General features: G+C 40.5%; 2 protein-coding genes and 1 long non-coding RNA gene across 9 annotated transcripts; 2 read left to right on the top strand and 1 right to left on the bottom strand.

Annotated features, from left to right (window-relative positions):
• The first annotated feature begins 270 nt into the window (after nt 1-270).
• CHST9 (carbohydrate sulfotransferase 9) lies at nt 271-240086 on the top strand. Of its 3 annotated transcripts, XM_027068685.2 has the most exons (6): nt 271-520; nt 41579-41789; nt 108552-108590; nt 135128-135169; nt 213042-213079; nt 238906-240086. In XM_027068685.2, the coding sequence occupies exons 2-6, from the start codon at nt 41669-41671 to the stop codon at nt 239995-239997; spliced, it is 1332 nt and encodes a 443-aa protein (XP_026924486.1). In that variant the 5' UTR covers nt 271-520; nt 41579-41668; the 3' UTR covers nt 239998-240086. The 3 variants fall into 3 exon arrangements, with proteins under 3 accessions (XP_026924486.1, XP_026924487.1, XP_026924488.1); XM_027068686.2 differs by lacking the exon at nt 108552-108590; XM_027068687.2 differs by lacking the exon at nt 135128-135169.
• LOC113602223 (uncharacterized) lies at nt 233567-284021 on the bottom strand. Of its 4 annotated transcripts, none has more exons than XR_008291825.1 (6): nt 283871-284021; nt 244562-244653; nt 244083-244147; nt 238861-241593; nt 237840-237915; nt 233567-234305 (listed from the first exon to the last, which is right to left on the bottom strand). It is a non-coding gene; the product is annotated as an uncharacterized LOC113602223 (long non-coding RNA). The 4 variants fall into 4 exon arrangements; XR_008291824.1 differs by lacking the exon at nt 233567-234305 and having other exon boundaries at nt 235656-237915; nt 238861-239282; nt 241475-241593; XR_008291823.1 differs by lacking the exon at nt 233567-234305 and having other exon boundaries at nt 235656-237915.
• Nucleotides 284022-291544: 7523 nt separating this feature from the next.
• Nucleotides 291545-305597, top strand: AQP4 (aquaporin 4). 2 transcript variants are annotated; one of them, XM_015082392.3, is made up of 5 exons: nt 291545-291697; nt 294804-295218; nt 296130-296294; nt 296593-296673; nt 300854-305597. In XM_015082392.3, exons 1-5 carry the CDS (start codon nt 291666-291668, stop codon nt 301130-301132), a joined length of 972 nt encoding a protein of 323 aa, XP_014937878.1. In that variant the 5' UTR covers nt 291545-291665; the 3' UTR covers nt 301133-305597. The 2 variants fall into 2 exon arrangements, with proteins under 2 accessions (XP_014937878.1, XP_026924484.1); XM_027068683.2 differs by lacking the exon at nt 291545-291697 and adding an exon at nt 292601-292753.
• The last annotated feature ends 158596 nt before the right edge of the window (nt 305598-464193 follow it).

The raw sequence follows: 464193 nt of genomic DNA, 5'->3' as shown, positions 1-464193 counted from the left end.
GGGAAAGGAATCCGAGACGGGGCAGAGGTGAAGAGGGGAAGGTGAATTAGGAAAGGGCGAGGATAATTACTTCCCAGACCAAGACCGCATGGCACTCGAGCCTCGACCGGGCCGGGGTCGGGAGGGAGGGCGAGGGGCCGGCGGAGGAAAAGCCGGAAAGTCGGGGAAGAGAGGGCGACCGAGGCCGAGCGGCGGGCGGCGCGGCGGGCGGCGCGCGGCTGGGGAGATAAAGGCGGGAGGCGGAGTCGCCGGGGCGGGCGGGGGCGCGGCGGCCGCGGCGGCAACGGAGCGCGAGCGGCAGCGGGCTCGAGCGGAGGCGGCGCCGCAGCCAGCCGGGCGGACGGGCGAGGGCGAGCGCCGGGCCCCGCGCCGCCCCTGCTCCCCGCGCGCCGCGTCCGCCCCTGCGCACCCGACGGCCCGCGGCGGGGAGGAGTCCTCCGAGTTTGCCCCGGAGCGCGGGGAAGTTTCCCGCGAAGCTGCGCTCCTGGAGGAGCGGGACCGGCCGGCGGGTGCTCGCGAGGTGAGCGCACCGGGTTGGGGCCGGGGATGGGGTGGGCGGTGGGGGCCGGGGTCGCGGGGAGCGCTTAGCACCCGAGGTAGAGGGGTCTGCGTGGGCGGGGAAGCGCATCCTCACCTTTTCAGGTACTTCACCTCTGTTGGATGAGGGAGGCATCTTTCTTTGCCTTTGTACCCCTTCTCCCCCTCGCTCCGCACCCAATGTGTGAACCCACTTCCGTTCACTTTACTGGACCTGCTTGGAGGGGCGGGGTGGCCGGGAGGTGGAGGGGACAGGAGGACTTTGAGAAGGGCGCCGGAGGAGGACGGGCGCCCGAACTTTACCTGTGCTGGACTCCTGGGTTCGGCGGGGCGCCCCGGGCTCCGGGATGCCCGGTGCCAGCCCCCACTTGGCGCAAGCAGAGGCTGGAAGGAGGACACCCAGGGCACGGTATTGAGTTTCTGATGCCGGTTTATCCGGTCCTCCAGCGTGTTTGGCAGAAAGATGAGCATCTCTGCAGCGATGCCTCTTTTGCATCGGCCTCACGCTCCAAGACTTTGCTCAAAGCTCTTGAGAAGGCTGCGGGCAGTGCGGGAGGGAAGTTAGGAGAATCAGAGCCCGGGTCGTTCGGGCTCCAGCAAAGGGGTTGGTTGGGAGGGGTGGCGTGGGGGGGATGAAGTGGGTTGGGGAAGAGTAGGACCGGCGTGATTGTTGTGTTGCTGCTGCCGTTACTTTCCTACGGTCACGGTTACCCGCTCGCTCTTCTGCCCCGTTTGAACATCCTGTCTGCCAGCACTTTCTGTTAGAGAGCTAAAAGGTGTTCTGTCTGATGACTGTCAGGAGTTACTTCCAAGTAAGTTCACAGGTGCAAAGCCTGAACGGCTGCTCCTCCTGGCTCCTCTGCCTGCGGTTTACCCCCCAGTTCCCTCCCACCAGCAAACTGTTCCCGAATCTTCCAGGGTTTTGAAAGGGATGGCAAGTACATGATGTAGTTTGTGTTTGTGTGACTTTTTCCCCACTATGTTATCAGAACCAAATCAAAACACTGGAGATGTTTAATGGGACTCCGCTTCAGTAGTTTTGATAGTAATTAAGAGTATTGTTCACAGTGTTTATTTTTCTTCGCTCTAACTCCAAACATTGCATTAATCTCTCTGTGTACAGTTCTGTCTGTCACTGTTTCACTGGGTTTAACGGACAAAGGCTTCTTGTGGACTCACATACACTCACCAAAATACAATGTGACAATATCCAATATTTATCTGTCTTCCTGATTCAGTGGTCTGGCACCTGCCAATTCCAGTACATAATCATAACACCATATGCCTGTCTACACTATGCCTGTTATCCTTCTTCATGGGCAAGACTACCCTGGACTACCCAATTTTGTTGTTGCTTAAGGGGGTTTTAAGGGCTTCGGTCAAAGGGAATCAAATACACAGAACAAAATTAGAATTCTAGCCAATGCATTCAGAAGGAATACAATCCTGGACACTTATAGTTGACCAGTTATTGAAGAAAAATGAAAATCCTCTCGTCACACAGACAACATTTTGATTGAATATAGTCAATGAGAAATGGCACACATTGCATGCTCTGAGAAAGCAGGAAGGATTTTCCTCTTGCCTCATTTGAGTTTTATCTCCTTTATTATAGTAGCATCCTCTAGAAAATGAACACCTTGCAGATAGATGTTGGTATGTACTGACTAAACACCATATTTTTTAATACAGAGGCTTGGTGACAGTCCAAATACATAAATGTTTTAAATCATTACCAACCATCTGTTCTCTCCCACTTACTTAAAACGCAATGTTTTATTTTCACAGGTATCAAAACATACATCCTCATTTCATACATTTCCATGAATATCCTGAAATCTGCCATGGTATCTGATGTTGACCCAAGTTTGGCGACTGCCGTGTTTGGCTTGTTATACTACAAACTCCTCTCCTTTTATTTTCAATGAAAGAAGAAATCAAAAAAGTTTTAAAGCCTTTGGCCAAAGCTGGTGTGTCTACTCCAGTGAAACCTGATTGTCCCCCCACTCCCACCTTTTTGTTACCAAAGAGAAGCTGAGAATTAGTACAGCTGCGAGCTCCTCCTGATGACATTCTTTCCCTTTCTTGCTGGTCACAAGGGTAGCATTTGGTGCTCTGAAGCAGTGCATTAAACAGCCCCGTGACTCCAAAAATTTAGTGTGTTTCCAGAAGGATAAAACATCTTCCCAGGAAGAATTTACAAAACGGGAGCTTAATATTCCAAACCCCAAATTAAGTAGACCTAGGATATACACATTGTTTCCCACATAGATCGGGGTTTAGGTGTCGCCTAGCATATCAATAACATGTCTCTGTAAGTAGCCTTTATATTTGTGTTTGGGAACCTGGATGGGTTTGTATGTAACCAGGGGGTAGATTCGCACCCCTCATCTTGTTTATGTCATCAGTGGAACAATATTTGGGGTTTTGAGTCCTGCCCCCCAAGTCCAAGAAGCCTTTCACGTTTAGGGATGTTTGCTGTAGCTACACCTGGAACGTTAGGATGTTTTTAGCACTCGAAATTAAGTTGCGTAATAAATATGTTGTTCCTTTGATGCAGGCAGAATGTTGGGAAATTCTTTTTATTCAAATGTAGGTGTAGTGTTCTAAAGCACTTTCATATTTTTAAGGAAAAAAATATTGGCAATCTTTCCCACACTTTGCAAATACTTTATATGTACTAGAAGAACATCAAGAACCAAAGAAACGTGAGGTTTCTACCTTCTAACCTGCTACACTGCTCTATACTGCTTTTGCCTTGAAAGCATAAGATTCTCCTTACTTATTACCAGGATAGCACTGAAGGGAATGAACCCAAACTATATAGATAATTTTGAAAGTTAAGTTGCCTTTAAAAATATGGTTTAATTTAAACCCTTGTAAATACATAAGGATGTGTTAGATCTTACTTTTCTGAATACTAAAAATGAATTATTGAGGGGAAATAGTTTCACTATGTATAGTAAGCACCCTGAATTATTCATGTTAATGAGAAGAATAGAGGCAAAGATAATCCAAAATCATGGTTATTTAAAAAGTCATTTGTTTTTGTCTTTGGAACGTATTACATGTTTGGTTTAAAAAAGAGTTTCATTGTTATTGTGGGCAAGTTGCCTTTCTAATTATTTTGTTTCATTTAGGTTAATTTTTAAATGAGTTTATAAACCTCAAACACCAAAAACGATTTAAAGGGAGGTGGCAGGCTGCCCAGAAATGAGCCGGGTGATAGAAATAAGCAAACCTGGCCTGGCAGCTTCACGGTAGAATACATGTAATTCACAGAAACATGATCAAGACTTGACTGTATACCTATCTAATGAATATGTTTTAAGAATTAGACATGTCTCTGGGAAAAATAAAAGTCATTCAATCAAAATTGGAGAAATTCAGTCCCACTTTACATGTAAGCTAGGTGATTAATATTTTTTTTTTAAATGATAGTGGGGTACTCCAGAAATCCCAACAGGAATATTCTGGTTTACTAAGCTGAATCTGTAAGCATGAAGTTTTACTAAAGCATACACATATGTATGTGTTAAGGTGATAGTCCTATGCCTTACATAGGTACTTTCTAAAGGAGAAACACCACCAGAATAAGGTGTTTGGCCCATTTGATCTCTGTTCCTATGCTCCAAATCAAAGTACATTTCATTGAAGAGAAGCTCTCAAGTATCTATTGTTACCGAGGACCTGGTTAGATAAAATAGTTGAAGTTCAGCAAGACTGGCAATTTAACAGATTTCTATTGTGTTTTTCAAAAGCTCTAGGGTAAAATTGGTTGTGGATGAAATAGTTACTTGAACAAGAAGTTGATTCACACCATACCACTGGCTGTTAAACACCTTGTTTATAGTCAGTGTTTAGTTGTATATAGATTTTGTTGCGTTGTTAGTTCTGTGGACTGTTAGAAAACCTCTGTGGGGAAGGTTAGAGCTGCTAAAAATATATGATTGGAAAAGCAGAGAAGATCATTTTGATTTCAAGAATTCAAAGCAAAACTAAAACTGTAACTTTTACCGCAGTGAGCAGAATGGCAATAAAGTAGGTGTCCCCCCTCAGAGTGGTGACTATGTTCTCATAATACATGTGCTCACTACTGAAAGTGTAGGGGTACTTCGTTTTTGAGGAAACATTTTTTATTTTCTATAGGATGTGACATTTTTTTAAAGACTTGAGTCTTTAGACTGAATATTTTAAAAGAAATATTGTGGTTGGAAATATAATTGAGACCCACAGGATATATTTTATATACATTTGTTAAAGGCATCAGTTTCTTCTGATCAGTTGCCTAACTCTTAGAATCAAAATTATGCATTTTGTTATAGAGCTGGAAAGGACCTTTAAAGTAATTGATTCCAATGCCCTCATTTTACAGTTAAGGAAATAGGGACCCACGGTGATCACTGTGAGCAGCTAAAGGTCACACTGGTAGTTAGTGGCAGAGCAGAAACTAGAAACCTGATCTCCTGACTCATTCAGCTCCCATGTAGTAAGTTGGGTAGTTAGGGGAGTTAACTCTTTCTGGCCATCAGAGTATCAGCTCCACACGATAGTCATGAAATGAAATGGTACAGAGGTAGAAGCAGAAGGCTTGTGACTTTTTTATCTTCTATCATCCACTGAGTGCTCACTGTGGACCAAACCGTGGTTCTCAACCCTCTTAGTCTCTTTTTTAACAGCAAACATTTTGTGAAATGTATGTAATCCTGAAATGTATGTAATTCATCAATAGTTTAGTTACCAAATATATCTGTAATGAAAAGGAGCAGTAAACTAAAATTAATTTGTGATTTGCAACTCTACTAATGTCTGAGGATGTCTTCACTGCAGCATATATTAAAGTAGCAGAAGCTTGCATGTATATGTAACGAATAAATTTAGATTGAAGACAAATAAAACATTCTATACAAGAAGTATAAGAAGGTGAAAGAACAGGATAGACTGAAAGTATGTTGGGATAATTACAAACCAGACTTATTTGTATGTGATAAAGGATATAATGGGAATCGTTCCAGGGAAAATATGCCAAGTCAAATTATAGACTGTCAGGATGGAGAAAATGTGGAAGTGTGATATTCTGCAAATGAGAGAATAAATACTATTAATATACTTGCACCAAAATTCCTAACCTATTTTATGGAATAGTTGCATCCTATTACTAGTGTGAACTCTACTTCAAGGGATTCTGCAGGTTACCCACCATATCATCAATAATAACAGGTAAAACATTTCTAAAATGAAAATTATTGATTTATGCTGATATTGCCTCTTTAAGGTTATTTTCTATTACTATCGTGGTCTATCAATTCTGGAGTTAGGAGACAGACTACGTGGAATGATTAAATTACTTGCCGCAGCAACTTTAATTGTCACTCTCTGGGTTTTCAGTGGAAATTCGTATAAAATGTTTAATTATGATTATGTACCATATTCTATAGGCTGGTATTCACTATAGGTTTAGTTCAGTGGGACATTGCATGTCGTGTGGGCTATTTGGGGAAATCCTTCGTTAACTAGCATTGCTTCTCCTCACTGAAAGCTGACCATACTCTCCTGTCCCAGTAACTGTGACAAACCAGAGTGTACCCATCCCTTCCCAAAATATTCTCTAGTGGCGTTCTCACCCTGAGGAGATCCATAGGACTAGATAAACAGGATTTTTACGATGGCATGGATTATTCTTCATGCCTTTACTCATCTATCTTTATTTTCTTTACATGGAACTGTCCTGCTGATCCACTGACCTTCAAACTCAAGCTCATGTTTTGATGTTTTTCTGTCACTGTTACCTTTATAAGAGTTTACTTCTTCTGGTCCTCCCTTCTCTTAGAAATCTCTCTTTGGTGGGTGGCTATGAGTGTTGACAAACTAATACGCAAGCTGACTAGTATTTTAGTGTTCCTAGGCCTGAACCTTGTTTAAATGCAGGTCTCCAAAAAGCATTGAAGGCTTTCATACAGACAGAGACCATATACACACTCACATGTGTGTATGTATATGTATATATGTACATGTCATATGTACATACATATATGTATACACATGTAATTTCAGGCCCTGAGAAAACAGAAAAGGAGGTATTTGGGGAGTTGTATTTTGAATGCCCTTGAAACATCTTTATGCAAACAAAGAACTGCACAGGTCCAATATCGGAAGTTGTACCCTAAAACAGTGCTGTGAAGTATGCTCACAGAAGAGGCCAAAATCTGTTACCACCCCAATAAAGTGTTGTATTAGAATTTTTTTTATGTTGCTTGAAATCAATGTGTCCTGTGCTAGCATATAGGAGTCGGGCCAGGAGAAGTGGTTAGATTGCTGTGGTGTCTGTCCTAGCTGTATGTAGCCTCTGCACTGTTGACACACTAAAAGCACACCGACATGTCTGCTCTCTGCAAAATATAGAGTATTTGCAGAGAAATAAGAAGGTTTTGAAGATTCCCTGTATATGCAACATATGGGACAGCGTGAGACCCTAGAAACAAGGAGGGAATTGAGAGGGGAACTCAAAGTTTTCACTTCTAATATTTGCACTACCAGACCATAGCGTAAGACCCGCTTTTGTGAATTAAGAGTTCTATGAAATGCTGTTCCAGTATTAGCTGCAGTGAGCGTCTTGAACTTACCAAGTTGTAAGTAAGAATTGGTTATTTTCTTAGATTACTTTCCACTCCCATGTCCATCTTAGATGTCTTTTATAACATTGTGTATCTCTTATTTTTAAAGAAAGAAACTTTTTAATGTAGGCTCTTAGCAGTTAACATGAAAGTCATGGTGTGTGTGTGTGTGTGTGTGCGTGTGTGTGTGTGCGCGCGCGTGTGTGTGTGTGTGTGTGTGTGTGTGTGTGAGAGAGAGAGAGAGAGAGAGAGAGAGAGAGAGAGAGAGAGACAGAGAAAGAATAGCCAATTGTTTTCACGCAATCACAAGATTCTCTGCTGGGAAGGGCATTTACCCAGTCATGAGAGATAGCTTTTCCTACAGAGGGGCTGCAGCAGTTGTGCACAACACAATTTAATCTATGATTGTTCTGCTGTATATTGTTCATTCTTACTGGAAGCTTCTTGGTCAATTGAATGGCCCAACGCTCAACCTCAGACTGACCCCTAACTTTATTTGGTCTACTTTTGTTACAATTTCTAATAAGAGTGTAGTGGCGCAGTGGGAATTGAGAGAAGGTGAAATTGAGGGTGTTGAATTGTGGAGGTGATAAGGAAAGTAAGGAGTTTCTTTCATTTGAGCAGCACAAAGATCTGCGTAGGCAGTGAAATTTTATTGGAAATCTGCCTTTTCTTGTTATGCTTTTTACTCTTCTAGGGAATAGAGGCAGAGATTGTGAAAGCAAAGCCCTCCGCCCTCTTTGCACTGTTAACTCCACCATACAACAGAAAAACCTTTTTTTTTTTTCCAGAATAAACAGATCCGACTTCTTCCAGTCACTGGCCTCATTGTACCCCCTTTTACTATTGCACTTCACTACTACCCTAAACTGAGATCTAACACACTAAAGAATGTGGTTAAGAAAAGGAAGAATACATCCAGTCAGTGTAGTGAAAGAAATTTCAGAAGCCTCTGTTAGCAATATGTGAAAATGGGAAAGCGAAATAAGACAATTTTGTCAATTCAAACGAAGAATGTACTATTCGCTTTTCCATTAGTTTCAGAAGCAAGAAGCTCAGAGTTCACTTAGCTTTGTAGTCATTTTTATTGTTTCCTTTATGGTCACAGAGAAAATTAGAGCTGTGACTTATAGGTACACGTTACTTGAAGCAGATACAGTCTGCGAAGATTTAAATGAAGTGATGGCATTGATTATCTACTTTAAAAAAGAAATTCCAAAATTGAAATGCAGGCATGATGTTTTAGGAACATATCTCTAAATAAATTTGATTTTCCCACAGCCTTCTTTGAACAGATTAGAGTGAGGGTAATTTATTCCCCTCCAATTAGTTTTCTCAACGTATTAAAAAAAATGCTTATGTGTGAATGACATTATTGGACTAAAAGCAGGAACCATTAACACTCTTTTACTTTCTAATACTTGCACTCTGTTTTCAATTAGGAACTTTTACCATTAGAGAATGAGACTCCATTACTGGGATGGGGTTGGCAGTCAGCTAGATGCAGTGGGATGGTCTTACTGGTTATTTGTGGCCAGAATCCAAATGTACCGATTGTTAAATATTTTAGGTATTTATCCTATACTTACATTATCACTTCTGTGGTTTGCTAAAAAGTCCAGGAGAGTCATATTTTCAGATTTTGCAGTTCAGAGAGTTATAACAGCATTTAGAATAGAAATGGATTTGCAAATTACCAGACTCCGAAGTAGGAGAGATTGTTTATCTAATACCTTAGAACTTTGGTTCACCTTGAATTTTCCCAACATATCTATACGAACTGCTCTTCAATTAGAATTCCTGGAAATTATTGGCATATATTTTATGCAGAACACTCCTTAAGACATAATTACCTCTCATGAAGTCCCACTAAGTTCCCCACTTGTAGACCCAGCTATGTGTTTGGTATTTCTTCTAATCTTTTTTTTTTTTTTAAATGTTTACGTATTTATTTGAGAGAGACAGTGAATGAACCAGTAGGGGAGGGCAGAGGAAGAGGGAAAGAGAGAACCCCAAGGAGGCTCTGCAGTGACAGCACAGAGCCTGACACAGGGATTGATCTCTCAGGAACTGTGAGATCATGACCTGAGCCAAAATCAAGAGTCGGATGCCTAACTGACTGAGCCACCCACGCACCCCACTTCTTGTCTGTCTTAAAGAAACATCAAGTAAAACATGTCAAAATCAAACTTGTGATCTTTTCCCATCTCATCCCAACAACCTCCAGATTTCCCCAGCTCCCAATCTCCCATTTTATCCCTGACATCCCCTCTCATTTACCTCATATCAAAGCCTTCACCCAGTTGTTAATTTTTACCTCCAAAGTATGTTATAAATTGTACACCTGAAACTAATATAACACCGTATGTCAATTGCATTTCAATAATACATTTTTTTTTAAAGTGTGTTACAAATCTGCCTCAGGCCATCACCCAAGTCCAATCTTTCACCCTCCACTGTGTACAAAACCACAGGGCCTACATCCCTGGTCTCCTGGCATCCAACAATGCTTCCCTGCAGTTCCATCCTCCAGTAACATGCCAGAGAAGCCTTTTCAAAATGCAATTGTAGTTATCACTGTTTTAACTACACATACCACTTCAAATGGGTTAGCATTACTTGGTAAAGCCCAAAGCTGTACACCTGGTTTTTTAAAATCCATCAATGTTGGGCCCCTCCAGTCTCACCTCTTTGATGTCCCCACTCTTTCCCTCTGCTTCTACTGACTGGCTTTCTTCTAGTTGCTTTGACTTGCCGTGCTCCCTCCCATCTCCACACCCATGAACACACGTACCAAAATATTGTCCCCTTAACTCTTAGTTAGTACTTCAAATACCAACCCAAATGTCATTTTCTCAAGTGAACCATCTCTTCGTCCCTAGAGTGAGGCAAATCTCCTTGTAATATAACATATACATGTATATGTTTGTATGCATAAACGTGTCCATATTTATGTATTCCTATCTTTCACCCAGATGGTTGCAAATTCACATTCGTTTGTGTAATTATTTAATCAACCACTAGGGTAGAGTGTGTAGTTTTGACGGTCCTTCTATTCCTAGAAAACACTGCAGTGCCTGGTCATCGTGGCAGTGTAGTAAGTATTTGCTGAAGAAAGGTGGACTGGACATCCCTGTCTTTAACCCCACGTGTATACGTGCGTACAAATACACTATACACAGACACCCGCTCACACCCACCCTCACATTCTGATGAAAACACACAAATAAAAACTTGAAAGCTTTGGGGCGCCTGGGTGGCTCAGTCGGTTAAACGTCCGACTTCAGCTCAGGTCACGATCTCGTGGTTCGTGAGTTCAAGCCCCGCGTTGGGCTCTGTGCTGACAGCTCAGAGCCTGGAGCCTGTTTCAGATTCTGTGTCTCCCTCTCTCTCTGACCCTCCCTCGTTCATGCTCTGTCTCTCTCTGTCTCAAAAATAAATAAACGGTAAAAAAAAAAAAGACTTGAAAGCTTTGAAGCCCCACCTTTTTCTTTCTTTTTGATCGCCCCAAAGATCACTCTCCTCTTTCTTCAATTTCTGGTATTATAATAGTGATTCATTCAGAGGTGGCTTAAGTAGTGCTACATTTTCTTAGAAAGTAAAGAAATTGAATTGCTATTGAATTCCTTACCTCCCCCCTCAAAAAAAAGCTTAAGCAAGCATTACTTTACATTATTTCCTATGACATATGACGTCTCTTGATAATTATAGAAATTTTAAAAGGCTTCATCTTATGGGAGTTTTATTCTGTGCCATTTGTGCATATTTTGGCATTAGACAGTGATCTAAGATTGTATTATGTTGGAGAAAAGAAGAGGAAAACCTTTTGGAGATTACCTGTCCATATGGCCCCTGTATGGAGATAAGCCAGATGAAGGAGAACAAAAATTAAAATGAGAATAAATATTTGGAATTGAAAGAGTAACATAAAAGTCTAGGTTATAAATTAAAAGTAGGTATTTTAGGGCCGCCTGGGTGGCTCAGTCAGTTAAGCGTCCGACTTCAGCTCAGGTCATGATCTTGGGGTCTGTGGGTTCGAGCCCCGTGTCAGGCTCTGTGCTGACAGCTCAGAGCCTGGAGTCTGCTTTGAATTATCTGTCTCCCTCTGCCCCTCCCAACTCTCACTCCGTCTCTGTCTCTTTCAAAAATAAACAAAAACAAAGTATTTTTAAGAATGGTACAGAAGCTTCAAACTATGGCTGAAATAGTTAAGGAAGATACCTACTTACTTGGCACTTGCTATGTTTAGATACTGTTTTAATATTGGTGCCTAAATTCCAGTTGCTGTATTAAAATTGAGTTGAGTTTGTCTCCTTTTTATTTAAAGCCTTCTTGCTTTGACTAGTTGAGGGGAGAAGCTGCCAAGCCTAGAACACTCTGTGCCAGAAAATAAGGAGTCGCTCAGAACTGATGGAGACACATCCGAGGGACTTAAGAGCCAGGTTTAAGGGACTCCCACTTCAAGGCCCAATGTGGGATCATTTGAGCATAAAAACTAATAATGTATGTGATGGATTAGAGCACATCGAATAGGAAACGAAGCACGAGCCCGTAGTGCATGTGTATATACAGACGGTGGTGGTTAGAAGGAAAAGCCCAGATTCACTGAAGAGTACAAGCTAATAATTTAAAAAAATGATGGGATTATAAAGTCACAGTTTTGCAACACTCTAATAAAGAGTCATCAAGGGATTATCCAGAGTGAATGGTTTTGGGGGACATGATATTCATGCTATCTCTAAATGTCATCTCACAGGTTGCTTATTAATTACAAAGTGGGCAAGATACCTTTACAAGAAGAAATCTGGCAGATACCAGCTTTTAACCAAGTGATCACACTTGATGTCGCCACAAGCGGGACGAATTGACATCATGTGATATGACACACATATGAAGTAGGGCACATAATCACCTGAGAAGTTATTCTGCCAAAAATGTTTCACATCATAAGGAAACAATCTGACAACTCCAAACTAGAAGACATTCTTCAATATAATCAACCTGGATACTTCAAAAATGTCAGTGCCACACACAAAGAATCCTACAAAATTGTTCAGGATTAAAGGGGACTGGGAACTAACTGCAAGGTATCCTTCTTGATCAGATTCTGGTTTGGGGATGGGGAGTGGAGCTATACAGGCTACTATTGGGACAGTTGGAGGAATCTGAATATGGGCTGTAGATCATAGAATAGTATCACATCCATGGTAAATTTCCTTAGTATGATGATCATGTTGGGGTTGTGCAGGAGAATGTCTTTTTGGGGAAAGGATATATTTGAAAGCATTTGCAGGTGAAATCTCGCGATCTCTGCAACTTCCTTTGAAGTGGTTCAGCAAAATTGTTTTAAATGTTGGAGAGAGAAGCAAATGTGGCAAATATTAGCAGTTGTTTAATGTAGATAATGATTGTATAGTATTCCCCATGTTATTGGTACTTTTCTGTAGGTTAGATGTTTTTAAAAATAAAAATTGGGTAAAATGCTCTGTCATTTTAAGCCAGCTGTGCAACAGATGAGATCATTATCATGTATGGAAGCGAGCGAGGATGTTTGGAAGTTCTTTAGTCCATTAGTAATGTGTCCTCTCCAAAGTATCTAAATATCTCCATTCAGCATTCCACAACAATCTGTAAGAAAAACTGTCCTTAAGAGAATACGTTTTAGGCAACGTAGGAGACAATCTATCCTGTGGTGTTTGCCTGTAGAACAATGAAACCACTGATGATTTTCACTGCAAGATGCACAACATAACAGAATGCAACATGCAGTGTAAAATAGATCTGGCCAGGGCCCCAGTAAAATTTAGAATCCATTGTGATTCTCAACTGTAGATTGTCTGGAAGGTGGGCAAGCACGGTTAGTGTTCATGTATTAGAAGCAGGTACCTAAAGCCCAGTACCATACAGTTACAACTACCAAAAAATAAAGCTCTCTGCTTAATCAGTAAAGTGAGGGTTGATTCTATATGAGGCGCAAAATAAAAGAAGTTGAATTAAAAATACTTACAAAATTTGTGATAAATTCTCTCTTCAGAAAAAATTCAACTTCAAAATAACTATTTAAAATAGCTATCCTCTCATTAAGGTGTATGGTGGAATATTTGTCCTCAGGTCCCCGTAAGAATACTTTGCATGGTCCTATGATAACAATTAGGGCTGCTTAGGAGATGTACCTTTCACATAACCAGACCAAGTGTAGTGGTGCTTCTTGATATATGACTAAAACCCACAAGAAAACAGGGCTCCTGGGTGGCTCAGTTGGTTGAGCATCTAGTTCTTGATCTCTGCTCAGGTCATGATATCATGGTTCAGGGCATCAAGCCCTGTACGTGGCTCTGTGCTGACAGTGCACAGCCTGCTTACGACTCTCTCTCTCTCTCTCTCTCTCTCTCTCTCTCTCTCTGTGCCCCTCTCCTCCTTGCTCTCTCTCTCTCTCAAAAAATAAATGTTTAAAAAAAAGAACTTCTAGACCTTCTTATATTTTAAGGTACAATAAACCAAAGATACAAATACTGAGTTCTTTCCCCCTTATCTTTTATATGACAGTTTAAAGTTATTATAATTTATAACAAGAAGAGACTAGAATTCCTGAAAAATTTGAAAAAGCAGTCTCTAGATGCTGCTACCATATATGATGTTGAGGCTAAATTTCACTGTGATAGGAACTCCTCACTAGAAAAAAAATATAACTCATCTTCAGCTTATATTTAGACAAAAATGAATAATCAGCTTGAACTTGGCATTGTTTTAATAAGGGGAAGACAATAACAAATCATTGTGGGGAGGGAGTTGGTTCTTTAAAAGTCTTGATTATCTTCAAATAAAGGAAATAATAGATTTTGTACCACCGTCCCTGTATACCCCACCCCAAACTACTTATGTAGCTTATATTTATATCAGTATTAAGACAGTGGATACCTGTACCACTGAAAAGTTTAAGACTTGAGAGAACTGGGTGAAATTGAATTTTGTGATCTTATTAAACTGTTAATATATTTTTATTTCATATTTTTAAAAAATTTCCAAGACCATGAATAACGGAAGTTAAAAGTTGTTAGAATTTATAGCAATAGGGAAAGCGGACTTCCATGTAGAATTTGGCATTAAAAGAGAACAGCTATGCGAACAATTTGTGTAGGTAATTATTAGCTGGAAGCCATTTGTACTCCCCAAGTTTATTGAATATACACATATGATAATAAGACTTTGCACAAATAGAACCTTTTGATAATAAATCCATGTAAAAGATTGTGCCTTGGGGAATAATTCTAGATGTTATAAGTATATTTGAATTCCCTGCACAAGGAATGCAGAACTCTAGACCAAGTATGTAACTATTTTTCATTCATGATGTTTAATAGGTCATTTTACCTAAAGTCTCAGAAAGGATAAGTAAAACAAACAATGGAAAATAGTGTTGTTCTATTTGTACCTACATTCAAAACATAGCAATTACAGAAGAAATAGCAAAAGAGCACTGTGCAGCCTGTCTCCAGAAGGGAACTCAACTACACTCAAAATCATAGTTATCAGAAAGAAAGAAATACCTAATCACTACCTGAGAAGTCTCATTGTCAGCACAAGCTGGAATTACTGATTAACTGGTTTTTGCTTTTGTGGCATCTACTCAGCTGCTTAGAAAAAGCACCTTAGTAGTAAAATAAAATATAGGAGAGGATTCTCTATGAACCCTGTACATTTGTAACACTCGATGCAGCGCCCCCACCCCCCGCACCTTGAGTCAGTTTTACTGTATGTTAACAAAATAAAAATAAGGCGATGGATCCTTCTAAATCCCTTTCCTTGTCTAAGATTTTTGTTATATTTGTACTATTATGTCAAATTTTATATTTTCTTATTTAAATGAAATCACTGCTCAAAACAGTCCTTTCATTACCGTTTCCCTTTCAGAGTTACTTTGATTTATTTTGTGCTTGGCTGGATTTTATTTTCAAGGAATTTATTCCTGGATGGCTCCTATGGATTTGTCCTCCCTGAATTTTTGTTCGCCTGATTATTATCCCCATTCCTCCACCATTATCACCCTGTCCTGTTGTCTGGCACCTAATGTCCCTAGTCCATAGCCATTTTCTCATTTTCCCCCCATTCTTGATGGGAGCTGAGGATGTAGAATTGCAGGAGCTGGTATAGTGGGAAAGTCTGCAGCTCCAGGGTCATATCTAGAATACACTGTCTCACCCAGCTTGTTCCATTTGCTCTCATGTTTAAACATTCAGGCTTCTAATTCTGTGTTGTAATTTAGAAGTTGTGGCCTCCCTTATTTTTTCTCCTACAGTACCCTGAGCTGGGAGATCACTCCGTAGCTAATAAGAAGAGTAGATGGTATGGTATCTTCTCCATCCCTGCATCCCTAGTCATTCGGAGTCTCAGTAGGGAAACATCCACATTCCTTACAGCCTGCTTTGCTCTAAATCTCATTGTCCCAATCTAAGGTTTGATGGACAGTCTTTTGGAACCATGATATTATGTTCAGGAAAATATGCATCCAACTCAAGGTTTGCGAGTTTTCTGTGCCAATTCTCAACCTCTCTGTTTCTCTCCAGATTATTCAGAATTTGGTAGCTATTCTTTACAGTTAATGGCTTGAACTTGTTTAACTGAAATGGAGTTTTTTCTCTCACTATTTTTAGATAGACTTTATTTTTTAAAGCAGTTTCAGGTTGTGTAGAAGGTAGAGATTTCCCATATCTCCCTGCCACACATATCCCAATACACATAGAGCCTTCCCCATTACCTGCTTCCGCCACCAGAGTGGGCATTTCTTACAATTGAGGAACCTACAAGGACACATCGTTATCACCTAAAATCCATAGTCTACATTATGGTTCCCTTTCCATGTTACGTATTCTACAGGTTTGGACAGATTTATAATGACATGCGCCCAGCATTCTATATCACACAGGGTGATTTTACTGCACTAGAAGTCCTGTGTACTCCACCTCTTCATACGTCTTCTCTAACCCCTGCAGCCATTGATCTTTTTGTCTACATACTTTTGCCTTTTCTTCAAGGATGCCACATAGTAGAAATCATATCATGTATAACCTTTACAGACTGACTTCTTTCACCAAGTAATATACACGTAAGTTTCCTTCATGGCTCTCATAGCGTGATAGTTCATTTATTGTCAGCACCAAATGATACTCCATTGTCTGGAAGGACTACCGTTGATCTCTTCACCTACTGAAGGACATCTTGGTCACTTCCAGAGTTGGCAGTTATGAACACAGCTGCTTTAAACATCCATGGGCAAGTTTTTATGTAGACCTAGGTTTTCATTTCTGTTAGGTAAATTCCATGGAGCATGATTACTGGATTCTATGGTAACAGTATGTTTAGTTTTCTAAGAAACTTCCAAACTGCCTTCTGAAGTAACTACCATTTTGCATTCCCAGCAGTAACGTGTGAGAATTCTGTTGGTCCACATTCTCATCAGCAGTTGACGTTGTCAGTATTTTGACCTTTCTGATAGGTGCGTGGTCTGATAGGTGTATCTTATTGTTGTCTTGTTTAATTAAAAAAATTTTTTTAATATAATTTATTGTCAAATTGGCTAACATACAGTGTGACTTTTTTTATTTTTTTTATTAAATTCTTTAACGTTTATTTGAAAGAGACAGAGCGTAAGCAGGGGAGGGGCAGACAGAGAGGGAGACACAGTCTGAAGCAGGCTCCAGGCTCTGAGCTGTCAGCACAGACCCTGATGCTGGCCTCGAACTCAGGAGCCATGAGATCTTGACCTGAGCCAAGTCAGGGAGACTTAACTGAGTCATCCAGGTGCCCCTATTGTTGTCTCAGTTTGCACTTCCCTGATGACCTGGGATATGGAGCATCTTTTGATATGCTTATTTGCCATTGTGTATCTTTGGTGAGGTGTCTGTTAAGTTCTTTGGCCATTTGTTAATTGTTTACTCTCTTATTGCTGAGTTTTAAAAATTCTTTGTGTATTTTAGATAACCATCCTGTATCAGGTAAATCTTTTACAAATATTTTATCCCAGTGTGTGACTTGTGTTTTCATTTTCATGATGATGTTCACAGAGCAAAATTTTTCAATTTTTTTTCAATTTTTTTTTAACGTTTATTTATTTTTGAGACAGAGAGAGACAGACATGAACAGGGGAGGGGCAGAGAGAGAGGGAGACAAAGAATCTGAAACAGGCTCCAGGCTCTGAGCGGTCAGCACAGAGCCCTACGCGGGGCTTGAACTCACAGACCGTGAGATCATGACCTGAGCCGAAGTCGGACGCTCAACCGACCAAGCCACCCAGGTGCCCCCAAATTTTTTAATTTTAATGAAGTCCAGCTTATTAATTCTTTCCTTCATGAATTGTGCCTTTCGTTTTAGATCTAAAAAGTCAACACCATGCCTAAGGTCTACCTACATTTTCTCAAGTTATCTTCAAGGGGTTTTATAATTTTTTTTTTTTTTACATTTAAGTCTGTGATCCATTTTAGGTTAATTTTTGTGAGAGGTGTAAGTTCTATGTCTAGGTTCGTTGTTTTTCCACGTTAATGTCCAGTTATTCCAACATAATTTGTTAAAAAAAAAAAAACCTATCTTTGTTTTATTGAATTTACTCCCTTGTCAAGAACCAGATGACTATATTTAAAGGGGTCTAATATGGGTTTTCTATTCTGTTCCATTGACTTATTTTTCTGTTCTTTCCCCATTATCATGATGTCAATCCTAATAGGCCTATATCCATTAAAGAAATTGAATCAATAGTTAGTAACCTTCCAAAACAGAAAGCACCAGACCCAGATGGGTTCACTGGGTGAATTCTACCAGACACCAAAGGTAGAAATTATACCAATTCTTTACATTTTCTGTCAGAAGACAGAGGTAGGGAATAATCTCTAACTCTGTCTATGAGGTCAGCATTACCCTAATACCAAATGGTATGGATGGATTATTGCAGCTTTACATTAAGTCTTGAAATTGAGTAATGTCCCGGTCTTCCAACTTTGTTCTTCCTCTTAAATATTGTCTTGACTAGTTGAGTCTTTTGCCTGTCATATAAACTTTAGAATCAGCTTGTGGATATCCACAAAGAATTCACTGAGATTTTTGATTGGAATTGCATTGAATCTATAGATCAAGTTGGGAGGAACTGATATCTTGACAATATTGAGTATTCCTATCCATAACATAGAATATCACTACACATATTTAGTGCTGTGATTTCTTTCATCAGAATTTTGTAGTTTTCTTCATACAGATCTTACACATATTTTGTTATATTTATACTGAAGTATTTAATTTGGGGGTGGGGGCAACTGATGCAAATAACATTTTGTTTTTCATTTCAAATTTCACTTGTTCATTGCTGATATGTAGTAAAAGTGATTAACTTTTGTATATTTTGCGTATTAACCTAACCTACAATCTTAATCATTTATTAGTTCCAGGAGGTTTTTTTGTCTTTTTTTTTTCTACATAGATGATGATCATGTCATCTGCAAACAAAGACAGTTTTATGTCTTCCTTACCAACCTGTATGCCTTTTATTTCCTTTTTTAAAATCTTACTGTATTAACCAGGGTTTCCAATATGATGTTGAAAAGCAGTGATGAGAGGAGACATCCTTGCCTTGTTCCTGATCTTAGCAGGAAAGCCTTGAGTTTCTCGTTATTACGTGTAATGTTAGCTGAAGGGTTTTCATAGATATTTTTTATCAAGTTAAGGAAGTTCTCTATCTCTCATTTACTGAGAATTTTTATCATGGAGTTGGAGTTTCTCAAGTGCTTTTTCTGCATCTATTAATACAGTCGTGTGATTTTTCTTTTTTAGCCTGTTGATGTGATGGGTTACATTAATTGATTTTCAAAATGTTAAATCAGCCTTGCAGATGTGGGATAAATTCTACTTGGTCATTGTGTATAATTATTTTTGTACATTGTTGGATTTGATTTGGTAATACTTTGTTAAAAATTTTTGCGTCTATTCTCGTCAGAGATACTGCTCTGTAAATTTTCTTTTCCTGTAATGGCTTTGTTTGGTTTTGGTATTAGGGTAATGCTGACCTCATAGACAGAGTTAAAGATTATTCCCTACCTCTGTCTTCTGACAGAAAATGTAAAGAATTGGTATAATTTCTACCTTTGGTGTCTGGTAGAATTCACCCAGTGAACCCATCTGGGCCTGGTGCTTTCTGTTTTGGAAGGTTACTAACTATTGATTCAATTTCTTTAATGGATATAGGCCTATTAGGATTGACTATTTATTTCTTCTTGTATGAATTTTGGCAGATTGTGTCTTTCAAAGAATTAATCCACTTTGTTTAGGGCATGGAGTTGTTCATAACATTTCTTTATTTGCTTTTAATTTCCACGGGATATATATTGATGTTCTCTCTTTTATTTCTGATATTAGCCATGTTTCCTGTGTCTTTTTTTTCTTAATTAGTCTGGCTAGAAACTTTTTAATTTCATTGATCTTTTCATAGAACCAGCTTGTGGTTTTGTTGATTTTCTCTATTGATTTCCTGTTTTAAATTTCATTGATTTCTGTTCTAATTTTTATTATTTCTTTTCTTTTACTTACTTTGGAATTAATGTACTCTTCTTTTTCTAATTTTCTACGTAGGAACTTAGATGTTTGATTTTGGATAATGTATTCATTCAGTGCTTTAAGTTTCTCTCTAAGTACTTATTTTCTGGCATACCACAAATTTTGATAAGTTGTATTTTTATTTTCATTTAGTTCAAAATATTAGGTTTCTCTTGTGATTTCTTCTTTGACCTACATGTTATTTAGAGATGTGTTGTTTAATCTCAAAGTACTTTGGAATTTCCCAGCCATCTTTCTATTATTGATTTGTGGTTTAATTCCACTGTGATGTGAAAGCAGACAGTCTATGATTTCTATTCTTTTAAAAATTTTAATGCCTGTTTTATGGCTCAGAATGTGGCTTATCTTGGTAAATGTTCCATGTACACTTGAGAAGAATGTGTATTTTGCTATTGTTGAATGAAGTACTATCGCTGTCCATTATATCCAGTTGACTCATGATATTATTGAACTATGCCTTTAATGATTTTTTTTCTGCTGGATCTGCACATTTCTGATAGAAATGTGTGTGTATATATATATATATATATATATATATATATATGTTAAGTGTTGTTATGTCTTATTGGAAAATTGACCTGTTTACTGTTATGTTATGCCCCTCTTTATCTCTGATATCTTTCGTTGCAGTGAAGTCACAAGCAACTTAACTGGATCTTCTGCTCAGAGTATCACAGGGCTATACTCAAGCTCTTGGCTGGGCTGCATTCTCATCTGAAGCCCAATGTCTTCTAAGCTTGTTGAGCTTATTGTCAGAGTTCACTTCTTATAGCCATAGGACTAAGAGCCTCAGTTCCTAAAGGCCACCCCTCTGCATAAGAAGTTCATAGCTAGCTTTTTGCTTCTTCAAAGCCAGTAGGAGAGCATCTCTAGCTCCAGGGAAGTCTTGGACTTCTTTTAAAGGGATCCCCTGCTTAAGTCCTACCTACCCAAGATACTCTCCATTTTATTTTATCTTTTTTGTTGTGTACAACATGATGATTTGATGTACATATACATTGTGAAATGATTATCACAGTCAGGTTAATTATTATATCTATCACCTCACATAGGTACCTTTTCTGTGTATGTATGGTAAGAATGCTTAAGATCTACTCTCTTAGCAATTTTTAAGTACACAATATAGTGTCATTAACTATAGTCACCATGGTATACATTAGATCCCCCAAACTTACTTATCTTATAACTGAGGGCTTTAGCACTTTGAACCCCATTTTCCTAACCCCTCAGCCTCTGGTAACCACTGTTCTGGTCTGTTTCTGCGAGTTCTTTTTTTGTTGTTATTTGGCGTTGTTTTTGTTTGTTTTTTTTTTTAGATTCCCTACAAAAGTGAGACCATATAGTATTTGGCTTTCTCTGTCTGTCTTATTTCACTGAGCATGATGTCCTCCAAGTTCATCTATGTTGTCATAAACAGTGGGATTTCCTTCTTTTTCATGACTGAAGCAATCTCTCTTCTAATTAATTTAAGAGAACTGATTTAGGACATTAATTCTATAAAATAGCTTTACCTTTTTCATATGCTACCCATTAGAAGCAAATTAAGATCTTGTTCACAAATAAGGGGAGGAAATTATACAGGGCTGGGCCTATCGGGATTTCGCTTAGAATTCTGTCTACCACAGAGATCTTGACTTGTATGTTTAACTCCCTACCTATATCCAACATTCTCTACATTGCCCCTTACTTTTACCATTTGTCACAGTTTGCAATCATATGTCCAATTTGTTTTAACTTGTTTTCTTGCCTTTTCCCAGCTTACTTTTATGTCCCAGTACCTAAAGAAGATCTGTCAAATAACATTCTCAAAATACACATGATAAATGACTGAAGTGTTGTTATTGTCATCAGTATGGGCTAGAGTAGTTCCAAGGCTTTATGAGATATGTTGGCCTTGAGCTGTTCATTTATAGGATAGAGCGTCAAAAAAGAAGAAAGTACCAAAATAGATGTTGTAAAGAGAAAAAAACAAACTGATGGATGTATAGATGGGCAGGGAGTGCTCAGGAATCAGTAGACCAGAGAGGGGGCTTTCTGTTGGGGGGGCAGCAGGAAATTAGGTTGCAGAGGTATAGTGACCGCCTTGTAAAGAGTCTAAAAGGCAGATAGAGGTATTTCCACTTTAGTTCAACAACAACAGCAACAAACAACAACAAGCAACAAACAACAAGCCAAAATTTAATGGCTTTTTAAGCAAAGGAAAATCATTTAATAAACAATACTCAGGAGAGACTGATGAAGCAGCATTATTTGTGTTGAATTGAAGAGATTATGTAGAGATAAGTTATCTACACAGGAGTCTTTTTATTCATTTATTCCATACATCTTTATATACCACTCACTATACCTAAGGCACTGTGTTTAGCATGTGGGATACCATGAACAGCATCACTTCAAAGATGAGTCCTAAGGAACAAGCAAGGACCAGCTTGAGATTGGCAGAGGATCTGAAAAAGAAAGGAAAGAATGTTTGTGTGCCCACAGACAAGAATGAATGCAGTTAGTTTTCAAGAATTTAAATAATTTATCCCACCTTAAGAGTAGAGTTTGAGATCAAGGTATGAGTGATAAAACTAAAGAAGTAATCAAAATCTAGATTAGGAAGGGCCTTGTTTGTCAGTATAAGAAATTTGGAACAGTTAAGAAGTATGAGGAATGGTAAAATATGTAATGAAATATCAGATAGACATTTAAAAATGTGAAAGCAGAATAGGCGAGTTATATTAGAACTGGAACATGGGTTAAACTTTTCATCTTTACAGAAATTAGATCATTTCATGGGGGACTGAGCAGAAAAGAGAAAGCAGAACTCCAGGAAGAAAAAAAAGAGAAATGGGTGAGATTGTTAAAGGTTGAACAAGCAATAATCACCATAGGAGCCAGAGATGTGAGACCTTTGAGAATGGTCAACAGATCAATGGAGGAAATGGTCAGGAACATAGAGGACATATTTTGTAATAGCAAGAAAGAAATAACTTGTAGCTATAAAAAGGAGGTTTTCTGTGGTTTTCTGGATGACCAAATAACAGATAATCAGAATATTTCAGTTTTGATGTCCACTTTTGTAAGTTCCTAAGATGTGGGTAAATGTTATAAAAGGATTTCCCTATGTTGGAGAAAATAGGATATTTTCTTAAGACAAATAACCCCTTATATCTTAGTTCGGTTTTTCATTTATTTAGTCAGCTCTGATTTTTGGTAACAAATAAAAAAGTAAATGAGCTCATTTTGAGCAAATTTTAAGAAATCTCATAATTTTGGCATCACTGTATTTGAGGGGTACACTTAAGTTTAGTGGAAAGAATATAATTTGGGGACAGATGAACTTAAATTTGGATTCTGGTTCTGCCAGTTATTAGTCATGTGAGCTTCCGTATTTTGGTATTACTTCCTTGTCTCTAAACAATACCTACATTTTTGAACTTGATATTTTAGTTTTAGGCCTTATTTCTATTGACTTTCTACCACAATGCAAGTCCTTTTTCCTTCCTCATTTTAGCACACACATTGGTCCTTGACCCCCCTATCCTACTATCCTCCCAAATGTAGTGATAGCATTTTGTTTACATATTCAGTGTTTTCTTTATCATGGATGTCTATATGTTATCCACAGTGTAGCCATGCATTTCAATCTCATTTTTTCCTTTCCTACATTTTCTATTTTCCCTAAAGTTAATAGTGTCATGCTCTTTTATTTGCTTCACGTTCTGTTCTTATCACTGATTTGGTCAAACTTCATCATTGTTTAAATTTCCTCTCTAGATGTTCAGACAAATCAGCTAGTCTACCAGTTTTGTCTTCTAAAAAGTTTCTTCCAAACCTCTCTTCTGCTCCATTGTGAACTGCTTACCCTCTACACCTATTACACAGCTTTTATCCTTTTGCTACTAATCAGAAACTTCTCTCATGTCATCTCTCTCCTTTTCTGGACCTACAGTTTTCTGTATCCCATTTCTTCTTATGCCCTTGCTTCATCAGGTCCTCTCCTTTGGAGAGGTGAGTTTTTTTGAGAACTTGCCTGAAAATATTTGTTCTACCCACACCTTTGATGAGGCTTTGATAGAATTTGGCAGCATTTAAGAATTTTAAGTGAAAATGATTTTCTTTGAGAATTTTGAAGACATTCTTGTTCCATTGCCTTATTCTGGATTCCAGTGTTGCCGTCAACAAGCCCGACATCACTGCTATTCTTGATCCCCTGGATGTGATCCATTTGTTTCTCTCTGATAACACTTGGAATCTTTACTTTATTCCTAGTGTTCTGAACTGTCAGCATGATCTCCCTTGATATGTTTATTTCATCATTGTGCCAAGTACTTGAGATCCCTTTAAATCTGCAAATTCATGTCCTTCCATTCCCTGGAATTTTCTTGAATTCTATCGCTAATGATCTATATTGTGTTTTCTCAGTTCTGTCTGGAACTCAAGTTATTCAGATGTTGAATCTCTTAGATTAAGAGATCAAAAAATCTCTTAGATTTTTTTCCTGTCCAGTTTTCCATCTCTTTGTCCTTTTATTCTGCCTTCCAAGAACGCATCCTAACATATCTTGTAGCCTGTAGGTTGGGTTTTCTTTTGGTTATATTTTTTATTTGCAAGAGTTTTGGCTTTTTACCCCCATCTTGTTTTCCCATCTTTTTATTAAATATAGGGTCCTGACCTGCTTTGATGGAACCAATATATTTTCTTATGTCTCTAAGGATATAAAATATAGTTCATTTGAATTTGTTGTTTTGTTGTTTAGTTTTGCTTTGTTTTTCCCCTGTTCTTTGCCTTGATTCTTTTCTGGTTATCCACTACCTCTCTTGCCTTCCTTCTTCTAGGCAACATAGTGCACCTTTCCTAGGTATTATAGCACACAGCATCTTCTTTCTTGTTGGTATCTATGAAAACACTTTGAACTCAACATTTATAGTGTTTTTAGTTATCCCTCTTCTGCATGAATTTCATTTTCTAAAAATTCGTTTTTTTCTCTGTCTTACAATCATCTCCTCTTCCCTTATCTATATCTTTGTACATTTTCCCCCTAGTTTCTTTGCTTTTATTTTAGAAGAGTTTGAAGAGGAAATACATGATGTTCTCTCTGCCCCTATTTAACTAATTCTTGATTAATTAACTGAATTAATTAAAATCAACCAGTGCAATAATAGCAGTAAGAGCATCTGTAATTATTCATAATTTTGTACTATTCTTAAAGTTTTACAATACTTTTTTTTACATGTTTTGTTGTGTTTCCTGCTTTTTTTTATGAAATGCTAATTTTCAGTTATATATAATTCCTGCTTTGCTTTGTTGGCATCATTTCAGGCTTCCCAACGTATCTGTACTTATTTCAATAACTACCTTAGGCAGTCCTTTTGATATTGTAATATGAGCACTATTTTTGTGGTGTGTTCTTTTGAAAATGCCTTAAGAGCCTACTATATGATTTTTGTCAGTAGATATTTTGCAGATTTATTTTCCTTTTTTAAACTAAGATTTGTAGATTAGCACCTCTGCTGTTTTAGTTCATGTTATTTCTCTATTAAACGGTTGCAGGCTAAGCACAGATGGGCTAGAATGTGAAACAAAAGAAGAGAGAGGGAGCACATAGGAGAATTTAATAAATATTTGCATGAGATTGCTTGGAGCTAGCCATGAGTGCTTGGCTTACAAACTACTATCTGTAAGAAACAGATCATATTCCTTTTAGAATATATATGTATTGCTAGTGTTTTATAGACCTTTCTGTTAGCCATAGAATTTTACTATTTTATGGAAGCAGTATTATCCTTTCCATAAGATACATTGTACAAAAGCAACACATCAGGTGCCCGGATAATACATAATGAAGGGGAAAAGAATCAATCATCCAAATAGTTATTGACTGTCTAGCTGATTAATCATTACAGAAATAACTACACAATATATCTAATGTAAGGAAGCAGGATAATCTATAAATATCATACCTTTACAAGGATTTTTTTGGTACTGTGATGAGCAGAAGGGAGGGATTTAGAAATAATGTAATATATAGGTGAAGACATGATATATAAAAGACATTTTATCTAAATGGCAGCTTGTAACAGTAGTATTTATCTGTGTTTTACTGTCTTACCATAAAATACGTACTTGAAAATATACCCAGACAATTTGTTGAATACACAGCAATGCCACACTATTGTCTGAATGATTTATTACAAAAGTTTGTTGTGCTAGAAGTAGTCTTAACTATTTGACATTAGTTAAGTACAAATATTGCTATTTTACTGTACAAAGTAACATTTCAAAACCAGTTTAATCTATTCCGTGTTATACTGTAGCTAGCATACAAATTGGGAACTACTGCCTACTCAGAAAAATAACTAAAGATCAAAATGCCTTCCTAATGTTGTTACCTCTTTTTTTTCTTTTAATTTTTTTTAACATTTATTTAGTTTTGAAAGACAGAGACATAGCACTAGTAGGGGAGGGGCAGAGAGAGAGAGAGGGAGACACAGAATCTGAAGCAGGTTCCAGGCTCTGAGTTGTCCGCACAGAGCCTGACGCGGGGCTTGAACCCACAAACCATGAGATCATGACCTGAACTGAAGCTGGACACTTAACTGACTGAGCCACCCAGGCGCCCCATGTTCTGTTATCTCTTAAAATATGCCAGGTTTGGTTTCCTTTCTGCCTTTTTTTTTTTTTGAGGTCTTTTGGAAGTAGATATATCACCATGAAACTTGTAAAATTCTCTCTTTTCTCCCCCCCCCCCTTTTTTCTCTCTCTCCTGCATTACTCTATTTTTGGATTATACTACTTGTCCAGTTTGGTGATCCATGAAACTCACCAGATTATGTATTTCCCATATACATTGGACTATCTCCCTGAGAAGCAACTCCATTAGTCAACATGAAGAACTCAGGTCTTGCTATCATTAAAACAGAAAACAAATATTTAAATTAGCATATATGGCTTATTTACATAATACTCAAAGTACTTTGTTATTTACGGGTGCTGTTCATTATTATTCAAGGGCATATGAATGACATTTGTGTGTGTAACAACTGTCCTCCCTACCATGCACTAAAATCCATACACTTGTTCTCTTCTGACACTTCAGACTAATGGTTGGAATAGTAAATTTCCATCTTGCAATTCCTCTCCTCAAAATCCTTTGGTCCTTTTTGATCTTCTCTCAGTAATTTCCACATTGATCAAATCATCTTTTCTGGTCTCCTGATTGCCATTTTGGGGGAGAACCATATTTCATAGTTAATGATTATTCCTACTATTTCTTAAATATTTACTTACGAATATTTATTAAATATTTATTATTTATTATTATTTAATAGTGTTCTTTCTTGGCTTTGTGATTGCATGTTCTTTATGACATGTCTTATTTCACAATCCTTTCCTCTGAAATTTTTTGGAAGGTCTTTCTATTCTCCTTTTATTTGGACTGAAGGAAACCCCTGAGGCTCTAACCTATAACCTGTTTTATTTATACAAGTTTAGCTATTATTTTTATGGTACAAATCCTCATAACACTATCCATGCATCCAATCATGCTCAGGTTATTGTATCTATTGTATCTACTTCTGAGCTCTGCATTTAAAGAAAAGCATTAACATGGGGCGCCTGGGTGGCGCAGTCGGTTAAGCGACCGACTTCAGCCAGGTCACGATCTCGCGGTCCATGAGTTCGAGCCCCGCGTCAGGCTCTGGGCTGATGGCTCGGAGCCTGGAGCCTGTATCCGATTCTGTGTCTCCCTCTTTCTCTGCCCCTCCCCCGTTCATGCTCTGTCTCTCTCTGTCCCAAAAATAAATAAACGTTGAAAAAAAAATTTTTAAAGAAAAGCATTAACAAACTCAGATGTGTCTGCAGGAGGATGATTAAATTGATTGAAAGCTCCTAAACCCTGTCCTGTAAGGAATGGCTGAAGGAATTGTGTATATTTATTGTTTATCCCAGAGTAAAAAAGATTAAGGGCAGACAGGATAATTGTTTTCAATAATTGGAAACTCTGTCATGTAAAGGAGAACAGATTTGTTATGAGTTGTTCTAGAAGGCTCTACTAGAACGAACTTGTGTTAAGTTATGAGGAGATAGGTTCAAATATTCTCTGATGAATATCAGAGATTAAACCTTCTTCATTTTGGCTTTGCCTACAGTATCTGGCACAGGGCCTTAGCTGTATTTGGACCGAATGGATGTTTATTGATTGGATTGAATTGGCTTGAATTGAAAGAATAAACCTGTCTAACAGCAAAAACAGACTGCCTTTTTTTTAAATTAATTTTATTTTTTTAATTTACATCCAAATTAGTTAGCATATAGTGCAACAATGATTTCAGGAGTAGATACAGACTGCCTCTTAAAGTAAAAATACCCACTCTTTCAACAAATACTTATTGATTAACTATAGCACAAGTGTCCCTGTGCTGGGCATATGTAAAATGTGAAGATATTAACAGCTTAACATTGCAGAATGTGTCTATGGGCCAAGCGTTCTTCTAAATATTTTTCACGTATTAACTTATTTCACAGCAACCACACATGGTGGGTATTTTTATTATCTCCAGTTTAGATGTGAGGAAAATGAGGCACACAAAGGTTACATGATAAGCCATGTCACAGAACTGGGAAATCTTCAAGCTGTGATTTGCACCCAGGCATTCAGGCTCCAAAATCTTCATATTTAACTACGACATAGTACATAGTAGCATAGTAATGTATGTATTTGTATGTTATCAAAGTAACTACATATTTAACTTACGCTACAGTAAAATGCCTCCAGTAATGACAGACAAGAGGATGTTCACAAACAAAAAGACAGAGGAGTTTTGGATTGGAATGTAATCTAGTCCAATCTCTGCCTAAGGATTTCCAAATTGAATGATCTTCCCAGAGTGCAAGCCTGATCACTCCACTCCCTTCAACCCTGTCCTTGGCTCTCCCATGTCCACAGGACAGATCTGATCACCCTCTGTGATGTGTCTCCACCTGTACCTCTCACCTCATCTTACTGAACCCTGCATCAGACCCTGTGGTTATGTAGGCCTGTCCTGCAGATTTCTTGTCTGGGAAAATAACAGAGTTATTACGAGAATTAAATTAAATAGTCAATATAAAATGCTTAGAAAGTGCCTGGAATGTACTAACTGCTCAGAAAATGTTCATATTTCCATTTCCATTTATTTCTGAGTATGCTGCAAAAAATGCTACACTCCACATATGGCTGATTGCTTAGTTCTCTTATTGTACTCAGACTTGCCTTGTAGTAGATTGAAAAATAAAAGGAAATTTATGGGTTCTCCTAATTTACAAATTCAGAGGCGGAGTGAGTACAGTCAAGGTCCTGTTGGAACTTTTCAGTTCTCTCAGCTTTGCCTTCCTTTCTGTGGCCTTGTTTTTCACACTGGCTTCTGTCAGGGCAGAGGCTGCCAGCAGCCGTGTGAACTATGAGCTTCCTTATTCACATTCATGGGGAGAGAAAATATCACTTCCCATGACCATCCAACCAAAGCTCTAGGCTTTGCTCTGATTGGATCATCTGTGAAACAATCGCTGTGGGCACGGAAAGCCGGGTCACCTGATGTAGTGGGTTGAATGGTGATCCCCCCAAAGATATGTCTATGTCCTAACTCCCTGAATCTGTGACCTTATCTGGAAAAAGGTCTTTGCTGATATAATTAAATTAAGGGTCTCAAGATCAACTCATATTGGATTGTCTGCATGGACCCTAAATCCAATGACAAGTATCCTTATAGATCACACAGAGGAGAAGGCCATGGGACACTGGAAACAGAGTGGAGCCACCAGAAGCCAGGAAGGATTCTCCCAGAGAGCCTCCAGGGGAAGTAGGGCCCTGACTACACATTGACTTTGGACTTCCAGCCTCCAGAAATGTGACAGAATAAATTCCTGTTGTTTTAAGCCACCAAGTTTGTAGTCATTTGCTATGGCAGCCACAGGAAACGAAGGTTCTGACCGGGAACATAGGATTAATTTCCTGTTAGGATTACACTATTTTGGGTTCATTGCTGGAGCTGGAGGTGAGGACTGTCTGTTCCAAAACTGTGTGGCTTCCAGACAGAGAAACAGAATGGATAGCAGGGAGGCACTACAGTATCCACTTGAATATTCTTCCATTCCACTACTTACTTGTAACCTGCCCATTTCTGTTGGTTGCACCACAACTGATCCCAGTTGTGGACTGAAAGCCATCTGTGAGGCAGCACTTCTTAGGTTACGTTATTAACTACTATAATAACTAACACTCACTCATTTTATTGGACTTGCTAACTCCTTCACCTTATCTGATATAATCCCTTGCCGCCAATGACTGCTTCAAATCACCTCCAATGTGACCACTCAAATTGCCGTTTTCTTTACCACCATGGCCAAATCCCAGGACTCCGGAAAACTTTCCCAGGCCTTCCTCTATCCTCATAGGTCCCTTTAATAAAACAGAATTTGGCTGTGTATGTGTTACTTAATGTGATCCTGATGACTCCCGACTGGCATGTAAATATATGCTACAAGTTCCTATGACGTAAACAAATATAATATTTCTGTGTCATCTGTATGTAACACTTTAGAATGGGGCGCAAGTAAAAGTGGGAGAGAGGAGATGAACAATTGATTTAACAATAGCCTCTGTAAGTGGCTTCTCCCCTCTCTTTTTAAAAAAAAATTTTTTTTAATGTTTATTTATTTTGGAGACAGAGACAGAGGAATGGGGGAGGGGCAGAAAGAGAGGGAGACACGGAATCTGAAGCAGGCTCCAGGCTCTGAGCTGTCAGCACAGAGCCCGACGCAGGCTTGAACCCACGGACTGCAGGATCATGACCTGAGCCGAAATCGGACGCTTAACCGACTGAGCCACCCAGGTGCCCCTGGTTTCCCCCCTCTCTAATACAAATGTTTGTATTAAGTATATGTATGCAAGGGCTTTTGCTTTTAGTCTCATATAGTCTCTAAAGATAGATTTTTGTTGCCTAAAAACAAACAAACAAGTCTACACTGGACACTAGGATATATAATCTGAGTTTAAAACTTTTTCTTCTAAAACAAAGAATTATAAGGGCAAAGCTTTGTCTTCTTAAAAACTTTAATCATAATTAAATTTTCATTACAACAGCTAAAAGTAGAAGGTACCTGTTAAATTATACAGGAAATCAAAGTAACAAAATTCATAAGGCAGCACCTATAAATTAGTGTCTAGTAAAGGAATCTGTTTTTGTGTTCCGTGTGACAAAACAGAACAAAAAACTTGAACAATTGAGCTATTACAGAAATAGAACAAGACACACTATACTTGAGAAACCATGCAAAAGATATTTGAAAAAATCAGTATTATTCTACCTATTCATAGCAATTTCACAAACTGTCTTCTTTTAAAAGGTACTGTAGTAGTTGTCATTGCCCTATAACAGATTTTAGCAAATTTAGTGGTTTAAACAGCACAATATATGATCCTGCAGTTCTGTGTGTAGTGTGACACAGACTAATATCAAGGTGCCGGTCGGTAGGTCCACGTTGCTTTCTGCCGTTTCCAGGTGGGATCCATTTTCTTTCTTGTCTTTGTGAGGCCACCTGCATTCCTGGTTCACTTCCTCCATTTCCACCATCTCCAAAGCTACCAAAGGCTGGTTGAGTTCTCTCATCACATCACTCTGACCTCCTCTGCTGCTCCCCTCTTACACTTATAAGGACCCCTGTGGTTACATTGGCCCCACCCAGCTAATCCAGAATAATCTCCCTAAATAAATCGGATGATTAGCAAAACCTTCATTTCATCTGCAGCCCTAATTCCCCAGTGCCATGCAAGGTAACATATTCACAGTCTTCAATGATGAGGAGGTGTCTCTTTGGGGGAGGGGGCATTATTCTTCTGCCTTTAGCATGCACTGTTGTTAAGTTCCTGGTCTTGATAAATTGTTCTCTGGTTACATAAGATGTTATCGTTGGAGGAAGCTGGGTAAAGGGTACACAGGGACTCTACTATTTTTTGCAACATTAATGTGACTCTAAAATTATTTCAAAATGATAAGTTTAAAAAATGTTTAAGGATTGAGTGAAAATATATAGAAATTGCTTATAGAATTTCAGAAATTGCACAGTAATAAAATGGATTAAAAGAGTTGTTTAACTTCTAAAATAGTAAATACATTAAGTAATAAATGTAAATAAAGGTCACCTTTCTCATTCATTTCATAGTAATTCAGTCAAGATTGATGGTTTTATGGTTGTTAACCATGAAAAAGGGTCTTTGCTGATGTATTTTACAATGACTACATAAGATGGGTACTATCTACATTTTCTCCCTTTAAATAAAATATTGTCCATAATTGGCTAAATATCATTAGACTAAATACCACAATTTAATTTCACTATGGTTGATAAAGATAATATATTTTTAAAAATTTATATGCCCATAATAGCTATCACTTAAAAACCTAATTTCCTTAAACCAGATTACCAAAATGCTTTATAATTACACACTGTTTTTACACTTTTCCAAAAGATCATCGCATATTCTGTTTTATTTAATATTTTCTAAAGCTATCAGATATATAGGGCATATTTCATTGTCCCATTTTTGCAGATAAAATTAAGTCTGAAAAGTTTGCATGGGGATTTCTGGTCAAGAGAAGAAAGTATGTTTATGTTTTGGTATTCCTAGTCTGCTCCCCAAAAAGGCCAATGGAAGATCACATTGAAGAAGAAGAAGAAGAAGAAGAAGAAGAAGAAGAAGAAGAAGAAGAAGAAGATAAAACCAGACTCAATCAGGAACAGAAGTAAACAAGCAAAACCGGTGAAGTAGGCAGAAATTATGAGTCTGTTAGGCTTTGGATGTGGAAGCTGCTGGCCTATCTGGGAGTTTAAATCCTGTGTGGGAACTGGTAGTTAGGCTTATTGACTGGAATACAACTGCCCCACTATCACCCTAGATCAAAAACTCCAAGCCCACAGTAGTGAACCTTATCTCTGGATAGGAGCCCAAAGTACAATTTGGAGGCTACTGATAAGTAAGGAATGGCAAACAGACAAAAGATGGAGAAAAAGAGAAAAAGGAAAATAAGAATTTAAAAACTATTCCATCCAAAATGAGCTTACTCATAAGAATTCCAAGATCATGGGGGTGCCTGGGTGTCAGTTAAGGGTCCAACTTCGGCTCAGGTCATGATCTCACATCAACAGGGTTCAAGCCCACATTGGGCTCTGGACTGACAGCTCAAAGCCTGCAGCCTGCTTCAAATTCTCCATCTCCCTCTCTCTCTGCCCCTCCCCCACTCCCATTCTGTCTGTCAGTCTCTGTGTCTGTCTCTCTCACCCGCTCTCTAAAATAAATAAACATTAAAAAAATTTAATTCCAAGATCATGAATAAATCTAATGCTAAGAGATTTACAAGCAAAATTACAAGCAAAATTTAGTTTTTATTGTGCAATCTGACAAAAACTTTCAAATACATGTAAATAGTCAAAGAGTAAAGGATAGTTTCTAGTTAAAGTGTATAGAACTCTCTGGTATGTGTGATTTAGCCAATACCACTAAGCAGTTCTCCATGAACACTGACCAGGTATCACATAAATTTAACTCAATTCTAACACTGTCTACCTGGAGATAGCGTCAGATCCCACAGGTTAAGGGCTCAGTTCTACAAGACCTTTTCACCCTACCGCCCCACACCCACCCATCCTCCACCTCCCCATCCCCCCTACTCCCACACCTTGGGCTTCAGATGCCAGTCACAAGCCCAGATTGTTACTTATACCTCTGACCAACTAGCTATAGATTGGAGGATCCCACAACCCTCTCCTCAGGTTCCATTAATTTGCTAGAGAAGCTCACTGGACTCAGAGAAACATTTTACTTACTGGATTACTGGTTTATTATAAAAGAATTGATAAAGGATAGAGATGAATAGCCAGACATCAGGCAAAGGTCAGGAACTTTTGTCCCCACAGAACTGAAGTGTGTCACATTCTTGTGGATGCATTCCGGTTCATCAACCTGAAAGCTCTCTGAACCGTGTTGTTTTGGGTTTTATGGTGCCTTCTAATATTACATAGGCACAATTAATTAGATCGTTGGCCACTGGTAATTAATTCAACACTAACACCTCACCTGTCTCCACAAGTCAGGGGTTCGGACTGAAAGTTCCAGGTCTCTGTCAAGGTTGGTTCCCTTGGCAACCTGCACCCACCTTTGGGCTCTGCAAAAGTCAGCTTATTAACATAACAAAAGACACCTTTATCACTTATCCCTGAGGAAAAGTCCGGGTTTTAGGAGCTCTGTGTGAGAAACAGAGAGGAAGACCAAATATATATTTTCTATTATAAATAACAACATCCCAAACATGAAAAGCAGAGAATAATTGTAACCAAACTCAGGGGGTTCACCACTTGGCGTGCACCAAGTTGAACACAACCCAAGGAAGTGTTGAAAGCAAAGAACTTTTTTATTACTTGTTACAAGTAAGGAGATGGGAGAGTTTTCTCAAAGCACTGTCTCCCCATGGGGTTAGTACAAGATGATTTTATTCAGTGTATTAGGGAATGGAGGGAGCTTACATAAACACTTCAGTTCAGTTGCGATCACCTAGCGCACGTCCCCATGCTAACGCCTACATCCTATGTTCAAAAATGATAGAAAACTTGCCCCATTGGAGGAGAGCTTAATATTATAAAGAGCTAAAAGTAACATCAGGACAACTCAGGGGGATTTCAGCTCCAATATAGCTAAAACTGGCTCATTTAAGAGCTATAGGATGAGACATACCTAGCAAGGGACTATCAGGTGAAACACCAAGTTGGGCATCTCCTTGGCTGGAACTGTTGGTTCTGCAAAACAAAACACATTCTTTCCCTGCCTTTGTCCCTTCTCCTCTCTTCTGCCAATAGCTTTCAGCCCTCTGATTTGCATAGCTTCCTGTTGCATCCTAGCTAAAAAAATGAAACAAGAACAAATGGATATGGAAAAGGGGAAATTAGGATACTGTGAAAGTCTACAGTGTTGGGAAGAATACAATAGGCAGAATACATACTAGCATAGACAAAAATAGATTGGTAAATTAGAGAAGGAGCTCAGAAAAATTAACCCATATTACAGTTTAGAAAGAAAAAGAATGGTTCTTAGTTTCCAGAGTGCTGAGGGAGAAAATCATTTTTAACCTCAATTCATATTTAACCATACCATCATTCCAGAATGAGGACAAAAATAAGATAATTTTATACATACAAAATCTAAGATAATGTAACTCTCAGATATCCACTAGCAGAAATATTTAAGGCTGTAGTTCAATAAGAAAGAAAGTGAACTAAGAAGGTATAGCCCTCAAAAATCAACACTAAACACAGAAATTGATAAAATACCAGCAACTTCAGTCACTTAATAATAAATATTGCTTTTAAATAATTGGATTTAAATAGAAAATCTCACACATAATCAGGGTGAGGAAATAATTCGGTGTCTATTTAAAGCATGCTGAAGTTCCTGTAAAAGCTATAAACTTTATTAGAAACATTCATACCTAAGAAAGTTTTATTTTTTAACTGCTTAGCTAACAGTAATAAAAATCTGTGGATTCAAAGAAATCAGAAAGGAGCAGAGAACATTAGGTAACTTTAGGAAAACTATAAGTCTAACACAAGGAGGAGAAAAAAACATTTAAAAAAGGTATAAAATCAATTTAAATTACAAAATATTTAGAAGTGAATGACAACAAAACTACTACACCTAAAGGTGTAGTTTGTAGTTGTAGAGGAAATTCGTGGCCGTATATAAATGTATTTTATGAAACAGAAGAGCTAAAATACATGAACTGATTTTCAACTAAAAGACTGAAAAAAACCCCAGATATCCCTAAGGAAAAGAAATAGAATAAAGAAAGATAGGAGAAGAAATCAGTGAAATGGAGAACAAGAACAAAAAAAGAGGGGGAAGACAGGAATTACAATATACTTTTAAATAAAACAGACAATTCTCTAGCAAGAATGATCAAAGCAAAAGGGCATAAATACATAACATTAAGAATGGAAAGGCGGCTATACCTAGAGCTATGAAAGATCTGTAAAATAATAAGAAAATCTCATGAACAGCTTTATACTGATATACTTGGAAACCAAAAGGACATGATAATTGTGGAGGCAATATAATTTCCTAATGCTGACTAAAAAAGGTAGAATGAGGAATGAGTAAGCAAATAACCATTAACAGAATTAAATCAATAATCATATTCATTTTCCATCCCTCTAAGATAGGCCCAGATGTTTGCACAAAAGTATGACATTGGGCCAATAGAACAGAATAGTGTCTAGAAGCAGTAACAGACACATATACAAATTTGAAATGTAATAAAATCAGCATTAAAAATCAGTCGTGCGGGGCACCTGGGTGGCTCAGTGGGTTAAGCATCCAACTTGGGCTCAGGTTATGATCTCGCAGGTTTGTAAGTTCAAGCCCTGCGTGGGGCTCTGTGCTGACCGCTCAGAGCCTGGAGCCTGTTTTGGATTCTGTGTCTTCCTCTCTCTCTGCCGCTCCCCCGCTCACACTCTCTGCCTCTGTCTCTTTCTCACAAATAAACAGTAAATTTTTTTTTTAATCCGTAGTGAAATGACAACCTACTCAATTAATGGAGTTGGACAAATGTTGTTGATATAGAATGGATACCTTACAACATACACAAAATAAATTCCAGGTGGATTCAAGTATTCAATGCAAAGCAGAACTTTAAAACTTTTGAAAGGAAATATAGAAGAATAATTTTAATATTTGAAGATAAGAAATACTATCTTGGAAAATTCATAGAGAACACAAACTTGGTGTCTCCCATTTCTACCATGCTTTGTGATTGCAAAGCTCCCCATAATGTGGTACATAACAGGTCTCCCTTTTTGGGTTTGGGGGGGCTTGGTTAGGTTCCATTATGAATGAAGTCATGCAGTATTTGTCCTTCTCTGTCTGGCTTATTTCACTTAGCATAATGCCCTCAGGTTTCCTCCATGTTGTCCTAAATAGCGGGATCTCCTCAGGCTTTCAGTTGGGTCTGCCAAATGAGAGTCACTGACAAGGTAAGGGCAGGAAGAAATTGAGGATGGGTTAGTAATTCTTCTGGTTCCCTTAAAACCCCCTATAGCATGTTGTCTGTGTCCCTGTGCAATACGTGACAGCTCTTATCAGCCATCTCTCTCCTTCCAGCCCTGCTCCAGGGTCCAAAAATAGTTCTCTACTTTCTTTCTTCACTTCTAGGAGTGGTTGCTGTTACTCACCCTTAGGAACTACTCTATCCTTTGCTGGTTTCCCAAAACCCTGATTAGTCTTTAGGAATTATCCCATGACTAACCTCCCCACAATTTCATGAGCTTCAGTATATCCTTTCTTTCAAGACTCTAACTGATATATCAAGAAGGAAAGAATGACAAAATTTGATTTAAAACTTTTGCTTAATAAAACAACCACACCACCAGCAAAGGAAAGGAGCGGGGGAGGATAGAAGGAACAATAAGTCACAGACAGGAAGATTTTTGTAATGTCTGTAACTGACAAAGACCTGTCATCCAAACACATAAGGAACTACACATCAATAAGAAAAATGGGGAAGAGGTACAAACAGGAAATTCATAGAGGAGGGAACTAGAATAGGAAAAAAACAAAACAAAACAAAGTAAAAACCCAAGCAATTATAAAGTTTCAGTCCCTACACAACTTGAGAGCCTCGTCACATCTTCTGCTTCCTGGGCACCTGTGGGTGGAGAGATGGCTGGGAGATAGGCACCTGAAGCAATCCAGAGGGCTCAGTCTTCAGGCTCATCAGGGAATGACAGCAATAGGGCAGTTGTGGGGGGGGGGGGGGTTACAGAGGAAGTCACTGAGGGAAGAGGTTCAGGACAAGACCCAGGCTGGGGTGGTATTAATGGAGTTGAATTTCATGGGAGCCCGGGGGGAGATCCAGGCAAAGAAGTGTGGGTGGGGACAGATGACAGTAAACTTTGTTGGGGCAGGTGGTAAATTGAGAAAGGTCATCCCCAATGGTCTCTTATTTGCTCAGAGAATGGGAAAGAGAGAGAGAATGGCAAGGACTGCTGACACCGTGCAAAGGTGGAGGTTGAGGACAGACAATCTCCTGACTCAGCTCTTCTACACCAAATTGCATCATTGTTCCAAACCAGCCTTTCTAAATTTCATGACTCCCTCCTTAAAATCATACACTTCTGCTCAACTGGACAACTTATAATTTCCTTTTAAATAAATTGCCTCCATCTAGTATTAGTATACTCAAGTCCCAAAATGCTTCTGTTGGTAACCAGGGTTATTTAAATTAATTTTTCCCATTTTACTGAGATATACCTGACATACAGCTCTGTGTAAGTTTAAGATGCTCGGCACCTTAAGAATGATAAGACTATACTGGGTAATATTCTTTATCCATTCATCCATCGATGGACGCATAGGTTATTTCCGTGTCTTGGCTATTGTAAATATGGCTGCTGTGAACGTGGGGGTGCAGGTATCTCTCGACATTGTGTTTTCATTTCCTCCAGATAAATACCCAGAAGTCGAATTGTGGGATCATATGGTAGTTCTGTTTTTAATTTTTTGAGGACCCTCCACGCAGTTTTCCATAAGCGACTGCACCAGTTTACAATCCCACCACCAGTAGACAAGTGATCCCTTTTCTCCACGTCCATGTGAGCACTGGTTATCTGTCTTTTTCATGATGGCCATTCTAACAGGCTTGAGGAGATATCCCACTGTGGTTTTGATTTGCATTTCCCTGATGATTACTGATGTTGAACATCTTAAAAATCTTTTAAAGGGTTGGAAAAGAGGTAATGCAGTGAAACAATTATTTGTGTGTATCTTTTATATTCATTTGGGACAAATCAATAGGATTTGCAAATAAAAATAGAAAAAAATTTTTAACAAAGTCACATAATTCCTCTTTCAGGATTCTAGTACAACTTAGACTAAGGATTTCCCAAGTACAACTAGAAAATTAGTTAATTTACCTGTATTTTGTTACTGGAGCTCCACATTGAGTTCAGTGCAACACACACTGTTGAGTACACACTGTTGGGTACCTGTTAGGTTCAAGGTACTGTGTTTATATGACTGGGGAGAGGAAGGAGTTGTATGAAATACAGGAAGCCTTTGACCGTGGAAATGTTGTATAACGCTTGTACATAAAATAGCATTATTCCAAGTAATTTCAATCTCCAGTAGTCTGCACTTTTCCTGCAGGCATAGGGGTAGATGTATGATCTCCAAATAGGTGTGTTTTCCCATCACAACTGACCTTCAGGTTTGCTTAAAGCAATACTGCTGCTCCTCCTGCCTCACCTTTGTTTAATGAGAGCCATTTCCTAATGCCAACGTTGGGTTAATGGACTGAGATGGGAGAAAATCAAACGTATCTCTTCGTTTTACACCAGATTGCCTTTCTGCCTTGTGGCTTTAATCACTCAATCCTACTCACATCTGCCATAATAACAATTATGGGTTTTCTCCTGACTTCTTACCCAGGAGGGTATGTCAGCGTAGAGCAACATCTCCCGAAGAAAGGAAGGGCAAATTCTTCATCTCTTTCCAGCATCGTAGGTAATAATTTTCCTCTGCAAACCCTCAAGGACTACTTCTTTTGGCTTTCTCATCTACTATTCCCACAGGTTCGTGGCTCTGTTCTGATTTATGCGTTTTTCGTCTCTCCTCTTTCTTCTGAGATAAGTTTTAATTATGTAGACAGATTGTAAAAGTCTCTTTCTTCTTGTAAACAGCTATTTCTCGGTTAGTACTAGATTTTGTTTAACTGGTTTCCTCCTACCCGACTCTTCTCATGCACCCAGGAATTATGTGTGTTCATTGTTTAACTGCAGCATCAAGACAAGAGAAAGCTGGCTTCTCTTGGTTGCTTTCCTTGAGGGATTCAGTCTTGGAACACCTCAAATTGCAAATCTCCCTCGGGAACTGTTCTTTGTTGCATGTTTGGAAAGCCCGTAAGATTTTAGTTTAGAACCTGTATAAGAGCGAGGTACCACCCGTCATATATAGCTGTATGATGATACTCTCAGTTCTACGTATTTAAAAGCTTACCCTACTATCAAAATCAAGAAAGTGCTTGAAATACTCAAAAGCCCTCATGAAAATATTAGTAGTTGCCCCTTCCTCAGGGGATTCAAGACCAGTGGATTCTAGAAAGCTCCTCAGGTAATGCTGGCAACCAGCGCTCTTACTCTGGCCCCTTCTGGGTAATAATTAAAATATATAGAGGGGCGCCTGGGTGGCTCAGTCGGTTAAGTGTCCGACTTCGGCTCAGGTCATGATCTCACGATTCATGAGTTCAAGCCCCGCGTCGGGCTCTGTGCTGACAGCTCAGAGCCTGGAGCCTGTTTCCGATTCTGTGTCTCCCTCTCTCTCTCTGACCCTCCCCAGTTCATGCTCTGTCTCTCTCTGTCTCTAAAATAAATAAACGTTAAAATAAAATAAAATATAAAGAAAAAATGTATTTATAAAACAACTTCTTGTTGTTGTTCTGCATAAACATTTTTAACTATTTGTTGGATTTCTTTTTTCTAATCAGGGGATCCCTCTACCACATTTCCTTATAATACAGATCTCATAGGTTACCTTTGAAGCCCACCATTTATGTGAAAACTGGTTTTGCCAAGAACAGCTCAATATTATCTTTTAACCAGCCAACAATTTTCCACAGCAGGCTTTTAACTTTTACCTTGCATCTCACCAAACACCTCTTCGAAAAGGCCAAATCGATATTCTCCCAGGAGTTTTTGAGGCATACTTGGAGAAAAAAGAGAGAGAACTTTTAGACACAGCAGTGTGTGTGATGTCCTCACAGTAAAGAAACATTCAGCTCATCCAAAGAGGGGGTGTGGTCTGTAGCCAAGGAAAAGGGCCATGGTCTTTGGCCAGTGCTAGATACAAAGCCGTGACCTTGACCTCATTAGCTGGACTGTGGAACTCACCAGGCAGGCTGCTGCTTATTTGCGTGGCAGTTCATGGGCAGCAGACCTTCTTACCTTGACTTTCGGTGAGAGTACCTAAGCATCCCGATATTGATGCAAGAGCGTATGTGTGTTTGTATTTGTCCAAAAGGAGAGTCTGCATTTTCGTTAGATTCTCAAACGTGGATGCAACTTACAAAAAGTAAAATGTTAAGATTACACTAAATGAGATTGTTGTAAAACAAAGTCATTTCAACATTTCTTTAAATAAAGTAACTTTTCATTGTGGAGGTGGATTTCTGTAATCTGAGGTACACATCTGTACTCCGTGTTATTGTGCGAGAAGCCTTTTAACTTTGACCTTTTAATATTTATCCTTTTAGGCGTTTGAGGGATTTTTAATGTACCCTTTCAGTTGGAGAAATCTATTACTTTTACATGAAAGGGAAATGATAGATTGAACCCTCCATTTTTGAACTTTATGTATTTTTCAGACATGAAGTGATTTTTTCCCCTTTTTTTCTATGAACGTGTTTTTCAAAACTCCTTCAACAGTCTATCCTGATAGGTCTTCTTTCCCCTCACAGTCATCTTCAGGTCACTGGAACCTGCTTTACTCTACAATAGAGGGTGGCTTAAGCCTGTCTATACTGCCCCTAATTAAATGTGAAAGTGTTACTTATTAACTGTAGGATACGGTGAATTCCTTAGATTCTTTAGCTACAATAAAGCTTTATTATAGAAAATTGCCATTTTTAGGGACATGCTCCTACCATCTCTTCTGTCTTCTGAGTGTTATGGTTCACGTGAGCCCTCACCGTCACTGACATGCTGCATACTTATGCTGTGTTTGGGAAGATATGTCATCAGTAAGGTACAATGTGGATTTTTAATAATTCTAGGTTACTTCATGGAATGAGCACCTAATAGAACAAGAAAGGATCAAAACTCTATCGAAAAACAAATCATGTGGTCTTCAGAAATGAGGAGAAATGCAGCCATCTGAAATGGTCATGAACCCCAAACAAGTCTTCCTCTCGGTGCTGATATTTGGGGTAGCAGGGCTACTCCTGTTCATGTATTTGCAAGTCTGGATTGAAGAGCAACATACAGGTAACACATCAACCCTTTTCCCCTATTTTAATTATAATGGCCATTTTCAATTAAATAAGCTGTGATGTCTACAGAACTATATAGAAGGTCACCTTATTTCCAGCAACAGCAAAAATTAGACACAAATTAAAATCCCCAGCTCCTAAAAGAAAGGATAATTATGCAATTCTGGTGGGCATTTGCTCCGGGGCTTGGGATAACACTTGGAGTTTTTGTTACCTCAGTAGGGAGCAGCATGGCCTTTTAGCCCAGTAAGGACTGCTTGTGAAAAATTTGCCTGCTCAAATGTGTAGGGGTGCCTGGGTAGCTCAGTCGGTTAAGCATCTGACTCTTGATTTTGGCTCAGGTCGTGATCTCACTGGTTCGTGGGTTCAAGCCCTGCGTCGGGCTCTGCACTGATGGTATGGAGCCTGCTTGGGATTCTCTTTCTCCCTCTCTCTCTGCCCCTCCCCCGTTTGCTCTCTCTGTCTCTCTTTCAAAATAAATAAACTTAATAAAAAAATGTTTAAGTGTGTAGCATGGGTCCTACCTTTGGTGTGTCCGCTAAGCATTGGGCACAAACGCAATGAGCTAAATATACAGCTAAATAACTCTTCTAAAATTCCTTCTTATTTTTTGTGTCAGTACTCAAAATGGCACATAAATTCTTTAATATCTTTACTATAAGGCAGGAGTTTACAAACCCTCTCTGTAAAAGATGGCATAGAAAATATTTTAGGCTTTGTAGACCCTGCCATTTCTTTCAAAACTACTCAACCATGCCAGTATGTCACATGAGCAACCCTACGTTACATGAACACAAATGGACCAGGCTGTGTTCCAATAAAACTTTGTTTACAAAAACAGGGATTGGGCTGGATTTGGTCCACAAGTAGTAGTTTGCCAATCCCTGCCAAACTGGTACTTTTATCATCCAGTTTGCCATTGCCACACATTGGGAACACCTCAATCACTGTTAAAATGAATTATGTTTATGATGATTGACTTAGAACATTACAGAAATATATACATATATATATTATAAAATTCAGTTGTCTTCCGTAAGTATAAATACACATGGCTTATGATTGTTATGGAAAATAAAGTAAAAGCAGAACAATTTCTTAATTGTGTCTAATTGTGGCCTATTTTTAAATCATTCTAGATATAAAGCCCTTAAGAATCTACTCTGAAAGAGAATTCAATACTGAGTCACAAACATGATACTTTTTAAAGTTGTTTCCATTTCTAAATCCCCTTCCTTGGATTATTGTCTTATACATTTTGAATTAATTTATATAGTAACTCTTGTGAAAAGAATTTGCATGTAATTATTTTCTAGAGAATATGTAACATTGTCAAAACTTATTCTTTTTTTTTTTTAATGCTTATTTATTTTTGAGTGAGAGACAGAACGTGAACAGGGGAGGGGCAGAGAGAGGAGATACAGAATCCGAAGCAGGCTCCAGGCTGTGAGCTGTCAACACAGAGCCCAATGCTGAGCTCGAACACATGAACTGTGAGATCATAACCTGAGTCAAAGTTGGATGCTTAACTGACTAAGCCGCCCAGGTGCCCCTGTCAAAACTTATACTTAATTTCCATTATAAGTTACATGAACTGTAATATTTTCTAAGCTTTCGATATTACTATAATAATTTATCATAACTTATAATATTTCATGAAACCATCTTGATAAAATATAGAGGCTATTTTCTCCTGCAGTATAGATTTTCTAAGCCCTTGGTAGGTGTTTGTTGAATGAATGATAAAAAGATGAATAAATAGACTGAAAACTCATTGCAGACTACACATTAGAACACAGCAAAGGAGTAAGAGTCAGAGATCTTATTTTTCATATTTTTATGATCTAATTTCATAGTCTCATAACAAATTTCATGAGGAAAGTATTGCAACAAGGCTCCAATCCATATAAGAAAATGTATTCATATATATAAACCATGGGAGAAATGTTATAGTTAGAAACTACGTGATTTCTGAAGAAACCGGTCATATAATAATACCTTACAAATATACTGAAGTTTACAAAATGGGCCATAGGCATCAATAGCCACCATTTACTGAAAGCTTATTAAGTGCCAAGTGATTACATGTATCTTCTCTAATCCTAATGGAATCTTCCTAGGTGTGATATTGTAAGTTTATAAGTGAGGAAACTGAGGCTCGGGTAGATAAGGAACTTATCCCAGACCTCACATGTGCAGATCTAGGCATAGAGGCATTTGTGCCTCTCCAAAGTCTATGCCCTTCCCCAACACATTGCATCTGTGTGGGGTGGTGAAAACGTGAGTATTGTTACCCCCTAGTGTACAGACAGGGTAACTGAGACCCAGAAACTAAGTGGCTTGCCCAAAGGTGCAAAGGCTAAGAGTTTCCAAAGTAAGATCCATGTCGAGACTTTCCTGCTTCTTATGTTCCCTAAAAGAACCTCCTAACCAAAAAGGTGGATAAGATAAACACGTAATAAATAATATCCTATCAGTCCAGTTGTTTTTAAATCCATGACTTGTAAACCAAGCTATTCACAAGGTCGATTCTTAGTTGAATTTATAATTTCTCCAAGCTGGGAAATTATTTTGCCCAGTTAAGATGGGCTTATACTATAATAAATCATAATAAATAACATTTATTCTCTTAAATGTTATTTGTAATTTGCTAGTACTTTCCCTGATTCTCTATATGTCTTAAATGCATTGTGTAATATTCCACAACCTACTCAGGACAGGGAGTATAAATGCTCGAACCAGGATTTTTTAGATAACTATCTTACTGAAGAAAAGTTTTCTTCTTTTTCAATAAGAAACAACTTCCATCTGGAGTTTTGCCTTTAACCAGGCTAGTGCCCTGGGTGGTAATTCTATAGTTTTCCAGATAGACTGGTATCTGTGTATTTTATACATGTTTTAAATAACATCAGGAGCATCAGGCATTTTTAGAAGCAGTTTCTTCTTAAATCAGAAAAATATCTGAACGTGTGCTTTGATGTCAAGTTAAAAATGAGAATTTTGTGTTTTGGACATTTTAGAGCTGTCACTCAAAGGACTGTGGAAGATGAGTTTATTTTGGTTGCTGAAACCTTCTATAGGTAGAGCAGATTTTAAAACTCTGAATGGTTTTGATCTTGTATCCATTTCAGTTGTGTATGAAAACTCTTGGGTTTTTTTCATGCTTCTTATTTGAGTCCTTTAAAATATAATAAGATATGGGATATTTTCTAAGCTTTCCTAGGTTTCCTGGGTTCTTCTGTTAAAATAAAATGCTTTAAAATTACAAAAAATCTTAAATATGCTCTGATATGCTAGTAAAGGTTATGAATAGACAAAATTTCTTTGGAAGTGAAGAGGAAAATGTGTGACAAAGAAAGTGAATCTATCCAATTATACAACAGAGAGTTCTGTAATAACACCCATTTTTCAATAGCACACCAATTAAGTTATGCATTTCTTTATGCTAATATGGATGTGCTATTATGAATTTTATTTTATAATTTCTTCCCTGGTTGTTAAGAGTACAAATTTGATATTTAGAAGAATATTGAAAATCTCAGATCTACTTGTTAGCTGTGTGACCCTGGGCAAATAACTCTATGACACAATCTCCTCATCTGTGAAATGGGGATAATAATATTTTCCATGTAGGGTGGCAGGGAGGATTAAAGGAGACTTAGTATGGTGCCTGGCAAGTAGTAGTGAACGATGAATGTGAACTGTTGTTATTATTCTGGAAATGATACAGAGCACCTGCAGACCAGCTTTTTCAGAGTTATCACGATTAAGACTCAGCCGCAATTCAGTAAAACAATCTTAAGCTTGTGCCTTGCCTGATTAAGAAAAAAAAAAAAAAAGCTCAATTCCAACTCCAGTTAAAATAGTTAGGAGAGTCTCACTGGCACAAAGCTGGCATGTTTCACAGCAGAGGAATTGGAAGGATGATCAGGTTGAATGCAGAGAGGAGAGTCAGTGTCCAGGAGGATCTCTGGTCTACGCAGGGTGCCTCCAAGGTCAGGGTATCCATTCATGCAATAGCGTTTTTGTAAGATTTAACAATTGACCGTGCCAAACTGGTGAATACTGAGATATAGTAGGGAACCAGCTATAATCCCTGTTCTCAAGGAGACTATAGTGTCACAGACTGTAAGGGAGAAAATGGTCTTGAGTTCAGGCCAAGGTGCTGGCACACAAGGACAGTCCATTGTGACAGAAGAGAGACAGGCCCTCCATTATGAGGCACAATAATGAGTTGGGACCAGAAGAAAGAGCCCAATCAATTGTCAGTGATGGAATGGCTGATCTGATGGAAGTGATGGGGGGGTGGGATAGGATTAGCAGGCATAGAGGACCAGAGCAGAGCAGAATGCAGAATGGATATATCTACAGAAAAGATGTGTTGATGAGGGCCAGTTCAGGATAAATCACAAGAATGGATCATTTTTTCCCCAGCTACTGCTGAAATTTACAATTTGATGCCCTCCTCCTCTAGGTACAATGTTAGTGCTAAATAGAACAAATACCAAAAGGTGTGGTACATAATTGTTTTATATGTATGTGCAATAAGACCTAGTTAGGACCCTGTCATATCAGAGTCAGAATCTCAGCTTTAGAAAAGAATTTATTGTTTAAACACCATAAATTGGTTACATCACTCTCCTGTTTAAAATATTTTAGTTATAGCTCATTCTTTTCCACAAAGTCTTCTCCCTGGGACCCACAATGCTGTGTGCGGTGTAACCTCTGTCTGCCTCCACTGGCTCACCCTCCCTTCCCTCAAGGCACTTCTGGGCTCCACCAGGAAGTCATCTTCCAGAAAACCAAACCCCTTGCTGACTCAGCGCTCTCACCATGAAAGAAGCTGGGATGCTCTTCTCCAGCTCTCACCTGTCCTGGCTTAGTTCACATGTCACCTGCTTCATCAAAGCAGCCAATCAGCCAAACAGCCCCAGAGCTAATCAGTCAGACCCCCATCTTCTTGATTTCCACCAGAGAAATGATCATAATCAGCAGTTGCCTCATCTTATTATTTGTTCACTTGTTCATTTTACAAGCTCAGTGAAAACAGAGACCCTGCCTGTCTCACTCACCTCGGTGTCCCCGTTCCACGGCATGGAACTTGTGTGGTAGGCGTTCCATAGTAGAGTCATCTGGGTGGATACATAACCCTTCTTTTGGCTTTTCAACATCCAGCCAAATGACTGCATGGATTGCATTTGAACACTTCTGGGGACAAAGAATCCACTACTCTTCAAGGCATCCACTCAACTTTATAGCCACCTCCTTAGAAAGTTCCATATGTTAAGCCAGAACTTGCATCCTTAACTTAGGCTTACGCATCCTAGCGGTATCCCTGGCACTGGATGAGGCTCACTCTTCTTCCATCGCATGGCCAGATCATTTTCACAGCAAAGGAAGCCCCAACTTTTTTAACCATTTCATAAAAGATGATCCGGGTCCCTCTCCTCTGAATCATTAACACTTCTTATGCCTTTTAAAATATGATGTATTGTATACTTATATGAAACCTGTGTTAGAAATCTACATCTCTGGGCCACCTGGGTGGCCCAGTCAGTTAAGCATCTGACTTCAGCCCAGGTCATGATCTCTCCATGTACGTGAGTTCGAGCCCCACTTCGGGCTCTGTGCTGACAGTTCAGAGCCTGGAGCCTGCTTTGGATTCTGTCTCCCTCTCGCTCTGCCCCTCCCCTGCTCACACTATGTCTCTCTTTCTCAAAATAAATAAACATTAAAGAAAAAAGAAATACACATTTCTAATAAAATCCCCTATCAAGTGGTAAAGTAAAACACACATAATTTAAATATGCAAAATAGTGAAAAATCACACAGATTCCCCCAAATAGCTTATGTTATTTCTTTTCTTGAGATTTTCCAGAATCAAATTTAGTTTCATCTATGCCAAACTAAAAATGTTCCCTGGATTTATCCGACACTGTAAATATCTACCTAAACAATTTCTGAGCATTTTTATTCAGGACCATTACTTTTTTTTTAAATAAATCAATTTATTTAAACAGGAAAACAAAAAACAAAGACAGTTCACTCTTTTCTCCCCCACCCCCTGCCCTACCTGTGGCAACTACCAATCTATTCTCTGTATCTGTGAGCTTCGGGGTTTGTTTGTTTGTTAGATTCCACATGTAAGAGAGATCATGCAGTATTAGCCTGTCTCTGTCTGACTTATTTCATGTGCTTAGTGTCTTCAAAGTCCGTCCATATTGCAAATGGCAAGATTTCATTCTTTTTTATTGTTGAGTAATATTGTTTATTCATTCATCAATGGACACTTAGGTTATTTCCATATCTTGCCTATTGTAAATAATGCTGCAGTGGACATGGGGATACATGTATCTTTTTGAACAGTGTTTTCTTTCTCTTTGGATAAACACTCAGAAGTAGAATTGCTGGATCATATGGTAGTTCTGTTTTTTATTTTTTGAGGAACCTCCATACTGTTTTCTATAGTGGCTGCACCAATTTATATTCCCACCAATAGTGAACAAGGGTTCCCTTTCCTCCCTATGCTTGCCAACTCTTGTTATTTCTAGATTTTTTGATAATAGCCATTCCAACAAGTATGAGATGATATCTCACTGTGGTTTTGATTGTATTTCCCTGATGATGAGTGATGTTGAGTATCTTTTCATGTGTCTGCAAGCCACCTGTATATATTCTTTGGAAAAATGTCTATTCAGATCTTCCCATTTTTTAATCGGATTGTTTGCTTTTTGTTATCGAGTTGTTTGGGTTCTTTGTTTATTTTGGATGTTAGTCTTTTATCAGATATGTATATGATTTGAAAATATTTTCTCCTATTCAGTAGGTTGCCTTTTCATGTGGTTGATAGTTTCCTTCACTGTACAGAAGCTTTTAAGTTTGTAGTCCCACTTGTCTATTTCCCTTTGTTACTTTTGCTTTTGGTGTTAGATATAGGAAATCATCCAAGACTTATGACAAGGAGCTCACCACCCTATGTTTCCTTGTAGTTTTATGGGATCAGGTCTCATATTTAGTTAGGTCTTTAATCCCTTTTGACTTGATCTTTGTGTTTGGTGTAAGGTAGTGGTCCAATTTCATTCTTTTGCAAATAGCTGCAAATTCTTGCCCCCTTTGTTGTAAATTAATTGACCATGTAAGTGTGGGTTTATTTCTGGGCTCTATATTCTGTTCGATTGACCAATGTGTCCATCTGTTTTTATGCCTATACTACACTTTTTAAATTACTTTAGCTTTGTAATATAGTTTGAAATCAGGGAGCATGATGCCTTCAGCTTTTCTTTTCCTTTCTTCTCTTTTTTCTTTTCTTTTCTTTTTTCCAAAAGTTTATTTGTTTATTTTGAGAGAAAAAGAGACAGTGCAAGTGGGGGAGGGGCAGAGAGAGAGAGAGAGAGAGAGAGAGAATCCCAAGCAGGCTCTGCACTATCAATGCAGAGCCCAATGTGCAGTTCGAACCCAGGAACTGTGAGACCATGACCTGAGCCAAAACCAAGAGTCAGACACTTAACTGACTGAGCCACCCAGGCATCCTTGCTTTTCTTTTTCAAGGTGACTTTGGTAAGACCAATAATTTGTTGGCTATTTATTGATAGTATTTTTACATGTTTTCTTTAAACAGAAACTTCTTTGACTTTTCTTTCCTACTTTTAAGTAGACACTGTTTCCTGATTCCTTCTTTCTGATTTTCATGGAATGGTGATACTGAATTTAGTTTAGGGTTCAACATTAGCACCTAAGCTAAGAATTCTCATAGTTAACGTATGAATTACCATAGCTGGCATAGAAAAGAAAGAATGATATAGCCGTAATCCCACCTTCTCAAAACCCACTCTCACCAACCCAGGCCCTGTAGGACTGATACACAACATACTTAGCCTGAAAAGTATGTTTTTTGGTCAGTGATGTCAACTTCCTGCAGGTCAGCATTCTATTCAAATCTTACACGCTGTTATCAAAGGCAGCATACCCAAAACAAAGAGGTACTTTTAATATTTTCTTCTGCTAATTCACAATAAACATCATTAGGCCTAGGTTATATTTTAACCCTCATAGGTGTGTATGAAAGTGAAACATAGTGGCTGCAAGCTTCTGATTTCAGGCAAAGTAAAGCCACCTTACTGCTTTTTCCTCAAACAATTGCTTCAGGACCTCATAAGCAAACCGGCCTCATGCTTTGGTATTTCTAAGGAGATTTCATCTTGCTTTTTTTTCAAACTAAGTATATTTTGTGGCATATAAAGTTTTGCAACTAGACTGGATTGACATAAATCTTTTCTCTTGAGCCTCTCTGATGAGAAAGTATATTCTTTCCCTCCAAAATCAAGCTGTTTGTCCTGATTGTGATGTTGCTTTATTGAAATTCTATTTTCTCCCAGGGGATTTTTGTATACCAGAACTGGAGCAAAGCCACTTACAACATGGAAGGACTTTATGCTTACAATTGTTCCCATACTCAGGAAAATAAAAATTGCTTTCCTTTAAAAAAATCACTCATTTGAGTTACTTCCTCCAAGTTTGATGAGCCTGGCAGCCATTTTTTTTAATCAAATGAGCACATGCTGTCTCTGCTCACCTCTGGATGCCAGTGTATCCTGTCTTTCATGTGATTTTTGTCCACCTCAGGACCTTTGAGTTAGCTGTTCTCTGTTCCTGAAATGCATTTTTCTTGGTCGTTTCCGTTGCTGGCTTTCCTTATCTTTCAGGGTACAGTTTAAATATCACCTTCCCTCAACATCCTGTGTAAAGTACATCTTTTCTGATGGTTTCTCTCCTAGCATCTGTTTTATTATTTCCTAAAATTTTACTTCATGGCACTTATGATCTGTAATCATTTTTTATGTTTATTTATATATGGTCTACCTCTCCCAATATAATTTAAGCTTCCCAAGGGCAGGGAACCTATATATTGGTCACCAGTGTATCTCCACCCCCTCCTCCACCCCGTACCCCCAACTTCCAGGTCCCGACTCCAGTCCTCACTTCACTATGTACCCCCAGTGCCCTCTAAATTCAGTGTTTATTCTTATTCACCTGGCCACCTCTAACTTCCTTCTCCCAGTGGACTTTGTCTGGCCTTTCTGCCCCAACCTCTGAGTCTTCTGTATTCCTGGGGGCTGTCACCTGCTTTTGTCTTATACTCCAGAAGCCACACTGCTAGAAATGAAGGAGACATGGATGTCAAAGTTGCTTAAAATTTTCTGAAATTGAAGAACATTCAGTGGCCAAGCTTTGCTACAGTATCAGTCCATTCAACATAGATTTTTAAAACTCTAGTAATTCATTGAATACATTTGTTTCCAAGTATGTTTTAAGCACACATAAACAATAATGCTATTGCTTTAGCTATTGCTTTATCTCAGCACTCATCCTTCTTCGGGGTGCGGCCCCTGCCTCCATTTCTTTTGGGTGCTCCTTTTCCTCTGCTACACTATCCAAATTGTAGCAGAAACCGCCATATTACAATGGAAGGCTTCGTTTGGTCTGTTGGCCAACGCTAGGCCCATCTTTCATAGTACACCACACATTGTGGTAGCAGCAAATTGCCAGTCCAAGGAATCAGTGGCCAGTGCAGGCTTGGCCATTGATTCCCTTTCTTGGGATTTTGGTTTCCAATACCAGGAAAATGGGCTCAAGTGCCTAACCATGTGGCACAAGACTCAGAAGTGTATGTGGCTGTTTCCTACCACATGAGCCAGAGGAGCTGAAGTTACTTGGCCAGGGAGGGAGAGAAGAAAAGCAGTCAGGAGGAGAAGAGCAGAGTCATGGACAAGTTCAGCAAGTGTTTGGGTTCCTGGACCTTCTTCTCTCAAGATTCAACACTGCTGCTTCCTGGTGTGTTTCCGGTGGTCTGTAAGGGCAGAAAACTTTTCCCTTCTTCCTTTCTCGGTTCTTTGGCTGGCCTAATAATTAAATTGACATAAGATTAACAGGAGACAAAAAATTGAATTTCATATGTGCTGGAGCCCCATAAAAATATGAGACTCAAAGAAATGACCAAAGAAGGCAGCTTTTATAACTTTTAGACAAACAATAAATTTGTGAAGAATGGACAAGACGCAGAGGTAGTAAATTGTTAAAGATGTAACAAGGTTTGTACAGTCTTTTCAGCATGAAATTCTCTGTCTCTGGTGGTAAGGATGCCTTCCACCCTCCTGGTACAGGAAGAGTACCTTTCACGCGGGAGATTTATTTCCTGCTTTCAGGGAAACAATGGAGGGTCCTTCTTGAACTACCTGTTTGTGTCTTTTTTTTTTTTTAATTGAAGTATAGCTGATATGCAATGTCGTATTAGCCCCAGGTGTACAACGTAGTGATTCGACAATTCTGTAGCACCAGCTGTTTATTAAGTAAGTTTAATTCAAAATAATATACCAAAGTGACATCCTCGAATCCCTAGAGGTCCCAGTGGAGTTTCTGTCACCTGTAGCTCAAACAGTTCTAACAAATGCTGTCTGGCTTTTGTATATTCATCTTCTTTCCCACCCTCAGTATGTAGCCATCTTTCTCAAAGCAGGATTACTGGAGCTTCAAGGAGCCTCATGAAGGACCCCATTAGCTTTACTCACCTCTCGGAGAAGGGCAAAGGGGCGGATAGTGCAAAACAATGCTCCTTCACACTTTTTGATTCATTTATACCATGGATCGCAAGAGCTGCCTTGTTCACTCCGTGCTCTAGCATCCGGCATTGTGCCTGGCCCTTAGTACATGCTTAGGATGCCAGCAAGTCCTTGCCTAATGAGTCAACCTGCATCGAAAGCTAAGCTCAACCACACTTAGAAGGCAAGTGGGGCTGGTAGTTAACTCTGGACTTTTCAGAAGTTACGCTGTTTGGTTTAGCGGGGATTTTCTCCAGTGATGTCCTGAAATGTCTTCCTTGAGGTTAGGAAGGTGTTACTTGGAGAGGCTTATTTTTCCTTTTGGCTGTGGTTTGTTTTTAACAAAAGCGGGATCATCATTTAGCAGACATGTTGTAAGTAAAGTAAAAAATTGAGTGAGGAATTGCAGAAGATAAGACCTTTTAAGGTCCCTTATAATGTTAAGTTCCCTGGGGCTATCATGTGTCTGAAGAAGAGACCAACGAATAAACAAAGCCAGTCTCAGGAGCTGTCCATTTTGGGGGTAGTATTTTGTAGTGGAAAGCACAAAGCTCTCACTACTCACTTCTGGCCTGTTTTGTGTTTTTTAAACAAGTTGATTAATCTCTCCAGATTCTGGTTTATTTTCTTCTCTGATTTCCGCACCTTGTTCCTTGCTGTCCTCGGTTAACCACCATCCCAAAGTTGATGCTTATCCCGGCATTCCTGTACATGTCTCTATAATTTTAACACACGTGTATTCCTTTTTTCATATTTTTAGTCTTCTATAAAAGGTGTCTATCTGTATATACTCTTGCACAACTTGGTTCTTCATTCAACATTAGGTTTTTGAGATTTATTTCTATTGATATATTGCAACTGTAATTCATGAACCCAACTACTGTATAATATTTCATCATGTGAATATGTTGCGGTTGATTTATCCATTCCCCAGTTGGTGTGCATAAAAGCTGTTTCTAATTTTTTGCTGTCACACAACTTCCTACTAAGAGCATTCTTGTGTAATATCTTTGCTCACATGTTTAGAGTTTTCTATAAGAGCTTACACTGCATGTTCTCCAAAATAATATCAGCTTCAAGATTCTGTGATTCCATGTCGTATCTTCTCTTCTGCTCACACAAATCAAAATTAGGACTTTTAGAATACCGCAAATGTTAAATGATAAATCTTAGTAAAAAACGGATACAGAAATATTTATTTGGATACACGGATTTCCGTTCAGAATTGTGGATGGAAGGATACAAATATAGTGCACAGAACCTGCTCTCACAATGCTTCTTGCTTATTGGTATGCCAACAGGGTAGTTAACAGTTCATTGAGAATCGATTAAAATAATTACTAGGTCATTAGTGTGGACTTTGAGTATAAGTGTAAAGACCTCACTCACTAAATAATTCATGATGATAGGCAAGTTAACTCCTGCTCATATTGATTTGGTATGTAATACCATCAAGTCCAAAATTTCTAATTTTCCTAATAAAAATAAACTCTTTAAGCTTTCAAAGCATCACCCAATCCCAGCCTCCTCCTTTTATAAAGGAGCAACGAAGAGGCTTAAAGTTGCACAACCAGTAATAACAACACTGGCACTAAAACATGACTCCTGATAACTGAGTATTTTCCACAAAATATTCTTCCCCTTTCCCTTCTGGTTTTTCCTCTTGCCTTTTCCTGGAGATCCAAGAGGACTGGGGTGCTTTTCAATCACTGGTTTGTTTCCTGAAGTGTCTTGAACATAGCCATTCCAAAACCCAGCTGAGAAGTGTAGCAACCAGATGCATCACTGGGAGCAAGGATATAGTTTCTGTTTTCCAATTGAAAAATCTGCCTGCACAGACAAGACCTTGAGTGTGGTAACAGTCCCAGACTTCAAAAGAAAGTTCACCAGTGTAGAACCACTGTCTTTGGAAATAATGTATGCTACGTTTCTTTTCAAACTTAGCTTTCAAGAATAAAGCAATCAACTGAGAGAGGTTTGGTGGAAAACTTCCTGGTACCCAGTTCATCACAGGTTAAAGAGGTACAAAAGGTAAAAAGGAAACATAGATTGTTTCTAAATAAAAGAACCTTAGGGGTACCTGGTTGCTTAAGCATCCGACTTTTGATTTTGGCTCAGGTCATGATGTCACAGTTTATGGGTTCAAGACCTACATTGTAGTCCACACTGACAGCATGGAGTATGCTTGGGATTCTCTCTCTCTCCCTCTCTTTCTGCACCCCAACCCCTGCTTGTGCACATGCACTCATTCTCTTTCAAAACAAAGGAACTTAAAAAAAAAAGAATTTTAGTTTTCATTAAGTGTTCTTTCTTGTTTCCCCGAGTCACAGATTACCAAAAGTTATATTGAATTTTATATACGAGATTGAAAGTAAGTATGTTTGTGCTACTCAAACAGTATTGATCACTTGTCTCCCTTTTACTTTTCTCTAGCTTTTAGCTCCAGCTCTTGCAAAGTGAGTCAGCCTAGGTTGTAAACATTTGCTTTCATTTCCCCAACTGGAAGCCCACTGAAGGTCAGGACCACAGTACCTGGAACATAGGCAGTCCCAATTAAAACTTCAATGGAAAGAATTGGGAGAGAGATTCCAGAGACAGAGAGCAACTGATGGTTTATGCAGGATTCCCAACGTATCAATCTTTGGTGTCATCATAACCTTCTAAATCTGTTTGTGAACTTCACAACTCTAGATATTTTCTTTTACCTCTTCTGAAGAATTAAACAACTTTCGAGTGACTGACTATTCGTACAAAACAGCCACATATACATATATAGGAATATATGTATAACCCCCAAATCATTTAATTAATGATTATCGTATTAATGGAGCTGTATATTCCAAATAGAATAGCTGTATTCACTAACCAGTCCCCCCAGATTTTCTAGGCTCAAAGTGTTGGGGAAAAATGTACTTTTCATGGAGTCATGCAATGAATTTGGAATATTCTTGTGGGAGTGTTTTGTGCAGCTCATGAAGAAGCCTCATCACCTGTTCACAAAACGTGGTGTCGTTCCTCAAGATCAGTCTGACTGTCTGTTTTTATCTCTGGCAACTATAGACAGTGGTAGAAAGTTACATGAGACAGATTGGTACAGGATAAACGGGTGGCTGGGCTCTTAATGTTGCCTGACAATCCTGTCTGTGTTCCCTATTCAGCTTTATCCTCTCCTGTTTTCCAGAGAGACAGTTTCTTTTTCTTTTCTTTTCTTTTTTTTAAAATTTTTAATGTTTATGTATTTTTCAGAGAGAGAGCAGGAGAAAGGCAGAGAGAGAGGGAGACACGGAATCCAAAGCAGGCTCCAGGCTCTGAGCTGTCAGCACAGAGCCTAACACGGGGCTCGAACTCACAACCAGTGAGATCATGACCTGAGCTGAGACAGGTGCCCCTCAGAGACAGTTTCTAAAATGCTACTTTCTCCTCAGCCCTCCAACCACACCATCTCCCTGAAGTCTCTCTGCAGAGCACCGCTCCTCCCACTTCACAGAAAAAAGATAGCATCAAAGAAAACTCTCAGAGCTTCCTACTAACAGTTGTAGCAGCAGAAGTAGACTCATCTACTTCCACCCCGTCTTTGGCTCATCTCTCAACTTCTACTTCCTCCTCCTTTTCCTCTATCCTCCCACCCCTCCTCCTCCTCATTGCCTTACTCATGTTCTGTCTCCCAAGACGTGTACTTCTTCGCTGATCTTGCCCGTCCTCTATATATTCTCTTCTCCTGGGTCTTTGTCTCTTTCTCTGTCACTTCCTTGTATCTGCATTTCTACGTGGTTCAATCTCACTGGTTTAAAATAACACCTGTCAACCACAGCTTCCCACTTCCCCCAATCTACCTCCTCACCTTTAACTTCTTTTTTTGTCTTTAATGTTTATTTTTGAGATGGGGGGAGGGGCAGAGACCGGAGAGAGAATCCCAAGCAGACTCCATGCTGCCAGCACAGAGCAGTCGCAGGGCTCAAACTCACAAACCATGAGGTCATGAGCTGAAATCAAGAGTTGGACGCATAACCGACTGAGCCACCCAGGTGCCTGTCACCTTTAACTTTTAAAAAGAATTTTGTATAATCACCACTTGATTACTTTCTCCTCTTCTTCCCTTCACTTACTGCAGTCTGGCCCCATCAACCACTGGTCCTTATAATCTGCCTGCCATAACATCCACTGAGTCCTTCCCCATCTTCCACTCGGCTCTCTAGCATTAGATACCAGTGACCTTCAAATGTCACCTTCCTTTGATGTCCATGGACAGACTCTTCTAGTTTTCCTGCTCTTCTCTGGCTGCATTCTCAGTTCCCTCTTCACACTACTTTGTTTTCTTTTACCATCCCTTGGATGTTGATGTTCCCTACCCTTGGCCCCTTTCCTCCTCACTGTACATGCATTTCTGGTATAATTCCATCCATAGCCGGATTCCTCACAGTTCCCATAGTGCCATCTGCTTCCTAGGCGTCTGTACTTGAGTGACCCCCAGATCCCTTGAATTCAGTAAGTACAAAGCTGAACTCATCATGTTCTCCAATGTGTGTCTCATTTGACCATTGAGGCAGTTGCCCCATCTAAAGACCTTGTTGCCATTTATGATATCTCCATTTCCCTTGTTCCTCCCCCCGGATGAAAGCTCTTCTTGGCCCCAGAATGGCTCTTGGGACAAACCCAAATTTCATAATTTGGCCGTCAAGGCTCTTCATGGTATGTCCTCTATTTAACTCTCTAGGCTCATTTCTGCATATGTTGCACTTATTCTCCAGCTGTATTAAATTCCTTCCACTTCCTTGAAGTGGCCATCAGGTCTGTCACACCTAGGCCTCTACAGGTGCCTCTGGAAGCATTTCGCATGTCTCAGATGGTTAAGTTTTTCTTCCCATGTGCACCCTGTACTTTCCCATGAAACCACTCATGATGGTGAACCTGGGGTGTTAGTATCAAGCTCACCGCCTTCAAACCCTAGGCTATAAGATGTACGAGGGTGGCAGTAGCAGCCCATTTCACCGTTGCTTCCCCTGTGCCTAGCGTGTGCTTCCTCTGGCCATGGTAGGTAGGATTTTGCTAACTCGATGTGAAAATGTTGAGTTAGGGATTTTAGAAAAGAAATACCAGTATATGTATGCATATATGTCAGCATCTCATTGCCTACCCAGGAAAATGACGTTTTCCGTCAGTGTCTATGAGAATCCACCATATGATTTCATGGAAGCAAAAACACATGATTGTTCTCTGTCATGGTGACATGCTTCTGCAAAACCTTATCATGCATTATTTTAGTGATAAGGTAGTTAAATCTTAGTATAGTTTAACGTTAGGGCTTTTTTATAATATAAAAATTTAATTTATAGGTTATTAAACTTCTGTTCTTTTACTCTGTGCCCTCACTTCTCTCATTTTCTCAATTTTACCCTTCTGAAATTTCTTTGTTTTCCAGAACATTCAACTTGGGTAGCCCGTCTGTGTGACCCACAGTACAAAATTATTAGCTCCAGTGTTAGTGATTTTTAAAAACCAATAAAGAAGAATGTGGGAGCAGAGTTGACATCAGGGACAGTGAACGCTCTCATATCTGGAAGCTTCCCATTTGTCTGGACCCCATCTCGGAGAAAGCACAAAATGTATCCTGCACAGATGCCATTTTCCTTGCTTCAGATGACATTTCACTGTTAGGTGGGTGGCTGCTGGCTACGTAGTTAGTTAAGAATCTTGACAGAGAGAGAATTTTCCTCATTAATTTTTCAGAAATTGAGAAGGCCAGAACCCGGCATCAGAAGTGGCTCAGTTGTATTCAGAGAGGAAGCAACACGGAGGCAAAATGTCCAGCTGTCCACGCCTTGGCCGTGCACTGTGGAAATGCCTAAGTGTACTCTTAATGAAAACATCACAATGATAAATGTAGAATTCCAGAATACTTATCACATACCATGTAGGTAAATCACAATTAATAGTTGTTTGTGGGTGAATAACAATAGACATAAATATTTATGTATTGCATGCATGGTCCTAGAAACGGCTTTCAAATTATTTTAATAGCCAATTGATCATGAATTATTAGTTCACATAAGTTAGGCTTACACAATTTGGCCTTTCTTGTACTATGAAATATACTTTAAAATACGAATGATTTTTATCATAAGATATTCTGCGTGACCCATCACATAATAATTCGCTAAGAAATAAGTATTTAGTAACACTAAGAAAAATTCTCAGTTTAAAAAATCTTGAGGTACACAAAGCCGAAGAATATCTAGTAGTAGGAGAAAAGAATAGCAGCCAGCTTTCACACACTCAATAAACCAATGTAGGTTTTACTAAGCCTTCTTTTAAGTTTGCTCAGGAGAGAGACAAATCCATAAAGCAGTCAGCCTGCTTGTGATCACACTGCCAGAAATACACTGTAAACAATGAAATTGCCTCCGAATTTTGGACTCTGAATTTTATGATTGACATTAAGGGTCAGTGCCTGCATTTTAGAACCATCCCCAGAAGCAACTCAATAATCAGCAGAAATCAGAAGTCCATTCACTGAACAAACCACTGGCAGAAAATTAGGTAGAGACTCCCAGTTTGCTTTGGATCAAAGGTATGTCCGATAACCTAGAGCTAAAGAAAAAGACATAACTGCAACCTGAAATCCCATATTCAAAAAGTGAGGTGCTGTGTTTTGGGAAGAACTATAAAGAGTTATGAGCAATCTAGAATAGATGAGAAAATGGTTATGTAATTAAATGGAAAACTAGTAGTAATGGGAAAATCTAATAGGTTTTAATTCTATTTCTTCTTCTGAAATGTTTTACATATACTTGATTGAGCTTGTAATAGCAGGTGTGCATTTGAAACAAATCTGAACAAGTTCAAATTATACTATGGCAATACCCATTGAAATTTAAATAGCATAAGTCTTTGCAGCAACAGGTAGGGCAGCCTTTCTCCTCTGTATCACTTGCATTTAAATTTCATGGTCTCTGTTTACAATTGGCGAGAGTCAGGTTATCCTTGATGTCTGCCAAGATGCCAAGTTAACTTGGCTGATGTTGGATTCCAGAAGGCAAAGAGCCTTCTTCCCTGAAGCAATTTCTGATTAAGGAGAAAATGAGATCTCAGGTGTATTTTTAGCATCTGGAATTCTTAAATATTCATTTATTCAGTTCTGACTTTGGGGACCCTTTGGGTTCTATTTTTTGTGTGTACAGTGAATAGCACTACCACATGAATCATTCTATTGACTTCAAACAATTGTGTTGCCATTCCTTCCAGAAAGCTCCCTTGTAAGACTCCTATAACTTCATAAAGGCATACATCGCTCCACATTTGTATTCTCTGAATATTCCTGTGAGTCGTTGCTGGCCAAGGGCTGCAGAAAGGAGAGAGGATTTTGAGAGCAGGGCTTGTGACTAGGTGACATGATATTTCACCTGCCTGGCCCAGTGTGAAACGCACAGACCCTAGGTTTACTGTGCTGGTGGTGGCTTGCAAAGAGTAGCCTTGTTGCCTGACTCTGGCTATCTTGTCAGGAACTAACAGACCACGTTCTTGGTGTCAGTGCATAAAAATGGCGTCTTCTATTGCCACAATGCTTATGTCTGCTTCGGAGCAAGCTGCTCACCAGCAGTTCTGAGAACTAATAGGGTGTCCTGGGGAAATGAGTAAATCTTCCCTTGTTTTTGACATTTCTTGCCATTACTTCTTAGCCCTCCCCAGACTTCTCCCTTCTTTTTTGCTGTGTTTCTGTTAGAATTTAACTAAACCCAGGACATGATATTCTGTCTTTGTGGTATTGTGGACTATCTGTTTCTACAAAGGTAATTTCTATTTTAAAAAGCTCACATAATTCCGCAAGACTCTCTAGAGTGCTACTGAATACTGCAGACTTTTACCAGGTGACTGTGCCTTGGGGAAAAGGAAATAATCAGACTTTGGAGGGATTACTGGACACTGGCCCGGAATTAATACCAATTAATACTCTGTCATTGTCAGAGTAGGGGGTTAGGTGATGAATGACATTTTTAGCTCAGGTCTGTGTCACAGTGAGTGGGTCATTCTGAGCCCATCCTGTGGTTATTTCCCTGATTCCAGGATATGTAATTGGAATAGACATACCCAACACATGGCAGAATTTCCATGTTGGGGATTCTGAGAAATAGGTCTCAGGAAAGAACTTTACCCAAAACTGTACGTTATTTCTTTATAGATACGTATTTTAGAGAGGAAAATGGTTATTGATGACTGCCAAGGGAGCTCACACCGAGTAGCTGTGTGGGAGGCCTGAGGCCCACCTCACTGGGCCTCCTAGCCTCAAACATAAGGAAGTTACTCAGTTGTTCAAGTTGCCTTTCAGCTCTAAAGTGCTGATATTTGGATTCACTTACAACTCCTTTCTTTCTGCACTTTTTCCCTTGAGTAGTCAAGCTGGAGACGTATTGGGTTCATATCTATTTCCAAATAACCAAATAAAGCTATTCTATAACCAAATAAAGATGGCCTTGGCACGCCTGCACATTCTCAGTGATCGATTGTGCAATAAACGCTGATACTTTCCTATACTCTTTTGTTTCCATGTGCATCGAATTTGCCTCTTCCCCTTCTTTTTGAAGCCTCTCTTCTTCACCGTGGAGCTCTTGCTGGCTTGACATGAAAAATGTGCATTAGTAAGTCTAATGGATAATTACATCAAGGAGGGAGGGAAATGATCTAAATTTCAAATTCAGAATAATTACCTAAGTCTTAACTATAACTAGCCATAACATAATTACTTTTTCTCTTCAACTGTTTTTTTTTATCGTTCTGCATATACCAGGCTGATTTTTCATTAACTTTTAATGCTGTTTGTAACTGTATTCCAGTTTGCCCTTAGTGTAGCTTTGAATAGGGTTCTGCTCACAATAGAGCACAATACTGTACAGATTTCGTATAAGACAAAGGCTCCTATTGAAATTGTAGGAACAGCATTTTTATTAAGATTGTTTCAGTTAATGGAAGGGATAGGCTCACTCCCATCTGGGTTCATCTCTCAGCAGTAGCAAAATTTCTGAGCAGTTCAGGGTGGCAAATCAATTTTTAAACATTTGGTAGTAAATTTATCTGATTCGCTCATTGAAACATTTGCTCTTCAGTAATTATGACACATGGAGAGCCAAAGCAGTAACGATCCTGCCTGTACCTCTGACTCTGCTTCTGCTCTTACTTCTCTGGGTTGTTAGACAGAGATAATCTTAGGCTCTCTTCCTCAAATGCAACTTCACAGCACTTTGAAATAAGCCATATTGACCATAGACATGTCAGAAGAGCACCCAAAGGTATTGTCTAGAACTGTGGGCTTTTAGTGACAGAAATCCTTCTCCATGGAAGTTAAACCAATAGATAAATAGATAGATGCCTTCAACAAGAGAATTTTAGCATAGCCCAGCCCCTAGGAAGTCCCCAGTGGTTTCAGGAATGGCTGGATCCAGACTTCCAACTTATCTGGACTCTCTCCACATTTGTCTTCCTCACTTGGCTGTGCTTTGCTCTACAGCATGATCGTCAGCAGGCTCCTGCATTTGATGGCAAAGATACTCAGGGGGATTCCAGGCTTTTACCATCCCCACTGATAGCAGTTGCAAGGATGAGACCCTTTCTCCCCTGATGCTCTTATCAGTTACTGAAAATGGCCTCTGATCCATCCTGCTGAGGTCTTCTACTCACCTGTGTACCAGTTTATGTATGAAAATAAGTATTCTGAGTGGCCAACATGTTACAGACCTTCCAGTGTCTCACAGTAAGTGACAATTGACAGCCTCATGCTAGCTAAGGGGCTGGGAAGCGTGAAGGCAGTGCTGCGAAAGAGGGCATGGAGGCAGGTTTTAAAACTCTTGCTGACATCCATGATACCACATTCAACTCTGCAGTGGTGGGGTTGCCCAGCTCTTAAAGGAACTCCCAAAGTGACCTCAGAAAGCACAACCAGAGGTGACTCAGTAGAAGTCTTCCTAACTTTGGGACAATCCTGGTTATCTAAAGTCCCTAGCTTTGGGGACTGTTTCCTTCAGTGGCTGTTTCCTATTCAGACATGTTATGTGAAGTCAGGATTGTTTACCTCTTTTTATAAGGTTTTGGGGTTTATGAAAACGCCATAAGATGGGTACCATTATGATTCTTAATCTATAATGGAAGACACTGAGTTAAAGAGTGGGTAAAACTTGCCCATGGACACACAGCTAGTAGTGCAGTAGGGTTTCCCATCCTTTTCAGATCTCAAGTCAGTGGAGCTTTTCTAAACATGTGGATTGCCTGAATGTCACAATTCAGTAACTGTGGAATTGGTTGGGGGACCTTACAGCTTATAAGATGGCCAAAATCATTCTGATGAGTCTCAAGAGTCTCTGATCTCTAGACAGAGATAGAAGCAGAATAGCAAAGGGCCAGAGGGTTTTACTTATGGGATAAGCAATGGTAAAAAACAAGAAAAAATAGTTTATTTGATATAATTTGTGACACACTGTTGTATCAGGAAAAGAGCATTCTGGGAAGAGGTTGGTAGAAGCATACTCTGCTTTCTCCTTCAATCACTGCTTTCTTTACCTATATCTAAAACTTACTCTTCATATAGGCAACTGTTTTCTCTATCAGCCATAAGGAAAAAAACACATTTTCTCTTTGGCTAACAATCATTCTTACATTATGAAATGGAAAAACCCAGGGTGTTTCTAAATGCTATTTCTTCTGCTTGGAATAGTTTTGCCCATCCCCTCACCTAACTCCTACTTATGCTTCAGTTCTTATGTTCAATATCACCACCTCCAGGAGGCATTCCTTGACTTACCTATTTCTAGTAGGTTCCCTGGATATAATCTCTATTCATACCTTGTACCAGTTATCATAATTTGCAAATGTTAATTTACTTGTGTGACCATTTGATAGTCTAGCACTGGCCTCCCAGTGCTATCAACTAGTGACCATGTGACCATGTTTGAGTATTTAGTGCTATACTCTCAGTGTGCTATACTATGACTGACCCATATTAAATATTTGATAATTCTCTTTTGAATGAATGAACAGGTAGACTCCTTTAAGAAGTCATTGATACCTGAAAAAATCCTTCCGAAGACACCCCCTTAATGGAAATTCTTAAAAAAGAAAGAAGTGAAGAAAGGCTGGGGGAAACTTAGAAAGGGCTTAGAGAACAGGCAACAAAAGCTGATAAGGAGGCAATGATCACCTGCAATCAAAGTGTAGGCATAAGTAAACAGCCTTAAGCTGTGACAGTAGCTAGGGACCCACTGGAAAAGGCCAAGTAATCGGGCCATTTGCTAGAGAAGCAAGAGCTGATTCCAGTAAAGCTGGATATAATGTTCTCAGGAGTATTTTGTTGGTGTTGATTTTTTCACAAAATGTTACAACAGAAAAACACCTATCTAGTAGTCCCTACACTGAGGCCCCAATATCCCACGTGCTCAGAATCCTAGGAGCTTGTGAACTATGTTCAAAATCTCTGAAAGGCCAACAAATGTTCTCTTTCTGTATAATGTGGCTGACTGACTTAACAGAAAACAGAAGTCCGTGCATTTGCTTCCAGTCAGATCAGCTCCATGAGGTTATGAGTGCGCGTAATCGATTAAAACGAGGAAGTGAATATAGTCGGTTTGGTGGTTCAATCATTGAGAAATACTGGGCCCAAGAAGAGATAAAATAAGGTCTGGTGATTTTCTCATGAGGCAGCTCTCACCAGCCCTATACCCAGACTCTAGTTTTTGTTAAGAACTCAGGAAAATATTTAAGTTCTGAAAGATACGGTTTTGGAGATATATATATATATATATATATATATATATATATATATATATAAATGGAAACTGTTAAATCAGAATTAATGCATGATCACATAAATCACATAAGTCCAAATCATAACTCTTAATCAACTTCATTGATTACTGAACAGAAATCGTTAACATTTTCATTATACCTGAAAACTCTGTAATGATTTTGGTGTGGGTAGGGTGGGGATAGAAGGGTCAAGAGGAATATTGGCCATTCTGAGGGATAGTGGACAAGGCGGTGGGAACCTTCTAGAGGAGCCGAGGGCCTCTTCATTGGCTATATGAAGGAAGCCAGCAGAGTGGCCCAGTAGCAGAGATGGTGTTCCAAGACAGCCACAACTGGGGACTGGTGTAGAGAGGTGAGCGTGACCTCAGAGCCTTTAGTGGGCACTGTCGGTGTAGGTCCCCAGAGCCAGCTGCAGATCTATAGGTTGTTGGTATTATTTTGCCTTCTGTTTATTAAATCTCTTTCTAAAGTATCTCGGTGAGTACTCCTACCTGGAAAGAGTTTTTGGTTGTTTTTGGTTTTGTTTTGATGTGTTTTTTGAGAGAGAGTGAGAGAGTGCACAAGCAGGGGAGATGGGAAGAAGCAGAGAGACAGAGACAGAGAAAATCCTCAGCAGGCTCCGTGCTCAGCACAGAGCCCAGCGTGGGGCCTGATCCCACGAGCCTGAGATCACGACCTGAGCTGAAATCCAGAGTCAGACTCTCAACTGACTGAGCCACCTAGGTGCTCCCTGAAAAGAGTTTTTGAGTCTGGCTTTAAAGTATGACCGCCCGGTTCAGATCCCACTCAGTCTGCAGATTACAAACTCCCCGATGTTGAGATCTCTGAGCCCCTGTCTTCTCATTCATAAAATGGACTTTTCATACTTTTTTCCAGGGTTGTTGTACACATATTAAGTAATGTCAGAATCACTTAGCACAAGGCCTAACAGAGAGTAGATAATATTCTTCCTATACTAAATATCCAAGTGATTTTAAAATAGCATACATTTTTCATATATCATTTGGGCATGTTCCTCATCCTTTGTTCATGAAATGTTTGGTGAAAAGTGAAGTCTGATATCTGGGTTAGAAAGGAAGAAAAGCATCTTTATTTATACATAACATGATCTTCAATATTGGAAATCCACAAAAAAAAACTAGAATTTATAAGTGAGTGAGGCAACTTTGTAAGATGCAATCAATATACAAAAATAATTTGCATTCCTGTACATGCAGTGAACAACCTGAAGTGCAATTAAGAATCCCATTTATAGTAACATTAAAAGGAATAAGATATATAATGAGGGATATATTTACTAAAAGAAATGCAAAACTTATACTCTGGCTCCAAACCATTGTATAAAGAACGACTTCAGCAACTTACCTGTCCTGCAGGAGATGTGGGAGAGGTCATATTTGTAGACCTCTAAATCTATTCTACCCCAGATGATTCCTGGGAATCAAACTTGAACTTGAATCAGAATCACTGAAGAGCTTGTTAAAGCACAGGCTGGGGTCCCCATACTAGAGCTTCAGATTTCATAGGTCTTGGGTGGGCCTGAGAATTGGCAGTCCTAACAAATCCCCAGGTGATGCTAATGCTGCTGGCCCATAACTGCACTTTGAGAGCCACTGGTCTAAGGTAACCATTGCCCTAGTTGTTCATGGGTGACAGAATGGGCATATGATTTATATTTAGCCCCCACAACATGAAGGAATACCTGCTGGAAGACAAGTCATACATAATTTGGGAATGAGCAATACACCACCCCCTGTTCCCCATCTTTTTCCTCTGGAACATTCCATTTCTGGATGTGGAGCCTAGAAACAGCAGTGGCCATACTGTGACCATCTGTGACCATGAAGGAACATGCCTCATCATGACTTTACGGCTGACCAGAGCAGGGAACTAGAAGAAGTGTGGCTCCGTGAGGACAAGTGACCCCAATGGTACCCGGCCTCAGGTCTGAGCTTCCAATTATGTGAGAAAACTAAATATCTTTATTGTTTTGGCCAGTTTGAGTTGGAAATTAATGTTTGTTATAGCCCAAGGCATCCTAATTAATACAGAAATGGCAGAGAACCTGAAACCTGTAAGAGAACAGAAAGATTTTAGGTAGAAAAACAAACCCATCACATAAAAAAAAGAAGAAATATTAGACACACAATATCAAACAACAGAAAATAGTAGAACCCTACCAAGTGAGAGAAAGCAATGAGGTGAAGGCCAGTAGCAAATCACCAAAACAAAACTGTTTTTAGGTGGCAGAATTGAAACAACCCAAATCTAAAAGTCAGCTATAAAACTCTAGTGAGGAACTATGCGTTGAACATTTACACTTTTGCAGTAGGATTTATTTTAATGTGTTCAAACCCTGAGGCAAAAGCTCTGTCTTCCTCCATCTGCCTTCCCAGACCAACCTGGTAATAAATTACTCAACTCTGCTTATACCTAAATAAAGAAAATTAGACTTCCCCATTTCTCTGCTCAGCCAGGAGCTTTCCCTCCCGCTAATGGATAAGACACGGAGGCCTAACTTCTCTCAAAGGTGCCAACGGCACAGAGGCCGACAGTCCCGAACCATCCCTGATTATGAAGAGAAACATCAAATCGTCAAACTCACCTAGGTAACCAGGGCACAGCCTTGAGGTTAAAAACAAAAGTTGTCAGAAGCAATTTCAAAATTCACTGGGAGCCACTGTCAGACAAATGAAGTGGCAATGATGAACTGATTCAGATAGAAAGTGATGGAAGTCAAGCAGCTGGCATCAGCACCAATTAGAGTGTGGCACTGGAGGAGCCAGAGAGCACAGACGGCCGCGTGCTCCCTTGGAATAAACAGGCTGCCACAGCTACGGTGAGGCCGAACAATTAGATACAATACAGATCTCAGTTGGATTAGTCAGAGGATGTGCGCACTCTTCAACTGTGGCCGTGTGCCCATTTCTATCCAGGTTCAAGACACCAGATATATCACTCAGCGTTTTGCTCTCTAATCCCAAGGCAAAAACGAGAAACTTCTCAACACAATTTAAAATAACCCAGCTCCTTCAGACTATGAATAAATGCCACTTTCTAGGGTAAAATGGGGACAGCAAATCCCAGCAACCACTAGGCTGTGTCCCATGGGTTTGTAAGAGAAAAAAAAGATAGTGGTGCCTTGATTAAGGACTTATTTAATGAGATACAGCTCCCAGGTGGCCGGAGGCCTTCCCAAGTGTGGGCACGGAGTCTTGACATTGCAGTGTTATCTGCCTTCCCATGCTCTATTTGCTACATAAATCTTGCCGTGTAGTGGGATTTGCTAGAAACACTATTGGCATCTAATTTTGAATACAACTCAAGACTTCTGACCTCCTTGTCCTACAATTATCCCTTACTACCTTGAGAATTATCATGATATTTTGGTATGACCATGAATGCATGATGCCATTGTCCTATGGAGGGAGAACTATAGATAGAAAAGTAGGGTGATCATTATCTAAATGCAAGAAGAATTTTAAAGTTAGTTTAGTTTAAAAATTTCTGCAAAAAATGAAGTCTTTGCCCCCTTAGTTCTGATAAATACCAGAATAGAAAACAAACAAACGAACAAACAAAAAGATTTATATACCCCAATATGAAGTTCATTAAGTATAATATCTTTGTGTTGCATCATATTTACAAGTGACAGTGATTTTTCTGTTTTGGTGGGATAAGACGTAATAATAGGACATCATTTTTTCAATACCTCTCATGCCTACTTGCTCTCCCTTCAACTCCTCCCAAATTACTCCACTATTTCTTGATAAACAGTGAAATAACATGATCTTGAAAAAGAAAAGTATTCTTTGGAACAGAAAAATGCATAGTGCTATTTAGAGGCATTTTTTTCTTTTCATTTTTCCTCTCCCTCCTCTGTCTTCCAATATTTGTAAATATGTAAATGTGCAATCCAAACCCTCAGTCTCTTAGAGGGACTGTCTGTATTTATCATATAAAACCCTCTGTCAAAATGAAACCTCATTTAATGTTATTCACATATAATTTAAATACTTACCCACACTAGGAAAAGCTCATTTGCTTATTTTATAATGTAACTGTTTGCATCATTTAATATTCAGAAGTCATAAAGAACTATGACTTAGCTGATGATAAAAAAAAAAAAAAACGCTGAAACTAGGGAATTCTGAGTCTTAGCAGTCAAACATCATCTGAGTAGAGACATGTACTTGGAAGTAGCTCCAGCCACAACTGTGAGGGAAAATCTAAACAGCCAGGTGAACTGTGATTATAAGAGAATCATACAGGTCTAACAAGGAATAATTGGTGGATTTTGCGGAAAACAAGGAGAGTAGGCTAATAGGGGACTCTAGGAGCAGGGAATAGGTAGGTGTCTAGGTATGGGTAGATGACTGACATCAGGAAATTTCAAAGAGAACTGCTCAGAGTAATGGAAGGCTTCAGTGTCTGAGAACCTGCAGAAATAGGCAGAGGACCAAGAGGTAAATGAGCCCTGAGTCAGTATATGGACCTGAAGTTTGAGCTTACTACAACATAAACAGAAAAGCAATTGGCAGGGAATCTGCACAGTAGGCTTCATTCTTGCCCACAATTGCCCTTCATCCAGCCTTGCATCCACCAAACACAGCACATTTGGAGGAAAAAATATGGCATTAGAGTAGAGCTCTGGAGGTATTTGATCAATTCAAGGCGAGTTTACTGAAATGACAGCAGGAAATCTCTGGCTATCTCTGTGGAGTTTCCTCTATGTTGACAAGACAGCCATCTTTCATTTCCGCCAGTGCTATGAGAAATGGGGGCTCAGGACCATGTACACTCCAGAGCAGTAACAGACACTTGCAGGGAACGTCCAATAAATCCAACATTTTTCAGCCTTTTTACCCCAGCTCAGTACTGAAACCTGCACGTCAGTTATAGGCTTAGGGTACCAGCTACAGTTCCTTTCATGTGTAATTCCAGAGAACGTTTAACTGACCAAGTTGACTCATCAGCAATGAGACTTTAGAAAATGCTCATCATGAGTCTTCTATGCTGTTTATATGTTAAAACTAGGAGACAAGATGGTACCCACACGGATGCTATGTGATGAACTGAAACTGGACGACCACAGCCAAAGAGCTCTGAACAGATCTACTCTTTCTTAGTCTAAGAAAGATACTCCTGCAAAGATTATCTTCTTAAAATAAGTCCCTATCATACCACTGGCTAAAACTCTAGTAACTCTCTGTTGCCTATAGAATTCAAACTCTGTACGCAAGTATTTAATACAATTTGAAGTGTAGTCACAACTTATCTTGCAAAACCCCTTACTATTCCACTTATCAGATACTTCATTCCCCCAGGGATCCTCTGCCTTTCCTTCCCAAATGTCTTTCCTACCCAGGAAACCCTCTTTATCTTTTAATGCCAGCTCTAAGCCATAGCAGCCCCCAACTTTCTGAAATACAAAGCACAGTATTTGTCTTCAAATACACACCCATCTGCTTGTGCACATACGTAAAGTGCACTAGCAAAGTCTTAGGATTATTATTTTCCTTTTGGATTATGAGAAAGATCTAGGTTAATAAAAAGGTCATTATATGGAAATAGGGTATCAAATAGGTAGACAAATTTGTCAACTTCCTTAGATATTTGATAAATGGCCTATTGCAGAATTTACCAAAATTTAAAAAGAATATTTTTGTATTATTGCAGTTTTTTGGCGTAGACCTTGCATGATAAAAGGATGCGTTATGTTATGAAAATAAGCGATGGTTTATTTTAAGCTTTACCCCTACATTTTTCACCGTTAGCTAGTAACTAAACTATAAATTTTAAATGAACTGCCATTCAGAATAACTGAAAATAAATTATTATATATGTAAAATTTAGGGTGCAAGTTTTATTATACAAGTTATAAATGTATTTTCCTAAGGTCATATGCAAAGTCTTAGGGAATAAGAAACTGTTGCTAAGACAGCAATTATAACAAAATGGGAACAAATTGGTTAGGCTAGTAGGCGAATTTATCCAAATCCAATAATAGCACTAACAAAATGAGAGGGCTAGTTTTCAAATGGAGCTAATCATTAAGATGGGAGACTAAGAGGAATGATCCTTAGTTAATGATTCTGTTCAAAGTTTAGGCTCAGCTAATTTTACACTTAGTGCTGGACTATCTCTGTTTCCTCAGAGGCCAACAAAACCAGTTGAAAAACTACATGATTTAACCAACACTTTTGGTGATGATGTCAACCAACTATTAAGAATAATGTCTGACAGTGTTTCCTGGTTGTTGATGCATTGATGAATCTTTCAGAAATCTATTTGAATTTCCATTTTTGAAAGTTGAAATTTTCCTCCAGATATTCAGTTTTTTGTTATTGTTTCACAAGTAAAATAGCCTGCTTCTACTGAAGTAAAATAGAAAATTTACAAAGCGAGTTGGAATGCTAAAATTTGCAGATATATTTTTGATAACTTGTATATTTTCATGTTTTGCACTTTTTCTACATTTGAAAAATGTCTTATCTTTAGCACCTTAAAATCTCATTCTAACTTTAAACTGTCCACCCAGGCTAGCACATGAAATTTGGAAATGCAGATAATTGCCTGCATGAGGGTAGAGGGCTAAAGAACATTTCTGGTGCAAATAATCAGACTTCCAGAAGTTTTGGTAACTGCATGAGTAATTCTACATAGACCCGGTTTTGCATAACATAATATTCAAAAGAGTAGCCAAAGAAATTAAAATAGAACTTCAGTATTGAATTGAAAAACATGAAAGGTGCTAATTCATTGCACGTAATGATACTTCTTAAAAATCCCTTTCCTCACTCCCTCATCCTCCCTTCTCTTCTCTCCTAACTTGTGACTGCTTTCCTTTCTCATAAGCCAAACCTCCCAAACTTTCTCCCTATAAACAACATGCATAACCTCTCTGCCTGTCACCTTCCTTTCGCTTCTTTGTTATGAGGCTCTCCACTTATTCTCAGGGTTCTAAATCACAGAGTCCTCAGACTGGTCTGGCAAAGACAGAACTCTTCTTAGAGACAAAGCAAAGGGAGGAAACTGATTTCTTTCTTTCCTTCTTTTCTTTTCTTATCTTTTTTCTTTTCTTTCTTTCTTTCTTTCTTCTTTCTCTTTCTTTCTTTCTTTCTTGTAGAATGAGTGGTATTAACTCAGGAAAAAAGACCTTGAAAAACCCAAAATTAATAAACTTTGTCTTTGTTATACAAACTTTGGTGATTCAAAAGAAGTGGAAGCCCATGTTTATTTTCAGTCATAAATTATTTTTTTTCTTTAAAACATTCATTTAATTTACTAAGGCATCAAATGATGTCTCCTTTTCAGATATTATGAACAAAGAAAGGAAAAAAAAAAAAAAAGAAAAGAAAGGACCAGGAAGGAAGGAAGGGAAGAAAAGAGGAGAGAGGGGACGTTGAAACTAGAGTTAGTTAAACCTCATTCCCACAAATTACTGGAAGGTGACAGCGTCTATGCTATAAAAGACAAACAATGGCTTCTTTTATTCATTCAAACAGCTGTTTCTTGAGTGCCTGATGTGGGTGAGGCACTGAATAGGTCTCCTGCTTCCTGACATGACATGCTGGGCAAATTTCATGGTTTTTGCTTTTTTTTTTTTTTCTCAAGGAAACAAAGTGAAAGCATGGAAAAAAGATGGATGCCATATTTTAGATAATCTATGGGATAGAATTATTTGTCCTAATATGGTTATTCTGCCCCTTGCCTTGCTTTAGTTTGCAAAATTTGATTTGAAAGATTATGGAAAGTTCATGTCTCGACACCACCATCGATCATTATTTTAAAGTTTAAATAAACTATCAAAATCAACAGCTTAGCCAAACATGCTGCTCATTTTGTAGAGATGAGCCGTCTGAGTGAGTAACCAATATAGTTGCTGAGACTGTCTTAATGGCATATTCCAAGGATCCTCTCTTCTCTGCTGAGTTAATACTTGCCAATAGGATCTCTTGCCTGAACAAAATTTCACGTTAATGGTAGCCTAAGGAGAGGGTCTTTGTGAAGACAGAAAGCAAAAGGAACAACTTTTGACATAAGTTTCTACCCCTGAAAAGCAGGCAGTGAGGCTGGCAGAACACCAAGTTTTGCATCTGTGCATCAGACACACAGTCCCTCACTCACACACCATGAAGAACCATAGCAATGCCCTGTCTACATATCCTAATATATTCAGTACAACTTCTGCAGCCTAAAAGACCACCCTGGAAGGACATGGGATCTTTTTTGTTGGGTAGCCAGTGAGTGCTCTTTCTGGCTCCACGTAGGTATGCAATGCATAGTGGTTGTGATGGGTAGCAAAGTGGTAAGGTAGTAGTTATTAGCTTCTGAAAATATTAATGGTTATTCAAAGTCTGTTAGAAAAATGTAAATACCAGGTTATATTGTTTAAGGAGCATTTCACATAGTATGCGCTCAAAGTTTCTTAAAATAAATTGATTACTCATCCCCTTGCACCAGGTAGTATCAGTAAGTAGTATATCAGTAAGTCCTAGAAATCACATAATATTCAGAGAATTCAGGTCCCTGGCTCCTTTATTCTCCTTACACTAGTATTTATAAACAGCAATTATAAACAGTGAGAGCAAAAGAAAACATTAATTTTGGTGATGTGGTTTGTTGGTATAATTAATTAATTGCTTTGAAGGTGCCTGGGTGCCTTGGTCAGTTAAGCGTCTGCCTCTTGATCTTGGTTCAGGTCATGATCTCATGGTTCCTGAGATCGAGCCCCATGTTGGGCTATGTGCTGATGACACAAGCCTACTTGGGATTCTCTGTCTCCCCCTCTCTCTGTGGTTGTCCTCTGCTTGTGCTTGCTTTCTCAAAGGAAGGAAGGAAGGAAGGAAGGAAGGAAGGAAGGAAGGAAAGAAAGAAAAGAAAGAAAGATTAATTGCCTTAAAGTCTATTAATGGTTAGTAGTTGATGAATTAAAAGAATCTATAATACAGGAGGCCACTTGGCTTGACTCACCAAAGCCATCTATGAACTCCCTCCCATATAAGAAGCCCAAGATTTTTCAACAATTCTTTCGAACTCATCAATGATTGTGCAAGAAGTTGTTAATTGTTAACTGAACAAGATTCTATCTTGTCAAGAAAGAATGCCACATACTTACAGAACAAACTTTTCTGTTTAGGATGGAGGAGAAATGAGAATACCACCTCACATCTTTTTATGGTTGAGAGTAGTCAATTTCCAGTAATTTGTGCCTCTGGACAAAAGTAGACTAAATCCTCAAATAGGGAAAATCACAGCCGTTGTTTCTCAAGCTTTCGTCATCACAACACTTTCATAAATTTTGCCATATCCATATATGATCTGTACTGTAAATGCCTAATACTTTTCCTGAAGTTGATTTAAGAGATGCTTACTTAGATTCACCCTAAACAAATAAGTCTGTAAATTAGTACAAAGATTTTAATATCTCATACCTATTCAAATGAAACTTAGTTATCTGTATATCTCCTAACATTGTCTTGGATACTGAACTTCAGGAAATGGTGACCATACCCCATGGCCTCATACACAGACACAGGTGCACAAGCTACCCTGTTGGAAAAATTCTTCAATTCGTGGAGATGATGCATTAGCTCAGTTACAACTCAGCAGCTCTGCCTTTCAGCAATTTTTGTAAATTCCCCTCATGAAGCCACCTGTGATTTTCAGTGGATTCTGTTTTAATTAATGAATAATCATGACCAGGGCACATGGGTGGCTCAGTCAGTTAAGTGCCAAACTCTTGATTTCTGCTCAGGTCATGGTCTTAACAGTTTCATGGGTTTGAACCCCACATCAGGCTCTGCACTGACAGCGCAGAGCCTGCTTGGGGTCTCTCTCTCCCCCTGTCGCCATCCCTCCCCTGCTTGTACTCTCTCTGTCTCTCTCAAAAATACATACATACATACGACCAACTGTAATCATATCACACCAAGTGTATATTGTGATTTCTAAATACACTGATACCTGATCACTAAATATTTGGAAATTTGGAGCTATTTTGATTTGACATGAAGACTAAGAGTATTTTGTACCCTCAATCTAAAAATATCCATACCTAATATGATTTTGCAATAATACATCGGAATATATAGTTTCTCAGAAAGGTAATTCGAAGCCTTTGCAATCACAGTGAGAACCCTTGGGAATCCTGATAGCACAGATGTCATTTATAATGATTATAATCTATGTGATAGAAGCACAGATATTTAAGAAGAGGGTGTTTAAAGCCAGAAAAATCACTTATGTTTTGCCTCTGTGGAAATGTCAGCTTCACTCTGTGGAATTCAAAGATAATTCTTCATGTAAAATAAGATAATTTCTTGAATTTTCAGTACAGATTCCCCATTTCTCTGAACAACTTAATTATGTTTTAGCCTGTTCTCCCAAATATTATAACTAAAAATAATGTTTTTGAGTCATAAACCTTGTGGAATGGGTTACATCTTACATAGTGACGTATTTTGGATTTAAAAATAATTTAGAGATTACTGTTTTCTAATTACTTGAAAGCAAAGGAAATCAATTATATTTGGCTTTTCAGGGATTTAGGTGTCTGCATTAATAAATCACCAGAGATTAGGGCATGTAGAACAAGAGTTTATCTATGTCTGGGAACCAAGTTTTCCTATAGTTCTCCTGACAAGTGTGCAAACTATTTTTAAAGGAGGAGAATTAAAGCAAGCGGTGTACTTCAAAGATAAGAAAATATGCCTGACTTGGCTGATAAAGGTTGTTAGCAGCAATCTCCTTGGTACCAACCAATGGGAGACGCTAAAATCAATTAGGATGAGTCCTGGATTATAGCAAGGGTTTGGGTGTATTGGTTGCTTTTAAAACCGTATAATTCAGGGATCTGAATGGCATGTCATGGTTTTTTCCTATTCATTTTATCTGAAATCATTTAAAATCTAAACTTGTGGGAAAGATATTTGAGGCCACCATATTGATTTCCTTATTATGTTATGGTGTCACATTTATTGCCCATAGAAATACCAGGAATTCCACTCATGATGGAACTCTGTTCAACTTATTTTTAGTTAAAAGATTGTTCTGTAGGCATTCATTTGTGCCAGACTTGAGGATCATGAAGAAATTCACAACACAATTGCTTTTGCTTCAGAGTAGCTCTTTTCTCCTAACTGTAAATAGGTAGTACACATTCAAAAACTCCTTCTGCCACTGATTATCCAATGCTTGTTCAATTCCAGGAAAGCAAGATTTGCACATTTCATATATCCCTTAAGTTGTGAATTAATAAATAAACATTATGTTAAAGGGAATCCACCCCCCAAAAAATATTTTATAATGTAAATTAACCTCTACATGTTCACGTAGTGTATAGATTGCAGGTTGTGAAAACAGAAAACCTGCTTTTAGTTTTGCTGTAAAAATTGTACAGATCACTTCATCTTACTGGGGTGCAATGATCTCATCTGCAGAAAGAAGGTGACATGCTTTTTGGAGACAATCTTGGGTTTTAAATCAGAAAACAGAGATGTGAAACCTGTCTTAGACACTTGCTAGCTGTGTGACCTTTGGTAGGCCACCTAATCCCTCTGAGCCTCATTCTCCTTATCTATAAATTTGGAGTTGTAGCTTGGACTTCATCAGATTGCCATGAAAGTTAACTGAAATCTCAAAGTTCCAAGCATCGTATCTGGCCCATAGTATGAACATAAGACTTAATAGACCTCTCCTGCCTATTCCTTTACCTTTAACTTCCTGAATTCCATATCTGGTGTATTTAAAATGAAATGTCATCTATAATTTCCATTGCTAACCTTCCGTTAAATTTACACATTGATACCACCATGAACATAACCCTCCATAAGAAGAGTTGGCGAAGCCTACTTAACAACTGCATGACGGAAACTGAGAACTCAGTCATAGGCATATTGGTGTTGTCACTTTCATGCTATTACGTGGCAGACAAGGCTTCTACATTTTTCTTTTTTTTTTTTAATTTTTTTAATGTTTATTTATTTTTGAGAGAGACAGAGACACAATGCGAGTGGGTTGGGATAGAGAGAGAGGGAGACAAATCTGAAACAGGCTCCAGGCTCTGAGCTGTCAGTACAGAGCCTGACGTGGGGCTCGAACTCACGAGCTGCGAGATCATGACCTGAGCTGAAGTTGGACGCTCAACCGACTGAGCCACCCCGGTGCCCCTTCTACATTTTTTTAATGTCAGTATTTATTATGAATCTTGGCATATAATAAAGGTTTTTATTTGGCATATATATGAGACAAATAAAACCAAGTGAGAGTATTTTCTTTAAGATTTTCTATTTTATTTAATAAACATTCAGTAATTTTTGTCCCCTGCTCCACACCCCCCACAGTGAATGTGATGAGACGTCTTAGTTCTGTCAAGTGGTCTGTTTTTGATGATCATGACCCCTCCAGGTTCACTCTGTCTTCGACAGCAAATAAGGGTTTGCCCCTGTGTATATATAGTTCCCTGAATATATTTGTGACAAGCATACAAATAAAAGTGCAAAAAAATTCGTTTCTGGAACATCTTTCAGTTCTCCCAATATGACAATAAATCCCATTTCATGTGTTGAACCTAAAATCTACATGTTCCAATATAAGCTTCTTTACCTTTGAGTCTGACTTACCATGAAGATAAAGAGTATGGGCATCAGCCTTTTTGCGTGTGAATAGCATTATTTAATCATGTCACACAGCCTCTTTGGTCAAGAAAAACAAAGAAGAGGAAAAGAGAAAAAGAGGAAGAGGCTCTTCATTAACAATTATGTAGAATATTGGTGTAAGGGTTGAAAATAGCATGAAGCTAGAAGCTATGGAAAATTAACCAGACTATTAATTGAAATGCTCTAATGCCAAATGAAATGACAACACCTTATTGCAAACAGTTGAAGAACAGCCCTTCTCATCTCAGTTTACCAGGGACGGCTGGTGCAGCTACCAGCCCATTGTCCTGCGTGTTCCACAGGAGGATTCTAAATCGGTGCCATGTCCATGACCCCCTGCCTGACAGCTCCTTTCTGTAGCGTGTTGCTAAAACTGTGCATCTCAAAGATGGCATTAAATTAACTGGCAACTTGCATAGGTAGCCCCCTTTTACTCCTAAGGGAGGTTTCCCTGCCTATAGGCATTTTTAAGTGTTAATAGCTGGAAATGCAGTACAGATGGTTGTAACTCAGTATATTAGCAACATGGGAAATCGAATGGGTGAGGGGCAAAGGTGTAGATTACGGGTAAATGTAACTGGAATGTAAAGAAGCTATTTCTCAGTAGTCTGTGTCCTTTAGCTGTACTCCGGAGACCTTCCTTTCCAACCTCTCCATTACTAGTATGATTTCCCCCATGGCCATATGTATATTTCTTCTTGCTTTTCTTTACCGTCTTAAACTGTATACACAGTAATATGCAAAATCCTGGGTCTCATGTATTCTGAGATGATGGGGGAATTACCACTATTATAAAGTGGGAGCCTATAATAAAATATTATACTTAAAGCACACGAGTAAGTTGGTAAAGCCTTCCCAAGTTTTTGAAAATGAGAATTTGTCCTTTAAAAAAATGTTTATTTAATTATTTTGAGAGAGAGAGAGTGAGCATAAGCAGGGGAGAAGGGCAGAGAGAGAGAGGGAGAGAGAGAATCCCAAGCATCTCCATGCTGAGCATGGCGCCTGACCTGGGACTCAGTCTCACAAACACAAGATCATGACCTGAGGCCATATCAAGAGTCAGATGCTCAACCGACTGAGCCACCCAGGCGCCTTAAGGATTTGTCCTTTTAAAAAAGTCACAAAGTAGGAGGCAATGGAATTGAAGAGGTGAAGAACCTCTAATGTGATAGTCCTGTAATACCTGAAATTGTAGCGATTTCTCATTAACACGAAGATCACTTCAGGCACTGTCTGGGATCAAGGGTACTGATGGGTTGCCATCAACAGCCAGAGTCTTCTGTCACAAATGCCATTTTCAGGAGACTGGTGTGTACCTTAGATTCCTTGGGAAGATAGATGTTGGTAGAGCAATTTGGTTAGTACTTATTAACTAATAAGATTATTAGGTATTCATGATGTTTGAATCCCAAAAGTCATTGTGGAATAATATCCCTTACAGTTTAGTGGGGTCTTAAGGGTGGGGCAGGTGTGTATGAGGACACAGTCACTATCAGTTATGGTTCTGCACATTTAAATCCACATACATTTGCAAAGCAGGAGCAACTGAGAATATTGAAGTGAAATATGCCTACTACACTTTCCTTATGGAGGAAGACACTCAGTAAATACTAAGAATGAATGATTGGCCAACTTGCCACAGCCTGCTACCAGAAAAACCACCCAAAAGGACAAAGGTACTCAACCAAAGGGCAAAGAAGCTCAATTAGGCAATTTTTCCAGTGTCTCCTGAAAATGACAGATAGTGACAGCAGACACGACAAGACAGAAACAAGCTTCCTGACATCTTTTTGAGGTATTTTTTCCCCTTTTCCGACTAGCTCCATGCTGATATTTCTGATGTCAATAAACATAAATTTTTAGAACAGCCTCTGGGGGAATAGAATAGAGGCCAATCCAAGAAAGCTAACTTTCAGATATCCCAGTAACTGTTCTACAGTTTTATTACTGTGTGATTAGAGCCATACAGTAGAAAGCAGAAAGGGCTCTCACTCTCTTTATAGATTTCCTTTTTTTTTTTTTAAGTTTATTTATTTTTGAGACAGAAAGAACAAGGGCATGAGCAGGGAAGGGGGCAGAGAGAGTGAGAGAGGGAGAATCCCAACCAGGCTCCGCGCTGTCAGCACAAGAGCCCGGAGTGGGGCTCGATCCTACCGACTGTGGGATCATGACCTGAGCTGAAATCAAGAGTCAGACTCAACCAATTGAGCCACCCAGGTGCCCCTATAGACTTACTTTCAAGACAGTGTCACACTTCAGTTCCTGCTTCATGTAAATATCCATAAAATCTGTCTGCTATCCAGGAGTCATTTTTTTAAGAATCTGCTTCCTCTTCCATTTAAACTTGTTAGAGTGTTTAAGACATCAGCTCATTTAAGAGACCCTGCATTTAAGACCCCTCATTTAAGAGTCCTGCAAGAGTATCCTAGTCTCACATTCTAACACCTTCCCTTACTTTGTACGGGTCCCTGTAGAAACTCATTAAAATCTTATTTTATTCATCTGAGTATTTATTAAGACTTTGAATCTTTGAAATTGTATATACTCTTTATCCAATTTTAGGCTTCTTTAGTGCTTACCATCAGGCAATAAGTTAGCCATTATTTTGTGGTTTTTTCTTAAGTAATTACCATCTTTATTAAAAATACAACATTTCAGAATGCAGTTTAGTTAAATATAAAGCCCTCCAGTTTTAGAGGCTGATAGACTGGCCTCAGATCCCAGTTGTGCTACTTAATGGCTCTGAAACTTTGGGTAAATGATTTAATCATTTTAATCCTCAGTTTTCTTGTGTGTTGGAAAATTCTTTTGCTTACTCTTAGAATTCAATGAGATGATACTTGTATCAGCATAAAGAAAGCACTCAATAAAGTATACCATTATTCATAGATTTGGGGAGATAGTTTTAGGGAGTTCTAAGTCAATGTGCTAAAAACCATTTTCCTCCAGCCGATTGGCAAGAGCCGATTCAATTCACCAAATTTTCAAACAAAAATTACTTCAAACTGTTATATAGATATTGAAAACCACATCCAGGATGGATTTGAGCAGCCAGAGGTAGTAGTTGAGGCAGGAGTAGGAGGTGAGTAGACAGAAGAGCAGAGGGGGCTGGGGACCCACGAGAAGACCAGAGGCAGAAGTTCCAGAAGTGCTAGACATCTGAGTTTTGAAACATGCCAAATGGACATTAGCTAAACCCAACTGTGACCAGCCAGTGGGAAGAGAGGGAGAAAGACGTGGTAACGGTAACTCTTGGAAAAAATTGACAAATTGGTCACTTGACAAATTGATTTTTGGTAAATCGGCTTTGTGCAGTCAGTTAGCAAATTAGCCTGCTTCTCTATGAGGCCTATTTTTATAACAAGTAGAGAAAAATTAACATTTTTAATTTTTCTTACAAAAATACATGTTCAGAGGCAATCAAATCATGAGTTATCACATATACATCAACTTCATAATGTAAAAATAAATTTTCACCCCACACAAAGTTTTCATGCGCTCGGATCTTCCTCAGAATGCGCCTTAAACAATTCATGACAAAATAAATTACAGTTGATGCTAAATTTTAATCATGCATAACAAGCTGTTCACAATTCTGGATATGAGGATAAGTGATAAATAGAAAGAACACTGTGTTACTTCTTTCCCAATATCTACCTAAGCAAACTTAATACTGAGCTAAATGAGAGTTGACGATCATACAGACCTATCATTCATCAGAGTAAATTTAACACCTTTTCTTATAGCTATCTTTTCATACTAGTCCTCTATTTCTTTATTTTTTTAATGTTTATTTGAGGGAAAGAGAGTGTAAGCAGGAGAGGAGAGAGAGAGAGGAGAGAGAGAATCCCAAGCAGGCTCTGCACTGTCAGTGCAGAGCCTGATGTGGGACTTGAACTCAAACTGTGAGATCATGACCTCAGTCAAACCAAGAATCAGTCGCTTGACCAACTTAGCCACCCAGGCGCCCCACTAGTCCTCTCTCTCTTTACGGGGCCTTCATTTGGGTTGCAAATAAGCAACACCATATTATTTAATAACCTTTCAGCATTAGAGCCAGCACACCTACTGATGAAGATGATGTTGCCTCACCCTGAAAAATATCCATTTTCTAAAAGATGTGTGAAAATCTCCTGGTTCCTACAGGGATTTAAAGCTAACAAATTGCACACAGCACACAAAGTAAGCATTTAGAGAAAATTTGCTAGAGCTTGAGTGCCCTTTAAACTGGACATATCAAAGCCTAAGTGTGTTCCTCTTACACTGTCATCTTGCTCCCTGAGGCAGAAAGATGCCCAAGGTTGTCTTTTCTGTGTGTATTGACAAAACTTCAAGAAAAAGACAGTGGGAACCAGCTGTGAAAAGCTTTTGAAATTTTTGCCCACAAGTTTTACTTAGAAACTGGCTTGCTTTGAAAAATTAATCCCAGTTCCTGAGTAGTGTAATTCACCCATTAATTTTATTTTTCAGTTTTATTGTCTTTCATAGTATTGAGGCAGGGTAAGTATCACATTGAGAAGGGAAGAATCAGCTAAAAAGGTTAATGGACCAGCTGGATGGTCATTGCCATAGAACATGCTCGGAAAGATGGATGTATGGCTGTGAAGGAGCTTGCATTTGCTTGGGGATGGTAGAAATAACAATCTGCACGTTGTATGTTTTCCACACAGTATTTTCCTTTATGCAAATCAGTGCTAAATCTGAGAATTATATGATAGTAGAACAACTTATTGAAGTTAATAAATTGTAGTTTCTGGCATGTTTAAATATAAAATACAAACACTTTAATGAATTTTTAAAATGCCCATTGTGACATTACTAAAAAAAACATATTTTCATTATCTAAATTATTTCAAATATGTGAATGCCCTTTGTCTTGATTCCCTTGAAATCCTATTTTTTTGTATTTAACAGATTTTGGGGTGTCCACTTTTAAGGTAAACTTGGTCCATCTTCTGTTTAGAGCTACATTTCTAGGCTCTTAACTACCAGTCACCCCCAGTGGGGAGCATTGGGTCAGACTGACTAATAAACAGTGCAGGTGACTTTAGGATTAAATCTCATCTTGGGAGCAACAGTCCTGTTTATATTCTTAATTAAGTTCAGGCTTCTGTCCCTTATTTGAACCTTTGAGAAGTATCATATAGCAGGAAATTTCAGTTGAGCAGCAATCCAATTATGTTCATGCAGACAAAGAATAAACACAGGATGTGCTTTTAGCCCCTGATCCGTGCACAGTGTCTTTCAGCAAGTTGGTAACATTTTTTTTTTCATTCTAGTACCTTAAGCAAACTTAGGAGAAACTGGATATAATATTAAGAAAATAAATACCATCACATCTGAATCTCATTAATTTGTTACTTTATTGATTAGTATACTAAATGTGAAGACACTAAGTGTTTAGCACCTGGGAGACACAACGATGAAGAGATACCGCCCCTACCCTCAAAAAGTGTACCCTCTAGGACAGTGGGAAAGACAAATGCTTATCCTCAAATAACAGTAATGCAAAGTAGATAAACTACTTTGTGCCATCGACAGGCTCAGAAAAGGATGCAATCACTTGCTCTCCTGTGGTCCAGAAACAGTCCTCTGAGAAAATTGCTCTGTCTTTCATCTGATGTTGATTTTATTCTTTAAAAAGCGTGTATTCGGTTGATTCCTTCTGAATACATTCACCAACAACCTGTCCCTGATTCTTTTCTCCTTATTTCTTTTTGACAGTCTTTCCCTTCAAGCCACCCCTATGGCTCATACCATTACTCCTAAAGGAGACTAATTCCAAATGATACCCTGATTTTTCTCCTAAGTTCCACTTCTTTATTTCCTGGTCATCTTAGTCAGTTGTTGTCTTAAACTCTTCAGAGTCATGAAACCAAAAATGGAGTCACGATCACTCTGCACCAAACCTAAAATTCCCCATATAGATGTATTTTTTCTGTTATATCCATGACCATCTTGTTGGTCACCCAGGCTGCAAAGTGGAGCTCCATCCTTCTCTCCAGGCCTTTCTCCACCTTCTTCCCACAACATCACACCATCAGTTAGTTGAAAAAGCCCTCTTTATGCCATCCTCAGGACCCAAAATTGGTCAGGTATCATGCCTTCTCTGCACAGTGCCTGCCCACATTGATTTATTCATATATTTACTAAGTGTCTATTATGTGCAAATCACCAGGTGTTGAGGTGTTGAGGATACAAAAATATTTTTAAAAGCTGGAAGAGTTTTTTAGAAGATAAAAAATTCATTCTAATGAGAGAGGCACAGAATTAAACTATTTTTAAAACGAATGTGACAAGAGTACCATCTCAGCTTAGGGCATCAAGGGACATGTCCCAAAAAAAGTGACTCTTGAATTTTAAAGGATGAGTAGCAGTTAACCAAGCACAAGAGGAAGAAATGGCATTTCCCGATGAGGGACAAACAGGGACAAAGGCATACGTTACTTGTGGATCTATGCAAATAGAGAATTTTCAGTTAGTGACCCATCCCTTTCTTTGAACTTCCATCGGACTTGGAAACTCCTCTGCCTTGTTGAATGATTATTGTAGTATTGGCCAGCTCCTGCCTAGATGACAGAATTTAAGGGCAGAGACCATGTCTCAATTGTCTTTGAACTCACTATAACACTCGGACCAAGTTTGCTCTTGTGGTAGGCTAAATAATGGCCCTAAAGATGCCCAGATGGAAACCCCTAGGACCAATGGATATATTACTTTACCTGTCAGAATAAACTACGGTGATTAAGTTAAGGACCTTGAGATGGGGAGATTATTCTGGACTATCCAGATGGGTCCTGGATAATCACAAGGATCCTCATTAGAGGGAGGCAAGAGGGTCAGAGTCAGAAGAGATATGGGGGCAGAAATAGAAGTCATAGCAATGTGATTTCTGACCATGACGATGAAGGAGGTTTTGTGAGTCAAGGAATGTGAGCAGCTTCTAGAAACCACAAAAGGCCAGGAATGGATTCTCCCTGAGAACTCCCAGAAACAGTGCAACTCTGCCCGCACATTTTAGATCTCAGAACTATAAGATAATAAATTTGTATTGTTTTAAGCCACTGAGTTTGTGATAGTTTGTTACAGAAACAATAGAAAACAAATACAGTATTTAATATTTATAAATATTGTGTAGATTCATGACATGATTTTTAATATTCTATATTAGCATGACAGTAGTAGGAATCATTTTTTTAATTTTTGCAGAGGAATCCAAAATGTAACAACCACTACATTGTGGATAAATTAAAACAAATGGGACATTTTCATCATATAAGTTTTAATCATCAGAAAGGATTAAAAGAGAAAACAGACAAGAAACTCCAGATATTGTGATAAGGCCATTTTCTTCAACTAATGATATTCTTTACTTCGGAATGCAATTCCAAGAAAGTTTTTGGGGTGCTATTATCAGAAAATGCGAATTTTTACTAAAATTCTTACAAAATACCATTCTACATTTCTCTTTAACCAGCATGATAATTTAGAGTACAAAGACACTATTTTGTGTGCGTTGCAAGCCTCTCAGTGTTTTCAAGGAAGAAAACCCACAACCCATTTTGTTAGGTGTTGGTAGACAATGATACTGGACGAAACATGGTGTAGAGTGCACTTTCAGCAGGAGGTGTCTGGGAGATTCCTCAGAGGACACCTACAGGCATCGCCACTAGCAGGTGGTAGAAACGAGTATATAGGAGACCTCAAGCCTATTCAGGGCATTGGTCTAGGAACCGAGCCATCCGGAATTTAATCCTAACCTTAAATGGCCCTTGCTGACGCCAGATTTACAAATACAGTCAATCCTCATTATCCACGGATTCTGGGTTTGCAGATTTGCTTACTAGCTAAAATGTATTTATAACCCCCAAATCAACACTCATGGCACTTTGACACCCATACATAGACGTGCCCAGAGTGACAAAAATATGCATCACCCAATGCATGTGTTCTAACTTGAGATCAGAGAAGACCATGTTCTGCCTTCAGGTTTCAGCTCTTCTACAGAGATGACCAGAGGATGGAGATACTAGGGGCCAGCACGGCGTAGTGCAGGAAGCTTGGCTCTGGGGCCAGTTGAATGAGGTTTGAGTCCCAACTCTGGCACCTGTGATGGAGAAGCTATAAGTAAAGTCACTCAACACTTATGAACCTTATTTTTCTTTTGTAAGGAAAAGTAGAATCTACCAGAATGAATAAAACAATTCATTTAAGATTTAAGATTATAATCTACGTGAGACATATGTACACACACACACACACACACACTTCCCCTAGGAGCAGTGTTCAGCGTTTGCTAATTGAGTATTTGTGGTGACTTTATGGAACATAACTACTACAAATAATGAGAATCGACTGTATTTGTCCATGTGAAATATTTTAAAGACTGGCTAGAGTTGGGATTGCTGGCACTGAGAAGACATTCATAACAAACCTCAGTTTGAAATACTCGGGCTGAGCTCATTATGTGTTAGTGATACAGGCCAGCTATATACTACACTCTAGGACCCTGTTTCTCTCTTGCAGAAACAATAATGTTCAAAATAATGAATCCCTTCTACCATGTCATATTTTTTTTTCTGTCTTTATATGAGCAAGACACTATTTGCTTATTTACTCTGGCAAGTTACAAACTTTCCTACAGTATTATGTTTTAAAAATGTAGATTAAAAATATACAGAATTCATAGAGATGTTACCACTTTATCACTTTTCACTTTCCCCAAAGAAGTTTATTTCTTTGTTGCAGTAAAAATATCCAAACTAAGGCTTTCCCTGCATAACACTTACCTATTATGAAATGGAACTTTTGTTTTCAAGACTCATTCAACAAGGGTTTATTAGGCACTGTGCTATGGAAGATTTAGATATAGCAGTTATTTTTCCTTCTCATCAAAGCATTTATACCATCTGGGAAGGAGGAGTAAGTGAACACACAAAGAAGAATAAGAAAAGTATAGGGTCAAATAGATGCATGTGTGTTGTATGTTGGAATCTATATATTTAGTTACCAACTTAAAGCATTCCAAGAGAATTTGAAGAGTCTGTCAATCAGAATTTTAGCCACTTGGAATTTTCCTTGATTTTCATTTATATTCTAATTAAAATTATAATAACTTCTCTCGCCTCTATCAATATGATTGATTCTAAATATTGGTAAAGAAGAAGAAAAGACACCACTAGCACCAACTGTTAAAAAATTGTTTTAAAGATTCCATACAGAGTCAATAAACTCTAGCTTGGTGGGTTAAATGAACCATGTGAAGCTGTAATTTAAAATTTTATGCACCTTATAAGAACATGGTATAAAACATAGAAGGACTGCCTCCTCTCGTAGAGCGGGAATTCCCTGATCAGTGTTGGCAGCTATGCCACGTATTAAAGCCAGGAGAATCCATTTGCCAAATCACCTCTCTGAAGGGCTAAATGTGTGGTTCAGTGATTGGTTCTCCTCCCCATTCCTCTCCTTTTCCCTCAGTGGGCATATAGTTCTTGTCTCCTTTTCCTGTTGTATGGAGAAATAGGGAACAAGTTTTCTGTACGAGGTTTTCTGTGGGACACCTATTGGCCCGATCATGGGTGGAGGACCGATGCAAATCAAAGCTTGCACAAACGATTCATGTCCTCCATATAATTACATCTGCAAGACATGCTGGAGGGTGGGGAAGAAAAAGTGCCTTGTGTTAACTGCAGACAGGATGTCTGCTCTGGGTTGCTTCTGGTAAAATACAAACAAAAATCTAACAGACTTCAAGCAAGGAGTTGATACAGGGCTGCAGACATAGGGACTGTGCAGGTTCATTCTGAACTTTCTGGAATTTGGCTCTCAGCTGCCACACTGACCCACACCTATCCCAGGGTTCACTTACTGGTAAGGTACTAAAGTGTTCCAAGCATTCTAGAGAGTTCTCCTTTTGCAAATAAATTTGAAATGGAACTTTGGGGGGCTCAAAAAAGTTGAGTCTACCAAAATAAACCAATATTACACACACACACACACTCACACACACATACATACATACATACATTCATTAAAAACAAGTCCCTTTAAATTAAATTAAATTAATTTAAATTAAATAAGACAGTTACTGCTACTGCTTCTGGAAATGTCTCATATCAGAAAGAGCCTTAAATTTCTAATTATGTCATTTAACTAAATTTTTAGGAATTTAATCCTTTTCAAATAGAGCCTATTGTCTTGAAATTGCACATTTAGATAAGAGAATAGAGTCCTTTCACCAGAGTACTTCATGAATGTTGAGAAATCTCAGATTTAATAATTTATCACCTGGATACTGCATGCTTTGAAACTGAGGACATGGTAACAGTGGTAATGACATGGTAAATTATGTTACCATGGCATGAGAGCCTCCAGTGGCTACTCAGGTTTCAGCTCTGTGGACTTCACATCTTTCTCAAGACCTGGGTCAAAGGAGCATGGCATCTGCACATGTGTTAAAATTGTTTGATCTTTTGGAATTCCATAATTTGTTCCCTGGATTCAGGCCTCCATGACGATCTTGTACTTACCATAAGAAACCCCCCCAAAAATGGAAGATCTTTAAATATTTAAGTGTTTAGTAATTAATTTTAGTCATTCTTACTCTGTCATTGAGAAGAATGTTTTCCATCTATAATAGGAGACAAAAGAAATTTGTGCTTGCGGGGGTATGTATATGGAAGCAGCACTTTCATATGTAAGTAATTGATGCCTAGTAAGTGAGATTTTTTTTTTAAATTCTTTAATGTTTATTTTTGAGAGAGGTGGGAGAGGGCCAGACAGAGAGGGAGACACAGAATCTGAAGCAGGCTCCAGGCTCTGAGCTGTCAGCACAGAGCCCAATGCAGGGCTCAAACCTACGAACCGCGAGATCATGACCTGAGCCGAAGTCAGATGCTTAACCAACTGAACCACCCAGGCGCAAGATTTTTAAGTTTTGTTATAAACAAAACATTCCTAGTATTGTCTAATTTTACACGTTATCACAGTCCAGCAATCTATGTTTATGTGAATTTTACTTAAAAAGCATAAGTTAAGTAAATTTGTAATTTCAGACCATTTGGATTCAGATAGAATTTATTTTCCCAACATTGAATCAGAGGCCAGGTGACAATGAGTGATACTTTTAGATAAGACCAGTTGGCAACTCAGAGTTTGTTTTATCTTTCCTTCTTTGATATCCTTCTGGAAATAAGGATTTATTTTCTCGTGTGTGTGTGTGTGTGTGTGTGTGTGTGTGTGTGTGTGTGTTGTCAACGTTGCTTTCATAAAGCAGTGGAAATTTAGTGTGTTTGTTGTCTGGTTGGACAAGTTTATTAACTGAGTGTGACAAACATGAGTCTGCCTGCGGAGCTTCTTGCAACTAATGAAATGTATCAGGAAAACAAAAACAAAAACAAAACAAAACAAAAAACCCACCTCTCATAAGACCTGCAGTATTTGGTAGTCAAGGGCAGTTGCTGCACCAATTTGGGGGGCACTTTCATTTTTATTTGTTAGTGATCTGCAGTCTGTACTTCTAGCTTTTAAAAATTAAAAAAAAAAGAAAAATGTGGTAGGGAAACATTTTCCTTTTTTAAAAAAATTTTTTAAAGTTGATATATTTATTTTGAGAGAGAGAAAGAAAGAGCATGAGTGGGGTAGGGGCAGAGAGAGAGGGAGAGAGAATTCTAGGCAGGCTCCACGCTGACACAGTGCAGAGTCCAATGTGGAGCTCCAGCTCATGAACTGTGAGATCATGACCTGAGCCAAAATCAAAACTCTGATGCTTAATCGACTTGAGCCACCCAGGTGCTCTGAAACATTTTCTTTAAAGCATTATTTTTATCACTCCTATTCAATGACTATGTTATAGCTGTCAAATCTTATATGTTGCTGCTCTCTTATATATAAATGTAAAAAATTCATATGTATATTAGGTATTATAGAGCATATATCATATATATTTATATAATTATATAAATTATGTATTATAGTCATTTTATATGTTATATATTATTATGTTAATATTGTTTAACTTAAATTGGGATTTAATATATATCTTTTATATTGATGTGCTGTCCTCTAACCTCAGCAATATGTTCAAAAACAGAGTGTAATGATGACTGCCTATGCAAAGCTAGGAACAGAATATATTTTTTGTCTGTGTTTTGTCCAAGTAGAATGCCAGCATCAGGACACAAACCACCCAACGCTATTACCAAAGGCAGGCTCATAGCTCTATGTCAGTGTCAGGGTTTGGGGGGCTGGGGACAGGGTCAAGAGGGTGGTCATCATCTCCCAGAGAAAATTCATACTCTGTCAGATTCAGAAAGGATAACATTAGTCGATTCCATTTCGTTCAACTCTACAAACAACACACAAAATCTTTTACACCCCCCAGCTATTTTTTAAATGCTAATTTGTTATAAGTCACTGTCATTAACCTGAAAGCATTTTTATAGTTTTGTCTTTGTTTAAAAACACGTACCAGCCATTAAAGACTCCATTAGTTGCTGAATAGATAGTATACACATGGGTTCAGATAGTTGGGGTAAATAATAAAAAAGAAAATGAAATTAATTGGAGAAAAGATCCTTCATGCTAAGCTGGAAAAATAAAACACAGTTTCCAAAATCACGTATCTCTTGGGAGAAAGTTGCTTCCATGCTTCACAACTTAAGGACGTTAGTCTCATAAACTTTCACACATTCCAAGTCAATGGTAAACAGCTAGGTGTCATATTCAAAAGTGCTAGGATAAAATATGAATATCTGTGTTGTGTTCTTAACTCTGTCACCAAATATGCTACCGAAGGTGAGACAAGAGGTTCTGTGTCACAGTTACAGCTCCGTTTCTCCTTATCAAGGATGAATTATACCTGTACCTCGTCAGAGTTGTGGGCCCAAATAAGATTAGAAAAAAATAAGAAAAGATGAGGTGATAAATGTGAACCCAGAGAAATAGAAAGGGTGATGGACGGCTCTATATACTGGACAAAATAGATTTAGTCATGAAAAGTAAGTAAAATACTGCTTAAAGATATTTTAAATGTCAGAAGCCACAAATAGCTCCCGGGGAGGAAGGCCTCGGGAGGAGCAACGGTGATTGGCTGCAGTGGTGACTGAATACCCAGTAGGCCTGGGAGTGGCCACCTGGCCTCTCAGCATCAGCCCTAGATCATTCCCTGTCCTCCACCCCACCCCCCCAGAACTCACCTCACTAGGCTAGTCCCGCTGCTAATTTACCCTTTCAAGACCACATACTCTGTGACGACGTCACCTCAGTGTCATATAGTTGTTTCCAGCCTGGGCTACGCAGGCTGAGGAGTCTGCTTTCCCACTTTGACCCTGGTCCTGCCCCACCCTGGGCTGGGCACTACCCAGCTACTAACCTAACTTGTTAACCCAGCAATGACATCATTCCCAGGCCGTGGTGGTCTCCAGAGGAGATCATGGAAAATCTGTCAACCAGGTCTGCCCTCAGACTTGTTCTCCATGTCCCTCAAACACTCATGCTCTGGCTCTGCCAAGTCACTAGGACGGCATGTGTCCCCTGCTGGTGGGATTTCTCCAAACTCTGTGAAACACATCGGTGTGAATTCTAGCTCCTTGTCCAGTTAGATGTTTGCCTACAAGCACAAGGTTCCCGTTGCCAGTGATAGGAGGCCCAGGTGCTGTGTTTGACTCATTCACTTGGTGACTTAGGCCAGTGCTTCTCAAACGTCAAGTGTGCATGGAAATTACTTATATCTTGTGAACATGATGATTGGGATTCAGTAGTTCCTGGAGTGTGGCCTGAGATTGTTCGTATCTCATGAGCCCCTGGGTAATGACAGTGCACCAATCCTCCATACTCTGAGTTGCCACCATCTGGGCAGAGTTGGGTTGAACCTGTCAAACAGAAAGAGAGCAGTGAGTGCTCTTCTTATGGAAACCTGCCAGCCTCTAATTCCGTCAGTTGCATTACGTCGGTAGACTGGGCCAGAGTCTTCCACCAAGGCTTGGGCTGGCGCGACAAAGCCCATCAAGTCTGTTGGAAAAAGGGCTGTCCCTCTCTGTTGGGATGGGTTGTGAGACCGCCTGAATCCCGTCACTATGGGTTTAGATCCAAGTGAGGCTGAACATCCGGCCAAGTGGGACTGGCCTACCTGTGAGGCATGGTGTCGAGGCCGAATTTTTGTAACAGGTCACACATGTGAACACCCACGCCTGCCACTTCCACCGGCATCTTATATGTTCTCTTACTGACTTAAACCATTTCATCAGCCATGATAAATATTGCCAAGAAGCTGGTAAATAGAAGCCCTTTGGCATTTAGAAGGTCTGCCTTCGGTCAAGAGCCATTTAAGGATTAAATGACTGGAACTGTATTTCATGAAGAAATTATCCCTGTGACTCTTTATTCCTTTTATTTTCTCCAGATTAATTTCCACAAAATATTTATGCTGTATATAGGATTTTTATCATCTCTTCATTATTATCCCTTGTAGGGACGTGTTTGAGGTTGGCAGAGGGAGGAGCAGGCAGTGAAAGTTGGGGAAGGAAACATTTGCGAGTCTTCTGTGTGTAGAAGAGAAGAAAAATGGATCATTTAAAAAGAGTCCCCAAAGTAATATAATATGCAATGGTTATAACTTGCTGCTTGTTTTCTCACAGATTATAAAAAAAAAGTCTGCTTTGAGTTTCAGTACCCAGACCATGCCATTGCAGTAAAATGATGAAGGGGGCAAAGAGGCTTAATAAACTAAAAACTGGATAGGTATTCCCAGAGTAATCAAATGGCCTGTCAATCTAAATATATTAGATTTAACATCCCCAAACTCACGGTAACTACCCTTTTTAAATTCTACTTTTACAGGGGGTACACAGGGCCCTAGAAAAATGAAGATAGGGAGTAGGGCTAGAAACACTCAAACAATCCACTTCTTCCTAAAAATAGATAAATGGAAAAGAAATACCTTGGGTCCTATCCCCCCCTCCTCTGTTGAAATTTACAAAACAGAGTTCATCGTTGAATGCCCTTGACCTGTGGCAGGAAAGCTTTTTATTTCCTTTTACTTTCTTTCTTTTTAAATTTCTAAAGAGGAGGAAAATGTCAGGCAGTAGTGTGTTGTTATTGCCACAAAATATTATTAAAGCATAACTACCAAACCAGAAAGCATCGCCCTGTAAATTTAATGCAATGTCAGTTTTGATCTAGGTGTTTTGCTCTCTAAAGAGATGCTTAATCTTCTAAACAAAATTGAACTGAATGGATTTCAAAAAAAGTCTGTTGTGGTAACGTGCCAGTACAGATTACCAGCCAAATAACCAACTACACACGTTCCCATAGGTGAACATGTGAATTTGAAACTGAGGCTTAACTATGAAAATATTGATCAGGTAGTGCAATGATCAGTGATAACACTTTACTTTCAAGAAGGCAATTAGAAAATTGGGTCTTACCAGTTAAATTGAATGTTTTAAATGTAAAAAATTCTGTCCTTATAAAATAAATCAGGGGGATCAAGACCAATTGAGATCATACACATGAAACAGAAACCACTATAGAAAATGTAAGACTGTGTTAGAAATAATCATTAGTAAGACTGAAAGATGTTTACCAAACATGGTGATTTCCTGGAAATCATGATATTTACAAAGTTTAATGAGGCCTATTTAGTTGATCTTTTTAGAAATGACTTTAACGATCTTTTTAATAACCAAATAAGTATACATAAGACATCTAAATAATTTGGAATATATCATGAGATATAATTGAGGAAAAAGACTAGATTTACATGAAAATATATGATATACCAACTAGTTAAGGCACTTCACTGCATAATGAATGTAGGAGATATTTGAATAATTTAGCCATACTGGGGAGAGTGTGGTCCTGACAGGTTTAAAGACTCCTATTGATTTTTATTTTATTGTGGCTTGAGAGTCATGAATTAAGATTCAGCATTTATTGGGAATATAATAGTCAACATTTCTTTTTATTTTTGTAATAACTCTAATAGTTTACTGTTGCTCCCATCTTGGACTTGAGGAGATGGAAATACAGAAGTGAAAGCAATTGGCCCAGATCATGTAATTATGGAGGGGAAGAATGAGGATCCATAAGCCCTCCCCCTACTTGGCCATGTTAAGTCCTAACAATTAATGCTTTTTTCTTTTGATTTTGTTTCCCAGATCCAAATCTTCTTCAGTCACCCATTATTTTAAGACTGTGTCCCCATCCTATGTAAAGTCCAATATTTTCTACCCCAGGAGGCTTATAATTTCTTCTGGCCATCATCTACTTCATTTTCTCTTTATGCCAAATTCTTGATCCTACTCCATGTTTTCTTTCCTAGAAGAAAACACTCTCCAGCCTATATCCATTAAAATGTGGTTCATAGGCCACCCTCCCACATTATCGTGCCTAACCGATTTTTATTGGTATGGAGGTGGTTAATAGGATGGGGTTCAGCTCAACACAGAGTTGGAAACAATTTAATATTGAATGTAGTTACTGTGGTTCCGAACATTTGTTGGCCATTTCCTAAAATGGATTTCTTATTGGTTGTACCCTTCCCTAGGTTCCAACTGATCATATACTCATATATTCACTCACTGGGCCCCTCCCTCCCCTTTTAGACTTTTCCCCAATACTTTTTTTCAGGGTCATTTAACCTCTCAAAAAACAAAACAAAACAATTGACGAACAGCTCCCCATTTCCTCTTATTTCATTATACAAAAAAAAGAAAGAAAGAAAAAGAAAAAAAATCCACCTTTCTTTTTCTCCATACTCCCTCAAACTATCCCAGGTGTCTCACTTTTGTAACCACCAGGGAATTTTCTTAAAGAACCGCGTTCCCCCGAGATGCCACTTCCCTAGAAGGCAGATAAGTTGCTACCATTTATTTTGTTTTTAATAGCAAATTTTCTTTCTCGTTACACTAGTATTTTTTAACACATATGTATTTCCACATAGTGGTTATGAAAGATAGCAGAATGACAAACATAAAAATCTAAGATTCTTGATTTTTTAGAAGTAAAAAACAACCACAACAACACCCAAACACTCATGCATTCAGACTGCATGCTGGCTGTGAGGTGTTCTTAACATGCAAACTTCCTCAATATGTGTGTATTTTAATTCCATCATGTGGAATTATACAGCCTTCAAGGTGAAGCATTAAGATGTTTATTGAAGAGTTTTCTATCACTTTAACACAGAAAGAACAGTTCCAGGTAGTGGTTCTTCTTTCTCTCCCTCCACGTTTAGACATTAGAGCCCGAATTTGTATGCACCAAGACTAAACATCTTGCCAGGGGATACACATCCCCGTATGCCCTGCTATGGGGCATGCATGCTTGAAATGTTTGAGATGACAAATAGCCCAGCAGGTCTGGCCCCTCCCCTCCTGCCCCCGAGCTGCTGGCAATCTATTTCAAATTGTGTGTGCATTGTAGGGTGAAGCATGTACCCATGAATGCCAGCCTCACCCCAAGCAGTGTCCTGTTGAATATGGGATTAAATGCAAGTCTCTGGGGGCTAGCTAGAGAATGAAGGTGCCCATCATCACCAGAGGCATGATCAGCATAACAGAAGAGTCCTCTCCGTTCCACAATTCTTTGAAATGTTTATAGTGTCACATGCAATTCTGTCAAATGTTTCTGAAATGGCAAAAAAAATTAAAATATGCACCGACCACCTTTCACCCCACAGGGGCATCATTTGGATGCCAAGAACCAAATCTAGATGTTGAATTATCTTGGGTTGAAGCTAACCTTGCCATTTTGTTTAAAGCCCATTAGTACTTTCTACAAAAGTCCCTGCTCTGAATAGTAGACAACAAGAGTGCTATATGCTTATGTTTATTATGGTGGCGTCTCGATGAGTGGATACTGTTGGAAGCCAGAGATAGCAACCTGACCCCATCATGCTGACTCAGTGAAAATAATGACAAAACTCACAACCTGCATTTGTTTTTCCACTGTAAGGCTTAGCTATTCCAAGTGTGTGATGTGGATTTTGTAACATTATTCTTCACCCTTTGAAATGACTCTTTTCTGTATATATCTATTATCACTTTTCCAGGATTTCCTACCAGCTTCTCAAGAACTGAGAACAACCTGTCTATTAATGTTCAGTCTTGATTTTTTTCAAAATATTTGGCAACATCACAACAGTTAAAAAAGTAGAGATATAGATATAGATATAGATATAGATGTGTGTGTAGATATATACATATCTAGATATAGATATGCCTATAGATATACCTTTGATATATATTATTTATATTTGATATATATATCTCAAATATCTATATCTAGATACCTAGATATATACACATACATACCTTTTGATATATATTATTTATGTTTGCATTGAGATATATATCTGTATATCTATATCTATATCTATATCTATATCTATATCTATATCTATCCTGATATATATATCAAGCAAAGGGGGTATCCCTTAGATATTCCAGGTTCTGGGAGAAATCTCTTAGGTGTCCCTGGGTATATAAGTGGGTCATACACATGTGGAATTGACATCTCCTCCTTCCAGAGTTACCCCAGAAAAGATGAAAAGCAATGCTGTGAAGGTCTCTAACTCTCCTGGCCTCCCCTCCACCACCCTCACTCAGATTTCAGTACAGTAGGTTCAACTGGAGGACAAAAGAACTGAAATTTAAAACAAATATTATAAATATGCAAATCAGCTCATAACTTTTTTTAAAAAATTGTAGCAAATAGTGAATTGGGGAATTTAAAATCAAAGTGACAGATTGGGGCTATCTAAACAGCCAGTTCAGATAATTTTATGTAAAAAAAAAAAAACTTGTATTTTGCACAACAAAGGAAAAAGAATAGAATTGACCCATTTCCAAAAGACTTCAGAGAACATTTTCATGTTATACAAATGAGAATGGATCATCTATATCCTATAATAGCATGAGAGGAGGGAAGGCTAACCCTGACCCATTTTATTTATTTTATGCCAGTATAGTATTTTATTAAGATTTTTTCAACTTTTCAATATACAAATAAATGTAAGAGTGATTCACTTATAAAGAAATTTGACTGAACTTTATTTGTATCTTACCCCTTTAGGTAAGCATTGCTAGGTGTTTTAAGATAGGAAACTGGAAACTGCACAAGTAAAAAGGATAACTTAAATCAATCTGTGTCTGAATTTCATGTGGAAATTAAACCGCCATCACATAAAATCTGAGGGAGCATATGTGGTAAACAATGAGATATTTGAAAGTTCTGGGTTCCAATCCAGGATCGAACACTTCCTGGGTAATCTTGGATGAGGTCACCTCTCTGAGCCTCTGTTGTTTCCTCATTTATCAACTGCGGGTAAAATACCTCCTCCTTCCTTTCCTTGGACTACTGTGAGAATTCGGTGAAGCACCGTATGCGTGCCCATCATTTCTAGACATTCTTATAGCAACTACCCTTGGTGTGTGTGTCGTGACAGATCTGCTGCTATATTTGCTGGGCCTGAGGCAAGAGAACCAGTATGGGCCACCTTTTCTTTCTGCCTGCATCACATCCCTTCCTGCATTGTGAGGAGCTTCATGCACACGCACTGGGACCAGACTGTATACACATCCAAGCCCCAGGCGTTCTTAGAATACCCTGTAAGGCCTCGCTCCAGTGGTGCAGTCTGGTCCGGTATACCCCCCTCTAGAGATCTAGAAAGAAGGCCCATACAGAGCCGGCATGGCCTCAGGGGTGATTGGCCAGAGAATTCTAGTATCCCAAGCACTCAGTGCATGGTCCAGGTAAGACATCGACTCCAAGAGCAAACACCTTGGCCCTCCTCACCCAGGTGGAGGTGATGTGTCTGGAAGAGGGCGAGAGTGGACCTTCTAAATGCAGCCCCTGGCTGGGGAATCGTCTCACCTTCACAATTCCTGGGGACACCTTGAAGGCAATGCTCTTTCCGTCAGGTTTAATTTCTAGTTTATTTAGCATAGCATACTTAGCTAAATAATTATTCAGCATTCCCAGTTTATTTAGCATAGAATAATATTATTTTGAGGTTGGCCTGTGTGGAGGATAGGATGCTTTCAGCTGCAAGTAACTAAAACCTGTAACTTTAAAAAGCGGGTCAGTGTTAAATAACTCATAACAAGAAATCCTGAGGCGGGGAGGGTCCATGGTGCAAAACCTAAGAGCCTCAGTGACATCATCCTGGGGTGTGTTCCCTTATGTCATCCTTGCAGTATGTTGGTTTTTTCCTCACGTTCCAGGCATCTTACCCAGATGGGATATCCACCGAAAGAAAAGGAAACATTTTCTCCCATCTGTCTCTTTTTATCAGCAAGGAAAACCTTTTGATGAAATTCTTCAACAGAATTCATGTCATTGGCCAGAACTGTCAAACAACCATGCAAAGCAAGGGGAACGGGGCCACAATGATGCGTGTACATCAGTCATGTTTCATTGGTGTCTTGCGAGGGGAGGGGAGGGGAGGGGAGGGTACCAGCATGGAATGAGAAGGCAAATGACCACAGGGTAGGCGCTCAGCTGTGTCTGCCACAGCCAATAAAGCTAGAAAGTCACTCCACCGCCTCCGGAATGCCACACTCAGAGGCTTCCAGTGGCTGAAGAGAGTTGGGAGAGCCTTCTCAGTGTCCCCACTCCCCTTCTGTGCTCACCTCCACCCACTCCCTGGGGTGCTCCGCTCCCTGTCTTCCTGGATGAGCCGTATCAGAAGGAGCTCCCCGCGGCACTGTGTCAGGGCCTGGTTTGCTTTTTCTGAGATCAGCGTCTCAGAATAAAAGATTTTGCCAGAAAATAGCTTATTGAGTTAGGTGTTCCGATCTTGATTTCTCTTCCCTCCTGAGGGTCTCCCACTCTCTGTTATTAGATAAAGGCCCACGTCCATTCCCCACGGAAGGCCTCACCCACTGAGCCAGGCTACCGGCTCCTCTGTGGCACTGCCCTTGACTGTGAATTTCTTGTTGACTCTTTACAGTCACACTACAGATGTAAAATGCCTACTTTTCCTCCTGTCAGGTAATAGGCCCTCAACGTTTGCTCTCTTTCTTCTTTCTCCTCTAAGTATCTGAATGTCAGTGGGCCTCTTCTCCTGCACATAAAATGTACTAGATAATCAACAACTTTTCTAGTAAACTCAGGTAGTCAACCCGGTTTACAGAGGATAGTTTTACAAGATTACAAAGAACACTGCAATGCCTGAGAGCAGTAAATCAATACCCACTGATCTAAGCACTTTCCTTATTTTCTTCCTTCAGTCCGTGAAATAAGAGCTTCCCCGCATGTCTAAGGCCCAAACCTTTGATGTGGGTCAATGTGAAGGAAAAAATGAGTATGATGAGGTTTTTTTTAAAGATTAAAATAAAAGGAAAAACTTGGGGCCAGTGGAAATGAAACCCATGCTGACGTCTCAAAGAATAAAATCCAGCTCACCTCTGGCCTCCACCAGCTTTCTCCACGAGCTAATGAGGTGATGATTAAGAGCATGGGAGAGAGAGCAATGAAATGTGGTCATTTCCTCCAGATGAAAAGCTGGGCATGATCGGGTGTCTGTTAGCCAAATAAATTGCTGTTTAAAGTGAAAAAACTCTTGACTTCGCAAGCATAGATTCTGATTGGACTCCTATCATTACCTTCCGTAATGAAATGTTTCCCCTTCTTGCCTTCATACAGAAAATTAACCCTAAATAATATTAATGCTTTTAATTTGATATAGATTCTACTAATTCATCCTTTAAAAGTAAATCCACCTGGGGAAAATAAGGTAATATTTAATTATTTAGCAGAAATTGCTGCTGAATCTTTTCAGTGTTTCAGTTCAGAGGGTTTCTATATAATCCTAACCGTAAGTGATGAAGTTTTTGATGCCTGGATGGAGATTTACATGTTGTTGTTTCACATGGGTACCCCTGTTGATGGTTCACAGGTTCTAAGATGCGAGTTAACTGGCAAGTCTCTACTCTCCTTTTGACTGGTAACCTGGACATAGGGTGATATTGTAATACTCTTAGAAATCCAAGATATGTATTAATCTACATAGATTGTACTCTAACCACACTCCTGATTAGAACAGATTTTATTCTGTTTTTTGAAATGGAATAAGCTGACATGCTAAAATGCTGGGTAACAGAACACATTTATAGTATAGTTGAGGAAACCAGCTTAGGAAAGAAAGAATCTAGCACAGCTGTGAATTCCTGGAGAAAAAAAAAAAAACCCAGTAATGTATACTGGTATATATTGATAGGTATATCAGTAAATGTTCTCAGAAAACAGAAAAAGGAGTTGTTTTTACTATCTATTGCTATGTATGGATGTATGCCAAAACTTAATGATATAAAACAGACATTTATTGTGCTTGCAGCTTTGTGGGTTAGGAATTTGGAAAGGGTTCAGCCAGGCAGTTGGTCCCCAATCCGCATGGCATCTGCTAAGGTGGCTGGAGCTGAAGGAGCCACTTCCAGACGGTTTCATCATTCACATCTGGCACCTGGGTTGCGATGGCAGGAAGAGCTAGCTGCTGGTCTTGTACAGTACAGGCAGCTCTCCTTCCATGTGGCCTCCGTGTGTGGCTAACTTGAGCTTCCTCACAGCATGGTGGTCTCAAGGTAGTCTGACTTACTACATTATGGCCGGCTTCTCCCAGAGCAAGTAATCAAAGACCCAGGAAATGGAAGCCTCTTGATTCTAAACGTCCAAGCCTAAAAACTGGTGTTTCCAGCATATGAAGTTTGTTATACAAGTTACTAAGGCCTGGACAGATTCAACAGGAAGGGAATTCAACTCCACCTCTTAACATACGGTCATGTTTATTCTAGCACAGGATTGAATAAACGTCTTATGAAAAGATTCTTTATTTTACAAAATGATTCATTCCTCTTTCTTTTGCATAATGAACATTCAACAGACATTTAGAATATTATGTCATGTAAAAATACTTATTCACACCTAACTTACTAGAAACATATTACCGTACAATGCAAAGTATAAACATACACATCCCTGCTTTAGTCAGGAGCTGAAGCATACGTTAGTAAAACTAGCCTTCCCATTTTGCAGAGAGATTTAAGACCTGGCAATCACTGGGTATTTTTTCTTCCCCCAATCTGACTTCAACATCTAAAGGTCTTCCAAAAGACTTCTCTGCCAAAAATGACTGCCTCAGAATGAGGTTCTGAATATCAAAAGGTTTGCTCTAAGATTGAATTCACCCGGGCCAACGTGGGGAATCCGAAAGGAACGGCTGCTTGTCACATTAATTATGCGCTTGTCCAGTGGATCTAAGTGGGAAGAAATTCTGGGCTTGACACTGTCCAAGACAACATAAAACTGCTGTTTCTCACACTGGTTTTGCCGTCTCTTTGCAGAGCGGTCAGCCCAGGAAGATCTTGGAGCATTCAGTTCTCCTTAGGTTTTCTACTCGCTGTGACGGATGGCAGACCCCAGGGCTGGGGAGTGCAGATGGAGTGTCAGCCCTGCCAAGGCAGATGGTCAACCTTGGAGGCTTAGCTCTATCTGGAGCGATATCTGAAGGGCCAGCCTCTGTAGCTCAGTACACACTGTCTGGAGCTCACAGCATGCAGCGTGCTCATAATGGCCCTCTCTGCCCGGGCATCCCAGCAGCATTTGAACTGACCAAATAGAAACGGACAGGAGAGCAAGTGGAGTTTATCTAAACCTGCAGGAGGGTGTGAGGACCCACAACCATACAGAGGCTCATCACCGTCGTCTGCTAAGACTGGTGCCATTGCAGCATCAGCATTAATCCAGGCATAAATGACAAAATAAGCCCCACAGCCTTTTCATGCTATTGACCAAACAGAAACTAGGCAGTTTCTGCAGGCTTATGCAGACCACTTTAGACCAGTTGGTCTTTGAACCGGCCCGGTTAGGCTTCTCTGTTCCTGCTCCGGGCTCAGGGCTTACAATCCTCTCAAAGCCCTGTTTGTATGATTTCTTTTGGAGTTGTAGTATCTACCTATCTAACTCAAAGGAACACTGGATCTTGGAAAAGTCAGGTTACTTATTCAAGGTCCTACCATTTGTTGCGAGGAGAAAGTTGTGGCAATGGGGACTTAGGATTTCTAGAAAAGCTCTCCCTTTCTATTTGGAACATATCAGACTGTGGAGAGCTCTATAGCTGCTGCTCACTACAAAATGAGGGTAGGGATTCAAACCACAAACCCCGGATTCTAAGATCATATGAGCCTAGCTCATAACTGCAAAGAGGTTTGCATGTCAACCGTGTGTCATCAAACCCAGCTGCGTTCGGAAAGAGGGCATGGAGGCCAAAGGAAAGGGATTTTCTAAAATGGAAAGCCGCTTCTTTCTTAGAAATTCTAAGGGAAGGCAAGAGGTGACGGTAAAGATATCAAGAATCTCTCAAAGCCCGACCTTTATAATATTTGTGTCAATGTAGCCATTGGCCTTGAGAATATTAAGCATTATCATATGTTACCAGGGACCAGCTGACATGAAATGTTCATAAAGAGGAGCACCCAGCAATACTGTGTGTGGCGGTGTCCTGAGCACTGAGGTGACGGCATTATACACTCGATTGCATAAGATCTACTCAAAATATTTAGGATTATTATTAAACGTATCATTTTGTGTAACCCTCACAATGACCCCGTGAAGTGGGAACTACTCTTACCCTCATTTCCAGACGAATGCAGTGTGATTTCGAGAGATTAAATGATGCGCCCAACATCCCACACTGATTAAGTGGCTGGAGCTGCAGACCTGAGCTCTTCGCCATCTACAGGACTGCCCTAATCACCGAGCCAGTGAGCTCAGAAGAGGTAACAGTTTCTGTGCTCATATTCCAACTGTTCACTGACTGGAGCCTTGTGACTATCACACAAAAATTTCCGAGCCTACTTTCTACACTGGCAAATGGACGTCATGATCTATTCCATGGAGCTATTGCAAAGGTTTACAGTGCCCAACTCATCAAAAGTACTAAATAAATGCTAAACTACTAAAAAAATATACACAAAGTCCGAAGGTCTTTCTGGCATGCTGCTCTTGAAATATTGTGATTAGGTACTTAGCAGTTAAAGTAAGCTATTGAGTCATTCAAACAAATCATTTGACAAATGGGCAATAGCTAGTAAAAAGAATCTGAAATGATTTTAACAAAATAATTAATGCACGCAACCCTCAAAACCTAGGGACTGATTATTATATAGCTTATGGATATCCTAATTTTTATTTCTCCCTACACTTTGACCCAACTATTTTTTTGTCTTCTCATTATTTATTTGCCACTTAGCAGGTAATGATTTGGCAAAATTATTTAACCAAATTTTTACGCAGTTTCCTTACCTGAAATGGGTATATTTGCAAAGCCTTTATACTACGTTGAAAATAAATTGAGTTAATCCATATACGGATAACAATGACAAGTATGTAAACATTGCTTAATAAACATTAGCTACTATTATTAGCGTGATTGTAGTAATGGTACTAGGTTAGTATCCCTTGGAAATGATAATGGAAGTAAAACTCAAATTGTTTCTGCTTTCAGTCAGAATATCAGAGATGGAGAGAGAGAGAGAGAGAGAGAGAGAGAGAGATGTCTTGTATACACACACATACACATATATGAGAGAGAAAGGAAGAGGGGGAGGAGGATGAAGAACAAAAAGAAGCCTATAATGAGAAGTTACTCTACGTTTCATCCCAGAGTCACAGAGCTCATAGGTACCCATGGTCAAGATGAGAAGTCAATGCATTTAACTCTGAAGACCATGTTTCTTTCACTGGATCATGTTGTTCTCCATTAGAAGAAATTGGCTAAGAGAATTTATGTATTCATATTCTCTCTCATTACAATCAGTAAGCAGGAATCTTTGGTATATTAATTACCCAAAAGCACATTCCGAAGAACACTTTTCTCGTAAGTCTTGCGTTAAAATAGCTAAACATGACAGTGGGGCAGTGGTGGTGGCCTGGCTTTTGGGTTGGTTCCGCAAATCAACTAGCACTGTAACCTCATTACCCTGTCTATAATTGGGGCGTTTGAAGTGAGTAAATCTTAAAGCCCCTTCCTCTCTTACACCCCATAAACAAAATTAAAACCTTACCGCCTTCTACTTTTCCTGTTAACTCAAAAGTATAGAAGTACTACAGAGTCTCATTATCCAAAAATATGGCCCGTGGTTTTCCATTAAAATCCACGTGAAACAAAAATGATATTAAAAAATTCATGGGAGTTAGCATTATATTATCTGGTAGGTATATTTCTTTGCTTCGCCCTCACTCCACTTTTTTTTTTAAATAAGTAGCATGTGCACAGTAATTTTCCTTGTCATGATTCTATGCCTTCTTCATAGTGCATTTTGCCAAAGCAACATCGGACATAAATGAACATTCTCAGGTATCCTAGCAACAGGATGTGATTAATCTTACCTCTCAGCGCAGGGCAGATAAAATGTCTGCGAGGGAACGTGAACTCAGAATTGGCTACTGAGAAATTGGTAGTGCAGTGAGGGAGGCTTGATAAGATTCCATGACAGACTTTATTATACAAAGATGGAAGCAGGTAGAAGAAAGAGTATATTTCAGAGACCAGACTATATCTGAGTATAAAACTACATACATATGTATCACATATACATGAATGTAGTGCATGTGTATGTACGTGTGTATGTATGTGCATGTACATACATATACATACATATATGTGCTACACATACATATACATATACACATATACGTGTGTGTGTGTGTGTGTGTGTGTATGCACACACACACAATTTCCTTTCCATTAGAAGTGACCTAAAATACGATTTGTCATACAAACACCCCTCCTCTTTGTTGGTGAGACATCACTGGCTTGTCATTTATGTGCCCATGGTTTTAAAAGATCAGAAACCATCACTGTGACTAGGGTACTGCTTCTGTACTGAGGTACAGAAATGTGCTGTAAATTGATACATATTTAATGTTCCTCCATGAAACAAAATCAACAACGTCAAGTCTAAGAGAGCTTTTAAAAATATCAATGCTCCATTTATATAAATAAGTAGTCGTGGCAGGTGGAATTTTAATGTTCAATTAAACACATTTTCTCAGAAGAAAAGTTTTCCCCAACAAATTCCATTTTTAGGAGATTACTGTCCATTTTTATTCTCACAGGAGGAGTGCCACATCCAGGTTTAAAGAGAAGTAGGGTGCAAACCATACTTTAATGTTTCGTTTTTCAACTAGGATCTGTGATAAAATAAAGCACAGCTAAGGATAAATGCATGTTCATGATTCTGAAAGCCTGTCTGTTATTTTGTCACCCACTTTTCTAATATAGTAGTTTTCTAGGGTGTCAGTTGTAGTGTAAATATCTGATAAAAGTGCTGTTCTGGGTTGTACTTGCACTTGGTGTTGGCAGTACTAAAATTTGCTTCATGTTCTCTAGCATTTTAAGGAGGGCTGGGGCATTTCATAACTCTCTGTGTGTGCTGACTCAATCCCAAGCATTTGTGTCCCCAGCTCTGCTAGGCAGGAGGAGACAGAGAGGGGTAAAGTACACACCCCTTACCCTAACAGAAGCCAGTTAGGGGACACACAACTAATTATGAGCCAAACGTTGGAGTTAGTACTGTGGCAGAGGTATAAATAAAGGATGAACGAGCATAGCAGAGGGCAATTAATTCTGCAGGGAGTGGAGAGTTGGGGTGGTGCAAAGCAGAAGACTTCTCAGAAGGACTGCCATCTGACTCAGCTCTAAAGGATGAACAGAGTTCTGATAGGCAGGACTGACATGTCAGGACATTCCAGGAAGCAGGGACAGCTGGCACAGGGAGTTGGGATGGGAGGTGGGATTCTTGGCATAACTGACCAGTGTTGTGTATGGTGCTTGAGGGATGGTAGAGAAGGTAGGTGGTGGCCAAATCTTCCGGGGTCATCAATTTCACATTAGGGCATGTGGATTTTAATCTTTAGTAGTGATCCAACTCAGTACGGAAAAGCCATCCATAAAATCAATGAAATCAGTTACGGGTGTGTAGAAAATAACCCCAGGAAGAAAGTTAGTGTCATGTTTGTGAACGAGGGCAGTGGCAGTGAGAAAGGAGAGTGTAGATCCAAGGGCCTGTACAGGGAGAATGGAGTGAGGTGAGGATCGTGTTAGGTGTGGACATTGAGTGAAAGGGAGAAGCTGGTGACTCTGAGGCTTCATGTTTGGGGGCCTGAGCAGACTGGAGGACAGCTCCAAACACGAACAGTTCTGCAGGGAAACACAATGATTCAAGTTCAGGATATGTGTTATAGTGCCGTATTAAACACATAGAGATTTCCAGTAGGCCTAAAATCTAGGTAGATTTGGAGCTAGAGATATGGGTGTCAGAATCATCTCTTTCTTTCTTTTTTTTTAATGTTTATTTATTTATTTATTTATTTATTTAGAGAGAAAGAGCACATGAGCAAGAAAGGGGAAGAGAAAGAGCGGGAAAGAGAGAGAGGGAATCCCAAGCAGGCTCCAAGCTGTCAACACAGAGCCCAATGCAGAGCCTGAACCCACAAACCATGAGATCATGACCTGAGCCAAAACCAAGAATCAGATACTTAACCAATTCAGCCACCCAGGCACCCTCAGAACCATCTCTTTGTATAAGGGCACACTGAAAGAATGAGGGGCAAGATAAAGGGACTAAACAAGAAACCTAGAGGGTCATCTCCAGTTAAGCAATATTCTCTGTATCTCTTAATCAACATCATGGTGTCTTAACTAGTTTTTTATTTTTCTAGTTTGCTGTCTGGTGTATATGTAATTAAGAAGAGAAATCTAAATTGATTCCTGTAACAGAACTAATAGCATAATAAAACCAAGAAATAACATTTATATAGCACTCTTCAGTTTACAGAGCCCTTGCATACGACACAGGGGCAGAGGACTATTTAAGGTCTCAGGGAAAAACCATTACAGCAAGGCCTTCCAGCCTCCCTTCTGAAACATTGAACCCCAATATCTTGTGTGAGTTTCCATTTCTTGCTGGCTCTGCATATGGAATTATTTACTCCTCACCACATTCCAGAGAAACAGGATCTGATCCTCATTCTACAGAAAGAAAGTCAGGGAGACTGACTTATTTGCCACCAGTTATATCACTGTTGGTGTAGGGAGTGATAAACTAACCTAGACTTCCATAATAAAATTACTGTATAACAGTTTACCCAAAACATAGCAGCTGACACCAACAATAAACATCTAGCGTGTCATACATTTTCTCTGTCATGACTAACTGGATGGTTCTGGGGCAGGGCCTCCCATGCAACGGCAGTCAAGGGGTCAGCAAGAGCTGCGGCCATCTAAAGGTTTGAATGAGGCTGGTGGACAGACTGCTCATGAGCCTGGGAAGTTGGTGCTGATAGCTGGCAGGAAGCCTCAGTTCCTTGTCACATGAGCCTCTCCATAGGGTTACTTGAATGTCCCCATAACCTATTATCTGGCTCCCCTCAGAGAGAGTGATCCGAGAGAGCAAGATGGAAACCACAATGGTTTTAAGGCCCAACCTTGGAAGTCACATTCCATCATTTCTGCAAAATCCTCTTGATTACACAAGTCAGTCTAAATCAGTGTGGGAGGGCACGACACAAGGACACAGTTACCAGGAGGACCAGAAAGACAGCGGTCTTTGGGAGTATCTTGAGACTGAGTATCACACCATATTATTTATCCCTAATACTCTCATTGTCAACTTTCAGAATTTATGACTCATTCTTCTGCAAATTAAAGACTTTCCAAAGAGATGTTTGTCTCAAAACATTTTATAATTCAGGACTCAAATAACATTTTTTAAATTTGTGAAAATGTTTGAGGCCTCTAGTATAGAACAATTGGTAATCAAATAGTAAACAGTTGCTTGCCTGATAAAAAAAAAAAAAAAACTTAAATGAGGAGGTACCTCCATCACACTTGGTAATGAATGAAGCCTTTAAGTGGACTACTCATGTCATTTATCTGTTTGAATCATTGAAATAAATCGTATCAAACAAGACCTCTGGAAATCACCTAAATGAATAGAATGTGCCATTAATCAAAATGCCAGTTAGATGAATTCTATGCTTTTGGCGGCTGCATGAGAAAAAGGTTATACATTCTCCACCTTATGTTTTAGGATTTTAAAAGACAGGAAAGGCTGGTAGAAAAACTTAGATAAAGTTTACATGCCATTTGCGTGTTTTGCCCACCCTCTCAGTAACTAGCTCCATCTGTGAAATCTTGAAAGGTGACAAGAAAGCGATGGCCAGAGGGTGCCCTCGCTTGCCCATCACAAAACCAAGGCTCTCACCTCCAAGTGTTGTTGCCACACAGCAGTGCCCTGAGCAGAGTTCCTTATCTAAACCTGTAACCATGACGAAGCATCCCCTAGCCCGGGTTTTCTTCTGCTCAGGCTGTTGCCCGAATCTCATTCATTTGTGGGCTGCCAGATTTCATGAACAAGAAGCCATATCCTCAGCCTCGTCTTCCTCACCACCCCCTACTCCTCAGGCTCTCAGAGTGTCTTGTGTTCCCCGCCCCCGCTCTGCTAAACCTGCTCTCTCACAATGAACCCAGAAGATTCCGATGCTGTGGGTGCCCTCCATACTTCCTAAATTTATCTGTGGCGCACGGTTCTGTGCTCTGTTGATCTCCGTGGATCTCTGCTGCTTCTTCTCATGGCCCTACATCTCAAAATAGAAGTAGCAGTTTTGTTCTCTTGGTCGCTATCCTCAGCCTCACCCTCTGCCGCCTGCCTTTCTGTTCCCATTCCCCACCTCAGGTCCAGCTGTCTCCTCAAAATGGACCTTTCCTGCATCCGTAACTTAGATTTTCATCTCTCTCCCAGGCCCCATGTCTCTGTAAGACTTCAAACTCAGTAAGTCTAAAACTGAACCAGTCATCCCCATGCCCCCATCCCATTTTACCATTCCCCCACATTGCATCACCATGCCCAAAGTCACCTAGATAGCCATTCATCTCGACCTTTACTTCTCCCTTGCACTTGACATTTTGTAACTCCCTGGGCCTTCTAAGTCCTGCCCTCCTACCTCCCTCTTCCTGCTGCCATGCTCAGTCCATCATCTCTTGCCTAAGCTCTAAGATAGCCATCTATGCAAAACCATAGTTCCTAAAGCAAGCTTTAAACATGGCACTTGCTCAAATAGCCTTGTCTTGTATAACCCATACTATCTCTTTTAATGATCACCAGTACTTTCCCTGTTTCACATTTCCCAGATCACATGTATCTTTTGAGGCCCAAATCAAATATCACTTTCTCCTTAACTTCGAGGGCACCCCTTTATTTCCTAAACTAATCACTTCATCCTCTCATATCTTTAAACAGTTTGTACCTTTTGGGGCACATCTCATCTCACATTGCATTGTCTGTCCTTTACTCCCCAAATAGGTTGTAAGAGGCCTTGATCTTATTTAACTCGGGTGTTTATCCCCACAGTTTGTGCTATGGGGATTTGATCCTTGTAAGTTTATTGTTGAGTAAATGACTCTAACAAGATTTTTAAAACCCAGCAGCATGTTTTATTTAATGCATCCTCATTTATTGTTGGTTTTCATAAATTGGATTGAGAGCATTTTTCATCCCCTTCAACTATGCCCATGCCCGTCATCTCTAGAAGCATCTTGGACACAGCTGAGGAGTGATTATGTTTGGAAATTGCCATAAACGGGGTTTCCTCTTAGTTACACCTTGTTCTCATGGACCCACTCTGTAACTGACCTGCCACTTCTCATTTCAGGGAGAGTGGAGAAGAAAAGAGAACAAAAAGCAACCTCAGGTAAGATTTGGACTAATTAGCTGCAATTATTTCCTGTTTTTACTTTCAGCTTTTTAAAAAAAAATCTATTTGCAATTGAATATTCTAAAACCCACACTAAAAAAGTAATGGTTTATGGTCCTACAATTGATTGACATTAAATTAATTAAAATAAATTAATACATTTATCTTTTTCACTTTCACATCAATCATGTCCTTCCCATTCTCTCACTGTATTCAAAAGAAAATGAGAGAGAATGTGATTTTTTTCATCATTCCCTTTAAAAGGTGAATCTTATAACCACCAACTTTAAAAATTGGAATTGTAACAGTTGACAACCATTTTATTTGCCCAAATATCTGTGAATCTTAATTATTTGTCTTAAAACCATTTATGGAGGCAATTTTTTCAGGATAGTGTTGACTACTTAACCAAAAAGAATTCTTAAATTTTGGAGGGATTTTAAGAATTATTCCATTCCTAAATTCTAGTGTATATCCAGAAGTGAGTGATGTTTTGACACAGTGCCATTGTGCATAGTAGGGGCCCCTATTTGCACACTGATAAATTTTTAAATTCCAGATTTGTATTACTTGGTTTTTGGCTTAAAGTCATGAAATATGATAAAATTTAATTTATGAAGTAAATCTTTGCAAAAGTGCAATCTTCCAGCGTCCGGTGCCCTAAAATTGCCGGTAATCCTAGGGAATTCTAATTTGGCCTATTTACCTGTGCCCACCACCCTTCCCAAGTGTCTACCAAACCATTATCGTATGATATATGAGTGCTGCCAACGTAAAGACACATATTTCCCAACCACCATTTTCTTTTAGATGCATTTTTTTTTGTCTGGTAACAAGAAAAAATGTATTTGTTTGTTTGTAATGTGTGTGTTCAAACAGTGTAGTCAATAGAAGATAAAAATCTGAATTAATCAAAAATGTATAAACAACCTCAGCCCCTGTCCCTTTTCTCCTTCTCAATCTTAGCATTCATCCTAGACAACTGAGCAATGGACTCCTTGTATGACTACCCTCTTAAATGTTATTGTTTGCATTCTCTTTGTGGATCTTTTAAAGCCTGATCATTAATACCAAAAACAAAAACAAAAAAATGTGAAGGCAAGAAAATGTCTTTTCTCCTCACAGATGTGATTACCTCCATAATTGCTCCTTGGGGGAAGATTATTTATACTGTTTCTAAAATGCTGTTGTTATGATTCTATAGATACTGGCTTAAAGTAACTTTATAGTTTGAGAGAAAGCTAAATTGGCCACAGTGGTAAACCAGATGTCTCTTTAAGTTCCCTTTGTATTCGTGGATTCTAATATTCTGTGTGACCAAAGGTGACACAAAGAGCTAGAGACAAAAGCAGGACAAGAACTCTGGTTCCTTGACTCCTTATTCTTTCCAGTGTCTCATCATCCTGACCTTTCCTTACAAATCAAAGCACCAGTCACTTCAATACCATGTTGAATTTCTAGCTTAATAAAATATTTTCAACAATTGGAAAATCTTTTTAAGGCAACAAGGTCTTCGCAGGGAACACTAGTCACCAGGGTTATGAGGAAACTCCTTTTATTAACAGAACTAATCTACCTCAACTGATGCACAGCTTGTCAGTGTGTCTGATTTTTAGGAGAAAGTGAAAGAAACTTATGAGAAAGTGAAGTCAAAGATACTAAATAGGGGTGCCTGGGTGGCTCAGTCAGTTAAGCGTCTGACTCTTGATACAGGCTCAGGTCATGATCACGCAGTGGTGAGATCCAGCCCTGTGTCAGGCTTGCATTGGGCATGGAGCCTGCTTAAGATTCCCTCTCTCCCTCTCCTTCTGCTTTTCTCTCTCTCTCTCTCTCTCTGTCTCTCTCTCTCTCTTTCTCTCTCTCTCTGTCTCTCTCTCTCTTTCTCTCTCTCCCTGTCTCTCTCTCTTTCAAAAAAAAAAAGTAGTTAATGGACAGAGTTCAAATTATTGGGGAAATTTTCTAGACTCCTCATCATTTCAAAGAACACAAATCCAGTCCTCACAAAATCTATATTTGCCAAGATGGTCTGAGTTTTCAAAATTGAGACCTAACCTTCGCCAATGTAGTCATAAATATCACCATCTTCAGTTTGTGATACTAGTTTGACTATATGTATCTTTAGATATCAAGAATGTCATGGGCATTCCTGCTGCTGACATCCTGCAAGGACTTCTTTGTGTCACTAGTTGTTCATTCTGCTCAGATTCTGCATCCTGCCTGCTGAATTAGACAATGATTCCACATCCTCTTGTTTGTAGCAGGTCCATCTCCTGGCTGTGGGAGATCAGCATTAGTTCCTGGACCCTTTCAGTCTACTCCATTGTGTTGTGCTAGTCGTGATGGAAACCAAAGAATATAGAAAAAGTGTTGTAGACAAAAATGTTACCCATTAAAACAAGGGACTTCCAGGACCCTTACTTTTTGATTGGTTAAGGTTGGTTAATTCTTTAAGGAATCATGGACTAAGATGAAAGTTACAGAGGTAAGTTTTTACTCAGGATAAAAAATAATTTCATAACAAGGAAACTTCACCAGGACTGGAAAGAATGAGACTATGTTAGTAAAACTGTACAGAGGTTGGGCCACCACCAGTAAGGAATGGTAATAAGTAAGAACTTCATGAAGGATTTGGTTAGATCATTGCTAAGGTGCTTTTCAATTTTGCATCTATGATTCTACTCACCATTATTACTTTATTGAAATGACTATGTGTATCTAGATCAACACACACACATACACACACACACACACACACACACACACACACACATAATGGTTCACATTTCATTATATAACCGAATGAATTATGTTCCAAAGCTTAAGCTTAATTAGTTTGAACTGAGTGGCTCAGGAAAACATATAGCCAGTGGGGCTAAGACTATAGAGTGATACTCTCCTGTAGTCAATTTAGCTTCTTTTGGGGAGAAAATTGTTTCACCCTTATTGCAACCCTGACCGTACATTCAAATATGATGTTCTTCTTGAATTGAGCTATTTGGGTTGATAAAGAATATTAAAAATATATGGTAATATAATGATAAGTAAGGAAAATATCAGGAGACAGGTTCCTGATATCATCAATTATCTATTTGCCCATGATTTTTTAATGACCCAATTTCTTTACCAGAAAAATAGAAAAAGATGATCAGCTGTATTCCACAGATTTTATACAAAAACTCAATTTAATTTGAAGAATTTTAACTTATGAAAGGAAAGACCCCTTTTTGGATCAAGGAATTCTTGATATTAAAAAACAACACAACAAAAAATACAAAGAAGAATCCTCACAGAGAAATGTGCTTCATAAGCATGGTTTAGAAGAAATATATTAATTAGAAGGCTTACTAAAGTAGACTATAGAGAAACCATCTGTTAAATATATATTGATCCAGATTTTTCCAAGTAAGAGAACACTTTCAACTCTAGTTAACTGTTAAGTAAAGAATAGTCCTGGTGGGCCAGAGAATGGATTTGTAGGTAGAGATGATAATGAGTATTTTTAAATGAAGTTGCATACTTTTTATTTATGACATTAGATCATCCCTAAAGTTGGAGAGGTTTGTTCATTTTCATTATTTGCGAAAAGTTACCAGTAAGGAAGAACAAGCTTATTTTCTTCTCAACTCAAAAGGTGAAATTTATTAACGAAAATTCGGCAAATGGTGGAACATCTGCTTTGCAAGCTCAGTTCCTTGTTGCTTACTTTGTGACTGTGCTTTTCACTTCTTTGAAATGTCCTAAAACATCAATAGCACCTCAGTTTTTAAGACTTTCAACACACATTTAACATGCACTCATTCAAGATTTTAAAAAATAGTTAAATAAATATGACAGGGATGTCCCCTTTCACCACTATTGTTCAACATAGTGTTGGATGTCCTAGCCTTGGAAATCAGAAAACAAAAAGAAATGAAAGGCATCCAAATCAGCAAGGAAGAAGTCAAATTTTCACTCTTTATAGACAACATGATATTCTATGTGGAAAACCCAAAAGATTCCACCAAAAAACTGCTGTAACAGATACATGAATTCAGCAAATTCTCAGGATATAAGATCAACATACAGAAATCAGTTACATTTTTATATAACAATAATGAAGCAGCAGAAAGAGAAATCAAGGAATTGATCCATTTACAATTGCACAGAAACCATAAAATATCTAGGAATAAACTTAACTAAAGAGGCAAAAGATCTATACTCTGAAACCGATAGAAAACTTATGAAAGAAATTGAAGAAGACACAAAGAAATGGAAAAACATTCCATGCTCATGGATTGGAAGAACAAATATTGTTAAAATGTTGATACAGCCCAAAGCCATCTATACATTCAGTGTAATCCCTATCAAAATAACACCAGCATTCTTCACAGAGCTAAAGCAAACAATTCTAAAATTTGTATGGAACTGCAAAAGACCCTGAATAGCCAAAGCAATCCTGAAAAAGAAAACCAAAGCTGGAGACATCACAATTCTGGACTTCAAGCTATATTACAAAGTTGTAATCATCAAGACAGCACGGTACTTGTACAAAAACAGACACATAGATCAATGGAACAGAATAGAGAACCCAGAAATGGACCCACAAACATATGGCCAACTAATCTCCGACCAAGCAAGAAGGAGTATCCATTGGACAAGAGACAGTCTCTTCAGCAGCAAGTGGTGCTGGGAAAACTGGACAGCGATAGGCAGAAAGATGAACCACTTTCTTACACCATACACAAAAATAAACTCAAAATGGATGAAAGACCAAAATATAAGACAGGAAACCATCAAAATCCTAGAGGAAAAAACAAGGAACAACCTCTTTGTCCTCAGCTGCAGCAACTTCTTACTTGATATGTCTTCAGAGGCAAGGGAAACAAAAGCAAAAATGGACTATTGGTACTTCATCAAGACAAAAACCTTCTGCACAGCAAAAGGAACAATCAACAAAACTAAAAAGCAACTGACAGATGGGGGAAGATATTTGCAAATGACATATCAGATAAATGTTTAGTATCCAACATGTATAAAGAACTTATCAAACTCAACACCCAAAAAACAAATAATCCAGTGAAGAAATGGGCAAAAGATATGAAGAGACAGTTTTCCAAAGAAGACATCCAGATGGCTAAAAGACACATGAAAAGATGCTCAATATCACTCATCATCAGGGAAATACAAATCAAAATTACAATGAGATACCACCTCACACTGGTCAAAATGGCTAAAATTAACAACTCAGGAAACAACAGATATTGATGAGGATGTGGAGAAAGGGGAACACATTTGCCTTGCTGGTGGGAATGCAAACTGGCGCAGCCATTTAATTTCTTTCCTCAAAAAATTAAAAATAGAGGGGTGCCTGGGTGACTCAATCAGTTAAGCATCCGACTTTGACTCAGGTCATGATCTCATGGTTTGTGGATTCATGCCCCACATTGGGCTTTGTGCAGACAGCTCAGAACCTGGAGCCTACTTTGGATTCTGTGTCTCCCTCTCTGCCCGCCCCCACTCACATTCTCTTTCCCTCTCTCTCTCTCTCTCTCTCAAATAAATAAACATTTAAAAACTAAAAATAGAGCTACCCTATGACTCAGCAATTGCACTACCAGGTATTTGTCCAAAAGATACAAAAATGTTGATTCAAAGGGTCACATGCACCCCAATATTTATAGCAGAATTATCAACAATAGCCATATTATGGAAAGAGCCCAAATGTCCATCAACTGACAGATAAAGAAGATGTGGTATATATATACAATGGAATATTACTTGGCAATCAAAAAGAATGAAATCTTGCCATTTGCAACACCATGGATGGAACTAGAATGTATTAGGCTAAGTGAAATAAATCACTCAGAGAAAGGTAAATATCATATGATTTCACTCATCTGTGGAATTTAAGAAACAAAACAGATGAACATAGGAGAAGGGAAAAAAAATAAGATGAAAACAGAGAGGGAGGCAAACCAAAAGAGACTCTTAAATACAGAGAACAAACAGGGTTGCTGGAGGGGAGGTAGGTGGGGGGATGGGCTAAATGGGTGATGGGCATTAAGGAGGGCACTTGTTGGGATAAGCACTGGGTGTTAGATGAAAGTGATGAATCACTAAATTCTACTCCTGAAATCATTATTACACTATATGTTAACTAACTTAGATTTAAATAAAATTTTAAAAAGTAGTTAAATAGGTAACTTAATAAATTTTTCCATCTGTATGATAATAACATGTTCACTTTATTATATGTTACTCTCTTATTAAATGCAGATTTTCAAGTGGATTCACATTTAGCATTTTTTTCTCTATACTATTACTATTTTTGCAGTGGTTTTGCCTTAGTTCCTATACCCTGTCAAAAAACCCTCAAAAATAAGCATGAGAAGACCTAATTTGTTACTGTTTTAATTATTGGTGACCAATATTAAACATTTGAAGTTAATAGGCAAATCCTGTTAGGACAAATACATTTAAATAAGTTATTATTATTTAAAAGCCCATAATTTAAGAATAATGAGAATCATTATTTCAGTTAGGATCAAGCCTGAAAATGTGTATCTTCCTAACTTGTTCATAGTTACAAAATCCCTTCACACTCAATAATCCTGTATTGCATATTTGAAAGTTGCTGACCAAGTAGATCATAAAAGTTCTCATCATAGGAAGAAATAAAAAGATATTGTAACTATGTGTAGTGACAGATATTGAGTAGATTTATTATGGTGATTATTTTACAATGTATATAAATATCAAATCATTATATTGTATACCTGAAACTAATACAATGTTGCACTTCACTTACATCTCAATTAAAAAAAAAAAAAGTTCTTGCCTTGACAAGACATCTCATTTGGTGCCACAAAGCCTCATTTCTTAGTTGATACATTGAGTTTGCTAAACGTTTTTGTGGTCCACATTTTGTGCTTGATATTGTAGATATGATGTTGAATAAGATACAGTGTTTATGTCCTCGATTCATTCACTTTAAGCTGGGGAAGCAAAGTAAGGACAGATGATTATACTACAGTGAAGAGTGCCTGTTAGAGAATTACTGGGTGTCACGAGGGTGTCAAAGAAGGCTTCCGGGAGGAGGAGTGACTGGAGCTTACCAGGTAGAAAAGGGGAAAGGGGTGTCTGTCCAGAGAGACAAAGACAAGAAAAGGCATGGTCTCTTGAGAGTCCAGTCAATGGTTTAATAAGACTGGAGCAGTCATAAGCAGACAAGAGGCAGGACATGTGGCCAAAGAGGTTGGCATGAGCCAAAATCAACAGGGGCCATTATGCAATTCCATGCAGTTGGGACTTATGCAGTAGGTGTTGCACGCCAATGACGTGCAAGGAATTACATGATCTGTTTGCATTTTATAGAAATCCTTCCAGAGGAAGTATGGATTGGAAGGGGAATTCGCTAGGGGCAGGGAAATCAGGTGGTGTGCCATTTTAATTATTTAAGAATGAAAAGATGAATGTTTGAGGGGTCTTTACTAAGACAGCGGCATTAGAGAGGGAGCTAGGGAAACAGAATGAAGATACATTTTACAAAATAGAACTGGCCTGTTCAATTGGATATAGGAGGTAAAGGAGGAGGACTTCTAGGTTTCCAGCCTAAGAAATGAGATGAATAATAGTATATCCTGCTTCAGAAGGAAGGACTGGTTAAGCATGACAAATCATCAAATAAAATAAGCACTGAAAAATGTCCATTGAAGTTGGAGGAACAGTCTGCTGCTCATCACAGAGAAGTGATTTTTCAGGAGCTCTGTAAATGAGATCTGGATAGCAATGGGTTGAATGAGGGAGTTATAAACAACTGAAAACAAACGCGGACTTGTTCTCTTGGAGAGTTTGTCTGTGAAGGGGAAGAATGGGGACACAGAGACGGACAGAGACATAATCACGAAATGAGCAAGTCAGGGAATCGATGTTTACTGAGGACCTGCTATTTCAGGCTCTGGGCTCAGTGCCTTCTATTTTACCCTCAAAATGAACTCCTAAGGCTTGTTTGTGGTTAGCACATTAAAAATTAGGAAACTGAGATGTAGGGAAGTCAAATAACTTGCCTTAAGCCCCCCATTTTAACTGGTGGAGCCAGAAATGGAATCTAGGCAGCAGCTTGCTGGAGTCAGCTGGTGCTATCTGGGAGGTAATTTAGAAAGAATGGTTGTCCACTTTTCTTCCCACTTCAGCATTCAGTGAGGTCATGCACATAGTGTGAGTGGGTCATGGTGGGAATATTTACACCACAGAAAGTGGCAAACGTTACCAACCAGAGTTGGTTGATTTGCTTGCTTGGTTGTTCCCGGAGAGCCAGTTGTTACACACTGACGGTGCACTGCTGGACCCCGCTGCCCTGCATGTGTGATCTGGCCAAGGTCACTTGGGTAGCAAACAGGTAACAAGGGCTGAGACTTGAATCTAGACCTGTCACCCACATCGAGCCCAATACAGGCCCTGGCGCTTTGCTGAAAAGATAAGGGAACTATTCTTTCCCCCATATTCTATCCCCACGTGGCCCAGGTTGGTATAAATGAAGTCTCATATTTATCCATTCTCCAGTTCCAAGGTACCAATTTCCTGCTTCGGCCTCCCAGGCAATCCATCTCTGGTGTGTTTGCTTTTAAAAATAGCTTTCCTGAAGAACTGGCTCTCTGAACTATGTTAATGAATTCTATTTTTAAAAAAATAACCGATTTTCTCTGGGTTTATGGTTTCACAACAATATTTATTATTGAGCAGAATAAAGTGTCTTAGATACGTTTGTCCACCCACGAAGTGGAAGACTTACATACAGGCTGTTCGTTATAAGAAGTGCTGAAGAGGTTATTTTTAAACCAACTTCATTTTCCAGCCAGTCGAATTTATGATACAGAAGGAACAGCACAGCTGTGCCACATGGTTTCGAAAGTACCTTAAATTCCACTGGATAACACTGCATTTCAAAGAGTGTCTTTATGCAAACTGAACAAGTCTGAAATGGTAAGTAGCTAATGGAGGAGGAATCACCATGTCTAACCACATAGGCAAAGTGCAAATGGGAAAAGTGTTACCCGAGATTCTCTCCACATGTTTAATTTGCATGGCTATTATAGCACCCAGGGCAGGGCTTATTTGCACACAGTCAACACTTGAAACACTTGAAACATGGTTTCCTTAAGTGGGGGGACGAAATACTCTCTTTAGGGGCATCACAGTGCCTCCTTTCATGACTGAAAAGGAGTAACTTACCTGGGTTGATTCTTGCACCACATATACGTGTTCCTTTCACTCAGGTGAGGAAATGAAGGATTTGCTAATTTTGTTAGCCAAAAATTACTTCAGGCTTTCATCTGAAATATTCTTGGGGCACCTGGGTGGCTCAGTCAGTTAAGTGTGATTCTTGGTTTCGTGAGATTGAGCCCCACTTTGGGCTCTGCGCTGACAGCACTAAGCCTGTTTGGGACTCTCTCTCTCTTTCTCTCTCTGTCTCTGCCCCTCCCCTGTTCATGCTGTTTCTCTCTCTCAAAAGAAATAAATTAGTGAAAAATGTGTATTCTGTAAAAAAAAAAAAAAAAAAGCCACAAGAAATTCCCAGTTAAAATGGAAAGTAACTCAAATACAAATAGACTTTCAGGAAGTATCTGATAGATCTCATGAAGGCAGTACAGGCCAAAACAGGTCCCCAGAAAGTTCAGTTCATGTTAGTTTCAACGTCCTGTGGAAGTTGCATCAAAGGGCATTCTCTGTGTGTGTATCAGTCGATGTCATAGTAACTACACTTTAATCTGACACGATTTGGGAATGGGGCATTGTGGGTAACTGCATATTTTGATTAGTTAAAAATGGCACTTACGCTAACAAAGGATTAAAAATGCCCACAGAAATAGAATATAGGTGATCCTTAGGCTTTCTTGTGAAAGGAGTCTTAAGTCATGCCTGACTTTCCCACAGAGAAAACAATGAACTTGTATTTCTAACCAAGAACAGATGCCCAACTTTTTTTTTTCATAGAAATGACCACAAACATTTTAATCAACTGTAAATGATCTATTTGTACACTGCGTAACTAGAAACCTTCTAAAGTGAATGTGAGTCATTTGAGCCGAGCAATACGGGAATCAACGATATAAACTGTCCCATTATTTCACTGAAAATTCCCAGATAAGAGGATTGGCAAGGCAGGAGAGCAGCCATGAGACTGTAAGGAAACAAGAAGCCCCTGAAGACTGCTCACCCCAGAAATGAGGCTATGATGTGAGTGGCAGTTGAAGGAACTCTGAAAGGGGCGGAGCCTTAGTTGAAAAAGTAGAAGGTGGGGGGTGGGAATATCAGCATCTAGGGACTCTCAGAAGCTGCTGAGTTACCTGACCAATGAATTCATCTGGAGGGGCTAATGAATGCCCATGAATTAATACAGTACTGATTCCAGATAGCATATTTTTAAGTTTCTTTATTTTGAGAGAGAGAGAGAGAGAGCACTCACATGGGTGGGGGAACGGCAGAGAGAGGGAGAGAAAGAATCCCAAGCAAGCTCCGCACTGTCAGCACAGAGCCCCACGTGGGGCTCGATCTCACAAACTGTGAGATCATGACCTGAGCTGAAATCAAGAGTCAGAGCCTTAACCAATTGAGGCACCCCTCAGAGAGCATATTTAAATTTTGTTCAATGTGATCATTAGTGTCTTGGCTTCCATTTGAACCTTCCCCTCCATTTGTAGGAGAGGATGGTTCTGCCCATGGTCCATGCCTTTGTTTGAACATCTTTCCCTTATTAGAATCCTTTCAGAATGTTTCTGGAATGCTGTCTCTGTTTGCTTGCCTATATTTGCTTATACATCTGCACTCCGCTGTAGTTATTAGCATGACTGTAAATCTCTAATATATTTCTTACTGCACAGAAACCATCTGTATCTCTCAGCCAAATATGGTCCCTTTCTCCTCAGGAATATCCCTGAAATGCAATTCTACCCATGCCTTCTCTGAAAACATACAGCTCTGTGTTTCACTGATACACTGATACAAATAAAACACCACATTCAATTTCATAATAATTTTGTTTGCTTATTTGGGTTATTTTGTTCCTCTCCCTCTTGCCTTCTCATCAGCAATCCAGTAAAAATATAATGCAAACCATACATGTACATTTAAATTTTTGAATAGCCACATTTTAAAAACTAAAAAGAAATAGGTGAGATTAATTTAATAATATGCTATGTAAGCCAGTATAGTAAAAATGTTCTCATTTCAAAATACAATCAACATAAGAATTATAAACAAGATGCTAGAAACGATGCATTCGCCAGACATGTGTATTGCAATAGAGATTAATGGAGTGCGTGACACCATTGTGGCACTGGGGCCCTCCAGAATGAACCTTTATCAGCAACATGCCTAGTCCTGGAATGCCTTTTTGGAGACTGATGTCCTTGCAGGTTCTGTTTGCTTCGTTTCTGAGCTAGGTTTTAATGAAATCGAAAAATGTAGTGAAAACAAAGACAGAAGTTGCTTGTGTGGTTCTGTTTTGTCCCTGGTGCCTCCCACAGGGCCTGGAAGAAGCAGATTCTCAGGAGGTGTCGGTTCAACAAATGAAGGAGCAAGTGGCTTTGTGAAGTCATCAGACACAGAAAATGTCCCTGTGGGTTTCATAAGGAAAGAAGTCCCTAAGAATGATGGGAGGGAATTGCAAAGATAGGACAGGAGAAAACCAGCGAAATGGAAACATACATGAGAAGGGGACGAACACCCTAGACAGCGCCTTTGAGAAAGCACAAAGAATTATCCCCAACCAACCCCGGAGCTGTAAGCATTTCCTTATCCATAAATTAAACTGAAAACCTTATTAATTCTGCATATCAATTTCTGCATCCTAATTCAATTTGGAAGTGAAGTCATTCATTTATTCATTCATTTATGGGAGAGCTATTAAAAGAATATTTATTATTTGCCACTATGTGTCAAGGGCAAAGCACCAAAGTTGTATTTGAGATGGAGAGAAATCTCAAACATATAAAAAATATTCTTTGATTTGATTGTTTAGGGGAAGTAGAGGGTTGGATGGTATTTTCTAAGTTTTTCCTTTAGCTCCGTGACTGATGAATGCTGATTTCCCTGGAATGAGTCTGTTTTCCTGAAGAGATAATGAATATTACCTTTTCAGTGCCACTGTGGCATTTCAACACAGAACAAAAGTCACTCTTTTTTTAATATATAATTCTGTCCTTACTGCACTTGTTGATTTTCAGTATTCTTCTATTATTTTTAAATATGTATGTAAATACAAGGAAAGACTATTATTTGCATACAGAATTTCTTTCCTTACCTACCTATGTGCTAGTGGAGATGGGAGCCAACATTTAGAAGCGATTTGGGGGATTGGACTGAAAAGAGATCGCAGGGTATCATTAACATTTATCTCCCAACCTTTCCCGCAGTCCTTTGTTGCATCTCTTTTCATTGCAATCAAACACATTTATCAATAACTCATCTGCCATTAACATAGGAGCTTCTAAGTTTTGGAAAATAATAGGATATGAATGACAATTTCTCTGTGTCAAGGAATATTCAATATTTGCTTCTCTTGCAAAGTGAACCTAACAAGTGTCCGCGTGCCTTGACCGCATTTGCTGCTAACCAGGCCTTCTCAGCAGTGAACAGTAAGTCATCATTGTGTGCAAGTGGGACAGCTGTGCATTGATTTCCTGGGAATTTGCAGGGCATTTGTGAAAAGTCCAGCTATCGTACTCAGAGTATCCTTAATCAGCATGTTTGCGGCATTGCTTCTGTAAAGTTAAAATAAATGCGCCAGATGCAAAATATGTAACTTGTACTTCATTCATATAAGAACTGTATAGAAGTCATATGTGACTATAGTTGTTATTTTTTTAATTAATTAAATGACAACCTTAAAAATCATCATGTTGGTTGAAAATACCCAACACAGGGCTGTGACTATATAATTTCATATGATTTTTAATTTTTTTATTGAAGTCTAGTGGAGGCACAATGTTACATTGGTCTCAGGTGTACAACATAGAGATTCGACAAGACTCATGTTAAGCTGTGCCCACAACTATAGGTATCATCTGTTACCAGTAATACTGCAGTCCCACTGATTATATTCCCTATGCTGTGCCTTTTATCCCTGATTCCACAACTGAAATATGATGATATTTTTGCTTGTTGAACACACTGGAAGGTTAGCCTCTTTGTTCTTCACTTAACCTGACGCCAGTGTATGGAATATTTTTTTGAAAAGTCAAATGTAAATTTATGACTAGAATTCAGTTTACCTTTCTAGCATTTATTAAGAAAACAAGAAAAAATCATTTTCCGCCTCCACATGAGGAAGAAAACCAAAAGAGAGATAACCAATTGAATATTTTTTAACTCTATAACATAAGTCTTTAAGTAACAACTTACTGACCCAACTGGGTTAGGTCCTGGTTCCACGTTCGAGTACCAGTAATGCCCTATACTAAGTATTCTGATTATAGTCACAGTGTTTGAATTTCCCCGAACTTTTCAGAAAGCATTTCAAGTTGGCAGTAGTCAGAGTCTTTGAGGGATTTTAAAAATCAAACAAACAAAAGCTAAATGGCCTGGAAGATGTACTTCATTACCTCTTGTTTTTAAGTAATATATAAGTGATTGTTGGCAGAAACAGATAAAACAAGCAAATGCCTTGGGTCAGCTTGCATTTTTTATCTTTTCTCTCCAAAGGTCACCACGCTGGGTTCAGTAGGATCTGGGGTAGTGTAACTTGGGCAGTATACTCCGTCCACTAGTAAATTACCAAATGTAACATTGTCACTTGTGAGATAACGTCAAAGGAAAGTCTTTGTTCTGGGTGAAAAATAAAAGATTTGCTTGTAAGATGGCAGATACGATTTAACTTTTAGTTCATATTTGCTGATAAAAATGTAAACACTGAGGCACCTGGGTGGCTCCATCAGTTAAGTGTCCAATTCTTGATTTTGGCTCAGGCAATGATCTCACGCTTTGTAAGATCGAGCCCTGTGTTGGACTCCACATTAACAGCACAGAGCCCGCTTGGGATTCTCTCTCTCCCTCTCTCTCTTCCCCAACCCTGCTCGAATGTGCTCTCTCTCTCTCTCTCTCAAAAAAAAAAAAAACAACATTTTTTAAATTTTTCAAAGAAAGAAATGTAAACACCAAGGCTAAGATGTAACTAATTTAGATTTTCTTTTTGACATTTGACTTTAGAACTTGCACAAGTAGTATATATAATACAGTATAGTTTAGTACTGGAAATGACACCGTAATCAGTACGCTTTAATAAAGGGCCTATGTAAGGGACAAAAACGAATGTGTCCCTGAAGCATGTAGATCTTCTCCAGAGCACTGGAATGGAAAATTTAAAGGTGAAATAGTTCAGGGAGCCTGGGTGGCTGTCAGTTAAGTGTCCCAACTTCGGCTCAGGTTATGATCTCACGGTCCTAAGTTCGAGCCCCACATGGGGCTCTCTGCTGTCAGCACGGAACCTGGTGCCTGCTTCAGATCCTCTGTCCCTGCCCCCCCTCTGTCTGCGCCTCCTCCACTCACACTCTCTCAAAAATAAATAAACATGAAAATAAAATAAAATAAAATAAAATAAAATAAAGGCAAAACAGTTCAGAGCTTCGTAAACCAGCAAAAGCAAAGCAGCTATTTATCAACTTCCCACTCTCCTGCCCCAAGCCCTAGTAAGTTCTAAAGATCAGCTGTGTACTATTGTACCCATCCTAAACAATACTATATTTTACACTTAAAAATTTGTTAAAAGGGTAGACCGATGTTAAGAATTTTTACCGCGGGGTGCCTGGGTGGATCAGTCGGTTAAGCGTCCCACTTCAGCTTAGGTCATGATCTCGCGGTGAGTTCGAGCCCTACGTCGGGCTCTGTGCTGACAGCTCAGAGCCTGGAGCCTGCTTCAGATTCTGTGTCTCCCTCTCTCTTTGCCCTTCCCCTGCTCATGCTCTGTCTCTCTGTCTCAAAAATAAACATTTTTAAAAAATTTTAAAGAAAGAATTCTTACTGCAGTAAAATAAAATTTTAAATTAATTAATTAAATTAAATAGTCAAGTTCTATCTAGCAGGAGGCATTTGTTGACTAACTTTAGGTATGATTGCACTAAAAAAGTGATCAAAATGTCAAAACTGACCATACGAATGTCCAGACCTTTACTCGCGCAATTAGGAGTTTAAAAACTACTGGTCCCACCCAGTAGTTGGGGAGTTTTGAGACCACTTGGCTCCATCTGAAGCAGGGAGAAAAATGATCTTAAGAAATGGAGCTTTTCTATTTTTCTTCATGTTTGAAAATTTTCATAATGTCAGAAGACTAAGTAAAGAAAGCATGGCAACTGTGCCTTTGTTTTTCCTCCTGTCGAAACCCTAAAATGCAGTCTCATCACATTGTATTTCCAGAAGTGGTTTTTCTGTTGGGCAGTCAGATTGCGTCTTTTAGACAGTTCAGGCAAGCAGAGGAAGAAAGGATAAATGAAGTCCAGGCTTCTTCAGCTTTGGGAACTTACCTACAAGGGGGGATTCCTCCTCCTTCTATGTCCTTCAGACCAGCTGATGCTACTTATTGTCACCAACTTGAATCATCTAGTGCCTGTACTTGATCTGCAAAATTACAGATACTCTGATACACCGCCATGATCTATATGCACTTTTGAATTCTGCCCATGGATTCTGCACATTCTTATTTTAAACTTTTTAACTGGGTTTCTAATTATAAATAATCTGCTTCAGTAAGCCCATATTTTTCTTTTTTCACTTGGTCATTATCCAAGAGAAAAGATAAAATTAAATCTTGGGACACCACTTTAGCTAGAGTAGTGAAGGAAGATCTCTCTGAGGAGCTGGTATTTGAACTGAATCATGGATGATGTGAAGGAACCAGTCATGAGCAAATCTGACAGAAGTGGGAATGGCATGTACAGAGGCCCTGAGGCGGGACAAGCTTGCTGGCCTGAGGAAGCCAGAAAGAAAGTCAAAATGGCTGGAGCATAGTGGGTGCGGGTGAATATATAGGCAGTGTCCAGCTTATGTGGAACCGTATAGACCATAGTAAAGAGTTTCCATTTTATAACAATCGCAATAGAAGATCACTGCAGAACTTGATGCAAGGAAATGAGATGGTTTATTTTTTAGTACTCTGACTTGGGAGGGGTTCTAGAGGAAAAAAAAAAAATGAGAGGTAGGGAAAACATTCACAAAGCTGTTAAAGTAAGCCAGGAGAAAAATGAAGTGGTCTAGACTAGAATAGTTTCAGTGAAAATAATGACACGCTATCAGATTTAGGATATATTTTTGAGGTAAAAATGACAGTGAACACTGGTAGATTGGATGTGGGTGAATAGGAGAGAGCTAAGGGATGGCTCTAGGTTTTGGCTTGAGCAAGTTGGTAATCATACTATTAGCTGGGATGTGGCCAAATGTGAGAGGGCCAATTTGGGGACCTGAGGACAAAAGGAGATTTCTCTTTTAGATATGTTAAATGTGAGATCACTGTTACCAACCAAAGCAAAGATGCTTCCTGGATATCTATTGCAGTTATCTAGGTGAGAAATAAGAATGGCCTGAGCTGAGGAAGTGGCAGTAGGGCCGGGGGAGGGTGATGGATTCGAGAACAGGAACATGATTATTAATGGCAAGAAGAGTCCCAAGGCCTCTGAGTCCCAAGTCCCTCGGTTCCTGAGTGGTGCCAGTCCCTGAGAGGGAGCACTAGGGGAGGAGTATGATTGGAAGAGGAGGACTTCCTATTTAAATAGGCATGATTTTAGTGCTTGTAGGAGACCAAAAGCCACATGCACTGAGCGCATTCTTATTTGCGTCTGGAGCTCAAGTAAGAGACGCAGTTTAGAGACTTGGGAGCAGCATTGTAAAGGTACTTGTTATCAATGCCAATAAAGCGGATGAGATTACTCAGAAAGGGCCAGTAGTACAAAAACATAAAGAGACTGAATTTCAGATGAAAAGAAAAGGCTTGATGTGAATCATGGTGGTTAGCAAAACAATCCTAAAAGCACAGAGAAGCGGGGGAATAGTATAAATACCCTTCCAAGTCAGACGCATCATTTCAAGCTCCTCTTCAGCCAGAACTTCAATGAATCAATATTGGACATGAGTGTAAGTCTCACATACAAAGAGCAGAACCTACGACCATAGAACATGACGATAAAGAATATAGAAGTTGAGAGTTTGATTTTGAATTCTTGGGTAAATACATACATACTGTTGGTGGCAATGAAAACTGTTATAGTCACATGGAAGAAGAGTATGGAGGTCCTCAAAAAATTAAAAATGGAACCACTGTATAATCCAGCAAATCCCAGTTCTGGGTATTTATCCAAAAGAATTGAAAATCAGGATCTAGAAGAGATATGTGCACTGCCATGTTCACTGTGGCACTATTCACAATAGCCAAGATGTAGCAACAACTTAAATGTCCTTTGAAAGATGAGTGGATAAAACGGAATACTAGTCAGCCTTGAAAAAGAAGGAAATTCTGTAATATACGGCAACATGGATGAACCTTGAGGACATTATGCTAAGTGAAGTAAGCCGGACCCAAAAAGACAAATACTGCATGATTCCACTTATATGAGGTATCTAAAATAGTCAAAGTCATAGAATCAAAGAGTGGAATTATGGTTACCAGGGGCTAGGGGAAGGGGGAAAACAGGGAGTAACTAATCAATGAGCGTAAAAGTCAAGCAAGATGAATATGCTCTGGAGTCCTGCAGTATAACATTGTATGTATAGGCAACAATAATGTATTGTGCATGTAAAATTTGTTAAGAGGGTAGATCATTGTATCTCCAGATGATATTAAGGTTGAACAATTGTCTTCCAGGCAGTTGAGGTCAGCAGAAGACAAGCCAGAAGTGATAGAATCAGATCCCCATGATGGGGCTGCAAGGAGTGTGCTGGCCATTCAAATTAACAGAGCTCTTCTGGCTCTGAAATCGGCGAACACTCCCTGCCCCACAGCTGCCTCTTTAGAATAATAGGAGGACCTGGGGTACCCGGGTGGCTTAGTTGGTTGAGCACCTGACTCTTGGTTTTGGCTCAGGTCATGATCTCGCGGTTTTTGAATTCGAGCCCCAGGTTGGGTTCTGCACTTATAGCATGGAGCCTGCTTGGGATTCTCTCTCCCTCTCTCTGCTCTTACCTTGCTCGTGAGCTCTCTCAAAAATAAATAAATAAACTTAAAAAAAAGAAGAAGACTGGAAGGTCTGTGCCTGGGAGGAACTCAAGATTATTATTTTTTTTTTTTTTTACAAATGGATTGAATAAAGCCAGGAGCGGGGAGCTTGTTACAAGTCACCCACCTGCTTTTGGGTGAAGTCAATGAGGATGTTGGAAGCAATTCCTGTAACACTCTGATACCATATTTATGGGACTCTTGTAAAAGGAAATGAAACCAATTTCACGCATGCCCTCTGTATGCCTCGTGGCCGAATCTACTTCTGGAGGGAGTGGAGTGTAAAGGTTAAGAGTGCAAGCTGTAGTCTCAGACCGCCAGGGCTGGAGTCCCTGCTCTGTCCCTTAGGAGTCATATGACCTCAGCCTGTCTCAACCTGCTCCCCTTATTTGTCAAGTGGAGATAATAATAGTGTTATCTTATGGAGTTGTAATGAGGATTGAGTGAGATAACGCCCATCAAGCCCTGGGCCTAACATTTAGCTCGTGGTGTGTTCGCAATAAATTTTGGCAATCTTTTTATTGCTCTTGACATTACTTCATATTACTTGCCTCTGTCTTTTAGCATCTAGGGTGGAAACGTTAATAACACACCCAGCGGTTTGTTTTTCTGGCATGTAGTGGGAATAAAACAAATATTTGTTGAGACAGTGACAAAGGAAGGAGGAAGGAAGAAAGTGAGTGAGGGAGAGTTTAGCACTGAAAGATCTTCCTTCATTGTCTGACTCATATTTCTGAGACGTGGAAATGTATAAGGTGTTTTTTCTTTAATTTTTTTTAACGTTTGTTTATTTTTGAGAGAGACAGAGACAGGGTTAGGGGCAGAGAGAGAGGGAGACACAGAATCCGAAACAGGCTCCAGGCTCCAGGCTCCGAGCCGTCAGCAAGAGCCCAATGCGGGGCTCGAACTCACAGAGCTGTGAGATCATGACCTGAGCCGAAGTCAGACGCTCAACCGACTGAGCCACCCAGGCGCCCCATAAGGTGTTTTTATTAATGCTATTACGCATTTTTCTGATCTGTGTAACAGGCAGCCAGCATTTTTCACATAGTAGAGGAGAGAACAAGAAGGAAGGGGCGTGTCTCTGTGTGTTTTAAGTGTGGCAGACAATTTCAGAGGTTTGCCCTTTGTTTTCAGTGCCATGCCGGATTCCTGTACCTCATAGGTTGCTCCTACGGAGTGTCTCTGTGTGTACTAGTCAGAGGCACAGAGAAGACAGAGACCAAGTGCTTTCCTTTAGTGAGCTTGCATGTGGCAGAGTTAGTCGACACAAAAATATTTATGTAACAATGGAAGCATCCACAGATGGTGCGGTATAAGGGTTAAGCGCGTGGACCCTTTGGCCAGACCTCCTGAGTTTGGATCCAGCACTTGGCAACTTTAAACAACTTAACATCATTTTCTTGAAGGGATAGCCATTTGAGATCTCAAACATTTTTGTCAGTTTCTTACAATGTCACAGAAATCTTAATACTTTTCTAATTTGCTTCTTGAAGGAAGCAATACAATATAAATAGGAACACGAATAGGAAAACTACTACATACACAGGAAAAACAAGGTGACTGCATGATAATGAAAACCTATTTATTTATTTACTTATGTTTGCCCCATTTGCTAGAATCTCAAAGTTGAAATGGACTTTGAGACATTTTGTAGATAAGAGAATGAGGGCCCAGGCAGGCTGGGTTCATTGGTTTCCCCAGAGACAGCTGTAGGGTCAGACCTACCCCTTTTCAGGGCTGTTGTCCCTTCAGCGGCTGCTGCTTGGGCTAGCTTTCTCAGCACCTCACTGGACATGATTTATACTTTGTACTTTATTTTATAGAAAGCATGCCATAAAGTGCTGGATCCCTTTGCTCAGGGAGCCCGGCATGGGCGCAGGTGCCCTCAGCAGCCAGCAGAGCACAGAGAGGCTCCAGCTAGAACGCAGCTTCGTGAAAAGGAGCACTCAATACACACAACGGCACCGGATCTTGCCCTCTTTCTCTTTTTCATTTGTATTTCCTTTCAGTTAATTTTGTTAACTAACTAAAAATTAGTTAACTCATTTTGTGATCTTCAGAAAATGAAATAAACGAGGGGCGCCTGGGTGGCTCAGTCAGTTAAGCATCTGACTTCGGCTCAGGTCGTGATCTCCCAGTTCGCGAGTTCGAGCCCCGCATCAGGCTCTGTGCGGACAGCTCGGAGCCTGGAGCCTGCTTCATTCTGTGTCTCCCTCTCTCTGCCCTTCCCCCACTCACACTCTTTCTCTCTTTCTCTGTCTCATAAAAATAAATAAAATGTTGAAAAAAATGTAAACAACAACAAAAAAAGAAAATGAAATAAATGGTTTACTCACATGGTCTTTACATTTGTACCCATGTTAATTAAATAATTAATCTATTATTTATAATAATGCTTGCAAAAGCATATTGAAATGAGATACTGTTTTATTATGAAGGAAGCTTTAAATCTCAACCGCATTTATAGCCAAGTGATTGCAATAATTATTTTTTGAAACCAGATCGTTTAAAAATGAAAAAGCTATTTTTGAAAGTATATAAAACTACTGTCCCATGTATGAACATTTCGCACAATTTAACATAATTTTATTGAAGGGATGCCCATTTGAGATCTTAACCTTTTTTATGAATTCCGTATAAAGTCATAGAAATATTAATGCCTTTCTAATTTGCTTCTTGAAGAAAATAATTTGGAAAATGCCAAGTCAAGAAACATGGAAGGCATTTAATATAAACCGAAATCATTAATACTTAATGGGAAAACATAATAATCCTTTCTGAGGCATTTTAAAACAGCTACTATAAGATCATCCCTTTTGGGATGCCAGGAGGTTCTTCAAAACTGGTGCTTATCGTCTTACTCAAAGAAGGACTTGATGGAGATAGAACCTGTAAAACCCAAGGATTAGAAGGAAGTGGATGGTGAGGCTCAAATGCCTTCAATGTAATTGCTGTTTGTCATCATAGATTTCTACTAAGCTTGCTCCCCTAGCTCCCCATGGGACTGTTGGGTCAGAGGTTCTCCTGTGTTGATTATTGTTTGCCAGAGAGGAAGGATGTCCTTTCAGAGTTGCAAAAACTGAAAATAGTTGGTGGTGTCAGTTGACCAAATGTGTTTGCTGAAACCTCTTTTGTTTTGAACCAGTGAGGCCCAAAGTCAAGAAATACCTGGGTGAACTTAATGAAACCACAATGGCAGGGTTCTCGGTTGCCAATTCCTAAGACTATCTTATCACTTTCTGTCTTCTCTCTTCTTTACCGTGCTTTCTTGATGACCACTTGTGAGCTATCTCAAGCCCCCTTCCTGACTGGTAGCAGTCTCCCCACCCCCTACAGCCTTCTCTATCCTAGGGCTCATGGGACAGAAGGAAAGAATACTGGAAGGATGGACTTGGAGGCAGAATTCTGGAGCCACATCCTTGTTCTATCTCTAGTTTTAGAATCTTGGGCAAGATACCTAAACTTATTGTCTCCTTCTCCTCTCCCTCCCTCTCTCTCTCTCTCTCTCTCTCTCTCTCTATATATATATATATATATATATATATATATATATATCAAAGTAATGCATACACAAAGTATAAAATACAATAGAAGGGTTTTTCTTAAGCTAACCCTTTCTTAAATGATTTGCCTAGTGAAGCAATGCTTTCTCTTCTCTAGATGTAACCTACTGATCGATTCTCAAAGCCAGCATAACATAAGAGCACCACCTATTATCCCTCTAGCTTACCTGTAAACTTTTGACCCCACCTGTGGGGATATATGTGGACCAAGAGCCAGTTGTGTTTGTTCCCAAACCTGCTGTGGGAATTATACTTGTTCATATAATTATTCAATTCAGTTATAAATTATGTAATCCAATGACATATCAGTGCATTAAAAAAATGGCTATTTCTATAAAAATGCTTTGGAAAGATTCAATAATGTGGAGTTATTAAAAGTAAAATGCTGTAGACTAAGATGTGAAAATATAATCGTAAAATATTCGGAAAAAAATTTAAATCTAAAAGGATTACATGCTGGATGTTATTGTGGTTATTATTAATTTAATAATGGTGCATCCAAGTAACTTTAGAAGAAAATAGGAAAGAAAGGAAGGTTAGACCAAATTAATATTTCAAAAGAAAATATTGGAATAAACTTAAAACAATTTTTTTACTGTTTATTTATTTTATTTATTTACTCTAATATTTATTTATTTTTGAAGGAGAGAGAGACACAGTGAGCAGGGGAGGAGCAGAGAGAGAGAGGGAGACACAGAATCTGAAGCAGGCTCCAGGCTCTGAGCTGTCAGCACAGAGCCCAACGCAGGGGCTCAAACTCACAAGCTGTGAGATCGTGACCTGAGCTGAAGTCAGACGCTTAACTGACTGAGCCACCCAGGTGCCTCTGGAATAAACTTTTAAATCCAACAACAGAATATGAGACAGCAAAGGACCTAAACTTCACTTTGATCATTTTTTTAATCAGAATACCAGTATGTAAAATTGACGGTATTGATAATCACATTTCTGAAAAGTTTAGCTGGAAGATGAAAAAAACATTCATTCATGAAATGTAAACCTATTTCAGTTTCAACAACAAATTGCCACATGGTCTTAGGAAACTGTCCAACCTTTTCCTATCTCTGCTATTCTCTCCTAGGTAAGGATGATGATAAACAACATGATTAGTTTCTCACTGTGGCCAGAGGAATTACTTTGAGAGAAGTGCATTGTGGTCTTATTTGTGTTCTCTCACTTGAATGTGAGCTCTGTCTGGCTCAGTGTGCTATTTATGATGCATGGAGCTCTCCAACCCTGAGGAAAAGGATCAGTGAAATGCTATTTTTTTTTTAAATTGATTTCCCATCAAAGCTCTAGACCTACTCACTTAGTGTGGTGCTTATGCCAAGTTTCAACAGGTGAAAAAAAACGTGCTTTACTACCAAAACCAAAAATGACTCAGAAGCCAGTCCTGTTGAGAAGGGAAAGATCCTGTTTCATGGGATTGTCTGTACCACTAAACGAAGCCTTTAATATCGAAATCAATCTTACAACCACAGTATAAGAACCTGTACACCAGATGTGAGGTTTAACCATATTAATTTTAGGGGCTCTGGTCAAAACCCAGTTAATTTCTGTTATGTGAAACAAGCCTGCATGCTGAGATTTAATTCATTTGCACAGAAATGAATATTCGTAGTTATTTAAAATATGGTCATGTAGTGAGGAAGTTAGTCTATGTTGACTGTGTGGACTGAACCCAACATCGTAGGTTACATTAAAAAAAAAAACATAGGAATAGCAATGATTTAGAAGATACAGTCAAAGCCTTTAAGAGCCATACACACCATTACTCTTACTAAGTCGTGAGGGAGGGGACTTTTCTTAATGAGATAATCCATTAACTGAAAAATAAATGGCATTTACTTTCCGTTCTTTTTATCAGAAAAGAGATTTTTACCGGGAAAAGAAATTTTTAAATTTAATTTAATTCAATGGATATTTATACAGGGCACAAAACTAGATTCAGGAAAGGTATAAAGAGGAGTAGGACTGGATCCTCCCTGTGTTCAGCAAATTTACTATAACACGTACAAGACATGCGCTTATCTAACTCATATATTTCAGTTTGTGATGTGTGGAGAGCCAAACAGGACCAGCGAGGAGTATCCAATCCCTGATGGGACTTCATTATTATGCCCTGATGTCAGGTTTCCTGAGACCCTTAGGAAATTGGAGGATGGTAGTTTCCTGGAGCTGGGGAGAGGGGAATTGGGAGTTGGTGTTCGATGGGTATAGAGTTTCCATCATGCAGGATGAACAAGAAAGTTCTAGAGATCGGCTGTACTACATTGTGCTTTAGAGTAAACAATACTGTATTGTACATTTTAAAATGTGTTAAGAGGATAGATCTCATGCTGTCTCTTACCACAATTAATAAAAAAAGGGTAAGAGAAATTGGCAGATGACCTTGCACAGCCTTATATATTTGATTCATCATGGAGATGGGGAAAAGAGTCCGTCATGTTCACATTTTTCAAGGAAACCATTTGATCATTATAAGCCAGAGAGCTTAGGGGCGCCTGGGTGGCTTGGTCGGTTAAGCGTCCGACTTCGGCTCAGGTCATGATCTCGCAGTCCGTGAGTTCGAGCCCCGTGTCGGGCTCTGTGCTAACAGCTCAGAGCCTGGAGCCTGTTTCAGATTCTGTGCCTCCCTCTCTCTGTGACCCTCCCCCGTTCATGCTCTGTCTCGCTCTGTCTCAAAAATAAATAAAAACGTTTAAAAAAATTAAAAAAAAAATAATAAGCCAGAGAGCTTAAAAGCAATACCTGATGACACCAATGCCTCATGCAATCAATAAGCAACTTACCATAGTATCATAAGAGGTAAAAGAGCAGCCACATTTGACTTTTTGAATAGCCATTTTTCCACATCAATTTAATTTCCTCCCATGGTTGTGTGACAGATTATATAAACAATGAAACTGTGCTGAATAAAATCAGTTTTCTATGGAGGAAGATTTGGGGTTCTCGCCTAAACACTGTTCTTATCACCAAGCCGCAAGTGTGTGATCTTAATCATGCTACTGTTACATGGGTGAACAAGTAAATATAGAGTTGCAATTACATCAGAGTGGGTTGAAGCAGTGGATTACATATCAAGTTCCAACCCGTGGGGATCAGTTGTACTGTAGGACCTCTAACTTATTGATGAGCTGTACAGATGACTTACAAATGCCTTCATCCAAAATGCAGAAATCACTAAATCAAGTGGAGTTGATACGTTATACCAGGACACTCATGACAATACAATTCAGAATGCCCTTAGACACATCTTTTAAATCATCTTAGAGGGGAGAATAGCATTTAATTGACATAAGTATAAACTGTACATTTTAGCATAAATAAAATTTAGTGAAAAATTGATTAAAAAGGCAAAAGCCAATAGGACCTTTGTCACAATTAGGATTAGAAAATGAATATTATAAGTGAGTTACACTGATAGCAGGTTATGTAAATGGCACAGGATAGCAGAGTTATCCCTATCATTGCTTAGCTTCACCATTCTTAAGTACTTGTTCAAGTTTTTGACAACATACTTTGAAAGGGATATTTTACAGCATACAGAGAACAAAACATTACATATACAAGTATTTAAAATAGGATATGTATTCACATACAGTTTAGCATGCAATACATTATCTAATATGTAAACATAGTTTAGTATGTAGTAGGTTATAATATATTAAAATTATATATTACATACCATATGTGTTATAGTATACAGTATATAATATGTATTGTATATTATATATTTATAATGCATTATTTAAGGGAAGAATTATAACTGTAATCTAGAAAGCAGAAATCGAAATAGTCATATTATTACCATCTTGCAGTTCCCTGAAATTGTTCCCCGAATGAGTTGAGGCTCTCCTCTCCCTATAGATGACTAAGCCAGAAGGAATTTGCTATGTTACATTTAGCAACTCCATCTGGTAGAAAGAGGTCCTTCTTGATTATCAGGATGAAAAATCATTGGCTCAGGGAAAGCTCGAAGATTTTTTTCTTAGAGCTCTTTACTACAGAATAAACGAACATTAGTTCTGGATGATTTAATATCCATGGGATCACTTCCCTCAAAGAGCCTTTTTTCTTTCATCCTAGATTTTAGTTCGTTTACTCTTCCAAGCTTCACAGATCAAGGTATCCAACAGTGAGCCACAGATACTCCACGCCAGGAGATGTACATGGCATATCTATTCCGAATACCAATTTTATTCAGAGAGATCTGTCCCAAGTAGTCAAAGAATCTAAGCAGAAAATATAATCTTTGTATATAAACAAAGATGTATACAAAGATTCTAAGCAGGAAATATGATTGGTTGCTAACACACTGAAACAAAGAATCCAAGGACACAAAGAATGCAGGGAAATTTTCTTCTCTCCAGTGAACATATTCCTCCTCCAACTACCCCACCAGTCCCCAGTTCTATTTCTCTGATGTGGAGGAAACAGGCACAAGACTCAGTCTTCTCTGTGCAAAGTTTGAAGGCAATGCCCAGTTTCCTGATAAGTGACACTAAGCCTGTCACCTCTTCAGTAGCCCAGAAACACAAGAGTGACATATTGTATTTCATGACCCTTCCTCCCCACACTCCATGATTTTCTTTGCTAGAAATAAAATACTAGAGGCATTGAGGCATCTTTATGTAGAAAGTTTTTAAATATACAGTGTGCCTGGGTGGCTTCGTTGATTGAGCATCCGACTTCGGCACACAGGTCATGCATGATCTCACGGCTTGTGGGTTTGAGCCCTGCATCTGGCTCTGTGGTGACAGCTCAGAATGAATTGCCTTTCTCTTTTCCAGGATGGGAGCCAGTAAATTACCTGCAACCTATACCCAGAATCAGTGAGTAACCTTTCCTTATGTTTGAATCTCGGGTAACTATAGATGAGCAGAGCAATGACAAGAATATCTGAAAACCTTATCATGTCTCTTTTAAACATTTGTTCTTACAGTGATAACTGTCACCAGAAAGCAAAGTCTAGGTGCCATTGTTGGGGTGTATAGTCTTGGAAGGTGGGGTAGAGAAGCGAGTAAACCGTGATCCTTGTCCTTGGGGAATTCACAAAGGAAACCAAAGATTTTGAAGATAGATTTCAGGTATAGCTAGCTTAATGAATAATTAATGTTCATCTCATTTGAAGAAGTTAGCATTTTCCTGTTTTTATTTTTAAAGCATTTAACACTTTCCTGGGACATTGGACTGTATTCCCCAGAAGGGCCTTCCACTATGAATACAGCAAAACCTCATTAATTCAGCTATTGCTCATATAAGAGAAATAGAGGGAACACCTGTAACTTATTTAAAGAGAACAATTGTTTTCATGACTTTTGCATATACAATGGTCTTTAGGCAAAAAGATTCAGCTATAAAGTAAGCATCCATGTCATTAAGTAGATGCCTCCTTAGACTTTATGGGCAGGTTATAGTATTGAAAGTAATAAAACCGCAATGCTTACAATAAATTCTGACTTCCATAATTCAGCGTAGCTTCTCCCTTTTCCTCCCTACCTCCCCAAACTCATTATTCCAATCTAATGAAGTTTGCTGTTATGTTATATGTGAACATAGAATTTATTAATATAAGAAGATCAATTCCTATTATCTTATTGTTTAAACTTAAAAATAAATTTTAAGTTTTTTGGATGCTTATCTGTAACATTGATCACCTGGATGACAGTAATATATTTACTTTTACAAGAAAAATGATATATCAGTCCCTCTCCTTTTCCATGATTTCATACAGCAAGTCATTTTTTTTTTATTTAAAACAATATTTTCACAAAGCAGACAAGACAAATTCCCAGGATAATAGTGGAGATTTAAAATGAGGGGAAAAAACCCTGAAATCAGATCATGCCCTCCTTGGGACATGTTGAAAAATTGGAGTAGTAACTGAATCACTGTTCATCCATCCATTTGTACATCCATGCATTCATCCATTCAACAGTCAAGGGCCATGCTTATTGCTTCCAGGTGTGTAGAGGTAAATAAAGTTCTCTACTTGTCTCTATTGTGCTGACACCCATAAGTTGAAACAGAGGTGGAGACAAACAAGTTTCTCATGTGGTAAGGGATGTGTTTTCCTTGTGAGCAAAGTGCTTTGGGAACACAGAGAATTTACCATTAAATCTGACTGGAGTAACTGGGGAAATAGTCATAGCAGGTACAACATTTGAGCTTATTCTTAAAGGAGAAATAGAATTTCTGCAAGTAGAGAAAAGGACAACATTTCTAATCCATGTGAGCAGAAGTATGGAGATAGGGAAGCACATGGAGTGCGCAGAAAAACAGAGCAGACATAATTAGTTGCAGATTAATGAGGGGTGGGGAACAGTGTATGAGATATACAGGGACATTGCTAAGGAAAATGTGCCCTTACTGGGTGATTAGAAACAGCGGTTGGAGCTTAGAGAAAGACTTGAAAGGTGAAGAAATGGAACAGGATAAAGCCACTCGTGAACAACCGAGAGAGCCTTTAAGAACATAGAATAGATAGAACCAGCTTCTCCCTGAGATAGAGGAAGTAAAAAGAAAAAAAAGATAAATTCCAAGGTGGATATAAAGAAAATGGAGGAAGTTTATATCTGGGAGCCTCCATGTTTTCTACTCTGCCATTAGATAAGCATGGGATATAGAATAGGACACAAGTTTGCATCCCAGCTCAGCTGCTGTGAAAGACATAATGTGGGCAGGTCACATGACCTGTCTACATTTCAATGTTACCTTCTGTAAAACGGAGGCAAAAGAACACTTAATTCCCAGGCTGGAGAACTACATAAAGTATGCGAAAGTACGTTCTAAACTGTAAAGCACTCTACATCGAGAAGCAGCCTGACATAGTGGCCAGAACACACGCTGAGTGACCTTGCTTAGCACTTGTCTATATCGTGGGGGTAACAATATGTAGCTTTTATGGGTTACTGAGATTATTAAACATAAGGTTTGTACAGCCTATGCATATAAAGGCTCTCTATCAATGGGAGCAGCTAGATGGCTATCATCTGAATAGGAGCTTGTCTCCTGGGAAAGAGAAGGAAACTTTCCCACAGAAAATGAAGACAAGAAGGGGACATATAAAAATGTTGTTAGGGGGCGCCTGGGTGGCTCAGCCGGGTAAGTGTCCAACTTCGTTCGGCTCAGGTCATGCTCTCGCAGTTTGTGAGTTTCGGCGCTGCGTCGGGCTCTGTGCTGACAGCTCGGAGCCTGGAGCTTGCCTCGGGTTCTGTCTCCTGTCTCTGCCCCTCCCACACTCATGCTCTGTCTCTCTGTGTCTCTCAATAATAAATAAACATTTAAAAAACTTTAAAAAAATGTTTAGGAGGAATTAAAAGCTCATTCTGAAAACAGGCACACATAGCCATGCCTATGAGCTCCCGACCAGCCAGAATGGATGACTTGGTGGGCTGGAGTTGGGAAGGGTCCAGGTAGGTACTATGCTATTGAGGGAACCACTGAAAATGTTGGTCAGTGCAGATCCCAGAAGCTTGCAGGCCTGCTTCTCCAAGACCTGTACTCCAGCCTCAACACTGAGTTAGCACGGTGCTGCCTTTTCTGTTCAGAGTCCGCAGCCTGTGATCCTAAGGCTCTTGTCATTATCAGGTAACTAGTGAGTTGCCTAACTTGCCCAAGGTCCAATGCTCCCCTTTCCACTAAGCTCCCACCATGGGGCTACTGCTCAGAGATCCTCCAGCCCCTGCCTGCTCCCTCTCCCTTCTCACCTCCCACCCTTGGCTCTCAGTCTCCCCCAGCCTCTGCCCAGCCTCCCTTTCCACTTGAGATTTATTTCTTCCCTAGCATATAAGGCAGTGAAAACCTTTTCCACAACTCTGGAATAAAAAACCTGGAGTTTGAACCAAGTAAAAAGGAGCCAGACTGCATTCCCTTGGTCCCTCACGCCATCAGCACTCATTTGAGACCTCAGTACAGAGCTCACTGGTTCCAACAGGCAGGGCCACGCTTCCTCTCCCACACTTGGAAGTGGGTTATCTCACCGGCCACTAGGATAATGTCCGGCGTCCTCCTAAAATGTTTAGTGAGCCTTGGGGACCCCAGGAGAGAGCTGCCAAAATCTATCATGATAGCTACTAAACTTACCTCAGAGGGAGATTTGAATTGCTAGAGCGTGTCCTCAATTTGCCAAATGGCAGTAATAAAGAAAATATAGGCTGTATTGTGCACATTATTGACTCCTATTTTAATTAATGTAAGACACATTCCTCATTTGGGAACATGGTTGATTCATTCACTTGGTAATTATTCATTAAGGATATACTAAATTCAAGGCACTACTATCCAAGATCTTTAAAGATAATGAATACAAGCATTTTCCATGGATAACATTTGAAACATAAGGAAAATCCTGTCAAATTCAGACAAAACTCCAGGTTTCTGTGAATGTACAACTGCAAAGACTCGTTAGGGACTGGGAAACCCCAGAGCTTTTTCTTCTCTTTTCTCAGGCTTGGTTCTCAGTGTCCACTCTTCTGTGAATGCCAACAGAAAATCACCTCTAAGTATCTTGCTTCCTGAACACTCCTTTCAGGCAGCTGTGGTAACCTATGGACGTGTAGATTATTACAGAACATACTACATCCTCACTCCCCACACGTCCTTCCCTACGTGTCAGGAGCCATGCTAAAGTGCAGCCCGTCTCTGCCTTCCCCAGAGAAGGGAGCACCAGGCAATGCTTCTGCTGACTCAGTGTCAGACTGGGTATTCTCCCACCATACCACAAACATACATCAGCCCTTTCCTGAATGTGCTTTAATTTCCTGGGGGCCTCTACAGCGACCATTTCATTCCTGCCTGGTTTGTCTGCAGTCTTCATTCTAGATCTGCTAGAGGAAGCAACTCAACCCTCATTAAAAACAGACACAGACATTATCTCTCCATTTCATTTCTTTAACCCCACGTAAACCTTCTGTTTCGTTTTGTAATCAATATGTCTTCCGTTACTAGGTTCTGTGTGTATTTTCCTCTTTACCGCTCATCTCTACCCTTTATGTATCTCTGAGTATAGTAAACCTTGGAAGACATTGTTTGGCTTATTTGCCCCCGAGTTGGAAGAACACAAGACTCCTGTCAGTTTCATGGCAAACTCAAACTTAGGAGTGCATGTGCAGCAGTATTTCATTTACATATTTTTCTCATTGTTCTTTAAAAATCCTTTGCTGCATAGTGCAATGATGTTCACTGTGAGACAATCCCGTGAATCCCTGCAAGCGAGAATACAGTCCAGATTGCACCATCACAGACTTGGGGACCTTGATAGAATGTTCAAGGCAGAGTCTAAAACTTGAATCTTCTTACTCTGGATCCTATACTTCCTTCAGCCTCCGTTTATAGATCCTGGGGAGAAAAATGCATTCCTTCTCTTTCATGAGTGGAAGTAATTCAAAATCATCGCTTAAGGTCATTGAACTGAGAAATGTTCCTTGGATTTTCATGAAGAAAATCTTCAGGCAGGGTTTATGTCTGAGCAAAAAGATACACACATTTGAGGGTAATACCTTTTAACATATTGATAGCATACTCTCCCCGGAGCAGAGGGACCACCTTTGTGGAAAAGCTGCTGTGGTGTGTGATTTTAAAGGAAGAGTAGTCCTAGTCCTAGGAGTGCCTGGTCATCACTGAGGCACCCCTGAAGAGAGTCAATCCACAAAAGCCGTGCTCACGCCTCGATTTTTGCATTTTGTGGATGCTTTCTCCTAGACACAGTTCCCAGAAGGGACTATTGTTTATGTGTTCTCCGTGTCCTTGTGCTCACTCAGCTCCAAGGAGAGGAAGCACATCTCCTATTCGTGAGCACTCCAGATTGCAGAGATGTGGCTTCTGTCCTAGTGGGGACTCCAGCCCCACACTGGGCATGGCTCGGGGCATTTTCTGGAGCACACAGTGCTGGTTCCTCTGCACTTAGCTTCGCTGGGGAATGAGGAGAACTGAGAAGAGGTAGTATGGTGCTAGAATCAAGGTTGGATTATTATTAAGGTTAGAGCGTGAAGGGGATAGTTACCCACATTGTGAGTGTCCCTAGCTGGAGGCCCTGCCTTTGTGCACACCCAGGGACACGCTTCCCATCATCAGCCAGAACATTCCTGTCTGTAAACCTAGGATTACAGAAGCTGGTCGGAAGGGATAGTTACGGACTTTTCTACAGCTTTCCTGAGCTTATGTGAGAATTAAGCCTTACAAATCTTATAAGAATTGATGAACATGGTGATATTTTTAAAAATGCAGCGTAAACCTTCAGATTCATGGCCTAACCATCTCAACTGAAAAGCCCTTATGCTTCAGGATTAAAAAAAAAAAAAGTGTCTATGCCAGCCTTACCCACTCTCAGACAGACTCTAGTATTCAAAGAGCTTGCAAATTCTGCACAAACTGACACTGTTATTCCCACATCTCTAAAAATAAACGGTGGAGTTGTTGGGGTCTTTTTTTTGGTAGGAGAAAGATGTACGTTATTGTTCTTGTCTGGAAATAATTAACAAAGAAAAAGTGGCATCCCACAGTTAATTTAGTCGTTCTTTTAAATATTTTCCTGGTACCTGAGTTACACGAACATAGTATTTTAATAAGCTGATCTGCAAGTGTTTTTTTTTCCCCTTCTCATTGAGGTGCAAAGTAATCTAGAGGGTCAAGGTTTCCAATCTTTTTCTCTTGCATTAAAATGATCCGTCATTTCCATTGTGGCTACACCCAAAAGTCAATTTTTGGTCTGGTTAAAGTGCCCTGTAGAATAATTCAGTGGTTAGGAAGATGAAATTCTTCCCAAAGTGTAACTACTCCACTTGCTGGTGTACTGAAGCAATGACATTCATCTTTGAACCGATCCTGATTCAGAGCAGGGGTTTTTTGTAGTTGCTTTTCAGCGTTTTCTTTCCCTTTGAGCAATGTTTTTTATCTTTACGTTTTGAACGTCATAAGAAATAGAGGCTTAATGTAATGAAATGGGACAAATTAATGCTTCCATCATACCTTGTAAACCAAGTATATTAAATTCAGGAGAACAAGAATTTCTAAAATACTTCTCATGGCTAGAAAGTAGAGAAATATTCTGAATGACTTAACATTAGAGATTTGCTTAATAATAGAGTCCATCAATTTTTTGAATTGAGGTACACTTTCTATACAATAAAATGAACAAATCTTAAAATTTCAATCCAATGAGTTTTGACAATTGTTTACACCCTGTATAATGGTCAGAATAAGATATTAAATCTCATACCCTAAAGATTTGCCTCATGGCCCTCTCGAGTCAATTCCAATCCAAGACCCCACCATCTCCCTCTCACCCTCTCATCTCCTGTGTACTCTCCAAGCAACTACTTTCTTATTTCTATCACCGTAGGTTAGTTGGGCCCATTCTTAGACGCATCTGAAAGGAATCGGACAACATACGCTTTGTAAATGCTCCCTTCACTTACCCTAACGTTTCTGAGATTGTTAACATGTATCGGTACTTCATTCCTTTTTTAAAAAATTCTCAATGTTTATTATTGAGAGGCAGAGAGAGACAGAGCATGAGAATGGGAGGGGTAGAGAGAGGGGGAGACACAGAATCTGAGGCAGGCTCGGGTCTCTGAGCTGTCAGCACAGAGCCCAACGCAGGGCTCGAACTCAGAAACTGTGAGATCATGACCTGAGCCAAAGTTGGACGCTCAACCGACTGAGCCACCCAGGTGCCCCTATGCTGATCATCTTTTTATGTACTTTGAACCTTTGTATCTTCTTTGGTGATCTGTCTGTGCAAGTTTTTTCTCATTTTTGCCCAATCACTTGTCTGTTGTTGATGGCAGTTCTTCATATATTCTGGATATACGTCCTTTGTTAGATACATGTATTGTAAATAGTTTCCCAGTTTGTGGTTTACCTGTTTATTTTATTTAAAGTGCCTTTTGGGGAACCTGGCTGGCTGAGTCGGTACAGCATGCGACTCTTGATCTCAGGGTTGTAAGTTCAAGCCCCACATTGGATGTAAACATTACTTGAAAAAATAAAATCTTTAAAAAACATAAATTGGGGCACCTGGGTGGCTCAGTCAGTTAAGCGTCCAACTTCAGCTCAGGTCATGATCTCACAGTTCATGAGTTCAAGCCCCACGTCGGGCTCTGTACTGACAGCTCAGAGCCTGGAGCCTGCTTCCGATTCTGTGTCTCCCTATCTCTGCCCCTTCCCCACTGATGCTCTGTCTTTCTCTCTTTCTCAAAAATAAATAAACATTAAAAAAAATTTCTAAAAACATAAATTACCTTTTGTGAACTTAAATTTTAAAATTTGACAAAGAAAAATAAACTTTTTTCATCTATGGTTAATGCTTTTTAGTGTCCTAAGAAACCTTTATTTACCCTGAAGTTGGGAAGATATTCTGGCTATGACTCCAAAAGTGGTGATAGCAGCTTTTTAAATTGAGAAGAATAATAAGGACAGTTTGCAGGCAGATAAAGAGTCATGTTTATAATGACTGAAACACAGGGCTGTCTCTGCACTTTTATAAGTTTGTGATTACTTGTTAATTTTCAAGTGTCTCCTTGATTTATCCTCTCTTTCTGAGAAACAGAAAGTAAATTTGGGTGTTTCGTGAATTGTCAAGATTGAAGTACTAGGAAAGAAAGCTCAATGTGAAGTTTGAATGCCCTATGTATGATAATGACTTTAGATAATGATCTTTATAGTAGAAGTGATTTTATAGCATTATTCACTGTCCTTGAGCAATGACTTCAATTCCAGGGAGCCAGACCATGCTATTTCTATTTTGTAGCCTCATCTCTGCAGCAAGAGGATGAGAGCAAATTATCAGACTTTCCTAATAATATCATTTGTTGGATCCGTTGATTTAAATACAGTTTTTAATATCTTAAATATACAGGCAATATATATGTGTAAAATTCTCTTCACCTTTACTAAGGTGATGCTCTAACATCACCTAGAGCTAAGGAAAGCTCTGATAATATTTTATTCCTTTGATTAATATTTATTGATCCATACTGGTGCTAGGGACTGGTTATGCCATGGTGAGCAAACAGATCAGGTACTGACCTCTAGGGGCTTACTATCTAAATGAGAGGAGTCAGTCAAGCAGACAAAGGTATCATTTAGATTTTGTTAGATGCTCTGCAGGATATTACAGAACACTATGAAAGAGAGTAACAGGGATGATGTCTTTTAGGGATGCCTGCCTCAGCAGGTGACGTCTAATCAGAGACTTGGGCTGAGAGAGCCATATAACAGATGGAGAAGAGCAGTCGGTGCCGAAGCAGCACAGGTGAAAGCCTTAAACAGTTAAGAGCTGGTGTGATCCAGATGAGGGTCGTAGGGGGTAGTGAGCAGAGGAGAGAGATGACGTAAGGTGAGGTAGGAGAGAAAGCAAGATCGCCGAAGGGTCTTATTCACTATGGTCAAGAGTTAAGTTGACGAAGACTGCCCTACTTTTCAGAACACATTTCTCACAAAATACGTACAGGGCGCTTATAGCTAGAATAAAGGGATATTAATTAATATTTTGTCTTAGAGTCCCTGAAGAGTAGTTCGTATTTATTTATAAGTCATGACTGATAGCACATGTCCTGGGATGACTGGAGTCACTCACTGGTGTTCATTGAACAGAATTGTCAAGACAAGAGCTCCATGGAAGTGTGAAGCAGAAGGGGGTTGCTAACCACGCGGTTTTGGATTTAGAACCCACCTGTAGGACATGAGGTCCCAGTGCATGAACATACTGAAGAAGTAAGAAGAAGGCCAGGAGTCAGATGGTTGGGTTGAGGCAAAGCCTTGAAATAATGTCTAGGATTTAGGATGAGACCATGTGAGGGACAGCAGACCTCATGTACACCAACAATTTATAGATTATTCTCAGGCAGGTGATGTGGACTGAACGGAGAGAAACCAGAAGCAGGAAATTCCACTAAAAAGAGTTTGAAAGAGTTTGTGTAAATTATGAAGGGGGGTAAAGAACAGGAAGACATGAAACCAAGAATCATTGTACAGAAATCTCTACCAATTGGTCAGGTATTTTTTTCAGGTTTGCTGACCTGCTTTGCTGACAATCAATTTTCAAGACCATCCAAGTCTGTTAGGGTATAAGAGCCCCTACATGACTCTCTCTGTGATTCAAAGTTATTTCCAGCCATTAGGAAGTATGGACAAAATATGCTAGTGTGTGTCCTTTCACACAGAGTCTTCAAGAGAGGCAAGGGTGTGGCTGGAAGCTGTCACCACAGCTCTAGGCAAGCAGATGAATGAGCTGGGTGCAGGATCAAAGTCAGAATCCTCTCCCTGCCTCTGTGCCCCCATCAGTAGCCATGTGCCCCATCATTAGCCTTTCCTCTTCTCAGATAAGCAATCCTCTGGCCCTCTCCCAAGGGTGCACGGTGCCTGCATAGACATACAAACAGCTCCCTCTCTGGTGATCAAATAAACTTGGGAAAATAAAAACCATGTTTCCCCATACTGAAGAGACTGGAACCCTTTGAAAGAAAGGTATCAGAATGGCTAAAAACAAATAAAATACCTGCAAACTCAGGATGGTGAGCTTGCAGAAGAGCCAGAATGCAATGGTTACAAAAATGTTTTTCAGGAAAGTCAAAGAATTTCAGTACCTTTTTGTTGTTGCTGTTGTTGAGTGTTGGGGTCTAGTTGGATATCTGCCAATGACAACAAAGCACACGAGTTTTGGCAGAAGCTCACACGGAAGCAAATATTCAAGAACAGTGCATTTCATCGGCGGGAGACAAATGACTGGATGTAAAGATAAAACAATAAGGGATGAAGGACAGAGTCCTTGGTAACACACACAGTGGGAATCGATGGAGAATTTTTTTTTCATGGAAAAAAGGAAGATATTTAAATGGTGAGAACTTAAAAAAGCAAGAAAGAAGAGGATCACAGAAATAAAGGTGAAGAGAATGTCTACAATGTACTGTTAATCATGTTGACTATGATTGAGAAATCTAAGAGATTTAAAATAGTACAAAATTCCCCTGGTCTTTATAATGTGTTTGCAGAAAATATTTTTTAATATGAAATTTATTGTCAAATTGGTTCCCATACAACACCCAGGTATTGAGGAGGACACCTGTTGAGATGAGCACTGGGTGTTGCATGGAAAATATTTTTCAATTAATCACAGTTCAGTTCAATTTTTTTCCCAGAAATGGGCTGTATTTCTTACATAAATCCTCTAGATCGTGATTCACCGTTTTGGAAATCTAGAGGTTAGTCTATGGATGAGGTTGGTGGTTTTGTAATAGAGTAGTTTGAGGGTTATTTTGTAGTACTAAATAGGTTTTTGTTGAATTGGTTGCAAAAACATTAGTTTCAACAGATCTATGATTCTTTAGGTTTCCCATTCATTGTATTAGATATTTTTTTCATACCTCCTAAGGCTAAAGTTGGCTAGTTGATGTCACTGTGGAATTGGAACAGGGGAACATAGAACTAATTTCCTTATTTGACTTTTAAATCAGTTTTTTGTGTGTGTTAACTACAATTGAAATGTTTCGATTATGAATAATGCCAGGAAGAACGGGTACACTCCATTGACTTTAATGAAATGCACATGTTCTTGCCGGCTTGTGAATGATGGCCTGGTAGCAGAGTGCTTGAATCCTACTATTTAATATTGGCTGCACTCACATATTGTATTTATGATACTACTTAACCACAGTCATACTTTTTAAAATTTTACGTACACAGGTGAGCTTAAAATTTTGTTTCATCAACTTTTCCAAGAGAATGACATTACCAAAGGTGTGCTCATAAAAGCAAGAGTCAACAACCAATTTGTTAAATTCATATTAGCTGACATCTACTACATGGCTATTATTTGAAAGGCACCGTGCCAGATTAATTTTCAAAGAATAAACAAATCAACTAGGTAATTAAAACTTTAAAGTTCAATCTTTAGTCTTCAGTGCTAGTGACTATAATAAAATGTATATAATGAGTTAAGTATTAAACAACACTTGCTGCTAATATATACAAAAAAAGAGGAGCAACCAGGGAGATTCTGAATAATGATATTAATTGCACAGTGCCTTGAGTAAAATTCTGCTAATTCTTTTTAAACAGTCTTTTCTTGAGTTCTGTCTTTAGTGATTGTTAGAACAGTGAAATATGCTCCGATTCTTGTAAGTGTATTTAAATTTCATGTCATATATCCACAACTTGAAGCTAAAGCTACGTTTCTTGTGTGACTATTATTTATTACTTTTTAAAATTCTGATATAGTTAACATACAATGTCATGTTAGTTGCAAGTGTACCAGATAATGATTCAACAGTTCTATGCATTACCCAGTGCTCATCACAAGTGGAGTCCTCAATCCCCATCACGTATTTCGCCCACTCCCCCACCCTCCGCCCTCCTGGTAACCATCAGCTTACTCTTAAGAGTCTGTTTCTTGGCCTCTCTCTCTCTCTCGCTCTCACTCTCCTTTGCTTATTTTTGTTTGTTTTTTAAATTCCACATATTAGTGAAGCCATATGATATTTGTTTTTCTCTGGCTGACATATTTGACTTAGCATAATACTCTCTAGCTCTATCCACATTGTTGCAAATGGCAAAATTTTATTCTTTTTTATGAATGAATAATATTCCTTTATATATATATATATATATATATATATATATATATATATATATATACTACATATACCACATCATCTTTATCCATTCATCTATCAATGGACACTTGGACTGCTTCCTTACTTTGGCTAATGTGAGTAATGCTGCAATAAACATAGGAGTGCATGTATTCCTTTTAGTTGGTGTTTTTGTGTTTTGGGGGGGGGGGGCAAATACCCAGTAGTGCAATTACTGGATTGTAAGGTGGTTCTATTTTTAACTTTCTGAGAAACCTCCTTATTGTTTTCTGCATCAGCACCAGTTTGCATTCCCACCAGCAGTGCATAAATGCTCCTTTTTCTCCACATCCCCACCAGCACCTGTTGATTTTTGTGTTTTTGATTTTAGCCATTCTGACAGGTGTGAGGTGATAGCACACTGTAGTTTTTATTTGCATTTCCCCAGTGATGAGTGATGTGGAGCATCTTTTCATGTGTCTTTTGGCCATCTGGATGTCTTTGGAGAAATGTCTGTTCATGTCTTCTGCCCATTTTTTAATTGGATTATTTGATTTTGGTGGTGTTGAGTTGTATATGTTCTTTCTTTTCAAGTTTATTTATTTTGAAAGAAAGAGAGAGAGAGAGAGCATTAAAGCTGGAGAGGGGCAGACAGAGAGGGAGAGAGAGAATCCCAAGCAGGCTCCTTGCTGTCAGTGTAGAGCCCAACACAGGACCTGATCACACAAACCATGAGATCATGACCTGAGCTGAAATCCAGAGTTGGACACCTAACTAACTGAGCCACCCAGGTGCCACCGTGTATGTTCTTTATACATTTTACATTCTAACCCTTTATCAATATGTCACTTGCAAATATCTTCTCCCATTCAGTAGGTTGTCTCTTAGTTTTGTTAATTGTTTCCTTTGCTGTGCAGAAGCTTTTTATTTTGATGCAGTCCCAATAGTTTATTTTTGCTTTTATCTCCATTGCCTCAGGACACATATCTAGAAAAATGTTGCTACGGCCGATATCCCAGACATTACTGCCTATTCTCTTTTCTAGGATTTTTATGGTTTCAGGTCTCACACATTTAGGTCTTTCATCCATTTTAGATTTATTTTTCTGTACGGTGTAAGAAAGTGTTCCAGTTTCTTTTTCTTTGCATGTAGCTGTCCAGTTTTTCCAACAACATTTGTTGAAGAGATTATCTTTTTCCCATTGGATATTATTTCCTGCTCTGTTGAAGATTAATTGACCATATAATCGTAGGTTTGTTTCTGAGTTTTCTATTCTGTTCCGTTGACCTATGTGTCTATTTTTGTGCCAGTACCATACTGTTTTGATCACTACAGCTTTGTAATATAACTTGAAGTATGGAATTGTGATACCTCCAACTTTGTTTTTCTTTTTCAAAACTGCTTGGGCTACTTAGAGTCTTTTGTGGTTCCATATGAATTTTAGGATTGTCCATTCTAGTTCTGTGAAAAATTCTATTGATATTTTGATAAGGATGCATTCAATGTGTAGATTGTTTTGGGTAGTTTAGATATGTTAATAATATTTGTTCTTCCAATCCATGAGCATGGAATGTCTTTCCATTTCTTTGTGTCATCTTCAGTTTCTTTCATCGGCATTTTATAGTTTTCAGAGTACAGGCATTTCACCTTTTTGGTTAGGTTTATTCCTAGGAATTTTATTATTTTGGTGCAATTGTAAATGAGATTGTTTTCTCTCTCTGCTGCCTCATTATTAGGGTATAGAAATGCAACAGATTTATGTACCGGTTTTGTATCCTGTGACTTTACTGAATTCATTTATCAGTTCAAGCAGTTTTTTTGGTGGAATCTTTAGGGTTTTCTATATATAGTATCATGTCATCTGCAAATAGTGAGAGTTTTACTCCTTCCTCACCAGTTTGGATGCCTTTCATTTATTTTTGTTGTCTGATCACTGTGGTTAGGACTTCCAGTACTATGTTGAATAAAAGTGGTGAGAGTAGACATCTTTGTCTTGTTCCTGACCTTAGGGGAAAGTTCTATTTTTCCCCATTGAGTATGACGTTTGCATTGGGTTTTTTATATATGGCCTTTATTATGTTGAGCTATGCTCCCTCTCAACCTACTTTGTTGAGGGCTTTTATCATGAATAGATGTTGTACTTTGTCAAATACTTTTTCTGCATCTATTGAAATGATAGTATGGTTTTTATCCTTTCTCTTATGATGTATAACGTTGAGTGATTTGTGAATATTGAATCACCCTTGCATCCTAGGAATAAATCCCATTTGATGGTGGTGAGTGATTTTTTTTTAATATATTGTTGGATTTGGTTTGCTAGTATTTTGTTGAGGATTTTTGCACATATGTTCGTTAGAAATACGAGCCTGTAGTTCTTTCTTTTGTGTGTGTGTGTGTGTGTGTGTGTGTGTGTCTTTTTCTGATTTTGATATCAGGGTAATACTGGCTTCATAGAATGAATTTAAGAGTTTTTCTTCTTCTTCCTCTTCTTCTTCTTCTTCTTCTTCTTCTTCTTCTTCTTTTTCTTCTTCTTCTTCTTCTCCTTCTCCTCCTCCTCCTCCTCCTTCTTTGTCTTCTCCTAGTTTTTGGAATAGTTTGAGAATAGATATTAACTCTTCTTTGTTTCACAAGAGTTTTTTTGATTCCTTAGTCAGTCTCCTTGCTGGTAATCAGTATGTTCAAATTTTCTATTTCTTCCTGCTTCAGTTTTAGTAGACTATATGTTTCTAGGAATTTAACCATTTCTTCTTGGTTGTCCAATTTGTTAGTATATAGTTTTTCACAATATTCTCTTACAGTTATTTGTATTTCTGTGGTGTTGGTTATTATTTCTCTGCTTTCATTTATAATTTTGTTTATTTGAGTCCATTCTTTTTTTTAATGGGTCTGGCTAGAGGTTTATCAATTTTGTTAATCTTTTCAAAAACTCAGTTTCTGCTTTCATTGATCTGTTCTATTGTTTTTTTAGTTTCTATATCATTTATTTCTGCTTTAATCTTTATTATTTCTTTCCTACTGCTGGTTTTGGGTTTTGTTTGTTGTCCTTTTTCTAGCTCCTTTAGGTGTAAGGTTAAGTTGTTTATTTGAGATTTTTTCTTGCTTCTCAAGGTAAGTCTGTATTGCTATAAACTTCCCTCTTAGAACTACTTTTGCTGTATCTCAGTGGTTTTGAGCAATTGTGTTTTCACTTTCATTTCCTTACATGTACTTTTGGATTTCTTTGATCTCTTGATTGACCCATTCATTGTTTTGTAGCATGTTATTTAACTTCCATGTATTTGTCGTCTTGTCAGGGTTTTTCTTGTGATTGATTTCTAGTCTCATAGCATTGTAATTAGAAAAGATGCATGGTATAACTTCAATCTTTTTTAATTTTTTGAGGCTTGTTTTGTGGCCTGATATGAGGTTCATCTGGAGATTGTTCGATGTGCATTTGAAAAGAGTGTGTATACTGCTGTTTTAGGATGGAGTGTTCTGAAATATCTGTTCAGTCCATCTGGTCCAATGTGTCACTCAAAGCTACTGTTTCCTTGTGATTTTGTGTTTGGATGATCTGTTCATCAATGTAAGTAGGGTGTTAAAGTCCCCTACTATTAATGTATTGTTATTGATTAGTTCCTTTATGTTTGTTATTAACTGTTTTGTGTATTTAGGTACTCCCATGTCAGTGCATAAATATTTATAATTGTTATATCTTCTTGTTAGATTGTCTCTTTATAATTATATAGTGTCCTTCTTTGTCTCTTGTTACAGTCTTTGTTTTAAAGTCTATTTTGTCCAATATATGTATTGCTTTCTTTTGACATCCATTTACACACAGGTGTATTTAGATCTAAAATAAGTCTCTTGTAGGCAGCATATAGGTAGGTCTTGTTTTTTTTTATCCACTCTTCCACCCTTTGTCTTTTGACTGGAGCATGTAATCCATTTATTTATTTATTTATTTATTTATTTATTTATTTAGAAAAAGAGAGAGGGAGTGTGCATACCCCTGTGCACAAGCCAGGAAGGGGCAGAGAGAGGGAGAGAAAGAATCCCAAGCAGGCTCTGTACTGTCAGTGCACAGCCCAACACAGGGCCCGATCTCACAAACCATGAGATCATTACCTGAGCTGAAATCAAGAGTCAGATGCTTAACCAACTGAGCCACCCAGGTACCCTTCAAAGTAATTATTGCTAGATATGTACTTATTGCTATTGTGTTACTTGTTTTTTGGTTATTTTGTAGTTTTTCTCTGATCCTTTTTTCTCTTTCTGTCTTTCATGGTTTGCTGACTTTAGTGATATAGTTGGATTCTTTTCTCTTTACTCTTTGCATATCTAATACTGGTTTTTGACTTGTGATTACCATTAGTTTTGTGTATAACATCTTCTGCATATAGCAGTCTATACTGTTGATAGTTGCTTAAGTGTGAACCCATTCTTTACTCCTCTCCCCCACCATGTTTTAGGTATATGGTGTCATTTGCTTCTATGCAAATGTTACCTAGCAGTATCCATAGGATGACGTGATTTTAGAGTCCTCCTACTCCACCATCTTCCCCAGAAGTCTGTGTGATTATTTTTGCTAACTTTTTTAATGCTAAATGAGCAATCAAAGTCTAAAGATATACTTAACAATTGTTCAGTCAATATTAGAAGGATAAACAAGTTATTCATGAGCATGCTAATATTGTGTGTGAAAGAGCTTTGAAATGAACAGTAGATTCAGCATGTGTAACATGCTCTGAAAATTAGCTGTTGCACAGTCTTGCTAAGTGTTATATGCTGCACAAATTCATGGAATGAGAAATTATGAATACCACCCCAAGTGAAAGAACTGGATTTATAAGCCAGGACTCCACTATTCTAGCTTGATGGGGGTGTATTACAGAGTTTACCTATATACCACAGGGAGAGCCTAACATCTTGCCCACTAGAAAGTTCCATGGGCATATGATCTAATTTAATATACAATTCTTTGATAGATAGCCACTAGCTACAATTTTTAGCCCTATGTCCAAAATGGTTGAGGGTAAATTTTATTGATCATTGCAGATTTTTGTTTTATTTTGGATTCTGAACTTGAAAAATATGCCCTGGACTAGAGTTCTAAGCCCATTACACCCTAGCTGTGTGATTTGTGGAAACTTGCTTTACCTCTGAGATCCAGACCTCTGTTCTGATTTTGTTTGTTTCTTTGTTGTTTCCATTTCCATTTCAAATATTCTGTAAAGTGTAAAGAACTACATAAATTACAATTAACAAATATAAATGTATTTACCTATTTGCTGGTTTGAGGGCTTGGATGCCTCCAGTGGCATCAGAGGTGGGGATAATGTATGTGCCCCATTCCACCAGCATCCTGGAGAAAAGTTGGGCCAAGACACAGCCATATACATGTAGACCTGTGCACCAAGAGAGGGGGAATGCCCCCTTTCTTCTGTCTTGTGGGAATTTGGATCTATAGGCTGCCTCTCCTGATGAGGGAAATGGGCAGCAGAGGCCACAAGTCCAGCACATAGCCTGGCAACCCAGAAAAACCTTCTGAGGCACTCACCAGACAACCTATTTATCTCCCCAAGACTGAAAGTTTGGAAACATTTAAATAAGAGAAATAGAAATAATAGACAGTGATTTCAGCCATTCCAATTAAAATGCATCCCAAGTTTACTTCTTTGTCTTTCTACATGAAGGCTCTCCCTTGTCTGTTTCCACCCCTGCACTATAGTCCACCTTTCTCCCCCTCCCCTGGATGGCTGTTCTCCTCTTCCAGTTGGATTTCCCAACTGTGGCCACCTCCACTTTGCTAACCCCCAGCTTGCCCCTCAGTTATGGGTGTCACACAGAACTGCCCTTGTCATGTTCTTTCTCTGCCTGAGAATGGCCCTCAAAGTTTTCATGATCAGAGCTTGGCTTTTCAAGTTCTATCTGCATCCCATGCCCTCCCTTCCACTCATGCCAGACTTCTTGTGGCTTTGCATTTCCAAATCTATGAAGTTTTCAGCATGTTTATGCTACACCATAAAACACTCTCTGCCGTGTGTGTTCTCCTAGGTAAGACCCAAGTCCTTACCACTTCGGTGGTAGGATTCCATGAAGCTTTCCTGATGATTGCCATCCACAATGGTTTCTCACTTATCTGTAGTAAAGCCATGAAGTGCTGAGCAGTTTGGAATTTAATTGTCCCTCAGTTGTTCAGCCTCCCGGCTTCCTGGATGAGTCAAGAGACTGTATCATGAACGTTGTATGATTGATTCCCTGCCCTTCCCACATCAGATGCCTAATTACCATCTGCTTCTGGATTAATTGCCTGATACATGAGGGAAAGATGGACAACATTTTGGTCTACTTCATATTTTCCCACCATCAGCCTTCCTTCTGAGGCTTTGTGCTTGACTCTGGCTCCATTGCCCTCCCTTGAGCACTATAAGACTTTGGACTCTGGAATCAGATATAATGAGGCTCAAGCCTTGACCTTTTGTAGGTCCTGGGCATGTTGTTTAACCTCTCCAAACCTCCATTCCTCTATAAAATGATAATATATTAAGAGTTGGGGTTTGGGGAGGGAAGGGGAATTGTCTGCTTGTTTGTTTGCTTGTTTGTTTAAATGGATGTGTTGACCATTCTATAATGAACAGAGAGAAGTGTTTAAAGACACAAGTATAAAAAATGTGCTATTCTAGGGACACCTGGATGGCTCAGTCAGTTAGGCATCTGACTCATGATTTTGGCTCAGGTCATGATCTCACGGTTCTTGAGATCGAGCACTACATCAGGCTCTGCCCTGACAGTGTGGAGCCTGCTTGGGATTCTCTCCCTCTCTCTCCCTGCCCCTCCCCTGCTCGCTTTCGCTCTCTCTCTCTCTCTCTCTCTCTCCCTCCCTCACTTGAAAATAAAATAAATATTTTTTTTTAAATGTGCTATCCTATGAGTGCTCCTTGCATGCCATGTTGAGAACACTGCTATTCAGGTGACTGGGTGTGTTGTAGATGTGAAACCCGATGTTCAGGGGAATCACTTTTCTTGTCCACAGCCCTAGAGGTAGAAGGTGTGGAGTTAGGATACAGATTTGAGGCTGTGGGACCCCAAACCTCACACTCCTCCCATTCCACCTTCCCTGTGTCTCTGGAACACAGGATTATACCAACTGATCCTAAGAGAACATCTGTCTTGAATGACCTTTACAATTACTTCAAGTTGTATAACATTCATACACACTCAGTAACGTACATTGTCAAGTGCTCAAGGAGAGAGGGGCTCCTTTTTGCATATGTTGCTAAAATCATAATACTCTGAAAGAGGACAGTTGAAATGAGAAGAAACATTATAGACTTATATCCCTGGGCTAAAGCCAAGGATACTAGGTCCTGCTTTCAGCTGTCAAGTATCATTTATGATCGTAGATAAATTTACTTCATATGAAAAGAAGAAAATTCTGTATCTCCAGACATGTTATAAATGAAATTGATTACTGAATATGATATAATTATATTTAAGTAAAGAACCTAGCAGCCACAGAAATAATCCGTAATCTCTAAGACATAGAACCCCACACAGAAATCTGAGGTTAAAGGGTGATATAAATGAAAACAATAAAAGTATTACCTTGTTATGTTCGCTGGTTTAATTTAAACCCATGCTCTCAGGTTTTGCCTGGGAGGTTTATGGTACTAACTGTGTATTTCTGATGCAACCCAAAGTAAGTTACCATAGATTTGATTCCACCAAAGGCAAAAAGAAAGGAAAAGGAAAACAGAAAGGAGATGAGACAATGCTTTTTCACAATTCAATTGTGAAAGGACTTCAGAAGTTGCATTTCAGAAGGTGTGTTTTTAGAAGTATTTGATGGTAGCCTTTTCAACAGAACCACAGAATAATAAAAGCTTATTTAACTTAATTTTCCACTCCATTACTCCCCAAAGTACAGGACCAAGTGAAGGAATGTCCTCACAGATTGCATACCACATGTCAGAAATTTATTACCATACTCACTGGCATTATTTCACCCATTTCTCTGTAATATTTTAATTCCTAACTGAAGGCAGGGAAATTATACTAAAACTTAGATCTTAGTCTGATGATGCCCTGTCCACCTCCATTAGTGTAAAAATCTGTGCTCATTTGGTTACTAAGAGATCCTGAACAACAAATTCAAATTATCCAGCATACATTAAGCAATCATGCAGGCAGAACACCATGCTCTATAGAGTCTGTGGGCAAAGAAAAAAGTGAACGTGCAAACCCCTCCTCTCCTTCCTGGGAGTCAGTTCTGTGCCCTATCCATAGACCACTGCAGCCACCAATTCACAGAATTGTATCCTCAAGCCATATTCTTAACCATTGTAAGTTTTTCGTCCATAAAATGGAGTGCAGTCCAGGCTGGAGGGGAGATCAAATGGTCTCTCAGATCCTTTTCAACATTAAAGTCTTGAAAGAGAGTCCACAACTGAGTCAGCATTACACATACACATAAATTGTGACAAAATATTAAGTAGAACCGAACACGTTCTCCTTTCTTCTCTTGATGTTTAAAGCAAAAACTTTCCTAAACTACAGAGATATGTTTCTGTCTGTGTGTGAGAGAGGAACAGAGGGAGAAAGTGCTTGCAAGTGATTCCCTTGATTTCCCAGTTGGTGTTTCAGTGTTTTTGACAAAGAAAAAAACAAACAAGCAGAAAGCCTGTCACAACCCTATGCCTCAAGACTGAAGGGCCATTAAAGATCATGGTAGCATAAGAGATACAATTAGAAATACCAATATTATGGAATACTTACTGTGAGCCCAGCACTATGCTGGATGCTGGAGAATGAGAGAGCAAGGAAGGGACCTAGGGGCAGGCATGGATCCAGGGGCACAGGCTGGCGAGAGGCTGAATGAAGGCAAGCCTCCTGGCCTGGCAAGGAATTTATTGAACACCTTTTCTGCAAGTAATTTCCACTTTTTGCAATTAGCTCTTTTCCATTTGAAGAAATTTCTGCTCCCAACATGCTGTTTCAAAGAGGAAAGATTTATTAAGTTGTGGAGAATTACAAAGTATGCACAGAAGTACATTTAAAAGGATTGCTTTTAATACATGTTTAAGAGGGACAAGTAGAAGTGGGGGGGCAATATGTTTTTAGGATTCATATCTGATACTCACATTTCTGAATGTTGTTAAAGGACCCTTCGATCATTCCAAAAATTCATTCCCTAGCTAGATCGTTCTCTGAAATAATCATCTCATACTACCTCTGGTTTGAAATTTCATCCCCCAAACTCCATCTGGCACGCCTCTCCTCCTGAGTGGAGGACATTGCTGCATGTTTCAGGGAGCGTAACAGAAGCCATTCGCTGAGAACCATCTCAAATACCTACACCAAATCCGGAAAGCAGTTTGCTTCTCTTCCCAGCTTCCACCCCTCCCTTTCTGTTCCAGTGAAGGGAGCGGATTAGTGGTGAGTTGTTGCACCTGTGCCCTGGGTCCCATTTATTCCACCCTCCCGTGGACCTCCCTGAATGGGTTACTCACTTTTTCTCCTAGATATTCAACCTCTTCCTCTCTATGGCTTATTTCTGTCGGTATTCACAATGCTCTATTTTCTCCTTTAAAAAAAACAACTTTCTTCCCTGAGCCAAGCATCTCAGAAGAGTTATCTACATAACACCCCACCCATTCGCTTCCTGTTCACACCAATCTGACTTCAGTCGCAACCACTCCACTGGCTTGCTCTTGCTAATGATCTCTGTGTCGTTAAATTCAAAAGACACTTCGTGGTCCATCTGACTTGACCTGTCTTCATCTTATTACTCTTTCCTTCTTGAACCGCCTCCCTCTGACTATTCCTTTTCTATCCCTTTAAGGAGCGGTCTTCTCCCATCTGAATGGTACACAACAGATTCTTAGGGTAGCCCTAGCTCCACTCTACTTTGTGGTCTACACTCTTTCCCCAATGATTTCATCCACCCCTATAGACCAGCCTCTCCTCTCCACATGCTATGTTCAGAACTTCAGAGCCATGTAACCAACTGCCTATGGGTGTGCCATTATTATGCCTCCCTCAAGCCTGCACCTCCTCCAACATTCTCCATCTCAGTAAATGTCACCTAATTGCTCCTGTTGGAAACATGGGACTTATACTTTCCCTCTTCTGTAGCTCACATATTTAGTTATCAAGTCTTCACCATTTTAGCTCCAAAATGTCTGTCATGCTCTCTCTTTCTGTACTTCTCCACCCACCATCATCTCTCACTGGCCATAGAAACAGCTCCCTAACTACTCTCCCCATATCCACTTTGGTTCCTCTCTATTCCACTGCCCTTGTCAGAGCCAGAATGAGTTTTATCAAATGCAGATCTGAATGTGTGACTCCATAGATTGAAAAGTTTCAGGGGAAAATTGAATATTTCTTTCCATGATTGCATGTGCCTTTTCCCCCTTGACCTTTCTCTCTCCCTACTACCTGTTGCCATCACCTGACTCATTCACCTTTCTGTTGTACTGAGCTTCTCTCAGCAGCTTGAACACAGAGGCTCCTGCTGGATTCCCTGAGATTCTCTCCCCACCTCATTCCACCTATCTCCCCCCCAACTCCATGCTTTGTCTTGGGGTTCAGATTAAATATCACTTCCTCCAGAAAATTCTCTAATCTTCCCAACTCCTCCAGACTAGATTTGCTCTCCCTGCTCTTTGCTAACTTAACACCCTTTACTCATTATATCAGTTACCACAATTGTAACTATATACTTATTTGAGTAATTATGTTTGACATCTCTTCCCGATCAGACTATTTTTATTCCTGAACCTCCAGCAACTAGCATATTTCTAGCACATAGTAGGCCTCAAAATTTTCGTTGAATGAATGAATGAACTAGGCAGCGTTTTTTCTTTATCTCTTCTAAAATCTCCTTTCCAATCACTTCAAGTTTATCTTATATAGGTTTCCCATCCTGTAAGGAAACATCTGAGTAAAAACTAGCAAAAGCTTTGGTTCTATTTTGGTCCTAGTCCTAACCTAATTCTCTTTGAGACTGTTTGCCCTCTACTTTTTTCTAAACTACAAAGAGGGACTAAAAGAATAATAAATAATACAAGTGGAATTCAAAACCATTAATACATTGTATTATTCTCACAGTGAATATCAAAGCGTTTTACTTCCATTTGTTTACATTCTCAATGGCGTATATAACTTAGTATCTGGTCTTATAACCAACACTTCTTAGTGGGTGCCCTTCATGAGTTCTGCTGGTCCCTATATTCCTTTTCACAGATGTGGTGCAGGTTGAGAAGTTCATCTTCAATATTACAAATGTGAACTTTGACCTCATTCATCTTCCACTTTTTTCAGTTCTACTTTAAACATGGTTTTAGTTGTAAGTAGCCAAAAGTACATCTCAAAAACCTAGATGCCTCTACCCACAGTTGAATTTTGATTATTTCTGCTTCTGACTCTCCTAGCTTTATGGGATTAGTAACTCCCAAAATAAATAGATGTATAGATGTGTTATCCTGATTTAGATTTTGCAGGAATGATGGGTTTTTTCAAAAGTCCACGCACTTTTATAGGACTGCTTTTACGTTTAATAGGATATGGGCACAAAACCACATAGAAGCAGAGCTGATCATCATAGAACAAAGCAAAACAAAAGGGCCTACATGGAAATAGAACCTAAGCTGTGGCCTCTATAATACTGTGCTTTGAGCAAATGGATTAAACACGAAAATATATACACACAATTGGTAGTGCACAAAGAATCATTCATTCATTCATTTTTTCATCTAAGTATAATTTATGGAATGCCAACTACATGACAAGTATTATGTATTTACTAAATAAAAAATTATATACTTTTCTTTTTTAAACCAGCATCATCTTTGGGGCAAATCAAGTACATGATTAAATCAAAGAAATAGCCAGCTACTGAGGAGTAGTATCTCAAGAAGGTAATGTGAATCTGCCAAGGTTCCATCATCTCTCCAAGGCAAGGTCATGCTTAAAATCAAGAAGCCTGTGCCTTCCTTGTGAGAGGGCACCCACATTAAAAGATGTATTTCCTTCACATATTCTCTGATGCCCAAAGTACTCTTTAGCAAGAGACAGCCATTTCATGACATAATTGAAGGAAATACCTAAGTCCAGAGGTAACATATTGTCAAGGACTCCCATTAGGATGCAAGAAACTAAAATCCGCTTCTCACTGTGACTTTGATACCAAGGTATGGAATGTTTATATTGGACTTGACATTTTAAGATTTAAGAGGTTGAGGTGAACTCCATGGAATAAATGGGAATACACACACACACACACACACGCGCGCGCGCGCGCGCACTCGTATAGACTGGAGTATTGAAAACATTCTGTGCCCTCTCACCTACTTTCAGGCCATGCTTGATATTGTCATGACAAGTCTGCCTACTCAGGAGTCCTGCTTATTCACCAGTGTCTGGTCACCAGCCCTGAAGTTGCTCAGACAACTTGGCTTTGCTGGTCTGACTCAGTCCAGATCAGTGAGATTAAGCTGTTCCGTGAACCTTTGTATGTTGAGCAGAACTAACTTCTAAAATTGCAGCAATCCCAAGAAGACTCAGAAGTAAATCACATAAATTACTTGAATCTGAAAAGGGGGAGAGGGGGTTAACAAATTTTAGTACAAAAGAACAGACCTGCACCTGGAGATGGGAAATAGTTTTTAGAAACAATTGTTACCACTGTTTATGTGACACACTGGGACACTAGGAGGACAGAGAACTACAGATCTTTGGATTTCAACCATAACTGAAATCAAGTGAATGAAAATTAAATGATAAAACAGGCCAAAGAGAATTACAATAAAAATTTATATGGCAGGGGATACTACTTTAAACTCAGTTCACGATCCGTGTATTGCTAGAGGTTTTCAGAACACAGAAAGTACTTACTTGCCCCAAATTCATTGAAATTGAGTTCTGCGAATATAACATACCCTCCCCATGCCTGAGGTGTAAGGTTTAGAGATCTCTGAAAATAGATTCATCAATGAATATTTGATCCTGGCCAAAAAAAATAAGAAAAATTAATAAAGCCTAGAGCAGCTAACCTCATTCTCTCGAGGGCACTGGCTAAAGTCTTTCTATTATTCTGATTACATCAGAGAGAAAATTCCAATTGCACACTGATCCTTTTAACTTCATGCTAATCAGTTTTCCTTTTAACTAGGTCTGTAAATAGGTGACAGAAGTAGGACTAGGGGAGTATAGGGAGTACAAGTGAGGAAAACCAGGAGAATTTGAAGCTAAAAATTCTAAAGCAAGAATTACAAGCAATTTCTCTTATGTAGCTATAGAAATATAAATAAATGTAAGCATAATTGACTGGAGTTCTTAATCAAGATCGGTTACTAACCTTATTTCCATTCCAGAAGTGGCTGAGGAATTCAACACATGTCCATCAATAATAGTGGCTCTGGGGCTGCATATTCTTAAGCATCTTATGCCTCTAAAGGAGCATGGGAGTGTGTATCTGGGAAAATCACTCCCCCCAGAAGATTCCAATACTTCCCCTCCAGAGCTGTCCCTTCCCCCATTTTTCTCCAATTGACGTACCTCTTTGTGCCTTAGTTTCCTCAATAAAATGAGAGTATGTTTAAGAATCTGTAAATGATAAATGGATATAAGAAAAGTTTTAATATCTCCCATTTGCATGTTTTATTCAATTTGTTAAATATGGTACAACACAACTGGATTTGATGGATGTTCTAGTTAAGTTCTTGAACACTTAGGTTCCAAAGAGAATCTAAAAATAGCTTAGATTGGAAGTAAATATTGTCCATAGTCTGTTTAAAGGTCTTGATGACTCTGCTTCAGAGTATTGAGATTGATCCTACCAAATATTTTTAAAAAATTTTTAAGTGTTTATTTATTTTGAGAGACAGAGAAAGCAGAGGAGGGGCAGAGAGAGAGAATCCCAGGCAGGCTTCTTGCTGTCAGCATGGAGCCCGACATGGGACTCAAATTCATGAACCGTGAGATCATGACCTGAGCCGAAACCAAGAGTGGGATGCTTAACCGACTGAGCCACCCAGGTGTCCCCAATTCTATCAAGTATTTTCAAAAAGAGAAGAAAATACACAGAATTGGCTTACATCAAACATTGAACTGCACATCATCCCAGTGATTATCATTTATTAATCCCTAAATATATGCAAGAACAGCCTAACATGTAATATCGTATTTAATCCCCCACAACAGTCTTTTATTATCACTCCCATTTTACAGATATAACATTCACACTTCAAGAAATTATGTAACATACCTCATATCCTATAAAAAGTTACTAAGTCAATATTCAAGCCTAAATTTTATGATTGCAACATTTTGCCTTTTACCTACCATACTAAGTTCCTAGAAATATCAGAAGTGATCAGAAGAAATTATAACTCGGAAAGAATTGTAGAGTGTCATGTCTGTGTCTATGCTATTTTATTGTTTCACGAGATGAATGGAAAGAAACCATGTCAGGATTTGAGTCTTAATACAACTTCACAGAGGAAGAGGGGGATATGACTGATCACATTCCCAAATAGTTTATTTTGTAATGGTACAACTGAAGGAAACTTGCTCTTATAATAGGAGACTATAGATTTCTTCAATAATAAATTAATTTATTGAGAAAAATAGTAACTCACTGTTATAATATCTTATACCTACCCAAGAAACTTTCCTCTTGCCTAATTAAAATAAATTGATAATAAGTTGGATGCTTTGTCCCCGAGATGGCCACATTTGTACTGGGAAAAGGAAACATTTAGAACAAAATTACTTGCAAAAGAGATTTTGAAGTTGGACCTTGTCACTAGGGGGCACTTAGGGATATAAAATCAGCATTGCCAAAAGTGTTTTCTGAACTAAAGCAATGACTGGTATGTGTCTTTTCAAGGGAGGAATAAATACTTGTGTGTATAGACATAAGATTCAGGACGTCTTCTGATCGACTATTTTTAGGTGCCCGGGTGATTGGAGAAGGAGCATTTAAAGTGTGCACAGTACTAGAGTCAGAAGTCCTGTCTTCTCTCTCCTGTACTTCACCACTGGAAGCACAAATGAGATGCTAAGAAGAAAACAATAATAGTAGTAGTAATTAATAATAATAATAGTAATAATAATAATAATAAAGGCAGAAGAGAACAGGGGAGACAAAATCCTTCCTCCTGCCAAGTCCCTTTCTTTGCTTCCTCTGAGCATCTTTCTCACTGTTCTTGTCCCTTCCTGCCTTTTTTCCCTGAGGACATCCGTCCTGCCCCCTCTTTTCCTCAGTTATACGGTCTTTGTTTTTACTGGACTGTCTTTCATTTCATTTCTTCCCACTGTGCCCAGCTCTGTTCTTTCGCTTTATTGTTCTTTGTTGTCTTTAGCTGCGACATTGCGTTCCGGTTTGGGTTTTTATTCCTGTTTTGTAGGGTTTTTTTGGTTTGGGGTTTGTTTGTTTGTTTGTTCCTTTTTCAGACGCTTGCATCACTATATCCTTAAGAAATCGATAAAATGTGTTTCCAAGATCTGCTTTACCTAAACTTGATGGTCATAGCGTGTGATCTGAGGCCAGAGGAAGATAGTTTTTCACACTGATCAAGTAAATGGGGAGAAAAACAAAAGCGCAAAAAACACATTTTTACAGGACACAAACCAGCAGGAAAACCTATTTCGTGGTGTTATATAGAAGACCAAAACCACAGATTAAAAAGAGAAAGGTGCGGTAAGAAAGCTTGCTTTTGTCCACAGGACACTGCAAAACCAGTTTAATTGATGTTCTTTTCAGAATTCATCATTTTTTGGGGTTGTCATGTGAAGAAGTTGTAAACTACGTAAAATCATTAAGTGCTGTATTTAAGGGATATTAGATATCTCAGCAACACCTTACAGCAAAGATGAGAGACCTTCAATCGCCCTACTCCTTAATGTGAAGGGAAAAAAAATCTTCCTATATTATGCACCCTATCTGCAGAAATTACCCTGCAGTTATAATTAAGGAAATAATTGCAAGTACAATTTACCAGGTCCGTGCCCATCATTTCATCCTGTAAATTGAAACACTTCACCCACCGACCTAGATTGTGAGCTTTGGGCTAACCTCCCATGAGTGGTAGATGTAGGTCTTCTTGAATAATGACATGTTAGTCTGGGACTGGGAATCATGAATTTGGTTCCTTGTTCCCCTGACTCACCATGTGGTCAGGAAAGTCTACACATCATCAATTTTTTCTGGTAGGAAAATGATTAGTGTAATTGTTATGCAGATTACTCTAGAGCCTTGATTTCAATAAGCCATTCTTAGCACCCAACTCTGCCCTCAACCTTTAAATAAACTTTTTATTCTCACAAACAACAAATGTTACTTCAGATGTCAGTTTTCTCAAAATTATTATTTCAAAATTATTTTCATGATGAACTATGTTAATTTTTCTATTTATTTAAAGCTAAATCAAATCATGAGACATCTATCCGTTAGTCAACCCGCATGGTTGAGTTACAATAGATAAGTTAATTGTAATTTCAATTTAACTTAAATTAAATTAATTAGCTTGTTTAAAATAAGTTAAATTTCAATTAAATTTCAATTTCATTTCAGAAAGAAATTGGTTTTTCCTTTTTTGCCATTTGACTTCTCCTCCCACCTGACGTTACTGCCCTGAGCTGACTTCATATTTTATATATTTACACAGTCATTAATATTGTATAACTCCCTAACACTTCTCCTAGGAAGACGGAACATTTGCTTTTCTGTGTTCACTGTAATGTGTTGCATTTCTATATCACATCCACTTCTTAGCTTCTAGGAATTCGAAGATGGCCAATGAGTGCAAAGAGCTTCATTTTTGTTGCCTCTCAACAGACTAATGCAGGGTGCTGTGATGTAACACAGTATGTCCAACAACAACGGGATCTAACACTTTATTCAACAGAGCAGTGATTCCATCAGAGGCTGCAAGCTGTCCTAGGAAGAATTTCTGAAAGTTTGTGAGGACAGTTTCTTGTTACAAAAATTGAGGGTCTCTGGCATTTAGTGGATCGAAGCCAATACTGTTAGACATCATTGAATGTGCAAGTCAGTTCTACCCAACGAAGAGCTGCCCCCAGTTGCACGTGGTTTCCTCAAATCCTACTGGACATTCTTGAAGTCATGTTTATAATTAGGTGATCATAGACCCTTACTCTATTTGAGACATAAACAAAGAAATTATTGTTATTTTAAGAGACACCAGATTTTCCGGAAAAGAATTACCCTGTAAACCAAGGGAAAGCTTTTTAAAATTTTGCTCGGAACTTGACCAAGAGAATTCCTTTGAAAAACTATGTCACCAACTGCTGATTTGCTCATTTGGAACACTAATACATAGTGTGTATCAATCTGGGATTATTGCTGATACATTCAGTGTTCTAGGTATTGGTTCAACCCTCTTGCTACTCTTCATTATTCCCTTTTGGTAGTCTTCCCTAGGAAGACTTACGTATTCAAGTTTGTATTGTTTTATTATAAATTATTGCCCTTTGGTTCTTTTTGGTGATAATTAGGACATTTAATTAAATTTTTGAAATTACATGTGCATGTAAGTTTTACCATATGTGCATTTCATTTCAAGATAATTGTATCAGTTAGCTATTGCTGCATAATAAACCACCCCCAAAATTTCATAACATCACCCGACCACCACCCAACTCACCAGCTCTGTGAGTTTATAATTTAGACTGAACTTCCTCATGATTCTGCAGACACGTGCAGAGGTCAGGCGGTAGGCTTTGCCAATATTGACTGGACTTTCTCCCATGTCTAGAGTCTCGGTTGAGACAACTGGACTATCTCACTTTGGCCCATGTGTGTCTCATCCTCCCATAGGCTAGCCCAGACATGGTCATATGGCAGAGGCAAGAGATTTCAGTCGAGCCAGCCTAGACTCAAAACTGTCACATTGTCACTCTTCCTGCATTCCATTGACAAAACAAGTCACAGAAATTTCCAGATTCAAAGGATGGGAAAATAAATTCCATCTTTTGGGAGGGGCTAGTACAGGAAGGGAAGGAAACATTTGCTGCATTGTTTACAAACACCTGGCCACAACATTTGTTATAAAAGGTAGTGTTGGGTCTAACCATAGGTCTAAAAACCACTACAATAGTCAAAGAAGAAGCAGGGAAAGAGAGTATGGTCAAATTTGTACTCAGAAGATCATCTGGCACTCTGTAGCAGGTGGATTGCCGAGAGACATGGGTGGAATAAAGGAAATAGTAAGGCAATTGGAGACTCCCAGTGAGGGATGGACTGAAAAACATGAAGAATGATGCAGGCCTCCAGATAGAGTTCTGCAATTTGTGACCTGCAGAGTGAATGGGAATTAAAAACGCACTTCTTTGTTTCCAAGCTGTGGGCCCTGGCCCCAGGGCTGAATTAGCTCAAAGGAAGGAGCAACTTTTTCTAAGTCTTCCACCCAAAACAAGTACCTTGTCTTTATTTTGTCAGTCCCAAGGGAAATCTTTTTAAAACTGTGTCTTTCCACAGGAAGCAGCATTCTGTAATTGGCACCAAGGTTCTGTAAATGTTTGGCCAGAGACTGGACTGCCATCTCATGATTCCATGCCTTTGCTCACACTTTCTCTTCTGCTTGGAATGACCTTAGCCCCTCGTGTGCCTGGCAAATGTTTTGTTGTCTTTCAGTGTAATACTAGGATTACCTGCTTCTGATTCCATACCACCCCCTACCTTGGTGGAAGAGAATGCATCCCCCCCACCATGTTGTGTTGATGTTTTTACCCAGTACAAAGCTCCATCCTAAGCAGCTCTGGTCTCAAATGGGATCCTGAACAATCCAATTCTGTCCTGTCAAAGCTGCTACTACACTACCACTATGAAATACAATTTTTTAGAAATTTGTGATACTATTTTAGCAATTACATATTGCTAAGTTTGATATGTTTGTGTTTTATCTGCCCCTCTAACGTATTTGCCTACTTCCTTCCACTGGAGCCCAGTGAAGTTTCAGATTTTTTCATAGTACCCAACACAGGGTCAGGCACAGAGCAGGCATTCAGTAAATGTTTTTTTTTTATTTATTTAACTTTATTTTTTTATTTTTTAAAATTTACATCCAAATTAGTTAGTATATAGTGAAGCAATGATTTTAGGAGTAGATTCCTTAGTGCCCCTTACCCATTTAGCCCATCCCCCCCCACAACCCCTCCAGCAACCCTCAGTTTGTTCTCCATATTTATGAGTCTCTTTTGTTTTGTCCCCCTCCCTGTTTTTATATTATTTTTGTTTCCCTTCCCTTATGTTCATCTGTTTTGTCTCTTGAAGCCCTCATATGAGTGAAGTCATGTGATTTTTGTCTTTCTCTGACTAATTTCACTTATCATAATACCCTCCAGTTCCATCACGTAGTTGCAAATGGCAAGATTTCATTCTTTTTGACTGCTGAGTAATACTCCATTGTGTGTGTGTGTGTGTGTGTGTGTGTATATATATATATATATATATATATATATATATACCATATTTTCTTTATCCATTCATCCATCGATGGACATTTGGGCTCTTTCCATACTTTGGCTATTGTTGATAGTGCTGCTATAAACATGGGGGTGCATGTGTCCCTTTGAAACAGCACACCCGTATCCCTTGGGTAAATGCCTAGTAGTGCAATTGCTGGGCCGTAGGGTAGTTCTATTTTTAGTTTTTTGAGAAACCTCCATACTGTTTTCCAGAGTGGCTGCACCAGCTTGCATTCCCACCAACAATGCAAAAGAGATTCTCTTTCTCCTCATCCTTGCCAACATCTGTTGTTGCCTGAGTTGTTAATGTTAGCCATTCTGACAGGTGTAAGGTGGTATCTCATTGTGGTTTTGATTTGTATTTCCCTGATGATGAGTGATGTTGAACATTGTTTCATGTGTCGGTTGGCCATCTGGATGTCTTCTTTGGAGAAGTGTCTATTCATGTCCTTTGCCCATTTCTTCACTGGATTATTTGTTTTTTGGGTGTTGAGTTTGATAAGTTCTTTGTAGATTTTGGATACTAACCCTTTATCTGATATGTCATTTGCAAATATCTTCTCCCATTCTGTCGATTGCCTTTTAGTTTTGCTGATTGTTTCCTTCACTGTGCAGAAGCTTTTTATTTTGATGAGGTCCCAGTAGTTCATTTTTGCTTTTTTTTCCCTTGCCTCTGGAGACGTGTTGAGTAAGAAATTGCTGCAGGCAAGATCAAAGAGGTTTTTGCCTGCTTTCTCCTCGAGGATTTTGATGGCTTCCTCTCTTGCATTTACGTCTTTCATCCGTTTTGAGTTTATTTTTGTGTATGGTGTAAGAAAGTGGTCCAGGTTCATTCTTCTGCATGTCACTGTCTAGTTTTCCCACCACCACTTGATGTAGAGACTGTCTTTATTCCATTGGATATTCTTTCCTGCTTTGTCAAAGATTAGTTGCCCATACATTTGTGGGTCCATTTCTGGCTTCTCTATGCTATTCCATTGATCTGAGTGTCTTTTCTTCTGCCAGTACCATACTGTCTTGATGATTACAGCTTTGTAGTATAGCTTGAAGTCTGGGATTGTGATGCCTCCTGCTTTGGTTTTCCTTTTCAAGATTGCTTTGGCTATTCGGGGTCTTTTCTGGTTCCATACAAATTTTAGGATTATTTGTTCTAGCTCTGTGAAGAATGCCGGTGTTACTTTCATAGGGATTGCATTGAGTATGTAGATTGCTTTGGGTAGTATCAACATTTTAACAATATTTGTTCTTCCTATCCAGGAGCATGGAATCTTTTTCTGTTTCTTTGTGTCTTCTTCAGTTTCTTTCATAAGCTTTCTATAGTTTTCAGTGTATAGATTTTTCACCTCTTTGGTTAGATTTATTCCTAGGTATTCTATGTTTTTTGGTGCAACTGTAAATGGGATTGATTCCTTGATTTCTCTTTCTGTTGCTTCATTGTTGGTGTACAGAAATGCAACCGATTTCTGTGCATTGATTTTATATCCTGCAACTTTGCTGAATTCATGAATCAGTTCTAGAAGTTTTTTGGTGGAATCTTTTGGGTTTTCCATATCGAGTATCATGTCATCTGAGAAGAGTGTAAGTTTGACCTCCTTCTGGCTGATTTGGATGCCTTTTATTTCTTTTTGTTGTCTGATTACAGAGGCTAAGACTTCCAATACTATGTTGAATAACAAGGGCAAGAGTGAACATCCCTGTCTCGTTCCTGACCTTAGGGAGAAAGCTCTCAGTTTTTCCCCATTGAAGATGATGTTAGCATTGGGTCGCTCGTATGTGGCTTTTATCATCCCGAGGTATGATCTTCCTATCCCTACTTTCTTGAGGGTTTTTATCAAGAAACGATGCTATATTTTGTCAAATGCTTTCTCTGCATCTATTGAGAGGATCCTATGTTCCTTGTCCTTTCTTTTATGGATGTGATGAATCATGTTAATTGTTTTGCGGATATTGAACCACCCTACATCCCAAGTATAAATCCCACTTGGTCGTGGTGAATAACTTTTTTAATGTATTGTTGGATCCGGTTGGCTAATATCTTGTTGAGGACTTTTGCATCCATGTTCACCAGGGAAATTGGTCTATACTTCTTTTTAGTGGGTCTTTTTCTGGTTTTGGAATCAAGGTAATGCTGGCTTCATAGAAAGAGTTTGGAAGTTTTCCTTCCATTTCTATTTTTTGGAACAGTTTCAAGAGAATAGGTGTTAACTCTTCCTTAAATGTTTGGTAGAATTCCCCTGGAAAGCCATCTGGCCCTGGACTCTTGTTTTTTGGCAGATTTTTGATTACTAATTCGATTTCCTTCCTGGTTATGGGTCTGTTCAAATTTTCTATTTCTTTCTGTTTCAGTTTTGGTAGTGTATATGTTTCTAGGAATTTGCCCATTTCTTCCAGATTGCCCATTTTGTTGGCATATAATTGCTCATAATATTCTCTTATTATTGTTTTTATTTCTGTTGTGTTGGTTGTGATCTCTCCTCTTTCATTCTTGATTTTACTTATTTGGGTCCTTTCCTTTTTCTTCTTGATCAAACTGGCTAGTGGTTTATCAATTTTGTTAATTCTTTCAAAGAACCAGCCTCTGGTTTCATTGATCTGTTCTAGTGGTTTTTTGGTTTCGATAGCATTAATTTCTGCTCTAATCTTGATTATTTCCTATCTCGGCTGGTTTGGGGTTTTATTTGCTGTTCTTTTTCCAGCTCCTTAAGGCGTAAGGTTAGGTTGTGTATCTGAGATCTTCCTTCTTTAGGAAGGCCTGGATTGCTATATACTTTCCTCTTATGACCGCCTTTGCTGTGTCCCAGAGGTTTTGGGTTGTGGTGCTATCATTTTCATTGACTTTCATACACTATTTAATTTCTTCTTTAACTACTTGGTTAGCCCATTCATGCTTTAGTAGGATGTTCTTCAGTCTCCAAGTATTTGTTACCTTTCCAAATTTTTTCTTGTGGTTGATTTTGAGTTTCATAGCATTGTGATCTGAAAATATTCATGGTATGATCTCGATCTTTTTCTAAGTTCTTTTTTTTTCACATTTATTTATTTTTGAGAGACAGAGTGAGACAAAGTGAGAGTGGGGGAGGGGCAGAGAGAGAGGGAGACACAAGATCGGAAGCAGGCTCCAGACTCTGAGCTGTCAGCACAGAGCCCAACGCGGGGCTCAAACCCACAGACCATGAGATCATGACCTGAGCCGAAGCTGGATGCTCAACCGACTGAGCCACCCAGGCGCCCCTGATCTCGACCTTTTTGTAGTTACTTAGGGCTGATTTGTATCCCAGTATATGGTCTATTCTGGAGAACGTTCCATGTGCACTGGAGAAGAATGTATATTCTGCTGCTTTAGGATGAAATGTTCTGAATATGTCTGTTTAGTCCATCTGGTCCAATGTGTCATTCAAAGCCATTGTTTCCTTGTTGATTTTTTGATGAGATGATCTGTCCATTGCTGTGAGTGGGGTGTTGAAGTCTCCTACTATTATGGTATTACTATCGATGAGTTTCTTGATGTTTGTGATTAATTGATTTATATATTTCGGTACTTTCACATTTGGTGCATAAATGTTTACAATTGTTAGGTCTTGGTCTATAGACCCCTTGATTATGACATAATGCCCTTCTGCATCTCTTGATACAATCTTTATTTTAAAGTCTACATTGTCTGATGTAAGTATGGCTACTCCAGCTTTCTTTTGTTGACCATTAGCATGATAGATGGTTCTCCATCCTCTTGTTTTCAATCTGTAGGTGTCTTTAGGTCTAAAGTGGGTCTCTTGTAAACAGCATATAGATGAGTCTTGGTTTCTTATCCATTCTGTTACTCTATGTCTTTTGATTGGAGCATTGAGTCCATTGACATTTAGAGTGAGTTCAGTAAATGTTTTTTAAATGAATAGATTCTTGTGAAATATAGTTATTACTCTGTTTCCTCCTGTCCTTTTGAGCAGAGAAGAAAAATACTTTACCAAATCAGATATACTTCTAAGTTATGAATCTCTACTGCCAGTATATTTCTTCTGTTTAGAAATCTCAGCTTCTAGTGGATGATGACAGACAACTGAAGCTTGGCATTTAGACTGTCCGCTCATGTGTGATAAGTAACTAACCACAAAACACACACACACAAACACACACACACACACACACACACACACACACATATTCAAAGCATACAAACTGATTGTTTAATTTTCCCAAAATTTAAATCACAATTCTATTTTTCAAAATTTTAAAGAGTATAGTAGAGAAACTCATTATTGAAGAAAATCTTTTGTCTAAAACTGGCTTTTCATATCACGCTCCCTAGTTCTAAGTCACACAGACATCTCTCAGCATTGAGGAGGTAGTTTCTCTGAACCCTACCTCCCAATCAGCCAGAGAAATTCTACTTGTATTTATATGATACATTGGACTTCCACACTGGATTTTGATGGATAAAGGGTTTAATGTTGTTAGATAAACAAATGAATATGTAAAACACTGATGTCAAAAACAAGTCATTTGTCATGAGGGGCAGACTCATATTATCACCTCCTGCATTATCTGTTTTGTACCCTATCCATTCTTCAAAGACCTACTTTATATCTACTCCAATCTACTCCTTCTGCAAAGTCTTACTACTTTCCCCAGTGGATGGGTTGCTGCAGTCTCTGGCGCCTTATGTGATCTGTTCACACACCTTTGTGTCCTTTGGGGACAGTGATTTCCAAAGTGGGGTGCTCATAGTCCAAGAGGTATGCAAGATTATATATTAAGGAAGAAAATATTGGAAGTTCCATTTGTGTGTATTTTTTGTCTTCTTAGTTCTCTATTTTGGTATAGAATACATTGTATAAGATCAAAATATTCCACCACAGTGGTATGTGATAGATATATGATAGATGGTAGAGATAGATAGATAGATAGATAGATAGATAACAAATAAATGGTGGGAGACTTTAGTGCTTCACAATGAAAAAAAGTTTTAAGACCACTTGTCTTGTCTGTTGACTCCTAGGATAGAATTTCTTCATCTTGTATATTCAGATCAAATATCACTTGCCTAATAAGTTAGTTTTGAAAGAACAGGTAAATTATTTTGGATTTTCTACATTTAAGTTTTCTGAAGGCAAAGCACGTCTAAGCTAAAATTTTGAGAAGTCCTTTCATAAGTGAGCACCTTTGTCACCAAATTGTGTCTTGTTTTTCTTGAAAGATGCCACTATGACCAGTTTTTCCTGAAGTGCTGAAGCCCACAGTTCCTCATGTGGAAACTAAGAGCAAAGCAGATGTGGTTAGACAATTGAGAATGCTGGAGTGAGTCCACAGAGCGTGGTTAGCTGTGTACACCACTTTGGAAATGGGGGTGAGAGGTGAGGTTGGGAAAGGGGGTGTCTGTAGTGGGATCTTGCCAGGGATGCGAAGGAGGCAGAAGGTGTCATTCTGAATGCATGCTCCAAATGATCAACAAAGACAGCTTGGATCTCTGCCTTGCTGAGCGTCCTGTCAGTGAGTTAAACGAGCATGCTATCGATCTCATTTTCTGTTTCATTTTGTTATGCTATTCTCTTGTATTTTAACTGATGTCTTTTATAATCTGCCATTAAATAACTAGCTTTGTGGGGCTCAGTTGGTTGAGCATCCAACTCTTGATTTCAATTCCGGTCATGATCCCAGGGTTGTGGGATGGGGCCCTCCCTGCACCTGGCTCCACACTGAGTGTGGAGCCTGCCTACGATTCTCTCTGTCTGTTTCTCTGCCCCTCTCCCCTGCTGTGCTCTCACTCTCTAAAATAAAATAAAATAATATAGTATAAAATAAAATCTAGCTTTGTATCATTACACACTGTTCTTACTCAACATCCCAACATCCAACTAAATTAATTATATCTATTTTGAATTCTTACTTTAATCTTACCAATGGATTTCCCTAAATGTACAGATAACAATAACTAGGCTACTAACTCTGTAACATTTCATAAATTATAACTCTTATAAAATCCCTGAAATGTAGGTCATTTTTATCCCTTTGGTTACAACGTAGGAAGTTAAGGAGAAACATACAACTTTCTCAATAGAGAGAAAATGATATACTACCATGAAATCCTTTAATTTTCTCTAACTTCCAATATTTTCTTTATATAAACTCTTAAAATTTTTGTTCTGTTTAAATTTTAAATTAAATACTGAGTTTGATCTTATAAAACATTTAATCACTTTTGGAAATGCATTTTATGAGACCCAGTAAAGCCAGTTTCAATGATATGAACTAAAAATCTAATATCATGCTTGGAACACAATTTTTGAGAGCACACTGCATCACTGGTGGTATTTACTTTGGAAAATGAATTATTGTGTTATGGGCTAAATCCTGCCAGAATTGATTTTGAAAATCCAAAGTGGAATATTTTGGATACTATAGTTTAATATGAAGTGAACAGGCAAATAGCATTTTATTTTTTTAAAAAGTAATAAAGTGGTTTCAATAAGTTGTTATAGCTCATATTCATTACCTACTCTGTGGCTCCAAACCGTAAATCGGCGGCTATATCTGAAGTGTAAGCAAATACTGTTCTGTATAAATGTGGTATAAGCATTTTCAAAGCTTGTTGCACAATCTCATTATCGTGATCAGTTATTGCTTTTCTTCCCAAGAGAAGGGTTGTCCATCCTAATTTAGCAGTGAAGAACTGATCTTTATTATATTCTCCTGAGTGAAAAGTAGCTCCAGTTCTTTCAGATGGAATGATAACCAGGATGACTTATGGGGGGGGGGGGAGGAAGGAAGGGGGGAGTGGGAGGGGGGGAGTGGGAGGGGGGTGGGCTGCTGAAGGGCCAGAACTGCAAATATCCAGAGCAAAGCCCATTGGTGCCTTGGGCAGTGCACCCCCTTGGGCAAAGAGCATGGCTTCAAAAGTCCTTCCTGTACATTTTCACATGATAACCAGGGATTTCCAGCATTTATAAGACATTCCTTCCATTTGATATGGAAGACTATGACATAATAGTCTCTCTGGATTTCTTTATGCTCCCATTTCCTTATTTTCATCTTTACCGTCTTTATGCTCCTTGTCCATTTGTTAGTTAGTTAGTATTTTTTTTCAATATCTGTTTTATGTCTAAGCCAGTGCCAGATCCCAAGATGGCAGAGACAGGATTTATTCTCTCAGAAGGGAAGACCAGGCAGGCAAGCCAGCAATCGAGACCCAGTGGTGTGGGTGCCACAGTAAAGGTCCAAGCCGAGGGCCATGAGGACACAATGCAGAGAGAGATGAAGTCCAGTCAGGAGGGTCTGGGGGGGCTCCAGAGAGCTCAGCCTTGTGGTGTGCCTTGAAAGAAGGGAAGCTGAGCTCCAGCTCTAACTCAGGCTGTGTCTGGAAGCATCAGCAGGCTCTGCCTGTTGTGGCTGCTGCAGCTGATACTGGTGCTCCCGATGATGACGGCATTAAAAAGTTACAAAGTAACGAGCAGCACAGGATGGGCATTTTAAATAAAAGCAAAGTTTTTCAGTAATTTTCTAATTAAGGTGCATTCTATGGTGTGGAACTGTGTGTTTTGCGGGGGAAATTAATGGCAGGAGGTATGCTGGTTTGGGCCTTGTCTCCCAGGTCTGAAAGACAGTGATGGTAACATAGCACAGCGGTAATGTACTAATATAAAAGGAAAATAATTATCGAAGATTAATTTTGAGTGATATTGTTTGAGTATTAGAATGGCCAGCAGACTACGTGATGGCAGCCATTTTAACCTTTTCCTCATCAAAAGTTTCCAACTCAGTTTGCAGGGACGCGGCCATGGAACAATAGCTATTCCCTAATGACACAAGTCAATGGAACAATCCCTTTACAAGCAGCTTAACTGGAATCTTCCACTGTGCAGAGAGATACCTCTGTTATAAAGTGGTTTCTCCTCCAATTCCATGCCATGGAACCAATTTAAATGACGTGTATAAGAAGAAGCCAAACCCTCACAGACTGTCTAGAAAGATGGATTGAATTGTAATTGTTGTGCCTCATAAGATCATACTCGAACATTTTGGTTTTATGGCTAAAGACTGTGTTACTAGTAATAACACTGTCTCTACTGAGGATTCTGTTCATAGTTATGTTGTGGAGAACTACTTATTTTAGGCAAATTTATTCCATGCTCTGAATGATTGCTCACATTTATTGAGCAATGGCTGTGGGGAAGATAGGGTGGGTGTGGTCCTAAGCACTCTACAATACAACCCTGTCAGGAGAATCTGCTATTGTTCCCTTTTAGAAATGAAAAAGTGAAGCTCACAGAATTAAACAACTTGCCCACTGGCTAGCAAGTGGTAGAACAAAACTGGAACTCAAGTGGTCAGAATTCGGGAACCATACTATGACTCATTATCCTAATATATTTTAAATACTTATAAAAAATACTGTATGTTTTTCTGAAGTTGTGAGATTTGTTTAAAGATACAAAGGATTATTGTTGACAACAGAATAATATACCCTAAATCAACTGATTTTTCTACAATAAACATAAGGTCAAATTAAAGGACGAGGCATAGGGGCACCTGGGTGGTTCAGTTGGTTAAACCTCCACCTTTGGCTCAGGTCATGATCTCACGGTTCATGAGTGCGAGCCCCATGTCGGGCTCTCTGCTGTGCAGAGCCTGCTTCAGATCCTTCGTCTCCTCTCTCTGCCCTTCCTCTGCTCACACCCTCTCTCTCTCTCAAAACTAAATAAACATTTCAAAAAGGACTAGACATAGTTTATATACCTAAATGTACACACAGATATAATATATGACATTAGATTGTATGCACATGTGCACACAGGCATGCATTCACACACACACTGTAGGAAAACAAGAGACTACTGGACAGAAATTTGAGGCTGCCCTTTCACTTGAGTTAAAAACCTTGAGTCTTTCTAAGAAATTTTTTTAAGAAAAATTTTTCTATAAATGTTTATTTATTTTGAGAGAGAGAGAGATCAGGGAGGAGCAGAGGGAGAGAGAGAGAGAGAGAGAGAGAGAGAGAATCCCAAGCAGTCTCCATGCTCAGTACAGAACCCAATGTGCGTCTCGAACTCCTGAACCATGAGATCATGACCTAAGCCGAACCAAGAGTCAGACACTTAACCGACTGAGCCACCCAGGCACCCCAGTCTAGGAAATTATTAAATTGCCCAGTGTCTAACATCCCTTTGGGCAACAATCTCCCTTCTCTCTTTCAGCCTCTAGCCCATGGCGTTTGGTTTCGATCTATGCAGAATGATTGCCACGTTACAGTTAGCCAATAATTATAAAAGCATTGATGTAGAATAGAACTTTCCTCTTCCTTACTCCCTGTGTCCAGAGCCCTCCAATAAAAAGATAGGTTGCTGCCTAAGAGTCACGTTTACAGAGTATAAGTAATAAGAGCATTAGATGCAACATACGAGGGTATAGGAACTGAGTGTGACAAATTGTCTTTTGGAGCTATCACCCAGGCTTGCCCACGGAATCCTACATGGACAGAACAGACTGGTGAGCACCACAGGATGCAGTGCCGCCCAAAGCAGGATGATCCAGAGGTTGGATCAGATCCAGTCTCTGCCAGCAAAGTGTATAAGTAGTGCACAGAGAATCTGCCTCTGTCCCCAAATGGGTATTGCATATTAACCATATAATTTCTTTTTATTAAAACCATTAAAAACAAGGTCTTTGAAAATTCTTGTATTGTTTTAGTTCTCTCTTAAAAGAGAAACTGAAATTTTAACTGAAATAAAGGAAAACACAACCTAAACTAAGTAATTATAGAACTAAGTTAAAAGGAATTAAGATCTATGCTAAAGCACTTCCGTTTAGTAACAGGAAGACAGAGCAAAGCAACTCTCTTTTCAGGTTCCTTGTTGGGTTAAAAAGTGACATAGACGTATCACCTTAGATTATTTTTTTTTAATTTTTTTTAACGTTTATTTATTTTTGAGACAGAGAGAGACAGAGCATGAACGGGGGAGGGTCAGAGAGAGAGGGAGACACAGAATCCAAAACAGGCTCCAGGCTCTGAGCTGTCAGCACAGAGCCTGACGTGGGGCTCGAACTCACAGACCGCGAGATCATGACCCAAGCCAAAGTCGGACGCTCAACCAACTGAGCCACCTGGGCGCCCCTAGATTTTTTTTTTTTAAGTAGATACCACACCCAGCATGGGGCCCAACTTGGGGCTTGAACTTACCACCCTGAGATCAAGACCTGAGCTTGATCCGACCCAAGTCAGATGCTTACCTGACTGAGCCACCCAGGCACCCCAACTCATTGTAGATGTTTAATCTCAATTTAGAGTTGTTAATAAAAATTGTCTGAAATTGATTTTTTAAACACTATTGTTTTATGTGTCAATGAGCTACAGTTTCAGAAAGCTATGTTCGACTGGTATTTATCGGTTGAAATTTTATTGGTTATCTTTTGTTCCATAACAAATTACCACAACACTTAGCAGCTGAAAACTACACTTATTATTTCATAGTTTCTGTGGATCAGGAATCCAGTCACAGCTTAGCTAGAGAATTTTAGCTTGGAGTTTCCCATAGGCTACAGTCATCTTTCGGCTTGTTACTCCCAAGTTCACTCACGTGAACAGGCCTCACAAAATCTGCTTCCAAGCTCTGTCATGTGGGCCTCTCCACAGGACTGCCTCACGACATGGCAACTGGCTTCCCTCAGAAGTGAGCAATCCAAGAGAGAATGCCCGAGATATAAGCCACAGTCCTCTTTAACCTAAAACTAAACATGATATTCCAACACTTCTGCCATATACTATTTTCAAGAAGGGAATCAGTAAATCCAGCCCACATTCAAGGGGAAGAGATTACATAGGACATGAATACCAGAAGGCAGGGATCGTTGAGAGACATTTTATTGGCTGCCTAATATAGCTATGTATCAGAAACTGAAAGAGAAAAGGAATTAAAAGGAAACTGAGAAGAGGTATTGAGAAAATCTCTGTCAACTCTTCCCCCAACGCCCCCCCCCCCACCACAGTAACCATTTGATGGATCATAACGTTTATAAATTGGGATACTTTAGCACTCAGAGAAGTGTAAAAGAAAACAAAACACTTTTTAGCATTATTTTAAATATATGCATTAGTATGTAAATTTTTTCTGAAGTCTAGTGCTATAGATCAAATTATTTCCCCTGCCCCAAATTTATATGTGGAAGTCCTAACATCAAGTACTTCAGCATGTGACTCTATTGGGAGATAGGGTTCTTAAAGAGGTGACTAAGTTAAAATGAGGTCATTAGGGTGGGCTTTAATCCAGTCTAACTGGTGTCCTTATAAGAAGAGAAAATTTAGACACCAAGAGACACCAGATATGCAAAGACATAGAAGAAAGACCCTGTTGAGCTCTCGCTCTCTCTCTCTCTCAAACATAAGTAAATAAACATCTAAAAAATATCCCTCTGAGGAACAGGCACAAGATGGCCATCCACAAGCCAAAAAGAGAGGTGTCTGGGCACTTGGTTGGCCCAATCAGTTAAGCATCTGACTCTTGATTTCAGCTCAGGTCATGATCTCACAGTTCATTAGATCGAACCCCACATCGGGCTCTGTGCTGACAGTAAGGAGCCTGTTTGGGATTCTGTCTCTCCCTCTCTCTCTGCTCCTCCCTTTCTCATGCTCTCTTCTCTCTCTCTCTCTCTCTCTCAAAACAAACATCTCTCTGTGCATTTTAAACTGTCGCTATTCCCATTGACCTCCAAGAGAGCAAAGTAAGTGTTCCCATTTTGTTTTGTTTTAGTTTCCTCTAGACACAGTCTTAGCCCTTCTATTTTTAGGATTGTTTGAAATTTTCCAAAGAATACAGTTAAATCAATTGACTCTGTCTCTCTGTCTTTAGCTTTCCTTCTTTTACTCACTTATCATATTGTTTCCATATTTGCTTTATCTTTACTAAGATAATATTAAGCTGCCTTTACACTGGCTTGGTAGCAATATTTGTGGCTTGATAGGAATCTTGGCACTATGGTAATAACGTAGAAATTCATGGATGAAGAACATTTCTTGGGTTCTTCTGTTGTTTTTTATGGGACAACATTGGCACACACACACTAACACCATTCAGTTTTCACCTTCATTTCTAGACTTAAAAGTTCTGACTTGACCCAAGAGAGTAAAATTTAAAATTTAAACTCCCTTTAGTTTCTATGATGTTCCCATTTCATGCGACAGGCTCCGCTTTAGTGGATACTGCAATTGCCAAAGAGTTTCCAGAATCATTATGCAAATTACAGTCCTTCATTAGTGTGTGAGGGTTCCTTTTGTTTCAAATCCTCACCAACACTTGGCCTTATTTGCTTTTTTGTCAGCCATCCTGGGGAGTATGTGTGGCATACAATTTTCATTTCCCTGGTGACTACTGAATTTGAGCAGCTTTTCATGTTTTGCTTATTTGAGAATCCTCTTTCATGAAATGGCTTTACAAGTTCTTTCTCATTTTTCTGTGTGGTTGACTATCTTAGTAATTTGTAGATGTTCTTTATATGTTCTTTTGTCAGATACATGCATTGCCAATATTTTATCCTTACTAACGGATTTCCTTTTTACTATATTAATGGTGTCGTTGGATAATCAGCATTTCTTTTTTAAAAAAATTTTTTTAATGTTTATTTTTGAGAGAGAGAGAGAAAGACAGAGTGCAAGCAGGGGAGGGGCAGAGAGAGAGGGAGACACAGAATCTGGAGCAGGATCCAGGCTCCAAGCTGTCAGCACAGAGCCCGACGTGGGTCTCGAACTCACAAACCCACGAGATCATGCCCTGAGCTGAAGTCGGATGCTTAACCGACTGACCCACCCAGGTGCCCCATATAATCAGCATTTCTTAATCTTAATGTAACCAAGTTTATCAAAGTTTTTTTATGGTTAGTTCCTTTGTTGTCTTATTGAAGAAAACATCGTTTGCTCCAAGTTCATAAAGATACTACCCAGTGTTTTGTTCTAAAAGTTTTATTGTTTATCCTTCTCACTTAGTTCTACAATCCACCTGGAATGAATTTTTGTTTGTGGTGTGAACTTAAGGGTCAAGACAGGAGTAACCAGTTTCTCGGGCGTGATCAATTGAAAAGACCATCCCTTCTGAGCTAGCATTTTTTGAGCATTGATTATGCTGTAAGCATTGCATTAGTTGATCTTTCATTTCATCTTCACAAAATCCCTATAAAGGTTGGTGTTTCCTCCCTTTATAAATGAGAAAAAATATAATTACACGAGTTAAATTAATTTCCCAAGTGTTCCTGGCTAGTAGGGATGGTGAATCTAGGTTTTGAGCTTAGGTCTTTTGACTTCAAAGCCTTTTTTAAGGTAACCATGAGTCCCAGTGTTATCAAAAGGGATAATTACATTTTGTTAGTAAAAACCAAGAGAGTGAAAGGGTTGGAAACCACTGGGAAGGGTGAAGGTGAAGAAGGGTTGACCCTAGAAAAGAGGACCTTGAATAGTGCCTTGCATATGGCAGGACTCAGTAACAATTTGCTGAATTGCAAGAAGGATACTCTTCAGAATAACTATAGATTTTTGTTATTTATATTCATAGGCCACATACAATTTTTATATACAAAACTTTGTGTGATCTGTTCCTTAACCTGTGTTTGGCAGTGATTTCCAAAGTGTGGTTCCGCAGTCATCAATATCACCTGGAAACTAGTTAGAAATACACACTATTGGGCCCCACCCAAGAGCTATTAAATCAAAAATTCTAAAGGTCAAAACTGGAAAATTGGATCTTAACAGGTTCTTCGGATGCACGAAATGTGAAACGTACAGGTCCAGAGCCTACATTTTGTCCACCCCTCCTATAAGGCTTCCTTTAACCTGCCATGCTTGGTCCTCCCTCCAGATGAGTGCTTACTGAGAGTGTCTCTGCCTGGATCCCCATCACATTCCTTAGCCTGTCTAATACCTTCTCGGGGATCAGTCCCTCCCTATTATTATATATATGCACACGTGTGCATGCATGTACATACACACACACTCATGTCTAGACTCAGTCCCTCAGTCCCTCAGTCCCTCAGTCCCTCTCCTTGCCACGCTACTTTGTCTGTTTATCTATATCTGCCACTAGACCGTGAGGAGCTTAAGGCAAGGGCCTTTGAATTCCTAGAGCAAGGCATATAATAGGTGTTCAATACAATTTTTTGAGTAAATGAATTGTATTCAATTTTATGCTTGAAGGACTTTCATGTTGAAAAGGAATTACATAATTTTTGAGTAAATCAGTACATACTGAAGGACCCTTTTGTGGAAAAGGGATCATAGAACAAGGTGCAATGAATAGAGACTTCAAGGAAGCAAGGAGCACCGAGATACCTGTCACAAGAGGCATTCAAGAAAAGGCTAGAAGATCTCCAAAGACCCTGCAACCCCTTTCCCATTCCCTCTTCTAAATTGTGAGCTCCTTGAGGCCAGTGACAATATCCCATTTACTGTGTGTCCCCAGTCTTACATAGGGGCTGGTTCAGTGCCTAATACACAATGAATTCACCGTAAGTGAATGAATGAATGAATGAATGAATGAATGAGTTACTTAATGGCATACACAGAGTTTTGTTGTTGCTACCATTCTGTTTGCTTGACTGTTCTTTACTGGAGAGACAGCTATAGTTCCAGATCATCCAATTGACTAAGTATGCAATTTTTTAGGAGCACCAGTAAAGCAGAAGGAAAAAAAGTGAGAGTTTAACTTTAATAAACATATCCAGCATTTTGTAATCAGAAATATCTTAAGAAATGAGTTTAACTACAGCATGCATATGTGTTTTGTGTTTTGTGGTTTCTTCCTCTCTTTTTCTTATTTATGTATGGGTAAAGGGACTAGGAGGTGGGGCATCCTAATCTCTTCAGTGTTTAGAGGCTCTAACTCTGGCCCCTGGGCAGAGGCCAGACCATGAAGACCCTGTGGGTCTTGTTTACTCTGTGTAGGAGTTTGTACTTTATCTTGAAGGCAGCTGTAAGCCATTGAATGATGTGAAGGAAGGAAAATAATGTAATAGATTTGCTTTTCTAAAGGTCACTCTGACTACTGTGTGAAGGATTGATTGGGAGGTGGGCAGGGGTGGACGGCGACTGGAACGTAGACGCCCAGTTAAAAGAAATGTTGAGGCTGACGGAGAGAAAGCTGACGAGGACTTGAACCGGGGCCCTGCCAGGGTGGAGCTAAAAAGGGACTGGACTGGGTTCAGCAGATACTCAGTCAAATTGACTCAACCCACTGAATTTGCTGACAAAGATAGGGGGGCTTGTCAGGAATTATTAGAGTTAGCTTTGAATTTAATAGTAATAATTAAATTGTCAGGCCTCCGCTTCTCCCAGATCTGCGAGCTTATGTAAAGGAAGCCTTTGTTAATGACAAAGCGCTGAACACATACGAAGTGGGATAATTACCCACAGAAATCATACCTCCAAAGTCCATGTGCCAGCGGCAAGCACTGAGAGTTTGAAAATGAGTTCGTGTTTATTGGTGATCAACAGCAGGATTGCACATGTACTCCTGAACAATGAACTTACTGTTCATTCTCAAGTGCTCATTACAATGGAAATGAGTAACACTTGAATGATTGATGCCTCTCTGCTCTAAACATGCCACTTAGCAAATACTTGCTGAGCGGAGTATGTCAGGAATTCACATGCTGATTGATGCCAGATATGCGTGGCTATTTTTTGTGAATGGAATGAAGATGAGTACCTCCCGGTGAAGAATGTGCAGTGTATCTGCTCAGCTCATGCGCAAGATTGTGTTTACAAGTTGGCGTTAAGTCGCCTGGTGATACGCATTTAGGTTTTTGGCCCCGTAAAAAGGAACGTTTAAGTGTCTTCTTACCGATATTTTACGTCATGCTTTTTTTTTCCAAAACCAAAAGCCTTTACTTAACATGTGAAATTCAATCTGCAATTAACTCCAGTTTCTCAGCCCACTTCTTAATTTGGGAAACTAGGGGGAAAAATGCAATATTCCAACTCTGCTATGTGGGTATGTGTAAAAACAGGGGGAAAAGGGATCCTCCTGTGGCCTTAATCCATTTCCATCAACATCACAGAATTCTCCTGGCATATTTAAGGATTTTTTTTTTTTAGCTGACAATTGATCAGCATTTTGAAGAAAAACCAAAGAAGGGAAAGGCAGTATCTGTATTCTTTAAGATGACTTCATTTTTACATATGCTTTCTGCACTGCGGTTTAAGCATAGAATATTCAGGTTTCTGTTGTAGCCAATGGGTTGCTATGAAATAATTCCATGGCCTCTTTCACATCACTTTGCTCATTTTCTGCCCTTGGTAAAATATTCATTATTAACTGTTATAAATTATAAAATCTATTTTTTTTCCCAGGAAAAGTCTAGACTTTCTTTTTTAACAGATTTGGAACTGATAGGGCTGCTTGCCTGAGGCAGCACTACCAGTAATTGAATCTGAATGCTGAAGCAGTAACCCTAGGACTCTTTAGAGGAAGGAATCCTTAGTATAAAACAGAGTAAAAGCGGGTTGATGGAAAAGTGGAAATCCGTTGTTGTGAAATTTCCTGATTCCAGCGTGTGAATCATCGAATAACTGAACATTATAGCAGGTGTTGAGCATTAATTCTGTCAAGATTTCGAGAGCAAAGAATTCCACTAATTCTCTGTCTCTGTGTTTGGTAAATAATAATCATCGCCATTAGTTTTCTTCGTGGATCAATTTAAGTACATAGTTGGAATAAACACTAGCTACTTGCAGTCACCACGTATGTCCTGAAAATCTGTTATACTTTTAGGCACTAAGGATTGTAAAATTAGTGAGATTTGCCTCTTGCCTTAAAAGAGCTAATAGTCTTGGGGCGCCTGGGTGGCTTAGTCGGTTAAGTGTTCGGCTTCAGCTCAGGTCATGATCTCGAAGTTCGTGGGTTCGAGCCCCACGTCAGGCTCTGTGCTGACAGCTTGGAGCCTGGAGCCTGTTTCAGATTCTGTGTCTCCCTCTCTTTCTCTGCCCTTCCCCGCTCATGTTCTGTCTCTCTTTCTCTCCAAAGTAAACAAACATTTTTTAAAAAGCGAATAATCTTGTCTGGAAGAAAGAGCAGTAAATATATAGCTGTAATAAGCATCACAAATATATGGTGGAGGGTTATATGGAGATACACTGGAGGCATACTCAAGCTTGCCAGGTGCAAAGTGGTAGGGGAACAGAGAATGCTTCCTGGAGGAGGAAACATCTGTGCTGTCTTAATGGAGTCTTGACCAATGCTGGGATATAGCCTGGAAGTGATACAAGTAGATGCACCTTCCTTAAAAGAAATTGGCCAATGTATGTCAAGAGTTATAAAAAAAAATGTTTAGACCTAGAATTGCCTTTCTCTGAATCTCTAATTTTAAAAAATCTGAAATACAGAAAACAATGATATTTAAGAGTGTTACATAGTTATTCGTAGTAACAATATGGGAACCAGCAATGGAGAGATTTTTTAGGAAATTTTTGAGTGATTTTTGAGTCACTTAAAGGACTGTGGAGTCATGAAAGAACTCGTGAAAGGACTCATGAAAGAATTGATCACAACATTTGGTGGTTTATTCCACAAATATTTATTGAGCAATCTATCTCAGGCACTGATCTAGGCCTGTGTACACGGAGTTAAATAGACACAGTTCCCAGTTGGAGGAATGTATGGTGAAATGGGGAACACAGAGGATTCAGTTAACCTACCAAAAGATGAGACATGGACCCCGATGGTAGCCTAGGCATCTTATTCGAATGCGCCTGAGGCCCATGTGATCATATTAGCAGGAGGACTTGAGTTTTGAATGATAAGAAGGGAGAAATGAGATGGGAACATTTAAATTGTTTTAATTTTATGATGTTATGTGGGAAATAAGAGCAGACTCTAACATTGGATATACAATTTGACCACAGCTACACAAAACCAACCAGCCAAATATATATGAACATACGATATAAGCATATATATAAGGAGAGAGAGGGACAAAAAGAGAAAGAAGACAAAGTATTAACAGGGGGAGTCTGAGGACAGTGGTACTATGGGTAATATTTTTCTTGCTTCTTTTTGGCCTTGTTCAAATATTCTGTTATGAACATATTGCTTTTATTTATTTATTTTTTAATTTATTTACTTATTTTGAGAGAGAGAGTGCAGGTAGAGGAGTGGTAGAGAGCTAGGGAGAAAGAGAGATGGAGAGAGAGAGAATCCCAAGCAGGCTCCACCCTGTCAGTGCAGAGCCTGACTTGGAGCTCAATTTCACAGACCATGAGATCATGACCTAAGCTGATACCAACAGTCAGATGCTCAACCGACTGAGCCATCCAGGCACACCTAACATTGCTTTTATCATGAAAAAAATAAAAAGATGCATGAGGTTGTCAGCAGGAAGGTAAAAGGCGCAAAGTGTTCTCATTTTATAAGGGAACGACGCATGGTCAAACTCACAACAAAACAGGATGGGCACATTTTCCAGGACACAATAGCACAGGACAACATTGTGTTCCCTAATATACCGTCCTGTTCCTAAAACACACACACTGATATAAGATGTGTCACGTAAGTCACCTGGAAAACTCTTCCTGTCTGCTAAAGACATGACTCTTGGATTCATCCCTGTGTAGAGAGCCCACTCTGCCTAGCACTGAGCTAGGCACTAAATCTGTCATTTACTTAGTGCATCAGTGCCTTCCGTGTACATAACACTGTGAAATTTATGAAGCATTTTCACCAAGGTTTTATTTTTATTTTCTCTACAGCCCTGTGAGGTAGGTAGAACAGATATTATTTTTCTCATTTTACAGTTGAAGAAAGTAAGACTTAGATGAAGTTTCTTGCCCCCAGTTACAAGGCTGGAGAGCAACACGGGAACCCAGATTGCTTAGTGAACATAGCGCCTGTTCCTCTGTGTGACAAATACCAAACAGTAGGCAACTCCTCCAAAACTAGCAAAAGCGGACCAACACTGGGAGAGGGCAGATAATAAGGTGGTTTATTCTTAATCTATGCCGGCGCCAGTGTCTAGGAGAGTTCTAGCACGATAGATGTTCTGTAGTTTTTGTTGTGGTTAGGGCAAAGAACAAAAGAATTATTAATACTCTGACTTAATACTTAGTAAACATACAGTTCCTAAGTAAGTCATCCAAAGAGATATTGTCATTTTCCTTTAGGAATCTACTCTGAAGTTCAAAAAAAAAACAAAGGGTATACATATATATATGTATATGTATATGTACATATATGTATATGTATATGTACATATGCATATACGTATACATATACGTATATATATGTATATGCATATGTATGTATATGTATGTATATGTATATGTATATACACATACCACTATCAGGAATAGGGGAAGGAAAGAGGGGTCAGTGAGGAAGAGTGAAAAGTAAAACATGGAGACAAAGAGATTCCTAAATTAAATATAGCAGAATAGTTTGTTATTAATTTCTGTTTTACTCCAAGGAAAACAAGTTGATATTCCACATTACACATCATTTTACACTGGAGGAAGGAAGGATGGGGGAAGATAATGTCTTTGAGAATCATCCAAGCACATCTTATTTCTTATACATGCACACACCTGCTCTTCTCCTACCTGTGTCTAAAAAGGGGACTCATTTAGCATTCACTGATGAACTGGGAGAGCATTTTGGCACTCCTGCTGAGCTCCTGAAATTTTTTTAAAACTGATTAAGGTGGCACATGCAATCACGCCCTAGTGACTTCGGCTATATATGCCCTTTGAAAAATTTCTAAGGGCATGTTGGACATCCTGCATATAAATGTCACCACTTGGAATGAGATTCAGGCTTTTGGCTCATTGCAATGTTCTCTGCTTGGCTTCAGTGTAATATTCTCTCTGATCTGGTGAAAGCAAATGGTTCTTTGTAACTCCCTCCTAAGTAATATTGCATATTCTTTTTCTGCTATACATGTGGTGGTGGGAAACAGCTTAGCAATACACACAGGAACAATTCTGCTGATAGATAAGGATAGAAAATGAAATTGCTATCGTATGACTGACCCTAGACCTTTTAGGTTGTTTTCAAAACTCATCACTGCAACAGTGATTCCCCCCATATTATTTTTGACTAGCGTTGCAGATTTGGCTTTCTTCATATATAGGAGGCATCTTTAAATCCATATACTTTTTTTTTTTTTTTACAAATGACCTTTGGAAATGATTTCCAATAACCACAGCCGACTTGAAGCTCAAGGCTTGGTAGTGAAAGGTCACTCTACATTTAGACTAAATGCAGATAGATTTGTACTCCCTGTAGCAGACTATTGCTTTAGGACCCACTATTGTATTTGACCCAATCTTCTTTCTAACCCAAGCATTTAGACAGCTTCCATATGGGTTTTATTTAAACTTCCTTTTTTTTTTTAACTTCAGTACAAATTAAATAGCTTTATGTATTATATGTAACATATTTTCTTTAGAGATGCACATTTTCCTTAGAAATTTAAGAAAATAGAATGAAGTGTGTGTTTGTTGGACTCCCCATAAGACAATTCTGTGACTTTATATAGGATTCTCCCGGCCCATGCCAGCCCTGCGTCCGTGGTAGGGGCCTGCAGAGTATGCTCTAAGGCACCTGGGGCTCCTCAGATCCCTTGTTTCCCTCTCATTCTTCCCTTCAAATAAGACCATTCCTTTTAAGTTAAGGAGAAGGGGTGGATACAGCCTCTAAACTCAGGCAGCTCTGCATAAACACAGAGTTGCATGGTGGAGAGATAAAAAAAAATGTTTCACCTTCTAAACTCTGGGAGCAATGCTCATTCTTGTGTCCCCAGCTTCTTCCCCTCACAAGGACCTGATGGTTTCCATTCAAGTGCTATGTGGTCTGTTTGTGACCCTGTCACACCACAAAGCCTCTAGAAATGAGTTACAGGGCACTTTTCTTCTTGTCCTACGAGAGTCTGTCCACAGTAAAGAAAGACTTCAACAATATGCAGAAGACTCAAACTTCTCTCCACGTCTGGGCAAGTTCCAGGACGGCTGACTGTCAGAAGACCCTCCCCCTGCCCTTCTGTCCTCACCTCATCCTTACCCAGAAGAAAAGTAAAGTTCCCTCCTATTGCTTGGTTATGTAGGGCCCTGGAAAGGACCCTGGGTGGAGCATCAGGGGACCAGATTCACACTCAAGGCCTGCCATTTGCCAGTTATGTGACTTGGGTCTACATCACTTGTCCTCTATGAGTGACTTTTTGTCTGAACAGAATGAGTTAATAGAATTAATTCCTATAAATTCAGTGAGACAACACCCAGCCTCAACCATGCCCCCTTTTGATAAATGAATGTCTTTATAGCAGATTCCCCAGGAAGAGTCAGATTCCTACAGCTCTGATTCTGATTTCAAAGAAGGTGTTCAGATGAGTCAGTCTGCCCTAAGAATTCACCAGCATAAAATCATTTCTTATATTCAAAAAAACATTTGAAAAAATCTAAGTTGCTTTCAATTATCCCACTTACAGTAGCTCATGTAATCCTCCTGACTAGCGTAGATTTGGGGCACGCTGTTGGAGTCCCTTCAAGTATTCTTGGCACCCTTCTGAGGATTGCCTCAGAGCACTGGGTGCTCTTCTAAGGTGGTGGGGGACAGCCCTTGTTGATTGGCCAACACAGAAGTGTGCGCGAATACAAAAGGCCAACTCTTTTGCCTGGAGGTGGAACAAATTCTGAGATGTAATTTACGCTCTAAAGCACCCCTCCCTCAAAAATCAAGCTGAGTCTGGCACTTCTGAAATCTCCCTTGCTTGGCTCCCTCCTCTTCCACACCCCGCTCCGCCATCCCTTACTTGCTTCTCCTGGGAGCCCGTCCTTACTACATCACTTGCCTGGGTGGCTCAGTCTAAGTGTCTGATGGGCTCAGGTTCTGATCTCGCAGTTCATGAGTTCGAGCCCCGCATCTGGCTCTTTGCTGTCAGCGCAGAGCCTGCTTCTGATCCTCTGTCCACCTGCCCCACTTGTGCTCTCTCTCTCTCAAAAATAAATAAAACCTTAAAAAAAAAAACAGCAGATTTAAATGGCAAAGTTGACAAGGGTTTGTTGGTGTGTTCTCAAAAGACGCATGTCTCAGTATGTCTGCTACTTAACAGCCCCATGGCCTGGAGCAAGTTGCCTGAAACTCAGAGCCTCTCTGTCCTCATTTGTAAAATGAAAATAATAATACCCGCTCTGCCTACTGATGGGTTCTTGGGAGGATAGGACTGTGAAGGTGTTTGAAAGCTGCCAGGGGCGCCTGGGTGGCTCAGTCGGTTGAGCGTCCGACTTCAGCTCAGGTCACGATCTCGTGGTCCATGAGTTCGAGCCCCACGTCGGGCTCTGGGCTGATGGCTCAGAGCCCGGAGCCTGCTTCCGATTCTGTGTCTCCTCTCTCTCTGCCCCTCCCCCGTTCATGCTCTGTCTCTCTCTGTCTCAAAAATAAATAAACGTTAAAAAATAAAAATAAAAAAAAAAAGAAAGCTGCCAAACATAAGGAAACTTAACTTTTTAACTTAATACTAAAATCACAGGTAGGCTTTCAGAGGAAACCAACTCAAAGCCGTTTTAAGGTAGAGAAAACATGGGGCGCCTGGGTGGTTCAGTCAGTTAAGCGTCCAGCTTTGGCTCAGGTCATGATCTCACGGTTCCTGAGTTCAAACCCCACGTCAGGCTCTCTGCTGACAACACGGAGCCTGCTTCAGATTCTCTCTCTCTCTCTCTCTGCCCTCCCCCACTCACGCGTGCTCTCTCTCGCTCTCTCTCTCAAATAAATAAACATTAAAAAAAAAAGATTCAGAAAACATACTTCACACCTTGGTCTCCTCCTACGTTTTTCCCCCCACATTCCTCATGTCACTCTCATCTAAATGTTTGTTCTAAGTAGCCCATCAGTGTGCCAGAGAGTCACAAGAGAAAATAGGAAGTGCAGCTTTCGCCTCTATGTCTTAGCTACTAACCATTCTCGATCTGGTCGGAGAACTTTGCTGTGCCTACTAATGCCTACCAGTGTGTGCTGCCTATATCTAAGCCCTGATTTTCATTTCGTCACTCCCTCATTTCTTTTATTTCAGAATGTATTAGGCTTTAAAACTTCAAGAGGGAAATAGACTTCTCAGGGAGATCTGGGTCATAGATCATAGTTCAAATCTTATACTTCACATTTTGTGATATTGACACAAATTGATGGAACACAACATAACAGAGCCAAAAAAACATGTGGCCCAGATGGTGACTTGACTAGAAACATCTCAATGTGTCTGAAAGATCATGGCATGTGTGCAAAGTTTCTTTCCACAGAGGCCCTACGAGATTCATGATAAGATTTTATTTTTAATAAGGACCTAATTAGAAGGCTCAGCATGACAGAGTTAGGAGACATGAGTAGCCAGTACTGTTTGGTACAAAAAGTATTTGTCAAGCATTTAGGTGCCAGGGATAAAAGGAAGAATAATACATAGCCCCTGGTGGAGGAAACAGATACAAAAACGGATCATTAAAATCGAATATGGTGAGCTCTGAACATGCCCAGAATGATGGCATCCAGTCTGGGGTTCAAAACACACTTCGCCGGGGTGCCTGAGTGGCTCATTCGGTTGAGCGTCGACTTTGGCTCGGGTCGTGATCTCGTGGTTTGTGGGTTCGAGCCCCACATCGGGCTCTGTGCTGACAGCTCAGAGCCTGGAGCCTGCTTTGGGTTCTGTGTCTCCCTCTCTCTCCCCATCCCCTGCTCACACTTTCTCTCTCATTCTCAAAAACAAACAATAAGAAAAAAATTTTTAATAATTTAAAATTTTTTTAAGTTTTTAAAAAATTTTCAAAAAATCACTTTACCATGTAAAATGTCACCTTCTCTAGTTTTTATGAAATACTTGGAAATCTCCTTCAATTCCCATAGGGCCTTTTTTCCACTGATCCAAGTCTTTGCCTCTTTGATTCCAGCTTATCCTTTGGGACTTTTCATTCATTCATTTCTTTGGGCACACACGAGTCAGGTACCTAACACTGCCAGGCGCCATTGTAGAAACTGGGAATCCCACTTAAGACAGATCCAAGCCCAGCCGTTTTGTCAGGGAGTTGACATTCTAGTGGTCAGAGGCAGACAACTAACAGAGAATTTAAACTGTGATGGAATTAATCATTGGAACTACAGATTGTAAACGGAGCCATGAGGGAAGTACACAGGGGGATGGGACCCTGAACAACCAAGCGAGGACCCCTTAAGCCACGCAGTCAGGGAAGGCCTCCTTAGTGTGAGACATTTGAGCTGAGACATGAGAAGGGTGCCCTGGGTGAAGGGAATGCCATCAGCGAGGCTGGAAAGAACTTGAGGGTAATCAAGTGACAGAAAGGAGGCCAGTGTAGTTGAAGTTAGTGAACCGGGTGTCAGAGGTTGAGGCTGGAGGAAGGCAGAGGCCATGGTGGGGGCCGTGGGAAGAAAGCAGATTTCATTCTCAGTGCCATGCAGCGTTTGAAACTAAAACCTCATTTTAAAACATGCACACACCTGAAAGTTAATCTGCAATCAGAGCCCATGGCAAGGAAAAGTGCCATCGGCCTGTGTGAACTGCCATCCGCCCTCTCCTGGAATACTGCACCAGTAGCCCTCTCCTGGAATACTGAACCTTCCAGTGTTCATTACGAAAGAAGATCCTTCTTGAAGTTAAATAAAATATGTCACTTTGCTCATCAAAACTCTGCCATGGCTCTCTGCATCATTCAGAATAAAAGCCAGAATCTTTTCAGTGGCTTCCAAGGCCCCACATGGTCTGGCCTCATCTCCTAGGTCCCTACCCATCCCCATCTGGCCCAGCCACACTAGCTTCCTTGATGTTCGTCAAACCCACACAGATGCTCTCATTGTGGGGTCCCTGCTGCCCCCTCCATCCAGAATCCCCTTTCCTGGGAAGCCTCCACTAACTCCTTCCCTTCCTTCGAGTTCTTACTGAATGGCATTGCTTCAATGGACAACCCGGTATATCCTGCACCCCTGCCTTCATCTCAACTACAGCCCTTTTTCCTCACTCTACCTATTCTTTCTCCATAACTCTTATCATCTTCTAACGTATTCTGTGGTTTACTTAACTTATTGTCCTTGTCCCCTTCTAGAGTCTAGAATAAGCTCCAAAAGGCAGACATCTTTGTGTGTAGCCATGAGAGCCATCCACTGACAATAGTCTCTCCTTCCAAGTCTACTGTGGGTGCCTATTTTCTTGACTATTTGGTGTAGATAGGCTCTGTGCCCTTCCCTGGCCAATAGAAGATGAACAGAAAGGGTATGTGCCATGCCTGGGCAGAGCCTTTCATGGCCAGCACACTCTCTGCCACATCCCCTCCTCCCTCTGACACAACATCCCACACCTTTTAACATGGAGGCTACTCTATTGGGCTGGATCCCCAAGTGAGTGAGTTGAGCAAAATCCCGCTGGCAGCCATTGAAAACCACACAGCATGATCAGGAAGATGAAAGATGAAAGATGGCTTTCATCTTAAGCCACTGTGACCTGGTGATCTTTTCTTACCACATCACCTGACCCGATCTCACTGAGTCTCATTTGTTCACTGATGCTTCCCAGGGACTTAGAACAAAGCCTGGTGTCCGCTATATGCCCAGTAAGTGTTTGCTGAGTGAATTTCTCTGTCCTCGTTCATAAGTTTTTATGTGGCATGTTTTGAATTTAAACATACCGAAGTCAATAGCATCTGGATATAGGGTTCCACTAAGTGTCCTATGACCGACCCCCCACAATAATCAACATTAAGCACCTACTTCAAAATGCCTGGGTGGCTCAGTCGGTTAGGCGTCCTACTCTTGGTTTCAGCTCAGGTCATGATCTCACGGTTCATGGGATGGAGCCCCATGTTGGGATCTGTGCTGACAGCGGGGAGCCTGCTTGAGATTCTCTCTCTCTCTCTCTCTCTCTCTCTCTCTCTCTCTCTCTCTCTCTCTCCCACTCTCCCTTTCTGCCCCTCCACCCCCAAAATAAATAAATAAACTTAAGGGAAAAAAACATTAACCACCTTACTACATGAGCTAAGTCTTTCTTAGAGCCCCAGAGGAACACGCTGCTGCATCTGTCTTAATGTGGTTGGCAGTCTCATTGCAGAAACGCGACAGGACAAAATCCTGTGCGCCACTGTGCAGCAGCCAGTGATACATCACAAGATTGTCTGAGACTTCAGATGTGGGGGCAGCCATTAAGGGTGAGGCTGGTTAGAGACGGGAATGGGAGGCGACCTCAGCTGGACCTTGAGGACTTGGACAGGCAGGGGAGAGCCAGGGGGAGAGTATCACTGCCTAGAAGAGTAGCATCAATCACACCCAAGCAGGAATAGATTTTGAAATATTAGAAGGTAGCATATACCACCCTGGTCAGAGGCCAGAGTGTAGAGCTAGACCAGCTCCATTAAAATCCTGGCTGTGTATGTGCTGGCTCCTTGACTTCAGTCAAGTCAATTAACTTCTCTGCGCCTTGACATCTTCATCTGTAAGATGACAATCACCAAATACTACCTACATCAGAGTGTTGTTGCGAGGGCTAAATGAATTAATAACATGCGGTGTTTAGAACAGCACCTGGCAGAGAGCGAGTGTTGATCTGGAAAGAAGAGTTGAAAATCGCACAGACGTCAGAGTTCGCAGGATCTTGAATCGGAGTTGATGAAACCTAGTGTTTCGTTCTGCAGGCAAAAATATTTTCCACCAGCAGTTCAAAAGCTTTTTTATCAGAAAACTGTAGAAGGTTCATGTTACAGCAGGGCGAGCAGGGGTTGCAAAGTGGAGGCAGAGAGACCGCTCTGCAGGCAGATGCCATCATCTCGTTGTGGGAAGCTGAAAGCTTGAGCTCCAGTAATGGCTCCAGTACAGAAGAGACGGATGTTGAAGATGTCCTCGAGAAAGTGCTGGAGACCAACCGATGGGCAGGCTAGGTAAGAAAAGAAAGAAGCAGAACTGACCCAAAGGCTTCAGGGTCTGGGTGACTTTGAGATCTAATGATAACACTGACCGAAATGATGAAGGCCAGAGGGGAACAGATTTTAAGAGAAAGATAACAAACTATTTTAGACACTGAAGTATCAAGGTCAAGCTATGGAAAAGGAAATCAGATATGAAGCTTAACTAACTTAGAGCTATACTCAGATGTCACTCGGAAACCTTCCCCAAATAGCTGATCTGAGACACCTCCCTCCTCCCTCTCACCAAGTGCCACCACCATAACTTACTTTCTTCATTCCACTTCCTGGCACAACAGTATATTCTATATGTGTTGATTTGCTGATTATTTATCCCCACCCCCCGTCCCGCCCCCCTCTATAATGTAAGCTCAGTAAGAACAGTGTCATTTTTGTCCTTATCCATTGCTCTATCCTGAGTCAAGGACAGCAGCTGGCCTGCAGTCTTTCAAAAACTATCTTGTGGAATAAAACCATTTTAATCTGCAGGCAAGATTGCCACATATATACTACTAACCAGAGGTCCTCTTCTGCCTGCACAGAGCTTCCACCCCTTACATTATTTAGGAATTAATGGAGTGAAGGCAGGGGGAGAGGAATAAAGAAGGAAGATGAGATGGTAAGGCATTAACACACAAAGGTGCACAAATTCAAACAAGAATAGACAAATAGTGAAAAGAGCAGAGAGGAGCCCAGACCCCTTTGCTCAAGCATTGCGCCAAAATGAATTTCAAGCATATCAAAGTTTAAAATAAGAAGTCAAAAATAATAACGTGTGTAAGTACTGTAAGGAAATCAACTTTTTTAAACAGCCATGGATTAAGAAACATCTTCTAAGAACGGCATGAAATGCACGCAGCATAATGGAACATGTAATCAGTTTACTTCCCAAAGAGTAGAGACGTCCATACAAAATGTATTTCCCACCATCCAAGTCAAAGGACAGCAGAGAGTTAAAAATTCTTCAGAATTTGCACATAAATACCTAGTGCCTTTAATGTGCAGTGAGCTATTACAAATAAAAAGTAGCTGTGGGAGACATGGACAACTGTCAGAAAGGCAATCACCAGTGACTGGTAAACGTAAAAACATCAACCTCACTCATAATATTTTTTGGCACTTTTTTCCTCTCATCATTTTTGAATTCCAGTTAAATCCATGAGTTAGCAACGGCAATGATTTCAAAGCTCGAGAATGCTAAAGGCCAGAGGATATAGGAAAAACATACGCTCGTGCCTTGTTAGTGGGGATGTACATTTGTGTAGCCATTTGTACAGTCATTTAACAACCAAAATTTTAATTGTTTTTTAATTTTTTTAACATTTGTTCATTTTTGAGAGACAGACAGAGACAGAGTGCAAGTGGGGGAGGGGCAGAGAGAGAGGGAGACACAGACTCCCAAGCAGGCTGCAGGCTCTGAGCTGTCAGCACAGAGCCCGACGTGGGGCTCGAACCCACAAACCGCGAGATCATGACCCAAGCTGAAGTCGAACGCTTAACCGACGGAGCCACCCGGGCGCCCCTAACAGCCAAAATTTTAAAGTTCTAAGGATTTAACCTACAGACTATACTTGTAGTACATAAAGATAAAAGAAAGTTCATTGACAAATTGGTTGTAATTTAGAAATTTCTAAATGCATACAATAGCTAACTGCTAAAAAAAAAGTGACGGATACTTTTCAGTAGAATACAATGCAATTATTAAAAACAACAGGGTGTAGCTATATAGACTGACAAAGAGAGGTTTAAAATACTGGTTAAATGAAACAAAAAAAGGGGAAGTAGCTAAACACCACATATAGCATGGGCACATTGGTGGTAAAAAGCAAAAGGACAAATCTAAAAGTCCTTGCATGTGCAACAAAAACATTCAGAATGCTGTACAAGAAACCATTAACTATGGCTTCCCGTGGGGAGTAGGACTAGGGAGTCAGGTGAGGCTTTTAATTCTCACTTCTTACTTTCTTAATATTGGAAATTTTTTCACAGAGAATGTGACTACTTTTAGAATTCCGTACGAGAAAGAATAAAGCCCTCAACATTTAGTTTACACTATCCTTTCAACCTGTTCCCCAAAAGAGTGTATCTATAGCATTTGCTTGATTATTCCTGGGATTAAAATTATGTGAATCCTCAGGCTAGCCCACCTAGAACATTAGATTATGTAGCCTTCCAGAATCTTTTAAACTTCTGCAGGAACGTCCATAAATCCTTCGTAGAGAGGAACAATTACAGTCTTGTTTTCTTACCATCAGTGATCACCAAAAAACTAACCAGGGAGAATCTCAAATCCTAAAATAATTCATGGGCCTCCAAATAGCCAACTGCCCTTCACCTGTTTAGTTGATACCAACTCAGGATCCTCTCCAGCATCTCCAAGGGAACCAGGAAATTGATGGGACAGCTGTGAAGACATCCTGCCATAACAGGAAGATCTATGTTTAATTCCTTTGGGAGGCCGGACAGTTAATAAACAACTATATATGTGTATGTGTGTGTGCTCATGCAGGTGCATGCAAGTGGATGTATATGTGGGAGGCAGAGCCAGATTCTAAACCAGTACCGGCATTTTATCAAGGACTCAGTTTAAATCAAGAAATACTGAATACAATATTTCTATTCCCGCCATGTTGTTTCAAAAGAATTTAAGGCAGAGAAATGAAATTCTTTGAATCACCAAAGTACTAGGTCACTCTTCTTTCAATTTAAAATGGATCTATACTTCAGTTTTAGAGTGTAAGACAAGAACATACTTTTTCAAGGCTTTGACTCCCTTTTGCTGGGCCTGATTTTTTCCAAGGGTTTAAAGGAGACTTCTTTAGGAAAACTGAAAGTGTCCTATCGGTTATAGTTTATCTTTGCTTTTTTTTACAGCAGTGGCCATAGAAATCATAGCTTATATAAAGTATTTCAGGGGCACCTGGGTGGCTCAGTCGGTTAAGTGGCCGACTTCGGCTCAGGTCATGATCTCGCGGTCCGTGAGTTCGAGCCCCGCGTCAGGCTCTGTGCTGACTGCTCAGAGCCTGGAGCCTGTTTCAGATTCTGCGTCTCCCTCTCTCCGACCCTCCCCCGTTCATGCTCTGTCTCTCTCTGTCTCAAAAATAAATAAACATTAAAAAAAAAATTTTTTTTTAAAGTATTTCATCTTTTAAGCTTGCCAAAAAAATCCTTACTAGGAATGATTAACAATACTGAATTCTCCTAACTTACACTTCCCACGTTAAATGATCAGTTGGGTCCATCAGCTGGGAATGCTGGAGCCTTCGGAAAGAACAAAACAATTATTTGAAAAGAATAAAAGCAGCATTATGAATAAATTACATACTTTGCTAACAGCCCAAGATAGATCCTATACGGTTGTTCTGTTTTCATTGCCAATCTCATCTCACCGAGTGATAGATTCAGAATTGCAGAGGGTTTTTTCCCACAAGGTTCATTTCTTCAGGATCTTTCCTTGTCCTACTATGGAGATGTTTCCTACCTGAGTCTCTCACTAGGTCTACCAGTCAGCCACAAGCCTCTCTGATGCCTTTGCACATGTTCAGCATCTGATGGTAAGAGCTTGTTGCCATTGACTTTCCAGGTGCTTTGTGTTGTTGCAGGAGGGGAAGAGAAGAGTGAACGCATAGTAAGCTCTTCTAGGCACTTGGCACACATTATTCATTTTGTCTTCGTAGCAACACCCTGAAGTCAATCCCATTATTATCCACATCTCTCCAATTTGCAATCTGCGGCTTAGAGATGTTAAATAACTTGCCTAAGGCTGCCCAGCTAATGAGTGGCGGTGCTCAAACTTGAACTCAGGCCTGTGCGTGCCAAAGCCTATGCTACAGAACAGGGTCAAATTAAAGGGCAAGCCAGATGGCCTGCTGCCCAGGGGTCCTGATCTATAAAAAGCATGGAATGTCACTGGAGTAAATGAATAATATGTTGTCAGTTCACTCAGGTTTCCACACACAACTCTTCACGTAGTTATCAATTGGTTGCACTCCCAGCAAACGGACTGCTCTTGCAAGTGGAAATAACACTCCCTGGGCACCAGTACACGTTTCCTCACACCAGTACGGGTTCATTTTTGTGCAACACAGGGCGAGGTGCACAGTGCAGCTTCTGGCCGTGACCCACCAACCAGGTGACCCTCCTCACCCGAGGCTCAGCGTCCAGTCACAGCTCAGATTTTAAACCCAAATAATGCCTGGCCCAGTGCTATTAGTTGGGAGTGGTTCCTCATATTAAGTTTTACATTGTTTTAATAAGCTTCTCAAGAAGTCGTTTACTTTGGACAAGTAATGAAGGGAAGCAACAGATAACTCTTCAGAACATGAAAAAGGAGGTGTGCCTCTTATTTCCCAGATGAAACCTCCTGCCATCTTGACTCAGCATTACCTCTGACCACTAGACAGGAAGACCTCCCATATTACTTTCCTTGCACATTTGTTGGACCTCCTCTTTCTCATCCTGGTTGCTTTGTGCTCCCTCCTTGTGCAATACCGTGAAATACAGGCTCATTTCCTTTGGCCGTGTTCTAAAAGGGCACCACTCAAAGCCGCTCCTTCTTTAAGACAGGGCTTCCATCATTTCTCACATCACCACACACATAGAAAATGGTGTTACTGGTGTGGAATGCACATACATTTGTGCGGTAAGCAGACAAGGCTGCTGGAGGTGGGAGGGTGAAGGGCCTGGAGACTTGGGATTTGGCGGGGGGGGGGGGGGGGCAGTGCGGGGGTTGGTAACTTAGCACAGCTGTTTCTCTTCACTGTGCCCTCCTGAGAAGCTCTGCCATAAGGAACACTAGATTTTCCATTACTATGATGTGGACCTAGCTTTGATTTTTCTCACTTACAGATTGAGAAAAAGAAAACACATATAAGTGATGTGCACTAAATGGGAAAAAGAAATTTGAAGTTTGAAATGATCGTATTTGTTTCTGGAGGTTAAAAACAAAAAAACTTGAGTGCCTTCTTCCCTTCTCTGTCTGCACTTGCATGAATACGTGATTGTCCTTTGCTGAGGTGCTAACCACAAAACCCTCTCAGCCCCCTGTCTGGGACAGGTGCAAACAGACCAAAACAGACCAAAGCAGAGGCAGCCAGTCCTTTCTAGGCACCGGTCCAGGAACCAGATGGGTGGTTGAGAACAAATGTACATTTTATAGAACCAATATCTTAGGAAGGCAGTTAACTGAAACATACAAGACACGAACTGCCTCTAAGTAAACCTATGAATTTTTGCACTAATTTCTTAGTGGCTAAGTTAAATGTGAGCAGTGGAATAAAGTACATGATATGGATTTAGATTTGTTCTCCAATTTTTTCCTCATATTAAGAAATAATTGACATATATCACTGTCTAGGTTAAAGTCGTACAGCATGATGGTTTGATTTACGTATATTGTGAAAGGTATATGCAATTTATCTGTGAAACCTATATTGCAATAGGTTCAGCTCACATCCATCCTCTCATATGGATACAATAAAAAAAGAAAGAAGAAAAAAATACTTCTCCCGTAATGAGAACTCTTAGGATTTAGTCTTTTAACAGCTTTCCTGCATATCAGACAGCATGTTACCTATAGACATCGTGTTATACGTTACATCATAGTACTTATTAATCTAATAACTGGAAGTTTGTACCTTTTAACCACCTTCCTCCAATCCTCCTGCCCCAACCACCACCACCCCCCTTTGTCTCTGGTAACCACCTATCTGATCTCTTTGTTTATGATTTTTGTTTTTTGTTTTTTGTTTTTTAGATTTACATTTAAGTAAGATCATACAGTACTTGTCTTTCTCTCTTCTCCAATGTTTATAAAACTTTAGAGCTTTATTGAATGTCATCGTACTTGTGTTAGCTACATTAAGATCTCATTTGTGCTTCAATTTTCTTATGCTAAGTGAACTTTATGATGTCTCTTTAAATTTATCTAAAATTTTCTTCTTATAAAACCAGGGTTTGGCTGCCCTGGCTATAAATATTTAGGTTGTGCAGTCATTTCCACTGGCCTTCCTACAATTGTGATAAGCAATACTGTACATAATAAAAGTGGCTACATTTATTGAGCACCTACTGTGTACCAGGCACATTGTGCTAATTATGATACATGCATTATGTCATTCATGAAAGTCAACTCATGAAAGCCTCAAGAGGTAGGTATTATTCTGATAATCCCCATTGTTGAGAAACAAGGTTTAGAGACGCTAAGTAAATTGTCCGAGATCACACAGCTGGTAAATAGAAGAGTTGTGGTACTGAAGCCCATGTTTGTCTGATACCCACGTCTGTGCCGTAATCACTACTTTCTACCATCACAGAATATTCTTTACGTTGCAATAAGTGCATGCATTCAAAGAGACACATAAAGAATTGTTTCACTTATTTTTTTAATGCTCTTTAAAAATCCAAGCTTGAATCTGTGCCGCCCGGCACCCTAGGGCTCCATGAAGTTATTCCGTTTGAACAGCTGGGGGAGCTTGAAGGCAGCTAATCTTTTCATTCTCTGAGTTCTCAGAAATAGACCCAACGGCTTGGTACTAAGCCACCAGCATTAGCTTTTATGACTAGTCCCAGTGATGACTTACCAGGCGCAGACTTCTAGAAGCTTGGAGATACTTCCAGGCCTAACTAAAAGTGTGTGTCTGGAGGAAGACAAGATGTAGAAATAGAGCCAGAGTCTGTGGTGTCCCAGGAGTGGATCTGTGGCAGAGGAGTGAATCTTTTAAGTAATTTATTTGTAAAACGAGAGTTTATCAGATACTTGAAGAGAGGCACCATGAGGCAGCAGAAAGCACAGGGCGTGGAGAGGTACACTGGTTGTGCCATATTGTGGATATTTAAAGTATTTACATGGTTCAAAGCTCACAACTATATTTAAATGAGCCTGGGTGGCTCAGTCAGGTAAGGGTCCGACTTCGGCTCAGGTCATGATCTGGTGATCCGTGAGTTCGAGCCCCTCCTGGAGCCTGCTTCAGGTTCTGTGTCTCCGTCTCTCTCTGCCCCTCCCCTGCTCACACTCTGTCTCTCTTTCTCAAAAATAAATATTTAAAAAAAATGTATTCTCAGAGAGGTCTTATTCCCAAACATATTCTCTTCCACGCAGCCCACTCACACCCTTCCCCATAAGGAACGATTTCCATTAGTCTCTGGTTTGTTCCCTCTACCTTCTTTTACAAACATAACCATACAGATATATACACGTTCTTATGTCACAGAGATCTTCTCTACTGTCTTTTTATAACTAAGTAATTCTATATTGTGTGGATGTACACACAGTTGTTTCTAATGGGTTATTTGTTGTCGTTTTCATTACTTATAAGGGTGTAATGAGCAATCATGTGCACATATTCTTTATATTACAGAGGTGTATCTTCAAGGGCGAATCTAGGAGTAGGAGTCAAAAGGTTGATTCAAGAGGCAACTTATTAGGCATTTTATTAGATGTTGACAGCTCTCCTCCTGAGGGGTTGTCACCGTGCCCCGACTGCCGGCAATGTAAGAGTGACTGGCGGCAACGTAAGAGTGGATCTTTCCTGACTTGTTCATGTCCTTGATACCACACCCTTGTTAAATTTCTTATACCTTCCTGGCCCCTCTCTTTATCTTTCTGAGCACCTTTTCCTCTGATCACACGTAGCCCCATTTCTTCTCATTCTAGACATCTCATCCCTAGATGCCCCATAGTTACTGAAATGATGTACAAATCAGAACAAGTATTATCTTACCTTCTGAAACTGCTCCTTGGATGGCCCCACCATCCAGATAGACACCAAACTTGGAACCTGCTAATTGTCCTGAGTTCTCCCTCTTACTAATCCATCGAGCAGTTGCTTTTACCTCCTGCACATTTCAGGAACGCATCCCTCCTCTACATCTCAACACCACTTGTCCTCCCCCAGGACCTCCTTGCCTCTCCCCAAGAGTCCTGCTATGGTGTTCTCACTTGTCCTCTGCCTCTACCCAGTCCTTCTGAAAATCATCTCAACAGGGTGGCCATGATGAGAGTTTTATAGATTTCAAATTTCTGCCTTGTTTGCAGTCAAGGGCATTGAATTAACTTTCTGTAATCATTGCTGAATAGCTAATTCTTAAAACATACCCAGACTTCAGAAATGCTCTAACGTGTGTGGAAGAAACCTTGGGTAGCAATTTAAAATGAGTAACTCACGGGGGCGCCTGGGTGGCTCAGTTGGTTGAGCGTCCGACTTCAGCTCAGGTCACGATCTTGCGGTCCGTGAGTTCAAGCCCTGCGTCAGGCTCTGGGCTGATGGCCCAGAGCCTGGAGCCTGCTTCCGATTCTGTGTCTCCCTCTCTCTCTGCCCCTCCCCTGTTGATGCTCTGTCTCTCTCTGTCTCAAAAATAAATAAATGTAAAAAAAAATTTTTTAAATGAGTAACTCATGGATTGCTTTCTGAAAGGGACCCTTCACAGGGTCAGTGTTATTACAGAAGAAATATAATGTATCCAGTTATTTCAGAACAGCATCATGCTAGTTTTTATTTAGCAAATATCCTCTAAAAGACAAAAATCTCTATAAGTAGGGAACGTAAACAAAGCCAAGAAGAAGAAATGTTCTAGTTACATGAGATTGTGACTGGTGATTCAAACCACCAAAATATTATTGACCTTAACTTGGTTAACAGAGAATGACAGAATTACAAGACAGTGAGAGGAAGCAAATTAGCATCTTAAGTTCTTATTTATACTGTTTCGTGTTTTAAAGGTAAGGAACATTGTATATACATATAAATATTTTTTTTTTAAGCTTTGAGGGACAGCACGCGCAAGTGGGGAAGGGGAGAGAGAGAGGCAGAAAAAGAATCCCAAGCAGACTCTGCACTGACGGCACGGAGCCTGACGCGGGGCTCAAACCCACGAACCGTGAGATATGACCTGAGCCAAAACCAGGAGTGGGATGCTTAACCAACGGAGCCACCCAGGTGCCCCTGTGAGGAGAATTATATTGATAGCACTCACTATAGTACTCGAGCGGAATTAATATTTTATTTATCTGCATCATAATACTCTAAAGATTTATGTTCTCTGTTCTTTCAAGAAAAAAAATAATGAGATATTTTAAAAGAAAAAATCATATAAAAATTCATGTACAAAATGGTTTAGGGATTTGTGAGTGTGGGTGCCTTGTTCAAATTATGACTTTCATAGTAACAGCCAAACCTAACCAGAGATACATCTTTTCCAAAGGGAAGAAAAATAACAAGAGAAAATTATTCTGTCACCATTGAGAAACAGAATAATCAATGTTTTCCTGCTAAGTGAAAAAAAAAATGGTGAGCTTTAAAACCCAAAAATCTTTTCTTACAAAAAGCAGGAAGCCAGGAATCAATTTTTATTCAAATGAATATTAAATGATTTCCCCCTAATTAATTTAATGATGTAAGTATCTGATTAAAGAAGAATTTGCTATGGTACAACCCTAGATCTTGTTCAGTTTTGTTATTCCTACCCTTTCCTGGGTAGTAAAAAAGGATTCCCACCACAGAATTGATTCATGACACCCTCTCTATGCTATCCTACTGTTCTCCCCATTGCCAACCCCCTCACTCTTGACCCCCACTCCTGGGCTAGGAGGGGTGACTGGATATACTTAGGAACTATGAAGTGTACAACAAACTAACAAATGGCAAAATTCCCCAAACTGCCAAAAAATATAGAAAAAGTAAGGGAAATGAAATAAACGTATAAAAATCATGAGCCTCTCCTCCCCAGTGGTATTGTACAGGATAATATCACATCGGTTGATACTGGGAAAATGGTGCCACATGGAGCCACGTAAGAGCTGCCTGTTTACACCTGGTCTCTGGTGGCTGAACCACAGACCCACCACATGCCACAGCGTGACCCCAGATCATACAGAGGGACCACCGAAGAAAGAGCAGCCTTCACTCTGTCTCTCCACAGAACTGTAACCTACACTACCCAAACAGACTCTCTGGAGGTATGTTTACATCATGTACAGAGAGCTGGGAGATTGACTAACAATTACAGCACATTAACAATCCTTTCAGCTACTTCTAGCCTTAAGTGAGTAAGTGTTGATGTATGGAAAAGAGGTCATTGAAAAAAAGATCCATAAATACTGTCCGTAGTCTCTAACACTCTAAAAGTTAGCTAAGAATAACCAGCTCGGTTCAGTGTTGTCGTTCAGTGTTGCTCTTTTGGAAAAATCTTGTTTGGCTTAAGCTCTTTTTTGAATTTGAAAGAAAACTTCTTTAAGGGCAGTCACCAGCGGCCAGTGATTTCATCAGTTATAGCTATGTAATGCGACCTCCATAAAAAACCTGGAAGGACAGAGTTCAGAGAAATTCTAGGTTGGTGAACATGTGCAGATTCAGGGAGAGTGATATGCCCAGAGAGCCTGGAAGCTTCTGTGCCCCTTCCCACATACCTTGCCCTATGCATCTTCCATCGGACTCTTCCTGGGTTATATCCTTTTATAATAAGCCAGTAATCCAGTGAGTAAAATATTTCTTAGTTCTGTGAACCTCTCCAGCAAAGTAATCAAACCCGAGGCGGGGGTGTTGGCACTTTGCGTCTATAGCTGGTCAGACAGAAACACAGAAGACTGCCTAGACTAGCAACTGGCATCTGAAGTGGGGGTTGGGAGCAGTTGTTTAGGGCTGAGCCCTTAATCTGTGGGATTTGTCACTCTTTCCAGGTAGATAGTGTCCAGACTGAGTTAAATTTGTGGGATACCCAGGCAGCATCCATGGAGAACTGAGTTAATTGTTTAGTGTGTTAAAGAAAAAACACACGTTGGACTAGTGTCAGAATTCGTAGCCTTTGACTCACATCCAGGACCAGTGGATATAAGCTCTGAAACCAGACTTCTAACTTGCTAGTGCCTGATAGTAAATCCTTATTTTGGCTTAGCTTAGTTTAGCTTAGAGATGGCGTCTCTTCGTGTTCATTGTGAATGATGTAAACTTTGAATTCCATTACCCAAGGAGGCACAAATCATTCAAATATAAAAAAGTTACAGGGGATCCTGGGTGGCTGAGTCGGTTGAGCGTCCGACTTCAGCTCACGTCACAATCCTGCGGTTTGTGTGTTCGAGCCCCGTGTCGGGCTCTGTGCTGACAGCTCAGACCCTGGAGCCTGCTTCCAATTCTGTGTCTCCTTCTCTCCCTGCCCCTCCCCTACTTGTGCTCTGTCTCTCTCTGTCTATCAAAAATAAATAAATGTAAAAAAAATTTTTTTAATATAAATAAGATACAGTGTTTCCCAAAGTTCTGATTTGGTGTTTGTTTCCCTCTCTCTGCTTGTAAAATGAGTCTTGCATCCTGAGCTCTCCCTGTCATCTCTCTACAGAAGATTGCCTGATACTGACCTCTTTCCTGAGCTCACTTTCTTCATCCTCTAGAATGTCTTACTGGTATTTTAAACTTAACCGATGAGGAACTGAGCTGATGATCCCACCTCCACCGTTACTCACCAAATTTACTGCTTTAAACTGGCTCGATGTCCTTATTTCCACCTTTTAATGAAGCACGTCTTCTCCCAAGGAGCTAAACTTAAGATCTTGGCCATCTCTGGAAACTGACTAGTGTACAGAATTGTTGAATCATTATCAGTGTAGACCTGAAACCAGCATAACACTATGTGCTAGTTATACTTGAATAAAAAAATTGAAAATAAAAAAATACACACAAAACAAGAATAGAAAAAAGATCTTGGCCATCTTTAATTCCTTTCTTTCCACTCTCCCACTGCCCCAGAGTCCCCATCTGAATTGTTAAGGCTGCTCCACTCACCCAGTAAGTCACCTTCTACTTCTATTCTTGTCTGTGTCCCCCCTCCTCCAGCTAAAGCACTGTTAGATTAATCTTTAAACAGGTTTGACCAATTTCTGGCTCAAAAACCTTCTTGAGCTCCCTTAGCAAACAAATGTCAAAATTTCTCCCGAAGTATTTAGGGCCCTCCATGATACTGGTTTATCATACAGGTTTTGCCTTGCCTCTTATTACTCACTAATATACATATAGACTCCCCTGAAGTCAAGTGCAACTGTTCGCTACTGTCTGTACATGCCCCATGCACCTCCTAGTTCTGTTTTTGTTCACACTCTTCCTTCTGTGTGAAATACCTTTCCCCCAATCTGCTTCTGCTACTAACCTACCCAGATCAAATGCTATTGTCCCATGAGGCATTCCCAGTTTTCCCCACCAAACATTACCTCTTCTCTTCTTTTTAAAGTTTATTTATTTATTTTGAGAGGGAGAGCACGAGCAGGGGAGGGGCAGAGAGACAGAGAGAGAGAGAGAGAGAGAGAGAGAGAATCCCAAGCAGGCTCTGCACTGCCAGCGCAGAGCCCGATGCAGGGTTTAAACTCACAAAGCGCGAGATCATGACCTGAGCGGAAACCAAGAGTCAGATGCTTAACCGACTGAGCCACCCAGGAGCCCCACCCCTTCTCTTTTTATTTGTGCCACTTCTATGGGAATGTTCGATCTCCCTCATTCTTTCTTGGGCCAAAGAATTTAAGTAACTAGAAACAAACTTAGAAACCATCTGGACTTAAAACATTGTCATTATGCACCAAAGACAACACACAGACCAGAGGAGTGAAGTTATGTGCTAAATACTGTACAGCTGGACCAGAAAGACAAAGCCAAGACCTGAAAAGTCTGAAAGCGAATCCATCCCCATTTCTACGGTATCAAGATTTAAATACCTTCTGATCTGAGTGCTTATACACTTTACTAATAATCCCTTACAGCTCCGTGATTTCATGGTGTTGCCTTTTTGTTTGGTCATCTTGTTTCCCCTACTTTACTTCTGTGTCTCCAGCACACAGACATATTGTCCAGAATGGATGCTCATTAAAATATTGCTATAGGATCAAATGAATGAATTTTGCTAGAGTCAAAGCATCTCCAGGCTTGGGGATAATCTGAAAATCCTTTGGCCTGAAGCCTGTGGCTGTTGAGGGCTCATCCATTCTTGACTTACCCAACATTTTTTGAGTAGTTCAAATTACATCTTTAACTCATAAAATTTGAAAATGTAATTGAGTACCCCAAATATATTTAGAGACAAGGAGAGGAAACCAACATTAATGCATTCATCTCTTAGGCTGAATTAAATTCACTTTGATACTAGATTGTCAACTCAGACTCAAATTATTTAACTGTTATGGAGCCCTCACTCTAGCCATGTCAGACACTTTCTAAAATGAACTAAGAAGTAAGTAATAGCAATCTAATGTTTCGGCCTATACCAGAAAAGGTATCTGGGTACTTTTCTGCCTCTCATACAGGTGTGCGTGTATACACGTATGTGTGCCCACATTGACACAGCCCACACATACACACGCAATCCACTTGCGCCACAAGTGGATCCACAAGTGGATCTTTGAAAAATGGATTACTGCAGCTCCAGAGGGAAATTCTCTGATGGTGGTGCAGAATTAAGTCATTCATTATTATGACAATTAAATTGTTATCACCATTGTCATTGTTATTGAAAGCCCTGATTGGGTGCCGCCTGCCTTTTTCTGAAGTAGAATTATAAACAATGAGTACCGATTTTTCAAGTGTCAAGAGATCAAGGTAGTAGCTGTAATACGACTACCTGACGATCCGTCTTTCCAGATAGTTCTCAGTGGGGGGTAAAAAAAAGCAGTTAATAGCACTCTTTGGGACAAAGTGGAGAGATAACATGTCTACGCTATATATAGGTACATGGTCTTAGTAGGCATTTGTCACAGAAGCAGACTGACTTCAACCAACAGATTACATCAAACTCATTTTCTAGACAAAGAAACTGAGGCTTGACAGGGAAGGAAGTATCGGCCCAGGGAGAGGGGATCATGAGCTCCTGTAATTCACTTAGCCCCTAGGTTCCTGCACCCCTCATCCTTTTTCCTCTCAGTGTTTCAGGGCATTGTTCCTTCAGTTTGCACTAAGTTGGTTGGAGGTAGCCACCATAGGTTTGATTGATACAGCAATTTGCATCTCAAGGCATCGCTCGATAAATACAGTGCAATGAAAGGCCACTCTCTCACAAACCAATTTCCCCCTCTGGGCTGACTTTAGAAGCTCATTGATGTCACTTCCTTCCTCAGTCAGCAAGTGAATTTTCTTTAATTCTCAAGACCAGCTGTCCATGCTGTCAACAGAAAGTTATTAAAATTCCTTTAAAGTGAATAAAAATAGCCTAAAAGCAAATGTAGTTGGAAACAGGAAAGAATCAGTATGCAAAGTCCACAAACCTCTGAGCAAAATAATGTTGATCCAACCAGAGATTTCAAACATTGTATATTCAAGATGCTAGAAAAAATAATTAAAAGATGCTAAACCACATACTTCTTAATCTTTTATTAGCAAAGGCTTAGGCAGTTACAATTTATCCCCTAAATTCCATTCCTCTTTTTCAGATATGATTTGAATAAAATTGGGAATGACTTAGGTTTTCCTTAAGTGGGATTCCCTCCTTTTTTCTTGCCTTGGCCGGAGAACATTTACATCTCCACCAGCCTAAGACTATCCGTAAGCAAGAGAAAAAAAATTATCATTAGCCGCAATCATAATCACCAGGGCCACAAAATAATTATATATTTTAATTCATTAGAGTTTTAATAGCTCAAGGGAGAAGATGATTTTTCTTACATTTAAATAACTGTAACTCACAGAAATGTCTGGCTTCTGAGCCCCTGTGATCCTCAGCCGACTAAACGACCTCAGTAACTAGAAGCCTGCCCTGTTATCTGAATCAGCCCTTGCCTTGCCCCTCAGTCTCCCAGCATAGCACCTGCCTTGTTGTCTGAACTGGACACAGCCTGGCCACTTCTCCCACCAACAGTCCCCTGCCTCTTCCTCATTCGGACAGATGACACAAATCCTGGACTCAGTCTGACCCTTTGCCAAGGAGACTTGTGCCGAGCCTGTCTTGTCATCCCACGACACAGCCCAGGTTTGTGCCTTGGGTTCCTACATGTAGCTGTAGCTGGGGCTTTCACAGATGTATTACTCTTAAACTTCTGGAAGTCAGACGCTCCAAAATGGTTTCACTAGACCAGAAGAAAAGTACGGCAAGACTGCACACCTTCAGGCGGCTCGAGGGGAGAATCTACTTCCTTCCCTTTGCCCAGTCTGGAGGCTGCCCACATTCCTGGCTCGTGGCCCGTTTCCTCACTGCACCACTCCAGCCCCTGCCTCCCCTTCCCTCTCCCTTTGATTCTCCGTCCTCTCTCTTAGAACGACCCTTGTGATTATATTGGGTGCATCCCAGTAATCCCGGATAATCTTCCCATCTCAAGACCCTGAACTTAATCATATCTGCAAAGACCCTTTGCCATGGAAGGTACCATATTCACAGGTTTCAGAGATTAGGATGTGGACATTTGGGGGGGGGGGCGTTATTCTGTTTACCATAATTGCCATGTCAGTTTTCATAACATACAGATATCTTCACTTTAATCATGGGGACAAGCCCAGAGGGCTCCTTTTATAACTTCTCTTTACATTCTGTTCCTTTTCCCACTGTATGTTTGGTAATACCATTATCCACCAGCTCCCCTAGCTGAAAACCTAGGGATGCTCTTGCTCCCTGCTCCCATACTTCCCACATCCAGTCAGTCTCCAGAATCCACCTCAGAAAGGCCACCAACTCCAGGCATCCCTCCATCTCTGTTCTCCCTCCCGGGCTGAGACCCTCATCACTCCTGCCTGCACACTGGGCATGCCTGTTGCTCTCTCTGCCACCTGTCTGCCCCTCACCGTCACCCCATCCTCCACACCACCACCAAAACCATCTTTCTCAAGCACAGCTTTGGTCTCCTCACCCCCTGCTGAAAAGCGTCTGCTGGCGTCCCACGGCCTGAACACCCCTTCTCAGCCTCACGTCGTGCCAACAACATCCCATGGCTGTTCTCTGACCCTCCTCCCAGGCTCTATACTTCCCACCTGCTGTGCTATATGCTTTCAGTCCATTAGCTACTCAGAGCACCTCGAGAGTCACCCAGATACACCATCTTCTTGCCTCTGAGACTGTTCTTCCTGTCACGGTCCTGGGAATGCCCTTCGAATGCCCTTCACTTATCCTTTGCCTGCAAAATTTATTTTAGTCCTCACAAATCTGGAAACGGGTAGGTGTTATGAACTCTTTGTTACAGATGGCCAAACAGGCAGGGCATCAGTTAATGGGCCCCAAATCAAACATCTAGTAAATGGGAGGGCTCTAATTATATAGGAAGTTGTTGTCTCTCCATTTGCTGGAGTCCAGTGGGCTGCTATATTATTACACGAAGATGATCTGATTGTTTGGGCTCTCATTCTTCTCTCAAATTCCTTCAGATTTCCCTTCGTTCCTAAGGAAACAAAACTAAGATTTTGTAGTGCGGCTGCCATCCCCAGGATCCCCGCCAGCCTATTCTGCAGTCAGCAGCCAAGAGTTGAGTGGTCTTTGAAAAATGCAGATTTGACCCCGCAATTCCAATGTCCCTACCTGGCCCAAATTTCCTTAATGGCTGACTTCCCACTGCTCTTGTAATGCTCATAAATCTCCCCGAGGCATCTACATCACTAGCTGCCCAGCATCATCTGACATCACACACCCCGACCCTTATTTCTCTACTCTGGCCTTATTGGCTTCCTTTCCAGGCCTTGGACCCCCTAAACTCCCCCTTGTCACATGGGTTTGCACGTGCTGTTCCTTCTGCATGGATGTTCTCCTCCCTCTTCTTGGCAATACTGATGATCTGATTCAAAAGGCCAAGCTTTTCTCACAAACCATGTTGCCTCTTCTCTAAACATTCAGCATATAATCCAACAAAGAATCTATTAACACATATCAGCCATATCTTATTGGGCAATGCCATTAAAAAGTGAAGGAAATTGGTTCTTATTATCTAAGGACTCCAAGATTGGCCCCTGGCATTTTGTGACAGTGACATGATTAAATAGTCCACTCTTAACGCCATCATTCCATTTTGGATGTTCCTTATACTGTATCTCATGTACCACCTTGCAAGATACAGAGCACTTAGTAAACTTTTCAAATATACTTATTTTTGGTTAATTAATTGATTGGTAAATATCGATTATTCATTACATGTCTTTAAAAAAAAAGTCTGGCATGTTTTCTTAAACAACTAAACATGCAGCTACCATAAAATCCAGCAACTGCACTCCTGGGCATTTACCCCAGAGGAGTAAGGACTTGCACTAACCAAAAAACCTGTACACAAATGTTGATAGAAGTTTTATTCATAATAGCTAGAAACTACCGAGATGTCCTTCAATGCGTGAATGGTTAAACACACTTTGATGTTCCTCCACTGGTGAACGGATAAAGAAGATGTGGTACACACACACACACACACACACTGGAATCCTACTTGGCCATCAAAAAGAATGAAGTCTTACCATGTGCAACAACATGGATAGAGCTAGAGTGTATTATGCTAAGTGAAACAAGTCAGGCAGAGAAAGACAATTCTCATGATTTCACTCATAATGTGGAATTTAAGAAACACAACAGGTGAACATAGGGGTAGGGAAGGGAAAAAAAGATAAAAACAGAGAGGGAGGCAAACCATAAGAGACTCTTAAATACAGAGAGCAAACTGGGGGTTGTAGGAGGGGAGATGAGTAGGGGGATGGGCTAAGTGGGTGATGGGCATTAAGGAGGGCACTTGTTGGGATGAGCACAGCGTGTTATATGTAAGTGATGAATCACTGGGTTCTACTCCCGAAACCAAGATTACACTGTATGTTAACTAATTTGAATTTTTAAAAAAATAAATTTTAAATAAATAAATGCATACATCCATAACATATGTTTGTACATCCATACTATGGAATACTACTCCTCAGTGAAAAGGAATGAATGTACAGGAATACACACAGCAACATGGATCTCTGGAGAACCCTGCTGAGAGAGAAAAACCTATCTGAAAGGTTATAAAATGTATGATTCCATTTATATAATATTCTTGAAATGGCAAAACGATAGAAATGGAGAACAGATTAGTGAGTGCCTGGGGCTAAGAGGGAGGAGGTGGGAGGAAATAGGTGTGGCTATAAAAGGACACCTTGAAATATCTCTGTGGTGTCTGAAATGCTCTATCCTGGGGCGCCTGGGTGGCTCGGTTGGTTAAGCGTCCGACTTCGGCTCAGGTCATGATCTCACGGTCCGTGAGTTCGAGCCCCGCGTCGGGCTCTGTGCTGACAGCTCAGAGCCTGGAGCCTGTTTCACATTCTGTGTCTCCCTCTCTCTCTGCCCGTCCCCTGTTCATGCTCTGTCTCTCTCTGTCTCAAAAATAAATAAACGTTAAAAAAAAAAAATGAAATGCTCTATCCTGACTGCCTCAATGCCAGCATCTTGGTTGTGATACTGTGCTATCTATCGCTCTTCCAGATGTCACCACTGGGGGAAACTGGGTAAAGGGACACAGGATCTGTCTGCCTTATTTCCTGCAAATGCAAGTGACTGAACAATTATCTTAATTAAAATTTTAAAAGAATCTGTTTAATAAAGTATGTATCCTACCAAGAGGTTAACCACAAGCCCAGAATACCACAGTGCCATAAAATTTCTTCTCTTTATTTCTTTTTTAAGTTTTCTTCACATTTATTCATCTTTGAGAGACAGAAAGAGACAGAGTGTGAGTGGGGGAGGGGCAGAGAGAGAGGGAGACACAGAAGCTGAAGCACGCTCCAGGCTCTGAGCTGTCAGCACAGAGCCCCACGCAGGACTCGAACTCATGAATCGCGAGATCATGACCTAAGCCAAAGTCAGATGCTTAACTGACTGAGCCACCCAGGTGCCTCTCTTCTCTCTTTCTTGATGGTTGTTTGTTATTTATTATTACTAAGGATTTTTCTTCCCTTTTATTTAAGACATATACAACACTGATCACGTTCAGGTTGTTTTCAACATGGAGGTTTATTATTTTATTTATTTTAATTTTTTAAGTTTATTTCTTTATTTTGAGAGAGAGAGCATGAGCTGGGGAGGGGCAGAGAGAGGGGGATAGAGGATCCAAAGCAGGCTCTGCACTGACAGCAGCGAGGGTAATGCAGGGCTTGAACCCACGAACCCTAAGATTATGACCTGAGCCAAAGTCAGACACTTACCTGACTGAGCCAGCCAAGCACCCTGGAGGTTTATTATTTTAACGTCTTTATTCTTTACACTCCCTGTTGCCTTTCATACATTACTCTGTGTTTTGTTTTCTTGTCCTGACCAAGATACTTTTATAAACTGTGGGTTTTCACTTTATTCTCTGCAGTACTGTAACAACAAAGTATAATAATGTCTTTATTATCTTCACAGGTGAGGGAAAAGTTTTTAAAAGTAGCACCTCTGCCACCTGCCACATTAGATGTCCTTGTCTAGTCTTCAGGGTTCCTTGAGCTCAGTGTTAGTATTATACTTGAACAGGTTGTCATTGTTTGAAAACCTTGGACTGGCTGTTGTTCAAATTTTTATTCGGTCCTTTTCATCTCTTCACTTCTCCGCCAAAGTTTAATACATTCTTCTGGTATCACCCTTACCGGATTTCCACTCTGTTTTCTATTACCTTTGCCTCATGTGGTTTATGTAGGATTTGGCTTTTTTTTTCTTTCATTCCAATTATGGGAGTGATTGTAAAAGTCCATATTGTAAGACAAATGTTTGCTCAGAGAGCCCATGACTGCTTTGGAATTTTGAGTGAGAATAGAGCAGGATCAGTACTGCATTTAATTCCTTTTCACACTTTAATGTGCCATTTATTTTTGCTTTCTCTTTCAGTGACTAGAGAACAAATCCGGGGACATATCACCAACCAGGTATTTCCTCACTTCTCATAAATTATAATAGAGAATTATGTTTTGGATGTTAATAATCAAGCATTTGTAAATATGGGGGAAAAAAGCTTTGCTAATTATTGGGTATGAGCAATACACATGCTCTTGGTTCTGAAAACAAACAAATTGGTCATACATGGATGACCATGTACTTTCTTTGTCCCCCATCTCATTCCTTCCCTCTGCACATCCACCAAAGGAAACAGTAGAGAAATGAGACTCTGCGAATTCTGATTCGTAAGCTTCCCTCTGAACATAACATGACCTCTGCGTTGATAATATCATGGCTGCAAATAGATACTTTTATCTACTTTTCCCTTAGCTAAAGTGACTCTCCTGTGTGATTTTCCCAAGTTTTAATTTGCCCCGCTGAAAGTCACTCTCTCCCAAACAGTTAAGAACAGAACCCCTAGCAGTAGAAACATGCAAGTTGCTTTCCATTATGGTCTTTGATTTCTAAGCTCAATTAGCCAATGTCTTCCTGGGTGCGTCCCTGTTTTCTTATCCAATCTTGTTACTTTTCATTTACTAGTAAATGAAATCACTCCTCTAACTGTTTTAGGGAGTTGAATAAAGCCACCCCTGAAAGCAAGGGAGGCCTTCCCAAACCCTATCTTGACCCACCCAACCTCCTCTTTAAACAGGCCAAGAGGGCTGTCAATCTCTGAAGGCTTCCTGTTCCACCAGACTCCAGGAAAGCAGACAGCAGTTTGCTCAGGCTCCACTCACAAACCCAAATCTCCATGTCTTTTGTTTTGTTTGGTTTTCGTAGTTCTTCTCTGGCATAAATTATGACTCACCCTTGCCAAGGAGAAGAGTGGTAAGTCTACTTTTATACCAGTCAAGGGTACATTTTCCAAAGGCTTCTAGTGCCCTCCCAAATAAGTTCCAATTCTAGTCCCCATTGTCATTCCACCCAAATTAAGTTCTAGCTTTACCTAATCTGTGCCAGATGCCCAGTAGCTCATCAAGCTCTAAAAATAGTTAACTCATTCAGTTAATGTACTATTGTGCAAGTTCAGCCGGCAAAATTTAATGCTGAGCAGGTACCATTTTGCTTTTCATGTAATTGGAAATGTTGATTCACAGTAACAGCCATCTTAATACTTGAAAATGCTGTCATTGTGCAATGGCAAGACCAGTTAGCTATTTCAAATAGTTTATTTGCTTTTCGAGCTTCATTTCTTTATCATTGTATTTTCAATTATTTGTATGTGCTCAAGTGGTTTGGTAAGGCTGACAGCAGTTAACTGGTAAGGTTTATTGCTACCATTTTTATTTATTTAAGTCACACAGGGAATACTTTTTCTTATAAAGAGACCTGTTTATTTTATTAAGTTAACAAGTTAGAGCAATTGATCAAGAAATATATTAAGGCCCCCTTTTATGGGCAGATTTACATTTCCTACATTTTCCTTCATTTTACATGTGGCTAAACTGATAGAATATGTAGACACCAAAATAGAACACCAAATACTTACTTGTAATCTGAAACACTGATTAGTTGCCAGATGAAATCACAATGATTTCCAGGCCCAATAAGAGTGAAATTCTTTGGACTGACCATAATAAGGAAGAGTCTTAAGTATATTCGTTATACAGTCATTCTTAAAACAGATAGTTGTATTGTTCAATCAGTGTCTGCCAGCTGGTATTTCTAATTTTACCATAGAATTTCTATTCTTTCTTCTCCCAAGTACAGAAAAGCTTTCCACTCTCAAGAACGCACTGGCAAAACAACTCAAAGAGACATCTCACACCTCTGATTTATCTAATTTTGGCAAAGAACCAAGAAATGAAGTCACACCCCTTCTTTAATCCCTCTGCTACTCCCAGAACCTGGCTTTTAAAAAACAAGTTTGAAAACTCATTTTGGATAATCAATACAGTGTTCTTCATCAGAAAAGAATGTGAAATGGAGCCCTGTTGAGCATTAATCTTTGCCCCTAAAGCCTTCCCACTAGGCACTATAGATTGTGTAATTAAATTGAAATTGAAAATCAAGTCCTTTTTTTTCCCCCCCATTAAGCAAGCTCTGAGTTGCACACCAATGTGAGAAATCAGGGCTGGAGTGGATGGAGAGCTCCAGCCTACTGGCCAATCGCCAGCGTGCGTTTTTAGCCCACAGCTATTTTACCACACCTGAGCTCTGAGAACAAACAACTATTTGAGTTCTCTGGAGGGAACGCTGGATTCTTTCCTGTGTAATTCACTGGGGAAATTAGTATGCTTTTTTAAAGTAACTTGTTAACGCAGCTTGTTTACGAGAAGAGGACAAAAATGAGCAGTGATCCGTTTGGCAGCTCCTGTCCCAGAATGGGATGAAAGCATGACCCATTTTTTCAGCTGTCTTTTTGGCAGTTCAGTGCTGCAACAATTTCCTCTCTGAAAAATGCTCCTTCTAGAGATGAAAATCTCCTGTAGGTTTTCTGAATAATTTTTACTATGGGAGATTAAAGATAATGCTTTAAAATGCTACCTCAAATACCTTCAAAAGCCAGTTTGGAATATGGCCGGTACCGAATGGGAATACTGTACGTGAAACCTTTTAACTGAACTTGGAAACTGCCTTCTTATATGGTAGGCAGTAAATTAATACCTTGTGTGTATGCCTTTTTGCATAGGAGATCATTGAAGCCCATTGGGAATTAATACACAGCTAGGTGACAAAGAGGGGCTCCGTTTCTTGTGGAGAGGACGTGCATGTTGGAGAGAGCATGCACACTCGAGTGCTGGCTGGGACAAAGGCTCACCTTCGCTGAGTGCCTGGTTCAGAGAGAACCACCACCCATAGGTGTGCCGTCAAAGCTGTGCGTTAGCTCCTAGGGCTGTTGTAACAAACTACCACAAACTGGGTGCTTTCAAACAACGGAAATGTATTGTTTCACAGTTCTGGAGGCTAGGAGTCCAAAAGCCAGTGATCAGCAGGGCCACATTCCACGAGAAACCTATAGGAGAGGATCCCTCCTTGCCTCCTTCCGGCTGCTGGTGGCAGCCAGTGGTCCTTGGCAATGCTCGGCTAGTAGCTCCATCACTCTCTGCCCCTTTGTCATGTGGCTTCCTTCCTGCGTGTGTCTTCTTTTCTTCTAAGGACACCAGCTGTATGGGGTTGAGGCCCACCCTAATGACCTCATCTTAACTTGATCACATCTACAAATGCCCTCTTTTTAAATAAGGTCACACTGACAGGCACCAGGAGTCAGGACGTCCACGTACCTGTCTGGGGGGACACGGGTCAGCCACAAAAAGCTGGGGACCTCAGATTGATCCTCAACCCCATCTTTCCCTGTGACCACTGAGCACTTCTGATGTGATCTCCCATCGCCCCTCCATCCAGCTCCTCCAATGCCCAGCCCACAGCCCCTGCTTCGGCCAGACCCTCATGGAGGCGCTTGTTCGGCGAGGCTCTCTTGCTCCCGTCCACATTTTCCATTCGTCCTCCATTCTGCTCCTCTTTGCTTCCTAAAATCCCAACCATCCGCATCCCTTCTCTGCTGCAAAACAAAAATCAAACAGAAAGACTTTCCCCACGTTTAGCGGTGATTACAACCCCTGCCTGTGCATTATACTCACCCTTGGAACTTTGTTAGCACAAACCCTGAGGCTGCACTCCTACGCCAGCCCAAGAAGCACGGGCTCCCTGTTGGGTTCAGACACAGCACAACCCTTAGACCAGACCAAAAGGGGTCATGTGCTTTAGAAGACACCAAACATCGCAAACACAGAAATACAGAGACTTTTCTTTCCTTCTCAGCGTCATATTTTAAAGTTTGACGATCAATGGAGCACACACACAATATGGGAGCCCGACAGGGGAGCACGACAGAGCGGCTGAATTGGGCCGGGTCATCAGATGCGGTGGGATTGGGCTGGGGGATTAAAAAGCACCCTGTGCCCTTTGAAACCAGAGAAGGAGGGGCTGCGGTAGCCTCAAAGTAGCCACCCCACATCCTCTTGGGGCGGGGGTGGGGAGGATGTGGAGGCAGACAGTGCTCCTGAGTTAAGTGTACTTCTGCCCTTCCCTCTGCTTAGGACACAGGTGGAGTCGGGGGTACGGTTTCGGGTGGTACTTAGAACTGCCTGGCAATCCCAAGGCCAGAGAAGTGAGGCGTGAGGTACGTGACCCATTCCCACAATCCCTTCCACACCCCACCAAGGAATCTGAAGAGCCTGAGTCATCTGCCTCCTTCATGGCAGCGGGTCCAGTCTCCCGCCTGAGTACCACTTCTGCCCTGACTTCCTCCTGAAGGTCCACGAGCCACTCAGGCCTCTGGTGGCAGGTTGGCTCTCAGGGAGAAGAGAGGGCTCCTATTACCGCCAGGCCCAGAACAGTCCCTCTGGAGAGGCTGCAGACCCTGGGTGGAAACAAGGGCCATGTATTGAGTCCTGCTTACCTTGAAACTTCTAAATATTTAGGCACACAGTATGTGGGCCTCCATGCCTACCCTTGCTCTGGGCAACACAAATGTTGGGAATGATTCTGCTCGGATATCTGCGGCTTTACAACTCAGTATGTGATTCTCATAAAAAGCCAAGATTGAACCCTGTGGTCTACGGGATAAAACCCCAACCTTTGAGTATGAAATCCAAGACCCTGTGACCCCACAGTCCTTTGGACAGCACGCTCCCCACCTCCCTAGATTTATTTCCCATTCTGCTCCTTTATGCAAAAATGTTGTGTGCTATATAAAACTGTTCTACCAGCATACTAACCCCTCTTCCTGCACATGCAAAATTTACTCATATTCCAAGACATAACTCAAATGCCTTCCACCAAGCTTTCCTTCATCACGTAGTGAAGAATAATCTCTCCCTCGTCTATGGTCCCATATTATTTTCCAGCTCCTTTGCTACAGATCCTTGCGTTTCCTACTCTATTTGTCCCTATCATGTTTGGTTCATTTCAGTATCCACTGCTAGACCTTGCACATCATAAGCACCCAACCAATTGTTGGTCAATTTAAACCTTCCAAGTCAGTAAATTGTTACCCTGGTAGTCAGAGGGACTGCTAAATGCGGGCGGTCCACTCCCCATACACTGGACTGCTCTAAACTGTTGTGTCATTGATTTTTACAAGGCAGGACCCAAGTGTTGTCCTTTGACCTCCCCAGCAAGGAATCTCAGCCAAAAACAGAAGGGACAAGCTAAGAATGCACATGGTCTCTACGAATAATGGTCACACTGTCAGAGGAATGACAGAATTGAAGGGCAGGGAGACCTACACCTCTATTTTATCTTTATGTCCACATTCCATAACAGCCTGTAGAATGTTAAATGACTTGCTTGGGTCAAGACATGAGCACCTGACTTTTTTCTCGAATGGAAGAATGGCAGCGCCATTCACTGTCACCTTTTCAGTGTAGCATGAACTTTATAACTTCTAATTTTAAAGTGGGATTACATTACCTCGCACTATTCTTATCAAAATGGCCATGCACTCAAGGAGACAACTTTGACCTAAAGACAGTTTCTCACTGCAAGTTCAGCACTTATGGAACTAGTGAAGATCCCATCCCAATTCCCTTTTAGGAGTACCTTCCAGAACCGGAAGTTGTGCTTTGTAAAAGCTATCCAATTCATGAGTCTTTCTAAAGAATGCTTGAAAGCAGGACTGAAATGCTCCAAAAGTGGTAGCATGAATAGTGGCTAACAAAGAAGGATTTCTAAAAGATGGTTTTTATCAAAGGTCAGATGGCTTCCTATCTAGAAAATACTCAGGTATAAATGTCACAAAGCTGGGGCTCGCCTCTTTAATTGGAAACCAAGAAACTCAAAATATTGTGTAAGGGTTTCTGAGGAAATAGACAAGACAATGGTCTGTGGAAATCTACCGTAAAGACAAAGGGAGAATGAGAAAATGGCCCTCGGGTACTTTAAAAGCCTGAACACTAAGAAGAAAATAATGATTGAGATCAAGAAAATGGCTTATTAGCAACACTGCACAATTTATTAGCAATCAAATATGCAGATAGTTCTCCGCTCACTCAAAATGCCTCTGAATAATTGTGACCAATAATTGTGCTACTCGCTTAGTGTTCCGTGTGTCTTATTTGTCACAGCAAACCTATGAGGATACATATTTTAATCTACTTATTATACAGGTAGAAACTCAAGCTTGAAAGATTTAGTAATTTTTCAGGTTCTGCTATGCTTAGCACTAAATTAATAATAATAATAATGGTTAGCATCGTCCTTAGGTGCTTAACGAGCTTTCTGTGTGTAGGCACTGGGCTAAATCTTACATAAAATTATCTCATTTAAACCTCATAGCAGTAATCTTGTGCGGTAGTTACAAACCCAGGGATTCATGGTCCATTAAGGGAAGTAGCTTGCCCGAGATTACACACCAGGATGGAAGTAATATGATTCTACCCTGTAAGCACCAGCCACGAGTCTATACAGGCACACAGCTGGTGAGTGGCAGAGCTGGAATCAGAATCCAGGTAGAGGGGCACCTGGGTGGCTCATTCGGTTAATCGTCCGACTCTTGGTTTTGGCTCAGGTCATGATCTCATGGTTTGTGACATCGAGCCCCACATCAGGCTCTGCTTGCTTGGGATTTTCTCTATCTCCCTCTCTCCCTCTGCCCCTCCCCTGCGCGCTCTCTCTCTCTCTGTCTCTTCTCTCTCTCAAAATAAATAGGGGCACCTGGGTGGCTTAGTCAGTTAAGTGTCTGATTTCGGCTCAAGTCAAGATCTTACAGTCCGTGAGTTTGAGCCCCATGTTAGGCTCTGTGTTGATAGCTCAGAGCCTGGAGACTGCTTCGGATTCTGTGTCTCCCTCTCTCTCTGCCCCTCTCCTACTCATGCTCTCTCTCTCTCTCTCTCAAAAATAAATTAAAATTTAAAAAAATTAAAAATAAATAAACATTAAAAAAAATGCAGATATATATCATTCCGAAATCCTTCCTCTTTGCTGTTGCTCTATACCGCTGCCTGTCCTGGAAGGTTTTCTATTAACTAAATGATCCCACTCATGACCACCCTAATCAGCACCCCAATTTTGACACTAATGCTGAAGCAACTGGTTATAAGACCCTAGAATACAGATATTTATGATGTAATTTGTTTTCCCAAAGCATTTCAACAATCAAGATAGGCATATAGTCACTCTGGGGTTCCTGTTAAGCACTACATTACTTTTTTAATTACATAAGTGAAAAATCAAGGGAATCTAGTCTAAGAGAAAAACTATCTTTCACCTGAAAAGAGATTATAAACTGAAAAAAGAAAAGTATACACGGGATAGTCTGCTGCCCCTGGCAATATTTCTCAGCAGAGCCCAAGCAAATACCATGGACATAAAACAAGAAAGGAAGTAGAAACCTTTATTCTCACCAACTATAAAATGTTCTTTTATTCCTTTATTTTCCAGAAAAGTACCTTACTTCTAAAAACTTGTTTATAAGTTCTTCATTCTTAGTAATAACTGCATCATTGTATATGTGCTTGTGGGAGAAAATGTGTGATATTGAAGCTCTGTGCTGAAAATGTAGCATCTCTTGCACAAAAATAGCTAATTTACCATCTAGTGGTTTTATTTTTATTTTATTTTTATGTTTTAAGAGAGATAGCACATAAGCAGGGGTGAGGGACAGAGAGAGAGAGAGAGAGAGAGAGAGAGAGAGAGAATCTCAAGCAGGCTCCACACGTAGCACAGAGCCCAACATAGGGCTTGATCTCACAACACTGGGATCATGACCTGAGCTGAAATATCAGGATGGACCTTTATCTGAGTGAGCCACCCAGGTGCCCCTTAAATTTTTTTAAAGCTCTATGCCCAACATGGGACTCAAACTCAGGACCCCGAGATCAAGAGTCACATCTTCTAACAACTGAGCCACCCAGGCGCCCCTTTACCGTATAGTCTAAATGAATCCCACTACCTAAGATGCCAGTGAAATATATTCCACGGATGATTTTCTAGTCAATCTGTTCCCCTTCCTTTTCTTCCCCTCTTTGGAGTTTTTCTAATCCTATCCCTCCCTGCTTGCTAACACTTGTAGCTAAAGATGAGTTAACTGGGGTCACTGAAGTTTTTCAACCCAGCAGATTGTATGAGCAAATTGGTTAGCATCATTATAGCAACAGGTGTCAGTGGCAAAGTTCTAGTGGCCAGGAGCACAATTAGCAGAGTTCCCCAACTCAAACACCTCCTCCGGGTGGAATGTCTGTTTTGCACTTCTAGAGTTAAAGCTTTGATCACAATGGGCCACAGAGCCAATTTGTCGTCGTATTTTAATGTATACTCGAAAACACGGGGTGGGGGGGGGGGGTTTGGTCTACCTTTAAACTATTTTATCCGTATTATTCCTTCTCCTCATGATAAGGAACTAAGGAATCAAGTGAAAACTTGAGACCTTGTGGTAGACAGCCATAGACCTTAAGTAGTCAGCATTTTGAGTAAAAAGTTGCTGGTTGACGTTAAAAGTCGTGTTTTAAGAAGTAGTGATCAGGGATCAGAAATATGTTTATAAATTTAAACATGTTTATAAAATTTAAATACGTCTATCTTTATCAGTTTGAATTTCACTATTTCCAATATTTGGCCATAATACATATTTCTAAAAGCCCAAAAAAGAAACAAATAACAAGAAACGGTCATTAATAATAGGCCAATTCTGCAGAATCTATGATATATATATGGTTTAGATCCCTCAGGGCAGATCACCTGGGTATCCATCAAGAGATTTCTGGAGTGCCTGGGTGGCTCAGTCAGTTAAGCATCTGGCTCTTGATTTCAGCTTAGGTCATGATCTCATGGTTCGTGAGTTCGAGCCCCGTGTCGGGCTCTGCACTAACCGTGCAGAGCACGCTTGGGATCCTCTCTCTGCCCCTCCCCTGCTTGCTTTCTCTTTCTCTCTCTCAAAATAAATAAATAAATTTAAAAAGAGAGAGAGAGAGGTTTCACTTTTATTTTGTATAAAATTTTGTGTGTAACTGTATTTTGCTGAGGAAATATTCCTTGGTCCTTGTCAGAATCTCAGGAGTGAAAGAAAGTGTCTTGGAGATTTTTTGTACCTCTCAGTAGAGAGAGAAAGTTATCCCACTTATTTCCTTTATTATGCATAAATTGAAACCAATTTTGTTTCAACTTTATTTGTAAAGTAGCACTTACCAGAGAACCAATTTCTGGGAAAGAAAAGATATAACAGACAAGTAGTGAAAATTCAGAGTACTGGTAAGGATCGTAGTGAAAGCTACCTTGTCTTTATTATCCTTAATGTGGAAAAAGTTATTATCCACAGAATTGTTATGTTTCATTCCATGGTCAGTCATCAAACAAGGAAGGAATAAACAAGATTCTTCACTGTTTCATCACGAGTATGCGCCTTGCTCAAAATGTATTAAAGGAGAGTATTTTCATGATGCTATTACTGAATAATTAAATTAGGCCAATGTTCTGTGGATGTGGAATAATGTAATTTACTATGTTGAATGATTAGCCAATCAGATTTCTCTCATTTTCTAAGGCAATGGATTGACTAAAATGTGACCATAAACAAAATAGATTTTATTAGGCATAATCTACTTTGTAAACAAATGAAATTAATTCTTTGCCTGACCTAAAGCTTTGAAAATGAAAGACCAAAATTGAACACATGCTTCCAATTTTGGTTCTGTTACTAAGATGACACTTAATATAAAAGTTACAATTTAACTTCCCCTCAAGTATTCCATACTTGATACTAAATGACTCTTAGAAATATGTTCATCAACAGATGGGAGCCACTTATGGCCTCATAAACTCCAAAGCAAGTGAAATTATCTCCGCCAAATAGAAAGATTACAAGAAAGCCTCATCTGGTTATCTCAGAGATGATTAATGCATTGCATGTTGGTTCAATGGTACAATGAATATTGACACATAATCACCCTTCCTATGAGAGAAATACGGAAGAGACGAATGCTAGTGGTCTATGTTTTTAATCAATCACTAAGCAATTTCAGCACGTGCCCTGTGTTTGGAGCTGAGCTCAGTGTGACAGAGGATGTGGAGGTAAGTGCCAGCACAGACCCTGTTCTAAAGGGATTGTCTCTCTTGAAAGAGAAGACTAGCATCCCTCAAGTGCTATGTGTGGATAACAGAGTGTATTATTACTTACTTGCGTATTAACTGAACCAGTATACATACTGTGGGAGTTCGGAGAAGCCGACAATCAATGAAAAGTGGCCAGGGAAGGATCACGGAGGACTTGAAACCAAAGTTATTTAGATTTGATTCAGCACGAAATAGAATGTGCTGGCAATGAAGCTTTTGGAATTGAGAAATGACCTCAAGAAAATTAGTGTGGAATTTTCTTAAAACCATATCCTGTATTTTCCTTTTTGCTCTGTCTCCAGTGGTACCAGCCACCAATCTGTCCCCAGGCTATTCTGCTTCCACTCCTTCCAGGCCCCCAGTCCGTTCTCCACTTAGTCAGGAGAGTGAGTTTTATAAAACGTCAGTTCACATCATGTTATCACCCTGTCCGAGACCTCCGGTGGCTAATATTACACCTCTGATGAGACCCAAAGTCCTTCCTGTGATTTCCACGATCTGATTTTCCTACAAGATATGGTCCCACACTCCCCTTTGATTTTATCTTAAGTCACTGTGCCCTTCTCGCGACAACCACACGGGTTCCCCCTGCATCCTTCCACCTGGCCAGGTGCATCCCCAGGCGAGGACTTTGCACTCGCTGCCCCTGCCTGAGATGTTTGTCTTAATGACCTCTGCTCCAGCAGCTTCTCCACAAATAGATCTTCTCTAGACGTCCATCTAATGTAGTCTCTCCGTTCTTCCCACAACTCACGCTATGTCACACGGCTCTGCTTCAGCAATTGTTTTCTGGTTTATTTATTTGTTAATTGTTCATATCTACCTTCACCCAAAGCACATAAGTACCATGAGAGCAAGACCCTTGTCAGAGTTGTTTGCCCCAACACGTTTAAGAGTTCGCATATTAGATGCTCATTAAATACTTCAAATGAATGCCTTGCTTAATTAATTCTGCCAGCAGGCAATGGCAGTAGTCTAGGCATGAAAAAATGTGTATAAGTGTTCTATTGATAGTGAGAATAAACACTTTAGATGGAAAAAAAAATGAATAGAATTTGGTACCTGAGTATGGGAAGCGAAATAACAAATTAAGACAAGATCCTCAGGGTAACTGCAGAAGGGTGAGACTCTCGGCAGAAATAAAAAAGTGGTGGTTAAAAGCCACATTTCGTGAGTATACACCGCCAGTAAAGCATGATGTATTTATTCCATTTGATTTCCACAACTCTATTAGGGAGGCCTCAGATGGGAGGTTGAGTCGGCTACCACCAAGTTGCTCAGTTAGATGTCCTATTCCAGTGAGTGACATTGATTTGGCAGAAAAGTATTTGTGTGATAGCCATTGACAGTTGCAAGTAAAGCAGTGTGTGTATATTCATCCAAAACCCACTCTCACTAGTCAGCCTCTCCCTATGGCCTTGGTCCACGTTTCCTTTCACTAAAGCAGACTGAAGTCCTGGCAGGGGTCAAGACAGGCAAACTGACCCTCTGTGCCAATTAGTATAAATATATCTCTCCTCACACAGGAGGGAGCATGCTCTGAACTGGGGAATCTCAATGGATGGAGCCTGAGTCACAGATGAGGCAAGAGAGTCTTCCCATTGGTCTGAGAACTGGTCTAGAAGTACAAGTCTTGTCTCTGGTGTTCACGGATGAATGATGCTCGCAACTATCCACTTTCAGTTATCATACTGGCTACAGGCTAGTAACTAGTGGCCTTCAGTTATGGGAGACCCTCAGAAAATTCCCCGTGTGGAGCCTGAGACTTCCCCTGTTGGGTACATTTTTCCCCTGTTTGGAGAGTAGGTGGAATCAATAAGCTGTGATATTATTTCTGAGCAAGGTACACCAAGATGTGTTTGTTCCTTTCAAGGAGAAGATTACAGAATTGTATTAAGGAAAGGGAGGTGATGATGCCATCTCTGAAGGACCTTCAGCGAATTATGCTTGCTTGCTTTATGATATCAGTGTCTCTATAAATAGGTTAGACAGAAAATCCTGTTCATCAGTGTCTGGATGAGATTTGTGGTTGGATATCAACAGCAGCCCTGTTCCCCCGCTTGGCATCGCTGTTCCTAGGGCTCAAGTAGCTTTGGACTAGTAGGGAATGGGTGGAGGAAGAAGCATTTCCCCAGGTATATGCCACTTCCCGGGACTTGGACTCTGCCTAAAAACAGCAACAGAAAGCATTGGACGGCCCCCAGCACCACCACCCCCCCTTGGCCAGTGTCACAGTTGCACTTACCCAGGCTGGGCTGCAGATGGCAGGCGCCTCTCTGTGATCCTCCCATGTCCTGTAGGAGCTCAATCTGTACCAGCTCTGGGGGATGAGGTTGTATTGATACTGAAGACTCCCAGCCTCAGGCCAAGGGATCAGGACCAGTGCCGCTCCTACTGGCCTCATGAAGAAAGGGTGACCAAAAGAAAAACTCATGGCCATGACCATTGATGCCTCTTAGTATCCATTTCAGTGACATCTTGAATCAAGTACAGTCATCTTCAGGAGAAACAACTCATTTTGGAAACCCCAAAAGGCTTCAAAATTTAGATTGAAATAATATTCTTAAGATAAAACTGATAAAATTTATCTTAGTGCACGAAGAGATAAGACCTACAAATATGCATTTTGATCAACACTTTGTTTTGACAGAGATCCGCTCATTCTGACCCCCTCATATGGTAACTCACTCTACTGCCCCTCGCCTCTCTGTTCTGCTTTGCTATGAGTTTATGTCTTACATTCTTCCTTTGCATTCCTCCTCAGACTGAAATCCCAAAAAGAAATCCGTGTTGGCATGGCCTCAAGATCACCATGGCATGATCTGGTGCCCATGGCAACTCTCTGTTCCTAGTACAGGGCCCAGGTAACCCATGGTAGCACCAACGTGTGAGGTGCCTGCTCTAGACTGAAAGGGTTGGGCCGGGCTTTGGGGAGGCAGTCTTAAGGAAAGCTGAGTTGTCAAATATGCAGGCAAGTAAGCCAGAGGGGCCTGTGTGTCACTTGAAGGTGCTGACCCAGGCAAATCTGATCTGGGGCTGGCAGATGCTTAACCAAATAAGACAAATGGAATGTGTTCCTGCCAGTGTCACTGTTGCTCGCACAGCGTGGCCGTTCCCAGGACTCAAGTAGCTTTGGACTGGTAGGCAATGGGTGGGGAAGAAACGGGCCCTTGTGTGTACACGGCTTCCTGGGACTGAGTTCTCACCATGCTGACACCCTCTACTCCACCATTACCTTGACTCAGTCATTCTCTTGGACTCTGCTTCTCTTTAAGGCTGATGTTATTTTTTTTTCTCGTTGCCAATAACGAGCCAAACCTCTCCATGTTTTCCAGTCTAGAGCCAGAGGGAAGATGGATAAATAGATTTGGCTAGTCACTGTCCACACCTGAGCAGAGGCTGTTGCTCCACACTTTTTCACTGGTGGCCAGCTAGCCTATGGATAAGCTGTCCTTAAAAAGCAGGTGCTCACTCCTAATTGGTGCCTATCCCCACCACTTCTTAGAGGAATAGGGCCTGTTGCTGTGGTCATTTCACTCTGAAGTTGGGAAGGCCGGCATTCTGGATGAGCTGTCCAATGTCAAGGGAAAATCAAGAAAGACACAGAGACAGGATGCATTAACATTTCGGAGGAACCAACTATGTGGTCAGGAACTGTACTAGGTACTTTAAAACTGCATTTATCTCATTCTCAAAAAGACTCCTTTCCTCTTGCCATCAGAGTGTCAGAATCAGAGGGCTGAGATTTTAGGATACATCTTGGGTAAATGGGCCCAAAGAGAACTTTTGTTCAAAGTCAGTTCTAGGTCACGGGGCTGCCTGCCCCGGGCAAGAGAACTCTTACAGAGTTCTCTTACAGAACTCTACGTAGCCTAGTTCGGCTCCATAGGACTAGGTTCCATCTGGTCATAAGGTGCTCCTTTTCTCAGCCTTATTTTATGCATATATACACAAACTCATTGTGAACACTTCCAAAGCGCAAGTGACACTTCCAAAGAACTAGGTGTTGGGATCCTGGACCCCAGCCCATGCCATCACTTCTATTTCAACATGTCCAAGAACAAATATTAGGATTCTCACTTTTAAAATGGGAAAACAGAGAACCAGAATGATAATTGACTTCCTATCACAACACTGGCTGTGCCTTTGTATATTCTCTCGTCTCTTAATATCTCCTTGCATTTTGGCCAGACTTCCAGCGACTGCCAACACCTGTGACTCTGCCTGAAGGTGTCTACCCTGGCCTCCCATAGAGCAGGCGAGAGTTGCCAGACCTCTTCCCTTTAGGAGCCATCAACCAAGGCTGATGGGTTTGGTGGGATAACTCTGGAGCTTTGAAAGTTCCCCCAGTGGAACAGAAATCCAGTTCCTACTGTGCTAACTTGCTTAAAAATTCACCCTACGCTCTCTGCCTTCTCTTCCCTACCTTACTTCCCTACTGTCCTACAAGTATTTGTTAGAATCAACTCTAAATTGGCAACTGACACTCACATCCTTGACTCAAGGTCTGCTTCTAAGGAAACACAAATAAAGACACTGCCCTAAAAGGTGGGGAACCTGGTGCATCTGGCTCAAAATTCTTTATATACTTTATACTTTATGCTTTCGTGATCTATCCAGCTACCATGTTCCTGGCTTCACAAAAGCTTTCTTCTCTCTTGCACTTCCCTCGCCATCCCATGGAAGCACCCTACCCCTCTCCTCCACTGATCACCCATGTCTCTGACCCTCCCTGGTCCACCCCAAGTCAGTTTCCAATTCTAGCGTCACCTCATGGACTCATTTCCTTTGCTTTCTAACCCATACCTGTAACACCACCACCTGCTCCCATGGAAGGAATGAAAGAGGGAAGGAAGGAAGGAAGGAAGGAAGGAAGGAAGGAAGGAAAGAAAAGAGAGAGAAAAAGAAAAGAAAACACAAAAGCATTCCAACCCAGGGCAGCGGGCTCCTTCTCCCCATCATACTCCCCAAAACCAGAGCAAGAACTGTCTAGCAACTGCATTCTCTAGAAGAAGGTATTGGAGTCAAGGTTGCCTCCCCCATGTCTCCTCCAGAACTCTCTCATACATACACACCTTTGTTGTTATTCATCTTCAACTCAAGGGGATGAGAAGCTGGTTGACAATTATTAATTTTTAGAAAACTAAACATTAACATATTGGAGATATTAAGGAGCCATATTTCAAATCTATTAGATATCTAAAATTCCAGTGAAATATCAAAATCCTTGCAATGAAACATCCAATTATTGTACCTCTTTTATTGCAAATTGACTTTATTTGTGACTCTCATCCACACTTGACATGTGCAGGCGCACCTACAAGAAAAATGTGAGGACCAAACATTCTGAATGCACATTATCATGTTGCAGCTCCTCATTAAAGTTTTGAGTTTCTTTAAAAAGCAAAATGTTTTGCTATTTCTTCCTGGGATGGACATAAAGAACTGGAATGTGTTCCTGACTTCTCCAAACTCACTCCACAGAGTTACTTTGGGCAAGTTATTACACAAGTATTTTTATTTATCCATAAATTTAAAAACAATAGCCTCATTCTCTCAAGATAACTTAGAAGACAGATAAAATGATAAATCTATAAAAGCACAATGGTCTCCTTGTAGAGAAGCCTTATCTACTTACATACATTGAGGTTATGTCTGTTTTCAGCTTCTGATGGTCTTGCCAAACGAGTGAGCAGCCCTGTTCTTGGGAGAAACTTCCCCGCTGATGTAATTGACATTTCACTACATCCTCAGTGCTCATATCTTAATTTTTCTTAGCTTTAACAAGAAAGAGAGAGAGAGAGAGAGAGAGGAATTAAACCCAAAATTGAAAGAACTGGCAAGTGCAATTATAATTTTAGTCCTTGCATGCAAGGTGACTATAGAAATTAGCTTGTTGGCTCAGCTTAAATAGCCTCACTACTGAAACTATTGTTTTGTGTTCAAGCAGCTTAAATGATTTGAAGGTTGCAGCTTAGAGAGACCTAGAATTCGCTAGTTTCTCTCTTTACCCTCTAGCTCCAAGTGTTCATTATTTCTTCCTGTGACTGTAGTTGTGATTTCTTTCCTCTGTTTTCTTTCACTGGCTTTGCCACCACTTCCACTGATCTTTTTTTCTTTCCCGTTTCTGTCTCTCAGTTGTCCTCTGCCCTCTTTCTTCCACTCAGCTTTATCCCCATTGAACATTTATCATAGACTCTTAACTTTGTTGTGTTTTAAGTGAGAGAGAAGAGGAGAAAAGGATGTCAAAAGCAGAGGAAAACCAGTGATATTCACCTAGAAAATACTTGTCACATAGAGATGCTCATAAATAAACATTTAAGGAATAAATCAATAAAATATCTATCATTTATAGAGATCATACTTTGTGTTAAGCACTCTACACATATTTCCTGTAATTCTACACTGCAAGGGAATGCTGTTTTTCTCTCCATTTTAGAGACAAGGAAACTGAAGCTTAGAAGAACTAAAATAGGTTAGGCAAGTTTGCTGTGATAGAAAATGAGAGAAAAGGGGCACGAAATCAGGTCCTCGTGATTCAGAAATTCTGGTTCTCAACTGCCATGCTGTCTCGTGACAGACATATGCTTGGTGCTTTACTTACATCAATTCATTTAATGGGAATTAAACAAGGAGTAAATTACTTGATATATGTGCAGCTGAAAAAAGCCACAAATGAGTAAGACTGAGGTCAGAAGCACAGCATTAGCAATGGCTTTGTCAAGTTGGGCCTGTTACGTCATCTCCCTGAGCTTCGAGTCCTTCATCTGTAGAATAAACATATCCGTGTCTTGTCTTTGGGTTGATGCAGCAGTTAAACGAGCTTACTCCATTCCCCCTGGCTTTTATACTGGGCAAAAAAAAATGAAGAAGAATATTCCGGAGAGAGAAAATAAGTCACAGAGACAGGAAACAAATGATTTTGCACAGTCCACACTTTCTCCAAGAAACCCTCCCTGCCCTCCAAACTGGATTGAATGCCCCTTTTTAATGCTCTCCTGGCATCACCTTCTTCCTGTCTTGCCACCTGCCATAAGTGTGGTCATTCTTGACTGTCTTTTCTGTATCTCCCTCCCCTCCCCTCCCCTGCCCCTGCCCCTGAGGCCGCCCCATACTAGCAGGGACCAGCTGAGACTTCGCTGGCTATTCCTCCAAAATGCATCCCAGAGCCTGGCGCACAGTTAGTGCTCAGGAGACATTGGATCAGTGAATAACTGAAGCTGAAGAGTGGGAGATGAGGATAAGAAGGAGACAGGGTGGATGGCACTGGATACTAGGATTGCATGATCACAACGTTCCCAACTGTCCCGGTGTCCTGGTAGAAACGCAGTCAGTCTTCACCCCTCATATAACTGAGCCATCAGTTTCCGAAGCCCTTGGCCTACGACTTGAGAGAAACAGCTCTGGGACAGAGGGGCCGGGCAGAGACACGCTGGTTTGCATCATCAGAAAGCACCAGCTTTCAGGCATCCCACCCATTGCTCTCCTTGCCCTTATTAACCACTAGAAATAACTAGATCTTCACGATGGTATGAAGACATCTAACTGCATTCATATCTAGATTGAAAATAAATCACAAAAGATGCGCTCTTAAAGGTAATACTGTGCAATTAAACTAGAAAACTATCAAAACCAATGACAGGAAGGGACACATCTAATTACCAATACTATCATCATCAACTTTATCTGTTAATTGCCCACCAAGGTCCCCCCACAATGGACACAGGCACCGTGGATACTTTTTGAGCCCAGAAAAAAAACTGGGCTCATGAGTTGTCCTTCTTCCCAAGCTGTGTGCCTTAAACAACTTGCTTAATGTTTTTGAGGCTCCGTGCCTTCATCTGGGAAATGGAAGTGGAAGATTATCCTAGCAGTGGGTGATGGTGTGTTACTGGTCTGGCACGTAGAAGGCACTCAAAACTGGCAGATGTGTGATCACCATGACTCCTCTAACTAACGCCTTCTAAGGCCCATAAACTCGGGTAGCACCTCGACCAGCCAACAACTTCCAAATCTGTATACTCCGTGTCGGAGTCCTGCTACTGAGACCCCTATCTCTCAAGGGCACCTCGAACTCAAAGGGTCTGAAATTGAAGGTAGTGAATACTTAAACCACCCCATAGCCTTCCATGATATCTGCTACTCCTATTTCCCTGGTCTGGGAAATGGGGGGCAGCATTCCTTATGCTTTTTTTGCCCCCACTCGTCCACTCTTCCAGTCTGATTAATTTCCTGAATTTCCCAGATAATTCCCTTTTCCTGCATTCTTACCTCATTGTCTTCGCTCCTCTCCTAAGGGACAGTCACAGTTGTCTTCTCGATGACCCCCTTCCCCCCAGCTCCACCTGCCCACTGCTGCTAGAATGTTCGTTCCAAACCCCTGCCTTGTCGAAAATCCCTGCCATCTACATGGTAAAGTCTAGACTCTTTATATGTCATGTACATGTCATCTAGACTCTTTATATGGGCACAAGGATTCACCCCACCTGCCTCTCCCTCTAATCCGCATCTGTCCCCCAAGTGTCTTCTCCGTGTCAGCCTGTACTGTCTTTCCTATCCGTGACTTGTTGACCTGTCAACTCCCCAGTATCCTCCTAGATTCATCTCAGACATCACTTCTCTTTGAAATTTTCCCCAAAATATTTCCTCAGAAAACCTAAGTATTCTTGTCTCTGTTCCCTGATACCTTATGTATCCTTTCACTATGGCAATTATCACATTTTTTCATAAACTGCTTATTTTTGTAATGTTTATTTATTTGGGGGGTTCAGAGACAGAGGGAGAGAGAGAATCCCAAGTAGGCTTTGTACTGTCAGCTCAGAGGCCAACATGGGGCTCGATCTCACAAACCACGAGATCATCACCTGAGCCAAAATCAAGAATCAGACCCTTAACTGACTAAGCCCTACCCAGGCGTCCCCATAATGTGCTTATTTTTATCAATACATTTAAACTTCCACTTCCTCAAGAGGCCATACAATTTATCTATTTTGCCTTTGTTTATACAATGCCAAACACAGCATAGAGCAGTAGCTCAATACATGCATTATGAACGAATGATCAAAGTCCTTGAGTTACATGATAGCACAATAGCAGATGAAGTCGTACAGAAGTACACTTGTCAACTGCATAAAGCCAGGGTGTGTCAATTGCCCAAGCACAGGGAACTACAGGAATGATAATTGTTCTTCAATTAAATTCAAAACATATGTTTATTCGAGAGACTATTCTAGATACTAGTGGAAATTCCATAGACTTACAACACTGCACACTGACCTTTAATAAGGTTAAAATGTATGGGAGAGATAGTCACCTAAACAACCAACTCTAACAACTAACCAGGGTAAAATGAAAGGTGCTAAACAAAAGGCTTAACACCAAACCAGGTCAGACTTGTCGTTACACCCTGCTGTCGCACTTCTGCTCCCCAGGCCTCCATTAGCATGCTGCTGAGCCTTTGCCGCTATGGTAACCGATTCATTATGTAATTCATTATGTAATTATGTGCTTAATGTATTTTTCCCTATAAGAATATTAGCTCCATGTGGGCAAGGATCACATTCATCTTATCCACCCCTCCATCCCTGGCATCTACCCCGCTACCTAATATGTAGTAGACCCTCAATGACTTCAGGGGGAGAGAGGAAGGGCAATTAATGTCAATGTTGAGGAGAAGAGAAGACTTCACAGAGGATGTATATGGAAACAGAGGCCTTAAAAACTAACAACGGGGCCCTCAAATTTACTGCACGGTTCATGAAAAGTCCATATTTTTTCCCATTAGGTTTCTTTGAATACTCATTTTTCTCATCTGTAGTGATAATATCTTTTAACTAACTTGGCAAGCATGTCTATTCTTCAAAGGTATTTATGGAAAACTATAGCTCTCTGCCATAGTTTACAATTTAGCTATGCCTAAAAGAGTTTCCCCAGTGAGAAAATAAAATAATGATGTGAGCTGGAATAAATCACTTTTTTCACAGGTGGCACAGACTAAGTGCTAATGCTGCTGTGAAGAGAGCAGAATCCCTCGCTGGAGTCCTGGGCGGTTTTTAAGGAGACAGCAGGATTTTTCTATCAACAGGATTTCTATAAAATCTAAGAGATTTGGAAAGTTCTAGCAAGGGGAAGAACATGAGTGAAGGGTGTTGAGAGCCCGATGGAAGCAAGTAGAAGACAGCATGTGTCGAGATGGGAGCAGAGCACAAAGTGACAAGCCCCGTGGTGACACAGTACCAATGCCAGCTAAGGAATCCGGTCTTTGGTTTATATATAGTTGAGCCAGGTCCAGATTTTAAAGAGATGAAAAGTTAAAATGTTTTAGGAAGACTATTTTGGCAATAATCTTCAGAGAAACCAATTAGTAGGATACTAAAGAATATCCAGTTAAGAGGTAATAAATAAAAAAGATTTTTAAAGACATTATGAGATGTAAATTAACCAATTTACTTTCTGATTGTTAAGGCATCTCTCAGATTTTGTGAGTGGGTGGCCAGAATGTAATAGAACCATTTCAGAAATAGAAAAAAGCGCAGGAGGAGCCACTTTGAGAAGGAACAGGAGACGTTTGGCTTTATAGACATTCACTTTGAGGACAAGCAGAATGAGGTGTCCTGAAGGAAAATGAAGATGTAAAAGTCTACTCTTTTTATATTGTTATTATCATCGGCATTATGATGATGGTGGTAGAATTTCATTAGTATAACCTGCAAATTTAAAATACCATCAATCTCATAGCCAAATTAGGGAAGTGGTCCAAGTACCCATCGACTGACGAATGAATAAAGAAAATGTGTGTGTGTGTGTGTGTGTGTGTGTGTGTGTGTGTGTGGAATATTACTGAGCCATCAAAAAGAATGAAATCTTGCCATTTGCAAAGACGTGGATGGACCTAGAGAGTATTAAACTAAGTGAAATAAGTCAGTCAGAGAAAGACAAATACCACATGATTTCATTCATATGTGGGATTTAAGAAACAAAAAAAATGAACAAAGGAAAAAAAAGACAAACCAAAAAATGGATGCTTAGCTACAGAAAACACTCTGATGTTTACCAGAGGGGAGGGGGGTGGGGTGATGAGTGAAACAAGTGATGGGTATTAAGAGTATACTTACCATGTTGAACACTGAGTAACGTATAGAACTGTTGAATCACTATATTATACACCTGAAATTAAGATAATACAGTATGTCAATTATACTGGAATTAAAATCAAAAACTTAATTAAAAATAATAATTTAATACAATATAATACTGTTCATCTTGATTTTAGTAATCCGAACCCTTCCGTCATGGAAAGTCTTTTCTGTGATTGAAGAAAATGGAATGGGGATGGGGTGGGGAGGGAGGGAGGCCACCACACCCTATAATGGTTTTCATAAGGTGTGTGATGGTGGGCTAAGACATGCTAGAAGAAGGTCTGGTGACCATCCCACAAGAAGTCTCCTGGGGTGTGTTGTGAGGGCTCCTGTGACATCCCTACCCATAGCAGAGTATTTGTCTCTACTTACTAAAATATTCACACCCACCATATTTGATGTCCTTCTCCCCTAGATGGTATGAGATGAGCTTGTATTTTTTTACTTTCGTTTGCAATACTCTCTTGAGTGGTCCCCCAAATGCCATTACTGCCTGCAGAGTGCCTGGGGAGCTTGTTTAAGGTAGAGTCAAGAGCCCCACTCCCAGAGATTCTGCTCCCGAGTGTCCACAGTGAGGCCTGGGAGGCCTGGGAAGCAGATTGCTGGCAAGCCTCCAGAGGCTCCCAGGCAGCCTTGAGTGACTTTGAACCAATCTGATTTGGCAGGCAGGTAAGGCTCCGAGCCCTCCTTGCCTACTTTAGCATGAGCAGCTCTACGTGTACCTATATTATTTGTGTTCTCTTCTGCCAAAGATTTGTTTGAATACAGATTTTCAGCACCTTGACAAGAATTGGTAAATTATTTATCTAAGTTAACCTTGACCTTTTGATTAACACTTTTTCTTTGACAAGGTTATAAAACAATTATTTGAAAGCCCATCATTTAGTTAAAAGCACATTTACTGCAAGAAATAAAGCAGAAGAAACTTCTATTTCCATGCAAAGCTTTTTCCTCAGTCATTGCTCTCCAATATAAATGAAAATATAAAATTTCTGAATACCATATTGTCTGAGGCACTAGCTGATGTTTAATTTCATGAAAAAGATGCTGAATTTCTCCTTCCACTTGGTATTTGAAGAAAATCTAAAATATTCCAAGTAAAAATGATTGTATTTTAAAGTGACTATTTGTGCATGTAAAACTCTGATTTTGTGTGCATGAGAAGGATGTCCTGGTTATGTGCAAGGAGTCATCTTACACACACTGTTTTTCCTATGTGCAATGACAAACAAGCTGACACTAGTCCCTTCTATTTAAAAAAGAAGAAATTATAATCTTGATACAGTCAAGGTATAACCACTATGAATGTTTAGGAGGAGCTTAAAAAAAAACCATAAGGTGACACGGGAAAGAACACCATTGTAGACAGTTTTGTGAATTTATTTTTTTTATTTCATTAAATATGGCATGAAGGCTGGTGAAATGTAGTACAATTGTGTAAGTAAATCCTGTTAATAGATACACAGATTCATTTTGTGCTGTATCTTGAAATAAACAATCCACCTGTGGTCTTTAAAAATTGCACTTAATCAACAATTATTGGTTGACTGTTTTCTATGTGCCAGGCAACATGTTACGTATCAGAGATCCAAAAGAAAACAAAAAAGATAAGACCTCTGTGGTCATGTTCTAGTGCAAGAGGTGGGAGTGGGGCGGGGGGTGGGGGGAGACAACACAGAAGTAAGTAAATAAAATCATTTCGCATTGCAATAAATGCAATGAGGAAAGTAAGCAGAGTTCTTATTTGGGAACCTTACATGGGAGAGAATCTCAGAAGAGAACATAATTTAGACAAGGTGGACAGGAAAAACCTCCCTGCAGTAGTGACTTTCTAAGAGCAAATAGAAGAACCAGGCATTCTGGCTACTAAGAGCTTGAATAACATGGTGAGAAGTGGTCAAAGAACTGAAAAAATGGAAGTTGCAATGAGCTGGAAGGTTAAAGGATGGTGGTCAGAGAGATGATGGAGGTGGCACAGGCACTGGTGATGACACGGTCTATGAGAAATGAATAACACCTCTATTAAAGGCGAGGTGGTCAAGGAACTGAGAGTTTATTGGGTGTCAGAGTCACCACACACAATGACAAGAAGGGGTATGAGAAGCAAAGTCTGAGCTAGAAGCTAAAGTCTTCAGTGCATGAAGCAGAAAGGACAAGGGTACAGGCAGACGACAGCATGAGGAGGGAGAAGGGAGGCTCAGTAGGACACGTGTGCTTGACAGAAGCAGAAGCTTTTGCCAAGGGACATGTCCTGGAAGCAGCAGTGAATTGCAGGGAAATAGTGCCCTGACTTCTGGCTGGAGGGACAAGTGGTTCAAGGAAATAAAGTTTTGTCTACTTGAGAAAGTGCAAGGGCAGCAGAATCTTGGGGGCCAGCCAGGTTCCAGGTAGAGAAAGTCCTGGGAAACAAACATTCCAGAAGTCTCCAGAGTTTAAAGGGGAATTTGATGACCACAAACAGAAGGTCCAGAGGGCACAGTGGAAAGCTGATTTTGTTTTTGTTCTTGTCAATGGGGCAGGGAGGGAACTAATTAAGGTACATCTAGAGACACACAAATTATAGTCTGGATAACAATGGACAACTGGGGAACCTTGAAATTCACTAGGCCAATGGGATAAAACATTATTACTACACTATAAAATATTAATAATAGCAATTATTACTTACAGTTGTAATAGTAGAAGAAGTAGCTGCAAAAATATATTGGCAATTTTATTTCAGGCCTGTACTAAGTACTTCCCATGCAGTCAACCAATAACCCCATGATCTTCCAAAGCTCAAGTCAAATTTCAGATCATCTGTGAAAATTTAATGGACTACAGGTAATTGATCAGAGTAAAGATGGATTCAGGGCTTTGAAGTCATCCTGGCAGTCTCCAGTATGACAGAAGACAAATGGTTTTACACTTGAAACACCAAACAGTTGGCTCAATGCTATGGAAGATTTGGGCAGCTGTTTTATGGGGCTACCCAAGTTGGTGTATGGTGATCAGGGGTTACTCACACAATCTTCTTGCACTAGAAAGAAGCAATTCCCACCCCCACCCCACTTAAAGCCTAGCTAGTAGAAGGACCGTGATGCTTTGAGGTGGCTTCCATCCACAGTGCAAACTATTTCTCTGCTCTTTTGCTCAATTTGCTAGAATATTACTAATCAACTTGGAAGATTTCATTCCATTTATTCATTTGTTCACTCAATAAATATGTGAGAGCAATTACTATAGGCTCCAGGCCATTCTAGACACCGGGGATACAGTGGATGGATGGATGGATGGATGGATGGATGGATGTCAGATAGATAGATAGATAGATATCCTCCTCTAGGGAACTTCTCTCACCACTTCTTCCAACACTAGGCTGGTGGCCCCATTTATTATTCCCACAGCACACCATTTGTTGATTGGTTTTTCCAATAACATGCTGACGATTCTGTATGTATATTTCCAGGCCAGTCTTCTCCTCAACCATCCTTTTCAAGTGTAAGTGAGATCATGTTACTTCCCTGCTGAAAGCCCTTCAAAGTCCCCCTAGTTTACCCACAGTAAAAGCCAAAGTCCTTACAATTTTATCTCTAGGAGAGGATTCCATCTTGTAAGTCCTGTCTTCCATGTATTCCCTTCTGCAGTCATTGCAAGAGCTGTAGGAAGACGTAGTCAGATGAACAGTAGATGGTTGGTAGGCTGATTCATCCCACTGACATGAGAACTAAATTCTTCTTCTACTTTTCATACAATTTTATGTAGCAGGACATCAATTAGACTTTTGAAAAAGACAGTTTTCATACACGAATGAAATTGTATGGTTATAATTACTAAATTATTATGATAAATGAATATTCTGAAATAAAACATTTTCCAAGGGAAAAAATGTCTCCTTTTGCAAGTGCTTGAAAAACTGAAATGGTCATGAGGATTTTATAATTTGCCTTGCTGCAATCGTAAGTTGTAATTTGTGACTTTAAACTCTTCCGTGCATCACAGAATACCCCAAAAGCAGCTACATTCTGTATCTACATTCAGATGCACTAATTAATTAATGCTTGAAGGTAACACATTCCTGAATAGCTCAAGAATCATTGACCTACAGGATGATGAAGTACATTCTAATGTGTTACAGACAAAGCTAAAATGAAAATTCAGGACACCCTCCTTTCCATCTTGTGGCCAGTGTGTGTGTGTGTGTGTGTACCTTGTAAGGTTGTATAATTGATAACCATAGTTAACAAAGATAGTACAGAAAACAATAACCAACTTACTATCATCATACTCAAATCAATACTAGTAGGTTTAGCCAAATAATACTCAAGATAATTTAGCTTGAGAAAATCTATTAATATAATGCAGCACATTAACACTAAATAAATGATAACATGTAAGTAACCAAATATGTATAATATAAAATGTGAAACTTTGGCTCAAAATGATGCTTGGATACCATTTTTCATTGTTATATTTTCTCTGAAGAAACTTACTACAAAATGTGTATTCAGCATGGTTTGCTAAATTGTTCTGGCAGCTTATATGAAATGTGCTCTCCTCAATAGTATTGTAAAACAAATATGTTCAGATCCTTGTATACTCACGTTTGTGAATGCGCTTTCAACATTTCTCCTTCTCTATTTTAACAGAACCTCAAGTTCCACATCACTGAGGATCCCAAGGGAAAAAAGGAAAATCTTCTGCTCAACTCTGAGAGGCCAATGAGGGTCTTCACAAAGACCAGCCACTCACAAGGAGAGGATCGAGTTTTGGGGAAGACCACAGGGCCACCAACAATTAAGCTGATTGCAAAACATCAAGGAACTAGGACTGTTTTCAAGAAGTTCAGTGAAATGAAGTGGCCATTGGACATACACCCTTTAAATAAAAGTTTAATCAAAGACAACAAATGGAAGGAAACGGATGTGGCCCAAGAGAAACGCAGGTCTTTCCTTCAGGAGTCTTGCAAAAAATATGGCGGGGTGAGTCGTCCTCAATCACATCTTTTTCATATGGTATCCAGGATCTATGTGGAAGATAAACACAAAATCTTATATTGTGAAGTACCCAAGGCTGGCTGCTCCAACTGGAAGAGAATTCTGATGGTGCTAAGTGGGTTGGCTTCCTCTGCGTACAACATCTCCCATGATGCTGTCCACTACGGGAAGCATTTGAAAAAACTAGATAGCTTTGACTTAAAAGGGATATATACTCGTTTGAATACCTACACCAAAGCTGTTTTTGTTCGTGATCCCATGGAAAGATTAGTGTCAGCATTTAGGGACAAATTTGAACACCCCAATAGCTATTACCATCCAGTATTTGGGAAGGCAATTATAAAGAAATATCGGCCAAATGCCTGTGAAGAAGCATTAAATAATGGATCTGGGGTCAAATTCAAAGAGTTCGTCCACTATTTGCTGGATTCCCACCGTCCAGTAGGAATGGACATTCACTGGGAAAAGGTCAGCAAACTCTGCTATCCGTGTTTAATCAACTATGATTTTGTAGGGAAATTCGAAACTTTGGAAGAAGATGCCAATTACTTTTTGCAGCTGATTGGTGCTCCAAAAGAGCTGAAATTTCCAAACTTTAAGGATAGGCACTCGTCTGATGAAAGAACCAATGCTCAGGTCGTGAGACAATATTTAAAGGATCTGACTCGAACTGAGAGACAATTAATCTATGACTTTTATGACTTGGACTATTTGATGTTTAATTATACAACTCCATTTTTGTAGTTTGCATTAATCTTCTAAAACCCTGTAGTTACTTCATGATGATGGCCTCAAATCAGCTAACTGTAATTTTCCTGCAGTTCTCTGTATGAGAGAGAATTTAACCAAGTGTAGTTGTCTTGATTTAATGAAGATTTTTACCAAATAGTATGGCACCAATTGGCACAAAGTTATAGGAAAATTACCTTACAGAGACATGTAAACAAGTTGAGTTGCTCTAGAATGTTTGGAAAATAGCTGCTTTTGCATTATGGATTATATTATAGAAGCAATAACCTAGCCAGCTGCTACATTAGCTTCAACAGCCTCTTGCAATGATAGAAAAAGGGATCTAAAATAGCATGAGTATATGTCTACATCCTGGAATTTGTGGTCTAAAGTGCATGGATATATTTTTAGCAGTCTGTGACATATTACTCGAACCTTGGAGAGTTTTCTTACACCCTGGAAATCTTTCTATCAACTGCAATGATAAATCCATTTTGAAATAATATTTTGGACCTAGGCATTTAAGTTTAGATTGGAAGGCATTATGTGATTTACAATATGAGAATATAGCAGAAAAACCAGATGAGGCTATGGCTTTTTATATTCAACAGCCAATAAAAAATGCACAACATGCTAAGATCAAAGCAACAAAAACAACCTTCCTCTTCCAGAAAAAGTTAGGGGAATTGATTCTGTTTTCTTCTGAGCCCTCTGTGCAGAGACAAAATGAACATAACCACTAAAGGTCCTCGCTTCTGAAGCAGGCAGTTGAGAAGTTTAAGTCTCATCAGATATAAATGTGCTCCTAATTTCTGGTTTAATTGGGCAGGGGGGAAATTGTTTCAGGATGGAATAATCATCAAAAACAAAAGTTGCCACTCTGAATATGGGCCTCAAACAATAACAAAGTTTTATAAGAGTATTATTTGAATCAAAGCATCGTGTGCATAGCTTTATATGTGGAATGTACTCTAAGAATAACTTTTGTTTCCAGTCTAATTACTTAGCTTAGGAATGACTTTTTAAAAACGCCTATACCACTTCAAAGATAGGTTATATTCTAAAGAATAAACAAAACAAGAGCCCCTAGAAACATTTTTAATAGGCTTATGCATAAACAAATTCAGGAGTTTTCTTTTTAAGTTCAAATATTCTATCCTAACACAGTCAAATACCATTGCATTCAAATATTAAATCCAAGTTTTGGGAAAACAGGACCATGTGTCGCCCCTATCGAAAGTTGTAATGCATTTTGGAAATTTTTTCCAGCGGACCCTAAATTTGAAGACACGTTTGGATGGGAACTTATTTTAATTGGTTGACTATTTGAGTTAAGAAGACCACATGGCATTGAAACTCTGTTTAAATGCAGTTCTCGAACATGTTCTTCTTCCCAAACTCTCATTTTTTTTCTCGTCAATAAATATTCAGTAACGTCTCGCAAAGAAAAGTAGGTATTAATATTTAAATATTAATAGACCAAGATAGTTACCGTGGTCCTTATTTCATTTGGATTTTCCATTTCATGGCTGAGTATTCATGAATTGCTTCACTCGACACACGCCTGCCTTGTCCATCGGTGTCTCCCAAGGAGTAGGTACCTGCAACAGCCTGCCAGATCCTAAGTATTAAGCCTTCTAACCCAACCTTTTACTACTTTCCACTCCATTTACTCTTGCCTCTAGACCATACACTTAAGCTGTGCTCTCTGTTTTTAAGGAGTTTTACTCTAGAGTAATCCCAATTGTATAATTTAAATTTTGTTGTACCATGTAGAGTGGATTCCTTGTAACTTGGAGACAATGAAATTATCTTTTTATGGAGAAAGAGACAGAATGGAAACTATGCCAAGAAGCCTGAAATTTTATTCCTAAACCACACACACACAAAAACTAATTTTAGATGGAATCTGCTATAAAGTATAGGAGCAGTTTTCTCAACGTCATTCCTAAAATCTTATCAGGAACAAACAAGAAAACCCTTCTTTTCATAACTTTGGAAGAAAAAAATGGAAAAAAGTGCCTTAACTCTCTCTTGTTAACATTTCTAACGCACTTGAGAGAATGGAATATATATGTATACATATACATATATATGCACATGTATGCGCGCATAAACATGTGTTTGATGTGTATGCATATATATGTATATGTACAAACAGACACATAACTCTTTGGCACTGGTGGGAGAGAAGAGAGCTGAGAAAATGATACACGATACTCTCTATCAAAGCTATTCTATGCCTTTCGCCATATATCCTCCTTCTCAGACCCTTTCCACTGAGCCTGTGTAACCAGAGGTTGGTCTTTCAGTCATTCTTTTCCTAAAAGACTGATACCAGCAGGAATCCTGTGTGACGTGAGTCCCAGAGGCCATGTTTTCCATAAGGTTTTATGAAGGAAGAACATATTTTTCAGGTGCCTACTCTTCCTTTTAAATCACTTCAGTTCATGGTAGGGCTGAAGAAGCCAGTCATCATTTTGGATTCCTTGTGATTTTGAATAATTTTCTATTTATCTTTTCTGAATCATTCTGCTTTGCAGACCAACTCACATTCACCTTTGTCGTTTCTGCCTGTGCACAAGCCCCAGGTGTGAGCATCACTGCTTCTTTGGACGCTCACAGTTTCATGGGTTTAGATTCCTAAAGGCAAGTGACCAAATCCAGACTCATCTTCCAGATGTCCAGTGTTCATATTTTAACACTAGCATGCTTCGGGTATAATTATGAGTCCTCTAATTAAACCCTAAGGATCTTACTTGTTTTATATGCAGTGGTAACAACCTGGGCAGGTCCCTTCACTCTGTTATTCCCGTCTGGAATTACTATTAGAGTAAAAGTTGGCAATTAAATCCAAAACCACAGTTAGTTAACATGGTAAACTATCTATGGATATGTGTTGATGTGATTATGCCCAGGAACTGCCATAAATTTCAATGGAAATCCATATACGGGCACCCAACTTTCCGATTTTCTCACATGTGTTTGGAAATACCCAATGGAAATGTGTGGCTACTTGCTAAATTCTCTAACTTTGCAGTCTATAAAATATTATCTAGCAATTCAAAAGCCACTTGGATACCATTTGTAATCAGGAAGAGGAAAAAAACTTATTCGTTTTACTTATGAATAATTATTCTTCAAAAAAGTATTATCTCCTAAAATATACAGGGTTTCGCTGAAAAGACTATGTGAGCAGATGCAGGAAATTTTCAATATGAGTTCTCTTTGAAAAGATCACCTGTGGAATTAGTAGAACTTGGAATTCGTAGGCTGAGACTACCATAAACATCTCTGTACTATCAGTCATCACTTGGACTCTTGGGGCCTCCTTAGCCTCTAGGCTTTCATGGAATATGGCAAAGCAGAAACTCTGCCCATGGCTAACATCCCCAGCGTGCTCTGAAATTTGAAGGATAGTTGTCCGTAAGCCCATAGCTCAATACCTGAGGACCTCAGACCAAGGCTAACTCAATCATAAGCATTATAATAATATTCATGATCATAGTCATAATGAAACATTTATTCCTTTACTACTTAAGTGCTTTACATGCATTTATTTAATCTCCATAGTCAATCTAAGATGCTATGTAAGCCCACCCCATACAAACACACACTAAATATATATATATAGAGAGAGAAGAGTGGTTGAGTAATTTGCCTGAAAAGTCACAGCTGGAAATTAGGTCAGGAGCCAGGATGAATCCAAACAGCAAATACCAGTACCAAACTCTCTTCCTAGTTTAAGGACAACTAAAGGCAAGAAATATATTGTCATCTTGAAACTTTTTTGATGCAAATATAGATATATATACGTGTATGTGTTTAGCTGGTTATCCCATTTCAGATCAGCTTATCCCTTTCTTCCTGCTGAGTTGACAGATTCAAAGACTTTGTAAGAAGTTAAGCTTTCTTCCTAACCCCTTTTTTAAAATTCCCAGTTGATCGTGGAGCACAATGTAAGAGCAAAAAAGTCCCTGGACCAAGTTTAGCATAACAAAAACAAAATATCATTTTGACAAGAAAGTCCAGACCGCTACAGGAATGGGCAAGGTCAAGGAGAATATGGTCCAAACTGGGAGAGAGTCTGGCCAACTTACCCCAAATCGGCACTTGAAGATGGCAGTGGCTCACCAGGTCAGCCCAAGAGAAAGCTCCTTAAATACTGCTAGAAAGTAAGCAATTGTATATGGTCTCTTTTTTACTGAGCACCCGTCCCCAGGGCTAGTTTAGTTGTCAGATAACCCTAAACAGGCTCAGGAAGATTATAGAAAAGAACAGAGGAGCAGGTTGACTCAAACTAACTGAAAACACCATGAAAAATTCAAGATAAACAAGTGCTCAGATACCAGAGGGAAGACTTTTCCTAGACCTTTGGGATACCCTCCATGAGGAAGGCCAAGTCTAGAGAGTTCAGCAAAAGGGCATTGCCTCACACCATTTTACTTCTCAGAACTGCCTAGTCCCACACATCTTGTCTACCACATTCCTATCCTTCCAGGCATATTCAAGTCCATTTAGGACAATCATTTCTTCCTTCTCCTCTGTTCAACTCTTCACTCTATTTTGAAATACTCACCTCTCTCATATCTAGACATTCGCTTCATGTTAAGTCACCAAGGAATCTCTTTAGATTATTCAGTTTGACAATCTCATCTCTTCATGAGCTCTCTGATCAACAGAAAAAGGCAAAATGATTTTACCCTGATGTGACATGCATCTGATACTTCTTTTACCAATAAATGCAGGCATTCCTTCCTCTTTTTTTTTTTGCTTCATTTATTCATTTGCTATAGCCCTCTTCATATGAATAAAAAATCTCTGCTGTCATTGGAGTATGTTCTAGGTCTTCCAAGAGGAAAGGAATTGTGTCTGTTTAATTCACTTTGCACTGTTTCTAACAAAGCATGGAAAGAAAGAGTTATTGATATATTTTTGATATATAGTTTAACGGTTCCTCTATAGCTTCTCCTCTTGTATAATATGTTTTATTATTGCCTTTGACTTTCAGACATCTATATGATCAGTGGGTCTAAAGAGAAGGTCCTAAAGCAAGGCGATTGGGGAAGTTATCTAAAGGCACTATACTGACTATCACACCTTAACCTAAAGTATAGCTGTAGACACAGAAACATTTTACACTTCCAAGTTGACATATTTGTTTATTAGATTGGGGGAGGAAATGTTGAAAAAACGCATGATTCTGATCAATAGGAAAGCCATTTACAGAGCAGGGAGCAGACACTGGAAACCTACCTGATATTCATTTAATGACGTGAAGAATATGTCTAATCCTTCCCCCAAAAAACGTAAAAGTTAGGTATTATTCCACCCATCGCTTTGTGAGGGAGAAAACCGAGGGTAGAGAGGTTTAATGGCTAGAAGCCGAGCCAGCTTCCTGCCAAGGTCTCTCTGGCTCCAAAGCGGAGACCACACACGGCAGCCTATGGGCCAGATCTGGCCACAGATATGTTTGGTTTGGCCTACGATGCATTTTACTTAATATCTGAGTTAGCATTTTAAAATTGGAAAGCTTTCATCAGTAATAAGGAATTTCTGTTACGCAGCACCATTTGTGCTCACCTGAAGACAGTTGGGCATTGTCAAGGTCAGCCCCCTTAGAGAAGCCAGAGAGCTCTTGTTGTTCATGCTCTCCATCTAGGCATCATCACCCACTTACCCTACCTGGCTGGCCCCTAAGTGCCTCACCTTTTCATCCCTGCTTTGAAGTGTGTGTTCTTGAGTCTAGCACACTTCCAAAGGAAAAGCAATTCCTGAACATTTTCTTTGACCATATTTGTGTCATGCAATCCAGGTTCCCTTATCCTCATTCAAAATGCTGCTTGGCCTTTGGTCGTATACCCAGTGGGATCGCCAAACAATATTTCATTGTATGAGAAAATCTCTTTTGACCAACAAAAAAAGATGTTGGGGGAAATCCAGTACCTTCCTTTGGCATCTTTTTTTTCTTAGTCACTGGGTCCCCCTGGCAACAACATTCCTTCCCATCCCCTTCAGCGGAGATGAATCATTCTCCCATGCCCTTGGAACCTCAGGGTCTAGGACAAAAACTGGTTCCCACCAATGCATCCAGACTGCTATTCCATAACTTTTCTTCAAAAACTCCTTCTCTTTTAAAGGTGTACCCACCCTTCCTCTGAAAATTACCTATTTCCCAGCTTTCCCTGAGGATTTCCCCATCAGGCTCATAACATGCCTCTCCACCCCATTCCTGCTATTATCCTGGGTGACTTTTGCCATCCCAGTGACATTCAACTGTCTTTGCTTCTTAGGGCTCTAACCTCCTCCTTCTTCTGCTTCAACACTTGGAGAGCTAGAGAAAACAGAAGCCTAGCCATGGAAAGAGATAACCATGACTCTTGTCCCTAAAGAGCAGAAAACCTGTGGCAAACTATGTAGTACTTCATTTTATCCATTCATTTCCTTAACCAATCCTGAAGTTTAGAAAAATGTTCTTCAAAAATATTATGAACTGAAATGTACTCCAAACGCTAGTATAATTACCAACTTCAAGATGACAATATTAGTTTGACTGTAATTATCATTAGGCAAAAATAAACCCTGATTTAGTCTATCAAGTGCTCAAAAAATAGTGCATAGGCCACCACCGCGTATCAGAGTTATCCACATTTTTGTAAAAAACAGATTCCTGTACGCCACCCAATATGCGCTGAATTAGAATCTCTGCGAAAACCACTTGAGAATGTTCTCTTTTAACAATCTCCCTGGGATGAGTCTTATTTATATACAACATGGTTTCAGCACTGCTTATGTGTGTGCGTGTGATTTTTTTTTTAATCCTGGTGGATTATAGGTACTAATAAAGCCTGCTCCCTTCGTTCTATTACTTTGTTAAAAAGTTAATGGCTCTTGGCTCAGAGAAGGTCAGCGGGTATTGGTACTGAAGTCCTCTGTGGGATTTTGAGCCGCACTGAAACAGAAACTTGGCATCTGAGGTCCGCCAACAACAAGTAGAGCTGAAATGATGAAGTGAGTTATGGGAACAGCACTAGTCCCTGCCCAAACTTTGTGAAAGCTTTCAGGATGAAATGGAGAAATGGAAACTTTCCTCTTTGAAACCCAAAAGACAAATGTGGACTGAAGGCAATTTTGGCAACTCGACTTCACACTGAATGAAGTGAAGACAGTATGAGTTTTCCAATAAAAAATAAAAAAGCTCTTTTCCAATTGACCTAAGATGATTGAAAGTGGAAAATATTTGCTATTTGGGTTATTAGTTTGAAAGCAAGTGCCCCAGGAAATATTTTGCAATTTAACTTAAATGGTAAGAATGTACATTTTCTTGGACTTCATTAAAGAACGTGTCTCCCTTTGCCTTTCTGTTAGGTTGAACCATATGACATTGCCAACATTTGACCATCTCTGATGTACGAACGAACACAGCCCTTTCATACAGTTGCACTAACAGCTCCACTGATACCTACCCAATTCTAGCCGAATTAGCACTCATCTGGGCTAAGAAATAGCCTCCAAAAAGAAGCCCTGCTCCTCATCACTCTCCCCCTTTTATTCCTTTTTTTTCCTTTTTAAGTTTACAATTGTGGTAAAAGACACATAACATAAAAATGTACCATCTTAACCATTTTTAGGTGGCATTAAGGATATTCATGTAGTTACACGGCCATCACCACCATCCATATCCAGGACTCTTTTCATCCTGCAAAACTGAAACTCCATACCCATTACATAGTAACTCCTCCAGCCCCTGCAAACCGCTATTCTTTCTGTCTCTATGAATCTGACAATGCTAGGCACCTCATATAAGTGGAATCATATAGCATTTATCCTTCTGTGACTGGCTTATTTCATTTAGCATTGTGTCCTCAGAGCTCATTTGTGTTGCAGTGTCAGAATTTTCTTCCGTTCTAAGGCTGAATAGTATTCCATTATACATATAATTCCTCCCTTTGATCCACTCTACGCTCTTTGAAAATAAACTTCCTACAGCATCATTCTGCTCCCAGCTTCTCATTTCCTGGATTCAACGGTCACAATAATATAACCCTTACCCAATATCATCAATTAACTACATAAAACCCATTATTATCCAGCCCCTCCCCCAAACTTTATTACATTCTCTAAAAACATACTTATTTCCCCCTATTTTATTGTATTTCACACCGCCTGAAGTGCCTATTTCTCTTCTCCCTCTTTATTTTATATTATTTTTTTTAGAGAAAGAGAAAGCATGAGCAATGGAAGGGCAGAGAGGGAGAGAGAGAGGGAGAGAGAGAGGGAGAGAATCCCAAGCAGGCTCCACACTCAGCATGGATCCCCATGCAGGACTAGATCCCACAACCCTGGGATCATGACCTGAGCTGAAATCAAGAGTCAGACGCTCAACTGACTGAGCCACCCAGGCACCTTCTCCTCTACCCTCTAACCATCTCCTCACATGACCCCTCCAACCTACTCCTCGCCCACCCCACTCCTCTCCTTCCTTCCCATAACCATCCCTCACTCAGCTTGCTTCACCCACTCTTCCTGGGACACACTTCCACTCTTCTTGCCTTAACTTTATCCATAGGCTGATGGTACCAAATCTCTTTCTCCAGCTTGTATGTCTATTGTGGACTTTGCCCCATATTTGCAACTTCCTGATGGAGTTCTTTGCCTGGGTAATCCATTGGCACTTCCAACTCAACATGACTAAAGTTGAACTCATTGTCTAGCCCAAAGCCTGATTTCTGTTTATTTAATGGCATCACCATCCATCTACTCTGTCTCCCACATCAGGAACCAAGGAGCCAAATCAGACTTCCCCCAGTGCTGACTCCCCACAGCCAGAGGAAAGCTCACTAACTTCACCACCTACATTTTACTCAAGCTTCTCCTCTCCCTCCATCCATTCTGCTACTATCCTAGTTCAAACCCTCCTCACCCTCTCTCTGCAACACTGCAACAATTTTTAACTGTCCTCTCATTTTGTTCCCTTCTACACCATGCCCCATACGACTGCAACAACCTAGAATGGCCATGGTCCCCTGACATTGGGTAGTTTCCTGCCTCCTGGGCCTTTATTCACTTTGCCCCATCTTTTGAGCACCCACCTACCCCCATCACCCCACCCATATCTCTTAATTGCTACACTCAGCTCAAGAAGGCATTCTTCACCTCTGTGAACCTATGTGTTACTAGGAAGCAGTATGCTGTGGTGGTTAAGAGCCTAGAAAATCCTTATATGGATTTGAATTCCATATCTTCAACTTTCAAACTTTGGGACCTCTCCAGTTTATTTAACTTCTCTGAGTGCTGGTTTTCTCATCTCAGAAATGAGGACAGCAATACCTACCTCATAAAGTTACTGAGAGAAATAAATGGGGAAATGTGTAAAGTTTTCAAAAGTATCCAATGAATTATTTTCATTATCTCACTAGAGCCTGTGCATATCTCTATCTTTGCACACATAGGATTCTGATGATTTATGTATGTGTCTGGCTTCTCCAATAAACTGAATTCATCTTGTTCATCTTTGTAAGCCCAGACAAGGTACTTGGTAAATATCTCTTGAAGAAATGAATGCAAGAATGAATCCCATACACCTACCCCTATGTTCACACAGCACTATGCCTTTCCCTTAAGGCACATTCTGACTTAGAACAATGTGAAAATATGTCGTAACTTTTCTGTTAGATTCAAAGTTACCTGAGGGTGAAACCAGGTCTTGCTCAATAAATGCACATCTAATTGAATTTCAAGCTTTCAAATGTTGATTCTTTTTAATAAGATAATGGTTTAAAGCAGTGGGCTCCATTACTACAATATAGAAACAAATAAATACACTAAAAACCTGTTATTTCATTCATCGTCAGCTCCTTTTTTTCCATTAGCTGTACTCCCTGACCAGGTTGAACTTTGATCTTCTCAGATAGGGCACTCTTTTCCTGCCTTGAAGCCTCTCTGAAGGCAGCTCCCTGTTCCTGCACACTAGGGACCAATCTAATATCTCATCAGTCTTCAGAAAAGACTTTCCTGACCCCCAAGCCAGGTTCAGCGATTTGCAGTTACTTTTCCAAAGTACATGTTCCCACTGGAAAATGAGAAGATTCTTTGTGTCCAGGTAAGTCTCTGTCACATTTCTAACTTTTTATTCATCACCAAGTATATAGTCAACACTCAGCAAACTCATGCTGACCAACTGAATGGACAAAGCTCTGGGTTTTGGTCTTTCTCCATCATAAGACATTGGCAAATGCTAGACTGAAAAGGATTACACAGAAGTTACTTTATGACTAAATTCTTAAAGACTGCATCCAGAAGGCAGAAGTCTGTTCTATAACAGAAAAGACTGGGGAGAATTAAAAGGTGACCACTGTGTTGACCAAAAGTGGGGTTTCAGAATGATAGAAGCCAGGTGTGTACTTGGCTTTCTGAGACTAGGTAGATATGATTACATGATGGGGAAGAAGGCTGCAGTAGTTGTCAGGAGGCTTGATCTGCAGTGTCTGTGGCAATGGTTAATAGATCATTTGTATCAAGAGGTGAAATATCTGATCAGCTGACCCTGAAGTTGCTCAATTTGTGTAATCAAAAAAAATTATTTTTTTAATGTTTATTAATTTTTGATAGAGACAGAGAGCAAGTGGGGGAGAGGCAGAGAGAGAGAGGCAGACGCAGAATCTGAAGCAGGCTCTAGGCTCTGAGCTGTTGGCTCAGAACCCACGAACCATGAGATCATGACCTGAGCCAAATTTGGACGCTTAACTGATTGAACCACCCAAGTGCCCTCCCCCCAAATGTTTTAATTGTACTTTATTTTTTTAGTCTATTTACTTATTTTGACAGAGAGAGAGAGAGAGAGAGAGAGAGAATGAGTGGGGGAGGGTCAGAGAGAATGGGAAAGAGAGAAGAAGAGAGAGAATGCCAAGCAGACTATCTGCTATCACCACAGAGTCCCATGTGGGGCTCAATCTCATGAACTGAGACATCATAACCTGAGCCAAAATGAAGAGTCAGACACATTTAACTGGCTGAGCCACCTAGATGCCCCATAATCAAAAAATTTGAGAGCAAAAGAACACATGGTGAATATAGCCTCCATGGAAAATCATAGACACTCACATATTTTCTAGACCTATGTTGGTTTGTAGACAGCCCCTTGGTTGAAAAGAAGATCATATTTCTTTGAGGAAGGACCTTGCAAAACTACTGCAAGAATATATGGTAGATATTCATCAATCTTTCGAAAAGGACTTGCCATCATACGTTAGAATAACTGTGCATTGAGGCAATACCCAAACTTTTCTAGGTCTGTAAGAGACAGAGCCTGAACTGACCTTGACACCTTTGGATGCAAAACACCATTGTGATCCTCCAGTTAGAGTGGAAGCATATGTGGTCCTGATGGTAAATAAAATTCCAATATATGTCTGTTTTTAGTGAGTCCAGTGGATTCACAAACCGATGCTGTGTTTATTTCCTCTGAAAAGGATTAAATATATCTGAATATATATCTAAATATATCTGAAAAGATATATTTAGAAATGGCATAATTCTCACATTGGTCCACATAGCTGTGGAATAAGAGCCATGATGACAGAGAAAGACAAGCAGAATCCCCTGAAACTGCTTCTAGCCCTGGCCAAGAGGCTAAATCAGAAGCAATACCACATCCTGATGGTAGTTTTCGATTAGTCTTCAAAGACTTAAAGGATGCAGGGGTGATACTCTTCATCACATCTCTATTCAAGGGCTACTGTAATCTGAACCAAGTGATGGCTGGTCATACTTGGTATCTTCGTGGCAACAAAATAACACAGTTTCTGACATCTAGCTTGTGGATTTTGATCTAGTGAAAGCATTCTTCTTAGTCAAAAGAAAAGAACAGAGATCACCTTTATACAGAAGAGATAGAATATTCACTGTCTTGCTTGACGGCTATGTTAATTCTGTTGCCTTTTGTTACAATGTGGTCCATAGGGACCTTGACCATCTTGACATCCCTCAAATTATTACATTCACTCACTAAAGTGATAACATCAGGTTAATTTGCCCTATAAAACTGGAAATGACAAGTTCCCTGATGTTCTAGGAAGATACAGGTGTGCAACAGAGTGGGAGTTAAACCCCATGAAAATTTAGGATTCTGCTGTATCAGCGAAGATTTTAAGGGTATGGAAGTCTGGAAGAGGTGGGGCATTCCCTACATTATGGAAAATGACAGAGTCTTCATTCTTGGGGGCCCTCTTAGGATTTTGGAGGTAGCCAATACTGTGGTTGGGAATACTTGTTTCACTCATGTTGGGAGCCACCCAGAAGACTGCCAGTTCAGCTGGGGCTCAGATCAAGAGAGGACTCTGAAGCAAGCCCAGGCTGGGGTACCAGCTTATCTGCCCCTTGGCCATATGACCGAGCATGTCTGATGATACCAAATGTTTTTATGGTAGATAAAGATGCTGTGTGGAATTACTGACAAGTCCCAACAGGAGAGCTGCAACACATACCTCTTGGGTTCTGAAGCAAAGACATGCCTTCAGCAGTATGAGTAGTCTCTACTTGCAAAATAGTTATTGGCACCTAGCAGAAACTCGACTTGTCCATGGGACACCAAGTGCCTCTGTAACTGGAGCTTCCTGTTAAGAATGGAGTATTATCAGATCCACACACTTATAAGGGCAGATGTGAACAGTAGCAATCCGTTATACAAGAGAAGTGTTATATTTAGAATCAGGGCTGGCAGTTCTTGAAGTTATGAGTAAATCACAGAAATAGGTGATGAATAAGAGGCCCATATTCCCATGTCACCTGCCTCTATTGCATGGATGTCTCTTCATCAGCTCACACACCTATGGTCTGAAGGTGTGTTCTCTCCGATCAACTGAGGAAGGAGAAAATAACCTAGGCCTGAATCACAGATGGGTTAGTGTGATATGTGGTTTTAGACAAAAATATACTACGGCTCCATTCCAGCCCCTCAGGGGTGGTTCTAAAGGACAGTGGTAAAGGGAATTTCTCACAGATGGCAAAGCTGCAAGAAAATACACTTGTCCATTCACTTTACATGAAGGAGTAGCCTGAGAGGTAGATATGCAAGGGTCCCTGGGTAGAAACCAATGGCTTGGCTTTGTTCAAAGAAAAGCCTATAAACAAATGAGATTGAAAGACTGAGGAAAATGAGATCTGTGGAGGAGGTATGTAGATGGAGGGACTTATGGGAACAGGCACAAACAGTGCAAGCAGATCTTTGTGTCTCAGGATTATCCACCCCAGGGGAGGTTCTCAACAGTCACATGAGCAGGATGGCTGTCAGTTTGCCTCTTGGCCCTCCTTCCTCGGTGCTGATACAGTGGGCCCACTAGCAGAGGGTTGATGATAGCAGGGACGAAGGCAATGCATGAGTCTGACAGCATGACTCCCCGTTTCCAAAACAGATCTAGCTACTTCTACTACTGAATGCCCCGTATGCTTGCCGCAGAGACTAGACAGCTACTTGGCATCAGATGATTGTACCGGGCCTCTTCCACTACGGAGGGAACAGCAGTTTGTCCTACTGTAATCTACATCTGTTCCAAATGTTGGTTTGCTTTTAGCACCGTCATCAACACCACCATCCAGGACACTCAAAAAGACTGATCTAGCAACATGTGTCTCACTAAACATTGCTTCCAACCAAGGGACTCATTTTATGGCAAGTGAGATATGGCAATGTGTACACAAGCATGGAATTCACTAGATTGACTATGTATCATTTTGCCCAGAAATCATCAGCAGAAGATGGAATGGCCTGTTAGAGACTCAACTAAAGCACCAGCTTGAGGGTTGAGGCACTGACCTTCAGGATATACCATATACACTGAATGACAGTGCTGTGTCCCAATAACAGGAACACGAGGCTCTTGAATACAATAGTGGAAGAAGGACCCTTCCCTCTCTTCGTTACTCACAGAGAATGACCTGCAGAATTTGTGCTTCTCAACCCTGGAAATTTAGACTCTGCTGGCTTCAATTTCCAGGTTCCTGGGGGGGAAATTTTCAGCTAGGAAAAACAATAAATTCCCATTAGCTTTCTGAACACTTTGAACTCATCATGCCATTGGGGGAAAAGGCAAAGAAAAAAGGCACTATACTGGCAAGGGGTTTTGACTCTGATCTCCATAAGAAACGAGACGTGCTACAAGGGCAGAGAGATAACTATAAAGGCAGAGAGAAGGAAGTCTAGAACTCAATGGAGTCCTTGAATGTCTCTTGGTGCTTTCATTCTGAGAATAGCAAATTAACAGTTGCAGCAACCACAGTCCAATGAGCATAAAGCAGCTAAATGTTTCAGATCCCTGAAGAATGATGATCTAGGTCGTAACACCAGACAAGCAATCCAAATGAGCAAAAGTGCCAGCTGAGGGCAAGGAAATCTCGAATGGGTGACGGAGGTAGCAGGTGGTGAATATCTATTATAATCTTGAGGGAAGCTGCAGCAAAGGGGAAAATTCTTATTTTAGTCTGTTAGAAATTTTGGTTTTGAAGGAAACTCTGTTCTCCACTGGATTTATAACTTTCCACTTGGGAAGAAAGTGAGGGTAACTTTATTTTCACAAAAGTGGAGGCTCATATTACAGTGTGGGAGGATATAATGCTGGCAGAAGTGGGTCTGTGTGGCTCAAGGGGTGGACGTATCAGAAACCTTACAGACACAACTTTAGATTTTCTCAGCCTTACCTGCCTTCTATTTCAGCTGCCATGGAAACAACCAGCCTTGCATGGGCTCCAACTAACTTCACATAGGCTCAAGCGGACAGGACCTTACTTTATGAATGCACTTATGGTCTCTTGTGTCTTTCCCCAAGATTTCCCTGTTAACACTTTATGGGAGCTTTAACATCCCATTGGGTGAACTTCTGACCAATGAAAAACAGGAACTGACAGATAAATTCTTCTCTTTCTTGAGATGCTGGGGTTTTTTTCAGACGCTGTGATAGTCTCTCAGTACCAGGCTATTAATCACCCTTAATGGGAGTAAGTTAGGTGATGAATTCTTAAATCTGCTCGCTCTCTCTCCTTCTCTGCCTCACTATTCTTATCTTTCACTCTTGCTCCCTAGGACAGATCCCCTGGACTTTATCAGTCAGAGTTTGATCATAAAAAAAGAACCGCTGAGAGTGGAATAGAAAGAGGGATTTTTAAAATAGGGATTTCACTTTATACAATTGTGTGAAACTGTTAGAGTTTATGGATGTCTGTTATTTATGTGTGTGGTGCTAGATAGGGCAAACATTTGGGAAAGATAGCTGCACATGAAGTGGGTGAAAATAGGACCATCTGGAACATATTGGGGTGAGCTATAACCCAGGACAACGTGTACCTGTGGCAGTCTCTTGCCACCTGGAAGTCTTCAACTTCCTTGATGCAGATGGTCTATAGGAGTCACAAATCAGATACGTGGAAGGTGAAAATCTGATGGAGGCAGCAGGAGATGCTAGCCTGACTTATAAACAAAGGGCTTAATGGGCTTATGAAAAAAGTGGCCATGGTGGCAGAAACGGAGGTTATATGGTATATATCGTCTCAGAAACATGTACATCCCTTCATCACAGATCTAGCTACACCCACCAAGTACCAAACAGTAGAAAACACTGTGAACAGTAGAAAACACTATCCTACTCCACTCCCAACTGACTCTTGATGCTAATGTGACACCATATCAGTCCCCAGCAGCATCAGCCAGCCACCTAATGACAGATCGATTACATAGGATCACTCCCATTATGGAAGGAGCAGTGATCTCATTACTACTTCCAGTCAGTCATCTGCCATTGAACTTTCTCAGCTGTGGCTAACTTTATATTCCTCTCACCCTGATCCAACACCCTATGATCCATTCCCACCCATGTTCGCCAAAATGTCTAGAGTTACAAATTGAAAAATATTTTCTCAGATAAGGGCTGCATGTACTGACAGAGCAATGTCAGCAGAACTTAAGGATTCAAGATCCCAACTTTATGAGAATATGCCCATATTTTTCCATTCCAAATTTTAGAATGCCTCTGTTTTCCTATCAATACTTTATGTAACCTAAGAGATCCAGTGAAATTGAAAATTCATTTTATTTTATAACACAACTACCTACAAGATTAGAATTTGGGTTTGATTTCAGAAATCTCAGCCCTGCATGTACAGAATATAAGGATTTGGAGGATGGTGGGCATTCATAGAGACTTTCAGGTCCCTTATATAGATCTTGTATTGAAAATTTAAAGTGCTGCATTCATAACTTTCTTTTCTCAAGCTCTCTGGCATGCTTAGAAGCAACAAACCAATACTATTATATTCCATATTGGTGGGAAAAAAATCCCACTAATATGGTAGCAAATACTTGATCACCTAAAGCCATACCTTCTATGACCATTTTATTGCAGATGAAAACTGAATTAAATGCTTACCACTTAATGTGATGAACTACCAATGTTCTTCTTATCACGGTAAACAGTGTCATTAATGCTTTTAAATCTAATTGATTAAGAAGACCAATTTCAGGTCAGCCAGAATCAATTTAGAAAACCCATCCTTAAGGTTCTGTTTTCGTTTCTCAGTACCAAATTTAGTATCTGTCAGAGTATGATCAACAAGAAGACCATAAAGAGTGATATACAACACAATAAGAGATTTATTGTAGGGATTCAAGCCTTCAATTTTGCTGATGCAAGTGACCTCATGAGAAGCTGAGAACCTTCATCACAGAGCGAAATCTACAGTTGGCTCAGGAATTAGAGAAGCTGAAAGAGGCAATCGTAGATGTCTAGTCTGTTTTCTTACCTATAATTCAAACCAAACTAAAATAATTCTATGAAAGGTAACAGCAGTCTATCTTTCATTTTTCATAGGAATATTTGAAAACCTTTTCATATTCCCTAAAATTCCAAGCTAAAATTTAATTTAAGATGCTCTTTCAATAAGTGAACCATCCATTTTTTTTCTGAATAATTAATGGCACAAACTCAGAAAATAAAGCTAAATTTTCTTAAGTGTAATTTATATTATTCTAGCTCTGTTTGTGCCAATTTATTTTTTATATTTTCCCATTATGTTTAATTTGATTTTAAAATATTTATCTCCCCCCTTTGTACATGCAAACTCTGTAGAAGATAGGCATATGAATAAGATTCTGTACCAAAGATCATATAATTTAGAAGAGAAAATGCAAATTTTTAAAACTCAGAATATGATAAATTTAACACAATAACATTAAAGAACTTTTTATGATAATTTGAAGGAATGAGAAATCACATCCACAAGTGGAGAAACTCAGGAATAAAATATTAAAGGAGTGGCATTCAAGCTGAATATTAAAGCTTGAAATGGGTTCCTACCAGAGTGGGGGAATAGGAAAAGAAAATCTTTCAAGGAAAAGAGCAAATGATATAGGCAATGATGTGTTTAAAAGAAAGCACAGGGAAGGGGCACCTGGGTGGCTCAGTCGGTTAAGCGTCCGACTTTGGCTCAGGTCAAGATCTCACGGCTCGTGAGGTCGAGCCCCTCATCGGGCTCTGTGCTGACAGCTCAGAGCCTCGAGCCTGCTTCAGATTCTGTGCCTCCCTCTCTCTCTCTGCCTCTCCCCTGCTTGTGTTCTGTCTCTCTCTCTCTCTCTCTCAGAAATAAATAAAAACATTAAAAAAAAAGAAAGAAAGTACAGGGTGGTCTCTGATCACAGACAGTAGTCCAGTTGAGCTGCTGTGTGAGTGGGATCTAGGGGAGAGGGAAGGTAGGTTGCGGGAACTATTGCTGGGTTTAGGAGTTGGTGCTTTATTTAGCGGTCCATAGAGAGGCACTGGGAGTTTCTGAATAAGAGAATGACAAGTTCAAAGCAATGTTCCAGGAAGATTATTTTGGCAGTTGTATGTAGAGAGGGAGGACCGCAATGAATTAGAAAGAACCCCAGACTGGGAATTGGGGGACCTGGCCAAACCTAACCTCTGTCTAATTTAAGGCAAGTCATTTCCTCCAGTGAGCCTCAGTTTTCTTCTGTGGAAAATCAGAAGGGGAATTTAGTTATCTCTAAATTTTCTTGCAGCTCCAAAATGTTTTTAAAAAAAAAAAAAGGGCCAAAAGTTAAGAGGCTTTGCAAAAATGAAACCTTCAAATAAGTGACTTTTACACCGGTGGTTTACTTCATTATAGAGAAATTAAAGATGTGATTAAAAGAAAACATTCCTGGGGCGCCTGGGTGGCGCAGTCGGTTAAGCGTCCGACTTCAGCCAGGTCACGATCTCGCGGTCCGTGAGTTCGAGCCCCGCGTCAGACTCTGGGCTGACCGCTCAGAGCCTGGAGCCTGTTTCCGATTCTGTGTCTCCCTCTCTTTCTGCCCCTCCCCCGTTCATGCTCTGTCTCTGTCCCAAAAATAAATAAGCGTTGAAAAAAAAAAATTTTTTTAAATAATAAAAGAAAACATTCCTTTCTGATATTCTATAATCATAGGGAATGTCTTTTATCAAAGAACAATCCAAATGATTTGATCTCATGCTAGCTCCATAAAAAAGTTTGCAAGCAGTTTTAATAGCAAGAATGTCCCCCTTATCTATATACTTTCTTAAACAATTATTAAGAACTTGCTGGAGTTAAAAAATAAAAAGAGCCAGAATGGTAGGTGAGCAAGCCCATCTGGGAAAGAGAACCTGAGACAGGTCTCTAATCTCTAGGGAACAGCGCAAAAGCTGTCAGTGTGCCCTGTGCCCTCTGCCTGCCACAGCAACAAGGAAAAGCAGTGAACAGGCAGCTGACCTAAAGGGATCCACAGGGGTGAGGACAAATCCCGGCATGTGGACCCAAAGAGGGACACTATGATGTAATAACATTTATCTCAGAAGATGCCAGAATGACAGGTATCAGCAACCAGAAATGGTAGAGCTATAGAGAACTCAGAGGCGGCCACACCAGCCAGAGGAAGTCTCTGGAGCAGGCACTTCCTTCTAGAGGCGGTGATGCTGTTTCTGCTGCCCAGAACCTAAAGGTCAACTTGGAAAGAAAGGTAGGAAAGCATGAACCCTAAAACTGGCAAAGACTTCTTATAAGAAACTGAGAAAACCCAGAATGACTGAGTTTCCTCACAATCAGTGAATAAGTCATTAAGTCATGTTACAGAAAACCAAATAAAGTGTGACTTGTACACACCTGCGTGTGTGGCCTGTAAGAATCTGACCAAGTTCACTAAAGGGTGAAATGAAGGATGAAGAACTTAGATAATATAGACCACTCTTTTAAGAATTTTGGTTATAGAAGGGAAAATGTAGGCTGGTAGACCTATAGGGTTTTGTATTATTTTAGGATGAGAGAGACAAGTGTATATATATGTAAGAAGTTAAGCCAGCAAAAATGATTATGTTGAAGACATACGAGAAAAATGAAGGATTAATGGAGGAAGGTTTATGAAGAGGCAGAAGATTAAGATCCAAAGGACAAATTGGGAAAGTGAGCTTTGATTGGCATATAAATCTTTTATAGATCAAAAAAAAAAAAAAGGCGAAAGGTTGAATCCAGAGAATTGGTAGTGAAGAAGAGATGACCTATATTTAGATTGCTAACTTTAAATTATTACTATCAAAAATTAAGGAAAGGTCAACCCTACTGATCCCACAGATGCTTAAAGGATAACAAAAAATACAACAAACACCTTGGTGCCTCAAAACTTGATAACTTAGATGAAATAGACCAGTTTTTTTAAAGGACACAAACTACCAAAACTTACACACGGAGAAATAGATATCCTGAATAGCCCCATATCTATTAAAGCAATTGAATCAGTAATCAATAATCTTTCAAGAAGAAAGCATCAGGCCCAGATGATTTTGCTGATGAATTCTATCAAAGATTTAAGGAAGAAATGACACAATTCTCCATGATCTCTTCCAGAAAGCAGAAGGAAAGCTTCCAAACTCATTCTATGAGGTAGTATTACCAAAAGCAGCTAAAAACATCAAAAGAAAGAAAAAGTGCAGGCCAATATTTCTCGTAAACATAGATGTAATAAAAGTCCTCACAAAAATTGATGATATTCAAAACTATAAAATGAGTTTCAATAAATTTTAAAACAAGAGCATGTTCCCTGGCCACAAAGAAAACAAATTGGAAATCAATAACAATAAGATATCTAAGGAAGTCCATATGTTTAGAAATTAAGAGGTAATGCTTAGATTCCTCCTTAAATGATTTTATCAGAATATATAAAATGTCCAAAGTTGATGACACGAAATTCCACTTAAAGAGCTAGAAAAAGAGCAAAGTTAATCCAAAAGAAGTTGAAGGGAAGGAATCAGAAAGACAAGAGCAGAAATCAATAAAGTGAAAGACAAACAATAGAGAAAACAATCAAAACTTTGTCCTTTGAAAAGATCGACAACAAATTGACAAATCTTTTGTTAGACTGAACAATAAAAAGAGACAAAGCACAAATTACCCCCATTAAGAATAAAAGATCCTATCAGTATACGTAAGGGATGATAGGAGAATATTATGAACAACTTTATGCCAAAAAATGTGACAGCTTAGATAAAATAGATAAATTACTTTAAAAGTAGGGGCACCTGGGCGGCTCAGTAGGTTAAGTGGCTGACTTTGGCTCAGGTCATGATCTTGCAATTCATGGATTCAAGCCTCACATCAGGCTCTGTGGTGACAGCTCAAAGCCTGGAACCTGTTTGGGATTATGTGTCTCCCTTTCTGCCCAACCTCTGCTTATACTCTGTGTCAGTCTCTCTCAAAAATAAATAAACATTAAAAAAAAAATTTTAAGTACAACTTACCAAAACAGATATAAGACGAAACAGAAAATCTAATCATATATTTATTGAAGGTAATAGAATTTATAATTTAAAAAAAATTCTCCACCAAGGAAATTCAAGGCGTAAGTGGTTTTACTGGTAGATTCAATTAGCATTTTAGGAAAAAATAATTTCTACTCTTACATAAAATCTTTCAGAAAATAGAGGAGGAGGAACACATTTCAGCTTGTTTTACGAAACTAGCAATTCTGAATCTAATATTATATAAAATGGATACTACATGTGAACAAGTAAGGTTTAAGCAAGGAATGTAATGTTGGTTTAACATTCAAAACTCAATTAATGTAATTCAAAATATTAATAAAATAAAAGAGGTAAACCATATGATCATTTTAATCAATGCAGAAAAAATATTTGATAAAATTCAACACTTGTATGATTTTTTTTAATTCTCAGAAAACTAGAAATTGAAGCTATCACAGACTGATATCAAATGTTTTTCTCCAAAGATGGAGAACAGGTACAGATGCTCATTCTCATCACTTCTATTTAACATTGCACTGGAGTTCCTAGCTATTGTGATAAAACAAGAAAAAGAAATAAAAGGCTTAACTATTACAAAGAAAATAAAAATTGTCTCTCTTTGCAGATGACATGATAATATATGTAGAAAATCCCAAGGTATTTGCAAAACAACCACTAGAATTAGTATGTAAATTTAATATTGCAAGTTACAAAGTTAATATATAAAAATCAATTGCATGTTTTAATATTAGCAGCAAACAACTAGAAAAATGAAATTTTTAAAATTCCATTTACAACTGTATCAAACCCTGAAACTCTAAAGAATAAATTTAACAAAAATGTGCAAAATTTTTATACTGAGAACTATAATATTCAGCTGAAAAAAGAAATAAAGACTTAAATATAAGCTTATAAATTGAAGGGTTCAATAGCATTAATAGGTTAATTCTTCCTGGGTTGATCTATAGATTCAACCCAATTCCACTCAAAATCCCAATGGGTTTTCTGTAAAAATAAAAAAGCTGTTTCTTAAATTTATGTGAAAATGCAAAGGACCTAAACTATCCAAAAGAATGAAATTAAAGGAAATATACTCTCTGATTTGAAGACTTACAACAAAGCTACAGTAATCAAGACAATGAAGTTGTGAGGTAAGATTTGATAAATATATCAATAAAACACAAGGAAATAGACGCACTCCTATATGAACTTTTGATTATAAACAATTCAGCAAAACAATCCAGTGGGAAAATTCTTTTCAACAAATGCTGCTAAAGCAACTAGATACCCACATGGAAAGAAATTAACCTTGGCCTCTACCTCCAAGTATGTACAGAAATTAATTTGAGATGGATCATAAACTTAGACATAAAAGCTAAAACCATAAAACATTTAATACACGTATAGGAGAACATCCTTTTGACTTGAGGCAAAAGTTTCTCAGATTTCATAGAAAGCAAATAGCCACAAAAGAAAAAATAAATAAAGTAGATTTCATGATTTTTAAAATTCTTCTCATCCAAAGACACTGGTAAGAAAAAACTTTAAACCAGGAATTGGAAGAAAATATTTACAGAACATCTATCTGACAAATGATTGGTATTCAGGAAAGATAAAGAACTCTCACTATCTTTATTAATAATACAAAGACAATGGGGCGCCTGGGTGGCGCAGTCGGTTAAGCGTCCGACTTCAGCCAGGTCACGATCTCGCGGTCCGTGAGTTCGAGCCCCGCGTCAGGGTCTGGGCTGATGGCTCGGAGCCTGGAGCCTGTTTCCGATTCTGTGTCTCCCTCTCTCTCTGCCCCTCCCCCGTTCATGCTCTGTCTCTCTCTGTCCCAAAAATAAATAAACGTTGAAAAAAAATTTTTTTAAATAAAAAAAATAATAATAATAATAATACAAAGACAAGCTAACCAATTAAAAATGGCCAAAAGGTGCTCAATATCACTACTTATCAGAGAATAAGAAAACCACAACAAGAAATCACTACAAGTCTGAGTTCAGCAAGGTGGGGAGGCATAAGCCTTCCACAAAGAGGCTACCAGATACTAGTATACAGCAATTCAGTCTACCTCCAGAATAATCCCCCTTAAAGTGAGAGCTATAATTTCTACATCTTTCAAATTCCAGTTTGATTGGGACAATCCTAAATACCAAGAAAAACAAAACACTTGTGTTTTCGTATTTATAGTATTCCTTACTAGTTGTTTCATTTTGTTTGATATCCATGTTCCTTTCGAGGTCCTTAAAGAAAAATATTATAATTTTTGTATAATAAATATTTATCCCAGAGTCTGAAATATAACATAGGAATCATTGAACATCTGAAGAGTGAATGAATGAATGAACAAATGAATGAAATCATAAATAGCCTAAGTTGATTTTTTTGACTATGACTTTTTATAGTAAAACTAAAGATTGCTATCAATGATCTTTAGATCATCTTACATATAAAATAATTATACTCCTAAAAGCTAAAAACACATTTTTAAATATTTTAAAATCTGAGGTCATTTTTCTGGCAAATAAATTTTTAAGTTGAACTTTAAAATTAGATCGCTGAAATACTATCATTGAGAAAAATTTTGAAAATTTCTTTTTGGTTTTTCGGGGGGCTTTTTTGAGGGGGGCACAAATGAGTGAGGGTGGAGAGAAAGAAGGAGAGAGAATCCCATGAGGGGCAGAGAGAGGAAGAGAGAGAGAGAGAGAGAGGCAGGGCTCACCCGATGTGGGGGTTGTGCTCACGAACTGTGGGATCTGACTTGAGCCCAAGTCAGATGCTTAACTGCCTGAGCTACCCAAGAGCCCCTGAAAATGTTTTATTATAAATAACCTGAAGAAGAAATGCCTGTCCTGAGCTATCTATTCCTGGCATTTTTAACAGGTACATAGGGGGTACAAATTTTATACAATTTTTATAAAAATACATTAAGACTGTAAAATTTTGGCACCATGAACCTGAAATAACTGTAATCGTCTTTACAGAAAATGACAAAAGAAAATTTAATCTTTTGTGAGGTGGCTTTTAATTTTCCTGGATGATGGCTACAAGATTTTAAAGGTCAGGATAAACTGAGTTGCCAAATCTGGTTACCTACTGTATTAGTGGTAGTAGTAACGGTCGTAGGAGTATTTTTATAATGCTTGTGACTATAGTTATCCTCAAATCCTTTGTGAATACAAATGAAAGCATTTAAATGTAGGCCTATTTTATGGTAAACAGCTATTAAAATGCTGGCCATTTCAAAATAAAAAAGAATGAAAATTCACCATTACCTACTGCACATTGCCACATAGGTTTAATAAAGGCCTTTCTATCTCTATGCTAGAAAAGCCCATGAGAAGTCCTCTCTCTGTCTCTCTGTCTCTCTCTCTCTCTTTTCCCTCTCATTCAGTGGTTCACCCTCTTGTACAACCACTCTCTCCCTAACACAATCCCAAAGTCACTGCTTTATCTGGAGCCACTGCATCTACTTCCCGGGGACTCCTGCAATAGATTTCTAACAACTCCCCTTGGGTCCATCAGTATTGTCCTTTGAGTTACCTTCTTAGAGAACATAAACATCATCCCCTTGACTGGTAGCAGGAGACACAATAAATACAACCTCCACAAATCACACTTTAGAGGAATATTTCCTGACATGAGATTATGCTCATGACAACTGAGTGGGACAAATCAAATTATAAATGAGTATATTCAGTAGGATTTCAATTTTTAAATACTATACACTTTATAATATGTTTATTACTGGAATAATGGCTTTGAAACACAGTAGGATTTTTTTTTTTTTTTTTTTTTTTTTTTTTTGCGTTTCCGTGCAGTGACCTGTCTGTAGTCAGTTTGAGACTTCAGCTACCTGGTTGAGACTGGGGTTGGGCATGTAGAATTAGACAAATCTAGCAGAAAGAAGAAATACAAAGACAAAGAGAAATACAAAGATAATATTCAGCTTTTGATTATTGAAATGAATTTTTGAAACAGTGTTTAAAGCCACTCTTTACCAAGAAGAACTAACTTTCCCAAGTTCTTTTAGCTCCCATCCAAGCCCTTAACAAAGGAGAAACCAGATTAGTAACCAGATCATAGAGTTGCTTCAATGTGAACAAAAACTCAGGATATAAGAGAGAGTGGTGGTTCTCTAACTTTTGATCTCAGAACCCCTTCACAACTCTTTACAAATATTTTGGACCCTCATGATTTCTACTGTTTTAACTACTGATAGACATTTGTTTATGTGGATTGTATATATTGATAGTTACCATATGCCGTAGAACTGAATGTTTGTGGCCCTGCAAAATCTATATGCTAAAGTCCTAATCCCCAACGTGATGGTATTAGAAAGTGGGGCTTTGGGGAGGTAATGAGGGTTAGATTAGGTCGTGAGGGTGGGGCTTTCATGATGGGCTTAATGCTCTTGTAAAAATGAAACAAGACATGAGAACGTTCTCTCTGCCATGTAAGGATACCACGGGAAGATGGCTGTCTACGAGCCAGGAAGAGGGTCCTCCCCAGAATCACCAGAATCTACAGCCACTTTGATCTTGGATCTGCTCCAGAACTGTGAGAAATAAATGTCTGCTGTTTAAGCCATTCAGCCTATGATAACTGTTATTGCAGCCCAAACTAAGACTAATTAGAAATTAAAGCTAAGAAATTTATTTATTTATTAATGCCCCTAAGATAGTAATAAATCTACCACATTACCATAGATTACATATTTTTATGAAAAATCTATTTTTGAATCCCAAAAGAATGAGCAAGAGGAATGGCATTGTTTATATTTTTTCAAATCTATTTAATGTTTGGCTTAATGAAAGGCAGCTGGATTCTTATATCTACTTCTCCATATAACCTGTTGTGGTACATTGTATTGATTAAAGTATAGGGGCGGGGGGGAATCCAGTCTCACACATATAGAACTGGAAAAGAAGAAGTATTTTAATGGCCCTTTAAGGTAATTGTGGATATTCGTTGATATTATGCCAAAGCTCGACAATTAATAGTTCCTTAAATGTTACTTACAATATGGAATCTGAAACCACATAAATGAACATTCATTCATACTGTTACATTAGAGTCCACTTCTTTATCTTGCATTCTGAATGGATTTTTAACCCATACACTATTTTAAAACATCATGTAATGATCATTTGGAGATTATTAGTTCACTGAGTTATGTAGATTTTCCATACGTTGACATATTTTATTATACAATGTCACAAATCTCATCGGTTACCGTCATCACAAATCTCATTCAGAAAAATCTGTAAATATTAGGAAGCTGTCAAGTTCATGGTAGCAGATACAAGTTTACCAGACATCTACTTTTGGGTTGAAAACCCAAATGTTATTATTGGCCACAAATACTTTCAATGAAATGAAATGACAGTCTCACCTCATTTGTTTTTGAGAAAATATCCACCAAAAATTCAAGTCTGACCAATCACAGTTTGTTTACCACAGTTTATCACAGTATCATAGTCTATCCATTGTTCTTTCAGGTAAAAATGGTGTTCCATGAGAAAAACTTCTAATTTAGCTCACAATCAAATAATTGCAGACACAGTTTCCCTCAAAACAACTGTCATATTTCAATATGAATCAGTACTTTACTTGTACTTCCTAGTTAGCCCCACAGAGTATTTAAAAGATGTGTAATTAAAAGTTGAGATTTTTTTTTTTTTTGCTTTATCAAAGAGTTTCCTAAGTGAGACTAGCAAGTTACTTTTGTTTGAGTTTTTTCCTCTGTGTCTTGGTGTGTGTGTGTGTGTGTGTGTGTGTGTTTACTGCATGGTGCGACAAATACAATGACTTCTAGTAGAGTTCAGAGCTCCTGCCTTGTTTAGTGCTAAGGAGCCAGCAAGTTTTACCTACATTGCTTTTGTATTATCGGTGCAAACATCAGAGTGTAAAGGGGAACTAATTTCCCAATATTTTTATGAAAATTATTTTGATCTCATGGACCCCCTAAAATGTCACAGGGACCCAGAGATCTGTGAGTTACACTTTAAGAACTCCTGACAGAGGAGCTACATCCACCCTTTCTTGCCCAAGGGAACAAGGAGAGAGAGAGGTAAAAGAAGCCAGAAGTAAGTCACCTGGACCTGGAGAGGTCTGAGGAGGGCTGGTGGGACAGGGACCTGGGCAAACCAGGAGGAGGCGATAGGACTCCTAGAAATGCCCTCCTCATAGCAACTCCCAGCGAGACATGGGTGATGGCGAGGTCAGGCAGCACTGGAAGATAGGTACATAGGTGAGTCTGAGGGAGCACTTCTTGTTCCCTGTGGCCTGTGCAATGCCTGGAGGAAATCCAGAGGTTTCCTGAGGGGCCACAAAGGTGCTGGGAAGAGACCATTAAGAGATGCAGACTTATTTGTCAAGGACCAGAGACTCCAGCGGTGGCTACCAGTACATCACGTCAAGAGACCAGGGGGAGCAGGGCATCTTGTAGACACCGGTCAGGAGTAGATCAGAGCAGACGCTCTGCCCCAGAGTTCAGGCACCCTGCCGGAAGGCACATCATTTGCTTTATATACTCAATTTTCACCTGGGAGAGAAGGGAAAGGAGCAGAAATCTGCAAGACTCAGCACTGAACTCCAGAGTCTAGTTCATCTGAAAGGAACTCTTTAAACTCGCATTGATAGGAACTTAAACTCTGAAAAGATTGAATATCGAAACAAAAAGTAAATCCTTTTAAGCCTGAGATAGTGTTCGTTCGTGAGCAACATTTCCCTACTAGCCATCGGGAAAAGACCTCCTAAGGAGCTATAGAATCGCCTAGAAAGCAGACATTGTTTGAAAAAACTTATGTGACAGAAAAGACCCATGTTCAGTGTTACCAGTAGTTATCTCCGGGTGGTGGAATTATGGATGGTTTCTATTATCTTTTCAGGCTAATGTGAATGCCGTTAATTTTTTATAATAAAGAATCATTAGTTTAATAATCAGAAAATATGTGGTCATGTCATATTACCTGAAAGATAATGTTCACATTTCTGAATGTGGAGGGAAAATGCTCTTCCTTCTGACCCTGCTTCAGCTCCTCATCTTCCTCTCCCACCCCCAAACCCCACCACAAGGGTCTCTTTGCCACCACTCCCCACCCCCCCCCCCCCCCCCACCCAGCCAAAGTTGCTCAGGGGTTAGAAACATTCTAGCAAGATTAGCACACAATCTTACAATGGAGAAACAACCCCTACAGCCAAGGACAAGTCAGGGCTCATACAAATGTTGTATGAGCCCCAACACATCTTTACACGGAAAGGGTATAATCAGCCACTTTCAAAAACTCACTGGATTAGCTAACATGTGAAACAAAACAAATTCCAGCATAATAAAAAACAAAACAAAACAAAATGTTTAGGAACTTCTTAGAGCTGCCCTGTGTAGTACAATAGTCACTTAGCCACATGTCGCCTATTGAATACCTGAAACAGAGCAAGTCAAACTGAGAAACTGAATTTCCAATTTTATTTCATTTTAATTAGTTTACAATTAAAAACTGTTCCTCTATTCAGTTCTTTGACATTGTTAAAGTCTATTTGTGAGTCTGTCCTTTCAACCGTAAGTTTTATGGCATCCAAACACCAATCGTGTATTTTTAATGAAAATTTAGCATCCAAATGGAGAGAGCCTCTAAGTGTAGAATGCTTAACAAAATTCAGATACTTAATAAAAAAAACTGTTACTAATTTTCATATTGATTTCATACTGAAGTGATAATATTTTTCATATATAGGATTAAATAAAATACAGTATTATAATTAAGTTTACCTGTTTGTTTTTACTTTTTTAATGTAGCCTCGAGAAAATTTTAATTATATATGCGGCTTGCATTACATTTCTATTGCACTGTGCTGCCTTCAATCTCGTCGTGGTAGAATTAGACCTAAAATCATTTTATTTGCTGTTCTGAGTATTTCTTCTTTTGACTGTTACTAGAGGCCTACTTAAAATCCTTCCAAATTACAACTGGAAATAGTATTATTCTTTTTCTGGAAGTTGTCTCTCATGACTACTATAATCTCCAAGCTAACTAACCAGGTATCTGTAGTGTGTGAGAGATTAAATACTTAGGAGGAATATGTACTTAAGAGGGGAGTCGTTATGTTACTGCAATGCTGTCGCGACTACATCTCTTTAAACCTGAAAGTTCTGTCTGTATTTCAGAGCCAGGCTGGTGAAAAGTGGCTCCAGACATTGGGCTCCAGACATTGGGTACTTGTGTATGAAAGCTAACAGTGCTTTTCTATTTGCCATTATGACTCGATCCTTTTTGTCTCAGTTTTGTGGCAAAGGATTGAACAATTAGAATTTCCCAGAGGCCCCTTTTCTTAACTCTTAACAAAGCCCTAACAAGTGCTTCTGTCCCTTATTCACAGTGATGGCTTTTGCCTTTAATGAAAAAGTAAAACTGGGAATAGTTTCCAGAGCTTTCAGAACTTTTTCCATTGAAATGCAAACACTCCTCTGGCACCTCTCAACATTCTGAGAAATTGCTGGGTTCTGGCAATGTTTCCAGAAAACCTGGCATTCTTCTCCTGTTCGTGGCTGCTTTAAGTTCTTCTCTTTGCAAGTGCGTTCCAGTAAAGTCAGTGGTTGACTGTCTCTTGCAGGGCAAACCCCTAACCTGAACACCAAACAGAAGAGTAACTCTTTCATCCCAAATTTGGGATTGTGACCAGTAAACCTCACAACTCTACCTTGACACACCTCCTCTCCAAGCGTGACTTAGCTTCCTAACATACACCCTCCTCCTTAACCCTGTTCGTGAACTACCACAGTCCCGTGGGCAGCTCTTGTAGTAACTAGGCACACACCGGAACAAAGATCACTTGTATGTTGTAAAGATAATGACATTTTCTTGGATTCTTGAATGCGGCCATTCTAACTGGTCTTAAAAATGTCCATCCACAAAATTTATTATGCCACACGGCCTGTGCTCTCTTTTCCAAAGTATCAGCATAAAATGAGGCCGCTAATCTTTTCAATCTTCATTTCTCAATAGGATAAGTAGTCCAAATGGGTAAACCAAGAAAGCATTTGCCATGTGTTCAATTAACACAAACCAGATTCTGATCTCAGATAGAAGCAACTCAGATATGTCCTCCTTATTTATTATCTACAATATTCAACCTGGCTTTCATCATGCCATCATATAATATTAATTGGAAAGATGTGTTATTCACTGTCTCACCTGGATTCATCTCATCTCATCTCATCTCATCTCATCTCATCTCCTGAGTAGAAATCATGCCTAATTTTTCTTCTGTGGTTCACAGACTGAGGTCAGTGGATACCTATTTAATGATTGTGGTTTAAGACAAAAACTTATCTAACAGCTCCAAGTATGTTGAAAGAACAAACAGGCAAATTCAAGCTCAAGCAGATGATAAGGAGATCTCATCTGGAGTGCAGCTAAATGTGGCCAATCCACATGCGAGCAGAGCAAGAAAACAAACAAGAAGGAATAAGCTTTTTGCTATTAGTTGCTGTGCAATCTTTTGATCTAGTAGACCATCTGCAATCTCCATACTCACCCAGTATCTGATACTTAAATATCATAACAAAACCCAAAGCAAATTGTTTATGAAAAATTCTGATATAAGATTATATATATTAAAAAAATACGAGTCTCATAAATACCATATGATTTTACTCATATGTGGAATTGAATAGACAAAATAAACTAACAAAGAAAAAAAGAGATGACCAAACAAACAGGTTTTTAAATACAGAGAACAAAATGGTTGTTGCCAGAAGGGAGGTGGGTGGGGAAACAGGGAAACAGGAAGGGAATTAAGAGTACACTCATCTTGATGAACACTGAGTAATGTATGGAAGTGTTGACTCACTATATTGTACACCTGAAACTAATAGAACACTGCATGTTAATTACATTTGACTTTTAAAAGTTAATTAATAAACAGGGACGCCTGGGTGGCTCAGTCGGTTATGTGTCTGACTCTTGGTTTCAGCTCAGGTTACTATCTTATGGTTTTGCGGATTCAAGTCCCGCTTGGGGCTCCACGCTGACAACGTGGAGCCTGCTTGGGATTCTCTGTCTCCCTCTCTCTCTTTCTGTCCCTCCCCCACTGGCGCTGTCTCTGTCTCACTCAAAATAAATAAGCTTTAATTAATTAATTAAAATTAATTAATAAATAAAAATCCAGCTGTCTATATTTATCAACAAGTCTCTCCAGGATTCTGGTTCATCTCCTGAAAGTGAGGAAATAGGAGTAGGTGACGGCTGAATTCCAGTGATTCTATAAATCTGAGCCGTGATTCCTCATGTCCTGTAGTCCTAAATAAAGTTTTTCAGGCCTGGAGCCCAAAACAAAATTTAAAAATCAGCACTGATTTTTAACAACAAAGTTGGCATATCCAGGTTATAGTAATGTTTTGTAAATGCAAACATTTTAAAAACCAAACGCCAGAAAATACCAAAATACAAAACAACATTTAGCCATTAGTCTATCACTATAGTACACACCCAGATATTAGGAGGGCTCAGACACAGTGCCAAGCACATGGAACATGTTCAAGAAATTTGTCTCAAGGGACACTCTCTGAGAACCAAGACAGCAGTTTTGGAGAACTACTGACCAGGCAGCACATCTCCTAGATACCACGCAAACAAGGAAAAAGTGGCATTACCTGCATAAGCCCTGTGGTCAGGGAGGCACTCCTTCTGGATCTCCCCTCCCAACTGCCCTTTTCCCACCAACTCTCCACTCCACTTCATGCTGGCCGTGAAATAATTTTCTGGGGGCGCCTGGGTGGCTCAGTCAGTTAAGCGACGGACTTCAGCTCAGGTCATGATCTCACAGTTTGTGAGTTTGAGCCCCGCATCAGGCTCTGGGCTGACAGCTCAGAGTCTGGAGCCTGCTTCGGATTCTGTGTCCCCCTCTCTCTCTGCCCCTCCCCGGCTCGCATCCCATAGCTCTCTCTCTCTCAAAAATAATAAATAAGCATTAAAAATTTTTAACAAAAGAAATAATTTTCTGAGCATTTTCATACCCTTTTGTAGGCTCCAGGATGTGGTTTCGATGGGGTTCAAACCTGAGGCTCTAACTGTAGTTCCGGTATTAACAGCACAGTTACAAAAGATGAATTGTAAATGGCAATAAATTTAGGAATCCAAAGTACTTTGAAACTACCATTTGCAAGGCAAAATTTGTTGTTTGGAAACTAACCATATAGCACAATGGACTTTCCTTGTATTTCACACACACATAAACACACACACACATACACACACACACACATACACACACACACAATCTTTTCTTACAAGCTAATATTCCAACTAGGGAGACTGCGGAGATGAGTAGAGGCTATCACTGATGAATGCTTTGTTTTGAGAAATGCAGTGAACTTACTATTTACCACTAGGAGAAAAACATATTTTTCTTAGAGTTGAGAGATTAGGTATAACATATTAGAAAACGATTCAAATGGGAAAATAAGATTTTGAGTAAGTGACCTACATATGTAGAAAATGAAAATTATTTTAAGTCCATTTGCTCAATCTTACAATCTTCCAAGCAACAAAAATGACAAAGGAATCAGAACAATCAAGTTAGTACCAATATTGGGGACAGAGCCTCTGCGGTTAAATCACAGACGCACTCAGTTTTTACCACTCTGCTGCGCATCCCCTATTTAGAAAGCCATCTTGGGGTTCTACCACGTGGCACAGAACACTATAGACAATCACAGGATCTAGAGGCCGAGAGGGCTAGCCAGAGCAGCAAGCTGCTTTAAATCAGTTCTTCTGTTACAAAGCAAACAGAGCGACGTGTCAGTTTGCAGAGAAATAAAATGAAAAATCGCTTTCAAAAGCCTCAGAATGGTCCCTGCTTTGAGGCATTGGAAAAAATTGATTTCAGTAATTGAAAGTGAGTTTTGCTGTGCATGAACAATCAGCTTCACATAAGATTCTGCCTCCATGGCCCGCTGACTTTCACGATATCTGAATTAAGATTGGTCTATATCCACAAACAGGCAAACAAGCCAGGTGGGCTAAAATCTGTGTCTCCTTTTCCAGATGCCTCTAAACATAAGTCTGAAAGTTAGTTAGTACAAATGCCAATTAAGATCTTCTGGACATGATAGCAAATTGCTTTCCTCATATGGCCCTGCTACCAAATCTTTTTTTTTTAATTTTTTTTAACGTTTATTTATTTTTGAGACAGAGAGAGACAGAGCATGAACGGGGGAGGGGCAGAGAGAGAGGGAGACACAGAATCTGAAACAGGCTCCAGGCTCTGAGCAGTCAGCACAGAGCCCGACGCGGGGCTTGAACTCACAGACCGCGAGATTGTGACCTGAGCCGAAGTCAGATGCTTAACCAACTGAGCCACCCAGGCGCCCCCCCCCCCCACTACCAAATCTTAACCAAATGAGAGATGAACCCAATCTGGATTGAATTTTGTTTCACCTATTAAGGGAAATACGGCCACAGACAGCCACGACTCTCAACCACAGTCCAGGCAGCCAAATTATTTTGTTTGAAAATCGATCTTCTCAATTCTAAATAATAAGACGAAATCCCCCCTTTTTTTCCCCTGTGAGTAGAAACTAAATCAAAACAAAACAACACTGCCAAGCCTAAATTCACAACCTTAAAGATAGAAAGGGATTTGACGGCGATCATCTTGTTTATCAGACTGCTTCCAAACAAGACCACACCTAAAATATTCCAAAACGGCCAAAATAATATGCCCAGTCTTTTAATGAGCTTCCGGGAGGATTACAATACTCTATCTCAGGTGTCTACTCCGGAACTGTCAAATCGTTACAGTTGACTTCTTCACACTGAAATTCCATCCATCTCCAGTGTAAGCTGAAGCAACTGAACATGAATTTCTGGAACCTTCACCAAGCCCTGGAATCACTCTGCCTTTCCATCTTCTCCAGCCTGCTAACCTTCTGGTGGTCACATGACTGCTGCACAATACGCCAGTCATAACTACACCAGAGATGATGTATTTAAAGACTTAAGAACAGAAACTGGCACATAGTAAGAGCCAAAAACGAAAAAAAAAAAAAATAGTGATCCTCATGATGACAATTGGCCGAGGTGACATGTCCAGTCACTTCAATGTTGCTCTCACCAAACACTGGATTGCTTTTAAATTTACCACTGTGCCAATCTCGACATAACCCCCTCCGTTCATTTTTCGTATCCCTCCTCCTGACTGCAGAGCATTGCTAAGCCAAGTTACAGAATTTTGCTGATCTCCCTACAAACTCATGCTAAGTTCCAATGTACTCTTAGCTGACCCAAACCTTATTACGTATCTCGTGTGCCCTCCCTAGCACACTTCTGAAATAAATCACTCCACATCTTCTCTCCCTTAATTCTTTTCCACCGGAAATCTCTTCTCCCAGCCGAGCTCCTCAGGAATTGGTTTTTCATACAATGTTGCATACACCCAGCGCCTCGCATAATACCTGAAAGATGGAGTTTGTTCAACGCGTGTGTATCTGATTGAAACCAAAACAACAGTAGTCAAGGTAGTTTCTACAGGAATTTCCATTTCCTTTTTTCTAAAGAATTGGGGAAGGTCTCAGCCAAATGCAGGAGAGGAAAGGTTTTCTGTGTTCACCTGTTTTGTCATCTGTTCCCACGACTTTTACTGTCCTTCTGCCTGCTATGTTATCCTGTTGCCACTGGGTCTGCATCACAGTGGACACTGTGGTCACATCTAGAATCTAGTCTTCAGTACTAGCTGCCATGTGCAGCCCCTCTCTTGGTCTGCAATTGTTCGAGTTTCCTGTTTTATCTTTTTTTTTTTAATTTTTTAATGTTTATTTATTTTTGACAGAGAGAGAGAGAGAGAGAGAGAGAGAGAGAACATGAGCAGGGGAAGGGCAGACAGAGAGGGAGACACAGAATCTAGAGCAGGCTCCAAGCTCTGAGCTGTCAGCACAGCTGGAACTCCCAAACTGTGGGGTCATGACCTGAGCCGAAGTCCAAAGCTTAACCGACTGAGCCACCCAGGCGCCCCATCAAGTTTCCTGTTTTAAATTGCTTTCTTCACAACACGTGGACAGCTCCAGCCAATTGTATTCCTACCAGGAATTGACAAATTATGTGCAAATGACTGGACTTGCTGCACATGCTCCCTTTGAACAGACACTTCTGTTTGCTGAGAATGGTCTCTCCCTTTCGTTCAGTTCTCTGGCTCCAGGGTCATCAATATTTGCATGACTAGTAACCCCCCCACCTTCCCAGTCTCAGCTCCATGCTACACCATGCAGAGCCTTGCAGGAACAATTATGGACACCTCCGTCCAAACTCCATACATATGCACCCACTAACAGTTTTTGTTGGTGATGCCCAAGTTTGCACACATCAGCTGTGCAGTCCAGGTGGAGACAGGGATGCAGAAGAAGAGAGCAGAGAACTCCAGAGTCCCAGTTACGGGCATGGTATGTGATCTAGAGGAGCTCTGATGTGCCCGAGAAGGAGGTTGGTGCACCCAGAGCCTTCCGAAGCATGGCCCGCAGCAGGGCTCCGTTGCCTGGGTCTGAGGAAAGCACTGCTGCCATTTTCATCGTACTCGGATCTGCCAAATAGGTACCGATGGATGGCAGAAGTCTATCTATTGAAAAATGCAAATCCCCTTATTCCAAAGTAATTAATTCTGTAATGATTTCTGTGCTGCGCTATCAAATATTCCTTGATCTGTGTAGCCTGAAGGACTAACCATTTTTTTACCCTTCAAATGAGGTACACACAAATCTTCATTTTCCTCCCTTTCTTCATTCCCTCTTGATCTCAGGCATTTCCCCCTGCTATAAGGCATTTCCTCTCTTCCTTTTCTCCTTTCTCAAAAAGAGTGCCCTTCTTCACATGGAAGCAGTATACACTCATGGTATGCAAGGTGTGTACAGAGTGGACTTCTCTGAAACTATTTACTAAACCTAATGTGCATTATAAAAATCTAGCATGTAAAACCAGTTATATTATTGCATAGACTGATGCTATGTAAAAATCTGAATTGACTTTATGTATATATTACATATATATTATATATATACATACATACATATGTATGTATATATATAATATATATTATATACATACATATGTATGTATATATACATATGTATATATATAATATATATACATATATACATATGTATATATACATACATATGTATGTATATATAATATATAATGTATATATATAATATATTATGTATGTATAATATATATTATGTATGTATATATAATATATATAATGTATATATAATATATATTATATGTATTATATGTATGTATATATATTATATATATATACTTAAGAAAGCAGTAGGTTAAATAGTAATTGACTTAAATATATATTATATATACAGTATGTATATAATATATACAATAACAGGAAGGAGTTGACTTAGATATGGCAAAAATGATGAAGGTGGATTAGAAATGATAGAAATTTGGGAAATGTTCATACAGGGGAACTCATTAGAAAAAGATACACAGCCCTTGTCCTGGATCTTTTACTTCTTGGCTGTACAAACCTGACCCTTACAAGACTGACTTTCCTCATCTCCCCACCTCACAGAGGCATTAGGAAGATCAGTGGAGAAGTACACGGACAAGTTATAATGTGGTTCTCTCCAAGGCTGACCTGCTCTCTGTAATCTCAGTCTTCACATTTTCCAGATTCCGCCTTTATCGGCCGTGCTTTGTATTTCAGTAATTTGGGGGTTTTCCCATTCATTGCTATTGGCTCATTCTCTCCCTCTCACTTGGATTTCCAGTGTCCTAGAAGCAAAGTCCTCTTCCTTATGTATTAGTCAGCTAGGGCTGCCTAACAAAATACTGCAATTGGGTGCCTTAAACAACAGACCTTTCTTTCCTGGAGGCTGGAAGGCCAAGAGAGAGGTGTTGACAGTGTTGGTTTCTGACTTGCAAATGCTGCTTTCTCACTGTGCCCTCACATCACCTTTCCTCTGCACCATGCACAGAAAGAGAGGGGGATCTGTGGTGTCTCTTCCTCTTCTTATAAGGACAGGAGTCCTGTTGAATTAGAGCCCCGTCCCTATTACCTCATTTAAATGGAATGGCCTCTTTAAAGGCCTTACCTCCAAATACCGTCACATTGGGGGCTTAGGGCTTCAGCATATTTTGGGGAGGATACAATTCGATCCGTAACACTTACCTGTTTTCTTCTTCTTCCTGCGTGAGCCAAACTAATGAAGCAATGGATATACACTAATGATTCCCAGACAGAGGTTGAATCACCCACAACGCTTTTTAAAATTAGAGAAATCCAAGCCCCGTTGACGATCTACTGAACTAGAAAAGTTTGAGAATGGTACCCAGAGCTGTAATTTTTACATCTAGGTAGATGAATCTGAAATCACACCCATAGAACCACGATCTACGACCCCTGCCTCCACCCTCAGCATCCACTTCTTCAGTGTCTACTTCCTCCCCGTTCTCCCATTTTTATCCTTACTATTCCATTGAAACAATTCTTTCAAAGGCCACCAAATGGTTTCATAATTGCAAAATTGCATAGCATTTCTTCGGTCTTTAGTCTCATTAATTTTTCTGCAACAGTTGTGTGCCAGGGTATCCCTGTTCCATGAAATGCTCTCCTTTTTGGTTTTTCATTGTTCCCACATGTGTTACATCTCTAACTCATCTATTTGAGTGTTCTTCATCAACTTTTATATCCCCATTCCCCAAAGCACTGTCCTCAGCACTTTTTTATTCTTTCTCAATAATGGATGGTAGTTTCTCATCCATTCCAACAACTTCAAACGTTATTTATCTGAACTATTTCTAAAGCCTGTAGATTACTCTTGTGAGCACCTTTCCCTATTAACCACTTCCAGATACACGCGTCCTCAGGAGTGCTCAAACCCAGCATATGTGTTTATTCTTCAATGCTGAGAGACAACCATGTGCCAGACCCTGTGCTAGGTTCTGGGGATGCAAGGTGAAAAGCAGAAATCGCCTTGCTTTCCCAGGACTGGCAGGTCAGCGAAGAAATAGAAACCAGACGCTACAACCTGCCATAAAAAGTACCATGAGCGGGGAAGCGCGGAGTGCTGAGGGACCCAGCCAATCCAGATCTGGAAGTCAGGAAGCCTTCCTGGAAGGAGTAGTATATCGAAGTTGAGTCCTGATGTATGAGTAGGAGTCAGTGAGAAGAGGGAAGAGAAGAATTGATCGTAGTGACTGCCAATCAATTCTCGGCAGCCCAGCATCCAACTCCTATTCCTATTTTCCCCAGTCTCACTTGAGAGTGCCCTTGGGTACAAGCTGAGGGGCACCTTCCAGACAAAGGGCACTCTCCAGCATGGCAAACTGGGGGGTAGGAGGGCACATGACTTCAACATGGCCAGTTCAATGAGCTCTCCCGTGATCTTTTTTTTTTTAAGTTTTTATATATTTATTTTTGAGAGAGAGAGAGAGAGAGAGAGAGAGAATCCCAAGTCAGTGTGGAGCCCAACACAGGGCTCGAAGCCATGAACCGTGAGATCATGACCTGAGTCGAACTCAGACACTCAACCGACTGAGCCACCTAGGTGCCCCCCTCCTAGGACTCTGAACCTTGAGCAAAGCAAGATCATGAGAAAAGCATTTTTTTTCACACGCAAAAAAGACTGAAGTAAAGCACCCAAGGAGGTAAGAAAACAAACCTGAGGAGTGATGTTGTGGGAAAAGAAAGCAGGTATTTCAAGAAGGGAGAATATTGTGGTGCTCAAGATCGCTGGCTTTGGGGTCATGAAGACCACATTTGGGACTCTGCACTTTTCTTTGTGCTCTGTATGACCTTGTGCAGTTCTCTTAATTGTGAGATGGAATAATAATCATAGCTACACCTCAGGTTGCTTATATGAGCAACCGTATAGCTTAAACGAGCTATCTTGTGTAAAGCATTTAGCACCATGCCCAGCACATATTAGATGGACAAGTAGTCAACGAGGTCAGAAGGTCAGAGGGTCAAGGAAGGTAAGGATTGGAGCATGTGCCCTAGAGTCACATACCAGGGAAGGCCCTGGGAACTTGAAGACAGCCATTTACAAGAAGATAGAAGGACAGAAACTAGATTTCAATGGGTGCCAAGGATGCAACATGAAAAAAGCAGACAATAAATGGTAATGACTATTTACGGATATTTGGCTGTAATGGGGAAAATAAATTTGATGGTCTTTAGTGAATTACTTGGGATTGAGGGGAAATTTATTTTGGTGTTTTTTTTTCCAATATGAGAGATGCATAAGCATGTTTAAAAACTAATAGAAAGAGAGGTACCTTGGTGGCTCAGTCGGTTAAGCGTCTGAGTCTTGATTTCAGCTCAGGTCATGATCTCATGGTCATGGGGTGGAGACCCATGTCAAGTGTGGAGCCTGCTTAAGATTCTCCCTATCTCTTGGGGCGCCTGGGTGGCTCAGTCGGTTAAGCGTCCGTCTTCGGCTCAGGTCATGATCCCGCGGTCATGAGTTTGAGCCCCGCATGGGGCTCTGTGCTGACAGCTCAGAGCCTGGAGCCTGTTTCAGATTCTGTGTCTCCCTCTCTTTCTGCCTCTCCCCCATTCATGCTCTGTCTCTCTCTGTCTCAAAATAAATAAACATTAAAAAAAATTTTTTAAAAAAGATTCTCCCTATCTCTCTCTCTCTCCCTCCCTTTGCCCCTCCCCTGCTCTCTCTCTCTCTCTCTCTCTCTCTCTCTCTGTCTCTCTCTCTCCCCCCCTCTAAAAAAAAAGGGAAAAAATAATAGGAATAATAGGAAGAGACAATATTGAATAGAGAATTAAGATACAGAAAAGGGGACTAATCAATTCAATCTGTGGGCCTCAGAGTGTGGTTTCCATACCCCTAGGGGTCCCTGAAACATTTTCAGGGACCAATCACAACTGTTTTCATAATTACTATAGGATGTTACTTGCCTCTCACTATATGGCTTTTGTATTGTTAATGCAAAAGCAATAGTGGGTGAAACTGTGGGCACTTCGGTGTGAACCAAAGCATCAAAGTGTCATGGTGGTATTTCTCTTCTTTACCCTCATCCACAGTAAACCAGTGCCAGTTCCACTCAAGAATGTCCTTGCTGAAGCACAAAATTACCAATTTTATTAAATCTTGACACTTGAGTGTATGTCTTTGTAATAAGCCATATGACAAAACGGGAGATACACAGAAAGCACTTCTATGTAGACTCAGTGTGATGGGTGTCTTCAGAAGGGATCTTGTTGGGAGTTGAACTAGGCTTTTGTCATGGAATACCATTTTTAATTTCAAAAATGGCCTACAAACTATGGCTATTCAAATGAGTGTTTGGAGGACATTTTCTTGGAAATGAGAAAAAATGAGGCTGTCACTTCAAGAAAAACTGACAATATTTGTTGGCAATAATACTTAAGCTTTCAAGCGAAAAGTATAATTTTGGAAAATTTGTTTCTGCCACTGTGAGTTTGACAGTTCTCAATGCTTTAATACTTTTCTGATGTGATTGGTGGTGATATTCATGAATATGGCATTTTTGATATTATAAAATAAAATGTGCCAACATTTGAAAGATCTGCATAATTCAATGAACCAATATTTTCCAAATGACTATGCATAATGTTTAAAATCATGCCATATTAGCAAAAGATTAGTTCAAAATTCAAATAGATTAGTGGATTTTTAAAGTAACAGGCTATGGAAAACTCATTAATATGCCTTCAGGATCTACATGGCTGCTAATCTGTAGGAAAATATTACTTGTTGAGTTTTGGTATAATATTAAGTAAAAATATCCACAATTATCTGAAGAAGTTGTTAGAATAGTCCTCCCTTTTTCAGCTACACATATGTGTAAGGCAGGATTCTCTTCCTGTACTTCAACCAAATAATCATTTCCCAATTGTATGCAGAAGCTGAAGCGAGAATCTGGTCGGCTTTTGTTAAACCAGACATTAAAGAAATTTACAAAAGTGTAAAATAATACTACTTTTCTCACTAATTTTTTTGTTTTGGAAAATATATGTATTTATCTTTTAAAATGCAATTGGGGTGCATGGGTGGCTCAGTCGGTTGGGCATCCTACTTCGGCTCATGTCATGATCTCATGGTTTGTGGGTTGGAGCCCTGCATCAGTCTCTGTGCTGACAGCTCAGATCCTGGAGCCTGCTTCAGATTCTCCATCTCATCTCTCTCTGCCCCTCCCCGACTCACACGCGCTCGCTCTCTCTATCAAAAATAATTAAACATTAAAAAAATTTAATGCAACTTAATTAGCATATACTCAGGTTATTTTTTTTTAATTTTTTTTAACGTTTATTTATTTTTGAGACAGAGAGAGACAGAGCATGAACAGGGGAGGAGCAGAGAGAGAGGGAGACACAGAATCTGAAACAGGCTCCAGGCTCTGAGCTGTCAGCACAGAGCCCCACGCAGGGCTTGAACTCACGGATCGTGAGATCATGACCTGAGCCGAAGTCGGAGGCTTAACCGACCGAGCCACCTAGGCACCCCTCAGGTTATTTTTTTAAGTCAATTTATTTTTTAAATTCTCTGTTTCAGTTCCTAAAATGGTGTCAATACGTACACATAGTTCACATAAACAAGAAGTCCATTGGGGTGCTCGATAATTTTCAACTGTAAAGGGCTCCTGTGATCAAAAAGTTTGACCAGAAAGCTGGAAAAACAATGGTACTAGAGTAGGCAGGAGAGGCAGAATGGGAGTGAAAGATTCCATCCAAGACGAAGGGAAGGCTATTTCTCCCATAGGAAACAAAGAAGGAGGAGAGGGTTAGGCAGATGCCAAGATATTTGGGGCTTGGAATTCAAAGGATTTCCCATCTGAAGTCTTGCTTTTCAGTGTGATGTAAGTGTTGGGGTTGTGTGTGGAAAGTGAGGGGAAAGGGGAAGGTAGCTCAGGCGTTTGAGAGACCCATGGAGCAGCTCTGGAGAACAGGAGAACCACCTGGCCACAGCCCTGCAGAGAGAAGAGTAAGCAGCAATGGGGACAAGGGGTGAGGTGAACATTCCAAACCAGGGACAACGCTATACTCTTTACCCCGCCAAAGTAGCTTGGTTTTACTCTAATTACTAAATTTCTTATCCATTTAATATTGCAACCACACAGAAATAAGTAGAACAATATCTCAAAACACCTGTCTGTCCACCACCACCATTTTAACAATGCTAATGTTGGGATGCCTGGGCAGTTTAGTCACTTAAGTGTTCAACTCTTGATTTTGGCTCAGGTCATGATCTCATGGTTTGTGAGATCAAGTCCCATGTCAGGCTCTGCTCTGGCAGCACAGAACCTGCTTAGGATTCTCTCTCTCTCCCTCTTTCTCTCTGTCCCTCTCATGCTCAGGCTCGCTCTATCTCTCTCTAAATAAATAAATAAACTTTAAAAACAAAACAAATGCTAATGTTTTGTCATAGGGAACACAGACTGAATATTTAAGCTAATTTATTTCTAGATACTATAAAATGTCTTTAAAAACTTTATTGGTAGTTTAGTCCACCCTTTATATTCTGATTTTATAATATACAGTTTTTAATTCTACTTCTGGTTGTTGATTTTGAAATGTAAATCTAGAAGATTGGACAATTGACAATCTTGCTGTTTTATTGTAGCTTCCAGGAACAAACAATTTTACTGAGGAAAATGGCTAAATGGATTTGTTTTCTTTTCTTTTTTTTTTTTTGACTCTTAACTATTTATTATAAACCATAAGTTAAAGCTGTTTCAATGAAGAAAACTATATGGATTTTGAAGATATTTTCCTCTAAACAAATGATGCTATTTTAAATAAGAGGTAAGAGCTAAGCGTATTTAAAATTTTGGTCAACAATCTCCTTCAGGGTTTACTCAAGGATTAAATCCTGAATTATTTCATTATATTATTCATTGTTTTTTCTAATATGAAATTTATTGTCAAATTGGTTTCCATACAACACCCAGCTCATCCAAACAGGTGCCCTCCTCAGTGCCCATCACCCACTTTCCCCTCCCTCCCACCCCCCATCAACCCTCAGTTTATTTTCAGTTTTTAAGAGTCTCTTATGGTTTGCTTCCTTCCCTCTCTGTAACTTTTTTTCCTCCTTCCCCTCCCCCATGGTCTTCTGTTAAGTTTCTCAGGATCCACATAAGAGTGAAAATATATGGTATCTGTCTTTCTCTGTATTACTTATTTCACTTAGCATAACACTCTCCAGTTCCTAAATGGATTTGTTTTCATTTTCTCTTCAATGCATAACATAGGGAGGATCTAATGCCAAAAAAAAAAAAAAAAAAAAAATCAAAGCTCAGCTTCCTTGTCTGAGGTGAACAAATTCTAATCCTTAAAGTGATATCTTCAGAACCCAAAGTCTAGATTGGTTCATGACCTTGATTGTGCAGTTCTGACCGCCTTTAGAAGTTCAGACTTCCCAGCTATGGAAGCACTCACTCCCTTTTCACTTCAAGTAAAGTTTCAGAGGATGACACAATACTCTAAAGTGTTTAAAAAGCAATATCCCCTTGTTGGGCTGAGGTCAAGCTGTGGTCATCTCCACTGAAGTCAAGGTCAACGACCTTCACAAGTTCTGATGCTAGCAATCTCTTTCTGCCTCCCTAAACATCCAGTGAGCCACGGGCCACTCAGCGCAGCACTCTTTCCCCTAAAAATGCAGTGCAGAATGAGAAGGGCAATGTGAGGTTTGCAAACTTTTTCTGTGAGATCTGTAATGGAATATGCTGCTGAAAGCTGTAATGTTGCTTCCACCAAGACACCATAGAGTTCTTTCATTTATTCCATGCAACAATCTCTCATTTTGAAAATAGAATTGTTAGCAATAATAATAAATACTAAGTATATTGCTCTTGCTAGTTTATAAAGTGATTTTCATATGTCCCTCTGGGTGATTATAAACACTGGTACATAGAAACTATTATAACAAAATTATAAACTATATACTGAGCAGATCTATAAAACTGTTGACATCTGGTTACAATATTCTGTTGGACAGCCACTCTCAGGTATCAGGGCAACTCATCATCGTTCATTATGTCAGTACATTACTGATTCACTAAACTTTTTTTTAAAAAAGTCTCACCCAGTTGAAATGAAAATGCTACTTAAAAAAAAAATAGGGGTACCTGGATGGCTCAGTCAGTTGGGTGTCCAACTTCAGCTCAGGTCATGATCTCACAGTGAGTTCGAGCCCTGCACGGGGCTCTGTGCTGACAGCTCAGAGCCTGGAGCCTGCCTTGGATTCTGTGTATGTGTGTGTCTCTCTCTCCCCTCCTCCGTTCATGCTCTGTTTCCCTCTGTCTCAAAAATAAATAAACGTTAAAAAAATTTTTTTAATTGATCTAACCAGTTAACAGGAATAGGATTCTGTGTTTGTTAAAGGCTATCAAACAACCCCAAATTAGCCAATTTCCCTACAAACTGTTATTCTATTTGCAAAAGAAAATCAAAGCATAAACTTCCTTTTAAGTCTTTTTTTTTCCAATATATGAAATTTATTGTCAAACTGGTTTCCATACAACACCCAGTGCTCATCCCAAAAGGTGCCCTCCTCAATGCCCATCACCCACCCTCCCCTCCCTCCCACCCCCTTTTAAGTCTTTTAAATAGTTGGGATAGTATATGAAAAGGGATGCTTGTCCCCTGAAAAATTAACGTTCTTAAAAAGCCAACACCCCCATGATAGATAGGAAATGTACTTCTATAATATATGACAAATCTGGTCCAGTCAACTTCTGACCTTCCGGGTCACTCAAACTCTCCATAATTCAGATCGAATGCTTATCTCATAAACATACAAAACAAGACACATGTGAAACCACTTTGGTCAAGTCCTCACTCATTCATCTATTCATTCAACCAACCAAAATGTATTGACTGCCTTCTTTTTTCCAGGGTCACGTTAAAAAACTAACACACAATCTCTGCCCTGAGGAATTTTTTCTTGAGTTAGAGACAGAGACATAAACAATTAATTACCAAGCAGTGTGTTTATAACGAATGCAACCCTACTTGGAAACCTCATGCACAATTCTTAGTGTTTGTTGTCAGGTACTGGTTATAAAAGCCTTTGATTTTTGGACCTCCTTACTGAGGCACCTCATGTATTTTTGGGGGGGACATGAAAGGAACTCTGGATTTACACGCTCAGAAATTGGAAGGTACAAAGCTATTTTTTTTTTTCAACGTTTATTTTTGGGACAGAGAGAGACAGAGCATGAACGGGGGAGGGTCAGAGAGAGAGGGAGACACAGAATCGGAAGCAGGCTCCAGGCTCTGAGCCATCAGCCCAGAGCCTGACGCGGGGCTCGAACTCACGGACCCCGAGATTGTGACCTGGCTGAAGTCGGACGCTTAACCGACTGCGCCACCCAGGCGCCCCGGAATTCTTGACGGCCATCCACCCCAGCAGCCAAAATGCGGGTCCTGCCTCAGCTTCCGAAGCTGCCTGGAGTGTGGCCACATGCAAGCTGGTTCTCCGCCTCCCTTCAATTCTTTGAGCCTCGATATCCTTTCAGTAAAGTCTCCTCTGCTTAGGAAACGCCAGAGTCATATTCTGTTTCAGCTAAGGTCCCTGCTTGATAATAATTTCCATCTCCTTCCTGACTGGAGGATGAGAGAGATTGCTGGGTGACGGTAGAGGAGCAAGGGTACTTTACAAATGATTCACTTGTAAAATGATCAATCCTCATTGGTGTTATTTGTCCTAGCAGTACTCAGTGGCCTGTGTGGAAATGTGAAAGTCATAAATGTCATATACGATCATCCCCAAAGAGTTTCTGGGACAATGAGGAGATGACATATGAGTCAGTTTCTTATTTTTGAACAAAATTTAACCGAAACATTTTGGATTAACCTATAAAACAAAGGTTTTGAAAACATTACTTCTCCCTTAAACTCTCAAATGTGGCCTTAGAATTATCTATGCCCATTTGAAGTTTATAAAATTTTATTATTAATGTTATTACTTGGCAGTTACCCAGCTCTTTATTTCAAAGAACTATACATATGTTAACAACTATTTCTAAATTCTTACCTGCACTAGAAAAAACTTTCATTCTGCAAACAGGAAATGAGATTAAAAATACATGACTTTTGGGGTACCTTGGTGGCTCAGTCAGTTAAGTGTCCAACTCTTGATTTTGGCTCAGGTCATAATCTCACAGTTCGTGGGATCGAGTCCCAAGTTGGGTTTTGGACCATCACTTGAGATTCTCTCTCTCTCCCTCAGCCCCTCCCCACCTCTCAAGATAAATTAGTAAGTTTTAAAAAAAAAGAATACATGACTTTTTCAAGGTTTGGCATGGATAAGTTTCTTGACTTTTTTATCATAAGCATCAGCATCAACATTATTTCCATTTACTGATTCAGTTTGCAAAGCACATCTGCTGATATAACCTTATTGGAGCCTCATCCACTTGTTTATGTATTCCAAAATGTTTTTTCATCCTTATTTTTATTAGTTTTATTTTTTTAATGTTTTTATTTATTTTTGAGATAGAGAGAGACAGAGCATGAGCAGGGGAGGGGCAGAGAGAGGGGGAGACACAGAATCTGAAGCAGGCTCCAGGCTCCGAGCTGTCAGCCCAGAGCCCAATGTGGGGCTTGAACTCACGGAGTGTGAGATCATGACCTTAGCTGAAGTCGGACGCTCAACCGACTGAGCCACCCAGGCGTCCCTGTTTTTTCATCTTTAAAATGTATCTTGGATGTACACTAGGTGCTGATGTTACAGCAATTAATTACTAAGATTAACCCCTGAGATGACTAAGAAAGTATTCCCCGCTCTCACTCTGATTCCAGACTGATGATGGAGTTATACAATAAACAGGGGGGTTCCAGCATGCTGAGAGTAATTCTGGGATGGAATTTAGGGAACCGAAGTATTGCAGAGGCACACCAGAGGTCATTCACAATGAGAATGGGGTGAGGAGGGACTCTGGACTTACCACAGCTTTGCAAAAAGACAAGACACAAATAACGCTCCATTCCATTTCAGAGATGAAGAAGTAGCTCAGGGAGGTCAAGTGGACCAGAGCCAATAACAGTGAAGTGATGGAGTCCAGAATGCCAACTCGTACTCCTTCCCCTCTTCATGCACAATTGTATCATCACCAAAATCATGGCTGGCACTTCATCGTCGTCCTCACCATCATCATCGTCATGATCATCATCATCGCAGTAAGGAAGGTTAACAGGACACGCATACTCCACAACTTTCTTATACCCAAAGAAAGCAGTGAAACACTTTGTGAATGAGACAAAGACATCATCTAGTCATGACTGCAGAGTATCACAAAGCCTTGCGGTCGCTATGGGTTTGTCAAGTGGCTACTGCTAGGCTCTAGTTGGCGACAGGCATGCTTCCGGGAGTAGATAAATGTTAAGGAGTGTTTAAAAGAGAGTCAGAGGATCGTGTGGCAAAGACAGAAGGGAAAGGGATTGGAGACGAGACAGCACCTCAGTTGGCTCTTGAGAGGCAGGAGCCGGCAGGATGTGGCCACAGTGTGACCCCCACAGCAGGCAGACAGACCAAGGTGTGGCTGGGGAGAAGAACATTCAGGTGAGGTGAAGTCATGAAGAAATGTGCCACCTCCAAGAGGCCCTGTAAATTTCTTCAGGTGTACATTTCTTCCAATGGCATGAATGTAAAAAAAAAGGAATTACAGAGGTCAAAAAGAAGGACCCGTGATGATTTAGGATTCAGTTTTGTCTGAATTATTAGAAGTCTCATCCATGGGAATTTCTATGACTGTCAGTCACATTTTTTTTTGTGGTCACAGATTATGACCATTTCTGTTCCTTTTTTAGAAAATGTTCTGTTTCTAGCATTACTCCAAAGTATTTTTTAAGTGCCTAGTTTTTTGGTCGACCACCACCCCCCCCAATCACAACTTCCTTGTGCACAGAATTGTAAATATCTTGCTCTTTTCTTGAAACTGGGAATATCTACATTAGTCTATTAAAAACATGAGGATTCTGAGCCTTCAGAATAATGGGTGCTAATAATCACCAAAATGTGGGGCTTACTTCTTATTATGTTCAAATTTAATTTAAATGTTGGAACAATTATTACTACAGACCACACTTCGATTATTGATCATTTAAAACGTTTTGGTCTGACCCATTAGATCCCAAAGTCCTTTGCTTCCCAGAGAATTGATTTTCAACTATGGATGTCTGAGTGGCCTTTAAAATGCCCAACCAAACTCTGAACTGTCATAATAGTTGGGTGAGAGATAAGGGGGAAGAAAAGTATCCAGTCATCCAACCACATTTCTGCTTTTTTGTGCAAGTTTCAGATGAAATACAGTCACTCAATAAAGTCCTTCTGTTTCTCTTTCCCTCCCTCCCTGTCTTCCTCCCCATTCGCCTAGAGTGGGGAACCCTAAACCCTTTGGAGCCCCGCCAGCAGCACCAAAAGAATCTCTTGACTATTTTCCCAGGGAATTCCTGCCTTAAATGTCAGCGGAGTACAACTCCCCAGCCAAAGCAGAGTCCGGCTGGATCGGAATCAAGGAAAATGTGCCTGCTGTACCAAACGGGAAAACCTGGATCCATGGAGCATGGGGGCAGGGGCGAGATTATCCACAAAAGTTGCCACATCCATTGGAAAGACCCGAGTTTTCTCAGATTCACCCCACTGAGAACTGGGAGACTAAGCCAAGCGTTTTGGTTCCTTGATGATTTTGTGTGTTGTTTTTTTTTAATTATTATTTTACTCTTTTGGTGGTGAACTGTATTTCTGGAAGCCATTCTGAACTGTAACATCTCAATAGGGCAACATCTCTTTGAAAAGGGAACAAAGCTCTATTAAAGCCCTTTGTTGTGAGGGTTGTGGTTGTGGCTGCTGCTGCTGTTGTTCTGTTTGTTTGTTTGTTTTTAATGAACATCCTGATATATAAGTGCTCTGGGGGGAATTCATGATGCTGAGATTCATGAAAACCAAAATAAGATTTATGACTTAGGATTGAATCTGCCCCTACCAGCCTGGAGACACTTCCGTCTGGTACTGAGGCATTGCTGGCATTTTTAGTGCTTTTGTGTTAGTCTTCAATCTCTGAATACATGAAGAAATATTAAAAGTTCTGAGGGCAAGGGTGGGAAAAGGAGTCCACAAATCCCAAAGATATACATCAGCACCAAAAGAAAACAGCGTGGTGTGGTAGATTAAAAATGTGGAAGCAACGTGTGTCAATCAGCTAGTTTTTGCTGAGTACTCTTGAAATGTTCATTTACTCTTCTCTCATTTTTCTCAGATGTTACTAAGCTACAACTGCACAAGGCTTTTCAGTGAAAAACTCACAAGTTTGCCTGGCATAGAACACTGATTTTATTTTATTTTATTTTATTTTATTTTATTTTATTATTTTTTATTTTGAGACAAAGAGTGTGCACGTGAACTAGGGAGAGGGGCAGAGGGAGAGATAATCCCAAGCAGGCTCCAAACTCAGCACAGAGCCCGACATGGGGCTTGGTGTCAGGACCCTGGGCTCATGATCTGAGGGAAAATCAAGAGTCAGATGCTCAACCAACTGAGCCACCAAGCGCCCCAAGAACATTGATTTTAAATCAATGTGCCAAATTACTATCCTTCTCCCCGCAAAGATCATAGCACTGTACATTAAGTCAAGAAGATTTAATCGGTAAACTGTTATTCCATTTTTAAATGAATTAGGCCCTTTTCAAGTTAGCAATGGAAAAAAAATTTTAGATTCCAAATCTCATTTGGCTCAGGGTCCAGGCCAGTTCAAAACAGATCAACTTAGAAGGTCTTACTTATGTTCACCAAGGTTCTTGCCTCATGCTGCCCACACCATCCTCACAAGGGCATTGAAGCTGCTTTCTTCCATCATTATCCTGCATGCATCACCCTAGACAACCCTACTGGAAACTCTGTCCCTAGTCCAAAGCAAAGCCTGGCAAGCAGCCGATTAGTGTTGCAGGAGAATCAATAATTCCTCCTCAAATATAAAAATAAAAAAGACGATAAGTAATACCTGATAAGAAAAACTAACCCCAGTAGGTGAAGGGTTAATCTCTGGTCACTTTTCAGCCACTCTGCTGAGAGTACTAATAAGTGCCCAAGTCGGTGCCAATTAGGGTGGCTCTTCCCTTGTTGGGAACAGCCATCCCTTAGGAACTGGACTGTCAACACATGCTACCAGGGCGGTGATCAGCCAGCCAGAAGAAAGGCAAAGAGTCTGAGAAACCGTGGTAACCAAGTTTTTTTGCTGGCACTTTGTAAAATGGTGACGGGAACTGCCAAGGCCAAGGAGTGAATGCTAATGAGCCTAGGGCAACCTGCAAAAAGTGGACCTGAAAAATGTCCCCTGAACAATGGGCAGCCCTAAGGGATCACCACGCTTTGTGGGTTTCTGTGGATATGACTGACCACAGGCTTCATTCACAAGGAAGAATCTAAACACTGAAGCGTCATTCCTCGGGTTCATAGGCCTCACAGTCCCATCTGACTCAGTGTTCTTAGGGTCAGAGCAATTAGCACATCTGTCTAGAAAGTCAAAGTTTTCAAATTTTTAAAAACATTTGTGACCCATTGTTTAAATCGCACTCTAAAATCAGAAGGGTAAACAGCTTTAAGAATCAACAGGAGGGGCGCCTGGGTGGCTCAGTCAGTGGAGCTTCTGACTTTGCCTCAGGTCATGATCTCATGGTTGGTCGGTTCGAGCCCCACATCGGGCTCTGTGCTGACAGCCCAGAGCCTGGAGCCTGCTTGGATTCTCTCTCTCTCTCTCTCTCTCTCTCTCTCTCTGCCCCTCCCCCACTCACTCTCTGTCTCTCTCTGTCTCTCAAAAATGAATAAATGTTAAAAAAAATTTTTTTAAAGAATCAACATGAAATGTTTTAAGCATTCTTTGCAGAGTCGCATAAATGCTCCCTTCACTTCTCATCAGAATTTATTCTTACCTTCAGGGAGTACATTTTAAGAAGGCCAAACCAACACCATCCTCCACCCCCCCCAACATGGACAACCATCAGTGTGTAACCACATTCTTAAGGGTGTAAATTCAATCTCTATTATCTGAGAATGCTTGACACAATAATAAAATGCTCCTCTGACATTCACCCTCAAAATTTTAATTCCTCTTTCTAATAGCTTTTCACCCATTTCCAAATCTTAGGTCCCCAAATGAGACAAGAAAACAAAAAACTGTCATTGTGATGCATTCGTTCCGCACTGGGCCCCACAAATGATGCAGTCAGTCTGGTCCCTAGGTTTGTAGATATCAAATTTACCTGCGATTTCCAAAAATGTTGTCCCCACACAACCTGCATATTTTTAAATTTGCTACTCCATACCCAGCAATTATTATTAATGTAACAGTCAGAGGAGCACCTTGCAAGTCTTGTTTCCTATTTTTCCTATTTCCCTATCGTCCAAATCAGAGCTGCCCAGGCTACACATGGACTTCTCTGTTGTGCTGCTTCTCAGGTCAAAAACTTCTAATAGAACCCATTGGATAGTTAGCCCCTCAACAGCAAATGCACTACAGCCCAGATCTCAATTCATCTCAACTACTGGATAACACAAATCTGTTTTCTCATGGCTGCCCAATTCTGCCTACAACATGCAACCAAACAAGACCAATTCTCAGCAATCCTTTGTGGTGAGAAGAGTTGAAATACAAATTGGGGGAAGTCCTCATTTTCAAAGATTACCGGCTAAAGAAATACAGTGTAAGCAAACGTTTTGTGTTCCTGAAATGCCCTGTGTCTACAGGGATCAGGTAGAGAAAAGTTATTTCAAGTTCAAATATAACTCGACGATTGCCACATGGTACAGAGTCTTTCCACCCCTTCACTCCAAAAACCCAATCAGACAAGTGGCCGTAATCTGACTCCCAGTGCACTGGGAGCTGTGGGGCAGGCAATGAGAGCTGCACTCTGGCCAGGGAAGGCATGAGTGGCAGACCTGAAGCAAGGCAGTGGGGGTAAGTCCTTCTTTGCCTTAAGGGAACAAAGCTCAGGGCCAAAAGATGAAACTCTGACTCTTTTATTATAAATATATGTGCCTTCTCAGACAGAATCTAGAAGGAAATCGTAGGGCAGGTAGGCGATGCTTATAGATCTGGGTATTGGGCATGTTCATAACAGAGGCATAGAGAAGGTAGAAGGGGGAAAAAAGGATGCTTTGCTGCAAAAGCCTCCATATATTCAAGACCTGTGCATGCACAGGAAAATTACCCTATGGAGGTAAAATCTATCTGCAGTATTTTTCATCAGAAAAATTACTCACCCAGAGGCTCAGCTGTCCAGAAGCGGATCAGGCTGTGTGTTCAGCTAGAAAGTAATGTGTCCGGTTCAGTACAACCCGGGCACATCAACAAACCCCCTTTGTTCTGGGGCGAAGGAAGCAAAACAAATGGTGTTGATCCATTTCCAGTGAGTGCGAACACATAAGGGAACATTGCTGATAATAACAGGAGCTATGACAGACTCCGCTGAGGGGAGCACTTGTGAGGTCAGGGGTATGTATGTGCTGCCTGGAAACTTTGGGGTTCGTGGCTAACTGAGGCTGTTCAGTCTGCGCTGGAAGGAGATCAGATTTTGTGGGCTTTCCAAAAAAAGCTAAAATCACTGTTAAGGAACCTATTTATCTATTCGGGGTGTCGTCGTCGTTGTTATTGTTGTTTTCATTTCTCTGGCTGATGAAAATTTGAAGTTGAAAGAGCAACTGAGTTTCTTAAATCAAGTCTCTGGAGAGGCATGAGAGAATGGGCTGGGAGAGAGAATTCGGGGGGACTGGGGAAAGTGACGGAGAAGGGGTGTAGCAGGGAGGAGTCCTTCTGCCAGAGCCCGCCTCTCCTGGTGATCCATGCCTCCGCCTTCGCCTTCATAAGGGACCTGAGGCTTCCTGCCCACCAGCCTCCCTAGCTCCCTGCTTTGTGCTCATTTTTCCCACTTAATCCAGTCACAGAGGACCAGCACCTGTGGCGGCACCTTGCCCTCCCCCCCCCCCCCATTCCGGCTTTGGCCGAGGGCTGCTGGTGAGTTCAGAAGCCAACTTCCTAGCTTCTTTTTCAATTTGTAAGTTCTTGGAGTTTCTCTCCTTTGGGATATTTTTAATGTCTCTCCCAGAGCATACTCCCTGTCCTGTTCCAAGTGCTGTTTTGTCTCTTTATTTTCTCTTCCTCAAGGGAATATGATGTCATTGTCCTCCCAGCTGGGTTTTCTTGTAATTACATGATTCACTTAGAGGAGCTCACAGGCAGGGGACACCTGGGACAGGGCTGGCTGTCCCCCTTCTGGAGCTATCCCCCCACCCCCGCCTTGGGCAGAAAATGGGTTTTTCTTTCCAACTCTGAGGCAAAGCACCATATCAAAGCAGAGGCTGACTTGAGATCCTAAAGGTCAAGGGAGAGTTCCCCTAGCCCTTTTTTGGCACAGCATTTCCCTACTGTTCATCCAGAACCCAGGCTCCTGGGGACAATAAGGGGGGGGGGGGGGGCGGGAGGGGCGGTTCCTCTTCAATAATCCATCAAGGGGAAAGCTCTAATAACTCTAATGTGTTCAAATGCTTGACTTTCTTGCCTAACCCTTTTCATTGTCCTCTGGTGATCAGAGTCTCTGCTAAATGTCCTCCACACTCCTTCGCTCTCAGGACTCTAACAGGCAAAGGATAAGAGCAAATGCCTTGAATAATGGAGTAACCAGTGTCATTGACCCCCACATCGGGAATTCTAGCCATTTCTTGCCCAAATGAGCACTGGGCATTAATATCCTCAAACCCCATCCTTTCTCAGTTCCAAAGATCCTCAGACAGTATGAGGAAAACAGACTGGAGGAACAAAGTGTTCCCTCTCGGTGGCTGTCTTGCTGTACCGCACCCTCCTCCCCGCTCCCCACCCAGGTCCCCGCTGACACAAGATCCCCCAGAAGTGGCAAGCCCCCCGACTTTCAGGGCCAGGCAGAAGCAGGAGACGGCCGCCAAGAAGACGCTGGAGAACGGTCGCTGTCCATGGAGCCTTCTGCTCTGAAGACCACTGTCCCCCACCCCGCGCCCTGCCCCGCGCCTCCGCCACCCCGCGGGGCTCCGCGTCCCCGCACTCGGCTGCCCCCTGGAGGGCGCCAGCGGGGTGCCCGGGGCTCCTACTCCCGCCTTCAGGATCACATTGAGAAGGTGTCTCTGAAGGGTAAAGTCAGGGGTCGAGAGAGGGTCAGGCGCCAGGAGGGACTGTCCCCTCGCAGTGCAGAAGCACCGCGGAGCCAGGATGCAGCTTTCCCAGGCGCGGCCGCTTGGACGCCGGGGACGAGGGCGGGGCGAGCGCCTGGAGGCTGCTGTTTGTCCACCTGGCCGCTGCCTCGGGGCCTGGCACCGGCCCGGGGGTGGCCGCTCCCTCGGGGCCCAGGGCCCGCGGCCGACCGTCCTAGTGCCGCGCGTCCAGGCCCGCAGGGGAGACGGAGGGAGCGTCCCCGCCCCCGCTCAGGCCCCGCCAGTTCCCACCGCCCCTGCCAGCTCCCCGCCCCCTAACGACTTCACCTTCTGGAAAGACAGACTTCGGCATTCCCGGCCTCCTTGCTGGCCTCTCCTCTAAATCCGCAGTCTCTGCTGGGGCAGAGGAGAATCACGCTCCACAAATCCACTTTCAGAATGCCATTTTGAGCAATAAAGTGCAAAACTGCAAATGACCTCCCCCCCCCCCCCCTTTTTTTGAATCGCTTTACGTTCAAAATATAAACAGCATGTTAAAAGTACACTGAAACTCAAAACCTTGCTCTGAGGGAATTAGCTCTTGCTGGGAGGTAAATACATTTCATTCCTAATTCTTTAAGAAACTTGATTTAGACATTTTCCTTTTTAGGGGCAAATCAGGGAAACTGGCTGAGCTTCGAATGTTAGATGAAAGGAGGCTAGAATAACAGGGGACAATGAATTCGTTAATTAAGAAGGTTTTCTGGAAACATTCTTTCCTGGTATCAAATAACCTTTGAGGGGGCCCTTCCCCACAGAAGGGCAAGACTACAGGCCCCGAGTCTTCACCCAAATTCACGAACCTTGGTTTGATAGCTTCTGATATCAACTTGTTTTCTTTTCAGTAAGTGTGGACCTTTGTGTAGAAGAGAGAGCATCATGGTGGCCTTCAGAGGGGTCTGGACTCAAGCTTTCTGGAAGGCAGTCACAGCGGAATTTCTGGCCATGCTTATCTTTGTTCTCCTCAGCCTGGGATCCACCATCAACTGGGGTGGAACGGAAAAGCCCTTACCTGTCGACATGGTTCTCATCTCCCTTTGCTTTGGGCTCAGCATTGCAACTATGGTACAGTGCTTTGGCCACATCAGCGGTGGCCACATCAACCCTGCTGTGACAGTGGCCATGGTGTGCACCAGGAAGATTAGCATCGCCAAGTCTGTCTTCTACGTCGCCGCACAGTGCCTGGGCGCCATCATTGGAGCTGGGATTCTCTACCTCGTCACACCTCCCAGTGTGGTGGGGGGCTTGGGGGTCACCACGGTAGCATCTTTAGCTCTCATTTTCAAACTAGGATTCCAAGCTTCTTGCAGACTCTGCTAAATGCCACCCCGGTGGCCTGAGAGACTTTTCTAAAATTGCAAATTTATTCCAGGGAATTTCTGACGATTCTTGACAGGGGGGAAACTGATCCCAGCAACATTGAGCGTATCCATATATTATCATCGTTTGCTATATGGAGTGACTTCAATATTAAGTCTAGGTGACACAAAAATGGTGTTGTTTTTTTCCTCTCTCTCACTCCCATCCCTGTGACTATACTAGACTATATATTTAGCTTAAGGAATTTTTATTACAGCCATTGGTTGGCTCACTAAATTTTGTTTCTTGTCATGTTCGTGAGACTTAAAATGATCTACATCAAGGACCACACTTAAAAAAATAAATTGGCATTTGATCCTAGTTTTGTTCTTAACTGATTAGGAGTATCAGTTGTTAGCTCAGCACCAGATTGATTTAAAAACCGCACACAGTTTAAATTTTAATTGAAATATATATTAATTAATTTAAACCTAATTAATGGATTTAATCATTGCCTTATAAAATTACAAGACTCTCAAGAAACTCCTTTATAAGTTAAGTGCAGCAGTGGCACATTTTGCTTCCTTTGTAGAAAAGGACATTCAGCACAAATTCCCGCTTGGTCATTGTAAGAGTAATTAATTATCTGTGATGGCCCAAAATGAGTGGAAATTTATTCTTTTTTTTTTTTTTTTTTTTTTGGATGCAGCCAGTGGGGAGTCGGGGGGCGGGTGTCTCACTCGTGGGGTAGAATAGATGACTCAAATTAACCATTGCTTTTTCCAGTGATGAAATAGGCCTTTCACAATAATATGTTCTCATAGAAAATGTAATCATGCTTCAATTCAGATAGAGCATTTTTCTCTTTCTAGGTTCATGGAAGTCTTTCTGCTGGTCACGGTCTCCTGGTGGAGTTGATAATCACATTTCAGCTGGTGTTTACTATTTTTGCCAGCTGTGATTCCAAACGGACTGATGTCACTGGTTCAGTAGCTTTAGCAATTGGATTTTCTGTGGCAATTGGACATTTATTTGCAGTAAGTTTCCAAGTCCATTTAAATAATTGATTCATTTCATTTATCATCACCCTAGAGCTGGCCTAAAGACATTGTGTTTTACAGCTGTAGTTCTTTAGTATCCAGCCACGTCTGTCCACGTTAGGTGATGATTTTGCTAACTTTATGATGAGAAGGTTGATATGGCTGCTAACGTCTTGACAGTTCCTCTAACTGACTTAGCAAATGGTAGCAAATTGCAATGAATGCTTCCTGTTACTAGCCCTGTTTCAGCAATGTCTGAAGTTGTCGTTTTTTGTTGTTGTTGTTTTCCCTATAGATCAATTACACTGGTGCCAGCATGAACCCTGCCCGATCTTTTGGACCTGCGGTTATCATGGGAAATTGGGAAAACCACTGGGTAACCATCATGTCGATAGTACCTGTCCTCCTGCAGTTGACAATTGCCCATGTAGCTCTTTTTTTTCTTTGCCCCTAGTTTTCTTACTTCCTCTCAACCTTGACTGCCCCCCCTCCACTTTATTACATCTTTCATAAAGACCAGGGAGAGAGACGAGCACATATCTACGGTAGAACATCTCACCTTATATCTGTCCTGGGTCTTCAGTAATAGCCTTTCTTTTTTTATATAAGCACTACTCTGGGCACCGTATCTGATAGACTGAAGCAGAATACGTTGTGCATGGAGGCTGCCAATGTGGAACAAGTGAAAATCAGGATAGTGTGGTGAATATAGTGTTTAAGTAATTGAATGTAAAGCCTTCCTGGCAATGACAAAATATATACCTACCAAGAAATAAAAAAAAAAAAAAAAAGAAGAAGAAGAGGAAAGAAATGCTTAAAAGCAATGCCCAGAGCAAAAATATTTATCGTTTTTGTTTACAAAAGCATGGACCCAATTAATAGTATGTGAGTTGGGAGCACTTGAACTACAGATGGAGAGGACTAGATGTTGCAAATGTTTATGCTATTATCACCATAACCGTACCTGGACACACAAATGACTTTAGGAGAGGCACACTTTCCAGTCTCACTGGCTAACCTACTTAATAATGCGGTGGCAGCGCTTCCAGAGAGCAGTGATATCCAATTTTTAAATATCACAATCAATTTTATTTCAATTGTTTCTTACAACACAGGCATTTAAATCCCTTAAATGAATAATGCAGCAGTTTTAAGGCCACTCACATGCCAACTTCTAATAACCAATACAAATATGAGATATGGGACTTACGTCTGCCAGCCTCAAATAAGGTTAACTCCCGTTGTCACTTATATGTTGTGAATGCTATTTCGCAACTTTTGGTTTTAATTCATGACCGTAACAACATGTCACTCGTGTTTGAACCTCATTCATACAGCGGTTATTGACCCAGTTACATCCACTCAACCGTAGAGCACATTGCCAATAAGAGGATATGGCACCATTACTAGGGGCACTGACAGAAAGGGGTACTGAGTCTTTAAAAGTAATTTCAATCGTGAAAGAACGAGCGTCAGAGTTCAAAGCAAGATTTTGCACCCAGCTATACAATGAATGTCAGTAATACCATCCATGAGATTGGTCATTTTGCCACTGATGTTTCCGTTTATGTCTCAAAATGTTTGCCACATTGACATGAGTGGAACATTTTAATGGACAGCATATAGTTAATTATGGTAGAAGTACAGTTGGAAGTTCAACTTCTTACATTCAAACTTTTTTTGTAATTAAAATTTAGAAAAATAACAACTTTTAATTTTATGGATGAGGACTTTAAAACGGGGGTGAAAATGTATGTTTTTAATAATTACCTACTGGTTGTGGTAAGCTAGCTAAAATTCAAATAGTGGGAAACTTTTTACCTTGTTGACTGAATTAAAGGTTTCCCCTTATTGGAGACCTATGTTATAACAAACTTAATCCTACTGAACATGAATGTCCATTCTGTAGCAATAATTGTGTGAATTTTAGAACTAATTTACAGCATATTTGCAGATTGATTGATTGATTGGTTGATAGACTAGAATAACATCAAAATATTAATGGTGAATTTTCCAGCTAGTGTAATGACATTGTTTTAGTTTTCATCTTGATACTTTATATAACATCTATATTTGTAGCAATAAAAATTATTTATCTTTATACATTTTGAGAGTCATTTTAAAGTACATTTTGACTTTGTTTTGGAATAGCAACTTGAAACTGAGATTTGCTCTTTTTGGAGAGCATGTGGCCAGATGTATTCTTCATAGGTGTTTGGGGAATGCATCATAATTATTTAGCAGACCCTTGTTTCCCTTGTGGGAGTTGTAGCATGTGGAATAGACCATATGTCATGAGCTCTTACCAAAGGAACAGAGAGCAAAGACATTTAGAGGAGGGCTCTCATTTCTCCTTTGAAAGGGCAACTCTTACATGGTTTCTTTCTGTTCAAGATAGGAGCTTGGTGCTCACAACCACTCTACCAGTATTTTCCACGTTAAGTATATGTGCTCATCTCCAGCTTAAATTTTGAATTGTCTTTAGATTTTGCAATGAGGATGCTAAGTGGAATTAACTTCCAGAAAGTGTCTTAAGCCAGAAAAGCCTTTCTCCTATTTTTTTCAAATGAGATAAGTGCAGTATCATGGAAAACAGTGCAATAGTTCAAAAGAGAGGTTTGAAATCACAAAGACCTCAAATCCCAGTTCAAGCACTTGTTAAGCATGAACTCCTAAGCAAGCTTCTTATCCGCTCAGGGTGTCAGTTTTCTTACTCATAAAAGAGGGATAATAATAATATCTACCTCAAAGGTTGCTGTTTGAATTATGTGAGTTAATACAAGAAAAGCGCTAAGTACAACCAGCTCAATAAACAAGGTTTCTGTTGCCTAATTGAATCTGTTGAATGAATGTCAAATATTCTGCAGCATATACGTGCTCTAAAGCAAATGTTGAAGTTTACCGAAACTCAAAACTGAGTTTTTTCTAGATACAATAACGATACGATAAAAAGCTTCCATGTTGGATGAAAAATCCTATGGAATTGCTAAGCCTCAACTAACTACCATCCATAAAGTCAGTACTGGTTTCTTTGTGTATTTATTTATTTATTTATTTTTGAAAGAAAGAGAGCTCATGAGCAGGGGAGGGGCAGAGAGAGAGAGGGAAAGAGAGAATCCCAAGTAGGTTCACTGCAGTCAGCATGGAACCCGACACAGGACTCAATCCCACAGACCATGAGATCATGACCTGAGCCAAAATCAAGAGTCAGACGCTGAGCCAACTGAGCCACCCAGATGCCCCAAAGAGACAAGGTGGGATTTTTTGCACCAAGTGACCATGGTAAGAACCATGAGGATGAAGGTGCTCTGCAAGAAGAGTAATGAGCAAACCATGAGGTTTCAATTAAATCAAATCACCAGATTTTAGGGAGGAAAAGCATATAAAAAACACAGGGTGCCTCGGTGGCTCAGTTGGTTAAGCCTCTGACTTTGGCTCAGGTCATGATCTCAAAGCTTGTGAGTTCAAGCCCTGCGTCAGGCTCTGTGCTGACAGCTTGGAGTCTGGAGCCTGCTTCCTATTCTGTGTGTGTCTCTCTCTCTGCCCCTCCCCCACTTGCACTCTATCTCTCTCTCAAAAATGAATAAACGTTAAAAAAAATTTTTTAAAGAAAGAAAAGCATGTAACAAACAGAAAATGACTTATCTCCAGCCTGTTCACACACAACTTTGAACTGCCTAGGAAGCATGGAATGAAGCCGGTTGCTATGAAATTAGAACCACCAAATACTTTACAAGTATTGTTTCAATTTAATTTTTACAGTCCATGAGGTACGTATTATTACAATTCCCACTTTGCAGATGAGGAAATTAAGGTTTAAGAAGTCAAGTAATTGACACAAAAACTGACCAAATTACTAAGCGGTGGAGCTGGGATTCCATTTATCATGCTCCACTGAACAACTAAAGCTCAACTGATAAAAGCTGTATATTGGTCACAATTATGCAGAAAGGCAATGTATGATGGCAATATTAAGAAAATAAGATAACTCTCTAGAAATTGTTTTCTATTTTACTTGAAGCATTCTTTGCATCTACTTAGTGTGCAGTACCACCAAAGAGGAGCTATCTTTTCTTAATGTTTTTTAATGTTTCTTTATTTCTTTCGAGAGACAGCGCATGCACATGCATGTGGGCGAGGGGGAGGGGCAGAGGGATGGAGAAGGAGAATCCCAAGCAGGCTCCGTGCTGTGAGCACAGAGCCCGATGTCTGAGCCGAGACCAAGAGTCAGATGCTTAACTGACTGAGCCACCCAGACGCCCCTAAAGAAGAGCTATCTTGACTTTAAGGACTCTCAGAAAATGGAAAGAAAGTAATTAGTGAAAGCAAGAAAAGAGAAAACAGTCTCCTTGTTTTCTGTTCAAATGTTACTTAGCAGTTTATGGATCTCTGGTGTGCATTTGATGTATTCTCTTATAGTGTTTCCAATTCTGCTTTCTTCCACACGACACATTTGTTTTCTTAATGTAAACCAGCTAAGCTCTCTATTCACGAGTCGTTCAAAGGAATAGTTTTACTCCACGCTCATTCTATAATGCTTCCATCTTTTCCTCCAGATATATTGGGTTGGACCAATAATAGGAGCTGTCCTCGCCGGTGGCCTTTACGAGTATGTCTTCTGTCCAGATGTTGAACTCAAACGTCGTTTTAAAGAAGCCTTCAGCAAAGCTGCCCAGCAAACAAAAGGGAGTTACATGGAAGTGGAGGACAACAGGAGTCAGGTAGAGACTGATGACCTGATCCTAAAACCTGGAGTGGTGCACGTGATTGACATTGACCGGGGAGAGGAGAAGAAGGGGAAAGACCCGTCTGGAGAGGTGTTGTCTTCAGTATGACTAGAAGATGGCACTGAAAGCAGACAAGAACACTTAGAACTGTCCTCAGATTTCCTTCCACCCATTAAGGAAACAGATTTGTTATAAATTAGACATGCGCAGGGTCATTGGTTCTTGCCTCATTAGTCAGTCTAGACAAGAAATGTTTCACTATTCTACCAAGGAGGAATGGAAGAAGCCTATTGTGAATTCCATATCTAAAAAAAGAGGTCTTTTTAAAGTGTCCCCAGAGCAAATAGGCATCTAGTTTATCTTGTTGCCATTCATTAATTATCAGTTTAAAATGAGTATCAAGATTTGGTTAAGTCTTGCCCGACAGAACTTATAGACATACCTATCAGCTTATTCCTCCTCTACCATGAAACCGGTATTTGTCAATCCTCATTTGAGTGTTTTTTCCAGTAAGCCAAAACAATGTGCCACAGAATCGTGCACATTGAACAGAGGAAATATGACAAGCTCTTTTGTGGGCAGCCCCCTCTTAAAAACTACCTCGGCAAAAGAATATTAACAAGGGTCATTGCTAATGAATTATTTCCATTTATATTTCAAATACCCAGCTTTCAACCTGAACTCTAATTCATAATATTCCTTCCTCTTCTTCAGTGCCCAGGGTAATGTGGAAAGCCCAGAAATTTGAAGAATGTTCGGAAACCCTTTATATTTTTTAGTTCTATCTAATAAAATATCCAAATCGTAAGAAATACCTATTAAGATTCAGGACAAACAGACTCATAAGATCTTATGGGAGTGGAGGAAAAATTACCATTATAAAAAAATCATAAGGAAAGAGGCAATCCATATTCTGGAATCAAAGAGTTGATCTGTTTTCAGTGCACATCCTCAAATACACCACATGAGGTTAACGATCTATGCTTTTAACTACTTAACCATTTTGCTTATATTTTTTAATTTATTGGCAAAACTGGGGGTTTTGTTTGTGACTTTGGTTATCTATATTTAAACATTAGCTGAGATTTCTTTTTGATAACAAGAACATAACTAGCTGAATCCTGACTTTTTGTGATTAAGCTCTGCTCACTCTGAAAGATAAAAACTGGCTGTCCCTGTCCCCGTTTCTGCACTCTGTCACTTCTCATGAGATTTGGTGATAATCTTCACCGTGCCTGTGATGATATTTTAATGAATTAAAATGCACGAGAGACAAGGAAGGCCATGGTTGCAGACTAAAGGGAGAAGGCATCAGAACACTCTGCATTCAAAGCTGACTAGATGACCAATCGTTTATTTGTAGAGATATTGTACGTCGTAATGAAATACATCTTTAAGGTATATTCATTACCGACTCGTTTGTCAGAATACTTTGCTCTTCCTGTACTGCTGTGCCTTAAGTTGGGAGAATGGTCTCTGGAAACCCCAGTCTCTATCATCTTAACCTAAACTTTATCTTAGACAAAGAGCTGCAAATGTCAATTTCACTGAACAAAAGCTAGTAGTGGAACAAACACCCATCACTGCAAAGAATGGCTTAAAATAAGCTGATAATCAAGGACTTTCTTCTCCCACGCGTAGTTCCCACTGTGTGCCACTTTTTAGTGTTAATGGCAGTTGTGTGTCTGTGGCAGTGAGATAATGGACCACTGTTAAACCTGATTCTCTTCGGTGCTAGGAAAGTGATGCGCAAGGTTCCCAGGGAGTCATCACTCCAGTGCAGCGCTTGGGAGTGCCATTGGTGGTTTTTTGGTTTTTTTGGTGGGTTTTTTTTTTTTTTTTTTTTTTTTTTATGGCAGATTCCTAAATCCCAGGTGCCTTTCTCAGATGTGTGGCCAACCACAGCCTCCACCAGGGACTCCCATCCTTTCCTGTTTGGAGCTGCTTCTATAGAAGTAGGGTGAGATTCTAAGGATGGCTTGTGACTTTTCTGTTCAAATGTTTGCACAAAATACCACTAAAGGCTTAAAATAGGGGCGAGGGTGGGGGGTTGGTGTTCAGCTCAAAAGATAATTCTATCAACCAGCGGCAAGCATATTAGCTCAAAAGGAAGCCAGGTTAGCAAGGGAAAGTTAAACAGATTTTTTTGAATACGCTTACAATTTACTGGCTTACAATCATTTTTATTCAGCCATATGGTTTACTTCTTATGCACTCACTTTTATACTCACTTCCAGTTAGAGTATTTAATAGGTTAGTGCTGTAATAAAAAAAAAAAAAAGGCATGAATGATGTTTTTGTAGTTCGTTTTCCATAGAGTGCCTGGCACTTAGTAGGTATGTGTTAGTTAATAAAAATACATGAATTTCATTTAGGATTTAAGAATGTAAATAATTTTCTTTTAACCTTGATTTTGCTCAGTATTTAATAAAAGCTTGATTTCAAGGACTACTAAGGGAAGGCAGTATAAATGCAAAACCCATAAAATATATTTTTGCATTCTACTATTTTAGAGGCGTGAAGTGAATGAAAGCTTTAGCACTTTTTTCCCCCTGCATATGAGACAACATATTTTGTATTTCACTCAAGCCTTTGCCACTAAAAAGTAATGAAATTGTACCTTTCTAATGACATCTATGCAGCAGGGGTCTATTGCCTTGTGGATGGCACCAAATTATCCAAGTGTATTAGGAGACGAGGGCTTTTTCCTTTAATCCCTTCTTATTAATGAAGTGCATCGTGCTGCTCCCAGGAGAGTGCTGCTGACAGATATACAGAAAAGAGATCAGAGAGAAAAAACTGGAAGGACATAAATGAATTATACCAAGCCAGGAAGCAATGCCAACCGCCTCTTCCCTATGGAAAAATACAACACGCTCCCCAAATTGTAAGATGGTCCCTACACTGAAAAGATACATAGTTCGTCAAAAGGTGTACAAAAAGATAAAGAGTCATTTTTACGTTGGGGGGGGGGGGCTTTCTTAAATATTTGGGGCCCAGAACTGGAATGTATTTTTTCACTGTTGAACTGGACATTGTCTTCAAAGAGTCCTAAACTTTTACACTGGAAGGAAGTATTTTCTGGTACCTAACTCATTGCCTAAATGTAAGATCCCTACACTTTGTTTCTACTATTTGATGGTTTCCATAAATTCTTACACTTTCTGACTCTTTTCCTTATGCAGTTGATAGGTACTAGCTACAGCTGCCATCAGTCTAGAAAATTTTACAAAGAGATTAGAAATATTTGAATAACATATATGATAGCATTAAACTACCTGATTAATTATTAGAAGTCTGATACCAAATAGCACATAATATTCTTCTTAGGCCAAGAAACCAGGCAACTTACTTACCGGTTTAAATTCAATAATGAGCAGGGGCATCTGGGTGGCTCAGTGGGTAAGGCATCTGACTTCAGCTCAGGTCATGATCTCACGGTAGTGGGTTCAAGCCCTGCATCGGACACTGTGCTGATAGCTCAGAGCCGGAGCCTGCTTCAGATTCTGTGTCCCTCTATCTCTCTGCCCCTCCCCTGCTCATGCTCTGCGCTCTCTCTCTCTCTCTCTCTAAAAAATAAACATTTCAAAAAATGTAATAAATAAATAAATAAATAAATAAATAAATAAATAAATAAATTCAATAATGAACAGGAAAATTCCAAAACAGAGTAGCAAATTCAAATGCTAAAATTGATCCTGGCGAGGCCCTTTGTTGCAGGATGTTGACACTATCCCCACATGTTGTCAGCATTTGACAGAGCCATTGCCTTTGTGACAACTGAAGATAACAGTAGGAGCTCAAGAGATACCCTTAAAAGACAATATAAGGCCAATATGACTTCTCATTATAAGCACTATAGATTGTGCAAATTCAGAATATCTTATAAATATCTTAAATCTAATATATATCTTATCTTATTCTGTCTTTCCTAATATGTTTATGGCAACAACATTATTAGGAAGACATGACTACTATCTGGAAAGTATAATGAACAAAACTCACTTTCTTTACTACAAATTTTGTGTTTGTGCATTGGTATTATACTACTTTATAGATCACCCCAAAATAACAGTAACTTTTGAATTCATAGTTCTCTGAAATACATAGAAGGCATTTAATTCAGGGCTGAAAAACTGTGGCCACTCACTTTTGCAAATGCCCGTACCCTATGAAAGTAGTTACAGTGTTACCCAGGCATGTTAAAATCCAAAAGCTAAAAAATACACCTAATTTATGTAACCTATCAGAATATATTTTTAGATTCTCTTCAGGATTAATTAAATAAACATGCAATTTGTGAAGACATAGTTGTTTATCACTTTTATGACCCAAATCATGATTGTAATTCATGATCAACTGCTGAGAATAAACTGAACATATGGTCATATTCACAATTATTTATTAACTGAAATGTTATTCCAACGTCAGAGCTAATGTTGAGATTTAAACTGTAATGTCTAATGTTTGGAATAATCTAGTAAGCATTAGCATTGTGGCTGATTTCCATGAACTATGTTGTATCTCATACTACTAAGTTTGTGCAAATAAAGTTTTAATGTTTAAAAGGTAAGCATTGCATTTGATAATGTTTGAAAATTTTTTTTCACGTTTTTCCAAGTTATATCTTAAGAGCGCCCTTTAGATTTTTGAGTGCAGTCAACACCAAATGAAAGAGTGGCGAAATCTGTATAATAATATGCACTTTTTTAAAGCGTGCAGAGGATGCCTTGTGGTAGGTCCTGGTGCACACAGTAAAAATTATGCTTTAGCGGGCTTACTTCTAAATGTTCACATCTAGGCAAAATAGGCCATTGACTATCAACTGTCATTACAGTGAGTCTAGCAGTGAAGACTTTAACAACTGTGACTCAGATGAGGCTGGTATTGCCAAATAGATGATCCATCCTCAAGGCATTTGCTAGATTGTGCCCACCCAGATGGATAATGTAGGCACAGTGAGTACTGTAGGCACAATGAGTAGTCCCTTGGGCTCTTCGTTTGAGAGGCTCCTCCAATTTGAGAGGTTAGAGACCCTCAGGGAAGGATTGAGGACAATCATTTATGTAGTGTGCAACCCATCAGATGAGTAGCGAGCGATGCCTTAGGAGCCAGGTGGATATGTACCTCTCTTACGGCATTTGCCCATGTTCGTCAATAGAGCAATAGCAATATTCCACATTGTAGGAAAACAGTTGGTATAGGTATCTGTCTGCCCTACTAGGTACTGAACTTCTCAAGGGCTAAGATGGTATTTTATTTATTCTGTATCCCTCACCCTCAGCATTGAGCACCAGGCTTGACATTTGGTTCAATATATGCCAGTTGCATGAATGAATAAAGAACTTAAGGAATATCTTTCAATCACTAGGAAATACTACAAAGCACTATTCCTCAATCCAGTTGGTATTTTCTGTTGTGTAGATGTGTGCTAAATATTTGAATTCTTATAGTTTCAGTGAGGAGCCTGAAATTGGCTCAAATGCTAAAGAAAAATAAAAGAAAAATACACAGAAAGAATAAAACACTAATTGGATTTCTAAAATTTATACCTACTGTGTAGGCAACAAGACATGTTTTCATTGCTATATTTATACAATGGCCAGATGTTAGATGAAATTTAGCTCAATGAGTATTTCAGCAAGAAAAGTCTTTTAACAAGCATGGGAGGCTAGAGATATAAATGTCAGCCTGATTTTAGATAATTATCCTGCTTGGAAAATGTCCAAAACAATGTGTCACCTGAATAATTCTAACATTTTTTCTTTTTTCTATGTCGTCACTCCTCAGGTTTAAGGAGACATTGAGAACACGAGAAAGCTGAGTTGAGTTCTTCCACATGCACATATTCAGAAATCTCTGAGAAACCATGACACTGATTTTTGAAAGCTTTATGCATAGCAGAGTGATAGCACATGGTTACATCTCAGTAAATGCATAGTGAACGGATGGATGGATGGATAGATGGATGGGAGGGTGGATGGATGAGTGGATGCAAGAAACACTCCAATCTGGAGGCATTCAGTTAATCTGTGAACATATGGCAATCATAGCCTGTATTCCTTCTTCCCTTATGAAAGTCCCAGCCATGGGTCAGATAGGTAGAGGAGAAATGCAGGCATTAGAATAATTATCAATTATGAGTATGTATATGGGGCTTTATAATTTATAAATATTACTCTCGATCATTTATGCTTCAAGGCTTATTGTGGGGTAAGCATTACTATCATTTTCATTTCCAAAGATGAAAAAAAACAAGTGTTAATGAGATTAGGTAAATTACCCAAGATGATACCCAAGAGTAAAGCAAAAACTGGAACTCACATCCCAATTAATCTCATTTCCCTAAATCACACAACATTCTCCCATTTCTCCCATTCATCTATCAGTCTAATTTCCCATCAGCCATGTTTTCTTAGGTGGCAAGAAATATATTAAATCCATGCAAGAGAAAATTCTTATATACAACACCAATAAAGGGCAATATTTTCAGTTCCACAGACCTGGAGTATCACAGATCTTAGAAAAGTTCTCAAGAAAACAACGTTGGGGCACCTGGCTGGCTTAGTCGGTAGAGCATATGACTCTTGATCTCTGGGTTGTAAAAAGAATAAAGAAAAAGTCTACCACAGATTTACTTTAGGATACTTTGGATAAGTTCAGACATTTTTTATTGATATTTTTCCTTTTGAAAATAATATAAAGATCACTATTTGAGATTTTGTAATCTGGTCCAGGAAGGAGAATTGGGGATTAATTGTGAAGTTACTGATAATGTCTTCCACATTTCAATAATAATAACCGTAATAGCTTTCAATTATTGAATGCTTATTGTGCACAAGACATACACTTGACACTTGAGTAGTCATTCCTCATAGAAACCTTATCAGGTAGGTATTGCTATCATCCCCATTTTACAGGTGAGGAAACTGAAGTCTAAGGAAGGTAACTTGTTCAAAGTCAAATAGGTACTAAGTGGTAAAAGTAGGATTTGAACCCAGTCTGTCTAGACTACTCTTAGCCACTGCCCTGCGTTGTGTCTTACCTGTGGTACTGGAGGCGTCCAATTGTTCTAACATTCATATTTGCTTTTTCCAAGCCTTTGACTTTTCAAGTCCAGTAGAGATTGCAGTGTGTTTAAACTTCTCAGTTGTTCCCGACTTCACCTCGCATTATCATTTTGACCACCTTTGAAGCAAGAGTTAAATATTCAAGAACAAATGCCACAAAGATAAGTCAGCTACACTTACAAAGTATTTTCAAAAGGGACTTTGAATGGCCAAGACAACTCTTTTCTTTACTGAACAGGAGTACGACGGACACCTCTTACACAATATATCTTCCACGTTTCGGCTTAAGTTTCCTGGTTATTCAAATAAAATAAAATTGCAATAAGAGAATCAACAAAATGGTGTTTGGAAATAATCTGAGCTTACCCTAGATCAGCCTATAAAGTGTACAGACTGTATTTTTTTTAACAAGAGAAAATAAGGGTTATTTTTGAGTGGTTAAGTTATAACATTGTTATAATGGCACCGGCTTTGGGAAATAAGTGAATGGAATGAGCAATGCTAGTACCTTTACCCTTTGCTGCAATGGTTAAGAGGAGAAAGATTTTCCTTTACAAAACAGAATGGAACACACCTAGTACCTGCGGGTTTGCAAACTATAGGGTTGTAGAGTAAGTCCCCAAATATTTTGACTCAGGCTCTCAGAAGTCAACAATCTTTTAAACAGTCTTTTAAATACTATATAGAGATGTATAACCAAGGACGGTTGGAAACCATTTAATTCAATTTGGGGCTCCCAGAGGGGAGAGAGGAAAAAACAGGGAAGAGCGAGGGCAGGGCAGGAATCCCAGGGTAACAGAGCCCAGTTAGTGGACAGGGGGGTCTTAGCACTCCTGCCCCCACCCGGTGCAGGAGTAGGTAGCACAGCAGTTGCCCCTTTGCAGAGAAAAGTCCCTGTGCTAAGGCAGCACACTCTTGTCAACCTATATTAAATTAGTGCCCCAAACAGAACTGGACTGTGCTTTGTCATCAACAGACGTGAGCTCCCATCTCAATTTGAATCGTCAAATGTCAGGCTAAAGAGAAACAGACTCATTTCTCTCAAAAAATCTAGACTCTACAGTGAACTTCTTTGTAAAAGAAGACTTATGAGTCCAAATCTCAGCACATGGCTCCTGGAAATGAATTGCCATATTAAGCTACTCCAGGATTTCAATGTCAAAACTTATCACAAAGGATGTAAGCCTCACCTTGTTGTTTCAAAAGCCAGTCTCATGGAAACAGTCACAGAAGCACTAAAGAATGAGAGCGGCTGAGGTTTCTCTGGTGACCCGCAGTGAGAAGGAGTTGAGAAAAACTGATACAGATTATTCAGCCCTGTGGTGTTGGTACATTGTGGTTAAATCATTCATATTCTTTGAACTCTAATAAAAAATTCTCATCAAACAATGATGACATTTTCATCTCATCAAAGTTTAATCATAAGAGTATTGTAATTCAGATTTTCTTCACCTCGGTTCAAATTGAAAGTAATTGTCAGACGTCATTTTAATTCTAACCATTACATCCGTCCTTACATGCTCTCCCTCACATTATCATGGCCCATTTTGTTCTCTAAGAGGCATGTCATTTTTTTCTATTATTCAAGCAGTTTTAAAAGAACTTTGTCACCTACTTACAAATAGTACACTTAGGGCTCATTTTCAAAAGCATTTGAGATAACAAATGAACATGAATGGAAAATGTTTCCTTGAAACACTGAGAGACACGAGGGGTAATAAATTCTGACTGTGGAATTGTTTGATGTTGGAAAAACACTTAATTGCCTGAATTCTTGAGTGTTTTTTAAAAAATGTCCTTAGCAACCCTCAGAACAACGGGCTTAAAATGCACAAAAGCAGAGAGGTAAACACAAGCTTGCTTAATTTTCTTCCATTGACACTTCGGAAAAATAACTCTGCTTTACCCCAGTTGAGACAAAGAGGTGGCTCCTTCCTGGAGGTAGTAAGAGAGCCCTCATCACTGTTTCCAAAGATATATGGAAATCTAGCAACAAAACCCTGGAGGCCTCTAAGATTTGGGATAATATGTGTGCTGTATTTTCTGTGTTTCCCAAAAGAAACATGTCTGACTACCAGAATCAGAAAGAAAAAAAATGAATGATATATTTAGAAAGTCCTAAGAGATCTGACTGAAATGTATGGGTCAGAGGCGGACACAGAAGATACAATATGGAGCCTTTTGGAATCATTCTCACATCTGTGTCTATGTCAGAGAGCAGAAAGCTCCAATCAAAACAAAGATTCTACCCTCAAATTCTTATGGGGTGAGTAAGTAACGCAATGGAGTCAAGATGTATTTGGGGAGACTGGGACAAATTGAGGCAAACCCTGCTCAGTAGATTTTTGTCACCTCAGAACTTGGGTCCAATACGTGCTGATCTTCTAATATTTCAGACAAACTTAAAATTTTTAATGGTATATGAAGTCTCCCAATTCTTAAATGTTGGCTGAGGTGTATTTTTTTTAACTGTAGACACAAAGAAAATAAGTCTGAGATTAGACCAGGCTCAAGCATCACCAATTTGAGACCCTTACTGTAAGGCTTCTTGGACATCTTTATTTATGTTCCTCAAATGCCCCAAACTGAACATGTCCCAAACTGAACTAATTGTCCAATTCTCCCAGCCTGTTTCTCCTCTTGTGTGTCCAAACTGCAGAATGTCTAGGCCAGAACCTGGCTATCAACAACATGTAATTCCCCTTCGCATTTGGTCATTTGCCAAATCGAAGATCTCCTCAATCCTTCTTGCCTCCATTCCTACCACCTCTACCTTGGTTCAGGCCAATGCAATAGTCATCATTGCATTACATTCCAAACCCAGTGGTTCTCGACCAAAGGTAACTTTGTCCCCCAGATGATAATTGGAAGAGTCTGCAGACATTTTGGTTGTTACAACTGGAGGTACTTCAGCATCCAGTGGGAAGATGTCATGGATACTTCAAAACTTCAAAACATCACACGATGCAAAGGACAGTCTTCTACTCCCAACAAAGAATTATCTGGCTTAATATGTTAATAGCACTGAGGCCGATAAATCCTGCAACTGGTGTACCTGCCTCCAGTCTTGCTTCCCTCCAAGCAAGAGGAATAATCCTCTCTTAAAAATGAAATCAGGGGCTTCTGGGTAGTTCAGTCAGTGGAGAAACCAACTCTTGATTTCAGCTCAGGTCGTGATCCCAGAGTCATAGGAGCGAGCCCTGGCTTGGGCTCTGTGCTGAGTGTGGAGCCTGCTTAAGATTCTCTCTCTCTCTTTCTCTCTCTCTCTCTCTCTCTCTCTCTCTCTCTCTCTCTCTCTTTCTGACTCTGCCTCTCTCCCCACTCACACTTGCTCTCTCTCTCAACTTAAAAAAAAATTTAATGAATCCTATTTCAAGGTTATCTTTCAAATATGAAATCATATCTTTTCATCTTTCAAAAGCTATCTGTCAGTGAAATCATTATCTTTAAAAAATGAAATCACATATCTCTGGAAAAATCCGGGAGATAATGTTTATTTTTCTATCCAAATCCCACTCACATACTTTTTTGCAGCAAGAACCCTTTTGCTTCAGTGAAGGATGGGTCCTCATTTCCAAGGAGTCAACTTTTACTATGCTTACCTAACTGGAATCATCTAATCGCCCTCTCTATGATTGGTTTAGGAAAGGGTCTGAGAATAATTTGCTTAACATCATCTGAAAAATATTCTCTAGTCTTCAAAGGAGGCTGTGATAGATTTGTTTACAAAGATGATCGTAACAACTCCTACCATTCTTTACAATACAACGTCTCTGTTCTTTCCATCATGGGGTCAGATCTATTTCTTATCTCTTGAATTTGGGCTGTTCCTGCAACTTGCTTTTACCAATAGAATGTTGCAGAGTGGCTTTATGGGATTTTGGAAGCTAGGCTTCAAGAAGACTTGTAGCTTCAGCTCTCGCTTCCTTAGAACACTGCCCTGAGACTACCGTGTGAAGAAGACCAGTCTAGTCAACTGGAAGAGAAAACCACTGGGAGCAGGGAGGCCAGCTGTCCCAGTCATCCCAGCTGAGGTCCCCGACATGGAAGGGAGGTTATCTTAGACCATCTAGCCCCAGATGAGCCACCACTGGACTGACTACAGGAGAATGAGTGAATCCAGGATAGCAGCAGAACTTTCCAGCTAAGCCCAACCCAAACCACTGACTCACAGAGCCATTAGCACCGAACATGGTGATTGCTACAGACCACTAATTTTTGATGTGATTTGTTATGGCTCGATAAAAGACTGATACAAAGACATAAGGAAGGAACATGGCCTTTCCCTCCTTCTGCTTTTGGATGTTGTTGTGTGAGGATGCCATATCTGGATTTTTTAGTCATTCTGACAGATCTACCTGGCACACCGAGAAGAGCAGAGTAGAAAGAAAAGTCTGATCCTGCCTGATATCACGGAGCTGCTCAATTAACCTCCCTACCTCTAAACCTCTTGTTATAGGATAAAACATAATAAAGTCCCCCAATTGCTCAAGATATTTTCATTTAGTCTTTCTCTCACTTGCAGACAAAAGTACCCTTTGAACTTCCATTATCCTTGGGTTAAAATTAAAGCCCGTTCATGATCTGATCCCTGCTTCCCTCAGTACCACCCACCTTGCTCCTCACCCTGACGGGCACACTCACCTTGAACTTCTTCAGTTCCTCAAGGGAGACATACTCTCCCTGCCTGGCTCAGGCTTTCACATATCCTGTTCCTTCCGACTGGAGTTCTGGTAGCCCCACTACCATGCACCATCGCGCTCTCTTTCACCTCAAAATAATTGAGTCATTTTTTGTAACGTTTATATTAGTAGTTCTACCAAGTTTGCCTATCAACGATACTACTCTAGCCTCTCGGCCCATTTCCCCCTCCCCCTGAAGGCAATCACTTTCACTTCTTTTAACTAAATATTTGGCCATTGCTTCTATGCCTGTAAATAATAGATTTGTGCTGCTACTTGCTGACTTTCTTCAGTTTGGGGTTTTAGACATTTATCTATTGACTTGCCACTACTAAAGAAGATTCATCGTCTTCCCTACCATTTCTGAGGCACAAATACAGACAGACATGCTCTTTACAGCTGAGCCATGAGCTCACTCGAATTTCTTTGCTTTTCTTACATTTTTTGTTTCACTTAAAGTTAATAATAATCTTGTAGGGCTAATTTTCTGATTTTTAATGTATTTTATCGGTTTAACCCCAAATCCTCATCAATTTTCCAAATCTCCTCTGAAGATGTTGAGATAGAGCAGGCAGTCTCTCAATGGCACCTTTCTGAAGGTCTCCAAGAACCTTCTGTCGGACTGCTGGAGCTCCTCACCTGGTAAATGTCTGCCACCTTGGGACCTATCTTCACCCTCACCTTGAGAATTTCCTTTGGCCCTCTCCTCTGTCTCTCCTATTCTCTATCTTCCTCTTTATTGTTGCTATTTGTCTGTCCTGACAATTGATTATAGTCTGAGAATAGAAATTTTGAAGGCCTCTGGCTTCTGGCAGATGAGAAATATGATGCCATTTGCTTTATTGATTCTCTCTCTCTCTCTCTCTCTCTCTCTCTTTCTCTCTCTCCTCTCCCTCTCTCTCTCTCTCCCCCCCTCCCACCCACCCCAGCCTTTCTCCTCAGCTTATGCGTGTCTCAATTCTCCCCAGTGCATTGATATTTTGTAATGATATGTCTTGCATCTATTTAAATCCACTGCATTTTGTTGGCAAGCATACATTGAGCTTTTTGATCTCAAACAAAGATCCTTCAATTCCAGTTTATTTACTTGCGTTGTCCCTTACATCCAACTCTCCATTTTGTCTCATACTGGAACCTCCTGTACTACATAGATGCTTTGCTCACATGCCTGGTTATCCTTGACTGCCACTCACATTTAAGTATGGGGACCAAGAAAACCCGAAGGACTCCACCAAAAAATTGCTGGAACTAATACATGAATTCAGCAAAGTCGTAAGATATAAAATCAATGTGCAGAAATCCTTTGCATTTCTATACATCAATAATGAAGCATTAGAAAAAGAAATCAAGGAATACATCCCATTTGCAATTGCACAAAAACAGTAAGTTACTTGGGAATAAATCTAACTAAAAAGGTAAAAGATCTATCCTCTGAAGACCACAGAACACTTATGAAAGAAATTGAAGAAGACATAAAGAAATGGAAAAACATTCCGTGCTCAAGGAAGATCAAATACTGTTAAAATGTCTATACTACCCAAAACAATCTACACATTTATTGCAACCCCTATCAAAATACCACAGCATTTTTCACAGAGCTAGAACAAACAATCTTAAATTTCGTATGGAATCACAAAAGATCCAGAACTGCCAAAACCATCCTGAAAAAGAAAAACAAAACTGGAGGCATCATGATTCCAGATTTCAAGCTATATTACAAAGTTGTAGTGATCAAGACAATATGGTACTGGCACAAAAACAGACATATAGCTCAATGGAACAGAATAGAAAACACAGAAATGGACCCACAACTGTGTGGTCAACTCATCTTCAACGAAGCAGGAAAGAATATCTAATGGAGAAAAGACAGTCTCTTCAACAAGCAGTGTTAGGAAAAGCGGAAAGCAATATGCAGAAGCATGAAACTGGACCACTTGCTTACACCATACACAAAATAAATTCAAAGTGGATGAATGCCTAAATGTGAGACAGGAAACCATCAAAATCCTAGAGGAAAACCTCTTTGACCTCAGATGCAGCAACTTCTTACTAGACACATCGCTGAAGGCAAGAGAAACTAAAACAAACATGAACTATTGGGACCTCATAAAGATAAAGATTTTCTGCACAGTAAAAGGAAAAATCAACAAAACTAAAAGGCAACCAAGGAATGGGAGAAGAGATTTGCAAACAACATATCTGATAAAGGGTTAGTATCCAAAATCTATAAAGAATTTATCAAACTCAACACCCAAAAAACAAATAACCCAGTTAAGAAATGGGCAGAAGACATGAATAGACACTTCACAAAGAAGACATCTATATGGCTAACAGATACATGAAAAGATGCTCAACACCACTTATCATCAGAGAAATACAAACCAAAACCATGATGAGATACGACCTCACACCAGTCAGAATGGCTAAAATGAACAAAACAAGAAACAACAGATGTTGGTGAGGATGCGGAGAAAGGGAACCCTCTTGCAGTGTTGGTGAAAGATGTAAACTAGTGAAGCCACTCTGGAGAACAGCATGCTCAAAACACCAAAAATAGAACTACCCTATGATCTAGCATTTGCAGTATTAGGTATTTGCCCAAAGGACACAAAAATACAGATTTGAAGGGGTATTTGCACCCCAATATTTATAAGCAGCATTATCAACAATAGCCAAACTATGGAGATAAGCCCGAATATACATCAACTGATGAATGGATAAAGAAGATGTGATGTACACACACACACTGGAATATTAGTCACCCATCAAAATGAATGAAATTTCGCCATTTGCAATGACGCGGAGGAAGCTAGAATGAATTATGCTAAGCAAAATAACCCTGAGAAAGACAAATACCGTATGATTTCACTCATATGTGAAATTTAAGAAATAAAACAGGTGAACATATGGAAAGGTGGGGAGAGAAGAGAGGGAAACAAACAAGAGACTCTTAATGATAGAGAACAAATTGTGTGTTGATGAGGGAAGTGAGGGGGCATGGGCTAGATAGGTGATGGGTACTAAGAAGGGCACTTGTTGTGATGAGCTCTGGGTGTTGTATCTAAGTGATGAATCACTGAATTCTACTCCTGAAACCAATATTGCACTGTATATTAACTAACAAAAATTTAAATTAAAAAAAAAAGAAGTATGGGGACCAAATCCTTCAAACACAAGGGTAGTACTCCTGAGCTATGAACTTCATTGTAGGGTGATCTGACTCGGCAGGTCAGGTGAGGAACCCTGGATGTCACCATTTATGGGACTCTGTGCTTATGCTAGCCAGATGCCCCAGAGAAAGTTCCTCAGTCCCCTGGCTGATTGATGTCTGCAGGCTGAGAGGGTAGGGGATGGCCTCAACATCTAGTACACATTCACTTAACCCTCTGGCTTCAGTGTGGTATCTCCATCCTCAACTGAGCTCAACTTTTCCTCCTTTAGAAAAAAATAAACCCTCCTTCTCTTGCCAGGGCAGTCGTTGGTTGAGATCTGGGAATCTAACTACTTCAAAACTCAATGTTCAACCACTCCTCCTCATTTTAGCCTTTCTAAAATCTTTTTTAATGTTTATTTATTTCTGAGACAGAGAGAGAGACAGAGTGTAAGCAGGGGCGTCGCAGAGAGAGGGAGACAGAAACAGAGGCAGGCTCCAGGCTCTGAGCTGTCAGCACAGAGCCCGACGGGGGGCTCGACCCCACGGACTGTGAGATTGTGACCTGAGATGCAGTCAGACGCTTAACTGACTGAGCCACCAAGGCGCCCCTCATTTTAGCCTTTCTGAAGTTCCCTTGCCTGCAGGTTACAGGCACTTCTGAGCTGTGGGTTCTGCATACATTGAGTTGGATTTCATCTCTCACTTCTGCTGAACCATCAATTCTCTCAGGTCCTTTACCTCTCATCCATCTGCTTTCCAGGTTACAAAATTTTGTAGTTTTTGCCTCCTTTTCTCTTCTTTCCTTTGGAGCTTAAGACTTTAAAAATCACTTTAGAATTGTTTTATGGGGAACTTTGCAGGGAGCTAAAGCATTTAATCTTCCACATTTCACAGTAAGCTTCAGATCCCTTCTGCTCTTTGTTTAACAATGTTACTTCCTCTGAACCCCCTGGAGCCCATGTTAGATGCCTCTGCTAGTCTCCCCCTTAACACCCTGTGCTCTTCCCATCAGGCATGTGGATGTGGGTGTGGATGGGACCAAACCACAAATTTATTTTTGCCTCTTTCTGTCCCTTTAAACTTTTATTCAGTGGAGATAATCTTCCCTATCCCTGGAAGGAAAGTTGGCAGAGCCCCGTGAGTTCTTACTTGCTCACATGGCAGAGACAGTTCTGTGATCGCTTTCATTCACAAAACCAGATTGACTAACTAGAATGTTTTAAGCCCAAAATGTCAGGCAACTCTTCAACCTTCAAAGTGAAGAACGTTCCCTCTTGCCCTTGCTCAGTCCTGCACTTGGCCGACTTCCAGGAAGGAGGTGTGCCCAGCTTCTGTTTTGTGCCTCTCTGTTGGCCCCCTTTCCCTTTCAACAACAGCTCACATGGCTGTGGGCAGAGGGCAGAGTAAACAGAAATGCCGGATTTAACAAAGAAAAATATTGGTTGGGTAGCTTTGAGCTCTCTGGTCTGGCAAATGACTATTGCTGAGTCTTTCCTCATAGGTTGTAGTTTTGTTTTGTCTTGTTTTGTCTTGATTTTTACGTCTTTGGGATTCCCTTCCCCAGGGACTCCTCATCTGCAAATTTCAAGATGGGCTGAAGGGGATGTGCTCTGTCTGGCAGGGCTGCAGTCAGCTCTCTGCTCCTGGGACACAACAGGAATAAATGGTTCCAGCATGGCCCATGGGAAGCATTCTTACATCTTCTATTCTGACAAACTCTGGGCATGGTAGGCTGACCCCTGTGCAGCATGAAAGCAGTTCATTGCCCCTCTGTCACCCTCCAGACTTTCCAAGTTAGAGCTGGACCCCAGTCTAAGGCGACCCCCATTCTTAAAACACACAGCACACTCTCTAAGAGATCATAGTAAAGGCTCGAGTTGAAGAATGTGATGATATTCCCTTTCCCATCCTACCGCTCGGGGTAAAATGAGGGACTTGTAACACCATTTCCTCCAAGGAAATCCCCAAATCTTTCTTTCTGCTCAACACACTTGTACCTCATCCAGTTTTTAACCAGAATTTAAGAAGCTACTTCCAGTATATTACTATCTAAATAAATTATGTGTCAGGGAGAATCTCAGGTTGACTTCGATTTCTTGTGTTTATTATATCAGTGTCTTAACCAAAACAGGCAGAAAGCATTCATTTTCAATTCTTTTTCATTTGGTTACTTGTCTGTCTCTACTCCCCTAGATCATAAAACTCACTAAGGATAAGGAGACATCAGAACATCTCTAGAACTTGGCACATGCATGGCATACAGACATCAATCTGTAAATACTTTTTGGTTGGTGAGTGAATGAATGAATGAATGAATTGGCTATTACTGGTTTTCAACATGGAGCTGTAACACAATAAATGGTTATTAATTATTTCTCCCCTCTCTACCCAGCACAGGTACCAGTTTTAGTTTCAATTTGCAGTTGTAAATTAAACAGAAAAAACAGAAATGCTATGTCTTAAGACAAGTTACCAATGAAAGTGCTTAAAACTTATTTTTAAAAGATTTTAACAGGGGCTCCTGGGTGGTTCAGTCCATTGAGCCTCCGACTCTTAGTTTAGGCTTGGGTCACAATCTCACAAGTTTGTGAGTTCGAGCCCTGCATCGGGCTCTGTGCTGACAGTGCAGAGCCTGTTTGGGATTTTCTCACTCTCTCTCTCTCTCTGCCCCTTCACGGATCTCTCTCTCTCTCTCTCTCGCAAAAGAAATAAACATACACAAAATTTTTTTAGTTTAAAAAATAAAATAAAAGATTTTAACATGAGCTCAACAACCTCCTATTTCAAGTGGTTCAGAGGTTGTCCTTGATAAGGAGTTAAATGAAATACCCAACTGGGGAGATGCTCCAATACCACACTTCTATGAAAATACAATAGCTTTGTTTCATTTTTAGGAAGAAATTGAAACCAGATTAACAGAAAATTAACTTGGTCAGGTCTCTTTTTTATTGTTCAAGCCAAGTGAAACATGAAAAGTAAACAAATTATATCCTATTCTAAAATTCTATGATTCCATGATATGAATAGTGGAAAAGGGGTTAGACTTTTCAAATATTTCCAGCAATAATTTTGCAATTTCTGGTTATAAGCATTTGGAACATATTACATCCAAATTTCTGTACTGAGTCATTCCCACATTAATACTAAATTTAATTTTAGTTATTCAAAAAGAAGTGTAGAAGTTTATAGAGAGTTACAGAGAAAACCTGGGATCACATAAAATTTACCTGATGTAAATATCACCTAAATGTATTTTTTCCCTAACTTATGATTATAGAATTTATGAATGTATCATATGTATGCCCACCTGCTTCCTAAAAAGATTTGAGGCAGATTTCAATTTTTTTAAAGATATCCAGTTACACAGGATAAATATAAGAAATAACAAGGCTGTAGACAGAATGATGCTTATATATTTTGAATCACAGACGAAGTTTTAGATTTAGCTCTAAAATTTCTGAGATCAAGTCAAAAGAAGAAATCTAGTAGTCTTTATTAAATCTGCCATAATGTAAAAGGAGACATAGCAGCTCTTCAAGGGCCACTATTTTAGTTTTTGTACTGAAGTCCAGGACTAATTTATTTTATGAGTATTTACAAAATAATGGCTAATATTTATTGAATGCCTATTATGTGCAAGCATTATCCTAAACTCTTCGTATGTGTTGATAATCTCATCATCATATCAGCACTGCAAGATAGATTACCATCCCTGCTTTCCAGGTGAAAAAATCAAAGCTACAGAGAGATAAGTTGCCCAGGGTTACAGTTGGAAAGAGGCAGCCCTAATCTGGACACCCAGAGCTCCTGCTCTTGACTGACACACTGCAGAAAATCTTCATGGATGGTTCCACGGGTGACTCTGACGGTCTCCATTTCTTAAATCAAGACTCAGCCAAAGCCAGGGGCATAATATTGAACTTAATGAAAGCATTTGCACTATTAAAACCTAGCTAATAGAACCATTGGAACTTAGCTGAAGACACACAAATTGCTCATTACTCAGCATGCTGTAGGAGTGGAGGACAGCAAACCTATAGGAATCCTTCTTGTAACTCACATGTGTTAAGTGCTTACTATATAACGGGCACTGTGCCGAATGGCTTGGACGCATTATATAATGCAGTCCTCCATCAATCTTACAAAAGGAGGTATTTATTTACCTATTCACCCCAAACTGTTGACCATATACCTTCTATGTATCAGATACGCTGAACAATGAGTGACAGGGGTGAAGCAAAGAGTATAGTGCTGGAGACTTACCTGAATTAAATCATAAGAAATAAAAGCGTTAAGTATGAACAGAAATGTCGTGAAGAAAAGATAGGGTGTTGGGACCTCACTGACAAGGAGATTGGACGTAGTCTGCAAGGGCTTCATTGTGGAAGTGACATTTGAAATAATATCTAAAGGTTGTGTTGGCGTTAATTAGGTGAGAGAGGAGGAGGGACAGGCTCTGGAACGTGAGGAAACATGAGAAAACCCAGAGGGAGTAAGAGCAAGAGAGAGAGAAAGATTAATTTGATCAGCTTGCCCATTGTCAAGAGCTATGAAGGGAGAGAGCCTGGATTCAAATCCAGGTTCATGTTTGAGTTCACGCTATTAACCCCCACCTCATTATGCCTCTAACCCCGAAGGTGTTTCTCTTCGACATTCTCTGAGAGCTAAAACAGCAGTCAGCTCAAACAGAGTTCTTCAAGGTCTCCCGACGTGCAAACTACAGGTGTTCTGGGGGTACTTGAAAAAGGCCTCTCCCCTGGAGTTGCTCTGTTCTTTCGTTTAATTTCCACAAATTCAATGATACACACTGGCACCAAAATAAAAACAGAAAGAAATGTACATTTCATAGTAAAAACAGCCACGTCCTGCATTCCCCATCGAGGGCATGTCCTGGAAGGAGGGTGAAACAGGTGACAGGAGCCAGCTCGCTCTGTCACCTCTACTCTGTGAGCCTCTCAAGTGAGAGCCTCTCATGGTGCCAGCCAGCTCTCTGGGGTTTCCATGCCTTTCCTAATCATAAGCCATGTTTCCCCAACGCGTGTGGTCCTTCTCACCTCCATGGCCAAGTGCAGGCCTTTCTGCCCTCAGCCTGGGCTGCCCCTCTCCCACCCTTCAGCCAGGCAGATTCCTTGAGGTTCTTCTCTGAAGCTCATTTCTCCCCTGTGCTGTCCACGCTGCACCCTTACGAGACTGCTCATAGTCGCTGCCTTCCTCGAAGGCCAACAACGCTCCAGCTTCAGATGTGTGTCTTCCTAATGCCCAGAAGATAGCAAGTCTTCAATAAAATTTTGTGAATTGCTGAATGAAAATTCATTTAAGTTGGTATACTGTGTCTCCAGGGGACTCCCCTTCACACGGACCAGGGAGAGAATATTTCACTGCACTCGGCACTTTGACGTGGAGCTTTCTTTTCCCGTCCAGAAAAGATTCCAACGTTCAAAGGAATCATCTGTTTATTAACGAGGCTCTGGTCAGCAGGCTGACCAGCCAGACCCCAGACTGATCAGATCCTGAGAGACCACATCCACCAGTGTATTCCCCACGTACGGGCCTGGGCTCACCCAAGACCCTGACCCACCACATCTGCCAAGCCCCCCACTGCTGCCAGGAAGGCGGGAATAAAAGAGGGTGGGGAGGGAGTGAAGAAAGGAGGGAGGGAAAGCAGGAGGGCAAGAAGGCAAGCTAGCTAGATAGGCGTTTCTTCTCTCCCTGAATTCTGCATTGAAGGTTTCACTCAACCCAGCAGAAGCAGGAAGCATGAACACAGGGGCCCAGAGATAAGCAGCTATGAGCGCTTATAGAAATTACAGTGAGGGTTCTGGACTCTCAAGACCTGGGAGGTTGGGTTCCAAGCCAGGTTTAAGCAGATCTCAAAGGTACAGGGCATCCATCCCAGCTGATCTGCAGTCACACTAACCGACATATCAGCCCAAAGGAAGCCTGTCTACTCCCCACTCGGCCTCAAGGCGGGTCACAAGGTGGGCTGCAGGTATGATAAAATCACTAGATAATTTTCTATGAAAACTCAGCCTCTAAACAACTAGTTTCCAACAGTTTATGGAAAAAAATTGTTCAGTAATATTAGAAAGCTTTGAATGTACGATCCCTCCCCCCCCCCCCGGCTGACATGCACACGTGCATGCGCATACACACACGCACACACACGCACACTCCTTTTCTAAAAACAAACAGCGGTACCAACAACCACATCTATCTCAGTATTTTGACAAACTTACCCACGCATATTCTAGAAGGATTACAATGACTGTGGGAAAAGAAAAAAGGAAAAGAGCAAATAAATCTGATGTAGGATAATTGCAGCGCCGGTGATCCCCTGGGATTTACATTCTAATTTTTTTCACTTTTCAACTGTTTTGAGGAGACGGAAGTTCCCCAGAGGCCAGGTGTTAAGGATCAGAATGTGACTGACAGTCAGAATGATGTTGATGACAATAAGCAACAATAATAATCAGAAGAAATAACTGTGATGATAGTAATAATCCTGGAGGTGCCATCAGAGCAAAATGTTGCCATAGAAACTGGGAAAATGAGGGTGGGGGGAGACGTGGAAAATCTTTTACAATAGAGTGCTGGGTTCCTGCAACTTCTGAGAATGAGCTCACACATTGTATCCTAAAGAAGATTTGGATAAATAGCAATCTTTTGTGATTATACACAATAGAGTTAAGGACAAAATGGCTTGCCAAGATCGGAAAGGATGTGCCGGGGCTGATGGGTTGGGATATTTGCCCTCAGGTTCTGCCTCAGAGAAACAGCTGCACAACATCCTTGTAGAGAGAATTCAGACCAGCTGCACAATAAGGAATATACACAACAAAATGAAAATGTTCCAAGGGTGGTGTTTCTTTTCCATCTTCACAGCTGTCCAGACAGCTCAAGTTTAAGTGTAGCATACATTGCTCTTTAAGGCACAAGAGAGGAACTTTTCGAGTCCCACGACTGAAATGTGAACAGATATAAAAACCATTCCACTTACTTCCAAAAGCGTAAAGGAAATGTTGGTGCAGAGAGAAGTAAGCAAATCTATCTGGATCGCTTTTAAGCTTGGTCATTCTATCTTCGGGGTATTTTTTCGTTGAAAAACCTCCATCACAATGTTATACAATTATACACGAAGCCATCCTGCGTGGTAGGCCACACCCCGGCAAATACCTGCAAAGGCAATTACTCTCCTATCTTGAGATAGCCAGCCCGTCCGAAAGCGGGCTGCGAGAATCTTCCGAAAGCAAGCCCGCAGAGGTGGTGTGCGGATCCCTGCCAGCCACGGAGCCCGTTTGCAAAGAGACCGAAGAAAACCACCGTGCTGGAGATGGCGACTTCACCAAGCATGCTTCGCCATTAGCGCTCCGAGACCGACATCTGTAACGGCCAGGGAAGTGCAGGTGGTTCCCAGGCAAGAATAGTCTTCCTTACTTCCTTACGCTGTACTACATATGATTATAAACGGTCCTCCGTTCTCTTTCCTACCTGTGACATCATCTACGAATTTCTCTTTTCTTTCCCCTTGTACTGAATAAACATCTTATGATGATAGAGGTACGACATCTTATCAGCAACATGGAAGTTAATCCAAGCGCAATGTTAAGTGCCCAGTGTTTTTACTGGAGGTGACCAGTGGATATCTGGTAACTTTCGCTACTGAAAGTCATTGGAAGACGTTTGTTCACTCAAATGGAAAGAATAGCAAGGCAGCATCATTGTACAGTTTTGTGCTGACGATTTCTTTTCTAGCAAGAAAGAGGCACATCCCTTACAGCTGGACTGGCTCCAGAAGGCTTTTGCAGATGGAAGGAATAGGTCCCACCGCCTCTGTGCCGGCCCAGCATGAAGGGCAGGAGTCTTCCAACCCTTCCCAGAGTAACCCTTGCAAACCTCCTCAAAGGCACCACCACATTGAGAGTTAGTAAAAAGAATACCCGTTACCACAATTTGAAAATACTCTCGAATCACAGACCCGGCTCCGTGTTTCTTCTGAAGTCTCACAAAACAGTCCCTTCCTCCGAGCACCTTCCTGGTGCTAATTTAGAGTTCTGCAAACCATCTCTAGAACTCCAGGCTCCAGCCCCCCTCCATCCCTAATGATTCACTTTTCACATCTGTCCCAAATTGCAAAAGGAGCCCCTGAAGTTGGATAAAATACATATTCCGTTATCAAAGTTTCTGCTTCCCCGAGTCACTTTGATTTCACTAAAAGCAATCAGTCAAAGGACGCTTTGCAAGCCAGTATCCCAAACAAACGGACTAGCATGAAGCAAAAGTGATTTGAATTGTAAGAGATTTTCCCTTGAAATATGCTTTGTAGTAAAGGTTGTGATGCTGAGAACAGATAAAAGAAAGCCAAGTTGCACATAGAGTTCAGAACGACTTAAAATCAAATTTAATCATCAAATGTTAAGAGTTTAGCAGTTGAACACACAGCAGCATCTCAAGCCTCCCTTCTTGCATTAAGATTTCTATTTTGTATTTTCTGGAGGTTGATGTCACGGGGTGAACAGGCACCGGGGGCTCCTGGGGGAGGGTCAGAGGGCTCCCAGTCAGGATTAACCCCATCGTTAGAACAGGGGGTAGCCCAGGGCTGTGAAATATTAGGAGCAACAAAAATATGTCGTGACTGGGTATTCTCTGACTGCCAGCTTCTAGGCACCAACATTTTCCAGTTCACCTGAGACGGTAAGTCTTCATCTCCCGCTCTCAACTCAACCCGGCACACACAATATTGACTTCTAACCTGATTACAGAGGAGATTTTTTATTCTTGAATACAGTTATTTTCCATTGTTTATAATGCATATGTCTTTAAGGAAAAAAAAACTGGAAGGAATTTGAGAAACCCTCCACTCAGAAGTATTCTAATATACAGAATTCATTAATTTCTATTGCCTGAATGAAGACCCTCTGACTCCCTAAAACGAGACCAGATCTTTTTTTTAAGTATTTTATTTATTTTTGAGAGAAACAGAGAAAGAGCAAGACCAGGAGTGAGGGAGAGGGAGACCCAGAATCCGAAGCAGGCTCCAGGCTCCGAGCTGTCAGCACAGAGCCCGACGTGGGGCTCAATTTCACCAGCTGTGAGATCATGACCTGAGCCGAAATTGGAGGCTTAACCGCCTGAGCCACCCAGGCAGCCTGACAAGACCGGATCTTAAAGGGCTATATGTTGCAAATGTTTAAAGGCAAGAGGCATTATCTAAGGGCAACCCTTCTGTATGCTGATACAATAAAATATGGAAGAACTGCTCATTGATCTATAAGGATCTATGGGCCTGGTAATAATGATCCAAAAACCCTCTCTTAACCAGCCTCCGTCCAACTGGAAATACTACCAGCGGTTCTCATTGCCCTCTGTAAAACATACTGGTTGGTGCCCTTGGAAGGCTGAATCCACACCACCAGTAGACCACTCACCCCCCCATACAATTCTGCCCAGGCCCCTGAGTTAGATGCTTAGCAAAAGGAGGAGGTCCTTTTTCCTAAATCCAGTGATGCTAGCTGTACTTGTTCCTGTAATTATGTAATTTAATTAAGTGTTATTAAAAGGAATTAATATGAAAACAAAGATCAAAAGATCTATTTCTATAAAAACCACATTAAATGTGTTGGAAACAGGCAATAACATAGGCTGCCGAAAAAATGCTTTCATATTAAGTGTGAGCAAAACAACTGTAAAGGATTCAGGGAGAAAATCATAAAAATCTAGATGAATACTCATCTCAGGCTACCCTTTAAGTTTCTGTAAATTCTCCCTTCACTTAAGAAACTGAAGAAGCTGAACACTGTAAATGATGCTGTGTCGTGTCACTTGTGCATGAGCCAATGAACAACATGAATCGGCAGGTCCCCACTCAAGGATGAGGTCTTGACCTACTTCCCAAGGCTAGTGAATTAGTGTGTAATTACGGTTTCAAGTTGAAATAAAGCCCATAAGATTTGTGTAAGCTCTTTTTTTTATGATTCCTTTCTTTAACTGACTTTTATGATGGAGCAATCAGCTTAGCATACTATTTTGGTCAAAGAAGAATAATGTTATTGCATTACACACAAAAAATGGTATTTTGAGATTATATTGAGGTAATTTCTCTTTTATTGTCAGGAGCATCCTCACTTTGAAAGACACAGAAATACTGTGTATGTCCTTGGCAGTGATCTTGCCAATATGTTGACATGAGTATTTCCACATCAGATAGTACACAATTCCCTTCTCTACTAAGAGTTGCTGTCTTTGTGCCTCTCCTAGAAGATTCAATAAAAATAACATGAAACTGCACCAGCATTCTTCTCGAAGCTAGAACAAGCAATCCTAAAATTCATATGGGGCCACAAAAGGCCCCAAATAGCCAAAGTAATTTTGAAGAAGAAGACCAAAGCAGGAAGCATCACAATCCCAGACTTTAGCCTCTACTACAAAGCTGTCATCATCAAGACAGCATGGTATTGGCACAAAAACAGACACATAGACCAATGGAATAGGATAGAAACCCCAGAACTAGACCCACAAAAGTATGACCAACTCATCTTTGACAAAGCAGGAAAGAATATCCAATGGAAAAAAGACAGTCTCTTTAACAAATGGTGCTGGGAGAACTGGACAGCAACATGCAGAAGATTGAAACTAGACCACTTTCTCACACCATTCACAAAAATAAACTCAAAATGGATAAAGGACCTGAATGTGAGACAGGAAACCATCAAAACCCTAGAGGAGAAAGCAGGAAAAGACCTCTCTGACCTCAGCCGCAGCAATGTCTTACTTGACACATCCCCAAAGGCAAGGGAATTAAAAGCAAAAATGAACTATTGGGACCTCATGAAGATAAAAAGCTTCTGCACAGCAAAGGAAACAACCAACAAAACTAAAAGGCAACCAACAGAATGGGAAAAGATATTTGCAAATGATGTATCAGACAAAGGGCTAGTGTCCCAAATCTATAAAGAGCTCACCAAATTCCACACCCAAAAAACAAATAATCCAGTGAAGAAATGGGCAGAAAACATGAATAGACACTTCTCTAAAGAAGACATCCAGATGGCCAACAGGCACATGAAAAAATGCTCAACGTCACTCCTCATCAGGGAAATACAAATCAAAACCACACTCAGATATCACCTCACGCCAGTCAAAGTGGCCAAAATGAATAAATCAGGAGACTATAGATGCTGGAGAGGATGTGGAGAAATGGGAACCCTCTTGCACTGTTGGTGGGAATGCAAATTAGTGCAGCGACTCTGGAAAACAGTGTGGAAGTTCCTCAGAAAATTAAAAATAGCCCTACCCTATGACCCAGCAATAGCACTGCTAGGAATTTACCCAAGGGATACAGGAGTACTGATGCATAGGGGCACTTGTACCCCAATGTTTATAGCAGCACTCTCAACAATAGCCAAATTATGGAAAGAGCCTAAATGTCCATCAACTGATGAATGGATAAAGAAATTGTGGTTTATATACACAATGGAGTACTACAGGGCAATGAGAAAGAACGAAATATGGCCCTTTGTAGCAACGTGGATGGAACTGGAGAGTGTGATGCTAAGTGAAATAAGCCATACAGAGAAAGACAGATACCATATGGTTTCACTCTTATGTGGATCCTGAGAAACTTAACAGAAACCCATGGGGGAGGGGAAGGAAAAAAAAAAAAGAGGTTACAGTGGGAGAGAGCCAAAGCATAAGAGACTCTTAAAAACTGAGAACAAACTGAGGGTTGATGGGGGGTGGGAGGGAGGGGTGGGTGGGTGATGGGTATTGAGGAGGGCACCTTTTGGGATGAGCACTGGGTGTTGTATGGAAACCAATTTGACAATAAATTTCATATACTGAAAAAAAATCTATTATATCTTAGATTCTGGGAAACAAAACATGGCAACATGCTTTACTCTCTCACTTGGTTCAGAGAAGCTGTGAGCATTTCTGTGTTAGAAGATCAGAAACTTTTAGGATGATGGTTCTGAGGCTGTCTAGCTGGTCTTTATCAGCATTACATTGTAGATCACCCTGTGTGGTTTTGTGCAGGGGTCAGGGGAGGACTCATACTTCCAGCACTTTGGACATGTCCTGCTCTAGGTTCCAACTGAATACATATTTTTTAAATTAAATAACTTTTTTAAAAATTTTATTTATTTTTGAGAGAGAAAGAGTGCGCATGCATGTGAGCAGGGGAGGGTCAGAGAGAGGGAGACACAGAATCTGAAGCAGGCTCTGGGCTCTGAGCTGTCAGCACAAAGCCCTATACGGTGCTCAAACCCATGAACTGTGAGATCATGACCCGAACCAAAGTTGGACACCCAACTGACTGAGCCACCCAGGCACCCCTAAATACATATTTTAATATATCTTGTCAGTGGCATGTGCCTCAGCTGCTAACTGATTTCCAAATACCCAGTCCTAATGAGTGTCTTTAATGATTAGACAACCGAACCAAATCTTGTTAGTTGGTCGTCATGCTGACTGGAGCACGTCGACCATACATGATCTGTTATATCCAGATCATGTAGGAAACATGTTAGGAAACATCCACGTTAAAATTCTATAATGCAACCTTTCTTTTCCTTGTTTACAACTCAGGACTCATCTTTTCTTTATATACCTACCATCCATCTAGCTTCATTGAACCAGTGGTGATTACTGCAACCATATTTTTTGACTTTGCAGTCTTGGTCAAACTACCTTCCTGGTAAATTCTAAGAAAGATCCACCCCCAAAGACAAGCGACCTTGAAACCACATCATCAAGGTGGTGATTCCCAGGATCCCCATGGCTGTCTGCCACCCCACACAGTCATCTTTGTCTTGGCAGAGTACTAAAAGGAAATCTTGGACCTCACTTGTACAACAGTTCTGTGCTGAGAGCTGGGAACCCCCTGGGGCTCCACTCAACCTTAGTTACTAAGAAGTAGATAGCAGAGAAATCACATATTGGCCACTTGCATATTTTTCTTTTAAACTCAGAATTTCCCTGGAAAACATGTAGTTCCCCTGGGAGCATTCCAAAGGGAAATTTGACAGATAAAGTCTTATTCTCAAAATGGAGGAAAAAAGAAGTAGGGAGGGAAAGAAGGAGGTAGGAAGGGAGAAAGGGAGGTATGGAGGGCGGGAGGGAGGGAAAAAAAAAGAAAGACAAGACATGGAAAGAAAAAAAATTGGTTTATTTTCTATAAAGAAATTAAACACTATTTAAAAAGATAATTATGAGGAATAGAGGTAGGGAGGCTACTGACTGAATAGGTATAACTTTCTTGATGTGATGATTATAGAACACACACAGAGAAAACTCCAGGAATGCAGAATGTAAAACAGTAGGGAGGTGAGGACTATCCCCAACACCGCCACATGCCATTGACAAGACATATTAAAATATGTATTTAGGGGTGCCTGGATGGCTGTCGGTTGAGTGTCCAACTTTGGTTCACGTCATGATCTCACAGCTCACGAGCTTGAGAGCCACATAGGTCTTTATGCTGACAGCTCAGAGCCTGGAGCCTGCTTCAGATTGTGTGTCTCCCTCTCCCTGACCCTCCCCTGCTCACGGGTGCTGTCTCTCTCTCTCTCTCAAAAATAAATAAATGTTGGGGCGCCTGGGTGGCTCAGTCGGTTGAGCATCCAACTTTAGCTCAGGTCATGATCTTATGGTCCGTGAGTTCGAGCCCCACATCAGGCTCTGTGCTGACAGCTCAGAGCCTGGAGCCTGCTTCGGATTCCGTGTCTCCTTCTTCTCTCTGCCCCTCCCCCACTCGCACTCTCTCTCTGTCTCTCAATAATGAATAAATGTTAAAATTTTAAAAAAACAAAAAACAAAAAAACACAAAAATAAATAAATGTTAAAAAAAATTATTTAATTTAAAATATATGTATTCAGTTGGAGCCTAGAGCAGGACATCTCCAAAGTGCTGGAAGTATCAGTCCTCCTCTGACCCCTGCACAAAACCACTCAGGATGATCTACAATGTAATACTAATAAAGACTTAAATGTTAGGTACTATGCTACTTTCCTCATACATAGCACACCCAACTTAAAATAGTCCATAGGCAGCAAAGATATCTGCATTTGTAGGTCCATTGCACCACAGTTATAACAACAACAACAAAAAGGTGAATATTACAAGAAAATAAGCTTCAGTAGAAAAATAGTAAAATAAATTGTGACACATTTGTACAATGTACAATGGGATACTCTACACCCATTTTGGGTTTAAAAAAAGAAAAGGGGCACCTGGGTGGCTTATTCAGTTAAGCATCCAACTTTGGCTCAGGTCATGATCTCATGGTCTGTGAGTTCGAGTTCTGCATCATGCTCCATGCTGACAGTGCAGAGCCTGCTTGGGATTGTCTCTCTCCCTCTCTCTCTGCCCCTTATCTGCTTGTACTCTCTCTCTCAAAATAAATAAACTTTAAAAAAAAAAAAAGAACCCCTTTTGGAGGGGTGTTTGTGTGGCTGAGTAGGTTGAGCATCTGACTCTTGATCTGGGCTCAGGGATGATCCCAGGGTTGTTGGATCAAGCCCTGCCTCAGGCTCTAAGTCGGGCTCCACAATGACTGGAGGCTGCTTAACATTCTCTCTCTCTCTCTCTCTCTCTCTCTCTCTCTCTCTCTTCCCCCCCCCCCCTTTCGCTCACTCTGTCTTGCAAAAAAAAAAGAATCCATTTGGAAATAAACTAACAAGGTAACTTCTATAACTCCTATGCAATACAGCATGATTAGATGTAAAATTTATCAGTAGTCACATATGTTGTCTTACAGAAACATCCACGTCTTTTCATAAACTAACTTTGATATGATTTCTACATTATCAAAAGTCAATATAACATTAGTTAATTTTTCTCTCCATACAAATACTTCACTTATTCATTCAACAATTTTTTTGCACATTTACCTACTATATTCTAGGAAATCTGACATGTGAAAATTCTTTGTTTTTTGGGTTTTTAAAAATTTTTTTAATGTTTATTTTTGAGAGAGAGCACGCGCGCCCATGAGTGCATGTGCGCACAAGCAGGGGAGGGGCAGAGAGAGGGGGAGACACAGAATCCAAAGCAGGCTCGACTCTGAGCTGTCAGCCCAGAGCCCAACGTGGGCCTTGAACCCATGAACCATGAGATCATGACCTAAGCTGAAGTTGGATGCTTAACCAACTGAGCCACCCAGGCACCCCAAAAATTCTTTATAGAGTAGAAAGTGCTGTTCAAATATCAATGGTTGTTTTCAGTCTGAGCAGCCGTTATAACAGTGCTTCCTTATAGCAGTTAGTGGCTACTCTTGAAATAAAAGAAAAAAGAAAGAGAGAATCGGACAAGTTTCATAGAGGTGATAGATAAATCTCAGCCACTTCCACCTTTTTAAAGATTACCGAATAATATTATACCACTGCAAAAGCAGAAGGAGTCATCAGAGTGGCAAAAGAGTGGGGAATGTTGGTTAGGCAGCACCACCTAATGGCTACTGGACAGAACCCGTAACCTCTACCTTGGGAACATGGGCTGCTGTATCACCTTTTCCTAGATAGGTTTTAGATACAGGCAGCACAGATGCTATTATTTGAGCAACGTCAAAATAGGACGCTCCTACCTGCTCCTACCTGGACCTCCTTATGTGCTGGTAGAAATTTGGCTAGACACTGTCATGCTTGTTTAGATTTGATGCGAACCACTCATCCTACCCAAAGCCCATAAATTCAGGGCACCACAACTGATAAGACCCACCATGTGTTCTGTTTAAAGGTACTGCTTCCAATTCCTGCTCCAGACAAGGAAAGGGGAAGTAGGAATTTCTTAGAATAAACCCTGCCATAAGTTAGCTTATGTCTGAAAAAGAACTTTAGAGAAAATTCAGGCTGAGATTCTATTTCCAAAGAGTATTATCAAAGAACATAATGATTGAGATGAACGATACTGTCCTCTTATGCTCATTGTTCAATACAGATCTAGAAGATATGCATCCTTCAGCTCTTTCACTCTAACCCTGAATTTTCATCATCAGCAGTGATGTATACCTATGCACCAGAAAGTACAAAGGGGCGTTGTTCATTGGATTAATCTTCCAACTTCCATTACTTTCACATTTTTTTTCTTCCAACTTCCAACTTCCATTACTTTCACATTTTTTTTCTGGGAAAAAAAAAAAGAATGACAGTATCTGATGAATACAATGAACTTTCCGCCTCTCCCAACCTCTCTCAAAGCTGTCGTGTCTGGTCTTTTGTCTTCAAGGCTTTTAATTCCTTGATCATGACCACCTCACTCAATCCCCTACTACTCTTGCTCCAGTTTCCCAGACCTACTTTCAAGAGGCTGGTTTCCTGGAACCCATTCATCCACTTCCAAACCTTCTTTTGCGATTTTTTGGCCTCACATTATTCCAGTCAGCCATTTTGCTTTTGGTTCCCATTCTGAACCACAGACCATTGCTGCAGGGCTGGAGGACCAGGGAAGGGAGAGCCACATAACTGAGCAGGTTGGATCTGCAATACATCCATGCCATCTAATTCCACTGCACTGAGTCCACTGAGCAATTCTGTCTCTACTGACCCCTGTTGACTCTTTACAGCTCCTCCAGTTCTTTTCCATCTTCTCAAGCCCCCACCACACCACAGTCAGATTACCTTGTTACCTACTTCACTGAGATAATAGATGACCTCAGTTTGATCTCCCTCAATTATCTTCCCTTAAGCCTCAAAGTTCCCTACTTCTCATTGTTTTCCCCTTTTATCCTCAGTTAACAAGAAGTGTCCTCCAATGCTTTGACCCACTCTTTCTCTCCTCAGGTACTTAATCTCTGAACCATTGGCTCTCTCGTATCTTCCATCGCTCCCTCTCCTTAGGCATCTTTCTTCCTTGGTTTAAAAAATTCAACTTTTCCTTTGAACATTTTTTGTCCCCACGATAAATTCTCATTCTGCTCCTATTTGCCAAACTTCTGGAAACAGTGGTTGTAACTCATTGTCACCATGTCCTTCCGTCTCTCTAACTCTTTAATCATTGATTAGTGGGTTTTCCTGCCACTAGTCAATGACATTCGGGCTCTCTAAGGCATCGGATCCTCCACAAACTTCAATGACTTTTCCTCCTATCTCACCTTCTTCTATCTTTCCTCAGTATCCAGCCTTGAAACCCCATCCTACATTGCCTTCCAGAACCATATGCCCATCTTATTCTCCTACTTCTCCACTCATTCCTGCCCATTGTCCCTGCTTTCTTTTCCCTAGAGTTATCTCCACGATAACCTTGTGCCCGATACATGGGATACAGAAAGGACAATGCAAATAAAAATCGCTGCCTCCATGAAGCTCATGTTCTAGGCGGAGAAAGAAAATAATATAGTGATTAGGCAAATTATTTCATATATTATAAAACAAAGCTGGTATGATTACTATCTCTATCTTACAGATAAGGAAATGGAAGCCTAAAGAGAGTAAATTGCATGAGTGTATATCATCTGTACTGATTATCCCAGTCCAGAGCCCCAACACCCTTCTCACCTTCTTATCTATACAAATTCTCCGAAGCCTAATTAAAGACCTTTGGAAGAGGAAACACTGGGTAGAAAACGATTCTGTATAGCAGACCCTGACTTTTTCCCTGAGCTTTGCCTTTCCATAGTGTTTGTTACCTTTCAGAACCATGATGCCACCATGCTTAACTTAGCCTCTGGAGTATATACTCTCCGCGTAAACTTCCAACCCAAGAAAGAAAAGAATGATCTGAAGTTGGCCTCAGTTTCCTTCACTCGCCTAAAACAGGCAGACTGGAATTTTGAAAACTGTTAACACCTACGGAAAAAAGTTAACTTGAAAGTACTAAGAAAATATGAGAGGCACAGGTACAATTAATGTTGCAAGGTACAGGTTTCTGACTTGGGCATTAAATACCTAAATGACTCACCCAACTCATCCATTCATCCTTCCCCACCTCCTGCTTTTAGAAAATGTGTATTTATAAGGTTTCCAAGGCTTTTGTGTTCATTGTCCACTTGCGCCCTAGAGACCCAGCAGAAGGCAGAGCGGACTCCCATTGAACCTCCAGGCACTGGCCGTTACAGACAGAGGTTATGGACTTCAATCCTCACGCAGAATAGTTCTTATTACCTCTCTACCTCTTCACCCCATCCCCATTAAACTTAAAATGGTCTTACTTACTAACCACTTGGAGGTTTCCAACATAATGATAACAATGTGGGAATCCATAAAAGTAAGTTTAGCTCAGTTAAACAAGTAATTATTGTGTTTCTATTACATGCCAGGCCCTGTGCCTAGCACAGAATGAGCACTTAGTCAATATTGGTTGAATATTTATTTGTATAAATAAACAAATGCTTTGCTGTGTGCTGAGGCTCCAGAGATAAACAAGACATATGTACTACAGTCCTCAAGGAGCAGATTTAGTTCACTTGCTGAACATGCACACATCCAAATTCAGCATATTCACAAACCAGTTCTTTATCTGTTTATTAAAAAAGAATTGTGTCCCCTTTCTTTACCCCCTTTAGGTGTCCCATGATGTTTAACTCCAGGGTCATTTGCACCTCCTCTCCATGGGCCCCTGCACCTCCCAGGTCCAAGGTCTGCTCTTCCTTCTCACTATCACTTCCCCTGGTCATGATATTACCAGTTTTTATCTGAACCATTGCAGTAGCTTCCTGACTGAGCACTCCAGTTCCAGTCTGTCCTGGCCTGACTCTCACGCATGCCACCCATTCTCCACTCTGCCCCCAGAATTATCTTTCTATAATCTCTATAACCACATCAACTCCCTTTTTCAAAAACATTTATTGGCTTCACATTTTCCTCTGACCCAGCAGTCATAACCATCCACCATCAAGCCCTAGCCTTCACCTCCAATCTTAAGACATATGCACTTATCTTACTTGACCTCCACATACCCTTCCTGGGCCTCCCTGGATCATTCTCTGCTCTGAAGCATGCCCAGCTGTCTCCAGCCTCTGTGCATATGTCCAGGCCGTTCTCTCCTCCTCAAATGCCCTTCTCCTCCTCTGTGCCTGTTACGGTTCTACATCTCCTCCTCCAAGGTCTGAGTCAAGTCCCTTCTTCCCCCAGATGGTTCCCTAGTTAGGAACATTCTCTCTTTCCTTTGTTTCTCTTAATGGAATCCATTCATACTTTTATAATAACATGTTTCACAGTGTTTCTCATGTTAGAATCACTCCTCTTTGTCTGCCTTGGAGTCTGAGCCTTGGGAGAGCTCAGATTCCATCCAACCCATGTCTGTAATCTCTACAGTTCTCAGCCCAGTGATGGCTATTTGGCTTGGGAGTAAAATATTTTGTCTGTAAATAAAATGAACATAGCATGGTGCTAATGAGGAAGGACTGAGGGTAACATTGATTTTTAAAAGAAGAAGAAAAGAAATCATTAACTTTGCATGAAGAGAAGTTAGTCCCTTAATCAAGAACTGTGTCTCAATCCAGTCCTCCAGCAAATACATCATCTTCCAGGAAACCCCTGCAATTTCTCCCCAAATGTACAGTCATTTTCACAGGGAAGACTGGCGAGAGAGTTTCACTAACTCAGGTTTAATTCATCATTACTACTATAAATACAGCTCAACATACATGCCCTGCAGACAGTAGGCCAATAACATCAACACTCACATGAAGGACAACTGTAACAAAGGACAAACTTGGCTAGAAAAAATACAAGAACAGACTTTTCACTTGTCTGATGCTAGTTTCTGAATCATCCCAGAATATAGCCTTGTGACTACTAGATGGCATTTGGACAGGGAAGGAAGACAGGAATTGCAACTTTTAGGGGACTGAAACAAAAGGAAGGACTCACTACCACCTGCTGGTCCCCAGCCAGTGACTTCCTGTGTTCTACAACCTGATGTCTGCTTCCTGTATGCTCACGAGGTCCCTTCATCCTCCTGACTCAATCTGCAACTTCTTCAGCCCATCGTTGGCCACACACTGACGGTCAGCCTGCTTCTTTCTTGGATAACTCCATGTATTACTTTGCTAGGATGGCCATAACAAAGCACCACAGTGGCTTCAGCAATAGAAATTTATTTTCTCACACTTTGGAGGCTAAAAGTCCAAGATCAAGATGTCAGCAGAGTTGTTTCTTTTGAAGTCTGTCTTCTTGGCTTGTAGATAGCCATCTGCTTTCTCTGTCTTCACATCATCTTCCCACTGTACTTGTCTATACTTATCTCTCTTTTTCTTATAAAAACAGCAGTCATGTAAGGTTAAGACCCACTCTAATGATCTCATTTTGACTTCATTACCTCCTTATAGACCCTATCTCCAAATACAATGACATTCTTAAGTAGTGGGGGTGAGGACCTCAACATATGAATTGGGGGGTGGGCACAACTCAGCCCGTAACACTCCATGAGATATTGTGTCCCCCTCTAATCTCTGACTCTGGCTATTTAGCATATCTCTGAGGGATTAAAGGGACTAATGACTCTGATCCTAAATCCTTGAATTCTCAAGACTTTATCAGTGTAGTGGTGAAAAGAAACTAGAAAAGATAAACCTACAGAAGAAACCACCAAGACAGTATGTATTTGCCTAAAATATACCCTCTATGTCAGCCTCTCTACATAACCAACCAGGGTTGGCCATAGTCATAGGATATGGAAAAATCTGAAAATGCTGGGCCATCCCTCTACAAAAGAAACGTGACAAGAATGAACCATGATTTCTACTTTGCATCAACATCCAGCCAGCTCATTCCTCAGATTCACCATCACCAATAGAGTATGGGTCATTTCTGAGGCTGTACACAATCAGACTTAACCCCCAATGTAACATCATCATTAAAACTCCTTTCTCTCATCCATCTCCAGTCTTGGCCCACAATTATTGATGCCACTGTTAAAATGGTTTCTTTAAAAATATAATAGCATTTGCCTCAACCAGAGTCCAACAGATCAAGTTTTAATCAAACTTTTTGCACAAACCATTTTTTAAAGAATAATTTGAATGACACTGAAAACTGGTAGATACTGGGGTTTTTAAAAAATAAACTTCTGGAGGGGCGCCTGGGTGGCTCAGTCGGTTAAGCGTCTGACTTTGGCTCGGGTCATGATCTCACGGTTCGTGGGTTCGAGCCCCGCATCGGGCTCTGGGCTGACAGCTCAGAGCCCAGAGCCTGTTTCAGATCCTGTGTCTCCCTCTCTCTATGCCCCTCCCCAACTCATGTTCTGTCTCCCTCTGTCTCAAAAATAAATAAACATTAAAAAAACTTTTTTTTAAATAAACTTCAGGAGAATGTCCCAGGATCCATCCATATTTAGCCCAAATTCCTTCAACTTCTCCAAGTAAAATATTGTACAATGAGAATTTATACTCTGAGTGATAACCCTGAGGCACTGTAAAATTCTTAATCATCAAAAATGCAATTATGCTCACCATACTGTAATTACTAAGGAAAGAAAGTGCACTCATACATTTTACAAAGATTTTCCAAAAAGAGGAAATGGTAGGTTAAGTGTGTTGGAGGGGAGAGTTTCTAATTAACTTTCAATTAATCAGAAATTCAAGTAACCAGAAGACCCCATTTCTTAAACATTCCATGAGCACTTGCCATGTGCCAAGCATTGAATGACTCTACTTTAGAAAAGTGCAAGAAAGGCCATTTCCTAATTGATAGATGGAACACCTTTCTGGAAATACAATTTAACAAAGGACTCCACTCTGGATTTGCATATCAAGAGAGGTCATATGTAAATCTATAAAGCTCTGAACTTTTCAGACATTTTGGACATCTAAATACAAATCGGATAGCAAAAATCACTTTCAAATTTGAACTTATAAAACCATGAAGTGTTTCTCCCTGTCATAAGAATGTCGACTGTGGCATAAAGTTCCAGTAGGGACAGACCTTTTATGCTGCAAGTGGCCAAAAACTCAACTCAGATTAATTTAATAAAGGAAATTGGTTGCGTTGTAGCTGAACAAGCCAGAGGAAGCAGTGGTGAAGTAGGATCCCACAGCTGGAAAGATATTGCCAACGGCCAAGTTCTCTCATGGGGCTGACTTCCTCTTCAAGTTACTAATTCCAGACCTCATGGCTTCACATCCTCATGCTCACCAACTCGGGGAAAAAAAGGTCTTTTTCTATAGTATTTGGGAACAAGTGTTACAATTTTTTTTCCCAGAAACCCTAGCAAATTTCTCCTCAGGTCTCTTTGGTCCAGATTGGTTTAAAAGTCATCCTTCACAGGGGTGCCTGGGTGGCTCAGTCGGTTAAGCCTCTGACTTTAGTTCAGGTCATGATCTCGCAATCAGTGAGTTTGAGCCCTGCACGGGGCTCTGTACTGCCAGCTCAGAGCCGGGAGCCTGCTTCAGATTCTGTGTCTTCCTCTCTCTGCTCCTTTCCCTCTCGTGCTCTGTCTTTCTCTGTCTCTCAAAAAAAATTTTTTTTAAGTCGTCCTTCACAGAACCAATTACAGCAGCCAAAGGAGATGGAGTGGTCTGATGGCGTAGGCTAACCAGGGGCCACCCTGGAAGTGGGGGTAATTTTTTTAATCCTACCTGGTCCCACAGGGCTGATAATGAGAAAAAGTGGCTTCCCGGAGGAAATCCAGGGCACTCTTAGGAAGGAGAAAGGGAGACTGGTGGCTAAAACATAAATAAATGAATGTCTAACCAGACCCACAAATGCAAAGCCAACTCTGAGGCTTTCACTTCTACCTCCCAGTTTGGGCACCAGGTCAACAGTAATTTTCCTCTCAGTAGTCTTTTAACATATTTATTTCAAGGAGCTTTCACGGAAGGGTGGAAATAGCAACTTAAAGCTGCCCATGATCTTCTAGAATTCTGGTAGGCTGGGTCAAAACGTCAGACACCCTGATGCCTCAAATTGGCCCTTTGGAAAAAGAGGAGCCAGTAGTCAGTCACTGGAATACAAAGATCAAAACTTTCGAATACTAACAGTAGCTGACACTGGGTGTGTGCTTACTTTGAGCCAGACACTGTTCTCAGTCCATCACCTGCACTGGATCATTGAATCACAACAACTGCAGGAAGTTGATCCTGTGATTACTTTTGAAAAACTGAGGCAGAGAGAAATTAAGTAACTTACCTGAGATCACGTGCTAGGAAGCAGAAAGGCCATGATTCCAAGTCAAGCCATACAGGTGAGAGGAGGAAGAGGTCATGATTCAAGGAGCCAAGGGTTTATTCCAGAATAGGGCTTGCCTACTGGTGGCAAGGGACACTTTCAGGTTTGATACCTGGTGCTGTCACTTACATCTGTTTCAATCCAGCTTCAGGGAAATGCATTCCAAGTCCCCAGAGTGAGAACACGATAAAATCCAGAAAGCCTAGGCTCAGCCTGATGGGAGCACTGAGGGAGCACCTCCCAAGATAGGAGTGACGGATGGACAAAGCCACACTGGGAGTGGCAGGTCACTGTCGGCAGCAGGGATGTCCCTTCCCTGAGTCTGTACATCCATAAGCTGCCAGGAGGAGGGCAGGCAATTCGGGGACTTTGGGTCCTAAGGTCCTACCGGGTGGAGGACCTGGAGGTAAAGACGATGACCACCACCTTATTTTTGCTAAGTGCCCTTGGGATTTGTCCCTCTAGCCAGTGTGACCTGGGAAAGCAAAGCTTACACAGTATAGGACAAGATTAAAGGAGAAGCGTTACATTTTAGATGCTGAGAGTCCTAGTAATTACCATGATTTCACTTCTGGACTATTCTTTTCTACTTTTGCCCAACATTGAAAGGCAGGGATAGGATTCTAGAATAACAATTGTTACAAAACACAGCATCCCATTAAACCAGTTCTCCTGATCCACTGCAAATGTAGCAAACACAAAAAGAGAGACAGAGAGAGAGAGACTTCAGTCCAATCTGAGTGCAGGTTTTGACATGTAGGGTGTAGCTGCCAATGAAAATCTTGTCGCTGAAAGGAAGAGCTAACGCAGCAGGGGGCAGACGGCTCAGAAACCGCAGGGGGGCACAGAGGATCTGAATGAGCAGTCGACGCAGTTAAAGACCAAATGTTAAAACAAAGAGCATCAGAGGCGCATAAAAACTCCTGCTGCTGGCTTCCTGGCACACTGTCTTCTGCAATCTTAAATAAAGAAAGGTCGAGGAAAGGGCCAGGTATTTCTGCCTCGGTGGCACAGCTTGCATGCACCCAGCCTAAGTGATCAGTGGCTGCAGTGTGCCACCTAACGGTGACACCAGTTGCTTCTGATTTAGGTGTGTGAGTGCACTTTTCAATCATGTCCAGTTTCTGGCTCCAATCTAAGTGAGATGATAAGAGCATAGCTTTGTGACAGATACAAACGGTATCCTTGCTTTGAGTTTTTATGGCTCTAATGAAGATGTTGAATATGTTTCGTTCAAATATTAAAATTCAAATTAAGTATCAACTAGATGTGAGGGCAGCCAAAAAATGCATAAGTACATTGTCATGTTAAATGTATATAAATACCAAAAAGGGCTGGGCTTCATCTGCTGCATTTCTTCAAATCCAGTTTTAGGCTGAATATCCTGACATCTTTATTTTTCTCCACCAATCCTATATTTTAACTAAGCGGCAGTCCTACACAAAGTTTTAAAACCAACCTCGTTAAAGCTAAGCGTCCTTCCCTAAGAAACACATTTTCTGCATCATTATCTTCTCTGGCCAGTTATTTCTTCTTTACTTTGTATGCACACATCTTATCGAGATCCATTCTTTGAGCACTGTGTCCTCGAGCGTTCTGTCGCCACTCGGACCCTCTGTCACAGGGGTAACTTGTAAAGGGATTTCCATCACATTTATAACCAAGGTAAAATTACCAGGAAAGAAAAGGGCTAAGAACCCAATACTAAATACAGGAAAGGGATAAAAGGCGGGTCTGCCTGAAGCTTGAATCACAGATCAATGCAGTACTAATGGGATAGAAAGAGCAGGACCACAGTGGTCCGTCGGTCTGCAGCTCCACCCCTTGGCAGGTGTTGAAAGTAGATGATTTCTGCATCAGCCACCCTGCTTTTTGGTTTGGTTTTGTTTTTACATTCACTAGAGGCGCGCGCGCGTGTGTGTGTGTGTGTGTGTGTAAAATTTAAGTCTGGGAGATGAATAAGGAGGTAGTAAGAGATCATCATAGGAAAACCATGAAAGGAGACGATGATTTTTTCCTTTCAGTTTACGATTTTCTGTACAATTGCTTTAACAGCAACTACAATGACATGAAATTTGGTGCCTCAGAGCAGTGAGGCGAGGAGGTCAAAAGACACAAAAATCAAGCAACTCAACCATAAGTTGGGTTTCATCCTTGCAATCTTGGCTACCTCTTGCCACACTGGTACATGATCGATGCTCAGATCACTGCCAGTCATTCCGTGGATTCTGGGTGTCTCATAAACTAAGCAAATCATCCAATATGTGCAAGATTTACAATGACGTCACACAACACTCTCATTAATAAATGCGTATGCAATATCCTTAGAGACAAGAGAAATGATATTTAAGAAAGACAATGCCTTGGTTGAAAATAATGATTGGTGTTTCCAATAAACAAGGGAACTAAGAGCGGTAGGGGGTGGGGAAGGGTGTAGGGAGAAGAGAGGTGAACACTGACTTCCTGCAGGCTTGTGCACAAGCTGAATTTGTGAGCCAAATCCCAGCAACAGCACTAGGCTGCAGGGATCTGTGCGGAAGCCCAGAGGCTTCAGCGAGGAGGTGCTGCAAACAGTCAGCCTCCCACTGTCAGTGCTTCTCCAAGTTACAGCTTATTTCCCTGCCCTTCCAGATGTGAAATGTAGGCTGCCGGAGCCCAAGATGTTCTTTCATGAGCTCGCGAAGCTTTTGTCCATGGCGCTGGACTTCATGACGATTAGGCTACGATCTGGACTTACGTGGGACTTTCTCTGATGAAGAAATTTTTGAGAATTTTAAGAATTGTCAATTGCTTCGGAGGTTGCTCTTGGGGTCTAGCTTGGAAATATTTGCCTTCTCAACCCTTAATTGTTTAAGCTTAGATTTCAGGCCTTTTTGGTACTTGGTAAACTCATTATTATCTTATAATTGTAGTCAGTTAGAAGCTCTTTGAACAGAAAGGAGCTGATGGCAACTCAAGAGGCATCGTCTAGTGGAACATCTAAAACCCAGTCAAGGAAGTTAGCAGTTGGGGCACCTGTGGTACCTCCCCAAAGTCACCTAGGCATTTTCAACAGGGACACTTATACCTTCCTCTTGATAGAAAACATTGCATGGCCCTTTGATTGCAGATCCTGGGTCTTTACATTTTTTAATATTCAAATTTTAAAATATTTAAAATCTGTAGTCCCTAGTAACACAGGGAGCTGCTGTCGTTCATTCACCCCCCATCCTCCTGTTGAACCCTCTCACCCACTCACCTCTTCCCCATGGGAAGATGCTCACTGAGCTTAAATAAGTAGGCCTCAACCTAGCTGCACGTGAAAGTCCCTTGGGAGCTCCTACAAACTGAGCTCTGCCCAAGCTTACGTTTGGCTTGCAAAAGAGGGTATGTTTCTTAAAACATTAGAGACCTCATTATGCTAACCTGCTTCCATAATCATTTTGTAACATGTTGCTCTATTTTCTAGTCAGGCAAAGCTTTAAAAGGAGTGTTGAACTGTTTTCTACATCCGTGTTCCTCTCTCATCCTGAAAGCAAAGGAAAAGCTAGCTGGTGTCGCAATCATGCCCAAAGCTTTTTTAGGATGACAACTACAGCTTCTACTGACATAACAGAAACCTTACTGTGTTAATAATAACAATAGTAATAATGATAATAATAATAATAATGCCAAGTCCCTTGAGACTACTGGCAACAGTAAATTGGCCACACAACTAAGAAGATGAGCCTCCTCCCATGCTGCTCAAATTTATTTTTGAAGGAATGCCTTGAGAAACAGGAGCCAATACAAGAGGGTCTCTGGTCTCTTGCGTGTGTTCTGGAGACAGACAAGTCAGATCAGGCTTCAGATCTTTGGGTTGAACTTTAACGTCACAAGATGAGTCTCCTTTCCTCTGCTGTAAAATGGGGAAAATAAAATTGGCCTACTGCCCTTGCAGGGTGGCTGTGGGGGCCAAGCTGAGCCAATGGTGTAAGAGGGTGTTATCAGATGTGAAGCCCCTTATACGTGGAAGGTTTTAATGTGGGCAGTAAGAAAAGATACTACAGACACCAGCAGATGCTGGTGACTTATCAAAGGCTACACAAGGGATCCTTCCAGCTCCCCTACATATGTTCTCTAAACTATTACTCCTACATCACATGAGATAGTCTAGGGGCACCTGGGTGGCTCAGTCGTTAAACGTCAGACTTTGGCTCCGGTCATAATCTCACAGTCGAGCCCCACATCGGGCTCTGTGCTGTCACAACACAGAGCCCACTTTGGATCCTCTGTCCCCTCTCTCTCTGTCTCCCTCTCTTCTGCTTGCAGTCTCTCTCTCAAGAATAAATAAACATTTAAAAAAATAGTCTAGAAGACAGGTATAAGAAGCCAACTTTATTCTATACTCAAATAATTCATAATAATTCGTTTTTTAGGAACATGACAGCAATAATTGGAGATGTGCAGAAAGACATATATCTCTTAGTTGATTCATCAATATTTATTGTGCACCTACTATGTGACAGATTCTGTTTAAATCCCAATGTTGGTTTCAAAATTATTTAGAATACCAAAAATATGGGAACAATCAAAATGTCAAAACATTATAGGTAATACATCTCAATTACAGAATGTTATACAGTAACTAGAAATAATGTTTTGCGTTTGGGGTTTTTTTATTTTTTTAAGTTTGTTTATTTATTTTGAGTGACAGCAAGAGCTAGAAAGAGAGAGTGGCAGAGAGAGAGAGGGAACGAGAGAATCCCAAGCAAACCCTGTGCTGACAGCAGACACGGGCTCGAACCCACGAACCTTGAGATCATGACCTGAGCTGAAATCAGGAGTCAGATGCTTAACTGACGAGCCACCCAGGCATCCACGAACCTTGAGATCACGACTGAGCCAAAGGTGGACACTTAACCGACTGAGCCACCCAGGTGCCCTGAGACACCTAATTTTAAGTGATTGAGTCTAATTCACATACTCACGACATCCTTCAAGCCTATCTTTCAAGTATGTATACATACTAAAACCATCTTAAATTACTTCAAATGTCATTTAAATGCAATTACTTAAAATGTTAAATTATTTTACTCTGGGTGGTAGGATTATTTTTTGATTTTCTTTCTTATATTTTCTGCATTCTCCAATTTTTCTACACTAAGTGTGCATTACCAGTATAATCCCCAAATGAACAATAACTTATTTTTTCTAAAATAAAAAAACAACATAGTGTTTAACAATGAATATAAATTATTGTTCTTATTAAACATCATGATGAAGCTTCTTTAATGCTCTCATTTGGTATTTTCCCACATTACAGTGCTTCCAAATTATATTCACTCAGAAAAAGTTTAAAGGGATTCTCTTGTATTTCAATGACGTCTTTATAAAATTAGCTATTTCTTTGTGTGTATTTAAGCTCTTAGAACTACCTTTCAAGTTGGAGTACAGTCATTCCAACTGAGGTCTTCTGGTTGCTATGACAATTTATTTCTTATCTCTGCTACCCTGTGATCCCATCACGTTAGCATTGGTCGGCATCTTACTTGAATTGTTTGTGTAGTGATGCAGAGAAGCTTTGAACGTTCTTGCCTTTATATAATATTCTTTAGTAAAGAACTAGTCCTTCGGTATGTGCCATTTGAAGAAAGTTCAGAGGGGAGAAAATAAATAATTCATAAGAAATAACAAGAGAACCATCATGCCTAGGTAGTTCTGAGCATAGACACAGATGCCACAGCTGAGTTATAAATAGGAGTTGAGTAACATAGTTGGTCCATATTGCGATTAAGAAAAAAGCCTAGGTGGGTTTTTTTTGAAATACACAGAAAAATAATGCTACCACCCCATCATTCATGTATTCATCCTTTCATGAAATATTTAAAGAGCACCTCTTCTGCACAAGTCCTGTGCTATGTGTTTAACGGGGGATACAAAGGACAATGGTCCCTGCCCTGCAGAAGCTAACATTTGGGGCAGGTCGGGGTGCAGGGTGTTGTCACTGGGAGGTGGCTGCCCAATCAGAGACTACATTTCCCAGCCACCCCTTGGATCCAAGGGTAGCCATGTGATACTCATCACTGAATGAGAATGGATTAGGTATGTGTCACTTTCAGATCATGTTTTTAAGAAACTGGTTTGCCTTCTCCATGCTTTCATCTTCCATCTGCTAGAAGCTAAAGAATCTAGGTCCTAGATGATGGCAGAGCCCCACAACTTGGAAAGAGCATGGGTCTCATGCTGTGGTGTATTTTAAATCGGTCCACAAATTCTCTGATACTCCTCCCTTGAAAGTTGGAGCTTAATTTCCACCCCTTGAATGTGACTTGGTGACTCACTTCTATCCAACACATAGAATGCAGAAATAATGATACAGTGTGATTTCCAAGTATAGGTCATAAAAGACAGGCTCCATCTTGCTCCCTCTTGGATCTCTTGCTCTGGGGCAAGCCAGCTGCTATGCCACAAGGACACTTAATGGACAAGTAGAGGTGTTGTGAGGGAGCCATCTTGGAAGTGAATCTGCCAGCCCCATTCAAGCCTTCAGATGCCTATAGCCCCAGCCAACAGCTTGACTGCTATTTCATAAGAAACCCTAAAGTCAGAACCTCCCCCACTGAAACTCTCTCAAAGCCCTGGCCCATATAAATTGTGATATAATAAGTGTTTTTAAGCAATAAGTTTGGGGCTAATTTGTTATGCAGCAATATATAACTAATAGATAAAATATATGAGTAAAGGGGTACCTGGGTGACTCAGTCGGTTAATCGTCTGGCTCTTGGTTCCAGCTCAGGTCATGATCTCATGGTTCATGAATTCAAGTCTGAGCTGACAGCTCAGAGCCTGCTTGGGATTCTCTCTCTCTCCCTCTGTCTCTGCCCCTCCCCCACTAGTGTGCATATGCTCTCTCTCTCTCTCTCTCTCTCCCCTTCTCTCTCTCTCTCAAAATAAATAAAATTAAAAATATATATACATGGATAAAACTAGTAAAATCCTCAAATCAACACATAGAGAACAGCCTCCAATCAAACAATAAATACAATGTTTGGCTGTCATACAAAACGACTAAAAGTCATGGGTTTTCTTTCTTAGGGCAGCTAGCATAACCTTAACTAATTTGAGGAGGTTATGTATGTTCATATTCAACCTCCCATGCGCCACAGTGTTTATCACTTTTAGGTACTCAGTATTTGTTTAAGGCATAAATGATTATACGAAAAAACCACACATGCCCTCAAAGAGGTACAAACTAAGTACAAGAGACACTCACAGAAAAGAGAACACGTCTTCATTTATAAAAACAGAACATTTTTCACGGAACTGGTTGATATTAGTGCCTTGAAATCACCGAATTTTGAGAGACAGACTTGAGGCAAAGGTGTCCCAGCCAGGGTAAGTAACATCAGAAACACAGATAGAGAGTAAGTAAAAATGAAAACAATTTGAGGGCTAATAGACTATCCCACCTGATTGAAACATTGAGGGAGAAGGGAGATTAGGGATCAAAACTACAAGGAAAACCTGTAATCCAATCCAGAAGACCTTAGATACAAAAGAATTGGTTTTCATATTAGGGCCATTGATAAACTGGATATGAGGAGAGCCACACCTGGCCTTGGGGTATAAGATTCTTAAGGTGTGAAGACAAAAACAGTGGGACCAGCAAGAGACTACTAATGCAAGTTGTGACAAGTCACGGGGCCTTTCCTCCCGGAATGGAATGAGCGGATGGCGGTAAGGAGCCCGGAGCAGCTCAGGCCTTGCCAGTGGCTTCCCAGTGCTATCGATGGTTCTGTCTGGGGAAGTCCAAACTGTTGCACCGTGTGAGTAAATTCTGTAAGCACGGAAGAGATTTTCTTCTACATAAAGTTAACGAGATAGCAAAAACACTTACGTTGGCCTCAGCATCATGTCCTAACCAAAGTGCACTAACTGGCCTTTAAGAAAGATCACACCTGCATCTTGGGCTTGTCGAAAAAAGGGGGAGTCGAATATTCATTAGCCACGGCTGCTCATTGCTGAGCCTCTAAGCATCCACATATTTTTTTTCATGTCTGCTTATTTATTTTCAGAGAGAGAGCATGAGTAAGGGAGGGGCAGAGGGAGAGAGGGTGAGAGAGAATCTCAAGCAGTCTCTGCACTGTCAGCACAGAGCCTGACACAGGGCTCGATCTCACAAACCTGAGCTGAAATCAAGAGTCAAGAGTCGGAGGCTTACCTGACTGAGCCTCCCAGGTGCCCGAAAGTATCAGCTTTTCTTCAGGAGCAGAGCAATGAACCCCACGGAGTGCAAACTTGATCGGTAGAATATACCCATGTGCCAAGAAATTCAAGCTGAAGTTTGGCCCAGCTAACAAAGGCTATCTGTTCTCAAATAAGCAAGCTGGTGGGTAAGTCCTGTAGGACAAAGGGACAGCAGCAGAAAAGACAGAGAAAAAAGCCATCTCAGGTTTCAAGAAATTCTCATGCATCTTCAAACCAAGACCCTCTCTCAAATATTCCCACATCTGCCTCTGGCTCTCTTCTCTGGTCCTGGTGCTGCCTTTGTTTGCTGCCTGGTGCTTCCCCTCACTGGTGCTGCCTTTGTTTACTCTCTTACTGACATTTGTGACCATTTCCCCGCACTGAAACTCTTGCTAACGCTTTGGCCCTCCTAGAAGGTGGGCTCATTTCGTCCAGCGAATCTTCCTTCCCTCCCTGTTCCTGCCAGAAAGAAGGACTCGTAGTGCCTCTTTCACCTCTCTTCTGGGGGCCGGCGCCACCGAGCCCACACTTGGGGATCGTCTGCAGCGCGAAGGAGATGAGAAAGTTGCTGGTATATTTCAGCTGGCTTCCTTAAAAACAACCCTAGGCACTACAAAGTGTGGGTTATTAATATGCATATGTGATATCTTTGAGGCAGAGCTGCCTTTAAGGTGTATTTTCAGCAGGACAACATTTTCCCACGTGAGGCAGGAACAACAGTGAATCATATGTGTGGGAGGGAAAAGCCTGTGGGCTATGTACAATACTTACTCCCTTTGTGTCTCGCTTCCCTCTCCCCCTCGCCCCCTCCCTCCCATTTTATTAATGGTTTCTGCAATTACTGGTAACGGTGCATTGCCAGCAAAGAAAAATCGGTGACTGTTTGACAGATCGTTGGAAGGAGGGGCAGGAGAAAGGTCGTGAAAAGAAAGGAGGGGCTGCCATGGCAAAATGGAGTTTCTGAAGCCAGGGTACTCGAGGATATGGGGAGGTCAACAATCCAGCTGGGGATAGGATTCTCTGTGTTATAGCACCTGACACTTTATAAATAGAAAGAGAGAATTCAGAACAGGAGAGGTCACCCTGAGAGCACATCCAACACTATCTAAGACGATGCTTCTCAAGGGATTCCAAGCGGGAGGCCCCAAGAAACTTGGTAGAGAGGATTTTCATATATCCATTATAGGTTCAAAGAGACATTTTAAGTGGGATACAGTGGTTCAAATAGCCAAGAAATAGATTTGGGATCTTTTTTCTTTTTTCTTTATCACTCAATGTACACAAGAAGGATTTTGTATTGTGGCCAGAAATGGAAAGAGTAGCTGCTGAAAGAAATGTCACATTACATAAGTAAACAAATAGATATATAGTCCCTAAGAGGAGTATCAAGAAATGCTGTTACAACTCGGCTTTGGTTACTGGATTTGACAATGGAAATGTCAGCCCAGCTAAATACAACCGGGTTCTTACTCACATGGTATAGCAGAATTCCAAAATTGCATTCAAGTTAAAATAAGTTAGAAGGACTCTTCCCATCAGAGCAACTATAAAACACCTGAAACCAAAAGCTAACATTGAGATTCAGTAGAAGGAGAATATTTCTACTTATTTGTATTTATTAGTTTGCAAACATCACGTGTTCAGTGGATATATATATTTTTTATTTTAAAAAGTGTTTTGAATGGGACCCATAGGACTAAGAAGGTATTTGTATTCGAAAAGGCAAAATCTCCAACATATTTTGCGCACACAGCATTATACCTTATCCTTTATTAAATTTAAGTGAAATTACTGGTAATTGAGCATCTTAATAATCGTTGGTATTTTTTTAAGACTACTATCCATAGAGTTTTCAGGATAAATGTGAATATACATACGAAAATTTTATGGACTCCATTTGGTTCCATTACAATTTTGTCAGGTCAAGGAAAACATGTCTATGTCAACCATCTGAGGTAGGCATATGGTAGTAACCATTGGAACACATATTCAGTATGAGGCATTGAACTAAGCCCAGAGATGAATGAGATAAAACCCCTTTACTGAACTACAATGAGATAGCTATCACCTCATGCCAGTCAGAATAGCTAAGATCAAAAACAAAAGAAATGGGGCACCTGGGTGGCTTAGTCGGTTGAGCATCCGACTCTTGATTTCAGCTCAGGTCATGATCCCAGGGTTGTGGGATCGAGCCCCACATTGGGCTCAGCGCTGAACGTGGAGCCTGTTTGAGATTCTCTCCCCCCATTTTTGGCCCTCCCCCACTCTCTAGCTCACTTTCTCTCTCAAATTGAAAATATAAATAAAATAATATAATAAAAAAAAACCCACAAGGAACAGCAAGTGTTTATGCAAGTTCCTCAAAAAGCTAAAAATAGAACTACCCTATGATCCAACAATCGCACTACTTACCTAAAAAACGCAAAAACACTAATTCAAAAGGATACATGCACCCCTATATTTATAAGTATCATTATTTACAATAGGCAAGATATGGAAGCAGCCCAGGTGTCCATAGATAGATAAATGGATAAAGAAGATTCACAGACACACTATGGAATATCATTCAGCCATAAAAAAAAGAATGAAATCTTGTCATTGGCAACAACACGAATGGAGCTAGAATATAATGCTAAGCAAAGTAAGTCAGAGAAAGACAAATACCATATGATTTCACTCATATGTGAATTTAAGAAACAAAACAAAGGAGCAAAGGAGGGAGAAAAAAGAGATACACACTAAGAAACAGATTCTTAATTCCAGAGAACACACTAATGGTCACCAGAGGGGAGGGGTTAAATGGGAAATGGGGATTAAGGAAGGCACTTGTGATGAGCTCCAGATGTCGTACGGAAGTGTAGGATCACTGTATTGAACCCCTGAAACTAATATAAGACTATATGTTAACTATACTGGAACTAAAATTTAAAAAAAAAAAAAAAAACCTTTTAAATTAACCTTTATGGGAGGACTCCAAAGATTAGTGTGGTTGAAAGGGTTTAGGAAAGAAAGAATGGGAGAAAATGTCACCCACTAAATCTGGGAGATTTTACCTACAGACACTTAGAGAAGAATGTCACAGTCCTCAACCATGCAAGATGCCGCTCGGAATTCTGACCTATTTTCCCGGTACCCTGAGCCGGCCTCATCCTCCAGGCCTTCTCCCTCCTAACCCCGGCACTTTGAGGTTAAATGTTCACTAATGACCCGGCAGAGTCACCCTCTTTGACAGACCCTAGTTGTGCCCAAGAGCGCTGAGGGTTCTGAGAACCACCCACATAAAAATGCCCTGGCGGGGTTTCACAGCCAATCCCCTCCACCAAAAAGGCAGCTCCCACTCATCATGACACGGGGCCAGTTCCTTCCCCGGGGTGGCCTCCGGAGCAGATCTCCAGCTCTTGAAATGTAAGAGGCTTTCAAAGCCCGCCTGCTTTCTCTCTCTCCCTTTCACTTCCAGTCTCTCCAACTCAACTGCGCGCTTGGAGAGTGCCCTCTGCAGTCGTGTGGCAGGGGACACACAGTTCAGGGAGGGCAGCCCCGCCCTCGGGGAGCACACACTCTAGCAAGGCACTTGAGGAGTGATGAGCAGCAGCCTCTGAGGCAAAACAAGTCACTTCGTGGGAAAATGAAATTGGAAATAGGCCCTGAAAAAATGGCCTTTGACTTTCCCCCAAACCCATCTGAATCTACAGGTCAAGATTCAAGAATATCTGGATCCTAGGGACACCTAGGTGGCTCAGACAGTTAAGTGTCCTACTTCGGCTCAGGTCATGATCTCCCAGTTTGTGAGTTCGAGGCGCACGTCAGGCTCTGTGCTGACAGCTCAGAGTCTGGAGCCTGCTTCAGATTCTGTGTCTCCCCCTCTCTCTCCGCCCCTCCCCTTTCACTCTGTGTGTGTGTGTGTGTGTGTGTCTCTCTCTCTCTCTCTCAAAAATAAACATTACAAAAAAAAAAAAAAAGAACATCCCACTATTGGCAAGAAGTAGCCCTCACAAAATTTGATGGGGGGGAGAATATTTTAATTAATCTAAAAACCTCAGATTGCATTCCAAACCTGTACCTTTTATTTTTCTTACACAATTAAAAATTCCAAACATCTTCTGTTTAAACTACCCCCTCGCTCTTTTTGCACTCTTTCTTTATGTTCACCCCTCCAAATACCCTGGCATCAAGACCACTGCTAAATTTACTGAGCTGTCCTTTCATTAAAATGGCAGGAAAAATTGTGCCTCAACAGAAGGGTTAAGGGGACCAAGAGAGGTGCTTTGCCATTGGCTTTCTTTCCAAGGATTGGCCTTCCAGGAAAATTAACAGCCCTCTGATTTACAGAGGAAGCACTAAAGTATCCACTAAATGCCAACCCAACACTTGAAAAACATGTCAAATTTTATTTGTACATAAAACTTCTACTGTTAATGTACATAAATGCCTACTAAACAGGCCAAGAGGAACAATCATTAAGTAGATTGACAGACTGGTTGCAGAGAACGGACAGAGAGGGACGTGCCCGTGCATCGGGTACCCAGGAACCCAAGTGTAGTTCATGAATCCACACCAGCCAAATGGCACTGGAGCGAACTGCCTGTCAGGGTGAAGGTAATTGAGCTGGGTACGATAAGGGCATTTGCTGAAACAAAGCGAATGGTGTTTAATTTAAATGTGGTCTCATCTCAAGTCACACTATATTTAAACTTATATAAGAGGAATCGGTGGGGGGGGGAATACCATGAATAACTATGCATGGACAAAAATCATCTGCAACTTATTTGCATATCTCTTAGTCACCGTAGACAAAAAATAACAACGTGAATTCCCTGATGAACGAATGTGACTGAAACCAGTTATCCAGGTATCCTAAGTACTCTAAAGAACCCATATAATAAAGGTAAGCATTTTGGATATTTGAGATATTGAACTGTAGGAATTTCTGCTTCCCTGTGGAACATGCTAACATACGTTCCTGGTCTAATTTGCCTACTGATTCGCTGATTATACTATCTTTTCTCTTTGTATCATCAATTTTCATCAACAACAAAAATCTCATAGTTAACGGAATTCTTGACCTAGTCTCGCAAAGAAGTTCTATAGAATCCAAGTCACTTCACAGAAGTAGCATTTATCAAAAGATGCCTGTCTTGTTTAGGAAACAGGAAGGCCACCAGTACCCCCACAGGAAAAAACAAAAACAAAACAAACAAAAAAACCGTCAATTTAGGGAAAAGACGGAAACCTGAAGCAGATTCCGTCCAAGTCAACTCAGCAGGCAATTTACCAAATACTCGCTTGTGACTGCTCTCGTGTTTTGCTGTCTTGAAAAATATTTAGCATGGTCCCTTCTCTGAGACAATAATGAAAAAAGCTTTTGAGATTTGGATGCAAACGGACCTCTGTAAGTGACAACTGTTAAATTGTCTGGTAATTCAGTCATTACACAAGCTGACCGCTGGAAAAAAAAAAAAAAACAATGCCTTTGCATTCACAGCGCAGACTGGCTCCCCGCAACAGGTCCAGCACACGGCAAAGGAAGTCCCTGCGCAGAAAGACATTTGTCAAAGACAAATGACAGGCCATTCAATTCAGGAAAACTACAAGAGCAGCCTAAACTCTGTTAAGATTAATGAGCAAACAAAATTACCAATGTTGTGTTGACTTCAAGGACTTTTTAAAAGGAAGAAGGACCTCACGGGGACCTCGACATCAGACCAAAGAATTTCAGCTTGCACATATAAGCTACGATTTTTTTTCAGTTTTTTTTTTCCTTTTTGCATTTCACAAAGCACATGAAAATGTTGACTTCGGTAATACAAGACAAATTCGAGAGTTAATGGAGAAAGAGTTTGAGGGAGATGATGGAACCTAAAACAGATAAGGACCCAGGAATGGAAAGGTGCAAGACACATGCTGTAGAAAAGAGACCTCAACACAAGAAAAAAGTTTCTAAAGGTTCTAAAATCAGTTCACAGAATTGTCTACCGTATTAGGTGATAAGCCTTCCAGCCCTAGAAACACATGGGACAAGGCAGGGATGCTGTGAGGCAATTCCCACGTCGGGGCGGGAGGTGGTACCCAATAACCTCCACAGACCAGAAGAGGGAGGGGCTCCCCTACATGGCCCCTCCCAGTCCTCAGGAAGACACTGTGCATGCTTGGGTAAGCACAGCTATGTCAAACCAGGAGGTGTGAAACCATTATTCCAGAGAGCTTGTTAATTCTGAGTAGCACAGGGACCTGGAGATTAGTGAATAATAAATAAAGCATTTCTTCTTTTGTTGGTAGCGTCTGTCCCTGTTCATTAACTCTCTTTTTCTGGGCAGCCAAGGGCGTTTCTGGAAGGCGTGATGCCTCTGGGTAGTCTCACTGTTGAGCAGAGCTACTAAACAGCTTGAGGCGTGCTGCCTCCACTCCCCAAAGGAAAAAATACAGAGTCTTTTCCTTTTTCCCATCCGCACCACCTCGTTTGCCCTGTCTCCTGATCTGTAATACCAAATACAACACACGTAATCTATATACCTGCTCACACCCTGCTATCCATTGGGATTCATTTGTAAATGACCAAGCCATAAACAATGGAAAGATAACTAATTGTGGCCTTATTTTTTAGCTATTGATTTTATTTTTTCAAGTCATATTATGGAATGTCATCCCCCCCCCATTGATTTTACTAGAAATTTTAGAATCGGAGCCTTTTTTTTTCTTTTCTCTCTTCAGAAAGCAAATCAGCCTATCTGTTTTCCACTGCAACCATTTTGTGTGTTGATAGATGAAAAATGACTGAAGCAAGACGTGGAGAAGAACTGCCCGGCTCAGGAGGAGGGCTCCCCATTCATTCATGGCCCACCGCCACTGCTCCGTCAGCAGGGGAAGGAGGCACAGGTTATAGAGGAGGCACACCCCCAGGCTCTCTTCTCAGCCCCCTCTGCTCACCACCTCCCCTTGGCAGGTCTGCAGGTGGACCCCTCCTCCGTGGGACTCTCCTTCTTGGCATCCGTACCACTGAATTCTTTTGATTCTCCTCCTATTTCTTTGATGCGAACTCTATGCCCCTTTTGTTGGCTTCAGATGCCCCTCTTTTCATCTAAATATCACCCTCCCTTTTCTTTCCATATTCCTCCCTGCCCTCAAGCCCTAATTACTTCACTGAAAATTATTCTCAGAATTGTAGGCCTCTCCCTGACCTCTCTCCTTAGCCTCAGACCTGCTCGTAAACTGCCTGCCGGACATCCCCACCTGGATACCCCACTGACCTCGGCGTTAACAGCTGCCCACTAACTGGTCGTGGAACCAGCACAGGTCAGTTCCTTTAGGCCTCCTCAACTGGAAAACAAAGGAGCTTAACGAAATTATCTCCAAGGGGATAATATGGCAGTTTTGTCAGATGTTGAACTTATCCTCCTGTCCTGGAACAAGCTCTGTTTCTTGTTTTCTGCTTGACTCCTCCTTTGGGAGGAGTTTTCTGCTCCTCGGCTTGACTCAAATCCCAAAGATCTTGAGGCACCGCTAAAAACAAAACAACTACGGGCGCCTGGGTGGCTCAGTCAGTTGGCTTCCGACTTGGGCTCAGGTCATGATCTCGAGGTTTGGGGGTTTGAGCCCTGCATTGGGCTCAGTGCTGACAGCTCAGAGCCTGGAGTCTGCTTCGGATTCTGTCTCCTCTCTCTCTGCTCCTCCCCCGCTCATGCTCGCTCGCTCTCTCTCTCTCTCTCTCTTTCTCTCTCTCTCAAAAATAAACAAACGTTAAAAAAATTTTTTTAATAAAAACAAAACAACTAAACTTGAACCTGGTCTCGCCTCCAGCTCAGTGTTCTTTACACTCTACCCCACCTCAGCATTTCTCAATCTGCCTCCCAGCTTTTTCTCTCAGACACTCCATACTCCAGCTTGCATGCGGGTGGTCTGCTCAAGGACCCTAAACACCCATCTCGCACCTTCACACCTCTATGGCTTTTCTCTCGCTTTTCCTCCTCTCAAACACCTCCTTACACTCCAAAGTCCTTTGCCTACTGGGGTAACACCCACTTCTCAGTGCTACCTGAGAGGCAGCCTTTTCCGATCCCAATGAATCCGAAGTGTCTCTTGGATATTTCCTGGATGCTCTTTGCCAGTGGTTCTTAACCTTGACTGTGCATTTGAATCACCTGAAAAGCTTTTCTGAAATCCCAGTCCCAAGTCTGCGCCGCGGATCAATTAAATCGGAACCTCTGGAGAGGAACCTCCAGTGTTTTTATAGCTCCCCAGTTGATTCTGATAGGCAGTCAAGGTCGATAACCACTGCATTGTACCATTTATCACTTTCTTCCTTGTAGTTGTAATTACACCGTATTTGTCTTATTCCCACTACTAAATTTGAAACTCCTTGAGGGCACAGACCATCTTATCACATCTGCTTATCCCCCGCAGTTCTCAGTGAATCAGAGATGCAATAAATATTGTTGAATTGAACTTGGAAACTTGAAATTGACCACAAACCTCAATTTCAGATCTTGCACACAGTTTTAGAAGAGGAATCATATTAGTGGAGGACTAATTTGAATTTTTTTAAGATGGGGTGCTATTTGCCTTTACCAAGAATATTCTGATATGACTTTGAAATCAGAAAAGCTCCCATTAAAGACCAATGACCTGCAAATATGCGTACAGCTGATGCTACTTTGCTTTTACACTTTTGTTTCTGAACCATTCACAGATTAAAATGAATATTCGACGATTCCTTGAGAACTGTCAAATGTGATTGTGTATGTGTGCTCATTTCTAATTGAAATAAACAAAAGCTGTCGGTAACTTGCACAATGATCTGCCTTCCCCTGCTCTGAGACAGAAGGTACCACAAGCAAAACTGCAACGTGAACTTAACACAGAGCATCTGACCTCCTTTCAGGAACTGCAGAAAATGAAATGAAAAATGAGACAGGGAAGACTTGCCAGCCTTTCATACAGCTACAGTTGCTAAGGAAACTGCTTTCTTAGCTTCAACCTGTCCAGTACAGCCCGGTTCACATATTCTTCTGGGTTTTTTGAAAATGAGGATATCAAAGAGGGAAAAGATCATAGAGAATAAAAGTCGGGGTTGTATTGGTCCAAACAGAGCCTGGTGCTGTTTCTCCTTGTTACGCTCTTTCCCAGTCATCTGGAATATCTACCACCTGGCAAAACCCTCCTGGAACTGAAAATCATAGAATTAGCCCATAAGGTAAACAAAACAATGGGAAGCCCTATTTGACATGCAGCAGTAGCCAAAAAACTGCTTCCTCACCTCAACTGGGCTTTCTTTCCTGCTGGGAAAGTAGGAGGCAACTCTTAACGCAGCAGGTGAAGCGCCCCAGCCCTCTCCTGCCCCACATCTCAGGACAAAGTGTTGCACATTTCTCAGCACCGAGAATGTAACCTGGAGCTGCGAGGCAGCACCTGACCCACACACGTGGGAAGGTGCAGCCTGGGACCTCTGGAGTCTCCAATCAAGCTGGGGGATGGAACACACTGGCCAAGGGAAATCAGAGGTAATAAGGCTCGACTTGCCTCATCACCGGCCCTCCCAGAGGATACAGAAACAGAAGAAGGCTCACGGGAATGGATGACACCTTCCATCAACAGCTAATTAAATAAGCAAATATTTCTTCGGCATTTACTGAAAAGACATGGCGCTTGCGAGGCAATGGATAGAGATTGGTTTTGAAAAGTAGTTTGGCAACAAATATCGCCGTCCTTCATATTCAATGATGATGCCACCTTCTTCCTCCATGTTCTATGAAAACTTAATTTTCTGAATGAATAATCTACTTATTCCTCCAATTCTACTGAAATATAACATAAATAAAAATTCTCTACGCAAGATGCTGGTAGCACCGTTTGAATCAAAGCAGGGGGACTGGGTAGCTGGAAGGAAGGCTCTTTCACTGCTAATCATTTGCTCTTTTTGAATTTTGAACTGTGAATAGCCGAAAATAAGAAAATAAGAAAATAATTTTAAGATCAATTTAAGTGCTGCTTACCTAGGTTAAAATGTCCAAAGTGTACTACAGATATTTTTTAGGATGTCTTGGGAGAAATGTGTATTGTTTTTTCTCAAATGTGTAAGACTTTCAGAGGATCCAGATAATATATTAAATTTATCATCTTGTAACTAACCCTATGAAAGGCAATTATGAATATCTTTATTGTGTTTTATGTAACATATATTACATATTTCAGCATATATACTTTTTAAACGTGGGATTCTACTATATGATGCAACATAGCTTCAGACTCCTGGGATATCACAAATGAGCCAGCAATAATACACTCAGATCTAAAAACATTTGGGTTTTCTCAGTCCTTTACAACAAAAATCATTTCTCCTGAGGCTTCAATGGAAAGCCACAGTATATGAGGGACATGGACTCACTGTAGTCCAATCATAACTGGACAGATCTGACCAAGTCACCCACATACTTTCACTTTCTCAGCTAAAAACCGGGAAGCACAATATAATTATGGTAACTTAAGTTCTTTTAAAAACATTTTTTTAATGTTTATTTATTTTTGAGAGACAGAGCGTAAGCAGGGGAGGAACAGAGAGAGAGAGGGACACAGAATCCGAGGCAGGCTCCAGGCTCTGAACTGTCAGCACAGAACCCAACGCGGGGCTCGAACTCGCAAACTGTGAGATCATGACCTGAGCTCAAGTCGCACACCTAACCGACTTAAAAAGGCTAATTAATACTAATTCATACTCTCAGATGGAGTGTGAAATCTATCTGAACATTGATTATATTTGTCTTTTTCCTCATTTTACAGGTGAATGAAAAGATGCCAGGGTGTTGTCTCAGATATGTGTCTCCTGACAGGAGTCTCTGTGGATGTTACAGCTGAGGCTGGTGTAGTCTGGTAAGCCCAAAGATTACCATGTGGTCACATAGAACTGTGGGAACATTGTAAGCCTTCTGGAGACGCGCTCCCCAAAATCAATAGGTCAAAAGTATATCCTGTATCTAAAAGGCATTGCAGTGAAATACATAAGAATTGACTTGAAATGCCATATTAATAGCACATTAAAATCTGGCTTCAACTCAGAGTTCTGCTCTCATCATCTTCTCTGGGTATAGCAGGCACAATCCTTGAAGCCAGTGAGGAACCATCTGTAGTGCTTCTCCGCAGATGTCAGGGGTTCCCAGCCCTGCTTGGGAATCCATGACCCATGGGTTCCCAGAGCCATGCTGGGAGCCGGCAAAGAACACCCAAGCCCCAGACCTGCTCCAGAGCAGTTAAGTCCAAATCTCTAAACATGAGGCCCTGGGTGCTTCCCAGGCTGACAGTCAGTCAGTCTTTTTTAAAAAGACAGTAATTTTAAAACGTGGTTAGTCGAAGGATGAAATAGTCCTGAATGCAAGGGCCATCTCAAAAAGTTATTAAGATAGGGGTGTCTGGGGTGCCTGGGTGGCTCAGTCGGTTGAGCGTTCGACTTCGGCTCAGGTCATGATCTCACGGTCCGTGAGTTCGAGCCCCACGTCGGGCTCTGTGCTGACAGCTCAGAGCCTGGAGCCTGCTTCGGATTGTGTGTCTCCCTCTCTCTCTGACCCTCCCCCATTCATGCTCTGTCTCTCTCTGTCTCAAAAATAAATAAACATTAAAAAAAAAGATAGGGGTGTCTGGGTGGATCAGTCGGTTAAGCCCCCGACTTCAGCTCAGGTCACAATCTCACAGTTTGTGGGTTCCAGCCCCGCGACCTGCTCTGTGCTGACAGCTCAGAGCTTAGAGACTGTTTCAGATTCTGTGTCTCCCTCTCTCTCTCTCAAAAGTAAATAAATATTTTTTAAAAAAGAAGTTATTAAGATATTAGTTGTTGGGGCACCTGGGTGGCTCAGTCAGTTAAGTGTCCGACTTCGGCTCAGGTCATGATCTCGCGGTTTGTGGGTTCGAGCCCCACGTCAGGCTCTGTGCTGACAGCTCAGAGCCCTGAGCCTGCTTCAGATTCTGTGTCTCCATCTCTCGGCCACTCCCCTGCTCATGCTCTGTGTCTCTCTGTCTCTCAATAATAAATAAACGTTAAAAAAATTTTTCTTTTAAGATATTAATTGTTGAGAGTGTGGTCCCAAGGTGGGTAAGTGTGCATGCGTGTGCACATGTGCGTGTGTTTTATATGCTAACGTGTTTCCTCGGTGTTACTGTTCTTTTGTTTGTTTGCCTGTGTTCATAGAATTGCCTTGGCTAATAAAAATTGGGGCAACCTGGACATAGAAAGGCATACATCAGAAAAGTAAAAGATGTAGCTTCCCACCAGGGAATGCTTTTGTTGCTTCGATGCCAACTACTTTGCCTGCCTGAAGAATGCAAACTCCCATATAAAACCTTGGCCAACCCTGCCTGAGCTGGCCGAAAGATTCTACTCTGGGCCAGGAAGCATTTTCTGTTCCCCACAGCAACCAGTTGGCAAGGACTTTGCTCACACACGCAGATCCTCTCTCTCAGGTCTCAGGGCCAGGAGCTTTTTGGGCACTCTGAATAAAACTTCTCCTTCAAGGCTTCCTTGTCTCCGGAATGCACGTCTACATGCTCTACACGCATATGTATTTTGGCAGGGGAGACACTTCCTTTAGGATTTCCTTTGAGGATGCATTTAAAGTGTGGACTTCAGGCAGGGCCAAAATGACCTGTGGACAGAGGCATCTGCAGGCAGCATATGTGTTCTTTCCACCTTGTGTGAAATTCGATAGAGTGTCTTTGGGTCTGGGGAAAAGAACGGTGGAGAGCTGAGGAATGTCTTCATTTCCCTTCCTGTCATTAAGCCCCTCCATAGCTTGGGTTTTGTCAACTCCAAGCAGACTCCTATCTCCAGTGTGAGGCCAGGCTGCTTTGATTTTGCTTCATTTGGGATCTAACTCAACCTCGTTATATGCCAAATCCCCTCCAGGGTGTCCTACTTTTCTGGATCTTCTCCTGTGTCAGAGCTCCTGTGGCTCCGTTTTTCTGTCCTTCAGGAGAACAGCACCCACCACCTCCCACTCTCCCCAGGGAGAGAACTCCAGGCTGGTTTGCCTGCTATTCAGAACACTGTGCACACGCATTTGGTGATCTTCAGTGAAGATTGTGAAAATGTGAATTACTGTGACAAAATTTTACCAGCCAGGTTTGAAAATAAATGGAGCATGCTCTGAATCTGATTGAAAGAAAAAAGTGATTCAAAAGCAATTTGAAAATTGGGCTAAAGAAAAAAAAAATTCCCCTCTCTCTGTCTCTGCCAAGATTTTTCTTGGTTGCTTTCTTTCCTCCCGATCCAAACCTAACTTATTTCCACGTCTAGTAATTCTTCAAGTCTGAGAAACTAATGGAGGTACAAGCAGGCCTGTTTTGAGAAACCAAAAATATTTCAAACCATACAGCCTCCAGAAGAAATTATGGTGCACTGAGATTTCATGGACTCTTAGTTACACAGACTTCTGGTTAGATTCTTGATCTGCCATATAATAACCATGTACCTTCAGCAATTCTCTTGCTCTCTTGGGACCTCAGTTTCCCTACGAGTAAAAGAAGAACAACATCTCAAAGGGTTAAGATGAGAATTCCATAAAATAACATGATGTATCGATGTGGGAAAGACAGTAGTCTTTAGAAGATGCAAATTAGTTAACAGGGAGGGTTTTAGAGTTCAAGTTTTATCTTGTGAACTTATGGGTTGTGTAACCTTGGACAAGTTACTTAACTTCTCTAAGCCCCAGTTTTTCAAATATTAAAGAGAAATTTTAAGTTTAGCTCACAGTATATGGCACATTCTAACTGCTCAAAGTCATAATTTTAAATACTTTTTAATGTTTATTTATTTTTAAGATACAGAGAGACAGAGCACAAGCAGGGGAGGAGCAGAGAGCGAGGGAGACACAGAGCCCAAAGCAAGCTCCAGGCTCTGAGCTGTCAGCACAAAGCCCGACGTGGGGCTCGAAATGGCGAACCATGAGATCATGACCTGGGCCGAAGTCGGACACTTAACCGACTGAGCCACCCACCCAGGAGCCCCTCAAAGTCATAATTTTAGAAAAGCATTATTTTAAGCCACTTTCAGATTCATAAAGTTTTCTGTTCTATAAAGCTTTCTATTATAATAGTGTTCTATTAAGGTGTATATAGCCCTGTCTCAAATGATTTGTTTTACTGGCTTATGGGAAATTTGATCAAAGAATCCAGTTATCTGCCTTCATCGACTAAATTTGTTTACATTTAGATACCAAGTTCTTCATTTAGGCGGAGTGTTTGTTTTGATCACTCAAATCAAAGATGACATTATACTGGGTACTTCAAGACATGACCACAAAAATGTTTCTGTCTCCCAAGTTTAACTAAGCCCTGTCACCCTATACCAGATAATCAGTTGCCCCATTATTGAATGGGCCCTTGGTGAGATCTTAGGAGTAAAAAGTCAAGAGAGAAGTCCCCATTGTGGTTAAGGATAATGGCAGGCTAGCAGAAAGCTTGTCTGATTCTGGCGGGATCCTGGGGAGGGGGTGTGGAGGTGAGGGAGAGGTCAGTAGTATAGAAGAACTGCCTTCCAATTGGGACACCAAGACCAGACCGCAACAGCAGGTGCAGCCTGCCTGACCAGACAACACCCTGAGACCCAATCTGTCCCTGTGACCCCAGAGACACAGTCATGACAGGACATGATGTAGTTTTGTCTAGACACCAGCCACATCCATCCCAAGAGGAAGCGTGGTCAGAAGAGGAGAGAATCTGGTCTGAGAACAAAAACAGGAGACCAGAAGACAGCTGGTGGCAATCCCCCTTCTTTTCTATTATTGACTTGTCTGCTACTAAGATTTTGCAATTTGATTGACATATATGTACAAACGAGGCAAAAGCGTACAACATTATGCAGTATCCAGGGCCAAGAATAAACTTCCTTGTGACTTTTAAGAAACTCCAGGGTCTGCAAGGTGGGAATGTCATGTTATTATTATTTTCAGGGATGAGAATTGAAGCACCGAAGCTCTCCCAGGTGGAGGGCACACAACTCATCCGACCCCCTCTCTCCACCCTGTGCCCTTGGCCACCATTAAAATGCATGCACACCACACACATACACTCACACACATGCACACATGCCCCTTTAAATAGTGTCCTCAAATCCCTGAAGGTCAGCAATTGCCTGTTTCGCGCCTTTTCTGCAAGGCTAATAACAATCTCAGGTAACCAGTGTCTCCATTGTCCTCCCATGATCCACTTCACACATCTCAGCCCCCACCCTCTGCCTTGATTGGAGAAGAGACCAGAACTGCTTCTTGTTATTGCATGCTTCACTATGCCTGACACATAGTAAGCAATCATTAAAGCAAGGGAGAGAGAGAGAAAAGGAAGGAGGGAGGGAGAGAAGGAGGAAGGAAGGAAGAGCTTTGATAGCTCGATTAACATTAACTTGCCCCGACTCCGATCATTATCTTGTTTCTTTTCTCATTTCTGTTCTACTTCCAGGCTCCCAGGAGGAAAGAGTTGCTCAAAATGATGACCAGATACTTCACTGTTCAAAATAAATGTATTTCCAAAAGAAAGTCTACATATATAAAAATAGATTCTGTATTTTCCATTTGCATATGAGCAATAAAAGTCAGAATTTGGTTAAAATCTCACCATAAGGAAAAGGTCAAGCAAATATGGTACATCAATATGGTAGAAAACCTCACCACCTTAAAAACAACAACAACAACAACTGTGTTTTAGAAGAATATTTAATTGCATGGAGAAATTCTCACAATATATCTTTAAGTGAAAAGCAAAAGCAAGTTGCACAACAAAATGTATGTGTATGTATATATGAAAGTGTAGAAGGGTATATATTCCAGAATGTTAACGGATGGTTATCTCTGAGTGGGCACCTGGGTGGCTGAGTTGGTTAAGCATCTAACTCTTGATTTCTGCTCAGGTCACAATCTCACAGTTCGTGAGTGCACTGACAACACGGAGCCTGCTTGGGATTCTCTCTCTCTCCTCCCTCTCTCTCCCCCTACCCTGCTCGCATGCTCTCTCTCTCTCTCTCTCAAAATAAATAAAATTAAAAATTAAAAAAAAAACAGGGGTTACCTCTGCGTAATGAATTATAAGTGATGTTATTTTATCTTTATACCTTTACGCATCTTCCCCAAATTCTTACGAAATTTACGTACGTTAAGTTTATAATCAAAAAAGGAAATTATTACAAGAAAATAAAAGCCATATGAATACTAATGAAAAAGAAATGATTTAAGAAAATCTCCACATGCAAATGAAGATTCCCAGAACGCGATGTTATTACCAGATGTCGTAAAGGAAGGAAGGATTGTTATAATTACTGTTTTCCAGATCAAGATTCCCAGAAACTTCCATTGCTGTGTGAGTGATTTCCAATTACTCTATACAACCAAGCTCTTAGATTTACTGTTCATTTTCCAGGCAAAGCTGACCACGATCTCTAGGGAAATACATGTGACTTAATACTAAAGTTCTTCTGAAAACTGCAATACGACCACAGCTAGTTGCGTTGCTGTTTGTTGCTGCTGTTAGGGCCTGTTTATTTGTTTGTTTGTGAGGGTTGTACAAACACAGACCCTGTACACAGACAGGAAACCGTAAAAGAGTGCCCTCACTGTTTTGGAACCTCAGGAAGACATGCCTCTGTGTATACCATGATAACATCTGCTTCTAATTGAGATGATTTATCAAAGTGGCCATCAGCAGGAACGGGTCAGCAAGTGCATAAATCTAGTACAAACACTTTCGGCTCTGAGCCTGGAAACATAAAGTCTGGTCTTGTTCCTGACATTAAGTAGCTAGCTGGCTGAGCCCATGTAAATCAATTAATCTCTCCGTAACTCAGTCTCTCCATCTGCGAAGTGGAATTAATAATAGATATCGATTGCTGGTTTGTGTCTCTGGTCACAAGGATGCTTCTCCTCCACTACTTTATTCTTATAACCGTATATTGAGGGACTCCGATGTGCCAGGCACTAATTCCTCCAGGCCCCCTCCACCCCAAACTGCTCTTTGTTCCCACAGCTGGGCTGCCTAAGGACTCCCGGGCCCTCCTACCAGCCCTGTGTTCACACTGCCTGTTCCTTAGGCCGCCAAGGTGGAAATGGAAGAGGGGCTTAGGGGAAAAGCACAGTGCGTGTCTGATGCTTGCTGTGTTGTAACATGTGATATATCATGTGTGTTACAACATGTGACAGATGACTGCATAAGGTATGTAGAACTCAGTTCCTCACGTAACATCCCCATACGAGCAAAGGGCCGTGTTACCGTTGGCGTGGTCACACCTGGAAATGATTAAAGTCTTTCGTTTTGTTCTGCCGCTGTTTGTTTTAGTTCCTTGTCTTTGTTTCAGCTGTGTCACTAGGACCCTACTGAAGGTCAAAAGCAAATACACAGTAAATAAAAAGATGACCCCACAGGCCCCACCACGGTCAAAAGACGGATAACCTGGCTTCTTCTCCAAATGCTAGAAATATTTCCCAGGTCGTACCAGCAGGAGGAGAGAAGGCTCACTCTACTCAGGAGGTTTAGCTGAATGAAGAAGGGCAGATATCGTTGCTTCTTCAGAACAGCGAGGCATCTACACACACTGGTGCCCGTGACCGAATACCTCAAAGGAACCCTGGTCTTGAGATTTGGGGTTTTTTTAACTCGATTCTGGGATGTCTGAATCCTTTATAACAGCACTGGGGCTGCCATATGTGCTCTGAGTCATAAAGTCAATGCAACCAGGGCCTTTTTCTTCGAAACCATGGGAATGTTCGATACCAGTTCGAATGGCGGCGCGTAGCCTGGCACGGGGTGGCGGAAGCAGCATTTCCGGGATGTGCCTGACTCGAGCAGCACTGCAGCTCCTTTGAAGTTGGTCTCATTTTTCACATTTTTCTTTTTTGGGTGACTCCAACCCAAGTAGGCAGTTTCCAAGCTTTAATTTTAAGCAGTAGGGATCCTTTCCAAACATTTCCCTAAATAAAAGTGAGTAGGACAGAGATGGAGTTGCAACATTCACGGGTGTCACTGGACACCAGTCCCCGTAAGCAGGAAATAATTCACATAACAAGACACAAAATTACATCACCACGGGAGGGCGGCCAGCATTAACTCTTCCATGAAAAGAACTAACCTGAGAGTTACGTGCGCAAGTACCTAATAATAGTACACATCAGTGTAAAAAATGTATGTCCATACTCATAGCAGCATTAGTCACAATAGCCCAAAGGTAGAGAGGAAGCCGGCTGGCTCATTCGGAAGAACATGTCACTCTTGATCTCAGAGTTGTAAGTTCGAGCCCCAAGTGGGGTAAAGAGATTACTTAAATAAATAAAACTTAAAAAAAAAAAAAATAGCCAAGAGGTGGAAGCAACCTGAATGTCCATCAACAGATGAATGGATACACAAAGGGGGTGTATATATACAATAGTCCTAAAAAGAAAAAAAATTGACGCCTGCTACGACGTGGATGAAGCTTGAGGACATTATGCTAAGTGAGCTAAGCCAATCACAAAAGGACAAAGGTAATATAATTCCACTTATATAAGGTATCTAATCAAATTCATGGACAAAAAGTAGAATGGTGGCTGGGGGTAGGGGTGGTGGGCAGGGGAGAGGGTCAGGGGGAGGAGGAGGGAATAAGAAATTAGAGTTTAAGAGGTACAGAATTTCAGTTGGGAAAGATGAAAGAGTTCTGTGGATGGTTGGTGGTTATGTCACAGCACAACACTGTGACTGTGCTTAATGCCACAGAACTGTGTGCTTAAAATGATCAAAATGGTAAATTTTGTCATGTATCTTTACCACAATAATTTTTTAAAAGCTTAGTATTCACAGAGTACTAAAAAGAGCAAGAAGTCTTTTGACCACAAAGATGTCTGTAAACAAAAACTGTCATCAGGAATTATGATGCCTGTAGTGGTGAAGTATTTATATGCATTTGCACCCTTTGAATGTGACTTATTTTTTTTAATATTTTTAATGTTTATTTTTGAGAGACAGACAGACAGACAGACACACACACACACACACACACACACACACACACACACAGAGCATGAGTGGGGAAGGGGCAGAGAGAGAGGAAGACACAGAAACTGAAGCAGGCTCCAGGCTCTGAATTGTCAGCACAGAGCCTGACCCGGGACTTGAACCTACAAACCGCGAGATCATGCCCTGGGCCAAAGTCAGATACTTAAGCGACTGAGCTACCCAGGAGCCCCTAAATATGACTTTGAATTGCCATTTGGCTAAACAAAAATACAAAATATTTGGCAGCTTTAATTACCAAGGATACTTATGTTAATCATCTAAAGCAAATGATATTTAGATTTGGATATAGAAAGTCATGAAAGAAAGAAAGAAAGAAAGAAAGAAAGAAAGAAAGAAAGAAAGAAAGAAAGAGTAAGGGGAGGGAAGGGAAGGGAAGGGAAAGGAAGGAAGAAAAACCCCAGTTGTGATTTTTGTACCATGGAATGACAATTAGCATTCCAGGAATCACCCTTGCACTAATTAATCATGGATGTCACTGGTTGCTTTAGGACACATGGATAAGAAACTGCTTTTAATATCCAATTCCATATTAAAGCTAGTCCTTTTCATGATTCCAGGAGAAAAGATGGGTATTAACATCTTTATAATGGCATCAATTTATAATAGCACACAGAGATAGCCTAAGATTTGAAAGTCTGGATGCTGACTTTAAAAGATGTTTGGAGACTGGCCTCGTGCTTTCAAAAGGCTCAGTGCAATGTCTCAAGACTCCTACATCTCACCCACCAATAAGTGAGCATTCTTCCACGGCAATCCTTCACTCTTACCAAGATACCATCAGCAATGAACACTAGAATATGCAATTTTGGTCATTTCTGTAACAGCAAGCAGCCACTTGTGCTGATTCATCCACAGATTTTCCGGCCAGATGCCCCATTGGCAAAGCCCCGGAGCCTTCCCTTCATGAGTTCTCCGCTCCAGCCATCCGCGGTAATTCCTTCCTCTCCTCTCTTCTGATCTGCCAGTTGCAAATAGAATCTGTCCAAGGAATAAACAAACCTTCCGGAAGGGATAAACTAGGCTGCTCTGAAGTATATGTGGGAAGGGTCTGCAGGGGTCAGAGTTTGAACCGTGGAGGGGGCTGCCCCTCCCTGCTTCTGATGCCTTCCCTTGGGCGGCGTTGAAAGCAAGGTTGAAAAGGATGAGGCCACTAGTGAAAAGAAGAAAATAAAGGGAACGTTTGCTGCTGTGGACGAAAACAATCTGTGTTTCAAAATCCGCTGCTTCTGTTCAAATTTGTTTGAAGTTAGTTTTTATTGTCACAGGATTTAGAGATACATTTTTCAATGAGCTAGATTTTGAGTTCCACTGCTAAGTGAGCAAACAGAAATAACATGATGTGTGTGAGCATACAGGCGTGGGTGTCTTTTTTTTTTTTTTAATCAGCAATACCATGTTTTAGCACCAAAGCTTTCAAAGTTAGTCAGGGATTAAGGGGAGATAGTGACGCCTGGAGGACTGTTAAAAATATGCTATTGCTCTCTCCACAACTTAGCCTCAAGGCAAGAAAGACAAAAATGGGGGTGAGCCCGGAGAAGAGAAAGGAAACTAACATTTATTGAATACTTAACTCTGTGCCCAGATGATTCACTGAAGGTAGCCTACGAATTCCTCCAAAACACCTTTCATGTTAGTATTGCTACCTCTGTTTCCTGGTTATAGAAACTGAATTCCAGAAAGGTTAAGTTACCAGTGATCCACAGAAAGTGAAAGAGATGGAATTCAAACCAGGTGTTTCCACCTTCACCCAGCAGGGGGAGGCTAACTGAAATGGGAGAGAGTCAGCCAAAAAAGAAGTCTGTTCATTAGCTAACCACCAAGCAAACTAAGCATACTTTTTCTTAATATGCATCTGACAACCACTGATAGTCCAATAAACACGGTGAAGGACTCTGAACATGAAGCATGATTATGATATTGTAAGACATATAAAAAACCCCATAAGATTCAGAACCTCATGACAGAACAAGGGTCAGTTAAGGGACTACTGTTTTTTAAAACTTTTAAATGTAAGAATCCATATTTAATTTTCCAAAGACATTTGTATTTGATGTCTTGCTCTTTTATTCTTATTTATTTAATACATATTGTTTTTAAAGAAAATAATCAAGGGAGAAGCACGATAATCTGTTCATAATCCTCATGTGTCAGACCATAAACTCACACCCAAGCCATCACCTATAAACCAATGTCAACACTTCCTAATTGTAGGAAAAATTTGCAGGCAAGCACACACACACACACACACACACAAAACAAATAAACCCCTCTCTAAGGCACTGGATGCAAAAATAGAAACTTATGAATTGACAGACTGTGATAGATCAAAGGTGGCCACAGTTGGGGTTTAAGACCATTCTTGCCCTAGATTCCCTTGAATATAGGTGGACTTGCCTGCTTGACCAATGGTGTAGGATACTGGGTCCTGGACCCAGGGCTTGAAAAGACTGGCAGTTTCTCGGAACCTTGCCACCATGCTGTGAGGACGCCCAAGCAGTCCCGTAGAGAGGCTGAAGCAGAGAGGAAATGAAGCCCTCAGCCACAACCCCAGCTGAGCTCCCAATTGGTAACCAGTAACAAATATGTGTCAGTCACCTTGGAAGTGGATCTTTCCACCCTTCTCAAGCCACCTCAGCTGGTGCTGTGTGGAGCAGAGATAAGCGTTTCCCACTGAGCCCTCCCCAAGTGGCAGATTTGTGAGCAAAGTAAATGACAACGGTTGTTTGAGCTGCTAAATTTCAGTATAAATTACAATCCATCAAAAATATTGAAAATAGGGGCACCTGTCAATCAGTTGAGCATCCAACTCTTGATTTTGGCACAGGTCATGATCTCACAGTTTGTAGGTTCAAGCCCCATGTTGGGCTGTGTGCTGACAGTAAAGAGCCTGCTTAGGATTCTGTCTCTGTCTCTGTCTCTGTCTCTGTCTCTCTCTCTCTCTCTCTCTCAAATAAATAAATAAATAAATAAACATTTTCTAAATAACAAAAATATATGTTATCACTTCCTTAGCATTTAATAAAACTTGAAATTACATAGGTATTTGTTTTTATTGTTTATCATCTGTCTCTTTCACTGAGCATAAGCTGCGTAAGGACAGGAACTGTACCTGTCTCATTGACCTGTCTACACCCAGCACCAAGCACAGTGTCTTGCCGGGAGAAATACTCAATTAAATATTTGTTAACCGAATAAATAAATGAGAGCAGGCATCAGGCTCGCATATGCTGATGATGCACTCCTTCTTCCCTCATGTAAAGACAAAAACCTGAGCGCCTGGGTGGCTCAGTCAGTTAAGTATCCAACTCTTGATTTCAGCTCAGATCATGATCCTGGGGTCACCAGGCTCCATGCTGGGCCTGGAGCCTGCTTGAGATCCTCTCTCTCGCTCTGCCCCTCCCTCCCTCTCTTTCAATAAATAAATAAATAACCATGAACTGGAGCCACTCTTCGAGTACCCTGAGATTTTGATGAAAGAAAAGAATAACACAAAGTAAAAAAGATCAGTTTGCCAAGGATTAGACACGACTCAGCATGAAGAGGGGACTTACAGGGTCGCCGGTCAAGGATTATGGATTACTGAGCAGAGTCCATGAAATATGCAAACCTGGCCGCGATGCCCATCTCTAAGGTATAGTTTCTGCAGGTTGAACATATCGCAGGATATGGTTCTTGAGCAACTCATTTATTCTCTCCGTATTTCACAGTCAAGGTCTATAAGGTCACTACGTATAAAACTCCTACTTAGTATGACTTTTCAATGTTACAAATGAAATCATGGTTTGTGAAAGCATTTTTAACTATTTGTAAAGCACTTAGAATCTTGCCTGGTAGGTAGTAAGTGCTGTAAACACAATCGTTTCATACCATCAAACAAATGGGACCAGCCTGCATCCGCTTACTACCACCAACCCCTCCTGCCTTTTTGACCTCCCTTCATACCACTTTCTTCCTTGCTCACTGTTTCCCAGATTTCTGTCCCTCGTTCTATGCTCCAAGCTTTTTCGTACCTCAGCACCTTTGTATTAGCCGCTCCTTCCAGGAATTCGATTCCTGGATCTTCCTATGCTTGAGTCTTACTCATCATTTAGATGTGAGCTCTTCAGGGAGGCTTTCCCTGACCACCCTATATAAGTTAACTCCCTCCTTTTGCTTATTAAGTCACTTCCCAGCACATCATCCCATTTTGTTTTCCATGAGACTTATTTCTATATATAATTATTTATCTGTGCACTGCTTCACTGCTCCTCCCTCCCCACTACAATGAAGGCTAATGGGAGCCAAGACCTTGTCTGTCTTGTTTGCGGCTAAATCCCCAGCGTCTAGAAAAGTACCTTCACTTTGTAGGTGTTCAAAAATATTTGGTGAATAAACGAATGAATGAAACCTCTCTTCTAGCTACCTTTTGGTGTGTTGATGATCCTTGTTAAGGCATGTTACCCACTACTGGACCAGTACACTAGGAGATAACAGACCAAGTGTCGTGGTAAATATAATTGACATTTATCAATGCAGCCAGAGATCAAGTGAGCTCTCTTGGCAACCACACTTTAATCTTCACTCACATCATGCTTTCAACAGGGATCCCTGAGCCTTTTTACCTACGTGCTTCTCCCAGACCAAGTTCCCCCTTTTTGTATTTATGCTTGTCCACACCTGGCTGGTGCCTTTAACTGTTCCTTCCCCACCCATGCCTAAAGCCACTGCAATGGAGAAAAACAGCAAAGCAACCAAGAGCACAGGAACCGCCCCAGGCTCTGCCTATAAGCTCCATCTCCCATCTTCTTCAAGACTTTTCTGTCACAACCCTCCATCCCACTGGCTTGGTAGCCAGACGCCCCCTCCCTCCGAGCTAACCTCTTTGGGTCACTCTGTTGATTCGCCTGGCTGGCTTTTGATTCAGCATCACCCCAAGATTGCCACCCCGTCCTCTACACCCTGATCCCCCATACCTGAATACTACCCTCAAGTCCAGGCTTCAGAACATAACCCTTTCTCATCCAGGAGAAAGAAGTGTGTGTGTGTGTGTGTGTGTGTGTGTGTGTGTGTGTGTGTGGTGTACCCAATTGAGGGACTTTACATTTGTCCCTATTGAAGTTTATCTTGTTAGATTTCACCCACTGTTTCTGGATTTTTATTCTGTCTTTCAGCTTATTTGCCTAACTCATCCTGCTTCCCATAATCAACCAAGGTGATCAGTGTGCCCTGAATGATCTCATCCAAGTCACTGATAATATTGAACAGTACAGGTTAAAGAGAGACCCTCTTCAAACATCCTGCAGGTTGACAATCATCGTTACATCTGTAATCTCCAGAAACTAGTGGTCACGTCAATACTGTCTAAACACAGGATCATCTAACCTACATGTTCCTTCAAATTCACAAAAGAATTTGCCAACTGACTTGCTGAAATTCAGAAGTTTTTCCATGTAGTTCGTCCATGTAGTTCCTGTACCAGACTTAAAGGCAGCACATAGTTTGGAATTGGAAATAACTCTTGTGGGGGTTGGAACTACCATTAACTTTATCCCCATTTACCCACCAGGAAAGAATGTGGCCAGAGACCTAGGTTTAGGATGCTTTGTCTTGAGCTATCTAGACTAAAGAGGGGTCTCTGACTACACCTGGAAGGAATTACTGCCTGTTCAATCTTAACAGGCTCTCCCCCATCTCTCAGAGAGCCACAGAGGATCCAGATGGATTCCCTTGCCTGCCGTGGTTGCATTTCTTGAGGAGGACAGATTGATCACACACCCATATGGCTGTAGTTCAAAGCAGTGAGTTACACAGTAAGGTGCCCGAGGGAGAGGATGTCTTTCTGCCAGAGTGAGAACACAAGCAGCTATAAACTTGGAAGTCCAAACCCAAAATGCTACTACAATGGAGCAAGAATGGGGAAGCTATTCAGGGAAGTAGTGTTATCTTGTGAAAGCATCTTGCACTGTAAAGAAAGGAAAGATAAAGGCAAGTATCACTTCCTCTAGACAACAATGGGAAAACTACCTTTAATCTGCCCTTCCTGGTCCTCTGTATCTAAAATAGATGCACTGAGGAGCGCCTGAGTGGCTCAGTCTTTAGGCGTTTAGGCGTCTGACTTCCACGCAGGTCATGATCTCCTAGCTAGTGAGTTTGAGCCCCGCATTGGGTCTGACAGCTCAGAGCCTGGAGCCTGCTTCGAATTCTGTCTCCCTCTCTCTCTGCCCCTCCCTTGCTGGCACTGTGTCTCTCTATCTCTCTCAAAGGTAAGTAAACATTAAAAAAAATTTTTTTAAGAATAAAATAAAGTAAAATAAAATAAAATAGATGCACTGAAAGGCTGAGGGATGAGGGGGAAAAGCAAACTATTAATTATAATATGACTTGTTCATTTTATATTGATATTTTCTTGATTTTTCTTGTTGATTAGATTATAGTGGTAAATGATTGATGCATGACTTTCTTAACAAAGATGTCAACAAGGGGTGCTTGGGTGGCTCAGTCGCTTAAGCGTCGGACTTCGGCTCAGGTCATGATCTCACGGTTCATGAGTTCAAGCCCCCCCCCTCCCGCTGGGCTCTGTGCTGACAGCTCAGAGCCTAGAGCCTGCTTTGGTTTCTGTGTGTCCTCCTCTTTCTCTGCCCCTCCCCCACTCATGCTCTGTCTCTCTCTGTCTCTCTCTCTCTCTCAAAAATAAATTTGAAAACATTTAAAAATTAAAAAAAAAAAGATGTCAACAAGCCAAAAATGACTACAACATTCTTCTACTATTGGTGGAGTTAAAGATTCATCATGCTACAAATACATCTTCTTCTTACATGACTAGCTAAATGATAACCATTTACAGTGAATAGTAGGAAAAATGTGAGCAGAGGCAGACAGAAAATAATCAGGATCCAGAATTTGTTGTCCAAATATATTTTACCCCATTTTCTAAAGTACATCCAATTTGGCTCTTCATTAAACCTGCAAAATATAAGACTGCTTATTCTCCAAATTCCTAGAAAAAATAATTGTAATGTTTTGGGGGGGGAATCCATTTTTCTTTATTAACTGAGAAGAAATAAGCATGACTCGCTTAACTACAAGACATGGCAGAATCACAGATGCCAAATATCAGAAGGCGTGAATCCAAGTTCCTTTCTGAAAATATCAGGAACAAACATACCTTTTTTCATTCATTTAATAAGTACTTAATGGGCATTTACTCTATGCAAAATCCTTCACTAAATACTTTAAGGAGGATACCAAGGCATATAAGAAACCATCTCTCTTTTCTAGAATTGTATACTGTTTTCATAGAGGTAAGATGACCCCAAACATCGATAACAATGGAAGAACTGTATATGACACAAATTTGTCAAATTACTAAGTTGTACACCTGAAACTAATGTAACATTGTGTGTCAGCTATACTCAAAATTTTTTTTTAAAAAGGAGAGAGGGAAAAAAGAATGTTTCAAATAGTGTTTGTATCAGTTATCTGCTGCTAGGTAACAAATTTAGCCACTTAAAACAACACACATTATCCCATAATTTCTGTGGGTCAGGAATCTGGGCAGCTTAACTAGGGTTCTCTAATTCAGGGTCATTCACAAGGTTGCAATCAAGAAGCCAGCTAAAGTTGGGGTCTCATCTGAAAGCTTAATTGGGGAAGAATCTGCTTCTCAGCTCACGTATGTGGTAGCTGGCAGCTCTGAATTCCTTTTTGGGCTGTTGAACCAAGGGGCTCAGTTTCTAGCTTGCTATTGACTGGAGGCCGACCTTGGATCCTCACCCTGTGGGCTTCCCAAACGTGGCAACTTTTGCAACAAGCCTGCAAGAGAGAGTGTCTGCTACCAAGATAGAGGTCACAGCCTCTTGTAATCTAATCACAGAAACAGCATCCCCTCAAGACTGAGATACTGTATTCATTAGAAGCAAGTTACTCAAGGAGAGGAGATTATACAAGGCAGTGAATACCAGGAGACAGGCATCATTAAAGACCATCTCAGAAATGACCTACCACAATGTTTAAATATGATAAAAAGCAAGCATAAGTATAAAAGATAGCACCCATTCAAGTTTAGTAAGGGCACCCTTAGGACTTGACCATAGAAAGCATCTACTAGATGTAAGAGAATGGAAACACTTCATTGCACTGTCAGCAAAGTAAACATTTGACTTGAAAATGACAGAGTCCTAGACACTTTCAAAGCCATCAGGGAATAGAAACCATTGACCTTCTTAAACTTAGAGCGATAGGTTCCACCTGAAAAAGCATATGTCACAACAACCGTTCATAATTGTAAAGGCTACATACGTACTCACCATGCCTACCCACAACTGAGCCTGGTGAAAATACAAACTTCAGAGGAATACTTATATCTGCTTTTTGTCTTGTTATATCTACTGTTTCGATAAACAACACTCTGTACCCTATGCACCACTTCTTTGAAATTTGTACTTTAGAAGTCAGCGTCTCTGTCTCATTTGCTGTTTTGAAGTGTGCAATGAATTAAGGGTGGAGAGGGGTGGACATAAGCCATATCTACAAAGAGGACATTGAAAGCAGCTTCATCTCGTCTCTCTCTCTCTCTCTCTCTCTCTCAGAGGAAGGTATAAAGGGCAGCGTTTGTTTCTCCTACTTCAAGGGAAACGATCAAGAGTTCCGTGGGACAGGCTAACAGGGAATAAAGCATCGCTGCTTTGACTTCATCAATGAACCACTGGTGCCAGGCTGCCACCTGAGTATCCTATCCAAGTATGAAAGGAGGGATCCTTCTGTTGGTTCCCCTTCCTCAACCAGATTCCCTAATGGATGAGGATTTTTATGTCTGCACAGAGTAGCAAGTCTCGGTTGTCCCTTCACATCATGACAAGTATTACCAAATCCAAGTATCGGTAGCTAAGAAACGTGAGGTGAAAGCAATTTCCAATCACCTATTTTAGTGTCCCTGAATGAAACCTAAACCTGTTATTGGTAATATCCCCATGAAGTGTCATATGTAATTTTTTCTCCTTCTGATTTATCCCCTTTCTGCTCTCCAGTATCTCTCCTTTCTTCTCTCCCAATGTCTCTGAGACAAAATATCATCATCCCGCAAGAGTGATGATGGCATGTGGAGGCTGCCATCCAGAGTGATGTAGAGAAGTCTATGTGTTCTTTAAGCTCTAGGTTATGATTCCAGGCATCGGGATTTTTGAAGTTTCCTGAGTAATGGTTATACTGTGTGGCCAGGGTTGAAAGCTTCTCCCATATTTGGACTGAGTCTCTAACTGCCTTCGGTGTCGATAGTGAAGGAGTAGAAAGAGAAAGAAGTTATGAAACATGTCAGAAAGACACCAAGTATATCAATTTATGCTTTATATGGGGGGTTCACATAGGACTGTGGCTCTCAAACTTAGTACACATTAGTTTCACACATTAGCAACTGTTTTAAATCCTGATGTCCCACCACGCTCCAGCTCAACTAGGTCAGCGCCTCAGGAAATGGGACCCAGGATGGCCTTGCAGGAAGGCTCCCAGACCGACCTGTTCCTCCTCTCTGATACCAACTTCCCCTCAATACTTTCTAAGATCTCCAGGCAATTGCAAAGTGCAGCAAGACTGAGAACTACTAAGTTAGGATCATTTCATTTTATGACCTAACCGAACATGACGGTTTGACTCAAGTCTGCCTACTTGAATGCAAATGCTAACAACTGCCTAACCTCCAGCTCCATGCACTTCAAAAACTTCCACGGTACTCAGTACTGGTGTGTTAGGGAATGAGGATACAAAAATGAATGCAACAGGCTCTGCCTTCCAGAATCTCATGGTCTTGGAAAGGAGACAGACATAAATAAATGCTTCTGATACAACGTGGTAAATGCTTCGATAGACAATGAGGACATATGGAATATAGAGGGGGTAATTAATGCAAGGTGGCAGAGACAAGGGAGAGGACAAAGAGAATGGCAATAAAAGAAAAGCCTTCTAAGGACAGTTAAATGGCATTTTCGAGTTGGCCACACACAGAGAGTATCCTAGGTAGAGGGAACAGCTTGAGGGAGCCAGGAGGTGTGAAAGTCCATGATGCATAAAACTCCAAAGACTGGCGTAAGGCTGGAAAGAATGGAAATGGGGCCAGAGTGGAAGGCAAAGCCGTAGTTAGGAAGCAAATGGCAGGCCATTCCCAAGGGCTGGGCTTTATCCATTGGAAAGGGACACACAGAACATGCAGGGCAGTGCTGGGATCAATTCCTGATCTTAAAGAGGTGACTCTAACAGCATCATGCCTGAATTTGAAGATCATGAAGGCCAGCTAGAACAAGAGAAAATTACAATATCTGAACTAAGCCAATGGCAGCAAGAAGAGAGAGGAGACAGATCATTGGAGAGCTTGGGAAGTAGGATTTTGTAGTTGATTCAGTGTGTCCTGACATTCTGGATTGAGCAACAAGGTAAATGAGTGGTGTGGAATTAACCAAAGGAGGACATACCTCAGGGGTGCTGGTCCCAGGAAAAGATGAAGCCTGTCTGTGCACCTCATGGAAGAACTTGATAATTATCCCAGTTATAACGCATGACTGATTTTCAGAGACACCCTGGGGTTTAGGACTCAGCTGCCATCATGGAGCTTGGCTGAGTGCCCCTTCATTCCCTTGACTCTCTAGAGCCAGTTGGGGTGGTTGCTAGAATTCTTGATTACGTTTTAGGGCGATCATCTCTTTTTCAACCAGAACTCAGATGACGCCAAGGCAAATTCATCTTTCGATGCATCTAGAATGTTTCTTTACCTCCTGTCCCCAACTTCAGAGTTCAGAACTCAGGGTTCCTGTGATTCTCATCCAAGGAGAGGTTTTGGACTCGTTCTGTTCCCCGGTCCAGGGGACAAGCGGGAGGCCTATTAGGCTCTGGAACGCAGCTGCATCCACATTATTTGTACAACAGTACTTGGTGGCTCTGACAGAAGAGAATGGAAGGCCTTAAGGCCCTACACTTAAACCTTTAGATCATTCTCCAAAGACGGGTTCTCTGGAGACAAGTTGCCTTGAGCCGGATCAGACTACCCCAGGCCAGTCAGTAACCCTATATAATCTGGAGAGTATCACACCACTTCTTTTCTAGAAAAACAATGAGAATGGTGATTTACAATGCTAGAAAGTGAGTTAACTGTTCCCCAAATTCCATGCTACTTTAACGTTCTGTGGTCATGTTTTTGGGGTTTTTTTTATTAGTATTATTCTGACAAATGCTTAAAATTTTGTCAAAACAGAGAGAACTGCAATCATGCCTTGTTATGCTGACATTATTCACACTTGCTAATGATTAACTCCCTTTGACACTGTAGAGTTGTAGACGCCAGAGTTGAACAAACAGCTTCAGGGGGCCCAGAAATGAGTTACACTACACTGGGCCAACTGACTTGGAAGCGATCCAGTGCTATTTCCCTAGTTTAGACTTGTCCTAAGGGGCATTTCCATTGGGGGACCTGAAGTTCTGGAATTCCTTCCTCTTCCTGGTTCAACAAAACTCTAATTTATTGACCTTCAGGGCACAGTGTAAGACATCTGTTAAGTTTGGCATTTCCTTGACCTGTACAGAGAATTCTATTCAGTAAAAAAGGTTTGCCTGTTTTAATTCCAGGCTTTGTACTTAGAATGTGCGTGCATCAGGCTCTGATCTAAAAAGGTACTTTTTTTATAAACCCGGGAAACAAAAACATGTTGCTCCTTTGTATCCAAGCTGTTCCCTTACAAGTATCACCTCAAGGTAGTACTCCCTTTAAGTATGACAAACCTTTAGGTAAATAACCAAGAATCATTCCTTCACTGTACAAGGCAAAAAGAAGACAACTGATTGAACAACAAATTTTTGTGCTGTATTTTATTTTTATTTTTATTTTTTAAAGAGAGAGAAAGCTCATGCACAAGTTGGGGGGGGAGGGGCAGAAGGAGACAGAGAGAGAGAGAGAGAGAAAGAGAGAATCAAAAGCAGGCTCCACGCTCAATGTGGAGCCCAATGTGGAGCTCGATCCCACAACTCCGGGATCATGACTTGAGCCAAAATCAAGAGTCGGACGCTCAATCAACTGAGCCATCCAGGCTTCCCGCAAATTTTTGTGCTTTAAATGGAGAAAATCAGTACTGCAAGAATGTGAGAAAATTCCTAGACACAAGCCAAACAATTGTTCTATGAGCACTGCCTAATAGTTCATGTTCACCTTGGATGAGAAAGATAATGACACATAAAGAAGCTTGGGATCCAAGGACAAGGAACAGAAACACTTAGAGAGCTCCCACCCTGTATGCTCACCTCTCTAGCCATCAACTGAAAGCCGGCGCCGCGATTCGGGTCTCAGAGATGGAGGAAAGAGGCTAAAGAGAACGCATCCTCCACGCCAAATGAGGGTCCTCTAGGTAACACTTGATAATGCTTCATCTCTGCTTTGTTATCTCCTGCCTGTGCCACAATGGGAGATGTTCATGGGATTTAAGCTGAGAGAGGCCTGGGGTTAGATGTCTGTAGTCCCCCCGTCAGCTAAAGGGAAAGGTGGGAAGCTTGCACAAAGGTTGGTGGGCTCCCAATCCATCCATTTTTATGAGAAACCCCCTTAACTTAAAAAAAAAAAAGCCATGTTTTTATCCTAAAATGAGAGATTTCTTTTTTAGTATATCCAGATCAAAAGGGGAAATAATTTTAATTTGTTTATAGAAAATGTAGACATGCCCTGGGGTTATGATAAATTGAGATCTAGGTTTCCAGTGGGATTTGAGCCTGCACAGCTTACAACAATGCTAGACTGTTTGCAATGTCTTTAATACAGACAACATCCTCAGACCTTTCAAAGCCAGTATAATTGAAAATCGTGGGCAAGAGAAGATTAAGCTGTTTGATCAAGGATAGAAAGACATACATTTTCATTGAAGTTTAAGAGAAGCCAGGAAGTTGAAAAAGATTACAGAAGGTAGACTAAGGACTATAGATGAGAATTTCAGGAGTGAGCACATAACACTCTTTATGTAACATGTTTATTATCTAAGAATCTAAAATATGGATGACATTAGGTGCACCTGGGCGGCTCAGTCGGTTGAGCAGCCAACTTTGGCTCGGGTCATGATATCAAGGTTTGTGGGTTCGAGCCCCGAGCTCAGAGCCTGGAGCCTGCTTTGGATTCTGTGTCTCCCTCTCTCTCTGCCCCCCCTCCCCACCGCCCATGCTCTGTCTCTGTCTGTCTCTCAAAAATGAGTAAACATTAAAAAAAATTTTTTTTTAAAGGATAAAATATGGATGACATTGGTGTTTCAAGACAGAAGGGAACTTTTTGTATTTAAGTGTTGGAAGGAAACAAAATTATACATTCTTAAACAAAATATGTAATTATACATTTTTGCATGTTTTCTGAAGTACAAGATGAGTCCACAGAGAAACAAGAAAGGGTGCCTATCATGATTCACTTTCAATTACTAACACTAATCAAAAGTAGTTAACTTGGTAGAGCACCCAACATACCGCCCCAGTGGGCCATTTGCTTTTAGCTCTCCAGCGGTGGCAATGAAACTGCCTTGACTTGCCCATGGTACTTTTTCTAAGAACAACGGCAAAGACTGAGTACAACCTACTGGGGGAGAACACAGCTAACTGGCACCAGCCCACATCCAAACCATCAGACTGATTTTCAGAGGTACCCTTAATTACACCAGAATCATCCAGCAAAACAGAGCAGGACATTTGCTCTGTCTCATGTGGTTTTTGCTGATCAAATGCAAACTAGTGCCGGGTCTTTCTTAAGTAGTTTAGCCTAAGCCCTGTAGCCATTTGCAGTGGTATGAAAAGATTTGAAGCCAAGATTCATCTGACTTTAAGAGTTACTTCAATCTTTTATGTTCAGCTCCAAACTGCAAGTGTTGTAAAGGCACTGACTGGAGAGCCCAGGTGGGATCACGTTTTGGCTGCAAAATGAATAACAACAAGGAAAAATCTGTGATAAGAAAAAATTTACATGAAAAATGCACAGTTGTATTGTTTGCTGGGGCTGCCGTAACACAGGCTGTATGGCTTAGACACTCAGAAACTGATTCCTCACATTTCCGGAGGGTAGAAGTCTGAGATCCAGGTGTCTACACAGTCGATTTCTTCTGAGCCAGCTCTCTTCGGGCTTGTAGGGCTGTCTTCTCCCCATGTCTTTGCATGGTCTTCCCTCTGTGTGTGTCTGTGTCCTAATCTCCTCTTCTTATGAGATGATCAGTCATATTGGGTTAGGGCCTGCCCCATGATCTCATTTTACTTAATTACTTTAACTTTAAGGCCCCCAACTCCAAATACAGTCACATTCTAAAGTACTTAGGACTTCAACATATGAATTTGGAGGGAGTGCAATCCAGCCTGTTACAACACCTAAATACATAAACATCCCCACTGGGACTGCTGCAAGGAAGAAAACGAATCAAAGACAGGTATAAAGAACGGCCTGTTATTTCTTTGAAACAATTAGATCCGCCATACACGTAGCATTTGAGATGGAAAAATTCAAGAGCTCTGCTTCCCCTACTGCCCCACCAGAAAAGCCTTAAATCAATCCTGGAAATTACGTTAGAGAGTTTGGGCACTAAACTGAGCCACAAAGAATCATGATCCATCCTCTCTCCAGGAAAAGGGAGTAAGAGCTTGTTGATCTATATAGATAACTTCTTTCGGTTCACCAGGAACATAGATTGCACCTAGCATAGTTCCTGGCACGTAGCAGTCCCCTCAGTAAAAGTTCATTGTATCAGAGGTATCTGCTTTGAAACAAGTATGGGCTCTGTAATCACAGATACTGCAAATAAACTGTTTTAAAAACTCAGGATATCCATGCTTTGTTTTTATCTATGCCTGAAATGAATTTCAGGTCCCTTCCCTGCTTACCCCTTTTATTATTAATTTATTTAAAACATGTATCCAGTATCTACTAAACTCCAGGAACCACGCTGGGCACTGAAGACAGTGCCTACCCTGGAGGTGATCGCAGCCTAGGTGGTGAGGCAGACATAGAAACACAGGGGTAACCAAGTAACAAAAGCTATAGAGTAAATGTGGAGGTTGCTTTTGTGTGTCAGCTAGAACTGGGCCACAGTACCCAGATATCTGGTCAAACATTTAATTGGGTGTTTCTGTGAAGGTATTTTTTGGATGTAATTAATATTTGAATCAATTGACTTTGAGTAAAGCAGATTACTGTCTGTAATGGGTGCTCCATAATGGGTGAACCTCGTCTAATCAGTTGAAGTTCTTAACAGAACAAAGTCTGCCCTCCCCCAAGCAAGTAGGAATTCTGCCAGAAGATGGCCTTTGGACTCAAACTGCAACTCTTCTCTGAGTCTCCAACCTGCCAGCTTATCCCATCAGATTTCAAAGCCATCAGTCTCCATAATGGTATAAGCCAATTGCTTAAAATCAATCTCTTTCTCCCTCTCTTTCTCTCTCCCTTCCTCTGGAGAACCCTGACTAATACAGTAAGCTTAATTTTTTTATCCCCCTCAAAATTACAAAAGATTTAATAGAAGAACTGGAATTAAGTTCAACCTACAGATGGGAATACTTCCTAAAACCAGCTAGTTATAAATCTGACTAGAGACCAAGGGATACTATTTCCAAAACCAGTTTCCATAGACCACACAAATATTCTGAAATCCAAAGATCACTACAAGAATTGGTTTTAATTTTATGTTTCCATTTTTATAATCTTTATATATATTATCATAAATATACTTGGTATCACCTGGATAATTACATAATAATAGAATGTTTTCTGCAGTTTTAACACCTCCAATTATATTTATGGCTACAAAAAGTTTGCAAGAAGTGACATTAAAACAGTAGCTACAAATGGCACAATGAGAGAATCCAAACACTACATAGCACACCCTATACTGGATTGCCCATAATTAAATTAAGGAAAGCTGAGGTACATGCAAATAAACACACACACACACACACACACACACACACACACACTGATTCATTCACATGGATATTTGTTTTGTTTATTTATTTATTTTGAGAGACAAAGAAAGAGAAAGGGAGGGAGGGAAGGACAAAGAGAGGGAGAGACAATCCCAAGCAGGATCCACGCTGTTAATGCAGAGTCAGATGCGGGTCTCAAACTCACAAACCGCAAGATCATAACCTGAGCGGAGATCAAGATTCAGACACTTAGGGGCACCTGGGTGGCTCAGTCAGTTAAGCGTCTAACTCTTGGTTTCAGTTCAGGTCATGATCTCAAAGTTTATGAGTTCGAGCTCTGCATCAGGCTCTGTGCTGATAGCTCAGAGTCTGCTTGGGGTTCTCTGTCTCCCTCTCTCTCTGCCCCTTCCCTGCTCATGTTCTCTCTCACACTCAAAAATAAATAAGTAAACATTAAAAAAAAATTAAAAGATTCAGATGCTTAACCAACTGAGCCACCCAGGTGCCCCCATTCACATGGGTTTTTAAAAAAAGATTTTGATATTTCAATAACTCTAGAAAATAGTAGTAGAGTAAACTAATACAGAAATACTTTACCTATAGACACTTACAAATACTACATGAAAATTGAATAGTTGAGCTTTAAAAGAAGAAAAGGAGAAAGAAGAACAGAAGGAAGGAAGGAAGGAAGGAAGGAAGGAAGGAAGGAAGGAAGGAAGAAGGAAGGAAGGAAAGGAGGGAGGGAGGGAGGGAGGAAAGACTTTTTTAAAATATTGATTACTCACAGATTTGGTCTGGTCATATGGTCATTTTAAAAATTAAGGATAACCACAAAAAATAAAAATAAAGCCAAATGTTTATTAAAGGATAAAGGGAGAAAGTTTTTAAAAAGTAAAAAAGATGGCAAAAATAAATAAAAACTGAGAGAAAGCACAAAAAGAGATAGTAGAGATAAACTTCAAATATTGGTAATGTTAATGTAAATTGATCAAACTCATCAGTTAAAAGACAGAAATTCTTGGGGCGCCTGGGTGGCTCAGTCGGTCGAGCATCCAGCTTCAGCTCAGGTCATGATCTCGCCATCTGTGAGTTCGAGCCCCATGTCAGGCTCCGTGCTGACAGCTTAGAGCCTGGAGCCTGTTTCAGATTCTGTGTCTCCCTCTCTCTCTGCCCCTCCCCGACTCATGCTCTGTCTCTCTGTCTCAGAAATAAATAAACATTAAAAAAAAAAATTTTTTTTTAAGACAGAAACCCTCAGAATGAATAATTTCTATCTAAAGGGAACACAGGGGATCATAGAACAAGTTAAATTATATCACAAAGCAAAACACAGACTTCAAAATGCAAAATATGAAGCACTCTACAGAAACTAAATTGTTTCTGAAAGAAGACAATAGCATGAAAGAAAGGGGAACCCCTCTGTACTAAGAGACCAAAGAGATCTAACAACCAAATTAAACACATTGACCTTGTTTAGATTCTGGTTCAAATTACCAACTATAAGAAAGCATGAGCAAACTAGAGGAATTAAATTATATATTGAGTATTATATGATACCAAAGGATTATTAGTAATTTTGTTGGATGTAATAATGGTATTTTGTTACACAAAAAAGAAAGTGTTCATATTATTTAGACATACATATGAAATATGTAGGTTGAAATGACACGATATCTGGAAAGTGCTTTAAAATACTTCTGCAAAGAAAACAAAACAAAAAGAAAAGGAACACTTCTAAAGGGTTAGAAGAAGCAAATGTGATAAAATCTTGATAATGATGAATCTGGTTAATGGATGTTTGGGGGTTCATTGGACTATAATCTCTACTTTTGAATAAGTTTTTAGAAGATTTTAGTACAACCATAAACTGTTTTCAAAAAACACCTCTAAAAAACAATACAACAAAAATCTAAAATCCAATGATAGAAAATAATGTAACATAGAAACACCCACCAAAGAAAGCTTGAAACTTATATTCACATCAGACAACCAGATCTTAAAGCAAACAAACAGACAAAAAATTGGGAGAACATAAAGAAGGTCATCCCGTAACGATAAAAGAAATAATCAGGGTGGGTTGTATCTAATAAGATCACCTTCAAAATACAAAAAATAAAAACTGGCAGAGGTACGAGCGGTTGAAAATTGACGGACATAGTAGGAAATGTTAACGCACTGTAGCAGGTTAAATGGTGACCTCCAAAAGATATGTCCTCTTCCTGACCCTCAAAACTTGTAAATGTGACCTTATCTGAGAAAAAAAAAAGAAAAAAGAAAAAAAGTCTTTGCAGATGTGCTTAAGTTAAGGATCTCAAGATGAGATCCTCCTGGGTTATCTGGCGGGGCCCTAATTCCGATCACAAGTGTTTTCATAAGAGACAAAAGAGAAGACAGACTCAGAGAAGGATGTGTGAAGACACAGGCAGCAATTAGTGACACAGCCCCAAGCCAAGCAAAATCTGGAGCCACCCGAAGCTGCAAGAGGAAGGGAGGATTCTCCTAGAGCCTTCACAGAGGGAGCACAGCCCTGCCATCACCTTGATTTCAGACTTCTGGCCTCCAGAACTGAGAGAGAATCAGTTTCTGTTGTTTGAAGCCACCAAAGTTTGAGCATTTGTTACGGTAGCCCTAGGACAGCAATACATATACCTGTCTCAATATTGGCAGATCGAGCAGACAAAAAATAATAAAAACATATGATATATTTGAACAATATAATTAGCAATTTTTACCTAATGGGCATATGTGCAATCCTGCGCTCAAAAATTAAAAAAGAAAAAAGAAAAAACAACTTTCCTTTTAATTGCACACGGGCCTGTCTGTATGAATTTGAGTAATATTGTCACAGAAAAAAATTTAAGTCAATATTGTGGAGCTGAAATCATTTTTGCCCTCTAAAAGAGCAGGTGCATTGCCCAAGTGTGAGAAAAATTGGCTTAGAACTTTCTGACCCTTTAATCTGCTAGAGACAGCTTGTCTTCTTTGTGCTTAGGAGAGAATATAGTTCACTAATTAGCCACAAATAAACAACTACGCCCAGGCTCTTGGTTTTATCTATTTTGGACAACTCTTGCAGGAATTAAAATTTTCAAGGACACATAGATTCCACTGTCATTTCAAAGTAAGCACTCATGCTGGAGTCACTGTCATCGTAACTAGCAGGATAATTACTCTTAAAGTAACAGTCCCCAGAAGCGAGAAGGTTTTGTTGGTTTTTTTTTTCCTTGTGTTGCTGATCGACCCTGAGGCTTCATAAGTAAATACACACAAAGTTAACATGCTTCAATAAATTTTGCATGAATGAGATCATACATCTTCTATGCCTCTCACAAAAGGAAGTAAGTTAACCAATCTAAGACACCGGACATTGAGGCAGGAAAAAAGTAAAGATAATTTTCAGAGAATAGCAATACTCACCTTTCTTAACTAATATACCAACATAAAACAAGAATCGAGATAGAGTGACACGGGGGGACACTGACAATGTGAGCTGCCTTTCGTTAAATGGCATCATTTATACCCTTAGCTCCCGGAGGCAAGCACTAGGTTATTATTCGGGGGCACCGTGCCTTTAGTCATGCAACGTGTGTACACTTCCAGCTGGGAGAAATATTGGATGATTCCGTTAAAAGAAAGGAAACTCCTCACTACTTCTGCAACCTATTGCGTCCTGGCCCCCAGTGAGGGAAGGAATCCTTGGACCTGAATCCCTTTGGAAGGAGGGATGTTTGCCCAGTGAAGCATAAAGTGTGTCCTAGGCTATCTGGCAGAAAGGTCACTGTGCCAGGGTTTCCATTTCATCAACAGTACACTGTCACGGCATTTCCTGGAGGGATTATGTAATGTATTTGGACAAAGACCTCTCTGGTTGCCCATTCTTAGTGAGAAGTGAGCTTTGGAAGGAACAGTTAAGGCATAAAACGCCAATTCCTTAGGGCTGCTTTGTAGATAGAGCCACAGAGTCTCATGACCCATAAAATACTTTAAGTTCTAATCAGCTGTTGCCACAGAGCAGTGTCAGAATCACATCGAACGGCATGGGCTGCATCAGCCCGCAGATGTCACGTGATGAGTTCCAAATTTCTGGTTAATTCTCACTCTTCCTCATAGTGTGTTTTCTTTTCGAACTAGATTGATTGCTTTTGAATTCTGAGCCTGGAGACCTAGGCTAATTTGCATGGCTGCCTTAAAGGGGTGGAGTGATACCTTCTGAGAGGCCATCTCAAATGTTGGGGAAAATCAAATTTCTCATGCCAAATTTTCAGAGCAAAACTGCAGTGCCCTAATTGCCTTTTCTGACAAACAATTATTTAGAAAAAAAAAATTTTTTTTCTTTTTTAAGGGATTGTGCAAGGCAACAGCTAACCAGCTGATGATAAACTAATGTGTAAATGCTATTCCTTGACTTTCAGGAACAGAGCCGTTAGAACCAAAATCTCGAATTTATTATAGCATGTGAATGTTTCACAGATACGCAGAATCGCGTTCCCTTTGGGAGGTAGACATTACAAGCTAGGTGACGTTAATGGGTCAGAGAAGTGCTTAGAGCTTGTGCTGGAAGAAACAACGGCTTTCGGGGCAGGGCTGCCCCCCACCCCCTCACCCCTGCAGCTGCAGAGGTTGCGCCCGTTCACCCTTTATCTGGACTCTTACAACTCTCCTTTCCACTAGGTTCTCAGTATCACTGCCAAAGGCCGTCTTGCCCATTGTTTGTAACTCCCCACACTTTTCCAAGGACCCTCCATTCATTTCCCATGGCCCAAGGCGTCAAGACCTACTCTCTCCTTCAAGAAACTGAGCCCTAAATTTCTATTAAGATTCTACAACTAAGGAGTGTCTCAGTGGCTCAATCTTTTGAATGCCCATCTTCGGCTCAGGTCATGACCTCCTGGTTCGTGAGTTCAAGCCCCACATGGGGCTTGCTGCTGTCCGTGCAAAGCCTGCTTTGAATCCTCTGTCCCCCTCTGTCTTTACCTCTCCCCTGCTTATGCTCTCTCTCTCTCTCTCTCTCTCTCTCTCTCTCAAAAATAAAAAATAAAAATAAAAAAAGATTCTACAACCAAAATACTCCACATACCAAAGCTTCTCAGGGGACTCCCCCGCCCATGGATTTCCTTCCCTCATGTCCTCCCTTCCTTTGCTTATTCTCTGCTCTTGCTACCCTCTCACCCATCTTCCCCAAAAAAAGAGAAAAAAGAAAAGTGTGCAGGGCACCAACAGTCATGTTTAAGCCATGCTAACTTCACACCAGCAACTTTTAGGCCTGCCTGGGCCTTTCCGTCTTCTTTGCTTCCTTCTTCAACTCCCCAAGAGCTTTTCCAACCCAGCCACCTCCTTCCTTGTCCCCCGTGATGGTCCCATCTCACCTCCCCACTGGATTTCCCTATTCCTTGGCTTTAAAAAAAAAAAGTGGGTGCCTTCCGGAGTGCCAGGTGGTATGTACATTCATAAGATAAAACATGGCATATCTCCCAGCGGTGACAATTTTTCTCAAACTGAAGATGGATGGAATAAGGGGGGAGGAATTAAGGGTTTTAGCTAAGTAATTTGAAACAGTTTTGTATTAAAACAAACACGGATGCGTTATGGAGGAGAATGCAAAATCCACATTAATTTTTTAAATGGAAATGAGACTTCAAAGAAGTTCTGCATCTGCGGAGGGTGGCTTCTGGCGGAGGTCTCTCCGCTGGTACATTCTCACTTTCCTCTACCTGAAGGGCTACCAGAGACACAGGAAAACACCTGCCAAAATCCCAGGCTGCTCTTGTTTTAAAATCAATTCCCCCATTCACCAGATTGAGCACCTACCATGTGCCAGTTCCCGTGAATGTAAAAAGGATTTAAGCACAGCCCCGACCTTCAAGCCGCTCATAATTTAGAGAGATTAACCTAAGTAAGTAGCTATTGTAGAATGTAATAACTTTGAGGATAAAAGTATGTGCAAAATGCTAGGGTATCACATAGAAGGAACCAATTAACCATGCCAGACAGAACCAAAGGAAACTTCAAAGGTTGGCAATATAGCCGGCTATATTCTTTAAATTGTATGATTTTCTACCATATCTTTTACCATCAACAAAGACTGCCTGAGGCATGATATCTCTGTATCTAATTAATTTACTTTGCAGAGAACCAAATAGATATGTAACCTATGTATTATTCTGATGCCAGGAAACAACAATGGTTAAACACATTGTTATGGGTTGAAGAGACACCGTGAGGTTCTAACTCCCAGTACCTCCCAATGTGATCTTACTTGGAAATAGCGTCTTTACAGAGATAATCAAGTGAAAATGAGGCCATGGGAGCGACTGGCATCCCTATAAAAAGGAGAAGTTTGGATACAGACAGGCACCCAGGAGAGGCGATGTGAATAGACACAGAGAAAAGAAGGCCATGTGACTGCATGAATCTACAAACTAAGGCCACCAGAAGCTGGAAGAGGCCAGGAAGGGTTGTCTTCTAGAGCCATGGGAGAAAGCATGGACCTGCGGACACCTTGCGCTCAGACTTCCAGCCTCCAGACGGTGAGACGTTTCTGTTGTCACCACAGTGCTGGGATACCAATGCACACATGTCCCCCATTTCAGCATAAGATTATAATTTCTTGCCGAAAAGCCAACCTCTGCCTTGTCTTCCTTAGCAATCCTCTCTGCAGGAGGCCAGCTGCCAAGTAAATTTCCCTACTGCAGTGATTCTCCAAGTACCACCTCTGGACAAGCAGCATGAGCATCAGTCGGGAACTTGTTAGCCATGCAAATACTCCCACCCCATATCTACTAAAATCAGAAACTGTTTGAGCAGCATTCTAGGAGATGCTGATTTGAGAACCATTGTTCTACCGCATATGCCATCACATCTCACTTTTCCCCTATTCTGAGTATTAAGAATTATTAGATATTAGCGGGATGCCTGGGTGGCTCAATTGGAGTGTCCGACTTCAGCTCAGCTCATGATCTCCCTGTTTGTGAGTTCGAGCCCTGCATCGGGCTCTGTGCTCACAGCTCAGGGCCTAGAGCCTGCTTTCAATTCTGTGTCTCCCTCTCTCTCTCTCTACCCCTCCCCCACATGTGCTTGCTCTCTCTCTCTCTCTCTCTCTCTCAAAAGTAAACATTTAAAATTTTTTTTAAAGAATTATTAGATATTAGCTCTCATCACCTGAAATACCAGAACAAGAAAAGTAAACTACAACTTCCATATGATCATCTCCTAACTAAATCTGCAAAGACCCAAAACAGCTTCTTTAGAAGGGCCTTTAATTCTAAGATACACAAACCCAGCAAGTGAATGAAGAGTAGAGATTTTTGTCATTTTCTCCCACCCTTGGCACTGGTCTCCTGCCTCCCAAGTTCCCTGGTACCCAGTGCCCTGTTCTATAGCATACCCACCCAAATAACCAGACCACCCCCTCCAGGCTTATCTTTTCTCATTATTCCTCATGATCCAAAAATCCCCCTCTTTATCTCCCTCCAATAAAAGGTCCATTCACTCAGAAAATTGGTCTCAACTAAGTATTTGGAGATAACTATTGATTAGTTTATAATGAAAACACTAATGACTAACAGCTTCCTTCTTTAATTAGTCCAGGTTGTCTGATTTTATTTTAAAGGTGATTTTTCACCCCAAATAACTTGTTTTGGGCAGGTTTTAAGCCTGTGTGAAAGTAAAATATGTATGTTTATTTGCTTGTGTTTTTTATAGTAAGTTTGAGAAGTGGATGGCCAGTGCCATTTAAATTGCAAGTTCACGGAACAAACACTTGGCTCACATGAGGCCAGTCCTGTTTGGCAACTCTCTCCCATTCCTGGTCACCAGCCTGCCAGCTTGTTGACCTTGAAGAAATGGCACCAGGCCCGTCCTTCTACTTTTGCTGCATTCCATGTTGGGTAAGTTTGTGGATATTTCAATTTCTTAACAGGAAATTTTAGCTGCTGGTTTAAATCCAATTGAAGTATTCCATATGCACACCCTGAGACCCTCAGGCTACGGTGTATTTTTAATAAGTCAAACAAATAAATTCCAAGCTCTATACTAAGCAAAATGTCTTCATGCCTTTAATGGTGGCCCCTTAAGTGAAAATACTAAGATATGCGGGAATAATGTCTGTTTAGTAGCAAATAAGCCTAATGAAGGGTGGAGACACTGGGAGGGGAAGGAAGGGTCCCAACTGTAATCATAGAATGAAATTCATGACATAAATTATCCTCAAAATTGGCCCCCATTTCTCAAATTGCAGAGATTACTCTGAACCTAGTGCTATGGATAGAAGGAAAAGGGAAATTAATGTTTAATGAATGTTTGTGTCAGGTACTTTATGTCTATCATGGGACGACTGGGTTCAGAGACTTTAACCAATCGTATACAACCTCTGAAGAGCAACCTCAGTTCTTGTGAAACTTCAGAACCGATTTAGGCTTGCCTATTTAATAGATCTGCCAAATTTGCAAAAGAGGTTGTATACAAGCTTAGTGGTAACCATATATTAAAAACCACTAATAAACATGCAAAGAAGAAAGAAAGAAATCAGAGTATGTCATTAAGAAAATTAGAAAAACATGAAAGAAAGAAAGACAAGAAAGGATCAGAGAAAATCTCCAGAAACAACCACAAAACAAGTAATAAAATGATAATAAATACATATCTATCAATAATTACTTTGAATGTAAATGGACTAAGTGCTCCAATCAAAAGACACAGGGTGACACAATGGATAAAAAACAAGACCCATCTACATACTGTCTACAGGAGACTCATTTTAGACCTAAAGATACCTGCAGATTGAAAGTGAGGGGATAGAGAAACTTTTATCATGCAAACAAATGTCAAAAGAAAGCCAGAGCAGAAGTTATAACAGTTATAAATATTTGTGCACCCTAGTATATAAAACAATTAGTAACAAACATAAAGGAACTAATTGGTAATAATTCAATAGTAGTAGGGGACTTTAACACCCCACTTACATCAGTGGACAGATCATCTAAACAGAAAATCAACAAGAAACACTTCATCAGGACATTTCATCCTAAAATGGCAGCATACACATTCTTTTCAAGTGCACATGGAACGTTCTCCAGAATAGATCACATATTAGATCACAAAACAGGCCTCAACAAATATAAAAAGATTGAAGTCATTGCATACACCTTTTCTGACCACATCACTATAAAACTAGAAGTCAACAACGAGAAAAAATCTGGAAAGACCACAAATACATGGAGGTTCAACAACATGCTAGTAAACAATGAATAGATTAACCAGGAAATCCATGAATAAATTTTACAATCCATGGAAACAAATGAAAATGAAAACAAAACAGACCGAAACCTTTGTGATGCAGCAAAAGCAATCATAAGAGGGACATATATAGGAATACAGGTCGACCTCAAGAAACAAGAAAAATCCCAAATAAAAAACCCAACCTTACATCTAAAGGAACTAGAAAAATAACAACAAGCAAAGCCTAAAGCCAGCAGAAGGAAGGAAATAATAAAGATTAGAGCAGAAACAAATGATACAGAACCTAAAAAAGCAATAGAACAAATCAATGAAACCAGGAGCACGGTCTTTGAAAAAATTAATAAAATATAAACCTCTGGCCAGACTTATCAAAAAGAAATGAGAAAGAACACAAATAAATAAGATCATAATGAGAGAGGAGAAATAACAATGGACACCACAGAAATACAAGCAATTATAAGAGAATATTATGAAACACTATATGTCAACAAATTAGACAACGTAGAAGAAAGGGATAAATTCCTAGAAACACATAAATTACTGAAACTGAAACAGAAAGAAATAGAAAATTTGAATGGACCAATAACCAGCAAAGAAGTTGAGTCAGTAATCAAAAAAACTCCCAACAAACAAAAGTCGAGGACCAGATGGCTTCACAGACCAATTCTACCAAACATTTAAAGAAAGGTTAATACCTATTCTTCCCCAAACTGTTCCAAAAAATAGAAAAGGAAGCAAAAACTTCCAAATTCATTCTATGATGCCAGTATTACCCCGATTACCACAGCCAGATAAAGACACCACTAAAAAAAGAGAACTACAAGCCAATATCCCTGATGAACATAGATGCAAAAATTCACAGTAAAATACTAGCAAAACAAATCCAATGATACATTAAAAAAATCATTCACCATCACCAAGTGGAATTTATTCCTGGGATGCAAGGGTGGTTCAATATTCGCAAATCAATCAGCATGATATACCACATTAGTAAAAGAAAGGATAAGAGTCATATGGTTATTTCAATAGATGCAGAAAAAGTATGTGACAAAGTACAACATCCATTCATGATAAAAAAAATCTCAACAAAGCATGAGAGGAAACATATCTGAACATAATAAAGGCCATATATGAAAAACCCACAGCTGCTACCATCATAAATGGTGGGAAATTGAGAGCTTTATCTCTATGGTCAGAAACAACACAGGGATGTCCACTCTCACCATTACTCTTTAACATAGAACTGGAAGTCCTAGCCTCAGCAATCAGACAACAAACAGGAATAAAAAGCATCCAAATCAGCCAGGAAAAAGTAAAGCTTTCACTCTTTGCAGATGACATGATACTCTATGTGAAAAACCTGAAAGATTTCACCAAAAAACTGCTAGAACTGATAAACAAATTCAGTAAAGTCACAAGATGCAAAATCCACATACAGGAATTTGTTGCACTTCTGTACATCAATAATACAGCAGCAGGAAAAAGAAATTAAGGAATCAATCCCATTTACAACTGCACCAAAAATAATGACATACTTAGGAATAAATCTAACCAAAGAGGCGAAGGACCTGTATTTTGAAAACTATAAAAGACTGATGAAAGAAATTGAAGATGACACGAAGAAATGGAAGGACATTCCCTGCTCATGGATTGGAAGAACAAACATGATAAAAAGGTCTGTATCTCCCAAAGCAATCTACACATTTAATGCAATCCCTATCAAAATACCAACAGCATTTTTCAAAGATCTGGAACAAACAATCCTAAAATTTGTATGGAATCACAAAAGACCCCAAATAGCCGAAGCAACCATGAAGAAGAAAAATGAAGCTGGAGGCATCACAATTCCGGGTTTCAAGTTATATTATAAAGCTATAGTAATCAAAACAGTATGGTACTGGCACAAAAATAGACATGCAGGTCAATAGAACAGAATAGAAAACCCAGAGATGAACCCATAGGTTTTTTCAATAGGCTTCACACCCAGCATGGAGCCCAACACGGGACTTAAACTCATGGACCTGGGATCAAGCCCTGAGCTGAGATCAAGAGTCAGATGCTTAACTGATTGAGGCAACTAGGCACCCTGAACCCACACTTATACGGTCAATTACTCTTTGACAAAGCAGGAAGGAATATCCAATGGGAAAAAAGACTGTCTCTTCAACAAAAGGTGTTGGGAAAACTATACAGCAATATGCAAAAAATGAAAACTGGACCACTTTCTTATAACATACACAAAACTAAACTCAAAATGAATTAAAGATCTAAATGTGAGACCTGAAACCATAAAAATCCTAGAAGAGAGCACAAGCTGTAACTTCTCTGATATCAGCTATAACAATTTCTATCTAGATATGTCTCCTGGGGAGAGGGAAATAAAAGCAAAAATAAACTTTTGGAACCACATCAAAATAAAATGCTTCTGCACAGTGAAGGAAACAATCAACAAAGCTAAAGGCAAAAACTAAAAAGCAACTACAGAATGGGAGAAGATATTTGCAAATGACACATGTGATAAAGGGTTATTGTCCAAAATATATGAAGAATTTATAACACCCCAAAAACAAATAATCCAATTAAAAAGTAGGCAGAAGACATGAATAGACATTTTCCCAAAGAAGACATCCAGATGGCCAACAGACACATGAAAAGATGTTCCACATCACTTATCAGGGAAATGCAAATCAAAACTACAATGAGATATCACCTCACACCTCTCAGAATGGCTAAAATCAACAACATAAGAAACAACAGGTGTTAGCGAGAAGGTAGAGAAAGGAAAACCCGCTTGCACCTCTTGGTGGGAATGCAAACTGATGCAGCCACTCTGGAAAACAGTATGGAAGTTCCTCAAAAAGTAAAAATAAAATTACCCCACAATCCAGCAATCACACTACTAGGTATTTATCCAAAGAATACAAAAACACTAATTCAAAGGGATACATGCACCCAGATGTTTATAGAAGCATTATCCACAATAGCCAAATTATGGAAACAGCTTAAATGTCCATCGATTGATTGATGAATGGATAAAGAAGATCTCACACACACACACACACACACACACACACACATACACACACACACACACACACACATACACACACACACAGTGGAATATTATTCAGCTATAAAACAAGAATGAAATCTTGCCATTTGCAATAACATGGATGGAGCTACAAAGTATTATGCTAAGCAAAATAAGTCAGTCAGAGAAAGACAGATACCGTATGATTTCCCTCATATGCAGAATTTAAGAAAAAAAAAACAGAGGAGAAAAGGGGAAAAAGAGAGAGAGAGAGGCAAACAAGAACTAGTCTCATAACTATAGAGAACAAACTGATAGTTAGCAGAGGGGAGGTGGGTAGGGAGAAGAGTTAAATGGGTGATGGGGATTAAGGAGTGCACTTGTGCTGAGTAGGGGGTGTTGTATGGAAGTGGTGAATTACTTTATTGTACTCTTGACTAATATTACACTGTAAGTTAACTAACTGGAATTTAAATAAGAACTTAAAAAAAAATGGATCAGCCAAAGTTAAATCACGATTAGATTCATTCCCAAACCAACTACTTACCCTCAAACCTGAATGGAAACCAAACCAGTCATCAGAGGAATCAAATCTAGGCCATTCTATCAGGATATTGTTTTAAATAATCAAAGAAGTGTGTTGGCTCTTATATTTGGAATGTCAATGGAAAGACAGATTCATGAATGAAGCAACTCAAAAATATCATTAAGCAAGAATCCAGGTCCTTCCCATGCCTCCACTCAGCCACCACAGGGAAGGCAACTTCAACCCATGTCTTTTTCATGGTGGCAAAATGGCAGCAGTTCTAAGTTTCACATTGCTATGCCACAGTAGCCAGAAGAAAGGCACAGTCTTTTCTGATACTTCTCTCAGAAGGGTGATGAAACTATTTTCCCCAGAATGCCCAAGCAAATCTCTCTTTTGCCTTCATTCATTTATTCACCTAATAAATATTGAGGGCCTAGTACGTGGCAGGCCCTTGGGATTCACCAGAAAATACAACAAAACTTCCTTCCTTCACGAAGCTTAGGTTCTAGCAGAAGCTTACATCTCAACATCTCTTGAGTATCATTTGCGTTCTTAGGTTCTTGGTAACAGCACCTGTTCCCTTTTGTCCCCCAGCCTTGGACATGGTAGCTGCTTTTAGCAATTCCTGATCTCTGGTCCATGTCCCCTTCTTTCTTGCTCAACCTTTGAACACATGTGTAATCAATATCCTATATTGAACCTTGAAATAACAAGTATAAGCTGACAAATAGATAAAGAAGATGTGGTTTCTATATACAATGGAATACTACTTGGCAATGAGAAAGAATGAAATCTGGCCATCTTCAGCAACACGGATAGAACTGGATGGTATTATGCTAAGTGAAAAAAGTCAGGCAGAGAAAGACAGATACCATATTTTTTCACTCACATGTGGATCCTGAGAAACTTAACAGAAGACCATGGGGGAGGTGAAGGGGTAAAAAAAAGTTACAGAGAGGAAGGGAGGCAAACCATAAGAGACTCTTAAATACTGAGAACAAACTGAGGGTTGATGGGGGGTGGGAGGGAGGGGAAAGTGGGTGATGGGTATTGAGGACGGCACCTGTTGGAATGAGCACTGGGTGTTGTATGGAAACCAATTTGACAATAAATTATATTTAATATATAAAAAAAAAACAAGTATGCATCTCCTTTCTTGATGGGACCCTGACTGATACAGGGAGGCAAACCTAAACAAAGACCTAGCTACTACTGGGAAAATTTGTGAAAGTGAGAGTTAATCCTGTGTAGGCACCCAATCTCTGTCTATAATCACTGATTATTTTTCACTTATTGGGAGACTTCTGAGCCAAAAGTAATGAGTCAGCAACATTAATAGGAGTTTATGATTTTGGTAAACATGGCGCTTGCCTGGGCATACCTGGCAAATTCATCTCCAGGCAGCTGATTGCACAAACTGACTTGAGTTGAATGGAGGGAAACCTTCTACAAGATGTTTTCTGAATGGGCACCTAGAAGCAGAGAAGGTACCAGAAGAGAGAAGGAAAAGGGAAGGAATTGTAGGAAGATGGCATGAGGATACGTCCTCTGTCCAGCCACATGGTGTGGATCTCCCCCACGTGGAGAAACAGGGTGCAGGCCACCACAGGGTTACGTGAAGCCCAGGTGACAGCTGGCTGGAGCATTCTCTGACTGCACAGAGCTCTGCAAACTCTGGCTCATTCTTTCTTGGGTCTCACTCTAATTGGGCTTACATCCCCGTTGCTCCACCAAAATTGCTCTGTGAAGGTCGCAAATGGCCTCTGTGTTTGCCAAATCCATTGCTCAAACGTCAGTCCTCATCTTACTTCCGTTCCAGCATCGCTAATCTTTTGTGTTCCTTTCCAAAAGCTTGTATTTTAGAGACATTCAGCTGCCCCGAATGCATGCCAAATAGCTAAAGGAAACAAATCCATCTAATAATTCAACTAATAAGAATGATGACAATAATAGCTAACATTGTTGAGCTATAATTTACCATGTGCCAGACACTTTTCTAAGCACTTATGTGGATTAATTTTCACTGCAGTCCTGTGAGATGAAAACTATTCCCATCTTCACTCTACGGTGAGGACTCGCAGGTGTACAAAGGTTGAGTAATTTCCCAAAGGTCACGCTGCCAGCGTGCAGGGGAAATGGTGGAGCCAGGCAGGCAGTCTCCATGTTTCCATTATTTGACCTCAAGCAGATCAGATTCTACATCAGAATTTTTAAACTGTCATGCAGATATGCTTTGGTAGTATCTATATCAAAAAGCTAGAGGACTGAGTTCAAGGACACCACGTTCTTGGAAGGATCTCCATACTCTTTTGCCCCCTCCACATCACTGGCACCGTTCAAGCCACGGCTGGCCATAGTGTACTTACCTGCAACTGAAGGGGTCTGAGCACCAGTCACAGGAGCCAGGAGCGGCATGCAGTAGCCAATTGGCCCATGGATGCCTGCCAGTGTTCAAGAAGCCCAGAGTTCCCAGAGTAGGGCAAAAGGAAACCTCAGGAGTAAAAGACGCTCTGATCAAAGGCCAAGGGAGAAATCTTTGGAGGGCTCCAGGGACCCGTATACTATATTGGGGCTCAAGGGTAAAACCACTATCCCTGAAAAGGGAACTGGGGGGAAAAAAGCAAGACAGTAGCACTAAAGATGAAGATTTTTCAGCTGATTATAAAAATTGAGAATCAGGGGCAAAAAACAAAACTCAAAACCATCAACTCCAGAAGGGCAGGAAACCTCTCTGTCCTGCACCATCATATACCGCACACAACCAGGCACACACCCCATACCGTTCAGTGAGTTCTAGTCATCCAATCTCAAGCTAAAGCCTGGCACTAATCATTTATTCAAGTTCAAATCCAGTGGACTTTGAGCACATGCTTGGCAAGAGGTGCTATGCCAGTTTCTCTCCTACTAGATCTAAGAGTACTGGGCTGCAATTTCTTGACCACTGTAGGCTACGCATATATAAGTACTAATGAGTACTAATTCTTACAGTGCTGATATGAGTACTATATGACTACTAAAGACCAGGTTGAGGCTAGGTCTGTAGTTTGGGGTCTTAACAGCAAAGAGTGAGGGACTGTGAAGAATAGAAACCAGATAGACAAGCAATGTCATTTTATCTTTCTTACCATAAGTACCCCTCGTATTTCTAAATTCCCATGTAATTGCTCATTCAAGTCACACTACTGACAGAAGGCTAAATGTATCACCGTGCGCTCCTGAAGTCTGATAAAAACTGATGGGATAGTCTGATATTTTTTGAATAACCTTAGCAATAGAATCAATTAAGATCAGAAGCAGATTATTTCCAAAAATCCATTTTTTTCTTTTGTAAATACCCTTTATTGATTGATTTCAACCTGGCTAAAATGTTACTTAGACATTTTTTGACCCTTGTTGGAATTCTCCATGCAAATGACTAAATACTAAAATCAAATAACATCGATACTCAAAACCAAATTAGCCAATTGAAACAGGGTTGATTCACATGAGTACAGAGGTACTTTTTGTTTTTAATAATACATTGATTTCCCATTACCCAAAAACGCAGAATTGTGTAAAACTATAAACTAATTGCAACACAATTTTCCAGGGCTCTTAAAATATACTTTGTTTCCTTGTGATGACGATGTATTTCCCTTTCATATAGTTTATCCCATGAAGCATAAAACCTCAGTCTCAATTATCAAGACTTTAATCCCATGAATCCCCAGCATCATGAGGAAGTTCATGTCACCCAAAAGATGGCAATTTGGGTCAACTATTCTTCTTTATATTCCATTTTAACACTTCTATCTTACAAAAAAATCAAAAAACAAAAAACATAAAAAAAAGAAAACTTCTATCATAAAGAATAATAAAAGAAGAAAATAGATCAAAGAGGTTGAATGAAAACTCTGCAGTCCGGAATTTGAATTGGAAGTAGCCATACAAACTTAGAATAAACAAAAGGACTATTAAAAAAAAAATACAACTATGAGACAATTAGAAATATAAATACCAACTGGATGTTTGACAGTATTAAGGTATCTAGGCTAAATTTCTCAGGTATTATAACAATATTATGATTGTGTTTTTTAAAGTAGTCTTTATCTTTTAGAAAAGCACACAAAAACATTTTCAAACAAAATTCCAAGATGCCTGAGATTTTCTTTAAAATACTGCAGAAGCGGGGTGCCTGGGTGGCTCAATCGGTCGAGGTCAGTCAGCTCAGGTCATGATCTTGTGGTTCGTGGGTTTAAGCCCTGCGTCAGGCTCTGTGCTGACAGCCTGGAGCCTGCTTCTCCCTCCTTCTCTGCCCCTCCTCCGCTCACACTCTGTCTCTTTCTCTCTCTCAAAAATAAATAAACATTTTAAAATATACTGCAGAAGTGGAGGAAGTAAGTGTTGACTTTGGATGGCAAAGTCAACTTATATGTGGTGATTTATATGTGGTGTGAATAGTACTTACAGGTCTAGCTTTATATATGTTTGAAGTAGTTCAATATAAATTACTGGAGAGTCATACCCAACTTGCCTTGTAGCTCAGTAATGTTTTTCTCGAGAGAATTCTCTTCATATTTTTTTTTTTGCAAACGAAGATACTTAATTCTCTTGCTTTTAAGTGAACAACTAGAATCTCCTTCCACAGATTTACATCTTTCTCTTCCACGTAGGAGGGAGAAGAATCAGATCCAACGTGAATAAAGAAAGCCAAAGTAGACAGCAATTCAAAAGGAAGTCAATTAGACATGTCACTTTGGGGGTGGAGCTAGTAGTAAAACACTGGATTATTTTTTATTTTCTAAGAAATTTACTGTTTATTACAGCTCCTCAACCTTTGACCACTGTATAGCCTAAGATCTCCCTAAGTCCTCTGTACCTCTGGTAAAACATTAGTTCTACAACCACTAGTGTGCAAAAGACTAGGGAACCTTACTGTGGTTTTCAGTGCACTTCCAGAACTCCCCCCAATACCCTGGAGGTACCAACAGTTAGCTTTAAGAAGAGTGAATGCAAGGGCACCTGATTGGCTCATTTGGTAAAGCATGTGACACATTATCTTGGGGTTGTAAGTTCGAGCCTCACGTTGAGTGTAGAGATTACTTAAAAATAAATCTTAAAAAAGAAAAGTAAAGTAAACACAAGAGTCAAGTTTCTAAGTACTAACATCAGTCACTCTGGACGGAAATAATAATAGTAAAAGAAATTATTTCCAGTTTATACAGATATAGATACAGATGATATAGATAGATATATGGAAACTAATGTTGAGGAAGGTTAAGTAATGTTCCCAAAAATCCAATAGCTAGTGAAAAATAGAGTCAGGATTCAAAATTGGATCTCACTCACCTATTCGAGGCCCGCTCCCAACTGCTGATTGTCACCAGGAGGAATACATTCTTGTTTCCTCTTAAAATTCATGAGCACAAATCTCAGTGGGTACTCAACTCTCCTGGGAAATACTGCTACGCTCCCTTATTTAGTTCACTCTCCCACTTTCCCATAAGATGATTTCACTCCTTTTTCATTCTGTTTGAATATCCAGCAACCCCCCCTTCCCATCCCATCTCTCCTAATTGTTGACTTTGCCTCATACTTATTTGGAAAAATAAAAGACATCAGAAAGGAACTCCAAAGTCTTCCCAAAACAAATATGGCAGCTGTGCACATCTCTGCCAGTGCCCCCTACCCTCTATCCTGTCATTAAATGAGACTCCTGTTCTACATGGTATATTGTGCACAAACTCTCCTTCACCCCTCCCCACTTCTGGAGAAGTTGGTCCTGAATAACCACTTCTCACCTGCATTTCAAAGACTCTCCACCAGAGCAGCCCTCCCTCACAGAAACATGCTATATTATCTATCATCCACAAAAAATAAAATAACAACCTGCCCTTTACCACACACACCCCTCCAGCTGCTGCCCCATTTCTCCATTCTCCTGCATAGCAAAATGCCTCAGAAGAGTCACCTCCAATGACATCCTTCTCTTCCTTGCCTCCTTTTCCTTCCTTTGCCCACTACAATGAAGCTTCCCCTCCAACCAGAGAAACTGCTGTTGTCAGAGCTCTATCGACCTTAATTTTCCCAAGTTTAGTGTGTGACTGATTAACCAACGTACTCAAACTCTAATAAATCTCAACACAGTTGGTTGTGCCCTCCTTCTTGAAACACTCTTCTCTTAACTTTCATGACGTCAAACCCTCCTGAACCAAGGCAAGGATGAGGAGGGCGTATTCAAGGAGTGGGAAGAAAACCAATGTAGCTGGAGTATCCTGAGTAATGTGAAAGTAGGAGGACACAAGATTGGAGCTCAAGGGACTTGGCATCATGCAAAACCTATTAGGTGAGGGGAAGGATTGGGGAGACTTTTAGATTTAAATCACATGATCAACATGCTTTTAACTGATATCTTTACACGTCACTCTGGCTATCTATGAAAAGTCGGCTGCATAGGTGTGAAAGCAGAATCACGGGCAACAATTAGAAGGCTGCTAATAAATTCTAAATAAGTGTTTGATGGCTTGGATTAAACTGGGAATAAGAAAGGGAGGCACCAGTAAGCAGAAATGTTTGTAGGACAGAAATAGAACCAAAGAGTGAAATCTGGGGGAGGGGGCAGATAAAAAGCTCTTGGAATTAGTGAGAGGACAATTTCACCCATGGGATTTGGCCCAGTTCCCAGCAAACCCAAGAAACTGTCAAATAAGACTCCCTGTCTGGATGTGCCCATGGAGCACATTTGCTTCTCAAAATGGTGAACACTCAGCCTTCTTTAGCGCCTGTGACTCCTATCAGGCAATGTTCTGCAGCAGGGAGAATTTGACTCATTATCTTCCATTGTGTCTGTCATGTCACGTTACTCTCCAGGTCCTGACAGAACACTCTAGAGGTGTGATGCATTATAACTTGACACCAGTTACCGAGTGCTGCGCCTCATTAGGGGGAGCAGGAAAGATACAGGCGGGGAGTAACCTGCTTTGTACTATCCCAACTCTCTCCATGACTCCATTAGTCTCTTGATCTTTTTGTGGTTGTCATTAGAGGCCCAGAGTTTTATGTCCTGGTCAATTTCCAAATGACAGCTCTTAGTGTCAAAGTGATCAAGGAGAGCTGCTCTCCCCTCCCCGCAGTGACAGCAGCAGACAATCACAGGAAATTGATCATGTTGGGTAAACTCACCTGATCCTAAAAATGATATCGGCTCCATGCTCCAGGGCAGGGCAAAAACAACTGAAAAATAATTGCCAGTACACCCCAAAGGGAAATTCTTTCCTTTCCCCAAATTTGACAATCAATCTAACCCAGGGCACGTGACTAAAAATCACTGCTGTGAAGAACGTAATTCCATTTACACACCAAAACACCATGACAATTTGGTTTGAATTGGGGGTCTTTCTGCCTAGGTTTTTATTTTTAACTTGTGAAAGTCCATATTTACAAGAGCAGCAAGGACTTAACAACACGAAAAAACAGCAACCACATCTAGAACAAATAAGTATGTTCCGTCAATCTTGGTTAGATTAACAGTCTTCAGACATGTTTTGATTATTCCCCCTCAATTTTTAAAACACTAAAAAAATAATAATAATAAGTAGCACATCGCGATGTTCTTTCTCCACCTAGTCTCGGAGTTAAATGCACCATCTTCAGAAAACACATGGAAGTTTGTATTATTTTAGTGTTTTACATGTGGAAAAGTCTCTAGGATGGGTTTCCTTCTCTCTCTAGAAGTGAGCAATCCAACCTGACCACTAGGATTCCAGGAGAGGCTTTCCTTAACCAGGAAAAACAGTTTGCATTTCTTTACATTTAATTTCCAAATGCAGCCAGGGCTTTTAATCTTTGCATCTTTTGAATTTTTAGGGAAGTGCTGGGAAAGGCACTTTGGGTAAAGTTGCTCTCTGAATTAGTAAGAGAGCCTGCAGGGTTAGGTTGTGGTTCTATAGCTTGTGCTGTTCTTTGAAGGTCTTGAACTAATTAAGGCATGTCTGCTCACCACTTACAGTACCTGACCTTCCATAGCAAAATGACCTGGTGCTCATTTGTATGTTATTTTGAACGTGTTTGATTTGTAGTTTTCTCTCAGAAGGCTCTCCTCCCTCCCCAAGCCCTTCAAAGACTAGAGGTTCTCAGTCACCATGCTTTTCCTGACAGACCCACCCACCATGCCAGTTTGCTGTGACACATCCTACCTGGGTATTTCCAGCTAGGAAAATGGCACTAATTAGTGTGCAAGGAACCGAGCCGTTTGGAAAAGAAAGCCAGGTTCAGAGACCCAGCAAATGAACCAGGATCAAATTCCAGAGCTGTGTTTCCTAGACCCTTTTTTGTTTTAATGGTTGGAGAGAGGTTCAGTAGTCTATAAACATACAAGAAACTCTAAAAATGTCCAGTGAGAAGATTCATTGATAACGAGCAAGATAGACATTGGAAGACAAATGACAAGCTTGCCCAATGTCACCCAAGGACAGCATCTAGCTATAAGCAGTTGTGTCCACAGTATTTCCGCTCCACCAAATATAGTCTATTTATTTACCTGTATCTCTATTTATCCATTTATTTACAAGACGGGTATCTCTGTGTTTCTTCACACTTTTTCCTGGATGTATAACAAAGGCCATAGAAATTACAAAATAAAAACTACAGTTGGAAATTGCATGGTGTGTGTGGTTCCTCGATTGATGTTAGAAGGCTTTATGGTCAAGTAGTTTTGACAAATCTAGGGTTAGATCTACTTGAGTGTAGGGTGACCTTAGATCTCAGGATGAATGAAGCTTAGTCAACTAGTTAGGCAGTATAGGCTCAGGTACAATTCCAGCTCCACTATTGACATATCACTGTATTTCTTTGGGCAGGCTTCCTAATCCCCTGTGCCTTGGTTTCATTAACTTTCAGTGGGACAATAGTAACACTCACATAATTATTGTAAGGATTTAATGAATGATATACATGTAAAGCAATGAGCACAGTTCCTGGTACATTTTAGGTGATCAATAACATGAGTTCTTTTCCCTTTTTCCTCCAGTTAGATTTCTAGAGATACACAGCAATCCAGGTTTGTAAACTTCTTAGAAGTCCATACTTAAACATTTTAATATGGTCTGTAATAAACTTGAGCATAACTATAGAGTGTTTTCCCTTTATTCTAGATTCCAGTTTACGTCTTCCCCCTTGCCTGCGGGACTAAAGTCAAAAAGTCCACATCATCCTGTATAGTAGCCAAATGTGGCTATTGAATGCTCAGAAAGTGACTTGTATGATTTGAAGTGTGCTGTACGTATAAATACGTATCAGATTTTGAACACTTAGTAAAATATCCCATTAATAATTTTTATATTGATTACATTTTTAAGTGATAATATTTGTATATGTTGAGTTAAATAAAATATGTCATTAAAATTAACTTGACCAGTTTCTTTTTCCATTTTTAATATGGCCACAGGAAATGTTATAATTATACATGTGATTCACATTATATTCCTACTGGACAGTGTTCATTGAGAGAATATAGACCCAGAAGTAACCCAAAGATCACCAGCGGTGAGGTGTTTCCCAAGTTCACTAACACCCTGAGGGCCACACTCAAAAACTTCAGGGTGCGTATACTTATTTACCTCCGTCCCCTAGTGTACCCTCACACTGCAAAAAGTGCTTTGCATCTGGCACAGCTGACCTCTTCCCTTCCATTCCTGCTTTTTCTGATGATGAGAAGTAAACAACCACTATAGAAGATGGTCTAAAACAATGCTGTCTCCCAGCATGGATGAGCCACATTGAAGTGCTCAACAGCCACTGTCGTTAATGGCTTCTGGATTGGACAACTCCGCTGCAGAGTATAAATTCCTGATACTTTCTTGAGTATAATAATTGAGATGAATTGTCAAAACAACAGAGATACACCCTCCTCCAAACAACGGAGCTCCAACCATTCCCCTAATCCTAATCAAGCTCTACATCTTGGTAGGTTAAAATAATAACGTTTATTTAAACATTTGCCTCTACTTAAAAGTTTCAGATTGGCCTGACAATTAGAAGTGCCTGTCCCATAGGAGGCTTACAAAGCAGAAAAATGTACAGTCTGAGAAGAAGCAATTTAAACTCCCATTTGCTACGAGTCGCCAGATGTTGCATTTTGACCGGTGAAGTTTTCAAAGGCACACACCTTGACTAATTGCAAACCGAGAATGGGATCTAATAGCATGGAAAAGATTAGCCGTGTGAGGAGTAAAGGGTCTTTTCTAGGATTTAGCTGCTATTTCTGCCTTTCACTAAATGACAAAATACTTTTAAAAATCATAGAACCCCACACAGTGTGCTTCTCAGGTTTCCAAGGCCCCATGAGGAAAATAGTTCTGGGTATGAATTGGCATGTCTACACAACCACAGTAGTTTATTTTGCACTGGAGATTGTATACGTAATTTCCAAAGTGACGCCTTCAAACTGCTGGCAAAATAAAGGTTAACCCTTTCCATTCAGAATTTTGGGAACAAATGGTTGCAAAGACTAGTTTGTTATTACCCTGGGATAAGTGCACTTTGGGATTTTTCCCCCAAAGAGAGAAAATTCAAGTAGATGTGGTGGCCATGGAGAATGAAGAAGCTATTATAAACACCAGTTGTGTTGTGCCTGGGAACTAAGTTTACTTATTTATTTCAAGAGAGACAGCAACAATGCAAGTGGGGGAAGAGGAGAGAGAGAGGGGGAGAGAGAGAATCCCAAGCAGCCTCCGTGCTGCCAGCGCAGAGGCCAAAGTGGGGCTTGAAATCACAAAACTGTGAGATCATGACCTGAGCCAAAACCAAGAGTCAGATGCTTAACTGACTGAGCCGAGGCACCCCAAATCTGTATTGTTTTAAAGAGCAGATGTCAGGGCACCTGGGTGACTCAGTCAGCTAAGCGTCCAACTCTTGATTTTGCTCAGGTCATGATCTTGAGGTCACAGGATGGTGCCCCACATTGGGCTCCATGCTGAGCCTGGAGCCTGCTTAAGATTCTCTTTCCCTCTCTCTGTCCCTCCTCAGCTGCCCCTTAATTTCCTGAATTTTTCTGATGCCACTAGTGGTACTTGTCACTCAAGTGTTTCAAAAGACAGATCTTCAGACAGGATCCTCATGGAGGCAGAGGGAAACCATGCTAAGCTTCATTCTTCTAAGAAACAAATGAAAATATGTCAAACCAAAGAATATGAACTTCTGCGAAGTCCTCAGAACTATCAGGCTGTGCTGTGGGATATTTATGGAGACAAATAGCACACATCCATGAAGAACTCAGTGTGCAATAACCATAACTAACCTATCTTTTTTTTTTCTTCAATCTACTTGTCAATAAAACTGAGTTCAAAAAGCCCTGGAGTTCTATCAGACAAATGGGTGACTCTGGAGATTCTGTTTGGAAGCAAAGAGATAGAAGATAAAAGTTTTGCCTTTAAGTTTCCTCTGAATTTGTTATTTTCTGCCTTTAAAATTCTTTTGACAAGAGGAAACAACACATAAGACAGGACTTCTGCTTATAGATGGAATAACAGAAACTGAATATATCCTCCTGCCTTACACAACAACAACAGCAACAACAACAACAACAACAACAACAATAAAACAGGACAAAACCTATGACTGGTTGTCAGACATTAAACAGCAGGCAGTGTGAAACTGTGATCCCTGAGAGAATGGTGATTGATTACGATTGATGAAGGCAGTTTTCAGGCCACAGGGTAGAGAGGGAGAACCTGAACAGAGGTTAGCAGTCTTCCTAAGTTGAGGAGAGAGAGATGAGGGTTCAGAGAAGCCAAGGCAGCTGAAATTTGAGGGATAGAGAACAGGGGCAAGGGAACTACAAAGTGAGAGAGCTCTGGGTATCTGTAGAAGGGTCGCCTCAAGTCCCTGGTTGAGCACTGATCTTCACTTGCAGGAGGAGAAATTACCAAAGTTGAGAAAAAGAATCATCAGAAATGAATATACACAACTTCCAAAGCTCACACAGGGCTGGGAATAGTCTAGGCCTCCCACCCCAGACAAGGTGGAAAGATGTCATAATATGGGGCATCATGTAGAATCCACAAAAGGTTATATTACCTTAGTAAGGGATTAAGTTAGACCTAGACTAAAAGTTGCTCTGGATCTGCCTTAACAAAGCTTATAAGCAAGTCAAAAAGACAAACTGATTCCAAGTCACTTAACTGTGCACCAGAACAAAACCCAACAATATTTTTAGAAATACAACAAAATCCAGCAAGCAACAATGTAAAATTCATAATATATAGTATCCAATAAAAAATTATAAGGCATGAAAAGAATCAAGGAAATATGTTCTATAACAAGAGAAATATCAATAAATGGAAATAAGCCAAGAAATAACAGAGATTATGGGACTAACCACTAAGGATATTAAAACCAATAGAAAATAGTAATAAAATGAAAAAATATAGCTAGTAGGTAAAAAGCAAAGATAAAATGGAATCATAAAAAATTAATCTAAAACTAGTCAGAGGGCACCCAAGTGGCTCAGCTGGCTAAACATCTGACTTTGGTTCAGGTCATGATTTTATGGTTTATGAGTTCAAGTCCCTCATCTGATGAGCTCGAGCCCCACTTCAGGTGAGCCCCACTTTCTCTCTCTCTCTCCGTTTCTCTCTCTCTGCCTCTCATTGGATTCTCTCTCCCTCTCTCTCTCCCCTCTCTGCCCCTCACTCACTTGTGCTCTCTTTCAAAAAAAAAAAACGTAGGCAGAGAATGAATATAAAAGGAGCAAGGAACAGATGGAACAAATAGAAAACAAATAACAAGATGGAAGTTTTAAACTCAAATAGTTAATTACATTAAGTATAAATGGCCCAAATACTTCAATTAGAATACAGAGATTCTCATAATGGATTAAAAGAGAAGATCCAACTGTATGCTACCAAGAAACCTACTTTAAATATAAGACATGGATAAGTTAAAACTAAAGGAGTGGAAAATTATATACATAAAAATGCTTAAAAAAAAGAGAAGTTAGAGAGGCTATATTAGACAAGATAGAATATAGAACACAGAATATGATGTGAGATAAAGAGAGAGATTTTATGATAAAGGGGTCAACTCATCAAAAGTACATAAAAGAGGTGCCTGGGTGGCTCAGTCAGTTAAGCGTCCAGCTTTGGCTCAGGTCATGATATCACAGTTTGTGGGTTTGAGCCTTGTGCTTTCTCTCTTCTCTCAAAAATAATATATTTTTTTAAAAAGAGGACATAACAATCTTAAATTATGTACCTAATAACAGAGTTTCAAAATATATGAAGCAAAATTGATAAAATTCAAAATAAAAATAGAGAAATTCATAATTACAGTTGGACACCTCAACACTCTTCTCTCAGTAATTGATAAAACACATAGAAAATCAGCACAGAATCAGAAAATTTTAACAAACTTGTCAATGATCTTGATCTACTTTACATTCATAAAACACTCCATTCAATAGTACCTAGAACAGTCACCAAGATAGACTATACTGTGGCCAAAACAAACGTGTGTGTGTGTGTGTGTGTGTGTTAATGAAATTGAAAACAGAAAAACTATGAAAATAAAGTTTTGGACTTTCAAAGGATGAACAATATTGACATGATTGACAATGATGAAAAGTAATGGAGAGAAGACACAAATCACCAACATCAGGAATGAAAGATAGGATATCACTATAGACCTTACAGCTGTTTAAAAGATAACAAGGGAGTATTTTGAATTTGATGCCAATAAATTTGACAACTTAGATGGAATGAAAAAATTATTTGAGAGACACAAACAATCAAAGCTCATTCAAGAAGAAATAGATAACCAAAGTAGCCGTATTTATAATAAAAACTTTTTAAAAAATTTTTTTTAACGTTTATTTATTTTTTGAGACAGAGAGAGACAGAGCATGAACGGGGGAGGGTCAGAGAGAGGGAGACACAGAATCTGAAACAGGCTCCAGGCTCTCAGCTGTCAACACAGAGCCCAACACGGGACTCGAACTTACGGACCGCAAGATCATGACCCGAGCCGAAGTCGGCCGCTTAACCGACTGAGCCACCCAGGCGCCCCTATAATAAAAACTTTTAACCCATAGTTTAAAGCTTTACATGAAGAAAACTCCAGATTTGACATAAAAATTATTTATAAATTCTTCCAAACATTAATAATACAAATCTTATGCTAATTTTTTCATAAGAGTGAACACTTTCTCATTTGTTAAACCAATCCTACCTTGATACCAAAACCACACAAGATATTACAAAGAAAAATAATTACAAACCAATTCCCTCATAAACACAAACATTAAAATCTTAACAAAGTTTTAGGAAATCAAATCCAGCAATATATGAAAAAATTCCACCTATGACCAAGTGGAATTCATCCTGGGAATGCAAGATTTGCTTAATATCCAAGACCAATTAATATAATTCACCATCTTAACAAACTCACAAAGAAAAATCTCAAGTTCATCTCAACAGATTCAGAAAGGATATAATTCAATATCTATTCACAATAAAAGCTCTCAGCAAACTAGGAATAGAAAGAAACCTCCTCAACTGATAAAGAGCAGCTACAAAAACCCTAGAGCAAACATTACACTTAATGGTGAAATGCTTTCACCCTAAAATCAGTGACATGGTAGTCTTCTTTCTCTCACAGTCTGGGAGAAAATATTGCAAAATATATATTGGATGAAGGATTTGTATCTTTAAAATTCAATAGTAAGACCAAACCAGTTAAAAGACAGGGCAAAAAATTAGGTGAACGCTTCACTAAAAGAAGATATACAAATGGCAAACACAGAAAAAGATGCTTAACATCATTAGTCTTTAAGGAAATACACATTAAAACCACAATGAGGGGTGCTGGATGGCTCAGCTGGTTGAGCATCCAACTCTTGATTTGGGCTCAGGTAATGATCTCAGGGTCATAGAACAGAGACCCACACTGGGCTCCACACTGAGTGTAGAGCCTGATTGAGATTGTCTCTCCCTCTCCTTCTGCCCCTCTGTAGCTCATGCTCTCTCTCTCTCTAAAAAATTAAAAATAAAAATAATAAAAAATAAAAATAAAAACCACCCTGAGGTACCATTGGACACCCATGCAATGGCTAAAATTTTAAAAACTATGCTAACTAACTGGTGCAGCTACTCTGGAAAACAGCATGGAGTTTCCTCAAAAAACTGAAAATAGAACTACCCAACAACCCAGCAATTTCACTACTAGGTATTTATCCAAAAGGATACAAAAATGCTGGTTTGAAGGGGCACATGCACCCAAACATTTATCGCAGCACTATCAACAATAGCCAAAGTATGGAAAGAGCCCAAATGTCCATCAACTGATGAATGGATAAAGAAGATATGGCATATGTATTCAATGGACTATTACTCGACAATGAAAAAGAATGAAATCTTGCCATTTGCAACAACATGGATGGAACTATAGTATATTATGCTAAGTGAAATAAGTCAGAGAAAGACAAATATCTGATTTTACTCATAAGTGGAATTTAAGATACAAAACAGATGAATAAGGGAAGGGAAGCAAAAATAAAATAAAAACAGAGAGGGAGACAAACCATAAGAGACTCCTAAATACAGAGAACAAACTGAGGGTCTCTGGCAAGGTGTTGGGTGGGGAGAAGGGCTAAAGGGGTAAAGAGCATTACAGAGGACACTTGTTGGGATGAATCACTAAATTCTGTTCCTGAAAAAATATTTTTATTTAAAAAATAATAATAAAATAAAATAAAATAAAAACTATGCTAAGATGGTGACAAGGATGTAAAGAACTAGAACTCTTTTCACTGCTGGTGGGAATGCAAAATGGTAGAGCCCCATTGGAAAACTGTTTTTTATAAAGTTAAATTTTTTTTTCAACGTTTATTTATTTTGGGGACAGAGAGAGACAGAGCATGAATGGGGGAGGGGGCAGAGAGAGAGGGAGACACAGAATCGGAAACAGGCTCCAGGCTCTGAGCCATCAGCCCAGAGCCTGCCGCGGGGCTCGAACCCACGGACCGCGAGATCGTGACCTGGCTGAAGTCGGATGCTTAACCGACTGCGCCACCCAGGCACCCCTATAAAGTTAAAAATATGCATACCATATGACTTTCAATCCCTTTAAGGTATTTATTCAAAAGAAATTGAAAAATATACATTTACACAAAGTCTTAACCTCAAATGTTCATAGCAGTTTTATTCATAGAAACATACAAGTGTCCATCAATTGTTTAATGGATAAGCACATGGCACTATATTCATTCAATGGAACACTATTCAGGAATAAAAAGGAACAAACTAATGATACGTGAAATAATATGGATGAATCTCAACAATGTATAACAAACAAGAGAAACCAATCACAAAAGACTGCATACTATGTGGTTTATAGGAAACTCTAGAAAAGACCAAATTAGAAAAAGCACAAAGCAAATCAGTGATTGTCATGTATAAGACATACAATGGAACTTTTTAGGTGGTTAAATATACTTCTATGGACATCTGTAATTTGAAATGTTTGCATGAACATACATTTTCATTTCTCTCGGGTATATCCCTAGAAGAATTGCTGGGTTGTCTGATAACCCCTATGTTTACCTTTTCAAGGAACTAGATTTTATAACATGATTTCAGTGATGGTTACACACTGTATGTGTTTGTCAGAACTTACAAAATCGTACACTTAAAATTGGTCAATTTTATTGCATGTAAGTTCTACTGCAATAAAGTTAATTTTTAAAGCAAAAAAAAAAAAGAACAAAGAAAGAAAAAAAGTTGAGATCAAACAGGGAAAAAAATCATGAATAACCCTGAATTATACGCTTTACTGATGCACAGTGCTCAAATTAACAAGATGCTGCCAAATCTCGATTCACTCTATGCTGGGTAGCCCCAGCCAAGTGCAAAATCTCCTAGGCCTACTCAAGAAGTTGTGATGGGAACACAGGCACTGGAGAGAAAAGGCCTGGGTTTCACTCCTGGAGTCATCGCCTACCAGCAGGTGGGTAGGGGGGATGCTAGTTCACTCGCCTCCAAATCCCTCCTGCGTCCAAGGATCTGCCACGCCCCCTTGGCACCTCTCTCACCCTTTGCAAAAAGCATTCTCTGCAAGCATTTCTGACTGGGGCTTCCTTCTTCAATCTGACTCTGCTTTACATCTTTCCCCAGTTCTTCATAGTTTCTGGGAGCATCTTTTCACTGGGAAGATTCCTACACTTGCGTGCGTATGTGTGTGTGTGTGCGTGTGTATTCTCTCATTTTCAAGGTCCTGGAACAGAACACTGTGTACTCAGTCCACCTTCTTGTATCTCTCAGAGCTCAGTTTCCTGATCTAAATATTATAGTCTTCCACGCTCAGTGTTGTTAGAAGAACCAAGTAGCATAATGAATGCAAAAGAACCATATAAAAGAGAAACTGAATAAAAGGCTTATAATTAAAGCCAACGTGTTCTCAGAGTGAGTTAAAAGCCAAACATGAGATTTCTCATTAAGAACCTAACTCTTTCACTAATAAATTTTTCTCCTCTCCATATGTCCTACTTGAGGCCTCCCACTCTTCCCAGGAAAATCCTAAAGCTCATTTATCCACAAAGATAAATTAAATTAGTGCTGAATTTTTAGAATGAGAAATAGAGAGATGATAGGTGGATGGATGGATGGATGGATGGATGGATAGATAAAGGAAAAAGTTGTTTCTTGTTTTCTAATATTTTTAAAGGAATATTCAATATACTTATAGGTATCTTTATTTAACAGTCATGAAACTGGGGCACCGGGGTGGCTCAGTTGGTGAAGCGTCCGACTTCAGCTCAGGTCATGATCTCACAACTCCTCAGTTCAAGCCCCACATCTGGCTCTGTGTTGACATCTCTCTCTGCCCCTCGCCCGCTCGTGCTCTGTCTCTGTCTCTTTCAAAAATAAATAAACATAAAACATTTTAAAAAGTAATGAAACTGAAGTCAAGTATATAAGAAAACCTTCCCCTGGAGTGGTCTTCTAAAATTCTGCCTTCAAACATAATGAAAATACATCTGTCCTCTTTTCTCCATCATACAACACAAATTCGAACTTCTCAGAAGACATTTTAGCTTCTCTCAACAAACAGAAGTAGGTTCTGTGCTCCTAATTATACAAAACTGCAGCACAAACACTCACCTGCTCAGTGGGGCCCATAGCTGCCCTGCCAGAGGTTTTCTCGGGACAACAGGAAGTGCCAGAGGGGAAAGAATGGGCAAAAAGCCAATGTCAGAGCTGGTGGCCACCCGAGACAAGAATAGGTTGCGTGACCAGACCCGAGTTACACTTGCTCCGCGCTCAAGTATGGGTTCCAAACGACACTAACCATTTGAAACCTTAACAAGTAAACCGTGTCCTGCACCAAAGCATGCAAATATCAGGTCTAAATGCCAACTCTATTTAGCTAACAAAGGGAAGATTGAACTTGGCCAGAATTATCAAACACAAAAGCCTATTTGCAATCATTTCCACTGGCCAATGGAGGAGGCTGGACAGAGCCCACAACCGGAGACCAAACAAGGTTAGGAACTCACACGGATGCCTCACTGCCGAGGTTCGGCACGTCAGGCTGAAATGAGAGGGCAGTTGTGACCAGGACATTTGCTCACGGGACTTCCAATGCAATAGAGACACATGTGAATATCGAGTAATAGAGAGTGACATTCCTTATGTTGTGTCAGTTTTAAAATCCAGTGAGATGGAGATATAGATGTCAGCTCCTAGGACAGGCTGGCTTCACTGCCCGTGGACATCACACTGCCAGCACCTGTCCGCTCAGCAGGTTGTGTGCCTTCAAGTGGAGACATACACATTATCCCTCCCCAGCCTCTTCTCCCTGGGCTGCGGTGGCTGTAAAGGGGGTGCCTCCCCTCGGTCTGTCCCAGCACATGGAGAGCAGTCAGGGGAGACCACTTATAATTATTTGACACAGATGGTCATTTCATTAGCATATACACCAAGCAGCCTGTTACAGGGCGTTGAACTGCCTATCAATCCCTCCTCCTGTACAAGCCTCCGGGCTACCAGGCAGTATATTTTAAGCAAGGAAGAACCTTCTCAGACCATTCTGGATACCCATTTTGTGAGACAGGCAGAAGTGTTTTAGGAAACCCTAAAAGAATGACAAGCTCCTGGGTTTCTGCAACTTAAGAGCCAGACGCGGACACAGAAGCTTGCCTGTTCCTAAATGAGGTCATCAGTGTGTGCGGAATTTATTGTTAGCGCTGGTAGGTTTCTCAGCCCTCATTCTGTGGTTTTAGGACATGTGAATCCATAGCAGGTTGTAAATCATAGAAATGGACCTTCACAGGGGCGCCTGGAGGGCTCAGTCAGTTAAGCCTCCAACTTTTGATTTTGGCTCAGCTCATGATCTCACAGTTTATGAGTTCAAGCCCTGCATCAAGGTCCATGCTAATAGCACAGAGCCTGCTTGGGATGCTCTCTCTCCCTCTCTCTCTGCCTCTCCCCCGCTTATGCATGCTCTGTCACTCTCTCTCCCTCTCAAAAATAATCAAATTTTGAAAACGTTTTTTAAAAAAGGAAAAGAAATGGGCCCTCACAATAACGCTGAGCTAAGACTCACTCTGACTATTCACTGGTCCCAGAACAAAGAAAGGAACCCAGTAGCAGGGAATGGCTGGCAATGTAGATCTCCAAATTTTAAAGTGGGAAGGGAACTTAAGCGACACACACACACACACACACACACACACACACACACATACACACACACATACACACAGAGCCGGGCGGGTTCTCAAGCATTGTTTGAGTAGCGCACCTCATTTGCAAGTAACATCTCTGAGTGAGTGCCAATGTTTAGAATAGGAAAAGCAAAATGGTTTTGAAGGAGAGTTTTGGGGCCCAGAGCCTGGTGCACCTGTCCCCCCACCCTTGCTCCAGGGCACCCCAGGAGAGCTCTCAGAGGAAACATGGCTCTCCTCAGAGCACAGTTTGGAAAACACCTGTTAGCAATGCTCTCATTGTGTAGAAGGAACAGAGCCCCAGGGGAAAAACTCTCATCTCCCTCTTCTGCTACCAGGCAGGCATTCCACACAGACCCCATGGATTCTGAAGCATTTCTAGCAAAAGTGCAATGACCTACTTGGACAAAGGGAAGTTCAGTTCATCGTCAGCCCTGAGTTCACTCACACATACAATGGGATCCCGGAGGGGTTACAACATACAGACCATCTAGTATAGCCTGCAAAGTCCCTCAAAAGACACCTTAATCTCGCTGTGTACCCTGCTTCCAGCTCTGTGCCACCAGGAGCCCACACACACTAGCCCATGCCATGTATTTTGCCGTAAATTTATAAAAAGTTCTCACCAGCCAAGGGAAAAAGAAATGGGAAGGCAGGCAGGCATCTGAATCTGATCAATAAGGACAGACCATCTGTGAGAATATACGACCCTCTACTCCTGCCCACCCTCCCCTCAACAGGATTTTGCTGGGTGAGTTATCTAAATAATCGCACTTTGCCTGGCTTTCTGTAGACACGGCAGGAAAAAATCATTCCTGCTCATGAACAGAAATTTCCTCAGATTCCTATCCATATATCTTCTGTGCATGTTAAAGCCTTTTAACAAAAACTTGCGCCATTCTTAAAAAACGCCAGCTCTCTGGGAAGCATATCTTAATCTCCGAGTACAAGGCTGATTTATATGCCAAGGCGGTCATGACTAAGATGCTGTAGCCACATTTATTTAATGGTTCACATAAGGCTTCTTGCTCAGTGCAGTCTCCATGCATCTTCTCACTAGTCAAGTCAACATCAGTGCCTTTTTAAAAACATAGTAAATCTCTTTGATTGGGACTTGAGGCTGGAATCATTCAATTTGTGTTCAACTCAACTGTCTTATCTCCTGGTGTGCCAGGCTGTCCCTGGCATGTCCAGCACTGTGTCTCAGCATGGCCTGGGATGCCAACGCATATAAGCAACTAACGGGAGCATTGGAGCAGGACAGACAGCCCTTCTCTGGCTCTCCCACCACTGGGATCCCAGTGGTGATGGACAGGGCAGTGTCACGTGACCATGACTCTGAAAATAATAAGGCTGTTCTTCCCATACAGAGACAGTGGCCTGAACACAGACCTGTTAATGTCAAAGGGGAAGAGACAGGTGCACATATGTTGCCTATGAGTGATCTCGGGCAGTCTCCCGAATGCCAGGAAAAATTTATCTGTATGAAACTTTTTTTAAGAACAGCATTTCTCCTGAAGTTTTAACGCTCTTGTCTTTCTTTTTTTATTCATTCGTTCCATCACCTGACATTTACTGAACAACTACTACAGGCAGGCATTACCCTGCGCGCAGAGGCATTTGCTCATTCCCTCCTCATGTACCGGTTCATGTAACAACCAGGTCCCCAACAACCGTTTAGGGTCAGGAGCTTTGCCAGGTGCTGGGCGAACAGAGAACAAAGACACCATCCTCTCTAGGAGAAGGTCAAGAGGCACTGGTGCTGCGTCAGCGGCTGTTTAGTACGAGGCCCTTGCAGAGAGCTCTATGGCCACTGTCTCATTCAAGACTCACAGCAATGCCGGCCCCAGTGTACAGATGAGGGCACCGAGGACCCAGAAAACTGAAGGCACCATTTCAGGCCCTTCAAATGCCAAAGATGAAATTCCTTCTAGCTCACTAATGACTAGAGCGTAAGAGGAAAGGGATGTGCTATAAAGAAAGACACATAGAGGGGCGCCTGGGTGGCTCAGTCGGTTAAGCGGCCGACTTCGGCTCAGGTCATAATCTCAGTCTGTGAGTTCGAGCCCCGCATCGGGTTCTGTGCTGACAGCTCAGAGCCTGGAGCCTGTTTCAGATTCTGTGTCTCCCTCTCTCTGACCCTCCCCCGTTCATGCTCTGTCTCTCTCTGTCTCAAAAATAAATAAATGTTAAAAAAAATTAAAAAAAAAAGAAAGACACATAGAGAATAACATTATAGTAACATTTCCATCCAAAGAGGACAGCAATTTCTATTTTTCTTTGTGTACCTGTATTTAAAGAGCTGAGCAATGTGAAAAGGGGTTTGGCAGTTGCTCAAAAAGTTAAACAGAATGACTATATGACTCAGCAGCCCCACTCCTAGGAATAAACCCAGAGAAACGAAAACATTTCTTTATACAAAAATACGGACACGAATGCCCATAGCAGAATTACTCATAACAGCCCCAAAGGGAAGACAACCCAAATCTTCGTCGAATGACAAACAGATAAACAAAAAGGGGTATAGCCACACAATGGAAGACTATTCAATCACAGAAAGGAATGAAGCACTGAAAGATCCCACAGTGTGGATGAACCTTGAAAGCACCATGCTAAGTGAAGAAAGCCAGACACAAAAGGCCACGTGTTGTGTGATTCCATTTCTATGAAATGTCCAGAATAGACCAATCATCCACAGAAACTCGAAGGGTGACTGCGGGGGTAGTTAAGAGGGGGTAAGGGAGAGTGACTGCCGACAGGTACGTGGTTTCCCTCGGAGGTGGTGACGATGTTCTAGAATCAGTGGTGATGATGGCACAACCTCATGAAGATACTCAAAACCACTGAACTGTACCCTTTAAATGGTGACTTCTGCGAGATGCAAAGGATATCTCAGTTTTAAAAGAGAGGGTTGAACGGGCTGCCACGAGTGAAGATGTCAGTGAGGATTCTGAGTCCTGCTCCCCAGTTTCACCAAAGGACACTTTCCAGCTCCTGCCGCTTCAGCTGCTCACAGCCAGGGGCAGGAGTCAGTCTGCCGGACTCCCCATCCCCAATGCAGAGAAGCTGGGAAGACCGCCCTTGGCAGAGTTGGAAAGCAGATGATGTGTACCTCCCTGGCTCCCAGCTGTCCTTTCCCTGAGCTGGCCCTGGGCTTAGTGTCAGGAGACCCTGCCCTAGTCTCAGCCCTGCCGGTAACTTACTTGCTTTTTGACTTCAGATAAGTCTTAGCGCCCTTTCAAATTGGCTAATTCGTCAGATTTTTTTTTTTTTTTTTGCCTTAAATAAATGAATGGAGAGGAGAGGGCTTGTCCTTATTCATTTTTTTCTCTTCTCGTAGCATGGCAGCTGCCACCTAACCTTGGGTAATGCTAAAAATCAAGCAAACAGCCGCTAGATGTAAATGCAAAGCCAATTAGCACTCAGCTTGCCCGTTCTGAGGTGGACAGCTACAGATCTGGAAATCTCCTTCCAAGGAAACGCACCTCCATCAAGAGTACCCGGGGAAGCTGAGATGCTCACACTGTCCCGGAAGGGCTGGCTGGGTGCTTCAATTCATTAAGTCATAGATCTTCCGAGCTGGAAGGGTCTTTCAGCTCATTTAGTTTAGGTTCCTCGTTTCATAAATGAGAAAGCTGAGCCCTGGGCACTTACATTCCTTATCCCCAAGTCACAAGCTAATAGAGGCACAACCCCATTCTCTCCTGCCTCCTGCCCTGGGCTCTTTTTAACCCAGCACACTACGTCTGTAGAGTCATATCTTATCTGTTGAAATCCCGCACCCAAGATGGCCAAAATACATTTGTCCTAACACCTGCGTCAAGCTCGACGCTCTCTGAACGCACTGGAGCCCAGACATTCAGTTTTACTCATTTAGGGCTTGTTTGCAGGTCCAAGCAGAGCAGGACCCTAATTGTATGAAAATCAAGGAAAAGCAATGAGTATCATTTAGGGGGAAGTAAATTTTGCCCCTAAAATCCTTATCTTAACTGTGAGAGTCTTAACTCAGGAAACTATTCCTCATCATCAAGCATCTGTTTCATGGATCAAGGTGAGTGTGTGTGTGTGTGTGTGTGTGTGTGTGTGTGTGTCTTAAAGCTCTTGACTGAAACTGAGAAAAAACTCAACTCAAACTAGCTTACGAAGAAAGGAAATTTGTTAGCACACACAGGTAGACTTTAGGCAAGGCTTGATCTAGGTTTCTAAAATGTCACCAAAGATTCGGTGTCCCCTTCTTTATCTTTTGACTCTGCTCTCCTCCAAAATGGCTCCACGTTCATGGAGACTCATCTCATTCCGGAATTTACACACTCTTACGTTCAAGACCAGCAGAGAAGAGTAAGCACCCACTTCCCTGAGAGCCCCAACAAAAATCTGAGAATTATGTCTCAACACCTCAGATTAGCTCAACAGAGATTTTTCTCTTCTTCTTTAGAAATATTGCTCTATTTTCCTTCTCTCTGTGATATCACACACTAATTAATAAAGGGTCATTAAACACCAAAGAGAATTTTCCTACCATTTAACCTTTATTTATTAATAAAGATCATCTCAACATCAAACCCTGCCTTTTGGAAAGTGGCTTCCTCACTCAGCTTGGACACCAAAAACATTAACGGGGGAAAAAGGCTTACAAGACTCCTCTGCAAGGTCCACTCAATATTTTCTTTAGACTGAGAGATTATTCTCTGGAGGTTTGCATTGCTAATTATAATACACAGTTTGAGACCTTGGAATTGATCTACTATGAAAACAGACTAAAGCCTCCTGCTATCTGGGATGATTCATCAAAGCCAGAAGTGTGCTGTATCACAGCTCTCCCCCAACAAAGAGGAAACTTCTGGAAACCACATTATTTTTATTGTCATTTGGTTTGTCAAATACATTCGTGTTAGTCAGGGTCAGCCCCAGGCAAAATGTGAAGTAGGAAAAGTTGGATCTTCACTATTAGCAACACCCCTCACACCAAACTCCTTTTAGAGCAATGCTTTTCTCACCTTTCGGTAGCCTTGACCATTCTCACACCCCTACTAGTGCCCTCATCTTTCAGTCAAGATTCCCAGAATCCCCCTCTTTGGAGCCCAGGTCTCCCCTCTCCCGGAAACACTCCATGATCATTACCAACAAACAGTAGAACACCTATTATGTGAAAGCATTTGTAGGGGGAGTTGGACATCTGCTGCTTTTTCGGCTGCCCTGTATCACTTTCCTTCGGGACCTGCATCTTTCTTACTCAATGCAATTTTTGTGGGGCTATCAATCAAGGGGAAATACTTCCCTTAGCAAATGGGTGAATTTGTCACTTGAGCTGGTCAGGAAAGACGACTATGTGACCCAGATGAAACCAATCAGAGTCCTTCTTAGGGATGGCTATTAAGGCTGAGACAGAGAGAGTATTTTTCTTCTGCTACGTGACCATGTGCCTTGGAACCATAGAAGCCTGACACTGACCGAGTCCATCTCTGGGCCTGAGAGTGAAACCAAGCCAGAAGAGAGCAGAATTGAAAATGGGGGAAGATATGGCCCTGAGAGCATTGTGTGAGTACCGGATTGAGCTGCACCTAAACTTTCATCCCTAGACTTTCCACTTACCTAAGCCATGAAAGGATCTCTTTAGTTAGATTTTCCCATGCCATTTCTCTTGTTTTCAATCAAGAGTCCTACCTGATGTAACAAGATATGAAGTGTAGAGTATCAGCACACTGGGACATAACCAGCCAAGGAGGGCCATGGCCATATGACCCAGGTAAGCAATTTTAGAAGGAGCCATCAACAACACAGGCTTCATAGCAGAGCTCATTGCTTCCCGGAAATCTGTAACCAGCCGGCCAATCCTGTTGTCACAGGATCCCTACTCTTCACTCTCTTTCTTGGCTCTTAGATCTCCACATTGATTACAGGCACCCTCTTGCCTGCTCGTCCCTTACCTTCATTCATTAGCCTCCTCTGAAAACCTTATCCTATGTCATTTTGAAGGGCTCCTGGCTTTCCCTAATGGACAGCAGATTTTCAGATTTCCTTCTTTCCCTCTGAGGTTAACACAAGCTTCCTCCAAACAGCTCTCTGATGCACTCCAACCTCAATCACTGCACAGTCAGCACCCTCCCTGGATCGCCACCAATTTCACCCCATCTTGTTTATCTCCCAGGGTCCCTGGTCCCAGCCCTTGCAGCACAACTTCCTGACACATGAAGGAACTCATGTATAGGACTTCTCTATCCAATATCTTCATCAAAACTACCATCACCATCATCACAGCTACCATTTAGTTGTCAAGCACTTATGTACCACTGTGCTAAACAATATATATCCATCATCCCAAGTTTGCTCCACACAACGTAGCTACAATCTTTCCAGCTCACCAGAAAGAATGCCGGGCCGAATGGCCACAACTCCTGAAACAGAACTAATTCCTGAACCCATAACCCAGGTGTATTCCTCACTCTCCAACCCCTGTCTGGCCCACTTCTATGTCCTCTGTTGTGTTTGTCATTGGTACTCCAGGCTAAGTTTCCAGAGACCAAGGAGCTGTGACCCAGACTTTTGGTCTGAATCCATTTTATGGGCTTTCAGCTACTGATTTCCCTACATATCTCATTGTTAATGAGAATAGGGTTAGTAGCACATTGGGCCAGTATAAAGATCTCAAGCATAAACGAGTGATAAAGGACAAACAAAGGGAAGAAACTACCAGACTTCCACCTGCTAGTGTAAAGGCAGGCAGGAATTTCTGACAACTCTCTCAGAAACAATAATAAGTAACATTCACTGAATTCTTACTATGTACTAGACACCCAGTCTTCTGTATTTTGCATGCATACCATCTCATTTAATCTCCACACTTCCAATGAGTTGAGCGCTATTATCCTTCCCTCTTTCTACTGAGGAACCTGAGGCATAGAGATGTTAAGTAACCTGCCCGACGTCACATGGCTAGTCTGGCTTCAGAGTGCTAGCTATTAACAACAATGTGGTGCCAATCAACGGTGTCATAAATCAGAGCATCATTCTCTTGACATCTTCATCAACATAAATATCGGTGGAGGCTGGCCTAAAGGCAGAACAATGGTCAGTGGTGTATTGTTTTCCGATCGCTATGTAACAGATTACCACAAAATTCAGAGATTAAAACAACATACAATTCTTATCTCACCATTCTGCAAGTCAGGAGTTTGGGCTTTAGCTGGATCCTCTGCCCAGTCAAGGTGCTGGCCAGGATATGGGTCTCAGGGTCCTCTTCTAAGCCCCTGTAAATGTTGAAAGTATTCATATCCTTGCAGCTGTAAAATTCATTAGGACTTGCTTCGTTTTCAAGACCGGCAAGAGAATCTTTCTTACCTCAGGGAGCCCCAGTCTCTCCTGTAAGATTAGGTCTTACATCTGATTAGGTCAGGTCCACCCAAGATAATCTCCTTTTTGATGAACTCAAAGTCAACTAAGTAGGGATCTTAAGCACATCTGCAAAATTTTTTCACCTTTGCCCTACAATGTAGCATAATCACTGGAGTGAGACACAGTCGCTTTTGCCATACTCTATTGTCCAGAAACACAGCATAGATCCTATTCCCACCCAAAGGGAAGAAATTATATAAAGGCATGGGTCATAGAAATCACTCTACAATTTTGCTTACCATACTATCTATACCAGGTCTTGAATTGGTTGAGTAACTAGACTTGCTAGCCATAAATTGGACCACTCTCCAATGGTTCTATCAGGGTCTTGATCTGGAGGCCAGAACCTGACACCTGGTGCTCGGCCACAACTAGAACATGTCTTTTCATGACTAAGGAGCCAGAGCCATAGTGATTTCCAGGGTGGTACTGGTTACCTCTATCCATTGCACGGACAGAGACACGGCTACCCTACCTGGCAGGACAGCCCTGCAATGATTCCATGCTTGCAGTGTGGCCTCAGCATCAAAAGACTAATGACTATCTGGACAATAAAGCCTGAACCAAACCCAGAAAATCATCAATCCAAAGGGAAGAAGCACAAGGTGCAATCCAGGTAAAAAGGGTCCTGAGAGAACCCACGGTGCTGCACGGACGGGCAACAATCACTGCTTCTCACTCCACCTAAGTTATTCCTTCTCTTCCTCTATGCCACTAACCAGGTTCCTGAGCACTCCAGGAGCAGACGCCACCAAATAGGACATGTACGGCTGAAAAAATAACAACAGAGACAAGATTTGATGGATGGATGGTACAGGTAATGAATATTAGGAATTCAGATGGAGGAGAGTTCAAGTCTTCTCAGATAACTTAGAAAATGCAGGAAGGAGAGAAGAATCGAAGTGGACGGTTGAGGAAGAGTTGAATTTCAATGTCAGCGAGGGTGTATTTAAAGCAATAGAATATACATTTACAAAGGCATGCAGTCAAGACAGCAGAGGGCCTATTGAAAATACTTTTCCCAGCTCCTTTCCAATCAAGCCAGACCTCCTATCGCCCATTCCTTGGGGCCCTAATCTCTTTCCTCTGATCTGATAAACTAATCCAGGCTAAGGTGTAAATGGATTGATGAGCAGCATATTTGCATTTTAATAGGGACCTTCTAGACATAGAAAAGTAAAAAGACAAAGTAAAGGCTACAAATATTGGTCATCCCTGCTGCTATCATAAATTGGTAGGGGAGAAATTATAGGGCAAGTAAGTTTTCATTTTCCCCTCAAATCCCTTTTTTTGCATGGGGAGCTGGTGTTCATCTCAAAATTAAGAGTTTAAATAAAACTCACTTTGTCTGATAGGTCACATCTCTCATGGAAATGCTAGTGTTCATGTCCCAGGCACCCAAAGCATTGCCATGTAAGTAAAGTTCGCTCACACACCCCTGGTATTTTTCTAAATGCTTCATAGTCCAAATGATGACTTTATACAGGCCAGAGCTGTCTTTTATGCTATGACCTGGTCATCTTTGCTGGACAAGATGGGAAAGTCCCTGAACTACCTTTAAAGTACTGTAAATGTAACATGTTGCTCTGGGATTTTTTTTTTCTAAATGCTCTCGAGTTTGGGAAATCTTATGGACCAGTGATTAAATAATAAACATAAACACAAAGGAAATCTCAATTGTTAAAAAAAAGATTACAAACAGCAACAAGTCTTTTCACATGAAGGTTTTATTTTTCTTTCAGTAGTAGTAGTAGCTTTGTTCCGGAAAAGATGTTCTATCAGAACATAAAATATGAGGGCACTATGAGTGTGTTAACATTTTTCCTACTCTGGCTCCTACCCGTTTCTTTTAAACTCAGGTAGTACTCGCCATCAAACCAAAGTTAAATTTTATAGTATCACTGATACTGAACTATATATGTTAATGATCCACAAAATACACAGGACTATGGGTCTATGATGGGTAACCCATGAATTAAGTTTTGAGAGAAGTGGGAAAAGGTTGGTTTGGACCCTGTGCTTGCACTTCCTCTGGGGCACGAGTAAGTTCGTAACCTTTTTGGACTTTATGATCCCCTTTAGCAAAATGTTGGCAATGCCTGGCCGACCACAAAGCGGTGTCATAATAGTTTGCCAAAAGGTCTTTTTTGAAGACCCAAGTAAATACAAAATCTAAAGTATTAATTATTTTGTATTATTTCACTCATTACAATTCGGCTTTCAAATATAAGGGAATGTATACGAGGTTACTTTTGTAGGCATTCTATAAAGACTTCAAAACCGAAGTCTGTAATTAAGTATATAATTAACTTTTACCACATCCATATGATAGAAAAATTGGCCTCTTCCAGTGGACTTTATTGGAACATTGATTAAAGTCAAGCTATTATCGTCAAAATGGCTATTGTTGGCTACAGAGTAGTACCTAATATTATATCAAGTGTTTCTGGTTCTCAGAATAATGATACCTTTAAAGACTTCTTTTTTTTTTTTTTTTTCTATCCCCAGATGAGCTGTTCTAGGCTTCTTACTTTCTCTGGAGTTTAACATATGTACAATTTCAGACCAAACACATTTCTTTTAAAAACCCACATATCAAAATTGTGCACTGCATCTTAATGCCGTCTGTGCCCCAGTATGTAATTTGTTTGGGGTTTTTCTGTTGCTTTTGTTGTTGTTGTTGCCTTACTTTGAATAAGTAAATTAACCAATGAATGCCTGAGGACACGCAGCACATGTTCAGGGTTTGTGACACAGGAGGGCATAAAAGCAAGGATGGTAATATCTGCTAATAGAACTTATCCCACGAGGGGGTTTTCATCTCTTTTGTTTGCGCAATTTAAATAGGCAAAGCTACCCCTTTAAATGACATGAACCTTTTGTCCCTATGAGATTTCGGTTATCAGGCCACAGTCTGTCAGTTTGAAACCATTTCCTTCCCAATTAGCTTGCAGTTGGGTGGTGCTTCGTGCTGTTTTGCGGTTTCTCTACCTTCATCTGACCTTCAGCATCATCTGCAGAGCTCTCTGTTTAGCACCAAAAATCACAATCGATGCAGAGAGGCACCTGGTGTGTTTGCTCAAGAATTTCGTGCTTGAAACCTTATAGCTCAAGAGGATTTGGGGACCATGTTTTATCTGTAGTTGAAGGTTTCCTCTGTGACCTGGAGACTTTCTCTTTCCTGGGACTGCAGGGAATAAAAACCCAGGACAATCTCCCGTGCATTCAAGGCATTAGCAGCAGTGCAAGGGAAAACACCTTTCTGGGCAGATTCTACCTTTTCAACCCCTTATCATGTTTTAACTGAGATTTGGGCTGGCCATTTCCCCTGAAGCCAATTCTCTCTAGCTAGTCCCATCTCCCTTCCTTCCTGCTCCAAAATGATTGCCTGCAGACAGAAGGCAATGACCGAAACATTCTTTCTTACACTCCTCTCTCTCCCTGCCGCACCACCCAATTATAAAATAGAACTGGACAGCAAAGAATAACAAAGTAAGTAGGAAAAACTTAATGAATCGAGGGCAAATGCCTAGATTGTCCAAAAAGATCTCAGAGCATATGTAAAATAAATACCAGCTCACCCAGCACTCACATGGTCTGAGACAAAACCCTTCCCCCAGAGTGAACTACAGCATCTGATAACAGTCAAAGGCATAATTAAGGAAAGCTTTCAGTCAAAATATAAAAGAGGTACCTGTTTCCATGAATACAGCAGGGCGTCATTAAAGTTCTAGAGGGGATGAAGGAAATATCCTAGGATCACTTACATTTTTTTAAGCAGAACCTTTAAAGGGCTACAAAGTTTCTTCTAAACAAAATAAAAAGTTATTCTGAAATTTCAAAAAGGCCTAAAGTCTTAAATACAATTTGTTTCAGCCTTGTTCTACCAGCGAGGAAACCGTGGCCCCAAAAAAGTCAAGACCCCTCCCCACCCCGCAATCCAGATGAATTTTCCGCAGCATAACCGCACAGCTAAATTCAAAGGCCAGCTCTCCTAACTCCAAACTCATTGTTTTTTCATACTGTTCTCTGAGAACGAGAAGAGGCTTGAGAAGTAATGATGACAGAAAAGAGAGGTCTAAGTCTTCAAAACTGTTTATTCTGCATTTTATTTGGAGTCTGCCTCTCTTGACATTGAAATCATCAACCTTTTGCTGGATGCAAACTCTGAAAAGGAAGAGAAATTGCAATCTGACCTAAGAAGTTCGTCTGACAAAGAAGTCGAGTTAAGAAATGTCACTAGGGTTAACGCTAAGCATCCAGGCCACACAAAGAAGCCCTAAGTGAGCTCATTGTACGAGGAGCATTAGCCTGAAAATCAGTACTGCCCCGAGCACTTCCATCTGTCAATCAGAAAACATTAGGGCGGGTACTTAGAGACCAAAAGCAAAGAGTTTCCCAGTGAAATCTTAGGAGCATCAACTGTAATTTGTGCTAGAGGGCCATCTATCACTCCATCGTGGTGATCATCACTGCTGTCAACACCAATTGTCCACCTAGACACCCACTGGAATGGCTACATTTTAAATGACAGACAACACCAAACACCAGCAAGGATATGGAGCACCCAGAACTACTGTGCATTACGGGTGGTACTATAAAATGGGCTGAAGCTTTGAAAGGGTCCAACAGTTTCTTATAAAACTATACATCTACCCTATGACTCAGCAAGCTTCTCCCAGGCATTAACCCAAGAGCAATAAAACATATATTCACAAAAAGACTTGTATAAGAATATTCATAACAGCTTTTTTTTTAAGTTTATTTATTTTTAAAGAGAGCACAAAGCGGGAAGGAGCAGAGAAAAAGGGAGAGAGAGAGAGAGAGAGAGAGAGAGAGAGAGAGCATCCCAAACAGGTTCTGTGCTGCCAGTGCAGAGCCCCAATCTCACAAACCATGAGATTATGACCTGAGTCAAAATCAAGAGTCAGACGCTTAACCAACTTGAGCCACCCTGGTGCTCCCGTAACAGCTTTATTCATGGAATCCTAAAACTGAGAAAAGCCCGTCAGTGGGAAAATGGATAAACAATGTATAGCAGGTTCATACAATGAAATACCACCTGGCAATAAAAAGAAACCAACCTCTGATACACACAATGGTATACGGGTGGATGAGTGTCAAAAACATTATGCTGAGTGGATGAAGCCTTGCACAAGAGTACTGTGGTAGAAAACTCGGAGCAGTGGTTGTCTCTGTCAGTGAGGGAGGGGAGGCAGGAACAGACTGGAAGAGATGTGAGGGCACACTCCAAGGAGATGGTAGAATTCTTGACTTGAGGAGGGCTGGGGGTATTTATCAAAACTCAGTAAAGATGCACATAAATCTTACATCGAAAGAAAACTATAAACAAATATCGAACTAAAGTTCAACATGCGCTTCATGAATTATTTATGAGGAAGTGCACTGATGTCTGCAACTTATTTTGAAATGAGTCAAAAAAAAGATAGAGTCCTAATGATAGAGGTGTGGCTAGATGGAAGATTAGATGGATGGATGGATAGATATAGGTAGATGCATGATAAAATAAGTACCGTAAAATATCAATGGCAGAATCCCGGTAGTAAGTATACATATGTTCACTGTAAAGTTCTTTCATCTTTGCTGTATATATGAAAAGTTTTACAATAAAATGTGGGGATGACTCCTTTGCAATTTAGGATTATGATCAATCTATATTAGCAAGTGTCTCTGTCTCTCTTTCCCTCTCTCTCTTTCTCTCTCTGTCTCACACACACACACACACACACACGCACACACACTATCCTGTTCTCTAGGAGTTTCCATTCCCAAATGTAAAGTTCATTAATTTGGATGTGAACACATCAGGAAGAACTTTCCCTAAGGGTCCATTAAGCATTCCCAGGAAGAAATGGGGTGGGCCCATGGCAAGTTGATGCTCTCTGAACAGCTTTGGCTTGATTTTGGATCTAATACTCAGAAGAACTCTTCTACTCGCTAAGCCTTATTCTTCCGATGTGTAAAATAGCTCATCATCACCTACCTCTGCCAGTAAGAGGATTAGGATGACCTTGGTCACAGCTAATCCTTACCCCCTACAAAGTGTCAACATACAGACCTCCCATCAGGTGGGGCACTCGACAAGCCGTGCTCAGTTTTGTTGGAGAACAGATAACTTCAACGTACTAGGTAGTTCTTCATTTAGGGAAAACTATGCTTGAGAAATGCCCTATCTAGAAACACACTGCATTAACATCCTAACTTCCTCCCGAGTGTATCAAATACAATCATCTGGAGGTGGTGTGGGACTCAAATGAGAAGGAATGTCCATGTCCTTTGCACATAGCACAGCACTGTATAAATGAAAACAATATCACCAAGCTGGGGGCAGTTAGGGCACTAGTGTTCTTTGTTCATTTTTGTAATTTTTCTAATTTTAAACACACGCACGGCATGGGCGCATCATTGCCTCTACACTATTGGAAGGATGGCTTGAAGGGAAGGCTAAATTAAACACCCTTATCCATTTGCTTTCTTATTTTCTCATGAGGACCTCCCACCCCTCACCCCCTCTGCAGACTGTAACTACTTCATCAGCATTTCCTTGGCCTGCACAGGGCCCTGACATGCTAAACAATAAGCGCTCTGTTTCTCACAGTTGTGCTGCTGCCAAAAAAAAAGTTCTTTGTACCACTCCAAGATTAAAACCTTCCCCTCATTTTATGTGAACGCCTGTATTTAGACGTTATGAATTCTTAGGGGAAAAGAAACTGGACCAACGTAGCCCCGAATTGTATATAGTTGCCATACACATCAGAATTTTTGAGGACTATATTTTTGAAAATGTCCCCTGAGACTCTGCTCCCATCCTCCTTGCTGGAAAGCCAGAGCACCCCCAAACAGGAAAGCATGGGATATTGGCAATCGTAGAGAAAGCCAACACAATGCTCTGATTAACCCTCCTTGCCTGCTGAGAACATTCCCTTGGCAGTGTCATAAATAGTACACATTGCTTTGGGACCACTGCTTCGGATTGAAAGATTTTGATTATGGGTTCAAAGGACAGCCTATAATACGGAAGTCTGAGAAGTGGGAGCCAAGATAACTTGGCAATAGCCATCCAAATAGGGTAACTTGTGAGCTGAATACAAAAGCACACGTTATGTGAGGGTATGGCTGGCCCGCCCTAGAGGAGACCCTAGATATTATTTTCCCCATCCAAGAGTGGGCCTGACTGAGCTTCTCTGCCTGGGAACTGAACCACAAGCAGGCATCACACCCAGAGCCCTTCCGGGCACATAGAAGGTCCTTAATAAATGTGGGTTGAACTAAATGATAAAGCTGCAGCATGAAGGCAGGATGGTGTGGTGTCTATATGCACAGGATCTGGAGCCGCCTAGGTTCAAATCTTGGCTCTGCTACTTACCAGTTATGCAAACGTGGACAAGCTATTTAACCTCTGGGTTCTTTTCTCATCTGTCAATTGGAAATAAAACGACTGCCAGTCTCGGGGGATGGTGAGGATTGGAAAGGTTAACACACGTAGAAGCACAACTGATGGTAAGTACTGCCTAGATGTTAGCTACCGTTTTTATTTTATCAGAACAGGTCAACAGGAGTACAGTTTGCATGAGAACTCCCAAGGCCTGCGTGGGAGTAAATAAGAAGGAAACTGTCAGACCAATGATAGGGCATCTGACGATTAACCCTAAACAAAATGAGAGATGTTGGAGGAACGACCAGAAAGACAATCCCAATGTGCCCTTGTTGCCTTGTTGCCCAATGTGCCACTTGTCACAGTTTGGACCACAGATTGTTTGATCACCCAACACACGATCTACCTTCAGACCCTGGTTCAGGGTGAGTGAAGAACATAGCTGATTTATCACTGAAAGGTCACCTTTGAGGACTTGCCCACTCTGGTTCAGAAGGACCTAGTCTAAGTTTTTTGGTGGGGCCACCATAAAATGCAAAAAGAAAGACCCATTGATCAACAGAGTTGTAATTCGGTGGGGGGCGGAGGGATACCCTCCAACTTCAAAAACACTGGAGGGAGGATAGTGGTGCTTTAGCAGAGGAGAAGCCAACAGAGGGGCAGCCTCAGGAGAGATGCACGTGTAGGGAGAGCTGAGCAAAACACCCGCACAGTGTCAGAGAAAGCATGAGGTCCGCCATAGCTGTGATGGAGGACATCCGCGGTAGCCAAGCTCCCGTGGATGCTGGGGTAGGTTACTAAGCATCCTCAATCCTATCCTCCAGAAATGGGGAGGCCTTGATAATTTAGACTGGGAGGCCCAGGAACCGTACTGGGACTAGTGCCTGCATCTAGCACATAGTAGGTACGTGACAAATTCTCTTTCTGAAACCCAACTCTGATCACTCTACCCTTGGCCCTTAAGCAAACCTTCGTCATCTGTTCACAAAACACCTGCTAGCTCCTAGAGGTAAGCTGCAAATATGTAAGCCAGGGAGCAAGACGCCTGTCTAGAACACTCCTCCTTACTTGTTCCTCGCCAGTCTGTGGTGCTGACCTATTGCCACCGCTTTGAGCTCATGAATCTGTATATAGTCTGTATCATCATCATCATCATCATCATCATCATCACCATCCAGGCATAATTGGCATATGGCATTATATTAGTTTCAGGTATACAACATAATGATCCAATATTTGTACACAATGCAAAATGAATCACCATAATAAGTCTAGTTGGCATCTGTCACCATCCACAATCACAATTTCTTAAGATCTGCTCTGGATCTTGATGGCAACCTCTGACCCTCCCACAGGGATTCTTGTGCAATTATTGGATAGCAAACCTTGGGTTGATCTAGACGGCACACAAGCTGACCCTGTGCCTCCCAGCTTCTCCCCTGCCCGGTAGAAACTCCTTATTCAAGGCTGGTTCTGTCAGGAGCAGCAGAAGAGACAGCCACAGAGCAGGAACCCAGTAACCCCTGAACAAATGAAAGAATGGGTTTGGGGATGACACGCGTACCTGTTCCCAGGCAGAGGGAACTGCAGCAGCATGAACGCACCTCGCTTCTCTGCACATTCTCTCTCATTCCTTGCCAGGAAAGAAAGGCTAAAGCCTCTACTTGGGGAATTCAGGGCAAATCATCTGGTGGTGTTGACACAGCCCCTTGCTCTCTGCCCTCTGGTGAAAGGATCTACCTGATAGGAGAGGTCTGCTTTTTTCCAGAGATGTCTGCACTGAGGGGACAAGTCTGCCAAATCCCAGATCATGGAACTTCCAGCCACTCACCTGCAGAAGACAGCCGTGTTCTCCAACATCAGCTACGCTTGCCTCACAACACCTCTTCCTCGGCAGCCAACTATGGAGAGGAATTCTCCAGCTCCTGAGTAGAGGGGCCAGGACTGTATAGGCATATAGAGAGAGTTCTTTTTCTTCATAACTTAATGGCAAAATGAACCACAATTATTCACTTGCAAGGCATGAGTTCATCCATCCAAAATTATGCTCATTTTGAAGCCAGGAGAAGGACCAAGACCAGAACTGGAGTTCCTCCACTTTCATTCCTTGATGAAACCTCTGGACTAAGCAAGCACACGTCCTCCTGTTTATACTGCACAAGGGAATCTGGAGTTCATGTAGACACCCATGGGAAGAAGGAAGACATGAGGTAGGTGGTGCCATTATGTTTGAGTCAACAAGGAAGATGTGGGTGATCAAACAGTGCTGCGAAATACGGAAAGTAAACCACCTGGAACACACACAGCTATGTCTCACCCAAGACTCTTGTGCTTCAGAGTAAAGCCAAGCTGTCGGTTTAGAGAGGAAGGGCTGATCTTTCGAGGGTCAGCATGTCCCTGAAATGTTTTTGCCTTCTCTATGAACCACTGCTCCTGCAATGATTCTGGAACACAGAAGCCATTCCCTGGAGAAACCCTTCTCCAACTCTTTGGGCTTGGGACCTCCTTACATTCTCAACAATCAGAGAACCCCAAAATCTTCTGTTTACGCGAGTTACACCTATCTGTATTGACCACAGGAGAAATTAAAACAGAAAATTGTTAAATATTCATATAAAGCTTTTTTACATTTTTTTTATTTAATGTTTGTTTTTAATGTTTATTTATTTTTGAGATGGGGGAAAGGGGCAGAGAGAGGGCGACAGAGGATCAAAAGCGGGTTTCGCACTGACAGCAGAAAACCCGATGTGGGGCTCAAACTCATGAACCACGAGATCATGACCTGAGCTGAAGTTGGACACTTAATCGACTGAGCCACTTAGGTGCCCCTGTAGTACTTTATTTTAAAAGAATAATAAACCCATTACATGTTAATATAAATAAGACTTAGCTAACATAAATAGCATTTTTTATTTTATAAAATAACCTGTATTTCCAAAACAAAATTAGTGAGAAAACTAATGCTGTTTGATGTTTTTATAAATCTCTCCTTTTTTTAATATTTATTTATTTTTGAAGGAGAGAGAGAGACAGATTGTGACCGGGGGAGGGGCAGAGAGAGAGGGAGACACAGAATCTGAGCCACGCTCCAGGCTCCGAGCTCCGAGCTGTCAGCCCAGAGCCTGACGCGGGGCTTGAACTCACAAGCTGTGAGATCATGACCTGAGCCAAAGTCAGATGCTTAACTGGCTGAGCCACCCAGGCACCCCAGTAAATCTCTTTAACGTCTGTCTTAATAAAAGAGAACTTGATTCTCCGCCTCTGCATTCAATTTGTTGCAGTATGTTGTTTTAATTGATGTATTTGAAGAAAATCCAGGCTCATACAGAAAGACAGTTAGGAAAGGAGGGCCTCATAGACCCCCAAGAGGGTCTTGAGGAAGTCCAGAGGTCCCCAGACCACACTTGAGAATCAGCACACCGGCAGACCCTTGCAGTCATGAGGGAGAGTGACTGAGGAGGGGTTTTCTCTCCCACCATCTCCTCTTTGCCGCACCATGACCTCCATCGCCTTCTGCTTTCCCCTCTTCCTTCTCAGTGTAAGTCATGAAGGGAAGTGACATCTGAGGGGTGCCTGGGTGGCTCAGTCCGTTAAGCGTCCAACTCTTGGTATCGGCTTAGGTCATGATCTCACAGTTCACCAATGGCGCAGAGCCTGCTTGGGATTCTCTCTCCCTCTTTCTCTGCCCTTCTCCTCCTGTGATCTCTCTCTCTCTCTCAAAATAAATAATAAAACTTAAAAAAAAAGAAAGAAAATTAAAGAAAAGTCACATCTGAGACTGTCTTCCACTGAGAACCTCCCCCACCCACCCACTGCCAGACTGCCAAGCAGAGTGTGGGCAAAACCAAACTAGCAACTGGCCTGGAATGTTCTCTGCTGTGAACAACCCCTGGGAACCCAGGGCATTAGCAGACAGGCTTACTGCATATTGGACTATTCAAACACTGGTTATGTCTTTTCTCATCGAAAACATCATTTCTTGCGGTGCCTGTCTGGCTTAGTCAGAGGAGGGTGCAGTTTGGTCCTGGGTTTGAGCCCCATGTAGACATTACTTAAGTAAATAAGTAAACTGTAAAAGGGGGGCACCTGGGTGGCTCAGTTAGCTGAGCATCCAACCCTTGGTTTCAGCTCTGGTCATGATCCCAGGTTGGGGGACTGCTGGGCTCCACACTGAGCACTGAGTGTGGAACCTGCTTAAGATTCTCTCTTGCGCCCCTTTCCCTGGCTCTTACTCTCATTCTCTTTCTTTGTTTTAAAAAAAAATTTTTTTAATGTTTATTTTTGAGAGCGAGAAACAGAGTGTGAGTGGGCAAGGGGTAGAAAGAGAGGGAGACACAGAACCCGAAGCAGGCTCCAGGCTCCGAGCGGTCAGCACAGAGCCTGACCCAGGGCTCGAACTCACGAACTGAAAGATCATGACCTGAGCCAAATCCGGATGCTTAACTGACTGAGCCACCCAGGAGCCCCTCACTCTCTTTTTTTCTAAAACAAAAATAAAAATAATAAACTTTAAAAAAAAGTCATTTCAAAAAAATTTAAAAGTAAGTAAGTAAATAAAGGCATTTCTTCTCTTTATCTACTCTTCCATTCTTAGTATCATCCAATAGTCTCTTGGGTACACCTGTGAGACACTGGTGGCTTTACAACATTTAAGAACCCCTGGGGGCATCTGGTTGGTTCAGTCAGTGGAGCATGCAACTCTTGACCCAGAAGTCATGAGTTTGAGCCCCACGTTGGGTATAGAGTTTACTTAATTAAACACACACACACACACACACACACACACACACACACACAAAGAACACCTGGGTGAGACTCATCTAAACACAAAGAAAGTTCCCCCAGAACGAGATACACAAACAATCCCGAGAGATGTTAACCAGAGGCAGAAGTCAAGAGGATCCAAGAGGAGAGAGGTAAAGGAAAGAGGGCTTGTGTAGTATGAATCTTCCAAGTGTTCCGTGACCATTTCAAACATATTATTTTGAAAATAATAATTTCATAAAAGTAAATATTTAGGTCCCTGAGCAGGAACAAAAGTTCCAATTAAGAATTATAATACCCCCATCAAGGACCATTCCACGTAGTAAATAAGCAATCTGTACTTACTTTCCAGGTAACCCTGGCCAAAAGTTGGCCAATGGACCACCTAGTCACGTGAGGCTTTCCCCAGCATTTTCTCACACTAGGATTGGAGTCCACTTCTGTTGGAGGTTATTACTGATTTCTGTAGACCTAACAATCCTTGGCTTCCCCTTCTTACTGAAAATTTAGCTAAACAAATGGGGATACTTGTTCAAATGTCTCAAATAGGACAAGTAGCCCCTGCCTCAAATTCTCTGTATAGTCTGATGGCCGAGCTATCACAAGTGCAAAGGCATCACCCACAGCAGTGGTTTTGACGTGTCCATGCGCCTCACCTACTCACCATCACCACACTTTAAAGTGTGTGTACTCACAGAGGCCCGCTTCCTCACACCTCTTCTCTCCCCAGAGAAAAGGAAGTAGCCTTCCTCCTCCCGCACCCATTTATCCCGGTCCGGTGGCGTGCCCCTCCTTTGTGTCTCTTGCTTTAGGGCCCTGCTTTACTCATAAAAAAGGGCTTAGGAACACCCTGCCCAGTCTCTGCCCTGGAAAGGAGCTTTTAAACTCGGAGTAAATTGTGATGAGGCTAGACATATGGGGGAGAGGGGAGGCGACGCTAATTCTCAGTCACCTTTCACCTTTTGCCACTGTTCAAGCAAGCTCTTTTTTTAAAAATGTTTATTTACTTATTTTGAGAGGGGAGGAAAGGGGCAGAGAGAGAGGGAGAGAGAGAATCCCAAGCAGGCTCCGTGCTGTCAGTGCAGAGCCGGATGCCAGGCTCAAACCCACAAACCGTGAGATCATGATCTGAGCCAAGATCAAGAGTGGGACGCTTAACTGACTGAACCATCCAGGCATCCCACAGGCAAGCTCTTTTCATCAGCTCTCCCCACTCCAACTTAAGAGAACATTATCAACCCCAAAAGGGACTCTATCTCTTTCTCTCGCTGTCTCTAGCTGGAAGTCCTCAGAATTAACACCCTCTTCATCCTGGCTTGTGGGTGAGAGTCATACCTTACTCGTACTTGGATGCAGGCATAAATGTGCAAGCATTCCAGTTCCTTTTTCTACGTACATCCTACTCAGATGCCGGTGCCCAGAGTCCCTCCCTGTGCCACTGGGGAGCACTCCACCCCTTGCCCCCAGGAAAGGAGAACAGTCCCTCCCCCCCACCCCGTAGCCCCACACCAAGGCCACATGCACCTCATTAGAAGCGCATTCAAAGAAGCACATTAGCTGACAGGGCTCTCTGAAGGATTTTTCCCATTCCCCTAAAAGTGTCCCCCCAGAGGGAGATTGAGAACCCTGCCTTGGTCTGTCTAGCACTTTCACAGTGGTTCACAGCAACCCCTTTGCAGGAGATCAATCAACAAATATTTAATCAGCACCTACTATGTATCTATCACTTGGAGAGGCTCCGAGTGAGAAGCAAGGGAAACTAAAGCATAAGCTTTGGCCTCAAGGAGAATGTGACCTATTTAGGAAGAAAAAGCTAACACAGAACAATTAAATGCTACACCGTGTGGATCTAAATAATGGCGATAGTAGTAGGAAACTATACCCTAGAAGAGATAGAATTTGTCTTAGGACTTGGAAGATGGATAGGATTTAAACAATGAGATGAGGGAGGTCACTAAAAGCGAGAGGAAGATTGTATAATTAGGGGCACTGAGGGGCTGGCACCAATTAGAAAGAAGACAACCTCCTTGGAAGTCTGGGGGAACAGAGGGATTAGAGACCAGAGCATGGAAAGTCAGAGACTTCGGTACATTTGAACATAATCTTGATGTTTTCATACTTCATAATTTTAGATCTCCCCTTAGATTCTTTCCCTGAAAAACAGGGCGTGTTATCACCAGGTAATGGTGGCTGAGATGTCTGGGATTATGTGATGTATACGTTACCTGAAATTCAGTTTATAGTTTGAACTTTGCCTCTTTAAAACAAAACCAAGCATTATTAAAGCAGTCAAATAGCATACAGTAAATTGAGACATTCGTTTCAGTGATTCTTTGGGACAACAGTTTTCACCATGACATCCCTGAGCCCTGGGATTCCACAGGGAGGCCTTGGAGATGAGACAGAAATAAGTCAATGAGGGCCTGGGTGCCTCTGAGAGCAACTAGGCTTTTATCCACTTGTTATTGGGTTTCATTTAGGATTTTAAAACAGACACATAAATTCCTGATGCAGAGAAATCTGGTGGCCATCATTTGTGTGTCATCAAAAGCACTTAACATATTGGGGTTGAAGGTCCCTTTTAAAGGGTAAGGACACACACACATCGCTATAATTATAATATTATTGATGGATTTATTCTCTTGTTTTTTAAGAACTTGTTGAGGGCCTGCCTTGTACCTAGCACCTACTATTCTACTAGTAGTTAACATCACACAAGGAACGGGGTGGGGGTGGGGGACGGGGCAGACTGGTGGACTTTGGCCTTGAAGGGCAGGATAAGGAAATGGATGTGAGGAGGCTGATTAATGACAATGACGCCATCGCTGAGCACTTACTCTCTGCCACGCACGGTGCACCATGTACATTATCTAACTTAATGTTTGCCACAATCTTATGAGATATTATTAAACTAAGGCTAAGGCTGAAGATATTTGCCCGTAGTCATGCAGCGAAAAGCAGTGGATGCTAACCTCAAAGGTCACGCTCTTAGTCACAGGGATTCATTGACGTGGTTTTATAACAAAGACACGCGACCAGAAACATTCATTTGTTCTTTTAATTCTTATTTTACCCATGTGGATATTTCCCTACAAACTCTCTCAGACTATCCAGGTTAAATTACCATCCTCTGGGCCTCTAAGCAGGCAAGGACCCTAACACCACATTTCTCCTTGCTTTGTCAGCCAATCTGACCCTCCTGCTCAACGTCCACAATCAACTAAGCCCGAGACAACAAGTTAAAACAAGACAACGGGGACAGGACTTGAAGACCACTTATAGAGAAAATAGGAACTACTAGACTCAAACACGGTATATTTTTCAAAACATGCGGCTATTCATCTCATAGCTTGTGACGCACACCCTGTAACATTGTTAGTCCAGAACCCAAGCTCAGAAATCACATTATTTGCTAACAGGATTTGGGTACTCGCTGTTGTCACACTGCAACAAGAAAAAAGAAGAAGAAGAAGAAAGACGAAGCACCTCTAAATTGCTGCTGGAAGAGGGGGTTTCTTACAAAATTGCCCAGCTGCGCTATAAGTTATCATTACTCTCGCGATCACTAGGAACAAAATCAGGCATACTTTGCAGAAGTCAGCAAACTTAACTGGGCCTTAAGCAACTTCTTATTTGTTGGTTTCAGCAATGATGCATTTGTCAGCAGAGGTGGGGGGCGGGGGGGGGGGGTAGGTGAGACCATAGGGTACCACCAGGACCTTCCCTTGCTAGAGTTACTTGCCTTTCTTCTATGAATCGGGTTATACTGCTCCAAAACAAAACAACAACAACAGCAGCAAAGTACATTATTAGCATAAAACAATATCTGCATAAATAGAAAGGGAATCAGGATTTGGGAGGCGTGAGAGAAACTTGCTCGCATAAGTGGCCTGCTCATTGCAGCTGACTTCACTGTAGCTGATAAACTGTGAAATTTCCATAATAATATACAGTATACAAAACAAACAGCAATTTTATTTGATAGGGAAATTGCATCCTGTTACTGGATATAAAATTCTACAGCATGTTCAATGGTATTTTCAAAGCATTGAAAATGTAGACATATGTTTTCATTTTTAAATGCAGTTGTAATGTAAATAATAAATCCACTACAATTTGGCTGGTCCAGAGACTGCTGGGATCATTAACTCGGAAACCCAGAGATACAAACGCTCTACTTATCTTGGCGAGGCCCTCAGCCAGAAGTCCCCTAGAACTCTGTGGATGTTAATACGTGCCCTCTGCTTCATCTACATTTCTGTCTTGCTTAAGGGTCTTCCAGGGTTCCCTATTGCTATTCGTATCACATTTTAACCTCTCGTTGCTCTTTGATGCACTTCTTTCTCTCTTCCTATATCCTCTTTTATTTCTTCCTACTCTTCTACTCACTTGTCCAACAACAGATCAAGCCCGTCAGTTTCTCAACACTGTCCATTTCATAAACCGACTGAAAACTGTCTACACTTCCCCCTTCCCTGTCTCCATGTCCTTTGACATGGGACTTGCACCCCTCTCACCAAACCTGGTCATCTGCCTGGCCCATTGGCATACTGTGGACGTTACAGAAGTCTAAACCAACACTAACCCTCAGGAGGCCTCATGTGTTTCCACTTTCTCTTGAAACTCTGCCCCAGTGCTGTGGGAATTAAGCGATGCTAGCCTCTCAGAGGATAAGACACCATGTGGACGAGCATCAAGGTGCTGCAACCAATAGCTGCCAACCCCCAGAAGATCCACATAGTCAACTGAGGTGTTGCAACAGACCCATGAGGAAGACCAGACCGAAACGGAGCCTGCCCTGAATTTCCACCTTGCAGAATCAGATGCTAAATAGATGGTCATTGCTTTAAGCCACCAAGTGTTGGGTAGGATGCTTTACACAGCAACGGCAAGCTGGTATGTCTATATTGTGTTGTTTCCCTCTTGGGTTTCTGCATTCTTCACTCCTGGCTGAACACTCATGTCTTCGAGGAATTCTAGCAAACCTCGGAAGATGATTTTCACCAACCAGACAAATCATGTCCAACACCGACTCCCATGTATGAACATGTGAGTAGACGGGTAATCACCAGGCTCAAGGGACATGGATGCTGTTTCCTATTGCTGCCACCACCAACCCCCCCATGGTCTTTTTTCATCTTCCTTCTCTGCCTCAGTCTCCTTTCACAAGGGAATGAACATCTCATTTACCCACTGTGTAGAAATTGCTAAAATAAAATAAAATAAAATAAAATAAAATAAAATAAAATAAATAAAATAAATAAAATAAAATAAAATAAGTGTTTCAAAGTTCTGCATAGATCACATGACATTCATTAAGCTTCCGGATTTTAAAACTGAAAAAATACTTGCTCTCTTTCAAATTCACCCAGTAATGTAAAGTACCTCTGTGAGGCAAATAGAATCGAATCCATTGATTCCCATGTAATTTATTAATTTCAGCCCTGACAAATACTTGCCGAATCTGAATCATAGCTATTGTGAGACAGGGGCTTTCAGGCGGTGTTTCTACCATTATAAACAGCATTTATCCAAACAATAATATGCATAACACCTTGCTTTTCATTCCTCCACTAAAATACCCCAGAATTTCACCTTCACACATGGCAATTTAATTGGTTTTGTGACTCTAAATGAAATTTGTGTATCACATTCACACCTTTATCATTGACAAATCCCATTGGCCTAACATAGCACTGGGAATAGAGAAAGGACTGAATCGTTTTGGCTTACATTGAACTTAACTTTAACACTTATGTAATTATTTATGACTATAGCCACGTCTTAGGGACTTTACATACATTAACTGTATTCATTTTCAGTTTTCATATAGCCAAAGAGAGATTAAAAAGAATTTAATTTCTTGTACAACATATTTTTAAAACTGCCATCAGGAAGTAATAGTTAGGATTAGGCTTGGCACTAATAAAAACTCAAAATAACAATAATGTAAACAAGAGGTTTATTGCTTTCTCAAGGAAAATTCAGGTGCAGGCAAGCCAGGGCTATAAAATGGCTTGCTTTGTGAAGTCCTTAGGGACCCAGGCTCCTTCCAGCTCCTAGATCTTCCATTCCCAAGATAGAGCCCTGGCCTCATGGTATAAGAAAGTTAGTTAGAGGTCCAACTATCACAATCAGATTTTAGGCAGCAGAATGAAGGAAAGGACAAATTAACAAAGGCAAAGAACACATGCCAGTTACCTTTTTAAAGAAAATCACCTGGAGGAGTGCTTAAACCCCTAAGTCAGAGTTTAGCTATATGTCCACACTAATCACAAAGGTACCTGATAATGTATTTTTTTAATTAGCCATGTCTGCAAACCGTAAAACTCCCAGAAGAAAACATTAGCAATAAGCTCTTTGACAGGGTCTTACCAATATATGTTTTGGAGCTGTCTCCTTAGGCAAGGGCAACAAAAGAAAAAAATAAGTAAATAGGACTACATCAAGTTAAAAATATTTTGCACAGTAAAGGAACCCATTAACAAAACAAAAGGCAACCTACTAACTGGGTGAAGTTATTTGCAAATGATATAAATGACAAGGGGTTAATTTGCAAAATATATAAAGAACCCACCCAATTCAATAAAACACACACACACACACACACACACACACACACACACAATCCAATTTAAAAATGGGCAGAGGACCTGAATAGACATTTCTCCAAAGAAGACATCCAGATGGCCAACAGACACATGAAAAGATGCTCAACATCACTCATCATCAAGGAAATGCAAATCAAAATCACAGTGAACTATCACTTCACACCACCCTGAATGGCTAGTGTCAAAAAGGCAAGATGTTAGTGGGGATGTGGAGAAAAAGGAACCCTTGCATATGGTTGGCAGGAATGTAAAAGGGTGCGGCCACTATGGAAAACAGTATGGAGGTTCTTCAAAAAATTAAAAATGGAACCACCATACAATCCAGTAATTCCACTTCTGTATATTTACCCAAACAAAACAAAAGCACTAATTTGGAAAGACATACGTGCCCCCGTGTTCATTGCAGTACTATTTACGATAGCCAAGATATGGAACGCACCTTAGTGTCCATCAACAGATGAATGGATAAAGAAGATGTGGTATATACATACAATGGAATATTACACAGCCATAAAAAACAATAACATTGGTGGACCTAGAAGGTATCGTATTAAGTGAAATAAGTCAGATAGAGAAAGACAAATACTACATGATTTCACTTCTGTGTGAAATCTACAGGACAAAACAGAAGAGAAATAGACCCATAGATACAGAGAACAACCTGGCAATTGCCAGAGGGGAATGTGGGGAGCTGTGCAAAATAGCAGATGGGGATGATAAGTACAAACTTCCAGTTATAAAATAAGAAAGTCCTGGGGATATAATGGACAGCCTAAAACTGTATTGTTAATAATAAAGTAACAATTTTGTATGGTGACAGATTGTAGCTAGATTTATCATGGTGATCACTTGGTAATGTAAAATAAATGTTGAGGCACTATGTTGTATACCTAAAACTAATACAATATTGTACGTCAGCTACACGTCAGTTTAAAAAAATGGTCTTGTGTCTAGCTACAATCAAAAGTTTAAGAAGAAAGAACAAATATCAGAGTAGGTAACTGGCAACCCTGCCGACTCCACCCTATGTTGAGGGGATTGTCTTTATATTTTCTCAGAGTATAAAACTGCCCATAGTTTGCCAGTTTTCTTCTCTGTCCTCATTTTGCATAATAGCCACCTAATAGACAAGCTCCATCTACAACACCCCATGTCCTAGTGTGGTAGCAAGAAATCCTTCCTCAATTAGGACTCTCCTCTGTTGAAAATGAAAACACACTTTGGGCGCTTGGGTGGCTCAGTCGGTTGAGTGTCCGACTTTGGCTCAGGTCGTGACCTCTTGGTTCATGGGTTTGAGCCCCATGTCGGGCTCTGGGCTGACAGCTCAGAGCCTTGACCCTGCTTCGGATTCTGTGTCTCCCTCTCTCTCTGCCCCTCCCGCACTCATGCTCTGTCTCTCTCTGCCTCTCAAAAATAAAGAAACGCAATAAAAAAAAATTTTTTTTTAAGAAAATGAAAACACACTTTACCAAAATTGGTTTAACTCATCACGGAGTTTATGGGCTCACTTAAGTAAAAAGTCCAGTATGGGACTCTCTTCAGGAATGGTTTGGTTTGGGCTCCACTGACGTCCCCAAGACCCACTTTCTGTTCATCTCTCAGCTGAGCTTTGCATTCCTCCATTCACTGGCTTTATTCTTGGCCTACATGCGGTGGCAAGATGGCAAGAGCAGCACCGGCCTACATGCTGCCAGGTTCAAGTCCCTTGGGAAAGAATAAGAGTCTCATTGTGCATGGCTCTGATTGGGTCACAAAGACATTTAGTGAACCCACTGCTGTAAGAACATAGAATGCCGATTTGCTTACACCAATCAGCACCCACCTCCCATGTGATGGTTGGACTTGATGCCTTTTAAATCTCGTGGCCTGAGAGTGGGTGGTTTCCCAAAGGGGATTTGGGATATCATTTTACCTTAAAAATAGTAAATGAGTAGTGGATAAACAACAAATCTCTGCTAGAGAGGCATATTTCACATACAATATAAGATTCCGTTGGTATTTTCCATGACTCAAGATATAATCATTTCCCAAGATATTTGAAGGACCACGAGGCTCAGAATAAAACCAACTACACAGGCCTGAGATGATAATTAAATGATATAACACACTTGAAAACTTAAAGTACAACATCTCCAAGCAGGAATGAAACGTATGCTATCATTCTATGAGGACTACCATTACCTGCTCTGCCAGATTAGGCCACTGGAAAATTGTTGTCTTTATCACCATTATTGTTCCTGTCATTTGGTAAAGCTCAATTAGGGAACTAGTGCGACCCTAAGCGAGGTCTTTTATGTTTTTCCCTGCGTTCTATTCTCATTTCATCAAATGAAGTCTGTTTCACCTGCAGAGGCTTTTCTGTATGCTACTCTGTTATATCTGTTTTATGGAAACTTTGACACCAATTCTAGATAATTATTAGTTCCTCTGTCTCCAGTGGCCCAAAGTTCTTACTTCATGTTCAAAGACTTCGACACATGATTTTCTAGGTAAATCGGCCATCTTCCAACACAGAGTCTCCGTGAAAATACCAGCTGTAATGGTTACCTGGATGGCTTCCCTCTATAATCCCTATGCATACTTTCTCTCTGTCTTCTCACCCAGGGAACTCTGGGAGAGGTTTGCAGGCTCTAGGCTTGGGCAGGAAGTGAGCAGTTTTCAGGCTCAGGCCAACCTAACTGTGCACACCAGGCACTCCCCAATTTTCCTCAGCAGCAACCTCTTTGCACTTTAAGGTTTAACTTTCTACATACAATTTGTGGCTTCAATAGCTATTTGTAAATGGTAAATAATTATGATCAATTCAGCACCTACCATGTCCCAAACATTCCTTACACATTTGTTATTTTTCTTTCAAACCCACCACGTTTCCACTAATTATTCCCATATCTCAGACAGGGAAACTGAGCTCAGAAACGTTCAAATTTTTACCCAATACCCCATGAGAACGAACAATGAAACTGATTTGAAACCAGAGTTCTCTGATTCCAAAGTCTCTGTTTTTTCCACGCTGATAGGCTGCTGTCAAAAAGCTATTTCTTGGGGCGCCTGGGTGGCGCAGTCGGTTAAGCGTCCGACTTCAGCCAGGTCACGATCTCGCGGTCCGTGAGTTCGAGCCCTGCGTTGGGCTCTGGGCTGATGGCTCAGAGCCTGGAGCCTGTTTCTGATTCTGTGTCTCCCTCTCTCTCTGCCCCTCCCCCGTTCATGCTCTGTCTCTCTCTGTCCCAAAAATAAATAAAAAAAATAAAAAAGCTATTTCTTAATACCAATTGGGTGGCCAGCAATTTACTTCTACGTTTGATAAATTATTTTAAATAGAATTGTCGTCACATGTGATGATTTTTCCCCAGTGCACCATCTCACTACAAATCAGGATTTACCATGGACTCAAGTGAGTATGTTCCAAAGATACCCTCCATTGGCCAAAAAGTACAAGGCAGGGATTGGAAGACCTTTTTGGTTCGGAGCCTGTTTTAGTTTGGGCTAGGCTCCAGGACACCATGAATAGAAGACAAGCACATGAGGTAAAGAGTAGCTAGAGCTATATAGTTCACTTCCATATCAGAGTCTGCAAAAGTAGTTCTCACGTGTTTGCTCCTTGACAACACAATCACATGGAAGCTGGTTACAGTGCAGAGTCCTGGGCTCCGCTCTTGGGTGATTCTGTTGCAGGTGGCACATTAATAACGTTTGGAGAATCACGTCCAAGATCTTAAAACCCAATCTAGGCCGCAGAAAGAATCAGAAGAGGTTGAAAGGGAAATTGATTCTCCTCTTGGGCACATCTTAGATTGGAATCATTTGTTGGAGAGGAAGATTCTGTACAAAAATCTGACCTACAGTGTTTATCGGAAGAGTTTTGAGAAAGAAATACATACATAGGTATACAAGTAACTATATTCTTGGAAAAGACTGAATTCAGTATTTTCAACTGAATTCAACTTACAATCTTGTAAATTGAGTTGTCACCATGGAAAAGGTCAAAGACTAAAAGAAGCCTACTATGGATGATAAAATAACAACTTTTGATAAAGCAAATAGCTGATTGGTCTACTTTGAGCCCTTGATATTTATGTTAATTGGATGGTCTCAAAGTAGGACACATCTGATATCTGATTTGTCTAAATACTTGGAAAGGCCAGTTGTCTAGTTATCAAAGCCCTATCCTTATTTGCCAGACACGTGCAGGTAGGCTTTTGGGAAGTCACTCACAGTGATGTGTAAAGACCAAACAAACAAACAAAAAAATTGTTGGTAAGTGCGTTTTCCAGAGGGTCTATGTTTAGCTTTCTTTTGTAACAGATAAAAGCAATAAAAGTGTTTGGGGCCAACGTTGCCGTATAGTTTGAAATTCCTTGCCCACTGAAATCCTGGCCAAAAGGCTTTCTTTAGGTTTGTATTAAATGGCCCCATTTGCTTGACCATCTTAATCAACTTACCTAATTATTTACTAAAGTCACTATTTCATTTTGCGCAGACACCAGATGAGAGCTCACACGAACAATTTCTTAGACCTGGGCTCCTTCTTTCTTTTTCCTAAACACTAAGACTCTCTTCCACCTTACCTCTAGCAGTGCTCCTGCCCAAGACCTCAGGTTCACAGTGCTTTGTGGCTTTTGTTATTTGGTTTGTCTATTAAAAAAAAAAAAATTAGTAACGTCAGATTTTTATTTGCTACTGGAGGGAGAGATGATTTGGGGGAGAGTTGATGGGGTGACTGAACAAAACCAGTTGAACAGTTAATGCTTTAACCTTGCGTATAATTTATACAATAAACAAAGTCACATGCTCCCCCTAATAATTTAGATGTAAGCAAATGTTGATTTATTCAGGAAGGCTACTGCCGGAAGCAAAGCCTGCAGCACTAAAATTTGAATTAAACTAGGACAGAAGCAGGCTAGTCTATAATAACATTTGTATAATTTTATTTTTGCCCTTGGCTCAGTTCATTTCCTCGTACAGTAGATGCATGAAATTGGTTCTTCAGCCACCTTTAGCTGATGTTCATTGATATCCAGGCAGGCAGAGAAGCAAGAGAATGCACCTTTCTGAGCTTTGTGCTTTCGATTAGAAGGCCTCAAATTCCTAGGTCATTTCTGACAATGATTATCTTTCTCTGAATTGTGTTTTGGCAAATATCTCAGAAGAGCTTCATTTAACCTCCAGATACGGTTTTCCCCTCTTACTGTGAGGGGCTCTTAAAACTGAGACTGTTAAGTAGATGCAAATGTTGTGCTGTTTTTATTCCTTTATTCAGGCCCCGGGGCGCGAATCTGAGTTCTCTTACTCCGCTTTCAGCAGTGAAATAAGGGCCTTAGGAAATTCTTTACCTGATGGCGGAAAATAATCATTAACTTGAAACAGTGTGGGACCCAACCCCCCTTTACTATTAACCTTTGACTTAAATAAAAATTAGGGACTAACCATCTTCCAACTTATCCCTTGTGTTAGGGACTGAAGCTCCTGTAGTGGAAACAGGTTTAAGGCGGGAAGTAATTTTTGAGAGCTTCTGAAAATTAGGAGAAGTTTTCCCTCCCAACAGAGCAAAACTTGGTTTTTCCGTCATTCTCTGTGACCCCACACTTACCAGCATGGCACAGTCCACAAAAGAAAGCATTCTCGAAACCCGCCACTTTAAATGTCTCACAATTTTAATTCACACTTGCATTTCAGGCAAAGTAACAGCTCTTGGGTGGGGGGTGGGGGGGGGTCAAAAGTTCCCAAACAAAGAATTTCTTCCCTTAGGTCAGGAAATCAACTATGCTAAAAAAAAAAAAAAAAAAAAAAAAAAAAAAAAAAAAAAATCTCCCTAGCCTTTTGTTTAGAGGGAGTTAAGAAAAAAAGAATCCTGAAAATTAGAAATGAAAGAATTGGTATTTGCACTTCATGTGAAATATGCATTTATCTCTCACTTCTTCCAGCTGAGAAGGTAAATAGGAGGCCTAGCATTTCGGAGGCAAATATTGTTCTGTCCTATTCTTGGTAACAAAATCTGCTCCCAGGCCTTCTCCATCCCTGTCTGATTGTGCCCTGGGGCTGTTGCAGGCAGCCAAAGAAGCCTTTCAGAAAATCCAGGCCATGTTTTGACTTCATTACAAATTCCAAATAGAACAAGTTTTCGCCTGGCTTAGGCTTGGTTATGAAAGTTTCCCACAGCTCTCGAAAATATACAGAATAATAAATGGCCGGGCAGAGAAATAGAAGGCAATAGTAATTCCATCAAAGGTTTCTAGTCACATCATAAACCACAATTGCAGAGCCTGAGGACCTTATGTCACTAGGACCCAGAGATAAAATGTTTTGCCTTGGGCCCCGAGGTCACGCGTTGGGGCTGGAGCTTTGAGGTTCTGTCCTTTGTTCGCAGGCTGGCGGGGAGGAGGGCACTAGGAAGAGAAAGAAGGCCTCTCTCCCCTACCCTGTGGCCCCTTGGCCTTCCCTGGGGACACACCACGAGGCTCAGCGAGCATTGTGAAACCTTCTCACCCCAAGGGGTGGCTGTGAAGCCTTAAAAGTGTTCGGGCATTTCCAGCATAAAAGCAAAAATTGATGAGTTTCAGTGGGATAAGCTCTGAGGCGCAAAGGAAAAACCCCTAGGGCGGTGGATGTGAGGAGGATACTTTTTATTGTCCTGCTGCGGATTTTTTCCTTCAGTTTTCTTTTCTTTTCCTTTTGCTAGTCTCTATTAAGTCAAGATGTTATACAAACGCACCAGTTAAATGTTACGCGCAAACTCTTAAGGGAACCCTTTCTTCCCCAGTTTACAGATGAGACTCCCGTTTGGCCATATTCCTGTTCCCACCCTTCAACCTCCCAGGTTCTCCCTTCTCTCACCCCACCCTTTCCTGGGGTGCAAACATAATGCAAAGCTTTAGTGACAAATTCAAGAAAGCCATACCTATGAGAACTCTAGATATTGACCCTACCAGCTTACACAGCATGCCTTTCTTTTCCACACACTTTTATTTTGGAAAACATGTATAAATTACTTAAAATAACTCCAACAGTGGGGATTTACATTAACTTTTTTCTTAAAAAAAAAAAAAGTCTATTAACATATATGTCCCACCCTAGAAGTAGATTTCATTCACTTCTTATTTTTTAAAAGCCAATAACTGTAGCCTGACAATTCCTAATCCATCACGCTGACATCAAATTGGTGGGCTGTGGCTTTATGACATCAAAGCCATTGATTATGGCTTTTTCATATGTGGATGACAATGCAGTCATTGCCATTATCCATACATTACGCACCAGCCTCTTGAAGCGATGACAGAGAGATGCCATGGTTAGTGATTAAGGACTGGACACAAAATTTTCCCAAAAGCCATTTCTGAAAAGTCTTCGAACACGACCAAAATTTTAATAATGAGCTTGGGCTGAGAAGCACACTCTTGTGTCTCTATCTGGGCTCCCCACATTTGGTGAAACTTGTAACCTCATCTTCCAGATGCTTTCCTTTGGTAGGACACAGTCAACAGGAGCATTAGACAGAATCTGTAAGAAAAACATTAATGCCCTTTTTCCATTTATACACCAGCTGGTATAGAACATATATCGTAAATATAAACAAAGAAGGTTGAGTAAATATTTCTAATTTGACTGGACTGGAATTATAATATGAAGAGAAACTGCTTTAATGGAACAGCTACCATTTGCAGGGGCCCGTCCACAGGCATGTGTGCCCGGGTGCACGTGCCTATATTAAAGCAGCCAGGAACAAGGTGGAAAGAAGTTCATTGTCTGTCTCAAGGAAATAAAGACCTCAGACTTTTAACATGAAAATATACCATTGGCATCAGATACTAATCACAAGGTAATTATTTTTAAAGAGGTTCCTGAGTGAGACACACGCGTGCACCCAGGACACCCTTAGGCTAATAAACACACCCAGAGACTAATTCTGCCCTTGGTTGTATGTGAGTTAGTTGTCCTTGGAGTGAATAAAAGCTGCTTTCCATGTTACTCTACCCTCCTGGAAAAAATAAAATAAAATAAAAAGCCACTTCAGAAGGCATGGATAAAAATGTATCTGATTAAAAACTCCTCCTCCAGGCCAATTTGGATGACAAGTTAAGGTGGGCAACATCAAACTAGGCCCCTTCCTGTAAAATGCATCAAATTCAAAGAAGAATTTTTTTTAAGTCACTAATCTTTCTAATGAAACTCAAGCTCCGTCAGCCAAACTAAACTGGTTCTTTCAGCAAGGAGAGTATTAACTTATGTGAAAGACGTTGTGTTTAACCGAGAGCACCCAAAATATCAACAAGGCAGTAAAATACTTTTCTTTGTGCAAGGAAGAAGTCTTTGTTGAGGAATTTCAAGCTAATAGAACACCCAGGAGAGTCCCTGTCAGTCCAGGTAGCGTGTGATTATGGCTCTATCCCCGGGACGTCCATGGCTGGACGTTTCGAGAGGACCTCCCTGCTAGCATATCCCCCATCTTCTAGCTGAGATGAATTGAAACACCCAGCCATCTCCCCCAGATCTCCCCATTAAGAAACCTTCAACAGTATTATAAGATGTCAGATGCTGTGCCAGAAGTGGAGGCGATATTGTTTCAAGTATAAAGATGACTCCTGACCTACCTGGGCTACATTTTCGACTCTACATATGTCTGTGTCTTATACCAAGCATCTGAGGGATCCAGTGTTCTATACGTCTCTTTGCAGCTAGATTGTAGTGAACATCCTGCATTCATTCATCCATTCATTGGTACGTCCGTTTGTTGGCAGATTCGTGCGTTCGGCCACTACTTTTTGAAGACTTAGGATGTGCCAGACACTGCTCCTAGGAGCTGGGGAATCAATGGTGAAGGGGACGGATAACTTCCTGCTCTCGAGGAGTTTATTTTCCGCCAGCCACAGGCATCCACCAAGGAGCAAACCAGTGAAGGGAATCCTTTCAGACAATGATTAGTGAAATAAAAGTAAAGGAATGTGATGATTGAGAGCAAGCTAATGTGGAAGGGAAGGACTCGAAGGGGAGGTAAAGACACTGAGCGCCAACAACCTGAATGGATTCTGCCTGTTTCGTAGCCACGGCGCTTACTCATATTATTGCATAGACTGCACACCCTCACAGCTAGTGTCTCAGAACACTCACACGCTTCCAAGCAGAGATCTTAAAACCCAGGTAGAGTGAGAACACTTACCTTTTACTTACCAGCAGGGCAACCTGGGGCATTATTTCTCAGCTGAGGGCATATTGAATTATCAAGCATTCTGCAAATGTTTTCCGAATTGTATAGTGAAAACCATTGACAGTGCCGACTTTCAAGACCACATACTCTTCCTTTAACAGAGAAGCGCCCAGATTCCCTGATAAATGTGTGTCTCCAAGGAGCCATCATTCATTTAAATTTACAATTCTTTTCTTCAGTCCTTCTGGACGACCGGGTACCTACAAAACACACTTGCTTTATTTCATTAGATAACTAACTTTATTGCCACCCGAGCAATTTTATGCTTGAGAAAAAAAAACCACAGCAATGCTGCTCTTCTGTTCAGGCGGCACTCTCACCATGCCAGCCACATTTAGAAATGATTGCTTTAGCTCGTGGCTTACAAGAAAAGACTTCATATCACATATTAATTTTTAAAATGTTTTCTTAAGCCCCTTTTAGCCTTTATGGCAAACCCGGAGGCCAGGTAAAAATGAATGATTGTAATATGGTTTTGTTTAAAGGCATAAAAGTTTACCATTGCCTTTTCCCCATGTCACAGCTGGCCACCTCCATTATGGTTACTTAGGCGTCTGATGGTATGTCAGAAAGCTAACCATAACTTAGGTGGAAAACTGGACTCCATTAAAAAAACATTAAAGGCTGAGAGGGAGGCAAGTTGATGTGGCATTGCTCCCAGCAATAAGGAAGCAAGAGTGCATGCTGAAGCTTGGAAATAGAAAGTGATGTCCTCATAAAAACATGGCTCTGGGCTGGTGTGCCACTAGAAATTCTTCTGTCAGTTTAGAATATTTAGCTCTAAGGGATTTCGACTTTCAAATGTATCTTTGGATGCAAAATAGACTGCACCGCAGCAGATAGCATTGAAGAAGGAAAAGAAGCATTTGCTCCCAATTATGATCAGTTTATGTTAAACCGAAGATGGTTCTTTTTTTTCCAGATAGAATATTTGATCAGAAATTGTGCAATGGAGTCAGATGAGCTACCTCGCTAACACCAAGCGATCTGCTGGTCTTCACAGCCAGCAAATGTTGCCGGTAACAGATACAGCTAAACAATATTAAAAGCTTCAGCACTACTGGTTATCAAGGGAAACTTTCAGCCTAATTGGAAAGCTCGAAGCTTCAGGCATCTGAAATTTTTGGTTTGGGGCTCTTCTATGGCATTCCAATGCAGTATTTCCAATCAATAACGTGATGCTATGCACAGCACCATCATGAGCCTTATTAACTCCCCCGAGTTTTGTATTTGACTTGTTAAACTGTAAGAAGAGTTGGAGAAACAAACAGAAAAGAAATAGCATGGTCCCTAGCTGCCAAAATACGAAACAATCAAGTAAACAAACTCCAGTGCTCAAAGAAAATGGAAAGGGGCCACGTGGAAACTATGTACTGATGTACTTTCATGCACAAAACACTAGCGTCTTGGGTGACCTTCCTTGGCGTGATTTGTCTTTCCAGGTTTAGACAAAGGCGTCATCTCTCCAGGCCGACTGAATTCCGTGTTAAGATGGAGTTGTGGTGATGCAGATTCTCCCCCTAAAACCTGAAGACATGAGGCTTTTTTTCCACAGCAGACTCTGCTAGTTTTCAGCCCCACCTCTCTACAGGTGGTGCTATGGATACAACAAGGAAAACATCCCAGGGAGGTTCGGTACGGGTTAGCTCCTCTGCACGACTGTCATCCTCACCTGGAATGCTTCACGATGTCCTTAACCAACCTCCCTGAACAGAATCAAACAGCAGTATCTTCAGACTCTGGCAATTCCAACGTTTACGGAATTGTACCCTTCCAGGGAACTTCTGCAGATATCATCAGGCATTGTGACACCAGAACTAGACCAGAATAAGGCCTTTACGAGGTGGTTTGAATTCTCCCTTTGCCCCAAAGGTCCACCAGCCTGCCTTCATTAGAGGTTTGGAAGACACTCAGGAGACATTAGCAGTGGATGAAAGGCACAGAGCTGAAGAAGTTGCAGTACAACTCAAATCCAACACCTGCTCCTGTCTTTTGCTGTGAAGCTTCGACTTCTGGAACCAGAGGACAAAAGCCTCTTTTGTGTCTGGCCTCAAAGAGACGCAGACCTCAGTTGGAACCTGAAGACATACATTTACTCACATTTTAATATTTCTGAAATCAGAACACATCTCACAATCACTGTCGGCCAGCAGTGGTTGCCCCTAGTTGTCACTGCTTATGGGATGGCTCAGAACTTATGGGATGGCTCAGAAGAGGACCCCAGAGACAATAGTGAGCGGTCTTTCAGGAAATGCTATGTCACCAACATTTCTGATGGCATAGAAGATGAGCCTGTGCAGCAAAATGTGAACATCCCTGACTCCAAGTTGGAAAGTCATTCATAAGAGCCACATTTTGAATGTGAAGTCTTATAAATACCTTCACCAGTTTATTTCATTTCACACATGCACAAGAGACACATAGGAGAGAAATCAATGCCAAAATAAGTTCGAGAGCCTTACCAATAAGAATGCAGTAAAGGCACCGAGACATAAAAAGCCACTGTGCTACAGTTGTGAGAATATTTCTTGCTTTCTTAGTGGGACATAAAATCACCGTGGACCTTAGCACGGATGATGCCTGAAACACAATGAAATACCAAAGAGTTTACTTAACAGCTCTGAGCTTCAGATTTTTCTTCTGAAAAAGGAGAATAATAACCCTCACCTTCTAGGGAGATGGGGTGGTCAAGCTAGCCCCAGTAGAGTCCACAGAGCTCAATGTGGCACATCGTCTGTTCCAAGTCAATGGCAGTAAATACCCGTCTCTACTCACTTGGCTACTTTAACCGGGCCACAGTACAAAGTAAATAGCCCTGTTTACTTCTCCCAAGGTGCTTTTCTTTGTTCGTTGAACTTGCCAACTCTGCACCAGGTGGACAAAAAAACCCGAACACTGATAAGGTCTTAGTGACTGTGTAGTTTTTGGTGATTATTTGTGAAACAGATGAAATGGTTATTTGGATCCAATGGTCGAATGATAGAATGATAGCGAGATCAAATCTTTTTTTTTTTTTTCAGTGCCACTCCAGGAGAATGGAAAAGAATACATCCATCTCAAAGTCAGTAGAGGGAATTATTTAAAAAAAATTTTTTTTACCTAAAAAAATTGACAATCAGAATCAGTCAACTAAAAAGGCTAATATTTTTCTTCTTTCTTTCTTTCTTTCTTTCTTTCTTTCTTTCTTTCTTTGAGAAGGAGAGATTGCAAGCAGGGGGAAAAGAGAGACAGAGAATCCCAAGCAGGCTCCAAGAGCCCAACATGGGGCTCAATCCCATGACTCTGGGATCCTGACCTAAGCCAAAATCAAGAGTCGGATGTTCAACTGACTGAGCCACCCAGGTGCCTCATGCTAAAATGTTTTTAAGTTAAAAGTCTAAGCAACAGTTATTCTAAAAGTCTCTCTTAATAAAAAGAATGAGCAATCTTCAACCTAAAATTTCTAAAACCAGCTTTTATTTACTTTTAGATAATCCATTTGCAAATGGCTGTTTCTTTGTCAGTGGATAAGCATAAAATTTATTGGCTTCCCATGCTGTTTTATTTCTTTTCTTGTTAGTATTTTCCTGCATACATTCTCGCCACGATACTGTGGATATTTTCTTCTGTTTGGTGGGGTCACCATTGGAGGAGTCACAATACAGAAGAGAACAAGATAGCCAATGAGCAGCTCTGCTCTTTTAGAAGGCTGGCCGGCCATGCAGAGAGAGAGGGACATTCACATAGAGAATATCGGGACAAGTCAGCAATAGTTGCATTCTAGATACCTGGCATTTTGCCACCCTTTCCATTCTGAGGGACTCCCATCTCTCTGTGGGCCCTGGCCGACTATCTCTGCCTCCTGTCTGCCCCTCGGAGTGCTCTGCAAATACTCTGCTAGGGCTCATAGGTCTTGAGGAAGAGCCTATATAAATGAGGGATCTTGATGCCCAAGCATCATTACCTTTATGGTAAATTTGTTTTGGATTAAAAGGAAATGAGAAACAAAATTGTATGTTAAATGTAAAATGTTAAACAAAGAAAGCGGGGGAGGGGAGTTCCCAGAGTTTATTTAAGATACAGGTACCCTATAACCTCCTTTTGCCTCTGCTTTTCCTCTGGCAAGTAGGAGTAAACACAGCATCTTCCTTCTCGGGTTACTGTGGTGATCACAAATCAAGATAATCCATATAAAGTAGTTGGCACCACACCTGGTGCATAATAATTGCTCAGTAATGGTAGCTATTCACTACTCTTCTTTATTAGCATTCATCTAAAAGTTGTTGACATTTATTGAGCCTTTATTATACTCTAGCTATCATGTTAAGTGTTTTACATGCAGTCACTTATTTAATCCTCGATGTTTGCCAAGTATATGCTATTATTTTCATCCCAACAGATGAGGAAACTGAGGCACGGAGAAGTTAAACAGTTTGCCCAAGGTCAAACATTAAATAACAGAGTTGAGATTCAAATCCAAGCTGTCTGACTCCAAGGAATGTACACGTAACCACTGTGCTGCATATTTCGTTGATTCTTAAAATATGCATTTTTAAATAGGATGGTTCTGAGGCACCTGGGTGGCTCAGTCAGTTAAGTGTCCGACTTCAGCTCAGGTCGTGATCTCACAGTTCATGGGTTTGAGCCCCGCATCAGGCTCTGTGCTGACAGCTCAGAGCCTGGAGCCTGCTTCAGATTCTGTGTCTCCTTCTCTCTCTGCCCCTCCCCCACTCCTGCTCTGTTTCTTTCTCTCTCAAAAATAAATAAACATTTGAAAAAAAATGTTTAAGGATGGTCTTAACATCAACAACAGTCATAGTTTGGCTGCCTTCTTTTTTCTTGTGACACATAAAGTAATGGTATGTTTTATAGTTGATGGCATCTTGGATTTCTGTATTGCTTCATTACAGAGTCAGTGTGAAGAAGCCCAGGTTCTCCCTGAAGTTATCAAACAAGAGGCCCTTTCACAATCCAGAAGAGCAATGCCAACGACAGTGACCAGAGTACAAGGCTTTGCAAGGATCTGAAACTCTTCTGTTGTCAGGATCTGAAACTCTTCTGTTGTCAGGAAGAGGCCAGGGGATGGGGACATCCCCCTTCACGGCTGAGTAGCGGAGCGAGAGCCTGGAAAGGCAGGGCCAGAGGAAGGCGGCCCCCAGGCAGCTATCTCCCTTGTCACCCAGAAAGTGTAGGTGTTCCTGAAGTGCGTTCAGGAGTGCGTTCTCACAGATGACGTTCAAAGACTGGTCAAAATTGACAGCAACAAAGGCCCCCGAAGTGAATTAAGAGTCAGAGTCCATGTATATCCCTGCAGGGAAAACTCTCCTCAATTAGAGACCATTTCCCACAAAATGGCCAGGTTGTATGCAGGCTTCCTTCTACTAAGGTCTCTAACCAACTGGCACAGGATTAGGCTTAACAAGAGACAGATAAACAGAACCATTGTTAATGTATGATAGGGAAATGATATTCAGCCTAAATCCATGATCTTTTCTTTTCCGGGGATCCTGAGAGACATGCTTGGAATAGGCAACATCCTAAGACTGCAACTCAGGTTTTATGTTTATACACCTCACAGCTTCTCGGGGCCTCCAGCTAATTGTGGACCTGCTAGAGGAATGAATCAATAGAAGACTAAATGATGAATGAATGAGAGATGAGGGGCCAGCAATACCCTCAGAGCCCAGGGGCCAGGGTGAGCTGGTTTGGAGGAAGCTGTCCTGGGTCAGGGGCTCTGAGAACACTGTCAGTCCCCGGAGCCCAGACATCTAATTGACTATAGGAGCCACGTCATGCTCATGACTGCGATAGATGATGTACTGGCCCCAACTGGCAAGTTCAAGATCTCCAGAATGTTCTCAGGCCCTAAAGAACTCCAGGGAAGTCCTGAATATTTTGTATATATCTGGAATAACAGACGGATGGAAAGAAACCTTCAGGGTGGTTTAGGGGTGAGCTGCTCTGCTGGGCTATGAAGCAGTAATGGATATTTCTGGAAAGAAGTATGGTATTTGTAAAGGCTCACAGTCAAATGCAGAGGCTGGTTTTCCAACTCACTTTAAGGACTTGAAGAGTGAGTAAAGTCTGGACACAGCGGATGGGGACTGGGGATGGGCAGTTAGGAAGATAAGAACGAAAGCCTAAGGATGATAACGACACTTTTACTCCCAAGTTGAAAGGAAATTAGAAGCAACGTCACACTACTAAGAAGAGGATGAAAGGGAAGGAAGGAAGGAAGGAAGGAAGGAAGGAAGGAAGGAAGGAAGGAAGGAAGGAAGAAGAGTGGAAAAGTCCCCCCATAGAATAAAGAGAACTATCCAAGAAGCCCAAGGTAGCCTCTATTACGACTTCCCTGCCCAAGAGCTAGCAGCTGAAAGCCCCTTTACCTCTTCCTCAAATCTCAACAGCCCATGTTGTATGTTTCTTAGGGGGAAATAACTTACAAAAATAAAAAAGCCTTCAGGTTTCAAAGCCCAGTCATCTAAACACCTTTAGTTTAAATCTTAAAGAAATATGCTTACACCTAGTCACTGAGCAATAACGTAAGTTGTTAAGACAACAATAGTAATTAGAACAACAAAGACTCTCTGGGGTTCTTCCTAGGAAACACTGCTGTGCCACAGGGGAGGTGATATAAAGCGATGCTTTACAAATGACTCCTCCTTGGTACAACTTGTGTGGGTGTCTACCAGGGAAGAGGAGAGAGTTCATCCAGTCTCATATACCAGGTGACAGTCTGGGCGTGGGAGCCGCGGTGGTGGGCAGCTAGATCACCACAAGAATCAGGTTTGATATTATAATTGAGGGTGACTCCCGAGAGAAAATCTGCAACCGTGAACTTGAGGGAAAAGGGCAAAATCCAGGAATAAGGAGAGAATGGTTAATAGTGAGCTGAAGGGCAAAGAGAGGCTCAACCCTCGGAATCCGCTGGAGGCTAGTTAAGACACCATGTAGAGGTGCTCAAGGTCTCCGTGCCTCTGAGCACAAAACCAAAGCCTGGAAGAGGGAGGTAAATTGCAGGCTGTTAAACAGAAAAGTGTGTAGATTTATGAAAGAAGCCTTTAAAAACTGCACATTTTATCAGAAACTAATGAAACAGAAGAATCCTCTCCCTCTTCTCCCCTACTTTTTTTTTTTATTTTACCATCGTTAATCAAAAGAACTGACACATAAAATAAAACATTGCGAAAATTTGAAGGGGGGAAAAGAAGACAGACAGGGAGGGTTTGGTGAGGAGGGGAAGAGAATTCTGCATTTGAAGACAGACTCCTACAGGTGAGACTGGGGGCAAGAGTTTCCAATTACAGGGAAGGGTGAAAATGGCAGAGAAGATATGAAATATCATATTTGTGTTTGTTCTGTACCGAGAATGAGGATCTTCCTACCCCTAGGACAATTTTCACAGAAAGCAGAATGCTCTGTGCGGGAGGATGTGGGGGGTGGGGGGGGTGGGCTCACGTTCACCAAGCAGCCCAAATGGGGCTGTCCCGCCCATCGCCCAGTGTTGACAGCTGACCGGATGCCAGCCCCCACACTGCAGTCGTGATCCTCATGGTCCCTTTGCTCTCAACAAGACCATTCACTGCAGACCCAACCTAAGCCCAAACACAAACACCCACGAAAGTGTCTCCTTTTCTGTCAGAAGCTTCCAGAGCTCCCCTGCCTCTGATTTTTCTTCCCCGCTCCATCCAATCCATACTACATTCTGATAAATCTGAAAAATGCTTTCTTCACTGACCTTCCTACCGCCCCAAGGGCCCTCGGACTGCCTCTAAAGTTAACTTTCAACCTGGTCTTAAATGGCCCACCTTGGCACACCCCCTCCCACACTCCTTCAGTTGAAAATATTCTCTCAAACCAAGGCTCACATGCTTAGATGACACTGTCCACTTCTTGTCTGCTTTGTCCTCTTGCTCCTTCTACCCGTTCAAGTACCGCATTCTTTTAAGCTTCACCTCTTTTTTTTGCAGGTTTATTGAGATATATTTCGCATACTGTATAGTTCACTCATATAAAGTGTACAATTCATTTAAAGTGGCATTTCGTACATTTGCAATGTTGTGCCACCATCACTAATTTCAGAACATTTCATCACCCCAAAAAGAAACCTCAAATCTATCAGCAGTTGCTCTCTTTCCCCTGCCCCCTTCTCCCCAACCACCCACCTCATCCCCTGGCAGCCATGAGTCCACTTTTGGTCTCTGTGGATGATTTGCCTATTCTGGACATTTCACAATAATGGAATCCTATAAAGTATGGTCTTTTGTGACTGGCTTCTTTTACTAAGCTTTCAGAATTCACGTATGTTTTAGCATGAATCAGTACTTCATCCTTTTTTTGAAATATTTTATTTATTTTTGACAAAGAGAGTGCAAATAGGGGAGGGCCAGAGAGAGAGAGTCCGAAACGGGCTCTGTGCTGACAGCAACAAGACCAACGCAGACTTGAACTCATGAACTGCAAGATCATGACCTGAGCCGAAGTCAGAGGCTTGACTGACTGAGCCACCCAAGCGCCCCCGTACTTCATTCTTTTGTGTTGCTGAATAATACTCCACTGTGTAGATACACCACATTGTGTTTATCCACTCATCAGTTGATGGACATGGGGGTTGTGTCCACTTTTTGGCTATTATGAGTAATGTTGTTCTGAATATTTGTGGACAAGTTTTTGTGTGTATGTATGTTTTCATTTCTCTTGAAGTGGAATAGCTGGGTCATATGGTAACTTTAATATTTTGAAGAACTGCCACACTGTTTTCCAAAGTGGCTGTACCAGTTTACATTTCCGCAAGCCATTTCTCTGCATCCACAACACTTACTGAGGATTCGCTTTTAATGAGAAACATACACATACAGCCAGTTTAGTGATTTTTTACTATGTGCCAGCACCTATCCTTAGTGCTCTGTAGCTATTATCTTGTTTAATCTTTACAACATCCTAAGAAGCAAATGTTGTTTTCCCCTTTTCAAAATGAGACAATTAAGGATTAAAATACAGTGATTAGACAAAAATACAGGCAGTAGAGCAGAGACATATCCCCATCTGCCTGCCTCCAAAGCCCACCTTCAAACACAACCGTAGGTAGCCTCCCAACGTGCCTTTCTAAGCCAATCCCAGGCCCTCAGATCATTTCTTCTGAAATGAGAGCTAGTGACGATTTGCATACCACTGAGTACTGTTCTTTGGTTGTCTCCTATATAAAACATTATTTTCCCAACCAGACACTTGGTTGGCTGGAACTATTCTTTCTCCATTTTGTACTGGAGAAATCAAACATTTAATGAACGTTGAATGATTTGACAAAAAAAATTTTTTTTACTTTGACTATTCTGATTTTCTTTTTCTGAGAGGTGGGGGATGAGCTGAAGATACATGATTTCCCTCTCACGTTGTTTCCAAGATGTTTGAGTAAAGCAAGAAGGAAAGACTGCAGCAATGCTTATACTCAAACTCACATAACCCTTAAAAACTGTAGAAATTTGTGTTTCTAAGAGTTGTTAGTGTTTTATCTTTTTTGTAAGAATTTGTAATACAAAGTCTTGGCTTTTTCTTTTGGAACCCAACACACACACACACACACACACACACACACACCCCATACATACATACACATACATACATACATACATACATACATACACATGAGCATTTTGCTTGTGTGTTATATATCAGGGGACTTATATATATCATCTCTTACCTAACGCCACTCACAGTAGTTATTAATTACTACCATTTTATACATTAGCAAACTGAGGCTCACAAGTTTATTTGACCAAGATTACCAAAATGACCTAGGAAGTGACAGAACCAATTCGGGCCTTTAAGCTGATATTCTGTTCCCTATACTGAACTACTTTTCTCAGGTGTCTAAGAAGGAGCCAGGTGGCTTGGCTGTGGGGTCCATTAGTTTGTCCTCTTACCTTCTTTCAGTTCCTAGCCCATGGCCACCTCAACCTGCCCACATCGTACGGCTTGGGGTAATCTAGTCCTCCATTTCTACCTGTGCACTCTCTATGCCCAAACATCCTGATCAAACCCTGGAGAGTTACATGAAAGCATTATGGAATAAAAAGCAGGTACATTTTGGATTCGTGGGCCTGGGGCTTCAGGTTCTGAAATGATGCTCTAGGACTGGATTGTATTCAGAGAAACTCTTAAAAACATGCTCAGCCTCAATGGATCCCAAAGTGTTACTCCATAAACCCTGTTGGGGGGGCAGGAATAATAAATTCCACAAATTTAAATGGGGCCAGTTTGACCACATTCTCATCAGTTACATCTACTAAATAAATGTGAATGAGCATTGTTGGAAGAACCTTCAGCTACATCTAGGTATCTTAGTTTTAATCCAGTGTGACATTAGTCACTTAATCTCCCTGGACCTCTGTTTCTTCTACTATTGAAAAAAAAAAACTATTTGATTGAATGACATGATCCCTAAAGACCCCTTTCATACAAAATTATATGATTCTTTAATAATGAGGAAGGGGCCTCTCTGGGAGAAAGAGGATCAAGAACAGGATAATTTACCTGGAGTCTACGGATGTGCTTCAAGAGGACGAGAACCCTCTGAAGGGAATGCAGATAATTTTGTGAGTTCATATTGGAAGGGAGAAGACCCATGGTTTCCTTGGATTCTCAATAGAATCGGCAACCTCCCCAAATTGCCAAGTGCTGACTACAGATCTGAAAAGCAGTTGTGAGGAATCGCTCCCCATAGAGGACTGTGTTCACATTGAGGGCAATCTCAAGGTCCTCCCTTTGCCTCTTACACACAGTACAGTACAAAATACTGAGACAAAAGGATAGACTATTTAAAAAGCTCTCTAAAGCTTCTAAAGGTTCGTCCTGTAAGGTAGCGAGCGAAGCATTCCAGTTTTCTTTTTTTTTTCCAGTGTGTGATGAGGTTCACCTGCATTAAAATGCCCTGAGGTGACCGTTTCAGACCCAGATTTTCACCATCCCATACCAAACTTGCCAGGTGAGCCTTTCCAGGGCTGAGGTCCTAGAAGCCCACAGGGGATTTTTACCCACATTCAAGATGATCATTCGGCATGTGAGGACCAATGTTAGAGATTCAAATACTAGCCATACTCCTTTGTGCATAACCCTAAGGAAAGTCTAGATTTGGCTTTAAACACGATAATCAGGTCATGTACTATAATTTATGTCTACAGATAAATGATAGATTGGATCAGAGAGCCAGTTCAGCTTAAAATTTTAGAAGTATAACAATAAAGGCTGTATTGGTTTTTCCTAGAGGATGTTTCTAAACTGAAAACAGCCTAAACACGAAGTTTAAAGGGGATCGAACTTGAGTGCTGATATTTTGTTGTGAAGAAGAATATTCCACATCACTTTGGCGTCAGAGGAGAAGCTACCTCTGCAGAAAAAGGCACAGACACACACACTTCATGTCCACTTGCCTTCATGCCACCTCTCAACATTAGGGCAAAGAGGAAGAGCTGGATATCTGAAAAATGGAAACAATAAAATAAAAGGTAATAAACAGGTGAGATTAAACAGAATCATATAGATACAATGGGCCTTCATTATAAGCAAACGAACCCTGAACTTGAAGGAATCTTAGGGGTGTGTGTGTGTGTGTGTGTGTTTAGCATTTTCTTGCTTTTGTCTTAACTGTGGTAAAATATACACAAAACTTACCATTTTAGCCATTTCTAAGCATTCAGTGGCATTAAATATATTCATACCCTTATGCAACCATCACCACCATCCATCTCCAGAACTTTTTCATCTTCCCAAACTGCAACTCTGTATCTATTAAACACTACAACTCCCATGTATTCCTCCCCTCTGCCCCTGGCAGCCACCATTTAATTTTCTGTTACTTTGAATTTGATGTAAGTGGAATCATCCAATAGTTGTCCTTTTGTTTCTGGTTTATCTCACTTAGCACATCTTCAAGACTCATCCATGGTGTAGCTTGTGTCAGGAAGCCATTCCTTTTTAAGGCTGAATAATATTCCATTTTATGCATATGCCACATTTTGTGTATCTGTTTGTCCATCAGTGGACATTTGGGTGTTTCCACCTTTTGGCTCTTGTGAAGAATGCTGCCATGAACCTCGGTGTACAAATACCTGATGGAGCCCCTGCTCTCAATTCTTCTGGGTAGGATCATTGCATTTAGGATAAGTTCTGCAGGCCCTTGAAAACCTGTGACAAAAAACACTAATGCCAAACTTACAAAAACACCAGATCCCAAGGGCACTTATTCTTCCTCTTACCTACCTATTAACAATCTCAGTCTTTTCTTTTCCCTTTTGGTTGTTTTCTACAGTGTCCTTTCTTTGTATTCATTCACTCTTTCATTTATTCATTCATTAACAAGTATTTATTGGGCACCAGCTGTGTACCAAGCATTATGTTAGGCCCTGGAGACACAGAAAAGACAGATAGTGTTCCTACCTTGTGGAAGCAGACGGTAATCAAATAATAAACGAAAGCATAACTGTGAATCAATTGGTAGTCTAAAGGAAAAGTCCAGTAAACTATGAGTGCTTATAATGAAGAGCACTGAGCTGGTTCCACTGAGCTGGGAAGGGAGGCTTCCCTGAGGAAGTAATATTTGAGCTGAAGGATGAGCAGGAGTTACTAGGCTAGAGGAGGCGGCTCCCATGCAAAGACCCTGAGGCAGTGAGCTGAGAGGTAAGAGTGGAGACTCAGAGTATCAGGGCAACCCAGACTAGAAAGAGAGACACTTGTTGTGGGTGCAGAAGTGATGGGCCAGATCAAGCAGGGCCTCAAGAAATTCTGGTCTTTATTCCAAGAGTGGGAGAAACCATCGAAGAGATTTGTTTACTTTGAGAGTCTCCTAGGGTCAGAGCCCTTCCATCAACAAGAGAAGTCTATTCCTCAGAAAGCACAGGAGGAGGTCTCTGTCTCTACACTGCAGCATGCATCTTTCCTGAGTGTGAAGGGGTGAGACAACCCCCCGCATAACACGAAGACTATCAAGGGATAGTGGCGAACTGGCTTGTATTCAATATTAGGAGTCATACTCTTTTGGAACTTCTCCTGCTATCATCCAGACAACGACTACTATAGCTATGGATGTGGAGTTTAGAATTCCAAACCAGCCAGGACTGTTGTTGACCACCAAGGACATTTGGAATTAAGCAAGGCAAGTGTAATCAATTCTGATGCTTTAGGCTATTAGAACACCCATGGGGCTTGGGAGAGATATTTCCTCTTTATATAAAATGGTACCATTGTCTTTGGGTGGGGGTGCTGTCGTCTCCCTTGCCCTAATGTATCACACAGTAGCCTCTGCCAGAGGCGAAGTACCTGACTACCCGGATCAGGGTCCAATTCGGTTTGGGAAATCATAGAGTCATTAAAAAGAATGGAATTTGTTTGCATTTGCAGGAACAATTTCCTTTTCTTCCTTCGAAAGGAAATGTGTGTATCTGTACCAATAATTCATTGGATACTGCATATAGAAACACACACAGGCAGAGAAAAGAAAACTGGAAGCATCTTAACAACTTTAAAGTATTAAACACAGACCCTCCGCGAGAATTTTCTGTGATGTGACACATGTTGTATAACTGGGCAGGGACTGCAAGGCTTTCATCTTGTGAAAGGTTCAAGTTTCACTGAAGCTTAAGTTGGGTAAAGTAATTACAAAGAGAAAGGGCCATGGTTTCCTTTGGATGATAGCTGTTTTGTGTACACAGCTTGCCTGGGGGAGGCAGTGCCAGCACCCCCATTAGGTTTTCCTGGTCTAATTAGGAAACATACACAGTCAAGTTTCTCTGGAATTAAGAGCCAGCTAATTAGGCCGTGAAGATGTTCCCCTAGAACTTGCATTGCTTGGGAAACACCTTTCCCTTTATTTGTCACCAACAGAGGATGAGGGAGGCCCTGAGAAAGAGAAGAAAGATGTGATGCAAGGTAAAAACAAATGGGCATAGAACATCAATATGGTAACCAAAGAACGGAGACCTTATCAAGGGCTATTATGTCCATTCAGCCTCCAGGCACTCCTGCGTTGGACCCTGTGAGTTGAGCCAAGGTACAGGGATTATGAACGAGCACAGTGTTGCAGCGATATTCACCAGCACAGGAACATGGGGAAGATATTTTCTTCTACTTGCCTGCCTACCTGCCTCCTTTCTTGTTTCAAAAAATGAGGGTGGACAAGGACAATACAAAGGTTCAACCACACCACTAATGGTTCCTCTTCCTTCAGGGCAAAGTCC

The sequence above is a fragment of the Acinonyx jubatus genome, chromosome D3, assembly GCF_027475565.1.
Source record: "Acinonyx jubatus isolate Ajub_Pintada_27869175 chromosome D3, VMU_Ajub_asm_v1.0, whole genome shotgun sequence".
NCBI classification, from domain to species: Eukaryota; Metazoa; Chordata; class Mammalia; order Carnivora; family Felidae; genus Acinonyx; species Acinonyx jubatus.
This window is presented reverse-complemented; position numbering and strand designations above follow the sequence as displayed.

What these genes read in the sequence shown, in the direction of transcription:
- CHST9 (XM_027068685.2), top strand. Translation starts at nt 41,669, where the DNA reads ATGCAGCCATCTGAAATGGTCATGAACCCCAAACAAGTCTTCCTCTCG. An exon ending in GATTGAAGAGCAACATACAG is followed by an intron (nt 41,790 to 108,551) that starts GTAACACATCAA and finishes TTCTCATTTCAG; the next exon opens with GGAGAGTGGAGAAGAAAAGA. An exon ending in AGAACAAAAAGCAACCTCAG is followed by an intron (nt 108,591 to 135,127) that starts GTAAGATTTGGA and finishes TCTCTTTTCCAG; the next exon opens with GATGGGAGCCAGTAAATTAC.
- AQP4 (XM_015082392.3), top strand. Translation starts at nt 291,666, where the DNA reads ATGAGTGGCAGACCTGAAGCAAGGCAGTGGGG. An exon ending in CAATTGGACATTTATTTGCA is followed by an intron (nt 296,295 to 296,592) that starts GTAAGTTTCCAA and finishes TTTTCCCTATAG; the next exon opens with ATCAATTACACTGGTGCCAG. An exon ending in GAAATTGGGAAAACCACTGG is followed by an intron (nt 296,674 to 300,853) that starts GTAACCATCATG and finishes CTTTTCCTCCAG; the next exon opens with ATATATTGGGTTGGACCAAT.